The 576,716-nt window shown below is 37.6% G+C and overlaps 2 protein-coding genes, 1 long non-coding RNA gene and 1 pseudogene across 7 annotated transcripts; 2 read left to right on the top strand and 2 right to left on the bottom strand.

Moving 5' to 3' along the window:
• Positions 1–7,437: 7,437 nt before the first annotated feature.
• SOWAHB (sosondowah ankyrin repeat domain family member B) lies at positions 7,438–12,646 on the top strand. Its single transcript, XM_074231549.1, has one exon. It carries the CDS (start codon positions 7,438–7,440, stop codon positions 9,598–9,600), a length of 2,163 nt encoding a protein of 720 aa, XP_074087650.1. The 3' UTR covers positions 9,601–12,646.
• Positions 12,647–97,405: 84,759 nt separating this feature from the next.
• On the bottom strand, positions 97,406–344,952 carry SHROOM3 (shroom family member 3). Of its 5 annotated transcripts, none has more exons than XM_074228540.1 (11): positions 344,717–344,952; positions 264,934–267,082; positions 173,301–173,420; positions 136,581–136,712; positions 126,436–129,550; positions 124,174–124,250; positions 117,496–118,401; positions 115,851–116,327; positions 112,350–112,500; positions 105,185–105,457; positions 97,406–99,071 (listed from the first exon to the last, which is right to left on the bottom strand). In XM_074228540.1, exons 2-11 carry the CDS (start codon positions 265,011–265,013, stop codon positions 98,703–98,705), a joined length of 5,700 nt encoding a protein of 1,899 aa, XP_074084641.1. In that variant the 5' UTR covers positions 265,014–267,082; positions 344,717–344,952; the 3' UTR covers positions 97,406–98,702. The 5 variants fall into 5 exon arrangements, with proteins under 5 accessions (XP_074084641.1, XP_074084642.1, XP_074084643.1 ...); XM_074228541.1 differs by having other exon boundaries at positions 264,934–267,079; XM_074228542.1 differs by having other exon boundaries at positions 344,765–344,952.
• LOC141517497 (uncharacterized) lies at positions 116,351–159,313 on the top strand. The gene is made up of 4 exons (XR_012476883.1): positions 116,351–116,450; positions 117,184–117,321; positions 157,586–157,676; positions 158,946–159,313. It is a non-coding gene; the product is annotated as an uncharacterized LOC141517497 (long non-coding RNA).
• Positions 226,129–264,328, bottom strand: LOC141517496 (proteasome subunit alpha type-6 pseudogene; annotated as a pseudogene).
• Positions 344,953–576,716: the final 231,764 nt, after the last annotated feature.

Below are 576,716 nucleotides of genomic sequence, written 5' to 3'. Positions count from 1 at the left end.
ATCCTGTGGATGACCATTATTTGTCAGTTAAAAGGGGACTTTGATTAGCAGAACTGTATTGTAAAGATACTGACTTACACATATACATTTAAAAAGAAGAATGAAAAAGAAAATCAAGCTTAGTGACCAGAAGGAGACATAAAGGCTTGTTTGTTTGTATGCTGTTTGTAGAATCATACATATATAACTGGAATGGATCTTTGTTGGAAGAAGGTACCCTTTTAGGTTTGAGTGGGGAATGAGACACTCTTAAGTAACTGAGTAGTTAAGAAAAGATTTAGTTAACCTTAGCATAACACAGATATGCAACAAAGATCAGTAGGCCTTAGCTTTTGTAGACACAGCCCTCCAGTCTCCATTTGAAATTCCTACTGGTCAGCAGGACCAGGTGTGGTTTACAGTTATGCACCAAATCAGAGGGGCACAACCCAGAAGGGTAGATACTTTTATTTCCCTAGGTAACCCGGAAGTTTTTTCAGTCAACACAATTAGAGGTCACCAGTAAACTGTAACTAGGAAAGCCCAACTAGACACTTGCCCCACCCTTGAACTAATAAAGATTTGGCTTTGTAGACCTTTCCTAAAGAAATTGAATGTGTAAAGAGGAAAATCCTGACAGATAGTGGTTCTATCACATACCACCTTCATGGTGACAAAGGCCTAAGAATCTTTAGAGGATTTTCCATGATTTAAATAAATAAATAAGAATCTGACTCTTTGTGACCCTATCTGGTGTTTCCATCTCCAGTTCATTTTACAGATGAGCAAACTGAGGCAGAGTTAAATGACTTACCCAGGATCATACAGTTTTTAAGTGTCTGAGACTGGATTTAAACTCAGGAAGATGAGTCTTCCTGATTCTAGGCTGAGCACTATCTACCATGCCACCTAGATGCCCAATCTCCTAGTCTTCCACTGACTCACGATAGAGTAAAAGAAAGAAAGAAAAAAAGCAGAAGAGAAGCAAAGTCAGAAATTCTTCACTTTTCCTCCCCATTGAGAAGGACTGAATCACTGGCTTCATCAGTCTGGTCTATGCAGTGAGTGATGCCAATTCTATGCAGTACACAGTGGGTTTCCTAATGTAAGGCAGTGACAATGAGTCAGAGTAACCCCAAGACTATCAGGGCCAGTGCCCACATGATGATACTTCAGATATAATCAATGATCTTCATCCTGCATCAAGGTCATCTGTAATAAAGTGACTAAGAGGACAGAAGGCATGTAACCTGACTCAGGAGCTGAGCTGATATTGAGGCTTGATAACATTTAGGAATCTCTGGTTCATTCATGGAAGCTACCCTTTCCCTGAGAGCCACATCAGGGGAATAAAAGGAAATCTTTGCCCTTTAGAGCTTCTGTGGAGGGGTTGCCCCCTTCTTCCACCGAAATGAAATAAAGACCCTCTGAATTATCCAGGGACTCAGAATTAACACCAATTCAACTTTTATTCCAAATAAATACACATTTACTATTCTTATAGAGAGAGAGATTGTCACCCTTCCCATACAAGATATCTTACAACAATTATCATCACTTGGTCCCCCAAACACAATCTAGGTAGGAATTACTTGAACCATCCCAGAAGAAAGTCTGCCAATTTCAGATGACCTAATCTATTTTTCTAGAGTTTATAAAGTTGCCTGAGGGGCAAGGAGCTTGAGGACTCTGCAGCTCTGCACCTCAGAAGGAAGGGCCATAAAGGATCAGTTGGAACTAAGTTCAAAAACATTCCATTCTTATCAGGTAACTCTTCCTGGAAATAATCCAAGAAACCACTGGACCAAAGAGTTTTTCCCTTTAGTAGGGTAGAATTGATTTGTCATAAACATGATTTCTGGGGAGGTAGACATAGTTAATTATGTATGATGAGGAATCTTTTGATAACAGGAACAAATCTTTTGTTCTGAGATGGGAGACTACCGTTTTGTCAGATAGGAAGACCAATTGGGTCAAATTGATATTCCAAATGGCAAAAGGAGCCCATTGACATCACCATCCTAATGTCTATATTAGCAATGGACCCTCTCCCTAATCTCTGCTATTCTTATAATATCAGGGCAGTTGGGTCATTTGGCATATGATGTTTCTGATGTGCCCTATAAATAATTCTATGCAGTGGGAAGCAGTAGCAAAATTCCACTACTGGTTTTGAGCCTAAAGAACTTTTGATCGATCCCTTTTATCGGACCCATGACCATTCCCCTCTCAAACAGCAGTGTAGATGAAGATCTTCTCTGTGGCACCCTTCAAGGCTCTCTCACAGGCCAGCTGTATGTCCTATAACTCAGATCACTGAGGGAACATGCTAGAACTGGACTGGTGGAGGATGTGGGGTTCTAGAGCTTGACCTGGAAACTGAAGTCTCTGTTATAGCTGCAACCAATTTGTAAGGAGCATTTTGGGCGGATCATTTCCATTAAACAATAAAAGTCTCTTTTGCCCTACCCATCTTATTAAAGAGATCATCTTTCATCATCTAACCTATAATGTGCAATTCTGGACAAAGGGTAATTGTAGCACTCTGAATCATCTCTTCAGAGACAACTAGTGCCTAGTAACAGAAAAGCAACTGATTTTCAAAAATGGAATGGTAAGTTGCCACTTAGGGGAACTTATAAATTCAGAAGCCTAAGAGTTGTTTATTCTGGCCACCTGTTGTTGGAGTCCAGATAGCACTCAGTCAATCCTATAGGGACTGAGACCTCCAAACCCATGTGTCTTATAGGATGTCCCTAGGGGAGAGAAACTGCTGGATAGTCTCCTTCAGATTTTCCAATTATTGCAGCCTATTCTAGGCCATACTTATAGGAGACAGACAGATGTGTGTCTCAGAAAATGGAAACCACCATGATACTCAGATTGAAAATGTGGTTTCTGTGTCCAAAGAGTCTCTGGATCTTTTAAAGACCAAAGAGTCTTTAAAAGGTAGGTTCAGGGGTAGCTAGGTGGTGCAGTGGATAGAGTACAAGCCCTGGAGTCAGGAGTACCTGAGTTCAAATCTGACCTCAGACACTTAATAATCACCTAGCTATGTGGCCTTGGGCAAGCCACTTAACCCCATTGCCTTGCAAAAACCTAAAAAAAAAATTTACCATAAAAGGTAGGTTCAATAGCTTATTCTGGGCTGGGTCTAGATTCCATTGTATCCCCCAAACTTAACTGACCCCTGAATTTTTATAGGGTTGATTTTCCTACCCTTTTGTCCCTCACAGGCACCAATACCAAATCTAGGACCTCTGCTACTTTGGCCTCATCTAATTCAGTCAACATTATATCACCAATGTTTTAATGTAATCGGTGTCCTAACAAAGAGAAAACTCTTTTAGATCTTTGCCCAGTATAATGTGACAATAAGGGGGAGAATTCAGGTAGCTGTGGGGCAAGATGGTGAAGGTATACTAAACTTTTTTTAAGGTCAAAGTAACCTACTTCTAACTAGTTTCAGTCACAAGGATAGAGAAATAAGCATTGGTGAGACCATGAAGCCTATTCTACTCACCCTGAACTTGGGTTACAAGATAGACAAGGTCAGAAACAGCTACACTAATTAGGCATATGACTTTGTTTAGCTCCCTATACTTCTCTATAAGTTGCCAGGTGCCATCTGTCTTCCTCATGAACAAAATAGGGGTCATCATAAGGGAAGCCAGCTTCCTTCTTCTCCATCACTAGAGAAGAGATTTCTTTCAGACCCTTGGGAACTCAATATTGTTTGGTGCTAACTACATGGAGTGATGATAACAACTCTAGTTGCCATTTGGTCCAACACAGTAACATGCATAGAGGATGATGAAAGAGTCTGCATAGCTACTGATTCCCAAGATTCCATAATATAGATAACCTTGCCACATCTTCACTTTTCCTATTGAGGTTTCAATATATCATGAGTTGTTATAAAAAAAATTAAATGAGAATATTTAGGGAGTTTTACCGAAGCAGCCAATACAAGAAGGCCAGCAGATGACACAGGAAAAGTTTAGAAACTTAGAAATGCATAATAAATATGGTATTGTATAATATTTACAATATCATTTTAGATACTCTATACATTTTATCTTTTAATATTATGTAGTTTTTTAAAGTTAAAATAAATTAAGTTAAAGTTTCATGTTTTTAAATTTTTTCATATCATATGTTTGCTTATTGATTCACATATAATCTATAACCAAATGCCTAACTCAAATTTTACAATAAGGTACTGTAAACATTCCATAAAAGAAAAACAAAAAATTCAGACTTCTCTGGTATGAAGGAAGGGCCAAAAGATTTTACTAGGATTTTCCAGATTGAGAGTGTTGGACCCTAACCCTCTCAAAGTGGAAGGGATAATTGTACTTTTTTCCTTCAACGATCTGACCTCTATGACTTCCCAGAGTGGTCCAAAAAAGACAGGATACCTTTAGGCTTAAGTGAGGTTAAAGGATACTTATTGTTATAAATGGCTGGTGAATACGTAGTCCAGAGTGATTAAAATTATTTTTTCATTTAGATATCTTAACAGAATGGGACACCTCTCAAGGTGGGAGAGAGGGGGATGAGGAAATTCCAAAATACAAGGTCTTTTATGCACTTTGAAAGGCCTTGTTCCTGCCCCTTCATGCCAGTCATAGGCTGGGTTCACAATCTGATTGGTCCTCTTACATTTCTCATTATACTAATGAGGAAGAAAGACTGGGATTTCCTTGAGCATGTGCAAAGGAGGTCAAGACTGTAGGTTAACTTAAAAACAGGTGGGGCAATCTCAGTTTTTGATCAGATGGAGACTAAGACTTTTGACTTTAACTCAGCACCTAGCCCATAGGCAACAATATAGGCAGACCCTAGTCTGTTCAATGTAAACGAACAAACCTCCTTGTGAACATTCTTGTGGAAACCAATCAGCCATATATATTCCTCACCCTTATGCTCTCAATTTCCCTATATAGTTTTACCAGCACCCCAAAGGTTGGCCATTAGTTTCTTAAAATCAACCCTATGTTTCTGGAATCATATTCCCTCCAGGATCTCTTTGTTCTCTAACCACCTAGTGAGGTGGTACATTCGTGATTACTCCCATTTTATGTGAAAGAAGAGAGAATATAAAAGGGTGATATGGGGGTCTAGAGGAATGGGTATGGACTTGAACTTAAGATGTAAGTAGAAAATGCAGGTCTAGAAAAAGAAAAAAGTATGAAGTCAAACAAAGGTTCAACTATAAAGACTACTTTTTCCTTTAATTAGGAAAAAGTATTAAGGCAAGGGTTCTGAACTCTTTTGTGGTGGATCCCTTTAGCAATGTAGTGAAGCTTCTGGATGGCTTTTCTGAATAAAGTTTTTAAATACATAAAACACAATTTATAGTTTTATAAAGGAAATAGATTATGTTGAAAAAGTTATCATTTCATCCATCTATCAACTAAAAGAAATCCTGACCATAGAACTCAGGTGAAGAGCTCCAGAATTAAAGTGACAAGAACAGAGAAAGTGAGATCCACTAAGGAAGGCAATTCAGGGAATAATGTGCTCATTAGAGGAAGGGAAAGATCTCCATTAAATAGGGAAAGAGAAGCAGGGTGACATAAAGTACTGTAAAAGTAAGAGTGATGAGGAAATATTGAGTTAAAAAGAGTTTAACAAAAGAGAAAAAAGTGCAGTTATCCATAAATGTAGAAAAAAGCAATTATTGAATAAATATTTACCTCCCCACAGTAGGGAAGATGAATGGGATTGGACTGCTAGTTTTCTAACTCCAGACCCAGAGAGACTTTTCCAATAAGCTGTTTTTGGTTAGGAGATTCCGGCCATGTTTGGAATGCTGTAGTTAAGTGAGACTATCTGGGTGGGGAAAAAGCTCCAACTCCACCTGGATAGATAAAATTGTGAAGAAAGAAAAATCCCAGAGGAATGAATGAATGGATGGATGGATAGATGGATGGATGGATGGATGGATGGATGAATGAATGAATGAATGAAAAATTTTGCTATGTGTTGGAGAATGGGAAAATAATTCAACAAGGTGTATCTTAAAACACCAATTTGTTACCATTGCATGTAGCTGAAAAAATAAATTCCAAACCATTTGCTTCCTCTTTGCAAAAAAAAAATGCTAGAAAATCTGTTTTCGAGGTGAATGATCTCTCCTATTCCCTTTAACTTCATCAATCATGATGACTAATATTGGGCCCGAGATGTGATTTTCTTTTCTTCCTTCTTCCCCCTTTCCCCTATTTCCTTCGAACCCTAACCTTCTACCTTCTTTCCCTCCAGGGGATGACAGCAAAGAAAACCACTGGGGCCGGGGCAGAGCTGTTGGCATATCTAAATTATCAGCCCAGCCGGAGGATGGCGGGAAGCCAAGAAGGAGCAGTAATCTCATTACAGAGATAGCATCTGCATATCAAGGGAGGCTGGTCCGACTAGCGAGGGCCTGGCTCCGGCAGCCGGGCCCGGGGGGGGAGCCCGAAAGCCGCCTCTTTGCCCCTCCCCCGCCTGAAAGCCTAAGGAACGTTCCCAGTGGGAGAGGCTAGCAGCATGGCTGGGCCAGCCGCAGCTCCTTTCCCTCCCAGGCCCCCTTCATGCATAACTTATGGCCGGTCTCTCTGCCTGTCTCTGTCTCCCTCTCTCTGGTCTCTCTGTTTCTGGTCTCTCTGTTTCTGGTCTCTTTGTGTCTCTGGTCTCTCCGTCTCTCTGTCTCTCCCTCTCCCTCTCTCTGGTCTCTCTGTCTCTGGTCTCTCTGGTCTCTCTCCCTCTCTCTGGTCTCTCTGTCTCTGGTCTCTCTGGTCCTCTCCCTCTCTCTGGTCTCTCTGTGTCTCTGGTCTCTCTGTGTCTCTGGTCTCTCCCTCTCTCTGGTCTCTCTGTGTCTCTGGTCTCTCTCTGGTCTCTCCGTCTCTCTTGGTCTCTCTGTGTCTCTGGTCTCTCTCTGGTCTCTCCGTCTCTTTTGGTCTCTCTGTGTCTCTGGTCTCTCTCTCTCTCAGGTCTCTCCGTCTCTCCGTCTCTCTGTCTGGTCTCTCCCTGTCTGGGTCCCCGTCTGTGGCTCGGCAGGGCTGCGTCTGGCTGGAAGGACCCCAGCAGGCAGCCACCTTCCAGGTGGGCGGGCCCGGGGCCCCGCGGCGCCCCGCCCGCCGCCCGCCCCCCGCCCCTCACCTGCGCCCCGCTCGGGGCCGGCTCCCCGGCTTTGACTCCTCTTCCATGGAGGGGTGGGGGCAGAAACCGAGAGCGGGGGGAGGGGACGGAGGCGGCCGGGCCGGCCCTGCCCCCAGAGCCGGGGAGGAGGAGCCCCAGGGCTTCAGGTGAAACCGCGCCCGGCGCCCCGGCCGGCCCGCCCGCCCCAGCCGGCCCACCTTGGCGGCCCGGCCCGCAGGGCCCCGCACGGCGCCGCCTGCGCAGGGTGCCCCGGCCGATGGGGGGCGGCGGGCCCGGGAGCAGGTGACACGCGGCGGCGGCCGGAGCAGGGGGATGGCCCGGGAGCTGAGCCAGGAGGAGCTCCTGGACTTCCTGTGCCAGGCCGGGGGCCGGGTGACCAACGCCGCCCTGCTGGGCCACTTCAGGGGCTTCCTCCGGGACCCCGGCGCGGCCCCCGACCAGCTGCAGCGGCGCCGCGAGCTCTTCAAGGGCCTCGTCAACTCGGTGGCCGCCGTGCGCCAAGACCCCGACGGCGCCAAGTGCGTGGTGCTCAAGCGGAGGTACCGGGACCTGGTGGGGGAGGAGGGGCTGCGCGCGCCCCGGGCCCCCCAACAACCGCGGCGGCCCCGGGGGCGGCCTCCGGAGGGGCAGGAGCCGCCAGGTGTGGGAGCCTCGGCCCCGGAAATCGGGGCCCATGGACAACGGGCCGGGCCGCGGGGGGCTCCGGAGCCCCCCGAGGAGGCCTCCCGGGCCAGGGGGCGCCGCGCTGCCGCGGGGGCTCCGGGGGGCCCTCGGGCTGGCTCCCCCGAGCCAGCCCTCCGCTCCCGTGGGAGCCCTCCCTCGGAAGGGCAGCCTGGCCGGGAGCCCGCCTCAGCTCCAGGGCCTCCGCGGGAAGGCACACCGCACCCGAGCGCGGGGGCATCCACCAAGCCGCCCCCGCCGAGCGCCGAAGCTTTGGGGGCACCGGGGACGGCCCTTGCCCTGGCATCCCTCGCGTTCCATGGGGACGGGTCCGAACTCTTGACCCTAAGTGACCCACATTCCTGTGCAGCCGCGCAGCAGCAACGCACCCGAGAGTGGGTGGCCAACCACTCCCAGCCTTCCCCAGGCAGCCTTGCGGAAAGGCCACCGCAAGGTCCCAGGCGGTTTTGGTGTGTGCTACCTGAGAACTTTCCAGATCTGCCGCCCAACGGGGGCCACCCGACCCTGGAGAGGTTGCCTCCTCCTCGGCCCGCTTCACCCCCTCCCTTACCCACTGGGCCCCCGATTTTTCGGAGCATCCATTCTCAGCTAGACCTTGGAGACTTGGAGAATTTTGTGGAAGAGGACAGCCACGAGAGTGAGGAGAGTACCAGTGGCCCAAGGGACTCTCCCGGGGAGCTGGAGGAAGCCCCAAAGGTTCCCCTAGCAAATGGAGGCCAAGATGAACTCGGGACCCCAATGGAGTATTTCCTCAAATTTCAGCAGGAAAACACTCTCCATAAATCCCAGGGACCCACATTTAGAGGTAATTACTCCCTTCCATATATCCCAGCAAAAGTCGATGGTTCTGTCATGTCAAACAGGGCAGCCAAGGACTCCTCTATCCCACCCTGGCCAAATGTTCCGTTAAAGAGATCTCTGAGGAGAAGTTCCAAGGCAGAGAGGGACACAATCTCCTCCTCTGATGAGGACTTGCTGGATGAAGACTTAGCCAAAAGGAATCGGAGGCCACCCCGGGCCAGAAGATCGTCTAGGGCAGAGGCAGTGCCCTCTCCAAAGGTGGATGCCCCCTTGACCCTGAAACCAATAGATCCCAAGATTTCTGCAAACAACATTTGGGTTCCCCCTGGGAATGTGTCTTCTGTTTTAGTTTCACTCAGACCTGTGCACAGATCCTCTTTAGTGCCCCTGGATTCCCGGGAGCACGAATGGATTGTGAGACTAGCCAGTGGCTCATGGGTACAGGCACTAACTCTGTTTAGGGAAGACCCCCAGTTGGCTCTTCACAAAGACTTTTTGACCGGGTATACCGCATTGCACTGGATTGCCAAACATGGTGCTCTCCAGGCCCTTCAGGAATTGGTCAAGGGAGCCCAAAAGGCAGGGATTGTCCTTGACATGAATGTGAAGTCCAGCTGTGGATATACCCCACTGCATTTGGCTGCCATCCATGGGCACCAGGGTGTCATCAAACTTCTGGTGCAGAGGCTGCAGTCTCGAGTGAATGTACGGGACAGCAGTGGGAAGAAGCCTTGGCAGTATTTGACTAGCAATACCACTGGGGAGATATGGCAGCTTCTTGGTGCCCCAAGGGGGAAGCCAATTTTCCCAGTTTATTCCTTAGTTGGAAGTTCTTCCCCAACCAGGAAGACCAAGAGCCATGATGTATCAAGGAACATAGGCAGAAAGACCTCCCTTGCTGCATTACTCAAAAACCAGCATAACCGATGGAAAATGAGCCACCACCATGATAGATTCCGAACCTTGGAGGAGAGAGACGAGTTTAGTGACTGAGGTGTCTCTCACTCCAAAGTTCAGAGACATTCTGATCTGGAGTTACCTCATGTACAAACTCCACACCTTGCCAAGATCAGAGTCACTTCTGGCTTCAAGGACTCAAAGATGAATTGCTGGTAGGTCAGTGAGGAAGAACTAGCATATTTTGAGGATGAATCTTCCTAGACTAGTGTTGGTGGCTCTGCCAGAAGTTGCTAGTCTTGGAGACCCTTCTGTCTTGTTACATGAATGACAGCGGGTCAAGATAGTAGTATGCAAAAATTCAGCACAAACTATCCTTTATTGTTATAGATGGAAGTATCTGGCTCTTAGCAGATGCCTCAATAGGACAGTCAATTATCCAGAAGGCTGAAACTCAGGGCTTCAAGACTTCCACTGTGGCTCATCATATTTTTGTTCAGTGCCATGCCCTCTCTTCCTTTTTCTTAACAATAAAGCTTTCCCAATGGTACTGGAAAGACACAGAAAATACCAGATTTCAAAAATTCACTGTTAGCCCTTATTTTGCGTAGTTGGGTAAAAATCCAATCTATGTGTGGGGGAAAAAAAAGGAAGTAGGTTCAAAGGCCTTCTACCACCAACCCCTAGTATTTTGTTCTTTCTATTATTTCAGGTGGTGAATATAGGAAGAGATTGGTGACTCTTTGGAGAATCATTTCTCTAACTTTTCTTTTAAATGATATCCCCCCCACCCCCTTGGCATTCTGGTGAAGTCTATGAACCCCTTGTTAGAATAATATTTTTAATAATTGAAGGAAAATGCTGGATTTTAAAGTTTAATGAAAATAAAGATGTATTTTTTCCCCATCCAAGTTCACAGACTTGCTGAAATAATATCCACAGACCATCCTTTGGGATTCATAGACACCCCCCCTTTTAGACTGATTACATAACTGAATAGGTGAAAGAGATCAATCATGATCAACCCCAAAGTGCCCCCCCCACACACAATACATCGACCCTGAATGGCCAACCTCAGAGTTCCTGAATACAATGGATACCGGATAACTGTGAGTTAAAGGAAGAATATTGCCTTATCCACATGGGGGGAAAATGAAATGCAATTTCTGGAGCTGCTAGCACAAATTTAATTTGCACTAAATATGTGTCCATTGAGGATTATTTTGATGGAAGCACATCATATCAGATCTATTCTAGGAAAGAATGGATAACTCATGTACCTTTTAATGGGACAGGAGGATTTCAGGACAAATGGAAAGAATGAATAGAAACACAATATAATTCTATGCAAAAATATCAATTCTAAATGAATGGCAGAAGGGAATGTTAATTTTATTCAACAGTCTTTTAATGGACAGTGGCAATAAAGCAGTATTTTAAATTATGTCTTTGTTTCATTTCTTTAAGTTCATTCACCATTAGATAGTAATAAAATGCTTGCAATTTAGGATAGCAAAATACTTAACTGATTTTACTTTCCATGTCCTGTTCCCACACTGGGTTATAATGTTCTTTGAGGGTAGAGTATACCTTTGTTTTTCATCCTTGATACCTTTTATTTGCCATCAATGATATAAAGAAGGGTGAAAATGGGGTCCAGTCCTTAAGGAATTTGGCCTAAAGCAGGACATGGGATAGCTATAGAGTAGATGGGAAGCTCTAGGAGTGAGGGAGACCAGGAGCTGTCTGCTGCAGAAGGTAGGGTTTGAGCCAAGTCACTCTTTTTAGCTTCATCTTATTCAAAATTTTATATACCTAAATACACTTTCTTTCATAACTAAACCTATAGGAAGCCATCTGGTGGAGGCAGGGAAGGAGAGTCTTCCGGGTGTGGAGCCTGGTCAGTAAAAGACTTGGAGTCTGGGTGAAATGTAGTAATACTAGAAAGATGGGCAGGGACAGGTACAGCTTTACTGGAAACAACATGGAAGGAAGAAACATATAATTACTAAGCACCTGTGAGCCAGGCACTACTTATTGTTTTACAAATATTATTTCATTTGATCCTCAATAACCCTGTAAAGTAGATGCTATTATTCCCATTTTACAGTTGAGAAAATTGAGGCAGACAGTCAAGTGACTTGCCACAGGGTCAGACAGCTATTAAGTATTGGTTAAATCAGAATTCAGGTCTTCCTGATTCCAGGGCCAGCAATATATCCAGTGTTACCCAGCTGTCTGTGTGACTTTAGGGAAGTCATTAGAACCTCAGTTTCAATGTGTCAGTTGGACTAATCAGATTGCTAAAGTCCCTTCCACTTTAGGATTCCAGGGTTGCCATTGGTGGGGCACATTGTAAAAACCTCACCGATGTCTTCATTCTCCCAAGCCAGATTTATTGCTTTTGCCACATTTTTGTCCTTTCCCTTAGGGTCTGATTTGTTGTTAGCACTTAAATTAGTTGGCTATTGCCTTCTTTAGGAGATAGGACTTGGTTTCATATTTGGACCATATAGGCAATTTAGGTCTCTTCTACTTCCTGACCATTGACTAGATCTCTAACTGTCCAAGTATATTCATTCTCATTCTCATTTTCTCCCTCTCTGTTTCTGTTTCTTTCTGTCTCTCCCTCTCTTTCTTTCTCCCTCTATCTCTCCTTCTCTTTTGCTCTCCCTCTTCTCTCTCTCTCTCTCTCTCTCTCTCTCTCTCTCTCTCTCTCTCTCACACACACACACACACACACACACACACACACACACACACACACACACACACACACAAAATTGGGGTTAAGGGATTTGCCCTGGGTCACTTAGCTAATATCTGAGGCTGGATTGGAATTCAGGTTCCTACCTGACTCTAAGACCAGTTCTCTGACCACTGCATCATCTAGCTGTCCTTTCTGGATAAGTTTTCCTACAAACGCATGTCTTTTTTTTCAGAAGTAAATCCAAGTAAGATGCATATGTAGATACATCAGTCAAACAAAGCTTTAATCCCTAGAACAACAACTGGAAACTTCCCTATTAACAGCAATCAGCATTTTCCTATTATCAACTTCTTTACTATTAAACATTCTGCTATCCTCCAGTCCCTATTCCATTTCACAAAATTCCAATTTTGCAGTGTTTGGGCATTTTGTGCAAGTCTTTACCTGATATAAAAGTCTGTTTTTAGATAGTTCATGGCACCTGGAGTTCCAAGTTTTTAGGGTTCATAATCTAAAAGGCTATTTAGCCTTTTTAAATAGAAAGAGAGGACAATTCCATTAATGCTTTAGAGTCTTGTATGGCAAAATTAAAATATACATAGATTTCTTTTTTTAGAAATCAAAGTAGAAAGACAAGAAGGCTGAATTTGATCATTCTTTGAATCAGGTATGTTAGGGATTCTTCCAGGGACTGAGAGAGGGCCTGATTTACTCTTAAGTTTGTTATTTATTAATGATACCAGTAAAAAAAAATTGGGGAGAGAAAGATAAAAATACAATTTAAAATAAATTTTGAATTTGTATATTTTAATAATCTATATTCTTTTCTAACTCATATTCTGTCAAAAATATAGGGAAAAACAGGAAAAAATTTTTATTTTGGGCACAAACTTGGCAGAGATAATTTATTAATTTAACTGTTTGAATTCTAAATGAGAAAAATCTGAAAAGACACAGAAATGTATCCTATTTTTGAAAATTTCTCTGATAAACCAACTTGTAGTTACAATTTATAATATTCCTAAAAGAGAAAATCCCATCCTAAGAGAAGACATAGTTTTAGACTACAAATGAAAGATTGGTTAACATTTTGATTCTTCAAACAAAACAATAGTCACCTAACTTGATACTCCTTAGATAATCATTTTTTCTAAAATCATTTAATCCTTTGATTTTTCTCTAAAGATTCTCTTTTATAACTGATCAAAAGTAAACTCAAGAGACATTTTATTGACTTGAAATTTTCAGAGCTTTATTTCTTCCTCCAGTCTGACCATTTACTTTAATCCCATCCATAGGGGTCTTTTTCAGGACTTCACTGGACTCTCCTTTACTAGGTAGACCCCTGATCACAATGATTTTACTATGACAGTGTAGGGCATTGTTTGGAAACTGATAAAGATTGGTTAGGATGTCCCATTTAATTAGGCTTAGTATCTCTGACTATAGTATTTCTCTAATAGTATTTTATAATATATAGTTTGTAGAGGGGCAGAGGGGGAAATAGGGCAGAGGGAGCTGTTTATATAAACATCATTGTTTATATATATATTATATATATTGGTTTTTTATATGATCTTGATTTTTTTTTTGGCAAGGCAGATGGGGTTAAGTGGTTTGCCCAAGGCCACACAGCTGATCTTGATTATTTTATACATTCTTTTTAAAGAATTTACAGAGTAAATTCTTACAGGGGGTGGCTAGGTGTTGAAGTGGATAAAGCACCAGCCCTGGAGTCAGGAGTACCTGGGTTCAAATCCAGTCTCAGACACTTAATAATTACCTAGCTGTGTGGCCTTGGGCAAGCCACTTAACCCGGTTTGCCTTGCCAAAAAAAAAAAACACCTTAAGAAAAAAAAAAGACTCTCGAAACATCTATTCATTCAAACCTCCCTGTGAGTCACATGTAGACAGGCTAATGTGAACATGCATAACCTATATAGATAACACACATCTCTTACATGTATGTATCATAGGTGTATTTACATGTGTGCTGTGCATTTGTATACTTTAATATCACAAACTGAAAGTTATCTATTTGAGGGGTTTTATATTTATAATATATTTATATAATTTCTCAGGTTAACTACATGGATAAGGTTAGGGATACACTAATCTACATGTATACTCATATGTATGAATGGCTACCCTTCCACCCTCGATTAGGATGACATTAGAATGTCACCCTTCCATATACAAACTCCTTGAGGCTAGAGGCTGTCACTTTTATTACCTAGCACAGTGACTGCCATATGGTAAGCATTTAGTAAATGCTTATTAATTTATTTTTTAAAAGCTTCCTAAAAACCTCTTGAAAAGTACATAGGCAGAACAGATAGATAGTCATCACCTGGAAATCCTTGAATTGTGGGGACAGAACTGTCTCTTACTCCATTATACTTATCATTTTACTTGTTCCCATGGCATACATCTGTCTCAGGGAGTTCCCCAGATCCCAATGTGGGAGGTGCTCAAGTTCAAAGCTTCTTGGGTCTTTTTTCTTTCCTACAATTAAAAAAAATAACATTTCCCCCTGCACAGAAACCACCAGTTAATCTGTAAGAATCTGGATCATTGCTAGCACCTGGATAATTACTGATGATAAAATTCTAGGTTGTGGTTTGTTAATATTCCTGACAGAAATGAGGAGAAGGAATTATTTGGGTAGGAGACTGAAGACAATATTCTATATATTCAGTACTTGGTTCCAAAGTCTCTTTTAAAACTGTTTAATTTTATTATTTTTTCCCCAGTTAGTAATCAGTCAATTCACAGGATTTATTGGGCATTAACTTTTTATTTAAGGTAATCAAGGTTAAGTGACTTACTCAGGAAGTCACATTTGAATTCAAGTCCTTTTCCAGGACTTAGCTGCCCTTGAGGATTTATTAAGTGCCAGACACTGTTTGTTCTAGAATACCAGAAGAGAGGAGGGCTCTGCCCTTATAGAGGTGACATTCTTTTTTTTTTTGGTTTGTTTTTGCAAGGTAATGGGGTTAAGTGACTTGCCCAAGGTCACATAGCTAAGTTTTAAGTGTCTGAGGCTGGATTTAAACTCAGGTCCTCCTGACTTCAGGGCCAGTACTCGATCCACTGAATCAACTAGCTACACCTGGGGGGCATCACATTCTAATAGGGGAGACAACATGTAAACAACTATGCAACTAAGTATAAAATATATGTGTATATATGTATGTGTGTGTGTGTGTGTGTGTGTGTGTGTTGTATGACTCTCATGCACAAGTTAAATTGGAGGTAATCTCAGAGGGAAGGCACCAAGGTTAAATGGGTCAGGGAAAGTCTCTTGCAGGAAGTAGGATTTTAGTTAAGACTTGAAAAAAATCTAGAGGGACAAAGATGAGGAAGGAGAGAATTCTCCGCATAGGGGATAGCCAATAAAAATCAGGAGATTGGAATGTCTTCTTTAATGAACAACAAGACCATTGTCTTTGGATTATAGAGTATGTGGATGGAGAGAAAGAGTAAGAAAACTGGAAAGGTAGGAAGGACTATATTGTAAAGGGACTCAAAAGTCAAATGGAAGATTTGATATTTGATACTGGGGATGATAGGGAACCATTGGAATTTACTGAATAAGGGGTACTATGATGTGGTCAAACTTTAGGAAGATCACCAGTGTCCAAGGAGAGAAGAGCATGTATATAAGAGACGTGAAAGAAGAAATGACAAGATTTAGCAACCAATAGTATATGGGGGGTACAGGGGAGATGAGAGAGAGAGAGATGACTCCCAAGTACTTTATTCTTTAGCCTCTCTCTCTCCCCTGCCCCTAATTGAAAGCCTCCATATCAGTAATCAAAGGAAACAAATTCTTTCTTTGGTCATGCTCTTCTTTGGAGGTGGAAAATGTGCTCCATCTTTGACCCTCTGTCATTATATTGATCAGTCTTAAGGCTTTTCAAAGTAGTTTTTCTTTCCACTTGTTGTCATATAAATATTTCCCTTCTGAGTCAGTTTATTTCACTTTGCATCACTTCAGAGAGAGATCCTCCCAGTTTTTTCTGAAATATTTTGTCATATCTTATGCAACAACTTTCTACAACCCTTCCAAAATTGATTATTCTTATTTTTTCATTTTTGCCAGTTTTCAGGATATAAGGTAAAACAGCTTTTAATTTCCATTTCTCTTACTATTTATTTGGAGGGTATCATTTGGAGTTTATCTTGCTATACTTGTGAGTTGTCTGACTATACCTAATTTCTGCCATATTGCTACCCAGTCTTCTCAGGAGTTCTTATCCAATCTTGAGTCCTTATCCTCTTTCCACCCCACCCCCACCCCCAGTTAATTAGGTTCTTTAGGTATGTTGATCACAATGCTACTAAGTTGCCTCTAGATGACATACATGCATAGTTCATAGAGTACCTGACCTGGAGTTAGGAAGACTCAAGTTCAAATCCAACCTCAGACACTTATTAGCTGTGACCCTGAGCAAGTAACTTGACCCTGGAAATCTGTATGATGAGCTGGATAAGGAAATGGCAAACCATTCTAGTATCTCAAATGGGGTCATGAAGAGTTGACTTGTGAACAATAACAACTATATACAAGTTCTTTATATACAAGTTCTATAAAATAATCCTTTGATATTAGTCGTTTTGGCAGTCAATTAATTTAGGTAATATTTTCATTTTTATCATGTTGGTCAGGAGAAAAGTTAACTTTTTTTTTTTTTTAGATTTTTCAAGGCAATGGGGTTAAGTGGCTTGCCCAAGGCCACATGTCTAGGTAATTATTGAGTGTCTGAGGTCAGATTTGAACCCAGGTACTCCTGACTCCAAAAAAAAAAAACGAGTTAAGGGGGGGCGGGGTGGCTAGGTGGTGAAGTGTACAGAGCACTGGCCCTGGAGTCAGGAGGACCTGAGTTCAAATCTGACCTCAGACACTTAATAATTACCTAGCTGGGTGGCCTTGGGCAAGCCACTTAGCTCTGTTTGCCTTGCAAAAAGCCTTAAAACAAAAACAAACAAACAAAAAAAAAGAATTAAGCTAGGAAAGAGAGAAGAGAAATAGAAAAAGAGCTTAAGTGGATGAATCCAGATAATTTGTTGAAAGATGGGGAAGACATAGCTGTGCTTGTATGCATTTGGTTTTTTTTTTTAGGTTTTTTTGCAAGGCAAATGGGCTTAAGTGGCTTGCCCAAGGCCACACAGCTAGGTAATTATTAAGTGTCTGAGACTGGATTTGAACCCAGGTCCTCCTGACTCCAGGGCCGGTGCTTTATCCACTGTGCCACCTAGCTGCCTTGCTTGTATGCATTTGGGAAGCAGCCAGCAGCCAGGAAGCAACTGCAGATTAATGAGAGGAATGATAGAGGGGGGAACAATTTGCTGTTGATGATGGCGTTGAATTAGGATCCCTTATAGAATTTTAGAAATTTGTAGATTTTTCCTTGGCACCTTCTGTGAGAAAGAAAGGCGAAGAATTCTCTCTGATAATGGCCTCCAGTTTTTCAGTAAATATGAAATAAGATTTTCAGCTGAGAAGGAAGAAGGAACTGTGGGAGGTTGAGGAGAAATTACAAGGTTTGGACAAACTGCTGTGTTGAGTGGCGGAGTGTGAATTAGGGAGGTATCAAAGGACTAACTACTACTACCTAGTTGAGATTATGTTAACACAAATTTGTAATGGACCTAATCATTGTAGTTTCTTCATTTTCTTCATCTTGTTCAGCAGGAGGTGAACAGAAGCAGGAGATGGAAGTCATCCACAGCTAGGGCTTGGCAGAACAAAATTAATGATAAAATAAGTAAGCAAGGGACTAGAAAAGAAGACAGTATAGGGATGAACATAGTGAAGGGAGAAGAGTTATAGCTATAGCCAGGAGGGAGAAAGAACTGATGGGCAGAGTGACTGGAGATAACAAAGCACAGGGTTAGGTGTTATAAGGCAGAGGGAAATATGGAATAACAAATTATGATTTAGATAAAGGAATTTTAGAGTTCACAAACATGGTAAGAGAATAAATACATGGGTGATTGACAAGATTAAGGAGATCTGTGTAGGCAAAGTAGGGTAGAACAGTGGGATCATATAGGATACCATTCCTGCCCACTCTTTTTTTTTTTAAGGTTTTTCAGGGCAATGAGGTTAAGTGGCTTGCCCAAGGTCACACAACTAGGTAATTATTAAGTGTCTGAGGCACGATTTGAACTTAGGTCCTCCTGACTGCAGGGCTGGTGCTCTATCCAGTGCGCCACCTAGCAACTACCTGCCTGCTCTTTCTATTGAGAATATATATTTTTGAAAGAGAATTCCCTGTTTACAGAGGTGAGATTTTTCTTACCAACCCATCTCATAAAATACCATTGCTTTGAATTAGTAGCTTCCTTTAGCTGACTTGTAAAAGTAAACAAATTGGGCAAAGAGTGACTAAGGAGCTGTATTTTTGAGTAAATGGAGACCCATAGAGTACCTTTGACCTGAAGCATCTTTTTAAGGTATGTGGGGATTCCCCAAATGTTATATATATTATTCATTATAATTGACATAAGGAAATGGTTAAGATTCATCAAAGTAAAGATAGTAGAGGCAATTGAGCATTTCTATCTCTAGAATTAAATCTCTGAAATTCATAAAATATGTCAGGATTTCTTCTCCAATATTAATTTTTCACAGTCATCTGTTGTACAGTGTTCCTGTCTTAAATTCATTGCCCTCCTTGTTCTGTGCCACCCCTGACTTTTCCCTTCCTCTTCCTTCTTATTCTCTCCCCTCCTTTTCCCTCTCCTACTCTCCTTTCTCCTTTTCCCTCCTTCCTTCCCTCTTCTCTTCCTTTCCTCCTTCCATTCCTTAGACAGAAAACAATGATTTATCTTATTTCAAATCAGGAAATTCAGCTGATTAGAACTAGGAATGTAACTGCTTGTGGGGGGAGGACACTTCTTCAGGAAACAGCTTTCCAGAGCTACCACTGAGGGCAGGAAGTAAGGGGAGAGGAGAGGATCTCCCTGTGTTTGTTGCTCACCTACCACAAGGATTAACCATTTATAGATTTTTTTTCCTGTTTACTTTTGGGGGGCAGGTGGGTTAAGATGTAAAATAGGTAGGATGGATGGAGCATATCAGTCCTTGGTCAAGATTTGAATGAGATCAGCTCTCCTAGAATAATTTATCTACTATCTTTTTCCTCCTTTGTAGAGAAAGAACCTGGGAAATACATTCTTGGTAATGTGGGGGGTAAGACTTGGGAGGGAGGGGTGAGTGAGAAATCACTGTCTCTTTTCTTATCATTTAGATCTGAGATTCTCTCAACTTTTGGGGGGGTGAATCTTTTTGGTGAAGCCTATTTTTCTCTTCTCTAAATGTTTTTAAATGCACAAAATAAAATACATAGGATTATAAAATCAGATTGAGATACAGTTATGGGGCAGCTAAGTAGTACAATGGCTAAAGTCCTGGTCCTGGAATCAGTGAATGTGATCCTGTGCAAATCACTTAACCCCAAATTGACTCCAAAAAAATTCAATTATAAAAATTTTTCAAAAGTTCACAAACCGGGGTGGCTAGGTGGCGCAGTAAATAGAGCACCGGCCTTGGAGTCAGGAGTACCTGGGTTCAAATCCGACCTCAGACTCTTAATAATTACCTAGCCACTTAACCCCATTGCCTTGAAAAATCTAAAAAAAAAGTTCACAAACTTGGCGGGCAGCTAGGTAGTGAACAGATAGAGCACTGGCCTGGAGTCAGGAAGACCTGAGTTCAAATCCAACCTCATACTTAATTATCCAATTGTGACCTTGGGTAAGTCACTTAACCCTATTGCCTTGTAAAAACAAACAAGCAAAAGGTTCACAGACTCTAAATTAAGAACCTCTGATTTAGATTGTTTTTCTAAAGTATTATTTAAAGGTTGCTGTATAATGATTAAAGTGTTGGGCTTTTTTGGCTACCTGGTGTTTTATATTGAAATGTTTCAAATGCCAAATTGTTTTGTAGCATGACCAATAAGCTGTGTTGCCAACTTGGTTGAGATTTTTCCATCAGTTTACTTGCTCACCTGCCAGCTTACTCAATTTCTCTGCAGAGGAAGATGACGTTTGTACTAGAAATGAGAGAACAGAAATGACTGCCTGGGACTTGATACCTGAGATAAGAAAGGATATGGTAAGGGAGCACCTACCTAGCTGCCCTAGATGAATTCAAGGCACCTTGCCCAGATGAATTAGATCCCTGAGTACTGAATGAACTGGCTGATGTGATTGCTGAGCTTCTATCACTGGTAGCTGAAAGATTATGGAAGACAGAAGATGTACCACACAAGATTGGGACAACTAGATAGCACAGTTGATAGAGGGTGCTGGACCTGCAGTCAGGAAGACGTGAGTTAAATCTGGCCTCAAACACGTATTGACTGTGTGACCTTGGGCAAGTCACTTTACCTTGTTTGCCTCATCTAAAAAATGAGCTGGAGGGGCAGCTAGGTGGTGCAGTGGATAGAGCACTGGCCCTGGAGTCAGGAGGACCTGAGTTCAAATGTGGCCTCAGATACTTAGTAATCACCTAGCTGTGTGGCCTTGGGCAAGCCACTTAACCCCATTTGCCAAATGCAGTCATGAAGAGTTGGAATGACTGAAAATGACTGGACAACAAACAACAAACCCCAAAAAGAGTTAGCTAGGTAAAGCTCATTTTCAAAAGAGTGAGGAGAACAAGTCTGAAAATTAAGGTAATGACTCTGAATTATTCAGAAAATCATAGCCTATAGTATTAAAAAGATAGTTGGAAATATATATGATACTTATATATTGTTGAATTATTAGGAAAATTGCAGACTGGATCAGTAGATAGTTGGCAAAAAATATGACACTCATACACCCAACTCACACTGCTACTGAAGTTTTGGGTCACCAGTAAGTCGCTGTTTTTATTTATTTAGGATTTTGCAAGGCAAATGGGGTTAAGTGACTTGCCCAAGGCCACACAGCTAGGTGATTACTAAGTGTCTGAGACCGGATTTGAACTCAGGTCCTCCTGACTCCAGGGCCAGTGCTCTATCCACTGCACCACCTAGCTGCCCCTAGTAACTGGCTGTTAAGACTTTAAAAGTTCTAGAAGCAATCCAAAGGTGGCTCTTCTCCCAAACACTAGCTCATCAGACTCTTAATGGTGTGCTCCCTGATTACAATCAGCCAGTAAATTGAATGCAAGAACAGTATAGTAATTACAATTTATTTCCTCCAGCATTAGTAGGTGTACTTTCTGACAGAAACATACAGAATACAGGGGATGAAGAAGAGATAGGAACCCAAAGTACCTAGACAGTGAGAAAATCATAATAGAGCCAAACTCAAAGTGAAGAATGATAGAGCTTTGATGTTCTTTTTCTATCTCAAGTCCTTATGAAATTTGCCGTGGATTGCTCAGCTCTTTATTTGGGCTGGTCCTTTGAAGGGCATGATGTCTCCACTGAGCTCATAGCTTATTTAGGTTTGCTTCTCCTGGGATGTGATATCTAAGTTGGATGTGTTGATCATTGGAAAATGATTTCTGAATAGGGCCAAGCAGGTAACATTGGATAGTGCTAGGCAGATTACTATGTTGTTGTGTAGCTTTTTCCAGGCTTAGGTGAGTAGGCTGCTCTGTCCCTGGACACTTTTCAGGAAGAGGTATCTCTGTTGAACTTGTTGGCCTGCTGGTCTCCTAGGCTTGCTCTTTGATGAGTAGTTGAGTCTTTCCTCACCTTCAGCCATAGGCTAAACTCAGGGATACTGAGATCTTTTCAGCTGGAGTGTTAAGTCTGTTTTATTTTCAACAGGAGTGCTAAAAAGGTATTTCAGTGAGGACAATGACCTAGTTTAAGATTGGCAGAAGCTAGACTCCCTCAGAGCCTCCAATTCTTAGCACAATTTCTAGGACTTGGTATGGAACTTAATAAATACTGATTAATTTGACTTGACTAGAGAAATGTTGATTTTGCATTTGAAGACTTTCTCCTTTACATTTCAGTTGTCTCTGTCTTTTTAGCCTAGGCAGATTCATCTTATTGGAACACCTGCTCCCTCTTACATTTCACATATCCATTGGAAATCAAGGGATGTCAAAGAGATTGGAAGCTTTCATCAAGGACAGCAAAGATTTGTTGAAATGAGATTTTCTCAGAAGCCCTACTTTGTGATTGATTGTTAGAGTGTCACAGAAGCAATTAGGTAATATATTAGATAGGAAGCTCTACCCAGGTCAGTTGTTTTTCAACTTTCATTCTTTAAGAGGACCAATGACTTCAGGAAGTTGATGTTTTGACTTCCAAGTGGATTGGATTTAAGTGTGACAGGAGAGATTCAGTCTCTCCTTCAGGGACCTTGGAGTCCAGTGTCAAGGTGTAAGTCAAGTTAGAATCAAGAAGACTTAAGTAAGAGTCCTGCCTTAGACCCTTAATGTTTTCCAGCCTCAGTTTCCTTTTCTGTAAAAAGGGGTTAATACTAATAGCTAGTATTTATATAACTTCAAAGCTTGTAAAGTTTACAGATATTACCTCCTTTAATCCTGGCAACAATCCTGAAAGGCAGGTGATGTTATTACCTTTATATAACAGATGAGAAAACCAAGGAAAGAAGAGGTCAGATGACTTTCCTAGAGTCACATAGCTAATAAGTGTCCAAAGGTCAGACTTGAACTCAAGTCTTCTTGACTCTGGGTTCAGTGAACCTAGCTACCGACCTCACTTTGAGGTCAGACAAGATAATATATGTATGATGCCTTAAAACTCTGATGAATTTTATAAGTGCTATCATCATCATAATTTGTCCTTAATTACATATGCAATTAAAGAATGTATGCATATACCTTAATTACATGGGTAAGATACAAGTTACACAGAGCATATGCCAAGATTTCCTTCCTGTCTTCTTGCTATGGCAATTGATACTTGGTCCTTTGGGGAATGACTGAGCCCCTGGCCACTAATAGTCACATAGTGACTCAGACCTGAAAAGGTTGAGTGGGGTGTCATATGACTCAAAAAGAAGAGAAAACTTCTGGACTTTCTTTTACTAACTTTCCATCGAAAGATATGGAGATAGGTGGTGTTCTTTCCTCCATCTCGGCAGCTATTCCCAGAGTATGGATTTTGCTAGAGCCACTTTCTCAATCCTCCATGCTACCATTTTCACTCTGAGGACCTTTTCCAGAATTAATGACCTAATGCATGCCCACACTTGGAGGGGCCCTATGAGCTTTAGAGGTCTGGAACCCTTGGTCCAATGAGTGGAGCTGATTGGCATCAAGGGAAGTTCCTATTTGCCTTAGTTTCTTCAACTGAAAAATGGCAATATCAATAGCACCTACCTCACAGTTGTGAAGATTAAATGAAAGAATATTTGAAGATTAAAAAGTATTTTGCCTAGCACTGGTCCACAATTAAATACTTATTCCCTTCTCCCTTTTATATCTGGAAGGTCAGATCCTCCAAAGGAGAATCCCAAAGTTTGGTTTGCCAGAAGACATGGTCTTTGAGGAAAATAGTAGGGAAGAGAGGGTAGGGAAGGGAGCAGGGGGCTCTCTATAGACAAAGTACTCTGCTAAATAATTTCTTTTAATCCTTACACTAATTCTGTGAAGTAGGTGTTACTTTATACTTGGGGAAACTGAGGCATATAGAAGTTGAATGACTTGCCCAGGATTATACAGTCATTTAAGGCTGGATTTGAATTCAAGTCTTCCTGACTCCAGACCTAGTACTCTGTATAATAGAGGGAAAAATGTAAAACTTTAATTGGCCGTCCCTTAAACTGTTGTATGTTTAGATGTGGTTTTAAGTATTTAGTTTAGCCTCCCAATAGAGTGCTACAGTAGCTAGAATTTAAATGATTGAATTTTATGTTATTTTTTCAATCAGTGAGTACTGTGACCCCCTTTTTGTGTCCCTTACCCTTTCTTTTGTGCATCAGAAATAAATATCTATCCCATACCTGATTCATTTTGTAAATCTGCATTGCTTTCATCTGGCTCTTTCAGGAAGGCCCTAGAATTGAGCTAAAAGGAGAAGACAAAAGAAAATTTTAAGTATCTACTATGTGCTAGTGTTTTACAAAATTATCTCATTTGATTCTTATCACAACTCTGTAAGACAGGTGTATATTTTTTCCTGCAGTTGAAGGCAGGTGAGGTAGACAAATAATTAAGTGACTTGTCTAGGGTCACAAAGCTAGCAAATATCTGAGGCTGGATTTGAACTCAGGTCTTCCTGGCTCCAGATAAAGGGCTCTATCCATTCAGTCACCTAGAAGTAAAACTTTACATATTTTATAGCCTAGACCCAGGGTAGTGCTTAAGGAGTAGAGACAGATGAGAAAAATGAGTCTAGCCATGCTCTTATTAAAGACCTGGCTCCCTTAGGACTAACTGGTCCTGAATGTAAGTATAGGGCTGAAGGGCCACTTGAAGGAGAAAGGATGGGGGCAGTAGCTTGGGACTAGAAGCAGTTATCAATATGAGAATTGTCAGATATCTGAGAGACTTCACACACATGAGAAATTTGATTTCATGGAATGTGGAGGTGCTGACCTATAACTTTGTGCCCCATTTCCCAGCCCTGGGACTGCCCATAGACAGTGGGGCTGTATGTGAACATTCAAATTTAGTTTAAAATATCAAAAGAAAATATCATGGCTTGTTCAAAGTCCACCTTTTAATTGGACTTGGGAAGAGATATTGAACCTAATTATTTAACTCTTGATTTATTTTTATAGCCAATCTAAGTCCAAAGGGCTGGGTTAGAGACTTGGACTATGAACCATTTATCTCGTATATTATTGGTATGTAATTATAAATTACCCTAGTTTGCAAACAGAAATTCATTCTGAAGTTAGGCAAGAGTTCTACTTAGGAGACTTCCTAGCTCCCAGAGTCCATTGTTCTTAGGTGAGCTTGTTTTTTTTCCTCACTGTCCTCCAATAGCAGAAGCTGTTTGTATTCGTGGCCTCTGAACTAGTGAGCTCACAAAGCTCTGTATTTCCAAGAACATTGACCCTGACCCTGACTTCCTCTGTGGCACTATCATACTTACATTCTCTGAGGACTATGTAATAGAGAAGCAAGAAATCATAAACAACAATGCCAACTTTTTTTGGTTTTTAACAGTATTATATTTTAGTAGCTTTGGAAATCAGTATTTTAAAAATGCTAAATACCACAGAGTATCATCTTACAGTATTTATTTCATCTTTGACTTGATTTTTCACAGCGTCTTGCCAAAATGAACATTCTAAGCCCCAAAAATGTATTTGGAATGCCATTGGCATTTAAAACCTTTAAAGCGGTTACACAGCTGGATGCTTTTTAATTTTTTTTTTTCTGATTTGGGGGCCTTAGACATTCCTAGCTTTATTGTTGCTATCATTTTGGTGGGCCTATACTTATTAAGTCAGTAAACATTTCTTGAATATGTACAGTGTAGAGGCAGCTAGGTAGTGCAGTGGATAGAGCACTGGCCTTGGAGTCAGGAGTACCTGAGTTCAAATCTGGCCTCAGGCACTTAATAATTACCTAGCCGTGTGGCCTTGGGCAAGCCACTTAATCCCATTGCCTTGAAAAATTAAAAAAAAAGTGTACAGTGTGCAGCTTGGGAGATAGATACAAAGAAAGATAGTCCATGATCTAAACAACTGGGGAAAATAAAAGACAGTCACTACTCTAATGAAGAAGAAAACATGCAAACAGCTATGCACCCAGAAGCTTGGAGATATTGGGAATAAGCAAGATGAAGGGTCTGAGAATAAAAGAGGTTGTGAAAATCTGAAGTGTCTTGTTAAGGATCAGCATGAAAGCCAGTGATAATGGTTAGAAAAGTTATGGTGGTGGGCAGCATGCAAGGTACACAAGACTGGAAAGATAGATGTTATAAAGGATTTTGAACCTTTGAACATCATTTGATACTGAAGGTAGGAAGCCTCTGACTTTTATTGAGTGGGTAGAGTGTGTTCTGATGAAGTTTTACTTTAGGAAATTCTCTTTGGTGATTGAATGGAGGTTAGATTGCAGTGGGGAGAGACTTGTGGCAGGCAGACCCACCAGTAGCTATTGTGGTAGTGCCCATGAGATGTGATGAGGGCCTGCACTAGGGTGGTGGCAGCATCAGAAGAGAGGAGAGGGCCTACCCTTTGTACTGTGACCCCTTTTTGTACCCACAGAAGAGAGGAGAGGTACCCACAGTACAAAGTATTGTCACTTTGGATGAAGGAACTCGGACTGGAAGACTCTAAAGAAGATCTAGTCAAGTGTGCTATTTGAGTGTTGACCAGGAGTTTAGATACTGGAAGTATGTGCTTACTGATCTGGTCACATTAATATTTCCTTTCTCATTTCCTAGAGAATTTACCCTAAGTTGAAGATTGGCAAACAGGGTCTGATTAGCTCATGGATCAGTATAAGGGGTGGGCAGGCAGTTGAAATCATCTGATGAGAGAAGGGGATGGAAAGAGAGAACAGAATCTTGGTAGAAACAAGAAGGATATGGAGAATCACAGGGAAAAGCAACAGAGATGAAAAAAGAGAGTTAATGGCATCAGTCATAAGATCCTAAGTAACAGACTTTGGAACCCAGGGCCCTGTGTCATTACACAGGTTATCAACTAGGAGTGGTGGGATATATGCTGCATTGCTAAAACTTTCCCAGACTGTTCTTTCTTTTCTCTCTGTCTTTTCCCCAAGAGTATGTGGGCCTATTTCCTGAAACTTACCTGTTTGTAAAATGTTTGCTTACTTTTCTGTTTACTTTGACTTTAGACAAAGGATCATAAATTGTGTTAATTATTACAGTATTGAGGACAGATAAGCAGCACATTGGGAAGAATGCTAGATCTAGAGGCATGAAGACTCCTCTTCATGAATTCCAAACTGACCTCAGGGCTGTATGACTCTTGGCAAATCACTTAACCATCTTTGCCTCAGTTTCCTCATCTGTAAAATGAGTGGAGAAGGAAATGGAAAGGCAAGCCATTCCAGTAACTTTACCCCAAATGGAGTCATAAAAAATTGGTTGTTGTTGTTGTTGTTGTTGTTTGTCTTTCATTCTGGAAGAGGGTCATAACATCAGGAAGGTAATGCCTTGACATGCCAATGAATTGGATTGGCTGTGCAAAGCCACCAGACTCACTTTCTCCACCAAAGCCATCTGGGTCCAAGATCAAGATGATTGGAGACAGTCCCAGTTGCAGTGGGAGACCTTGGCCCTTTTAAGCTGAGTCTCAGATTGACCCATTGGGTGATCTAGACTAGGTAAGAAATGAGGACAAGAATGGCCTCTTTTACCTAGTTTAATAAAAATCAATCTAGAAGTTTCTGGCCAAAAGAGATAAAATTGCTTTTTATATTCACTCTGAGCAATAAGGCCCAATTAATGTGCATTATTGAAAGTGGAGAACTGGGTCTTTCTCTGTCATATCCTCACAAACTTTCAGAGGCAACCTCCCTAGACATCCATGGGAATCTCCTGTATATGCCCCCAGGACTAGGCACCCATTATATTTCAAAGTTACTTTTTTCTCCTCCCTTCTCTCTATTTTTTAATTGATTTTTTATTAAGTTTTTTTTGGTAAGGTAATGGGGTTAAGTGGCTTGCCCAAGGCCACACAGCTAGGTAATTATTAAGTGTCTGAGGCGCGAATTGAACTCAGGTCCTCCTGACTCCAGGGCTTGTGCTGTATACACTGTGCCACCTAGATGCCTCCTTCTCCCTTCTCTCACTTGGCTATCTGGACAACAAATGCTGGGTAGTGGTCTGTTTGCCTTTGGCTATATTTCATCTCTGTTTCACTAACACTTTTCAAACCTTTATCCCTTATGGCTTTTCTTTAGTAGGACAAAAAAAAATCATCATTAAGGGTAGAGAGTTTTGTATAATCCAAAAAAAAAAAAAACCCACAATCCAGAGTAGAGAGTTTTGGGTGATATCCAGTATAACCCCAGTCCCAAATCCCATTGGTTAGAGACTCTTTCTAAATTGGTTGAAATCAATGTCCTTAGCCTTTGGCAAGGTGGAGTTGGCAAGAGTGGGAGAGAGGAGAACTCTTTAGTCTTAGAGAACTCTTCAAGCTTTGAGTTGCTTCAAGTGCTTCTGGCTTCCAGCTTCAAGAGACAAGATGGAAGATGCCAACCACACTTGCTGAAAGAAAAGACTCTGGGAAGAAGCCAGCATGAAAGAGGCTGGCAGTTGCCTTCATGTTCCTATCCCTAGATTGCTACACTAGAGACTTCGGGGAATTTTCCTTGAGGTTGATCTGGGAATTCTCTGTGGAGCTGAGTTACCTTACTCCCAGTGGGAATGCTCCATCACTCTGTATTGTCTTGGTATGTTTTCTCTGGTATACATTCTTTCTCTGAATTCTATTTTGAAACTTTTGTGGATAAATGAGTTCATTTGATAATTACTATGTGTATGTGTTCATTCTGAAACTGATGGATTGGTAGGTGGGAGGGGTAAAGCCTTGGATAAAAAGTTTGAGGTTCTCCCAGTAATGAAATGGGAACCATAAAAGGTTCAGCTTGAACCTGAAAATCTCAATCCCTAAACAAATAATATATATTTTTTTGTTTTTGTTTTTGTTTTTGCAAGACAATGGGGTTAAGTGGCTTGCCCAAGGCCACACAGCTAGGTAATTATTAAGTGTCTGAGGTCGGATTTGAACCCAGGTCTTCCTGACTCCGGGCCGGTGCTCTATCCATTGCGCCACCTAGTTGCCCCAACAAATAATATTTAAGATAGCTTTTGTTGTTCAGTTGTTTCAGTCATGTTCAACTCTTCATGATCCCATTGGAGTTTTCTTGGCAAAGACACTGTAAAGGTTTGCCATTTCCTTTACCAGTTCATTTTTACTGATCAGGAAATTGAATTAAGTGACTTGTCCAGTGTCATTTAGCTAGTAAGTGTCTGAGGCCAGATTTGAACTCAGGAACATGAGTTTTCTTGATTCCAGGCCAGGCACTCTATCACTGTGCCACCAAGTTGTCCTATTTAATGGAACAGTTACATTTAATTCAATTCTGATATCTCCTCTTTCTGAGGAGAGCAGGATGGCCAGCCTTTACCCTCACCTTCCTGTTTCTCCATTGACAGGAATTAGTCATCCTTGTGGAAGGTAGATGGAAAGACACTCGATTTCAGTCTTGTCTACCTTTCAGTCAGACCCTTGCTACATGTGAGACAGACCTCACCACCCTAGGGAGAAATTTGACTCAAATTCCCCATCCAGTAATTCTCACCTCTTGGATAAGTCAGGAGCTTGTACAGCTCCTCCCAGCTCAGCTGGTTCCTCAAATAAGGTTCTGCCTCATGGCTGATCCCCTCTGCCTCCGAAGCTGCCTCATTGGCATTCAAATAGAGCTGACCCCGTAATTTGTTTCTGGTCACCTTGATTGCTGAAATGTCACCACTAGCTGCTGGCTTTTTCCCTACTGCCATCTGCTGGAATTGTCTTCAACTGCAGGAATTTCTTTTTCAAAGGTAAGTGTTAGTGCTCCTTCCTTCCTCACTTCCCCCTTTTCTCCCTCTTTTCCCTCTCCTTCCTTCCTTCCTTCCTTCCTTCCTTCCTTCCTTCCTTCCTTCCTTCCTTCCTTCCTTCCTTCCTTCCTTCCTTCCTTCCTTCCTTCCTTCCTTCCTTCCTTCCTTCCTTCCTTCCTTCCTTTCTTCTTTTCCTTTTTTCTTTCTTTCCTTTCTTTCCTGCTCTCTGTGTCATTCTCTATCTCTCCTCTGTCTGTCTCTGTCTCTGTGTCTCTCACACATACACACATACATTTTCTCTCTCTCTCTCTCTTTCTCTCTCTCTCTCTCACACACACACAGCAGTTTTCTCACTCAAACCCAGACACAACCTAGAAGAATGATGCTTCTGATCAAAGCCTTTTTTTTCCAGTTCACCCTCATGAGACCTTCTTGGTATTTGAATTCGGGTGGATAAATTCTAGCACTGAAAAGCCCCTGGAAGGTTTCACCAAGACCATGTAACCTGCCTGTTGCATAGCACTTTGCTATGTCTGGAGGAGGTGCTCAGCCACACTGAAGCTGACCTTTGGTCTACCACTAGGTCCTGTGGTGTGCTGGGAAATGTTTAACAGCTAATTGGCACTCTGAAAAAAAGATGTAAGTAGGAGACGCTTTAAGTTCAACCTGCATTAACATTTTCTCCATTACTTCATTAACAATTATTCAAACTCAATTTCTAACATTTCCAAGATTTAAATGCTCCCATTGAAAATTTAGTAACCTGCTCTGGAATTAATCACAGGACAGGCCTTTACCCAGGTTGGACTCCTTTCACCACTACTTCGTGGTGGGGCTTTGATTAGATAGAAGGTAACTTGCTCTTTTAAAATTTCAGTTTTCTTTTTTCAAAATCAGATATGGAATATTAAAAACATTTTATTTATTGGTTTTTCCAACTACATGCAAAGATAGCTTTTAACAATCATTTTTTGGTAAGTTTTTGAGTTTCACATTTTCTCCCTCCCTTCCTTGTCTCCTTCCTCCCCCTAACAGAAAGTTATCTAATATAAGCTATACATGCATAACCATGCTAAACATAGATCCATATTAATTATATCGTGAAAGAAGAATCAAATAGGAGTTTCATTTTTCTTAAATGTAAAATGTAGATGATTAAGATGAGTTCTCCTGATTTATATGCCTGTTGCAAGGATAAAATGAGATAGTACAGATAAGGTAGCTAGCTAAATAGTATGGTGAATAGAGCACCCACCTTGGAATTGGGGAATTCTGATTGCCTTGGCAATCATCAGAGCTATTTGGTACTGGCTAAGAAATGGAGTGGCGGATCAGTGGAATACATTAGGTCTACAAGTCATGGTGGTCAACAACCAAATTAGCCTACACTTTGATAGTTGCAAAGACTCTAGCTTCTGGAATAATAACTCACTATGTAACAAAAACTACTGGAAAAACTAGAAAATAGTATGATAAAAAGTAGGCATAGACCAATACCTCACACCCTATACCAAGATAAAATCAAAATGGGTTCATGGTTTTTATTCAAAGAATGATGCCATAAGCCATTTAGGTGAACAAGGAATAGTTTACTTGTCAGATCCATGAAAAAGGGAAGAATTTATGATCAAACAAGAGCTGGAGAACATCATGAAATGCAAAGTGGATAATTTTTATTGTAGTAAATCAAAAAAGGTTTTGCACAAACAAAATAGATACAACCAAGATAAGAAAGAAAAGAGAAAACTGGGGAGCAATTTTTACAGCAAGCAGTTTTGATAAATGTCTCTTTTCTCAAATATATAGAGACCTGAATCAAATTAATAATAAGACAAGTCAATGCCCAGTTGATAAATGGTCAAAAGATATAGACTATTTACAGATAAAAAAATTAAAGCTATCTATAATCATATGACAAAAATACTCAAACACTATTAATTAGAGAGATGCAAATTAAAATAATTCTGAGCTACCATTCCACACTTACCAATATGACAAAAAAGGAAAATGATAAGTGTTGGAGAAGATATGGGAAAATTTGGACAGTAATGCATTGTTGGTGAAGTTGTTCAACTATTCTGGAGAGCTATTTGGAACTGTGCCCTAAGAGCTACAAAACTGCATACCCTTTAATACAGTAATACCACTTCTAGGTCTGTATCACAAAGAAATCACAAAGAAGGGAAAAGACGTACATGGGGAATGGGCTGAACAAGTTGTGGTATATGAATGTAATGTAATGCTATTGTTTATAAGAAATGTTGAGCAGACAGATTTCAGAAAAACCTGGAAAGACTTGCATCAAGTGATACAAAGTGAACTTAGCAGAATCAGGAAAAACATTGTATACAGTAACAGCAAGATTGTGAGATGATAACTGTGAACAACTTAAACCCTTCTCAGAAAGACAATGACTCATGATAGAAAATGCTCTTTACATAAAGAGAAGGAGTTATGGGGTCTGGATGCAGATCAAAGCATAATATTTTCACTTTTTGGGAGCTTGTTTGTTTTTCCCTTTTCTGTTTCTTCTTTCACAACATGTCTAATGTGGAAATATGTTTAACGTGACTGCATATGTATAACATATCAATTGCTTGCTGTCTTGGGAAGAGAAAAATTTGGAACTCAGAATCATAAAAAAAGAATGTTGAAAGCTAGCTTTACATGTAATTGGAAAAAATAAAATGCTATTTACAAGAGCAAAACAAAACAAAACATATCTTGCCTCAGACACAAGCTAGCTGCATAACTAAGTCATTTATTCTCTCAGTTTCAATTTCCCCATATGTAGATTGAGGATAATTATAGCACCATCCTTATGGGGTGTAAAACCACTTGCAGACCTGCTAAATATATAATCATTGAGAATTATTTGTGCAAAAATACTTTATAGAAATTAAGTGCTTTGTACATTTTTTCCCTCATCCCAGTCCCCTTTATTCCACAAGTTAAAAGTTAAGTGCTTTGCAAATTTTTTCCTTTTCCTTTTTCCTCCTTATTCCATAAATTAAAAATATAATGAGTAAACATTTTAAAAAATTAAATACTTTGTAAAATTTCCCCCTTTCCTACCTCCTCCCTTTTATTCTATAAATTAAAAATAAAAAAGAAATTAAACATTTTGGAAATTTCCCCTGCCCCTTCCCCCTTCCCCATAAATTAAAAGTAAAACAAATAAAAATTTTAAAAAAGAAATTAAGTGCTTTGCAAATTTTTCCTGTTTCATTCCCTCCTTATTCCAAAAAAATAAAAATAAAATAAACAAACATTTTAAAAATTAAGTGCTTTGTAAATTTTCCCCCTTTCTCACCTTTTCCCCTTTATTCTGTAAATTAAAGATAAAATAAAAAAGAAATTAATAGGGGTGGCTAGGTGGCAGTGGATAAAGCATCAGCCTTGGAGTCAGGAGTACCTGGCTTCAAATCTGGTCTCAGGCACTTAATAATTAGCTAGCTGTGTGGCCTTGGGCAAGCCACTTAACCCCATTTGCCTTGCATAAAACCTAAAAAAAAATTAATGAGGGCGGCTAGGTGATGCAGCAGATAGAACAAGGACCCTGGAGTCAGGGTGACCTGAGTTCAAACCTGGCCTCAGGCACTTAACCTACCTAGTCTACCAACCAAACTGTATGACCTTGGACAAGTCACTTCACTCCCGCTGCCTTTCAAAAAAAAAGAAATTAAGTATTTTGGAAATTTCCCCCGCCCTTTCCCCCTTCCCCACAAATTAAAAGTAAAATAAATAAAAATTTTAAAAAGAAATTAAATGTTTTGCTAGTTTCCCCCCTTTATTCTCCCTCCTTATTCTATATATTAAAAATAAAATAAATAAAAATTTTCAAAAATTAAGTGCTTTGTAAATTTTTCTTTTTCCCCTCCCTTCTTATTCCATAAATGAAAAATAAAATAAATAAAAATTAAAGAAGAAATTAAGTGCTTTATATCAATGTCTGAGCCCTTGTTTTGGGGAGTGGGTCCCTTTTTGGGATCATTAAAGAGACTTTACTTGCTTTGTCTGGGATTAGATAAGAAGAAAGGAGGTTATCTTTGTTCCTTGAGTTGACAGTAGGCTGGTGCTCAAAATAGGCTTATCTGGCAGAGTTCTGACTACATACTGTCTTGTCCTGAATTTCCCTCTTTTGCATATATTTTAAAGTTGTTCTGGAGCTAGTTCCTAAAGAACACTTATAAATCTAGATGTTGGCCCTGAGAAGATGGGGGAAAAACGGGCAAAAACAACTTGAGTCTATCACAATCTGGTTGTGATAAAAGGAGGAAAGAGCACTGGAATCAGATGGAATATTACCTGTGTGACCTCAGGCCTCAGTTTCCTTATCTATAAAATGAAGGAACTGGATCATATGACTTCTGAAGGCCCTTCCAACTCTAATCCTTTGACTTTAGGCAAAAGAGCTGATTCAGCAGCTAATCTTAACTGTGGCTCAAGGAGTATGGGTTATCTTCATATAAATGGAAGCCCAATCCAGATAAAAGGACTGTTGTAGTCAAGAGTACACTGGCAGATAGAAATTTTCCAGTGTTTATCATCTTGAGCTACTGGAGACCCCTGAGATTAGAATTAAAAACTGAAAAAATTAGAGTTTGTCTAGAAGGGTGGTAGTAAATGGATTGTGGATGGGGTGGACTTAAAAAATGATTTAACAATGGGTCAGTAGGGGATGTACATATAAGACACTTTAAAATTTAAACTGCATTCTTTTTTTTTCATAGAAAGATATTATTTATTTTGAGTTTTACAATTTTTCCCCTAATCTTGCTCCCCACCTCCCCAAGGCAGTCTGTTAGTCTTTACATTGTTTCCATGGTATACAGTGATCTAAGTTGAATGTGTTGAGAGAGAAATCATATCCTCAAGGAAAAAAAATAAAGTACAAGAAATAGCAAAATTACATAAGATATCAGGTGTTTTTTTTTAAAAATTAAAGATAATAGTCCTTGGTCTTTGTTCAGACTCCACAGTTCTTTCTCTGGATACAGATGGTATTCTCCATTGCAGAGAGCCCCAAATTGTCCCTGATTGTTGCACTGATGAGATGAGCAAGTCCATCAAGGTTGATCATCACGCCCACTTTTGTTAGGGTGTACAGTGTTAAATTGCATTCTTAACATCTCCATAACTTTTTAAAATCAGGTCAACCATCAAAACAATAAATCCAACTCTAATGTGTGGCTTTTGCTCATTCTGAAGGTGTAAAGGGTCACCTTAGAAATGTGAACCATCTGTTCTCCCCAGCTGGTCTTAGCTGGCTCCAGAACACCCCTACAGCTATGGAATATAGAGTACACAGGAGAAAGAGGAGACTTTTAGAGGAAGGAGACTTTCACAGCATATTTTGATTCTGACCACTGCTTTGTATTCATAAAGCTATCACTTTAGAGGGGTGGCTAGGTGGCACAGTGGATAAAGCACCAGCCCTGGAGTCAGGAGTACCTGGGTTCAAATCTGGTCTCAAACAGTTAATAATTACCTAACTGTGTGGTCTTAGGCAAGCCACTTAACCCCATTTGCCTTGCAAAAACCTAAAAAAAAAGCTATCATCACATCTTAACTGGATTGCTTGTGTGATTTTTTTTTGGTAAGGTAATTGGGGTTAAATGATTTGCCCAGGATCACACAGCTAGTAAGTGTCGAGTGTCTGTTGTCAGATTTGAACTGAGGATCTCCTGACGTTTTTCCACTTTATGTGTGGAAAAAATATGAATTTTCTAATCCCTGGGACATTCCTAATTGGGGACTCAGATGACCTAATGAAATTTTTCTTGATTTATATTTTTAGAGCTTTTCAAAAGGAAAGCACAAGTAAATCTAGTCCATCATAGATATAGAATCAGTTTGGTGGATTAGGTGAGGTCTTTCCCCTCCATTCCTATTGTTACTTCTCTGGACTGTTGTCGAGTCTTTTCAATTATATTGAAATCTTTTGGGTTTTGTTTTGTTTTTTGGCAAAGATACTGTACTAGTTTGCCATTTTTTTGAACTCATTTTACAGATGAGGAAACTGAGGCAAACAGGGTGACTCCCTCAAACAGGGTGACTCCCAGGGTCACACAGCTAGTAGGTGTCTGAGGCCATATTTGAACTCAGTAAGATGAATTTTCATGACTCCAAGTCCAACACTCCATTTACTATGGTGCTACTTTGCCATCCTAGGGAAAAGGGAAAAGAAATCTCTCCCTCTGAGAGGTGACTGAAGGCCTTGGAAGAAAAGAGAAAATCAAAGAAAAGTCCAAAGGGAGGAGCTGGGAAAGAAGTGTCTCACTCACTGTAAGTGGAGAGTTGAAAATGATTCCTCCTCAGAGACAGCTAGGTGCCATAGTGTTTAGAGCACTGGCCTTGGAGTGAGGAGGACCTGAGTTCAAATCCAACTGCAGAAACTTAATGATTACTTAGCTGTGTGACCCAAACCCCATTGCCTGGAATGAATATAAAATAAGGATAAAAATAACATTTACCTCTCAGGGATGTTTTGAGGATGAAATGAGATATCTGTAAAATATTAATAAAACATATTTCAGACTATATTATATAAATGATAGAGTTTTTATTTAGAGGAAGAGTGTAATGGTAACTGAAGGGGTGTGGCAGGATGAATTCAGGCAAGATAGAAAGATTATATATAATGATGATCATGATGGAGGATTCATTTAAAATTAAAAAAAAATTATTTTAAGGCAATGGGGTTAAGTGACTTGCCCAAGGTCACACAGCTAGGCAATTATTAAATGTCTGAGGGCAGATTTGAACTCAGGTCCTCCTGACTCCAGGGCCATTGCTCTATCCACTTTGCCACCTAGCTGCCCTGAGGATTCATTCTTGTATTAAGCACTGCTATCACTTGAAGAAATGGAACTGGATTGAGCAAAATAACTTCATATTAGACCTGTAGGAAAAGATTCTTTGATTTCTTAAATGAGGGAGAAGGTCAGATAAAGGAGTCCTGATCAAGATCTAGATGCTACCAGATCTTGTTCTCTTATAATGACAAAATGTCATTTTTTTAGGTTTTTTTGCAAAGCAATGGGGTTAAGTGACTTGCCCAAGGCCACGCAGCTAGGGAATTATTAAGTGTCTGAGGCCAGATTTGAACCTAGGTACTCCTGATTCCAGGGCTGGTGCTCTATCCACTGCACCACCTAGCCGTCCCCAAAATGTCATTCTTAAAAGAATATCAGTCTACTGTATCCATCCACACCCTTTTTTTAGGAAGAATGCAAAATGAAATATTGAAGGAAAGAGAAAAATTCAGAGAAACCTGAATTCTTCCTAATGCCAAAACACTAGAGCAAAATAATGGAATGTGGTCAAGAATTTGATACGATTTTTTTTTTGCAAGGCAGTGGGGTTAAGTGGCTTGCCCAAGGCCACACAGCTAGGTAATTATTAAGTGTCTGAGGTCAGATTTGAACTCAGGTACTCCTGACTCCAGGGGCAATGCTTTATCTACTGCACCACCTAGCCTCCCCATTTGATACCATTTTCACTGATACTATATGATTCATTCAGGTCAGTCTCCAAGTCAGTGAACTGGATTATTAATACATTAAATGTGGGTTTTCCTCAAGGCTCTGTCCTAGACCTTTTTTCTCTATAGTGTCTCAGTGACTCATTAACTCCCATGGTTTTTTAGTATTATCTCTAAGTACACAGTGCAGGGGATTGCATTTATATATCTGTCTAATCTTTTCCTGCAACTTTGGTCCTGTATTACTATCTGCATTCTGGACATTTCAAGTGGGTTGTATCTTAAATTTAATAAGTCCCAGGCAAAAATTATTATTATTATTTCTCCTTTCTTTTGGCCTTTCTTATTTCTGTTAAAGGCACCACCATTCCCCTTGCCACCCAGATTCATAATCTTGGCATTATCTGTGATTCATTATTTTCTTTTGCCCCATATAACCAACCAGTTTCCAAAGTTTATCATTTCTGCTTTCACAGCATATTTTGAATCTGACCACTGCTTTCTATTCATAAAGCTATCACTTTAGGTCAGACATCATTACATCTTAACTGAATTACTTGTGTGACTTTTTTTTTTTGGTAAAGTAAATGGGGTTAAATGATTTGCTCAGAGTCACATAGCTAGTAAGTGTCAAGTATCTGTTGTCAGATTTGAACTCAGGATCTCCTGACTCCAGGGCTCTATTGAGGATGTGACTAGCCTCCTCTTACCTAGATTGTTACAACCTTTTGCCTAAAAATCTCTGTTCCATTCCATTCAATTTCCAGTAATTTCCAACAAGTATTTATTAAGGACCTACTGATAAGTATGCTTGTCATTCATAACATCAAGAATTGATACCATGACAAGCACATCAATTGGATTTGAGTGTGTGTGTGTGTGTGTGTGTGTGTGTAGGATAAGTCACCAGCCTCATTTTCTCCTCTGGAATCATCTGGATCCAGTGTCCAGATAATCAGGAAGACTGGAGATGGCCCTGAATGTAAAACCATCAAGGGTAGGTGACTCACCCAAGGTCACACAGCTAGTAAGTTTCTGAGGCGGATTTGAACTCTCATTCTACTGATTCCAAGGTCACTGCTCTATTTACTACTCCATCTATGTACCAGGTCATTGACCATGCTCAGCACCCACACTGATTACAAAATGGTTGTTCTTAAACAAAGCTCTTGTCATGTTACTGGCCTCAATGAAATCCACTGACCCGCTTTATTTTCTCTAGAATTAAATATAAATTCCTATGTTAGCTTTTATTTATTTACAGATATTAAAAATTTGTCAGTAGAAGAACATAATAAAACATGAGGCTTTCCATATACACAAAAGAAGGAAAAAAAGAGGAACATTCATGAAACCAGGAATCTATTATATATAGCTTGCATTTAAAAAAATATACCACTAGACTCCAAAATCTTGTAAGATAGTTTCAAAACTGTCCTACTTGTCTGCCTTCTTCTGACTCCCTTTTATTCTCTATGCATTGAAACAACATATATATATATACATACATGCATATATATGTATATATATGTGTGTGTATCATGACCTTCATTTCTTTACTTGTTTCTTTTTTCTGTGTATTCTTATCTCTAGTATCACTGTTCTTTCTCAATCTATTGTTCCAAAATGAAAAAAGTAAAACACTTTCCCTTGTAAATAGAAGCATAACAAGCAAAACAAATCTATATATTGGCCAAGTCCAATAAAATTGTTTCACCAGTATTCCACCTGTCTGTCAGGTGATGAAAAACAACCTTTACCAATTTGGAGTAAGTGGTTGACGTGATCAGAGGTTCTTTTAAATTGTTTTTTTTTTTAAGGTTTTTGCTAGGCAATGGGGTTAAGTGGCTTGTCCAAGGCCACACAGCTGGGTAATTATTAAGTGTCTGAGACCAGATTTGAACCCAGGTACTCCTGACTCCAGGGCCAGTGCTTTATCCACTGCGCCACCTAGCCGCCCTAGATTGTTTTTCTTTATAGTGTTGAAGGTATTGGATACATTGTTATCTTAATTCTGTTACTTCATTGCATCAATTCACATAAGTTTTCCCAGGCTTCTCTGAATCTGTCTTTTGTCATTTTTTTATTGGCACACAATAATATTCCATCATTTCAAGTTTGTTTTTCTCTATAATGTCATTGTATGCATTGGTCTATTTCTATTCATTCTAGCCCACATTAGAGGCATTCCTAGTTTTGTGTGTGTGTGTGTGTGTGTGTGTGTGTGTGTGTGTGTGTTTTACAGGTCATACTGGTAAATTTAGAGGGTATTTTTTCCTTTTAGTATTTTGCTTTTTCCTCAGTTAAATGTAAAAAAAATTCAGTGTTCATTTTTAAAATTTTCAGTTATAAATTCTCTCCCTTTGTCCCTCATTGAGAAAGCATGCAATTTAATAGTTCTATAATAGTCATTCTGTGAAAGAAAGCAGAGCCCCCCACCAAGAAACCTCAAGAAAAATAAAGTACAAAAAATATGCTTCAATCTATATTCTGAAAACTATCAACTCTTTCTCTGGGGATGGATAGCATTCTCCAGAATTGTCTTGGGTCATTGTATTGCTGAGAAAAGTTAAGTCATTTGCAGCTGATCATCTTACAATATTGCTGTTTCTGTGAACAGGGTATATTTCACTGCGCATCAGCTCTTGTCTTTCCAGGTTTTTCTTTATATTTAATATTTATTTATTCTCATTTTGTACAAATAATTTTTTATACATTAATAAAATATTCTTGTTTAAGAGTAAACAAAATACCCCCTCCCCCAAAAAATTATAGACTCGCTTGAGTGATAAAGTAAAGGGGAGAGAAAAAAATTTAAATTAAAAATAATAGTAATAATTGTAGGTATGGCCAGGTGGCACAATGGACAGAGCACCAGCCCTGGAGCCAGGAGCACCCGAGCCCATATCCAGCCCCATACACCCAACAATCACCCAGCCATGTGACATGCAAGCCACCCCAACCCCAATGCCCTGCAAAAACCAAAAAAAGAAAAAAAGACCCAAAATAAAATAAAATAGTCATAATAGTAGGGGTGGCTGGGTGGCGGACAGAGCATTGGCCCTTGAGTCAGGAGCACCTGGTCCTGGACAGGCCATCCAATTCCATGCCCCTTGCAAGAAGTAAAAAAAGAAAATGTGTTATATCTGACCACTCTCCCCTCATGGTCCATGCTCTCCTCCATTCACATCCCCACCCCCTCCCCCTGTCCCCCCCTTCTTACTCCAGATGCCTATACCCCATTGAGTATATATGCTGTTTCCTCTCCTAGCCACCTCTGATGAGAGCGAAGATTCCCTCATTCCCCCTTGCTTTCCCCTCTTCCATATCATTGCAATAGCTCATTGTAATAAAGAAAAATCTTATTACATGAAATATCTTGGCCTATTCCCCCTCTCCTTTTTCTTTCTCCCATTACATTTCCCTTTTTTCTATTGACTCCATTTTTACACCATATTTTATCTTCAAATTCAGCTTTCTCCTGTGATTCAACTATAAAAGCTCCCTCTACCTGCTCTATTAACTGAGAAGGTTCATATGAGTATTATCAGTAACATTTTTCTATGCAGGAATATATGCAGTTCATCATCATTAAGTCCCTCATATTTTCCCCTTCTCCTCCACTCTCTATGCTTCACCTGAGTCCTGTATCTGAAGGTCAAACCTTCTGTTCAGCTCTGGCCATTCCAACAAGAACATTTGAAATTCCCCTGGTTCATTGAAAGTCCATCTTTTTCCCTGGAAGAGGACATTCATTTTTGCTGGGTAGTTGATTCTCAGTTGCATTCTAAGCTCTTTTGCCTTCCGCTATATTATATTCCAAGCCCTATGAGCTTCCAATGTAGTTGCTGCTAAGTCCTGTGTGATCCTGATTGCAGCTCCACAGTATTTGAATTGTGTCCTTCTGGCTGCTTGTAATATTTTCTCTTTGACTTGGGAGTTCTGGAACTTGGCTACAATATTTCTAGGGGTTGGTTTTTTGGGATCTCTTTCTTGGGGGGATCTGTGGATTCTCTCTCTGCTTCTAGAATATCAGGGCAATTTTCCTGTAGTAATTCTTTGAAAATGATGTCAAGGCTCTTTTCCTGATCATGACTTTCAGGTATTCCAATAATTTTTAAATTATCTTTCCTAAATCTGTTTTCCATATCAGTTGTTTTTTCAATGACATGTTTCACATTTTCCTCTAATTTTTTTATTTTTTTGGTTTTGAAGTATTGAGTCCTGATTTCTGATAAATTCATCAGTCTCCCTGAGTTCTATTCTTTGTCTGAAGGATCTGTTCTCAAAGAGTTTTCTTATCTCTTTTTCCATCTGGCCAATTTTGCTTTTTAAAGCATTCTTCTCCTCAATAACTTTTTGAACTGTTCTATCCATTTGACCTAAGCTGGTTTTTAGCATGCTATTTTCTTCAGCATTTTTTTGGATTTCCTTGACTAAGCTGCTGACTTCATTTTCATGTTTTTCCTGCATCTCTCTCCTTTCTTTTCCCAGTTTTTCTTCTAACTCCCTCATTTGATTTTCAAAGTCTTTTTTGATCTCTGTCATAGCCTGAACCCAATTTCTGTTTTTCTTGGAGTCTTTAGATGCAGGAGCTTGTGCTTCCTCATCTTCAGACTGAGTATTATGATCCTTCTTGGGCTCATTTGCAAAATATTTCTCAATGGTCTTCCTCTTGTTTCTTTGTTCATTTTCCCAGCCTAAGCCTGTTTTTGGGGTGCTTCCTGAGCTTTTGGGACACTCCCACGAGGGTCTTAGTGTGTGAAGTCCTGTCCTCCCTCCTGGTCTGTGAATAACCATATGTGCCCCCCTCTGCCACGGGGCTGAGATGGGGGGGTGGCCCTGCTGTTCTATGGGGGGGCCTAGACTGTGATCAGGATCTGAATGTGTTCAGAGCCCCAGAGTCCTATTCCAGGGGCAGAGCTCTGCAGTCTCTCTCGCTCTTCACTCCCCTCCCTAGGTTCAATGGACTCATGCCCTAGGGGCTCCTGCTTACCAGCTCAGCCTGCTTCTGTTTTCTGGATCTGGGCTGAGGTGGCCACGCTACTGGCTGTGTGCCCTGAGGGCTGGGCTTCAAGTGCTAGCTCTGGCAGAGGTCCCCCACTGTTCCCCCATTTTGTGCTTGGTGATCCCTGGGGCATAGCTCAGGAAACTACCCTGCTGCTGTGAGTTGGCTCCCAGTGCCCTGGGGCTGCCTCCAGGAGGCTGAAGTTCTTTTGCTCTGGTGGGCCACCCCTCTGGTGGGCTGCCCCTCTGACCCCGGGGAGTAGAGCCTTTCTGCTCTTTTCCAGGTTTCCTTGAGTAGGAGAACTGCCTCACTGGGTCCCTCTGTGGGTTCTGTCTCTTGAAAATTTAGTTAAGAGTCCTTAGTTTTTAAGATTTATGAGAGAGCACCTAAGACAGGATCTGCTCTTGTCACCATCTTGGCTCCACCCTCCTTTCCAGGTTTTTCTGAGAGCATCCTGCTTATTCTTTCTTATCTCAGAATAGCCTTCCATGATAATCATATCATGTGGGTGTTTTAAAAATAAATTTAGTAATTTCTTATGACACAACAAATTACAATGCTTTCGTTTAGCTAGCTTCTCCTGAAGAGGAGGACACTCTCTTAATTCCAGTTTGGGGCTGAGATGTAATGTACTGCTAGAAGTATTTTGTAATGACATTTCTACCTTTGTATCATCTTTTACATATACCCCCTTTTCTCCTCTGATATTGGCACTACCCAGATTCTGACCCTCACCCCCCCAAGTTCCTTCTCATTCCATTGTAACCTCCATTCAGCTAGCAGACTGATCTGCTTTTTAAAAATATTATCTTATTTTTTCCAAAATACTTGTAATGATAATTTTTAATATTCATTTAACAATTTCGATTTCCATTCTTTTCTTTCTGCCCTCCTCTCCCCCATCCTTGACATGGTTAACAATTTGATATAGATCATACATGTGACATCATTCAAAATAGTTCTACATTAATCATATTGCAAAAGAAAATACAAACCATGCCCCCCCCAAACACACAAAAAGCAAAAATAATATGCTTTGATCTGTATTCAGACTTCTTAAGTTATTTCTATTTTCTTAGATTTCATTTTTTCACCATGAGTCCTTTGGAGTTGTCTTGGATCATTGCATTTCTGAGAACAGTTAAGTCATTCATAGTTAATCATTGTATAAATATTGCTGTTATGTTTACAGTGTTCTGGTTGTGCTCATTTTATTTTGCATTAGTTCATGTAAGTCTTTCCAGGTTTATCTGACATCACCTTGCTCATCAATTTTGTTGTTGTTGTTGTTTATTTATTTTATATTATTATTTATATTATTATCATAATCTTGTTATGAGAGTAAATATAACCCCTCCCCCTGCCCAAAGAAGATGAGAAACTTCAAGAATAGTGAGAGAGAGAAAAAAAATGTGCTTCAGTCTATGTTCAGATTCCAATGGCTCTGTCTCTGGGATGAGTTGCCTTCTTTATCATAAGTCCACCAAAGAAGTAGCTTCAGTATTTTTCCCACAGCTGCTATCACTAACTGTATTTCCCTCCACTCTATTCCTTCCCACTCTCATTTATTCTGTTCTCTCTCTCTCTCTCTCTCTCTCTCTCTCTCTCTCTCTCTCTCTCTCTCTCTCCCTCTCTCTCTCTCTCTCTCTTTTCACCCTATCCCTATTCAAAGTGTGTTGTATCTGGGTACCCTCTCCCACGATCTTTCCTCTCTTCTATCACCTATTCCCCCCTTCCCTCCCCCAGTTTCCCCCTATCCCATCCTTTTCTTCTCATTTTGCCTCTAGGATAAGATAGATTTCTCTACCCTATTAAGTGTGTATGTTATTTCCTCTCTGAGTCATTTCTGATGAGAATGAAGGCTCACTCATTCCCCCTCACCTTCCCCCATTCCACTCTATTGAAAAAGCTTTTCCTTGACTCTTATGTGAAATATCTTAGCCCCTTCTTCCTTTCCTTTCTCTTCCTCCCAGTACTTTATCACCCATTGACACTATCTATTTACTATATTATACCATTATATTCCACTCCTTCCTGTGCCCTGTCTATATATGCTCCTTCCAACAACTGTTATAAATGAGAAAGTTCATATGAATTATCAGTGTCTTCTTCCCATGCAGGAATACAAACAGTGTGATATCATTAAGTTCCTCATAGTTAGTCCTTCTCATCCACCCCCTCTATGGTTCACCAGAGTCCTGTATTTGGAGATCAAACTTTCTGTTCAGCTCTGGTTGTTTCAATAGGAAAGTTTGAAAGTCTCCTGTTTCATTGAAAGTCCATCTTTTCCCCTGAAAGAAGATGTTCAGTTTTGCTGGGTTGTTGAGTCTCTGTTGTAAACCAAGATCTTTTGCCTTCCATAATAGCATATTCCAAGCCCTATGAACCCTTAAAGTAGATGCTGCTAGATCCTGTGTAATCCTGACTATGGAGCCATGGTAATTGAATTATTTGTTTCTGGCAGCTTTTAGTATTTTCTCTTTGACTTAGGAGTTTTAGAATTTGGTTATAATATTCCTGGAAGTTTTTCTTTTGTGATCTCTTTCAGGAGGTAATCAGTGAATTCTCTCATTTTCTATTTTACCCTCTGCTTCTAGGATTTCAGGGCAATTTTGCTGTATTATTTATTGAAAAAATAAAGTCTAGGCTCTTTTCCTGGTCATGACTTTTAGGTAGCCCAATAGTTTTTATTTTCTTAAATTTATTTTTATTTTTATTTTTTATTTTTGGCAAGGTAATGGGATTAAGTGGCTTGCCCCAGGCCATGCAGCTAAGTAATTATAGTGTCTGAGGCTGGATTTGAACTCAGGTACTCCTGACTCTAGGGCTGATGCTCTATTCACTTCACCACCTAGCCACCCCAGCCCACTAATTTTTAAATGATCTCTCCTGGATTTGTTTTCGAGGTTGGTTGGTTTCCACTGAAATATTTCACATTTTCTTCTAATTTTCGGGTTTTTTGGAATAGTTTTATTTTTTCCTGATTTCTTACAATTATTTTCTTCTGCAAGCTTGCCTTTCCAACTGGCCAAGTCTTCTTTTTAAGACATTCTCCTCATTTGCCTTTTGTGTTGCTTTTTCCCATTTGGCCTAAACTGGTTTTTAACATATTATTTTCGTCAATGTTTTTTTGATTTCTTTCACCAAGCTGCTGATTTGGTTTTCATGATTTATCTGCATTGCTCTCATTTCTTCTCCCAATTTTTACTCTACCTCCCTTAATTGATTTTCAAAGTCTTCTTTTGAGCTCATCCATAGCCTGAGCCCATTTTGTATTTCTCTTGGAGATTTTGGATATAGAAGCTTTGATTTTGTCATCTTCTGAATCTTCCATGGGACCAAAGTAATTTTCTGTAGTCAAATTCTTCTTCTTTTTCTTTTGTTTGTTCATTTCCTCAGCCTATGACTGATTTACCACACTTCCAAGGCTTTGGAGGTTTTTTAGGACACCCCATTGGTGCTTTAATTCTTCCAAGGTCTTATGAGAGGCTCTAATTGCTCTTTTGCCTGTGCTTTGATATGTGGATGCCCTGGAGCTGTGAGGAGAGTCCCTGCTTGGCAATGGTAGTATGGAAAGCCAAATTGCAACCTGGATCTGAGTGTGGGCATACAGCAGAATCCCGACCCAAAGAGTACAGAGAAACATCTGCAATGTCCCCCGACCCCCCCCCCCCCCCCTTACCATATGTGGTCTGCTCTGGAGGTACAGGCTGGTTCCCCCAATTCTCACTGCAGGTTCTCACCACAGGGCTACTCTGAGGCTAGTGCTTGCTCTATACTCACTCTAGTGCAGCATAGTTCTCTTGCCACCCCTTCAAGCTGTTTCTGATTATCCATGGACCAGGAGATCTGGAAGCTGCTGCCTCTGCCATGGACCCAAGTGCCCCCAGGGCTCTAGACACTTGGCCAGCTGTGCTGCTCTATGACTGTGGCTTTTTTTCCAACCCCTGGTCCCAGTGAAACAGACCTTTCCTGAGGAACTTCTAGGTTGTCTTGGACTGGGAAGTTATTTCACTCAGTCTTTCTCTGGGTTCTGCCTCTCTAAATTTTGGCTAGAGTCATAATTTGACAGCTTTTGGAGTTTTTTGGGGAACGAGTTTCTGGGAATTCCTGTCTTCACACTGCCATATTCACTCCATCCCCATTTTCATCAGTTCTTAAAGCACAAGAGTATTCCATTACATTCATAAACCATGACTTAATCTTTCTCCAATTGATGGGCATCTCTTCAATTTCCAATTCTTTGTCACCACAGAAAGAGCCACTGTAGTTATTTTTTATACATATAGTTTCTTTTCCCTTTTTTATTCTCTCTCTTTGGGATATAGATCTATTAGTGACCTTGCTGGATCAAAGTGTATGCATGGTTATAGTTCTTTGGGCAGAGTTCCAAATTATCCTCCAGAATGGATGGATCAATTCAAATTCCACCAACAGTATATTAATGTCCCAATTTTTCCACATCTCCTCCAACATTTTTCATTTTCCTTTTCTGTCATATCTGATAGGTGGGAGGAACTCAGTTGTTTTAATTTACATTTCTCAAATAACAGTGATTTAGAGCATTTTTTCAAAGTACAGTGATTTTTAAGCTTAGGTCTTATATCATCTCCCCTCACCCCATCTTTATAAATTCCATTGCTTCCTAATACAATGAGGATCAAATATAAAATCTTCACTAGCTTTAAAAGTCCTTCTTAAATTGATCAACTTCCTGCCTTTCCAGTTTTTATTTTTTACAACTTGTTCCTCTCCACATTTTCTGTGATTTGTCTTTCCCTGTTGAATTTGATCATTTCTGAAGCATACTCTGTGCATATTTGTGTTTGTTCAATCTACCTTTCATTCATATATGATTATGCCTGATCTCTCTACCTCCCTCCACGTTTGTATGCCCAAAGCCCTCTTTTGGAATGTTATCCCATCATCATCATAAACCTGTTTTTGATTGCTCAAATGAATTTACCTTCATACGTTTCTCTTTACTTATGTGTTTCTTTGCTAGCATTCCTACTGATCTCTAAATTTTTCATTAGGAATACTTTCACATCCCTTTACAGTAGGGGTGAGGAATTTTTTTTCTGCCAAGGGACATTTGGGAATTTATAATATCATTTGCAGGCTATATTTGGTCAAATATTTAATTTGCCCCTAAAAATCTCTTAGATTTATTGAATTTCAAATCCTAACCTAGGGTTGCCTTGGCAATACCACACTAATAAGGCCCATGGGCCTGCTTTAAAGGTTCATTTTTTTTCTCTATAGGAAAATATACTCTATCCTCAGCTTGTAAGGTAAGTTATTCTTGGTTGTGAGCCAATATCTTTTGCCTTTTGGAATACTGTATTTTAAGTCTAGTTTTCCTTTGTAGTTGCTGCTAGAAGACCAGTGACATCATGGGCAATTGTCTTAACTTGTGTTTAAGTTGGATTTAAGGGAAGCAGATTTTCATAAAGTCCTCAGTCTAACTTTTTCTTTCAGAGTCACTGAAGTCCAGTGCCAAGACAAAAGTCAAGATGACTGTTGTCAATGACCTGGGGTGCAAAGGATGACCTTGTCATCACTGATGTCTGACCATGTTCTAAATGATCCACAGCTCCTGCTTCAGTTGCCTTCATGGCAAATTGCCCATTGTACCTGGAGGAAGTTATTTGGGGTGTGGTTGTCTATCCTAAATATGTGAATTTTTTCCATAAGTTATCTTTTAATTTCTTTTTTTAATTTTATTTTTTAATTCTCATTTTGTACAAATGGTTTTTTTTACATTAATAAAATATTCTTGTTTAAGAGTGAACAAAATACCCCTCCCCCACGAATATAGACTTGCTTGGGCAATAAAATAAAGGGGAGAGAAAAAAATTAAAATTAAAAAAGAATAATAGTAATAATTGTAGGTATGGCCAGGTGGCGCAATGGACGAAGCACCAGCCCTGGAGCCATGAGCATCAGAGCCCACATCCAGCCCCACAGACCCAACAATCACCCAGCCATGTGACATGCAAGCCACCCAATCCCCACTGTCCTGCAAAAACCTAAAAGAAGAAAAAAAAAGACCCAAAATAAAATAAAATAGTAATAATAGTAGGGGTGGCTGGGTGGCAGACAGAGCATTGGCCCTTGAGCCCCAGACACCCAAAGATCACCCTGCTATGTGGCCCCAGGCAGGCCACCCAGCCCCATTTGCCCTGTACCCTCCCCCAAATAATAATAATAAAAAATGTGCTTCAGTCTTTGTTCCCACACCAACAACTCTGTCATGGGTGGATCGCATTCTTTATGGTAAGTCCATCGCAAAAGTTACTTCCATATTTTTCCAACGTTGACATTGTTGATTGCAACTCCCTCCTTTCGTATTTCTCCACTACCATGTACTATATTTTCTCTCTCCTTTCACTCTGACTCTGTTGTAGGTTCGTTGAGTGGCACAGCAGACAGATCCCTGGTCCTGGGGCCAAGAAGCCCTGAGCCCCCATACCACCCCTTAGGCCTAGAATCCACCTGGCCCTATGGTCCTGGACAGGCCTTCCAATCCCAGCCCCTTGCAAGAAGTAAAAAAGAAAATGTGTTATATGTGACCACTCTCCCCCCATGGTCCATCCTCTCCTCCTTTATTCACATTCCCACCCCTTCCCCCTGCTTCTCCCTTTCTTAATCCAGATGCCTATACCCCATTGAGTATATATGCTGTTTCCTCTCCTAGCCACCTCTGATGAGAGCAAAGGTTCCCTCATTCCCCCTTGCCTCCCCCCTTCCATTTCATTGCAATAGCTCACTGTAATAATAAAAAAAAATCTTATTATATGAAATATCTTGGCCTATTCCCCCTCTCCTTTTTCTTTCTCCCATTCCATTTCCCTTTTTTTCTATTGACTCCATTTTTTACACCATATTTTATCTTCGAATTCAGCTTTCTCCTGTGTTTCAACTATAAAAGCTTCCTCTACCTGCTCTATTAACTGAGGAGGTTCATATGAGTATTATCAATGTCATTTTTCTATACAGGAATACATGCAGTTCATAATCATTAAGTCCCTCATATTTTCCCCTTCTCCTCCACTCTCTATGCTTCACCTGAGTCCTGTATCTGAAGATCAAACCTTCTGTTCAGCTCTGGCCATTCCAAAAGGAACATTTGAAATTCCCCTGGTTCATTGAAAGTCCATCTTTTTCCCTGGAAGAGGACATTAGCCTTACTGGGTAGTTCATTCTTGGCTGCATTCTAAGCTCTTTTGCCTTCCGGTATATTGTATTCCAAGCCCTACGAGCTTCCAATGTAGCTGCTGCTAAATCCTGTGTGATCCTGATTGCAGCTCCATGATATTTAAACTGTGTCCTTCTGGTTGCTTGTAATATTTTCTCTTTGACTTGGGAGTTATGGAACTTGGCTATAATATTCCTAGGGGTTGGTTTTTTGGAATCTCTTTCTCGGGGGATCGGTGGATTCTCTCCATTTCTATTTTGCCCTCTGCTTCTAGAATATCAGGGCAATTTTCCTGTAGTAATTCTTTGAAAATGATGTCAAGGCTCTCTTCCTGATCATGACTTTCAGGTATTCCAATAATTTTTAAATTATCTTTCCTAAGTCTGTTTTCCATATCAGTTGTTTTTTCAATGAGATATTTCACATTTTCTTCTAATTTTTCATTTTTTTTGGTTTTGAAGTATTGATTCCTGATTTCTGGTAAATTCATCAATCTCCCTGAATTCTATTCTTTGTTTGAAGGATTTGTTCCCCTCAGAGAGTTTTCTCATCTCTTTTTCCATCTGGCCAATTTTGCTTTTTAAGGCATTCTTCTCCTCAATAACTTTTTGAACTGTTTTATCCATTTGACCTAAGCTGGTTTTTAGCATGCTATTTTCTTCAGCATTCTTTCGGATTTCCTTGACTAACCTGCTGACTTCATTTTCATGTTTTTCCTGCATCTCTCTCCTTTCTTTTCCCAGTTTTTCTTCCAACTCCTTCATTTGATTTTCAAAGTCTTTTTTGAGCTCTGTCATAGCCTGAACCCAATTTCTGTTTTTCTTGGAGTCTTTAGATGCAGAAGCCTGTGCCTCCTCATCTTCAGACTGAGTATTTTGATCCTTCTTGGGCTCATGAACAAAATATTTCTCAATGGTCTTCCTCTTATTTCTCTGCTTGCTCATTTTCCCAGCCTGAGCCTGGTTTTGGGGGTGCTTCCTGAGCTTTTAGGACACTCCCACAAGGGTCTCAGTGTGTCAGGCTCTGTCCTCCCTCCTGGTCTGTGAATGACCATAAGCGCCCCCCTCTGCCACGGGGCTGAGGTGGGGGGGGCCCTGCTGTTCTATGGGGGGGGGCCTAGACTGCTATTAGGATCTGAATGTGGTTAGAGCCCCAGAGTCCTGTTCCAGAGGCAGAGGACAGAACTAGGCAGTCTCTCTTCACTCCCCTCTCTCAGCTCAATGGGCTCATGCCCTGGGGGCTCCTGCTTACTGGCTCAGCCTGCTTCTGTTTCCTGGATTAGGGCTGGGGATAGACCAAGCTGCTCGCTGTGTGCCCTGAGGGCTGGGTTCTGCGTGCTCACTCTGGCAGAAGTCCCCCACTGTTCCCCCACTTTGTGCCCGGTGCTCCCCGGGGTGCAGCTCAGGAGACTCCCCTGCTGCTGTGAGCCGTGGCTCCCAGTGCCCTGGGCCTGCCTCAGGGAGGCTGAAGTTCTTTCACTCTGGGGGGCCACCCCTGTGGTGGGCCGCTCCTCTGACCCCGGGAGCAGAGCCTTTCTGCTGTTTTCCAGGTTACATTGAGTAGGAGAACTGCCTCAATGGGTCCCTTTGTGGGTTCTGGCTCTCGAAAGTTTAGTTAGAGTCCTTAGTTTCATGTTTTATCAGAGAGCGCCTACGACTTGATCCCTTCTTGTGGCCATCTTGGCTCCGCCCCTATCCTTTAATTTCAATTGCATAAGGGGCCTAAGGTTTGACCATTGATGTGACTTCGGGGACAAATAGGTAGAAAAGAAACTTGAACACAAGGAAATGAAACATCTCCTTGAGTTCAGATTATAGCCCAACAGCATGAAGAACACTGGACAGTTATACATAATTGAATCAATGCTTTATCCCAGAAGAACATATATCCTTGTCTCCATCAATAGCAAAGTAAACCTTATTTTGTTAACTGTTAGATGGTAACATATATCTCATTTTGTTTTCAAACTTGAACTGCCAGCATCTAACAAGGTGTTTGGTATACATTAAATGTTTAATAAATGTTGGTTTATTGAATCTTGGCAAGTGCTTAAGAAAAGGACTATTTCTCAGTCTCACCCTTAAATATCATGGAAATGTTGATGTTGGTTGAATTATCTTTTATTGACACTGATGATACTAATGATAGCTCATCATGATAAAGCAACCCTGTGCAATACTACTACATAGAAGATAAGATTCCAGATCTGAAATTTCATTAATAAAGGAAACTTCCCCTAAAAAACAAAACAAAAAAAAATAAGGGGTGTCTAGGTGGCGTAGTGGATAAAGCACCAGCCTTGGAGTCAGGAGTACCTGGGTTCAAATCCAGTCTCAGACACTTAATAATTACCTAGCTGTGTGGCCTTGGGCAAGCCACTTAACCCCATTTGCCTTGCAAAAACCTAAAAAACAAAACAAAACAAACAAAAAATAAAGGAAACTTCCCCCATGAGAAAATTCTATCAGTGTAGTTCAGGAACTTTCTTTGCAACTTAGAATTTTCAAATGATGCCCACAGTATTGGGAGGTTAAGTGACTTACCCAGGATCCCCTGGCCTTACATATTTTGCTATGTAAGAGACCAGACTTGAACCCAGGTCTTCCTGGCTCTTAGGCCAGTTCTTTGGTGACTATACTACACTGCTCATTATATACACCCTTACTGTTACTTATAATATGGGAATATATTCCCTAAGCTATAGATTGCAATCTCTACACTTTTGGAGAGACCCTTTCATGAGTGTATAACTCATCATCTGATGTCAGACTTCTCTTGCTATGCCTCTGAACTTAAGTAGATTCATCACTGGGATAGTACCTATAATTTTAGTGTAAATATCCCTATTTTACTGATGAGGAAACAAATCCAATGAGGTTAACTTCCTTACAGTCTTAGAGTTTTTGTTTGCTATTGAGTAATTTTCAATCGTGTTCAACTAATTCCTTGAACAAAGACACTTTGCCAAGAGTGACTTGCCATTTCCCTCTCCAACTCATTTTACAGATGAGGAAACTGAGGCAAACAGATAGAGTTAAGTGAGTTGCCCAGGATCACATGGCTTGCAAGTATTTAAGGCTGGATTTGAACTCAGGAAGATCAAACTTCCTCAACCCAGGCCTGGTACTCAATTGCTCAATGTTTGGCAAAATTGGAACTTAAACTCAGTTGTTCTCTTTTCAAATCTACTTCTCATTCTTTTTTTCTGGGTTATTATACAGATTGCTCTTATTGTTTTTATAATATAGATATTGACTTTATGAATATATATTATATATTTAAGTTTACATTATTTATTTTGTTTTATTGTCATTATTTATTCAGAAAGATGTTTCTGATCAAAAATTAATAGTGATGTGGTGATAGGTACTTGTTTTTATAAACATTAATTACATAAATTAAAAATATCTATTGATTTTAGGAAAAAAACCTGGATCTTAAATCTAGTTCTTCTAATTCCACATATAATTATCTCTCTACTACACACTGGAAATTGTGCCTTTCAGTCTTGGCTTTTCATTCTTCCAAGCTCATTAGTTTATAGGAAGTCATTTATGGTCCCTATCTGGTTGAGGAAGAAGGTAATAGGTAGTGAAATATAATCAGTTGGCTGGTTCCTATACATTGGGCTTTCTGCTAGGAATGGATGACTTCATTTTATTTCTATTAGGCTTCCAACATCAGGAAATAGCTCTGATCATGGTTGTCAGAAGATGACTAGCCCAACCCTCTCATTTCACGGATGAAGCAATTGAGGATAGAGTTGGGGATGAGGTGTAAAATGACTCTCCCATGCAGGCATTAAGTATGAGAGATAATATTTGAACTCAGGTTCTCTGGACCTTTTCATTACTTCTAAACAGGACATGTCTATCTCATCATATTCCTTCATCTAAGATTTAAAAAAAAAAGACAAAGGAGAAAGAGGTTGCCACTTGGAAAAAGTCCCCACCTCTTGCCAAATCACATAATATGGCCTGTAGTGTTGTAGTTAAGAGGGTCTCAGCCCAAAATTGATTCCTCTTTTTAAAATGTTCACTGACAATAAAGGGACTCCTTCTTACCTAAAAGTGTGAGCCCTTTAGTTTTGAATCATATGTGACTGGAAGTCATACATGTCCCAAAGTTTCCATATTGCTGAGCAGGGGATGGAAGAACTTTGAGCATGCTCATGGAGGGGAACAGTCCCTGTTGTCTTCATTCTTGAAATTATTATTGGTCCTTTCATTGCTTCAAAGGCTTTGCTCTCTGCTTAGGCTCATTGCTAACCATCTCATTAGCATATATAGACAGTCAAAGCTTAAAAGGGCCTTTGAGATGCTCCTACATATACTTGAATTTAATTGAAGCCACCTAAGAGTGCATCTTATATTCCTAGTGTTTCTTGTTTGTAGATGTTTGTGGCTTCTAACATTTCCAATTTATTTCTTGCTCTCCAACTCAGTAAAGTCAGAACCATGATCTTCATTTTTTTTTAATCTCTGTTGTACTACATTCATCAATCTCTGTTAAAAAACCTTAGCTGAAGGCACTCTTTGGGTCATCAGTGACTACCTGATGCACCAACTTGACATCCAAACTTGCTTCTTTTTGATAATCTTGTTTAGTGGAAGCTGCAACAGTCAAGCTTTCTCATTCTCTTCCATTACTTTGCAAGGCCTAGGGGGACTCAGTTTCCAGCAAACACCAGTTGGAAGGTAAAACTTAAGATTCTAAGGTGAGCCAAGAAATTATTCATTATAAAAGATGGAATGAATTTCAACTGAATGTTAACATCAGTTTCCCTAGTTGCATTGAAGAGTGATTTCTTTGCAAACTTATACCTAACAGTGTAGAAAAGAAGACAAGAATGAAGCAAAGGATTCATCAACATTCATTTTTGTACGATTTTGATTTCTACACCTTTCTTTCTCCTTTCTTTCCCTCGCCCCTCCCTAATACAGAAAGTAATCTGATATAGGTTATACATGTATAATTATCTATCTCTGTCTCTGTCTCTCTCTGTCTCTGTCTGTCTGTCTATCTATCTATCTTTCTATCTATCTATCTATCTATCTATCTATCTATCTATCTATCTATCTATATCTATCTATCTTTTAGGTTTTTGCAAGGCAATGGGGTTATGACTAGCCCAAGGTCAGGTAATTAGTAAGTGTCTGAGGCCAAATTTAAACTCAAGTCCTCTTAACTCCAGGACCAGTACTCTATTCACTGTGACACCTGGCTGCCCCAGTTATATTAAACATATTTCCATATTTATCAAGCTGTGAAAAGAAGAATTAGAACAAATGAAAAAAATCTCAGAACAAAAGGGAAAAAACTGAAGCAAAGAATATGGAAACAATATTTACCACTATGCTTTAACTTTTTAGGGGACCCACAGTTTGTCATCATTTAAGGGTACCCAGACAATGGGTAGGGGCTAGAATATAGCACTGCTCAGTGGGAGAGAAAATGAGAGAGCAGTTACACAGGAATGTAAAAAAGCTTGCCTAGAATTTCAATCCTTCTTGAACCAGAGAAACTAACAAGCTGTTCTCCCAGTTAGTGTTCAGTTATCAACACTGAAGTCCAGGCCTGCTATTCTTGTGAATGCTCTGGATATCTACAGATTAAATTCTTATGATTACTGCTTAATATTCATGAAACATTCTCTGGGTGCATGACCTTTTGGAGTTTTCACAGGACATAGGAAATATGCATTTCTTATCCTCAAGTAAATAAGCATTCTTGTACTCTAATCTAGGAGAGATAAGAAGTAGAAACCTATAGCTCAGAATAGCAACCATTGTATTCACAATGGTGTAAGGGAAAACTTTGAAGAAAACAAACTATGATATATTACTTTTTGTTTCATGATTTTTTGGTAGAATAACAAATTCAACTCACTTGCATGTTGACATCACCTCCCTGACACCATGGTCTTCTTGTGGTACTACTGGGATCCTAAAGTCATTCATTAAATTTAAATTGTTTAAGGTGTTTGTTATATGTGGAAGATACAAAGGTCATGCCAGAAATGAGTATAGGGCACTTGTTGTTGAATGATTTTAGTCATGTCCAACTCTCTTCGACCCTATTTGGGGGTTTCTTGGCAAAGATACAGAAGGGTTCAAAGCAATTTACAGATGAGGAAACTGAAGCCAACAGAATGAAGTGACTTGCTCAGGGTCACATAGCTAGTAAGTATCTGAAGCTGGATTTGAACTCAGGTCTAGGTCAGCACTCTATTAATTGTATCTAGTCATCTAGATATAAGATGGGTATCTGCTTACAATGTAATATGAGAGCTAGAAACATCCCTTAATAGTTACAATAGAAGGCAGCAAATGATAAAGTAATATATAAGAAAATCAGGATTTTTAAAGTAGAGTAGTCCAAACAACATTTGACAAAGAAATCTTCTCTATAATACACCTAACAGGTGATTCTCCAATCCCTGTAAGTTTATTTCACTTTGAGTAGTTCTAATCATTAAAGAAATTTTCTGATATTAAGTCAAACTTGGCTCTTTGTAACTTCTACTCATTGATCCTTAGCCACATGAAACAAGATTTATTTTTCATCCACTTGATAGACCCTCAAATTCTTGAAGAAAGCTATTATGTACTCCCCTAAGTTTTCTCTTCTCCAGGTTAAATATCTCCAGTTAATCCAAGCACAGCTAATATGACACTGAATTTAAAACTCTGCTATTCAGGAAATCCCCAAAGTCTTAGTTTGGTTAAGCTTTATTAGTTTAAAACTGCACTAAGGATTTTGGGACACCTTGAATATCAACTCTCATAGTGGTTGACAATTTTAGGGAGAATCTCTCCTTGGATCCTCTCTAATTTATTATTGTCCTTAAACTATGGTGTCTAGAACTCAACACAGTGCTGTAGTTGTAGTCTGAGCAAGGCAGAGTAACATCTTATTTCTTGAAGTTATTGCTTCTCCTAATTCAGCCTCAAATTGAATTAGCTTTTTTTGGCTTCCACAAGACACAGCTGACTCCTATTGAGTTGGTGTTCCATTAAAACTATGCTTCCACATCTCTTTTAGATGAACTGTTAACTATGCTCATTCCATTCTGTATTTTTGACTTGGCATTTTTGAAGTTAAACATAAGACACCACATGTATTTTTTCTTTTTGCAAGGCAATGGGGTTAAGTGATTTGCCCAAGGTCATACAGCTAGGTAATTATTAAGTGTCTGAGGTGGCATTTGAATTCAGGCCCTCCTGACTCCAGTGTGGGGTCTATATCTACTGTACCACCTAGCTGCCCTCCACATGTATTTTTATTGAATTTACTCTAATTCTGATAGCTGACAAATGCTTATCAAAACCTTTTTGGATATTATCTCTGTCATACAGCTTGGTGTCATCTGTAAATTTAATGGGCTCTTATCTATGCCTTCATATTCAACGTGGTCAGGGTTAAATCTAAAACCCTGGGACCCTCTACTCCATTCCTGATATTGAACTATCTCTTTGAGTACAGCCATTCAGTGAGTCTCAGACCTGTCATGCAATCTATGTTCTACTACTGTCTTTAAAAGAATAGTTTGAAATACTTTATTTTATTTTTGGCCAAAGTCCAAGTCAACTCTAATCTCGCAATCTACATTTAGTAAAAAAAAAAAAAAAGAACAAAAATAGTCCACTATAACTGTTCTTATGAAGTCATGATGATTTTTTTTTAGGTTTTTGCAAGGCAAACAGGGTTAAGTGACTTGCCCAAGGCCACACAGCTAGGTAATTATTAAGTGCCTGAGGTCGGATTCGAACCCAGGTACTCCTGACTCCAGGGCCGGTGCTCTATCCACTGCGCCACCTAGCCACATTTTTTTTACTTTTAAAAAAAATATTTATTTAAGGCAATAGGGTTAAGTGACTTGGTAAAGTTCACACAGCTAGGCATTTTGCAAACTATATATTTGATTTTGGGGAAATCTAGACAGCCCATTAAAGAAATTATCAAGAAACATTTAGAAAAGGAAGCAACAATTACAAAAAAAAAATCATCATGAGGGGCAGCTAGGTGGCGTAGTGGATAAAGCACCGGCCCTGGAGTCAGGAGTACCTGGGTTCGAATCTGGTCTCAGACACTTAATAATTACCTTGTGTGGCCTTGGGCAAGCCACTTAACCCCGTTTGCCTTGCAAAACAAAAAACTTAAAAAAAAAGTAAAAAACCAAACTGGGATATTGCACAAACAAAACCACTGTAACAAAGAGCAAAAGGAATGTAATAAATTGGGAAATAATTTTTACTATTAGTATTTTTGACAAAGGACTCATTTCTAAAATATATAGAGAACTGAATTAAATTAAAAAAAAAAAGTCATTCCCCAATTGACAAATGGTTGAAGGATATGCGAAAGCAATTCTTAGATGTGGAAACCAAAGCTTTCTATAGTTATATGAAAATTTACTCTAAATCATTATTGATTAGAGAAATGTTAATTAAAGCATCTCTGAGGTACTACCTCATACCTCTCAGATTGATCAATATAACCTGAAAGGAAAATGATCAATGTTGAAGAAGATGTGGGAAATCGGGGACACTATTGCATTGTTGGTGGATCTGTGAACTGATCCAACCTTTCTGGAGAGCAATTTGGAATTATACCCAAAGAGCAATAAAAATTGAACCAGTAATAACAGTCTATCCTGAAGAGATCATGAAAAAGTCCCACATGTACAAAACTATTTGTAGCAACTCTTTTTATAGTGGCAAAGAATTGGAAATCAAGGGGATGTCCATCAATTGGGGAATGGCTGAATAAATTGTATATGTAGATGATGAAACATTATTGTTCTATAAGAAATCATGAGGAATGGGACTTCAGAAAAGCCTGGGAAAAACTTGTAAGAACTGATGAGAAGTGAGTAGAATCAGAAGAACATTGCACACCCTAACAACAACATGGGGTGATGATCAACATTGAAGGATTTGCTACCCATTAGTACAATAATCAAGGACAATTTTAGGGGATCTGTGATGGAGAATACCATATGTATCTAGAGAAGGAACTGTGGAGTTTAAATGAAGATCAAAAGGTATTATCTTCAATTTTTAAAAGTTGTCATATGTATTACATAATTTTGTTATTTCTAATATTTTCTTTCTTCCTTTTGGATCTATTTTCTTCTCTCACAACACATTCAGTCTTGTTCTATGCATATCATGGATGCAAATGTAAAGACTATATCAGATTACCTTCTGTTGGGGGGAGGGAGGAAAAAAATTATAAAACTCAAAATCTTGCAAAAAAAAATTAGGAACTGCCATTGTATGTAATTAGAAAACAAATAAAGTATTTATATAATAAAAAAAGAAAAGTCTCCTGGGAGAAGCAAGTCTTATTAAAAAAAAAACCTAGGATAACATGCCTTCCTTTAGTCTGACAGGACTTCTTCCATGTTCTTTAGCTTTCTAAATATCACTGACAATAGCTCAGCAATCAATGCAGCTAGATGGCACAATGGGTAGGGTGCTGGCCCTGAAGTCAGGAGGACCCAAGTTCAAATTTGGCCTCAGACACTTACTAACTGTGTGACCTTGGGCAAGTCACTTAACCCTGATGGCCTTGCATCTAGAACCTTCCCGATTCATATCTGGTCACTGGATCCAGATGGCTTTGGAGGAGAAAGTGAGGCTGGTGACTTAGCACAAGCTCCCCCATCCTAGTCATGTGTTTGTCATGGCATCACCCTAATGTTATGGTCTTCTTTGAAAATAAAGAATATATATTATTATTATTACCGTTCAGCACATCTGGCCATGCAATATGAATTCCTCAAGGGAAAATAAGACTCTCTTTTAATTTCTTTACTTAGTTTCTTTACTTAGTTTACTGAGTTTCAACTCTCTATTTACCATTTTTGTTCAATCCAATGTTATTCTCCTTTCAGAGAAGATAGAAGCAAAACAAATCTTAAAAATGACTTTAATCTGCCTTCTCCATGTTTGCTAACTATTATGAACCCACCCCCTCCAAAATACATATAAATACATATAAAGCATAACTACAAAACTATAAAACCATAGGACAAAATGGCAAGAATGAATTACAATTTCCAAAGATTAGCTAGCAAAAGTCTATTAAGTGCAGCCCATTAGGTGAAGTGCAGATCTCCTCTTCCCTAGAGACATTACTAGGGTGGCTTGGAGGATTAGAAATGACATGTTTTTCTTCAGGTAGATAAGAACTACTCAGAGTACCCTTATTCCTATAAATTTGGTCTCAAAGGATTTCTGAGGAGAAGTACATGTTGGGATAGAAAAGAGGCAGTCAGGATAGAGCATCCTCAGTGCTGACTACTGACCTCCTTGATTTTATTTAAGTCTCAACTAAAATTCCATCTTCTACAGGAAGCATTTTCCAACCCCTCTTAATTCCAAAACCTTCCTTCTGTTAATGATTTCCTATTTGTCCTATATATAGCTTGCTTTTTGTATATTACTCTCACCCCATTAGATTGTAAACTTCTTGAGGGCAGTCTGTCTTTTGCCTCTTTTTTTTGTATCTCCCAATACTTAGCCGAGGCCTGATACATGGTAGATATTCAATAAATGTTTATTGATTGATTGGGACCCCATTCTGGACCATCAGTGTGGAGTTCACCTTGATGGTTACACAAGGAAGATGATCAGATCAGAAAGGGGTTTGAGAAGGCTGATCAGATGTGAGTGACAAGTAGATAAATTGACAAAAAGGGCAGAAAGAGGAATGGGTCAAGGCAACAGATGCTTATTTGTGAGACAACCTTGGTCCAGTCACAACCCTATTAGGTAACCCCTCTCCATCCTTGGAGAAGTGAGCAGCTTCCTGTTTTCTAACTTCTTGTTTTCCCCTCTGATCCAGTGAAAGGAGGGGAAGATGAAGAGAGGAAGTAGGGTTTTTTAGTTCTCCATTGGTCTTTCAGTCAAAGTAATTCTTACTTTGGAAAATTTATTCTTAAACTTGCTTAATTGTTTCTATGGGATTTGCAATTGTTTTTAAGATTACCATTGAGTTTGTTTGCTTATGAACATAAGAAATGTGATTGAGAACCTTAAAAAGGAACAAGAGACAGTTTCCTCAACTCATGCTGATATGGGGTAAGCCAAGAGAGAGTGTCTGTCTGCAAAGAATAATAAATGTCTCCAAGTGATTGTCTATTTATGTATGTATGCATTTACATATTCATATATACATAAAGATTAGGTATTTTGTTCAGTTATGTCTGAGTCTCCATGACACCATTTGGGATTTTCTTAGCCATGATCCAGAAGTAGTTTGCCATTTCCTTCTTCAGTTCCTTTTACAGATGAGGAAATTGAGGCAAACAGGGTTAAATGACTTGTCCAGGATTACATAGCTAGTACATGCTTAAGATCAAATTTGACCTTGGGGACAGCTAGGTAGTGCAGTAGATAGAGCACCAGCCCTGGAGTCAGGAGGACCTGAGTTCAAATCCAATCTCAGGCATGTAACAATTACCTAGCTGTGTAACCTTGGGCAAGTCACTTAACCATATCACCTTGCAAAACCCCCCCCCCAAAACCCCCCCAACAAAACTTGAACTCAGGAACAGGCACCACATATCTACTTTATTTATATACATATATATATATATACATATATATATATACATATATGTATATATATACACACAGTTATTTCTTCTACATTGTGGCAATTAGAGGCATAGCATCCCCTAGCACAAACTTTTGACCCTCTGTTCAAATCAGAGAAGAAATCTGAATTACTAAGGTAATAAAAATAAAATATGTTGATTTTACACAACACTATAGATATATTTTCTGCATTTCTGAGTTCCTAAACATTTTCTATTTCATCTACTGGTCTTCTGCAAAACTCTCTGAAAATTCCCATTTAATTTCTTATGTTGACATGTGATATAATGAAACTGCGATAGGGGAAAGTCATGATGTGGAAGGAATAACTATATGTGTTTTATATATATCTATATATCTATATCTATATCTATATCTATATCTATATATATAGATAGATAGATAGATACATACACACACACACAGAGCACTCCAGCATGCACGTACATCCCCATAAATGTATAGGTTCAGAGTATTTTAACCTTTTCTTTTGAAAAATAAACAAACTGATAGGGAAGACAAACTGAAAAGCCCAAAAGGTGTTACCCTTTTTCTTTTTGGCCTAAGCACATCTTAGCCCCAAGGTTATATGACGTTTCCTGCTACTGAAAGCCTTGCTAAGGATGTCAAGCTCTCTTGCCACATCAATGAACCCATTTTTTTTAGTTTTTTTTTGCAAGGCAAGTGGGGTTAAGTGGCTTGCCCAAGGCCACACAGCTAGGTCATTATTAAGTGTCTGAGACCAGATTTGAACCCAGGTACTCCTGACTCCAGGGCCAGTGCTTTATCCACTGTGCCACCTAACCACCTTTCTTTCTTTCTTTCTTTCTTTCTTTCTTTCTTTCTTTCTTTCTTTCTTTCTTTCTTTCTTTCTTTCTTTCTTTCTTTCTTTCTTTCTTCCTTCCTTCCTTCCTTCCTTCCTTCCTTCCTTCCTTCCTTCCTTTCTTTCTTCCTTCCTTTCTTCCTTCCTTCCTTTCTTTTTTTTTGCAAGGCAATAGGGTTAAGAGTGTTACCCAAAGCTGCACAGCTAGGTAATTATTAAGTATTTGAGTTCGGATTTGAACTCAGGTACTCCTGACTCCAGGGCCCGTGCTCTATCCACTGCACCACCTAGCCACCCCAATGTACCCATTTCTTGTGGGTTTCATCCCATTCAACATAGCCATGAAAGCATTAGAAATGTAAAAACCTTTTTCATCCTGGAAAATACTTGAACTCCTCTTTATATATTCTGGCATGTTTCCACACACATAATACAGACTCCCCAGTGAAACAGAGACTGCTTTGGCTCCCACTACTGGAAGGTTAGTTTGTTTACATGTTATACCCCCCCCCCCCAATGTACTCTGAAGGGAGTTTGGGGGGTGACTAGTCTTTGCCATTGACTCAAGCTGTTTTTCATTGTGTTCCCTTAATTTTGGGCAGTCCTAGTCACTCAGTTCTATTTAACTACCTACCAGATGAGCTTTTACAAAGGAATGTTTATTTTAAAGCTATAGAAAGAAGAATCATACAAACATTCTCTCATCAAAAAGCTTGTAACCATGATACCAGTGGTATATGGGATGGTATATGGGGTGTCTCTCTTCTGGGAAGTGAACTCACTATAACATTATAAAAATATAAAATAATACAATATAGTATAACAATATAATATAATACAGTATAACATAATATAAAATATTGCATGGTTTCATATATGATTTTCATATATAGCATAGTCCCACATAGAGGTAAAGCATAGTCTCATATATAAAGACTCTATATAGACTTAGATATGAAATAAAACTAAGACTATGCTCTATATTATAAAGCAAATATTTAAGAAGAACTTTATATTATATAGCATATCATATTCCCCATGTATAAGATGCTCCTATATATAATATATATACCTTAATTTTGGGGCCTGAAATTTGAAAAAAAATGTATTACATCAAGTTATTGAACTTGTTTTATTCATCATGAAATTCCATGAACTCCTGTTCCTAGCTTTCAGGCATCTTTTGGGCAAGTCTGGTGCATGGATGCATGCTTAGTCCATTCTGTCTCATGAATGTGAAGCATCAACTGTGTCCTCCTTGGAAATCAGTCACTTCTTTTTCATCATCAATTCTGGCCTCCTGCTGAACCATTTTGGTGGACACAGGAATTCCAATGGCCTTTTTCTCTTCAGTCCATCTCTTGACTTCCCTCTCTACCTCAGGACATTTGGCTGCCTTGCCTCTCATGATCTTTTTCTACCAGGGTGTTTTCAGTTGGTTTCTTCTTCCCAAAGCCAGTCTCAGGTCGCTTTCTTGGTTGGAGGATCAGACTAACATTCAGCAGCATGATTTCCTTTTGCAAACTGGATCACTTTGAACTTGAATTCAGTACAGGACAAAAATCTTTTCTGAGCCATTTCTGGGCAGAAAGTGGCAAAACATCACCTAATATACTGAAAACAAATGAGAAACAGTGAGCACCAAGTAAAACAGTGAATGCCAAGTCAAGTATGAAAAAGTGGTAAATGTAAGTAAAAAATCTACAATCACTGAAGAAGTCACTCTCAGTTTTTAGACCCAAAAGTTTTTAGACCCTTTTCAAAAGAGGGTGCGTCTTATGCATGGGGAAATACTGTAATCTTAGTTTTATCTCATATATATGTATATATATATGTGTGTGTGTGTATTATATATATATATATATATATATATATATATATAAATAAATAAATTTCATATGTAGTCTTATATTGGATAGTCTCATATGTATGTTATGTATGCTGATAAACATACATAAATACACATATATACAAAGAAACACCTATAAATTGAGGTCCTAAATTTGAGACAACTGCAAAAAAAAAATAAAACTGATCCCATCAAGGCTATTTCTCAAAGGCAGAGGACCTAAAGAAAGAAAAGGAAAGTCTTTACAACCAACTAGATTACTGCATAGTTCCCATGCTGTGGGTGAACATACCTTCTCTTTTTGACTTCTCTAAAAGAGAGAATAAGACTGTCCCCTTCTTTCAGGTTTAAAAAATGCCACTTTTGGCTCTGCAGCCAATAGAAAAAGTTGCTTATACCCACATAGTATGGTAATCAAAGATGCATCCTCTCAGAAGCAGGTTCCATATAGGTGCCTCTGTCTTTGGTGATGTGGGTTAAATTCCATTATGCTCATAATGGAACTGGGGGTGCCAGATCTTTCTTTGTAACCTGGAAAAATAGAGAGAGTTTATAGAGCACCCATTCTGTGTATGACAGGATCTTCTCCCAAAAAGCTATATTTCATTGCATTATTTTTTCCATGAGAGGGCATGGAGATGAAATAGATAGAGGACTGACCATACAGCAAGGGATACCAGAGTTAGAGTCCTGCCCTGAGCCAAGCTAGCTAACTCTGGGAAAGTTCATTTAACCTCTTGGTTCTTGAGTGGAAACTGTTCTTCTTAGAGGGAGCATCACTCATGTCCACATTCTTTTTTTTTTTTTTTTGCAAGGCAATGGGGTCCCATTGCCAAACCCATGGTCACATAGCTAGGTAATCATTAAGTGTCTGAGGTCAAATTTGAACTCAAGTTCTCCTGACTCCAGGGCTAGGTTTTTATTCACTTAGCTGCCCTACCACATTCCTTTTAATAAATGAAATCAGCTCTGTGCCTTTCCCCATCCTATATGTAATACTATCTTGGTTTTTTTGAGCGCTTTTTAGAATTGGTTCAAATTCTTTCTCCCATCCTTCATGGAGTCCCTGACCTGCCAAAGCTCTTCATTCTGAACTCTCATCATACTTTATGGTTCTAGAAAATACTTGTGGTTATTCTAGTTTGCATTGTATTTATATTCATGCCCTATCTCCTGTTGTTACCTCCTTGAAGACAGGGACACCAGCCTGGATTTAGTAGTTACCAAATACATATTTATTAAATGAATGAATGAATAAATATCACTAATTCAAAACAACTTAGTTCAATTCAGCTAAATGTAGCAAGAATATGCTGAGCATTGTTGGAATTTAATTCTGCATACAAAATTAATTCTATATTAATACAGTAACAATTGATAATAAATCATATATATATAGTTGGAATGCAAAAAAATCTTTATTCAATTGAATTTGCAGATATACTGTGTTGTTTACTCATTGACCATATTATTATCATAATTTAAAGCAGGGGTGGGGAACCCGTTTTCTGCCAAGGGCCATGTGAATATTTATGACATAATCTTTAGCTCTCATATACAATTATCAATTTAAAAATTAGCCTGTTATATTTGGTCAAACATTTAATTAACTCACCACTAAAAATCTCCCAGATTTCTTGAATTTTGAGTCCCACCTGTGGTTACACTGGTTGCTTCAGACCAGATGATTTCCACTCATCATAGATGTTCCCAACTCCTAATTTAAAGGAATCTTTTTTTGTTGTTGTTTTTTTGTTTTTAGGTTTTTGCAAGGCAAATGGGGTTAAGTGGCTTGCCCAAAGCCACACAGCTATGTAATTATTAAGTGTCTGAGACAGGATTTGAACCTAGATACTCCTGACTCCTGGGCTGGTGCTTTATCCACTGCCCCACCTAGCCGCCTCGAGAAAAAGAATCTAATAAAAAATAAGTAGGTATTCCAAAAAGTAGGAAACTCAGAAGTGGCATTTGGATCTCATTTTCTCTGTGTACTGAATAAATCCTGGGAATTATTTGAGCATTTTTTAAAAGAACCTGAGTAGACTTCATTGTTTGCTTTGCTTAAATTTGTGTAACCAATCCATTTAGACTTTAAAAAGCTAAAAAAAAGACAACAGAAAGAGAAAAGAGCAAATATCAAAGAGTAAGGAGACCCCCAAAGTGACTGGCTTTTCTTTCACCCTTTTTGATGAAGAGGACACCTCCCTGACATGGCCCCCCTTCCTTTTAGAGCTCTGCATACAAAATTGGGAGCTCCCCAGTTGCTATTTTGCATATTCTCCCTCCTCTCCAAATTCCTAGCTTTACTGACATCCTTTTTAGGGTCTTCCCCTTGTTATAGCTGAGCTGAGTCAGCAGAACTGTTTCAAGGGGACATTCCAATGGGATGTTGGCCATGAGATCAATGAGACAATGCAGCTAGCCAACCCCTTGAACCTCCAGGCCAGGGCAGGAATCTGTGGGAACTGGAACTCTCCAGTGGAAGAGTGAAAGGAAGAAGTTGCCAAGTAATTAGGAAGCTTTTCTATTTGGCCTTTTACATATTCATCACATCCCCAACCAATGGCTAGAGATGCTTCATTCCAAGGGGGCATAGTTCAGACTTCAACTGTACAAGCTCCCACATTGCTAAGCAAGATATCTGGGCTAGAAAAGGGAGGACCCAGATTTCTGTCTTTTCTTCTTATGCACAGAGATTTTGTTGGGCTTTCTAAGTCCCCACCCCCCACCCCTTAAATACCCCTCCTTTAGGAGTCTGCAATTGCTTTGGTGTCAAAATCCAAGTCTAATCTTACTTGTATGAATTCTGAAATGATTATTATTTTGTATTTCCTGTATTGACATCTATGGCTCACTGCCAAAGTCCCTGTTTTTCCCATCATCTGTCTAAGTAACATACTTCCAGGGGAAAAATCCTTTGGTTTTCCAACCTCAAAAATAGTCTTTCTTCATGTTCCCAATGTGATGTTACTGTGTCAGGTCAGTAATAACTATTTTTGTAGACTCTTTAAAATGCAGCCTATGTTTATTGACAGATGAAAGCTTTTAGTTTACACACCTTACTGCTTAGATAGTTTTTTTTATATGTTTTCTACTTTCGGATGGTGAGGGGTGAGGTTAGGGAAAAGGGTCTGAATGGCAACATCTCAGCCATACCTAACAGGACTGGGCAGCCAGTCTCCTCTTGAACAGCTCCAGTGAGGAGAAACTCATTATCTCCCTAGCAACCCATGGCTCTTTGGGGCAGCCCTAATTGTCCAGATCATTTTTCTGACATCAAGCTTAATTCTCCTCTTTGTAACTTCCCAAATTACTCCCAATTCTGCTCTGTGGGGCTATGCAGACCAAATGTAATTTCTATTTTACAAAACAGCTTTTCAAGTACTTGGAGACAGCATTTGATTTCTCTTTTTATATTCTCTCCTGCAGGCTAAATATCGACATCTCTTTCAAGTCCTATGGCTTGGACTGGAGGCCCTTACCCATTCCTGCTCTCTGAATTGCCCTCCCTAATGGGACAGCTAGGTGACTCAGTGGATTGAGTGCTGACCCAGAGTCAGGAAGATCTGAGTTCAATCCATCCTCAGACAAGTTACTAGCAGTGTGATTCTGGGCAAGTCATTTCATCCTGCTTGCCTCAGTTTCCTCATCTGTAAAATGTGCTAAAGAAGGAAATGGCAAAACATTCCAGTATCTTGACCAAGGAAACCCCAAATGGGTTTGGTAATGTAAATGTTAATGTAAAACTAATAATATGACCGCATTTAAAATAATGATAAGACTGTATCATTCCACACTGGGAGTGCTGGCCATTTCTCTCTCTCTGTCTGTCTTTTAAATAGAAATCTATTTTCTCCCCCTCTTACTCTATGGAAAAGGAAAAGAAAAATTCTTGTAACAAGCAAAACAAATTTCCTTAATACTCTTATTGAGTAATATATATATATGTATATATACATATATATATATATAATTCTATTCCTTATATCAATCACCTTTCTGTAGTGGATAGCATGCTTCCATCATTTTTTCTCTGGAATCAAGACTAGGCATGCATGAATCAGAGTTTCTACAGATTTCAAAGTTGTTTGTTTTTATATTGTTGTTATTTTATAAATTTGTTCCCCTCAATAAGCCTATTTCATCCATCAGTTTATAAAAGTCCTGAAGACTATTCACTTAAAAATATTTATGTAATAGTATAAATCCCCCTTCCATTCTGCTCACCTTACTCTGCATTAGTTCATATGTTTTTTCCAGATCTCTTTGAAACCGTCTTTTTCAGAGAAACTAATGTATTGTTGATAGAATTGTGAATTGGTTCAACAATTGTGGAAAATAATAGATAGCAATTTATGGACCTAATGGGGATGTTAAACCTCTGCATACTTTTCAACCCAGTAATATCAATATTGGGTCTATATCCCAAAGAAATCAAAGAATTTTTTTGTGGTAGAAAAGAATGAGAAATTTAGGGGATGCCTTTGATTGGGGATTGACTGACAAGTTGTGGTATATGATTGTGATGGAATACTGTTATGCTCTAAGAAATGACAAGCAGGATGGTTTCAGAAAAATCTAGAAAGACTTATATGAATTGAGACAAAATGAAGTGAGCAGAAACAGAATATTGTGCAAAGTATCATCAATATTGTACAATGATCAATTGTGAAAGATAATGATACATGATAATTTCAAAGGCCAGATGATGAAAAATGCTATTTATCTTCAGAAACAGAACTGATGAACTCTGAATGCATATTGAAGTGTATGTTTTCATTTATTTTTCTTAGTTTTGTAATACAGATATTCTGGAAAGCAATTTGGAATTATATACAAAAAGTTATTAAAGGGTGTATGTCTTTGCATCTAACTATACCACAAGAAAGAAGAATACATCTTATATGTAGAAAAAATATTTATAGTAGCTTCTTTTGTGTTAATAAAATAATTGGCTGCAAAAGTTGGAATTTATAAATGAGATGGGAGCTAATATGGAAATATATTTTGTAAGACTTCACATGTACATGCAATTTTTTCAAATGAATATAAAATGTTTTAAATATATAATTGGGAAATATTTAATGAAATAATAATATATATATATATATACATATATATGAAACCATGTTTCCTCATTTCTTTTTTTTAATAGTATTTTATTTTTTCCTAATTGCACATCAAGGCAATTTTTTGTATTCATTTTTGTTTTTAGGTTTTTGCAAGGCAAACGGGGTTAAGTGGTTTGCCCAAGGCCACACAGCTAGGTAATTATTAAGTATCTGAGACCGGATTTGAACCCAGGTACTCCTGACTCCAGGGCTGGTGCTTTATCCACTATGCCACCTAGCTGCCCCTGTATTCATTTTTATAGGAAATTTGAGTTCTACAATCTTCTCTCTCCCCTCTTCCTAAAAAGGTAGGCAATTTGATCTAGGCTATACATGTGCTATCAGGTCATATTCCCATATTAGTCACAGTTATGAAAAAAGAAATAGATCAAAAGAAAAAACTACAAAACCCCTCCCCCAAAATAAGTGAAAAAAATAACTTTGAGCTTCATACAGAGTCCATCATTTCTTTATCTGGATATAGTCCTTTGTACTTGCCTTGGATCATTGAGTTGCTGACAACAGAGTCATTCATAGTTGATCATCACCCAATGTTGCTAATATTGTGGACAATATTTTCCTAGTTCTTCTCAATTTATCTTTTATCTGTTTGTATAAGTTTTACCAGGTTTTTCTGAAATCTGCCTGTTTATCATTTCTTATTGCACAATAATTGCATTATGTAATTGCAAGAATACATAGTTACATTTATAAATCAAAGTTTGTTCAGCCATTCCCCAATAATGGGCACTACTCAGATTTCAATATTTTGCTACCACAAAAAGAGTTTCTCTGAATATTTTTTGCACATGTAGGTCCTTTCCTCCTTTTTATGATGTTTGGGATACAAACCTAGTAATGGTATTACTGGAGCAAAGGGTATACATAGTTTAGTTACCTTTTGGACATTATTCCAAATTGTTCTTCAGAATGGTTGGATCAATTCACAACTCCACCAACCAACACCATTAGTGTCTCAATTGTCCCACATCCCCTCCAGCATTTATCATTTTTCTTTTTGTGTATGTGTGTGTATAGTGTTACTAAGCTGATAGGTATGAGGTGGTACATCAGAGTTGTTTTGATTTGTATTTCTCTAATCAGAAGTGATTTAGAGCCCTTCTTTATATGCCTAAAGATAATAGATTTTGGTACAGCTAGGTGGTGCAGTGGATAAAGCACTAACCCTGGAGCCAGGAGAACCTGAGTTCAAATCTAACCTCAGACACTTAATAATTGCCTAGCTGTAACTTCGGGCAAGTCACTTAAATCCCATTGCCGTAAATAAATAAAAATTTAAAAAAGATAACTTTGATTTTTTCCATCTGAAAGTTTCCTTTGATCAATTTGCAATTTGATCAATTTCAGTTTGATCAATTATCAGTTAAAGAATATTTCTTCATTTCTGATAGCATAATAAAATAACTCCAAATTTTACAGTCAATTTTGGTTGGTCAACAGCCTATTAGTTTTCAGCTATTTTGTTAACACAAAAGAAGCTGCTATAAATATTTTTTCTACACATAAAACATATTCCTCTTTCTTGTGGTGTAGTTAGATGCAAAGAAACACACCCTTTAATAACTTTTTGTGTATAATTCCAAATTGTTTTCCAGAATATCTGTATCTAATCATAGAGGGCATCAATTTGCCTGTTTTCTCAACAGCCTTTCCAACACTGATGATTTTTATTTTTTGGTCATCTTTGCCACTCTGTTGGTTATGAGGCGAAATCTCACAATTGCCTTAATTTGCATTTATCTCAATTGTTTAGGTATAGGTAGCCTGGGTTTCTTCTCTTGAGAGCTGCCTGTATATATATTTTAGGCCATTTATCAGCCTCATTTATCATCCTTATCTCCTCTCTCTGGTTTTCATCTCTTCTTCCCTCTTTCTACACTCATTCTCTATTTTTCCTTAAGTAATTTTCAAGCTGAAATCTGTTCTGGAGTTCTTGAGAACCTCTGCTATGTAAATTCTGCTGCAAACAACTGAATAGCCCACTTGCTATGCCAGATGTATTAGTGTGGAGTGTATTAGCTAAAATGTATATACATATATATATATATATGTATATATACATATATATATATATATATATATATATATATATATTTAATTGACCTTTCTGGCAAGAAATACTCTGGTCTTTTCTAGGATAACAGGTAATAAACCAGTGGGGAAGGAACTAAAGGAGGCAAGAGGTTTATATCAAAATATGTCATAATGTTCTTTAGATTTCTGTTTCTTGTTCCTCATAGCTTTCATCAACTTCTCTTGGCTAATTTGGATGTTTATGCCTTAATCCATGGGATGGTTAGGGATAGAAGAGAAGGGGGAAGGGGAAAAATGAAGTAGTAGGCAAAGAAAAACAGCTGGAAAATGTCTCCTGGGGCAAGGCGACCCAGAAGGGGCCCCAGGCCATGGGAAACTGGATAGTCTGTTCCTGCTCAGAGACCCTCTTGAGTTTCCTCTTTAGCCTCTGAGATCCACAGGGGCTCTGGCTGCTCAGCCCCATGGATCTGGCAGATGTCCCAGCAGTTAATGGAAGCTCCAGTCAGAGAAGAGGTCACAGGGAAGGCAGAGATGTGTTCTTGGACCAGGAGGAGCCAGTTGCCATAAGCTACACATTGAGATTCTAATGTATTTACACATTTCAGAGACAAAGCAGATTTTACTGTCATAAATCCTGTCCATTTCAGAGAGAAGCATTGCAGTGCCACTAACAGAAACATAAATACTTTATCTACAAATAAACTCACTTTCCTTATTCCTTCAAAACTTTCATTCTCTGAGGCAATAAGACATTAGTTGCTTTAATGAATGGAATAGGAAGAAAAGAAAAATATGATAATAACCCAAAAGAAGATAATAGAGAAAAACTTAACTCCTAAAATTGGAGGTGAGTCTAATAAGTCTAAAAAGTCACAAGCATCTTAATGGGTAAGGCCAGGTGAGATAAAGTGAAGGAGTGAGACAGTGGAAAGGAATAGGGAAGAAAGAAAAAAAGGAAAAGTAGATTTTTGAGGAAAATGAAATTATGTTGCTTAGTCTAAATACCAAAGAGAGGCAATGCCATAGTGGCCAGAGAATGGGTTCACAGTCAATGAGGTCTGAGTTCAAGTCCTGTCTGTGAATGTCTACTGGGCGTGTGACCCTTGGAAAATCATTTAATCTTTAAGTTTTATTATTAACCTTGAGATTCTTCAACTTTTGTTCATCTGGATGAATTGTATTATCTTTTTCTAGCTCTCTGAAGCACTTAATATGTTCTTTTTTTGTTTAGGGTCTTTTCCCAAGGCAATGGGGTCAAGTGGCTTGCCCAAGGCCACACAGCTAGGTAATTATTAAGTGTCTGAGGCCAGATTTGAACTCAGTTACCTAATATGTTCTTAAAAATGTCTGTTGGACATATTTCTTTAAAAAATAAATTAATAAGCATTTACTAAATGCTTACCATATGGCAGTCACTGTGCTAGGTAATAAAAGTGACAGTCTCTAGCCTCAAGGAGTTTGTATATGGAAGGGTGACATTCTAATGTCATCCTAATCAAGGGTGGAAGGGTAGCCATTCATACACATGAGTATACATGTAGATTAGTGTATCCCTAACCTTATCCATGTAGTTAACCTGAGAAATTATATAAATATATAATAAATATAAAACCCCTCAAATAGATAACTTTCAGTTTGTGATATTAAAGTATACAAATGCACAGCACGCATGTAAATACACCTATGATACATACATGTAAGAGATGTGTGTTATCTATATAGGTTATGCATGTTCACATTAGCCTGTCTACATGTGACTCACAGGGAGGTTTGAATGAATAGATGTTTCGAGAGTCTTTTTTTTTTTCTTAAGGTGTTTTTTTTTTTTGGCAAGGCAAACGGGGTTAAGTGGCTTGCCCAAGGCCACACAGCTAGGTAATTATTAAGTGTCTGAGACTGGATTTGAACCCAGGTACTCCTGACTCCAGGGCTGGTGCTTTATCCACTGTGCCACCTAGCTGCCCCTCGAGAGTCTTTTCTGCTCAGCCTATCCAAAGGATACTTTGATTCTTGTCAGGATAGGAAGTATGAGGTTGAGGTAGAGGTCAAGCACCCTGCTTTTCTCAGATAAGGGGTAAAATTATATCTAGAATTATAATGATATTATTATTATTGGTTTAGGGAAAATAATTTTTTCCTTTTAGACTGTGCTCCTGATCACTACCCCTTAAAGGAGGAGTATCACAAGATATTCTAAGGCTTTGATTCCCTTCCTACCACAATCCACTTCCACAAAGACTACACATAGTAAATAGCAAATCAACCCATTTATCAAAGCAGACAGAAGTTGGTAAACTATACATAGGAAACTAGCAGATAATATACGGAGTGAATGAACTGGGAAGTTCATTCAATGAACTTGGGAGCAAAGAACATCAGTTCAATCAAGATAGTTCCAGATCTCACCCAAGGGGAGATTCCTTAATGTCTCTGGCATGGCAAACCAGTGACAAAGGGGAGAGAGACAAGGCCACCTCCACCTGTCAGTTTCTTCCCAGAGTTTTTCTTTGCTGAAGAAGATCTAGAACCACATCTTTTCTCTTGAAGCTAGAAGCCAGAAGACCAATCTCTTCTCTCAAACTATTCAATGGAACACCTCATGTACTAGCAGAGCAGTGGGTAATTAGTCTCCATTAGTGAGGAGAGTCTTATGCCAAAGGGGTGTGAGCAACTGGTTACATACAAAAACTAGATTGTGATGGAGCATACTAATTGCTGGAAGAAATCAGAAAAGGTCTATGAAGAGAAGAGGCATTAAGGGTCAGTCTTGAAAGGAACTAGGATTTCCAGGAGGTAGAGATGAATGGGGAGAACATTCCAGCTTTTGGGGGGGTCATCTTGTGAAAGGGGAGAAATGTGTGAGGAACAGCAAGACATCAACATGGCACTGCCTATATCGATCTAGGAAATAAGAGCACCAATGTGTAGACATTTAATCTTTAGCTAACTCAGTTAAAGCTTGTATGTGTCCTTTAGGCTTCAATACTAACCACAGGATTACAGTCACTCCAAGGAGGGAGTGACCTGATTTTTAAAAGAAAAAAAATCTTTAGTATCAGCAGTTTCCAAAGCATGTTTTTCTGTTACTGTGTGGAGCAATAAGGAGTTCACAGCAGCTCAAACCTAGGGCTAGTAAGGAATTCCCTTCCCAGTGCTTGGTATGAGAGAATTTGGCAAAGATAGTAGGGCTGAATATTGCTGCCAATCTGGGTGATACCAAGAGACCAATAGTTCACTCTCCTTCTCTAGGAACAGTCTCAGTCCCATCCCCAGGCTAGGCATGGTGACCACCCAGGGCTGTGATCAGGAGAGGAGAGGATTTCCTGGGAAAATGACATAACTGCGACTTTAGAAATAATTCCTATACTCCCTCCATGTACTTCAGACTCCAGAATTCCCATATGAAAGAAATTAGAAGAGAAAACAGAGACCCTGAATGCCTGACACTGGGAAGGAGAGGGAGACAGGATGGGAAGAAGGGAATATATATGCCCAAGAAGTTCTCTGATGGACACTCTCTGATGGATGAGATTCCAGTAGGCAGCCCTTTGATGAGCTCATCTGTCTAGGCAGGTGTAAGTCTTGGCACATAAGAAACATTTCACACCACATGCTGGGAGACAGTTCAACAAGAAAGTATGGCAGCAACTACTGTGGAATAGTTTCCATTAGGGTGTGATTCATCAGGGAGGAGGGGAAAGAGGCAAGAAACCCCAGTGAGAGAATGCCTCTTTCTTTTTCACTAGCAAAGCTATTGAAAATAAGGCAGCACAATCTACTTGGACATTTTCTTTCAGAATTCTTAATAATAATAATAATAATAATAATAATAATAATAATAATAATAATGTTTTGTCCTTCATTTTTGAAGAAGACTATGACATCAGGGAGGGGAATGCCATGACAAGCACATGAGTTGGATTTGAGTGAGGGGGGCTGTGCTAAGTCACCAGCCTCACTTTCTCTTCCAGAGCCATCTGGGTCCAGTGGCCAGATATGGATCAGGATGACTAGAGATGGCTCTAGATGCGAGGCAATCAAGGTTAAGTGACTTGTGCAAGGTCACACAGCTAGTTAAGTGGCAAGTGTCTGAGGCCACATGCAAACTCCTGTCCTCTTGAATCTAAGGCCATTGCTCTAGGGGGCAGTTAGGTGGCACAGTGGGTAGAGTACTGGCCCTGGAGTTAGGAGGACCTGAGTTCAAAATAGATCTCAGTCACTTAAGAATTCTTTTTCTTAAAATAAATATTTTGTTTTCCAATTATATTATAGCAGTTTTTACCTCTCTTTTTTGGTAAGGTTTTGAATTTTACAATTTCACCCCACCCTCCCTTCCCTCCCCCCCACCACAGAAGGCATTCTGATAGTCTTTAAATTGTTTCCATACTATATATTGATAAAAACTGAATGAGTTGAAATATCATATCCTTGAGGAAAAAATAAAATATTAGAGATAGCAAAATTACATAGTACATAAGATAACTTTTTTTTTTAAATTGAAGGTATTAGGGGCCCTGCAGTCAGGAGTACCTGAATTCAAATCCGGCCTCAGAAACTTAATAATTGCTTAGCTGTGTGATCTTGGGCAAGTCACTTAACTCCATTGCCTTAAATAAAACAAAAAATTGAAGGTAATAGTCTTTGGTCTTTGTTTAAACTTCACAGTTTTTTCCTCTGGATACAGGTGGCATTCTCCATTGCAGATAACCCAGAATTGTCCCTGATTATTGCGCTGATAGAATGGACAAGTCCATTAAGGTTGATAATCACCCCCATTTTTAAAAATTTATTTATTTATCTTTGAATTTTACAATTTTTCCTTAAATCTTGCTTCCCTCACCCCACCCCCTACATAAGGCAGTCTGTTAGTCTTTACATTGTTTCTATGCTATAGCAATCCATACATTGATCTAAATTGAATGTGTTGAGAGAGAAATCATATCCTTAAAAAATAAAATATAAGAGATAGCAAGATTACATAATAAGATATTTTTTTTAATTTAAAGGTAATAGTTTTTGGTCTTTGTTTAAACACCACAATTCTTTCTCTGGATACAGATGGTATTCTCCTTTGCAGATATCCCCAAATTGTGCCTGATTGTTGCACTGATGGAATGAACAAATCTATTAAGGTTGATCATCATCCCCATGTTGCCGTTAAGGTGTACAATGTTCTTCTGGTTCTGCTCATCTCATTCAGCATCAATTCATGCAAATCCTTCCAGGCTTCCCTGAATTCCCATCCCTCCTGGTTTCTAATATGTGTTCCATCACATACATATTCCACAGTTTATTAAGCCATTCCCCAACTGATGGACATTTACACAATTTCTAATTGTTTGCCACCACAAACAGAGCCACTATGAATATTTTTGTACAAGTGATGTTTTTACCCTTTTTCATGATCTCTTCAGGGTACAGACCCAGTAGTGGTATTACTGGATCAAAGGGTATGCACCTTTTTATTGCCTTTTGGGCATAATTCCACACTGCTCTCCTGAAAGGTCACAGCTCCACCAACAATACATCAGTGTCCCAGATTTCCCACATCTCTTCCAACATTGATCATTGTCCTTTCTGGTCATATTGACCAATCAGAGAAGTGTGAGGTGGTACCTCAGAGATGCTTTAATTTTAATTTCTCTAATCCATAATGATTTAGAACAATTTTTCATATGACTATGTATCACTTTGATTTCCTCATCTGTAAATTGCCTTTGCATATCCTTTGACCATTTGTCAACTGGGGAATGGCTTTTTTTTTTTATAAATTTGATTCAATTCTGTATATATTTTAGAAATGAGTCATTTGTCAGAAATACTAGTTGTAAAAATTGTTTCCCAATTTGCTACATTTCTTTTGATCTTGGTTACAGTGGTTTTGTTTGTGCAAAAACTTTTTAATTGAATATAATCAAAATCATCTAGTTTTTTTTTAATGATATTCTCCATCTCTTCCTTGGTCATAAACTGCTTCCCTTTCCATAGATCTGACAGGTAAACTATTCTTGGTCTCCTAGTTTGCTTATAATATTGTCTTTTATGTCTAAACTCTGTACCCATTTTGATATTATCTTGGTATAGGGTGTGAGATGCTGGTCTAATCCAAGTTTCTGCCAAACTAACTTCCAATTTTCCCAACAGGTTTATCAAAGAGAGAGTTTTTATCCCAGAAGCTGGACTCTGGTTTTATCAAACAGCAGATTACTACAATCATTTCCTCCTATCTTGTTTGCACCTAGTCTATTCCACTGATCTACCCACTTAATAATTCTTAAAGCAAGATGATGAGTAGTTCGCTGAAAATAATAAACAATTTAGTACCCCTCCCCCAACTTTTGGCCTGGAATCAAGAAGACTTGAGTTCAAATTTGACCTCAGATACTTACTAGTTGTGTGACCCTGTACAAATCACTTAACCTCTCTCAGCCTTACTTTCTTCATCCGTACACTGGGTTGTTATGGGGATAAAATGAGATAATATTTGTAAAAGATTTTGTGAACTTTAAAACATTATATTATTCATTATTAACATTTCTCCATAACATTTTTAAGCTTACATAGTCAACAAAACAGTAAATCAGACCAATTCAACAAAGATTTATTGTTGTCATCCTTCATTCTCAAAGAAGACCATGACATCAGGGAGGTTATGCCATGACAAGCATATGAATTGGATTTGAGTGAGGGGGGGCTGTGCAATGTCACCAGTGTCATTTTCTCTCCAGAGCAATCTGAGTTCAATGGCTAAATATGAAACAGGATGACTGGAAATGACCCAGAATGTGAGGCAATCAGGCTTCAGTAACTTGCCCAGGGTCACACAGCTGGAAAGTATTAAGTGACTGAGGCTGCATTTAAACTCAGGTCCTCCTGATTTCAGGGTCAGTACTTTAACCACTGCACCACCTAGCTGCCCCTGGGCAGCACCTAAATATTAGGGATACAATTAATAAAAAGAAAGTGTCTACCCTAAAGGAACTTCCAATCTAAAGTGAGAGATATACAAAAGGAAGCAAAAGAAGGCAGAGCAGTAGATGCAACATAGAGTGAGATGAATTCACTCTTAAGTCTAGCTATAAAGAAAGACTCTGGGAGAAATTTGGTCTTCTGCCCTCAAGTTCTCTAATCAAAGGGAAGAGGAGACTAGGGGAGATGGCATCAAATGCTCACACTGAAAAAGTGAAAAAAATATGCATCTATTTGTATCCAGACTTCATTATTTCTATCTCTGGAGGTGGATAGCATTTTTATCCTTTGGATTCTTTTAGATTGTTTATTGATCAGATTGTTTTGTTTGCCCTTTTTTCTCAAAGAGGAGCATGCTATCAGGGAAGTAATACATGACATGAACTTGGACTAGATTTGAGTGAGGGGATGCTGTGCTAAGTCACCAGCCTCACTGTCTTCTCCAACCTCTCCTCCAGAGCCATCTGGGTCAAGTGTCCAGATATGGATCAGGATGACTGGAGATGGCACTGGATGTGAGCAATCAGGGTGAAGTGACTTTCCCAGATCATACAACTTGTAAGTGTCTGAGGTCACATTTGAACTCAGGTCTTCCTGACTCCAGGGCTGGTGCTCTATCCTCTGCCCCACCTCTCAGATTAGCTAAATCGTTCACAAGTGATCATTGTCACAATATTTCTGTTACTGTAGACAGTGTTCTCCTGGTTTTGCTCTTTTTATTTTGTATCTGCTCATGTAGATTATCACAAGGTTTTCTGATATCATTCTCATTACTATTTCTTTTAGCATAACAATATTCCATGACAAACATTTACCATAACTTGTTCAGTTATTCCCCAATTGACGGGCATCTCCTCAATTTCTAGTTCTTTTTTTTTTTTTAGGTTTTTGCAAGGCAATGGGGTTGCCCAAAGCCACACAGCTAGGTAATTATTAAGTGTCTGAGGTCGGATTTGAACTCAGGTCCTCCTGACTCCAGGGCTGGTGCTTTATCCACTGCACCACCTAGCCACCCTCAATTTCTAGTTCTTTGCACAACCTTTTTAATTTAATGTAATCAAAATTGTTCATTTTTCTTCCTGGGACCCTCTCCATCTCTTGTTTGGTCATAAATTATTCCCTTATTCATAGACTTGACAGTAAATTTTTCTATGATATTATTTATGATATTATAATATATGTCCTTATCTTGGTATAAGGTAGGAGAAAGTACACCTACTTTCAATCATTTGACTGAAACATTTCTGGTTTTCCTAGGAATTTTTGTGAAATAGGGAACTCTTCCCATAAAGCTTGGATCTTTGGGTTTTTTGAAAGACTAGATTGCTATGGTAATTAACTACTATGTATTATGTACCCAATCTATTCCACTGATCTACCACTCTATTTCTTAGCCAATACCAGATTCTTTCTAGGGTTACACTTTGTATTATAGTTTAACATCTGCTACTGTTAGGCTGCTTCACTTCACCTTTTTTTACATTGAATCTGTGGATATTATTAACTGTTTCCTCTTTCAGATGTAATTCTATACAATATCTTTTGGTATTTTATTGGTATGAACAAGCGAGTTAATTTAAGTAGAATTGTATTTTTATTTGTATTTTTATTTATTTATTTAATTTTTAGGTTTTTGCAAGGCAAATAGGGTTAAGTGGCTTGCCCAAGGCCACACAGCTAGGTAATTATTAAGTGTCTGAGACCAAATTTGAACCCAGGTACTCCTGACTCCAAGGCCGGTGCTTTATCCACTAGGCCATCTAGCTGCCCCAAGAATTGTATTTTTATTATATTGACTTGGCCTCTCATAAGCAATATTTCTCTATTTGTTTAGGTTTGTCTTTGTAAAGTGTTTGTAATTTTGTCTATATAGTTCCTGAATTTATCTTTTTTTTTTTTGCAAGGCAAATGGGGTTAAGTGGCTTGCCCAAGGCCACACAGCTAGGTAATTATTAAGTGTCTGACGCTGGATTTGAACTCAGGTACTCCTGAATCCAGGGCCGGTGCTCCATCCACTGCGCCACCTAGCCACCCCCTGAGCTTATCTTGACAGGCAGGCTCTTGTGTATTTTATATTATCTGTGGTTATTTTTTAATTAAATATTTTATTTATTTATTTTTCCAACTACATGGAATGGTAGTTTTCAACAATCATTTTTTTTGCAAGGTTTCCCTCCCCCCCTTCCAGAAAGCAATCCAACAAAGGCCATACATGTATAATCATGCCAAACATAGATTCATGTTAGTTACATTGTGAGGGAACTTATGTTGTGAGAGAAGAATCAGTCAAAACGGAGAAAAAACAATAAAGAGAAAAAAACATAATCCATATGACTACTTTTAAAAATTGAAGATACAGGGTGGCTAGGTGGTGCAATGGATAGAGCACTGGTTCTGGATTCAGGAGGACCTGAGTTCAAATTTGACCTCAGGCACTTAATAATTACCTAACTCTGACCTTGGGCAAGTAACTTAACTCCATTGCCTTGCAAAAAAAAAAAAACCTAAAAAATAAAAAAAATGAAGATTAGTATATTTTAATCTGCATTTAAACTACACAAATCCTTCTCTGGATGTGATTGCCATTTTCCATCACAAGTCTTTTAGAATTGTCTTTGTTTACTGTACCACTGAAATGAATAAGTCCATCATAGTTGATCATCACCCAAGGTTGTTGTTAGTGTGTATAGTGTTCTTCTGGCTCCGGTCACTTCACTAAGCATCAGTTCATATAAGTCTGTAGTTCTATTTCTCATGATTTCTTTTGGTCTTTTTTTTTTTTTGGCAAGACAGTGGGGTTAGACTTGCCCAAGGTCACACAGCTAGGTAATTATTAAGTGTCTAAATCTGGATTTGAACTTAGGTCCTTCCTGACTCCAGGGCCAGTGCTCTATCCACTGCGCAACCTAGCTGTCCCACCCTCATGATTTATTATAGAACAATAGGATTCCATCACATTCATATATCACAATTTGTTCAGCCATTCCCCAATTGATAGGCATCCCCTCAATTTCCAATCTTTGCCCCTATGAAAAGAGCTGCTATAAATATTTTTGTGCATGTGAGTTTTCTTACCTTTTTTTTCACAATCTCTTTGGGTTACAGAACTAGTAGTGGTATTCCTGGATCAAAGGGTATGTCTACAATTATTTTATTTTATTTAATTTATTTATTTATTTAGGATTTTGCAAGGCAAATGGGGTTAAGTGGCTTGCCCAAGGCCACATAGCTAGGTAATAATTAAGTGTCTGAGACCAGATTGGAACCCAGGTACTCCTGACTCTGGGGCGGGTGCTTTATCCACTGCGCCACCTTGCTGCCCCCCATAATTATTTTAAATGAAATTTCTTTTTCTATCTTTTCCTTTGGAACTTTGGTAATATATAGAAAGTGCTAAAGATTTTTGTGGGTTTATTTTATATCCTGCAAATTTGTTTCAAGCAGTTTTTTAATTGATTTCTTAGGGTTCCCTAACTGCAAAGAGTGAGTTTTGTTTCCTCATTGTCTATTCTATTTTCCTTTAATTCTATTTTCTTCTCATATTGCTTTGCTACAACATTGAATAATAAAGATGAAAATGGATATCTTTGCTTCATCCATGATCTTATTGGAAAGACTTCTAGCTTATCCCTATTCCAAATATTGCTCGTTTATGGTTTTTAGATAAAAACTATTATTATATTAAGTAAATCCCTATTTATTCATATGCATTCTAGTGTTTTTTTTGAAATAGGAATGAGTGTTATATTTTGTCAAAAGCTTTTCTTATATGACTTTATTGTTTTTGTTTTTGTTATTCATATAGTCAGTTTTGCTGATGCTTTTTCTAATATTGAATCAGCCCTGAAATCCTGCCATAAATCCTAACTGGGAATAGTATTTGATTTTTGTGATTTAATCTTGCTAGCATTTTATTTAAAAAATTTGCCACAATAATCCATTTCTTGGTGGAGAAGTGGTAGATTATAGGGCTAAGTGTGAAGTACATCAGAAATGACTAATACAACTTAGATATGTTGTGTTATATGTCTATTTGTTTGTATAAATATGTTTACTTTTACAAGGGAAGATTTTTATTTGGTTTGTGGAGGATTGTGGGGAATGCGATATTGCCAATGATTAAAAAAAGAAAGAAAAAGTATCAATGAAAGACAAACTACAAAAGAGAAAGCAGAGGGAATTTTTACAAGAGTATACCAAAAAGTAATGCTGTGCTGCTATTACTATTTTAATAGAGTTGTGCACAGAGATCTTTTTCTCTTCTTTAGATTTTTAGCCCATCCAACATTCTCTCTCTCTCTCTCGCTCTTTCTGTCCCCACTTCACCCTTCCCTCTTTCTCCTCTCCTTTTCCCCTTCCTTTCCCTCTCTCTTTTTTCTCACTTTTCTAGGCATTATATAATACAATAAAACTTTATATGGATATTTAATAAATTCTTATCGATTAATTGATATATGCTCTCACAATTTCACATTTTCTTATGTAATCTTCATCTGGTCTTCTTCATATACAGGAATGTTAATGTTTTTGATGATTTTCTAGTTCATAATAAACTTTTTTTTAAAGTTGGGAAATTAGGACTTGAGGTATTTACATTCTTAAATGATAGATGGTTTCCACCAGTCAGTTAAACTAATGCTTCCCACATCAACCCATTCTTGCTGTTTCAGGAGGGTCTGCTTATTTTCCTTAGGTATTTTGGGGAGCAATGCTAAAAACTCTCAGACCACAAATGGGCTCCTGCTGTTTTACATCCTAGAGCAAAGTATCACAGGCAGCATTATTATTCCTAGCAAAGAAAAGTGTAGATTTGGATGAGCTAAAAGTTAAAAAAATCTTTATGCACAAGGTTATAGGACCATAAAAGGAAATGCTACATAAGAAGAAAGGCCCTCAGCATATTTAACCATTTAATGTTGAGGCATTTTTCAATTATGTCTGACTCTATTACCCCATGTGGGATTTTCTTTTGTTTGTTTGGGTTTTTGGGGCAGGGCATTTTATTTTTAGAGATGCTGGAATGTTTTGCCATTTCTTTCTTCAGCTCATTTTACCAGAGAGGAAACTGAAGCTAACAGGGTTAAGTGACTTACCTAGGGTCACATAGCTAGGAAGTGTCTGAGGTCAGATTTGAACTCACAAAGAGGAGTCTTCCTGATTCCAGGACTGGTGCTCTAGCCACGCTATCACCTAGTTGCCTATATTTATGTATAGTGTACATGTATAGGAAACCCAGACATGATATCCATGTGGAAGACTCTAGGAGGTCTGCTTTTGGGATGAATGGAACATTCTGCACTAATTTACCACATGGGTGGGAGTAGCCTTTCCCCCACTGGTTATGTGACCAGAACTGGGGTCATTAACACACAGTTCAAGCAACAGTGGAGGGCTTTTGTTACATTCCCATCTAAGGATTCTACTCACCCTTCATGTAAAGGCTGCTCCATCTGTACCTCTCTTCCTAGGTCCAGATAGCCTTGAGAAATGAGCCTGGGTCCTTGGAATTTTTATTTCTTCTTTTCCTTTCTGGTATCTGGAAGGGAAAATTTGATCAGGTCTGAGGAGGCGTGGTTTTCCTGGAATCAGGGGAATATGAGTTGGATAATGCAGGCCTTCCTATAACTATGCCCTGAAGAGCAAGGGTCCTGGGGTCCAGTCCAACAGAATTATTGAATTGGGGGGCGTTAATGCTGTGTAGGAATTGAGCCTAATCCTTCTCTCTGCTCACCTCCATGCTGAAGTAGTAGAGGAGGGATTATGTCCAGTGCTTATTGGGAAAAATTATGTTTATTCTTGCTGTATCAGTAAAGTAAATGCCCCTTTGTAAAAAGCGAAGTGTTAAATAAAACTGTGCCCCCCCAAAATGAGGACAACATTGAAAGAGAGAACTTGAGCAGATGGCAGAGTTTCTCTCTCTCTCTCTCTCTCTCTCTCTCTCTCTCTGTCTCTCTCTGTCTCCCTCTCTCTGGGAGTGTAACAGGTCTCTGGGGACAGAGTCAAACTATATAACTATATTACATAACTAATAGCTGGTTTGTCACCCCAGTTTTCTCCCAGCATACCCCTTGTTCCTAAGCATCTGCTTTCTTCCCATTAGCTTGCTCTCAGGAGGGAATCTGAAATATTTACACCAAGACAACAGTTCTAGACTTGTTGGGCCTTGAGTTTATTGAAAAATATCTGGGGGGGGGCAGCTAAATGGTGTGGGGGATAGAGCACTTATCCTGGCATCAGTGCCTTACATCTTACCTCAGACACTTAATAATTAACTTAGTTATCACTTGCCTTGCAAAGACTAAAAACAAAGTGTCTGGGAATATATATATATATATATGTATATATATACATATATATATATTAGTAATGCTATTCTCTAGTCTAAAAGTACACATAATACTTATTATTGGTTTTTTGAACTTATTATTGTATTCTGAATTCTTAAAGGAAAGAAAAACCTCAAGCTCCAAATTCATGAACATTTCCATATACAAAAAACAAAAAGAGAATTGTCTATAAATTGTGAATTTTTATTCTGTACCACTTTTTAAAAGAAGTTTATCATGCCTCTCATGCAGGAGTTTCAAAACTGTCCTGATTAACTGTTTTCTTCTGATCTTCTTTCTCTTCTTTGGGAATTAAGAAAAAATTTCAATGATTTTCCTTATTTTCTTTTCCTTCTCTCCCCCCCTTCCTTCCTTTCTTTTTAAAAAAAATTATTTAAGGCAATGGGGTTAAGTGACTTGCCCAAGGTCACAAAGCTAGGCAGTTATTAAGTGTCTGAGGCCAGAATTGAACTCAGGTTCTCCTGACTCTAGGGCCAGTGCTCTATCCATTGTATCACCTGACTGCCCCTCTTTCTTTCCTTCCTTCCTTCCTTCCTTCCTTCCTTCCTTCCTTCCTTCCTTCCTTCCTTCCTTCCTTCCTTCCTTCCTTTCTTTCTTTCTTTCTTTCTTTCTTTCTTTCTTTCTTTCTTTCTTTCTTTCTTTCTTTCTTTCTTTCTCTTTTCTTCCTCTCTTTTTCTCTTCCTCTTTCCTCCCTCCCTCTCTCCCTTCTTCCTCCCCCCCTCCCCCTCCCTCTCTCCCTTCCTTCCTTCCATCTTTCCCTCCCTCTTTCCTTTCTTGGAGTAGGTGTGTGAAAAGACTTCTCAATTTGCAGTCACAGGACTTGAGTTCAACTCTCCCTTCTCTGAGCCTCAGTTTCCTCATTTGCAAAATGAAGGCATTGGATTAGCTATCTTCTGAGGTCCTTTTCAGTTATAAGTCCATGATCCTAATGATCCTGTAAACTATGGGTATATGGGGGGAAGGACAGTATGGGAGAATGTAGAAAAAACAATTTATCTGTTTAAAAAAAGTTCCTGAATCCATAAACAATGTCTCAGTTATTTTGAATTTTCCATTTTGATGATATTCTTGGTTTTAAGACTGAAGAATTTAGGGATAATTTAGGGGAATGCTTGAGAGAAAAATAAATAAAACGGCAACCTTTTATCCAAGAGACACAAGCTGCATTCATTCCATAGACACATTCTTGTCTTTATCTTCTGAAAAACTTCTTAAAATGTCAACAAGTAAAGAATTCCACTTAATACTGGTAGATCATTCTAGGCAAATAAACTTGAAAGTATTGATCCATTAGCTGTTCCTGGCAAACACAGCAAGAACAAAGGTCAACTGAAAGGTGAATTTATGGAACTTTAATCTGATATATTGGGGATCAGGCACTGTCCCAAACAAGGATGCTAACCAAAAAAGGTGAAAGCTTAGCAAATCTCTTTGGCTAGGCACATTGGTATGCCATTGAGTCTGTTGAAAGGAAGAAAATAAAAAGAGTAGCAGCAAACATACCCAAATAGATCAGATCATAAAGAAGACCTTGGTACCAATTCAGTTTTTAAGATAAACAAAAATTCCTGAGAATCCCTAAGGAATCTGGGCACATCAATGCCTTATGCTTTTGTTGTGTTATTTCAGCTCTCAAGAATGTCAGTATGGAAGGCATTTGGTTTTCTGGAAGGGTTACTCGCTTAGGAATAAGGGACCCTGTATCTATTAAGAGCATACTGTGTTCTGGGTATTACTTTGTACTAACCACTTAACAAATATCTCATTTCATCTTCACAGCATTCCTGGGAGGTAGGGTACACATCATCTCTTCCACATCATAGTTACCCATCAGGGTTTTAATATGTCTTCAGGCAGTAAAACAAATTAAATGAGAATTTGGGGGGGAGTTTTTTCTACTTTATTTTGTTTTAATATTTATTTATTCTTTTTTGCCAACTACATGTACCAGTAATTTTCACCAATTTGCAAGGTTTTGAGTTTTACATTTTTCTCCATCCCTCCCTTCCCTCACCCCTCTCTTCCCTCCTCCCTCCCCCTGACAGAAAGCAATCTAATATAGGTCATATTTAGCCATGCTAAACAGATTCATATTAATATTGTTGTGAAAGAAGAATCAAAGTCAAATGGAAGAAAAAACATTAGAGAGAAAAAATATTACATAAGACAACTTTTAATATTTGAAGACAGTAAGCTTAGTCTGCATTTAAACTCTGTAGTTCCTTCTCTGAATATCAATATATTTTCCATCACAAGTCTTTCAGAATTGTCTTTGATTATTGTGCTACTGGAATGAATAATTCCATCATAGCTGATCATCACCTAATGTTGTTGTTAGTGTGTGTAATGTTTTTCTGCTTCTTCACACTTCACTCTGCATCAGTTCATGCAAGTCTTTCCAGGCTATTTTGAAGTCATATCCCTCGTGATTCTTTTTTTTCTGGGTTTTTTTTTTCCAAGGCAAGTGGGGTTAAGTGGCTTGCCCAAGGCCACACAGCTAGGTAATTATTAAGTGTCTGAGACCGGATTTGAACCCAGGTATTCCTGATTCCAAGGCTGGTGCTTTATCCACTACGCCACCTAGCTGCCCTCGTGATTCTTATATAACAATAGTGTTCCATTGCATTCACAATTTATTCTACCATTCCCCAATTGATGAGCATCTCTTCAATTTCCAATTCTTTGCCACTATGAAAAAACCTACTATAAATATTTTTGTGCACGTAGGGTTTTACCCCTTTTCAGACCCAGTAGTGGTATGGCTGGATCAAAGTTTTATTGTCTTTTGGATATAATTCTACATTGCTCTCCTGAAAAGTTGAATCAGTTCACAACTCCACCAACAATGCATTAATGTCCCAGTTTTCCCACATCCTTTCTAGAATTGATCATTTTCCTTTTAAGTCATATTGAACAAACTGATAGATGTGAGGTACTATCTCAGAGGTGTTTTAATTTTCATTTTTCTAATCAATAATAATTTAGAGCTTATTTTTTGACTATAGATAGCTTTAATTTCTTCTGAGAATTGCCTTTTCATATCCTTTGACTATTTATGAATTGAGGCATGCTATTTTTTGGGAGTTTGGAGAAGTTGCAGATGACATGCAGAGGTCAAGAAACAACACAGAACCTATGACCAAATACATAACCCAAATCTTACCATAAGGTGCTGTAAACACAAAAGAAAAAAGAAAAAAAATTCAGATTTATTTTCTAATACAAATGGAAGGCCAAAAATTTTATGTGGCCCTATTATACCTGAAGTGGAAGGGGTAACTATACTATTTTGATCTCTATAGTAGGGAAACTGAGGTAACCAGATGTTCAATGACTTGTCCAGGGTCACACAGCTAGTAAGTGTATCTGGTTTTGAATTCGGATTTTCCTGGTTCTAGGTCTAGGAACCAGAGATACAGCTGGGCAAAAGCTTTAAGGGATAATGAAAATAGCACACTCCTTGAAAGATGTGGTTCCTTTGGTCTCATCAAATTAGAAAGTTCTCATATCATATGGGGAGGGAAAAGAGAGGAAAGAAAGTATTCGTTCTACAAACATGTTTTGTGGAGGATGACTTTTTGGTCCCTGAAAAATCCTTTGTAATGGTCATCATAGTGACAAGCTTAGGAAATGTTTATTGAATGGAATTCTCAAATTTTTCGTATTAGTCTTGTACATCACTCTTCCTTTTCCAGGTCTTCCTGTACCTATCTTGGAGGAATACCTATTCTGAAAAAAAATGGGAATCATAGTCCTTTCCTGACAAATATTCCAGTAAGGTAGCCCTGAAGGGTAATACTATGCCCTAAGAAACATCAAATAACTCAGAGCAATTCAGAAGGTTTTTATTGGGGTTTTTGGCACAAACATCTAGCACTGAATGTATTTGCTAAAAGAATTCAGAGTAAGGAACTGAAGATTATGGTTTTCTGAAACAAAGGTTCATTCTCCTCTCCTAAAAATGGGTGCTTGTTAGATTGATCAAAAGAGTTGATATCAAGAGCACACATGATCCAAGAGAATGTGATGTAAGATGGAAACAGTACAAACCAAAGCTAAGTAACAGGAGAGGAGAGGTTCTTGGATTGTTATCTTGACAGACTCATGAGAAAGACCTGTGAAGTTTTTTTCCCTCTCCTTTTTTTTTTTAGGTTTTTGCAAGGCAAATGGGATTACGTGGCTTGCCCAAGGCCACAGAGCTAGGTAATTATTAAGTGTCTGAGACCAGATTTGAACCCAGGTACTCCTGACTCCAGGGCCGGTGCTTTATCCACCACCTAGCCGCCCCTTTCCCTCATTTTTTAAAAAAAATATTTTGTTTTCCAATTATATACAATAGTAGTTTCCACCTATCATTTTTTGTAAGGTTTTGAATTTTACACTTCCTCCCACCCATCGCTGAAGGCATTGTTTCCATTGTTTCCATGTTATACATTGATCGAAATTCAATGTATTGAGAGAGAAATCATATCCTTGAGGAGAAAATAAAATATTAGAGATAGCAAAATTATGTAATACATAAGATACTTTTTTAAAAAAATGAAAGTAGTAGACTTTGGTCTCTGTTTAAACTCCATAGTTCTTTATCTGGAGATAGATGGTATTCTCCATTGCAGGTGCTCTAAAATTGTCCCTGATCATTGTATTGATGGAATGAGCAAGTCCATTAAGGTTGAATATCACCCCATGTTGTTAGGGTGTACAATGTCCTTCTGGTTCTGCTCATCTCTCTCAGCATCAGTTCATGCAAGTCAGGTTTCTCTGAAATCTCATCCCTCTTGGTTTCTAATAGAATAATAGTGTTTCATAACATACATTCACCACAATTTATTCAGCCATTCCCCAACTGATAGACATTCACTTGATTTCCAATTCTTTGCCACCACAAACAAGGCTGCTATGAATATTTTTGTACAAGTGATGTTTTTATTCTTTTTTTCATGATCTCTTCAGGGTGTAGACCCAGTAGTGGTATTGCTGGATCAAAGGGTATGCACATTTTGTTGCCCTTTGGGCATAATTCCGGATTGCTCTCCAGAAAGGTTGGATGAGTTCACAGCTCCACCAAAAATGTATTAGTGTCCCATATTTCTCACATCCCTTCCAACATTGAACATTGTCCTTTCTGGTCATATTGGCAAATCTGATAGATGTGAGGTGACACCTTAGAGATGCTTTAATTTTCATTTCTCTAATCCCTAATGACTCAGAGCAATTTTTTCATATGACTGTGGATCATTTTGATTTCCTCATCTGTAAATTGCCTTTGCATATCCTTTGACCATTTGTTATTTGAGGAATGGCTTTTTTTTTAAAACAATTTGACTCAGTTCTCTCTATATTTTAGAAATGAGTCCTTTGTCAGAAACACTAGTTGTAAATTTCCCCCCCCAATTTACTACATTTCTTTTGATATTGGTCACAGTGGTTTTGTTTGTGCAAAAGCTTTTTAATTGAGTGTAATCAAAGTTACCTAATTTGTTTATAATGTTGTTCTCCATCTCTTCCTTGGTCATAAACTGCTTCCCTTTCCATAGATCTGACAGACTATTCCTTGATCTCCTAGTTTTCTTATAATTTTGTCTTTTATGTCTAAATTCTGCACCCATTTTGATCTTATCTTGGTATAGGGTGTGAGATGTTAGACCTGTGAAGTTTTCATGTGGTATACATTCATGATTATTTCAGGAATTTCAGTACATACAGGTGTTAGTAATTATCAGGTGTCCTACAGTTATGAAGTATTGGTGGGGGGTTTAAGTAAAAAATAGCTCAGAGCAGTCCCCACTCTTCCAGGCTAGAACTTCAGGCTCAATTCCCAACACCGCCCCCGCCGAAAAAAATTCCTTTTCTGAAGAGATGCCTCTCAGCTGCAATTTCATATACTCTATGGGTTTGGCTGACAGTGTTGTTATTGGGCTGCTTCAGTTGTATCTGACTTTTTGTAACTACATTTGGGGTTTTCTTGGTAAGGATACTGGAATAGTTTGCCATTTCTTTCTCCAACTCATTTTATCACTGAGGCAACTGAGGTAAATGACTTGTCCAGGATCACATAATAAGTGTATGATGCTGGATTTGAACTTATGAAGATGTGTCTTTTTGATTCTAAGTCCAATGCACCACCTAGCTGACACTGTAGAAGATATAAATAAGGGAAAGGGCATAGATAGTACTGAAGGAAGAACTGGCCAAAAAAATGGGTCTATTTTCTTTGAAAAAAGGAAGGGTCTAAAATAGATAAAAAGCAGGAAGAATCATATTAATTTATCATCTCCCTTTCTCTTCCTCCCACTTACCTTTCCTAATAAAAAAAAAAGAAAAACTATGGTCACTTTCTCTGAAAGTTGACATTTTCTCCAATTGGTGAGATGCAAAATTGATTTGCAGTTTTAAGAACTGTTTATTACTTCTCCAATTGTATAAAGTCAACTTGACTCCATGTAGTTTGAACAATACTGACCGTTCACAACATGTCTGGGGACTTCCTTAGGCCTTCCTTGTCTGGATAAATTATAGGGAAACTGTAGCATTCAATTCAGTTGAGTGCTTCTCTCCTAAACTAATTCTGACTTTGAAATTGGATTTTAGCCTTTTTACTCTCTGAATCCCCATTTACCAAGAAGAAATCAATAAGCTAACCTCTTCACCCCTACCCAATTTTTCTTTGGTTAAACAGATGTCAAATCTAAGCCAAGGGAAATCCTAACCCGCACATGACTACCAGGGATGCCTCAAAGTCTTGGGATAGGATACTGTACTCTCAAAGGGTTCCTTGTGACCAAACTAGAATCAGTTCCGTACTCTGAATCACTGATACAGTATCAGGATTCTTTTTCAGACTGTATCACCAGGGGCAAAAGACTTTTAATTCATGTGACTTTTAAACAGCCCGTGGGGAGTAAACAGAATTATCCTTTGTTCTTAGAATGGGAATAAGAGTAGTAATTTGCTAGTTATGTGACTCTGGGCAAGTCATTTCATCCTGTTTGCCCCAGTTTCCTCTTCTGTAAAAAAGGTGGAGAAGGAAAGAGCAAACCACTGCAATATCTCTGCCAAGAAAACCTCAAATGGGGTCATGAACAACTACAATAGGGATGAGAGGTGGTGATGAATATCCTTTGCAGGCAAGAACCTGAGTTTATTTTTATTATTTTTTTTTAAGGTTTTTGCAAGGCAAATGGGATTACGTGGCTTGCCCAAGGCCACACAGCTAGGTCATTAAGTGTCTGAGGTCAGATTTGAACTCAGGCACTCCTGACTCCAGGGCGGGTGCTCTAGCCACTGTGCCACCTAGACGCTCCCTGAGTTTATTTTTGCTTGGTTTGATATTCACAAAAGAGAGGCAATTCTGGTGTGGGAGAGAGGGTTAGCCTTGATATACAAAAGACCTGGACTCAAGTTCAGCCTTTGACACCTATTGCTTGTCTGGCCTTGGACAAACTAAGAGTTTTATCAGTGGCTCCAGGCAACTATCTAAAAAAAATCAGTAATCTACAGTTAGAGGTTAGCAAATTATAACCTATGTAATTGCTGTTATTCAGTTGTTTTCAGTCGTGTTTGACTCTTAGTGACCCCATTTGGGGTTTTCTTGGCAGAGATATTGCAGTGGTTGGCCATTTCCTTCTCCATCTCATTTTACAGATGAGGAAACTGAGGCAGAACAAATTAAATGACTTGCCCAAGGTCACACAGCTAGTAAGTTTCTGAGCCCACATTTGAAGTCAAGAAGATGAATGTTCCTTAGTCCAGGTCTGGAGTTCTGTTCAGTGGGTCATCAATTTACATTTTTTAAAATTAAGTTTTATTATATTTAAAAATATAAAAATTGCTTCTTAAGTAGCTGGGTGGTTAAAAACATGGCTGGCTCAAGTTGGAGTTTGGCACTGGGATCTTCAGAGGAGTTGCTGACCTGTGTCATCTGAGATGGTTTCCACATCAGTTTTTTACTTTGATAAAAACACAGGTTATGGGGCAGCTAGGTGGCACAGTGGATAAAGCACCAGCCTTGGAGTAAGGAATACCTGGGTTCAAATCTGGTCTCAGACACTTAATAATGACCTAGCTGTGTGGCCTTGGGCAAGCCACTTAACCCCTTTGCCTTGCAAAAACCTAAAAAAATGCCTCCATTCCCTTCAAAGAATCCCTACAAGAAATCTTATCTCAGAAGAAGGTATTTGGTATTGAATGAGAACTCGGGTTGAGTGTGTGTAGGTCCAACTTAAATGGCTTGCAGAGTGAGATAATGGTTATAGTAGTGACTAGAACTATGCCCTTTGGACCTGCTATGGACTTGGTGTATGCTTTTAGTTTTGGAGCAGAGGAAGGGACAATTCCAGCACCCTTTGCTGAGATGGGTAGACTTGGTCAGTCTAGAGTGGGCAGTTAGATGTCATGGTGGAGATGCCAGGTCTGGAGTCAGGAAGACTCAGATACTTTCTAGCTGTGTGACCCTGAGCCAGTCACTTCACCCTGCTTACCTCAGTTTCCTCATCTTTAAATGAGCTGGAGAAGGAAATGGCCAACCACTTCAGTATCTCTGCCAAGAAAACCCCAAATGGTCACAAAGAGACAGATATGAATGAACAACAACAAATAATCTAGAGTAAAAGTAACAATACAGTTTTCTTTTCCAATGAATCACAACTGGAGATGATTCCTTTGGTATTATATTTCTTCACTCAGTAGGACGCATAAAAAATGAGATGGATAAAAAGGGCAAATTATTTGTCTTGGAAGCCACATTTTTTTGGTAACTACGAGGGGCCATTTGGGAATACTCATTTGCTACACTTAAAAGATTCCCCTGCTTATCTTTATGAATCCCACTCATGGCTATATCTGGGGCCAAGATAAGCAAATACTACCATGAGTCTCTGCTTAGAAGCTGGTCAGGCTAATCCTGAGTTGCTTAGAAAAACCTCAGCTTCAAGTACACTCAAAATTAAGGGGAATTTCCTGATATTAGCTTCAGTTGCTATTTTAAAGACATTATTGAAAGGTAATTCTTAAATTTGGAGTATGTATGATCAAAGGAAAAAAAGCTCAGATTGTCTCAATACTATCCTGTGTCACCTACCAGTTAATTATTGAGGTATGAAGAATGGAAGAAAAATGTTGACCTGTTATCGGCTTGTGATATTGTTTCATAACAGGAATCATTCGTTTTAAACTCTCAGTTCAGGAGCGTATGTAAGTACCTCAAATATGTTTATTTTCCTATTTAGAAACAACTTTCCCAATGAACAACATACAGATTTGTGAAACAGAGGAAAGAGAATTGGTTTGTTAAGTGTCACCAAGTTAAAAAAAAACAACAAACAACCCATCAACCCTTGTCTGGTGCCTCTGTTGGAATGACTTCTCTTTGCTTTCTTTGGTCACAAGTCACATCTAGAAACCAAATCCCATTAAAAGAGCAGTCAAGGGAAAAGAACATTGCTATTGTTCAGTTTGTATCTGACTCTCCCTAACCCCATTTGAAGTTTTCTTGGCAAAAGATACCAGTGGTTTGCCATTCATCCAACTCATTTTACAAAAAGGAAACTGAGGAAAACAGGGTTCAGTGACTTTCCTAGGTCCACCCAGCTAGTAAGTACTGGAAGACAGATGGGAACTCAGGGTCCTCAGGCCTCCCAGGCCAGCACTATATTCACTACATCACCTATCTGGGTAAGAAGCTTCCATGGAACCTCAGGAGGTAAAGTTGACTATCATGGAAATGGATGGGCATTCCCATAAACATTAGCATTGCTCAGGGTTACAGATCTACTGAGCAACTGGGTAATTTTTATATGATTATTATATGGGCTAAATTCTCATGAAACAATTCTCTCCTTAGCTTAGGACTTCCCTCATCATCTGTGGTCTTCTTATCCTGGGATATCCCTCTGCCATGCTGGTCCCCTTCTCCTATTGGTATGTTCCTTCAAGGGTCTTCATGTTGGAATGGATCCAGTCTCTTTTTTTTCCTTTTTTTAATAGCTTTTTTTTTTGCAAGGCAAATGAGGTTAAGTAGCTTGCCCAAGGCCACACAGCTAGGTAATTATTAAGTGTCTGAGGTCGGATTTGAACTCAGGTACTCCTGACTCCAAGGAGGGTACTTTATACACTGGACCACCTAGTCGCCCCCAGTCCAACTTTCTCCCTGGAATCTGCCACCATCCATCCAACTGGGGCACACCCCTCCCCTTTCAGGGATGTCTTCCTCTATTAATAATGTAAACTCTAGGGACGGCTAGGTGGCACAGTGGATAAAGCACTGGCCCTGGAGTCAGGAGTACCTGGGTTCAAATCCGGTCTCAGACACTTAATAATTACCTAGCTGTGTGGCCTTGGGCAAGCCACTTAACCCCATTTGCCTTGCAAAAATCTAAAAAACAAAAAAACAAACAAAAAAAAGAATGTAAACTCTTGGGGTGGCTAGGTGGTGCTGAGGATAGAGCACCTGCCTTGGAGTCAGGAGTACCTGGGTTCAAATCCAGCCTCAGACACTTAATAATTATCTGTGTGGCCTTGGGCAAGCCACTTCACCCCATTGCCTTGAAAAATCTAAAAAAAAGAAAAAGAAAAAAAAAGAATGTAAACTCCTTGAGGGCAGGAATGTCTTTTTGTTTGTTATTTCTATCCCCAGGACTTAGCACAGAGCCTGGTCTAATAAATCCTTGTTACCTGCCTGCTTGCCATCATCTCAGATACCACAAGGAAAAGTAATCCCCTGAAGACAAAACCGGAAGGCAGCTAGACAGGAAACAAATATGTCTTCAGTGAAACCCCCTGGCACTGAACCTTCTGTTACATTTCCATGGCAATGACAGAGGAGAAAGAAGAGGCATAAATTCTCCTTCTACTCGGTCAATTTTTGGTGATGGAATAGGAGTGTAGAGCAGGGAAAGAATGAATAAAGGAATGAATCAAGGGTGTCCTTTTCTAACTAATGGCTCCTAAGAGTAAATTTACCAAACTTGTTACTATCATAAATTTTTTACCCCTTAAATTTCCAGGCATAGAAGTAAAATTTGCTTGCAATTGCAGTTATTTATGCATAACAATTAGATTTTTAAGATCTAGCTCATCATTTATTTCAAGTAATACCCAATATAGCAAAATTTCTTTATAACAAAAGAATTAGGGGAAAGTGTTTCCAAAGACTGTTGAAAGATTACAAGAGGGGTCTTTTTCAAAATTCATTCACTTTAGGATTATATATATATATATATACATATATATATGTATATATATATATATATATACATGATGGAATTTTGCCTTTAGAAAATTTAAATCAGCAGGATTTGCTGAACTATTAAAAACTGAATTATTTAGAAAATGACTGAATTATTAAAGATTGAATTATTTAGAAAATGTTCTTTGATGAAAGAAACCTAGGAAAAGCAAGTTCTAAAGGTGTTGGCATTTTAGTCCCCAAAATACTGCTGAATTTCATCAAGATGTTTAGGCATTAGTCTATACACATCTTTTCTCAGGATGACATGCAATGGATTTTCTTGTGTCATCCTCCTTTGGCCTTATTCTATAATCTCCCTTGAATGTTCACTTTGTCTTTACCTTATTAAACTATGCAGTTATGCTATTAAACTCTTGTATCATCAACTTAATGTCTATGACAGGGGCTACTTGCATGTAAGTCCACAGAATCCTAGTTAGAACTGGAATAGTAACTTTTTATGTTCTATATAACACCGTGTTGTATTTTACAAATATTATCTCATTTGATCTTCACAACAATCCTTGGAGGTATTGTTATGATTCCTATTTTATATTTGAGGAAACTAAGGTGACATGACTTACCTAGGGTCAAACATTTAAAAAGCATTTGATGCTGGATTTGAAGTTCAGATTAACATCACCTACATGTACTTTCAATTCATAGTCTTGAAAAACATTAAGAGCCCATTCAGCTCTAAGTCTCTATGAAAAGAATGGCTATCCTGGAAAAAAAGTCTTAGTGTCATTTTTTTTAACATATCCAAGAGCAAATCATAAGGAAGGGATGTCAGAAAAACGTTGCAAGAAGGTTTCACCATTTTAGAAAAAAACAAACAAAAAACCATACTTAATGGTGACCTTTGAGTTTTTGTTTTGAATTTAGCATGGATACAGGTATCTGGGAGCAAAAAAAAAGTTGTGGTGTAAGAGTTCTAAAATCATGACTTTTTAAAGGAATGAAATACTAACAAGAATTTTAAAAATACCACTTAATAACTTTGCACTCCAAATAAATTAATTTCACTCTTGCTCTCTCATCTCCTGACATATAACTCAGTTCTATTCATGGCAACAGTTAGCCATATAGTCCTCCAATGGAGTAATTTTGCCAACCTAGTTAACTACTAGTTAAATAAATGCCTTTTACTTGATTCAGTGGTAAGTTCACTGAAAATGCTGGGATGACCAAAAGGTTTTGGTTCTTCCACTTCATTTCCATCTTTTCTTGATTATATTAAGGGCAAGACAATCTGGTAGTATGAAATATCCTCTATAAAAATAGACAATGGAAATAAAATCTCTGACATGATGATGGGATGTCAGAAAATTGTTGCTGGAAAGTTCCTCCATTTTAGAAAAAAGTAATCAAACAAAAAAGCATCCCTAAAACACTGTGTAAATTTCATTAGGAAGGTAAAACAAACACCAGAACACCATATTGTCAGACTCTAGAAATTCCAGGAGTGTCCTGGTAAATGGTTAAGAACTGGCTTTCTCTCCTATGACAGTTTAATATTTTCTCCATCACTTTCTTAAGTCTAGACAATCAACAGAACAAAAAAATCAAATCCTTATTTGTAAAAGTTTGCTGATTTCTGAGCTATAACCCCTCAGACTGAAAATTTAACATTTGACTCCCTAAGTCACTTCGAGCTGATTGTAACACACATTTAATTTGAGTACAGAATTTGAACTGGGGGCTGGGCATTTAAAATTGTACCTTTTAACCTTAGAAAATTTAAATCAGCAGGGTTGGCTGCTCAACTCTGTATTGGCTAGGGAAATGATCCCATTTCCATTTTGAACTTGCCTCATTTTTTAATAAATTGTGACTGTATCCTGTACTTGAATACAATGAATGATATGATAGCTAGGAAATGGAATTTAATTGGTTAGGGAACTCCCAAGGAGGACCTTCCCTCCACCAGGGCAGGTCCACACATTCTCTAATTTAAATTTAGAGCAGCTTTGAACAATAAAGTCAAATTCAAATAGAAACCCACCCCTAGAGGCTGCACATTGACTTAGAAAACCACACAATCACACCAAGTTGTATTTTAATTTATTTTTTGTTAAACACTTTCCAATTACATTTTAACATGGGTTTTGGTGGCACAACTACTTGTGGTCGAGTTTGACACCATCAAGAGGTGAAATGATGTCCCCAGGAAACAGTCACACTTCAGATGTGGGACTTGGACCCAGGGCTCCTCAGTTCTGATACCATCCCTAAATATCATGACACAGGGATAAGGACATAGGCTGGGAACATTTTCTATTCAGGGTAGCCTAAGTTGGAATACAATTTTCTCCTTGCTTTAGATAAAGAGATACAAAGAGGCGGGGACAGGAGAGACAGAGTGGAGGTGGGGGGAGGAGGGAGAGAGAGAGAGAGAGAGAGAGAGAGAGAGAGAGAGAGAGAGAGAGAGAGAGAGAGAGAGAGAGAGAGAACAAGAGCGAGTGCACAGGGAAAGGTGAGGGAAGGGAGAAGGGAGGAAAGAAGAGATAGAGACAGAGAAAGGGAAGACAAGAGAATAACTGAATGGAGGAGGGAGTGAACTGAAGAGAGATAGGGAGAGGCAGAGAGAAGAGACAGGAGAAATAGAGGGAGAGATAGAGAAACACTCAAAGACAGAAAGAAACAAATGAAGGTGAGGAGACAGAGAAAAGAAACAAAAAGGGGGAGTGTAGGGGGAGAGAAGAGGGGGGAAACACAAATTCTCAAACTTGGTGTAAATATCTTTGGATTTTTTTTTTGTTTTATTAAAAGGTTTTTTTTTTTTTTTACCAAAGGCACCAATCCAACAGGATTTGCTGTGTCCACCAGAGTCAAGTAACTGATTAGCATATAAACAAACATTTACACATCCTCATTCATTTAAAAAATATAAATATTGACATTGTTCAGGGTGTTTCCCCTTTCTCTTCATATTTTTTTTAAAAGACTTTATGTTACAGATCATTCTTTATTGCATAACTCTACTCTATCACTTTGCCCAGGAGAAGGCAGACCAGTTCACATTCCTGAAGGTAAAACTTACTTATTTAATGTTGATCCAGTCTGGTTAAAAACTAAAAAAAAATCAATCACCCTTTAACCAACCCCCAGTTTCATTACTTTGCTCCCTAACTTGGAAAAACAGAAAGGTTTATATTTTGGGCAGTTGGAAGAAGAAAAAAACAAGCAAACAAACCCAGAACTGTATATTTTTCTGTTACCTTCCCCCCCCTTAAAAATGCCAAACCCCATAATTTTTTTTTAGCAGACTGTAATTTGAAAATCGATCAGTTTAAATAATCTTGAGAATAAAGATCAGTTTTCACTGGATCTGTAAGGCAAAGCTAAAGTGAAGAGGTGAGTGTTGGAAGCCCACTTCTGAACACAGAGCCCCCGTTGGAGGTTGCCTCAGTTTCAGGAAGCACAAGGGCAGGTGGAGGCTTGGTCTTGGAGAAGAAGTCCCCAGGAAGACTCTCCAACAAGCAGCCGAGCTGCTCCTGGCCAAGTTTGATCTTGTCCTCCAGTTTCCGCTGCTCAATGAGGAGCGTTGACTTCATCTTCACAAAGTGTTTGTAGTCCTGGAGTTGCTCCATGGTGAGGTAATTGACCAAGATGTCCAAAACCACACGCTCTCTCCGGTCCAGGTTCTCCTTGAGCTCCCGAGCATCTTGGTGTTGGCCAGCCAACATCTTTTTCTTCTCATTTAGAGAGCTCTGCCACATCAAAGGAAGCAGGTTAATTAACAAGGCAAGAATAGTAAGGAAGGAACAACTTTAAATGCCCTATGAAGACACTGAAGAAGAGCAGGCACACCAGTCACCTTCCATATAAGAAACAATGCCAATAAGGTGCAGAAACTCATCCTACAAAAGCCTAACTGGCGTCATCACTAGGGTAACATTAAAGTATATATAAAATATAACATAAAATATATATAAAGTATAACATTATTGTTATACTTGTCCAGCTAGGTGGCACATGGAATAAAGTACCAGGCCTAATGGCAAGAAGAGTACAGTTTAAACCTAGGTGACCTCTGTTTGCCTTGTTTCCTCAACTGTCAAATGGAGAAAATAAATAGCATTCACTTCCCAGGTTGTTATCAAATGACATAATATTTAATGTAAGCTATCATCATCCTCAATTACTAATATTCTTATTAATTTTCTAACATTCCTAAAATTTCTATGCATTTGTACCTATAAATAATTCATACTATTTTATAAATTATTATGAATTATATAAGAAATCACAAATAAATATAATCATACTAACATATCACAATAAATTATATAATACATGATCATTATATATCATAGTATTATGAAATAAAAATAATCATAAATCATAATTATGAAAATGATAAACTTTGCTCATGAAGAAGCCTCCACTGAGGTATTCACCAGTTTCAGTCTGATGGGGCTATTTGAAGGCAGTTGAAGCTATGACATCCCCACAACACTTTTTCCTGGGGAGTGGAGAAGAATTAATAATAGTGAGAACATGACTGAATTATCCAGAATTCCCTTCTCCCCGCATCTTTAATCCTTGCCTGAAGGAGAATATACTCATTAACAGTGACAGTTTTAGTTTCTCAATATTTTCTCTTTTTTTCTGGACTTGATGACTTTGTAATACCGTAACAGAACAGAATTAGAACCCAGAAAGTTTAATTGGCTTTTATGATTACTATTGTTGTTTTGACTTTCATTTGTTTCTGGATGGGGCCTGTGACTTAACTGATGTAGAGACACAGAGATAAAGCTCCCTCAATGGAAGCCAGTCTGCAGCCATTCTCCCAAAACTGCCCAGTCTGGGACACTGAGTAGTCATTATATAACTTACTAAATCATGCTACCTTCTTATCAAATTCTTTGGTTTACTGACTAAATTTAGAATAATTTTTTAACAGATGATTTGTAACATTAGTCAGACCTAAAATTGAAAGTTTCATTTTGTCCACCTATTCCCCTTCCCACCAAAAAGATATTATCTATATACTTTCAGTTAATTTGCATAGTACAGAATAGTGGTTCTCAAAATATTTTTTATCTCAGCATTCTATTCCTAAATAACTTATTTATGTGTTATGTACCTTTTTAATGTTAGAAATTAAAAATCTTATTAGTTTGAAAAAAAATGTTGACCTTGTGAACCAACCACTGAAAAGTGCTCAGAGATCCCCATACTCTAACTTGAGGACTTCTTGAAGAGAAGACAAAATAATTCAAACTCTGGGATGATGTTAACTTATCAAGATGAGATACATGAATCTATTAGATTTATTATTGGCCATAATAAAGGATGAATGTAAAGGATTCAAAGAACCCTGGGAAAATCTATATGAACTGATAAGGAGTGGACACAGCCAGCAAACCAAAACCACTCTGGTCCTCTTAAATTGTCTTAAAAGGACAAAAGCATTACCCCTTTATTTTTACTGGTCTTTGACCATTATGTGGTAATTTTCTGTTTGTTTTTGGAAGAAATCTGAAGAGTCCATAAATTTCTGACCTACTCTGTCATCTTCTGAGAATGTCTCTCCCCACCTACCCCAAGCACAATGACTGCAATGTAAAGGAAGGGAAAGGGGAATGGAATAAGCATTTATATAGTGTCTATTATATTCAAGGAGCAACTATTATTTCATTTGATCTCCACAACTATTCTGAGAGGTTGGTGCTATTATTATCCTTTTTTACAGTTGAGGAAACTGAGGCAAATGGAGATGACTTTTCCAGAGATCCAAATTTAGTATCTGAAGCTAAATTTGAACTTAGGTCTTCCTGATTCCAGGTCCAATGCTACATTCATTATCTTACCAGCTTCCCTTCAACAACCAGAAAAAAAAATGAAACAGCATCGTGCCATTATAGATCCAAAGAAGAAACGAGAAAATGTACCTTCCTCCCTTTGTTGGAAAAGGTGTTTACCACAGCATATACTTCATAAATACTCTAAGTTGGGGACTATGGGAATGGAACTGGCTATACTGTCAGACTCAGTTGAAGTCTAGATTAGTTTTGTTGACCTGCTTTATTTCATTTTCCTTTGATGTTACAAGGGATGGTTCACTTGGGAGTTGAGTGAGGAGGGTACAATTAGAAAGCAAGATGATGTAACAATAACAGTTGATGCTTTTGTAATGCTTTATTTAATTTTTGCAAACATTATTTCATTTCATCCTCACAACTACCCTAGGGTTTTGGGATTTTTTTTTGAAGCAATCAAGATGAAGTGACTTTTCCAAGGTCACACAGCTCATAAGTGTTCAAGGTCAAATCTGAACTTGGGTTTTCCTGACTCTAGGCTTCGCTATCTTTCTACTGCACCACCTGGCTACTCTAGTAGGAGTCATTATTAGCCCCATTTTATACATGAGGAAATTCAAATAAAAGATTAAATGATATGCCCACACAATTACTAAACTTTTGAGGGAAGATTCAAATCCAGGTCTTATTGACTCTAAGTCCAAAACTCAATCTTCTATATGACCAAACTGCCTAAAAAGAAAAGATATTGATGAAAATTTTCATTTCTTTGAATCAAATATCAGACAATCCTATTCCAAAATCAACACAGGCTAATTTTTCCTGAATTTAGCATTTGTTTTAGGGATATTGGGGGGATGGCAGAAAAATCCTTCAGTCCTTGCAAGGGAGGAAGGGCCTGGCATTTTTGAATGCCCATGGTTCTATTCCTGGAAAAGTCCTATTATATCTATGATAAACATCAACCTTTCTCTTTTTTGTCTTGCTCCTGGGAGCTTAGAAAGCTAATTGTGTGAAAGGGATCAAATAAAATTTTGAAAAGTAATTAGAGCACTCACTGAAAAATAGCTAGCATTTCTGTGTTTGTGTTTGTGTGTGTGTGTGTGTGTGTGTGTGCGTGTGTGCGTGTGTGTATGTGTGTGTGTGTGTGTGAGAGAGAGAGAGAGAGAGAGGGAGAGAGAGAGAGAGAGAGAGAGAGAGAGAGGGAGGGAGGGAGAGAGAGAGAGAGAGAGAGAGAGAGAGAGAGAGAGAGAGAGAGAGAGAGAGAGGAAAAGGACATTATATAAAACTATGTTGAGGGAAAAAAGTTCAATAGGGTATATTTATATCCCAGTTGATTTTTATTTAAAAAAACTTTAATAAGATTTGGCCCAATGTGTGATATAACAAGGGATGGTTTTAATTTATAATTTAAAGTTTAATCAGAGGAGTTATAAAAAGATTTTTGATTTTTAGGAGAAAAATTATTTGCAAAATTTAAAATAGAAACCAATCCATCCAAAGGTTACAAAGATCCATTGAAGCACATACACACACATTCACATGGGAGAGTTCCCTGAAGATTAATTAATGCCTCCTTTCCCCAAATCCCCCAGTCAATTTCCCTAAAGACCTAAGCTGTTACTTAGAGAAAAAATAAAAACAGAAATATTTTAGAACAAATCAAGAAAACTGCATCATCAACTTAGAGACTATGAATTTGAAAGGCAAAATGCTCCAAAACAGCCTTTATACTTAAATTTAACCCACCATCTATTTCATTTCCTTCTTTAAAAATGTGATAACCATTGTGTAGCCAAGATCAAGATGACTTCTTTGCATCACTCCCACAATTGGATTGGGGAGAAGGAAGGAGAAAGATTAGGAAGGAAGGAGAAAAACACTCTTCTGCAATGTCCCTTAGGAGGTGAATGTTCAGAACATCCCCATCTCCCCTGTGTATATGGAATAGTGAAATCAAACTAGGTTAGCAATCTGGTGCTTGCATTTAAGCCTCTTTGTTTGTTTTTTTGTTCTTTTTTAAGTGAAATTTTTCCTTTGGGAAGAAGTGAGAAAGGATTTTGAAAAGACTACATGGAAACCATTCTATAGTCCCATTCATCTGCCATATTGACTCCCTTTATGACTAGTTGAAGGAAAGATGGAAATATTTGAGGAAGGAAAGATACTTAACCTAGTCTTAGCTGTCTGGCATCTGATAGTCATACTAAATAACCTACTCGTCTTTAAAGTTTCCAAAGAGGTGTGCCCTGGTGGGCTCTGATACCAGGGAGGTAGAGCCTGGTGGCATGATTGGGCTCAGGATTCCTGAGCAGAAATAAGATAAAAGCAAATAGATGACCTCACTAAGTCTAGCACCAGAATGGAAGAGAGAATTAGCCAAGGGTAGACACGGAGCAGGTTGAAGTTCTGGAGTTCATCTGTAGCAGGATCAGGTCTCTGAGTGGATGCTGCATTTCTAGACTGCGTGAGCTAGAAGACCCTAGTCTCCAAATAAAAAGGATCATGCTTGGTGGCCTTGGATAATTTCTTCTACTCCTGTCTAATTTGGCCCTAAACTAGTAAATTTTACAAAAATTTAAACTAAAATTTAATAATAAAAAGAAAATATATAATTACATATTTAATTATATTATAAAATATAAAATAACACTATAATATTTAATATAATATTTAATAAGAAATTATATAAATAAAAATAAAAATAAAAATAAATAATAAAAACCCCTCCACTACAAGAAGACTCTTGTCTAAGACATAAAGAAAATTTAGGGAAGTACCACTTATAATCTCTGTGCCAGACTTTAATTTTTTAATTTATTTTAATTTTTTTTATTTTGCAAGGCAAATGGGGTTAAGTGGCTTGCCCAAGACCACACAACTAGGTAATTATTAAGTGTCTGAGGCTGGATTTGAACTCAGGTACTCCTGACTTCAGGGCCAGTGCTCTATCCACTGCTCCACCTAGCCACCCCAGACTTTAATTTTTTAAAAGTAAACTTTTTTAGCTTTAATTTATGGAATAAAAAAATTTCTATAACATAGTATAATAAAAAAGATGATTGTACAATAAATTGCAAATCTACTATGCACAGCTTGCTACTCCTTTTAAATATATAAGAAAACTACCAAGTAGATTTCCTTTTTTTCTTTGACCAAAACCTTGAATTCTAGTCCAAGTGCCAATATTAGCTTGCTGTGTAATTTTGGGTAATTCATGTCTCCTCTACAGATCTCAGTTTCCTCATGTGAACAATGGACAAATGATCTACAAAGTCCTTTTGAACTTTTAATATGATTTTAATATGATTCTATGATTCTTTGAGAGAGAGTGTAGTTCTCCTGTGTGTGCTGCAGTGGTTGGGAAGACTGAATTAATAACACTCATGGCTTCAATAGTGCACAATGGCAGAATCTGAGAAAGCTGCTAGGAGACCCCCCCACCCCAGCCCCAAAGCAGTAAAAGGCCTCCCAATATATCAAATTAGTCCTTTTCTTGAGTACATTATACCTGCCTCAGCTCTCCTGCCATGAATACAATGAGGTCATAAAATGAGATTCTCAGTTGCCATAACCTCTTACTTTCCTTGATGCCATGGTACATTTCCACTCCTTGAGATATAGCCAACCCATGTTCCCAATTGCAAGTCATATACCCTGACAGTTTTCATCTTTTAAGTTTTTTTTTCTTTAATGATCAGTATCTCAACTAATCCACTTTAGGGAGAACCAGGGGTGGGATATTGAAGAGAGGCACTTAGACCCTCAGGTTTCTTTTCCAATTACTTTCTGGATCAGCAGTTCTATAGGTATGACTTGCACATTTGGATCTTTCTCTTTTATATGCACCGACCCAGTCCCCTCAATATATGTGATAGTTAGGAAGTAGATCTTAAGAGAATTCAATCTGTGAGCTCAACAGGAAGGGCTATCTTTTGCCTTTCTTTGTATCCCCAGCCTGGCTTAATAAATGTATATTGATCTGAATTTTGTATAGATGATAGGTACACAGCAGGTGCTCCATAAATGCTCAACTGATGACTTAGATTACCTACCCGCTCTTCACTATCAGCATCTTCACCCAGGCCACTGAGGACATTTTCTACTCGGGCCAATCGTCCTGAGAGGGAAAGTAAGAGGTTCACAACCTTGTCCAGGTCACCTATGAACATCTTGTATTTGTCAAATTCATTGGGCTTGCAGAATTTGCTGATCAAAGCTTCCACATCTTCCCCAAGGGCATTGTTGAGCTTGATGTCCATCAGTAAGCTTTCCTTTGCTTCTCTCAGGGACTCCAGTTTAAGTCTCAGGCTTCCGATGAGTTTTGCCTGTAACAGTAACGGAGAAACACAATGGAACATTAAAATCCAGAACAAAATGGAGGCTGGTGCCAGGCTTAGTTGCCATCCCTTTGCCAACCCAAATTTCACAAGAATCAATTCAAAAGAGAGGCTGCCTGGAGGGATTTGCATGAACTGATGCTAAGCAAGATGAGCAGAGCCAGAAGAACACTATACACCCTAATAGCAATATGGGGGTCGATGATCAACCTTGATGGACTTACTTATTCCTTCTGTGCAACAATCAGGCACAATTTTGAGCTATTTGCAATGGAGAATACCATCTGTATCCAAAGAATTGTAGAATTTGAATAAAGACCAAAGGATATGACCTTTAATTAAAACTCCATTTTCTTATTATGTAATTCTACTATCTCTTTCTTATATTTTATTTTATTTTTTCTTAAGGATATAATTTCTCTCAATGCATTCAGTTTAGATCAATGTATATCATGGAAACAATGTAAAGAGTAACAGACTGCCTTCTGTTGGGGGGGGTGGGGGAAAGAAGTGGGATTGGAGGAAAATTGTAAAATTTAAAAATAAATAATTTTTTTTTAAAAAAAGAGAGGCTGTGTAGAATGAATGGGAATCACACTGCTGAATTTGGATTCAAATCTCAGCTCTTCTCTGTGACCTTGGGCAACAATAGTTAAAGCTTGAATGGTATTTAGAGGTTTATAAAGTGGTATCTCCATTTATCTCACAACTCTGTGTATTAAAACCATTTTACAGATAATGAAAATGACTTGCTCAAGGTCATATAGCTAGTAACTATCTGAGGTTGTATTTGAACTCAAGTTTTCTGACTTCATATTTAGTGCTCTCTCTACAGTGCTATCTTGCTGCCTTTTAGCCTCCCTGCTCTTACTACCTTCATCAGGTAGTATGGGTTTTGTGTGGAACACATGATTTAGAGGACTCAAAGACTTAAAGAGTTTATCATTAGGGGTGGCTAGGTGGCGCAGTGGATAGAGCACCAGCCCTGGAGTCAGGAGGACCTGAGTTCCAATTCGGCCTCAGACACTTAATAATTACCTAGCTGTGTGGCATTGAGCAAACCACTTAACCCCATTTGCCTTGCAAAAAACAACAACAACAAAAAGTTTATCATTTAGGTGGAGAGGCACATAAAAACCACTACAGAACAAAATAAGGAAGGAGATGGGATGGTTCTAGTAGGAGAAGAGGTGGGATATAGGGATGGATGACCTCTACAGCCATTTCTCTTTTAAAAAAAAAAATATTTTTTCTAATTATGTTTAAAGACAATTTTCAACATTCATTTTCTGATAAAGTTACTTTTGGGCCTATTATTTGTGGCCCAGTGAATAACAGGAAGATTGAGGAAAGCAATTGTCTCACTTCTTTTCTACTTCCATTTGGTACTCCTTCGATTCCAAATGCAGTAGAATAAACAGTTACTAGTGGCCACCATTAAAGAAAAGATGGAAGGGGGAGCAGCCAGGAAGTGTAGGCAGTGCCTATTGGAGATTAGAGGCTTTGGAGGGAGGGTGGCCAGACCGCAGCTATGGAAGAGCAGAGATCAGCTCATTCCAGGCTTGGCAGGAAGGCAAAGTGTATCATCTGCTGGCTCAAGAGCTGGAGAGCAGTTTTCGAGGTCATTTGGTCATCAACCCACTTCTTTCCTGCCTGTTTTTGCTTTGTTTAGTCTCTACCTTCTCTGCATTTGTACATTTACCAGTAGGGTCACCCGATGCAATATTTTTCATGTACTGCCTTATTTTCTCCTCTAGCTATTTTCTGTTCTCAAAATGTATTCTTCAAGGCACGTAGTCATTGAATAGATTTGGAGTTAATATTCTAAATTCCAATATTAATATTTTTTAAGGATTTTTGCAAGGCAAATGGGGTTAAGTGGCTTGCTCAAGGCCACACAGCTAGGTCATTATTAAGTGTCTGAGACCGGATTTGAACCCAGGTACTCCTGACTCCAGGGCCGGTGCTTTATCCACTGCGCCACCTAGCCACCCTGTGGAGTTAATATTCTTGAAGGAGATAAATATTAAAAATGTCTCTTTTTATTAAAAGTACACCGTGGAGGGGCAGTTAAGTGGTACAGTGGATACTACTGGCCCTGGAGTCAGGAGGACCTGAGTTCAAATTTGACCTCAGACTGAAGCTTGCTAGTTGGGTGACCTTGGGCAAGTCATATTGCTTTCCCCCCAAAAAAAGTGCATTGGGAATATATAAATGGTTGAATTCTTTCTCACTACCTCTCTACCTACCTGGGTTGGCATGCAATGTCAAGACATCCAGTAGCAGGTCCCTTGTTATGTTAGATAGAGGATTGATGGAAGAGCATGAACTATGAATTCACAGAACAAGAAGCCCTAAGTAGACCACAGTCCTTGAAGAGGTCACTCACATTGCAGAGATCACAGAACCAAAGTACTGAAATAGCTACTTAGCTATTCTAGGGGAATAATGATATGAGGGAAAATGTATTTGAAGAAACAGTCAGCCACTGTTTAAAGGCAGTCCTCTGTCCCTACATTTTGTTTAATCTCTTTTAATGAAACTGTATTCTCAGAGGATCTCCTTTACCTTTTCTATCAAATCTCTCCATTTCTATAAGTAAACTTTTCTCTGATTTTAGAGTTTTACTTAAGATATTGGTTTATTTTATTTTTTGTCTCCTCAAGTAAACCCCAAATGGGGGTCACAGAGAGTCATAATGAACTGTTCCTCTCTTCCTTGCCACTCATTATCCACCTCTGGAAATTCTCTTCCTTCAAGGACCAATTCAGTTGCCAATTATACAAGTAGCTATGCTCCCTCCTACAGGTAAACATGATTTCTTCCATATCATTTTTTTTTATTTTTGTAAGGCAATGGTGTTAAGTGACTTGCCCAAGGTCACACATCTAGGTAATTATTAAGTGTCTGAGGCTGGATTTGACCTCAGGGGCTTCTGACTCTAGGGCTGGTGCTCTTTCCACTGTACCACCTAGCTGACCCTCTTCTTAATTTTTTTTTAGTTTTTTTGCAAGGCTAATGGTGTTAAGTGACTTGCCCAAGGCCACACAGCTAGGTAATTATTAAGTGTCTGAGGTCAGATTTGAACTCAGGTACTCCTGACTCCAGGGCTGGTGCTGTATCCACTGTGCCACCTAGCCACCCCAGCTTCTTAAATTTTTAATAACACTTTGGATCTCTCCTTTGTACTGAGCACTCTAGGTCTTAGAGCATAGTTTTTGCAAGCATTCCCCCCCTTAAATAAGGTTGTTAGTGTTTTGAGAGGAGTGTTTGTGTCTTATTTCATTTTTTTGTATCCTAGGACAGTTCCTTGCTGAGGGGAAAGTAATACATGTCTGTTGCAACTTAACTGAAAGGTATGTTTTCCAAGTAAACATCAAATTAGCAAAGGGGGAAAGGGCAACAGGTAAAAAGCTAGCCTGACATTTAAGGCAGGCAAATCAAACTTGCAAAGATGAACTGAAGGTTCAATTTATAAGAGACTACTGTCCAGAGTGGTGGTGAATATCCATAAGAAATGCCAAGGGGTATGTGTCAGGGGGGTGGGGGAAGGGGAGAATCTGGGAAATTGGTTCAACTGGCCTCACATAAAATTATTTTTATTTTTTATTTATTTTATTTTTAATTTATAGAATAAAATAAGCATTTCCATAACAGAGTATGACCAAAAAAGTGATTGTACACAAATCTACGTGTAAACTTGCCATTCCTTTTAAATATACAACAAAGATATTTTCTTTTGTCTTCTCCCCTCTGCCCTGGAAATGGCCACCCTGAGATACAAATAGACACTCTCCCTCTATTTTAATACATAATTCTATTTATCAATTTTTAGAATTATTTTTAAAAAGACTAAATGAAGTTAACACATGCTTGGAAAAGTCATGTTTCCAGTAAACGAATATGGAAGCCACATTTTGACAAAAACATCCAAAGAGACCTTTAGAGGAGGCTGCTCAGCAAGTGGTCCTGCCAAAGAATATGCCAAGAAGTGGGTGTACTGTGATGTAGGTGTTAGAAAAAGGGTAAAATTAACACTCTCGAGGAGGAGACTGTGTCACCCTAATCACAGAATTAGCTACGGACCTGCCAGCACCCACTGCTGAAAGAGGGAAAAGGCAGAGCAGGTTTTACATGAGTGTCCAGATTCAAGACACTTCTGCCCATAGAGATAACTCTAATTTTCTAAGAGAAGAGTAGATAAGTTGGAGAGGTCTAGAACTATGAGATGGGAGGTGGGATGAGGGATGTGCTGAAAGCAAATAGAACCATATTAGAACAAAGTTCTTGGTTTCTGTGTCACTGAAAAAAAATCGTACCCAAGAGGAAACTGAAACCTGACAACAAATTCCCTTTGAGTGTTGGTGTCTGAGCCAAGCAAGGATAGAAGGCAGCCTCTGGGGGGGCAGGGGCTTCCCAGAAAGCATTTCACTATGAAATCTCCCAATAGAAGGCTTCTGTTTTCCAGCTGATGGTTAGGAGTGTGGGTGAGCAACTCTGATATTGAGAATGATGACAAAAATGTTTGAGATTGAACATTTACACATAACCTTAATGAATGGATATTTCCCTATGAAGACAAATTCCATTCTTAACATTTTTGTTTGTTATTGCTTTGAACCTTTATGATGGTCTAGATGGGGAAATTTTTTAGGCTTAGACAGTTGGGTATTGCTGTAACGAAGTGCCAACTTGCAGAATCAGCTTCTAATTATGGTGGGGGGAGGGTGACTTAAAGATACAAAAATCAAACCAAGATTTTTGTCTTATACAGGGTAAAAGTTATATTTATCTGTAGCTCTAAACTCTGTAAAGTATTATACGTATTTGTAGGGACTTCAGTCATAATTATCCCCATTTAACAGATAAGGAAACTGAGAATCTGAGTTAAAGTGACTTGCCCAAGGTCATACAGCTAGTGGGACCATGGTCGTCCAGTCTCCAAACTAAGTATCATTCCTTAAAATGTACATTTTCTAGCAAAAAAAAATTGTTGAATTTGTTCAATTAAGAAAATCTTTGGGATTTTTTTTGGAATTGTATATCTTCTTATATACCTGTATTTAATTTGCTGTAAGAGAGCCTTTTTTCTTTCTTAGAAAGAGATATGTAGTTGTATCATTTTAGTCATGTCTGACTCTCTGTGACCTCATCTGGGGTTTTCTTGGCAAAGACACTGGAGTGATTTGCCATTTCCTTCTCTCTAGCTTACTTTATAGATGAGAAAATGGAGGCAAACAATGCTAAGTCACTTGCCCAGAGTCACAAATCTAGTAATATCTAAGGCTGAATTTGAACTTAAATTTTCCTGACTCTTAGAACTGGCACTCTATCTGCCACATCACTTAGTTGCCCATGTGATACTAACTATCCCTTAAGAATCTAAAACTTTAAATCCTGATTCTCCAACTGTTTTTAAAATATATATTAATATTTAATATATTAATATATAATATTAATATATTTAATATATATAATATATCCTAGTTGCCCATGGAAAGGGACCTCTTTAAATGACCAACATGGTTACCCAAGAAGTCTCATCATATAGTATAGGTACCCTTATGTAGTGAAGTCAATAGACCTCTTCTCAGAATGTCTTAAAATATATAAAATAAAACACATTTGATTCTGAAGGATTCTGGCAGTGTTAACAGGATCCCAGTTCTATTTTGTTGGTTTTTGGAACTGAGGCCATGATTAAGAGGGACAGCTAGGGACATTCTTATTATGCTTTTATAGATGAGTTATTAAAAGCATTTTTTTAAAGCTCCACAGACCCTAGGCTAAGAACTCTTGTTCTACAGGCAGAGAATACAAATTTAAATCCCTCCTTTGTTTTCTCATTTTTACAATGGGTAGGAGGTTCCTTCCCTTTGCCAAGATTGAATTTGGGTATCTGGTGTCAGGTTGGTTGCTCCAAAAGCACCATCCCAGGTTTGGGGATGCTTGTTGTCAGACAAGAAAAAGACTGTCTCTTAAAATGTGGAGAAGTGAGAACCTGAACTGGTAAAGAAAGTAAACAAAACCCAGAGGTCTTTTGAAGTCCTAGAGTAATATCTTACTGGTAAGAAGTACTGGTCGATGTCCCTGTCTCAAGTCTTTCCATTCCAGTTTACTCTCTACTCAGCTGTCATGGAGATCTTTTGGTCTGATCATGTCCCTTCTCCCCTGTCTCCAATCTTGCCATTTAATAAATACCAGTGGATCCCTTTTAGCTCCAAGATTACAAATAAAATCTCTGTTGGGTTCAAACTTGGCTTCTTCCTACCTTTCCTATCTTCTTACAACTTACTCCCCACTACATATATTTTTGCAATCCAGGAACACTGAATTATTTGTACTTCATTTCCTGATCCCTAGCATTTTTTTTAGGGTTTTTTTGCAAGGCAAATGGGGTTAAGTGGCTTGCCCAAGGCCACACAGCTAGGTAATTATTAAGTGTCTGAGACCAGATTTGAATCCAGGTTCTCTTGACTCCAGGGCCAGTGCTTTATCCACTGCACCACCTAGCCACCCCCCTAGCATTTTCACTGGTGGTATCCTGGAATACCCTTCCCCTCTCATCTATGCTGCCTAGTTCCCTTCAAGCTTCAGCTAAAATCCCACCTCTGCAAAAACAAAAAGAAAATCTTCCCCAATTCTCATTAGTCTTAGTGCCTTCTCTCTGAGATAATCTACAATTTATCTAGTATTTATTTTGTTTGCAGCACATGGTTGTTTGCATGGTGCCTCCCCCATTAGACTGGGAGGTCCTTGAGAGCAGGAACTAATTTTTTGCTTTTCTTTGTAGCTCTGTTACTTAGCATAATGCCTAAAATGAATGATTGTTCACTGACTAAATGGCCACATTCGTGAGTAGTCCCAGCTCTGAACTTGCCTTCTTTTCATTGACATCAAGTTGGTCATCATCCTCATTTCCCTCTGCAGGCATGGATTTGAGCTTGTTCAGAAGTTCTGCTTTGGGTGCTGAGACATTATAATAGGCAGGGCAGTTGATCAACATTCCCACTCTTTCTTTTTCTGTGCTCCTAAATTACAAAAGACAAATATAAGAACACAGTCACACATAGCTATCAGAGGCAATGTCATTTCCCCCAAGATGGCCAATTCATAATGGTGAATTTTTAATTTAGTTCAAACTCTTTTCCTGGCAAACTAGAATTAAATACTTAATGAAATAATTGTCACACATGAGTATGAGATTTACTAATTGACAAATTCAAAGTAGAAAGTCATCAGAGACAGTAGGGAATCAAAGAAGTTCAAAGATGCTATCTTACAATCCAGGACCCTTATTTTTGAGCTGACACCAATTCAGTCCTATGGCCAGAACTAGAACATGGGCTCATTCTATCTTCGTAATTGCCTTTTCTCTTTGCATATAACATTAGATGAATGGAAGTCTTGACTGTCCAATCACTTATGACTTGACATTGGACAAGTCATTTAGATCCACAAAATCATTCAATTTAGTCTTCATATTTGACAGAGAGAGAAAAGTGGAGCCCAGAGAGATTAAGTCACTTGTCCAAGGACACAGTTGCAAGTTAGACCTAGAATCCAGGTCTCCTGTCTCCAAACCTTGGAGATTGTCTCATTCTTTTTTTTTTTTAGGGTTTTTTTTTTTTTTTGGCAAGGCAATGGGGTTAAGTGGCTTGCCCAAGGCCACACGGCTAGGTAATTATTAAGTGTCTGAGACCAGATTTGAACTCAGGTACTCCTGACTCCAGGGCTGGTGCTCTATCCACTGCACCACCTAGCTGCCCCAGATTGTCTCATTCTAAGGACCCTTGCCAAATGACTCATGTTTGGGCTGCTTCTTAAGATAGAGCTGATCAGCAACACTGAATTGTCCAAACTTTGGGGAGAGTAATCTGGAAGTCTATAATAAGAGATAGGAAGGTATTTATGTTCAATATTTATATTTAGTATTTTAATTATATCTTGTTATTTATTCTATTTATGTTTTCTCCAAAAGGGGAAAAATAATCAAGTTCTTTGCTTTATTTTCTCCTATAAAAAAAAGAATAACTATGACTCCTCTCTCTCACTGAAAAATTAAGAAAATATATGAAATGACTGATACAAAAAATTTTAATCTTTTGGGGAAGCAAGACGGTCAAGAAAGTCAGTGTTTTAGTGTTAAGCTCATGACCTTTCCAAAGTTGTCTATAGGTTGAAATGTGTTGTTATTGAAAGATAATTAAATTTACTTTATTAGCTAAACCAAGTACCCATCAAATATGGTAATGTTTCAACATGTTCAATTCTTGCTGTGAATTTAAAAAATTCCTGCATAGGAGACATAAGACCTATAAATTATTGGCTCAATGAAATGGGGGTGGGGAGGGGAGGCTTCATGATCAGTCTAGAAATTGAGAAATCTGTATTACTGTGTAGTTAAGCCACTACAAACAAGATCCTACTGAGAGAGCAAACAGTTCTACCTTTATCATTTAGGATGTTCAGTTGTTCCTTTGTATCTGACTTTGTGGTTTTCCTGGCAAAAATACTGAAATAGTTTGCCATTTCTGTCCCAATCAGGCAGATATACGGTTAAATTGGGTAAAGTGACTTGTCCAGGGTCACACAGATAGTAAGTGTCTGAAGCCATATTTGAACTCATATCCTCCCCTACTCCTGGCCCATTGCTGTCTGCTATACCACCTAGCTGCCCCTAAGTTAGGTACTTTTGGATAAGTATGATCTCATTAGCCTTTTATATTATTATTTTTTTCAAGGCAATGGGGTTAAGTGGCTTGCCTGAGGCCACACAGCTAGGTAATTATGAAGTGCCTGAGGCCAAATTTGAACTCAGGTCCTCTTGACTCCAGGGCCGATGCTCTAGCCACTGTGCCACCTAGCTGCCCTAGCCTTTTATATTATTGAAGGTCCAGTTTATAATTTGATCTTGAAAGTTCTAATTCCCTTGGGCTATATCAAGTCAAATCAACACCAATACCATAGCACAGCACACAGAAGGTGTCTAATAAATGCTAATTATCAACAAAAAAGTGCACTTTTCCCCCCTAAATTTTTTCCTTCACTTTTCCACCAAGTTATTGGAAAAGTAGAGAAAATAAAGCCATATTTATCTGATCTAGTTAACTTATAAGTGGATTTTTCAGACATTTTAAGTTACTTCACGTGGTACATTCTGATTTTTTTTGATGTTTGTAGAAATTTGTAATTAAAACCTACAAAGGAAAATGCTTCCACCCACCAGTAGATGGCGCATGCCAACCTTCTGCACATTTCATAGTCTCAAGTCTTTGAAATGCAAAAATGCATCAAAATTTCATTAGGATTATTAAAAAATCAAAGTTTGTCCTTAATAACTCACCAAATTATAAGTTTTTCTGGGAAACCATTTTAAAGGGACTTCCTTTAAAATAAAAATATCATTTTGTATAAATTATTCACATTTGATAGTCATCATTGTAGTATAGGTGGGACCATTCATTTCCGAAGTTCTTAAAATGGCTGAAAGGATCATAATTATTTGATCACCCAAAATAACACCAGTCTACTTAACTGAGTTCTTTAAGTTATTGAATCTGATGACAAAATAGTAGTTTCACAGGCTTAGCTCAAACACTTGCTCTCTTACCCCCATAGTTGTAATCCTCCAAAATTACCTTGAATTTACTTTATTTGTCTATCTATTCATACACCAAAATTTATAAATGCTTATTCTCCTTTCTCTTTACTTTCCACTTCAATCAGTGGCATGTATCTCCTCTTTTACCTTTCTGTTGTGTTTTCTTGTTCCATGAGATTATAAATCCTTGAAGGCAGGCATTTTTAAAAATCTGTATTAGCACAGTGTTTGCCACATAGTAGGCAGTTGACACATTTTTATTGGATGACTGCATTGATCCTAGAGGGGTGAACTTCCTGGAGCCATGGTGGAGTTGGCCAGTGAAACAGACTCTTGGTTCTCAAAGGCCTATGGAAACTGAGTTTGTCTTTTCCCAACCTTTTTTTTTTTAAATTGGACTTCAGGCTCAAAGATGGCAGGAACTGTCTTTTATTCTACTGTTGTGATCACTATATAATTGTTGAATGAATGAATTAAACTCCCATTTTTTTTTGTTTTTGCAAGGCAATGGGGTTAAGTGATTTGCCCAAGGTCACACAGCTAGGTCATTATGAAGTGTGTGAGGGTAACTTCCTGTTTTTTCAATGAGGATATGGAAGTTGAGAAAAATGAAATGATTGATTCAGGGTCATCTAGTTAATTTAAGAAACCAAATTTGAATAGAGATCTTCCTGACTCTAAGCCTACTTACTTCTTTATCCATTGGGTCATACTCTTTCTTTCCTATATGCTAAGCCAACAGGTAAATTTCAAATCTTATGCTTAGTGGGGACTTACCTACTCCCTTCAGACACTGGGAAACTGGTATTTCTCTGTATTGACCTCCTCTGGGTATTGCTTTCTTTCAGGAAGCTTGGACCCTGTGGAAACAAACCTTCCATCAGGTCCATGGTGGTCTTCATTCTGGAATCTGGATCCAAAATACCCGCTAGGGATTTGTCTTGGTGAACAATCTGCTTGACTAGGCTCTCTCTCTTGATGTCCTCTGGAGTTTTCTCAGGGCCAGGGCTGTTCTTTCTCAAGTCCTGAGTCATGTTCCTTGGCTTCTGGATAACACTTTGGGCCTGGGTGGGTTGCTCTGGGTAAGATGGCTCCCCCAGAGTTCCAACTAGCTGGTTCTGGGCATCAGGATTGGATAATGAGCTTCCTTGTTTGGTGTTTAGAACCTTGTTGAAAATGTTAGGTCTGGAATTTTGAGTTGGGCTGCTCCGTTGAGATTCTGCGATTGTCATCTTGGACAATCTGATGGAATTGCTGTGGGAAACAGAAGGGATGAATGATGAAGAGCAGAGAGCAAATGGGACCTGTCATGGAAAAGTGGAGATCAGCTCCCTAGAGGGCAGAACTATGACAAATGGGCACAGGGCAGTAGCAGAGGTTGGATTCATCCTCAAATGGAATGGGTTATTTGGAAAGCATTCCACCCTTCAAAGTCAAATTCACCCCAAATACAGCCCCAACCAGATTAAAATGTAACTGGGAAATATTTAACAATGGAAAAAAAATACAAAGCAACATGGATAATGTTAATTTGTGATTTTTTAAGTCAACATGTTGTCTGTAGAGATTTTTTTTCATTTGAATCTGACAATTCTTCCCTAAGAGTATCTCTAAGTTTATTATTAAAAATTTTTTTTATATCATCATTGAGATTCCCTAAGCTTCTGGGATCAAGGCTGTTTGTTTTGATAAGCTAATAAGCAGTGCTTCTTACCATAAATTTGTTACTTTAAATATTTTGATAACTAATTTAATATAATCAGTTCTTTTATAGTTCCATGTGTTTTGTTTAAAACACAAAATCCCATTTTTATAAAACATTTTTCTGAAAAGTAGTTGTTAGAGACTATCAAAACTGTCCCCTATTACATAGAACTGATGGAGAAGCTATAAGAAAATAATGACTCTAATGACTTTATTTCCTTAGGGATTCTGAACTCTGTAGTTAGATAAGTTGCAAACTACCAAAAGGGAAGGTAAATAACTTTCCTCAATTTGAGTCAGTGAGAATGTAGCTGTGGCAATCTTGCCTCTGAATTTCCACGACCCTCAATATGGGTAAACTACTATTGATGGATTCTTACTGGGGTTTTTTTCTTATTTGAATTAGATCACCTATCTGAGGAAAGAGAGATCATTCTATGGATTGGTTTTCTCTGACCTCTGGATTACTTCTCTATAATCAGCAAGTTCTCTGGAAGAAGGAAGTTGGATCACTCTTTGGAAAGACTTCATGGACAGATAGCAGGTAAACCTTAATAGCATCTTCCACTGGGTTGGTTTAGTACATTCTTCTCTAAATAGGCTGTCTTATGGACATTTGAAAGAAGTTAGAATCTGAGAGGATCTCACACACTGTGTGTATATCCTCTGTCCTTTCTGTCCTCAAGGCATGGTCTGTCCTAACCAGAATTTTCCTCACCTGGTACAGGTTTCTTCATGAGTTGCATTCTTTGAGGCTCCCAATGCTTCATATGTAATTGAGGGAGGGGGAGGTGGAAACTCTTCCAGGTTGTCTCCTGGTGCCCTCAGGTCCATAGGAGGGGGCGAAGGGGGTGGTGGTGGAGGTAATGTGGGCAGAGTTTTGAAAGTGGGACTGGAAGTGGCTCTGGGTCTTGAATCCTGGGCAAACACTTCATCATCACACTCTTCCTGAGTAGATGGGATGCCCTGAAAGGCAGACTCGGATATATGGAAGGAGGCCTTCCCAGACATGTTGAAGAGTCCTGGGGGATTGTTGGGGTTAGACGTGGTACTTGGGGTGGACAGACTCTGCCTTTGCTGATAGTGTTTCTGACCAGATACCTCAGTTGATGGAGGGGGTACCATTAAATCCTCTCTGAATGAGTGAGCCCATTTAAACCGAGGGGGAGGAGGCCTTGGTGGAGGTAGGGGGACCCTAGGTTTCTTCTTCCTAATTTCAGTTAAACTCTCAAGACAGTTGTCCTCAAGGTCTTTTGGACTCTGGGGCTGTGCCAGGGTGTGACTATCACTTCTGAGGACAGCTACAGGTGTGTCCATTGGAGAAGGCTGCCTCCCAGCCAGGACATCTTTTTCAGCATGCAGATAAGGCTGGGGAGAGTAGGTGGAGTTGACTCCAGAGGTCTGAGTTGATTTAAAAGTATTCATTTGTGAGGATTTTGAGTCTATGAAAGGACCTTGTCTTCCTGATGAGGGTGGCCTGAAGACCAGAGATCTGCTGGGAGGTCTTTGAGATTCTAGGGTTCTGGAACCTTCCATGAGAACAGGTGACCCATTTTGTGCTTTTTGAGACCCTGGGTGAAGCGATGACTGCTCTTCATAGCTTCTTTCTGAATAGCTTAACTGCCTGGAGTGAGACACAAGCAAATGTGAAATGAGAAGACAAAAACAAGTGAAGGATGTACCCTACAGATGACCAAAAGCATCCAAAGGGCTAAGAAGGCTCTCTCAGAGAAATGGCACCCTTTCCACTACCCTCTCATAGGAAGTCAATTATCTTTGCAAAGCTAGGTCAGACATAAACAGCAGATTCTGCAGGAAGAAGTTGATAAGACATTTCCTATTAGGTCAAAAACAGCACTAGAGGATAGACTATTAAGAGGTAAGAAGAGAGAAGAATGGTCTTATTAAAGACTTTTAGAAAGTAGCTCTTTGGCCCAGAAGCAGAGAATGGAACAGATGGTTGACATCACTATTTCTCTAATTATTTATTTGTGTATGCCTATATAGACACGTTATAGCTATTATCCACATATTATATACAAAATTCTTCATTGGGAATGAAGACTTAGAGAAATATTTACAAGGGATACTTAATTTAGAACTTTTATTTCCAGATTAGATTAATTTTCTAGCATTATTATTATTCTTCACATGAAGAAGAAAGTTTTAGGTCTTTAAAAATGTTTCACTAAAAGGTGTGTGTGTGTTGGGGGGGGGGGGAAGTAGAGTTTAACTGGGAATGGCCAGGATGCCATTTCTTCTCTTCTACTGCTCATGGGAATTTTACTATTTTTGAACAATTTTTGAATATTATTTTTCTTCCTATTGTTTCATTGGCAAGAGAAATATTTTCCCTCTGAAAATATTTTTTAATTTAATTTTTCTCTTGAGGGTTTTGAATTTAGAGTTAATTTTAGTTCTCAATTTTTCTGACTGCTTTCTGCAAAGAACTGGGGGAAATTTCTTAATTTTGACATGCCATCTGAGAGATATTCCCTCCCTCCCCCTCACCCCCACTAGTTTTGTAGCCTTGTTTTGAAAATCCTGTTAAAATTTTTTGGCTTTTATTTTGGGGAGATTTATTTTTGTTTTGAATTTTCCCAGTGGCCTATAACAATTCCTCTGTAAAAGTAATCCACTGTAATGTAGTATTTTTTTTTAAACTCAACTGTATATGGCTATGCAGGTGATTATGAGTTTAATGCTGTGGAATATTTAGATACCAATTAACGAGTAGCTGAATCTGGTTCTTTAAAAGCAAAAAAAGGTGGCAAGGTTCTCCTAGAGAGGTAGGGAATAATTACTTTTGGAAAATAAGATTAAGAAGCAGATAGTATATGGTGGTTTGTAGGAGATGTTATTTTTATGCTAAAATGCCATGTAAGAATTAATATCAAAATAGGAGAGGGGAAAGATTCCAGTAAATTCACAAACTGTAATGTGTAAATTGCCTAAGGGTGGTTGATTATCTCCATGAATCTGAACAGAGTTTGATATTTACATACTTAACTGAGAACTTCCAATAAACTGTAGGCACCTTCCTCAATGAGTAGGTCTGGATTAGAAGAATAAGCAATGATCTTTAATAATCATCAGATGCCAAGCATGAATAATACAAAAAGAGAGAAGAAAAAATATCATACGAAGCCTCCAACTACATGCAATCGAGGCTTGGTCTTTTATTGTTTTTTTTTTTTCCAATATCATTGTTTGACTAGTTTGGTAGGTATGAGTTCTGATAGATCAGGTGTTAGATGAAAACCTCTTAAAATCAATTTAATAATGTCTTTCTGTGGATCCTTATCAAGTGAGAATTGTTTGTTCCTACTGGTGGGTTTCACAATTTACACTACAGGTTGAGTATGCTTTTCAGATGGTCTTTATTTTTGGAGGGCCATATTATCTCATCTGACACTGATCCTCAGTATGCAGTTGCCATACTTAACCTGGTTTTTAAGGTTAGAGTTCTCCAACAGGATAGTAATTGAAATTGTAATCTAATGTTTAATGATGCAGATCTTTTAATTCACTTTATTATGCTACTTGTATCCTGAGGCTTTTTAGAGTGATGTACCAGTAAAAACAGGCAAAAGCAAGAAATAAGAAATATGAAAATTTCAGAGAAGCATGAGAACATTTATAAGAATGGGTATAATGTGAAGTAGAGAAGAACCAAGCAAACAATATATACAATGACTATAACAAAGAAATGGGAAAGAACAAAAAGTCATATATCCCAAAGCTGTCAAACACAGGAAAAAGGCCAATAGACACAAAAAACATTTAGGAGAGTAAAAAATATACCTTTGAGCATTTTCACTGGATGAATTCCATGCCTTCCTCCTCTCTTTCTCCCTCCTGACTTCCTTCAAGTCTCAGTTAGAATCCTGCCTTCTCCAAGAAGCCTTTCGCTTAATGTTAGTGCCTTCCTTTTGTTATTATCTTCATCTTATCCTGTCTGTATCATACTTGTACATAGTTGCTTACATATTTTGTTACCTAAAGAACTGTGAGATCCTTGGGGATAGGGACCATTTTGGGGGGGGCTTTCTTTGTATCCCCAGGGATCAGGACAGTGCCTAGAAAACATTGTAGGTACTTAGTAAATGACTTACTGCAATGACAATTATGATTCAGAAATTTGATGATAAATCATGGTTCCCACCTCTTGACATGAAAGTAATAGATATAGTGCACTGAAATTAATTCCAATCTCACTAAGGGACCTAGACAAGTCACTTGATCCCTGCCTGCCTCTGTTTCCTGACCTGTAAAAAGAGGATAACAAAAGTACCTATCTTTCAGAGTTGTAAGAATAAAATGAGATAATATTTTTAAGTGTCATGTAAATGCTAGCTAGTTATTATGCTTTTAGACACAACCAATTTGTGAATTTGTTGTGTTTGACCATATCTATTTGTTACTAGAGAGGATGCCTATTGAGTAGTAATAATGGTGGAGAAAAGAAAGAATAGAATGTTAATATTTGAAAATTCACCTAAGAGAGGACTGCAGAAAAGATGAGAGAAAGCAGGATAGTTTTGTTATTATTGTATTAAATCTAGCAAGCAAAAAACCCTCAAATAATTACTCATAATTTCATATACAGTACTCTTTTTCATTTAAATTTTATATTTACATTTTCAGGTTTGCTGAAATGTCTGTCTTGATCTGGGCTAGGGAACTTTTTTTCTGTCATTTGGATATTTACAACATTATATGAGGGCTACATTTAATTAATGGTCAAACATTTAATTAATTTACCCCTAAAAAGCTCCTAGATTTGTTGAATTTTGAGTTCTGCCTGTGGTTGCCCTAACAATAACATACCAGTACAGCTTGCCAGCTGGAAGTTCCCCGCCCCTGGTCAAGATCATAATAAAAATGCTTTTAAAAGAAATGATGATTATAAAAAATAAGATATTTAGAATTTAGATTTAGCCTATGCCTACTATTTTTAATGATCATTTTGGTCCACTATTTACAAGTCATGTGACTACTGAGAAAAAAATTTAAATGCTTATTTTTTGAAAGTGTCAAGTAGTTTCAACCAGAACTTTTCTTTGGTGATAACCCTGGAATCAAAAGATGGAGAAATAAACTTTTCATAACAGCCCATTTTTGAAGAAGGGTGTAGATAGCCCCCCACACCCCTTACATGCTATCAAAAACTGGAGGAATTTGAGAACTGGAAGGCTTTTTTGTAGGTTGATGGGTCTAGCCCTTAACTTCAGACAAGACCACCTTCAAATTGTCTTTCCCCTCCCTTCTCATTTTCCACCTCACCTCTTGTGGATCCTGATAGCCTCTCCAAGAAGGAGCTGAACCTTGACCAGGGATGAAAGACTAGCTAAAACACAGCTCACCCCAAGTGCCGCAGCCGGAAAGACAGCTTTGAGATGAAATTAATCCTGGTTAAGGCAGCAAGAATAATCTTGGAATGCTGCTCTTGGCAGACTAGCAGGTAATCTAATAACACACTTCCTGTTGGAGTGCACTGCAGAAGACTAATATAAACTGGGAAGGGGAACAATAGCTTTTGGAAATAGGGAACACAACTGTGGAACTGGGATATCAATCAAAAATAGATGTGTCGAGAGGATTTCAATTAACCAGCATGGAAGCAAGGAAGCACATGGGCACTTAACTGATTTACTGATTTTTAGCTCATCTGATCCTGCAGGTAGGTGTTACTATTATTATCATCCTCATTTGTGGATGATGAAATGAGGAAACTGAGGCAGACAGAAGTTAAATGACTTGCTCAGTAACAGACACCTAGTAAATGTCAGAAGCCACATTTGAACTCGTTTGTTTGACACTAGATCTGATGCTGTATTCACTTCTCCACCTAGCTGTTCCCTCAATTCAAAGATGTTTGTTCTTTGAAGACAAAGAAGACCAGGACATCAGGGAGGTAATGCCAAGACAAGCACATGGATTGGATTTGAGTGAGGGGGGTGCTGTGCTAAGTCACCAGTCTCACTTTCTCTTCCAGAGCCATCTAGGTCATTAATTCAATATTAGTAAGGCAAACCACAAGGGTGCCTTAGGAGGGATGAGCTGACCCAAATAACTTACAGAGCAAATCAAAGCCACCATGCTGATCTGAGTAGCACCAGTCCTCTGCATTTCCTTCCTGGCAGAGAAATAAACAGATTCCTTAACCTCTCAGTGTCTCATGCAACAGTTCAAAACTCTAAAATTACAGTAGGGTGCTGACCTGCACCAGAGGACCAAATTTCCACACCAATGATATCAAGAGTCCAGACCAAAAGCTAAACAAAATTAGAGCCAGACCACATGGGCTGGCTCTACTCTACAACATCAGAATTACAGTGGAACATTTCACAGGCAAATAAATTCTCTTTGGAAGTTTCCATTTAAAAAGTTGTTTTTTTCCTTTAGGAAAATCTCAACTATTCAGGTCTCATCTAGATGTCTATTATTTCTCTTCCAAAAATGGAGGCTGCTAGGTGACTCCATAATGTACAGAGTGCTTGGTCTGGAATCAGGAAGACCTGAGTTCAAATCTGGTCTCAGACATTTACTATCAGACACTTAACATCTGTAGGAAACAATTGGATGGCTCAGTAGATACAGTAGAGTCATGCCTTCTTGAATTCAAATCCAGCTTCAAATATATACTAACTCTGTGATGTTGGACAAATCATTTGACCTCTTTAATTCATTGGAGAAAACAATGGCAAACTACTCCTGTATCTTTGCCATGCTACGGCCCACAGGATCATCAAGAGTCAGACATGATTGAATGAGTAAACAACAACAACAACAACTAACAGACACCGTGATAGTCACTTAATTTTGATTGCCTCGGACTCCTCAAGTGTAAATTGGGGTTCATAATATGTCTATGTTCCAGGGTCATGGGGATTGAATGAGTTAAAAGCAGTGTCCAGCATACAGTAGGTACCTAATAAATGCTAATTATCAACCTCCTTCAGCTAAAGGATTTTTGCTAGCCAATCCTTGGAAAAAAAATCCCAGCAATATCTAAACAATATTGATAAATGCTTATTCTGAAAAGATTTTTTTGATAGTTCATTCTTAGAAAAAACAAAGCAATGTTCTCCAAGTCAATTATTCTAGGATACTAGAAATTCATTTTCCATGTCTAATTTTCCCACTTCAGTGTTTTATTTTGTAGACTAGCTTAGGAAGGGTTTCTTTTCACAATATTTTCTCCAATGCAATTTGATACTCTTGGACAAAATCAGAATATTTAAGTCTTCCTTAAGATAGACTGGTCAGGACTCTGACCTCAAGAAAGGGAAAAAGCATTTCAGTGACAGGCATAGTGCTAGGGAAGGAAGGGGAGAGAGAGAGAGAGAGAACATGCCAACAACTGCCCCTGTAAAGAAAGAGCTGTGCATACCTGCGTCCAGGGCTGGCAGCACAGGAAGATGTCTTTCCCAGAAGACTGTAGTCAGTGTTTTCTCTCCGTAGCACCTCCTTGAACACAGAAGGGTCTCACATTATTACCCACCCAGAGGTGCCTTCCCAGAACAGAGCCATTCCTTAGGAAGAGTATGTTCTAAGGTCCTGGTCACCAAATCATTGAACTGAGTTAGTGATGAAGTTTGGTTGGTGACTTTCGACTCAGATTTGAAAAGGGATCTTTTGTTTTCAGAGGCTTTAAGCTCTGAGATCATCTAAACATCTAAAGCAGTAGGTTGGAAAGATGGGAGACAGGTGGGAGAAGATATGTAGGCCCCCCCCAACATTTGAAAATTACAGCCATGGCTCTCAAATGAGGTACGTTGGACCCTGTTCAGGATTTTGGCCTAACTGAGAATCAGAATGATGGAAATTTCTTTTAAGGGATTTCCCATCAGGTATTGTCCCTCAGTAACATAGGATCATAGTTTTAGAAGAGGAAGAGACCTTAGAGACCATTAAGTTCAACCCCTCCCCACCCCCATCTTTAATTTTACAAATAAGGAAACTGAAACACAGAGTGGTTAAATGACTTGTCCAGGGTCACCTAGCTGGTGAGTATCTGAGGTAGGATTTGAACTCAGTCCTTCCTGCCTCCAGATCCAATGGCTTTTCCACTATACCATGCTGCTCCCATGAGTTGTAGTTTGTTCAGGTGTATGTCATTATTTTGAAATTTGAATGATTCGAGTGTTTGGAATCAATCTTGAAGTGAGTATATCCTTGTCTTTGACTTTGCCGAAATGAAAGGCACATAATGATTACTCCTCTTCCCATCTCAAAATTTCTTTATTTATAGTTTACTGCACTCTTCTCTTTAACTATGGCCAAACTTGAATCCTCAAGGAGGATTCAGTACCTCAGGGAGGTACTGATTGATGGGGTTTAAAATTAAATTAACATGCAGAAATGTAGCCCACCCACTTTCTCATTTTAATTGGCAGGAGGCTTCTGTGAGGTCATTTATATTTCTCTGTAATACAAGGGGTAGCCTGGTAACAGTGGATGGAGTGCTGGGCCTGGAGTCAGGAAGACCTGACTTACCAGTCTTAGACACCTAGTGGCTGTGTGATCCTAGGAAAGTCACTTTACCCTATTTGCCTCAGTTTTCTTATCTGAAAAATGAGCTAAAGAAGGAAATGGGAAAACATTCTAGTTTTTTTTCCAGTGAGATTCCATATGGGAACATGAAGAGTTGGCCACAATTAAATAACAATTAATAACAATAACAATAACAACAACAACAATAATAATAATAATAATAATAATAATAATAATAATAATAATATCTGTCCCTTAGACCCTTCATAAAAACTTTATGAAATGATGTCAAAGAAATCCTTGGCTATTTGGAAGGGTAGATTTATGATCAATCAATAATTTAGATAGTTGTAATGAAGAGCAAATTCTGCTTCTACATATATTAGCTATGGGCAGAGGATCTGATAAAAGTGAATCTGGGGCTAGATCTCTTCTTACAGAAGGGAGAACAGATAGTATATTAATTTTAAATTAACAAGATACAATAACTGGTACGGGGATTGAGGCCCATTTTTGGAAGAGATATAGTTGAATTACATTAGAAACTTTCACTTTACAAATTACTTTTTCTGGCTATATACTCATGAAGTCATAATTTAAATGACATTTCTTTATTGAAGAGGGGCAAAAATATTGCTATCTCTGGCACCTGTACTCATGTTATCCCTATGATTTCTATTCCTGGATTTCTGGTTAAAGTTAGGAGGAATTTGGAGTTGGAGAAGCTAAGTGTGAATTGTCTTTCTGTATATCTCTGGCTTCAATTTCCCCAGTTATAAGATGATGGCATTGGGTTGAATAATATAATAAGGTTCCTTTCAGTTCTGAATCTACGATCCTTGCAAAAACAATCTTTTTAGGGGCAGGTAGGTGGTGCAATCGTTAGAGCACTGGCCCTGAAGTCAGGAGGACCTGAGTTTAAATCTGGCCTCAGACACTTAATAATTGTCTAGTTGTGTGACTTTGGGTAAGTCACTTAACCCCATTGCCTTGCAAAAAGCAAAAACAAAACAAAACAAAGAAAACTGTTTTTAAATTTTCCTGCATGAAAAGGAAAATGAGGGGCAAAGTGAAGGAAGAAACTGAGGTCAGTAGAATTTTATTCAACAGAGACAGTTATGACACTTTCCCAAGGGTATAGAGGAAAGAATGCAGGTACCTGACATTTCCTGTTGGAGATTGGGGATGACCTGGACCTCGAATGGAAAGGGACAGTCAGAGCATCTGACCTGTCCAGCAGATCTTCGGCTGACATGGACTTTCCTGTCCCTCTGCTCGAGGTTACCGGGACAGATTGCTTCTCCTGGGCCTGGGACACTTTCTGTGGAGGACTGGGCTGGCCACTGGCCTCTCCATGCCAATCCACCCATGGTGGCTCCTTCTTGACATGCCAGTGCCTTTCAGCACGGAGATGGCTGTTGGCGAAGGAACTACTCCGATCTCGTGGCATGCTCCGCGTCTCGAGGCTGTTCCTCTCCAAATCTCCAACCAATTCTGCATACATGGTGGCAGACCCTCTCCTGGGGTATGGGTTTTGCTCCTGTAGGGAGTTCACACTTGCTGCAGCAGTGAGACTGTGGTTCTCCCATCCGTGACTGGCTGAAGGGGTTGGCCTCTTCCCAGTTTTGCGTTGGATGTAGTCAGCCAGTGCAGTCTGCTGTAGCTGCTTCAGCTCGGGCCTGGAGAGGTTAAGGGTGGAGCATGCCTTCCCTTCCCTCTCAAAGATGCGACACCTGTCTGCCACAGTGTTCTCTGGGAAGCCAAAGGGTAGGTCCTTCCTCTGGGGATAGCAAGCAGATGGCTCTCCTGCCCCAGATACCCCCACCGCATTCATCTTCTCAGGTTCTGAATAGGAACGCTTCTTTTGTTCAGCTGTCAGTCGCTTCCGGCCTCCAACTCGGGTCACTGGGGGTGCTGATTCTTCCCTGGGTGGGCTCCCCTCAGTTGGAGTGATATTATGTCGTTCCTTGGGCGTATGAGGAGAAGCAGGCATTGGTGTTATTTCTGGGTTCTTCATCCCCAGGTGGGCAGAGGCTGGCCTCTGTCTTGTCCTTGGCCTTGACTGGGAGGCAATGAGGGGACCCAGATCAAGATCTCGCCGTTGGAATGAAGTGGCTCCCAGGACCCGTGACTGAGCATCTTTGATGCTATTCCGATAGGCCTGGTTTAAGGGGACCTCAAAAAGTGGTGATTCAGGACTATGAGGTCTATCTTCTCTCCAGAGCATTTCCTCCCCTGCCTTGTGGGAAAGCTGGAAGGTGCTCTGGCTGCGTTGCAGGAGAGGAGGATTTCTGGGTGCCTTAGCCTCTGACTGTGCAGGTCCATAGCCACCATTCCCAGCTCTCCTCAGTTGATGTTCAGTTGGATGCCAGGGAAGCTGTTCAGGTTTTTTCTTATCCTCTTTGACCAGGTTCTCTCCAACATTCAGAGAACCAGTGGATTGACTTGACTCTAGAAAACTTATTTCATCCTGGGAGTTTTCAAAGCTAACCATGGAGCTTCTACTACTGGGTGTTTGTTCCAACTTATTGGCCCTGTAGAGGTAACTGCTCAGACTTAAGGGTCTCCGGTTCTTTTGTTCACGTTGCTCAATCTTACTGACCTCCTCTAACACAGAGCAAGAGGCCTGGACAGCATTGCTGCCTGAACTCAGCCGCCTCCTATTCAGGCTGGATGCCTTCCCATGAGCCTCATGCCTTGGTTTGGAATTATGGAAAGGGGGTGATCCTTTAGCTCCTCCCTCAGACCTTCCAGGAGAAGCTTGCCAGTCAGAATGATCCCACTGTTCAAGAACTATCTTTTTGGATTCTTGATCCATTTTACTCACCTTGACTAGAGAGGCTCTACTGTCCAGGTTTCCTTCCTGAGATCCCATTTGTAGCTTCCCACTGTCTTGCCTTCTGGCACTTTTAGAACTAATGTGCAAAGTTAAAATATTTGAACTTGTTTTGCCAGAGGTGTTCCATGAGTCTTCAATGAGGTCTTTTCTTTCTGGACTTGGTTTGGAAAGTGGCTCACCTCCATTGATTTCCTGAGTCTTAGGAACATGGTGGTTGGAGTGCTGGTCATTGTCATACATGCTTTGTCTCCCATTGGGGAGCACGTTGCGGCCTTCCAAAATCCTCGAAGGCTCATCCTTCCTCAGAGAGGTGGCCTTGAGGTTCTCAGTCTCTGATATGAAATGTGGCTTATATGGAGAAAACTTGTCTGTGGTTTCTGGCTTCTCCATCAGGGGTGGTGAGGTATACTCTGGGGCCTGATAGAAGATAGCTATAGATTTACTGGGGCCATTTGGATTCCCATTCTCAAGAGTAGCTATCTTGTCGCAAGTGCTCAGTGAGGCAGTATAGCCTTGTTCCTTGACGAGGGCTGGGTAGAGCATCCCATTGCTGCTCACAGAAGACTGTGGCATCTGAGCAAAGTGTGGTTCAGGTGAAGGGACAGGGTAGATACTGATAGGAAACAGTGGCTGCCCTGGTTGGGTTGCTTGGGTATAGTTTTGCTTGGGCTTCACTGGGGGACTATTCTCTGGACTCTTCTCTAGTAGAGTGTGTAAATGTTCTTCTGGAAATGAAGTCTTTAAGGATCCTCGGAAGCTTGCTTGGGGCTGTCCATACTTGTTTTGCTCAATGCTAGACCAGGAACTGGGTCTCTCATAATGTCTGAGAGCAGCATAGCTGCCACTCCGAGTTGGGGGCTTGGGAGCCCCTGCTTTGTGGGGTAGGTTGTTGGAGTCTGTCTCATGGGAACGGCAGTATTGTTGGTTCCAGGATAGCAGTGGTGTCCTACCACCACCTCTGGGATGATGATGATGATGCCACCTGTCGTAGTCCTGGCCATCCATTGACTCCTGGGATTCTCCACTGGGGAGAAACAATGATGAAGATTTCACCTCATATTCTGCTGAGATGCCCCGCTTGTTATCATAGACTGTCTTGACATATCGGATGTCGGCCTGTCTCATCCCTTCCAACAGACTGCCTTTAGCAGGGGTTGGGGCCACAGCATCAGAACACTCCTGGGCAGACAGGCTAGTGGGCGGATACTCGAGGATGCTTGAACTGGTGGAGAAGGAACTATAAGCAGAGTCTCTTTTGTTGTGGAGGTGGGTAAGCTGATCGATGCTACTGGTGGACTTAGCAGGGGAAAGGAGGTGGCATGGGGGGTAGTTACCACTGTGGTCCAAACTCTCCATGCTTCCTTGGGAACTATACTGATCGAGACTCCTTCTTGGATAGGCATGGCTATAGTTAGAGACATCACTTGTGGAGGAACTAGAAGGAAGAAGGGGAAAAAACCAATTAGGACATAAGAGATTTTAGGATCTAGCAAACTCAGGAGTCAGTTCTCAAAGAGATTCTTTGGGGCAACTATGTGGCACAATGGATAGAGCACGGGCCCTTGAGTCAGAAGGACCTGTGTTCAAAGTGATCTTAGACACTTACTGGTTGTGTGATGCTGGGCAAGTCACTTAATCCTAACTGCTTCAAAAAATAAAAACCAAATCAAAGAAGCATTTTTTTTTGTTTTTGTTTTTTATTTTTTGCAAGGCAATGGGGTTAAGTGATTTGCTCATGGTCATAGAGCTAGGTAATTATTAAGTGTCTGAGGCTGGATTTGAACTCAGGTCCTCATGATTCTAGGGCTGATGCTATATCCACTGCACCACCTAGCTGCCCTGAATACTTTTTAATATTATTTTTTGAAGAACTGAATAGCCCATAGAAATCTTTTTCTTAGATCATTAGAAATACAGGAAAGAGGTCTGGTCTAATGTACCTGTATGATCCCTATTTCATCTTTTGTGAGCTATTTTCACTTAATTGACTTTACTTAAAAACAACTCATAATACAAAATATTTCCCCAGGACAGAAGGTTGACTTAGCTTGGCTGGAACAGAGTTTGTGGAGATGGAGGAAAGCACTGAAAAGGTGAGGTGTGCTTGCAGATTGTGGGAGATGTTGACTTATTAAGCAAGGGACTCAGAATTTTACTTGTGAGATAATAGGAAGCCACCAATCGTGTTTGAGCAGAAGAATATATTATCTCAAATAAGATGACACCATAATTTAGAACAAGTAAAACCAATAACTTGAGCTGAATCTTGAAGTGTCTGTTGTTTGAGTTTCATGGAATATTTCTCTATAGATAAAAGAACTTTCAGTCTCTGAAACTCAGTCCCCAGCACTAGATAGAAGCTTCCTCCTTACATCTGTCTTCAAATTCCAAGTTCCATGGGCAATTCTGCTCAAGAACCAGCTCCTACGTCTTGATCCTTCTGGTTGCCAGGGTTTGACTCTCCTCACCATCAGCCTGTATAGCTTTTGTATCTATTAAGGTGTGGACAGTGATCTATAGTGACAGATTTAGAGATCAAAGGATCACAGAGGATCACTGATCTGGAACTGGAAACTATATCTGTTGGGTGATCTGGTCCTCCTACTTAAGGACAGGAACTATTTCATTTTTGTTGTCTTCATATTTCCACTGCCTACTAAAAATCTGTGGATTGTTTGGGTGACTCAGAGGTCTCTGTGTGTTGTTTCTTTACAATCTCCCCAAAGGGGGAAGCCTCCATCCCCACTGAATTCCGGAGTCCTGGATGACTTGGAAAGCAGGGTTCATAGATTCTTGAGATCAGTCTCCAGAAGCAAACTTTTCACCTAGCACAGGGACTCCAATATTCCAAAAGTCATCTTGTTCCCCCTTCCAAGATAATTGGGATTTTTTAAAGACACTGTGTCACTCCCAGTCACTTAGAAGCACTGCTATTGATGTGTGCTTATGTAAGCAGTAAGATTTCTTTTGGGTTTTGAGTCTTAGACACAATATGAACATTCTGTTGCAATATTGTACCCCATAGATGTTCAGAAAAATCAATGCTTCCCCCATTCTTCTCTGTGAGAAACCTACTTGGGCAAATTGATGACAAAAAAATGAAGATGTTCCATTTAACCCAAGCTTTATCACATTTTTATTTTGGAAATATTATACAAGAAATAACTAGCAAAATGGTTTGGAGGGAAAAAAGGAAAGAAAAATTATCATAAAATTATGTTAATAAACAGGTTAAAGTGAGCAGAATCATGAGAACATTGAACACAGTAATAATGGATGTTTTGTAAAATAATCAACTGTGAAAGTCTGAGCTACTTGGATCAAGACAAAGATCCAAGTCAAAGGCAAGAGTCCCATAATAAAAAATGCTATCTACCTCCAGAGAGAGAACTAATGCATTTTGAATGCAGATTAAAGTATATTCACTTTATTTTTATTGTTTTTTGATGTGACATATTTTGGGCAACATGGTAGCTAATACATACACACACATAGTACATGGTATGATTCTCTTGGGATAATGTTGCTTCAATTCATGGGCTGACCCTTTCCCATGATAAAAAATGTCACTTACCTTCAGAGAGAGAGAGAGAACTAATGAATTCTGAATGCAGATTAAAGCATATTCACTTTATTTTTTGTTGGGGTTTTTTACTGTATTTTCTTTTGAAACATGATGGCTAATATGGAAATACACACACACACACACACACACACACACACACACACACACAACATGGTATGATTCTCTCTTAGGATAATACTGCCTGAATTCATGGGCTGACACAATCATTTTCTAAAAAATACTTCCTCACTGTCAAGAATAGCAATGTAGACCACGAAGGGCTATGAAGAAGAGTGTGGAGAAACATTGACTTATTTTAAGTATAATCAGTAGAATGTAAGCTTTTTTTTAGGGAAGGGACTATTTTGATTTTGTCCATCACCTAGTGAAATATCAGGTATACAGTAGGTGCTTAATAAATTCTTGTTGAATTATTGAATCTTTGCAACTGAGTCTTTACTTTGAACTCCTTAACAAACATAATACTTTGGCATCAGGTCTCATTAAATGCTTTTTGTACATAGTTGTTTGTATATTCTCCCCCCATTAGACTGTGAACCCCTTGAGAGAAAGGATTGTTTTTTCCTTTACAACCTCACAATTTGACAGTTCTGCTACAGAATAAATGTTTAATCGATGTCTATTGACTAACTGACCTGAGAGAGGAAGGATTAAAGGATAATTCCAGTGAAATTTCAAATATAATATAGCATCTAGGCATGCAAATTTCCAGGTTGCATGCATATTTTTCTCCCTACTATCTTTAACATCTTGTCCTCACCCCTTCCCTTTCCTGCAACTCAGTTCCTGAGCCAGGGCTAGGTATTGGCCAGGGGATGATGACCAGCCACTGACATGGCTTCTAGACCACTAGATGCCACTGGTGTGCCTTGGAAACATGCCTGGCCAACACATCCAGTTAAAAGCAGACCTGGCGGCTGGGTTCTAAGCAAGCTAGGATGGGACCATCTGCCAGAATTACTGTTGCTATCATAGAAAGCCTTCAGCATGAAATGAATGGATTACAGGATGATTTCTGGGATGTGATGGGGGAGAACACAGATTTCTACTATAGCTTTGAAGGTCATGTGAGCCTTTCTACTTCTAACCCCACCCCACACAGTGTTTGAGCTGACAAGTCATTGTATTAAGAAAAATTGTAGGGGTGGCTAGGTGGTGTAGTGGATAAAGCACCAGCCTTGGAGTCAGGAGTACCTGGGTTCAAATCCGGTCTCAGACACTTAATAATTACCTAGCTGTGTGACGTTGGGCAAGCCACTTAACCCCATTTGCCTTGCAAAAACCTAAAGAAAAATTGTTCTAGAAATGGATGGGCAGCTCAAATGAGCAAGGGTGGAGGTGATAGGGAAAGTTGAGTCAGATACTCTTTTCAAATCATCTCCAGATTTTGGAGGAAAAAGAGAAATGAGAAGAATTCCTCTGATATAGAGTTCTGCCTTTTCTTCCAACTGATCTGTAAAGGAAGAGTTGAACCAGATCAGAAGTTCTTACTTAGGGTTCACAGATTTTTTCCTCCCCAAGAGGTTCATGGATAGATTTCAGGGGATCCATGAGTGTGGATGGCAGAAAAATGGACAACCTTATTTTGACTAGCCTCTAATCAAAATTTAACAGTTCCTTCAACAATTCAAAAATATTCCAGGAAGGGGTTCATAACCTTTACTAAACTGCTAAAGAGGTCACTAAAAAAAGATTAGGATGCACTAGATTCAAGCCTAGTCTCCAATCTACAGAAGTTATATAACCTCTAACTGCCCCAGGAATCTCCTGGAGACTATAAGATGTAGAATAGGTGGCTCATCTAAGGTGGGTTCTTCCCTGAGACTTCCTTATAGTAGGGAAATCATAGATACTATAAAAAAATGCACCATAAGCACAAGCTATCTGGGTGACACAGTGGATAGAGTGGAGTCAGGAAGACTTATCTTCCTGAGTTTAAATTTGGCCACAGACATTTACTAGTTATGTGACCCTGTTTGCCTCAGTTTCCTCATCTTTAAAATGATCTAGAGAAAGAAATGGCAAACCACTTCAGGATCTTTACCCAGAAAATCTCAAATAGGATAAGAAGAATCAGATATAATTGAAACAATAACAACAGAATTATTCACATCTATGGTGGTGGACAATTTCCTTTTGGGACAAAGGGGATAAAATAGGGATAGTGAGAAGGGAATATTGTAAATTCTCTTTTCCTTTCAACCAAAGGCTACCATGATAGATTGAAAAGTGCATTCTCACAACTGAGTGAACAGTTTTGGATTTTGGCTCCCATCTAAGATGAACAAGGGGGTGTAGATGGATATTCAATTTTCAAAAGATGCTTGGCCATCCTCCATGAACTAAATTGTACCCCTAGTCATTGGCAGTTTTATGATCCTAATTTATGTGGGTAGCCTTAACTCTGTTTATATTCCTCTTATTCATAAACAAAAACCTAAAAATATTCCCTTTGAACTCCCACCTCTGGAATTTTAGGAAAATGATAATCACCCCCTCCAGCCTTTTAGTCAGGCCCCCAGGACAATCAGACAACTAACTGATTCTAGTTCACTCAGGTTCCAAGTTTGTAGGTGAGAGGGAATTCTGACTCAGCTCTTTTTCTAATGGTTTTGGGAACTGGGACTTAGCCCTCTCCTAAGTGAAAAACAGACTTCAAAGTTATTTTACCAAGAGGGGAGAAAAACAAGGGATGTTAGAGGGTAGGGAAGGAGACTCAGTCATATTGAAACAAAAAAAAATCTAAAAACTATTTTCCCTCAAAGATGGCAACTAGCTATTAACCTTTGGAAATCTCCTGCTGAACCTCAACACCCATGGAGGACTGTCAAAAATCATCATGACTTTACTTGAAGACACTCATCAAAATGACTGTACTCCAATGGGCAAGGCCTCCCTGCTGGTTGAGCCTTTTATTTTATGTGGGAATTTGGATTAATTTCTCTTTGGGAGGTGGCCAGTTGCAGAAACAACAGATATAAGGAATGTTGGCTTGCGTTAAGCGTATCTTAGCAAGGAGGTTGGCATGGTTCTTGGATCACCACTTTCCATGCCCTGCTCCCCTCTCTCCCAGAAAAACGTATGTATTCAGTCCATCTTCTGTGCTTCAGTTTTAAATTTTGCTAGAAGTTATAATTGTCTCATATTTTTTTTAGTTTTTTTGCTAGGCAATGGGGTTAAGTGGCTTGCCCAAGGCCACACAGCTAGGTCATTATTAAGTGTCTGAGGCCAGATTTGAACTCAGGTCATCCTGACTCCAAGGCTGGTGCTCTATCCACTGTGACACCTAGCTTCCCCTCTTATTATATTTTTTAAAAAATATTACCATGTAAAAACACTAAAAAAAAGTTAGATGATGGAGAATGGAGAACAAACAAACAAACAAACTGTAGCAGTCAGAAGAAAGGTTTTCTACTCCTATATGGCCTCCTGACTTGCCATATGACCTTGAGAAACCTGGATAAAAGGCTTTTCTATTAATTCAATGGGTTATTTTGTTTTTACAAACAAAAGAAGTAGGATAATTCAAGGTTTTCCTCTCTGCCTTTGAAATTCCTTGTCAACAGCTTGGGAATCTCTTTTAAGGCAAGAGGAAGGATGGTTCACTGGTTAGAGGGCTAGACCTGGAGCCAGGAAGACCTCTATTCAGATATCATCATAGACCCTAGTTTTTTTTAACCACGAGTAATTTCTATAAGCTTCACACTCCTATTCTGTTGGACTTGGTCACCTTAGATCTGTAAATTGACTTCCAGATGTCAATCTATGAGCCCTTGTATCTTGCCTAGTTTTCCCTAAATAAGAAATAGTCTTAATAGTAGCATCTGGTAAATAGTAGGTGCTTAAATACTGACTGATATAAAAATAAACTGGTTTAAGACCTTAACTTATATAAGTAGGCCAACTAAAAGGTAGGCAATGACTTGAAAATTAGGGAGATGAGAAAGGAGGAAAAGATGGGGAGAAGATGAGGTAGCATATCTATGAAAAGGGAAAAAAGCAAAGTGGAGAGTAGATTAAAAAGAACATTCCACTAAAAATGGGTGTATTTTTTGCTTTAACAAGCAAAGCATCTGTAATTTTCTCTTTGAAATGAAAACGGAATCTTTATTACAAGCCAAATGTTGGTAGCACTCCTCTCAGCAAACAAGTTTTGGCAGGAAAGGAAGTGTCTGTTTGTTGTTCTTTCTAGTACAGTTTTTAAATGGTTTAATAGAGAAACAGCCAATCTGAAAATGCATACATTCTCCAAATGAGCAGTCAGAGATTGAAATGCTACTAGGTTCCATGCCCACTATTCTAGGGAGAAATTTAACACTGTTTTCTGCTCATATATGAAGAGTTTTGGTAGGGAGAACTGGAGTGCCAAGAAGGATAGTTTAATTCTCAGGATTCATAGAGAAAGCACAATCTTTTCTTTTAAGTTTTCTCATTTCCCAATGCTTTATGTAAAAATCAATTTTGAAACATTCTTTTTTTAAAAAAAATTTAATTTCTAAAACTTCTCCCTTCCTCCCTAAGACAGAAACAAATTGGTTATACGTTATTTATGTGCAAGCATGTAAAACATATTTCCATACTAGTCATGTTGTGAAAGAAATAGGCCATGAGGAAAAAAAAAACTAGACAAAAAATAAATGGAAAATAGTATTCTTTTGAGCTGCTTTCAGAATCCATCAATTTTTTCCTCTGGATGTGGTTAGTACTGAAGAAGCATAATCTGATGGAAGAGAGAAAAGAACACAGGTTGGGAATGATGGAGAAAGGGAGACTAGGAGAGATTAAGAGTTCCAGAACTGGGAAGAAAATATCATGGGAGAGAAATGCTGTTGTTACTCTTTGAGTTGACTCAGTCACAGCAGAGATGCCTGCTACATACCTGGAATGAAAATTTGGGTGCCAAAGAGTGCGAATCGCGCCCTGAGATATTTGCATCATGCTGGCATCAATCTGGTCCTGTCCAGATTTGGTTGAATGCCAAGACTGTGGTCGGCTCCTGGGTTCACTGCACCTGGAGAGAGAAATGGAAAAGCATCCCTTCAGTTTCAGCAATATCTATAACATAGATGTCTCATGAAGGCTAACACATGAAGTTAGAAATTTAAGTTGGTATATTTTTATGTATCTCAAGGCAACAAATACACACTTATAAAGACTCTAGAGAAGATGTCTACCACTGATTCTCTTATTGTTCCTACTTGCAAATCTTCAAATGGCCAAACTAATCTAATGTGGCTAACGTAATCATCATCAGTCATTATCATCATTCTATCTCATTTGGCTTCAATTGTTCCATGGGCCAAATATGTGAATAATAATTTTTGTTTCTTTGTATTCCTTGGCCAGTCCTAGGAAGATGAGTTATTGTCTACAGAGGGGTTGAGTTCCTCCTTCCTTCTAGATAAATTCAAATGTTATCATCAGGGGTGGCTAGGTGGCGCAGTGGATAAAGCACCCGCCCTGAAGTCAGGAGTACCTGGGTTCAAATCTGGTCTCAGACACTTAATAATTACCTAGCTGTGTGGCCTTGGGCAAGTCACTTAACCCTTGCATTTGCCTTGCAAAAAAAAAAAAAAAACAAAACCTAAAATGTCACCATCATTTCAAATTCCTGGGAGGAATCAGGTAAGGGTAAGCAGCTAGTTGAGTACCAGGCTTCTTTTCTCCTTGGGCTAATGAGAGTAGATCTCATTCTGATCCTAGAGTTTGCAAAATTGCCCTCATTTTTGTTGTCTAGTGACTTTAACTTTGGACAATCTAAAAAAAATGCAACAGGAGAATGTGGGCCTGGTTGAAGTTGAAGACTTCAGAATGCAGAAGAATGAGTTTAGTGAATGATGCTAAGTCAGGCATGGCATCTCTGTAACCTGGAAATCTTAGGTTTTTTTTAAACTTGTACTCTCTTATTCCCTTTTGTAGAATGGCTTTGAATCTGACTGGTCTCAGTAATAAACTGATACTTTAATCATGCTTTATGCTATATAAAACTTTTTTCTATATAAAGTGCCTCTTTGTAATTTGGATAATTGTATTAAGAAATGGGAAGCAAAAAATAGTTGTGGGAAATGCAAAAAGGGGAGGCCCTCAGAGAAAAGACATGTACTCAAAATAAAGATATTCTTTTATCTTCATAACAACTCTTTGAGTAGATGCTATTACTATTCTCAGGTGAGGAAACTGAGGCATATGGGGGTTAAGCTCAGGTTTACAGGGTTAGTAAATGGTTGGTTCTGTTGTCAAGAAGATTCTGGTCTTTTTTAGATTCAAGTCCAGTCCTTTATTCATTGTAGCCCCTGGCTGCCTCATGGGAAGGGAAAGTCTACAGATTTCCACATATCAACCCTAGAGAAGACTTTTGCCTTGGAGGAAAAAGGACTTGTTTAAGGCTCATATACTCAGCGCCCCCCCCCCCCCATCTTTCTAGAGAAACATCCTTCGCATGCTCAGTCCTCAAATCTCACCCGACTTTCTGGGTATCTCTAGATGCCATGGTCCTCTCTGTCTAACCTGTTCAGTTCTACCTCAATTCTAGCTTCAACAAAAATTATTATGCACAGATTTGGCCCAGTTCTGATGAGAGGAACCTGAGGACTAGGGATGAAGATCACAGAAGTGAACACTGAAAAGACTATTTGATCTTTGAATTTTGTGCCAAGCTCACTGAGAAACATGAGATCAGGTTCAACTTTGTACTGTTGATGTCAGTCAATGGTACAGAGATTGCCTCATTAACTCAGTAAAATTTTGTTCATGGACTCATACTGACCATGCATGCCCAACTAGAGCAACCAGAGGGAAAAAGGAAAAAGATGGCTTACAAAAAGAAAGTGGGAAAAGCTTAACTCAGAACTACAGTCTGTAGGAGAAACAGTCCCACTTAATCCTGGGGTGAGAAAAGAAAGTTATACTGAGTCTGATAGTAGCACAATAGTGGGTGAGTTCTCTGTTGCAGGAGAGGCTTCTCCAAGTTAGGGTATCTTGGTTTGTTTCCAGTTGAGTGGATGAGAAAGAAAAATTGAGGGAACAAGCAGAGGCAAAGAGAAAAGGTAATTAATACTTTTTGTAGATGAGAAGTTAGAAAACTCTAAGGAGTCAAACAAAATAATAATATAATAATAATAATAACAACAACAACAAAAATAAATTCAACAAGGTTGCAGAATATGAAATAAATGCAGGTAAATCCTTGGTAATAAAAAATGATTTTATATTATCAATGCTTTTTTCTTTTTGTCCTTCATTTTCTTTTTTTCATATTTTTATTTTTTATTTTTTGTCTTTTTTTTTAATTTATTTTTTATTCTCATTTTGTACAAATGTTTTTTTTACATTAATAAAATATACTTGTTTACAAGTAAACAAAATACCCCTCCCCCATGAATATAGATAGACTTGCTTGGGCAAAAAAGTAAAGGGGGGAGAAAAAAATTAAAATTAAAAAAAATAATAGTAATAATTGTAGCTATGGCCAGGTGGTGCAATGGACGAAGCACCAGCCCTGGAACCACTAGCACCCAAGTCCATATCCAGCCTTGTAAACCCAATAATCACCCAGCCATGTGACATGCAAGCCACCCGATCCCCACTGCCCTGCAAAAACCAAAAAGAAGGAAAAAAAAGACCCAAAATAAAATAAAATAGTAATAATAGTAGGGGTGGCTGGGTGGCAGACAGAGCATTGGCCCTTGAGCCAGGAGCACCTGGGTCCGAATCTGGCCCCAGACACCCAATGATCACCCTGCTATGTGGCCCCAAGCAGGCCACGCAGCCCCACTTGCCCTGCACCCTCCCCCAAATAATAATAACAAAAAATGTGTTTCAGTCTTTGTTCCAACATCATCAACTCTGTCATGAGTGGATCACATTCTTTATAAGTCCATCACAAAAGTTATTTCCATATTTTTCCAATGTTGCCATTGCTGATTGCAACTCCCTCCTTTCTTATTTCTCCACTACCATGTACTATATTTTCTCTCTCCTTTCACTATGACTCTGCTGTAGGGTCGCTGAGTGGCGCAGCAGACAGATCCTTGGCCCTGGGGCCAAGAAGCCCTGAGCCCCCATACCACCCCTTAGGCCCAGAATCCACCTGGCCCTATAGTCTTGCACAGGCCATCCAATCCCAGCCCCTTGCAAGAAGTAAAAAAAGAAAATGTGTTATATCTGACCACTGTCCCCCCATGGTCCATCCTCTCCTCCTTTATTCACATCCCCACCCCTTCCCCCTGTTCCCCCCTCCTTCTTACTCCAGATGTCTATACCCCATTGAGTATATTTGCTGTTTCCTCTCCTAGCCATCTCTGATGAGAGCAAAGGTTCCCTCATTCCCCCTTGCCTCCCCACTTCCATATCATTGCAATAGCTCATTGTAATAAAAAAATCTTATTATGTGAAATAGCTTGGCCTATTCCCCCTCTCCTTTTTCTTTCTCCCATTCCATTTCCCTTTTATTCTATTGACTCCATTTTTACACCATATTTTATCTTTGAATTCAGCTTTCTCCTGTGCTTCAACTATAAAAGCTCCCTCTACCTGCTCTATTAACTGAGATGGTTCATATGAATATTATCAGTATCATTTTTCTATACATGCAGTTAATCCTCATTAAGTCCCTCATATTTCCCCCCTCTCCTCCAATCTCCATGCTTCTTCACCTGAGTCCTGTATCTGAAGATCAAACCTTCTGTTCAGCTCTGGCCATTCCAAAAGGAACATTTGAAATTCCCCTGGTTCATTGAAAGTCCATCTTTTTCCCTGGAAGAGGACATTCAGCCTTGCTGGGTAGTTCATTCTTGGCTGCATTCTAAGCTCTTTTGCCTTCCGGTATATTGTATTCCAAGCCCTACGAGCTTCCAATGTAGCTGCTGCTAAATCCTGTGTGATCCTGACTGCAGCTCCACGATATTTGAACTGTGTCCTTCTGGCTGCTTGTAATATTTTCTCTTTGACTTGGGAGTTCTGGAACTTGGCTATAATATTCCTGGGGGTTGGTTTTTTGGGATCTCTTTCTCTGTGGGATCGGTGGATTCTCTCCATTTCTATTATGCCCTCTGCTTCTAGAATATCAGGGCAATTTTCCTGTAGTAATTCTTTGAAAATGATGTCAAGGCTCTTTTCCTGATCATGACTTTCAGGTATTCCAAAAATTTTCAAATTGTCTTTCCTGAGTCTGTTTTCCATATCAGTTGTTTTTTCAATGAGATATTTCACATTTGTTTCTAATTTTTCATTTTTTTTGGTTTTGAAGTATTGATTCCTGATTTCTGGCAAATTCATCCATCTCCCTGAATTCTATTCTTTGTCTGAAGGATTTATTCTCCTCAGAGAGTTTTCTTATCTCCTTTTCCATCTGGCCAATTTTGCTTTTTAAAGCATTCTTCTCCCCAATAACTTTTTGAACTGTTTTATCCATTTGACCTAAACTGTTTTTTAGCATGCTATTTTCTTCAGCATTTTTTTGGATTTCCTTGACTGAGCTGCTGACTTCATTTTCATGTTTTTCCTGCATCTCTCTCCTTTCTTTTCCCAGTTTTTCTTCTAACTCCCTCATTTGATTTTCAAAGTCTTTTTTGAACTCTATCATAGCCTGAGCCCAATTTCTGTTTTTCTTGGAGTCTTTAGATGCAGGAGCTTGTGCTTCCTCATCTTCAGACTGAGTATTTTGATCCTTCTTGGGCTCATTTGCAAAATATTTCTCAATGGTCTTCCTCTTGTTTATTTGTTTGTTCATTTTCCCAGCCTAAGCCTGTTTTTTGGGGGTGCTTCCTGAGCTTTTGGGACACTCCCACAAGGGTCTCAGTGTGTGAGGTTCTGTCCTCCCTCCTGGTCTGTGAATGACCATATGCGCCCCCCTCTGCCACGGGGCCGAGGTGGGGGGGCCCTGTTGTTCTATGGGGGGGCCTAGACTGCGATCAGGATCTGAATGTGGTCAGAGCCCCAGAGTCCTGTTCCAGAGGCAGAGGACAGAGCTCTGCATTCTCTCTTCACTCCCCTCCCTCAGCTCAATGGGCTCATGCCCTGGGGGCTCCTGCTTACTGGCTCCACCTGCTTCTGTTTCCGGGTCTAGGCTGCTCTCTATGTGCCCTGAGGGCTGGGCTCCAAGTGCTCACGGCAGAGGTCCCCCGCTGCTCCCCCACTCCGTGCAGGTGCTCCCCGGGGTGCAGCTCAGGAGACTCCCCTGCTGCTGTGAGCTGAGGCTCCCAGTGCCCTGGGGCTGCCTCCGGGAGGCTGAAGTTCCTTGGCTCTGGCAGGCCACCCCTCCGGCTAGCCGCCTCTCCAGCTCTGGGGAGCAGAGCCTCTCTGCTCTTTTCCAGGTTACCTTGAGTAGAACTGCCTCACTGGGTCCCTTTGTGGGTTCTGTCTCTCGAAAGTTTAGTTAGAGTCCTTAGTTTATGAGTTTTATCAGAGAGCTTCTAAGACTGGATCCCTTCATGTCGCCATCTTGGCTCCGCCCCTCCTGTCCTTCATTTTCAAAGGAAATGATATCAGGGAGCTGGTGACAAGCATATGAGTTGGATTTGAATGAGGGGGCTAAGTCACCAGCCTCACTTTCTCCTCTAGAATCATTGGGTCCAGTTTGAAGAGGACTGGAGATGGCCCTGGATGCAGGGCAATCAGATTTAAGTGACTTGCTCAAAGTCACACAACTAGTATGACAAAATCCAGGAAAGAGTTAAAAAAGAAATGACTTGCCAATCAAAGGAGATATAAAATATTAGAGTCCATCTACTCAATTCACATCCCAAACTAGAATCCAACTATAAAACATTATTTGTAGAAATAAAAACTGCCTTAGTGGCAAAAAAGAGAGAGAAATCTATCAGTACTAGATCTTAAAGTCTATTATAATCAGTGATACACAGACACACACACACACACACACATATATATCACACATGTACACACATACATATACACACACACACACACATATATGTATATATGTGTATATATATATATATATATATATATATATATATATATATATATATATGTCTTTTAGGGTTTTTTTTGCAAGGAAATAGGGTTAAGTGGCTTTCCCAAGGCCACACAGCTAGGTAATTAAGTGTCTGAGGCCAAATTTGAACTCAGGTCCTCCTGACTCCAGGACCAGTGCTCTATCCACTGCACCACCTGGCTGCCCCCAGTTATATTTTTCAAAATGAGTTGATACTAGTTAATAAAGAGACTGATTCAAGTAGCAAATTAGGTAAGCAAAATAGAAGAATATAGTAGCCCAGGATTCAGAAAACCCAAAGTCCCCAAAAGGAATCAATATTTGAGAAAAATTACTGGGAAAACAGGAAAGCTGTTTAGCAAAAATTGGGTATAGACCAAATTCTCACACCACATACCAAGATTAAATCTAAATGGATATGTGACATAGATATAAAAGGTTACAGATGTCATAAATAAATTAACAGACAAGGAAGAAATTACCTTTCAGATCTATGGATAGAGGAAAAGCTTGTGTAAACCAGCAACTGAACATAAATGAGAACATAAACTGAACAGTTTTGGCCATATAAAGTTCTACATGTACAAAAAGATTTTTGGCAGAATGTTTTACTATAACTTCAAACAGAAAGCTAAACTTACCTATTGGAGAAAAGTCACACAAGGGTAAAATATATGAATATAATGGAATGCTACATAGACATGGCATAGTTTTAGAGAAAATTAAAACTATGATTTGAGGCAGAGTGAAGTTAGAATTAGGAAAAACAATATACTCAATGAAAAATCATTAAAGAGGGGGGCGGCTAGGTGGCGTAGTGGATAAAGCACTGGCCTTGGAGTCAGGAGTACCTGGGTTCAAATCCAGTCTCACAACACTTAATAATGACCTAGCTGTGTGGCCTTGGGCAAACCACTTAACCCCATTTGCCTTGCAAAAAAAACCCCTAAAAAATAAAAAAATCATTAAAGAGGAAAAATAGCTTAGAAAGATTTTAGATTCTGATAAATCAAGAGCAAAGAAGATTAAATAAAAATCATACCATTCTCCTTCTGCCAGACAGATGATGGAATTAAAATTTAGATCAAAAACATGCATATTTGGACATGAACAATACAAGAGTTTATTTAGCTGGACTGTGTTTATCACCAAGGTTATTAATTATTTCATTAGTAGGGGAGTTGGAGAGATAGAGGGAAATAGGATAAATGTTGGTCAAAATAAGCTTTTTAAAAATGAAAATAAAATAGAAACAATGTAGTTTAAAGAGTGAGTATACTAACAATGGGATGAAAGAGGTGAACAGTGGAAAAGGGCTCCAAAGGTGGCATTTGAGGTGAATCTTAAAGGAAAACAAAGATTGCAAAACGTAGAGGTGAAGGAATTCATTTTAAGCATTAGAAACATCCAGTGCAAAGGAAGAGAGATGGGAAATGGGTGTCAGTTTGAACTCTCCCTGACTTCAAGGAAATTACATTCCATTGGAGGAGAAAACAAGGGCAACAAGGACTGATCTATATTGGCAAAGAGTTTCTTCACTGGAAATTCTTTAGATCAATGACCTCAGTGGTTCAGTTCCAAATTCCTTTGTAATTTTCCTTGTGAAAATCTATCCATGTAACTCCCTACTCAATAAATCTGTCTTCTTACTGTCCAATGTATTAACACTATTTTTAACATGCTGTTCAACTATTCCCCAATTGATGGGCATTCCTTCAGTTTCCACTTCTTTGCTACCACAAAAGAGATTATATAAATATTTTTGTATATATGAGTCCTTTTCTTTTTTCTCTGAATAATTAGGATTTTCACAGAGTTGTAGTAGCTTTAGGTCAAATGACACATAGACTTTAGTCTCTTTTGGAATAAAATTCCAAATGTCTTCCAGAATGGTTATAGCAATTCAGAGATCAGTTAGTAAGGACATTGGAATAGAGTGATAACCACAGGGCCATAGCCTCTTAGTCTGTGTGCACTGTATCTCAGATCTCATCTTTAGGGAATCAGTACAAGTGTTCTTTGCCCCAGGGCTGAATTTGAGGTATCCTCTACTAGGTTAGCCTAGCAGAGCGGTGACTCCTGAAACTGAAACCCATAGTTTCAGATTCCTCCACCTCATGTGATCAACTGTTCTAAGGCCCTGTTCCCTTGAGGGCTGAGTTCAAGGTCCCAGTCCTGCTATTTTGTTCCTGGGGTCTGGCTTTGCCATACTGTCCCATACTTGGATCTACAGGTCTTGCCCTGTAAAAAGACTGTGTACTTGTGGTTCAGATTTGCGATACTGAACTTGAAAGATGACCCAGTGTAATTTCTTCCTAGATTTTTATCACTGCTTTGGCTCTTACACTCATCAGAGATCTTTATTTGTAGCATATTCAGGGAGACTGGGCTGCAATGCTTTCTCCAACTCCATCATCTTGGCTGGTCTCTGTTTTGTTTTTCCAATCTCATTATACATCATTTCCCTTGGACCATTTGACAACACAGTCTTTCTATCTGTCTTTTATTTTGTACTTTTATTTATGTTCATTCTGCATATAAATCTATTCCCATGTGTATCCTGTGAGGCAAGGCAAATTTCTTGAGAGTATGGATGATTTCCTTCTTTGCATTTGTATCTTTAGTCCTAATGTGTTATCTGATAGATTATTGAAAAATACTTCTTGATTGATTGAAGAATTCCCTGTGCCTTCAGATTTTTGTGATATTTTAAAATATTTAGTAGAAGGACATCTTTTATACAGAACATTATGATGAGTATATTAAGAAAAATCATTATGATGGCTTCTTTTCCTCTATTCTATATTCCTTTCCTTGTCTCTCAATAATCTAAATTTTTCTTTTACATAAAATTTGAACACAACTTTTCTGTTCTGTATCACAAAAGAAGAAAGCCAAGACAACACAATGGGAAAGGGTGTGGGAATTAGATTGTTACACTGTTTCCCTGACTGGACCCTCCTTGGATGCTACAGTTATAAAACAGAGACAGTTGGGGATACTTTTGTTATACCTACATCTTTGAGGTTTCAATTTAACTAAGCTATTGAGTGCCTTACTACCTTCCTTCCACCATACTGGATGAGATCTGTGATACAAAAATATGGCCTAGTCCTTTCTTTAAAGGACCTTTTAATTTTTTTGAGGATAAATAGACTTACTCATACAAAACAAGGAACAGGGCAAGACCATTTAAAATTAATTGCCAAAGTGAAGATGGTCAAGAGTCACGGTACATCAAAGATAAGTAACCAAAGAAGGAAGTGACTGGTATTGCCTGGATCCAGTCTAGTCTTTCTAAAAGAGGAAACTTGAGATGGCTTGGAGATGTGTTGATAGAAAAAGGCAAAAATGCTTGAAAAATGAACATGTTATAATGAGCATTATTCCTTTCCTTTAGCCAGAACTTGTCTAAAGCTATGACCAAACTGATCATATTAAAAGTATACTGACCACCAACTGGATAAAAAGTTAATGATTACCCAGGTGAATTGGCCTACCATGGCCAATGTCACCAAATATAAGGTTAAGTGTAAATTGGGTTTAGTAGAACAATTTAGTCATTTTTCCAGTGTGTTCTACAATCTACTTCTGTTTGGCTGTCAAGGACAGCATCTGGTTCAGGCTCAAGTTCATACAAAATGAAATCTAAGGTGAACTCTGCAAATTAACATTATAGTCATTCAGTAAGCATTTTTTTCAATTTATGAACAACATTGAAGTTGGCCATTTGTGTGATAATAATGTTATCTTTGGATGTGCACCAATGGGGTGATTGAGTCAGTGATACTGATCACTTTGCTCTTCTTTAAACTAGACTAGCTCTTTACTTTGAATATTCTCACTGGCACATTTTCCCACTCCATCTCCTGATTTCCTTCAAGATTCAGCTTATATACCAAGAGAACAATGTTCACATCAACAACATTATGAGATGAACGACCTGGATGGAAGCAACTCCTATTGACAGTCCAGAGAGCTAGGACAACTGTATTAGACTGGTAATGGTCTATATTATCCCCAGCCAGAGGAAGAAAAAAAAAAGAAAAGAAAACACATAGGGGAAAAAGCACCCCTACTGAATCTGATGAATATAAAAATTATCTCTTATGTATCTCTTTCCCTTAATCCTAATTCCTCATGCCAAAAATTACTAATTTATAAATATATTTAACAAAATATATATGTAAAATGCTAACCTGACTGTTTCCTACTGAGGGGAGGGGGATGAGAAGGAAGGGTGGAGGGAAATTTTGTAACTTTGAAATATGCATGTACAAATGGATAAAATTAAAAAAAAGATTCAGCTCATATCCCATCTGCTGCAAGAGTCTTCTCCAAACTCCCTTAATGCTAATTCACTGCCTTCTAAGATTTCCTTCATTTTACCCAGCATATATCTTTGTACATAATTGCCTGCCCCATTAAACTGTGAGCTCCCTGAGAGTGGGGACAGTTTTTGCCTGTCTTTATATTCCTAGTGGACTGACACATAATGGCTTTTAATAAATGATTTTTCACTTGACTTGATGGTTATCTGGTACATTAGCCTGAATGATAGTGTCCAATAATTCCTTTTACCCAAATGAAGGGGACTTAGGGGATACTTTAGAAAGCCTAAGGGTGGGAAGGCTATAGCTTGGATTGGGCTAAATCCCCCTATTGTCCCATGTTTGGATTTCACAGTATCATCTTACCAGAATTCTAGTAGATGGCTTAGTGATCATGTTATCAACTCCTTGTTCTAGGAGTTACAAACTAAGTTCTTTCTAACAGAGGGTGTTATAACCATTAGCTCAACTAATAAGACAACTGGCTTTGTGCCAATTTTTTCATCATCTCTAGAGATCTTAATTGCACCCACAATAGTATTTGCTTCATCATTGATCTCCCACTCATTTCCAAGTTGGTCTTCCCACACTTCTGTGCTGCTTTGTCGGAAGCCAAGGTCTAAAGACTAACTGTCCTGTAGATATTGATTCTTGGGCTAGGGGTGATGGTGGTGATATGTAGACCTAGGCTATCAAACTCATTTACTTTAGGAATTTTAACCACACCCTTTCAGAACATCAAGGAATTGACTGAAATGGAAATTAATTTTTCTAAATTTACATCTATCTATCTATCTATCTATCTATCTATATATATATATATCTATCTATCTATCTATCTATATATATATATATATATATATATATATATATATATATATATCTCCTGATTTAGCTACTTTAAAAGAATTAAAAGGAGGTCTCTATGTGAAGGTCATATTGGAATCAACTAGCTTTGCAATAATAATCCTGGAGGGCTCTCTAAATTAAGGAACTCTTGTAGAAAGAGGTTTCAATGTTAAGCTTCAATAGACCATGCTTTCAGTGGTCACCCTGCTCCAATGACTTATCAGGTTGCTAATTGAATTTCTCTTGTGATATCAGTAGTTCCTTCTGCAAAAGAAATCATTTTTCTCTCATAATGTTGGACTTACATTAGAGTGAGATTATTTTCTAATAGGTCAATGAATAGTTTAACAAAACTATAGGGGTGGGGGGGAGGGAAGCAAGATTAGGGCGTAAACTGTAATAAAATCTTTCTTAAAAAAAACAAAAGGAGGCTTAGTAGAAATGATACTCAACAAGGATAAGGCACTTAGCTTGGGTGGACAACTCTCTTTCCCCCCACATACATAAGCTCCATATGGAAATGGGTATGGTCAGCAGGGGTGGGATATGCAGATGAATTTAGACTTGAATATCCACCATATCTAAGGATCCCTAATTCTACATAAGTGATGAATTTTTATGTTTAGCTGATGAGGGAGCCACAGAGATATCACCTGAAGACACCAGGAAGTTATGGCAACAGTTATGTGTGGTTTGTTTGATAAGACAATCAGTTCTTAGGTACATATTCCTTGCCTTTTAGGGAAAAAACTGAGCCTAACCTATGTGGTATGACAGGGGTGGGGTAGAGCACAGCATTGGTAGATGATATCTAATCACAGATGTAAAGCTCTCAAGAACAAAATTGTAATGATATACAAAGAAAAATAATTTCAATGAAAAATAAATGGAATGGTTGTCTAAAGAGACACACGTCGATAAACTAGGAATCCACCAACTAACTAACTTACATTTAAAAGACACAAGTTCAGAAGATGGAGCAAGAGAAGATAATAGAGAACAAAAAAAAGTATGGGAAGGTCCTGCAAAAATAGCATCAGGAAGGGCAACTAGGTAGTACAGTGAATAGAGCACTGACACTTGGAGTCAGAAGAACCTGAATTCAAATCTAGCTTCATACTGCTATTTGCTGTGTGATCTTGAGCAAGTCACTTAGGCCCCAATTGCCTTCAAAAACAGAGATATAATATAAGGACTGTTGAAGCTCAGAATGAGCTGGTGAGGGAAGCCAAGGACTATAAAAAGGTATGATTTGTTTTTTTTAAAGTTATAAAGGAGAAAAGAAAAAGAAAAACTAATTGGAGCAATTGGAATGAGGTTTGATATCTAAGAAATCAAATCTAATCAACATTCACTATATTTCTGTTTTCCCTTCCAGGAATCCTCTTTGCATTGACAAAGTAATTACAAAAGTAGTTAATTGGGCTTAGTAAATGGAATTATAGTCAGAAAGATTCAATTGTCCATGATAAACAACATTTTACATTAGTGGGAGAACTGGAAAAAGTGATTGCTGAGTCATTATCAGTGACCAGTTGAGATTCTAGAGAACAGAAGAGTTTCTGTGAGATAATCAGAGAAGGGGAAATTCTCTAATTTTCAAAAAAGGGAAGATGAAAATGGTCTAACATTATTGGAAGGGATGGCTCATGAACAGATAGAAAAGAAATCTTCAAACCTGCAGTTAAGATGGCAATATGTAAGGTGACAGAGAAGCCCAGCCTACCCAAACATACTCTGGGAGATATCTGAAAAGGGTCCTATGTTGATTGATTGAAACGCTCTACCACAGGTTGGGTACAAATAGTTCTTACAAAATTTGGAATAGAGATGTCTCTAAATTTGTGCATCTCATTTTGTTTTGAGGTACCACACTTCTACTTTGCTCTTGGAGCACAGTACCTTCTCTGATGGCATGCCATGCTGGACGGTCCTTTGCCAGTGTCTCTCATTCTCCCAATCAATTCCAAAATTCTTCAGGAGACCTTGAAAGCATTTGCCAATAGTAGAGCAAATAAAAGCACATAAGAAAAGCTTCTCAAGCTCATTTAGAACTATACCAGGGGAAGCAAGCAAAGGTAGGGAGAAAGGTTACTTCAGGGAGCTCAGGATGAATTCAGGTAAATAGAACTAAGACCTGAAAACACTGGGAAAGAGAGCTGCTCCAGGGAAGTCAGAACAAATTCTAGTCTACAGATCAAAAGACTGTGAGTTGATGAACTGGGCCTGAAGCCAGCAGGTCTCTGAATGAAGATGCTCCAGGGATACCACAAATGAGATCCTGGTCCTGGCCTGGCAGAACAGAAGGAGGGGACAGTCAGTCTCCTCTATATGGAGACAGCCACTGGATGTACATGGTCAGATCCATGGTAATAACACAAGACCTTCATGGCTCAAGGACAGCCTGTCAGGGCTAGAGGAAGGAATGGAACCAATTCTGATTGGAGACTTTGTTAAAAAAGATAGACAGGTAGAGACTGAGACAAAGCCCAGGAACTGAGTCAGAGGGTGAGAATAATGGGACCCATCATATCCATCATGGCAGCAACCATAGCATTTAGTCTACACAGGGGACAAGATCTAACAGAATTTTGTCAAACCATTCAAAAATGCTAAAAGGGACGGACTTGCTCCTAATACAAAAACTCAAAGCAAGAACTGAGACTGAAATCTAAGCAAATAGGAGAAACTTAAAACACTAAAAGTTGAGAAGTACAAAAAGTAAATCCAGAAGAAGGTAATGCCATAACAAGTACAAAGTCTCAGGTAAAAAATCTCAGTCATAAGAACTATAAAAAATAGCCAGAAGAAATGGGGAGGAGAAAAAAATAATTGGTAACAAAATTAAGAACGCATGGAAAAACAATAGAGGATGGCATAGCTCAGAATAGAAAGTAAATAATTTATTCAAGTAGTAGACTTCCTGGAATGAAGCAAACCAAATTCAATGACTCCAAGGAAAAAAAAATGAAATATTAGAACAAAATAAAAAATCATGATTAAAAGATAGATTTGTGGCAAGGTAGATTTGTACTTTGAAAAAAAAATCACTACTACCACTTTGAAAAGAAATCAAGGAGAAACAATTGAAGAATATCAGGCCTCTGAAAACCATGACCAAATGCCAAAAAAAGAAAAAAAAAAGAAAGAGAAAAATACCAACTTTAACCTCCAATCCCTACAACTCCAATACAGACTCCACATTTCAAGAAATCATAATAGGGGGGCAATTAGGTGGCACAATGGATAGAGCACCGGCCCTGGAGTCAGGAGTACCTGAGTTCAAATCCGACCTCAGACACTTAATAATTACCTAGCTGTGTGGCCTTGGGCAAGCCACTTAACCCCATTGCCTTGCAAAATAAAAATAAAAAGAAATCATAATTGGGAGGTTATCCAGATCTAGTAGAATCAGAGGGGAAAAAGAAAATAGAATATAACTGAAAAGGGTCAAATGATATAGTTCTTACTAGAAAATGGTATGAATGGCCAATGTTCCAACAGAATCAGAATCTCAGAAATGAAGAGTTGAAAAGTACTTTTCTTTTAAAAAACATTTTAAAATTAGTTACGTTATGAAAGAGGAAATAAAACAAAAAAAAAGCCACAAGACACAAAAAATAGTGAACAATAGGATGTTTTGATTTACATTCAGACTCCATAGTTCTTTCTTTAGATGTGGATGGTGTTTTCCATCATGAGTCTTTTGAAAATATCTTGAAACACTGTATTGCTGAGAAGAGTTAAATCCATCTTAAATGAACACACAATATTGCTGTTACTGTGTACAGTATTCTCCTGCTGCTTACTTCACTCAGCATCAGTTCATACAAGTCTTTCCAGGCTTTTCTGAAATCCACTTGCTCATCAATTCTTTTTTTTTCTTAAATTATTTTATTTAATATTTCCCAATTGCATTTTTGGGGAGTAGACAATGAGGTTAAGTGACTTGCCCAAGGTCACACAGATAAGTACTAAGTGTCTGAGGCCAAATTTGAACTCATCTCCTGACTACAGAACTTGTACTCTATCCACTGTACCACCTAGCTGCCCCTTCATCATTTCTTATAGCACAATAAGTACTAGCTCTTTTCAATGGTCACAAAGGGAGTTCAATTTGATAAAAACAGGGAAAAGATTTTTTTTTTTACTATTTCACTGTTTTTTGTTTTTAGGTTTTTGCAAGGCAATGGGGTTAAGTGACTTGCCCAAGGCCACACAGCTAGGCAATTATTAAGTGTCTGAGGTCGGATTTGAACTCAGGTACTCCTGACTCCAGGGCCGGTGCTCTATCCACTGCACCACTTAAGTGCCCCTATTTCACTGTTCTAAGAAAGAAAAGACAAGAAAGGGAAAAGGCATATACTAGGGAAGAAACAAAAAAGAAGATAAGACACTTCATGAACCTCACTCTTATATGAGCTAGAAAAAGAGAGTTGAAGATGATGCAGAAAGAGGAATAAGGTCTAGTCAGAGCAAAGAATAAAAATAAGCAAAATAAATTTCCACTTCAGAGGGTGGATCATAAAGGATGAATTAGAAAGAGAGAACATACAAGAACCAAAGATTGGGAGCTGTGCTTAGAAAAGAGAGGAGAGGCAAAAAATTGTAGGGAAAAGACCACTTTAAACATAGATTATTTGTGTTAGGGATCTACCTCTTTCCCAAGCTCCTTCTACATTGCAAATAATGGGGGGAAAGAAGAAAAGGGATGAGGACCTGATGGAAATGTAGAACTAACAGGTAGAAAGAACCATGATCATGGATGCAATGAACTTTATAAAATAAGATAATGGTAGACTGGATTAGAAAGCAGAGCCCAACAATATGTTGCTTACATAGAACATACTTAAATATAAATATTCCCACAGAATTAAAGTGAGGGAAAAACAGAATTATCAAAACCATATCAATTACAAAAAAGGGGGGAAAAAGAAAAAAATTAGGGGTAGCTATCATGATCTCGGTCAAACGGAAAATACATAGTTAACAGAGATAAATAAGGAAATGCTTAAAAGCACCATAAGAAATAAAATAAAAAATGAAGTATTAATGTTTAACATATGTGCTACAAATGACCATATATTTCATACCCCAATACTTCAAATTAGCATGATACTAAGTAATAAAGTGAAAAGTCAATTGAATTATGGGGAGAAAAGCAGCATATAATAGTAGGCAACCTTAATGTGTCCTTTTTTGCATCCAGACAAATCTAACAAAGAGAAGTCAAGTTTAGGCCTTGAAAAGAATTTTAGAAAAATTAGATATGATGGATCTCTGGTGATTATTGAGTAGGAATAATAAATCAACCAATAAGCATTTATCTGTTATGTGCTTAGCATGTTAGTAAGTTTTATGGATACAAAACATAATATAATCCCTAATTTCAAGAAATTTCCCTTCTAATGGAAGAAATAATAAGTATATATATACATATGCAAATATGTATACATTAAATAGAAATAAAATACAAAAATTGCAAGAGAGACAGTATAGCATAGTGGGTAGAGAGCTGACTCCAAGAATTTGGAAGACTTGGTATGTGCCTTTGCATTTCAGGCCTCTATATAACTAAGATTCCTAAGTAGTAAAAAAAAAAGTTGGAAGAGAAAGTTTTCATTTGAAACTCCTTACAAAAAATGAAATCCTAGGTCCAATTCCTGCCCCACTGATATACATTTATCATTATACACACACACACACACACACACACACATAAAATAAACTAGTTGGTGGGATTGGGAAGAGTTTCAGGGAGAAAGTAATAGTGCTTGGACTGTGTCATGGAGGAAATGAAGGATTCTAAAAAAAAGGAAGAGGTGAAAAAAGAATGCTTTCCAGGCCAAGAAGATGATCAGGGCAAAATTAGAGAAATGAGTGATGGAACATTGTGAGGCAGGAAAAAAGTCATGTTGACTCTAGATATATTCTTTTTTTTGAAAGACAACTGGTGTTAAATGGCTTGTCCAAGGCCACACAACTAAGTAATTATTAAGTGTCTGAGGTCAGATATATTCTTAATATTGCAAATTTTGTATTTGTTGTCATTTTTCAGTTGCATCTATCTCTTCGTGACTCCATTTGAGATTTTCTTGGCAAAGATACTAGAGTGACTTGCCATTTCCTTCTCCAACTTACTTTATAGATGAGGAAGCTGAGGCAAATAGGGTTAAGTGACTTGCCTAGGGTCACACAGCTAGTATCTGAGATCAGATTTGAATTCAAGAAAATGAGGCTTCCTGACTCCATGTCTGGCACTTTGCTATGCCACCTAGCATTTATCTAAAGCCAAGATCTACTACTACTATCTATGACATAAAAATGCTAGATGACTTTCCTTTAAGGTCAGAGCAAAGGAAGAGATTGCTTGTCACCACTATTATTTAATATAGTTCTAAAGATAATAGCTCTAATAATGACAAGAAATGAAACCAAAGGAATACATATTGGCAAAGAAGAAACAGTGATTTCTTTTTGTAGTTGCATCAGTAAACTTTGTAGTTAACTGGAAGAACATTACTCAAAAATTAACTAAAATAAGTCAGAATTCCAGTAAAGAAGTTAATTCATCAGTCTTCTCTTATGTTACCAATAAAACCCACTAGGAAGAAAAAGAAAAACAAATTTCACTTAAAACATCTACAGAGGGTATTAAATTTATTGGTAGTCCACAACCAATGTACTCCCCAAAATTGCAACTATACCTACAAAATATCCTTTATAGAAATAAAGACAAGACTAAATAATTGGAGAAACTAATTGCCCATGTTTGGCCTATGACAATATTATATAATGACAACACTACTTAAATTAATTCACAGACTAAGTGCCAATCAAATTATCACAGGGCTACTTTATAGAACTAGAAAAAATAGATAACAATAATAATTTTGATCTATTTGAATAAAAGGTCAAGACTCTCAAGGTATATGTAAACATCTAGAGGTTGTAGATCTAATTATGCACAAAGTTGCAAGATAACAGAACTATTTAGTACTTAAACTGGAAAGCGGTCTGGCAAAAATTCGTTTTAGACTAATAACTCACAAAATCTACAAGACTCAAATGAATGTTGTTGTTTAGTTGTTTTGTTCTTGCCCAACTCTTCATGACCCCATTTTGGGTTTTCTTGGATAGGTTTGCCATTTCCTTCCCCAACTCATTTTGTAGATGAGGAAACTGAGGTGAACAGGAATAAGTGACTTGCCCAGAGTCACACAGCTAGAAAGTGTCTGAAATCTGATTTAAAGTTATTTTCCTGAGTCTAAGTCCAGCACTTTTCCCATTATGCCACTTAGCTACTTCCTCAATATGTAAGCATTTTAAAAGATAAATTAGAAGAGCAGAGGAGATAATGTTTTTTAACTACAGCTATGGATGTTTATATCTCCATATAGGACAGAGAGAAAAAGAATCACAGGAGATAAAATGGACAAATTTCAATTTTTCTTTTTGCCAAAACAAAATAAATGCAGAAAGATTTAGAAGTGAAACAGAACTGGGGGGAAAAACCCTTTTTAAAGTTTGCAGCAATTCACTTTATAAATATCTCACATCCAAGATATTCAGGAGAACTTGACAAATGTTGAAGGTCTAACATTGTCCAATAGATAAATGGCCAAATAACAACGTGTTTGACACAAAAGAAGAAAACATACTATGAACATCCATATGAAAAAAAATCTTCAAATTATTAATGAGAAAAATTCAGATTTATACAACTCAGAGGTTCTAACTCATACCCAATGGATTGAAAAAGATGATAAAAATTGGAAATGACACTTCTTAAAGGGATTATGAAAAATTAGGCATATTAATGTACTGTATAGGGAGTAGCTATGAATAATCCATTCTATTTTAATTTTATTTTTTGGTTTTTGCAAGGCAATGGGGTTAAGTGGATTGCCCAAGGCCACACAGCTAGGTAATTATTAAGTGTCTGAGGCCAGATTTGAACTTAGGCACTCCTGACTCCAGGGCTGGTGCTCTATCCACTGCACCACCTAGCTGCCCCCAATAATCCATTCTAGAAAGCAATTCAGAACTATCATCAAAATGTGATTCAACTGTGCATATTCTGATCTAGCAACACTACTACTTAGTATACACCCAAAGGAACAAAAGAGGGAAAATAATTCTAAGTACAAAAATATGTATAGCAACACTTTTTGTATAGCAAAAAATTGAAATCTATGAGGAGTGGAAAGTAGATAAACAAATTATGATATATAAATATAAAACTAATGTGTCATAAAAATGATGAAAAATGATCAGATTCAATGAAACCTGGCAGGATATAATAAAAGAATATATGATGAGATGAACTGAATAAAGAGAATTTACATAGTGATGATAACATTGTGAAGGAAAATTAACTTGGCAAGACTTAAGAACTCTGATCAAGGCAAGGACTAATCATGACTGCAGAAGTCTAAGGAGGACTTGTTCTTCTTATGTCTTGGCAGAGAAAGGAATGCAGGGGATGCAGAATGAAGCATAAATTTTTACAGACATGTCAATGTGTAGATTTGTTCATATAATTTTATTTTCTGTTACATAGGAGACTTCTATTTTTGTAGGGAGGGAGAATTATGGGAGAAATGAGGAAAATACTACAAAAGGAAAAGAAGAAATCAATGAAATTTTAAAAAATGCAGATAAGAGCAGAAGGAAATTCAGCTGGGGGCACAGATAAGCAGCAAAACGTTAGAACTATTGTGTTCAGTGTAATATATCCGCTTAAAACCTGTTTGTTATAGTTTCATGTGGTCACAAACAATTCTCTTTGTCTTTTTGTAAGGAAATGTTTGTTGATATCTGTGAAGTGCATAATAATATTTTTTAAAGAAGAGGAAGTAATGATAACAATGAGCTTTCATAAATTCACTAAGAGGATGTTATCAGATGGACTTAATTCTCTTTCTTGATGAGTTTTCATTCAATCGAGAGAATGGTGTAGATGGAGGTTACATAAATTCTAGAAAAACATTTGACAAAATTTTCATGCTTTTACTGTAGAACCTAGGAAATATGATAGCTGATTGAATCTGAACCAGTTGATTTGGGTTGCACCCAAAGAGTAGTCATTGCTTGGATGCTGTCAACTTGGAAGGAAGTCTTTAGTGGTGCCCCAAGGATCTGTACTTAGCCTAGTGTCATTAGACAATCAGTTCCCTTGATAAATGTACAGATTGCATGCTCACCAGGTCTGGAGTCAGAAAGCCTTATCTTCCTGAGTTCAAATCTCATCTCAGACAGATGGGTGACCCTGAGTAACTCACTTAACCCTTTTGGACTCAATTTTTCTCATTTATAAAATGAATTGGAAAAGAAAATGGCAAACCATTCAGCACTTTTGCCAAGATAACCCCAAATGGGGACACAGAGTGAAAAAAAGGTTTAAAAGACTGAACAACAACAAATACTATGCTGTGTCTTTCCCCTCCTACATGTTTGGAGTTGAGGAGGACATAGCCCATAACATTCTCCTACTGCTACTTAAACCCATAAAGACTCTATCCTCTGAAGATTTTATGGGAACACAAAGGTCAGTGAACAAATGAGCATTTTTTTAAAATGCAAGGAAAGATAATGAATTTTTTTTTCAAATAAATGAAAAAAGTGAGCTTGTTAAAGTTAGAAGTTTGGTCTCCTTGGTGAGTTTTTAAATCAATCACATTTACCAAATATTCTTTCTATTTCTTCACAAATTGACTTGTTTTAAAATCTCTTTCTTTTCTTCAGTGGAAAAGTGATGATGATGATTACAAGAAAAGGTTCAGCCACTGAAAGAGGACCATAATGAAACCAGACATTATTAAACACTACTAGCCAGGTATGCAAGATAGATACAGAAAGACAGAAGTTGAAAAAAAGGCAATCTCTGACCTCAAAAAGCTTATATTTTAATGGATAGAGACAACACACAAAAGCAAGTAGAAAAAGTGGGGGCTATGATTATTCATGAAAATAAGTCTTTTCAATCCAGCTGAACCTTAATGAAAACATTAAGGAGATTCTCCTAATGAAAACTGGGAAAAACCAGGAGCTGTTTAGAGTTATGCAGGAGGAAGCATTCTCACTGGATTTAGAGCAGAGGCTCTGGGTTCAAATTCAACCTCAGATTTCTTTGACCTAGGGTAAAATGCTTCTCTTCTCCGGGTTTTGGCTTCCTCATCTGGAAAATGAATGGCATAGATGAGCTTTTGATCTATGAGACTGCAGATCTTTGGTATACACAAGAGTAAGATTTCCATGGAAAAATTTAGCAATAAGGAGTTGAAACATATGCGCACACACACACACACACACACACACACACACACACATATATACCTATCATGAAAGAATAACTCTACTAAGCACTAAAAGAATGCTTCCTCCTTTACTTTCAAGTGAACAAATACCAAGCCAAAACTGGAAAAACCAGCTTTGTGACCACTGTAGAAGTGTTTGCTGCTCTATCCTTAGTAATAGAGTATACTTCTCTTTGGGAAATAAAACTATCCTTGGCTTGATATCTAAAAAGTAAATGGGGGACAGCTAGGTGGTATGGTGGATAGAGTACCAGCCCTGGAGTCAGGAGGATCTGAGTTCAAATCCAACCTCAGACATTTAATAATTACCTAGCTGTGTGACCTTGGGTAAATCATTTAACCCCATTGCCTTGGGAAACAAACAAACAAAAAAGTAAATGGGTTCCTCTCTTTTGGCTGCCTCAAAATTTGAAGGAATAATCATTGATATCACTTTCTTGTGACTATGGGAAAAGAGAGAGACAAGGACAACCACATGGTTCAATTTAGTAAAAGTAATAGTGTGAGAAAGAGGTTCATGGGATTTGGACTCAAAGGGACCTGGGAGATAATTTAACCCAAAGCTCTCTCATTTTTATAGATGAGATCCCAAGGGTTGGAAGGTGATTGTTCTGAAGTCTCCCAAGTCATAAGGAGCAGAGTCAGAGGTTTACTACAGTTCTAGTCTCTCTGATACACCACCATTTGGAATCTGTATCTAGTTTCAAGGTTCAACAAGGCAGATTATTCCTTTATCTTATATATTTTAAGATGGCATCTCAACAAGATTCTCTTTATTTCTACTGTAGGTGGCCATGTGGGTAGAAAGACTTGGTGACCTATACAGCAGGAATGTGCCTGGCACCTATGAGAAACAAGATGATGGTTGATTCCTCTCAGATTCCTCAGGGAAACTGTGCCAAAGTCTCTGAGCGAAATGACAAGGTAAACATCACACACTGAAACCAACTTCTGAAGCACAGAACAGGATGTACATTGGAGGTGCTTATTCTTCAGAGGGGAGCAAGGAAGGACGACCAGAGAAGGAACAAAGACCTACAACAGAGGATGGCCCAGCTCAATACATAAGGATTTATTTATAAATATTCTTTTTTTTTTACAATTTTATTTTTAATTTATGTTTTAAACAAGCCTTTCTATAATATAGTACAATAAACCTGCAAATCTACTATACACAACTTATTATTTAAACATAAAACAGAATAATCATGTAAATTGTTTTCTTTTTTTTCAATTTATAAATATTCTAGCTGAAACATATGGGTATCTTATGTGTGTAAGTATATAAAGTAATATTCCAAATATATTTAATATATGTGTTATATATATTTATTTGTTTGGATAATATATGTACACATATGTAATATAGTCTATAAATATGCTGGATGCATCTTTCTTTTATATTTCTCTTTCAAATACATCATGAACATTAAAAAATACTTTAACAAAGGTCTTTTCACTGCTCTGAATTATTTTGTTTTGTCCACAATATTTAAGAGTTAGGAAGATGGGGAAAATTGAGTGCCCAGAGCTTACCTGGCAGCAATGCCCCATCACCCCTTCTTTGGCCAGCTTGATGACCTGCCTATCAGTTGTTGCAGAGAAACTATTTCTTTCAACTGGATCTATTTTGCATCTCTCTCTGATTTATAGATACCTTCTCAGCAGTTTCACAGTCCACCAACCTCTATGCCAATTGCTAGTCTTGGGATGGAATGGAGGGAGTTTTGTCTCCATCCATCTGTTGAAACTTGTCCAGGACAGACTGGTTCTAGGTCTCAGTGGAGAAACCATTCAGAACCAATCCTGCCCAGGAAGTCTTCATGAGATGTTTGATGAGCACACTCAGTGGGGAAAAAATGCATTTTTTCATTTTTGTGGAGAAAGAAGGACGAATCAAGGGGGAGAAGGAAAAGATCTGGTTGGCAAAATGTCTCACAGGAAAAGCACAAAATTGTTTTCAATGGATTCCCAAGCTGGGACCATAACCTCCTCCACACACAACAATGACACTGTCTACTGGGAAGTCTTCAACTGGGATTTTTGAAACTTCCAACAGAGTTAGGAAGGCATACCTCAGGTCCTGAATGAGTAAACTCCATGAGCTAGCTGTGTCTCCCTATTTCTGCTCTACAGCTTGTCTGGACAACATAGGAATGCAGAGGTTTCAGGGGCATTTTCTGTTTCTCCTACCACAAAGACAGACAACTTGGAATTCTACTGAGGCGTTGGTCTCCTCTACCTAAGAACTCACACCTTTCAGAAGCCAATGTACCCGATGAGACCAGGAAGGCACTAGATCCATTGCCAGAGTTCCCTGAGTTTCCTTGAATGATCACTGTAATTTTAGATGACATTTCTAGGTTTCTCCCCCTGAGGAACCTGTTCTCCTTGAAGGTAGGAACTAGTACTAAGTCTGGTGGTTGGTACTCAGAAGGAACTTAATGCTTTCTCAATTTGGGATTTGGGGGGAAGTCAATTAGAGTTATATGACTTGCCTAGGGTCACAGTTAGTATCTGAAGCTGTATTTGAATTCAGGTCCTCCTGACTTCAGGGCCAGTGATTCACTCAGTCACCCAGCTGCCCCTTTAAGGGCTCACAACTTCCTCTTTTAGCCCTCAGCACATCACTATATACAATGGGGTGGAAATTTTTTTTTCTGCCAGGGGCATTTGGAGAAGTAGATATAGATATGTGTGTATACATTTATATACACATAATTTGGATAATTATGAATTTGGATATTCATGTACAGGCCATACAAAACTATCAACTTAAAAATTAGCCTGGTATAGTTGGTCAAACATATAATTAATTACCCTGAAAAAGTTCTTAGATTTATTGAATTTCAAGTCCTCTCTGTGACTATATGAATGAAAAGGGGAAAAAAAGCAGTTTTATAAAAAGCAGAGTTTGCAGTCCAGTCCTTTTTTTTTTCTTCCTTTGCCCAATCTTCCCACCTTGCTATTTCAGTGTAGCTCTGCAAAGTTCTGCCAAATGGCAAAGACTTCAAGGATAGGATAAGGGATGAACTGCAGTTTTGTCACATATGAGCCAGCCTGGCTCCAGACCAGAGTGCCAGACCAGGAGGTTATTTATTGTTGTTGTGGTTGTTTTCACTATAGCAACTCATGAAACTGTCCATTAATGTGTAAAGGAGTTGTGATCTATCTTGATGGAGGGAATATCCACACAAATTAAATCATGGAACATTGAAGTATTCATTCATGAATCTATTCTCTAAAGGCACTAATTACATTAGAAACAAATCAAACAGAATTGCTCCCTGTCCCACTTCCATGTCTCTGTTTCCTGGAATGACTTCCTTTTTTTCGTTTTGCCTACTGAACTTCCTCTTCATTCTTTAAAACTCAATTGAAGCCTTCCCAGACTCTTTCAATAACAACCTTCCTCTTGTTCTCCCTGTTGTTAGAACTTCAAAACCTAAGCGGTTTTTGTATTTCTCATTCTCCACCAGATTGAAAACTATTTAAGGTAAGATAGAGTCTTTTTCAAACTTTATTTCACTTACTAATATAATATTCACACAGCAGATATTGTAGAAGTTTTAAAACAGGTGACCATACTTTTAAGAATTTTTAAGAATTCCAAGCAACAGGGGCAGCATAGTGGATAAAGCATGGGCCCTGGAATCAGGAGTACCTGGGTTCAAATTTGATCTCAGACACTTAATAATTACCTAGCTGTGTGGCCTTGGGCAAGCCACTTAACCCCATTTGCCTTACAAAAAAAAAACAAACCTAAAAAAAACCCCCCTAAGAATTCCAAGCAACAAAGTAACTTAAGGTGAAAGTGGATGTGATCTTGGCAGTCTGCTGAGGACTGGGCCTCAGGATTTTAGGTCCCATAAAGCTATTGTAATATCAGTAAATAGAATTGTACTGTTTACTGATAAATAACTATTATTCTATCAGTAAACCCTTCCATTAATTTTCTGGATTGTCCCCAACTGGCCCTGGGTGTTTTGGACTTTGAAAGGCAGAGTAGAGATCTTGCAGAGACTTTGGAAATAAAGAATGCTGGAATCATGGCAAATGGAGAGTTAGAGGCTACGAGCTGCCACACTTGGAGTCAGGGAGACCCGAGTTCAAAAACTCACACCAGAATTAGAACAAGCACAGGAAGAAAAGAAGTTTTATTTCCAGGGAAGACAGTTAGATGGTGTCATAGATAAGAGTACCTGCCTGGAGTCAGGAAGCCCTGAAATCAAATCTAGTCTCAGATGCTAACTAGCTTGATGACCCTGGGTAAGTCATTTCATCTTTTTGCCTTGATTTCCCCTTCAAGGGATAAGATTGGCTCCTACTTCCCAGGATGCTTGTGAAGATAATATATATTAAGTGTTTGGCATATAATAATCACTAAATAAATGCTCTTAAAATTATAATTATTATTATCATAAGATAAAGTGAATATACTCTGTCATTCTGAGTCACACTTGGTCATCTGTAAAATGAAGTGATTGACAAGACAATCTGTAAAAACCAATCTATAGGGGGCAGCTAGGTGGTGCAGTGGATAGAGCACCAACCCTGGAGTCAGGAGGACCTGAGTTCAAATTTGACCTTAGACACTTAATAATTGCCTATGTGACCTTAGGCAAGTCACTTAACCCCATTGCCTTAAAATAAAAAAAAGAACCAATCTATAATCTATGATTCCTTGGACTTTTATTATGTTGTGAATTTTAAAACGCAGTTAGCTGGAGAATTCTGTTCAAACTTGTCAATATTCTTTTAGTTGTCTCAGCATGTGCAAGCACAATCTCAATTGTTTGGGTAGGATACAATCGTTTATACAGTTACTTCAGTTCTGAAGCCTTGCAAATGGTTTCTTTTTCATGACTCAGGAATGAATAGGTCTCACCTAGAGTCCAAAGGGGGAAGCTCGAGAGTCCAGTGATTAGAGCTAGACTTGGAGTCAGGAAGGTCTCAGATACTTACTAAATGTGGGCGAGTCACTTTGACCTCTTTGCCTGTTTTCCCATCTGTAATATCAGCTGGAAAAAGAAATGATAAGCCATTTCCAAGAAAACCCCACTTGGGATCGTGAAGAGTCAGACATGACTTATTTCTCAATAAGTCAGTGATTTACTAATTATAACTCTGATGGACCTTCACCCACTAGTTTATTCTGCAAATGTATGAGAAAATTTGTTAGAGACCCAAGACTCCCTCAAATAACTCCTATCTCCCAGGATCCTTGTGAGGATCAAATAAGATCAAAATTCATAAGAATAAAATGTTTCATCCTTTCTGATAGCTAGCCATTTTCATGGAGCTTACATGGACTCATATGCAAGGAAGTATAAACCCACTTTCCAAGCTACTCAGAAGTGTGATTATTTTTAGGGTGGACATATGCTTTATTCCCAGTGTGAAAGTCCCAGAAGACGATTATGTCACATCCATCTTGACAATGCTGAAGAAGAACACCTTGGTTAACGATATAATCGCCAGCAGGGAGACAAGGTAAGCTATCTGTGTGGGCAGGAAGGCATGGCCCATGACCTTGATGAAGAAGGTTTTTTGTTATGAGGATGCACATGAACAGCATAGAAAGGTGGCAAGTCAGGGCCTCTGAGCAGCTGAATATTACACTGCAGTGGGAGAGTATGTGTGTGGGAAGGAGAAAGAGAGGGAGAGGAGGGTTTTCCCTGTGGGTTTGTATTCCCCAGGGTTGTCTGTGTTTCTGAGTCTTTGTCTATGATGGAAGATTATGCTACAGAGTACAGAGAACAGGGAAAGGCTGGGCACTCCTGACCATCTTGTTGTTACAAGGTCAGTGAGCGGTATTCCTTAAATGGAAGGGTGGAGCCCAGCAAAGATAAAATTCTCGTAACTAAGACCAGTCAATGAATGGGGAAGTACCAAACACACGAGAGTTTTGTCCTGTCTAGGGTAAAGGAATTGGGTGGGAATGATAGAGTCCTGAGGGCTAGAGAGGCACTGAGGTAGTTCCTGCAAACTTGGGCTATGCCATCTGGTTTCTCCCTCTACCTTCGATAACCACCCAGTTATAAAGTATTTTCTCTTCACCTCTCATCACTTTTCTTAACTTACTCCTCAGGATCACGGTAAGTAGTGCTAAGATCCTGCCTACAGACAGACAAATACAAAATCTGCAAAGAAAGACAAAAGTAGTGGCGTTCTAATGTAACTCCTAGGTGGGCTCCAATTCTTCAGGGGGGGAAAAATGATGTCTGAACTATGAATCAGAATTGGAAGGGAGTCCAGCTAAACAAAAATCTTAACTTTATATAGAAAGACAAAGACTGAAGCAGTTTTGAAGACTTGTCCATGATCATCACACAGTAATAGTCAGAGGTTGAATATGAATCCAAATATTTCTGATTCTAAATCTAGAAGTCCATTAATGACACCATGATTCTTTTCCACATCAATCCATTTATGGTCTGTGTCTGATCTCAGGAAGAAGACAGATGGACCAGTGACTATTTCTGGTGAGTAGTAGTCAGAGCTATGTAAAGTTTATTCACTCAGTGTAGGGGTAGCTAAGGATCATATATATGAGCAGCCCATTGTTGTCTCCACTTTGGCCATGAGCATCCCTCAATGCTCAGTAAGAGGCGATCTAATGTACTAAGCAAACATACACGTGAGTTCATATACAGCAGTCAGTTATGTGTATGCACATGATCTTGTCTCTTATTACATGAGTGGATGTCATCTTGTGGTCTGGCATTCAACAACCATTTGCTAAATGGTTCTCATCATAACTCAGAAATGAGAAGGTCTCACTTAGATGCTGACAGCAGCTCCCATGGACCTTCATCCAGTAGTTATTATACAAATGCTGAGGAAAATTTTTTAGATCGGTCAGTCAGTCAACAAGTTTTTGTTGGTCTTAACTATTTGTCAGGTACTATCCTTTCGGACAAAGAGCTCACATTCTAAAGATATCTAACATGCAAAAATTTATATTGTACACAGGATATATCCAAAGGCCAAGAAGACATGATTTGTCCAAGATCACACAAGTCCTGTTACATCTAAAAATTCTTCTTTGATAGTTACTTCCCATTATGGCCCTTTTCAGAGCTGACCAAGACATACCCTGATTTAAAATGCTCAGATCTAGTGGGATTTTATATTCAGACACCGGTACTCCTTTGACATGACTCCAGCTGTTTCTGACTGGCTGTTACCCAGAGAACAGGAGAGGTGGAATGTGACATTGGAGGGGGCTGTGGCTTCTTTAGGGGCCCTCTCTCATTCTTTCTTGTCTGCTTCAATTTCACGGTACTGTTCCCAAAGGGAAATGGAAAGCAAAGAATGGGAAAGCCAAAGACCCCTGCATTGGGAAACTTTGGCATCTTTTTCAGTAAGAAATCACCATTTAAATTCTCTCTTGATATTTCTCAGGACCTGGGAAAAGGTGCAGTCCACATTTCTGTCTTGCCATCCCCAACTACCTCACTAGTCTATTCCCCTCGGTTGTCCTGGCCAAAAAAATTCACTACTGAGTGTCATTCCAGCAAACATCTAGGTAATAAAGTGGGAAGTGTTGGATTCAAAGTCAGGAAGACCCAAATTTGGAATCCCAGGCACATTAAGCACTGAGGTCTTGGCAAATTATAAGACCTCTCTCAGCCTCAGTTTTGTTATATGTAAAATGGAGATAATAATAATAACACCTATCTCAACAGGTTGGTGAGAAGATCAAATGATCATGGAGGTGATAAATGTAAAATGTCTTGTTAACTTTAAAACTCCTTCTATAAATGCTACTATTATTATCCATTATTACTACTTTTCTGCCAGCAAAGAATCTCTCTACATTGAACTAGGTAAGCACTGGAAAAGTTGACAATTGACTGCTGGGACCACTTTACAAACACAGAGTTTGCCAGGGCTTATGAACCACCACCATAGCCTTCAGAGACTGAGGATCATAACCATACCATAACAGGGCACCGAAAAGGACCAAGAAAACAGCCCTATTGATATGACAGTTGGTGGGTGAGTAGAAATAAATAAAAGGAAAAGTATTGTAGGGAGAAATATGATAACACAGCTCTTCAGAATCAATATCAAATATTAAAGAAATACAACATTTTTATAAGAATATATTGATAAAGATTAGTCCTTATTCAATTTCTAATACAGCTTGATTGGAAGGTGATAAGGTACATAATGAACTGTGAAGAGTGTGGTCCAATGTTTAAGTCCTGCTTTCCTCCAGACTCAATTGAAATATCACTTTGACTCTCTCCAACTACTAGAGTCTCTCCATTAAAATGACCACACTGACAAATGCATGCAGTCTCCAAAGATAGAATATGAGCTTTTTGAGGGTAGATATGATTTCATTTTTATTTTTGTAATCCTAGTAGCCAACATAATGTCTGGCACCCTAGAGCTTAATTAACGCTGAGGTAATAGAATTTAAGTTGGCACACAGACCTTGATACTGTATAGTATGGGTGGGGAGGGCAAGTCAGCTTACCTAAAGGATATACCTGTGTCTCTGCTTCCTTTGGAACAGTAGTAGACATTGGTGGTCAGTGTTGTCTAGTCTGAGTTTTGAGAGCAGCAGCTATAAAACACTCCTTGTACATCAATGCCACTCAGGCAGAGTGACAACAGTCCCAGCTGTATCAAAATTGAGGAATCCTATTCCCCCAAAGCAATGGTGCTAGCAGAGACCCCCATCAATGGACAGAAAAGTCCATTAAAAATAGAAGGCATAGAGAAGTATAGATAGACCTGGTTCAGATCCTTACAGATGAGAGAACAGAATTGAATTCCCGGGGCGGCTAGGTGGCGAGGTGGATGGAGCACCGGCCCTGGAGTCAGGAGTACCTGGGTTCAAATCCGGCCTCAGACACTTAATAATTACCTAGCTGGGTGGCCTTGGGCAAGTCACTTAACCCCATTGCCTTGCAAAAAAAAAACCCTAAAAAAAAAAGAATTGAATTCCCAGAGAAGGGAAATAAATGGTCCAAGGTCACACAGGAGCTGTCTGTTTCCTCTACTATCTAAGAAGAAAATGTGAACTCTTTAATGGAAGTGGCATTTCTGCCTTTCTTTTTATGCCCAATACTTAGAATAGTACACAGTCATAGTAAGTACTCATTGACTAAGAAAAATAAAAAATAAAATGTGTCAAAATAACATCAGGGCCCCAAAATGAATAGTTATCAGCCCAAACACAAAGCAAAAGGACACAAGTTGGAGTAAAGCATTTCCTATAATAATATAATATTCCCATAATAATATAGTTGTATATTATATAATATATAAAATTTAACTCATCTTATATATTATAATAACAAATTCCAATAATAACAATAACAACAAAAATAATAAACCAACAGTTTCCAAAGTAGGCTGTTGTTCTGTCGATATGCTTTTTTTTTTAGTTTTTTTTTTGCAAGGTAAATGGGGTTAAGTGGCTTGCCCAAGGCCACCCAGCTAGGTAATTATTAAGTGTCTGAGGCCGGATTTGAACCCAGGTACTCCTGACTCCAGGGCCGGTGCTCCATCCACCTCGCCACCTAGCCGCCCCGGGAATTCAATTCTGTTCTCTCATCTGTAAGGACCTGAACCAGGTCTATCTATACTTCTCTATGCCTTCTACTTTTAATGGACTTTTCTGTCCATTGATCGGGGTCTCTGCTAGCACCATTGCTTTGGGGGAATAAGACTCCTGACTCCAGGGCCGGTGCTTTATCCACTACGCCACCTAGCTGCTCCGCGTTGATATGCTTTTAATGAGTACCTACTAGGTGTCAGCACTGAAAAATATAAAAATGGCAAAAGACAGTCCCTGCCCTCAAGGAGATTACAGTCTAATTACTAGATTCTAATGAGAAGGACTTCCAGAGGTGATCAGTTGAAGGGTGGGAAGAGGAGTTATATCCTACCTTTCTGACAATAAACAATCACTTTCTCCCAAGTTCATTATCAAGATTCCAAATCCTCTGTGGAACACCCTCCCATGGCTCTGTAAACTCAACCACCCCGCCATTTCAAAATTAGTCTTTCTGAGTTGCTGTACACTAACCAAGCACCTGTGTTTCTCTGTAGGTAAAATTCTCTCTCAGACCCCAGTGTGCCTAGGCTACAAGAAAACCTCATGGCATGAACCGTCAGAGGTCTTTGAGGCTGGTAAAAATTTCCCCCATCTTTTAATTTTTTAATGAGTGAGGACAGAATGAATTACAATATGCATCGAAGATCTCTCATTATATTTTATTTCCTCAACAATCCATTCCTCTTTTGAATTTCTGTTGAGTATACCACCTTCAATTTCTAGGTTCACAACCTCAACATCAATGGCCCTAGAGTCAGGAGAGCCTGAGTTTAAATCCAACCTCAGATACTTACTAACTGTGGGACCCTGGATAAGTCACCCTGATTGCCTCCCAATAAACCCCCACAAAAACTTTGATGCTGCTCTAGTCTTCTCTCTGTCCCTCACAGCCAATAGTCGTTTTGTTTCTATCTCTACAATAACTCCTACAGCTCTCTTTTCTGTCTTCTTACATGGCCAGGGTCCTCATCCAGGTCCTTATTATCTTTCACTTGAACTAATTAATCTGCCTCTTCTCTCCCCACTATGATTCATTCTATATACAACTGTCAAATTAATATTTCTTAACCACAAGTCAATTCCCTACTCAATAGACTCCAGTGGGTCCCTACTGACAACAGGATCAAAAATTCTTTTGGATTTATCTCATTCTTTTTTTTAACATCTATTTTAATATAATTTTTAAATGTACATTCTTATTAGCATAGTAGTTTTGTTTCCCACCCTTCATGGCCCCTTTTGGAGTTTTTTCCTTGGCAACAATACTAAAATGGTTTGCCATTTCCTTCCCCAATCCATTTACCCTAAGGTAACCAGGGTTAAGTGACTCACCCAGGATTGGCCAGCTAGGAGGCACTCCATCCATTGGCCCCCAGTACTTGTATATAATTTGTAAATAAAAATGCATGAAATGTACATGCTAAAAAATGTTTTGCTAGTTGAAACACATGATTAAAAAAGTTTGGAGGTAATGAATAAATAGGATGTTAAAGTTCGAAGGGCCTTTGAGAGATTAAATAATCAAATAAATATTCAAATAATAATAATAATAATCTCAAATATTCCTCATTATATATAAGCTAAGTGAGATCTGCAGAGTTGAAAAGATGTGCCCACAGAGGAATAAGAAGTTAGGGATAGTTAAGTCTTATGATCACATTTGTGCCAGACACCAAATATCAATATTGCCGGTGTTGCTAAAGAAAAAGCCTGGCACACCCCTTCTTTGGGGCTCTGCATTCTGGTGATGGCCTATCCCATATTAAGAGAAGCATGCTTGGGGGTGGAATATATGAAGTGGGTAGTAAATGGGGTCAGTGGGATGAGTAAGATTGGCAGGATAATGTAGAGGAAGAATGAGTGGGTGGGCTACCAAGCCAAGCTACTTTGGAGAACTCAGTGGTCCTTCCTTTCCTGAAACACAGTTTTTCTTGCTCTCACAAAGAATGAAGAAAGGAAAAGAGTAGGAGAGGGAAAGAATTTGGAACTGAAAATAAAATAGAATCTAGCCTGGAGGGAAGGAAGTCAAAAGCATTACCTTATCACTTATTGTTTTTTTTTGATTATTGTTTTTTTTTTTGTTTTTTTCTGCCTGATGACACTGTTGGAGGAGCAGAGTGGCATCTTATTTTAATCTTGCATTTTTAAAAAATGTAATTTTTTTATTTGTAAAGAGTTAAGTGGTTTTCAATTGGATTTTACTGCCCTTATTGCACTTAGGCTTGGCCTAAAACAAGCACTTTGGACCACTTACTCATTTGCACTTCCCTTTAGAGAAGGAAGGATTAGTGGATTCACTAATTTTCAGTGTGGAAGTCCAAGATTCTCTCACACTAAATGGAACTGGAAACTCATTTCCCTTCTTTCAACCTTGGTCCTTTCATTCAACTTTCAAAATTCTGGTAATGGTACCAGAACTTTCTTAGACACTTGTGGGCAAAATTTTCATCTTCCCACTTGACCTCTACATGTGACAATTTTCTAATTTATTTTTATTCTTAGCTTTGTCTCTCCTACCCTAATTCTCTCTTTTTAAAAATGTTATATTATTTTTAAAATTCCATCTTATTTTTTATTGATAGCTTGGTTTTTATACTAACCTTATCTCTGAATATCTAATCTCCCCATTACAACAATCCTTCATAGTAAAATTAAAAGCCAGCCACCATAACAGCTCTGAGAACATACTGGTATTCCATAACCATCATCTCCAACACAAGTCTTCTCTGAGTCAGGTTTGATTATTCTAATCACATCACATTTAGACTTTTTAATCTTTTTTGTTTTAGTTCCAGAATCATTGTGTATCGTTTTACTGGTTCTGCTACTTAATTTTGCAATAATCATAGGAGAAATCATCAGATCAATGATCCAGAAGGATCAAAGGTAACCTATGGAACAAGATCAGTGGCAGGAGCAGAACCCATCTCATTTCATTCTATTTGTATACACTATTTGTTTAACAACTCAGTTGTTGTGCCATCTGCTAGGTTTCCAATTTTCTACAATGAAAAGTCCTGTCATGGACCTTATCTTAAAAAAGACCATTGCATCCAGGGTCATCTCCAGTCATCCTGATTCTTATCTGGTCACTGGACCCAAATTTGGGGCTCTAGCAGTGAGTGATATTGTTAACTTTGCATAGTACCCCCTCACTTAAATCCAATTCACTTGTACTTCATGGCATTACCTCCCTGACTCAACAACAATGAGAAGTTCTGAATCAAATGCCTAACAATATGATGTGAATCTCCCCCCCCCTTAAAAAAGGGTATAACTCGACCCCAGTATAGTTGGATCAATTTCCAGTTCAACCATCATTTGAGTGCCTTTATTTCCACAACCCCTCCATCAACAACAATCCATTTTACACATCTTAGCCAGAGAAATCTTTTACTAAGGAGCAAAAGAGTTCTTTAGTAGCTCTTTACTGCTGAACAAATAAAGTCCAAACTGGAATCTTGTCAATTTTGCCTTATCTCTATTCACTTCATTTCTCCTTTGGACTATTCCAATAATCTTCTCATTAGTCTCCCTACCTGATGTCTCTTACCATTCTCTTTCTCCTACTACCCAGCTGATAAAGCAATTTTCCAAAAGAAACATCAAGACCTTTCCTTTATTCAAGAATCAACTCCAATGCCTACCTATTACCTTGGATTCAAATATAAACTCTACTCTTTGGTATTTAAATCCCATCAACACTTTCTAAGCTTCTTACACTTTGCACCCTAGGATCACCTACACTGGTCTTCTTGGTCCTCCCACATAATTCTCCATCTTGATTCCTTTGAAACTTAGTTCTAATCCAACTTTCTGCAAGATACTTCAGCAGTGCCCTCCTCCCCCATTCTTCCATCCAAGATTCCATTTTCCTTTACATCTCAGCTTATCTTCTGTGGATCCCTACAATGCTAGTGTCTTCCCTCAGATTATCTCCAATTAACCCTGTCTATCATGAATGTACCTTATTGTTTCCATGTTTAGCTCCCCCCCCCAATAGAATTCGAGCTTGTTCTGATCCTGTACCCTTGGAGCTAACATGGAGCCTTGTCCAAAACAAAGATTCCCTTCCCCTGCATATATTGACTTATCTCGCCTACAAATTGTCAACTACATGTATTAGGTATCTCCTCAGTCTCCAACGTACCAATGTTTAACAAAATTAGAGCAAGGACATGGAAACTTCTTCCATCTCTTTGAAATACTCATTAAAGTTTCTGTTTGTTTTTTTTAATTGGGAGGTACAAATAGGAAGTACCTGTAACTTTCTGTTTACACTCTTAAATATATGAAAATGAATGCTCAGGTCTGGCATTTAAGACTATTTTCAAGTCACAAATAACAGCTTATGACACAGCAAAATAGGTCAACTGACTCATCTCGGTGACTGACCTGAATTGCCACACTTCTAATTCACTCACAAGATCAATTGTTAAGATAATTTACAGTAACTACACTGGGTTACATGGTCCTGTGGCTGGGATTGATGGTGATCTTTGGGATCTAGAAAATTCTAGAATAGATCATTTCAATTCAATGAGAGAAATCAAATGATCTTTTTCTAAACTGAGGAGTGTTAACTAAATGATCTTGAGGTGTTCTTGAGGTGTTCTCAATGTTCTCATGGTGTTCTTGATCTGGAATCTATGAGCTTTTTATTTTTTAAAAACTATTTTGGAGCATCAACCCTGGAATCAGGAGGACCTGAGTTCAAATCTGATCTCAGACACTTACTAGGTGTGTGGCACTGTTCTCAGACACTTACTAGCTGTGTGGAAAAGTCACTTAATCCTGATTGCCTCAAAAATAAAACTAACTAAAAATATTTTGGGAACTATATTTCCATACAAACTGGTTTTCTTTGTAATCCTATGTATTTTATTTCATGCACTTAGCAACATTATTCTAGAAAGGGCTCTATTGGCTTCAGCAGGTGCCAAAGGGTTCCATGACCCCAAGGACTGAGCTGTATTTTTGTTCCAAGATCCCTTTTAATGCTAATATGTTGTAATTCTAAGTATTCATTGAATATCTTTTTTTCTTAGAGACCCTAAACCAAGAGATGATCAGAAAATAAAATATCTTTGTTACCTTGGGCATCCTTTTCCCCTAGCACAAGTATCCATCAGAAACCCTAAAATTCTAATTTTTTTGCATTGAACACTTGGATACTGAATGATCTATATCATATTTGTTTCTATATGTATATGGATGAGGGGGATCTCTATGTCTCTTTACTTCCTAGTCAGCTACCTCCTTTTACAGAAAATGAAACTGAGTTCCAGAGAGGTTAAGCAACCTAATAAATTGAATTGGTGAGTTCACCATTAGTCTGAGAGCTCCTTGAGAACAGAGACTAATTTCTTTGTAAACCTTAATGCTTAACTTGTTGAATTGATTTGTTGGATGTTGACTTTCTTATATTTTCAGAATTTTGTACTCCTTATTCTAATGCCATTATTTTGACCTGATTCCCTGTTAATCTTCTCTACCAATGAGTTGATGGTATACCTGAGGTATATCCTGAGGTATATCAATAATATCTCTTTGGGTTTCTTACCTGTTCCTCAAAATTGATTGAACTTCTCCATTTGATCTTATCCTGTGCTCAGAGTCAGAGGTGAAAGACTCAGGGCTGCAAGGGGGAGAAACTTCAGGCTTCTGGTCTGCATCAGCATTCCTGGAAAAAGGAGAAAGACAAGAGGCTATCTAAGTGTGGAGAATAGGATCCAGAAACCAGAGCTCAAGGAGTGAATGTTTGTTTTAAGCATATTACTGAAATTTGTTAAATGCTGTACAGAAGAAAAAGTTATTGCTTTTGAAACTATGCTCAGCCCCTTACTCCCAGGTTCCCAAATCACTAAACTGGGTATCCTTTGAAGAAGCAATAGTATTTCTATACTCCCAAAAAGATCAGAGAAAGAGTAAAAAGATCCACAAGTACAAAAACATTTCAGCAGCTCTTTCTGAATTAGAAAACAAGGAGGACATCCATCCATTCAGAAATGGCCCAAATAGAATAAGTGAATGTGAAAGAATGGAATTGTGCTATAAGGAGTGAAGGGGATAGTTTCAGAAATAATTGGGAAGATAAGAATGAACTGATGCAGTGAACAGAATTATAACAATTTATAAAATAGCCAAAAGAACTTTCAAAGACAAGAATTCTGACCAATGCAATGACCAGCCACAAGAGAACCAGTGATAACAAACTACCCCGACAGAGAAGTGACTGACACAAATTACAGATTTTTTCCATCCTACGTCAATATTACTGCTTTATTCCTACCACATGATTCTCTATCTCGATTCCTTTGAAACTTAGTTCTAATCCAACTCTCTGCAAGATGCCATTAGTGATCAAGTAACTTTCATTTTGCTATTATCAATGCAAAGTTTTTTTAATTTGTATAGAGTTCATTATCTAAGTTTTATGTAATCTTCATTCTCCTATATATAATTTTGTGTACTATGAAATATAGCCAAAATTTAAGCTTTGAACCTGAAATAGATTTTTTCCGTCATTTTCATTTCTCCAAACATTGCTGATCAAGAGGATTTGTTTTGAATAAGTATATTAGTTAAATTGTGTGTGTGCATGTGTGTGCACGAGTTTGTGTACGTGTGTGTGTGTGTGTGTGTGTGTGTGTGTGTGTTACAAGGTCTTTTTTCCCCTTCTTGGGGATAGGAGGGAGAGGAGAACTAGGGAGAGAGTAGTTCGGAAAAAAGAAGATCAAAAGAAAAATCATCCCTGAAACTTTTAAAAATGCTCAGGAGGGGTGGTGGCTAGGTGGCACAGTGGATAGAGCACCGGCCCTGGAGTCAGGAATACCTGAGTTCAAATCCACCCTCAGACACTTAATAATTACCTAGCTATGTGGCCTTGGGCAAGCCACTTAACCCCAATTGTCTTGCAGAATCCTAAAAAAAAAAATGCTCAGGAGAGAATAGAAGGAAGTTCAGAAAGGACCAATGACCAACAGTAGAGGTTACATATGTAATCCTCTTTTCTGCTTTACTACATATATGGAAATATCTGTTTTATTTTTTAAAGTTCAGAATATTTTAAAAAATACTTAAAATTTATTCTATGTTCTAAAAAGAAAATAATCATTAGTGGTCTCACCCCTCCCCCAATTTTCTGTTCTACTTTCCATATAGAAACCTTTTTTTATATTTGTCATCTTCAGAATTTTTTTAAAACCATTAACAATAAACATGAATTATTCCTTTTTCTACTCCATATTCTTGGAGAAAAGTGTAGTGGTAGCATGTTTTTCCCTCCAAAGAACAAACCAAAACTCCCTGACCCAGAAGAAAATATTATTCTGAGAGAGTGGTCCTGTGATTTAACATCTATAAAAACAAGTTCCCCTAACCCACACAACTAGACCTGATACTATTAGACATTTTATCATTAACAGACAAGTCTGAGTCTGTTACACCAGACTATGTTCTATCTTTACTATTTAATATTTATAAACCAGCTCTGCTTTTCTTTTTACTCCCTCATTCTCCTTTTTTTATCCACTTTTCTCCTTTCTCTTTCCTTCTTTTTTGTCCCTTCCTTTGTTCCTTCTCCTTCACCTCACTTCTCCCCTAAAATTGATCCTCCCTTACTTGATTCCCTTTCTTTCTCCCCTCCTCCTTGTACCATCATTCCTGTCGGTTCTACCCAAGGAAAGCTAAGGCCCAGAGGCATGGGGTGACAGGCCCTTGTTCTCTTCAATAGGGCTGCAGCCCAGATATCCCTGCCAATTTCTGAGGTTGAGCTACTTCAGATTGTTCAGATTCCAGTGCTGGAGGAGACAAGCCTTCTTTGTATCTATTTAACTCAACCCTTCCACCATTCTGGCAACATCATTCCATCGTGCCTCTAACAGAACAGGCAAAAAAATCTTAAGCTTCTCATGACCAATGGGAACAAATGCATTTTCATCTACTTTATATGGAGTTCTGCAGCTCCACCCATTCCAGATGCCCTGCCCTGAATGTCATTTCATAGTCTCTTCTGATTCAGTTTTTGTCTCCATGCCTATCTTGGCCATGGACCCATTTTTTTTTTTGTCCTCAAGGACTTCTCTATGGCTCTGAGAGCTGATAAGTACCATCATATATTATGAAGATGATGAGGATGTTTGTCCTTCATTCTCAAAGAAGACCATGCCATCAGGGAGGTGATATGACAAGCACATGAAATGAGTCACTGGTCTCATTTTCTCCTCCAGGGCCATCTGGTCCAGTGGCCAGAAATGAATCGGGATGCCTGGAGATGGCCCTGGACGTCAGGCAGTCAGGGTGAAGTGACTCGCCCAAGCTCACACAGCTAGGAAGTGGCAAAGTGTCTGAGACTGGCTTTGAACTGCTGTCCTTCTGACTCCAAATCCAGTGCTCCAACCACTGAGGATGGTGGGGCAGTTCTTCATACTAATTCTTTCTCTACCTCTTCCAAACCTTTATAGGACAAGAAAATGGAAGTGAACTCTCTGAAATGCCCTGGTTGGCAGGCAGTATTCCATTTCATAGGGAGGGACGTGAAGTGTTGTTAAGGTGACAGGGAAGCCAGAAACATCCTGAGATTGCAGTAATCTGCAAAGTAGATTAGTGGGTCAGTCAAGTTCCTGCTTAGCTTTCTCTTCACTTCCCCCTTCCCCCCAATTCAACCAAATGGGTGTAAGGTTTGGGGATAAAAGGTCTGGTAACCTGAGCATTTACTTCATCTTGATTTCACTGTTTCTTGCCACCTGGTTCCAGCCCCACTGACCCTGTTTAGTAGCCAGTTCTATTATGAAGTGCCCAACGAAGACTCCAAGCCTGGAATCCCATGTTTTTGTTCAAAATGACCCTAGTTAAGTCTATTTGAATTTTCATTCATGTGTTCATTTAAGCAACAGCAAACTTTATGCACTGGAGGGAATGTACAGCAAATATTTCTTCTTATGACCACACTTTCTTTCCAGGGGGGTTCCAGAAAACTATGAAACCATTTAAAGAGGAAATGTTTCAATGGATTATTTTCTTCTGGTTTTTATTGCCCAATATTCACCTGGTTAGAATTTCTCTACTGGGATGAACTAAATTCATCCACAAATCATTTGTAGAGGAAATTGGGAGGACACAAAGAATCATTACTTGAAATATATTTACTGGTATTTTTGTAGTGTTGGTTAGTTCAAGTCTAGGATTGGAAGCGGCTAGGTTATTCAGTGGCTAGACTGCTGGATTCAGAGTTAGGAAGAACCAAGTTCAAATGCAGCCTTACATACTAGCTGTATTAACTTGGGAAAGTCACCTAACTTTTGTCTTTTGGGGGGGGGGTGTGGGAATAATAGCATCTACTTCCCAGGGTTGTTTTAAGGATTGGATGAGCTAATATTTATATAGTTCTCATATGCTTCTTCCCTTCCCCTAATTACAAAATTTCAACATAGTCATTAAAAAAATCAATCATGCCAGACTAAACAGACTTCATATTTTGACCAGGTGGATCAAGAAAATGATTATTGTCCTTGCTGCTATTGTCATCACCATTGTTTGCATAGAGCTTTCCAAATATTGATTCACTATATCCTTATAACTTGGGGAAGCAGGTTCTGTTATTATTATTCCCATTTTATAGATGAGGAAGTTGAGGCAGGCAAAGGTCAGGTAACTTAGCAAGCTTTACCAGGTTAAGTGAGACTATATTTGAATATAGGTATTCTTGATTTAATTTACTAGATTTTTATCTAAGCATTAGACAAAGTCTCTCCAACTATCCCTTCAGGAAAGATAAGAGGGCAGTGGATGGGTCAGGTGCTAATACAGTTAGATGTGGTCAGAATTGGCCAGTTCTATTGCTCAGCCATTCATTAGTCACTGTCAGTGTGGAAAAAGGTCTCACAGACTATCCCAGGCCTCAGAGCTTGCTCCAAGGCTTTATAATTTTTTATAGGATAAAGCAGAGATGAGATCTTTCAGTATAAATGGTAACCTAAAAGGTACAGCTGAAACTGGTTCCTCTAAGAATCTTCCTTGCAAAGACTTTTTAAAATATATTTTAATCGAGTTCCAGATTCTATGCCTCCTCTCCTCTCTCCTTACAAGGATTTAAAAGGGTATTAGATGAAGTTAAAATCAATAAAGTCAAGGGGGAAGACCATAAGGATCCAACAAGTCCAAGACTGTACACTAATAAAAGCAGTTTTTGTTAACAATTATGGAGCGCTTTTTTTTTTTTTTTAGGTTTTTGCAAGGCAAATGGGGTTAAGTGGCTTGCCCAAGGCCACACAGCTAGGTAATTATTAAGTGTCTGAGGCTGGATTTGAACCCAGGTAGTCCTGACTCCAGGGCCGGTGCTCTATCCACTGCACCACCTAGCCACCCCTATGGAACACTTTTTAATGTCTGCAAAGCACTTTACATAAATTACCTAAGTCTTCCAACAGTCCTGTGAGGCAGCCTTTCACAGGGGCTCTTCTCTATTAAATCCCAGTCAGAACTCAAACTTCAAGTCTAGGAATCTTTCAATTATACCATGTAATTGCTTCCTTTAAGAAGGTATCTGATCAGAATTATGTGATAGGGGCCAAACACAAACCCAATAATACACTCATATGTAACATCACTCCAACTTCTCCATTCAGACATAAGAATTTTCCCAACAAAACAATGCAATTTATTTCTGTCTTTTTTTTTTTGGCAAGGCAATGGGGTTAAGTGACTTGCCCAAGGTCATATGCTAGGTGATTATTAAGTGTCTGAGGCTGGATTTGAACTCAGGTCCTTGTGATTCCAGGGTTGGTGCTCTATCCTCTGCACCACCTAGCTTCCCCAAAATAATGTAATTTCGAAGGTACTCAGGGTCATTTCATTTTTAGTTTATCTCAAAGAGGGGAAGATTCTCAAAAGTTCCCAGATAGTGTCTTAACTAAAATAAGCAAACAAAAAATTCAACCAAGAAAATGAGAATAACTGATTAGTTTCTAATCTTTCGCTATAAAATCTTTATTAAAACAGGTCTTTGCTTATCTCTTTCATGAAAACAAAAGAAGGGAATAGATGACCTCACAATTTTTTTGAGGTAAAGAAAATATAAATAACAAAACTAATATCACACAGTTGTTTATCTTTCTCCTATTTTATGAGATTTAAGGAATGAGGAAGTCACATTATCCAGCTGGGATCTATTAGAACTTCCCTACTGAATTAGTAACCACTTTTGTTGGTAATCTTTTGTTTTTCTGTTAAGCTTTCAGGGAACTTCTGAAAACTCCCCTGGTTCTTCTCACTGGAGTCCATTAGATTTTATTTCACCCAGTAGCTGCAGCTAATGTTAGATCTTCTGAATTTTAGTAGTTAATTTTTTTTAAATTAGTAGATGTTTCTGTTTATTATGCCAGCTTCTAAACAGGGCGGAGGAAAGAAAAGAAAAAGTTCTAAGGTGCTATATTATAATGCATTCATATTTAATTTAATCCCCCAGCCTGCATTTAAAAGGTCAGCCCAGATTCCTTAAATGCCTGGCTGATTTCTCCACTTCTAAAATATTTTCGACTTTGCCCATTACAAATAAATAACTTTATTGTTTTGTTTAAATAAGCTTATTTAAAAGGGTGAACTTCTTGGGGGGAGGGTAAATTAGTCAATATACATTAAGCACCTACTATTATATAGGAATTTTGCTAAGTGATATTTGTTCTGTTTTGGGTTTTTTTTTTGGTTTTTGCGAGGCAATGGGTTTAGTGACTTGTCCAAGGTCACACAGTTAGGTGTATTAAGTGTCTGAGGCTAAATTTGAACTCAGGTTCTTCATTTTTGAAGGAGTCCATAACATCAGGGATACCATGACTAGCAAGTGAATTGACTTTGAGTGAGGGGATGCTGTGCTAAGTCACCAGCCTCATTTACTCCTCCAGAGCCATCTGGGTCCAGTGGTCAGGTATGAATCAGGACAACTGGAGATGGTCCTGTAGGAGGCAATCAGGGTTGAGTGACTTGCTCAAGTCACACAACTAGTAAGTGTCAGAGGTTGGATTTGATCTCAGGTCCTCCAGACTTCAGGGTTGATGCTCTTTCTATTGCACTACCTAGTTCTTTGCTAAGTATTGTATGGATGTAAGAAGCAAGACAAGATACTCCCTGCCTTCAAGGAACTGGCAATCTAATTTGGGAGATAACATGCAGCAAATATGGACAAATAAGCTACATACAGAATAAATTGGAAATAATCAAGTAATTAACAGAAGGAAGGCATGAGAATCAAGAGGGATTGGGAAAGGCTTTTTGTAGAATATGGGGATTTAGCTGGGACTTAGAAGCCAGAAAGAGGAAATAAGGAGGAAAAGATGGGAGCCTTGTTCTTGCAAGAGAACAAGAAGGTCCATGTCAATGGATCCAAGAGTATGGGGTAGGAGGGCTTAAAATGTAAGAAGACCAGAAAGGCATCTGAATATCAGATTTTTTATTTGATCCTGGAGAGTAGGGAACTAGTGTAGTAAGGGGAAAGGGAGTAACATAAGGACCTGAACTTTAGGAAAATCACTTTGGTGACTGAAAATGGGGGATGGATTGGAGTGGTGAGGCAGATGGACCTACCAGCAGCTACTATAATAGTCCAGGTGTGAGGTGTTGAGGGCCTGCACCATAATGATGGCTGTGTCAGAGAAGAGATAGAGGTATTCAAAAAATGTTGCAAAGGTGAACTAGACAGGTCTTAGTAGTATATTGGATATGAAGAGAGGGGGATGAGAGATAGAGAGGAATCCAGGATGACTCCTAGGTTGTGAGATTGGGAGTAATGACTGAAATACCAGAAGAAGAATGAATACTAAAGTAAATATACTAAATAAATACTAAATAAAACTACTACAAATACATAGAAGAAAACAAGAGTTCAGAATTGGACACTAACAAGATGATTTTTGATGCTGTTTTTAATTTTAATATACAAAGAAAAAAGTCTAATAGTAGAGTTGGAAGGGATCTTGGAAATCACTGGGTTCAACCCCTTCATTTTACAAATGAAGAAACTGAGGGCCAGGGAAGTTATGTGACTTGATCCAAAATGGTTTCCTCCATGTCCCTGAGCCTCTCAATTGATATTTAATCTTTTTTTTTGTTCTGTATCCAATGAAAGGATCATATATATTGATTAATAGGGGCATAGAGTGCTGGGTCTTAGGTCAGGAAGACATGATTTCAAGCCAAGTTTCAGGCACTTACTAGATACTGACCTGGGCAAGTCATTTCACCCTTTTTGCCTCAATTTCTCATCTGCAAAATGAACTGGTGAAGGAAATGGCAAGTCATTCTAGTGTCTATGCCAAGAAAAGCCCAAAAGGGGCCATGAAGAGCCAGATATGACTGAAAAATGGACTTAGAAAAAACAATTTAATAAAGAAGATAAATTAAAACACACACACACACACACACATACACATATACACACACCTGTAAATGTATAATCATACCACATAAAAATGGCTTGAAGCCTAAATACTCCTTTATGGTCTGTGGGTTGCTTTAGGTTTAATTTAATCAGTGAAACCAAGTAGGATTTCTGCTGCCTGTTACCAATCATGTCAGTTCAAAAAGAAAATCTAAAAATCTCCTTGTGAGGATTATAAAGGAGTTGATTGATGGTCTGTGTGGGAATAAAGCCCTTAACTCGGGACTCAAGGGGTAGGGTTAGTTAGGCCGGGCAGGGGTGATGACTGGGGCTCTTGCCCCAAAGGGAGAAGATCAAGCTTGGTGGGGGAAGGTAGGAGGCTGATGAAAGGGTTTACAAAAGGCTTTGGGAAAGAGAACAGGAATTTGCAGTGGGAGGCTGTCAGATTCTTCTACAGGGCCAAGTCTGGGCAGTGACTTCATCCCGGAAGACAGATGGCTGGCATAGCATGTAGGAGCTGCTTATGTGCAAGGCAGAGGAAGGGGAGGCTGTGTTTTGTTCCTCTGGTCAGTCCTAAGGTAGAAATTGTAGGTAATGGCTGGAGAGACAAGACAGATTGGACTCACTAGAAATGTGGATAATCTGATGTGCCACCCCCCCCCCCAACAGCAGCCCAACATGCTATATTTATGAATTCTGCCTCTGAACCTATCCTTCTAATTTTCAAACTCCAGATCTTAGAATATGATGTTAAAAATACCCTGTTATAAAAATATTTAGAGCAGCTCTTTTTGAGATGGCAACGACTTTGAAAATTCAAGGGAATGTCCATTAATAGGCAAATGACTGAACCAATTATAGTAATGAATGTCATGGGATATTATTATTCTGTAAGAAATCATGAGCAGAGGTGGCTAGGTGGCACAGTGGATAGAGCATCAACCCTGGAGTCAGGAGTAGCTGAGTTCAAATCTGGCCTCAGACACTTAATAATCACCTAGCTGTGTGACCCTGGGCAAGTCACTTAACCCCATTGCCTTAAATAAATAAAATTAAAAAAAAAAAGAAATCACGAGCAGGTGGATTTCAGAAAAACCTGAAAATCTTTAGTGAATTGATGCTGAGTGAAGTGAGCAGAACCAGGAGAATATTGTTCACCTAAACAACAATATTGTGTGATGGTAAACTATGATAGTCAGTTCCTCTCTACAATACAATGATCAAAGACATTTCTAAAAGACTTGTAATGAAAAATGAAGAGAAAGAGCTATGGAATCTCAATGCAGATCAAAACATACTATTTTCAAAACTTTTAAAATGGTTTTCTACTTTTTCCTTCTCCGAGTCTCCCTCCCTTTATTCTGATTCTTCTTTTACAGCATGACTAATATGGAAATATGTATAAGGGCAATTGTACATTGTATGACCTATATCAGATTATTTGCTATCCCTAGGGAGGGGGGAGGGAAGGATAGGAGAGAGGAAACCTTACAAAAATAAATGCTGAAAATGATCTTTAAATATAATTGAAAAAATAACCAAAAATTAAAATAAAAAATATTGTTATAATAATTAGCTCATTTTGGGATTAAGAATTGAAGGTACACTTAGGGATCCATGGAGTTTCCTCTTCTATTCTTCAGGTAGTTTCTACTTAATAAAAAGTTAGGAATATCATTGCTTTTGTGCATAGAAAATTTCTAATATTTAGACAAAGGCTTGATTCTTATTCTTAATTTTCATTTATTTACCTCTTATTAACTCCTAGTCACTATAATTATAGGGGAAAATCGGGGTATGGGAAATGCTTGAGTAAAGAATAGCAGAATATTTATATGTCTTGGAGACAGTCAGACACTAAGGAGGAAAGTCCAGAAAAGAGCAACCTATTCTTGGACTTCTCATAATTCTTGAGTAGTTACACTGAGTTGGAGCGATAGAACTCTGGGCTTAGAGTCAGAAGACTTAAATTCAAATTTGACTTTAGACATTTACTTGCTGTTTGACCTTGGGCAAGTCATTTCACCTGTTTGCCTCAATTTCCTCAACTACAAAATGGGGATAATAATAGTCCAAATCTCAAAGGTTGTTGCGAAGCTCAAATGAGATCATATATGTAAAGTGATTAGTACAGTGTCTAGCACATAGTAGGCCCCATATCAACATTTATTCCCTTCCATTCCTGAGTCCCAGTTTTTTGCTCTAAGGGGATGATAGAATCAATGGAATCTTCTTCTTTCCCTTCTCTGTTACAACTCAGTTCTTTCTCTTTCTCCTTTTTCTCATTTGTCCCTGGGCTGCCAATTCGTTTCCGCTGTCCCAGATGTCCCATTCTTTTCTCTCAGCAATCAGACCTGGGAAATCTCTCCAGGGTTGAGAATCAGCTCCTCCCTCCTTCTTTATATAAGCTCCTTAGGCCATAACCAGGAGCCTCCCCCAGGCTGAAGACACTTCTGCTAGCTCTGGATTGAAATGTCTTTGATGGACTTAGTGAAAACAGATAAATTCTCACCTGATAAATCTACCTTCTGGACTCTAATTTAAATGGGAGGTAGGGGGTGGGGTGGGATGATTTTATTGACCTATTCAATCAACTTTTGTCCTTATACTCTTCTTTCAAATTCCTACAATTTAAATATAGGAAAAATGACAAATTATAGTATTTAGACATTTTAGCCAGTATGTTAAAATGCTCCAAAATGAGTAATAACAACAATAACAAAGCTAGAAGGCACCTTTGAGGTTAGGTCAAATCCTTAATTTTAAACTGGAGGAAAGTGAAGTGCAAAGTCACAGATAGTAAAATTTCCTCAGTAAAGAAATCCAATAGTAATTCTTCTATGCATTAAGTTATGTCCAAGACACACTTACTTACTACTTAGCAGTGGGCTAAGAAAACACATAGCCCTAATGTAGGAATATTTAGGCCGTAACATTTCTTTCTTCTTCCTTCACTGACCAAGGCTGGTTAGACACAATGGGCAGAAAAAGCCACCAATAGAGATGCCCTATAAATCTGTGAGCCCTGAGGATCAGGGACTGTCATCTGCCCCTTATGTCCCTAACACTTAGCACAATGATGATGATGATGATGATGATGTCTATTCTTCATTCTGGAAGAAGACCATGACAACAGGGAAGTGATGCAATGAAAAACCCATGAATTAGATTTGAATGAGGGGGTATTGTGCTAAGTCACTAGTCTCACTGTCTCTTCCTAAGTCATTCAGTGGATGGATATGGATCAAGACAAATGGAGTTGGCCCTGAATATGAGACAATAAAGATTAAGGTGACTAGCCCAAAGTCATACAGCTATTCAGTGTCTGAGGTTGGATCTGAACTCAGGTCCTTCTGACTCCAGGGCTGTTGCTCTATCCACTGTGCCACCTAGTACTTAGGCATGAGGATAATCACTTAATAAATGACTACTGATTGGCTGGTTTCTCTTGCTAACTATCTAGGATGTCTGAGTCTTATCTCCTCCAGCTTCTCAGATTCTATCTCACTCTTCTTCCATTTTCCGCTCTCCCCACAATTCCTTTCTCAGCATCAATTCCCTGAAGTCAATGTCTTTTTCAAGAATGATGGACCCCGGGGTGGCTAGGTGGTATAGTGGATAAAGCACCGGCCCTGGAGTCAGGAGTACCTGGGTTCAAATCCAGTCTCAGACACTTAATAATTACCTAGCTGTGTGGCCTTGGGCCACTTAACCCTGTTTGCCTTGCAAAAACCTAAAAAAAAATATGAAGGACCCCATCATTATCATCATAACACTGTGGTAACCTGGACCTTCAGGTTTTCTCTCAGTTTGCCAATGGTAATAGTCAAGGCCCCTTCAGACCTGCCTTTTCCCCATATTTTCAGTCCCCAACAACATTACACATTCTTTTCTTTTCATACACTTATGGTATCTTCCTTTTTGTTTCACCCCCAGACAGAATCATAAACCTGTCTAAAATCCTTAATCTGTGCAGAGAAAAGGGGATGGAAGAAACCAGAGGATACCTGGAAACAGAAAAAATCTTAAAACATCTGTCCAAATGTTAGGTATTTTCTTAGTTGGAGGTTCTGCAGAATTGTGATTTTTTAAAATAAAATTTCATTTTACAGAAACTCCATAAAAGAGCAGAGAAAGGGGTCATTTATTTATATTGTCACGAGGCTAAAAGTGAGCTAATTGTTATAAGATCCTATGATTGATTAATTCTCCAGAGGAATGGCAGGGAGAAAAAAAGAAGGGAATAAGATAAATATTTGTAGGAATAAAGCACTGCCTGGATGGATCATTGTATGAATCTCATCTAATTTGATGCTTGCGATGAATGTGCACAGTAAAGGTCATTATGATTCCCATTCAGAGTTGAGGAAATGGAGACAGTGTTGTGATCAAAGAAAAGATGACCGCCTAGACGGAGAGAAGCTGAAGTGGTTCTGCCTCTTTCCAGAAGAGCAAAAAGGACCAAGTGATCATTTGACCAACTCTATACTGTGCAGGGATGGCAGTCACATTTTTTACATGCACATACACACATCCATACATTTACACAAAATTTGCCCCCAGAGCAAAAAAAAACAATTTGAGAAGGAGAGTTCTTGGAACTATTAATATGATGATGATGAAGAAGAAGATAATGATAAGAACCAACTTCTTTATAGCACATTTAACAGGTGAGTTTATTATTGTTCAGTCTTTACAACCCATCAGTGGCAGATATAGAGCTTGGTTTGGCATTAAAAGACTCATCTTGAGTTCAAATATGACCTCAGACATTTACTAGCTATGGACCCTGGGCAATTCATTCAACCCTGTTTGCCTCAGTTCCCTCATCTGTAAAATGAGATGGAGAAGGAAATGGGCTTTACTAACATGACTGAAAAATGACAGTGATGAATCCAACTACCACAAGAAACCCAAACCAAACCAAAAATTAGTGGTGAGGAAGAGTTAAGGAGCAATGCCACTTTAGACTCTTAGCAGTTACTGAGGACACTCCCCTAATCATATTTTTAGGGTAATCAAATGACCTCAGGCAAAGAAAGGGGACCTCATAGCTAACAATTCTGTATCTGCTGGAAAGATCAACAAACTAGGAGTCAGGAAACCTGTTTTATAATTTCAACTATTCCACAAAGAGCATAGTTTTGGCTAACTCACTTCATACTTCCTGGGCCTCATTTTACTCTTACATTAAAAAAAAAAAGGAATTGATAAAGATTTATCTCTAATGTTCTTTCCAATTCTAAAATTCAATGATTATTTGTCCTCAAACAAAACAGTCTATATTTCTTAACTGCTCCAACTTAGCAAATAATAATCATAATCATAATCAAAGTGGTGGTGGTCGTGATGATGAGCATTTAGCTCTACATATTTTTACCCTGTTTGATCTGGCCTGGGATAGCTGCAACTGGAGAGTCAAAATAGCACAAACTCCTTTCAAATCTCCCAAATTAATGTCTCCACATTCTCAACTTAGTATGACTTTCTGAGAACATATACAAAGATACCTGGGTAAACCACCCAACCAATGTTTTCCCCTCTCACTTAAAAAGAGATAGATGACTTGATTAGCAATCTAGTCTCTTTTTTAAAATATTATTTTACTTTTTCTAATTACATGTAAAGATAGTTTTCAACATTCATCTTTTTGCAAGCTTTTGAGTTCCACCCTTGGAGTCATGAGGACAGAGTTCAATTCTTGTATACTTACTAGCTGAGTGACCCTAGGCAAATCACTTCACCCTGTTTGCCTCAGTTTCCTAATCTGTAAAATGATCTGGAGAAGGAAATGGCAAAGCACTCCATTATCTTTGCCAAGAAAATCCTAAATGGGATCACAGAAAGTCTGACATGACTGAAACAACTCGATAATAACAATACCTGCATAATAAGTATTTCATAAATGCTGGTTGAATCAAACATTCTTCAAGTAATGAATACTTGACATTCTAATGGGTGGGGGGAAAAGAAGACTAAGTAAGATGAACTACAACCCAAATTCCTGAATTATCTCAGGCTCCCACAGTCATAAGATATGTGGATATTCTGACCTGCAGAATTCTCATTTATAAATGAGGGATGGAAATATTTGTGCAACACTGGCAGGTTTCACTTTGGATTGGAGAAAGAACTGGGTAAGCCGGTCCAAGATGGTGGACCGGATAATTCTTCTCAAACCTTTTTCCCCTGGAGGAGGTTTAGGGTGTGACCTTTTATATAGTCTTTGGTTCTCCCAACTCTGTGCTCTAAAGATTTATTTAGTTGCACCCAGTCACATCAATTAGGTCAATTTTAAATTACAGACATATTATATCAAGATTTCCATGGTCCCTATCTGTGTTTTGTAGAACTTCTATCAGAAAGAATTCATTAATGCAACTATAATAGCTCAGAGCCCCCAGATAGGAGAATTCTAAATATTCAGACATAAGGCCTCTTTCTACTCTAATTAAAATTTGGGTTTATCTCTAGCTAACTCCTGGCTAGTTAAAGGTTTCACAATCCAGGAAAAATTTAGGGAAAAGAAGCAACCATGTACAGTGGCTATTAGCTAAAATGCAAAAGGAGAAGTTGTGGAAAGAGCAGACCTTTTTCTTGGTCTTCCCTCATGGTCAGTAGATTCAGGCTGAGTCTTCTGCTCCAAGATGTCAGTAGGGGTCAGCTGGCCTTCCTCTACCTCTCCCTCTTTTCTCTAACAAATAGGTTTTCTATCATTTTCTTTTTTCCAGGTTGGTGGTGCTATCAATTCTTTCTAAGTTCATTAAGTCTTGAGAATCATCGGTGAAATTGTCTCCCCACTGCAGCTAGTGGTCAAACTTCCAACTCCTTCCTTTTAATCTAGGTCTAATCTACAGTTCCCTTTAGGTACTCTGGAACAAGACTCAATCTGCCTCCAGGCCTTAAAGATCACAAGAGTCACATATTCCTCTTTGAGGCCAAAAGGGAATAAATGCTGGTAACTGATGATTACAAATTTCAGGTTGAAGGTCAGTTCTCAAGTCCTAATTACAATCTATCAATCAGTCAAGTAGGATATATTAGGCTTCTACTATGTGATAAACCTGAATGTTATGAGGGAAATATTTTCTAACCCATAAAGCACTGTAGAAATATGAATGATTAGTAGCAGTACTTCAGCACAACCACATTGTTATTGGTCTCCAAGTATGCATTTTGTACAAGGTTGGCTTATGGAAAGAAAAACTGGAAATGAAGGGGTGTCTAATATTTATTATATATTATATATTATTTGTATATTAAGAGCAAGTGAGGAACACCAACTTTGACATTCACATTCTCTCCTCAGTATGAAAAAAATCAAAGAAAAAAGAAATTTAGATGCAAATATGGAAAATAGGTATTTATATAAGAGAGAAATCAGAGACGGAGGGAAATGAATAAGCACCTACTAGGTACTATGATAAGCTCTTAAGAAATGTTATCTCACAACAACCCAGGGAGGAAGATGCTGCTATTATTCCCATTTTACAGATGAGAAAAACTGAGGCAAATAGGATTAAATGATTTGCCCAGAATCACTAAGCTAATAAGCATCTGAACTCAAATTTAAACTCAGTTCTTCTTCACTCAAGCCAGGATTCTACCCATTGTGCCACCAACTGCCTCTAAAACAACCAAAGATATTTAAGTTGGGAATCCATAGTTTTTTGCGGGGTTCCTGTCAGTCAAAGGAATGGTGGTGTAGGTTGTGGTACAAGGATAAACAAGACAGCTCCTGCCTCTTGGAAACATAGCATCTTGTTAGAGAGAGATACAACAGATACCCCCCCAAAAATATACAAAGGAATGTAGGCCATATGAGAAAGTCAGATAATACTGTGTTCAAGCAGACTCATAATTACTTCCTTATGCCATTTTTCAAGCTTAAAAAAACCATTTCTTCTCAAGACTTTCATAATAAATAGTTCCCATTAATAGGAATAGGAAGAGAAAAAACATTTATATGGGCTTAATATAGACCAGGAACTGAACAATGCACTTTAATGCACTTTTTTTTTTTAACAAATATCTCTTTTGTTCCTCATAACATCTCTAGGGTTGGGGAGGGAGGGACAGAATTTGGAATTCAAGTATTTTTAAATTTAAATTTTATTTTTTCCAATTACCCATGAAGCAAGTTTTCAACATTCATTTTTTGTAAGATTTTGAGCGCCACACTTTTCTCCCTCCCTCCCTTCCTTTCCCCTCCCCATGACAGAGAGCAATCTGATATGGGATATACATACATACATACATACATACATACATATGTATGTATATGTATATGCAGTCATGGAACTCAAAAATTTTAAAAACAAATATTAAATAAACTGGATAGTTAGAGGTTTCACAATCCAGAAATTAAAAAAAAATAACTATATACAATTTTTCCTAAAACTCCCAAAACAAAAGATCCAAAGTATTGACAAATAAAGATTCTGTGGTATTATTGATGACTGATGTTTTTATCCTTCATTCACAAAGATCGTGATGTCAGGGAGGTGATGCCATGACATAAACATGAATTAGATTTAAGTGAGGGGGTGCCGTGCTAAGGCACCAAACTCATTTTCTCCTCCAGAGGCATCTGAGTCCAGAATCAGTTGTCAGATATAGATCAGGATGACTGGAGATGTCCCTGGATGGGAGGCAACAGATTAAGCAACCTACCCAAAGTCACACACAGTCAGTAAGTGTCAATTTTGGCCAAATTGGAGCTCAGGTCTTGATTGCGGGGCTGGTGATCTATTCACTGCACCAACTAGCCTCCCCTACTGATAAAAGGAACCAGAAGACAAACTGTGGAAACAAATTTTGGAAACCCTTAATAGCGCTAATATTGATAATGAAATGGTTGCTCTAATGGAGGATGAAAAAGGGGAATAGGCATTAAAAACCTACTCCACTGGCTCTGTTGTTGAAAATGGTGAGCTTTTTCTGTTGAAAATCTGGACATTATTAAGGAGATAAAAATAGTGAAAATATAGGGAAACTATAATCAATAGTTAATGACAGTGAAACCATTCATGAATCAATGGTGGGAAGAGAACTCGAAGTAGAAAAATGTGTCTTAGTCTGTTAATTTCTTCTGGATGGATTTCATGAGATAAATTAGTTGATAGATGTTTATTAATGGAACCCAATAAGAATTCACAGCCGGGGGGTTGGTGGGAGGAGACAACATGAAACAACCATGTTAAAACATGCAATAGATTGGTAAATAGGAAATCATCAACAGAGAAAGGGCACTAAACTTATGACTGGATAAAGAAACCTTCCTGGAGGGAGTGAGAGTTTAACTGAGATTTGGAGGAAGCTGGAAGGCAGAGAGGAGTAGGAGAGCCCTCTCTGGACACGGAGAATAGTTAGAGAGAATGCCCAGAAATGAGTGGCTGAAGATTTACTTCATGAAATAACAGGGATATTGAATATATAAGTTTATTTTTCCACCCCAAAAGGAGATTCCTTTAACATCAAATTCAATTAGGAATTAATCTTAAAATAATCATATATATATATATATATATATATATATATATATATATATATATCAGATTGCTTGCTGTGAAGAGGAATGTGGAACTCAAAATCTTACAAAAATGAATGTTGAAAACTATTTGCAAGTAGTAGGAATAATAAACAAATAAATTTATATAATAAAAAAGAAACTATATAAAAAGAAAAAATAATGTTAAATAGGGGGTTAGGTAGGGGTTTGAATAAAGGATTCTGGTATGTATTGGTTGGTTGTAGGTACTGACCTAACAAAAGAGCTAACCAAGCTCTAAGTGTAGACAATCGCTGTCTATTGATATTCCTCTTAAGAAAGAAGTCCCAAGACTTAATAAGATGAGCTCCAGAAAATAGTATCAGGATGGAAGAAAACAATCATTTATTATCTACTATACATGGTACAATGCACAAAGTGCTTTCCAAATATTTAATCCTCATATCTCTGGGTGGTGGTAGGTGCTATTATTATTCCCATCTTACAACTGAGGAACCTGAAGTAGATAAAGGTGAAGTGACTTGTCTAAGATCATATAACTTTTAAGTGTCTGTATGGCCTTCCCTCACTTAAATCCAATTTACTTGCTAATCATGGCATCCATCACTTTCCTGACATCATAGTCCTCTTCAGGAATGAAGAATAAAAACTGCCTTGACTCCAATCTCAGCAGATTCACTGTACCACCTAGCTGCCTCCATTAGCAGCTTGATGGAGTAGTCAATGAAGTCCACTGGGTAACAGGAAAAACTAGCCAATGAAATACCGATTGGCTCCTATGGAGTTAATTACCCCTTCTATGCTGATGATTCTCATATCTATCTTTCCTTTCCTAATCTCACATTTACAATTGCTTTCCAGTATCTCAAACTGGATGTCTAGTAGATGTCTAAATTTCAATATGTTCAAAATAGAATTCATTATTATTTCCCTTAAACTCTCCTCCATCCCATCTTCTAAATTATTATAGAGTGCAAAACATCCTTCCTATCTAGGAATCATCCTAGACTCCTCTCTATCTCTTACCTGTCACTCCCTTCCCCATATACAAGGGCAAGGACAATCAATTTTCCTCAATATCTCTCAAATATGGCTCTCTCTCTCGCTCTCTCGCTCTCTCTCTCTCTCTCTCTCTCTCTCTCTTTCTTCTGACACTGCCACTACCCTCATACCTCATTCCTAGGATAACTGTAATAGCCTGCTGATGAGTCTGCCTGCCTCCAACTTCTCCCAGTTCCAGTTCATCCTCTTACACGATCACTAATGTGATTTTCCTAATACAGAAGCCCAAATATGTCATTATCCCACTCCCCACCAATCAATAAACTGCAGTGGCTTCCAGGAGAAAACAAAATGTTTATATATATATATATATATATATATATATATATATATATATATATATATATATACATATATATGTATATATATATATATATGTCTAGAACCATAACTATCTAAACTGTGTATCTTCCCCTAATAATTGGTACATGGTTTATATAGTAGGTACTTTATAATCCATTTAATTAAATCATTAAAATATATCTCTTCCAATGGTACAACAATATTGTTCAGTTGTTTCAGTGATATATGACTCTTCTCGACCCCATTTGGAGTTTTCTTGGCAAAGATAATGGAGTGGTTTGTCATTTCCTTCTCTAGCTTATTTTGCAGATGAGGAAACTGAGGCAAACAAAGTTAAGTGAATTGTACAGAATGGCCCAGCGATTTGAACTAAAGAAGATGATTCTTCCTGGTTCCAGGTCTAGCCTTCTATCCATTGCACCACCTAACTGCCCCAAATAAAACAAAAATTATATGGGGGAAAAAATGGCATTGACTTCTCAATAGAAGCATCTGGTCTACTGATTATGAGCTAGGTGGATTTAACTGCAGGTGCCAGGATATTCCTATGCTCTCAAGGATGGAAGGTAAAGATGTATTTTCCCTCTTCCTCAATAGTAGAGGAATTTGAAAAAGTTCCAATCCTAGGGATGGAAAAAAAAGCAAGGAAATCTGAATTTAGTGACAACTTTCAGGGAATGGTGGGGTTGGTTTCTCTGACTCCCTAGAGTCCTCCCCAGTTCATTCCCTGAGTAGGGTTTACCCCTAATACACACAGTCCTTGAGGCAGAAAAGCTGTGCCATGCTCTGTGGGCAAGGGAAGTGAAACCCTTTGGCTCAGCAGACATCTCATCTTTCAAGGCTTTCAAGATGCCATTCTTTGGGAACTGGGTTTGGCCCTCCCACTTACACGCAAACAAATTGCTCCCGTTCTGTACCTGCCTGCAATAGAGTGGCGTCAGACATTAAAACTTTCAGTGGAGATTTTCTTTCATTTGGAGGAAAAATGGTTTCCTTGCTAAATTTGGCACTGACTAAGGAATCTTAGGCAAAATGAATACACTCTCTTGTTTGTGAGGGAGGCCTAATCCTTCCTTACTTTGCCCAAGAGGATTATTGGGACTTAGAAAGATGCTCACTCAAATTTTTTTTCAGCTTGTGCCAACTTCATTTGTGGCCACAATATCCAAGCCTCGTTCTGCATTTTAGGGTAGATAATGGGCATTCCATGCTCTTTAAATACCTCCACATTTCAACTTAAATGTCCCTGACCTTTGCCATCTCCCTTAGCCAGGGCCTTCTGTCTCCCATGCTTTTTTCCAGCTGCTGTCTCTCAGTCCTTGTTAGAAACTGCTTAGTTAGTAAGAGAAAACAAAATGCAAAAATACAAGCATTACATTGAAAAAACAATATTTTACACTTTCTAGAACACCTTTCCTAGGTGTTTAGAATTAAAACACAATTTTTTTTTGTATTCTACTATGTCAATGAAATCCTCATATGACAGCATTACCTCTATTGGGTGTTAATCTAGGTTAATTTAATTAAATTAAATTTGTGTCACTTTTAAACTATCTCAAAATTCAGTGGGCTCTCTGGATCTATAAATATTTTTTTTTCCATTTTAAATTTATTTTTTATTCTCATTTTGTACAATTTTTTTTACATTAATAAAATATTCTTGTTTACAAGTAAACAAAATACCCCTCCTCCCCCATGAATATAGATAGACTTGCTTGGGCGAAAAAAAGTAAAGGGGAGAGAAAAAAATTAAAATAAAAAAAAGTAATAGTAATAATTGTAGGTATGGCCAGGTGGCGCAATGGACGAAGCACCAGCCCTAATAAATAAACATTTTAAACACAGTAGGTTTGATTTTATGACTTTTTTTAGGGAATTGAGAAAGATAACTAATCTCTTCAATTGACTATATTACTCTCAAAAGTCATCAACTCATCTTAGATTCAAAGGCTACCAGTTTCTCTCTCTTATACACACACACACACACACACACACACACACACACACACACACACACACCTGTTGCCAGAGAAATAGCAAGAGCCAGATTACCTGACATACCATCTCAACACCAGAAGAACTGAACAACCTCCACACAGAAGCCTGGCACATTCCCATGATGGCAGGCGACTTGGCAATTGTACCCAGCTCAGTGAATACTTCTCCCCCTCCTGCATAGAAAACTGCATAAAAATGAAAGTATTTATACAGATCGCTAAACATGCCCAGCCATCCTCTGAATAGATTCCTCCTTAAAGGCCAATCCCTGAAAAAGCAGCACTATGATCTGGAAAACAACAAGCTGGCATTTCTGAGGAAAAGACTCAAAGGAAATTCCAAAGATTCAAGGGGCAGCAGAGAATAGCATACTGAACTGAAAGTCAGGAAGTTCACTTCAGTCATTTTTCAGTCATGTCTGACTCTTTATGACCCAAATCAGGGTTTATCTTGGCAAAGATACTGGAGTAGTTGCCATTTCCTTCCCATTTCAGTTCATTTTACAGATGAGGAAACTGAGGCAAATGGAGTTGTATTGCCCAGGACCATATGGTTAATAAGTATCTGAGGCCAGATTTGAATTCAGGAAAATGATTCTTCCTGACTCTGGCCTGGCACTATATATGCTTTGTCACCTAACTACTACTCCAGGGGAGTCAGGTAGATTTGAGCTCAACACTAGCTGTGTAACTTTCCACAGGTCGCTTAACCTCTGACTGTCTCAGTTTTCCTAACTGTAAAATGCAGTTCATAATAACATTCACCTTGGGGAGGTTTTTTTTGAGAATAAATTGAGATATTTGTAAAAGTGCTTTGCAAATGTTAAAATATTATATTAAATGCCATTAATATTAATGGAATTAGTTATTCAAATATAGGGATCAAATATTGCTTTCTTCACTATTGTCTCATACATATTTAATAATCTGATGACACAATGAGAAAGGACCTCTGAGCCCAACTGATCCAGTCATAGATGAAAAATCTATATAATATTCCTATGAGGAATAGTCTTCCAGCCTCTATTCAATGACCAAGAATCCACTAACTCCCAAGCAGCTGACCTCATCTTTATTCAACTTTAAAACAGAATTAATTACTTTATCATTTCTACCATTTTTCTAGTTCCCTATATTTACATCCTCAGAGTTACCTTCCACTCTTCCCTTTTTGTCACCTCCTATATCCATTAGTTGCCAAGTCTTGTTGATTCTCTATAAACACTTCCTTTCACATCTATCCTTTTCCCTCACACTCTCTCCTCATACCTGCTCTCCTTTAGTTTGGGCTCTCATCATTTCTTGTCCAGGTCACTGATATGAATGGCCTCCTAACTCTCCCTAAGTCTCATACTTCTTGAGCCCATCCTTCACATAATTACCCCCTCCCGCATTTTTTCCTACACCACAGGTCTATATCTCTCATTTACTCAAAAATCTAGAGGTCCTCCTGTAGCCTTTGCACTATGACTTTTCTTCCCAGACTTTCTTGGCTTCGGCTCCCTCATATGTAAAAATGGCAGAAATTAAAGCACCTCTCTCATAGGACTATTGTGAGCTCCAATGAATCATTATATGAAAATAGTTTGCAGGGTTCACACTAGTATTTCTATAGTTTCCTTCAATAAGAGAGCTTAAATTCAATAAAAGTCAATGGAATATTTCAACTAGAAAACAAAGTAATAAAATAAGATTCTGGATTTTTTTCAAAATAGCCATTACTGATTCCAGAATGCCAGATTGCTGCCAATAGAATAAAGCTTCGAAACCTGTAAGACAAATCTTAAAAGTTCCCTATAAATCATCATTGCTTCTGTTTCACTTCTCTTCACATTCCAGCAAAACCACCCCATTAACTTGTTCCTTAACTCTGCCTTTACCTCCCATTTCCATCTCTTCTAATGTGTCACTTCCTCATTTCTATCTCATTTCTACTTTTGACCTCTTAAAAATATTATGGTTCTTTTCAGTTTTTCTCGGCTATCACCTCTTCAAGAAATGTTTCCTGAATTGTATCCCAATAATACCATGCCTTTGGGACAGAAGAAGCAGTGAGTGAAGGGGGCAAGCATACAACTTTATGTGTATTGTAAAAGACTTGGCTTATACTTTCCTCTGAGGAGTTAAAGATGGAGAAGTGTGGGCATAATCTCTGGCATAGGGAAGATATCTCAGATACTACCAGATTGGCAGCACTACGGAGGACTATTTGCTTAGATTTAGTATTGATTTCAAGACTCATGTCTACTATGGATTTATCACAAAACTCAAATATATTCTTTCTGTTCTGTTAAACCTTCCACTGTCTGATTACCTAATTAGTTTTATGTGATCACACATATCATCTATATCAAATTGCTTACCATCATGAGGGGGGAGGGGAGAGAGGAAATTTGGAACTCAAAATTTTATTTAAAAAATGAATGTTAACTATCTTTGCTTGTAATTGGAAAAATAAAATAACATAATAACATAACATAAAAATGAATATTAGAAATTTTCTTTACATGTAATGGGAAAAATAAAATATATTTAAAACAAACAAAAAAGAAACATAACTAGCTTAGATGCAGAAATACATAGTGGAAAATATGCATTATAGAGCAATTGTCGTAATGTTAATCATTTATCAGATATCGTATTTGATCCTGACAAAGGGGGGTAGGTATTAATATCATCATCATCATCATCATCATCATTATTTACAGTTGAGGAAACTGAGGCATTCAGAGGTTAAGTGACTTGCCTAAGGTCATGTAGTATCTAGGACTGGATTTTAATTCAGATCTCCTTTCTCCACTTAGCTACCTAGGAAAGGAGAAAGGAATACAGAATCTGGTTATGTTTTCTTCTCTCTATAACTTCAGGAAAAGGCTTTAGAACCAAAGACAAAGAGAAGAAACTAGCCTAGAGTCTAGCTAGGGATGAATGACTTCCAGACTAGTAGGGAAGGAAAGTACGTCAAAGATGGTGGAACTTGATTTGCATCTGGAGAAGGCAAGATGTTCTGAGTCAGTCTAGGGTCAATAGGAACACATGGGCATAAATATAACGTCAGAAAATTAAGTCATGTCACAAAGACTGTTTGCACAAAGACATTCACACATCACTGAACTATGTTATTGCAATCATCACATTGGGTTGGATTGTGTGGAACCTTAGCAACAGAGATGGAAGGCACTGTACCGTACAAGGAAGAATCAAGTTTCGATTAAGCTTCAGACACTTGTGAACTCTGTAAAATGTAGTCAATCAAAATAGTATCTAACTCACTCACAAATTAGGCAACTGGATGGTACAGTGGATAGATGAAGAATGTGGAGTCAGGAAGACTTCAGTTCAAATCCAGTCTCAGACACTTAACTATTTCAGTAAGCTTGGGCAAATCAATTCACTCTGCCTCAGTTGCCTCATCTGCAAAATGAGCTGGAGAAGAAAATGACAAACTATTTCCATGACCAATGTCAAAAAAACACAAATAGAGTCATGAAGAGTCAGACATAACTGAAATGACAGAACAACAGTGACAGAGTTGTTGTGAAGTTGTTGTGAAGGGCAAATGATAAAATATGCAAAATGCTTTAGAGTACTATTTCAGTTCATTCCCTTCTTCCTTTCTTTTTTCCCTTCTTTTCTTCCCCAATTATATACTTTTCGTTTTTAGAAAAAAAAAGATTCCATGAAACAAATGCCACTCAATCTACCTCTAGTCATTAATCCAGGCTTATGACTCAGTGTTCATTAGGATTTTAGTAGAAAATTTGTCCAGGAATCTGGGGTTAGATATACAGCAATAGGACACTCTTCTGTTTTAATAGCTCATAGGCCTAACAGTCACTTCCTCCTAACAGAGGAACATGTTCAACCCATCCTAATACTTTTATCCTTGTCATGTTATTCCCACATCATCCTTTACTCTTAGGAAAGTTATTGACTCATTTAGCTAACCAATGAAGACGTCAAAGAAGTGCCAAACTCTAAGGTCTAATGAACTGAGAAATAAATCCTATTATGCAAGCCCCAGTTGTCCATATTCGTTACATTCAGTTGGAATGACCAGTTTCTTAATTGGGTCCAGGGGGCATCAGGAGAAAGGGAGAGTACACTGAGAGACAGAGAGTGCCCAAGAGAGAAAGTGATGGAAGCCTTCCTTGGAGAAGTCATGGGAAATAACAGAAAGAATCTGCCACATTAACTTCCACATCCCTTGTCGGTTTTCACTGGGACTAAGATGGTAAATCCATTAACTACCAAAGCTCCCAATTCATAAAGCAAACTCATTCTAAGAATGCCATTTCGCACATTTAAACTGCCATCTTAATGGTGGTCAAAGCCACAAGTGGGATGAGATAACCAGATCTTTGCCACCAGTTATCTGACATCAGAAAGTGAAAAGGCTGCATTTATTTCCCTATACCTTCTCTAAGAATTTCTTATAACACCTACCTCCTTCACTCTGCACGCCCTCACTCAAATCCAAATCCAAATTGCATGTCATGGCAGCATCACCTCCCTGACATCATAGCCTTCTTCGAGAATGAAGGACAGACAACAACCACCTGAAGTGTCTTTCCCCAGCCTAACCCTTGTTGTTCTCTCCATATTGGGAGACCTTGTGTCCTAAGATCACTGTTTCCAATCTTCCCCAAAAGTTTTGTCCCGAAGTCTCTTATCCATGTGGTCTAATAGCCTAGAGTTCATGTTCTCTCTCAAAAGACACCCTCACTTCTTTCTGGTACCAGAATTGCTAGGCTAATACCTACTTCCCCCTAAGTGATCTGGGGGAGGAGGATATATTCTGCTTCATGCTGTGTATGCAGAGGGAGAAGTGACAGAGAGAGAGAGAGAGAGAGAGAGAGAGAGAGAGAGAGAGAGAGAGAGAGAGAGAGAGAGAGAGAGAGAGAGAGAGAGAGAATATGATCATGCATGGGAAATATGTCCCTTGACTTTCAGCACTTTCAACCATAGACTGCTAAGTATACATCTCCTCTGGCTGAAATACTTCACTCTCTTGATACCTTCCTTGATATGACCTCTTAAAAGAGTCTATAACCAAAAGAATTAAATCCCTCGGGCAGGTACACATTGTCCTATTTGGCATTCTCTCAGTCAATGAGGAGTCACATCTCCCTTCTATTTCACAGCAGGCAAGAGAGGGCTGTCCCTCCCCTCCCCTCAACTGAGTGAGAATGGGAATACCATGGGAATACCATGGGAATACAATGGGAATAGTTAGGAGACCATATTAACAAAAGGGTGTTTTACTTTGTTTTCTCCATAAGCCCAGCAAAGTTTATCTGACCCTAGTTGTAACCATGATGCACTTGGATATTTACTTATGCATCATGCTTGTCAGATAGACTTGGCAGAGCCTAGTTAACTCTGTGATAACCACTTACATGTAGAAAGATATGACTTCTGATTGACAGAGTAATTGGAGAAGAGAGAAACTGAATTCAAGAAAGGCAGAGAAGGAGAGAGAAGCCTTAGATGTTGACCAGTGAATGGGACACTTCCTCCCACAGGTCATTTTGGAAAGCTCCCTAATCATTCCCCCCACCCCCATCCTTAGCACCTGTGCCCATAGAAAAGCCTAAGAGCAGACTGTTTAGGTAAAATTGTTCTCAAATTAAGATTTTTATCTTACTTCTAATTTGCAAATGGAAGTATATTTATTTATAAATACATACTTGTATTCATATTTAGACAAGTTAAAAAATTGTTTCCAAGTTTTTAAAGTGTGCAGAGATGAATTTTTAAAAGTGATACCATATCACCATATTAAAGGTGATACCAACAACAAAAAAAAGCTTTAAAATGTGTTACTTAATAAACAGCTGTGTTCTCTCTCTCTTGGGGCAGGTTCACTAATAAGAGTGAAAGCAAATTCACATATCAAAGAATATTGATAATTTCAAAGATTTTTGGCTAACTTCAATCTACTCAGATTATTACTTTTCAAACTCTCCATGGGGCTAATAAAGAGCTCATGTTAGGAGTGGGAGATGAGTGAACTGCATCTTTAGTTTCTTATACTCATATAAATAATATTATTTTCCATCTATGGATTTCTTTTCAGGAATTCTTTTAAGACTTATCCATTTTGTGAGGACAACTTTATAAATACATTTATAGGAGTGCCCAGCAAATGCAATCCATGTCAATAAAGTGAACAAAAGCATGTGTTTCTCTCTTAGCATTGTAGAATTTCCATACTTTCCTTGGAGATACTTCATATACCCCATAAGATATATGTCCATCTGTCATACAGGCCATACTAGTGTTAATCTGTATTATAAATATTAAATTTTTCTTTTTCAGATATGATAAAGATAAATAGACATTATAATATAGTTTCTTAATTGAAGACTGTAATTCTCTTCAGTCTTCTATGATTCTGTTTAACAGAGTATATAGGATTTCTTCCTTTAGTAGTATCCCTTACCCCTTTAATATTAACTTACTCTTAATTTAAATAATTATGGAACACATAAATATAAAAATATAATTGTAAATAAACTTAATAAAATTATAATTATAACATGTGATGAATCTCTGTCAGGAAGATCTGAGTTTCAAATTTGTCCTGACACATTTACTAGCAATGTGACCCTGGACAAGTCACTAAATATCTCTCTGTCTCAGTTTTTTCATCTGGAAATTAAGTTTTTAATATAAGTGTCAAATGAAATAATGTTTGTAAGGCACCCTGCCAGTCTTAACATGTCATATAAATGCTAACTCAAATGATGTTGCTGCTGCTACAGACAACTCTTTGCTTTTTGAGTTAACATTGTTTGGTCCCTAGGGATCCATTACTTACTTATTTTCATACCATAGGGTGTATATTATCTTTAACTTATGATTGCCAAGGAAGTTGTTAAATGTCTCCTTGATGATGGAAGCTGATCCTTGGCAGCAATTCTCTAAATAGTAATTTGAATTTTTCCTATTAAAGCAGTGATCTTGACTTTAGGTAGACCAAGTGGGCTCTATGCCTATTTATTGCATTTTTTGAAAACAAATGCCTAACTCAGGCCAGCAACCACTTTCATTCCTTTATTTTTCTAGGTCTAATTGTTGGCTAGAAAATAATCCCTCTTTTTCTTCTAGAAAGTATTTGTACCTAACCTGACCTGAAAATATGGATGTTTATCCTATACTTAAAATTATCAGCAAAGTAGATTCACCAGGACCTCATTTAGTAACTTGGGGGTTTTTTGCTCATAAAATTATGAAATTCTTACATAGAAACCAATCAAAGATGTTGAACTTATGTATCTATCAAAGGCTCTCTGAAACTAAATATAAGTCAAAAAGGGAGAGGGGCATGATTTTTAGCTCCTTATCATTAATAGAAGAAGAAATGTATTGACATGACATGGTATGTAAACAGAAACCATTTGCCATGAACAGATGTGGAAAGTTGACTTAAGAGAAATGGCCCCAATAAATTCTATCCCAGGCCATGAAGAAGGGAGATAACTTGTTGGCTATAGAATTAAAAACAATGATTTTTTTCCCCATATATATATATATATATATACATATATATATATATACATATATATATATATGTATATATATTTAAATTTTAGCTCTTAATAGAAGTTTTTGGCAATAGAAGACATCATCCAGAAATATAAGACAATGTTCCCTTAGCTGTGAAATGAATTTCAAAAGATACAGATTTATTTTGAAACAGGCCTTAAAAGTAAGACAATCAAAAAGTATTATCAGAGGCAAATGAAAACCCATTTATTTTGGTCTTAATTATGGGGAAATGTCTGTGTGACCAATGCTTTCTCTTGGAAATTAGTTATTCCTTCATTTATTCTTTAAAAAAAATCAAGTCAAAAGGAAATGGGATTAGAAATAAATGTCTAACAGAAAGGAGTATACATTTTTTAAGACTCTCTGCTGAGAATTAATATTCTATCATATCATGAAGAGATTATAATCACTTTATGCCAATTATCCAAAATAATAAATATTTGTTGAATGGTTGTTCAATCCAAATGTGAGGATTTTCTTTCTTTCTTTCTTTCTTTCTTTCTTTCTTTCTTTCTTTCTTTCTTTCTTTCTTTCTTTCTTTCTTTCTTTCGCAAGGCAATAGGATTAAATGATTTGCCCAAAGTAAAAAAGCCAGGTAATTATTAAGTGTCTGAGGTCAGATATGAATCCAGGTCCTCCTGACTTGACTCCAGAGCTGGTGCTCTATCCACTGTGCAACTTAGCCACACCTGAGGATTTCATTTCTATAAAATTCAAAAAACTATATTTTTTAATTAAATTAAAATTTTAACCTAACTCTAGCTAGATGAAATAAGTTATGATTTTTGCATTTAAAACAGGTAAATCCATTTGTTATAGTATATTGAAAACAGGCCTCAGTCAGGAAGTCCTGCCCCTTGACCCACATAGGCTATATAAATCTAAGCAAGTCACTTAAACTTTCAGTGTCCCCTCATAACTCTAATAATACACGGACAGTTATTATTTTGCCTTGAAGAGTTTCTTCACCTGGTCTCCTCCTGAACTGATTGATTGTGAAGAGAGTAGGATGGATTGGCTTGGGGAACTGGTATCTTCCTTTTAATGACCTGGAGCTTTTTCCTTAAGGCCCATCTTGTTAACATCTATGAATGATATATTGTGGCCATGAATCACGGAATGCTACCAGTCTCTGAAAAATTGGACCATGCAGGGATGCATGGCACCCATGGCTGTAATATTTTGTCAATTGAGAAATGTCCAAGAGTAGCCTAACAGATATTTGGAAATCAAGGGTAGCTGATGGAAGACCAGTCTTCCTTCCAATGTCAAGGGAAGTAGAAGACTCCCAGCAATCTGAGTGGATCTTCTACAGAGAATTTACAAAAAGACATGGATAAGAACCTCAAAGGGGGAAATGGATAGAGCACCAGCCCTGAAGCCAGGAGGACCTGAGTTCAAATCTGCACTCAGACACTTAATAATTGCCTAGCTGCATGACCTTGGGCAAGTAACTTAACCCCATTGCCCTGCAAAAATCAAAAAAATTAAAAATTAAAAAAAAGGACCTCATAGAACAAGAAGGCCTGGGTGGGTCATGTTCTGAATTGTTGGAAAGAATGCCCATGTATCAATGAATCATGGAAATATAAAAGGACAGAATCAGTCATTAGCAACTGTATTGTTAGAACAGGAAGAGGCATCATCCAATATCTCAATTCAAATTTACTCAGGAACACAAAACAGTCACTTAAAAGTCTCTCTCCAATATTGCTGAACCTTCTGAGGATTGAGGTCTATGATCATTCAAGAATTCATAATACTGATCTACACTGAAAAAAACCCATTCATGAAATAATCTTTGTTGGGTTGGGTTGGGCTATAACTGTTGCATCTTCCTGTTGAGTTCAATGGTTAAAAAAAAATCTATAAAAAGGGATTTTTTTCATGTGTCCTGGATACCTTTGACTAGTGAAACCTTCTGGACCCCTTCTCAGAATAATGTTTTTAAAATAGAAAATAAAATAAAATATAAAACTTATACTGAAAAGCAATTATACTGAAGTTATCAAAATATTTCAAAAAGCAATTTAACAGATTCTAGGTTAAGAACACCTGGTATGTAAAATTAAATCGCTTTACTTCATCTAATTAATTTTATTCCACATATCTTTTATATTTAGCTGTTTAATTTTTTTTAAAAATCTCAAGCAGTTTATCATAAGTCACTACACAGAATTATACATTCATCTTGTGTCCACAGAACACACAGGGAAGATGACAAAAGGCCTTTGGGACTAGTTAAAATGATTTAGTACCAAGTTAAAAAGAGAGATTCATCAGTGGAGCAGATTAGGTCCAGATCAGACAGAAACAAACAAAAACTGGTAGTCTAGTGTTCATAAACCCAAAGATATTAATTGCTAACATTTCTATAGAACTTTAAATTTTTGCAAAGTACTTTCATTTAATTCTCACCACAACTCTGAGGCAGAGGCTATTATTTGCTTCAATTTAAAGATGAAGAAATGGAAGCCATTTAAGTGACTTGCTCACATCCACACAGATTACAATTGTTTTAGGCTGGATTTGAACTCAGGTCTTCCAGATTCTGACTCAAGCATTTTAAGTACTGTGCCATTTAACTACAGGAAGGACTTGTGATTCAACAGAAATTTCTGGGGAGATCGGAAAGCCTCTGACAGAAATTAAGTTTAAACCAATGTTCCATACTATATACCAAGATAAATTACAAACAGATATGATCTTAGGATTTTAAAACTTTTTATCATAATTTAGAGAAGCAAGGATGAAATTTTGTTTCAGCTCTATGGATGGAAGAATGGTTAAGGAACAAATAAGGAACATAGAAGATCACAGAAGATAAAATAGACAATTTGGGTTGCATAAAATTTAGACTTTTTTTTTGCATAAACCAAACCAATGAATCTTAGAGAAGAAAAACAGTAAACTGAGTCTCATTTCTGAGATTTATAAGGAACTGATTAAAAGGTGCAAAACTAAAATCCACTCCCCAGCTAATAACTGATAAAAGGTAATGTCTAAGCAGATTTCAAGGGAAGAAATCCAAGTTATCGTCAGTCATATAAAGAAATGTTCCAAATCATAATTAGAGAATACAGTTTAAACAACCCAAAATTTCCACCCACTGCCTGCTAGATATAGAAAGATGACAACAAAAAGAAAAATAATAAATGTTGAAGGAAAATAGGTATGTTAATGGACTCAGTACAGATTTGGATTTGGCCACTCTGGGAAATAATTTTGTAAGTACTTCATGCCCTTTGACTGAGATTTACCACCACACTTATACCCCCAAGAGATCAAAGACAGAGAAAAAGTACACAGAGAACTGCAATCTAAGATTCTGATCATCAAAAGAGAAATGGTTAAACAAATTATGGTATATAAATTTAGATAAACAAATTATGTCATATAAATTTAGATGTTTGAATCATAAGAAATGATGAAAGGGGAGATATCAGAGAAACCTTGAAAGATTTGTATAACTGATACAGTGGAGTAGAACTTAAAAAAAACAATTTAAAAACCAATCCTGTAAAGATAAGCAAATTTGGAATCCTTAAGATTAATTCAATGGTCCATCCTGATGCTAGAGTACCAATGACAAAACAGGCTGCTTGCCAGAGAAGGATAGACTCCAGATGAAGAATAAGACCAGCCCAATGAGAAAATTTGTTTTGCTGGTGTGAGTTTAACTTTTTAAAAATAATTTTTAGATTTTTGCCAAGGTGGGGGAGAACTGAAAGAGATAATGCTGGTCAACTGAAAAAAAAAATGAATAAATCCCCAAAGGAATTCTAATTCAAAATGCATGTTCACGTAAATTATTTGAATAAAACAAAAATAATAAATAATAACTTTTATCAAAAATATTAGTGCTGGTAATAATAGTCAGTAACTGGTCGTCTTTCTGCCGGCATAGTGACCCAGAGAGGCTGCCTTCCAAAATCCCTTAGATCAAGGTCATAAGAAGACCGCAGAGATGCTGCCCAGCCAGGTTAGAAAGTTCAGTTCCTATCGGAAGAAGGCAGAGGGGTGCTGGGGTCAGGCCTGCTGCCCATTCTCTCATCACCAGGTCCGGGCAGTTTGCACCCCTGTCAAGTCTCCAAGGACTGGGGCAGCTTGGGGGGTGCAGGAAGAATCCGGACCCCACGGGCTATCAGGAGTCCATAGTCTCAGCACGGGAGAAATCATTGTCCGAGCAGAAGCACTTACCAGGCCTCCTGGAGCTGGAGCGTTCCCGGGTGATGCGGGTGGGGGGGGGGGGGGGGTTAGAGTCTGCCAGGAGCCCAAGTTCAAACCTCTCCCCCTCCGCACGAGCGGGCGGGCGGGCGGGGAGGCGCCCCGAGACGAGCGAGGCGCCCCTCAGGCGCTCCGGCTTTCCCTCCGGGAGCCGGGACAGCTCCCGCGGCCCCCGGGCTCCGGACAGCCCCGGGGCGCCCCAGGCGGCGGGACAGACGGAGCCGCCGCGGTCCAGCGGCCCGGGTGGACAGCGCCGGCCTGGCCCGGCCGAGCCCCTGGAGCGTCGCGGCGGCGCACAGCCAGGAGGCAGCTCCGGCTCGCTCCGGCTCGCTCCGGCTCGCTCCCGCTCGCTCCCTCTGTCTCTCCTGCTCTCCCTCCGGCTCCGGCTCCGGCTCCGGCTCTCTCCCTCGCCGCCCTCCTCCCGCCCCGCCTCCTTTCTCGCTACCCAGGTAATCCCGCAGCCAACCGTTCTGATTGGCTCCGCGATCCCGGCCCTCATTTGCATGTCAATGGCAACCGGGGCTCCCGAAAGTTTGAAAATGGATTCTAACTCGGGCAGGCTCCGCTCGTTCTCTTCTCCGTGTAACTCCCCTCCGCCTGTCATCCAGTGCCGGAGGATGCCCTCCCGCCCTCCTCCCTCTCTGACTCACAGACACTCACACACACACACACACACACAGACACTCACACACACACACACACACACACACACACACACACACACACACACACACACACACACACACACACAGACACTCACACACACACAGACACTCACACACACACAGACACTCACACACACACAGACACTCACACACACACTCACACACACTCACACACACACATGCACGCACACTCGCACACGCACGCACACACGCACACACACTCACGCACACACGTACACACTCACACCCACAGACATACACACAGGCACACAGGCACACAGAAACATACACACAGACACACACTCACAAACAGACACACAGGCACACAGACACACACACAGGCACACAGAAACACACACACACACTCAGACACACATATACACGCGCGCACACTCACAGGTACACACAGACAAACACGCACGCACACACTCACACACACACTCACAGACACACAGGCACACAGAAACACACACACACATACACACACACACTCACACACACAGGCACACAGACACACACAGACAGACAGACACACGCACACACAGACACACACACAGGCACACACACACACACTCAGATAAACACACACAGACACACACTCACAGACACACACAGGCACACACACAGACACACAGGCACACACAGACAGACACACATGCACACACACTCACAGACACACACACATGCACACACACTCACAGACAGACACGCACACGCACTCACAGATGGACAGACACACACACACACTCACAGACACACACAGGCACACACACAGACACACAGGCACACACAGACAGACACACATGCACACACACTCACAGACACACACACACACTCACAGACAGACACACACACTCACAGACACAGACACACACAGACACACAGACACACACACACACACACACACACACACACGATGCCTCTTCTTTTTTTGGGGGGGGGTGGCTAATAGACCCAAAACGTTAAGAAGTCCAGCTCAGGTTTCAGCTTCCAAACAGTAGGTAAGTGCTGAGATGAGGCAGAAACAACAGAAGGTAAAAAGTTCACAGCTGCAAAAAAAGAGGTCACGTTACAAGGAAAATAAGCATCTTTCCCAGCGAAAGTTCTCTTTTGCCCATCAGGCAGCCAGGGAGATCCGGGTGGGTGCTGAGGCGCTAGGGCCCATTAAAGCCTCCTCGCTCCCGCTTGTTCTGGGCTGGCATTGTGTCTGACTAGACAGGCCCATTATCCCTTCCCCACCCCCACCTCCCCTAGCTGCTCTTTACTGGCATTGTCTGTTTAGACGTGCCCATTATTATGAAAAATGTTAAGATGATAATCTGCCGATTAGCAGCCAAACCTTGGGCTTCCAGCAGCCCAGATTCACAACCGTACCCCCCCCCCCACCTTGTCCACAGGCGAATGTAACTGACGCTTTTTTCCATTTTTACCTTTTCCAAAACGCTTTGCAATGAGCATACTTCGGTGGAGGGAAGACTTTTCCTTGGAGATCTAGTTTCTTAATTGCTTTCAGTTGTCATTCCTCCAGAGATTAAAACAACAACAATTTGAGACTAGCTTTCCTCACTCCCCTCTTCTCCCCCCAAAATGAAATCTCCCACGTTAAATTTCCAGGTATTGGGGAAAAAAAGGCTCCCCAATATGAAAACTTGCCACTTAAGAATGAGAAGACTCAGTTATTCAGCAGTCCAATTCATTCCATCTACTTGGGTGCCCTTTGTTACAGACTGGCCTAATGTGGGAACAGAAAGGAGGAGAGAAACGACTGATGTGACCTCCCTTAGCCAGCTCTGCCCAGATTTCTTATTCAACAGGACATTTTGCCCCTTAGGCAAAATACAGCTGCGTTTGGTTTTAAAAACGTAGTCCTGGACTCACATACACACACACACACACACACACACACACACACACACACACACACACACCAGTGACAGCAGATATACACAGAGGCTTGGTCACCAAGAATTTGCGGGTTCCCCTGAAGGATCCTTGGGGAATCTGCCTTTCAGAACTATCTGGCAGTCAGAGGCTATCACCCAGAGTCCCTAACTCACCTTACTACACATTTCCACCCCAAGGAACTGAAAGTCAGAGAGGAATATTGGGATCAGAATAGAGCTCAAATTCCTTGGTAGTTTGTTTCTGAAGAGACAATGGGATTAAAGTGACTTGTCCAAAGTTGAACATCCTGTAAGTATCAAGGATCTGACGTTGATTTGAACTCAGATCCTGTCTTCAGGCCAGTGTTTTGTCCACTGCATCACCAAACAGCCCCTCAAAATTGCCCTTTTAGGTTTTCTTTATCTTATTTTCCAATGTGCTCAAAGGGAAGTAGACAGGCTCAACTGAGATTCCTTATGGGTGGAAGGAATCCTAATTTCTGTGTAAGACTCTAATCTAAACTTTTAGCTATAAAACTAGTTACCTATATGATCTGGATTTAGCCAACACTAGTTCCTTTCTATTTTGAATTATTTTCCATTTCTCCTATTTAGAGCATATAGCCAGAGATCTTCAGGTCTGATTAGAATTCCGAAAGAATAATCATTTTACATATAGGAACAAAAGTATTTAGCAGACATTTGTAAAGGACAAAAAAATTTAAGAGATTAAAGAATTTAAAGGATAAAAATACATTCTTTTGGCATTCTCAACAATCTTGTTAAGTAGGTGCTTTTGTTATTCCCATTTTACAGAAAACAAAACTGAGACCTAGAAAAGTTATTTGTTATTCCTGTACACAAAAGGATAAAGACCAGGTGAGATTTGAACCCAGTATTTCTAACCACAAATTCAATAGTCTGTCATCCAGGACAAGATTAATGGTATCAAGCATTAGTCAGAGAATTAGAAATAAGTAGTCATTAGGCATGGTGCTTCACTTAACCCTCTGTAAAACATGGATGAAGATATTTGTTACAGTTGTCAACAGATTGTAAACTCCTTGAGGGCTGGGACTGCGTTTTGCCTCTTTATGTAGGTGGTGCAGTGGATAGAGCACCACCCCTAGAGACGGGAGGACCTGAGTTCCAATTCAGCCTCAGATACAACAGTTACCTTGGCCAAGTCACATCCAGGGCCATCTCTATCTCTGAATTTGAGTGAGGGAGTGCTGTGCTAAATCATCAGCCTCACTTTCTCCTCCCAAGACACCTGGATAGATAGGCCAGATAGGGAATCAGCATAACTTGGAGATGGCCCTGGCAGATTTTTATGTGCCTATGTTTGCCCTATTCTGTCCTAAATAAGACTGTTGTTGTTTGTTCTTCATTTGTTGGATGATGAATATCTTTCATTTATGTCCATCCTTCAAGAAGAAGGGATGTGAAACTGTGACAAGCATGTGAATTGAATTTGATGAATTTACTGTTACTCCTTCCCAGGACTTCCGTAATAAGGATCATAAAACATTTTGCAGAGATAAAGGGTTTGCTACATAAATTCCAAACAATTGCTACTTTGAAAAATTTTCTGTACTTGTAAAAGCTTTTAACCTCAAGTCATAATTGCTCTCGGAATTGTACTTTAGATTAGAAACCAGATATTCATTTTATGTTCATTCACTCAATCAGTCAGCTTTTAATGGTATTTATTGTTCATTTGTTTTCAGTAGTGTCTGACTCTTTGTGACCCCATTTGGAGTTTTCTTGGCAGAGAAACTGGGGTGGTTTTCCATTTTCTTCTTCATTTTATTTTACAGATAAGGAAACTGAGGCAAACAGGGTAAAGTGACTTGTCCAAGGTCAAACAGTAAGTGTTTGAAGCCAGATTTGACAATTGGGTCAGATTTGTTTCTTTCCCTGAACACAAGTTTAAGAAACTCCAAACTGTTCCATTCCAGAACCTTGGAAGTGGCTCAGGCAGGCAGGTTGAAGGTGAAAGTGAATATCTGTTCTGCCATTGTCTTTACCTTCAGGGAGAGTATAACTGGGGAGAAGGATGATTGTTTTATGTTTTAAGCCTCTGTATGAGGTTTTAAGCATTTCTTTTGTAGTGGTAGAAGAAATAAATAGCTAGCTGCCCTATAACTGAGATTTGTTTTCTACCTTAAGAACCTTTTCTAAAAGACACTTCAGTATCTTCTACAAAGTATCTTCCAGTTAATAGATACTAGTATCTTTCTAGAAGACACTGATTGTTGACTGAGTCAATCCCCCCCTTTTTGAGGAACCCCTAGACATGAGCCATACTTCCAATTTGTTTCAGATTTTTTACTGTATCTCTAGTGTTAATGAACCTGCCAGAGGGGAAAGAGAAGCCTGATGCTTCTTTTTAAGGGAGGAGACTTTTCTTGGCTTGAACCTCATTCATGGAAGTCCAAGAGTTAAAAGCTCCTTTTTTTATGAGGAAACTTGGACCTTGTCTGGGATCACTGAGGTTAAATCAACTCTAAATGCTTAATTATTTCTGGGGAGCATCATATATGTTCAGGTAACTTCTGAATTTATCAGTTTCTTCTCTGAATTAGGAACCTGCTTGTCCTATTGTAAAAGAGTTCACACCTCAATTTGGAATCATCTGTTTTTGCAGTGAACCTTTGGAGATATGGGGTGTTCTATGTGTGGCAGGAATGCCTGGAGAGATTTTGTCTGGAATATCATTTGGAATGTCATGTACGTAGCCAATTCTGGTGGAGAAAACTACATGCTAAAGAGCTCTATAGGGAGGATTTTTTTTCACATGGGATCTTTTGATTTCTTCCCAGAGGTTGAAAGGTTAACTTCTACTCAACACCAAATCCTCAAATCCCTGGTAAGAGAGCCCCATCTGCTCCAGGAGGTTATTTATAACTAGACTTTCCCTCCATTAGAGGAAAGAGGTTGGTTTTTTCCTTTCTTTCCTTCCTACTCATTTTTGTTGTTTAATTTTAATTTTATTCTTTTCTAATTGCCTTTATGTTGGGACAGGTCCTTGTATATACCAGATGGAGACTGATAAAAATTTTGTGAAATTTTGTGTTTGTTGAATTGTTATAACTTTATATTTCTGTCATAATCATAGTCTCCAGGTCCACCAGTTATATTAGAACTATGACTTTGCAGAGTGTCTAACAACTATGCTGAATTTATTACTTGAGACTTTGCATTGCACTCAGAAGTCCTTCAACAATTGTTAAATCTGGACTTTGTTGAAATTCCTTAGTGGAAGGCACTGGGGGCAGCATTTGAAAGGACATTGAGCCATCCTAAATCCCCAAGGAACTTTTTAAAGTTGGGGATGGATATGGACCTATGTATCAAGTATATGTCAAAGGACAATGAATATTTAACTGTGCAGAGAATGCAACACAACAGGGGAGAAATCAGGAAGTGCCTGTATTGGTTGGACTGGGGTACTTCCCAGGCACTCTGGCTTGACAATGATAGAACTATGGTCTTGCTCAGTACTGAAGGATGCAATAATCCCTTTCTGATCCTCAGGTCTGATGGGCTGTGTCAAAGGTGAGTGGTGATCCAGGAAATGTTACACACTTAGCAGACTGTAAAAAGAGAGGAAAAGACTTGGTCTTTCTTTTCCTTTCTTGAAAGTTCTGCTTAGGAATCTCAAGCTCTCATGTGAATTTCTAGTAAGGATGGAAAGAGATTTCTCTCTTTTTCTCTCTCTCACCCCCTCTCCCTCTCTCTTCCCCTTCTTCTGCTCCTAGCATTAATGGTGGTTGTGACTTGGACACCAGATAACCGGAGCATGTGCTTACCTAGGTGAACCAGAGATTGGGCCTCCTATTCCAAGATTCCTTTTTTGTTTTGTGTTCCATTTCCTGAGCTCAAGTCATTGAAAAAACAATCCTGAGAAATAGATGGTTCCAGGTCTGATGGTAATCAAAGGAGTTTAAGAAGTTAGAAACATCTCAGTCAGTGGTAGATATCATGAAGGTGCCTCCATGACTATCCAATTTCTTAGCAGACATGACAACAAATGCTTGGACCTTCACCTCCTGAGACCTATACCTTGAGATAGTTCAAATCTAATATCAAAGGAGAATGTCTAGTAAATACTATCTTTATATTTTGGGAGAGTATAATAGATACTCTCAGAGATAATAATTTAAGTGTTTGTTTGAGGACAGCTACATGGCACAGTGGAAGGTACATTGGACCTGAAACTAGGAATACCCTTTCTTGTGAGTTTAAATCTGACCTCAGACACTTCCTTCCTGTGTAACTCTGCCTCAATTTCTTCATCTGTAAAATGAGCTGGAGAAGGAAATGGCAAACCACTCCAGTATCTTGACCAAGAAAACTCTAAAATGGGTCGACTAAGATTCAGACACAACAATGCAACAAATTTGTTAATGAATGTTTGGCATGTTTCAAGCATTTCTTCGATGGTAGAGGAAATAAATAATTGTCCTAAAAGTTATCTACTTTGAACTTTGGAAACCTAGTCTAGAAAGGATTCTGTTAATGATTCCTCTTAGAAGAGACTCTAGATACAAAGGACACATAGGCTTTGTTAAAGAGATTTTCCCCTACAACTCTAGTGGGAGAGCATGATGAGTCAGAGAGTTTGAAGAAAAGATTGATTCCCTCTTTTTGGAGGGAATAAGCCATCCTTAGGATGAATCTCTAATCTCTTGGTCACTGAATCAGCAGCCAACCATAGTAATCATCCATTCCAATCCCATGTTTTTCATGAATAAGAAAACAGAGACCCAGAGTGGTTATGCTTGTCCAAGGTTAATAGGTAGTAAATAGGAGAAGCAGGATTAAAACCTGAGTCTTCTGCAACCAGATCTAATGATCTTTCACAGACATCATCTATCCCAGTCATGCCTTTGTTTTGAGTTGGGTTGCTCAATCATGACCAGTTTTCATTAAGAATATGCTCCATCTTTTAATAATTCAATCAGTGGGGCCACATTTCTTCTAAATATGAAAAAAATCCATAGATAGTGCTTCTCTTGTTTGCCATTTATCAATGCAATGTTGGGTTAGGAAGGTCAAAGGAATGTCATTCCAGAAGAAAAGGAAAGTGCACAAGGAAGGTTGACCAAGATAAGATAATAAGAGTTACATTTACAAATTACTTTAAGGTTCAGAAATGATCCTCATATATTATTATATCTGATTCTCAAAATTCTACAGGATAGATGCTATTCTCCAATCCATTTCACAAATTAAGAAACTGAGGCTCAGAGAGACTTTCATGTTATTTGCCAAAGGTCATAGAGTTAGCAAAAATCTGATGTGGAATTTGCACTCTGGCCTTCTAGGTTCCAAGGGTAATCGGTGCAGATTCCTCTAGTCCAGGCTGCCTCAGAGTAGCAAAGGCACTTTGGACATCAATGGACCACTAAAGATATCCCCCCCAATAGAATCTTTGTCCCTTTTAATTCCAGAAACAAATGCAACATCACATACTTAATTTAAAATGGAGGTCAAAAGCTCTGTGTCCTAATGATAGGAGGTCAAAAGCTATGTGTCCTAATGATAGGCCAGCCATTGTCTTGCTGTGTGCCTTTAGGTTAATAACCGAATCTATTGCTGCCTCAGTATTTTTATCTGTAAAGTAAAGGGTTAGGACTATAGTTCCAAAATTATGGTCAGACTTCAGTATATAGGTATCTGATAAAGACAGAATAGTCTAAATTATTTTAAGAATATAGGAAGGAGGGAGCAGCTAGGTAGCAATGCAGAGGATAGAGCACTAGTCGTGGAACCAGGAGAACCTGTATTCAAATCTGTCCTTGGACACTAGCTACATGACCTTGGGTAAGACACTTAATGCTGACTCCTACCCCCCACTCCCCCAAGTAGGAAAGAAGGAAACAAATATTGAATAAGCACCTATTACATGCTAAGCTCTTCACAAATATCCCATTTTTCCTTGTAACACCCTGAGAGGCAGATGCTATCATTATGCCCATTTTACTACTAAAAAAACTGTGGCAAACCAAAGTTAAGTGACCTATCCAGGATTACTTAGTTAGTAAGTGTTTGAAGCAGTCACTGAAAGCAAGTTTTCCTGAATACCAGCCTAGAGTTTGATCTACTGTCACCTTGTTGATGTTTGATTTCAACAGTATGGATAATTTACTCCACTAACACAGATTGAGACCCCTTTATAGCTTAGGGGAATGTTCTTTCAAAGCTTCTTTGGTGAAAAAGAAATAATCATTTTGTGGTTACTGCATTGATGTAACGATGATTCTAAACTTTAGTGATGCTGGTGTTCAAATAACAAGATGTAATCCTGGGTGTGCAGGTCAGTACTTGGAGCTTTCCCCAGCTTGTGAAAACTTTTTTAGAGAGGTTACTCACTATTGGCATAGGCCCCAGAGTCATGGCCTTGCCAATCAGGGGCATCTAGGCAGGCCTTCAGAGGAGGTGACATGGTTGCTATGGCTAAAAGTGTTAGAAATAACCACTTCCTTTATAATTACAAGGTCTTGAGAAACCTGTGAATACCAGTAGCTTTTTCAATCAAAGGGCTCAAGAAATTAATGATTCCTTTTATGTGACTTCAAATTCTAGGTTCAATAATCATTGGCTATCAAAAGGATTTTAAAGGTAGCCTATCATTATACTTGTACTAGGTCAACTTAGTGTTTATAGATTTCCTTCATTATAATTTATAAAATAACTTTATTATATTAAAAAAGATAATGTTTCTAAAGCTCTTTGTCAACCTCAAAGTGTTGTTACATGCATACTGGTAATTATTGTTATTATTATTATTTATGATTCCAAATTGAGGTAGCTCTATAGCCTAGTGGTAGATAGCTTTGTGACCCTGGGCAAGTCACTTCACTTCTGTCTGCCTCAGTTTCCTCAACTACAAAAATGGGAATTATCATAATACTTACCTTTTAAGGTCATTTTACAGAGCTAATATTTGGAAATCATATAACCCAGTATCTAGGACATAGTTGGCATTTTAAAAATGGATAAAATAAAAAGGATTATGAAGGAATTAAATTATATATATTGAAATTCACTTATATATATATCTATAGAGATCTATATCTATGTATCTGCCTGTACTATATATCTCTGGTTCTATCTTTATCTCTCTCTCTCTCTGTATATATATCTATATCTATCTATCTATCTATCTATCTATCTATCTATCTATCTATCTATCTATCTATCTATATACATACCAAGTTCATGAACCCCATGGTAAGAACCACAGGCTTAGGCTTTGGTATCAGCCATATCTCTTTGACTAAAGCCAACATTTTCCAGAGAAGCAGAACAATGTCTTCAGTGAACAAAAGTGCAGAAAGCATCCCCTGGAAGTATGAATTCTCAGAGCCAGGGAATAAATTATAAATAAAATGCATTTGAAAAATTATATTTTGATTTATATTAAACATTATATAGTCTTGAAACAAATGTTGAATTTGTCATAAAATATCACAGAAATATTATATTCATATCACAGTCACAGAGAAACTAGTAATTACTAGAGAAGAATACTTAAGCCACACTAAAAAACAAAGCAAAACAAAACAAAATCCTAATGAATGGAATTCCAAAGTAGGAATTTGAGCGAGGGAAATGCCATTTGATATCTCTAAGTCTTCTTCTAGTTGGTGATTATGGCATCAGAAAAGCCCATCACCATTTTGGACTTCTCACAGCTACTTAGGTTCATTCACATTTTAAGCCTTTGGTTATCCCTTCTAACAATAGTTTTTCCCTTTCAGTCTCCCAGAATGCCCCCAATTCTCAGAACTGCCACTCTTTAGGCCTCTTTCCTCATTTAAGGCAACCTCCACTGGCAGCTGATTAATTCTGACAAAGACAACTCAGTGTTTCCTATTGTTCTTTGTGTTTTGCACTAGACTAAGAGACCCAAGTAAATGGCCTTTCGTACAACATGACTGTTACCCCCAAAATTGTAGAGGATCTTGTTATAGAGTCCAGAGGAGGGGGACAGGACAGTTGGCCAGAGAGAATTGTATTCACTTTTAAGAAACCACAGGTATCATGCAAACTTGCAGTGGGCTAGTTTCCCTGAAGGATAACTGGAGATGCTCATTATTTTAAAGAAGACTGAAAAAAAGATGAATATTTCAAGTGATTTCTTCCTTTTGTTTTGGCAAGGCAATTTCAAGTCATTTCTAAGAAAGCTTTTGAGTTCATAAGAACAAGACAGGGAAGACAAATACTGCTAACCCTTCCATACCTCGACTTTCCCCATCGAGGTTTAAGTTTATCATGGGACAGCATAAGAAATTAAATGAGAATTTTGGGGGAATTTTGTGGAAGTTATAGATGACATGTGAAGGCCAGCAGATGACAAAAAGGTTTAGAAACTAAGAAATGCTTCAAATATATAAAAAGGATAATATCAACATATTTTGTTTTTTAATAACATGATAATCCAGACTTCTTCTGAAATATGATGGGAGGACCAAAAATTTTTATTTGAATTTTTCAAATGGCAGTACCATGCCTCTTCCCATCCCATCCACCCCATTTAGAAGGAATAGCTATAATATAGAAGAAAGTGGGGGGGACTAATGGAAACATTTTCCATGCAACTCTTGAAATGATCAAGGATCTGCCTCAGGCTGCATGTACATACATTCTTGAAATGTGGTAAGAAACAAAGAACATTGCTGATAATGATAGGGAGTTCTTGGTGGGAGTGGGGGAGAGTGGTGAGTTATTCAATGCAGTTGATCTAAGTTACTATAGAGACAAAATTAATAGCTCTACAAAATGGAAATGGACAGAATGGCATCTAAAATCTTACTGGTACTAGATCCCAATATTTCTAAAATGGGAGGTAAAAACCTACTTGAACATAAATAATAAAGATTGCCTTATAAAAAACAGAAATATGTCCAATTGGAAAATGGTTAAAAATTATAGCATATTAATGAATGAAATATTACTTTAAAAGGAATACTAGAAATAAGAAAAAATCTATTGATTTAGCAAACAAAGATTAATAGAAAAAGAATAATGATGTCTATCTTGGCTATGGTCATTTAAAAAAACAGTAAAGGCCACAAAACTTAACAAGTCCATGGATTCAGAGTAGCTTGGTTATCATAGTTTTGGTTCTTTTTAAAATTTATGTCATTATGATTTTACAATTCAAAATGCCAACTGGTCAAATATTAAGTTTTTATTTGAATATTTGCTCCATATTTTATTTGTATTTGTAAATGTTAAATTAGATTGAACTTGTATTTGTTGAGAGTATAGTTAAATTTTATGTCATTATGTCACATCTCAGTGATCCTGATGGTGAAGAAATGGTTTCCCATAACTTTAGAACTTGATGATCTATAATGTATAGATAAGCCTGAGCAAAGTGATTTGCCCAAGGTCACAAAGCAAGTAAAAATCAAAAGAATTTAAAAGCAGATTTCCTTGATACCAAGTTCAGCATTCTACCCATTGCACAATTATATATGTCTATTAAAATTAGGATTAAAAAGAGAGTTGTTGATTACCTTATGATCTCTATTTTACAGTTGAGAAAACTGAGGCAGAGGTGAAGTGACTTACCTAAGGCCAAACAGCTATGTTAAGTGTCTAAGGCTGAATTTGAACTCATGTCTTTCTTAGTCCAGAGTGAGTCATCCCATCTACTCCTTTTCACTGTACTACCTAGCTGTCACTAAATATTAGTGACAGAGAGAAAAATAAAACAAAACAGAAAAGAAAGTATTCCAAAAGGGGAGGGGAAAAGGGGAGGAAAGGATTAATAGAGAACCTATGATTTGGAAAATGTTTGTTATATAACCATATTAGAAAAATTTGAGGGCAATAATAAACAGACTATTTCATAGTCATATGTTCCATCTCTCCACATCTGCATTTGTAGCTAGATAAAGCAAAATATGACCTGTGATTATCAGCAGTGTTTGTATAACATTCCCTATCACAAGGCATTTGCTTGCCATGAACTAGGGTTCCATAATTGAGGTCTGTAAACTTATTTAAAAAACATTTTGAGACTTTTATTTTAGTATAATTGGTTTCCTTCATAATATTGTGTATTTTATTTGATACATTTAAAAAGATGATTCTTAGACAGGATCCAAAGGCTTCTCCAAACTGCTAAAGGAATCCACAACACAAATATAAAAGGTTAAGAACCTGTCCCTTTGACAGAAATAAACCTTTTTTGGAATGAGGATATTTACAAGGAAGGAGGAAATTTATAAGGAAGATGTGATTGCCAGCATCAAGAGTGGGAGTGTGCTGGCCAAGGTTTAGTAACTAGCTCTTTACAAAACAAAAGACATATTTCAAACTTTAATCTGTATCATAAAATTTTCCCCAACAATATTTTAAGTCTAAACAATCAACAAAAATAATCACTAAAGTCCAGATTTGTAAGTGCTCACACTGAAAATTTAACAATTGGTTCTGGAGCACTGGTAAGAGTTGATTCTGGCACACCCCTTTGAAAGGAAACTCAGATATGGAACTGCGGTGAATAGAGTGCCCAGCCTGTAGCAGGATGTTGTAAATTCTTGTCCAGCTTCAGACACTTTTCATTCAGTGACCCTGGGCAAGTCTCTTAACCTCTGTCTGCCTCAATTTCCTCACCTATAAAATGAGGATAGTAATAGCACCTGCCTTACAGGGATGATATGAAGATAAAATAAGATAATCAAAATAAATTAACATTTGTATAGGACTTCGCAAATGTTAAGCTATTTTCTTCCTTCCTTCCTTCCTTTTCTCTTTTTCTTTCTTCCTTCCCTCCTTCCTTCTTTACTTTCTTTCTTGCTTTCTTTCATTTGGTGAAGGCCTAGAGATGCAAGATAAATTCTGATATTCCTAGGGCTAACCCATCAGTAGGAACAAAATGATATGAATTTTTTTATTCTAAGGGGAAGTCTTGGGGTGGCACAAGTCAGTCAAGCAGGTCATCACCAATTATTTATTAACTTAACCACTTACTAAGAGCTAGGGACTCTGCTAAGCTTTAAAAATAATGTCCTGTCTTCAAGAAAATTCCTTTCAATGGAAAAAGAGAACATGCAAATATATAGGTAGATTCAAACTACACAGAGAGTAGATGGAATATATTATAAAGGGGAAGATACTAATAGCAAAGGGGACTGAGAAAAGTTTCCTGCTCAAGGAAGGAAGAATTTGAGCTGAATTTTAAAGAGAGTTATTAGGGAAATTAAGAGGCAGAGGTAAGATAGCAGGACATTCTGGGTATGGGGGATAGCCAGGACAAAGGGGAGGAGATGTGAGATCCATGGGGCAAGTGAGAAACACATATACTAGGTAACCTGGATGACTGAATTATTATTTGTCCTTCATTCTTTTATATATTTATTTATTTTCACATTACTACAATACTTTCCACAAAGCTAGAGAAACCTCAAGAAAAACTTGACCTTCATTCTTGAAGAGGGCCATGACATCAAGGAGGTGATGCCTTTTGCACATTAGTTGGATTTAAGTGGGAGGGACTTTGCTAAGTTACCAGTCTTACCGTTTCTTCTGGATCCAGTGGCCAGATATGGATTAGAATAATTGGGTATGACCCTGCATGAAGTAGAAGAATTTGACTTTTTAAAACCAAGCCTTTCCCAGGTCAGTTTGACTGAGGAAACACTCATTCAGTCATTAAATGTAGATAAGAGAGAGATGAGGCAAAGAGTCCAAGAATGACCATGTCCAAAAGAAGAAAGAAAAAAAAAATTGTTGAGAGGGTTGGACCCTCGGGGTATCTCAGTGATTCAGACTGGTAAGAAGAATAAAGTGTAAGAAGACTAGAAAGATTCTCTGACATTAAATTCAGTGCTCTATTTAGGATAGGATACTCTCTTTAGGGGCAGGGTTTACTAACGTCAATAACAATCTACAATAAAAATTTGTCTCCAATTCTCTGCCCTAAATCCAGCATCAATGTGAAAATAGTTTCTCTATTGCTAGTTAGAGCATCCTTTTTGTGTGTTGTTGAATCACCTTAGGTCTTTTGAAGTTCATGATTTTATTTTTTTCATGATAGTAAAAATAGAATTTCTAATTGCAATTATTTTCTTGATAATGGGGGACAGGGCAAAAAGAAACTCAGTCTTTATGATCCTGAGTTGTGAACTCTGTGTGATTCTATTGCCCCCATGGACTTTGAAGTATGCACAGAGAGGACTGTTTCCTCTCTGATTAACAAGTGGGAAAGAAAAGGAGCCTCTTTGATTTTTCTACTGTGCCAGAACTGAGCAGAATCACAAAGGACTCTTAGGAGGGCTATCTTTTCTGGTGATGATCAAGGAAAGACCTTCAATAAGCATCTGGATGGGGAGAAAATTGTAAGAGAGCCTCTTACTACCAGCTCCCCACTCAGGGTTACAAAATGGTTATATACATGATGTCCCTATTTCTTTTTCTTGTCTATTCTTTTGGAAGGTATACTAGAAATAAAGGGGAAGCTAGATGACACAGTGGATGAGTGCCTGGCCTGCAGTCATGAAGAACTAAGTTCAAATCTGTCTTCAGACACTTACTAGTTGTGTGACCCTGGGCAAGATAACTTAACCCTATTTGCCTCAGTTTCCTCATCTGTAAAATTATCTGGGGAAGAAAATGTCCAACCACTCCATGATCATTGCTAGTGACTCAGATGGGGTCATGAAGAGTCAGACATGATTGAAAATAACTGAACAGGGGCAGCTAGGTGGTGTAGTGGATAGAGTACCAGCCCTGGAGTCAGGAGAACCTGAGTTCAAATCAGATCTCAGATACTTAATAATTACCTAGCCTTGGATAAGCCACTTAACCCCATTGCCTTGCAAAAAAAAGAAAAGAAAATAACTGAACAAAGAACATAGTATCTGGCACATTATTAGCACCATATTTATTATTACTGCTATAGGGGTTGCTAAAATAATTTTCTTTTTTTAATTTTAATTTTTATTTATTTTACTAAATTATTTTATTTACATTATTTACATTTACTAAATTATTTTATTTACATTGCTAAAATAGTCTTGTCCTAAGAGTAAACATAATCCCCCCTCTTCTCACAAAAATAAAGTGAAAGAGAAATAAAGTTAAAGAAAGAAAAAAAATGATTCAGTCTATGTTCTGATACCATCAGCTCAGCCTCTGGGGTAAATTGCATTCTTTTTTTTTTTTAAGGGTTTGGGTTTTTTTGCAAGTCAAATGGCATTAAGTGGCTTGCCCAAGGCCACACAGCTAGGTCTGAGACCGGATTTGAACCCAGGTACTCCTGACTCCAGGGCCGGTGCTTTATCCTTTGGGCCACCTAGCTGCCCCAAATTGCATTCTTTATCATAAGTCCATCAGAGAAGTTACTTCCATCTTTTCCCCCCACAGTCGCTATTGCTGATTGTGATTCCCTCCATCCATTCCTCCCTACTCCCATTTATTCTATTTTCTCTCTCTCCTTTCATTCGGTCCCTCTTCAAATGTGTATGATGGGGCAGAGGACAGAGCACCGACCTTGGAGCCCGGAGCCCACATCCCACCCTAGACACCCAACAATCACCCAGTCGTGTGCTCTAGGGTAGGCCGCCCAACCCCACCACCTTACTAAGGTAATTTTCTAAAGCACAGGGTTGTGAGTTAGCTATCCTACTCTATTGATTGAATTCTTTTCTTCCATAAAGCCTCTACTGTGTACTTTCATTCTTATCAACAGTCTTGAAAACCAACCACTGTCTCCCCTAGGGAGAGGCAGTGTGGCCTAGTGTAAATAACCCTGGACTGGCAGTCAGAAGACTTAGCTGTGGCTCTGCCAAGGTGTTAACTTTGAAGAGTAATTTGACCTCTCTCAACCTCAGCTGCCCAAGTTTATAAAACAAGGGACATGGAATAGATGATCTGTTTACAGATTCTGACCTTATAAAGGCAAGGTCCCAAAAGGGTTTCAAAGGGGTCTATGAGAAGATATCTTTTTTTTTTTGTCTGATAGTTCTTATCTTACTTTGATGTCATGCAGTTTCTCAGTTAGATGGAATAGCGCAAAGAACAGTAGAGACTTGGATAAATGTTTTGCTTTTTTTTAATGAAGTACCAAATAAGACAATCTTTTTTACTCTGCAAATTTTTAAAATTACCTAATTTCCTTTTAGAGCTTTCTTTTTTCCCCCTCATCCTCAATCCCCCCTCCCCTGCCCTCCTCCCCAATCACTATTTCCTTTCCCCATAAATGTATCAAGAACCAAGAACATATCAACTCTGACATTGTTCCTGGTTGGAGTGTGTCAGTCTACCCCCTCCATGACCCAGCTTCCCATACCAGTAGCTTTCCAGACCAAAGTACCCTCTCAGACAAACATTTTCCTAATTGTGTTATTCCTCCAAAGTAAACTACCTGAGGGCAGGGACTACTTTTGCTTATGTATTTGTGAGCCATAATGTTTGCTCCATGATAAACAATTAATAAATGCTTTCCTCATTAGCTTTACAACATGCTTTTCAATAAAAAATAAATTTCTCTGACCTAGTTGGCAGTTTCTTTATCTTTGAAAAAATGACTACTATCAAAAGGAAAAGAGGGAAATTCATGATTATTTGCTATTTTGCTTTTAGTTCGCCCTCCAAAAAAGTAGATTAAAGTAACTGACTGAACAAAGGATAGCCAGAAAAACAAATCCTGTGTCCTTAAAAAGTAAACCTTTTGGGAAAGAAGGGGTTGGGCAGAATGTCAGAGTAAACCTTTGATTTCATGTTATAAGGAACTTTTGGGGAGCCTTTTTCTAATTTGAGTGTTTTAGACTGTTATCCAGGGATAGTCTTACTTATCAGTTACATGAGTTAGGATTTTCAACTACCTTTAAAGATTTAAAAAGAACTCAGCCTTTGGGCAAGAGGTGAAGAACATGAAATATCAAGATTGCTGAAACTGGGGGAGAACACTTTAGAGAACTGAGTGCTATGAACAGTTGCACTCACAAAGCAAGTGGTCAATGGGACCAGAACTTGAGCCCACCTCACTTCTGGAGACCTGAGTCTACCCTCTCTGCAGCCTACCCAAATACCTCTGCTTAAGAATAAAATAGCATAAAAGGAATCTCAGGGCTCATTTCTCTCCCCAGTCAAAGTGAATTGGTTAAGTGTTTATTGAAACTGAGTAATTTTATTTGTGACAATATTTCAGGGACTTTTCATAAAGACCTGGAGATTTCTAGGTCTTCATTCAGTGAATCAGACAGAACCTACTAGAATGAAAGCAGAGTAGAAAGCAGCCTGGATTATAATTCAGGAGAAAATTTTGGGGTCAAGTTCTGGGCAACTGTAGGAAAATCAAGTAACCTCTTTGACCTTCAATTTTGTCATTGGTAAGATGGGGATAATGATGCTACATAAACATATTATTATGTTATAAATTCATTCTCACGATGATCCTTAGGAAGTACAGCTTCATGATGCTATATCTTTCATCTCCTCTCCGTGTGCACTAGTTACTCATCCTGCCTGGAATGCCCACCATCCTCAGAATCCTTGGTTTTCTTCAAAGCTCAGCTCAACTATCATCACCTTCTGATCCCTTTTAATGATAGAAAACCCTATCTCCAACCCCCACACAGAAAATGATCTTGTTTTCATTTTGAATATACTTATGAATACATGCATGTTGTCTCCCTGATAGAATGGAAGCTGCTTGAGGACAAGGGCCATGCCATTTTGGTCTGTGTATTCCCAAAGACTAGTATAATACTTAGCTTGTGCTTAATTAATACTTGTTAATTGATTGATACTCAAACTCAGTCTTTTAACGGGTACATAGTTAAAATCTTTTCTCCTAATAGGACCTACCAAAGCTTCATGATATCTTATTTAAACTGTTTTTTTAAATCTCCCCTAGAAGCTAGCACAGTGCTCTGTACACAATAGTTACTTAAAAATAGTTAATGAATGAGTTTCCTTCAAGAACTTTTGATCACCTGAATGCCATCAGAGTAGCTGTTTGGAAGACCAAAATATTGCTTTTGTATAATTGAGTCAATTTATGTTGAAGATGAGAAATGATTGCGTTTCCATCACGGCCCAGTAGCCTGTTCAATCTGGAAGATGCCTTAATTCTTATGTCCTTCTCAACCTGGAAGATCCCTCCAACCCTGTTGGCTTTTCCTCTGACTGAAAAGTTTTTGGAGAACATCTATTTTGATGAGATGTCCAAGTTGGCCCTGTTCATTCCTTTCACTCCTGCCTCTGCTCTTGACTTCTCTACCACCTATCCTATCCCAGCATCCTTCTAACTTTTAAGAGGCCTCCCTAAATAGCAGCTTCCTTTTCACCCTGGAAGATTCCTCTGCCCTTGACTCCTGGACTCTTCTCTTGGAAGTTTTTTTTTTATTAAATTTCCATTTTGATCATGTGTTCAAGTCAGCCATGTTTCCTCCTTCCACTCCTCTCCCAGTAGCATTCTTGATCCCCAGATTTCTCCCTCATGCCTCTATGGGGATTTTTCTGTCTCTCTCCCTGATCCCAGCACTTTTTAGCTTCCCAAACTCCTATCCCTCCTTTCACCCTGGCCCTCTCTTGCCTTTATTGTGTGAGAAGATGTGATGAGTAGGAGAGATCAGAGAAATAAAGGAGGATTTGTATGATCCAAAGTCAAACTAAAGAAAGAATAATATATATCATGATTACAGAAATGTCAATAAAAAAAGGATCACGAGAAGAAGTTGTATTCTGGACAATTGAAAAAACCAACACTGGTTTCAGAAATATACTTCCTTCTTTATGACAGAATGGAAGGAAACTACTGAAGCAGAATGGTGTAAACATGGTCAGATATGATCAAATGAATATTTTTCTTAATTGTTTTTCTTTGTTGCCATGGAAGATTAAATTTATTGGGGGGTGTGGTAGATAGGGTCCTTCAAAAATGACTTTAAATGAGACATAAAAACAAAAGACATTAATAAAACTTCTTAATAAAATGCTATAGAAATACCATTGCCACCATCATCTTACTTAGCATTCAAAGTGCAAAAGCATAACCCAAAGTGGGATTGAATTTTTGGAGGTTGAAGGAGTAGTGCCATTAACCATCTGCTTCTGTATTTGAAGTTTAGACTGCTGTATAGTTGATGCCTCCCTAGATGAAAGTAATGGAGAGAAAGAAGGTCATAGAGTTGCAGCACTCTTTGATGATCAGCAATTTTTTAATCAGTAGCAATCAGTTCTCCATTTGATGTGGCAAGTGTCCCAAACTTATTCGGTTTGACCCTCATAGACACCCCTAAAAGATAGTGACACCTTGGTCATACTGAGGTCTCCAGCCAAGATAGATTCAGTAAGAAGGGTTAGGGGACTGGTTACCTAGTGCTGGAAGACCTTTGCAATCTAGAGTGCAAGTCTATTTTAACTTGCTCAGGGCAGAGAGCCCAGAGCAGCAGCTATGTTTTAGTAGGCACATAGTTAGCAAGGGATTTTTAAATGATGCTATCCTTTAGGGTTTATTTTTTTTAAGCACTAGATCTTTAATGCTTGTGTGTTGGTTGTGAGTTTTATTTGTAGGATTCTCATGGAATTCTTTAAAATTAAATGACAAAGCCTCAATTTATAAATAAGTAAACTTTTACTATCTCAGCACAGGGAAAGATTTCTATCTTAGCATGGAAAACTTCAGTTCTTTATGAGGAAATCACTAATCTCCCCACTCCCCTAAACAAGAAATAGTGGGGAGCTCAAATCCCCAATCAGCCCACCAAAGTAAAGTCTTCAATAAGTCAAAAGTCCCTTTTCCTTCCACTGGGAAATTTGAATATCAACTTGCTTCTAATTTCCCACCCACCCTACCCCAACCCCCGGATGAATTAGCTCCAGTCCCTGAACCTTGCCCTATTTAACAGTTTAGGTTTTCCACATCCCAGAACCAATGCCTAGCTTTACTAGGCCCAGTTAAGAACTCTATACAAAGAAATCAATCTTACCCTAGAGAAAATGAGAAGAAAGGGATGGAATAAGGGGGGAATGGAGGAGGGAAGGGAGGAATAGATGATAGAAGAGAGGGAAGATGAGGGAGAGGGTACTCAGATACAACACACTTTTGGACAGGCCAGGATGAAAGGAGAGAGAGAATAGAATAAATGAGAGTGGGGAGGAATAGAGTGGAGAGAAATACAGCTAGTAATGGAAACTGTGGGGAAAATATTGAAGCAACTTCTCTGGTGGACTTATGATAAAGAAATCAACTCACCCCAGAGACAGAGCCATTGGAATGTGAACACAGACTGAAGAACATTTTTTTCTCTCCCTCTCACTATTCTTGAGGTTTCTCATCTTCTTGGGAGGGAGGGTTATGTTTACTCTTATAACAAAATTATTGTAATAATATAAAATAAATCTAGATCCTTAAAAAATAAAAATAAATAAAAGAACTCTATACAAATCCTCTGGGCTTCACTGGTCTGGGACCATAGTCTATCAGAGATTCCAACAGAGTTGACTTATTTCCATCCTCCTTGAGTATGTCTAATTATTCTAAAGATGATATGTTTGATATAATTAGTATGATTTCCTTAGGCTGTAACATTTCAGTGTAGCAGGTGAAAGAAAGCTAGCATGGTCTCAGCATTCTAGTTTGTGGCATTAGTGCCAGATTTCTGCTTTTACCAGAGGATTTAGAGCATAGGTAGGGACCTTAATATAAGTTCCTAAGAGGTCTCTTAATGACAAGAGAGAATCCTCATTAGTTTGCCAGAAGTAAAATGTAGAAACAATTTCAAATGTACCCTTGAAGGACAATGATTTCCAATGCCATTCTTTCAGATCATTATCAAAGTTTTGAAATTCTCAGACATACAGATCTTTTTCTGATTCTTCTCTACTATGTTAACATGATTTTCTTTCTCTCTACCCCTTCTTCAATGCACTTCCTGCCCTCAATGCACATAGAGACATGCTGACATGTAAGAGGGACCTTACTCTAGCTATACTGTCAATAATAATAATAATAATAATAATAATAATGATTGTAATAATAAATGAATTGCTTTACAATTTACAAAGTGCTTTAAAAAATAATAGGTAGGGGGTGGCTAGGTGGTGCAGTGGATAGAGCACTGGCCCTGGAGTCAGGAGGACCTGAGTTCAAATCCGGCCTCAGACACTTAATAATTACTGTGTGACCTTGGACATGCCACTTAACCCCACTACCTTGCAAAAAAACCTAAAAAAAAATTGTAGGTAGCCAAAGTGATATATTATACCCATTTTAAAGAGGAAGAAGTTGAGGTTCAGAGAGGTAAAGACTTGCTCCTGGTGATTTGGCTAGTAAAAACTTTTTATTTAACTGCCCCCCAAAACTATCCCATAGTCCTAGCTTAACCAGATTTGTTTAAAAAGTGATCACCTGGACATGGGCAATGTAGAATGGGTCAACACCCAAGAACTAGGCTAATCCAGCAAAGGGAATGAATGAGCACTGTGCAGGCTGGAAGACTAGTTCACATAGAGGAAGGACATACAGTAATTATGAATTCTAAGCATAAAACTGAGATCAGAGTAGTTTGATAGGGGTTTTGAGAAAATGTTGGTGAGTCTGGGTTGATGAGTATACATTGAGCCCCAATCTATGGCTGTAGTCCTTTGGAAGAGTGTGGCTAATGTGTATCAACCCAAAGGTTGATCTCTTAAAGGCCAAACTGGGCAAGAGGGCACAGAAAGGAGTAGAACTGTCTGGGAAGCAATCGGGATTCCAGATTTAAACTTAGCCTAGAAGACAGGGAGAAGATAGAGTTCCACCAGAGATACTGACAACAGAATGTTGGTGTAAAAACTACGTGAGTTGGACCCATAGTGGATAACTCAACAGAAGAATTGCTTTTCATTCTAAGATGTGACTTATGAGCAAAAAGCCTTTCCAATGAGGATGATTAAAGACCAGAAGGTGATGATGTTTGTCCTTCATTCTCAAAGAGGACCATGACATCAGGGAGATGATGCCATCACAAGCACATGAATTGGATTTGAATGAGGCAGGCTGTGCTAAGTCATAGTTAAAGGCAAGCAGGTATGCTCTACAGGAAGGCAGGACTCTGTGGTTGTAGGGAATTGTTGCAGATGACTGGGTCCTCAAGGTTACTCCTCCCCTACAGCAGTTTTATTTTTGTAGTTTTTGTTTTGGTCTATAAAAAATCGGATAATTTGTATTCTTGTTCAGATAGCAAAAGCTATGTGAGTTTTTTTGTTTCTGATAAAGCTACATTTCCCCTTCCTCTTCCTATTGTGTGTCAGGAATATTAACTAATGAAAAGAATGTTTATCTCTTCCTGAAATATAGAAATGAACAGATCTTAGAGGAATCTGAGGAATACAAAAGGCTAGTCAAAAGAAGGGGTTTGGAGTGTATTATTGATATCTCTAATTCTTTAATACTATCCCTGGTATCTCTCCAATGCAAAGTGAGCGTCCCATAGAAGTTGGATAAAAAGACAAATGAGTCAAGACCTAGGCATTGTTGTCTGGGGGCACAGAGATCTTCAAGTCTCCTATTTTCTTTTCCTCTGTCCTTGAAAGTACTTCCAGTCATTCATTTTCTTTCCAAGTAGTGAGGAGCTACCTGTGGAATAGATAGCCTCTGCTGGCCAATTGCTGCCACTGCCACTGAGGCACCTGACACTCCCTACTGGCAATTTGCCCATGCAATTGCCTCAGAATAACCTGGAAGCAGGGAAGGTTAAATGGGATAGATCTTTGGGAATTAAAATGGCAGAGACAGACACCTTGGATGGAAATGAGTACAGGTGTGGTGGTGACCTTTTTTTTCTGTCTGGCTACCCTGGGGCAAGTCTCAGGTGGATGGGTGAGCCAGGCTCTGAACCTTGTCATGGATTCCCTTTAGAGACTGGTGAAGCCTCCTTCTCAGAAGAGTGGTTTGTGTACAGAAAATAAAATACATAACATTACAATGGAAACTATTGAAATAGTTCTAAAAAATATTTTTTTAAAGCTATGAAACCCCAGATAAAAAATATCCCTGATTTGGAGGACTGGTTAACTTAAGGCAATTTTCCAGATTCTCTGTAGGGCAAGTCAATCTAGATTCCTTAAGTTTCATATTTCAGAACAATATTTAATTTTGTTTTCCTATTTCTGGATCAATATCATAACAAGGGTTGCACCTCCTGTCATGAGGTAGAGAACGCAGAGACTGGGGGGTGGGCAGGTAGATGTTCTTGATATGATAATATAGTAATATAAGGAAAAGATCATTTGGAACACTGGATGCATTGGGATGGGATGACTTGCCTGGGGGAATGAGAGAAGTCAAATTAGTTTATTACACTCCCTTACTGGCTTACAGAAAGTGGGACATCCACCAACCACACACCCAACCTTGATCCACTGGCACATTAGCAAACCCTCAGATTTCATTAAAGTAGTTCCAAACCATATAGTAATTCTATGAGTTGAATGAAATAGGAGACTAATGCTTTCTTTTCTGTTGAGAAGAGTTTTAGGTGGGTGAGAAAGAGGACTCTGCTTCCGGAAATAAAGTCTGTGAACTAAGGGGAGGCTGCATTCTTCATTGAAAGAAGTCATAGTAACTCCCCCAGTCTTTCTATGAAATGGGATAAAAGGGATGGTAAGTTGCTAAGAGGATGTTATCAAGGACATTAATTCTTGCTTCCTGCCTTGGGAGGGGGAAAATAAAGGAGAAAGAACAAGGAAGAGGAATAAATATAAAGAAGACATCCTATTTGTTCATAGGAAACAGCCTTGTATATCAGATATAAAGGTTGCTTTTTAATGACCACAACAAGGTCAAGAGTTTTACAGTTAATAGACTTAATGTTGCAAAATTCTTTCAAAAGGCCTTCAAAAGGGAAAAAAAATGGAAATGAATTCAGAAATTGGAAAAAAATCTTATTCAATAACTAAAGAGTCTTTTCTCCATTTAGTAAAAGAAATAAAAATGTCCATTACAGCTAAATGTATTTTGTCTTAGTTTACAAAGGAAAAGGAAGGAAAGGTGAAAAGAGTATTTGGAATAACAGAAGGATGAAGTAAAAGGGAAGAAAGGACTGGACTTTCTCCCCTATTCAATATAAAATCTGAGACAAAAAAGATGAGGGGACCTGTAACTTCTCCTCTGCATTGGAAAACAAAGGCCACATGGATATAAAGTGCTATAACAAAGGAGCAAAGGAATGATTTCAGAGAAACATAATTTGTGAGAAGTGAATGGAAGCAGGAGAATAATCTATATGGTTACAACAATTCAAAAAATATTTCATTTATTTGTTTTTCCAACTATATCAATGGGAGTTTTTAATCAATCATTTTTTTTTGCAGAGATTTGAGTTTTATATTTTTCTCCCTCCTACCCTTTCCTCCCTCCTCCCCCTGACAGAGAGAAATCTGATATAGGCTTTGCATTTATAACCATGTTAAACATAGATCCATATTGATGCATTACAATACTATTGTAAAGAAAAACAAATTTGGAAGGCTCAAGAACATCGACCACTGACCAACCTTGTCTCCAGAGAACCAGGTTGAATTGTGTTTCATGCCTCCTGATTGAGAGATGATAGACTCAAAATAAAGAATGAAACATATGTGAGCATGTGCCAATGTGGGAATTTGTTTTGCTTGACTGTGTGTATAGTTGTTACAGGGAGTTTTGTTTTGTTTTCTTTCTTACTTTTCCCCCCAATGGTGAGGGAAAGTTAATTGAAAATTGACATCATCATCATCATCATCATCATCATCATCAAGAAAACATTCTGAACCACTCGCCAGCACTTTTTTTCTAAGTAGACTAGTAAGTCAGAGAATGAAGAGATTTTCAGATCTCACTAACTTAGCATCTTAAGTCACAACACCTTGATTCCAATACAAACACATAGACACAAACCCACAACTTAATGGATCTATGGGCCACCTACAACAATTGAAATCAAATTGTTAAAACATTCAAATTTCTTCCAAAATCAAAATGGCCAAAATCAAATTGTTTAAAACACTCAAGTCTCTTCCTCTAAGTCCTTCTCCCTTCCCTATCTCTTGTCCATTTTGGAGACTATGTTATTCATGGGATAACTGAAATCTAATTTGGGGAAGAGATCAATTTCGATCTCTTTTGGTTTTTCTTTTTTTGTGTGTGTTGTTGATGATGATGATCAAAGGTGGAAGCAGCAAACTTTGTCTTCATTTGTATTTCTTTTATTCCAATCAAGTTGGGGAGAGAAGTCTCAGTGTAAAATTTAATGAGATAGTTCTATCTTTGTGGGAAAGACATTCTCTCATTAAATAACAACTAACTGCTGGTGTTTTAATAAAAAATAAAATGAAGGGGTTCCCCCCCCCCACCAGGGAAGCCTCTAGCTTATTTGCAATTGTCCCCATCAGTCACAATCAGAGGGTGATGGTTGTACTTAGCAGGCAGGACAGAAATAAGGGAGTGTTGATTGGTCACATTTAAGAGATGGACCTACTAAAACAATAAAATCTTAATAAAATAAAATAGGAATGAAGGAGAATATAGAGTTATGCTTGTCATCATTCTCTCCCCATTTATCTTGTTGGTTATATATCTTTTTCAGCAAAAGGAGCACAGTTCTCTACAGAGGACTGAACTCATTCTTATAGCTATAAGAAAGAAAGAAAATAAGCAATTATTAAGCACCTACGGTATGTCAAGAACTTTAAGAATATTACCTCATTTGATCTCTAAGATCAATACAAACACATAGACACAAACACACAACTTAATGGATCTATGGACCACCTACAACAATTGCGATCAAATTGTTTAAAACACTGGCACAGTAAGCCCCAGGTAGAAAGAGCATTACAGAAAACATTCTCCTCAGCCCCTTGTAGGAATTTCAATAATTCCATATATTTTCAAAATGTTAAAGGTAGCCTCTGCTTTGAAAGGTGCAGATAAGCCAGAATGCATGGTACTGGAAATTTGGGGGGAAATGCCAGAAGCTGTGCATGTATGTATGTATGTACAGGACTGTGATGGATTCCATGGAGATTTCTGGGGAGAAGAAAGAAGACAGAGGAGAGAAAGGCAAGGAGTTTCAGAGGAGTAGATTTGATCTCATGACTTGAGGGAAAAGAAACATGTTGGCCAACTTATTTCCTCTTCAGAGATTACATTCAGGAAGACTATGAGAAGAGAAGCTTTTAGGGGAGGGACTGTACCTTCTAGATGCAAGCTTCTTATCTTTCAATCATAAGTGCATGTGGTCATTCAATGGTTTTGCAACAACAGTACAATTCTTCCCTCTCTCCCCCCCCCCCCAAATCAGGAGGTAAGTAGGATTAAGTGACTGCTCAAAATAACACAGCTAGTGTCTGAGGCTGAATTTGAACTCAGATCCCATCTGACTCCAGGTTTAGTTCTCTATCCACTACATCCCCTAGCTGCCCTCAGCAATATATAAATCTTTTTTTTAATAATAAACAACAAATCCCCCAAGAGATCTGACATCTCTAAGATTTTTGAGTGACTGATTCAGAAATGAATCTCCTCTGGGAAAGTGTTCACATTTTGTGGGGATAGATGTAATGGGAGATCTACAGGATGGCCACTTATTTGTTTACTACCTCAGTCTACCTTCTACCCTCACCTCTTATTTTTTGAGGACCCCTCAAAAACAATGATGTTGTCAAGTTACTCTTCCAGGTAGTTCAGGCCTCCAACTACTTTCTCCATCAGCTCAGACATTGGAAAGTGGCAGGCCCCCAAGATACCTTATTATATATGCTAAAATTTGTGGATTAAAAAACTCACAAATGAAACCTATACTTCCTTCTATGTAAGTTTGAGAATAAAGACTATGCTTTAATGTGCATTGGTTAGTCAGTGGTCAATGCTCTTGAGCCTTTCAAGGCTCTTTCTACCTGGGACTTAGTATGCCAGTTCATTTTAATTCCTTTATTCAAAGTCCAACACACACACACACACACACACACACACACACACACACACACACAGATATAAACACACATTTCCATCTCTTAAAGTTTACCCCAAGAGGTGAAGCCCACTGGTGGTTGGATTAGTGATAAGCCAGTCTCTGAGATATTTCTGAAGGCTTCCATCACAGACAAAGAACTCTTCCCAGAATGATTGAAAATTGGCTGGTTATATTCTATGGCTTGTATCTTAGGCAAATCCTGTATCCAATATAGGAAATTGGAACACTCCTGTCCTCTTGCTGAGCATCATCACTCAACCATTTGTTTTGCTCTTGAAGTATGGCAGTCATCCAAGTCAAATCTCAGGATCCAATTCAGAGGTTGAAGTCAGGTCTCTGCTTACCTCTAACACTACCTCTAAAAACTCAAAGTTTGGAGTATTGAGTCCCAGCTTGTTTTTTTGCAGTATTCTGCTAGTATTTGACAAAGGCTAAAATTGGTTCAAATCAGTGGTAAAATTCCAGTGATTGTTGATAGGCATACCAGCACCACAGGGTTGATTTTCCTGTTGACATCAATAACTTCCTCAGGGAATCTCAAGTTTAACCTGATGTATCCCAAGTATGCATAGTCTTTTTTAAAAAATAGATTTCTATTCAAAGCTTTTGTTGTTTTTTAAATCTCATAGACCTCCCTCCACCTTAGCAATTCTTTTTCTTTCCTCTTCCAAAAAAAAAATCTCTTATTATAATTTAAAGGCATTTAGGCGATACAATAGAAAGAGGACTAACTAGATCCAAATTCAGGAAGACCTGAGTTCAAATATAGCCTCAGATGTTTATGGACTGTGTGACTCTAGGCAAGTCACCTAACCTCTCTCAGCCTCAATTTTCTCATCTGTTAAGTAAGGACAATAATAATAAAACTCAAGTTTGTTAGGATGCACCACCTGGCCACCCCTGGAACTCTGCAAATCTTAAAGCATTGTACAAATGCTCACTATTATTATTATTATTTCTTTTTTAAAAATTTATTATTAATTCTTAAAAAGAAAAGAAAGGGGAAAATTTCTCAAAAGCAATCAACACAATAAAAAAATCTGATATTATATTCTATACTTATGAACCTCCTCTAATCCCTACCCATACTTATGAAAAAAAGGGGATGTTTATCCTCATTTCTTTGGGACCAAGCTGTCTTATGATGGCTATTTCCATTTAGATTGTTATTATATTGTTCTTCTGCCTTCATTTACTTCGTTCTATTATAGTTCATATATGTGGTTATGAACTTCTTTGTATGAACAACATTTGTTGCTTTTTTGCCTCTATTGCCAGGTGTCTCAGTGACAGAATTCTAAACCTAGAGTTCAAATCCAGTCTTAGGGACTTATTGGCTATTTGAGTTGGGGCAAGTCACTTAATCTCTGTCAGCCTCAGTTTTCTTTAGTGTAAAATGAAGATGATTTTAGCATCTTCCTAGGTTGTTGAGAGTATCAAAACTTTACCGTTTGTAAAGTTCTTTGCAAACTTAAAAGCACTATGGAGATGCAAGCTATTAATGGTAAAAAAAAATATTTTACTTGATTTCAAATGCATGATACTTACTATTATTTCTTGCTTTCCCAAAGGATGGGGAAAGGACAGGAAGGAGGAAGAAATCAGGAATGAAAATTAAAATATTAAAAAAAATTAAAAAATTAAAAATAGGGGTGGCTAGGTGGCCTAGTGGATAGAGCACTGGCTCTGGAGTCAGGAGAACCTGAGTTCAAATCTGAACTCAGACCCTAGCTGTGTGGCCTTGGGCAAGTCACTTAACCCCATTGCCTTGCAAAAACCTAAAAAAAATTAAAAATAGATGCTAACTTATATTACTAAATCAGATTGCTTTCTGTCTTGGGATGGGGGAAAAAGAAGGAAGGAAGGGACAAAAATTTAGAACTCAAAATTTTACAAAAATGAATACTAAAAACTATCCTTACATAAGATTGTAAAAAATAATAGGGGGTCAGCTAGGTGGCTCAGTAGATAGAGCATCAACTTTGGAGTCAGGAGGACCCAAGTTCAAATCCATTCTCAGACACTTAATAATTACCTAGCTGTGTGACCTTGGGCAAGCCACTTAGCCCCCAATACTATTAAAATAAAAATAGACGTTAACTACTATTGCTGCTCATGTTGTCTCAGTTCTCTGAGAATTGAGCATCCACCAACCCCCAGGAGTTTTCCTAAATATCAAATGCTATACATTCTGGGAATCTGAATGTTCTAAAACATGGTTACACTTATTTTTGAGAAACAGACATGTATTCACTTTTCTTCACAACAGTTTGACCACAGAATTAGAGGGAAATGTTTTTATCCTCATTTTAGAGATGTGACATGATGACTAAATCATACAGTCCCAAGATGAACACCATTATCATTGAAATGAGCTAAACTAGATTGCTCAGTATACTAGCTTGGTCAACTCCATTGGCTTTCTCTTTCGTACTTACTTATTTCTCTTATTTATATGTCTCTCTTTGTGATATTTAAAGCTCCTCACAATTGATTCCTACTTATTATCCAGCTATTACACATCACTTCCATTCATTCACTGTGCTTTAGCCAAAAGGATTTTTATGCCCTTGATATCATCTCTCATCCCTGTGTCCTTCCATTGGCATTCCTGAGACGTATAATGCATCCCTTCTCCTCACCTCCACCTAGCATTTCTAGCTGCCTTCAATACCTCCTCAAATTCTACTTCCTTTATGAGCCCTTTTTTGATCTCCCCAATCTATTCTAATCCATTTTCCCTCTTGCCTTGTATTATCTTTGTATACACCTATAGATTCTAAGATTTAGAGCTGGAAAGGACCTCTGAAATCATCAAATCCAAAAATCTCATTTTAAAGAATTTCAGAGTAAGCTGAGACAGAAAACGGTTAAGTGACTTGTCCAGGATCACACAGCCAGAAAGTGTCTGAGACTGGATTTCAACAAAGGTCTCCTTTATTCCAAGCTCTAGCACTATCCACTCACTTTACCATGTTGTTGTTGTTTAGTCACTGCAATTGATTCTGTCTCTTCATGACCTCATTTTTAGGTTTTTACCACAAAGATACTGGAATGGTTTGCTGTTTCCTACTGCAGCTTTTTTTTTTACAGGTGAGAAACTGAGACAAAAAGAGTTAAGTGACTTGCTCAGGCTCACCCAGCTGATAAGTGTCTGAGGATAGGTTGAGTATTCTTGACTGTAGGCCCAATATTCTATTCACTGTGCTGCCCTTTTGATTGTTTTCCTTGACAAAATTAGTATTGTAGCAAAGTCCAGAACATAGAGTAAGAAAGACCAGGGTTTAAATTCCTGAATCTGATATGTACTAGTTGTGTGATCCAGGGCAAATCCCATTCACAATAAAAAGGAAATTGGAAATATCAGTTTGTCAGCAAGTCACCATTTCATTTTTGTCTTTGTATTGCAAGAATGTGCTACTGTGGCTAGGTGAATCTCTACCAAGGCTAGGTGAATCTGCCCTAAATTCTCCTTCCACAAAACATAAAATAATCTTTGTGAAAGGCTTTGGAGACATTGTCTTAAGTTAACTACCAAGGGGGAATTCAATAAGATGACTTGTTTTCCCAATAGTCAGTAGGACCCTAGGAGCTGACCAGGCTATGTCTTGCTTTGTGTCCAAACAGTCTCACTATCTTAAAGCCTTTAGGTGTCCTTTCAGCACCGAGAAAATGAAATTTACCTGGAAACTGGTATCAGTGTACATGGATAGGGCATGGAGTCAGAAATGTAGTTTCTATCTAAGGGAAAGATTAGACACATAGAGCAAAATGGTGAGGGGAGCAGGGGGAGGACAGAGGAGAGAGAGAGAGAGAGAGAGAGAGAGAGAGAGAGAGAGAGAGAGAGAGAGATTGATTTGATTTTGCTCTGTACATATCAAAGAAGCATCTGCATTGCTAAACAATTGTTTACAGGATGGGATTATTAAAGTATATGCGAATGTCTACTCAACAGAGTATAGAGGGATCATTTCAGTATCAATGTGGTTATTCCTAAGAGTCACATTCCTAAAAGTAAAGATTTAAGCATATTCTTGTTCTGCCTCCTCCAAACTATGTTGTCTCCCAGACAAGGAATAGAGTGGAAGCAAATGGAAAAAGAGCAGAGCAAAACAGGGGAGTGAATATTCTCCAAAATTCTCAAGATTCTCATTGAATTAGAATGATATCGACTTTATTAGCTAATAAAATAGTAAGGAAATAAAGCCCTAAGTGTCCTAGAATATCTCATTTTAAAGTAGTCTCAGGAATTCTGGCAAAAACAAGGCAAAAAACTTCTTTAGAGTTCAAAATCTGAGCTGGTCTTTAGGCCTAGAAGCATTGCTTTGAAATTGCTTAGGCCCTGAGAGAAGGAGCTTTGCCCAGGAGGTTTCAAGAAAAAAACCCCATGGACCACATCCAATTTCAGACACACCTTTCTGGCCCTATCCTCTTTTGTTCACCAAGTTCAAATCTCCCAACCTCCTGCCACACCTTCCCAGATGCTTCACACCTGGCCAATCAATATGAATAAATCTCACAGTCCAAGAAAGGATGGTTCCTGAGACAATGAATCCAGGTACCCTTTTTTTTCCAGAGTGGTCTCTTAGATAAGCTCTCTGAAGATTTTCTCCCATACCCAGAGAAACCCTAGACATGCAAGGCAAATGGGGTTAAGTGGCTTGCCCAAGGCCACACAGCTAGGTAATTATTAAGTGTCTGAGACCAGATTTGAACCCACTACCTGCATTATTTTGCTCTCCTCCAAAAGGCCTTCAGTTTTCTTGCAATCACCAGGCTGACCAGACATTGAACATAGATCAAGTTTCATTTAACCCAAAACAAAAACACAGAATGAGCTCAAACTGGAATTTTTGGACCAAGCAACCAATCAATCAACGAATCATTATTTAAAAAATACTTACTAAGAACCTGCAAGGGTGGCTAGGTGATATTCCAGTGAATAGAGCACTTGGTCTGGAATCAGGACTTATCTTTCTGAGTTCAATTCTGGCCTCAGACACTTACTATCTGTGTGACACCAGGTAAGTCATTTGGCCTTATTTGCCTTAGTTTCTTCATCTGTAAAATGAGCTGGAGATGGAAATGGCAAAACACTCCAGTGTCTTTGCCAAGAAAATCCCAAATGTGATCACCAACAGCCAGACATGACCTGAAATGGCTGAACAACAACTGTGCTACATGCTGGAGAATTAAAAATAAAAATAATGCATACCCTCAAGGAATTTATATTCAAATGGGGGAGGCAGCAAGTATACACAAAATATACAGAGTATGTGAAAGGTCACCTGAGAGGCAGAAGGGCACTAACAACTGATGGGGAGCAGGAAAGGCCTTCTTAGGCTGGGGAAGCCAGTGAGACAGAGCTATGTAGCATCTTCATTGAAGCCATGGAAACTCATGAGCTATTCAAATGAAAGGGCTGAGAAGATATCTCAGAAAAAAAACCTTGGGGAATACATAGATTGAATGGATACAAGAAGATGTCAGAGAGATAGAGAAAGCAAAGAGCAGTCTTAAAACCATGAAGAAGAGAGAGTATCAGAGGAGACCATCAGCAATATTCACCCTTTATCCCAAAGATTCATACACTGCTTCAGATCTTTAATGCCTCATGGTGGGACTCAGGGTTATTAGGGAGTTCACCTGGACTCATTTAGTATTCACACTGGAACTAGGGTTAAATTTGGGTGGTTCTTTGGTGTAAAGGTTTTCCTTTTCCTCTGATTTCTTTGGGACTGGAATGAGAAAGGTATATGCTTTCACTTCCCTATTGGGGTTCTGTCAATATTTTGGCATCTCCTCCTTATACTTTCTCTTCCTGAATCAATTTCCCTAGTGCTTGAAGGGAAATGTCCTTATGTTTGCACCTTTTTGTCATGTTTCTATTGCTACATTAATTTACATTATGGGAAAGAAGATGCATTAGATAAGTAAATAAACAAATACATTCCCAACATTAGGGAGATAAGATATTCAGAAATCATTAACAGCTTACACCTAGTACACATTTAATGAGTAGACATGAGTATAGATTAGTTCTCAGCTGAGTAAATAGATGAGGTGGCCAGACCTTACACTATCCAAGGGTAGAAGTTATCTGATCTTTACTTGGGATCAGAGGACATTATATTATGTGTCTCAACATTTATTTATTGCTGGAGGTTTTTGTCAGTCAGAAACACAGATGACACATAATGGAACCTTGGCAGCATTCAGGAAATGGCTTCTATCTAAATCATATCTTTAATAGCATCTGAAAAGGAAAGTGATATTGGTTTTTATTTGGATCAAGGGGAAGCTCACTGTGGGGACAACTATGTATTTTGGAAAAAGTATTAACCTGGAATCAGGAGACTGGGGATCTTGTATCAGCTTTGACACTTATGACTACTTAAGTGACTCTGGTTAAGCTACGTCTTTGGACTCAAAATTGGGAAAGACTGATGAGATTCTCATTGATTGTCCTCCAAACTGTAAGATTCCATGATTCTATAGTTTCTAGGCAATTTCCCAGAAGGAAAAGACAGTCTCTGGGCTTCATTGACTAAAGGGAGAAAACTTAAATAGTATCAAGCTTCAGAGACATATTCTCTTAAGATATAAAATCTAGAGTCCATTAGTTCTGAGTCACAGAAAGAAAATACTTTTCCAATCACTTGCCATTGGATTTAGCTATTTGGAAAGCGTTAATCCCAATATTGAAGAAGAATTCATTTCCATTAATAACTTTCTCCTAACCCCATCAAGGCTTCTAGAACTTTATATGGTACCTTAAAGAAGGAACTGCCATGCAATTTACCCTTGGGAATCACTCAGGGCCAGGAGGGGGGGGGAGGGGGGGAGTAAGGACAGCAGAGGGGCAGCTAGACTGCACAATGGATATAGAGCACTGGCCATGGAGTCGGGAGGACCTGAGTTCAAATCTGTCCTCAGACACTTAATAATTGCCTAGCTATGTGACGTTGGACAATCCACTTAACCACATTGGCTTGAATAAATATTTTTTTTTAAATTAAAGAGAATAGACAGTTTGAGGACAATAGCTTGCAACTCATAATCAATTCTAAGATCCACCAGTGGCTGACAAAAATCCATCCACCTTGGACAGTTCAATATAACCTATATATAAATTTTCTGAGCTTAAAACCCATAACTAACTACATAATGAAAGTGTAGAAACTCAACTGTTGCAAAACATTTTATTTTCCTCAAATAGAGACAACTGCAAAGGTCATCAAATGGTAGAGTAATAGAAGAGATGCTTATTCAGAATTTAGTCATCTAGCTGTTTAGGAGGAGCTTGAATTCCTAAGCTTGGTTAACACCTTGGATGATAAAAGATAGTGCTGGATCCTATGGATTTGTTTGTTTTCCTATCGAGCTTTTATTTTGTTAGTATAAGGAAATTCTGGGTGAAAACTTTTATTTACCTATGTATGTCAATATGTTATCTAAAATTTGTAGTCTTGGAGAATTATCTAGGGGGAGACCAAGGGGTCAAGTGATTTGTTCATGGTCATTTAGCTGAATGAGCAAATACCAGAAGTAGGTCTTCTTGACTTAAAAAAAAATTGCTTCTCTATGTTTTTTATATGAAAATGTAAACTTTCATCAAAATCACATCAATTAAGGATATTTGTTCACATGGAAGTACAAGACTGAAAATCTGAATGTTATACTTGAGTGCATATTATAAATAAGAACAGACAAAAATGACTAGTATTTAGGGGTGGCTAGGTGGCACAGTGAATAGAACACCGGCCCTGGAGTCAGGAGGACCTGAGTTCAAATCCGACCTCAGAGCTGTGTGGCCTTGGGCAAACTACTTAATTCCATTTGCCTTGCAAAAACAAAACAAAAAAAAAGATTAGTATTTATATCAGAAAGTGTTTTACAAAACACTTTACAAATATTATCTCACTTGATTCTGAAGACAATCCTGAGAGAAAGGTGCTATTTTCAACTCCATTTCCCAGGAGAAGCATCTGAATTAGATCTTCCAGTGTTCTATCCAATGTACCATGGGAATTAATTAATGTTATTTTTTTGCTTTACACCAATACTTCCAAGATAACAATTGCAACTTGAGGACTTTCTGTACATCCCTTTCCTGTGGATTATGTTACTTGAGCATTGCTATCCTTTGTTTTCATCCTTAAAACAGATGTCTGTTTGCAATTTTGTTTCTATCCTTTTGCTTTTTATCCTCACAGTCCCGGGTACTCCATTGCTGTACTGTAGACTAGTAAGACATTCAGCGGTATTCTGAACCTAGGTTTCTGGAATTCTTTATTGTCCACTAGAAAACTAAATCCAAATAGACAATGCTGTCAAGGTTGCAGGATGATTATTCTCCTTAAGAAATGATTTACTATATATTTTTTCTTTGCTCCAATTATATTTTGGTTTGCACAAAACTCTCCAGTAATTTGTCTATGCAGTGTGTGATTGACTATAAAACCAGATGCAGCCACCAAACTCTGAGTATGTATTTTTAAAGGCAATGCTTGTTAAGGGTTAAGTGACTTGCCCAAGGTGATATAACTAAGTAATTATTAAGTGTCTGAGGACAAATTTGAACTCAGGTCCTCCTGACTCCAGGGCCAGTGCTCTATCTATCCACTGCACCACCTAGTTGCCCTCAAACCTAGACTATTAACAAAAAAAAAATGTTTTAAATTTATAGAGAAAAACAAATTAGAATAAATCTAGAAACACCCCCCAGGAGTTTGTCAAAAATGCATAGACACCCTCTATATATTCACAAATTGATATCTTTGGTGCTTGACTTGTTGTTTCACCCAAAGTGAAAGCATCATAAAGAACAAGGTAGTATAGTCTGAGGGGAAAGGGAAGAGGAAGGAAATGATGATTGCTTCTAGGTATCTCAAGGTAAAATTCATTTATTAAAATTTCTTAGTTCTCAAAAGGAAATATAATAATTGAAATGGGGACAAGGTAACAGGAATATTTGCTCTGGGAAAAATTCAAGCTGAGAAAAAAATTAAAAACAAAACTATCTAATTTTATATTCAATGATGAGTTCTCAAGGAAATGACAGGGTGAAGACCAGAATTATCCCACTTCATAACTATCATGTAAATGCAGTTCCTTCTCTTCACTTCTTATTCCTTTCTGCTTTCTCAGGTATGCAGTGCTCACACAGAATTTTTTTTCAATCAGAAAAGTATATGACAAGCTCATTAATATTCCAAATATTATGACTCATAAAGTTTTTTTTAAAAATTCAATCCAAAAGCACGAATCATAAAGGTTGAAATCTTAGGAATTTTAACATTTGAGAAATCTGAGATAAAAACTTTCTCCTGTGGGGGGCCCCACCCCATTTGATTACTTTCCTTCTTATCTAGAGGCATTAATTTTGTCTGTACATTAATTTTTCAGGTTCATTTAATATAAGTTATCTAGCTTATCTTTTGAATTCTTTTTATTTTTCCTTAGATTAAGAAAATATCACTAGCTCATAATGGTGGTAGATATAAATTCTGTTTCTTGTCTAATTTTTTAATAGTATAATTTTTAATGTTAAGGTCATGTATCAGTTTTTAGAATGTATTGTGGAGTATGGTATAAGATGATGGTCTAAGCCTAATTTCTGCCAAACTGCTTTCCCATTTTCCTATATTTTTTAAAAAGTCAGATAAAGGGTTACTTGCTAAGTAATTCATATTTTCCAATTTATTAAACGCTGGTTATTGAGTTCCACTGGTTGTCCTTTGTTTAATCTGTTCCACTGATATTTTTTATTTGTAGTCATATTTTATTCATATTTTTTCATTTTTATTCCTATTTTTCTTTTTTCCTTTTTTCTATTAAATATATTGAGTTTTACAATTTTTCCCCCACTCTTACTTCCCTCCCCTGACTCCCTCACAGAATAGCAATCTGTCAGTTTTTACTTTGTTTCCATGTTGTACATTGATCCAAATTGAGTTCCACTGATATTTTTCAGTCAACATCAGACAATTTTGATGACTTTATACAACAACTTGAGTTTTTTCCTTATTTTCTTGGATAATCTCAATCTTTTTTTTCCAAATACATTTTCTTATTATTTTATCAAGTCCTATAAAGTATCACTTTGATAATATGATTAATATTGCATCAGATTTGTCATTTGAATGGAATTTATATTGTTGGTCAATATGGGTTCACATGACACTCTTTTAGTGATAGAGGACTCATAAGGCAAAATGAAGTGTTAAATCTGATGGGACTGATTAAATGCCAGAGGCTAGTATGCCAAATTCTGCGTTAGGAGAGGACAGGGGAGTTAGATATGACACTTTTATTATTATTAAAATAACCTACACTAATCCTTCCTACAAAGTGACTGGGTAGTATGGGGCAATGAAGAATCTGGAAAAGTAGATGGGGTTCCTTTGTCCTTCAGGACTTTGATTTCACCATGGCTTTGCCACTTAGGGAATGGGTGGAGATGATCTTCTGTGTTTGGGTTGACCTCTTTTGACCTTTGAAAAGGAAATTCCATCCACAGGTCATGTTTATATACTGCTTCATAATTTAAGGACTTTCCTTACAACAACTCTTTGAGGTAACTATACAAGCACTGTGATCGCCATTTTATAGATAAGGAAAACAGAAAGTTAAAGAGCTAAGGCAAAGGTTACACAGTAAATAACATTCAAGTCCATGTTCTTTCTATTACTTCATGGATTCTCAGAATAAATATTCATAAAATTTGTTCTAGACATGTTTAAAACACAAACACTGAATTTTGATTATAATGATGATGTGATAAGTGATATGAAATTCATTTCTCTGGTATAAAGCTCAGCAAATCTATGACAAAGACCCCTGAAGGAATAATGATGAAGGGAATGGAAAAGAAAGAAGGAAACTCTTTCAGCCAGGAAAACAATTATAGAAGAAGGGAGAAGAACTGTATGGAGCTGTGCCAAGAAAACCAGTGCAATCTTAGGGGGGACAAGAAAAGCCAAAAGAGATGGGAAAAGAAGGATAGAAGGATAGAAAGGTGAATAGAGCACCAAACCTGGAGTCAAGAGGACCTGAGTTCAACCTCAGACATTTGATACTTACCAGCTGTGTGACCCTGGGCAAGTCACTTAACCCTAATTGCCTTGCCAAAAAAAGAAAAGAAAGAAAATTAAGAGATGGGGAGAGAAGCCAACCCAGGAAGGCAAGATTGAGCTCCCTCAAATAGACCAGATGGCAGCCAATGATCCCAATGGGATGCCAGAATAAGTGCATCCTAGCAACTGGGAACCTGAAGTCAGATGTCATTTGAGGCTAGTCAGGCTCACTTACCATAAATCACTGTGCAGGGAGAAAAGGACATTCTGTGTACTCTCTAAGCACTTGGAGTCAGAGTATTTATTAGTATTTATTATTTTTGTATTTATTTTGTATGTACTTATGTGTGTCTATATTGTCTCCACTATATTAATGTAAACTTCTTGGGAATAAAATGTTTTCATTAATCACATTTTTGTTCCTAGTAAAAATCCTAGTAGATGATCAATAAATGCTTGAGATGGATCAAAGTGTCATTGGAATCTCTTAAAGCCATGGTTGATTAAAAAAATAGATAGCATATATCAAGCATTCATCTACCTTTCATAAAAGCATTTATTTAACCTTTACTATTGCCAACCACTGTGCAAAGATACAAGGAAAGGGCCAAAAAAAAGTTCCTGCCTTCAGAAAGCTTACATTCTAATGAGGAAGATAATATGTAAATAAATTGGAACATATAGGATCCACATAGAGAAGAGTGAAGTTAATCTTGGAGGGGAAGATTCTAGCAGCCAGGAGGCCAATAGAGGCCTTCTAGAAAGGGTGGCTGAAGGTGGCAAAATGGATAGAATACCAGGTGGGAACTCAGGAAGACCTAAGTTCAAATTTGGCCTCAGACACTTATTAACTGTGTGACCTTGGACAAGTATTTAACCTTGTTTGCCCTAGTTTCCTCATCTGTAAAATGAGCTGGAGAAGGAAATGGCAAACCACTCCATTATCCTTGCCAAGGATACTTTATATGGGATTATAAAGAGGGGGAACAATTGAAACCAAAGGAACAACAGCAACAGAGAAACTGAGTCTTTTTGAAGCAATTCAGAGATCCACAGAGGCAGAGGTGAGGAGAGAAGGCATCCGAAGCTTTGGAGTCAACCAGTGCAAAGCTAGAGAGATGGAAGATGGCATGTGTGGTTTTTTACAAAATAGAACTCCCTATATCTGTTAGAACATAGGGCAAAGTGAAAATAGAAATAATTTATGGGTTACTTCCTAAAAGAAATCTTAAACTCAGTTTCCAATCAAAGAAAAATATTGCAAGCATTCAGAAAGAATTCAAATGGCAAGAAACCATAGTCAGCATCACAAAAGCCTATGCCACTACTATTATAAAGGAGAGAAAATCTTGAAACATGGTATTAAAAGGAGGTAAAAGATCAAAGCTTATAATGAAAGATAATTTGACTTACAAAACTGATTAAAATTCAATGGGGGAGGGGGAAATTTATCTTTAATAGAATAAAAGATTTCCAAACATATCTCTTAAAAATACAAACAATGAATGCAAATGTTGAAATGCAAACATCATAGTCAACAGAAACCAAGAAAAGTAAATATGTTTGAGTAAAAAAAAATGATTCTACTAGGGAGAGAAGAAACAAGAGTCCTTTCAAAGTCCTAATGTATTTGCAAGTCATAAAGGGAATAAATAGGGATAAACATAGGACCTGAATGTGGTTTGGTTCTGCTTTGTTAGTTCAAGAGAGGAAAGAAAAGGGAAGGAAGAAGAAATATAATAGGATAGAAGTGAAGAATGGGTAAAAACTTATTACAGAGCATGTTATAGAAATTCATTAAATTCATCAGGGAAACAGGGAGACAAAATTCACCCAGAAGAACACAAGGTCAATAATTTCAAGGAAAATAATGGGAAAAAAAGCAGGAATAAAAGGGATAAAACAATACTAGATCTTTAATTACACTATAAAGCAGTAGTCATCAAAACGAATTCATTCTGGTTAAAAAACAGAAAAGTTGGGGCGGCTAGGTGGCATAGTGGATAAAGCACTGGCACTGGAGTCAGGAGTACCTGGGTTCAAATCCGATCTCAGACACTTAATAATTACCTAGCTGTGTGGCCCTGGGCAAGCCACTTAACCTCATTTGCCTTGCAAAAACCTAAAAAACAAAACAAAACAAATAAAAAACAGAAAAGTTGATTTGATTCTGTATCAAAAAAAGATATGATACAGAAGATTAAAAAGAAACCAAGGATGGTAACCCATAAATCAAAGGACATCAACTACTTGGGACTGACTATTTGAAAAAATGCTAGGGAAGATGGAAAAGAGTCTGGCAGAAATTAGGTTCAGAACTAATCCCACATTAATAAATTAGAGGCACAGGAAAGGAGATACCCTTAATAACTGTAGCTATAAGAAAATTTGTTGCCAAACAAGAGATAAACAGAATCACAGGAAATAAAGTGAACAATTTTGAGTACATAGAATCAAGAAGTTTCCCCCACCACCACCATCAAAACCAACATTGGAATTAAAAGTGAAACTATGAACTGGGGAAAATTTCCTTATTGTAAATTTCTCTTCAAATTATTCAGAAAATTAATGCAAATATATAAGAATAACAACTATCTCCCAAATATTTAAATAGTCAAAAGATAGGAACTAAGGCTCAAATTTCTTATAACCAGAGAAATTAAACCTAAAACAAGCGTGAACTTTTACACTGAATAAGATTTCAAGAAGTCCTCTATTCTTGCTCATATAAAGGATCCTTTTCCTTCTAAGATTATAAGGATTATAACCACAATGTTTGGCAAAGATAACAAAAAAAGGAAAATAGAATAGGTCTAGGATCTGTGAGACATCAGGTACACTGATACACTACTGACACAATCATGAAGGGATCCAACCACTCTTGAATGCAATTTTGAACAATCCTCAAAAAGGCTCTAGTGGATTTACAATCCCAAATAAATACAAAATAGAAAGGATTCTTATGTGTAAAAATATTTATGGCAGCATTTCTCAGTGTTTTAATACTAGAAACAAAATCTTAAACAGTTGAATAAAATTATAGTGAATGAATATAATGAAATTATATCTCATCATTAAAAAAATGACAAAAGTGATCTATTTAGTGAAACCCAGGAGAATTTATATGAACTGATGCTGAGCAAAGTCAACAGAACCAAGTGAATAATTTACACAATGACTATAACATTGTAAGGGAAAACAATAGTGAAAGGATTAAGATTCATGCAACCCATGGACTGTCCAAACATGACTCCTGAAGACTAATGATGTACTCTGAAGAGAGCTGAGGAACTAGAGGAGCAGAACGAAACATATTTTCTTTTATAGCTAATGTGTGGATTGTTTTTGTGTGACAATATCTATCAGTGACACTTAATTTGGGAGAGGGGAAAGGACTGTTGAGTTAAAAAAAGGAAGAAAATAAAAAAGAGCAGATGAATAATTTTTAAAATAAACTTATGAGAGTAGAAGGAAATTCAGGAGGAGATATCAACCAACAAGGAAGTGCTGGAACTACTTCAGTTACATAGTCAGGAAAAGAAAGAAATTGTATATAGTGGAACTTCAGATACTCTCATTTTCAATTCTTTCATTAAGGAAATGTTCATTAGTTGGTGAGGAAATTGTTGATGGTAGTCAATTTTGAAACAATAAAATTATTATTATAAATAAGAGGTAAAGTTTGAATCCATAAGTAATGATACTAAATTTTTTCTGGGCAATTAACTCCTGAAGAGAAAATGAATAGAATTTGCAGAATGGGGATGGGGCAAGTCATATTTTATATTTAATCCTCAAATGACTTAAATAGCCTTTCCACTGCCAATAATGTAGATCTCTATGTGCATGGTACAAAGGGGACTACAAATTCCCTGCCTGCTTCTAAACACAGCATTCTAGATGCAATTGCAATGGAGGAATTTTAATTCTCTGAGCAGTTAGCTACACACCCTTCTTGGCTTTGACATGGCAAGAGCATTTATTTTCCTGCATTTAAACTGAATTTAGTCAATTGACACTTTTCTATCCCAAAGTTCATGGAATAGTAGCAGTTTGAGACTCACTGACCATAGATTTTTTTAAGGCTGAATAAGATTTCAAGAAGTCTGTGCAAAACTATTCATGATATAGATATTTTACTCATATAAGAATTTTTTCCTTGATACAGATTATGCCCATTATAACCATAATTCTCTCTCTCTCTCTCTCCCTCTCTCTCTCTCTCTCTCTTCGTTTGTTTTTCCTTCTTTTTCTCTTTTTTTTAGGTTTTTGCAAGGCAATGGGGTTAAGTGGCTTGCCCAAGGCCACACAGCTAGGTAATTATTAAGTGTCTGAGCCTGGATTTGAACTCAGGTACTCCAGATTCCAGGGCCGGTGCTCTATCCACTGCACCACCTAGCCACCCCCACTGCACCACCTAGCTGCCCCTATAATATTCTCTCTCTCTCTCTCTCTCTCTCTCTCTCTCTCTCTCTCTCTCTCTCTCTCTCTCTCTTTCTCTCTCTCTCCTATTCCCTCCCTCCCCACAATTTCCACCATCATCTATTCCAATTCAGAGAAACCAAGGCTGTCAAGAATTCTGTCTATTCTAATTTCTCAGAATCACAAAATTTTAAATATAGTACAACATTGTTTGTCTACTTCAAACTACACAGGAAAAGAAGCCCCATAGGTTATCCAGCAAGTGCTTGAGTATCTCACCTAGAAGTCCATTCCCTCTCCTGAAGCAACAAATTCTGCATATAGATAGTTATAATCATTAGGAAGTTTCTGCTGATGTCATACTAAAATCAGCTCTTAGCGACTTTCAATGTCTTCTCCTAGTTCTTCCCTCTGTCATCAAACAAGGCTTTATTGATAGCCCAAGTCATTAATCCTTTTTCTTTTCTAAAACATCCATTTTATTTATACAGAGCCGGGTCCACTTTAGGGGGATATGGGTCTTTTGTCAAATCACAGTCATTGATGAATGTGTTGGTTTTTACCAAATATCCTGGTCAGCATATAGTTGATTAGGGAGACTAATAGTGTTAATCCTTTTTAGCTGGAGCAACAAGGTGTATATCAATCTCCGATTCCATCAGAATCCTGACTTTAGGGTTTTCAACTGTAACTACGCCGACATCTAATTCTGAAGGCTTGAAAATCATTGGCTAGAACAGTAGACAGGCATGTTATTGCTGTCTCTACTCTCTGTTCAAATGTCCAGTCAATTTTTTTCTTCACTTTCTTTTTTTTTTCTTCACTTTCTTTTCAAGAAAACTGGTTGACTCAGTTTGTTTGACTCCAGCTGCAGTGGCCTTAAATCCACAGTAGTAGCCTGCAGGGTCACATTTGTATACTTGAGGGCCTTGTTCTTCATCAATACCAATCAATATCATACAACAGCCAAGGGGTCTCATTTCAGCATTCTGTGTATAGACCTGAGAAATATCTGCAATCCTTTTACACAACATATCTACAGGAATCTCATAGCCATATTTGTATTTCCAATTTGCAGCCTCATAGCAAGCTCTTTGCACCTAGGACCTGCTATCAGCTGTCATTCCTGTCATCACACAGCCAATGTTCTCAGTTATTCTGAATAAGTGAGTCACTGTGCTTGAATCCAATAACTTGTCCAGTACTTTCTTTTGTGTAACAATTACTGCACAGTCTTTTCCTTGGACAGCTACTGATGTAAGGTCACCCTGGTTAATAGCTTTAAAAACATATTCTACTTGGTACAGGTGACCCTTTGGGAGAAAATAGTAATGTGCCAATCAAAGCCAGCACTGGGGCCTCGGGGGTAAGTGACTTTCCCAAGGTCACACAGTAAGTATCAGTGTCTAAACTTGTATTTGAACTCAGGTGTTCTTGACTACATAAATCTGACAATTTGATTTTACCTAGATTCACTCAATATTTCAATTTTATTTTTTCCCCCAATTCTTCCAGGCTGGAGGACCAACAGCAAATGAACTGACTTTCTCCAGGCTCAGCCAATGTACTCCAAGAATACTGGGTTACTTCTAGAACTATGCCAGAAGTTTGAGGGGTCCTCTTGGTGAAATATTGGATGGTTTTTGTGGTATTGGATATAATAATTTAATAATTTAATAATAGCTTTTATATATGTTGATTCATTTGACTTGGGCAGATCTAAATATATCCAAACCTCCTCCAAGAGGATAACCAAATTCCTGGGAAGTTCATACAAATGAATAATCCAATTTGAGCTTCAAAGATGGATGCCCAGAATAGAGCAAACATTACTTTCACATGCTGAGAGAGGCAGGGGAATTTTTTATCTGTTTGTGGGTCACATAATTTTTTTTTCACTAGAATGTTGGAGAAAGTCCCTTCTCTAGGTAATATGGCACCTGGATGTTATAGTGTTTCCATGAAAAAGAAATTGAAAATAAGACTCAACATATTCATTGTTGATTATTTCAATTAAAGTCAGTTTTAGCACATACTTTGTCTAAGGCTTTGGAGTTATAAAAATATATTAGATGTGGTACATATCCTGCTCTCAAGGAATTTACAATCCAATGAGGTAGGCAAGTGTGGGGCTGGGTGAAGTATGCAATAATTAGGATATAAGAGAATCTGAAGTCCAAAGCAGAAAGAAAGCAAAGGGCTATGATGAATTTGGAGAGGGGGGAGAGAGAGACAGACAGAGAGAGAGAGAGAGAGAGAGAGAGAGAGACAGACAGACAGACAGACAGACAGACAGACAGACAGAGAGAGAGAGACAGAGAGAGAGACAGAGACACAGAAAGAAAGAGGAGAGATCTCTGACTGGGATTTAAAAAAAAGTATGAATACCAGGGCAGCATTGAGGCTATTAACCCTTTCTTATCAATGGAATTTTCCATAATGGAAAAAGAATTTTCATTCCCTCTCTGTAGTATCTAAGTTTACTATCATACAGTTTCACCTTTATCTGAAAAGCATCTCAGTATCTGGTGATGGGTACATTCAAAAGACATTCATATTGGGGTATGGAAGTGGCATAATGGATAAGAGTACCCACCCTAGAGTCAAGAGGACATGAGTTCAAATTTGACTTTTAGACACTCAACACTTATTAGCTGTATGACCTTGGGCAAAAGTCATCTAACTCTTTGTCACAAAAAAAATACCAAAAACCAAAAAACTTTAAATAGTATACTAGAGTATGATGAAGAAAGAACCAGGGAATAATAATTATAACAGAAAAGCTAGTGAATTGGTTTGTCATTTCCTTTTCCAGTTCATTTTACAAATGAGGAAACTGAGGCAAACAGGGTTAAATGACTTGCCCAGGGTCACACAGATAGTTCTCTCCTCTAATTTAAATGTTCCTTTGTAACAAAGAAAAACATTAAAGCATATTCTCACAGCAAAGATATATCACTTATCCTAGTAGCTTCTTTTTGGTTTGCCAGGAGGAGAGAGCAATGGTCCATTATCAGTTCTAAGGGACTTTCGCAGTTTTCAAAGTTCAGCTTTTCTTTCCTGATTTTTTTTACTTATGGGGTTCTCATTGTTATACTGTATTTAGGGTTTCACTTATATTTTTCTCCATTGGTTCTTACAAATATCTACATCATTTCCAATTTCAAGATGTAAGGTGTAATCTTGGTACTGTTTTTATCTGAATTCTCTTACTATTAGTGATTCAGAATATGTTTTCATATGGTCATTTATAATTTGCATTTATTTTGAAACTGTTTATATCTTTTGACCACTTTATTAATTTTTTTAAATATTTAAATTTTTGTAACATTTTAAGTTCTAAATTGTCACTTTCCTCCACTAGAGAAGACCAACATTTGACACAGAATTGTAAATATATATATAATATGCATTAATAGTATATATAATATATGACATATAATATATTAATAAACTATGTATAAAATCATACTATGCATCTATTTATCAGTTTTTTTTTTCTGTGGAGGTGGATAGATAGCAGCTTCCTTAAGTCATCCTTTACTTGGTAATTTACAGTTGTTCTTTGAACAATATTATTGCTATTTTATATGACATGTTCTGCTTGGTTCTGCTTATTTCATTTTTCATTCTTCCATGCAAGTCTTTCCATGTTTTTCTAAAATCAACTAACTTATCCTTTCTTTATTTTTAGAGAAATATTTTATTTGAGTTTTGCAATTTTTTTCCCCATTCTTGCTTCCCTCCCCCCACCCCCCACAGAAGGTATTCTGTTCAACTCATCATTTCTTACAGCATGTGAGAATTTCTTTTTTTGGGGCGGGGCAAGAGAATTGGGGTGAAGCGACTTGCCTAGGGTCAAAAATTAATAAGTGTCTTGATACTAGATTTGAACTCAGGCCCTCCCATTTCCAGGGCTGGTGCACTGTCCAATGCGCCACCTTATTGCTTCATGGGGAATATTTTTTCTATGATATATATATATGATACCTCTCTCTCAATTCTCTCCATTCTCCCATCTCTCCTCCACACAGTTGCCTAAGTGATTATTCTAAAGCACAGGTCTGACCACTGAGTCACTCCCTTACTCAAGGAACTTCAGGGACTCACTCTCTCTCTCCAAACTTCCGTGTTAGGTCTGAAAGGCTTTCAAAAACTGGATCCCAGCCACCGTTTGTCACTTCCCTTCATGCACTCCACATTCCAGCCAAACTGGCCATCTCGATGTTCCTCACATACAACATTCCATCTGCCGTCTCAGAGCTTTTATATAGCCTCTCCCCATGTCTGGAATGTAATCCCTCCTTACCTCCCACCTCTCACAGATCTTTAGTTTCCTTTAAATCTTGGCTCAAAAGCCACCTGCCACATGAGACCTTTCCCTACTACTCTCCACCTTACTTATAGAGCCTCCTCTCCAAAATTATTTAGTGTAAATTTATACGCAAACGTTTTATATATAAATATTTGTTCAATTTTTTTTCCAGTTTTGTCCAGTTCTTTTTGACTCCATATGGAGTTTTCCTGAAAAGATACTGGATTGGTTTGTCATTTCTTTCTCCAGTTCATTTTACAAATGAGGTAACTGAGGCAAGCATAGTTAAAGGAGATGCCCAGGATCACACAGCTAGTAAATGTCTGAGGTCAGATTTGAATTCATGAAGATGAGTCTTCCTGACTCCAGGTCTGACACTGCATTTACTATCATACTACCTAGTTGCCCTATGTATATATAGTATATGTATAATTTCATGTATTATGTATATAAATATATAATATTATGTATATACATTTCTATCCACATAGGGATCTATATCTTCAAGGGCAGAGTTAAAAATAGGGATTGATTTGGTGATTTCATTGGCACCTTCTCTTATGCCAGAGTCAGAATTTGAATGGAGGTCTTCCAGTTTGGAAGTCAGCTCTCTGGTCACTCTCAATGGTTGTCTTGCTCTAGGACTGGGGTTATTTCAGTTTCCCTACTCCCCAGCACATACTCTGGCACCTATAGAGTTCTTAATAATTGCTTTATCAATATTTGTGTCATCCAGGGCCATCTCCAAGTGTCCTGATTCACATCTAGCTACTAAATTTCTCCAGAGGAGAAGGTGAGGTTGGTGACTTTGCACAGCACTCCTCTCACTCCAGTCCAATTCACTTTCATGTCCTGGCATCACCTCCCTGATATTAAAGTCTTCTTCAGAATGAAGGAAAAACATCATCATCCATTTGTGTCATGGACATCCCATTATACATATGATGATGAAACAGCAAGGTGAGGGCAGCAGATATGATGTTGGATTTGGAATCAGGAAGAGCTGAGTTTATATCTGACCTCAGACACTTACTAGCTGGGTGGCCCTGAACAAATCCCTTAAGTTCCCTTGCCTCAGTTTCCTTATCTGTAAAATGGGGGTGGCAAAATAATGGTAGCAACCTTCCAAGGTTGTGAGGATGAAATGAAACGATATTTCCAAAGTGCTTTGTAAACCTTAGGTTGTTATGGGAATGCTAGTTAATACTACTACTACTATTATTATTATTATTAATTATTATCATCATTATCCTACGGAGTCCTTTCAGTTTGAAGAGAGCAAACCATTTGAACAAACTAGTGAATTTCCATTTAAAAAAGAAAAAGAGCATTATTTGATTATAAGACTTTTGAGGACAGAGAGTCTATCTATAAAATAGTGGTAGTCCCATATGGTGGGGCACATCTGTAGATTTAGATGCTAGGGAGATTAATGCTATTGATTGTATAAACTTGGGAATTCTGACATGTAGCGAACCAGAATGATGATAATAATGAAAACTAGCATTTATTAAACATCTAGGCACTGTTCTAAGAACTTTACAAAGATCTCATTTGATCTTTAAAAAATTTTTTTTTAATTTATTTAAGGCAATGGGTTTAAGTGACTTGCCCAAGGTCAAACAGCTAGGCATTTATTAAGTGTCTGAGGTCAGATTTGAACTCAGGTCCTCCTGACTCCAGGACCAGTGTTCTATCCACTACACCACCTAGCTTCCCCCCTCATTTGATTTTTATAATCACCCAGGAGCCGGTGCTATTTTTATCCCAATTTTACAGATGAGCTAACTGAGGCAGACTAGGTTGAATGACATGTCCAGGGTCACACAGTTAGTAAGTGTCTGAGATCAGATTTGGACTCAGTTCTTAATGTCTTCAGGTCTAATGTACTATCCACTGCGGTACCACCTAGTTGACAAACACTAAGTATGGTACCAATATGATGAGCCCTGGGGAATTAGAGGCCATCTCTTGGGGAGGGGCAAATAGCGGGGTCAGAAGTGGAGTGAGTCAAAGTTCCAAAGCCAATAAGTAGTAGATTAGGCTTATGAATGGCTGCAGCACATCCAGTCTGGAAAGTCAGGGGAGACCCAATATCTAAAATAATAATAATAATAATAATATTAATGGTGATGATGATGATGATGATGGAAAACATTTACAAAGTATTCTGAGCAAAGCACTAAACAAATATTATCTTACTTTATGTTCACAGCAAGACATTGAGGTGGGTGTTATCATTCTAACCATTTTATAAATGAGGAGGGAGAGAGCAAAGAGGAGAGGGAGAGAGATTCTTACTCTTACATCCAGGGAAAGGTTGGAAGGAGGTGGGTTTTATAAGAAACTATCCTGGGATGAGGTATCTTTTATTCCAGCCTTAGAAGGCAAGGGAGCAAAAATTAATAAGTGTCCACTATTAAGAGTTTTATAAATTTGATCCTCATTTGATCCTCACAACAATCCTGAGAGATAGGTGCTTTTTATTCCCAGTTTCCAACTGAAGAAACTGAGGTAGACAGACATTAAATGATTTGTCCAAGGAGTCACACAGCTAGTAAGCATCTGAGACTGGATTTGAACTGTCTCCAGACCCAGGACCTTATGGTTGCCCCAATGATTATTTCATAGGCTTCATTTCAATGAATCTGGAAAACATTTGTTTGTCAGGACACATTATGAAAAAGGTAAGGAATAATTTAAAGTTTTATGAATCTTTTCCTTTCTGATGTCAGTACCTGATCTCTCTGGTTTGGGAAAATTAGCAAGGAAAAGAATGAGTTCCATGCCATCCCTTGTCAGTTCTTACAGACTCTTAGACTTGTCACATGTCCCCAACTGTAATTATCTCTGAATTTTCTAATGATGAAACAGGCTATTGTTGCCAAACAGGCTTAAATGACCGTCTCTGTTACACACAAAGTATCACTGGAAAAAATGAATTCTATCTTCTTGCATATGGGTTTACTAGGAGTCCTCAAGAATAGCTTTAGGGAGATTGAAAGGGGGAAGGAGTAATCCTAGAGAGAATTAAAATTGACATGCTCTGTATCAATAAGCCATTACCACCACCATGATTCAACCTCTTCCTTCCTTTAGCCCAAATTTTAGTCACCACTTACTCAACTGAGATGAAAAAAGTAATAGAACTTAATCTCCCACTCAACTTTGAATGGCTTGTAATTTAATATCAGTGTTAATGAATAAGGTCCACATTATTCCATCATCCCACAAGCATTCGTTGAGACTATTTTCATGTCTATCACTGTGATGGCAATCAAAGGACCAGAATTACCTATTTAAAGAATCTGGGCTTAGTGGAAGGATGGTGGGAATGTGGCCCCTCTGGGCTTATCCTGTAGGTGCTAAGAACATATTTCAGAACTATACAGAATGACCTATTGAAAAAATGATCATATCCCTCCTCTCCTTTTAAGCCCAATCAGGGAAGTTTATTATGTGTTTCATATATATCTTTTAAGTTATTAAAGTTTACACTAAAACTTCTGGATTTATATACTGGTTTTAATATAATAATTGTGATACAGGAAGGAGTTGATGCACAGGAAATGATGATAGATTGGTGTGAGGAGACCCAGTCCATTTCTCAGCTCCATCACTTCCTATCCACATGATCTTTTTAGATTTTTCAAGGCAATGGGGTTAAGTGGCTTGCCCAAGGCCACACAGCTAGGTAATTATTAAGTGTCCGAGGCCGGATTTGAACTCAGGTACTCCTGACTCCAAGGCCAGTGCTCTATCCACCACGCCATCGATCCTGTGTCTCTTTAAGGGTCAGCTTCTTTGTGTATGAAATGAAGAGGGATGGATCCAAAAATCTCTAAACTAAAGTGAATAGCCCAGTGGATAGCTTTTAAAAGCTCATGAATTTTCTTTAGGTTCTCTAATTCATTTTTTTTAAAGCTAAAATAGCCTAAACTAAACAATGTCCAAGTCATGTTATTCCTAATATTAATCAGTTTGGTTGAGGCAGGTCTCCCTCTATATCCTGGACTTTCTCCAGTTGCCCTGATGTGTATCTAGCTACTGGACCCAAATGCTTCCAGAGGGCAAAGTGAGGCTGGTGACTTTGCATAGTCCTTCCTCACTTAAATCCAATTCACTTCCAAGTCACTGTTGCATCATCACCTTACTGATGTCATGGTTATCTTTGAGTATGAAGAACGAACAAGTGATTAATATTTAATCATTAGAGCTCTGATCATCTCACAAAGCTCAGGATTCTTTTTCTCTTTTTTCCCCATTTTCCTTTTTTTTGGGGGGGGGTGTGATTTCATACAACGCCTACTGAGAAAACTCCCTCCATTATACATATCAGTCACACACCAAAAAATCCTTGTTTGGGTTAACCCAGTTCTTTTGAGAAGAGGAAAATATTGAACCAAGACCTTTTTCTTTAAGGCCTGAGTTCAGCTGGTCTCTGTCCACTTCTCCATTCTGTGTTTGCCTATAAAATGTCAATTTTATAAGTCACACTTTTATCACAAATGAGGCCTCTTGCAACTTGCCCACAACCCTGAGGTGACCATTTGTAATGTTAGTATAATAGGGGAGGTTATTTTCCAGTCTTTTTTTTTTTAAGGGTGACCTAATTGCTTTTATACTCAAGGACCATGACCTTTAAGTATCCACTCCTGTTTTTCTAGGTTCTTTCTCTAGTTAAGGGTTAGATTTCAATACTTCTCAGAGGACACTATAAGACCCAAAATTTCATCATCTTTAAGGCAACATCCTATCAAAATGGATGGAGTCCTATGGTTTAATTAAAAAACTTCATTGATAAGCCCTAGTTTTGATTCTGTTAGTCAAAACATAGTTACTTTAAGAAAATTTAAATTCTTCTCTCCTTCAACACTAAAGTTTTAGACCTCTGCTAGTCTAGGGCTAGAGAAACTCACTTATTAAATTAAGGCTAAGCATAAATTTTCAATTTTACCTTGGTGGGGGTAAGGGGAATTGCAGAAACTATGTAAGGAAGAGATTTCTTCTCTTGTCCTAAGGGCGTGGTACTGTTTGGCTTCAGTAATTAGACCATTTATAAGTTAAACAAACAAAACTCCAGCACCAACTTCTTCTCAGGTTTCGTGACTCTTTGCCAACCACCCACCCAGCTAACTAACAGCTACGTGGCAAGCCTGCCACCCATTGATATGCTGGTATGGCAAGAAGCCCAGCTCTTTCCTCAACATAGGAACAGCCAGCTTTCTCATATACTGTTGGATGGTTATAATAATCGCCATTAAGCAGTGAATTCTTGACCCAACCTATTATTATGACTATCCTAGGTCATCCCCTAAGGATTGTTATCATAGGCATTACAGGTAATTCAAATACTAGTTTAACCTGGGAATGATTGGAGGGGTAGGAAAGGTGGGAGACTGAGAAGGGAGAATCAATAGAATGCCGATCTCACTCACCAAATGTTCTTAACACTTTTATGTATATTGGAACTCTGGGAGTCTGGTAAGGCAAGCCTATAGACTCCTCCAAATAATATTTTCAACTCATAAAATATAACACTTAAGATTACAGAGCAAACAAATTATGCTAAAGTTCAGCTGTCAAAATATTTTTTAAATAAACCAGATTCATGGAACCCTGAAATCTATTCATGGATAGTAGAACCTTTGCCTTGGACATTACTGTTTTCCTTTTCTTTCATTTCATCTAATAGATTCCTTGAAGCAGTTAATCAAGTTTTGGGGGAAGGCCAGATTATCCTTTAATAACAATACCTCAAAGATACACAGCACCTGTCTCCCAATGAGTTCAAAGGGCTTCATACAAAATACCTTTTGCTGTTTATAATATCTGTAACCCAAGCTAAGTATAGTTCTCATTGTACCATTTTTTTCATTGAAGAATGGTATAGCTCTCATTGTACCATTTTTCATTGAAGAAAGGTATAAGGTTGAATTTGCTTTCTCCTGGCACCTGGGATGGGAGGAGTAGCATTCCTGTTTGATTTGGAAATGATTTGCTTTAATTAACTCTACTCTTTTTAAAATTCCATTTGCTCCCAAGCATCAACTGAGTTTTTTTTAATAGAAGCCTCAATGTCTTTTGATCCATATTTCCATACAGTCCACTAATTGGACTGGAAAGTACCCCTTTGGGGGGAGGGAACACCAAGGCATAATCATGTCATTCACCTTACAAAGTCGGTTGTAGACAGATAGGTCCAGTCTTAAGTTCAGAGAGTTTATTATCATGTGATTGCATTTGTAATCCCATCAGCTATGATGCTATGGCCATTACTAACCACTACACTGTCCACCGCACTATTTCATACATGTAAATTTTAATTTTCTAGAATACTGGAGAGGAAATTCCTATAACAATAGATGTAAGATCCCCACTTTCTATGCAAGTTATAGTCAGGAGCACTGAGGAGTTAGTGTCCTGCCCGAGGTCAGGCTGGACTTGAATTCAGCTCTTCCTTACTCTGAGGTGGTTTCTCTATCTCCTAAACCATGCTGTTTTGCTTCTCTGAGCTTATAGTGTTATAGCACATAATAGCTATAGCAAATATTAGTAGAAGGAAAGACTGCATTAAACTAGTGAAGAGTGAAGGGAGCAGAACCAGAAAAACAATTTATATGGTGACAACAATATTGAAAGATGTTAGAACTCTGAGCAAACCGACTACAAGCCAGAGGATAAAAGATAAAAACTTGCTACCCACCTCTTGCCTGGATTTAATGGATTAAAGATGTAGAATGAGACATTTATCTGGGGCATGGCCAATGAGGAAATTTGCTCCATTTATGCATGTTTATTATGAATCTTTTCTTTTTGTTGTTATTACTTGATGGGGGAGGAGTGAGGAGAGAAAATAAATAATCAATCATTGGGAAAAAATTTCAATATTTGAATGTTGAATAGTTGTTTGTTTTTGATGTTGTGTGAACCTACCACATAGCAGGCATTCTCTAACTGCTTATTGATTGGCCGAAAAATCATCCTGCCTTTAGATTGTGTTGTTCATTTGTTGTTCATTCAACTCATAATTGACTTGCCTAGTATCTCACTATGCAAAATACAATAGGCAGTAACTAAGGGCAGAACGGATTAGGATAGTTTCCATGATAATTTTTTTTTTCAGAGCATATTCTTCAAGACAAAAACTATTATGTTGCTTTTTGGAAAGTTATACTGGGAACACCAAGGGTATTATTACCTCCTTCCCCCCTCAGATTAGATTATCCTGACAATAAATTTTACAGAGATGTCCGGGGATGTGCCCAAGGCCTGTAAACACATGGACACGGTTTCTAATCAAAGGGAACTTTTCAGTGCATATCCTTCCTATTATGTTTCTTCTAAAGTTACAGTGACTGGTCTGGAGACCCAACCTAAATCTTCTGGTGATGAAAGAGAATGAAGCCCACCATAGTTCTCTTCAAGAAATTTATGGGAATAAGTTCCTGTAGGTATTTTGTTTTTGTTAACAATGATTTCTTTGTCCATGTTGAATTGGATATTTTTTTTCTTTACACGGGGTTAAGAATTTCAGGTGCTGGGTCAGAGCCCCCAACTCCCTAAGATTCTTCCCACACTCCTTTAAGTCAGGGGCTACATAAAAGAGTGAAAGAAGTCTTGTTTCTGAATGTGTATGTCAGTTCCCTAAGTGCTAGAAGCATCAGAGCCAACTAGCTACCCCAAGGGATCATTGATCTGAAATTCTCTAGATGGGTATTTCATTAATAGCAAATAATAAAACCTTTCTTCCAAGCAGCCCAGAAACCTGGTCCTTCAGGGTTCACTAATCACAGAGTAGTAGAATGTTCAGATCATTCCTATAATTCTCAGTTTTATTTGATGTTGGCATTCAATTGTTTTAGTCATCTCTGACTCTTCTTGGTCCCATTGGGGATTTTCTTGGCAAAGATCCTGGAGTGGCTTGCCATTTCCTTCTCCGGCTCATTTTATATATGAGGAAACTGAGGCATACCAGTCTGAGTGACTTGCCCAGGGTCACACAGCCAGTGTCTGAGACCATATTTGAACTTAGGAAGATAAGTCTTCCTGACTCCAGACCTGGTGCTTTCTGCACTGCCTCAGTTTCTTCATCTGCCAAGTGGGGTCAATAAAGGCACTTCTCCACAGAATTGTGAGAATCAAATGAAATAACGTGTGAAGTGTTATGTAAATCTTAAATGCTAGCTATCATTATCCGTTCTTCAGCAATTTAGTCTTGTCCAACTAACTTCTCAAGGCCCTATATGGGATTTTCTTGGCAAAGATACTGAACTGGTTTGCCATTTTTCTTCTCCAAGTGTATCACCACCACCATCACCATCATCTTCATCCTCATCGTTATTTTTGTTGCTGTTATTGTTGCTATTTGAGAACTCACTTGAATAAAATCACAGAATCATCGGAGAATTAAGGTATTTGTGAGTATTTGCCTTGCATTCTATCTGAGAAGGTAAATTCTTCGAAGATAAAGATCATCTCCTTCCTATATTTCCTTTTAAAACCTCTTTCTCCCTTCCTCCCTGAATCTGCAGCTCTGTGCTGAAGCTGAAAGTGCTCAGTAAGTACTTTGTTGGGACGGCTAGGTGGTGCAGTGGACAGAGCACAGACTCTGGAGCCAGGAGGACCTGAGTTCAAATCTAGTCTCACACACTGAATAATTACCTAGTTATGTGACCTTGGGCAAATCACTTAATCCCATTGCCTTGCAAAAAACAAAAAAAAATTATATTGATTGATATAGGAAAATAGTAGTGGCATCTTCTCTGCTTTTTTTTTTATCTTTTTTTCTTCTCTGCTTTTAATAGCTAATTGTGGCTTTGACTTTTCTCCCCAAATCCATTCAAAAACATAATGCTAGTTCTAAATCTGAGATCTCAGCTTTACAACTGACCAGTGGTAGGCTTTGACCTCTATGATGTTATCAAGCCCTCCCTGGAGACATTTCTATCACCCTCCAGTTTGTTTCACATCTGTCCCATCTATTTATTTAGGGCAGAGGCAATAATCCAGTTCTCTTTGGCATGGAGCCAATGTCATAAGAACATTCTATAAAGGATAACAGTAGCAGCAGAAATAGCATCATAATGATGGCAATAAAATTGTTCTCCCACTTTGTATATTTTGGTTGGATTGGGGGCTCTTACTCATGTATTCATAGAGCTCCACCAGAGTGGATCTGTAGTCAGAAATTTGGTGGGGAGGGAGAGTGAATGTGAAGGGTAAAAAAATTAAATCTTTATTTTCATTATCCTCTAAGTGAAATTTGCATATTCTTTAATGAACAAATCTATGCTAGATGCCATCTAGTTCTTCTTGAGTCCCAGAAGAGGGAGTAAGTGGTATGCTCCAGACGGAGGGTATCTAAGACTAGAGAACTCCAAAGAGACTAGAAGCAGTCATTTCTTTAGGCAGACTTATTCATGGATTATCAAAGTGTTGGGGGGAGTTTCCTTGCTGTCCCAAAGCTTCTGTCACGCAAGTTTTCATCTTGGGACCTCATTAGGGTGTGACCCTCCACTATACTTTTCCTTGATTCTATCTCCAATAAAAAGTACAAAGTCTGTCTCCCTTTAGGCATACAGGTGCATGTTTACTTGGCTTTACTGCGGAAACTCTCCTTCCTGTGAGTGGGTGGTTCTGGGAGGGGTGAGACAGGAATTTCTGACTGAGTATGGCAGTCTCAAAGCAGAGGAACCAGTAACTACAATACATGGACCATATCTGAATCTAGATCATAGCATTCAATTGGATGAAGTGAGAGGGCTGGTGTCCCTTTTCAGACTGTACTCTCTTGTCCTGCTTTTGGGCAGTTTTTAAGGAACCATGGGGTGATTTTTTTTAAGAAATTAGTTTAATAAAGACACAAAATAGTCACATTTAGCTCAGTCAGGAATATTAAAAACTGTCGGTATGTAAAACAATAAACATTTGAGTTTTTACTCGGTCATGTTCTCATTGAATCACACATAGGGTGATTTTAAGAGGAATTTTTCTAACAAGGCTGCAGGGGGCCGGTGGGGGTCATGTAGAAGAGTAATAGGTGCCCCCCCCCCCCAGGAGTGAAAGCTTAGATGAGTTCTTGCTGGGAATGCAATTGGCAGGATTCAAAGGACTTAAAATCCTTCATAACCTGGCGCCTTTCTACTTTTCTAATCTTTGGACACCTTATTCCCTGTAAATGTTCCCTGAGTTCCAATGATACTGGCTTCCCTTCTATTCTCTAGAGCAAGACTCTCCATTCTGTGGATTTCCATCGACCTTCTCCCATGTCTGTGATGCTCTGTCTCTTCATTTCTACCCCCAGCTTCCCTCGACTTCCAGTTAATTTCACTTTATGAGCCAAGACTTGTCTGGTCCCTCTTAATCCTTCTCGTTGTTTATCATCTCTAATTTATCTTTCTTTGCATATAGTCATTTGAATGTTATGCTCTCTTCCTCCTATTAGATGTAAGCTCCTTGCACAATTCCTGCTCATGGTAGGAACTTAACAAATGCTGTTGACTTGGTTTTGACTTGGTATAAGTTGGATCTCCAAAGTCCTTTGTTCACTTTTAAGATTTTATTTTTTTGCAAGGCAATTGGGGTTAAGTGACTGCCCAAGGTCACACAGCCAGTAAGGCTAGATTTGAATCAGGTCCTCCTGACCCCAGGGTGGGTACTCTATTCACTATTTGTCTCTCATTCTGAAGATACTTGCCCATCACTTGGTCTAACTAGATTTTGCCTTAATTCTCCCAACTTCAAAATGAGGTAATGATGAAAAAGTTCAGGGATACACAATGAGATAATCCTTGTAAAGAGCAATGACTAGTTTGAAATAGATAATGTGCTAGCTACAAAGTATTATTATGAAGAACAAAATGACTTTCATCATTTCTTTACCATTTTGATTCCAGGGCCCTGAATCCCATGTTCATGTGCTTTGGCCACATTAGCTTTATGGAAGAGATCTGGGCAATTTATGAGCCTTGTATCGGCAAGTCTGGAATGCCATCTTTAGACAGCATCTGGCAAACGTGAGAACACCTTTGAGTTGGAGTTGGCTACTAATCAACCCAATGCTAGGTGGCTATGGAGAATATTTGGATTAGAGAATTTCCCATCCAAGAACGACTCCTTTTTCACCCCTTTCCCCTAATGCTTTACTACATAATTGGGATTCAATTATATACCAACTTTAAGATACAACATATATATATATATATATATATATATATATGTATATGTATATATATCCAATAAAAATCCAAGCCTTTGTATTCCAGAATGTTTATCACAATCAGAAAACTCAAATAGCACGATCCAGGGGCAAATAATTTAAAAGACAGTAGTCTAGTGCCTGAGCGAGGATGTTTCCCTCTAGTACCTTGCCAAAAGAATGCATAACATTATGGGTGTGGGCCATTCTAAAAGAAAAATGTCCAATAGTCTGGAAGGTGACAAGAGATCAGATATTTTCACAATAAAGGGGCTCAAATCTGAAATCAACTCCATCCACACAATCAGAACAGGGAGCCTTGAAATTGGAGATATTATAATCAACACTGTTGCCATGCTGCAATCTTTGAACCTATCATGAAAATTTCTGATTTTTAGAAGGATGGAAATAGGCACACTTTCCTTTGGAAAAGGCTGTCTGGGCTATAATCATCACTAGATCTGATTTTATTCCTTTTTTAACTCTTGGACATCCAGTTTTAAGGAGAACTGTTACCATTTCTATTAAAAAACTAAACTGAAAGTGAATAATGCTCATTTGCCTCTGCCCTGGTTCTCTGTCTGAAACGCTTTGGAATCCTTCCTAATCCCCCTCCTCCGAGAATGTCAGACTTACACATTCCGCCGCCTTCCCCTGATCTGGGATCCAAGTCTGGACAACACCAAAGCCAGGCAGTCTTCTCTACCTAGTGCCATATTTAGGTCAGGTCGGCAAAGAAAGACAGAGAGTGATCAAGAGGAAAGTGGCCCCAAGCAAAGCGGAAGAGCCTCTTACTCATCCTGTATAACTTCAGTGCTGGCAGTGATTAGGAAAACAAAAATCCACGGGGAAAGAACACCACCCCTTGGCCTTGCCTCATTGCCAATTTGCAGTAACAGGTAGTGAATGAGTGGTAGGAGTCTAAAAGAGAAAGCATTCTGAGGATGGATAGTGAACTGAAAAATAACTGAATATGGAGGAAGCCTCTCTTGATTGGTTCTTCCATTTCAGAATGGGTTCTGTCCAACTAAAATATCCATTATTGGAGTGGAGGGATCACATCTGAAGCATTCTGCATATCATCTTATGTGTAGTGTGACACATTCTGGTTGGTTTGGTTTGATGCTTAGTAAATCTTCTTGAGCTAAACACAGGAGATTCCTTTTGTTGGGAGGTTGGCCACTCTATCTGCTTTGGCTTATAGATTTAGAACTAGAAGGTACCCCAGAAGTTATCTAGTCCAATCCCTCATTTTATAGAGGAGGAAACTGAGGCTCAAAGAAATTAAATACCCTGTTACAGGGATCATCAAAGCAGGGATTATTGCAGAATCTTTTGCAATGCACCATGTTGCTTAATTTGGATTACAAGTGAACCTTCAGAAATCCCCAAAAGGTCTGGATCTTGCTGATTTCAAGGGTATTTTCTTTATTGTAAAGATTCCCAGTTAGGGAGATTAATTAGACCTTCTTCCTTACCTCCATGAAATAAGTTTGATTCTACCAAGTCATGTTCCTATCACTCTAAAGTAATTTAACTTTCTTTCATTCTTCTTCTGGAGAAGAAAAGGTAGTTACAGATCTCACATGGGGCATCAGCTTTGGGTGACTCATTCAAGTCAGGAACTGGGCTTCTAAAGTTTCTATTTCTAGACCTAATCTGGTGGGGGTCTATACTATAACACCAACTGAAGGGCAGAGGACATATAGAAGTCATTGTTGTCTCCCAGATCCATAGATCTATCCCTATTCTCTTTCCTATCTTTTTGACAATCTCAAGTTGGAATCTCAAATTCAACAATGCCTAAAATAATATTCAAGTCTTTACCCCTCCCTTTCTTCTGAAATCCTCTCTTCTTCCCAACTATCTTATTACTGTCAAGGACAATACCATCAACCAGTTGCCCAAGCTCAAATTGGTGTCATTATAAACTCCTTATTTATTTAGCCCATATATCCATTCCATTGCCAAAATTTTGTAATTTTTATCTTCACAATGTGTTCTCTTGAATGTGTTCCTTTCTCTTATACACAGCCTACTTCTGGCCCTCATCACCTCTCACCAGGGACTATGGTCAAATGTTCTAACTCATCTCCACGACTCAATTCTCTCCCGACTCCAATCCATCCTTCATTCAGTTGCCAAGTTCATTTTTCTAAAGAATAGATCTGATGATGTCTCCCCATTCCTCAGTGATCTCCAGTGGTTCCCTATTACTTCCAGATGAATTTCTTTGCTTGGCATGAAAAATCTTTATAGTCTATTCCTTTTCTTCCATACCAAACTCCTTCCAGTTTACTCTCATCCACACACTCTACAATCTGCCAACTTGGATTGTCTGCCCCTCACTTCTATCTCTAAGTTCCCTTGGTTTCCTTCAATATTCAACTCTGATCTCACTAACTCCAAGACTTTCCTGCCCCCTCCCCCACCTGCTGACGCCTTCCTTTCTCAGAATACTTCTGTCTCTGATGACTGCAACTTGCATTTACTTGGTCTTTTACATATAAACTATCCCACTGAAAAAAATGGGGACTATATTTTTGCCTTTCTTTGTGTCCCCAGCACTTCATGCCATGCCTGGATCATACTATACCCTTAACAGGTCTTGACTTGACTTGGCCAAGCAGATGTAAATTCAGAAGAAAAAGACTGAGGGACATTTTTTTCAAGGACAAACCTTACTGCTGAATTTCACTCCATCGTTGTTCCCATTTCTTCTTGATACAAGATGACTCAATTTCTTTAAGATGTAGTTTCTTTTGTTGTAATGGGATATGTTCTGCTGAAAGAAATAACAAAGGGGATGATTTCAGAAAAACCTGGGAAGACTTATATTAACTGATGCAAAGTGAAGTGAGTAGAACCAGGAGAATTGTTCACAGTGACAGCAATATTATGATGATCAACTGTGAAAGACTCAGTTACTCTAATCAATAAATAATCCATGCCAACAATTCCAAAGGACTCATGATGAAAAATATTATCCATCTCCAGAGAGATAAGTGATCAACTTTGACTGCAGATTGATGTATATATTTTTTCCATTCTTATTTTTCTTACTTTCCTCCCACAACATGGCTAATGTGGAAATATGTTTTATGTGACTTCATATAGATATAAAATAGGTATTGTATTTCTTGCTGGGGGGGGAAGAAAATTTATAAATGAAAAAATAGAAGAGAAAAAATATATACATTTCTTTTAGGTTCTCTCTAAATAATTTATTAGGATGGGGATGGGAAGAGTCTGAATCCAATATCATCAATGTAGGGAAATTAAAGTAGATAACCATTTCTGTACTGGGAACCAGGGTCACATGGTCAGTATGCATCCTAAGAATCAGAATTTGAACCCAGGTCTTCTTAACTATGTGGATAGCCCTCTAAAGATTATGCCAGGGGCAGCTAAGTAGCACAGTGGATAGAGCACTGACTCTGGAGTCAGGAGGACCTGAGTTCAAATCTATACTTAGACCTAGTTGTGTGAACCAGAAAAAAAAAGACTACCATGGCTGTTTGTTTGGAGGATTCTTAGTGAAAACATTTGTTCCAACTCCTGTGCTCCAAGAAATCTGAAATAATGGTCCTAAAACTATATGAAACAGAATAAAAACCTTGTAGTGTTGTGGATGAGAGAACTGGATTTGAAGTAAGGAAAATCTATGCTCAAATTCAACCTCAGACATTTACTAGCTGTGTGACTCTAGGCAAGTCACTTGACATTTGTTTGCCTCTGTTTCTTAATGTGTAAAATGAGGATGAGAACAATCCTCCCTTTGAGGATTGTTGTAAAGATCAACTGAGATAATATATGTAGCGCATGATAAGTCTTAAAGCACTATAACAATGTTATTATTGTTATTGTCATTTTTTTACCTGTGAATTCTTCAGAAAAAGTGTTATAGATATCTAAAGTCCACCAAATCACTTTGGATATTTTTATATCCATTCAGTGTTAATGAAGATGGGGCGGACTAGAGCCCAGAAAACAAGTTCAACAGAAGCAGGTCCCTTTGACCTAGAAAAACATCTTAGGTCTCTGGCTTGACAGTCCACTCCACCCATAGCCCAAACTTGTAGTCACAGTGCTGGTTTCTATTTTTGGATAATATACCTTTTATGCCTATTTTGTTCAAAGTCAATTCATTATAGAAACCTTGATTCAATGAAAACCTGCTGGACTTTGAGAGGGGAGGAAGCATCTGTAAAAGATGGATGAAGCCAAGTTCTCTGCACAATATCCTAGAGGCACCAATAGAATGGAAGGATGTTATTGACCCCTGAAGCCAACCAACCACTCTGCATCTTCCTGTCAGAACAGCATCCACTTCCATCCCAGTTATATGGAGAATTGTAAGGGAAGTACTACAGCTTTCACCAGACTGCCTCAGGTTTCCACTATTACAGCCCATTCTTCATAATGTTGATCAAATAATTTTCCTTAAGCATAGTTCTGACCATGTGATTTACTAACTCCCATGGCTTTGTCTTGCAGCTAAGATAAAATATAAGCTCAAATATAAGATGGTTTTAAGTCCTATACAATATGACTCCAGTGACTTCTACACCCTGTGAGCCAGTCAAACTGCCCCTTGCCCCTCCTCTCTTTTCTCTATGATACTCCAATTCTCAGCTCTTTGCATTTGCACTGACCATTCCCTCTGCCTAGAATTCACTGCTTCTTTATCCCCACCTCACAGAGTCCATCTTTCCCTTTAAGATAGATTAGGCCCCATCTCCTACATGAAGTCTTTCCTCACCACCACATCACACAACCTCAACTGCTAGCACTCTACCTCCTAAATTACTCTGCATGCATTTATATTTATTCGCTTTATATTTTTCTTTTAAAATTATCTATATTTGGGCAGCTAGGAGGAACAGTGAATAGAGCACTGGCCCTGGAGTCAGCTGAGTTCAAATCTGGCCTCAGACTCTTAATACCCTGCTGTGTGACCTTGGGCAAGTCACTTAACACCATTGCCTTGCAAAAAAATCTACATTCTATTTATTTTTTTAAGAAAGATTTTATTTATTTTGAGTTTTACAATCCCCTTAGTCTTGCTTCCCTCCCCCGCTCCCAGAAGGCATTCTATTAGTCTTCACATTGTTTCCATGGTATACATTGATCTCAGTTGAATGTGATGAGAGAGAAATCATAATAAAGTATAAGAGATATAGTCTTTCCACAATTCTTTCTCTGGATACAGATGGCACTCTCCTTTGCAGACAGGCCAAAATTGTCCCTGATTGTTGTACTGATGGAATGAGCAAGTCCATCAAGGTTGGTCATCACCCCCATGTTGCTGTTAGGGTGTACAGTGTTTTTCTGGTTCTGCTCATCTCACTCAGCATCAGTTCATGCAAATCCCTCCAGACTTCCCTGAATTCCTGTCCCTCCTGGTTTCTAATAGAACAATAGTGTTCCATGACATACATAGACCACAGTTTGTTAAGTCATTCCCCAGTTGAAGGACATTCACTCAATTTTCAATTCTCTGTCACCACAAATTTTTGTACAAGTGATGGTTTTACCCTTGTTCATAATCTCTTCTCATATACTCTTCAGGGTATAGACCCAGTATATGGTATTGCTGGATCAAAGGGTATGCACATTTTTATTGCCTTTGGGTATAATTCCAAATTGCTCTCTAGAAAGGTTGGATGAATTCACAGCTCCACCAACAATGTATTAGTGTCCTAGACTTTCCACACCCCTTCTAATATTGATCATGCTTTAATTTGCGAAAATCTACATTTTAAATGTAATCAATTCTAAATTGGATTTGACTGCTTGATGTGGGAGATACTGGCACAGGACCACCCAGTATGGCATGCCAGCATGAAAGAAACTGCTGTGCTCTATGAATAAAGCAAAATTGCAGTAACTCAAAAGAAACATGAGATGCGCAAATTTAGAGACATCTCCACTCTAAATGATCAATGGACTACTTGTGCCTGACTTGTGGTAGAGTCTTCTGAGCTTATATTCATCTGATCCACCATAGTAGGATGCAATGATATCATTTTGATCCTCTTTGAGAACAAAGAACAATAACCATTTTAGATATACTTGTTACCTCCCACATAAGCTTCCGGTGAGCAGGGATTTTTCAATGCTTTGTACTTGTATCCTCATTATCTAGAGTAGGCATTTAATAAAGACACTGCTTGTTTGATTCATTAACCAGAAAGAAAATATTCTCTCAATACCTAAAATGACCTAGAGTTCCTTTCAGTCTTCCTTCTCTAGAAATGGTCGCTACTTTGCTGTAATTACCCAGTTAGATTGATAGAATGAACTATCTTTTATCTCATTATCAATGGAAGGACCAAATATCTCAGTTTCCCCAGGTTCCTTTAATAGAGGATAATGATAAGTGATCTAAGTGACTCCTTGGGTTTTTCCAAAGCTCTGCTTATGTTCCTTTCCTGGTCCTAAGTTCCTTATGCCTTCCTCTAAATTTCCCTTAAGTACTTTGTAATTATTTCATATATACTAACAAATGTAGGTAGAATATAAGCTCATTGAGGGCAGAAACTTTTTGTTTGTGAATCCTCAATGCTTAGAATACAGTAAGCACTTCATGGATGTTGGATTAAATTAAGTTTATCAGCTTTCATGACACAGATGCTTTAACAGACACAAATTCTTCAGAGCATTTCTCTCCCATACCATTTCTTTCTTTCTTTCCTTCTTTCCTTCCTTCTTTCTTTCTTTCTTTCTTTCTTTCTTTCTTTCCTTCTTTCTTTCTTTCTTTCTTTCTTTCTTTCTTTCTTTCTTTCTTTCTTTCTTTCTTTCTTTCTTTCTTTCTTTCTTTCTTTCTTTCTTTCTTTCTTTCTTTCCTCTCTCTTTCTTTTGCAAGGAAATAGGGTTAAATGACTTGCATAAGGTTACACAGCTAAGTAATTATTAAACATCTGAGGTAGAATTTGAACTCAGACCTTCCTGAGGTCAGTTCTTTATCCACTGAGCCACCTAGCTGTCCCTTTCCAATACCACTTCATAGCAGTGCATAATTACTTGCAAAGATCATCCTTGGGCACCAGGGATGAATAAGAAAATCAGGCCATAACGGGTAAATGAAATTTCCTGACACACCAGCAGAATGATTTTCAAGCAGAGTGGTAATTGAAGGGATAAAGTAAAAACCAATATTGAGTTTCCAATCAACTTTTAGGTTGTTGTTTTTTTTTTTTTTTTTGCAAGGCAAATGGGGTTTAAGTGGCTTGCCCAAGGCCACACAGCTAGGTAATTATTAAGTGTCTGGATTTGAACCCAGGTACTCCTGACTCCAGGGCCGGTGCTTTATCCACTGCGTCACCCCTCCAATCAACTTTTAAGCCATTCTATAAAGTTGTTCTTAATAGAATCACAAAGTTGCCTCAGGGGTCAGTCACTGTAAGCCATAGCCAGGCTAGAAGACTACAAAATCTGTAGCAAGTAGGCTCTGAGTCACTGTTGGAAGAATTCTACAATTTTTCTAGGATGTACACCATTCTATTGTGATTATAATTTCCCAGTTTGGGTTCTCTTTCGGATCCCAATGGCTGAGAACAGAGATGTGGCTGTTTAACAACTAGGTGTGGATATTTGGGCTTTTGCCATGAGGTTTAAAAATAGCAGGTGATACCTGACACAGTTGTCACATGGCTGGTAAAATGGAAGAATAATAAGCTACATTTGGAAATTTTATACTCTTTACTGAAGAAAGCAAGCCTCCAGTAAAAAGAGAGAAAGCATCATATTGCCTTGGTTAATGACTTATAATTGTACTCAACAACTATATAAAATTGTGTGAACCTGGCTTTCTCATTCTGGGTGAGAAGATATCTTGCAAATTTTTCCTGAACTTCCTGAAATCTGGTTTGGAGTCTGGGCTCCATTTCATTCTTTATTTTTGCAGGGCAAACGGGTTAAGTGGCTTGCCCAAGGCCACACAGCTAGATAATTATTAAGTCTCTGAGGCTGGATTTGAACCCAGGTACTCCTGACTCCAGGACCAGTGCTCCATCCACTATGCCACCTGGCTGCCCCTGGGTTCCATTTCTTTTTTTTAAATTTATTTTTATTAAAGATATTATTTGAGTTTTACATTTTTCCCCCAATCTTGCTTCCCCCCCTCCACAGAAAGCACTCTGTCAGTCTTTACTTTGTTTCCATGTTGTACCTTGTTCCAAATTGGGTGTGATGAGAGAGAAATCATATCCTTAAAGAGAAGAGAAGTCTAAGAGGTAACAAGATCAGACAATAAGCTATCTGTTTTTTTTTTTTCCTAAGTTAAAGGGAATAGTCCTTGCACTTTGTTCAAACTCCACAGCTCCTTATCTGGATACAGATGGCACTCTCCTTTGCAGACAGCCCAAAATTGTTCCCGATTGTTGCACTGATGGAATGAGCAAGTCCTTCAAGGTTGAACATCACTCTGGGTTCCATTTCTAACCCTAAGACCAAGGTCTTCCAGATAGCTCTCTTGGGGTTTTGTTGGGACCTCAACCTAATTCAGAAGTGCTTGGCTCTATGAACAAAGCAGAGTTGCAATAGTTCAAAAGAAACACGAGAGGCACAAATTTAGAACCATTTCCACTGCAAATGTTCACAAGAACTATTTGTGCCCAACCTGTGGAAGAGCCTTCCAAGCTTGTATTAGTCTAATAAGTCACACTCTACCTTGACTGTGACATAGAAATGTTATTTTGGTCCTCTCCAGGAAAGAGGGACAACAACCAACTAAGTATGTATTCTGGTTTAATAATGGTCTTCTAACTGTTGGAGGTGAAGTGTCTTGAGGAACATTAGCAGATCATTTCTGGCTTGTCAGGAGAGATGCATAATCCCAGGCAGGATGAAGAGAAGCTCAAGAAGAAAAACAAAATGAGTAGCAACATGACAGTAAATAGAACTTGAAGCTGAGGAGACAGAGAAACAAAAGCACTAGGAAGAAGGGCCCCTGGATTTATGGGGACACACAAGACCCTTCTCACAGAGGAGCAATCTACATTTATCCTCAAAAATTATAAATCAGTAGCAACAGCCCTGCCTTCATAGAATGAACAGAATTCTTATGTGTGGCTGTATGTGAAGAACTATGTAACTGGCTACAGGACAGAAGGATGCCTAGAACTGGTGAAGGATGCCCTCCTGAGGGGTGATGGAAGGAGGCAGATAAATAAAGGTCTGACATGGATACCTGAGGGCTAGTTTTTCTTTTTCTAGCACACGAGCTCTTTTAAAAAAAATTTTAATTTATTTCTTCAATCGTATTTAAAGATAATTTTCAGCATTCATTTTTGTAAAGTTTTCTCCTTCCCACTCTCCTCCCTCTCATGATAGCAAGTAATCTGATATAGATAATACATGTACAATCATGTTACACATATTTCCATATTAGTTATGCTGTGAAAGAAGAATTGGAATGGGGGGGTGGATTACAAGAAAGAGCAAAAAACAAATTTAAAAAGATAAAAAAATCTGCTTTGATCTGCACTCAGATTCCATAGTTCTTTCTCTGGAAGTGGATGGCATTTTCTATCACAAGTCTTTTAGAATCTTTGATTGCTATAATGCTGAGAGGATCTGAATCTATCATAGTTGATCATCGCATAGTACAGTGTTTACTTGGTTCTGCTCATTTCACTCAGCATCACTTCAAGTTTTCCCGAAATCTGCCTGCTCATCATTTCATATAGATCATTCCATTATATCCACATACCATAGCATGTTCAGTCATTCCCTGATTGATGGATAATCCCTTAATTTCCAATTCTTTGCCACTGCAAAAAGAACTACTATAAATATTTTTGGATGTGTGGGTCTTTTGCCCTTTTTTTGATCTCTTTGGGATATAGACCTGATAAGTGGTATGGCTGGATCAAGGAGTATACACAGTTTTATTGCCCTTTGGGGTTAGTTCCAAACTATTCTCCAGAATAGTTAGATCAGTTCACAACTCCACCAATGGTAGCACAAGGTTCTTAGTTTGGAGTCTGTGGACTTGTATTTTTTAAAATATTTTGATAACTGTATTTCAATTAACTGATTTGCTTCTCAAATTTATGTATTTTGTATGAATTTAGCAACATTTCCCTTTTTTTCCCTAAAGGATCTTCTTTGGTCGACAAAGGAGTCCATTAGAAAAAAAAAGTTAAAAATTTCTATCTAGAATTTATGTCTTGGTCTCCTTGAGCATGTTTCATATCTGCACAGGAGAGTCTATGGTGAAGAAAAAGCTTTGAGGCTAGATTCTGATCTGCCTATTCAGCATACCAATTCATGTAAATGACTACTAGATTCTTTTCTGCTCAGGATCATGGGGTTCATACTTAACTCTTTAAAGTCATCCTACCAGTTGAACCTATCACTCTGCCCTAAATCCATCATCATATTCAAAATCAGTATAGATGTCATTTCCCCCCTACTAGATAACAAGATACACGAGGGCAAAGACTGCTTTTGTAAAATATTGCCAAACCTAGTATAGAGTAGTTTTTGGATAAAAGTTGAATAGAAGTATTCAAGAAGAGACTGGAAGGGGTGGCACAGTGACTAGAGCACTGGCCCTGGAGTCAGGAGTACCTGAGTTCAAATCTGACCTCAGACCCTTTATACCTAGCTGTGTGGCCTTGGGCAAGTCACTTAACCCCATTTGCCTTGCAAAAAGGTTAAAAAAAGAGACTGGAAGATAAAGTTGTCTTTGAGGGGTGGAAGTCATCTCATTCAAAGAAGGGATCCCTCTCAAAGACTATCTAATTTAATGATGGAGCAACAAATGTAAAATTATTGTTTAAAAATTAACAAGAGTTAACTCTTCTCCAAACAATGTTGATGATCATTGAGAAAAATCACAGGGAAGAGGAAATTTTGGGAGAAGACAAGAGGCCTGATTTTGATAGGCGATAGAAAGGTTCTACTGGCATTCTACTGGAAAGATCATTGGATCCAGAATCAGGAGAGCTGGGTTGGAACCCTGCCTCTACCACACACCTAGTGTAAGTAAATCAATTTATCACTCCAGGCCTCAGTTTCCTTCTCTGTAAAATGAGTGGGTTAGATGGGATAAACTCTACTTTCCTTCCTGACCTATTTTATGATTCTATTCCTAGCAATGCAACTACCTTACTATGGAAAAAGGCCAGTTCAAGTTTAATCTACAATCTCTTCAAAGAATGGTCTTCCTCCATACAGGATTAATATGACAAAGGGAAGAGTTATATCTGTTGTCGGGAAAGGCTTTCCAACTTCTTAAGAAATTCTGAAATGTGGGCTGTTGCAAAAATTCAACCCTGGTCATGTGATTCTAAAGCCTTCTGTCTCACAACCAAAATGACTCCCTGAAAAAAAAGTTAACGGACCCAAAGTCCTATGAAATAGGAAGGAAGCCTGCACTGAATCATTTGGGAATCTGGGATGGCTTTCTCCTTTTGCAATACTGCAAATGGAGGATTTAAAATTTCATAAATTATAAACCTGATAAACCTAATGACTCTTCCAACTCCTCCAGCCAGTCATTAACTGCAAGGAAGTGATCATTACTGCTTAATTACAAGATGAAACTCATATTGTTGAGAAATGCTGAAAGCTATCTGATTGACTTGGGTCCCTGGTCCTAACTCTACAGGTAGGCCTTGCACATGCCAATTAAAGTTGAGGCACCCATCATAAAAGGCTTGTGCTCCTTGCTGTCATTTTCAGATCTGAGCAACAAAAACAAGACCTGTCTGAGGCATTTCCTGGGCATGACTGATTGTTTGATCTTTCTAGCTCTGGGATACTAATTCCACCTGGCTGATTCTTGGGATATGTCTCATCTTTTCAATCAGGTCAGATGCAAAAAATCAAGAACAGGACCTAAGGATCACAAGTGTCTCTGTCCATCAAGGAGGATCATTGCCAATTCACCAGATTCCCTTGGCTCTAGTTCAGAAGCATTTGGATCTCTACTTCTCAGTCCATTAGAAATGCAAAGGATTCTATGGAATGTTTCCCTGCTGGAAACTGTCACTTGTTCTGATTGTCTCTGCTAACTTTTGTCCTCTGTCCTCCCTTTCTTAGGAGAAGTTATTAACAAAAGATGTCTATAATCAGTGCTTCTACCTTTCTCCTCCTCCTTTTCTCTAAATCCATTTCTATGGTTCCTGAAACTGTTCTCTCCCAAGTGTCCCCTAAGGCTTTGAACTGGGCCCTCTTCTCTTCTTCCTTTATGCTAGCTCACTTGGAAGCTTCCATGAGTTCAATTATTATCTGAATGAAGATGACTCTCAGATTGAGAGATCCAATCCTTTGCTCTCCTCTAGGGTAGTGAAGTGGCAATGTGGACAGAACACTGGCCCAGGAGTCAGAAAGATTCATCTTCATGAGTTCAAATTTGGTTTCAGATACTTCCTATCTGTGTGACTCTGGGCAAGTCACTTAGCCCTGTTTACCTCATGAGGTACAGAAGACAGTGATAAACCGCTCCAGTATCTTTGTTCGAAAGAATTGGACATGACTGAACAACAGAATCTCTCTCCTGACATTCAATTTTGCATCATCAAATACTTCTTGGACATCCTGCATTGGATGTCCTATAGACATCTCAAACTCAACATGACCTAAATCAAACTCATTTTTCTTCCCTCCTGCCTTCCCTCTAATATCTCCCTTCTACAATGAAGTTATGTATGCACATATTGTTTTCATCTTGTGTTCCCCATTGAACTACGAGCTTCTTGTGGGTAGGGACTGTCTTTCTTTATCTATCCAGTGCTTAGCACATTGATAAATCTTTGTTGACTGAGAAAGGGAGAAAATGTGAAGAATAATATAACAGAAAGATCATTCTATGATTTCATGGTTTCTATTGTTGCTGACTCATTTCAGTCATGTCAGACATTTCATGATCTCTCTTTCGGGGTTTCCTTAACAAAGATACTGGAGAGGTTTGCCATTTCTTTCTTCAACTCATTTTATAGATGAGAAAACTGAGAAAAAGTTAAATGACTTGCCCAGGGTCACACATCGATTAAGTGCCTGAGATCAGATTTGAACTCAGGAAGATGAGTCTTCCATCAGCTACATCACCTTGCTGCTCCTGGTTCTTTTGGGATTCAGGTTTTATAGAACAGAATAATGTATCCAGGAGAAAATATTTTCCACTCAAGGCAATCTCAATTCAAGGCAAAAAACATTAAATATCTACTCCTTTTTAGAATACTGTGCATCATCCTACTGAAAAAATCTTCTTTCGACTTCTCTTTTCTTGCAACAGTGGAATGTAGAGCAACAAAAAAGACGAAGTTCATGAAACTCAGTATTTAGGAGTTTTCAAATGTATGATCAATGAGCCTCCATGAAACAATTCACAGTTAGTATCCTGCTTACACAAATGGATGCCTGAGTCACAACTAAATTCATCTGCTCCCTGTCCCCAGGCTAAGAGTAAGGAATCTCTTGTAGTGTATAAGGTTAAATCTCATCCTGACATTCCTAGATACACAATTAGGTTCAATTTCTGCAATAGTCACCATGCATTTGTATTTGGGTCTTTCAGTTATGTAAAATACAGTAATCCCAGCCAATGGAAACATGGAGGGCGAATTCGAATAATATGATAACCTCAGGGTATATTGGTGTGTGTGTTTGTGTGTGTGTGTATGATTACATTTCATAGGACGAGACAAATTGTTTCACTAGTATATTTGGTTGTGATTTATTCCTCTTCTCTCTTTTAGATAATGGAAAATTGACTTTCCCAGAATGCACTGACAGCAATTTTGATTTTCTTAGTTAAATTAATCAGTGTTTATTCAGTTTATTGTGATTTAAGGGTATCAGTGATTGTTATTAGTAAATTAAGGAGAATAGGATTAAGTTTAAGTTATCTGATTAATGCTGGTAGAATAAGTTAATTATTCATTAATTTATATTAGTTAAATGCTAGTAGAATATGAGTCAAGATTGATTAATTCACCATGTATTGATGATTATGTTCATTACATTTGATTCATTATATAGATTCAAACTGTATCAGTTAGACATGTACAAAGAATTTATTAATACCTTCACTACCACCCCTCACATGTCTAAGAACACTGTGTTGGAAATGAGGTTCGTGTGCTACAAATACTACCCGCTGACCCCTATGAATTACTACTGTCCATTCACTTGTGACCTTTGCTTCAAACCTACAATTTCCTTGGACCCTAGGATACTTCTGGCTAAATACTAGGGTCTTGTGACTCATGAAAGGCCCTGTTATATTGTTATAAAGGGCTTTTGACCTTTGGAAAGCCCCTGCTGAGATGACCTAGAGTTGATGACCTGTGGAAGGTCTCATGACCTGTGAAAGGGCTGTTGACAAAGTGGTTATGATTGATGGATATTTCCCTTAGCCAAGCATAAGATTTCTCTACTTCAAAAATTGATTGATCAATGAATTGTAACTCCTCCTTTTTTTAGTGCCCTCCCAAGAGTATAAAAGTAGTTAGTACCCAAAGGGGAGGGGTCCCTGGCCAGGAGGAAGTCTTGTTGTTCAGTTGTGTCCAACTCTCCATGACCCCATTTGGAATTTTTTTGGCAAAGATACTGGAGTGGTTTGTCATTTCTCCATATCATTTTACAGTTGAGTAAACTGAAGCAAATAGAGGGAAGTGACTTGCCCAGAGTCACATAGCTAGTGAGTTTCTGAGGTTGGATTTGAACTCAGAAAGATGAGTCTTTCTAATTATCAACCCAGTGTTCTATCCACTGTACCATGCTAGCTACCCAGAAAGGTCATGAGCCTAATTAATTAGGGACCATTGGATTTCCTAAAAAATTGATTCATCATGCTTAGATCTTGATCTCATTGACTTTAGTTACCGACTTTTAAACTTAGTTACTGAATTTAGTGACTTTAGTTACTGACTTTTGAGGTCTGCAGCACTTTACCATTTTCATTCTGAATATTTACTGGATTATATGAATTATGTCTTATATGATTCCAAATTATATTTTACTTTTCATTCTAAGAGAAGAAAATTCAGAGAAAACAGTATTTATATACAGTATAGAGAATTTATATATAATATAGACCATAGCATAGATTCCATGGGACTCAATTGCATATATTACTTTTAAAGGTTACTCATAGGTAAAGGTTAATCATAGGTACAGTCTTTTATGACTGCTCTCAAGGACTCAGAATATTCTAATCATATCATATTTGAGTATCTGTCATAACATTTATACTAAGCTCCTTGAAGCCAAGAACTATATTATCCATCTCAGTCTGATCATTTTCCATAAGAGACATTTGGTACATTTTTTTTGAAGGAATGAATGAAACAAGGACTAATAGTTCATCTTTATTCAATAAATATTTCCTTAAAATAGGTTGAAAAGAGTAACTACCAGATGATTTCCTACTCCTAGTTTTCCACTTAAGCAAGAGAAATAAATCTTTTGTGCTTGCTCATTACCACTCAGGTGAAACAAAAATTCTCCACTAATACCTAGTTTCCTTTTACTCCTGAACTAACCGTTAGTGAGACGCTTAAATTTCTTTGAATCTCAATTTCTTCATGAATAAAACAAGAATAATAAAACCTATAGTACCATCTTTATAGAGTGGTTTTAAGAATCAAACTAGTTGAATTCTAAAACAAGTGCCAGTTTTTACAATAAAGGGACATAAGGGTTACCATTGCTAATAGATTGAAGACCTCTCCCTAGATGACTGATTTGGATTTGCTGAAACCAAAAATGGTTTCTGGCCTTAGTTAATTTTCCTTTTGTCTTTCTAATTAAATTGTTAGACACCTAGATATAATTCCATGTATTTTCCAGGACTATTTGGGCAGCTGATAAAATGATGAAAATAATTAGTGCTAGCAGAGCAAGTCTAAATTTGCTCACCAAGCAAAGAAAACAAACTCCCATATATCAGATGATTAGATGGAAATCACTGGGGGTAGGGGGTGGTGATAATTTTCTAAAGTTTCATAGTTGCCTCTTGGGGAGGGATCAGGGGCAATTTGATGACTGCTACTCTTTCTTAGCTCCCTGGAAAGCTTTTTGCCCAGTCTATAGATCACTAAGAATTTCACCAATTTCCCATTAGGCTGATGCTAGGATCAGGATTCCCAAAACCTGCTTATGCAATCACAAATGTGGGAGCTGAGCCCTTTGCATATGAGAGTTTAGAATTATATGGTGGTTACCAAAAGTAATTTAAGGAAAGAACTTTCTTCTCCCAAATCATCTGCTGTAAAACTTCACCTAAATCACCTAAATTTGGCTGACAAATTGGCTAATGTGGTGAATATACTTCAAAGGAAGACCTGCCCTGTAATTCAATATGGGTTTTTAATGATCATATCTCAACCATGGGGCACATTAGATAGAGGGCTGGGCCTAGAGTCAGAAATAATCCTCTTCCTGTGTTGAAATCTAGCTTAGATACTTATTAGTTCTGTGAGTCTGGGCAAGTCACTTAATTCTGTTTGCCTCAGTTTTCTTGTCTGTTAAAGGAGCTGGAGAAGCAAATGGCAAACCGCTTCAGTAATGTTGCCAAGAAAACCCCAAAAAGCATCACAAAGACTGAAAAAATGGCATCTCAGGGTAAGGAAGGTAGCTGGATGCTTCAGTGGAGAGAGCACTAGGCCTGGAGGCAGGAAGATCTGAGTTCAAATCTAGCTTCATATACTTACTAGCTATGTGATCTTGGTCACTTAACCTCTGATTGTCTTAATGCACTCTAACATTCTTGACATCTCATGGACATTTTTGGCATACCATGATATACAGGAACTGAACATAACTGAACAGACTGTCAGAAAGTAAAGTTATCTGAAAGGAGATAAGTCAATGGCAAATTATCTGGTCTCAGGTTATTATCTGGTTCACACTTTGTTAGGAAGATTGCAAATTGAGACTGACATTAATTTCCTATCTTCAAAGTCTCTCTTCTGAATTCTCTTTGTACATAGAAAATATCAATTAAACTTCTAGGAATGAAAGAATAAGGAGCACACCTTTTTCCATAAATTGATTTACGCTTAGGAAACTGAAAACAGACATTATTCCTTAAAAAGCTTACTCTTCCTTGTTAAGGAAAACATAAATGTGACTTTAGTATCCCCCTTTCTAGGCAATAAATTCCAGTGGTTCCCTGTCACCTCTAGGATCAATATAAAATCCTCTATTTGGATTTACAAGTCCATCATAGACTGACCCTTTCCTACCTTTTTAGTTTTCTTTTACCTTCTTCCCCTCCATATATTCTGATCTAAAGACATTTTTTAAAATTTTTCTCATAGTATATTCCATTTATTTCCTAATACTGTATTTTTATTGACTGTCATTCATACCTATAATTCTCTCCATCCTCATCTCCATCTCCTGGCTTCCTTTGAGTCTCAGCTAAAATCCTGCCTTCTACAAGAAGCTTTTCTCAACCTCCATTCATGCTAATATCATCTATCTGAGATTAGTCCCAATTTATCCTGTCTATATCTTGTTTGTACGTTTGTTTGTTATACAAATGGTTAACTCCAAAGATCTGTAATTTTTTTTGCCTTTTTTGTGTCCCCCAATTCCTGGCTTATAATGAGTGCTTAATATGACTTGGCTTCCATTGTCATTTACTGAATACTAAACTGGATGAGGTGATTTGCAGATCAAATTATTGAGCAGTTTAAACTAAATACGAACACAGAAAACAGTTTAACCTAGTCATAGCATTATAGCTATTACAGATGGAAGAGACCTCCAGGCCATCTCATCTAGCTCTCAATTTACAGGTGAGGAAACTGAGGCTCAGAAAGACAGGTGGAGCTGGGATTCAAATTCAGGTTCTCTGACTCCAAAGCCAGCACTCTTTCCTTCTTACCATGCAGCTACTTTGTCATTTTAAAAGGTGACAAGCCTTAATCTTCCCCAGAGAAGAGACATTAAGCTTCAACCAAGAAGGATGATTTCAATCGAAGTAAAAAGAGTTCCAATTAGATTAGTCTTTGGTATTGAACTCTTAGAGCTCCTCCTGCAGGCTCAAGAGTAGAAGATATTTGACATAGAAATCTTAAGAATAAACTTGATAAAAGAAAATGTGATGAAGGCCAGATGATTGAGTACTTAGGGAACATAAAGGAACCTAGGCTTCTTTTGACAACTAGGTGGTGCCATAGCCCAGAGTGCCAGACCTGGAGTCAAAATGACTCATTTCCTTGAGTTCAAATCTGGACTCAGACATTCACCAGCTGGGCATGTTGGCCTCAGTTTCCTCAACTGCAAAATGAGCTGGAGAAGGAAATGGCAAACCCCTCCCTTATCTCTGCCACAAAACCTCAAATGAGTCATGAATTTTCTGATATCACTGAAATGAGTCAACAACAACAAAACCTCCTTCTGTGTCCATCATAAACCTTTATTGAAGCCCTCATAGAAGAGTTTCAGATGCTGTCCCATTGCTAGAGAATATAGAAGGAATAGCTGCATATAGCCCAATTGGACATCTGTGTATGAGTCCTCTTGAGCAAAGTCTTGCAGCCCAAAAATCAAACAGGCAGATTTGGAAATGTTTACAAAAGCAGTCAGAAATTTAATGAGATAATGGAAGAAAAAAGTCATTAGCAGAGTAAGTAGTTTTTCCAGGGACACTTAGGATCTAAATGGTGCTCATCTTTGCTAACTCAACAGATCTCTAATTTTACTAATGCATATTAAAGTTTCCCCATGTCCTTGGCAAATGCTTTTCCTGGGTTGTATTTGTGAAAAACAAAGACATAAAGAAAAGAAAAAAGAAAGGAGAGAAAGAACAAAAGAAGGAAGGAAAGAAGGGAGAGAGAAAGAGAAAGCAAAAAGAAAGGAATGAAAGGAGAGCAAAGGAAAGGAAGGAAGAAAAAGAAAGAAAATCATGACCTAGTGACTAACTTTGTGGGAATAAAAGTCATTATTAGTATCTGCAAAAACAGGCCCAGTGATCCAAAAGTGTCTTTCAATTCATTCTGTTCAAGCATCTACTGTGGCAAAAAAAAAAATCCTAGAGAACCCCACTCTCTCCCCAGAATATATTCTTTAGCACCCCCCCCAAAAGACATTGATTTGACAAATGACTAAGCTTTACATGAACAAGAACTCCTAACTCCTGCTATGTTTTTATGGACACAGAAAGATTTTCTATTTGTGAAACAGAAGCAAAGACTAGGCCCGTTTTTCTTTTTGTCCTAAATCACTGTGTTCCTTCAAGTTTTAGCATATTCTCTTCTTCCTTGGGCATCAGAATTTAGCATAGTTCTGTAGCAAAAGTTCTTAGGATTTTACAAATACAGAGAGCCAAAAGAGAAAGAATGAGGCCAAAAAGAACAATGGTAGCCAAGATTTGCTCACTGTTTTTTTCCCCATCTGAATACACCCAGCTGTCATATCATAAAGCAGGGAAGCATTTGGAAGTTGGAGGAAGGTTGGTCGAATGGTTGAAAGTGTTTCTATGGCACCTATCATCAAACCACCTGGTTCTCTTGACTGAAATACTTGGTTGATAATTGTTAAAATGAGGGCAAGGAAAGCATTCCCTGAAAGATTATGTTTCTCTTAATAGCACACTGCTTTTTTTACCCCTAGCTTTCTCCACCTTCTTCCCCTGCCAGCCCAAGTTCATTAAAAGACCCAAAGTTCAATTATCTGAGATAATGGGGAGGATATGAGCAATTTAAATACATAATCCCTTCAACTCACCTTAGCCAACAAAATTTCCCCCAAGAACTGCTTACAAGGAACCCAATTAACTGATCTAATTTTCAACTTCTCTCTTTCCTTGTCTCTAGCATACTCTGCAGGATCCTCAAGAAATTCCACATGCTTTATACTCTAAGTATACTCTGATTATACTCTAAACTCTGAAATCCAACTTGCAAAAGATCCAAAAGCAGATGAGAGAAAAGAAGATGAAAATTGCTGACCATTATAACCTCCAACACAGTTAACAAGATTCCGAATAATTCTTTGCAATTTAATCTAAACCTCGAGTCCTTCACAATTGTTAGGCAATCTCATCATTAAAAATTATGATGTTATTAATAAGTATTCATTTATAGAGATCCTTACAAATGTTGTTATTCCCATTTTACAGAAGAGGATATTAAGTTTCAGAGAGGTCAAAATTATGAGTTTAACATTATCTAGTGATGGTCAAAATTCAAACTAAATCCTTCAAATCATTTCTCCTATATGCCCTCTTTCGTCCTATCCAGTGTTCTCTTCATTGCAAATGTTACCACATCTCTCATCCAGTCATTCAGTTATCCATCCATCTCCAAATCATCAAATCTGAAGGCTTTTTCTTAATTGTCATCTTCCTTGACTTCTCTGCCACCTTTGACAATGTTATTCACCTTCTTCTTGAGAATCATCTCTTGGTTTTCATGACACCACTCTCTCCTGATTTTCTTTGTCCTCAATGACCACTTATTATTTCATACTTCTTTATTTGATCTTCTTGCAGGTTGCATCCATGGAATATGGGCATACCAAACCCTAAAATTCTGTCCTGGGCCCATTTTTCTTCTCCCTCTATACTGTTTCACTTGTGATCTCATCATCTCCCATGAATTCAATTATCATCTCTATGTAAATGATTCTCAGGTATATTTGTCCAGTCCTGACCTCTCTCATGACTTTCAATCTTGCACCAAATCATATGAACTGGATGTCCCAAACATCTTAAATTCTAAATGATCAAAATCATTATCTTTTCCCCAAACTCTGCCTTCTAAACTTCCCTATTTCCTTCCAGAGTACCATCATCCTTTTAGTTACAGACACTTGCAACCAAGGTGTCATTTTTGATTCTTCACACTTTATCACAACCCCCCCCCCAATCTCTTGCCATTTTCTATGACTTTAAGCTTCAAATCATTTCTCCTATATGCCCCTTCTCTCCTCTGACACCGTCACAACCTTGGTACATGTCCTCATCACCTTGTACCTCACACTATTACAACAGCTATTAGTGTTTGCCTGCCTCAAGTTTTCCTCCCTTATCTACTCAACAGTCAAAGTGACCTTCTTAAAGCATTGATCTGGTCATCTCTTATCCTCCACCACCCTATTCAATAAATTAGCAGAACCCTATTACCCAAGTATGGAATATAAATCCTCTAGCTTTTAAAGGGCTTCACAACCTGGCTCCTTTCTATATTTCTTTGTTTGGTTTGTTTGTTTTTGCAAGACAGAGTAGTTAAGTGACTTGCCCAAGGTCACACAATTAGTAAATATCAAGTGTCTGAGACTGGATTTGAACTTCGGTTCAAACAGTTTGAACTGCCTCCAGGACCAGTGCTCTTGCTCCCTCCTTTCTATATTCTAATCTTACACCTTAGTCCATACTTCTCCTCCCCAGTAAATTGCCCTAATTTGCAATTTGGTGGCACTGTTTTTATTGTGGTTCAATTATTTTCCTCATTTCTGAGTCTTTGTGATCCCATTTAGAGTTTTCCTTGGCAATGATACTGGAGCAGTTTGCCTTTTCCTTCTCCAGCACATTTTACAGTTGAGGAAAATGAGACAAACAGGGTTAAATGACTTGACCAGGGTCTCACACAGATAGCAAGTGTCTTGAGGCTAGATTTGAACTCACTGAATCCAGTGGCCTAAGGTTTGCTTTTCCTCAATCTACTCCATCTACATGAATTTTCACTGGTTGGCCCCCATGCTTGGAATTGTCTCTCCTCACCTCTGTCTCCTGGTATCCTTCATACCTCAGTTCAAGTCCTACCTACTCTAAAGCCCCTGTCCTATTCCTACATAAGCCTCCTCTCTGAGTCAATCTCCAATTTGTCCTGTGTATATCTCGTTTGTACATGGTTCTCTGTTTGTTGTTTCCCCCATTAGACCAAGAGCTCCTTAAGAATAGGAATTATAGTTTACCTTTCTTGGTATCTTCAGGGTTTAGCACACAGCAGGACACTGAAATAAATGCTTTTTGACTTATCTCCTATTTAGTTAACCCTAATGACTTCAAAACTTTCCCACTTTTCTCAGATACCTCAATCTCATCCTCACCTATGTTCCTCTCAGTAGATTGCTTTTCCTCTTTTCCTTTACTGAGGAAACTGAGATCTTCCACGTTGTTTCCCTCAAATTCTTTCCTCCACATCAAAAAGTGTGGATCCTCTGAGAATGGCTAACCCAAGTTCAAATTACTCTGAAGTTTTACACCACTAAGCCTGCATCTTAAAAGCCCCTACTGGTGATTTTGTCCATTTCATGTCTACCAGAGGCCACAGTTGTCTCAAATCAAAGTATTTACTGAATTGGTACAGGAAGATTTACAAGTTCTCCTCCCAACTCATTTTCCTGTACCCAAATTAAACTTGGCACATTCTCACACAAATATATCATTAGAAGGAAGAAGGAGCAAATACAGGATAGTGAAGGAGGGGCTCACCCATGTGAGAAATGTGAATACTTCTAACATCCCTGTACATGTCCTGTGTAGGTGACACATATTAGTGGGACACAGGGCTTTGTTGAACTAAATGGATCTATTCTCTGAAGGATAGATTTCTTAGATTTCATCACCTCCAGCCTCTGTAACAGCTAACCTCTTTCCATTAAAGAACCACAATCCTTTCCCCATAACCAGTGGAGATTCTTCCTCATTCTGGTTTTTGTTCTGAGTGGCAGGATCTCAGACACAAGTTCTCTTTCATCGAACTTCTTTCTACATAAGATTGTGAATCAAGAAGCATTATCTTTAAATTCCTTTCTCAGATTACATGCAAGCACATATCTCAAATGACTATGTGCTTCTCTATCTATCTATCTATCTATCTATCTATCTATCTATCTATCTATCTATCATCTATCGCAATGGGCTTTCTAAGTGACTTGCCTAAGGCCACACAGCTAGGCAATTATTAAATGTCTGAGGCTGGATTTGACCTCAGGTCCTCCTGACTGTAGGGTCATTATTCTATCTACTGCACTACCTAACTGCCCCTGTTGTTGGTGGTAGAGTAAGGAGGAAACTCCCTTCCACTAGGGGATGGGACAAATGAGTCCCAAAGAGCTGAGAGTACTCAATTGATTGCTGAGTCTCAATTGACTCAATCAACCAGATTAGGGTCAGTTCCCCAAAAAGTCATTCTCTCCAAGGGCAGTTAGGTGGCACAGTGGATAGAACTCTGACCTAGGTCAGAGTTCAAATCCAACTTCAGACACTTGATAATGACACGTGACCTTGGACAAGTCACTTAACCCTGACTGCCTCCCATCCAGAAGAATCATGATCCGTATCTGGCTGCTGGACCCAGATGGCTCTGGAGGAGAAAGTAAGATTGGAGACTTAGCACAGCTTCCCCCTCACTCAAATCCAATTCATATACTTGTCATGGCATCACCTACCTGATGTTGTGATCTTCAAAAATGAAGGTCAAGGGGCAGCTAGGTGGCACAGTGGATAGAGCACTGGCCCTGGAGTCAGGAGTACCTGAGTTCAAATCTGACCTCAGACACTTAATAGTTACCTAGCTGTGTGGCCTTGGGCAAACCACTTAACCCCATTGCCTTGCCAAAAGAAAATGAAGGACAAACATTCATACTTATTCATTCTCTCCAGTGAGAAGTTAGAAAAAGCTCCAAGGTTATCTGTGCCCCTGATAAGTAGCCCATTATTCAGGCTAGTGACTCAGCTTAATACTAGACCTTTATGCAAATATGGCTGCTCAAAAACTGAAAAAAAGACACAACCTTACACCAGAATGTCTCCATTGCCAACCCCTTCTATCTTTTCATTTCATCAAGTAGATAGGTGAACTCAATTGAGAAACCTGTCCTCCCACAGGTATCTGTATTTTCCCTTTTCTTTAGTTCCAGAGGAAGAGGTACTACTCCTCACCACGGTTAACAAAATATGGCAATCATTATGTTAGCAATACATAACCTCATCCATCTTTGTTTTGAGTTCATTTACTCCTGCTAGTCTATCTTATTCATCCATTTCTACTTTTTCTCGTGTCTTCAATCTGCTATCCTACATTTTTTTTAAAAATTTGTTTGTTTTTGCAAGACAATGGGGTTAAGTGACTCACCCAAGATCACACAGCTAGCTAATAAGTGTCGAAGGTCAGATTTGAACTCAGGTTCTTCTGACTCCAGGGCCAGTGCTCTATCCACTCCACTTAGCTGACCCTCTCCTATTCTACATTAACCCATCCCCTTGCCTACAAACATGCTCAGGTTTCCCCTAAAACTACTTTCCCTCTGGTTTCCTAAAACTACTAATCAGTGTTCTCTGGACTTTTGCAACTGGCTGTCCTTTTGGTACCTAAAACTCAACATGTCCCAAAATGAACTCATCTTTCCCTGCTAAACCTGTTCTTCCCTGTTTCTATTACTGAAATCACCATTCTCCCAGGCACTCAGACTTAAAATCTTTGTTCTTACTTTTGATCTAATTCTTTCCTTGACTTCCCATATCCAATTAATTGCTAGGAGAGAGGATGGGAAGGGCTTAAGAAGAAGGGAATTGAAATTAGGAATGTTGTGAGGCTCAAATGAGCTAATGAAAGCAAATTGCTCATTTTTTAATCTATCTCTACAATATCACCAGCATCTTTTCCTTTCCAGTCCTACTAACACCACCTTAGCTTGGGTAGCCCACTTTCTTCAATATAATGTGGGCCAGGGACTCTTTTCATTTTTTGGCGGGTCTTATACCCACAGTTCCTTACATAATATCTCCCCAAGACTGCATAGTACTTGCATTCAATGTAGTAGCTACATTGATTACTGAGTCTCAATTGACTCAATCAACCAGATTAGGGTTAGTTCCCCATTTAAAAAGTCATTCTCTCCAAGGGCAATTAGGTGGCACAGTGGATAGAGCTCTGACCTTGGAGACAGGAGGACCAGAGTTGTGGATAGACAGCCAGATCTGGAGTTAGAAGACAACTTCCTGTGTTCAAATATGGTGCCTGACAATAGCTGTGTGACCCTGAGCAAACCACTTAATTCTGTTTGCCTCAGTTTCTTCATCGATCAAATGAACGGAAGAAGGTAATGGCAAACCACTCCAGTATCTTTACCAAGAAAATTCCAAATGGGTTCAAGAAGAGTGCAACATGACTCTTAGATGGAATGAACAACAGCATACACACACACACACACACACACACACACACACAAACACAGAAACCCACACAAACACACACACATATATAGGCATATGCATCTGTATCTATATCTATGTCTAGATAGATAGAAAAAGAAAAAGAAAGAAAGAAAAAGAAAGTGAGAAAGAAAAAGATAGGAAGAAAGAAAGAAAGAAAGAAAGAAAGAAAGAAAGAAAGAAAGAAAGAAAGAAAGAAAGAAAGAAAGAAAGAAAGAAAGAAAGATAGATATAACTACAGATGCATATGCCTGTTGTTGTTCTGTTACCAGGGCTCCAATCTGATGATGACTTCATTCCCAGGACCTTCATTATTGGAATACTCATGAGCTCAAACAATTGTCTTCTGTTCAGTATCTCTATATTATCTTTTATCATTTTCAAGGAACACTTCATTGTCAATTATATCCAAGATACTCTGGAGAGTAGTCAGGTGCTTCTCCAGTCTCTTTACCCTTATGCTTCTGATGTATGCTAATAAATGTTTAACAACCAGGTTGGAATGGGAGAGGGAAGGAAATGTGAGTATTCACTTTTAAGTTATGTTTGATTGTTAAAACTTTCTCAAGATTGCACAATTAACAGAGCAATAAATGGACCCCAATTGTCCATTTTGAATTCACAATGAAAATGTAACAATCAGCTTTCGCAGGTTAGAGCTAGCTCCAGCATGCCCCTGATTATAATGCAATATGAAAATTCGTAAGAAAAGGGACAAGAAATCATTCTTTCAAAGTGTTAAAGCAGTGCTAACCAGGTGAGAAAGAAAAGTAGGACAACTCCAGACTTGAAACCACCCACACTTAATCTGCCTCAGAAGTTATTTAAGAGAGATACAAGCAAAAACAGCAAGGATGAGAGTCTCATACTCAGGTGAGTGTGGAGATCAGAGAAACATGTAGAATTTTGAAAGTTTCTTTTTTATAATTTTTTTATTTTTGACACTTAAATACAAAATTAGAAAATAAAATAAAATGGCCATTTACACAATAGTCCATATGTGGGAAATTCAATATAAAACAATAAATTTCCATTGCAAATTTCACAATGGATGCTACATATTGTTTTCAAAGCTGCTCAATATATAATTTAAAAAAGATTAATAATGGCTTTTGTTTATATATCACACTTATTTTTGGATTTGCAAAATCCCTCTCTTGACACTAAGCCTTCCAATAACAGAAGAACATTAAGTGAAAGCAACTGATATAGTGACCATATTTACCAATGTATGTCCCATTCTGTCCTTATAGTCCATGCCTCTTTGGGGAGAGAACAAGGGTTTTTTTTCTTATCTATATTCCCTAGGACCATTGTTGCTATTTTTAGTTATGGAGTATACAATATTTGTCTTTCTGCCATGGTCAAGTGGCTTTTCTCTATAATCTAGAATCAGGATGATTTTTCTTCTGGAAGAAAGAGAAGGTAAAGAGACTGGAGAGCATCTGGCTACTTGCCAGGGTATCAGGGATACAATTGACAATGAAGTGTTCCTTGAAAATGATAAAAGAGAATACATATTCTTCGGTATAGATATTCAAGGCATGGATAATAAGAGTAGGGATACTTAAAAGAAGACAAATCCAGGGAAAGACAGGTAATAAAGCCAAAGGTGTTAGACATTTATATACAAATACATGAAATATGGGCTAAAAAAGTAAGATTAATTAGAATTTAGTAATCCAAAGCAAATTTGCCCTTTGAACTATGGTGGATTGAAATTCATGATTGGACTATAGTTCTCAAAATGTATGCCACATGCTAAAGGAATAGAATAGACTAAAATTGCACATTGAAAAAAATACTAGGAAGCAAAATGAAGAAGTATATTGAAGACATTTGGGTTAGGATTAACGAGACAGAGGTTGTTATAAAAGTGTATATAGATAAGCCCTTCTTTCAGAAGGAAGAAACAGAAGAGGAACTTGGCAAATATAAATCTTGCCCTGAGGTATGGCAGTCATGATAACAAACTGATTATCTTGATGTCTGCTAGAACTTTCTTGTTATAAAGATGGAAAGAGGGGCGGCTGGATAAAGCACCAGCCCTGGAGTCAGGAGTACCTGGGTTCAAATCCGGTCTCAGACACTTAATAACCCCATTTGCCTTGCAAAAACCTAAAAAAAAAAGATGGAAATATTCAGAGTAGTTGGATCCAGAAATGTTGGAATGGGTAGATACTAAAGGAATCCTTAAATAGTTGGATGACAACTCGAAAGGAGGTGACAAATAGAATGCCTCAGGAATCTGCTTGGCCCTGGATGGTTTAACATTTATATCAATGACTTGGATAAAGGCATAATACTATGCTTATTAACTTTGAAGTTGGATGACAGTAAGAATTTTAATTTTATTTATTTAAGGCAATGGGATTAAGTGACTTGCCCAAGGTCACACAGCTAGGCAATTATTAAATGTCTGAGGACAGATTTGAACTCAGGTCCTCCTGACTCCAGAGTCTATGCTCTATCCACTTGGCACCTAGCTGGCCTCTACAGTCAGAATTAAAAAAAAAAGGTTTGATGGAGTAGAACTATTTAATAGTGAAAAATATGATTCTTACATTTGCACTCCCCCCCCCAAAACTTTACAAGCACAAGAGAATTTAAGGAAAATTTAAGTTAGATATAAGAAAAAGGTTTTCTAGTGATGTTCTGTCCACATACACACACACACACACACACACACACACACACACACACACACACACACACACAAACGGAAGATCTGGCTATTCTCAAAGGTTTCAGAGAGAATGAAGTATACTTCTTTGAAAGAATTCCTTTAAAAAATAAAGACTTCCATGTAAAAACCAAGAAGAGAAGGAGTCTTGTGACATACTTCCCAACTCTGTTGGTTACACTGCAGAGTAGAACGTTGCCCCAGTTTGTAACAGGATTAGATAAGATACCTTCTGAGGGCTCTTGCAGGGGGTTTTGAAGGCTGATCCCAGGAGTCAGTCGGTTTCTCTTCCACTTCTAGGTGTTAATTGTAAATCAAGCTGTCAATGACATTGTGACTGATCGGTCAACCAATAAGCATTAATTAAGCACCTACTACATAACAGGCACTGTGCAATTTATGTTCAAATGGGAGGAACACCATGTACCTAAATAGACACATTCAAGTTATAAACAAAGTAGAAGGAACTCAAACTAAAATGAGAAGACACCAACAGCTCAGGGATCCAGAAGGACCTCCTGCAAAAACTGTCTTTTTAATAGAACCTTAAAGAAAGCCAGGGAAACAAGTGAGGAAGTATGTTTTCTGTTATAGTACCATATGACTTGCCTAAATCTTTCTGTGGTTGGAGGATCATAGGAATACCTTATAGGCTAGCTAGTCCTGCCCTCCCATTTTTCAGATGAGGAGATTGAGTCCCAGAAAGGTGATTTGTTCAAGGTCACTTGATGAGCTAGGATTCAAACTGAGATTCTTTCACTCCATGTCCTTAGGTGATGGCTAAGGTCCCTTACACTCATTTTCTAATTTTATTGAGAAAAAATATTATGCTTAAGAAGCAAGACAATCATCAGAGCTTAAAGCAGCTACTCTAAGGCCTATCTGCTTGAGAAGTCTGACCTTGCTAAAGTATCACCTCATAGATCTGCATCATGGGATTGTAGATTTAGTGCTAGAAGGAACCTTTTAAATCACTGAGGGCAACTTCTGTGGTTTAAGAGATGCCAGGTGCTAAACATCAATCATGACTGTGGAGACAACCAGAAGGCAAAACTCATACTGTCAAAATTGAAAACAAGATTTGCTTCAGATCTCCAAAGCATGGAGAATTGACTTAATTATTAATATCGACTTAAGTATTATTCTTTTCATTTTGCATAACCAAGCCCCTATGGCAAAATTTAGGCAGCAAAAAATATGATTAGTTGGGAGAGCAACTTGTATGTGCAAAGCTATGAATTTTTCACTAGGAAATTGAAAATCACATGATGCCATTATTTCACCCTGGGGCTGACATGTGTCAGGATGTTGTTTAAGAGCACTATTGAAGCCCTTCTGTACAGTCAGTGAAGGAGATTAAAAGAGGCTCTGGTTAAGACTAAGTATATTGGCCCAAGGTTCCCCTTTGATCTTTCCTCCCTTATAAAGTTCTTTAGCAAATGGGCTCAAAATATCACAAAAATCAGTTTACCTTTATTTAGAGGCTAAACAAAGCACAGAGATCAAATAAAGAAAGTTTAAGTTGATTAAGAGAAACTCTCAAGGGTAGTTGTGCCAGTTGAATGGGCAGAAGGATGGGAAGGAAAAGAAATAATTTTACAATATCATATAATAAGGCAAACAGGTACATCCAAGGAAATGGCAAATCCTATGTTGGTAGATCACTCTTTAAGGAGGTCTGTGAGTCAGGGAAGACTCCAAATGCTCAAAATTATGTTCAGTTTGGGTTACCATGGTCCTTCCTTGCTGATACTCACTACTGGTAAGATGCCACCTCAGTTCCTTTTTCCTCTTCACTTGGAGGCAAAGTTCTCAGGCTTGTGGCTATCATGATCTCTGTCCTAGCTAGAGGAAAAATACACTTCCTATCAGCCTCTTTGCTGATAAGGGGCTATGCTGTGATTTCTGATATCATAAACCAGCATTTTTTTCTGCAGTTTATAATCTGAGAGAGTTAAGTATCTTGCCAATGGTAACAGCCAATATCTCAGAACTGAAACTCAAACCTTGGTTAATTCAATACCCAATTATACAACGCTACCTTTTACTTTAAAACTTGTGCAAATATAATCACATGGGCATCATGGTGTATTGAAAGTGACGTTGGATTTTGGAGTCAGTGCCTTATATGGACAGATCTAGTCCTGGCCTTACAAGTATGAGTTCCTTCTTGAGGTCTCAGTTTCCTCATCTCTAAGATAAGGAAATTGAACCAGATTGTGTCTATTGTCCCTAATCTTGAATTAGATTCTGAACTCTATTCTAAGATACCATATTTTACATAGGTACATATATTAATTTAGATAAACATATACATACATCATCCCATGACATTTCCAAAGCCATTAGATTGCTGAAGATGTCTGTCTTCTGGGTAGGACACAAATCACCTTAACCTTGCTTCTGCAGTCACCCTGGCCCCATGATTGAGGGACTGGATCCTACTGGTAGCTAGGTTTTCCCATCTTTAATAGATGCCAAAGCAGGGAGAAACTGAGAGAAGTGGCTTTCAGAGAATTAAGGGAGGTGATTAAGGGAAAGAGATATGGGAATGGCAGCCCCAGTGGGGTGAGAGTGGGTACAAGCCAAGTAGAGCTGTGGAGAATGCATATCATTGAAAAGAAAACAGAGAGGGGAGAGGAAAGACCAGAGAAAGGAGGATAAGACAAAAGAGAAGAGAGGGAAAGAGGGGAGAAAGGACAGAGGAGAGAAGAGAGGAAAGAAGGAAAAGGAAAGAGGGAAGAGAAGGAAAAGAGGAGAAGAAAAGAGAAGAGAAGGGAGAGGAGTGATGAGAGAGAAAAGAGGAGGGAGAGAAGAGAGCAGGGAATGAGAGAGAGGAGAGGTGAGCAGAGGAAAATAAGAGGGAGAGAAGGGAGAAAGGAGAAAGGAGAGGGAAAAGAAGAGAGAAGAGAAGGGAAAAAAGAAAGAGGAGGGAGGAGAGAATAGAGAGAGAGAGGAAGGAAAATTAGAGGAAAAGAGAGGCAACAAGGGGAAAGGGAGAAAGGGAGAGAGCTGAAAACATCTTAATATTATTGTGAAAATCATTTTGACCTCGTGAGCCCTTTGAAAGCATCTTAGATCTCTTTATCACACTTTAAGAATTGTAGTCACATTTTAAAAACTACAGTTCTAACAGGCAAGAACTAGGGAACTGCTGAAAAGAAAATCATTCCCAAGGGGAGGGGTCAAGGGGATGTCTAGGCAAGACCAGCTTTGACCAGAAAAGGTATGGGGAGGGTGCCAACCCTAGCAACCCTAGCCTTGAAGTAGGCTACCACCACCAGCATTCCACAGCTAGATTTCTATCTGGCTGATTTATTTCCACATTTCCACTTTCAAGCAATTTTTCTTCATGTCCTTCTTAAACAGGAGCAGCTTTAAAAGCCATCAATGAAAAGTGACAGTGTAAAGGTGTACGCCACCTACTTCTTAACACTGTAGTAATTGCCATTTAAAATTCTCATGCCCCCAATCCACCCTTAGAATCCCTCACAACAAAACAGGACTGAAAGCCTTCAGAAACAATTCAGACCAAAGCAAATGTTCTTCATGTCTGATCTCCTAGGAAACTCAGAAACTTTCCAAGAATGAAGTTATGGGAGCAAAGAAGGCATGGGGTAGGCAATGAGCTTATAGGGCCCTGTCTTGTGAAGATAGCAATTCATTATGGAAGAAGCAAGACCAAAGGTAAGCAGTGGAAAAAACCAGCTCTATCAGCAAAACCCTGATTACAAACAGGTGGCTCCAAGCAGAGAGGACAGAAGAGCAGTAAGTCGAAAATAGCCAAGCCCAGAACTCTGTTCACATCGTTTTTCATTCTGGCATTTTAATGAGAAATAAAAGGAGATTTTTTTCTCTGCCAAGGAAAAATGTGAAGCTTTTATGATTTTATTTATTTCTTAAAGATAACAGGTAAGCCATTTATACCATGGACTTGAGCTCTCTGACTGGCTAGTTTTTTCTCAATTTATTTTCAGATAACAACAAAACAAACATGACTAAAAATTCAAATGGACATCCATGAAAGGTAAAGGTTCAAGAGCTGGAGTTTGTCTCAGGTGCCAGGAGGAAGAAAATGCTGAAGACCCTCAGTCATGAGTCATCTAAATATTTGAGGAATATTGTAATCTTCCTCCTCCTCCTTCAGGTCTTCACACAATTGAAACATGCTTTTCTTATAAAGTTTCGATTTCTGAATGCTTACTAAACTGCTTACCATCATAGTTTTCTTGGTGGAAAATATCATGTTTGATATTTGAAACCAAAAGATCTCTCTTCCTAAATCTGCCACTTAATAACTTATAAGGACCTATTCTTCTTTCTTTTTTAAAAGAGGATAAAGTTGGGAAGAAAGAGAAGATGGCTTCATTCAACTATCCTAATAGAATACAATATTATATATTATATTATATGTATATATTATCATATGTAATACATAAGATTTAAATCAGGGAACTTTTTTTCTTCCTATACTCTCTTGGCAACTAATACTTCAAATGGGAACTCAATTTCACAAAACTGCTGAATGACCAAGTAGCCAGACAACAAAGTAATGTTTTTTAATGTGACTCAAGTATATGTTAGAATCTCTCATCATAAAAATTATTTGTGCCTCAAGTGTTCTCACATATGTTCTAAAGGGGGCAAATTGAGTGATATAGGAAATGATGTGTTGGCAAGGTTTTAGCAAGTTGGGGGGGGGAGGGAGGGAAGGAATGCTCAGACACACATTTAATGTTTATGTTTACATTTATATTTAAGTTTTTGCCTCAGACACTTCCTAGTTGTGTGACTGTAGGCAAGTCACTTAACCCTGTTGACCTCAGTTTCCTCAAATGTATAATCTTTACCAAGAAAACCTCAAAGGGGGTCACAAAGAGTTAGGCCTAATAACTGAAGAACAACAATCATATTATTGGCATTCTTTCCACCATTATATTGTCTAGACAATTAAAAAAAACAATAACTCAAACTCAGACCTGTAGTATTTACCAATTTGCTCACACTGAAAATTTAATAATCAGCTCTCCAGTTCAAACTGGCTTCAACATACCCTCATACCCAAATTACAAATTCAGATCATTAACAGATGATAAACTTCCTCTTTGACATTTACTGCAATGGGATAATAATTATCTTGCATATGGCTCCCCTCCTCATCTAATACAATATTTATTTTGAGAGCAAAATGTTCTCAAACATCAATAAAAGAAGCCAGAGTCAGAGACAGCGAGTAGACCTTATAAAGAACACAACCCTTTAAAAGACATACATATATCAATAAAACAATAAACAGATGACCCATAAAACAAGAGGCTTTCCCCACTGGTGCCTTCCTAGACTTTCTTTTGAAGGGGATTCATGAGCTGAAAAACTGAAGCTACCACTTGCAAGTGTGGATTTTCTTTCAGATGATAAGATTACTCAGATCTTTTAAGCAGCTACAATATTTAATAACTAAGAGGAGAAGAAGGAAGGAATAATATCCTTGTTTTTAACTATCTTCTCTACTAAGAAATTTTTTTTTGCAAGGCAATGGGGTTAAGTGGCTTGCCCAAGGCCACACAGCTAGGTAATTATTGTGTCTGAGGCTGGATTTGAACTCAGGTACTCCTGACTCTAGGACTGGTGCTCTATCCACTGTGCCACCTAGCTGCCCCTCTACTAAGCAATTTAAGCAGAAGGTTGCATATTTTAGACAATAAAGTTTGTCTCTAATGGCTCTCATCACTATTGAGTCTTCAGTAATGATCTTAAGAGTCCTTTGTGATCATACTTTTGTTTTTATTCAAGTCAAACTGTCACAGAACTAAAATGAATGTTGTAGCAGAATTGATTTTTTGCTTGAAAATTCCAGCCTGGGTACAGGTGATGTAATCTCTAGTCTAACCTTCCAGAAGCTTTGATAAGGACACTACTGTGGATGGTTAATCATTGACAATGCCATGACTTACACATCTGAGCCCAGATTTCCTGCTCCCCTTGCTGAGAATGTCCTCTTACTGGGAAAAGAGATTGTACCGACATTGCTGTAAGAGATCTGGTTCCAGGGGAAAGAATGTAATAGGATTTAAAGGCTTCATCTCCCCCATGAACAGAGCAAAGAACAGACAGTTAAGAGCAGGCCAAATCATGAGAAATCCTAGTCCCTTTCCAATTAGGATGGAAGCAGGAAGCATTTCATTAGGGTGGTGCAGTGGTAGGAGTATTCACTTCATAAATAAATCCTTTCTTAACTTGAATTCTACCAGAAGGTATGTGGTGGAAAGCTTATTTATAAATCCCATCAATTCATTCAAGACATGAAGCTAACCAGATTTTCCTAGAATTTTTCCTTCAAGTAACCAAAGTAAAGAGGAGCAGAATGACATCATCAGATGAACACACCCTGATGAGAGTTTCTCAGTGATTCTATCTTCCACAACCTCTAGTGTTTCTCCCCCTACCCCTGTCCCCCAAGATCCAGAGACTACTGGGATTCACCAAGGTGTCCTCCTCTGCAGAAAGTAAGAATTCTGCCCAAATATCAAGTCATCTGATCTGAATGAAATGCTCTGCCTCAAATCAGAGTCCTCAGGCATATGTCTACCACTTTTCATGTTCTGAAGGAAAAAAAAGAAGCCGATTTCATTGAAACTTAGTGTCATAAAAAAATAAGTTATTTTTTCTTAACTCAAAGAAGGAAAACAATTTCACTTTCTCTGATGCAGATGACTTTTCCTGCAGTCAGATTTTGTCATCAGGTACCTGAACTGGTCCCTGTTAGTTTTGTATTTATCAGAACATATTGGATGGGAAGTGATTTTGAAGACCTAGGTAAGAAGATTCTGAAATGTGCTGATGATCACAGTAGCCATGAGAGGAACAAAATCAATTGGCGAGCTACTGCTAAGAATTTTGTATCAAGTCTTCTAAAAGGTCATCTTAGAAAAGTTTCGATTTGGACTTCAAAAATTTTAGAAGAAAAATTATAAATAGCCACAAAAAATTATAAATAGCCATAGTCTACTAAGAACAACTGGATGACTTCCCTAGCACCAAGTTGCTTACTTTGGTCTGCAAGATACCTCATTTTAGTCCATGGTTTCTGTTTATCTGAGGAGGCAATGACCTGAGAAGGAGTAGCAGGAATAAATACAAGATAAAGGACAGCACCCAGTCTTGTTAAATGTCTTCTTGAGGCTAAACCAAGCTTCAGGATAGTAGCATGGCATGCCTATGACTCTGGTACTGCCTTCCAGGGGCACAGCAAAGTTGAAAGGAATTGATTTCCCCTAAACTAACCATGATGGTTCCAGGTGGGGTTTTCATCCAGGATGGTTAAAAAGGAAAGTCCTGATCACCACTTGGAGAGGAGGGCCAAGGCAGAGCCCATAGAAAGACTGAAAATATGTTCATCAACCTATCATGATCCAAAAGTTCATAAAAGAATGATAACATTCTCTTCAAGGCCAAAGGAGTTAGTTTTGAGTGTGAACTGAGTCTTTTTAGATTGATCATCTTTGTAGATGTGACCCTATTAACGCCTTTTGGAAAACCCTAAACCTGAACCAATCTTAAGTTTTCTTTAAGAGATTTTCCTCGGGGGGCAGCTAGGTGGTGCAGTGGATAGAGCTCTGGCCCTGGAGTCAGGAGTACCTGAGTTCAAATCCGACCTCAGACACTTAATAATTACCTAGCTGTGTGGCTTTGGGCAAGCCACTTAACCCCATTGCCTTGTAAAACAAAAACTATTAAAAAAAAAAAGAGATTTTCCCTAGAATTCCCAGACCTCTATGACCTTAGGCAAAGCACCTAACCTCTGTAGGGTATAGTTTCTTTTTCTATTAAAGGAGAGACTGGACAAAATCAAGGATTTTTAATTTGGGATCTGTGGATCTCCAGGAGGTCCAAGGATAGACTTCAGGGGGAGTCTGTGACCTTAGGGGAAAAATACACTTTTATTTTCACTAACCATTAACTGAATTACAAATGTAGCCAACAAACATGATTCTGAGAAGGGGTCCAAAGGCTTGACCAGAGGGTATTGAACACACTCCAAAGTTAAGAGCTGTTGCAACTTCCTCTATTAGACTATAAGCTCTTTGAAGGCAGGGACTTTCTTTTGCTCTTTTGGTATCCCCAACACAGCCCCGTGATGAATAAAATATTCACTTAGTAAATATTTACCAATTGATTTATTGATTACTCAACTCCTGGACTACATGAATTTGAGGGTCCATTCCAATTCCTAATCAATAGTCCTTCAAAGCAGCAAATGGCAACTCAAAAAGATGACAGCAACAGCTGGAGACAGAATAGAACACATGTAAATGGTTGCCAGGAGACAGAGACATAAGATACTAAATGTGTTTTTTTTTATTTTAAAATTTATTTATTTACTTTTGAATTTTACAATTTTCCCCCTAATCTCGCTTCCCTCCCTCCACCCCCCACAGAAAGCAGTCTGTTAGTCTTTACATTTAAATATATTTTTAAAAAGAATTTTTTTTAATCTAAGGCAATGGGGTTAAATGACTTTCCCAAAGTCACACAGCTAGGCCATTATTAAGTGTCTGGGTCTGGATTTGAACTCAGGTACTCCTGACTCCAGGGCCGGTGCTCTATCCACCGAGCCACCTAGCTGCCCCTAGATGTTAAATATGTTGAGGATGAATTGGCTGGGAAGTTTCCTCTTTTATCAGCCTGAACATCCCTGGGAGATTACAGTCTTTTGAATATTAGGGCACAGAATGTTTACCCTTTTTAATTTGCTTTTCTATTTTATCCTAATTAAGATATTTGTTATTTAATTTATGATTCCAGACTGGTCAGTTGTAGAGGATGCAATGGATGGAATGCACCTCAGGAACTTCTGGATTCCTTCACCACAAATGTTGGAAGAAAAGATGACAAGAGAATGAACCATATATGCAGGCAGGCCAGAACACATAGACCTTGTGTAGGTTACTCTGAGGGCAAATTTGGGATGAAAATGAAATGTTTGGTAATGTTTTGAGTATTTGTCAACTTGAGTCTTCTATTCTTTAAGCATTATTTTTTTGTGATGATTAATACCTGTCCTCTATCTGATCTGTTTTGTACATTGATTATTTTTATAGAAAGGACTCTTTTATTTCCTAAACGAGTCATTCTAAACTTTGTTTAAGAAGATTTTCCCTAGGATTCCCAGATGTAATAAGCCAAGGAATGTAAGTCGACCTGAATACCCTCTATGATTGGGGCCAGGTTTAAGCCCATACCTGGAACATCTTATTGGGAAAGTCACCATTATGTAGGGCATTGTGCTAAGCACTGGATAATAGCTCAAAAGGCCCATGAGAATGTGAGGATTTGCAAAATGGCCAATTGCCAAATGTTCCAGATGAACTGAGATAAAGAAATTCGTAGCTAACATTCCTACTGAATCACAGAGATTTTGGAAGCACAGAGGCCGTTTGACATACTGCTTTGGTCAGTATTAAACTCAAAAGGTTAAAAAATGGGCTCAAATTATTATGATTTAATTATTTATAACAATGCCAATGGGGGTCATTCTAGGGTTGAGCACAATTAAGAACTAATCACATTTTGATAGTAATATAAATATAAATATTTCTATTAATTATATATTATATTATAATAAATAATAATATAAAAGTAACAGCTAAAATTAGATCTCTCTTCCTATAGAAATTAATAGAAACAATCAAAAAATGTTTTTCAATAATTTGTTCAAATTTTTAAATAAAGGGAAATTTTTCAGTGTCAAATCTAAGCATGAATGGATTTTTTTCAAATGAAAAATATTTCTATCTAACTTATTTCAATCTCAAATCTCAATTTTTGAAGCCCAGAAGTAACATCAGTTTACAAGGATATGATATTCAATGTTGATAAAACCAATTTCATTTTTCTATATCAGTTGAACCCCAGAGAAATACTTAAGAAAGTATAAATATTATTATTCCCAATATAATAGCAGGAAAAAGGGTATCCATGTTTAATTCATGTATTTCTTGGAAAAAACTTAGAATCTCCTTATTGCATAATAATGCTAGATTTTAGATTTAGATATATCTTTCTATTGTATTCAAAAAGTTCTTTTATTATGACTATGTAGGGTTTTTAGCATCATAGTCTTGGCAAAGGAATTTTCTGCATTTATTGATGTAATCATATGGTTTAGGTGGTTTTCTTATGATTATGTTATTTTCCCAATATTCCTTGGGTAAATTCCTTTGGGTAAATTCATCAGGGCAATATTGAATGGGATTTGTGATTAACTGTTGCAGTCTCTTTAGCAAGAATTTTTTTTCAAACAGATGAGTTGATATTCATTTATGATAGTAGCCTAGAATTCTTCAGTTTGTTCTTCTTTGGTTTAAGTATGAGGACTATACTTGTCTTATAAAGGGAATTTGGGTATTTTTCCAATCCAATTTAAGAATAATTGTTATTGTATAGATATTTTTTTATTGGTCTGATAGATTTTTAAGCAGCTAAGTGGTGCAGTAGATGGAATGAAGGGCCTGGAATCGGAATATTCATCTTCCTGAGTCAAATCTGGCCTCAGATACTTTACTAGCAGTGCGACCTTGGGCAAGTCACTTAAACTTAATTGCCTCTGTTTCCCCATCTACAAAAATGAAATGGAGAAGAAATGGCAAATCACTCCAGTATCTTTGCCAAGAAAGCCCCAAATGGGGTCATGTAAAGTTGGACATGACTGAAAAACGACTGAACAATAATAGATTTCTTTAAATCCAGCAGGACCAGTTTTCTTTCTTTAGTAGTTCCTCCAGCCAGTTCAAGTTCCCTTTTTGAAATAGTATTGCTCAAGATAGCTATTTGGTACTCTTCTAACTGTGGTATTTTATGGTTTTTTTGTAGATAATCCTCCACTTTTAAAAAAATTCTCTGTTCTGATGGCATATGACAATATAAGGTAGGCTGTGATTAACCTCTTACTTCTTCTAGATTATGCTTTCACCTTAGTTTTTACTTCATTAATTCATCTTCTGTCCTCTATGATTGATAAGTGGTTTATTGATTTTTCTTAGTCTTTTTTTGAAGTTCTATGTTTAGTAGTCTTTTGTTTTAACAATTTAGCTACTCAGACTCTAATTTTCAAATTTCCACATCAGTTCATATTTTGCATTTATTTGTTTCTTTCTACTTTCTAGTTATCAATCCTCTCCAGTTTGTTAATGTATGATCTTCAGGTTTTCATTTTTCCCCTCAATGGACAGCTTTAGTTGGATCCCAGAAACATCAGTATGCTTGCGATATGGTCATTATCATTATCTTTGATGTATTTGTTCACTCATTGCTCAGCACTTAAAAAAAATCCTCATTAAAAAAATAAAAATAAATTAAAAATGAAAAAAGAAGAGCAGAAAAAAAGAAGAAAATCCTCATTTAAAACAGTATCTTTGACTTGGCCACTCTGTGGTGATTACAGTTAGCCCGTCCACATCGTGATGTTCCTATTTGAGATTTTGCTGTATCACAGGTCAGCTTTAGAAATGAAAATGAGAATTTTGGTGGAGTTTTGTGGAAGTCATAGATGACATACAAAGGCTAATGCACAACACAGAACTTAGCTCTTACATAATAAAAATGTTATCTTTAAAGGAAAAAAAAAAAAAAGAAAAAATCCAGAATTCTCTGGTACAAATGGAGGGTCAAAAAAATTGAGGGAAGTGGGGAAGCATGCCCAATCCCCACGATGTGGAAAGGCTAACTTTACTGGATTGATTTCAGTATGATTTATTCCAGGACACCACAATATCCTCCTCCAAATTGATTTTTTTTGGTGGCTCTCTCATAGAAAATTAATTTAAAAAATTTCTAGGTGTGGTTCCTAAGCAGCTGAATAATGATTTGCTCTCATCTTCAAACAGAATCTGTAATCCCTGAGATAAATGGGTAGAGGCACAAAAGCTGCATACCTTTCACAGCTCCTCTTCAATGGAAATGCATATTGAGTTACAGCATCAGCTGGCAAAATCCGGACTGAACTTCCTCAAGGGATTCTGTTCTTGCATCCTTCCTATCTGATAATTAGAGGCAAATCACAACCATCTTATTGCAAATGACTTGCTGTCAATCATCTCAAAGCCACTGCTTTGGGTGCCATCAGAATTATGCAAAGGAACTCATGTTTAGGGAAGGAAAAACTTCAAAAGATTCCACACTCCAAGAAAAGGGCTAGGTAGGGCTCTTTGATCAGATTAAAATGACTCATCTTCCATATTTCTCTCCACCTTCTTTTTCTCTTCCCCCCAGATCTTTCAACAATTGATGTGTTCTCTGAGCAGCATCAACCTATTCCAAGGGATGCCCAGGCATGAGACATCCTATGTTCCTATGGAAGACAATGGGACCTTGCATCTGGAGATGGAAAAGGCCTTAAAGGCATCTGAGTCCAATCTCCTCATTTAATAGAGAAGAAAATTGAGTAAGCATTTATTAAGTGCCTTCTATGTATCTGGAACACTGAGCACTTTACATTTGAGAAAACAAAGATCTTTAACAAACAAAGAAAGAAGTCCATCATTTTCTGCCAGATAACTACTTTTTCTTTTTATCAGAACTGTCATTTCATTTGTATCTGATTGAGGAAACACATCCAGGTATAGTCTTAGAGAGGTATCTGAGGGTCTAAAAGGGTAAATGTCTTACCCAGGATCTCACAGTCAGTAAGTGATAGTGAACAGAGAACTAGCTTGAAGTCAGGAAGAGAGTTGATGGTCTAAAAGGTGTGATCCTGGGCAAGTCATTTACTATCTGGCTCAGTGTCCTCAACTGTAAAATGGGGAGTAACAGCACCTTCCTCACCTTCATTTGAGGATCCAATGAAATAATACTTTTAAAACACTTAGCAATAGTGTCCTAGGAAGAGAACCCATAAGTACTTCTTCCTATATCCACTACCTCCTTACTCTTCAATGAAATCAGGGAGCATCTCATCAATCCCTATCCTAAAATCTAACTAGCCCTTCTCCAAGTTCTATCCAGTGACTTGAAGTTAGGGAAACTGGCCACTCCCTAGGCAGCAGAGGGATGACTTTCTTTGACCCTTAACATATAGTGGACTCTCAACAAATATTCTCTATGAATTCTTCAGGTTCCTGTTTGGTTATTTCCATTATGGAATCCTTGTTTGAATCCCTCATCCTCAGCATCAACATTCTGACAGAGGCAAATAGTGGTTGAAGGTGAGAGTCAATTCTCTTGTGACTTTGACTAAAGCCCCCTCTCACTCTTCCAAATTCAGGATCAAGTCTGCCACTTAAATGGAAAGGCTGCTTGGGGGTATTTTACTCAAGTAAAAGGTTGAAATTAAGAACAACAAAACATTCTTAACTTAATTATAGCACTTGACTCTGTAGGAATAGCATTTCAGTAGACCTGTCAGCACTCCATTGTAAATATTTCTTGCAGATTACACATGGTAATGAACCCTAACTTTGTTTGTCAAGGAGTGAAAAATCAGATTTTTCAAAGGAGGGAAAGAGGAACCTGGGACTTCTGGATTCAATTCTTTGCTACTCCTTTATTAGATCCCACCTTAACTTGACTAGTTTTCCTTTTATTCTTCTTTTCTAGTCACAAAGACAGCTCTGATAGCTCAGTGGATAGAGTGGGGCCTAGAGTTAGGAAGACCCAAGTTCAAATCTGACCTCTGACACTTACTGCCTGGACAAGTCTCTTAAAACCTTGTTTGCTTCAGTTTCCTCACCTATAAAATGAGCTGTAGAAGCAAATGAAAACCACTCCAGTGTCTTTGCCAAGAAAAACCCAAATGAGGTTGTGAAGAGTTGGCCAAGACTAAAATTACCCAACAACAACCTAGCCATAAACTTGACCCTCAGTCAATCAAAAGCTCTTATTACGCAATTCCTGTGTGATTACATTCTGCTAGGTGATAGAAACACAAAGGCAAAAATAAAGAGCCTACATTTCATTGACCAATAATAATTAATTTAACAATAACTTCATATGAATGGAATGCTTTACAGTTTATCAAATGCTTTCACAAACATTATAACATTTTGTTCTTACAACAATCCTGTGACAGGGCAGGAATATTGTTTCCATTTTGGTAGATGAAACTGAGTATTACTGTATTGTGAGGGAATGTTTTAGGTATACCCTTACCTTTTTCTCTCCCTGGGCTGACTCACTCCAACCTACATTTAATTCTGGCAGGTTTGGGGAGGATAGTGGATTCCTAGTTGGAGTGACCATGTGCCTTTCATGATTGTAGGGGTTTGATAGGGTTAGAGGCAGAGAGAAGCTATGTATCTATTATTTACAATGGTAGCTCCTGAGCCCCCACAGGAGGGCATCCCATTATTAGTTATGGGGGTACCAAGGTCACACAGCTAGGCAATTATTAAGTGTCTGAGGACAGATTTGAACTCAGGTCCTTCTAACTCCAGGGCCAGTGCTCTATTCACCGTGCTACTAGCTGACCCAGGATGATTCTTAATTCTAATTAACTGCTATCAGCAATACTTTTTTCCCTAAGAGCAAAGGTTTTCTTCTGTTCACATTAGGTCTCAATGGCAGGTGCAAAACCTACATGGTATTCATCATCTAGCTGCCCCACCATTAACTCTTAATCATAAAACCTTTACAAAACTGATTGTAAAACAAGAATAATAAAAATCTTGTTAAGTTGGGTCCAACAGGTGCACAAGTGTCCATGGGAATGGCAGAAACCTGCCAGGGAGGTTCAAGAGTAGGGAAACTGTATATCCAGGTACCTCCTAACTCTTGTTTCTTTAGGAAGTCTATACCAAAAGTTATCAGCTTGGGGTGGGGGTGGGACTGAGCCAGAATTCAGAGGCTTTCTTGTTCATTCCACAGGAGGCAATCAAGGGCAGAGAAGACAAAATCATCTAGAGATGTCTCTCCTCTCTTAAGCCTAGGAAGCCATAAAGAAAACACAGATGAGCCTGTCCTTTTCCATACCAGCTCTGTAAGAAACTGAGGATTATTCTTATAGTTATTTTTTTGCAAGGCAATGGGGTTAAATGAACTTGCCCAAGGCCGCACAGCTAGGTAATTATTAAGAGTCTGAAGCCAGATTTTGAACTCAGGTCCTCCTGATTCCAGGGCCAGTGCTCTATTCACCGTGCTACCTAGCTGACCCAGGATGATTCTTAATTCTAATTAACTGCTATCAGCAATACTTTTTTCCCTAAGAGCAAAGGTTTTCTTCTGTTCACATTAGGTCTCAATGGCAGGTGCAAAACCTACATGGTATTCTAGACCAACTCCTAGTAATTTAAATCCAATACTAGAACAAAATGACACACCTGTAGGTCATTCACCAGTTAAGAAAAGGAGGTTTATTTAGCTGTTGCATAGAAAGGTTTCTAAACAAGGGTATACAACAATGAACTCAGGTATATGCACAGGACCACAGCTCTATATGAAAATGAATCCAGTCAACTTGGCAGGGTGGGGTGACTCATGTGGCCTTGGGACATCTGCCAACTTGGAAGGTACCTGACTCCACAAAGGTGGGACTCTTTATGTCCTTAGGGAACAAGATGACATTTCAATATGGGCTACATCCACTAGTGTCCACCACTGAGTTAACAGACTTAAACCTTAGATCCATGGCAAATTACAACAAGAACATTTTTTTTTGCATTTTAGGAAAAAAATCAGTCTATCCTAAATGGCTGAGGGAAAGAATACTCTGGAATATATCAATATCAGACAGTCTGACTTCTTCCAAGCAACTCAGCAAAGGCAAGGCAGGATCTGATCTCTCCTCTTAGTTTTCAGTTCAGAACTAAGCAATATACAATTGATTCATAAAAGTTAGAGTTATCAGGGTTTCCCAACCACCAACTTCAATGTCCTCATATTAGTCATGGGAAAATTAGCTGCTGGGAAAAGAGATGCTGTACATGACTAATATGGAAATGTGTTCAACATGATGGTACATATATATCCTATATCAGATTGTTTGCTGCCATGGGGAGGGGAGAGGGAAGAGATGGAATAATGTGGAACTCAATATCTTACAAAAAATCAATCTTGAAAACTATCTTTACGTGTAATTGGAAAAAATAAAATTTATAAAATATTAAAAAGAGACAAATATAAAGAAAAACATGAACTTGTGTGATTCTCTTAAAAAAAGACACTGTAGGTATCTTAACCTGCACAAAGCACTTCTATCTTCTTTCTTTCTGATTCACTTAGAACTTTCTATGTTTCTGCTCCTTTCCACAAATAAAACTGTTCAAATATGAAAGGGGCAAGACTTTATTATTGTTAAATAACTTTTTTCGGAAAATTAAGAAAAAATTAATTGTAGCAATTTATGATAGACACTTTAAACCATAAAACAATAGTCTAGAGCAAATGATTTAGATTTAATTCCATTTATAAGAGATAGTGGTTACCTTGTGAGTCATCAGCAAATAATATTTATTGGGGAATTAAACTTAATAGTTTATATACTATTATGCTTTCAGTTTGGCTTGGCCAGCCTGTTTGTTTCCTGTGCTGGGATTAGCATCTTGCCATTTCTTTGATCTTATAAACTGACCTGAGAATTGGTAAATCAGTTGGCCGGTTCTGAGATCCTCTCCTCATCTCTACATTCGTTAAGTAAGCTCATTAATTCCCATGGGTTCAGTTATGATTTCTAGGTAGAGGATTCCCAGATTTAGATATCAAACCCTAATCTCTCCTCAACTCTAGGAACACCTTGCTGACTCCTGCTATATATTTCCAGGATGTTATATTGGATTAGATTCAACATATCCAAAATGGGATTATTTGCTTTCTCCTTATCCCTACCAAAAATGACTATTGCTATTGAGAGCATTACCATCATTCCAGTCATCTACTTCAAAGTCATCCTTGACTTACTCCTTCCTCCCTTGCCAAGATCCATTCACAATCCAAATATTGTTCATCCAACCCTGATAACAACTTCCTCTTTGTCTTTTTCAAATCCATCTCATTTTTTTTCCTTCATGATGTGACCCTACTTTAAGCCCTTGATGCCTGTAGTTGGATTATTGATTGCAGCAACCTTTTATTTAATCTCCTTGCTCTTGGTCTTTCCCCATTCCAATTCTTTCTCCATGATAATTTTCCTAAGACATATTCTGTGTCATTCATTCCCTTCTTAAAATTTTTAAATGACTCCCTATAGACTTCAGGATAAAATACAAACTTCTAGAGGCCTATATAATCTGGATCCCACCTCTCCTAGACACTTCAAGTCAAGTCACCAGAAGACTTCCCTTCATGTGCTGCAAACTGAACTAGCCATTCTTCCCTGAACTCATTCTTCCCTGATTGACCCTATCCCTACAGCTTCACACGGTACCTCACAACTCTTAGCATTCTTTGTTTCCTTCAAGCTTTAGCTTAAATGCTATGTCCTAGAGGAAGCCTTGACTGAGGATCCCTTCAGTGATGGATCTTCTCTCACCTTCAAATGACTAGATGGTACAGTGAATTAAGTGAGGACCTGAATTCAAATTCAGACTCAGACCTTATAAGAGGTGATTGATCATAGACATGTCACTTTATCTCTGCCTGTCTCAGTTCTCTCAAATGGGGACAATAATATCACCCATTTCCCAGGGTTGAATGCAATACCAAAAAAGCCACTTAATAAATATTGAGCTCATTAGATATCACAATCCCTTCCTATCTTGATCCTAATGAGGGGGAAAAAAACCTTTCCACACACAAGAGAACAAAATGAATTCATTCCTCCACCATATGAGAAATAGCCATCTATATCTAAAAAAAGCACCTTTTCTTTAATAAATTCATATTACTTAGTGTCCAAGGCAGTAAAAGTTACACATTTGAGAAGAGCAAGGGAGCTAGCTTCCAAACAATTAGCATGAATATTTCTGGGAAGGAGGCGATAGTGTTTTAAGACCAAAAATGTATCTAAGTTAGTGGATAGAGCACTGACCCTGGAGTCTGAAGGACCTGAGTTCAAATATGACTGTATGATCCTAGGCAAGTCACTTAACCCCAATTGCCTCTAAAAATAAGTAAATGCTTGAAATGGTCCAGGAAGTTTCAAGGAAAGACAAATAAGCTCAAGTCAATGGATACAGGATTCAGAATGAATTTCAGAGATTATCTTATATAGTTAATGGCTCTGGGAATGAGTGAGGAATTTTTTATTGGTATTTGAGCAAATACCCCAAAATTCTGAAAACTGGGCCAAATGACTCCCTTTAGGGACTCTAACTACTTTCTGGGTATGTGGTCCCTCCTTCCTCTAGCCCTCCTCTGAAGGCAAAGTCTGAGGGAATAACTCAGGTATATGAAATACCTATGAAAGATGGGCTAGATTTCCCCACCCTCATCCCCTCTATGGTATCTTAGTTTTGATCCTACAAGCTAGGGAAGTCTAGTCCCCATGATTTGATTGGCCCAGGATCCTAAAGTCCTGCTACTTTGGATGAAGTTTCCTGGTGTCCTCAGGCCATATTAAAGAGGCCTCTAGTTCATAAGGCCCTCTCATGTGATGTTGAGACCCTTAAGATTGGATGGAAGTCCCAAAATAAATCAAATATTAAACCCTATTATGCTGAGCAGACAAATTTCCATATGGAAAAAAAAATGTCTACTCCATCTTTGGCCTGCACCCCTTCTACGCTAAGACTTAAGTAAACACCCTTCCATTAACTCTTGGATAGCCTATGAGTGCTTCATTTCATTTATCTATTTGTATCAAAGAATTTATAGCCTTCCCTGGTCCAGCCCACCATGCTACTAATCAATCAATCAATCCTTAAATGTGTCCTTCAAAGCTGATGTCTCTAATAAGGCAATATCCAAGTAACTCTTAGTAACAAGGAGATAACTTGGTCAACACAATCTCATAAAGGGAATTTACCAGGATACAAAGGTGAGTCCTTTATAGATTCATACTCAGTAACTTACTTTTCAGAATTAAACTCTACATTTTTCAAGAGTTAGCCCTAGGGGCGGGGCAGCTAGGTGGTGTAGTGCATAAAGCACTGGCCCAGGAGTCAGGAGTACCTGGGTTCAAATCCAGTCTCAGACACTTAATAATTACCTAGCTGTGTGACCTTGGGCAAGCCACTTAATCCTGTTTGCCTTGCAAAAACCTAAAAAATAAAAAAAGAGTTAGCCTTAGCTATTTAAGGCCTGCCTTAAATAATATTGAAGACCTATTGCATCACTAAGAAAAACTCATACTCATTACTCATAAGAATCAGATCTAAGGTTGTTCTTCCAAGAAGCTCTATACTTTGTTTTCAGTTTTACAGATGAAAACCAAAAGCAAGGTGATGTGTGGCCAGGAAAGGGCAATGTAGATTGTGTAGGGAAGAAAACAAGGCAAGGTTCCAGAATGAAGAAATAGGCTTTATTCATCAGCAGGTGTTTTCATTCCCCATAAGCTTTCACGACAGAAACCAGAATTAGGAAGTAAAATGAATACCACTCCCCCCCCCCCACTTTGTTATTCCAAGTCTGGGAATCTTTTCACATTCAAATGAATATCTTTCAAACTAATTAAGAGAAGAACCAATGCTTTCATTTTCTGCTCATTAGAGAATAACTTTCTAGTCATAAATTCCTGGCAAAGTAGGAGGGAAGGGGTCCCCAGACTTTCCTGATTTTAGTTGGACTGATTCATCTCCAAGGTTAAGTCAGGAGACAGCACACAAGAGAGTAAATTAAATGTTAAAATAGAAAAATATATGAGATCCAGTGATTGACATGCTTATTCAATACAATTGGGAAAAGATGGGAAACAGTCATTTATATGTAAAAAGCATTTTTCTTTAAAAAGTTCGTGTGTTTTATAGATGTAGTTTCCAAAATCTCCCATATCATTCTGTGAGGCAAATATTTTAGATGTATATTGCAGATTTTTAAACTGAGGCTCAACAGTTTTCCATCTTAAAGGTCATTCATGGATGGAACAGATAAGCATTTTCTCTATCTCTAGAACTTAGAGTAAGTTTTAATAAATATTTATTGATTGATTGGTAAAACCTATGATTCCCAGACTTTTTAATTGAACCCCCACTAATCAATAGGAGTTTAATAAATGTGATGGTTTGAAATATATTCTGTTGTACCTGACACAGATACTTGGAAACTTGAATTGAAAAATTATAGCTATGTCAGCAAGGTCAATATCTTTTCTGAAATACTAGTGTGTCAGCTTGTTTTATGGTTCATCTTCCCCCAACAAGCTAGGATGACCAAATTTATCATAAGTTGCTCTTAATAGCAGATTTTATTACATAAATATGCACAAATGCAAATTCTCATGTACACTTACATTTTTAACTGTCTTTAAATTTTATACCATTGAAAAATAGTTATTTTTCATATCCCAATTTTAATAATGACAAGCATAAGAAGTTTATTTTTCTTGTCAAATATGTTTTTATTTGTTACCCATTAGAGTTTTCACTTTTATTACCATTTCCCTATATATATGTTTGAGATAATATAGCTAATATGCCTTGCAAACATTAGGGCATTATCATAAATGGTGTTGCTCTTCATTCATTTCAATCATGTCCAAATCTCTGTGACCTATTTGGGGTTTTCTTGGCAAAGTAGCTTGCCATTTTCTTCTCCAGATCATTTTACAGATGAGGAAACTGAGGCAAATAGGTCCGTGACTTGTCCAGGGTCACCCAGTGAGTAAGTGTCTGAGGCTGGATCTAAATCCCTGAAAATTAATCTTTTGGATTCTAAGCCTAGAGCTTTATCCACTGCACTCCTTAGGCAACTTATTGTAAATACTAGCAAGTTTATTGCAAAGTAATTATGATTATATTTCATCTTTAACTTGGAGAAAAATGTAATTCTTACCTTTATTTTGATATTATACATCTGTTTCATTTCATTAAATCAATCAATCAACATTTATTAAGGGTTTACTCTGAACTAGGGATACAAAGAAAGTAAAAAATGGGATCCAAGCCCCCAAGAAACTTGCATTATTTTTTTAATATGTCAGTTGGGGTTGTGACTTACCCAGGATCACACAGCTAGTAAGAGTCAAAGGCCAAATTTGAACTCAGCTTCTCCTGACTCCAGAGTCAATATTCTATCCACCCTGCTACCTTGATGCCCCAGAAACTCACATTCTAAAGGGGGGTAGAGGACATACAAACAATTACATACACATAAGAGCTATCCATTGGAAATGAGAGGTGACCCAAGAGGGAAAGTAGAAGCTATTTAAAATATGGTTGGATTTTTGGACTCTCTGGTACTTCCCAAACTCACATCTACTTTATGGTACTCATAAAATTAAAATATTACTTTCCTTGAGTTGTGTTTGCTCTTATTGAATAGAAGTTAAGAATCAGTTTTTTTTTTTTTCCCTTGACTGAATATCATTTGGTTAATTATGCAGTTCCTCTGGTCTTTGTCATTAATAATGTCCCTAATTGTAAATCATTATTTTAAATTAATTTAAATGAAATGCTATATCAACTTGCTAAGTATTCTTAGCAAAGCTATCTTCATTTTTTCTTCCATTTAATTTATGACTTTATAGAAGTTCAACTTCCATAAGCTCAGCTATGGAGTCTTTTCCTGATATTTGTCATTAGAATGCTCTCTCCTGCCTCAAAATATATTCTCTTTTTTTATTGGCAGCCATCCCCCTCTATACCTCGAAATAATGTAAACTCAAAGGAGAGGGCTATTTAATGTTTTTGTATTCCTATCTCTAGTCCTTAGAAGAGTGCCTTATATATAGGAAGCAGATGCAAAATTAAATAAATAGAACAAAATTTGAGTATTATTTTTAGTTCTCTTTTACATATCCCCAAATGGATGTACTAATAGGGCCTTTTGTTTATTTAGAAAGAAATCTGCTTCTATAAATTTTTGTAAATTATAGTCTCCAATATGAGTTTAATTTATTTTAGGTAGCTGAGTGATAGAGTGGATAGAGTTCCAACCCTGAATTCAAATCTGGTCTCAAACACTCAGTTTGGGCAAGTCACTTAACCCCCCTCACATCCAGAACTACCTCCATCCATCCTGATTCATATCTGGCCACTGGCCCCAAGAGGCTCCAGAGGAATAAATGAGGCTCACTCAAATCCAATTCATTTGCTTGTCATGGGATCATCTCCCTGAAGTCATGGTCCTCTTTGAGCATGAAGAATAAACATCACCATCATCACCATCATCATCATATCACTTTAATCCAGGATAATTCAATTCACCAAGAAATAATAAATTTTCATCAGATAATTGAATTTTAAAGCTAGGAGGGACCATTTAGAGAGACTATGTAGTCAAATTCTTTCATTTTACAAATAATCTTATACATTTCTTCATGAATGCCTTCCACTTCTATAAATTAAAAGTCTTAGAGAGTTTGGGGTACAGGGTGGAAGGGAGGAACTGAGAGTTGCCAATGGTTCTGGTAGACCTTGAACCTCACTTTTCCTGACTCCAAGATTGATCCTCTATCCACAAGGCCATACTGCCTCTTAACTAGGTACCTGGAATATGAAGATTTAAAAAATAATAATGTCCCTGCACTCAGGGAACTTTTAATATAATATAAGAGAAAGAAACATATCCAAATTCCCATATTATGCAGGTAATTTGTAGGAGTGGAAAAAGTGCTTCAAAATGTTGTGTGATGAGAGAGAGAGAGAGAGAGAGAGAGAGAGAGAGAGAGAGAGAGAGAGAGAGATCTTCACAGTTTTTGAAGTATGGGTAGAAATTAGACACAAAACTAAGAAGTAATGATATTTCAAGTCAAATAAAATCATGGCCAAAGATCATGTGGGGAAAAAAGGAAGTAGGTTGGGTAAAGCATGCATGTGAGTTAAGGTATGGTAAGGTTGAAAATAGCTAAGTTGGAGCCAACAATAGACTTCTTTCAATGTCAGCTTAAGGAATTCATAGACCTTATTCCATGGAAAATGGGGAAATCACTGAAGGTTTCTGAACATGGGATGATATCTCTAATTATTTTTTATCAGTGGTATCCAAAAGCTCTGACATTCTCAGGGTCATTTCTTAATTGGATACTATTCAAACATTTTAACAAGGAAATACAGTTTTCACATACCAGTAGGAACCAGCACCTTTGTTTGTTGAAATAGCTACAGTTTGTTGAAATAACTCAGATATCGAATTGAATAGAAGGTGTATACCAAAGCCAAGCAATTAAACTTAAAATTGTCTTTACCAAGGGAAAAACTTGGGACAAGCTATTGAATGTGAATGGAAAAAACCTAACCAAACTATTGTAACCTGATTTCATATAGCTGAAAAGTCCATTCTACCTTGTGACTAAAACAACATAAAACAAGATCCTCTATTTTTTGCCCTCCATAGCTCTAGCCATCTCATCCTAGTTGTCAAAAAGAACAAAAAGGGGATCATTTTCCTGCAAAGATAGATCAGCATTGGATAATCACCTATTGTTTTTACAAAGGTCTCATCTTCTCAAGAACCACTATATGTTTATCACTGTTCATGGATTTTTTTTTTTTGGTGCTCTCTTTCCTCAGATCAAAAGTCACCAAAATGGATGGTTAACTTTAGACATCACTGCCAGAGATAATGGAACTTCCTCTCCTCATTTCCATCTTTTCCCTGAGGCAAAACTAATTTACAATAATTATATGGAAAATCCATGCTTTCCTGTTCTCTCACCTCATTTAATTCTCATGGCATTTCCAAATATATTATTTATGTATTTCTATCAGACCTCAGGCAGATTTGGTGGTTTCCTGAAGGATAGCCTAATAGTATTGGATGTTGCAGACACAAAGGGAGAGGTGATTTTTGGATTGGCAGAGAGACTGGAGAAAAGTGAAATTAGAGAGATATGAGGGAAAGTGTGGACTTTGAATAATTTGGAGCCATAGGTTTCAAGACAAAGTTGCCATCCTAAAATATCCCTTTACTACCAGTATCTGGTCCTATGAGACTGCTAAAAGCGGACTTCTCTCTTGAGATCATTTCTCACCTTGCCTAAGCTGAGATTTGATCCTATTCTTAACTCCTGTGTGTTCCACTACCCAATCTAATCCATATAGCTTCCCTAGTTATGGTTTTATAATTTGCTTTGGTAAATATGTTAGTTTGTTACCCATTATTCTCTACAAATAATAAGCATTTGGCAGAAGGAAAGCTAAACTGTCAAAGAGTAAGCTGTTATCCTTCCCATTGGAGAGAATAGGGAAAAGAAATTTTATCCTGAAACTTCAAAAGGACATTGTAAAAATATTTGAGGTATACTAGATGGATATGATTCTGTCCATGCCCCTTTTAGAGATAGGAAAATGAAGGAGTAACACCCAGCCACAGTAACACCCACCCAGTAACAACCCAACTCCTATCCCTTCACAGGAATAAATCAATCTCCCTAAGGTGGGTCAAATTCCAGACTGGGTCAACCTGTAAATATATTCCACCCTTGTGGATCAAATCCTGGAGCAGATCGATCTATAAATCCAGTCCCCAATTATGTTAGGTGTGGTGACTAATCCAGGATTTATTTTCATAGTTTTCCTGGTTCTTTTAGTCCCACCCCAGATCGGAAGGAAATTATATGATATATTTTGCTGAAGGGGCATTGCTACCATGGCTATATAATTATTGAGAAACGGGTGTTCAGTGGTAAGAATAAATCCCTATTGAGGATTACTGATTGAAGCTGATAAGGATATCATGGTCATTTTATGGCCACATTGAGGAGTCTTTTAGAGATAATGGGCAAAATATGAATGAGGAACTATTCTTTACAAGAGAAGGTATGGGAAGCAATGAGTCCTTCAGATCAATGAAGGTCCCAGAGAAGATCAAATTCCATAGTATCTGATAAATGGAAAAAGTATCTAAAAATAAAATTCACTTCAGCATATAAATGAGATTTGAAATATGCTCCAGGAACAAAGCCCACAAACTACAATGAATGACAACCTTTTCAAGAGTGGTTTCAAGAAGTCTTGAGGGAGCTATGAGTCAATGGAATCATGGAGTCCTTATGCCTTAGTTATAATGGCAGTATGGTAAACGAAGTCTAGATCATTTATTGACTATTGATGTTTGAATAAGAGAACTGAGGCAGATGAACAAATACTGTCTTGTAAATTAAGTTGCCCTAAACTGGCTACTGAGCATCCAGGCATTTTCATGTTGGACACGTGTAGTTGATATTACCAGATCAACAAGGCAGAGGATAAAAAAAAAAATGGTTTTGTCTTTCCTGTGGGATGCTACCAAATGGAATGCATAGCCCAAGGAATTTCTGAGGATTCTACCAATCCATGCTACACACTTACAGACAAGATCTATCTCTAAATCCAGTCCTCATTTATGTTACATGTGGCAGTACAACAATCACCCCTCACTCATCTTGGCTCTCCAAGCATGAAGTGGTCCCATCCTAGAACAAGAAGTAATGGCACAATATGTCAACAGATCATAGAAAGAGAGATCAGTGACATGAAATTCTGAGCATATCTGAAACATCTTTTTTTTTATTTTTGCAAGGCAATGGAATTAAGTGACTTGGCCAAGGTGACATGGTTCAAATCTGACTGCAGACATTTAATGATTACTTAACTGTGCTTTCTGCCTCCAAGACTGGTGCTCTATCCACGTCAGTACTTAGCTGCCCCTTAAAACCTCTATTTCTTTCTTTCTTTCTTTCTTTCTTTCTTTCTTTCTTTCTTTCTTTCTTTCTTTCTTTCTTTCTTTCTTTCTGTCTCTGTCTTTGTCTTTCTGTCTTTCTTTCTTTCTTTCTGTCTCTCTGTCTTTCTCTCTTTCTTTCTTTCTTTCTTTCTTTCTTTCTTTCTTTCTTTCTTTCATTTTTGCAAGGCAGTGGGGTTAAGTGGCTTGCCCAAGGCCACACAGTTAGGTAATATTAAGTGTCTGACGATGGGTTTGAACTCAGGTCCTCTTGACTCCAGAGTCAGTCTCTATCCACTGTACTACCTAGCTGTCCCTGAAATCTTTCTTTTTTTCTTTTTTTTATTCTTTTTTGAAACCTTTTTCTAATTGGAAAGACATTGGAAGAGCTTGAGGAAAATTTAGGGATACTATTAGATTAGTAAGAGATCCCTCTTCTAATTGACAAGGACCAGGTCTGAAGAGACATTATAATGGGCCATATGGCACCTCAGAAAGAAGTACTAGCCTTGAGAAGATAGAAATGTCTCTAACTTGGACATGACTGAAGAACTGAAGGCTTTAGATTTTTGTAGGAGCCAGAGGCAACTACTGCAAGTCTGCTTTGTGATGCCAACATGCCACCTTCTGTATTTAATATGACCTCTGTATAATCTATTCTAGGGAACTCTGTTATGATATACTTTTTTCCTATGTACTCATATGTATTCCTTGTGTATGAGTTCATGTTAACTTTAATATAGGTGAATCAATGAATGTTTGAGGGGAACTCACACCCTCTTCTCTTTTCTCTCTTTTGGGGAATATTATCAATTCTCATCAATTTATATCATCTCTATATGAATCTTAATATCCATCTTCTCCTGAATTCCAGAGCCACCACCTTAAATCATATCAACTTTATCTCTCATCTAGATTATTACAATATTATTCTAATCATTCTCCTCATTTCAAATTTCATGCCACTCCTTCCGTTCACCTTTCAGAGTGATTTTCTTAAGAGCAGATATGACCAAGTCATTCCCCTACTCAATAAACTCCAGTGGCTCCCTATTGCCCATAGGATAAAATACAAATATCTTTGTTTGACTATTTAAGTAATTCACAGCTGTACCCTAATTTATCTTTTCAAGCTCCTACCATCTACAAACCAACCACACTGGCCTTCTCCCTTTTCCTCACACATGACAATCCTTTCCCATCTCTGGACCTTTGCCCTGACCATCCCTCATGTCTGAGATGCCATCTATTCTCCCCTCTGCCCCATAGAATCCCTCTTATCCTTTGCACAAGAACGTAATTTTTATAGGAAGCTTTCCTGAAACCCCTTCAATCAATTGCTAATGCTATTCCTCCTCAGCTACCTTTATTCTACTAATTTTATATATTTTATTTATATTGATTTGATTCTCTTTGTATTTATGTCCTATATACTTCTACATCTTGTCTCTCTACTCTGTTGAGAGTAAGGATTGCATAATTTTTTGTTTGCATATATCCAAAACCTAACTGCACCTAGAGTACGTATTTTTTTTTTTAGTTTTTGCTAAGCAAAGGGGTTAAGTGGCTTGCCTAAGGCCACACAGCTAGGTAATTATTAAGTGTTTGGGGCTGGATTTGAACTCAGGTACTCCTGAATCCAAGGCCGGTGCTTTATCCACTATGCCACCTAGCTGCCCCTAGAATAGGTATTTAATAAACATTTGTTGATTAAGTTGTTATTGCATAATTTTACTGGATGGAAATGACTAAATCTTTTTTTTCCTGTTATTTATAAAGGCAAATAAGCATAATGCATTTTAAATTTCTGCCTCTTCTGACATAATACATTTCATTCTGCTCTTTTACTTCCCATTTATCTCCTTTTTTTAGAGGCAATTTTGCCCTGACTTTCCCAGTGTCACCCAACAATAAGTGTCTAAAACTGAAGGGGAACTCAGGTCCTCCTAATTCTGGGGCCAGTGTTCTAACTACTGCACTACATAGGTACCCTTCTCATCTATCTTTTTTTTAAATTTTCTTTTAGTTTGTGCCTTCTTCATACTTTTTTTAAGGTTTTTGCAAGGCAAATGGGGTTAAGTGACTTGCCCAAGGCCACACAGCTAGGTCATTATTAAGTGTCTGAGGCCGGATTTGAACTCAGGTACTCCTGACTCCAGGGCAGTGCTCTATCCACTGCACCACCTAGCCACCCCCTTCTCATGGTTTCTAGAATCACAGTTCTCAATTTTTTTTTTAATAAATCACTAAGCATTTACTAGGTGCTTACTGGCCCACAGGCTAGTCTCTGGGCTAAACAATTATATTTTTATCTTCCATGGGAATTCCATGCCCTATCCTGTTTGGTTTTAATTACTATATGCCCATTTTTGGCAACATGTATCTGCTTTATGCTTTCATCATCCTCTCCTATCCATCCTCCCCACTAAACCCAATCAACTCTCTTAAAATCAATCAATCAAACCCAACTTTCTGTTCTTCTAACCAAGTCTAATTATTAACATAAACATCTAGGTTCAGTATGTGGAAAGCTATTCATAATAATTAAAAAAAACTTAGCAATCTAAATATATAAGGCATTGATAGAACCAGCCTATTCTGATTCTATTTAATAGGTGGTTCAAAAAGATGGAGAATTATTATACAGACAGTAAAATCACATGGGAAAAGGGAATAGCAATTTATGAAATGCAAATAACAAATAATTTTGAGGCAAAAAAATGAGTTAAAATCCACTGTTGGGAAGGAGGTAAAGAATTACAAAACTATACATTGTTAGTGGCCACAAAATGGTTTAGTCTTTTTTGGAAAATAATCTGGTAATACATAACAGAAGTCACAAACCTGTTCAAACCCTTTGATATTCTAATAAAGCCCACCAGGGCAATGGTGCCCTAGTAGGGGTAGACAGGAAGGTGGGAAAAGTTAATTTGTGCAAAGACAGTTATGGCAGTGTTACACATAATAGTAGTAGTAGTAGTAGTAGTAGTAGTAGTAGTAGTAATAGTAGCTGTCCTTCATAATTCATATCTGATGGTATGACTTGCATATTTTGTTTATTATAATGAGGGGAAATGTTGTACAAAGACACCCTTCTCATCGCCTTTTCTAGAACTATCTCACTCCATAGCCTGCTTTGATAGGAAATAGGACTTCTGGTAATGGCCTGGATGCTGTGGGTGTCCTTGACTCATTGAATGTGGTTTCCCTCCCATATCAGTGAGGCACCATTATATTCCAGTCACTCTGGGCTGAGACAATATTGTACATCAAAGCCTGACTCTCCATGGTCTAATCATCAGCATAGCCTTTTCCTCTCAGGCTTACAACCATACTCCTCCCAGAATCAAAGACTTTGGGAATAATGCCATCAGATCACTAGTTGGCATTGTTTATGATCAGAACTCTGATGGTATCTGATTGTCTTTGAACCTCCGACTTTCATTCTGGATTAATAAAAATATTCTTGGCAAATGCTTCGGCTCTGGTCCATCTTGTGTTGGTCCAAGAATTTTACCTCTAGAGGCACAATACAAAAGTCCCCTGCTGTCCCTCTTAATCATGGCTCCCAGTTTCAAAAACCAACAAAATACAATCAGGATCCTAGTCCATTATTCCTAGCTGAGGTATCCTGATGAGTAGGGTTTGTTTTAAACAATCTAATTTTTTCAAAGGAAAGACTTCAGGTGAAAAGTTACAAATAACTCAGATACTCCACAATAGACAAATGACTAAGAAAAAGCAACAAACCATAGAATATCATTTTCAAACAAAGAATTGGTCAGTACTGGACATAGGGAGCCCCCTATCCCTGAAATCAGGAATGAAACTGAGTCTAACAGACAAGTACAAAGATTATAGTGAAACTGGAAACAACATTTTAACAAATCAAAAGATGTTTTAATGTGGGAGTTATTCCTGAGTCAGCTATCTATAATCAGCTGACCATTAACCTTTTAGACCTAAGATAAGACTTTATAATAAGCAAGATAAAAGGATAAGGGAAGTTCAGGTATACAATACAAATGTTTAATACTGAATTACTTATACAAGATACTGAAAATTAAAATGGGAAATGGACAAGAGATATGACCTGGACAAAAAGTATAATAATTTCATTCAGAAATAAAGCCAAGTTAAGTCACTTTCCAGAAGATCAAAAAAAACTCAGAAAGTAGACTAATTAGTCTATAATAGATTCTTTCAAATGACAGGCAATGTCAGGAATTTGCCTCAGTTTCTGATAATTCAGCATACTGTAACATCCAACTACTGAAGCCTTCTCAACCAGACTCATTCTCTGTAAGGCTCCTCCCCTTCATCCACAGAAGCCCAGTTTCTGGATTTCAAAATGATGTACCTTCACTTCTCCCTCCTTACCCCCAGCTTTTCAAGCTCCCTTTGGTATCTACGCCAATTAGAGTATAAACTGCCTGAGAGCAGGGATGGTCTTTTTTATTTTTCTTGTAAGGCAATGGGGTTAAGTGGCTTGCCCAAGGCCACACAGCTAGGTAATTATTAAGTGTCCGAGGCCAAAGGATTTGAATTCAGCTACTCCTGAATCCAGGGCTGGTGCTCTATCCACTGTGACACCTAGCCACCCTTGGAATTGTCTTTTAAAAAAATTATTAAATTCTCAGCATTTAGCACAGTTAAAGGCAATACTGAGTCAGAATATAAAATTGTTGGCATAACATTAGAAAGAAGGGTGATGGGTGATTACGAGTAGTACTGTCTACTAAAGTTAACAGAAATTGTGGAGGGTAAAATGAGCTTCAAGAAAACTTAGCAAGATATTCAACTAATCATTCATTCCAAGGAATTTCAAATGGGAAGATGACAATAAACAAAAGATCCATTAAAAAAAGTCAAGCCATTTAAACAAGCTGTGAACAATGGAACCACTATATTTACAGCTCTAATATCTCAGTTCCTGACATGCTTACAGAGGTGGAAATGATACTGAAGAGAAAAAAAATAGGAAAAACAGCCATAGTGGACCAAGTATATATAGAGATATGGACTTGGGACAAAACAATTGTGAGGGCACTGAGAAATCATTGTTCAAGGTATTTGAAAAAAAGAGAAAATGCCTTGAACTTCAGTATTAAAAAGTGACCCAAAGAACATCAGTAACTACTGACCAATATGCCTACTCTCAACTGTACAAAGTCATCAGGAAGGTCATGAATCCAAGAATTGAGAGCATCCTCTTGGAAGAACTGGTAGGGAACATGCAGGCTTTCACAAAAAATATTCAACAATGGACACACATTATCATCTCACAAGTGACTTAGTGATGTAAAGGATACACATTCTCGCTATATTTATTGTTTGTGGACTACAGAAAGGTTTTGACTTGGTAGTACAAAACATGATCTTTGGGTGAAAAAAAATCATACTCCAGAGCCTATGCATATAAGGAAAACTCAATCAAGGGCCTGGAGTCAGGAAGATCTGAGTTCAAATTTGACCTAGCTGTGTGATCCTGGGCAAATCATTTTTTTCTTTTTGTTTTTGCAAGGCAATGGGTTTAAGACTTGTCCAAGGTCACATAGCTAAGCAATTATTAGGTGTTGGAGATTGGATTTGAATTCAGATCCTCTTAACTCCAGGAACAGTACTCCAATAGAAGAAGGGTTCCAGGTCAGAGTTCTAATTTGAATTGGAATCAGGTTCCTCTGAGGAATACTCTGCAAATATGGAAGGAAGGAAGGCCAAGGGTAGATGTAAATACATTGGAGATAAGCCTTATGATAAGGAAAGAAGATAAAAATAATGAAGGGGAAAGAGGGGGAGGAAGAAGAAAAGATGGAAGGGGAACAGAAGGAAGGAAGGAGGAAAGAAATATTTATCAAGGTTTTACTATGTATCAAACACTGCAATCTCTTTTGATCCACCTAACAACCCTAGGAGGAAGGTGCTATTCTTATTTCCTCTTGACTGATAAGGAAACTGAGGTCCCACGTTGGATTTGAATTCAGTTCTTCCAGACCACATCCACACTTTATCCTCAATACCACCTAGTCATTTCTAGGAGACAGGTCCTTGGCAGTGGGTTGTTTGTTTTTTTCATAAAGACGTCTTCACCTTTTTCAGGCAGCCAGATGGGATGCAGGACCTGGAGTCAGGAAGATCTGAGTTCAAGTTTGACTTAGCTGTGTGATCCTGGGCAAATCATTTTTTTTTGGTTTTTTGGAAGGCAATGGGATTAAGTGACTTGTCCAAGGTCACACAGCTAGGTAGGATTTGAACTCAGATCCTCTTGACTCCAGGGCCAGTACTCCATCCACTGTACCACCTAGCTGCCTCTCTGGGCAAATCATTTAACCCTGTTTACCCTAGTTTCCTTATCTAAAAAATGAACTAAAAAAGGAAATGGCAAATCATTCTAGTATCTTTACCAAGAAAATCGCCAAGGGGTTCATGAAGGGTCAGACATAACTGAAAAATAAAAATTTGTCCCTTTTTGGGAAATCTTGCCCCTAGAATCCAGAGAAAGGCTCAGGAATAGCCCCCTACCATTACAATATTAATTAAATTCAGGTTCAATGCCTTTCCTCTTTTAGCATGTCTAAAATCAAGTCTTTTTACTCTTTCTGAGTCAAGGGTCTCCCTTCTTTAGGAGTAAAGCAAATTGGGTTCTTGATGCCTTTCTGACCCCTTCCCTCAAGATTTCATTTTAATATTGCAAGGCTATTAAGTGGGGGAAGTAGATTGTGTTAAGGACCACTTGCAAAAGGTATGCAATTTTAATTAAATGAATTAGGAATCATAAATGAAAGGAAGTTATTGTATTCCAAGTCTTCTGGGTTCCACCTCCAATCTGACCTCCCTTAACAGTTTTCAGGAAGTTGCCCCTTTTCTAACTACAAGCAATATGGCTTATCAGTAAAATCAGAAGGCATACAATGTAGGAATAATAACTGGCAATGACTCATAAGAATAGTTAGGAGACTCAGTCTTTGTTTCTAATTGATTCCACTCTATAATTTCTTGAGTTTATGCTGGCTGTGACATTATCAAATCCTGTGAATCTTTCTTTTACTCCCAAACCTACGTGGGCATTTTTATAATCCTTCTCCTCCATACTTCCTGTTACTTTACTTGCAAATAAATTTACAACATATAGACAAGATTCAATAGTTTTTCTCTCCATCATTTGTTTTGGTGCCAAATGCCAAAGAGCTTGGACCTTTCTAGAAGGATTTAGTCTTAGGTTAGGCAGGTGGTGCAGTGGATAGAGCACAGGACCTGATTCAAATCTGACCTCAGACACTTAATATTTACTTAACTGTGTGACCCTGGCCAAATCACTTAATCCTGATTGCTTTGCCAAAACAGAAAGAAATAAGGAAAAAGAGAGAAAAGGAAGTAATGAGGAAAATGAGGAAAGAAGGGAAGGAGGGAGGGTGGGAGGAAAGGAGGAATAAAAAAAGGAAGGAAAAAGGAAAAAAAGTAAGAAAGACAAATTTTTCTCTGGTCAATGAATTTTTTTAGTTCTGTCCCCTAGACCCAGAGGATAACCCTTGATATTATAATATTAATAAGATATGAAGGTATTAAGAAGTTTTCTTAAACCTGCTTTAGAAAGTGATTCCTCTCTGAATCAGAAGGGAATGATGATCAACTAAGCTAGACACGCCCTGGAAGATAAGAATATTGAACCTGGAGGCCAGGAGGTCTGAGTTCAAATTCAACCTCAGACACTAGCTGTATGATTTTGAGTAAGCCACTTCACATAGTTTCAGTTTCCTCAACTGCAAAAAGGGATAAAATTGCATCCCCCACTTACTTATCACCTCTGACCCTGTACAAGACATTTAATTCTGTTTGCCTCAGTTTCCTCATCTGCCAAATGAGTTGGAGGAGGAAATGACAAAAGACTCTGGTAGCTTTGCAAGGAAACCCCCATGGCATCACAAAGAGTTAGCCATGAGTGGACAGATGACCTCGCAGGGATCTTGTAAGGATCAAATGAGATAATCTTGGTAAAGCATTTAGCACATAGCCTGGCACTTAATAAGTGCTTCATAAATGTTTATTTTAAATAAGTAAACCATGAAGGGTAAGACCCCCTGAAAGAGGAAATAAGGGAGTTTTCTTTCTCTTCCCATCTCCCATCAGCCTCAGTACTGATTAACTAGTCCAGAAGGAAACACCCTATGAGATAGGAAGTCCTTTGAGAAGGTTTCAGAAAGAGAGAATCATCTGAGAAAGAAAATAGCTTCAACAAGTCCTAAAGATAGTTGGGTTATAGAGAAAACTGTTGGAAAAAGTCTTTCTAAACCCTGTATTTCCAAAATGCCAAGTTGTTTTGATGATTTACTATTACATCTGTTTGTGCCTGCCCAGACGCCTTGTGTATTTGTGGGAGCATGCACCCCAGGTTTCTGTGGAGAAATATTCTTGTAGTTACTCTTTTCTTTCTTCTATACCATCTTAGTAAATGCCTGGGCTGAGAGCTTATGGAATTTACTGGGATAACTTCTAAAGGGGAACACTGGTGGGGGCTCTTCAGTGGATACTCTTTAAACATAAGGTAGCAGCTGCCCTCAGGGACTCCAAACATAACTTGGGAGTAGCCCAGAAATAGTGCTACATTAGCAAATTTAAGTTTAGAGTTGTGACATCATATCATGCTAACCTCGATATCACAGTACAAGGAAAGAAGTTTAAAATGAGACACAGTCCCATCAGCATAAAAAGAGAATTGAGTGAAGGTGACAGTACTGATTCACATGTTCAATTTAAGTAAAATTTTAATTGATTTTTTTAATACAAAACAAGTCCCTCCCCTCCACCTCCAATGAGTCTTCTTGTGGTCTTGACTCATGTTGAACATCACTGATCTAAACCAATCTGATTCTGGAATCATCTCCATACTATCTCTGATGTATGATCTTCTAGCTTCTTCTTGCAAAGTCCAGTAACAGGAGGTCCAGTACTTTAAGAGAACTGGCGAGTTCTAATTTTTAGAACTAACTTCCTTATTTTTTTGTCATTCAACAAAGATTTTATTTATTTTGAGTTTTACAATTTTTCCCCTAGTCTTGCTTCCTTCCCCCCACCCCACAGAAGGCAGTCTGTTAGTCTTTATATTGTTTCTATGGTATACTTTGATCTAAGTTCAATGTGATGAGAGAGAAATCATATCCTTAAGGAAGAAAAATAAAGTATAAAAGATAGCAAAATTACATAAAAAGATAACTTTTTTTCTAAGTTAAAGGTAATATAGTTTTTGGTCTTTGTTTAAACTCCACAATTCTTTGGATATAGATGGTATTCTCTATAGCAGATATCCCCAAATTGTACCTGATTGTTGCACTGATGGAATGAGCATAACTTCCTTATTTTGAACCAAAGTTTGTCTCCCTATTATATCTAAAATATCCTTTAGTCTTAGTTTTGCTTTTTAAAATTTTTTTGTTTATTTAAGACAATGGGGATAAATGACTAGCTCAAGGTCACACAGCTAGGCAATTATTAAGTGTCTGAGGCTGAATTTGAACTCAGGTCCTCCCAACTCCAGTGCTCTATCCACTACACCACCTAGTTGCCCCATTCGTTTTGCTTTTTAAATCAACAGAGCAATGCTTATTCCTCTCCCTCAAGAAAGCTGATTTCAGATATTTGGAGAACCGCATTCTGATTCTGGCATCAAGTCCCTGGCTTCATGTCTCACTTCTCTATGCTCACATGTGTGTGACCATGAGTAAGTCACAGCTTCCCTGGACCATGTTTTCCTCATATATAAAAGAACTAGATGTCTTTGAATATCCCAATCAGATCTAGATCTATTACTTCCCTGACTTCTAAACATGGGGGGAAATTTATTGTTCTTCCCCAAAATAATCAACAGTCTTCAAGATTTCCCCCATTCCCATGATGATTTCTTTTCAAACATTCTGACAAATATTAAGTTGTGTTTGGCGGGGTAACTTCTCAACATCTGTGAATTTATATCACATATCCTTAGCTATGTACTGGACCACTTCATCCAAGAATGGCCTTGCCTCTCAAACATGGGAAGAAGAGAACAACTATTTTCATTTATGCTCTAGTAGGCCCCTCAGAAGACTGTTCTCATGTGGAGGAGGAGAAAATAGATATCTTTGAAAGTTAAAGCAAGAGGACATTATGAAATCACATGAATTCGATGGAATGCAGGAGAAATACTGTGATTTGAATGCAAATGTATTGATGAACACTGGTGGGGTGGAGAAAATATGAAAGAATGAAAGACTTAAAGTAAATAAATGAAAAAGCTTAATTAATAACCAGGGAGACACATACTCAAACAAGACAGTTCTTGGCCTCAAGGAGCTTATATTGTAATAGAGAAGCTGATACTTAAAAGGGAAATAGGAAGAAGATATATTAATGGGGGAGGCATTGTTTGGAAAGGGTCAGGAAATTAAAATGCATTGTGTTAGAGGATAGGATAGAGAGGCAGTTGATTTAGTTAACTCTTTCCATCTGGCTGCTTTCATTTTACAGGGAAGGAATTGAAACTTCAAGGTCTAGCAGCCTGGACAGGATTATGTGGGGTCTAGCAAAAAGGAAAGAGCCAACATAGGTCAGCCCTCAAACTCCAAAACCAGAATTCTTGTTCTTCTTGCCCCACAACAGGCAGGTGGCAGTTAGGCAAGAGGGAGCTAAAAAAAGGTGGACTGGTCTTTAAGTTGGTGATGAAGTCCAAGACAAATGATCCACCATCTTAGATAGTGGGTAAAACTGTTTGCCTTTTTTCTCTGTTTCTCTAACTCTAGTCTTCCATCTTTCCTACCCAGTCCATCCTATCTTATGTTTCTTTATGATGTATCAGAGCAAATCCCTTTAAATCACTTCACCTAACCTGGGGAAACTAGACAAAAGGGAACCCTAGAAATTAGTTAACCCTGTTTGCCTCAGTTTCCTCATCTATAAATGAGCTGGAGAAGGACATGGCAAACTGCTCCTATTATCTTTGGCAAGAAAACCTCAAACTGGGTCATGGAAAGTCAGACCTGTATAAAAATGACTGAATAACAATGTTAGAAGAAGTATAGCAACCAAAAACAACTATGAGCAGAGACATATGTTGTTGTTGTTGCTTGTCCTTCATTCTCGAAGTGGACCAATGACATCAGCAGGGTGACGTCTTGACTTGCAAGTGAATTGGATTTAAGTGGTTTGGGGTTTGGGGGAATTAGGATGCATGCTGTTACTTGGGCCAATGGGTTAATTTAACTTCCACTGGGTGTGAAACAACAGCCACAAAAACCAACTGTGATGAAAACCTTTTTTTGTGAGGCCACAAATTGTCCCAAATGACATGGTGCCAACTTATAGAATAGTAATTATGATTAGAGGGCTATAGTATTACAGTGTCTTCTCTTCTGGAAAGTTGCCATGCTCATGTAACAAGGCATCAGACTAAAGGTCTAGTAACTTAGGTCCCCAGTCTCCAAATCTAGGATTTTTCTCCTCAATTGTGCTGTCCCAGATCATGTAGATGGCAGGAGGAAACTAACAGATAGTACTCTGGAGTCAGAAGACCTGAGTTCAGATCCTATCCCTGATAGATACTGACTGCGTGTGTCTTTGGACAAATCTCTCAACTTCACCATGCCCTAAGGTAACTCAAAGAAATTATAACTAGCTATTCTTCATGGTTAAAGGGAGTTTCCTCATTGGGAGGTGATGGAACCACAGACTCAGATCAAATGAGATCAACAAAAATCGAAGTCCTAGACCTTGGTTTTCTAAAACAGCAGAAATAACCTCCCTCCCTTACCCAACTACCCAAGCTTGTTTTTTTTTTAAGTATAACATTACAAATATTCAATGAATTTCTGTTGGAGCACACTCCCTGACACAGGAAAATCAATCTGGTTCACTGACTAAACTACCAAGTTTATAAAGCTGGTATTATTATAGAGAAGAAAAAATAACCCTACTGTTGACTTGAGGAAGAACATTCAAAATCCAGGACAAGCATTCCTTAGCCATGTTTTCCAATTGTTTGCTCCATAGTTTGGGGGGGGGATTTTTTCCCTAAGAAGGTCAGGGAGAGGGGAGGGAAACCTCCAAACTGTGGACAAATTGTGCATTTAAAAGGAGGGGATACATTGTGGGGGTAGGATGAATTAAGAGGAGGAAGGTTTTTCTCCTTTAAATGTTCATCACTTAGTAGAAAGAATACCAACTCTGTCCTGTTTATTCATGAGCAGTTACATGATTGTGTGTGTGTGTGTGTGTGTGTGTGTGTGTGTTTTAAATAACATTCTTGAAAAGTGGTTGCTATGAAACTCCCTAGTATACAACAGATGGCAGCAAGGCCTATTCTCAGCATTGGGCTCTGAAGCCCTCCAGTCAAGCATACCATTAACATTCCTCAAATACCTCCAAATTCAATGCAGACCCAGCTTGGCTGCAGACTAGTTTCACATTGGCAGCCCCTTCTCTGGCCTTTTACCATTTCAGTGTTCAACCTAGCCCACGTTGAAATTTGTTATAAATTAATGACTTGGCTACTCTAGGGGAAAGGCTTTCAGAAGAATTTGCTTCCTCTTTTCAACTTATTTTCCCAGATGGATCAATTCCACCCACAAAATACCAACCCTTATGATTTTTCTCTCAAAAAATTCAATTTTGACCAATGTATAGCACAGAAACAATGTAAAGATTATCAGACTTCCTTCTGTGGTGGTGGGGGGGAAGAGAGGGTAGAAGAAAAATGGTAAAATTCAAAGCCTTACAAAAAATGATAGGGAGAAACTACTATTGTATATAATTGGCAAAAAATTAAATATTTATATAATAAAAAATACCATCCCTTTATAACCTTAGAAACAAAAAGTTTAGTGACTATTTGGCTTAAACATTTTAACTGAGGTTCTTCCATCTCCCCTGATTCACTCTATGAATGGTGTGTGGAAAGAAGAAATGGTTTCCTTTACTTTCAAGAAAACAGGGAGCATTTAGTAACTTATTTCAGAAGTCCACTGTCATGGTTGTTGTTTATCCTTCATTCTCAGAGAGGACTGTGACATCAAGAACATGATGCCATTGTGTAGTCAGAAAGATGACTATGCACCCCAAGTTTCGTGACTCCTTTGTTCAACTACTTGTCCTCATCTGAGGCTCAGATACCATCATCACTTTAATATCCAATGTAAGAGCAAGTTGAAGGCATCTGGTTTATGTACAAAAATAATTATAACAGTTCTTTTCATAGTGGCAAAGAATTGGAATTAAGGGGATGCATATCAACTGGGGAATGGTTGAACGAACTGTGAAATATGAATGTGATGGAATCCTATTGTTCTCAAAGAAATCATGAGGCCGGGAACTTCAGAATCACCTGAAAAGACTTGCATGAACTGATGTTGAGTGAAGTGAGCAGAACCAGAACATTATACACATTAGGGGACAGTTAGGTGGCTCAGTGGATAGAGTACTGGACCTGGAGTCAGGGGGACATGAATGCAAATCTGGCCTCAGACACTTAAACAATGGCCTAGCTGGTATGACCTTGGGCCAGTCCCTTAATCCCATTGCCTTGCAACCCCCCCCTACCAAAAGGAACATTACACACAATAATAGCAATGTTGGGAGATGATCAACTACAAATGGACTTGTTCACTTCAGCAGCACAATAATCAAAGACAATTCTAAAAGCCTTGTGATGGAAAATACCATCCATATCCAGAGAAAGAACTGTGGAGTTTAAATGTAAACCCAAAGCTTACTGTCTTCCATTTTTAAAAGTTGATTTATATATTACGTTTTTTCCTCTCTATTGTTTTTTATCTGTTTTGATTTGATTCTTCTCTCACAACAGAACTAACATGGATCTATGTTTAGCATGATTATACATGTATGATCTATGTTGGATTGCTTTCTGTCAGAGGGAGGGGGAAAGGAAGAAAAATGTAAAACTCAAAACCTTGCAAAAAAAATTGTTGAAACCTTCCATTCTGTGTAATTGGGAAAACAAAAAAAATAAAATATTTAATTAATTTTAAAAAAGAAATCCATGGGTTCTCATGGATTTCCTTCATGTTAATTTAGCAAGTCATTTTGGATCATGAGCTGATGATAGAACTGGAAGATACCTTCATGACCATCTGGATCAACTGAGTCCCAGAGATAAATGACTAGTCCAAAATCAACCAGGTAGTATCAGAGATGAGATCTGAATGCAAGTCTTCTGATTGCAGAGATGTAGTTCTTTTCACTGTGCTTTTTACTTTATTAGATTGACATGTTTTAAAAATTTTGTTGTGCTTTCTACTTTTTCCAAACCAGACAATGACTGCCCTATATCCCATATCATGGTAGAGAAGATATGAGTTTTCATGATAAACCTTCTCTTTTGGTTTTCTTCCTACTTGTTGGACTGCTACTTCTCAGTCTACTCTGCTGCTTCTTCATTGAAGTCATGACCACTAACCATGAGTATCTCACCTGCCTCTGTCCTTTTCTATTTTTCTTCTATTTTGCTCACTCAAGAATCTTATTAGCTCTCACATAATTCAATTCTCATCTCTTTGCATATGATTCCTTCATCATCGTCAACTGGATATTTTGTGGGTTTCTCAAAACAATTCATCTTTCCCCTCAAACTCTCATCTTCTCCAAACATTCTTATTACTTCTAAATGTACTACCCTCTCCCCAATCACCCAGGTTCATCAATCTTTTGTCATCTTTGAGTTCCCCCTGGGGTAGTCACAAGGAACAGTACAAGTCAAATCTTCTCATTTCTTCCTTTACAGAAGTATCTAAATACATTCCCTTCTGGCTGACACAGGCTGATCACTTCGCACCTGGACTACTGAAGTACCTTGTTCGAGACACTTTTCCTCAAGCCTCCACATCAATCTATCCTCCCTAACTTGTCAAAATGATTCTCCTAAAATATGAATATAACCAAGCCATTCCACTCCCCCTCCACTCAATAAACACAAGTGGTTCCCCTTTTGCCCCCAAGATCAAATATAAAACCTTCTGGCATATAAGGATCTTCCAAATCTAGTTCCTTCTTATTTTGCCAGGCTTCTTATATTATTCTTCCCCATATACTCTGAGATCCAGTGACAACAATCTCCTTGTTGTTTTTCACACATGACTCTCTTCACCCTGAGGTTTTGGGGCTTTTTGGAGTCAATAGAGGTTAAATAGCTTGCCCAGGAAAACACAACTGTCTGAGGCTGGACTTGAACTCTAGTCCTCTTAAATCCAGGCCTAGTGTTCTATCCATTGTACTAGCTAGCTGCCCCTCAACTCTGAGTCTTTTTACAGCACCACATCATCCCTATGCAGAACCATCGATGAAAGCAAATGGAGAAGTTTGGAATACTGTGGACAAGTTGACTTACCTTGGCAGTGAACTTTCCAGGGCGGTACGCATTGATAATGAGGTTGCCATGACATTGTCAGAGCTTGCTCAGTGTTTGGATAGCTCCAAAAGAAAGCGTGGGAGAAAGGAGGTATTAGAACGACTACCAAACTGAAGGTCTACAGAGCTGTTGTGCTAACTTCATTGCTCTATGCCTATGAAACCTGAACAGTCACCATCACCATGCCAAGAAACTGAATAGGTTCCATTTAAATTGTCTCAGGAAGATTCTGATGATCATCTGGCAGGAGAAGATACCAGATACTGAGGTCCTTTCTCAAGCTAAACTGCCAACCATTCCAACATTACTATAGAGACAGCAACTATGATGGGTTGGCCACATTGTTAGAATGCCAAATGTATGCTTGCCAAAAGACAATTTTAAGGAGAACTCATATAGGGCAAGCACTCACAAGGGGGCCAGAAGAAGTGATACAGGGACACCCTGTAAGTCTCTCTTAACAATTTTACAATAGATTATTCAACATAGGACACACTGGCACAGGACCACCCAGCATGATGTGCCCTCCTCAGGGAGCAAGGCAGACTTGAAGAAGCTCAAAGGATAAGTAAGTTAAAAGTAAACATCCAAGGACTATTTGTGCCTGACCTGTGGTAGAGCATTCCAAGCTTGTATTGGTCTAATCAGCCAGTCAGACATAATGTAATTTGTCTTTAACATGGTGATGTCATTTTGGTTTTCTTTGATAAAATAAAGGACAAGAACCAACCAGTCTTTTTACTGGCTGTCCCTTATATCTGGAATGCTTTCCATCTTCATTCCTAACTTTTGACTTCCTTCAAAACTTACCTCATATCCCACTTTCTTTCTTTTTTAATTTATTTTTTTATTTTTTAGGTTTTTGCAAGGCAATGGGGTTAAAGTGGCTTGCCCAAGGCCACACAGCTAGGTCATTATTAAGTGTCTGAGGTGGGATTTGAACTCAGGTACCTCTGACTCCAGGACCGGTGCTCTGACCAGTGCTCTATCCACTGCACCACCTAGCTGCCCCCATATTCTACTTTTTGCAGCAGATCTGTCTCAGTTCCTTGCATCCCCTTTCCTCATATTTACACACTAAATACATAATTATATATATATATATATATATGTATCCTATATACTATATGATGTGATATGTATATATCATATCTATATCTTTTGATCTCTATATCTATAACTTGTATCTGTTTGTGTGTGAGTGTATAATTTTTTTTAGGTTTTTTTTTTGCTAGGCAATGGGGTTAAGTGGCTTGCCCAAGGCCACACAGCTAGGTAATTATTAAGTGTCTGAGGTCGGATTTGAACTCAGGTACTCCTGACTCCAGGGCGGGTGCTCTATCCACTGTGCCACCTAGCCACCCCGAGTGTATAATTTTTTTACATGTCATTTCCTCTAACAGCATGAGAGCTCTTCGAGGGTGAGGATCACATTTTTGTCTATCTTGGTATTTCCATTGCTTAGTGCCCACTTATCATATAATAAGCAATTAATAAAGCATGTAGAGTAAAGTCCTGAGACTTAGATTATTAAAAACTCTAAGCACAAAATACAAAAAGAGGTAGGTCTTCCTGCCTAAATCAAAAAGGAAAAGTCCACTAAAACCTTGAAAAATTTCACACCTAATTGACTAATATATCAGTTGCTCTTTGTGAACACTGAGTTGATCTAAGAAAGTTGTTAGGACCTTCTGGTGGCTGAGGCTCTAGTGGAATGCTTTGAACACTTCAATGTTATTTTAAAAATGGGTCCAGGGGTGGCTAGGTGGCACAGTGGATAGAGCACCCGCCCTGGAGTCAGGAGTACCTGAGTTCAAATCCGACCTCAGACACTTAATAATTACCTAGCTGTGTGGCCTTGGGCAAGCCACTTAACCCCACTGCCTTGCAAAAAAACAAAAAAAAAAAAATGGGTCCAACAAGTGACTCCAGTCAAGTGCTTAAGGTGTGGTCATTGAAATTTTATCCCCAAGGCTCTCTCCAAAACACTAACATTGTAGTGGAATTGACATTTGTCACATATGGTTATCACAATGACTTCTCTAGGTACTTTTCCCATTGCAGACCAAAAAAATAAAACAAAACAAAAGAAAGCAGGTTAGCTTGCTCGCTCATGGTCACAAATTTGTAAGTGGTAGACTTGATATTCATGAACAAGAGCATTTCCAACTGTACTGTAATGATTTTATATCTAGTCTTAAACCAGAGAAAATTCACAGATTACAGCTGAGAGGACACCAATCCCACAATTCAAGTTTCATATTTTAAAAAAATTTCTATGACTGTCACAAATCAAATGCTATCTAACTTTTTTTTGGGGGGGCAGGGGAGGTTAAGTGATATATCCCAGGATGACAGGCAGTAAGTGTCTGAGTCACAGTTGAACTCAGGCCCTTCTTACTCCAGGGTTACCTGGAGGCACCACCTAGTTGACCCTGCTGTCAAATTTTCTGACTATTGCCTCTCCCAGTTTGATTTTCAATAACACAATATGATCAAATAATTCCCTAAACTCAGAAGTAAAACTGAGGAAACTAGTTTCTCATTATTCCTGTCCAATCATATCTATTCCCATCTCAAATCACCAACATATCCTAAGATTTCTTCTAAATTTTCTGGCAACATTTGTAGGAATTTAACTTAAATCAACTTTAATTTAAATCAAAATCCTAGCAGAAAGTCTGGATTTTCTCCAGCAAACCACCTAGGTATCAGTAAATTCATCATAAATCAAGGTAGGTAGGTTACTACTATATTATAGGCCTTTATTCAAATATCATCTGTTACATGCAGAGTAATCTGTAGTATTTATCAGGATAAGAGAAGGTTTATTAATAGCTTTCTCTTTACTAGGAAGTATTACCTGTAGATACTGGGTAGGACCACTATTATCTTTATTCCAACAAGGCTGATTCTAATTGAACCCCTTCTAGAATGTATTTTGTAAATAAGAGAGAGCCTTTTGGATTCAGAACAGGGCTAATGTTAGATATTAGTTCAAATTAGTCTGATAATAATCTATCTTCTTGACAAAAAAAATTTTCATAAACATTTAAATGTTTATGTACATATAAATGAATTAAGACTGTCTTCATCAGTATGGGAGACTCTCAATTTAGAAACTTCCTTTAATGACATAGATTTTAAGTCTTTGATTTATATGGTGTGTTATATGATTGGCATGATAAAGTGATGATTTACTGATCAAGGAAGAAGAGAGAAAAAAGGAGGAAGAGGAGAGAGAGAAAAAGAAGAGGAGAAAGATGATGGAGAGGAGGAAAAGAAAGAGGAGGAGGAGGAAGAGAAGGAAGAAGAGGAAAAGAAACAGAAGGAAAGAGGAGAAAGGGAAGGAAGAAGTGAATATGAAGAAAGAGAAGGTGGAGGAAAAAGAAGAAAGAAGAGGGGAAGGAAGGAGAAGAGAAGGAGAAGGAGGGGAAGAAAAGGAGGAAGAGGAAAAGAAAGAGAAGGAAAGAGGAGAAAGGGAAGGAAAGAGAAGAGAATATAAAGAAAGAGAAGGTAGAGAAAAAGAGAAGAAAGAAGAGGAGGAGAAGGAGGAGGAAGAGGAGGAAGAGGAGGAAGAGGAAAAGAAACAGAAGGAAAGTGGAGAAAGGGAAAGAAGAAGAGAATATGAAGAAAGAGAAGGTAGAAGAAAAAGAGAAGAAAGAAAAGAAAGAAGAGAAGGAGGAGGAAGAGGAGAAGGAAGAAGAGAAGGTAAAGAAGGAAAGAAGGAGGAAGAAAAAGGAGGAAGAGGAGAAAAAGGAGGAAGAAGAGAAAAAAGGAGGATAATAAGGAGGAGAAGAAAATATATTTATACCCAATCTAGAGTAGTAAAAGTTGTGGCCACAAGGCCATATTATAACAGGTAAAGTACTTATAAAACCTCATCAGTAAACTCAAATATTGAGAGCTCCCACCCTATGGGCCACCTTTAGCTCAATCCAATGTGTTGGCGACAGTCAGTTCAAGCAATTCCACAGGCCTGCGTTTCAAGGTCCAGCTGTTGGAACCAGAAAGTTTCTGTCCCAAGGATTCAATTTAACCCCCCCCCCCCCCCGACCTCTGCCCCAGAATATAAAACATGATAGAAAACTTCTGGTTGGGATGGCAATATGAAAGATCATAGAGGAACCTAGCTTTCCCACAAACACCTGCACAAATATCCAAAAGGTCCCCGAGAAAGGGCAACGGTAGGTACACTTCATTCCTTCAGAACCACACTACAAAGATGGCCAGAAGCCAGAAGAAGCAGGAAAGGCCTTGCCAGCTTTGGTAAACAGACTTAGAGCTTGAGGGTTCTGGGAGAAGGATGATACTGGGGAAACCAGGACAAACCTGTAGGGTAAATTAGTCCAAAGCCCACAAACATCGGGAGAGAGGTTGCCAGAACAAACTCTGGCAAATGGGCCCGAAGCCACCAGCACTTAGAAAAAGAACATTCCAAGGAGGTCACAAGTCAGAGCAAGTTGTGGCAACAGAGCCCGAACCTATGAGGGTAGAAATAGGGGAATGGATTCCTCCTCATGGGTTACTGCAAGGGGAACCAGGGCCTACCTAAGGCTTGTTTCAGAATACTGGGAGCTATAGTGAGAAATAGGGCTAAAGCAACATTTGGATAGCTAAGTGTGGAGCCTGCAAGAGGCAATGTCACTCTCAGGTCTGACAGGGTCACAGTCAGGGACAGAATCTTAAAGCATTATATGAATTTTAGCTTTCAATATTATGAAAATGTTCATTTTCACTAATATAAAAACACAAAAACAATAATAACATAGGCTCAATAGATTTTGTCTAAAATATATGGCCATGTATTCTTTTTTTTTAAAGGTTTTTTGCAAGGCAATGGAGTTAAGGCTTGCCCAAGGCCACACATTTAGGTAATTATTGTCTGAGTTCAGATTTGAACTCAGGTCCTCCGGACTCCAGGGTTGGTGCTCTATCCACTGCACCATCCACTGTACCATCCACTGCCCCAAAGTCATGTATTCTTTTTTTTTATTTTTTTTGCTTTAATCTCTCTTAACTTCTTTTTTTAAATTTATTTTTATTAAAGATATTATTTGAGTTTTACAATTTTCCCCCCAATCTTGCTTCCCTCCCCCCACCCCACCCCCCCATGGAAAGCAAGGGTCATGTATTCTTGAAACATCTAAAATCCATCTAAAATCATGAATTATTTAGTTAAGGACTCACTATTCAAAAAAACTCTGCTCCTCTAGTACTCTTAGGATTTTTTTTTGCAAGGCAAATGGGGTTAAGTGACTTGCCCAAGGTCACACAGCTAGGTAATTATTAAGTTTCTGAGACTGAATTTGAACTCAGGTTGTCCTGACTCCAGGGCCGGTGCTCTATCTACTGCTCCACCTAGCCACCCCTCTAGTACAGTACTCTTAACAATGAGATTGAGATCATTTTCTTATACCACCTGTCACAGTAAACAAATGGATACAAGAGGTAGAACAGGGGGTTTGAATTAGAATTAATGAATGAAGCGTAAACAAATTAGAACACATGGTGGAGAATCTCTCCAAATAAATGGAGGCAGATTTAGACCTCAGAATTGGAAAAAAAGTTTTTACCATGATTTGAGCAAAAATCAATAACCAGGAAGAATTCATAAACTCTATACAAGTCAAAGGGATGGTTCTTGAAGACAGAATGTGTTGTAATAACTTAATGATCAGAGCTTTCTCCTCTAAACAGAACCAAAAATATCTGAATAATATACTAAAAGAAGCAATATAAGAAAATCACCCCAAACTTTAAAAACAGACAGCATTGTATTGACTGGGTTTGTTGATTTCTGCCAGTGAAAAACTTGATGCCTGAAACTCCACATCCCATAGTAATTAGCTATTAAATTTTACAATTTCAATATTAACAATAAATTTTTCATGGAGGCAACTATGAAGGTAAATCAATTTGATTAATTCAGGATTATTCTGAGGTCACAAGAAATCAGAGAAAATAATTTAGTTGGATATTTTAAACTCAGAAGTAAAACTGAGGAAACTAGTTTCTCATTATTTCTTTCTAATCATATCTATCCTCATCTCAAATCACCAACATATCCTAAGATTTCTTCTAAATTTTCTGGCAACATTTGTAGGAATTTAACTTAAATCAACTTTAATTTAAATCAAAATCCTAGCAGAAAGTCTGGGTTTTAAAAGTAAAGGTGGTCAAATAGCAGCCTAAAATAACACATCCAAAGCTAGCACTAATCAATGGGAAAAAAAGAGAGCTCTTCAACAAAAAAGAGGCAATCTTGAAAAAGAAAAAAAAAAGACTAGAAGTGAACAAAATATTCTACTTGCAAACACCCCAAGGAAAAACATGAAAATAGTATAATTATTAAGTAAAGATTGATCAATGAAATAAATCCATGTTTATAAATGATGGTTTTTACAAAAAGGAAAAATGGATTAGGGGTAAAAGAAGGAGAATAATAATTTAGGAGAAGGGAAGAGCTGAATTAATATTCTATGAAATAAATTCCACATTTCTTTATGAATGAACCAATATATTTTTATAACCATTTTCTCTTACTTTGCAGGTTGCCATCCTAACCCAGAAGAGGGAAATTTTAAAGGTCTCTTAGAGGTAGCAAGCACCTAGGCTAGTGAAGCAAGATTGATTTGGTCTTGCGTACACTACAAAGCAGAAATTATTAAAAAGAATCTAGTACTGGTTTAAAAAAAAGGAATGTGCTCAATTTTCATTATTGTCTTCAGTTGACAACATGGGAATATTGGATTCTAGATATGTGGTGACTCAGTTCTGAGAAGACTTTGAGATTTGGTATATTGTAGAAAACTTTGAGTAGTCCCTTGGTCTTTCTTCTCTATTCCTTCCTCTGTTCAACCAGCAAGATAGTAGTATGGGGGAAGGATACAGAATGAGTTAAAAAAAGTTTCCAGCCTGGGTTCTTTGACCAGATTCTCATGTGTGAAGTATTATGTTCTCTCCCTCACATGGACTGTGTAATTAAATGAGTTCTTACCTGGGTTTCCAGTTTTTTTTTCACTCTGTGTTTTCTTTCCTGATTAGGCAATAGAAAATTGGATTTAAGATGGGGTAATACTTGTGAATTTAAAAAATAAATCCTCAGGAGGTCCTGGATGCAAGGAGAAGAACCATTCCTAGTAGAAGTGGCATATTTTAGATTTGTATATAAATGAAAGTCAAAAATAACAAGTTAGTAAGTCTGCAAAATGGTGTGTTTTCTAATAAGTACTGTAATATTTATACTGTAATACTAGCAGTTATAAGTTGTAATATTATATTGTAATACTAGCAGTTACAAGTTACTGATCCCTGTTCAAGATTAAACTCATTTAATGTCATTCCATTAAATATATTTCATGAGTCTGATATATAACATTTCTTTTGTGAATAGAGATAAATTACCTGTCCCACATCTGACTCATATTGTACATTGTACTTTGAATAATTTTTTTACTGCTTCCCTCTCCACTTTGGGGAGAAACCTTAGATATGAAATATAATCCAGTGAGCTATACATAAAATCTTTCCTAAGCATCAGGGGTGGAGATCTCATGAGGTACTGAGAATGAAGAGCTTGGTTCTTTCTCATTAGTCCTGGGTTCCTAAATTCTCTACCCAGATCAAACTATATACAAGGCATAGGATCTCAGCTTCTATGGATCCAGAAGTTGTTCCTCAAGGTTAGACTAGTAAGGGAGGTAGAAAGAGACATAGACTAGAGTTAGGATATTTGGATTTGGGAGGGAGAAGTTATTACTTCTAGAACTAGTCTTCTTCACTTAGGATACTCGATTCTTGCTGCATTATTTATTTCTCATTGCTACCTTCATAAATTAATATTTCTAAAAGTAAGGCCCAGTTGAAAAAGATGAACAGAAACAAAAAAGTAAAATAAATGCACAAATAAAGAGAAATAAAATGAAGTGAGAACTATAAATATAACAGAAATAGAACAGGTGGAAGGTCAAATATTTGATACTCTAGAAGCTCTACCTTAATGAAGGATAAAAGACATTAAGAGGTAAAGAGTAATGTACTTCATGAACTGGAGAACAGAATTCAGAGCAGACTAGAAGGGGATAGAAATAAGGAAGTCAGAGTAAATGAAAATTTCCTGGAAAAGGGTAACATGAAAAAATGTTATTTAAGTTAAGAGTTCAAAGAAAGTGAGAAAAAAAATTTAAATGTGCTTAACTGCATGTCTCTATCCAGATAAGAAAGTCAAAGGTAAAAATAAGAGGTAGACACAATTAAAAATTAAAAGTAAATAGGGCAGGAGAAAAGATCCTATGGAAAGAGGCTGGCATCAAAATTAAATAAGTGAAGCTAATGGCAAGGTTGAAGAGTTGCTAAAGATGAAAGAGATTTTAAAAAATCATACAATAACCAAACAAGAGATAAGGAGGATCATGGGAGTTAAAATGGATAATTTTGATTGCATTAAAAATGATGAAAATGTAACCTAAGCCACATGACTATATGATGATATATTGCCATATATCAAAAGTTAAGTGTGTGTGTGTGTGTGTGTGTATGTATGTATGTATATAGGTCAATCCAGTCAATTGATTATCCCATTCCATGTCAACAAAATTTAGTCCTGATATCTTTATCAGGTAACAACTAGTGAATCAAACAAAAGCAGCAAACTAATTTATGTTCAAAGAAGAATTGCAAGTTATTAATAACCATATAAAGGTTTCTGTAACTCACTAATGAGAAAAATGCAGATCAAAACAATTCTTAATTTTCTCCTCACCCTAAGAAAATTTGAAAAGATGACAAAATATGAGAAGGGGAGGCTATAAGAAAATAGGCACATTGATACACTATTAGTGTAATACTAAACTGGTACAACTATTCTGGAAAATAATTTAGAATTATGCAAACAACAAAGGGGGGTTCAAATGTTCATACACTGACTCAGGTTCAATATATAACAAAAGATTCACAATGTAATGTTTGACTGTAACAAAGAACTAGAAACAAAGTGTGTACTCATCAATGTAGAAATGGTTAAGCAAACTGTGCCACCTGGACATAATGAAATATTATTCCATAGTTGAGAAATGAATACAAGGAATTCAAAGATGTATGGAAAGATTTATAGGGCACTTGGGTGGTGCAATGGACAGGGCACTGGCCTTGGAGTCAGGAGGATGGGAGTTCAAATTCAACCTCAAACACTTGACACTTACTAGCTGTGTGACCTTGGACAAGTCACTTAACCCTGATTGTCTCACATCCAGGGCTATTTCCAGTAGTTCTGATTCAAATCTGGCCAATAGAACCTGATGGCTCTGAAGAAAAAAATGAGGCTTGTGACCTAGCATAGCACCCCTTCACTCAAATCCAATTCATGCACATGTCATGCCATCACCTTCCCTGATGTCATGGTCTTCTTCGAGAAGGAAGGACAAACATCAGCAGGATAGGTTATATATACACATATACATGTATATGTTTATAAATATGTGTGTGTGTATTCACACACAAAGGTAAGCTAAGTGAAAAGATAATAAAATGAAACTAAATATTTTTGAATTTTAATAACCATACATTTCCTTTTAAGAACCATAGTTGTGATATTTGTAGTTATTTGCACATAGAATGCAGGAGAAACAATAAAAGTTTGTTCCCTTCTCTTTTTTTTCCTTCAAAGATTTTATTTGTTTTGAATTTTACTATTTTCCCTCTAATCTTGCTTTCCTCCCCTCACCCCCCACAAAAGGCAATTTGCCAGTCTATACATTGTTTCCATGGCATACTTTGATCCAAACTGAATGTGATGAGAGAGAGAAATCATATCCTTAAGGAAGAAAAATGAAGTATAAGAGATAGCAAAATTACATAATAAGATAAAGTTTTTTTTTCTAAATTGAAGGTAATAGTCTTTGGTCTTTGTTCAAAATCCACAGTTTTTCTCTGGATACAGATATTCTCCATTGCAGATAGGTTCCCTTCTCTTATAGAATGTTATATATGAGGTCAAATATGGTTAAAGCCTTGGTTGGTTGCCTTGAACTTAAAATAATTTTTCTTTCATTACAAGAGAGAGCTTCCTGAGCAGGGGATAAAGAGGAAGGCATTTTAATAAATCATTATGATATAAAAACAGAAGACACTAATAAAATTTAAAAGGAAAACGTTTTGTGAAAATCCTAGGAGTCTGCTTGAATAACAAAAACTTCAATCAAGATCACCTAGCTAGTGAATGGCAGACAGAAGCTGTGAACCAGGTCTTCCTGACTGAGCTCAACCCACTATCCATTAATGACAACTATTATACTAAGCTAAAATTGCTTCTACTCGTGTGCCTATGAGGAGGGTTTTAACTTTGGCAGTACTTTCCTTCATTAATTCATACTCACCACCCTCTTAACATCAGAAATGTTATCTCCATCTTAGTGCATTCATACCTACTTTGAATATTTTTGCATATTTAAAGATTCAAAATGAATCCTATTTTTAAATTTTAAAAAATAATTGTAAATTTTAAATTTAAATAAAATATTCGTTTGAAAAATATTTGATTTTTTAAAATAAAAAGTAAAAAAAATCCTTGCATTTGCCCATGGAGGAAAAGTACATCAAGATTATCTGACACTCTTAAGTGTCTTCCGGTTCCTTGGTTTTGAATGCTTCTTGTCTCTCTTTTCCTGGCTTTGCCTGCTTTCCCCAAACCTGTTTGTTACTTAAATTGTTGAAACGCCTCTGCTTCAGCAAATTGGGCGCCCTTAACCCCCTAGTGGACAAAGGAATATTTCACCTCTTTGCTGCTGTGTAGTTATTAAGGGACTAGCACCTGCTTCCATAAAGTTTTCATTTTTTAAACTCCCTAAAACAACCTTTCTTTTTTTGCTATTATTACAAAACAAGCGGCAATAAGAGATGCACGCCGGTGTTGGTCTTCCCCGAGTCTTACAGTCACAAGCATGCTGACAAAAACTCCAGAAAAGAGGCTTTTCCAGCATATGTCAGTTATTCCCAGGGGAAAGGAGACCCGAGGCGCGGCCGGGCTCACTCCCAAAGCTACCTCAGCCTTCGGGTGTTCGGGTTCCGATCGGACCTTTTTCTGGACTTTGGGATGAAAGCCACATGGCCCCTTCCCCCTCTTCCCCCCCTCCCCACCCCCGCACGTGGTTTGGAGATTCTCCCCGAAATTCCCGCTGCCCCGCCCCGCCCCCAGCCGCTGGAGAGGAAAGGCGGCCGTCGCCAGGGGAACAACGAAACGAACGCGAAAGCGGCCCGGGGGCTCCCACAAAGCGCCCCGGGTTCTCAGCCCAGACTCGGTGGCTGACTCCGCTTAGTCCAAGGAAGCAACCGAAAAGCCGGTTTTCCTCTGAGCTTCTGACCAGAGGGGATCCCAAGGGGGAGTCCTGGCAATCGGTGCCCCTCTGCGCGCCAACAGCTTTCGGGCGCCGCTCCCCGAGGGTGCCAGAGGGCTTGCCCCGCACAGTCAGTGCTTTCATTAAAAGGGTCCGGAACCAAGCCCTTCTCCAGCCCCCTCCCCACACTGCCTCCCCTTCCCCACACTGCCAAGCCTTCCTACCAAGAGAAGCTGGGCCGCGGTGGAACAGCGCCTTCCAAGTGGATTTACCTCAAGGCAGCCTAGAGAAGACAAAGCATCGGCGCCTTCTCCTTCAGGGCTTCATTGCTGGACAGAGAACCCTGACGTGGGTGGCGGAGTCAGCCCATGGAGAGGGGCCCCGGCACCTCGGGGCCCTCGCACCGTTCCGCCCTTCAGCCCTGGGAAGCGCAGCCACAGGTGACTGCCACCAGCGGCCACCTCAGGACTGAGCCCGCAGGCAAACAAGGGCCGGGTCAGCCCAGGCCGAGAGGCAGGCCACATTCCTGCCCTCCCCTCAGCCAATGGGCTGCGGGGCTGAGTGACAGCGGCAGAAACCCTGGGGGACCAGGAAGCCCAATAAGTGGGGGAAAAGCCAAAGGAAGAAGGCCGAGCTGGGGCTGCTGGGCCTCGGGGCATCCCCCCCTGGGCCTCGGGCCATTCCCTCCTGGGCCTGGCAGGCCCCAGACGTCGGGGAGAAGGACCTTCCAGACTGCATGTTGTCAGCTAGGTCCCTCGGGGCCGGGCAGAGATCGTGTCTCACCTCTCCTGCCGCCGCCACACTTCTGCTTAGTTCTCCAGGTAGCCAGGATGGATGACAATCGAGAGGAAGGGAAAGAAAAGGCAGAGCTTAAAGAGAGATCCAGGGCTTCGACCCCGGGTGCCCAGGCAGTCCGCCTCCTCCCTGCTTACTGAGTCCCATTTGGATTTCTTTGCAGCTGAATAAATGGAATTTGTTTTTGCACTTACTAGTGTTTTATTTTTTCAATTGTACAGAAAGATAGATTTCAACATTCATTTATTTTTAGGTTTTTTGCAAGGCAAATGAGGTTAAGTGGCTTGCCCAAGGCCACACAGCTAGGTAATTATTAAGTGTCTGAGGCCGGATTTGAACCCAGGTACTCCTGACTCCAGGGCCGGTGCTTTATCCACTGCACCACCTAGCCGCCCCTCAACATTCATTTTTGTATGATTTTGAGTTCCAAATTATTCTCCCACTCCTCTCCCTCCCTTCCTTCTCTTCTCCCTCCCTCTCCTCTTTCTACCTTCCCCTCTCCTCCCTCCCTCTCTCCCTCTCCACCCCTCTTCCCCTCCATCTCTCCCTCTCCCCCTTCTCTCTCCCCCTTCTCCCTTCCCCTCCTCCCTCTCCCTCTCCACCCCTCCCTTCCTCTCCTCCATCTCTCTCCCTCTTCTCCCCTCCCTTCCTCCTCCCCTTCCTTCTCCCTCCACTCTTCTCCCTCTCCCTTCTCCCTCTCCCTTCTCCCTCCCCCCTCCCCTTCTCCCTCCCTTCCTCTTCTTCCTCCCCTCTCCTCCCTCCCTCTCTCCCTCTCCACCCCTCTTCCCCTCCATCTCTCCCTCTCCCCCTTCTCTCTCCCCCTTCTCCCTTCCCCTCCTCCCTCTCCCTCTCCACCCCCTCCCTTCCTCTCCTCCATCTCTCTCCCTCTTCTCCCCTCCCTTCCTCCTCCTTTCCCTTCTCCCTCCCCTCTCCTCCCTCCCCTTCTCCTTCCCCCTCCTCCCTCTCCCTCTCCACCCCTCCCTTCCTCTTCTCCATTTCTCTCCCTCTTCTCCCCTCCCTTCCTCCTCCCCTCCCTTCTCCCTCCCCTTTCCTCCCTCCCCCTTCTCCCTCCCCTCTCCTCCCTCCCCCTTCTCCCTCTCCCTTCTCCCTCCCCCTTCTCCCTCCCCTCTCCTCCCTCCCCCTTCTCCCTCCCCTCTCCTCCCTCTCCCTTCTCCCTCCCCTTCTGGCTTCTCCCTCCCCCTCCTCCCTCTCCCTCTCCACCCCTCCCTTCCTCTCCTCCATCTCTCTCCCTCTTCTCCCCTCCCTTCCTCCTCCCCTCCCTTCTCCCTCCCCTCTCCTCCCTCCCCTCTCCTCCTTCCCCCTCCTCCCTCTCCACCCCCTTCCTCTCCTCCATCTCTCTCCCTCTTCCCTCCTCCCTTTCTCCTCCCCTTTCCCTTTCCTCCTCCTCCCCAGCACCTCAAGCAATCCCATATAGATTATATATTAAACTGAATTTTTAATGAACCAACATTTCCTTAGATGACACTGATTTAATAACCAATAAAAAACAGTGAGTCAATGAAAGGGAGGAAACTTCTACTTGGCTATATTCACTATCTTGAAGCAAAGAAATTCACTTGTGGAGAAAGCATGCCGAATTAGACAAGTCCAAAATCTGACTTTTAAAAGACTTTTGAAAGTCTGGGACCTGCACCCTCTTTGTAACACCATGGAATTTTAGCAAGTATCCTAAATGCAATCCATTTAAGGCCTCATCCTCCAGTCTCTCATCGGAGGCCTTAGGACCCCCTGAGTGAAGTTCGGTCTTTGCCCCAGATTGTAGAGGTCAGTTTAGCAATCACCAAAACCGCAAGGATACAGAGAAAAGGAATAATACCATCCACAGAGAACAAAAATGAAATGAAGACTAAAAATAAGGCTGAAAATGTATGCTTGTGCAACAAATACAGTTTCACCAACTCACAGCTGGAATGGAGAACAAAAACAAGTCTCCTTACATGATTTGCAAAAGAATGAAAGGGAGAGTTTAAAAAGAAAGAAATATTTAAGAGGGGAGGGGAAAGAAGAAATTACCTAAGCCCATAGCAAAAGAGGCAGCATTCTGAAGTGACAATAGGTTTATTTTCTAAATAGAGTGGCCCAGAAACTGGATTCCATTCAAGACTTTCACAAAGTTAGAAAAATTCTTTTAGTTGAGAATGTTGCTGCATTTCAAAAGAGAAACTGGTATTATTTAAGGATCATTTCTTTATCATCCACAAATGCTGTCCCTCCAGAATGTCCCATTTGAATTGTGAGGCTATTTATATGTCTACAATTAGTGATATCCAAGAAAAGTAATTTGGAGACAGACATGTTCATTTGAGGGCATAAAGGGAATAAAAAGAGGCTGGGGGCATGGATAACCTTTCAGAAAAAAAATGTGTCAAATATCACTGATAGTGGCTCAGCAATCACGTTGACCAGTTCTTTTAGGATTTAGGAATCTGAATCAGGTGACTTGAATTCAAGGGCAATGAGGTGCTCTCTTGTTATCTCCTTACTTATCTTGCCCTGTTAGTCATTTTATGCTGTTGTCTCCAGTCTAAAGGTCATTCTCCTTCCCAGAGAAAAGACTGGTTCTTTATAAAGTCATCTCTTCTCCTTTTTTCTGGAATTTCTAATTCACACCCCATATGGGTACTTTTTTTTTCTTTTGGGCTAATTCAATTGCATTTCCTTTCATACCATACCCTATCCAACAAGGCAGAGTTCAAGAGCAGCCAGGTCAGGGTTGTCCCCATTGTAAGTGTCAGATCTAACACTCTGCTGCTGCTGACAGTCAACATTCCATTTCCATCTTCCACATTGCCAAAAGGTGAGGTTTGAGGTCTGTTTCTCACAGCTGGCCATATAGAATAAGAATGACCATCCCCCTCACTAGTAGATGCAGGCATTCATTCTGGTTTAAAGAATTAGCTCATTGGAATATTTCATATTCTTTCCATTACGGCAGCTGTCCCACATAGTAACCCAACCCTGTCCAAATTTGGAGACTATGATGATATCTTCAGGTATTTGATGTCTGAGCCCTATGCATATTATATCTGTCCTCATGGATGCTATGTAAGGTTAGGAAAATTATAGCAGAAGTAGAAAATATACAATAATGAGAGCCAAGCATTCACCAAAAAGGAATATTTCATAATGATCCTCATGGGCAAGTCAATCCTAATTAGTAAAGAGAAACTTCTATGCATAGAATCACAGAATTTGAAAGTTGGGAGGGATCTCAGTGGCCTTCCCATAGAAAGCATAGACCCATTATGATTTACCTACCATGTTTTCATACAATATCTGCTTAAAGATCTCTGAGATAGGGAAATCTACCACTCTGGAGGAAATCCATTATACTTTTAGACAACTGTTAATTTTTCTTGACCATCCACACAATTTTGGTCTCTTTGCAGTTTCTACCTATTGTTCCTGCTAGGGCTAAAGTCTAATCCCTTCTCTATGGGACAGTCTTTAATACTTGAAGAAAGATAGCACATCCCCATTAGTTTTTTTTTCTAGGTTCAACATGTTCAGTTCCTTCAACCAAGGTTCAATGACATGGACTGAAGTTCTTTCATCACCCTAATTGCCATTCTTTGGATGCACTCTAGTAATGTCCATGTTAAACTGTGGTATCCAAAACTGAACACAGTAATCCAAATGAAGTCTAAAGAGGTCAGAATGTAGTGGGATTGCCACCTCCTTAACCCTGGAAGCTACATTTCTCTTAATGCAACCCAAGATCTCATTGGTTTTCTTTGACTATCAAATTATCCTGTTGACTCTTACTGATTTGCAGCCCATTAGAATTTCCAAATCTTTTTAAAAACAATTGCTGCCTATCCATGACTCCCCCTCCATATTTGCAAAGTGGAATTTGTGCTAAGTGCAAATACCTTGCATGTATTCCTATTACATTTTGTCTTATTAGATTGAGCCAAATGCTAATCTCTCAAGATTCTGTTGGTTATTTAATGTGTCATTCATAGCTTATTGTCATCAATAAACTTGACTTTATCCAAGTTTATATTATAGTAACATTAAACACCACAGGGCCAAGCATAGATTCCTGGATCACTACACTGTTGACCCCTCACCACATTGACATGAAACCATTTATAAGTATCCTTTGAGTATAGCAACCTAACCGGTTTAAAACTGATCTAATTATTATTGTCTAATCATATCTCTCCATTTTCTCAATGAGAATAGTATGTCTGACATATTTTCTCAAAAGTTCACCATCTCTGTAATAATCCATTTTAGAATTTTCCCTGAAATAGAAATCAAAACTCACTGACCTAGAATTAGTAGATTGTGTTCTTTCTTTTTTGGAAAAAAAAAAAGAACTACATTTATCTTTTGTCCAATCTTATGTACCTCTCTTGTTTTTCTGTGACCTTTCAAATGGCACCAACAGCACAATCACATCTGTTGATTGTTTCAGGACTTGAATTCAGCTGATCCAATTGTCTTTAAAGGCAGCTAGGTGCTCTCTTGACATCCATCTTAGGCATCAACTCCCTGAAAATCATTTTTGTTCTGTCATTTCCATTATAAAAATCATTTTCCTTTGAAGGGGAAACAGAAATAAATAAAAATTGAGCAGTCTTCCTTCTCTCTTTGTTGGGATTTATTCCTGTCCCTTCCACCTTGAACAAAGTTCCTATTTTTGCTTCAGAACCTTTTTCTCCTATTGTAGTTTAAGAGCACACAAGCAAGCAAACAAACAAAAATGACCCTTTTTTTTTGTCCTCAACAGTTGCTCATCAACCTTCAATTTTGAGCTTTAGCAATCTTCATTTACTTTTTATGTGTTGGACTATAGTCTTCTATTCATCTTCTGTTACTATTCAGAAAAGTATCCCAAAAGTCTTTAAGCATTTGGGACCCCACCCCCTGTGTGAGAGAATGAATAACATTTATTAGACTCTCACTTTTTGCAAATCACCACTGAGAATACAAATAGAAAAGTAAGACCATCCCAGTTCTCAAAGACCTTATACTGCAATAGAGACTATATATGTATCTATGCATGTGTATATTACATCTATATCTATATATATGTATATATATATGTATATATATATATATATATATGAAAAATTTCATCAGGTCAAATGGAAAACAGGCATGTATTGGGTAACAACCAAGTCTCCAAAAATTATTTGTTTAATCTGCATTATTAACATTTTCTCCATCCCTTTCTTAAGTCTAGACTATCAACAAAACAATAATCAAACCCTGATTTGGAGCTTTGGCTGATATTTTAAGATATAAATGTTCATTCTGACTCTGAGATAGCTCCAATACCTTATTTTCCCATAGCCCTTAGGGAGAAGTAGCAAAGTATCTGGTAACGCCTCTTCTCTACTGTCATGTTCTTTGCTAAAATACTATCAGTTTCAGATATTGAACCATTTCATAGGGCCAAGGTCTCTTAGTGTCCAGAACATTCTTTTCTAGTCTTCAGCTGTGGCTATAAGCCCCAAAGGAGCAGTTACCAGGCCAGCACCATCACAGGGTCAAGTACAGACCCCTGTTGACCACTCACTGTTGACCTCTCACCACATTGACATGAAACCATTAACAGTACCTTTTGAGTCCAGTGAGCTAACCACCGGATCTAAATTAGATCTAAAATCGGTCTAATTATTATTGTCTAATCATATCTCTGGTTGCCACCCAGAATAATAATTGCAGGCAATAAGATAGAATCTTGACTGTTCCAAAGATTCTAGAGTTCAGAGCCCTTGGCTGTCTAGGTCAGGCTCAAAGGGGAGATGATGAACAAGATGGTGGTATTGATTTAATGTGCCAGGTTCATGGTCCTTCAGGATCTAATCCAACTTCAAATTACATTGGGAACTGAAAGAGAAAATCTGGAGATATTTAATTTGAATTCAAGAATCATTTTAAAGCACCTTCAATGAAAAAATTGCTTTAAATTGAAGGTCTGACCTTGAAGGGAACAAATCTAGTGAGGTTTTAATTTAATTGAATTAATTCAATATTTATTTAACATATTAAATATTTACTATAAATCAGTATTGGTAAATCTACATAAAAAGATTTATTTTGAAGTAGTTGTTTCAAAGTAGTTTTTATTTTTTGGTATGGCAAAAGGATTGCAATGAAAAAATTTCCACCAGGAAATCCCCAAACAAAATAATACAGATAGTAGCCAGTCTGAACCTTAATGGGACCTATAATAAAAAAAAAAATCTAGTATACTCCACCTTTCAAAAACAAGACCTTGGATTTTATTGGCAGGTTCGGAAAATTTCTCAATCATCTTAGAGAGCAGCTTTAGGGCACTGAGAGATAGAACTTTTAGCCAAACCTTCCTGTCTTCAAGGCCAGCTTTCAATACAATAATTCTCATAATGAACTTAAATTAAAGTGCATAAAACTCATTTTTTTAAACTAAAGTTAATGCTAGGATATTAGTTTCTTTTCATTTTTGATGGTTTGAATAGTAATAATTTCTTGGAAAAAAATACCTTTATGTTTAGATTTTCATTATAGAGTTCAATACATTTTTACCCTAGTCTGGTGATCCCTTCTTATTCTCCTAAAAATGATGGATTAAATGGGTTCAATTGATAAACATTGATAATAGTTCTTCATAGTTGTTATTTTTGATGTTGTTATTTTGAACATTTTACGAAAGGACAAATGACATCATGGAGTAATGTCTTTACTTGCCCATGAATTGGATTTAAGGGAGACAGAGTTGTGCAAAGTCATCTGACTCATTCTCTTCCTGGATCACAGAAGCCCAGTGAAAGGGCAAAAGTCAGGACAATTGGCATTGGCTCAATGAATAACCTAGGCATCTCTGATGCTTGATCATCTCACAGAACTTACTTTAACCACCTTCATGGTCACTGAAAGAAATTGTTCTGATCCCCATTTTCCCAGGGGAAGTCTTTACAAGCTGAGGCCAGACATCCCTATAACTCATTGACAGGTTTGAGACACACTGGTTACCTTCAATTAGGTAGGGTAAGCATATCTACTGAGGTGGTTTTACTGCTCAAAGTACAGTTTTTTGGAGCCACAGGTAAAATTTGGTTGATTGATTGGACCCCAACGATGAATGAGCAACCCTGAAAAGGGCTCTGCAAGTGTTTACATCAGAGGGTCTAGTCCTCAATGAACACCCCACATACCCCAGAAACCCCATAAAGAAGTCAGGATAAATTTTATCCTTCTCTCCATCCCCCCAAGGAGAAAGCAGGTTCAGAAAAGAAAAATATATTAAATTCACACTAATTTATGTGTGTGTCAGAGCTGGGATTAAAATTCAAGGCTCAGGGGCAGCTAGGTGGCGAAGTGGATAAAGCACCAGCCCTGGAGTCAGGAGTACCTGGGTTCAAATCCGGTCTCAGACACTTAATAATTACCTAGCTGTGTGGCCTTGAGCAAGTCACTTAATCCCATTTGCCTTGCAAAAAAAAATTCAAGGCTCTCTTTCATTATATCCCACTCTTCTTGGTACTAGGGAAAATATGGAGATAAATAACTATGAATACCTGCTCACTAGAAATATTCAATCTATTAGATTTTCCTGGAAAGGGTTGAGAGGGAACCCTTGTCTCATAATCACATAGGTTAGTACCATAGTTTATGCAGGGTCTTCTGCAAGTTGAAGAAGGTTATCACATTTTAGATTTAATATTATGAATGATGATAAATGTAATTTATGGAAAGGGAAAGACTTAAGTGTAACGTCTCCTTGGGGAGATTCTTGACTATAAGTAAACTAGGTCCAGATAAAGTTGTTGGGGTTTTTTTTGTCAATCAGCAGATTAAAAACTAAAAGGAATTTATTGAAATGAAACTGGAATTTATTGCAAATTCTCTGGGAGTCCCAATTCTTTGTGGTCTTCCTTTTAGAAGAGACGTTAATCAGAAAAACTACTTTTCCCCTGTAACTGGGCTTTGTTAAAAACTCTTGTTCTTTCCCAGATATTCCAAATGAAATTAAAGAAGTGTGTCTACATCACCCTCTGGTGGTTGGACCACCCAAATAAGGTGAAATACTAATGTGAAATAAGTCATAGATGACAGCCTTAACCCAAGCATACTTTAGAGTCTATGGAAATGAGATTAGGATAAGAGTCCTGTACCTTCTGTCAGGACAACATTTCATCCCTTAAAAGTCCCTTAGTAGAGGGGGCTAGGTGATGCAGTGGATAGAACACCAGCCCTGGAGTCAGGAGTACTTCAGTTCAAATCTGACCTTAGATACTTACTAACCAAGTGATCCTGATTTGCCTCAAAAAAAGTATTCCAAAGGTCAGTTAGGTGGTTCAGTGAATCATCAGTTCTGGAGTCAGGATGACTTGAGTTCAAATCTGACCTAAAACCCTTAATACCTACTTAGCTGTGTGATCTCCAACAAGTCACTTATCTCCAATGCCTTGCAAAAATAAAAAAAAATGAAGTTCTTTAAAGCCAAGGTGTGCAAAATTATTTCAAAGCAAGTTTTCCTCCACTATTACTTAAAATAGGTTTAGCCTACAATGGCAGATGAAGCAAGATAGCAGATAAAAGCAGGTAGAACCCTGCTTTCCCAACTCCTGCTTTAGTCTTTGCTCAACTTGTTCAAATCCTGCCCCTGTCTCTTAACTACCTATGAGATCTTGGACAAGAGTCATGTCTTCCCCACATTTTCTTTATGGGGATGGGAGAGGGGCTAGGTGATCTCTAAGGACTTTTTCTCGCTTAGATCTAGATCTAATGTCCTCATTCCTATCAAGTATCCTAAATCTTTTCAAATAAACTCTAGGATTTCAATGTGAAAGTTGTTTTCTCTACCTAGGTCTCTTTGGTCCTTAATTCCACTTAACATCTGGAAAAACCCCTTTTACACATGGCCCTCCCTTCATAGCTAACCAAGGTTTAAGGTGGATCCATATCCTTTCAGAATAATAGTTCATTATTCCCCACTGAGTGATTACTTTCTCTTGTCGGCAAGAGAACACTATAAAGTAAAAGCTTCTAATGGAATAACTTAGTAAGAAATGTTGACAACAGACACTCAACCCCTTAACTTGATGGGTACTTTTGGGGCAGATAGTTGGCACAATGGATAGAACATTGGGCCTAGAGTCAAGAAGTCTCATCTTCTTAAGTTTATATCCTGACCCCAGACACTTATTATCTGTGTCACCCTTGGCAAGTCACTTCACCCTGTTTGTCTCAGTTTCCTCATCTGTAAAATAAGCTAAAGAAGAAGGCAAAAATCCTCCAATATCTTTGACCAGGAAACCCTAAATGGAGTCTTAGAGTCAGACATGATTGATCAACTAAACAACAGCATTTGTAAAACTCAAATTTGTCACTGGACAAATACTTCAAAACCTTAGGGATTGTCCCTATCTGTCTCACTTTCTCTCTTTCTTTCTGTTTTTTTCCTCTCTCTTCTTGTCTCTCTCTTTCCATCTCCCTCTGTCTCTCTCTCTCTCTTTTTCTCTATCTCCCTCTTTCTCTTTCACACACACACACACACATATACATTTACAAATTCATATGTGGAGAGAATGGATATGTATAGAGATCACACACAAAGGCACATATATGTCATAAATATGTATAGCCAGAGTGGGTGGATGCATAGCCTCTGATTCAACAGCAGCTAGGTGACACAGTGGATAGAGCACTGGGCCTGGAGTCAAGTAGAGCTGAGTTCAAGTCTGGCCTCAGACATTTACTAACTGTGACCCTGGGCAAGTCACTTAACCACTGGTTGCCTTAGAGTTCTCAACAGTGAAATGAGGATCAGAAGAACAAAGACCTCCCAGGGTTGTTGGGAAGATCAAATGAGATGTGCTTAGCATAATCTATCAATTATTAGGTACTACATAAATGGGTATTCCCCTCTCTCCTCCCTTCACCTTGACCTTTGGTCCCTGCTACTAGTCTGGTCCAGTCTCTTCAGGCCCACAAACTGCCCTGGCTCTAGTGGCTAGTATTTCTCTCCATTTAGGAGAGTCTCTTTAGTCACAGCCCCCCCCCCCCCCCCCCCGCAACTGTTTTATTCCTGTAATTGGTTGGAACCCTAGGTTATAGGGAGCTGTCTAATTTAGGGTTAAACATTCTCAAGTTATTGGGGTTTTTTTAATTCTGGCTTAGTATGTAGATGAATTTCATTCAAAACAAAAGATAAACTAAGGAGAAAAAACTACCTGACTGGTTTTTCTGTCTTTATTACTGTCGATAGCAAAGTTCTGTTGTTCCAGGGCAATATTCTGACCAACAAAAACACTTGTTTCTTCCCAATATTTGTATTATATAGTGGATAGAGCATTAAATTCAGAAGACTTGGATGCAAATTCTGTTTTTAACAGCTACTGTTGTGTGACCCTAGGCAAGTCACTGAACTCTCTTTGCCTCAATTTTCTCATCTGTTAATGAGAATAATTGTAGTATATCCCTCCCAGGATTGTGGCCAGGCTTAAATGGATGGAAAGTTCTATAATGCACTTTGCAAACTAAATTTTTATACATATGAGAGCTATTATTTGCATTACATGCATTATCAAATTACCCTTGTATTACTATCTTCTATTCATCTTTTTATCTGTTATAATTCTAACCCGGGCCTTCTTCACCAAAAAATATCTATTAAATTGAACTTAAAATTATTTACTTACCTCTCCATCTTCAATCTGTCAAAGAGAGAAGTACGTAATAAAGAGTTAGAAACCTGTGGCCACCATTTTGTGTCTCGTTTTTGCCTTGGTCCAGGTCCCAAACACTTCATGGTTGGTTATCTTTCCCAATTCTTACCCTATCTATTTATAATTCCTATATGCCAAGCCCTTTCTCTGGTTCTATTAATGTCTATTAATAGCTTTCAGACTATTATGCTTCTTTCTTATTTCATAAAAGGGAAAGGAATAAGCATCTGCATAATACCTATGTTCCACTTGTTATGCCAGATGATTTGCACATTTTATTTCAATCCATGATCTGCATATCTCCTTTTCTTGTTAAACATGTCCTTAATAATGCCCTTTAGGTCACTTCCCAATACTGGCAACATCTCAGAGCCTACTTAAAATAAGGAAGCATGCGTCCTTTTCCCTGATGTTTGGTTACTTGCACTTTTTTTTTTCATTTGAGATCATGATCTTCCTAGCCTTGTTCATTTTAAATTTGGGTTCAGTGGGATAAATAGAAATTTGACTGAAATTATTGAAAATACAACATAATTTTCCAGATGAGAACCTACCTGATATCATTTTATTCAGTCATTCAGTCAATTAATAGACATTTATTAAGTGTCTGCTATGAATCTGGCACTATGCTAAATGTAGAGGATACAAAGACAAAAAATAAATGAAAACAAAAAAGTTTCAGGAATCTCAGTCTAATAGGAGAACAAAATATAAACAACTATGTACTAGCAAGATGTATACAAGATAATGAACCAAGAGAAAATATTCATATTAAGGGAGAATTTAGAAAAGGCTTTTTTGTAAAAGGGATTTTAACTGGGATTGAAGGAAGCCAGAGAGGCCAAAAAATGAAGATGAAGAAGGATAGAGTACAGGTAAGGAGAAACACAATGAAAATGCCTTGAACTGGAGAATGAAGTGTCTTATGTCTAAGGAGGCTGTCCTTTAACTGGTTATCAAGGGGGTCAGTGCCACTGAATCAGAGTATGTTGGCATTGCATCCAGGATCATCTCCAGTCATCCTGATTTATATCTGACTCAGAGGGTTCTGAAGGAGCAAGTGAGACTGGTGATTAAGCACAGCTGGCCCTCACTCAAATCCAAGTCTCTTACTTGTCATGGCATCACCTACCTGATGTCATGGTATTCTTCAAGAATGAAGGATAAACATTATGTTGGCATAAGTAGTGTGTAAGAAGAATGAAAAATAGTAAAGGGTCAGGTTAGGAAGGACTTTAAATGCCAAATAGAAAATTTTATATTTGATCTTTCAGTTGATAGGGATTCAAATAATAGGGGTAAGGTGACCTGTGTTTTAGAAAGTTCAATTTGACAGCTGAATGTAGAATGGGCAGGAGTGGGGAGACATTTTAATCAGGGAGACTAAATAGAAACCTATTGCAATAGTCCAAATCAACAGTCAATGTTGAACCAACCTCATTATTCATCAGGGGAATCTTTTTTAATTGATTAATCTATTTGTCCATCTACAGGTAAAGAAAGTTTTCAACACTGTTTTTTTTATTTTGGTAAGGTTTTGAATTCTACATTTTCTGTCTCCCTCCTTTTCCTTCCCCTTCACCTTAACAGGGAGCAATCTGATGTAAACTATGTTGAAGTCATGTTGTGAAAGAAGAATTAGAATAAAAGGGAAAAAACCATGAGAGGAAAAAACAAAGCATAAAGTGAATTTTAAAAATTGAATATAATGTGCTTTGGTCTGCATTAATACTCCATAGTTCCTTTTCTGAATATGGATGGTATTTTTCATCACAAGTCCTTTAGAATTGTTTTTGATCATTGTACTACTGGAAAAAAGTTAAGTCCATCATAGTTGATCATCATACAACATATACAGAACTTTTGATTCAATGAGTAACCCTCTAGGCAATCTATATTTTCCATCCACTTTGGTTGTTTTTTTTTAGATTTTTTGCAAGGCAAATGGGGTTACATGACTTGTCCAAGACCACACAGCTAGGCAATTATTAACCGTCTGAGGTCAGATTTGAACTCAGGTACTTCTGACTCCAGGGCTGGTGCTCTATCCACTGTGCCACCTAGCCACCCCTCATCCACTTTGTTTTAATATTATTTCCATATAGTACTATAGCATTCAATGAATAGGTTTTTGTTTGATTTATCTTCTATCATCTTACTCTCCTTACATCTTCCTAAATCTGTCCTATGTCCTTAGCAGGACTTCCAATCACAACCCTGACTCCTAATTTTTTAGGCTTTCCTTTGATCTGGTTTCACTTTCTTCTTTTTTTTCAGTCTTGTTTCTTGATTAACCAGTTGCACAAACATATTGTTCTCTAGTCTTGATTCCCATGATTCTTTGTTCTATCCCTACTCATCCTCCAAGCCTAACCTGAGAAACCAGAAAGTTATAAACAATTACAGTCATTGATCCCTTATCATTTTGCTATCTAATCTCAACTGGACTCTCACTGCTACAAAGTAATCCTTTAATTCTTCACTGACTTAGATTAGCCACAATGACTATTCGACCCTCCAGTACCAACCAGTACCTCCCCATCCTCTCTACAGAGGACATTCCTCCTGATTTGACACAGAAAATTGAGGCATTGTATCATAAGCCTGCTTTTAGTTCCTATCCATCACTTCAAAATGTCTATTCCTCATGCTTCAGCTCTCTTCCTTTGCTCCAGTCTCAGAGGAGGCAATTTTCTTTCTGCTTGTTCAAGAAAATTCATGTCCTGTGCTCTTGAAACCATCTGGGACTTGACCATTTTGAGCATGATAAACCCTACCATCTCAATCTCTTGGAAGCAGGTTTTCAGTCAAACTGATATTTTTTGATCATTTTCCAGTTGTGTACAATTCTTCAAGACCCTTGGTGGGGTTTTCTTGACAGAAATACTGAAGTAGTTTGTCATTTCCTTCTCCAGCTCATTTTATTGATGAAGAAACTGGAGCAAACAAGGTTAAGTGACTTGCCCAGGGTCACACAGCTACCCAGTGTCTGGAGTCTTATTTGAACTCAAGAAGAAGAGTCTTTATATCTCCAAGCCTGGCTTTCTATCCACTATATCACCTTCAACCCTTCATGAACCAAGAGATCATTGCATATAGTAATCACAATACTGTTTTAAAAGAGACTTTGAGGGGGTAGAGCCAAGATGGTGGCCTGAAGGCAGGAATTCCTGGAAACTCATTTCTCAAAAAACTCAAAAGCCATCAAATTATAACTCTAGCCAAAATTTAGAGGGGCAGAACTCACAGAAAGACTGAATGATTCAATTTCCCAGTCCAAAACAACTTAGAAGTTCCACAGGAAAGGCCTATTTCACTGGGATAGTTGTTGGAAAAAGCCACAGCTGCAGCACAGCCCAGGGATCACCAGGAACAGCTTGAAGGGGTGATGAGAGAACTCTGCCACACCAGAGTGAGGACCTGCAGTAGGAATCTGCCCCCTGCAGAGCTCAGCCCACAGATAGTAAGCAGGTAGGGCAGATTGCAGAAGTCTCTCTCTCCCTGGGGCAGGACTCTGCTGTTTGTCCACACTCAGATCCAGATTGCAGTTTGGGCTTCTATAATAAGATATCAGGGATCCTCCTCACAGCTCCAGGGCAGAGGGGAGGTAAGAAAGCAATCAGAGCCTTTCATAAGACCTTGGAGGAATTAAGGTCCCAATGGGGTGTCCCAAAAATCCTCCAAAGCCTTGGAAGTGTAGTAAATCAGTCATAGGCTAAGGAAATGAGCAAACAAGAAAAAAGAAGAATCTGACCGTAGAAAATTATTTTGGTCCCATGGAAGATTCAGAGGATGACAAAATTGAAGCTTCTATATCCAAAACCTCCAAAAAGAACTAGAAAATGGGCTCAGACTACGGATGAGATCAAAAAAGACTTTGAAAAACAATTAAAGGAGGTAGAGGAAAAATTGGGAGAAATAAGAGCGATGCAGATAAACCATGAAAACCAAATCAGCAGCTTGGTGAAAGAAGTACAAAAAAAATACTGAAGAAAATAATATGTTAAAAATCAGTTTAGGCCAAATGGAAAAAGCAACACAAAAGGCAATGAGGAGACCCCACCAAGGATCATGCAAAGCAGAACTGGCTAGCTGGAAAAGGAGATAAAAAAGTTCTCTGAAGAAAATAACTCCTTCAAATGTAGAATGGAACTAAAGGAGGTTGATGACTGTGAGAAATCAGGAAGAAATAAAACTATTCCAAAAAAAAGCCAAAAATTAGAAGAAAATGTGAAATATCTCATTGGAAACACCACTGACCTTGAAAACAGATCCAGAAGAGATAATTTTAAAATTATTGAGCTACCTGAAAGTCATGACCAGGAAAAGAGTCTAGACTTCCTTTTTCTTTTTCTTTTTTTTTTAGGTTTTTGCAAGGCAATGGGGTTAAGTGGCTTGCCCAAGGCCATACAGCTAGATAACTATTAAGTGTCTGAGGCTGTATTTGAACTCAGGTCCTCCTGACTTCAGGGCTGGTGCTCTATTCACTGTACCACCTAGCCACCCTAGACTTCAGTTTTCAAGAAAAAATTGCCCTGAGATCCTAGAAGCAGAGGGTAAGATAGAAATTGAGGGAATCACCAATCACCTCCTGAAAGAGATCCCCCCCCCAAAAAAAATTCCAGGAATATTTTTTAAGGTTTTTTTTTTTTGCAAGGCAAATGGAGTTAAGTGGCTTGCCCAAGGCCACACAGCTAGGTAATTCTTAAGTGTCTGAAACCAGATTTGAACCCAGGTACTCCTGACTCCAGGCTGGTGCTTTATCTACTGCGCCACCTAGCCACCCCCACTTCCAGGAATATTAAAGCCAAATTCCCAAACTCCCAAGTCAAAGAGAAAATACTAAAAGCTGCCAGAAACAAGCAATTCAACTACCATGGCTCTATGGTCAGGATTACACAGGATCTGGCAGCATCTACATTAAGGGCTCATAAAGCTTGGAATATGATATTCTGAAAGGTAAAAGATCTTGGTTTACAACTGAAAATCAACTATCCAGCAAAACTGAACATCCTCTTTCAGGGGAAAAGATGAACTTTCAATGAAACAATGGACTTTCAAACTTTCCTACTGAAAAAATCAGAGCTGAACAGAAAGTTTGATCTTCAAGTACAGGACTCTGGTGAACAGGGGGTGGACAGGGAGGACTAACTATGAGGAACTTAATGATGTGGAACTGCTTGTATTCATGCATGGGAAGAAGATACTGATAACTCATATGAACTTATTTATAAGAGCTGTTAGAAGAAGCATATAAAGACAAGGCACAGGAAGGGGCTGAATATAAAGGTATAATATAATATAGTAAATGGAGTCAATGGGTGATAAAAGTAAGTATTGGGAGGGGGAGAAAGAAGAGGAAGAAGGGGCTAAGATATTTCCTGTAAGAGTCAAGAAAAAGTTTTTTCAATGGAGTGGAATGGGAGAAGGCAAGGGCTCAGAGGGGAAATAATATACACACTTAATAGGGTATAGAAATCTATCTTATCCTAGAGAAAAATGAGAGGAAAGGGATGGGAAAAGGGAGAATGGGGAGAAGGAAGCAGGGAATAGGTGATAGAGGAGAGGGAAGATTGTGGGAGAGGGTACTCAGATACAATACACTTTTGAACAGGGACAGGGTAAAAAGAGAGACAGAATAGAATAAATGAGTGTGGGAAAAAAATAGAGTAGAGGGAAATACAGCTAGTAATAGCAACTGTGGGAAAAATAACGAAGCCACTTCTTTGGTGGACTTATGACAAAGAAGGCAACTCATCCCAGAGACAGAGCCATTGGAACCTGAACACAGACTGAATTACATTTTTTTCTCTCTCACTATTCTTGAGATTTCTCATCTCCTTGGGGAAGGGGGGGATGAGGGTTTATGTTTGCTCTCATAACAAGATTATTGTAATAATATAAAATAAATAAACAATAGGAAAAAATAAAAGTGACTTTGAGTGAATAAATTATTTTGACTATTATAAATACTCAAATTAACTATAAAGGACATATGAAGAAAGATGCTATCTGCATCCCGAGAAAGGACTGATAAATACAAGTATGTATTGAATAATTTTACACACACATTTACATACATACACACATACATACATACATACTTATCTATGTCTAATGGTAATCAGGGGAAGGGAGAAAAAAATGGTACATTATAATTTTGTTGTATATTTGAAAAGAAAGAAAGTCATGCATAGTAGATTAACAGTTTTATGTACAATAGTCTTTTTTTAATTGTACTATGTTATGGAAATTATTGTTTTATTCCATAAATTCAAAATAAAAGAGAAAAAAAAGAAATGAGGAGAAGGATGGTTTCAGAAATACCTAGGAAGATTCAGGAAGAACTGATTCAAAGTAAAGTGAGCAGAACCAGTAAAACATTGTACACAGTATGGCAATATTGCAGTGATGATTATCTGTGAAAGACTTAGATGCTATGATCTAGATATCATCTAAAACAATTCCAGAAGACCCATGTTAAAAAAAATGTTATCCACCTCTAGAGAGAGAATTGATGAATTTTGATTGTATACTGAAGAATGTTTTTACAGTTTTCTTTATTCTTGTTGGAGTTTTGTGTGTGTTTTCTTTTGTAATATGGCCAATATGGAAATATAGATGGCACAGTAGATAGAGCACTGACTTTGAAATCAGGAGGATTCAAGCTTGAATAAGGCTTCAGACATTTGACATTTACTAACTGTGTGACCCTGGGAAAGTCACTTGACCTTGATTGCCTCATGTCCAGAGCCATCTCCAGTTGTTTTGATTCCTATCTGGCCGATGGATCCCTGATGTCGTGATCTTCTTTGAGAATGAAGGATAACCACCACAATATGGAAATATGTCTTTCCTGAATTCATATGTGTGATATGTGCCTGATGGTACAGTGTTTAGAGTCCTGACTCTGAAATCGAGGACTTGAGTTCAAATTTTACCTCAGACCTGTGCGACCCTGGGCAAGTCACTTATACCTGATTGCTTCACATCCAGGGCCATCTCTAGTCAATCTTGATTGCTATCTGACCACTAGACCCAGATGACCCCAGAGGAGAAAGTGAGGCTGTTGACTTAGCACAGCAACCCTCACTCAAATTCAATTCATATGTTTGTCAAGGCATCACCTCCCTGATATTATGGTCTTTTTTGAGAAGAAGGGGCAAAAATTATCATCATGTATAATAGATATTATATTACTTGCTTTCTCAATAGATGGTAGAGGAATGGGAGGAATGAGAGATCTTCAAACTCAAAATGTTTAAAGTGAATGATAAAAATCTTTTTTAACATGTGATTAGGAAATATTTAATGAAATAAATAAAAATATATTTAAAATACTAACATTCTTCTCTCTGCAGTGTGTCCAGGATGGTAGGTCTTGGTCACTTACAGCATGGGTGCCACGTCCTAAGCAAGTTGGGTATGGAGGGAAATATTCTTTTTCTCTTTCCCCTCAGGTCCTGTCACCCCAAGAGAAATGGATTTAGGGTTTTGGTCTGTCTCAATTCTAGGCATAGGAGTTTGAGGTGTAATAGCCTTGAAGCTAGAACTTCTGGCTAAATGTTGCTGTCAAAGCTTCAGACGCCCTTTAGAAGGCAGGGTGCTGGAACATTAGCTCACTGGTCCTTGGAATTGATGGGGCAATGAAGTAGAGAAACTGAGTTCAGTTTGGAACCTAATTTTCTTCTCCTCCTCAGGGACTGAGGCACTTTAAGAATTTTCCCTCAGATGCAAAGAGGAATGTTTGTATGTTTCTTTTCATTTTGAAGATCTTCCTTTAGGCTGGGGCCATTCTTCTACTGTTTATCTCTAATTTATCCTCTCTACAGATTGTTTTTCCATAGTTGTTTTCATGTTGTCTCACTCATTACATCATGAAATAATTAAGAACAGGAACTTTTTTGTCTCTTTTTATATCTCCAGGATTTTCCAATATCTGGCATAGTAGGAGCTTAATATATGTTTATTGACTTACTAAATATTCCTTCATAAAAATAAACCTGATTGTTAAATGATTAAATTGGACTGGGTGCTTGGAATCCCTAAAAATTGGGGGAGGGTTGAGTCCATGGCAGAAACTAGACAATCTCCCACCCCACTTAAAGATACCAGAAAAACCAGAGGGAATGAAATGTAACACACTTGATTTTCAGTTAGTTGGGGACCAGAGTAATCACTTTTACAACTTTATCAATGGAAATAATGTTAAAGAAGATGCATTATCATCTGCTTCACCTCAGCAACCTAAAGACGCTGAGATCTTTCTATCTGATGGCAATTGAAACTTTCTCTATATATGGTTTTCCCCTGTAGAAAGTGAACTCCTTGAAAACAGACTCTTTTTTCTTTTTGACCCAGTGCTTAGCACAGTACTTGCAAATAATAAAGTTTAATAAATGTTTTTTTCATCCATTCACCCATGCATCCATCCATCCATCTATCCATCCATTTATAGTCATATAACCAGTCAGTCCTAGGCAATTCTCTAAGACAATAAGGAATTATTTTTTAAAAAAGTAAAACTAAAGTAGTTTTTTATGTTAACTTCATCAAATACATTTATCATTTTTCTCAGACTTCCATCGGCAAAACAGGAAGGCAGTATTTTACTTTAATATATGTAACTTTAAGCATAACTCTCCCCCTTCCTCCAGGTTTTATCAGGAAAGCACATCCATGAAGACAATTCTCCTTTTTTGAAAGTAACTGCTAAATACAACTTCCCCCACAAAACCGAGGGCCTCCATGTTACTAAACCTTAATCTTGATTTTTTAAGTGTGCATGTCTAAAGATATTTGAGCTGAAATGTAGACCCTTGGAGCCAGGATCAATGAAAAAAGGCTTCACATTTTTGTCTGGTATTTAGAACATCTCATTCCTACCTCCATGGAAACTAGAGGAAGTCAAATGGGATCATATGTTGCTACAGAGAACAGGGGAGAGATACTCCAGCTGATAAGTGGTAGACCAAAACTGACTGCCTCCCTCAGATTTCAGAATCACAGATATCTCTTGGTCTTGCTTCTTAATGACTGACATTTGTTCCCATAGGTTGGTTGCTTTTGCAATGTGGGTGGTTGGGAGGGGGATGGTAAGGAAAAAACTACTGGCAGTACTGTTGCAAATATGTGATCTTGTTCATTTTAATGAGCTGCTTTCTTTTATCCATATCTCTCATAGTGTCCACTGAGTGGCTTTTTATCAGTTATAAACTGTAAAGTCTATTTGTGATGTTATAAAATCTATAAAGTATCCTGGGTCTTTTAATAGTTTTTCTTCAATGACTCAAACTGTACACAAATGACACCAATTTAACTTCATAGAACTCCTGGGCACAACCTAATACTTTTTAACATTCATGGTTTACACATGAAGACACAAAAATGTCCAGGGTTCCAGAGTTTTGAAGAGTGCAGAGTGAGAATTTTGCTCATCTTCCATCCAATTTTACAAATGAGGACCAAGGCAGGGTCCTTGCACAGTTAGTAAGTGTCAGAGTCAAGACTTGAATTCAGGTTTTCTGACTTCAGAGTCAGATCCTTACAGATCCTTTATCTCCTTTGGTAATTGATTTTTCAGGGCAGCTAGCTGGTGCAGTGACTGGAGTTCTGGGATTGGTATCAGAAAGACTCATCTACATGAGGTCAAATCTGATTGCCTCAATTTCCTCATCTATCAAATGAACCAGAAAATGATATACCACTCCAATATCTCTGCTAATAAAATCCCAAATGGGTCTCAAACAGTCAGATATGACTGAACAATAGCAAAAATGTACTGCAAAGCTCTGGTGTCAATGGAACATTCATTTGACCTTACTTTTTGGCTAAATGTCTTAGTCAGACAATAGACATTTATTAAATGCCTGCTGTGTGTCAAACACCATGCTAAGTTGGGGATATAAAGAGAGGCAGAAGGGGCGGCTAGGTGGCGCAATGGATAGAGCACTGGCCCTGGAGTTAAGAGGAGCTGAGTACAAATTCAGCTTCAGACACTTAATATTTACCTAGCCGTGTGGCCGTGGGCAAGTCACTTAACCCCATTGCCTTGCAAAAAAACCTTAAAAAAATAAAATAAGGAAAGGCAGAAAATAGTCCTTACCCTCAAGTGGCTATGTCTTTAGGAGAAACTATTGAACTATGATAAAATTGAGAACAATGGACCTCTGCAAGTAAATTATATCTTAACATCAACCTATTTCTTTAGTATGGCTATGTATATTGGCATCAGACCTGGGCTGAAAGAAAACTGAACCTAGAGCCTAGAAGGGAGAATTTAATAAGCATCATTTTTTCTTTTGAATCAATTTTTGTCACTTTTTGTCACATTTTTGTCCCTTTTGATTTTGTGACTATGGGAGACCTTGTCAATTAGGTATATACTTGTATTCTCCATGTGACATAAAAAGGAAAGGACATCCAAGGGCACAGATATACCTAGACTTGGTGTCATGTTTATAGCAGGAAGGAAGCTACTAGAAATTTTTGCACGCCATGAAAATCTTTCTGTTCCAACAATTGTATGCTGATATCACTTTCTGGCAATCTTCAGATATGACTTCTGTTCTGGGCCCATCATCTAACTCCTCTTTTTTTTTTTTTTTTTTTTTTTTTTTTTAGATTTTTCAAGGCAGTGGGGTTAAGTGGCTTGCCCAAGGCCACACGGCTAGGTAATTATTAAGTGTCTGAGGTCGGATTTGAACCCAGGTACTCTTGACTCCAGGGCCAGTGCTCTATTCACTGAGCCACCTAGCTGCCACAAACTCCTCTTTCACTGAAAATTTGGACTCTCTCTCTGGGTTCACTGGTCCTAGGGTTTGGTTCAGGTTTCTATAAAACTTCCCAGTTGTCTCCTCACCATCTCACAGTGCCTAAAATCTGCACTCCTCTGTGTTGTCTTCCTGTCTTGGAATGTAAGGTTCTTGTGGAAAGAGCCTATAATGTCTGTGTGTATTTGTATACACAACACCTAGTACAGGGGCAGCTAGGTGGTGCAGTGGATAGAGCACTGGCCCTGGAGTCAGGAAGACCTGAGTTCAAATCCAGCCTCAGACACTTGATAATTACCTAGCCATGGGGGCCTTGGGCAAGCCACTTAACCCCATTGCCTTGCAATAATAATAATAATAATAATAATAATAATAATAATAATAATAATAATAATAATATAATAAATATAATAATAAAAACAACACCTAGCACAGCAGTCATATAATGTATATGGTAATGGTTCAATAAATGTTTTATTTAACTGATATTAAAAAGATGAATGACATAATTCTGTAAAGTTCTCTAATTATATTGTACAAATCCAATACACTATTGACTTTGAAAAAAGGTGGCCTGTAAGCCTTTCAGTGATAGGGAGCTCAAAACATACAAACTACATGACTTTCTCAGGACAATCCACTGCTGACCTTTGTGAAATTGAGCAGATTGCTCTCACAAAAACATGGAAAGACATATGCACTGATGCAAAGTAAAATGAATCTACAGTATCAATGTTGTATGATGATCAACTACGAATGACTTGCCCATTGTATGATGATCACTTATGAATGACTTGCCCATTATATGATGATCAACTACCAATGACTTGCCCATTGTATGATGATCACTTATGAATGATTTGCCCATTATATGATGATCAACTATGAATGACTTGCCCATTGTGTACGATGATCACCTATGAATGATTTGCCCATTCTTAGCAATATGGTGATCCAAGACAGTTCTGAAAGATTTATGCCAGAGAAATAACTGTTGGAATCTAAATACAAATCAAAGCATATTTTTTTCTTCATTTTCTTTTTCTTTTTGCTTATTTGTCTGTGTTTTCTTTCACAACATGACTAAAATGGAAATTTGTTCTGCATGACTGTTCATATATAATCTATATTGCTTTCCTTTTGAGGGAGGGAGGGGGAAGAAAGGAGAGAAGTTGGAGCTAAAATAATTTTTTTAAATATATTCCTCACTATCAAACTCAGTATTTCATTTTTTCTATTTTTTCTTAAAGTTTTGAGCTTTAAATTCTGTCTCTCCTTCCCTTCCCTCCACCTCCCTGAGATGGCAAGCAATCAGAAATATATTATATATGTGTGATTATGTAAAGCATTTCCATATTAGTCATTTTTTACAGGATTTCCAGAATAAGAGGAAAAAATGAAAGAAAGTGAAAAATCATGCTTCAGTTTGTAGTCAATAATTATCGTTCTTTCTCTGGTGGCAGATAGTATGCTTCATGGGTCCTTTGAATCACTGGATCTCTGAGAATAAGTAATTCATGGTTCTTTGTCAAACAATATTGCTGTTATTTCATCCAATGTTCTCATGGTTCTGTTCATTCCACAGTTTATGCAATTCTTTCCAGGTTTTTCTGAAATCATCCTGCTTGTCATTTCTTAGAGCCTGATAAAATATTCCATTAAAATCATGTTCTATAGCTTGTTTAGCTATTCCCCAAATGATGGAGATCCCTCTTATTTCTAAATCTTATCCACCATAAAAAAGAGCTATTTTTTTTTTTTTAGGTTTTTTGCAGGGCAAAATGTGGTTAAGTGGCTTGCCCAAGGCCACACAGCTAGGTAATTATTAAGTGTCTGAGACCTGATTTGAACCCAGGTACTCCTGACTCCAAGGCCAGTGCTTTATCCACTAGGCCACCTAGCCGCCCCTAAAAAGAGCTATTTCAAATATTTTTGTATAAATAGTTCCTTTTCCTTTTTCTTAGATAACTTTGATATATAGACCTAGCAGTGGTACTGCTAGATCAGAGGATAGGCAGTTTTATAACTCTTTTGGCATAGCTCCAAATTACTCTCTAGAATGGTTAGATCAATTCACAATTCCACCAATGGTGAATTCATGTCTTGAATTTCTCACATTCCCTCCAATATCCAACATTTTCCTTTTTTTGTCTTATCAGCCAATTTGATAGGTATAAGGTGTTTTAATTTGTGTATCTGTGATCAGTAGTGATCTATAGCATTTTTTCATATGGTTATAGCTTTGATTTCTTTTTTTTTTAGGTTTTTTTTTTGCAAGGCAAATGGGGTTAAGTGGCTTGCCCAAGGCCACACAGCTAGGTAATTATTAAGTGTCTGAGACCGGATTTGAACCCAGGTACTCCTGACTCCAGGGCCAGTGCTTTATCCACTATGCCACCTAGCCTCCCCACTTTGATTTCTTTGTCTGAAAACTGCCTGCTTATAACTTTGAACATTTATCATTAGGGGAATGACTTGTATTTTTATAAATTTGATTTAGTTATGTATATAATTGAGAAATGAGACATTTATCAGAGACACTTGTTGAAAAATGTTTTCCCAGTTTTCTGCTCTCTTTATGATTTTGGTTGTAGTGGTTTTATTTGTACAAAACTTTTTTTAATTTTATATAATCAAAATTATTTATTTTACATTTTGTAATGCTTTCCATTTCTTCTTGTGTCCTAAATTCTTCCCTTATTCATCAATCTGACAAAAAAATTATTCTATTCCCCCTTAATTTACTTCCATGTAATTCATCTATCCATTTTTATCTTATCTTGGTGTACAGTGTGAGATGTTGGTCTCTATCTAATTTCTCCCATATTATTTTCCAGCTTTCCAGTTCCTTTCAAATAATGAATTTTTGTTCCATAACTTGGACTGTTGGATTTTTTATACTAGGTTTTTTTTTATACTAGGTTACTATGATCACTTACTATAATGTAATTTGAACCTAATCTAGTCCACTGATCCACCACTCTTTCTTATCCATTACCAAATTGTCTTGATAATTATCACTATTCTTTTGGTTTTGCAGGGCTATGGGGTTAAATGACTTGCTAGGTCATTATTAAGTGTCTGAGGCCACATTTAAATTCAGGTACTCCTGACTCCAGGGCCAGTGCTCTATCCACTGAGCCACCTAGCCGCCCCTAATTATCACTTTATAATAGCAGTTTGAGATCTGGTATGACTTAGACCACGTTCTTTTGTATTTTCCCCTTGATTTCCTTGGTATCCTTGAACTTTTAATCTTCTAAATGAATTTTGTTATTATTTAAATTGTTTTAAATGCTAAAATTTGTTTTTAAATGTAATTGCAGGAAAAATATTAAATTAAAAAATAAAATCCATGCTGATCTCACTTTCTACTTTTCCAAGTCATAAAGACTGGTAAATGATTTAAACAATATTTTCTTCAGCCTTGTATCCTTTTCTACTTTGACCATCTATGTTTTTCAACTCAGGGTAACAATAATAGTAATATAGTTATAAAAAATATCATTTTTGTTGTTATAATAATAGTTGTTACATTTCCAAAAATAATTCAAAACTTAATCTAATATTCTTATTATGTTGGGAAAATAATATTTTTTGGCAAGGCAAAGGGGTTAAAGGGATGTGCCCAAGGCCATGGAGCTAGGCAATGATTAAGTGCCTGAGATCACATTGGAACTCAGATCCTTCTGACTCTAGGGCCAGTGCTCCATCCACTGCACCACCTAGTTGCCCCAGAAAATAATAAAATGACAGTCAAGGTGATGTACAGTACAGATTGTGTGAAAAAACCTGGAAAGAACCCCAAACATTAGCTAATAGTTTCTGTTGTTCCTGCTCTTTGGGTTAGCACCCTGGTCAATGCGATATTTTGACTCATATAATGGATCCAGGAAAAGTTTGACAAGAAGTCATCTTCCTGAGTTCAAATCCATCTTTGGACACTTACTAGCACTATGACCCTGGGCGAGTCACTTAAACCTATCTATTCCTAGAAAGGAAATGGCAAACCTCTCCAATATCTTTGCCAGAAAATCTCCAGATGAAGTCACAAAGAGTCAGACACAACTGAAATGCCTGAAGAATGAGTAGTCAGTACTCTTTTGGATTCTGATGCCACAAGAAAGCAAGATTGAGAGAAATCAGAAATACCAATAACAAAGCTGCTGGAAACTATAAATAGTGCTGGCAGTTCAAGTTAAGAAAACCACAAATACCCAATAAATGGCCTGAAGCTACAAATCCTTTTTTTATGAGACAGGATTACACACTAAAGGCAGGAGATTGCACAGTGTTGGCCCTAGAATCAGAAAGACCTGAGTTCAAATTCAGCTGTAGATACATACATACTAGCAATGTATGCCTGAACAAGTACTTAGCCTCTGCCTACCTTAGATTCATCATTTGTAAAGTGGGATAACAATCACAGCTACCTCCTTTAATAGGATAAACTGATAGGATGTTTGTAAAATACTTTGAAGATCTAATTAAATACTAGACAATGATGATGATTTTGTGGTGATGGTGATGGTGATGGTGATGATGATGATGATGATGATGATGATTAAAGTCTACATTTCCTTATCACCTGCTAATCATTTCCACTTAGATGGTCCATAGACCTCACAAACACAACTTATCTTAAATGGAACTCACTTTCATCCCTCTCAACATTTATGTCTCTTCTTATCTTCCCTGTTTCTGCATTTATTTGCGCTTGAGTTAACTTGATTCATTCCTCCCCCTGCCTCACTTCATCCAATTAGTTATCAGTCCTTATCCATTCTATCTCTCCCACTAAGCTTCCTCTCTCAGTCACATAGCCATCACCTAGTAATTCCTTTATCAACTTTTGTCTGTACTAGTGTTGGCTAATAACCTTCTGTGGAAGCATATCTATATAGCCTCAGTTGTGTTATAAAATATTAATATATATATATATATATATATCATTGTCCTCCTATGAAATTCCTTTTTAATATCTTTATCAAAAACCTATTCAGTTTCTAAAGGGGAAACATTCAAAGATCTAGGAATGACCTGATGGTTAACACCCTTCTTTGATTAGTCTAATTAAGGGCAGTATTTCTTTTTATAACTTTGATTAAATGTGATTAGGACAAGTTTTTGTGTGAGTTTGTCAAAGGTGTTATTATTATTTTGTTTAAATTACTGGAAAAAATTCTTCCTGAAATTTTCTCCTTGTCTTTTGAACTCTATAAATAAAGGGTTGGTAGAAATACCAACAGTGCTCTGTGATATACTGCAGTTAGGTGGTACAGTATATCACAGAGCATTGTGTCTGAAAAGATCTAAGTTCAAATCCAGCCTCAAACATTTACTAGCTGTGTGACCCTGGGCAAGTCACTTTGCCTCAGTTTCCCCCTTTGTAAAAAATGATCTGTAGAAGGAAATGACAAACCATCCACTATCTTTGCCAAGAAAACCACAAATGGAATCGTGAGGAGTTAGACTTGATTGAAATGACTGAACAACAACAGAAATAGATTGGATGATGGAGATTTTCAATGATCTGTCCTTTGAATTTTCCTCTCTGTTTCTGTTTCTCTGTCTCTGTCTTTCTACCATTCTCTCTCTTATAGAATCATACTTGGTTAGGCAATTTAAAATTCTGTTCCTTATAGATTTGTGCCAAAAGAACAGAGTACTTTTTCTTCCACATTTCTGACTTCACATTCTGATTCAGTGTTTCCCCTCTCCAATCTTCCCTCCACATAGCTACCAATCTGATATTTCTAAAACACAAGTCTGATCATTTTACTCCCCTGCTCAGGGTATATTATAAAATCCTCTGTCTGGTATTTTAAGCCCTTCACAACCTGGGTGAAACTTGCCTTTCCAGCCCTATGTTACGTATGTTACTCCCCTATACAGACTTGGCAAGTTTGGTATTCTATCTTTTGCTATTATCTCTTTACCATCCACCATATCTAGAATGCTCTACTGCCTTCAATGCTTATTTGAAATGCTATCTCCTACATGAGGCCCTTCTCAATTTCTCCAATTACTGGTGCTCTTTCCTAAAAAATTACTTTGTTTATATGTGGTAACATGTAGCTACAAGTAGAATGAAAGCATCTTGAGGACAGGTCTTATTTAATTTTTGTCTTCGGATCCCATGTCTAGTATCATGTCTTGAACATATCATTTAAATATACTTATTGAAAGTAAAAATGAATCCTCCACACCCCTGACCAAGTTGTCTTTGCAGTATATTTTCTATTCCTATTACTACTTCATGACTTCCCAAATTATTACAAAATATTCATCTTGGTATTCTAGGCTCTCTACAATCTGGCTTCAACCTATATTTCCAACTTTATCTAAAATTGTTCTATTTCATGCATTCTATGTTCCAGCTAAATGAGTTAATTTTGCAACATGAATTTTCATCCTGTCCTCTCCCATCTCCAAGTCCTTGGTCACAACCATTCCCATTTTCAAGTTAACACACACTTAATTAAGCACTAATTATGTGTCAGATCCTATGCTAAACACTAGAAATACTAATTCAAATAAAAATATGGAGTCCACCTCCCTTTTTCCCAGCTTCCATCTTTGTCTTGAAGTCTTTCCATCAGGAAGCACCTCTCCTATTAATTCTTCCATGGCCTTGGTGAAATTAATGAAGTCCTCTTGAAAATTCTTGTAGCTCTTTGTCCAACCACCATCTCAAAATTCTTTCATGTTTCCTTGTATCATAGGTGTTTTCGTGTGTGTCTATATAAATAGGTATGTGCATACATGTCTCTTTCTATATGTATATGTATACATATTTAGATAGGCAAAAACATAAGCAATTCTTATTAGATTATAAACTCCTTGAAATCAGATGTGTGTCATTCATTCATATGTGTATGTTCGCTAGTCATATGTGTATACATACATGATATATGTATTTTGCAAAGCAAATGGGGTTAAGTGGCTTGCCCAAGGCCACACAGCTAGGTAATTATTAAGTATCTGAGACCAGATTTGGACCCAGGTACTCCTGACTCCAAGGCCAGTGCTTTATCCACTACACCACCTAGCCACCCCCAAATTTTTTTTAGGTTTTTGCAAGGCAAATGGGGTTAAATGGTTTGCCCAAGGCCACACAGCTAGGTAATTATTAAGTGTCTGAGACCGGATTTGAACCCAGGTCCTCCTGACTCCAAGGCGGGTGCTCTATCCACAGCGCCACCTAGCTGCCCATGATATATGTATGTATGCACTTGTAATTGTATCATCCACTACAAATGATGGGCCACATTACCTTAGCTGCTATTCACTGCAACTTTTCTAATCCTTCTGCTCTATCATGATAAACTTTCGCCTTGAACCCTATAAGACTATCTCAAATAGAAACAGCCAATAGTGTGCTATCATTTTTTTCAAGGACCAGAGAGCCAGTGGGGTATAATGGAAAGAGCATTGGATCTGGAGGCAAATAGCTGGAGTTCAAATTCTGGTTTTACCAATTAATAGCATTTTTTCTAGCTTTCTTAGGAATGAAATATGAATTGTTGTTGAGTGATCTTGTGTAAGTCATATAACCTCTCTGGATCTGTTTTCTCATCTGTAAAAAGCAGGCTTTTTCTAGATGACTTCAAATTCTAAGTCTATATGCCCATGATCTTTTCTTTTGATACCAATGACACACTCCCCTTCTATCTCCCAGTACAAGCTAAGAAAGGATGACCCAAGCTTCTGGCTTTACAGAAAAGATCTTGATATGGCTTATAACTCCACATTTCCATTCTTCAAACTGCAACATCATCACACTTTTATTCCTCCTTCTCTCTAATAAAAGAAGAATTAGTAAGTCTATTGGCTATTCACTCAGCAGATCACTTGGGACTGTTATTTCAAGCAATCATCCCTTTTCATGAATGCATCTTCAACTTTTACCCATCACTGGCTCTTTTCTATCTGCCTACAAATAAAATATTTCCAGGTTTATCCAAAGAAACAAACAGTAAGCAACATATAATGACCTCTTTATAAAGTCATTCTCTCTCTCTCTCTCTCTCTCTCCTCTCTCTCTCTCTCTCTCTCTCTCTCTCTCTCTCTCTCTCTCTCTCTCCATATGTATATCCACTTATATTTGTTTGATGTATGTATGTATGTTGTTCATTTGTGTCTATTTATGACCTCATTTGGGGCTTTCTTGGTAAAGATATTGGAATGGTTTGCCATTTCCTTCTCCAGCTCATTTTTACATATGAGGAAACTGAGTTAAGTGACTTGTCCAAGGTCACAAGCTAAGACATGTCTCAAGTCATATTTGAACACAGGAAGATGAGTCTTCCTGACCCCAGGGCCACTGGGCCACCTAGCTACTGAGTTGCCATTTATTATTTTTCAAATAATCTCTCCATTCCAGCCAAGTTGTCTTCCTGGATATATTCCCTTCTATACAATATTCAGGAAGGTCAAATCTAGACTCAGATACTGTCTGTTTGACCCTGGGCAAGTCATTTACCCTCTATTTGCCTCAGTTTACTAAAGTATTAAATGGGGATAATAATAGGACCTATTTCCCAGGGGTGTTTTGATGATTAAATGAGATAGCATTCTTAAAAGCTCTTAGCATAGTACTTATCACATAGTAAACTTTTAATAAATGCCTATTTCTTTCCTTTCTGTCTTTTTCTCACCTTCTGCTTGGAATGCACTCCCTCCGCTCCTCTCCTTAATAGAATTCTCAGGTTTCCTTCAAGGTCCAGTTTAAGTGCTCCCTCCTTTAGGAAGTCTATGCTGATTCTTGTCTCCCTCTCCACCAGTTTTTCTCCTCTCCATTTCTCCCTTCCTTTTCTCTTTTTTCTTTTCCTTTCCTCCTTTGAATCTCTACAATGCCTATCAGCATTTACTGAAAGTTGTTTTGGTATAGGGAATAAATAAATGAATGTTGTTATTTTTTAGTTATGTCCAACTTCATGATTCCATTTGGGTTTTTCTTGGAAAAGATACTAGAGTGGTTTGCCATTTCCTCCTCCAGTTCATTTTACAAATGAGGAAACTGAGGCAGAGTCAAGTGACTTGCCCAGGATCACACAGATAATAAGTGTCTGAAGTCAGATTTGAGCTCAGGAAGGGGAGTGTTCCTGACTGCAGGCCCTGGGCTGTATCCATGAGCCACCCAGAGTAAATGAATACTGGAAAGAACTTTAGAAGTTGTCCTTTCATTTTACAGATGAAGAAACTGAAGCCTAGGGATGTTCAATGAATCTGCCCCAAGATGACACAAGTAGGAAGTAGCAGATCTGGCATTCAAACTCAGGTTCTGGGAGTACACACTTCTGGACCACATTCCCCTGAACCACATTGGCTTAGTAAACTAACCCAACATTCCTGTTGGTTTTAGTAAGTCACACGACTCTGCATGGAAAATGAATGGGGTTCAGTGACAACTGAACAACAGCAGATCTATTTGGTCTGCTGCCCCTCCTCAATGGCACCCAAATAGCATGTGTGAGGTACCTGGGTGTCGATCCCACTGCTCAGCAAAGCACATTTCTCCTTGGTGAGAGCATGCCCTGCCTTGCCTTCCTCTGGCTATTATCAGCAGAGGAGATCTATGAGTGGCGCCAGCCAGCAGTCACCTGAGAGGCTTAACAAGACCTGAGCACAATAAAACCAACTTCAAATCATAATTCCAAATGGCTAGAGCAGAAAACTTTCTTCTTTTCATTTTCACCCTTCAACTGGAATCCACACATGCTTTTACTTTGCAAAAGAAACGAGGCAGTGAGAGGCCGTTAACAGAAGCCCAAGAACAGTCAGTATTCATGTTGGATTTTCAATAAAAATCAAAACAGAAGTCTACACTGTGTCTATAGAACTGTCAAGTCCTGAAATAAATCAAATCCATGAGGTGAGTGATAAGGTATCTTTAATTGAGGCAACAGGGTAACAATGCCACCTTTGGGATTGTCCAGTGGATTTCCCAATCAAAGAGACCAGGGACAAAGATTTTATAGTTTTAGAAAGAAATGGGGAGGAGATAGTAGGAGGCAGCAATGGTCATGAGACCCCAGGGGCCCTTGGAAATACAGGCAAGGAAAGTAATTTTATTTGGTTGTTTTGTACTTCATTCCACGAATCTCAATGGCAGGGTCAAAGATACCAGAAGCTGAGAGTCTATTTGAGCTTCATCACCCACAAGGCAACATCCCTAGGTGGAGGATCTACAGTGTAGTTCAGCACAACCTAGTCAAGAAAAAAATATATTAAGAAAAGAAAAGAAAGGACATTACTGAAAATCTGACATTATATGGATCATTTAAGAGAGTGATAGTCTACATTGTTATTAACAATTTTTGTGAAAATATTAATAATTATTTAATGATTTTTATAATATCAATTTTTTTGTCACAACAAAGAAATTCCAAATGAAAAAATTTATTAATCCAACCCACTATTTTTTTTAGGATTTTAGAAGGCAAATGGGGTTAAGTGGCTTGCTCAAGGCCACACAGCTAGGTAATTATTAAGTGTTTGAGACCAGATTTGAACCTAGATACTCCTGACTCTAGGGGCTGGTGCTCTATCCACTGTACTACCTAGCCTCCCCCAATCCAACCCACTATTTAATCTTTATAACCCCATTAGGTCCATCTTCACTATTTTGAGAAGCATTTGGTTAGGATGATTACAGCTGTGATATTTCTTTTGATCCTATTTATAAAAAATTGCTGTTTTCTCATTAGGAGATGATAAATCTCAGGTGTATAGGGGAAAATTAAAGAATTGTGACTGTTAAGAGCAAAGAGTATGAGCAGGAAATAGAAATAGAAACATATGAATGTGACCTGCTCGAGACCATTTTAGGTAGAAGAATTCAAACCAAACACAACAAATTTATTTCAGCATAACTTGTTGAGGGTAAATTTTTTGATCAGGTTTCTGACCAGATCTCTGATTTCATTGCAGAGAAACCTTTAGAAATCAAAACTTTCTTTGCATCTAATAGTATTAGAACATGAAGAGGGAACACTGAGAAGTAAAATGACTCAGTCAGGGTCACTCAGCCAGGTTGTGTCAGAGGCAAGATTTCAATTTAGGTCTTCTTGACTCTAAGGTCAACTCAAGATACCATGTTGTCTTAAACTCAAATGTTTGAATGATTCTCATTTATTCAGTTCTCCCTTACAATGCAGATTGTAACCCATCTATAACCTTCCATAAGTTTACCTTCTCTGTTAGAAGTCTTCCTCAGTTTCTCCTAACAATATAAGGGTAGGTATCAGTGGGCCCTCTGGTTGTCCACTTGTCATCCTTTGCTCTTGCAATGTGAGCATAGATTTCTTTAATGATAAGGAAATTTACTATAGACCACATCCCCCACCACCCTTCTCCCTTCCTGAAATATAAGGCAACCCAGTTCAGACAACAAATGTGAGAAAACTGAGCATTTCCTATTTGAGTTAACCTTTGCAGTAATCTGTAGGGGTTTTCTTGCTCTTCTTCATCAGATCCCAGAATTTCCTCTCCAAGTTCTGGTGGTACTGGTTCTGGTAGAAGTGGTGCTGGAGGGGGTCCATAGGAAGCATTTTGTCACAGTTCTGGCTTTTTCAGATATGTCTCACTCTCCAATCTCCACTTTGGAATCTGATTGTCCAGATTGGAAGCTCATTCAGCTTGGAGAAGGGGTAGTGATGGGGAGCTGGAGTTCCATCATTTTTTTTCTTACTGTCATATAATTCCTTGATGACTTCTCTTTACTGCTATTATTCTTTGAAGTTCCTTGTTGGCTACATGTAAGAGCCTGCTTTCATATCCTATTTGCTTCTCCCTTACTCATCTTTAGTTCTTTGGAGGTAAGAGTGTTCCATGTCTCACTGTCATAAAGGACTATGGGTAAAACAGCTTTACATTTTCCCAAAAGCAAACCAGTCTACTCTCTTGTCCCTATTCAACTCTGTTCCCAATTAATTGTCTATAGTACTGTTATGTCTTGGTCAGCTAGCAAAGAGACCTAGAGTCAGAGGCCTAGAGTCAGAGAAATCTTGAGTTCAAATATGGTCTCAGTCATTTACTGTGTTATCCTGGGCATGTCACTTCACCCAGTCTGGCTTAGTTTTCTCATCTGGAAAATGAGCTGAAGAAGGAAACCACTCCACTATCTTTGCAAAGAAAACCCAAAAAGTATCCTGAAAATGATTAAATAACAGTAAAACAATACTGATTATTCCACTCCAGGAGTGTCTGTTCAAGTATAAAAATATGACCACAGGCATTTTTCATCTATTTGTTCTTTCCTGTGTGAATAATTAAGTCAAACTCATTTGAGTGATTATAGATTATAGATCTTGGGGTTTGATATGATGAAAACCATGACTTCTGCCAAGAGGAGCATCCAGAAGACCTCATAAAGTATAGAAAATTCTCTTTGAACTGAACTCTGATTTGGATCTCTTCCACCATAAAGGAGCATAACAACTTTGATGAGTAACCATCTCTTCTTATTTTATTCTTCACACACACACACACACACACACATTTATAATCAGATGCTTATTAAACTGGATTCCTTCTCTTTTTACATATTCCATAGAATCTTTTTTTTAGGGTTTTTTCCAAGGCAATGGGGCTAAGTGGCTTGCCCAAGGCCACACAGCTAGGTAATTATTAAGTGTCTGAGACCAGATTTGAACCCAGGTATTCCTGACTCCAGGGCTGGTGCTTTGTCCACTACACCACCTAGCCACCCTATTCCATAGAATCTTGCATGTAGGGATAGGATACAGTTTGTTGTGAAAGTCAGAAGGTAGTGTTTTGTTCTACTGAATCAAATACTTTTTTTTTAGTTTTTGCAAGGCAATGGGGTTAAGTGGCTTGCCCAAGGCCACACAACTAGGTAATTATTAAGTGTGTGAGGTCAGATCTGAACTCAGGTACACCTGACTCCAGGGCCAGTGCTCTATCCACTATCAAATACTTTTTTCTAATCAGGCAATGAGTACAATGGAATGTTAAATTCTCTACATCTTTCCATTAATTGTGAGAAGATAATGATGTGCTCCACTGTTGAATACTGCTTTGTTCCTTATTAATAGCTTTCTCAAGGATGCCCCTGATTCACATTGAGATGATTCATTTTTTTTGTATATTTGGGAGAATCATTTTAATAATCTCTCAATTACTTTTTATTAATAAAGTCTTTGGCATTTTCTTGCCTTTCATACTTTCTTTTCCAGATAACTTTGATATTTATCTAAGACCCCCCCAATAATGATATTGCCTCCAGCAGTGAACTCTATTATAGGCATGAAGTACTAGGTGCTTATTGAATTATTGAATTGAATCTTTCTGAGCCTGTTAAAGGGATATTAAAATACTACCTGGTCTACACCCAGAGTATCATGAAGTTTATTTATACTCCCTATCTCACACAGTTATTGATCTAAATGAGATGTTGGTTATAATGCTATATAAACACAATAGCTGACATTTATATAGTACTCTCACAAGATCTTTCTCCTTCATTATGTCATTCTACCTTCAATACAATCTTGTGGCCTTGGAAAGAATCAATGCTATCTCATTTTTTTAAGATAAGAACAGTGAATCTCAAAGTAATTTAGCAACTTGATCTAGTTCAATTGAATAGTGAATGGGACTGGAAACCAGCAAACTGAGATACTTGGTTCTTAGGTCAAAAAAGAGGCTCAAAGCATTTTTTGATCATATTAGTGTCATCTACCATATCCCCCTCATTCCATCATAACACACTGTGATTCTCTGCTCCTGCCTCTATATGAAGTTGATAACCTTGCCTCCCCAGTTCCATTTCTTCACTGTTTCATATTCACCTTACAAGATGGTTTGCCCTAATACATTGTGTAGGTATATTTGTTGATTTTTGCTTTGTATAAAATTGTACATAGAATCCCCCCCAATTACATATGAAGATAATTTTCTTTTTTTAGAAAGATTTTATTTATTTTGAGTTTTACAATTTTTCCCCATTCTTGCTTCCCTCCCCCACCCCCCACAGAAGGCATTCTGTTAGTCTTTACATTGTTTCCCTGGTATACATTGATCTCAGTTGAATGTAATAAGAGAGAAATCATATCCTTAAGGAAGAAAAATAAATTATAAGAGATACCAAAATTACATAATAAGATAACTTTTTTTTTCTAAATTGAAGGCAATAGTCTGATCTTTGTTCAAACTCCACAGTTCTTTATCTGGATACAGATGGTATTCTCCATTGCAGAGAGCCCCAAATTGTCCCTGATTGTTGCACTGATGGAATGAGCAAGTCCATCAAGGTTGATCATCACTCCCATGTTGCTGTTAGGGTGTACAGTGTTTTTCTGGTTCTGCTCATCTCATTCAGCATCAGTTCATGCAAATGCCTCCAGGCTTCCCTGAGTTCCCATCCCTCCTGGGTTCTAATAGAACAATAGTGTTCCATGACATACATATATCACAGTTTGTTAAGCCATTCCCCAGTTGAAGGACATTCACTTAATTTCCAGTTCTTTGCCACCACAAACAGGGATGCTATGAATAATTTTGTACAAGTGATGTTTTCACCCTTTTTCATAATCTCTTCAGGGGATAGACCCAGTAGTGGTACTGCTGGATCAAAGGGTATGCATATTTTTGTTGCACTTTGGGCATAGTTCCAAATTGGTCTCCAGAAAGGTTGGATGAGTTCACAGCTCCACCAACAATGTATTAGTGTCCCAGATTTCCCACAACCCTTCCAACAATGATCATTATCCTTTCTGGTCATATTGGACAGTCTGAGAGGTGTGAGTGGTACCTCAGAGAAGCTTTAATTTGCATTTTGCTAATAAGTAATTATTTGGAGCAATTTTTCATATGACTATGGATTGTTTTGATTTCCTCAGCTGTAAATTGCCTTTGCATATCCTTTGACTATTTGTCAATTGGGAAATGGCTTGTTCTTTTGAAAATTTGACTCAAGTCTCTGTATATTTTAGAAATGGGTCCTTTGTCAGAAATACTAGTTGTAAAAATTGTTTCCCAATTTACTACATTTCTTTTGATCTTGGTTACAATTCTTTTGTTTGTGCAAAAGCTTTTTAATTTAATGTAATCAAAATCATTTAGTTTGTTTTTAGTGATGTTCTCCATCTCTTACTTGGTCATAAACTGCTTCTGTTTCCATAGATCTGACAGGTAAACTACTCTTTGATCTTCTAGTTTGCTTATAATATTGTTTTTATGTCTAAATCCTGTATCCATTTGGATCTTACCTTGGTATAGGGTGTGAGGTACTGGTCTAATCTAAGTTTCTTCCATACTAGTTTCCAATTTTCCCAACAATTTTTATCAAAGAGAGAGTTTTTATCCCAATGGCTGAACTCTTTGGGTTTATCAAACAGCAGATTACTATAATCATTTCCTGCTATCGCACCTAGTCTATTCCAGTGATCCACTTCTCTATTTCTTAGCCAATACTAGACAATTTTGATGACTGATGTTTTAATATAATTTTAGATCTGGTGAGGCTAAGCCACCTTCTCTTGTACTTTTTTTCATGAATCCCTGGAAATTCTTGACTTTTCATTTCTCCATATAAATTTACTTAAAAATTTTTCTAACTCATTCAAGTAATTCTGAGAATTTTGATTGGTAGGGCACTAAACAAGTAGCTCAGTTTTGGTAGAATTGTCATTTTTATTATATTACCTCGACTATCCATGAGCAGTTGATGTTTGTCCAGTTATTTAAATCTGATTTTATTTGTGTGAAAAGTGTTTTATAATTGTTTTCAAAAAGTTTTTGAGTCTGCCTTGACAGGTAGACTCCCAGGTATTATTTATTGTTTGAAGTTACTTTGAATGGGATTTCTCTTTCTAGCTCTTTCTGCTGTGTCTTGCTAGTCATATATAGAAATGTTGAGGATGGGGCTTTATTTTATATCCTGCAACTTTGCTAAAGTTGCTAATTATTTCTAGTAGTTTTTAGATGATTTTTTGGATTCTCTAGGTATAATATGTCATCTGCAAAGAGTGAGAGTTTTGTCTCTTCCTTCCCAATTCTAATTCCTTCAATTTCTTTTTCTTCTCTTATTGCTGAAGTGAACATTTCTAATATGATATTGCATAGCAGTGGTGATATTAGGCATCCTTGTTTCACCCCTGGTCTTATTGGCAATGCCTCTAGCCTCTCCCTGTTACACATAATGCTTATTGATGGTTTCAGATAAATACTGCTTATTATTCTGAGGAACAATCCATTTATTCCTACACTCTCCAGTGTTTTTAGTAGGAATGGGTGCTGTATTTTGTCAAAAGCTTTTCCATTATCTATTGATAAGATCATATGATTTCCTGACAGGTTTGTTATTGATATGATTAATTATACTAACAGTTTTCCTAATATTGAACCAACCCTGTATTCCTGGGATAAATCCTACTTGATCATATTATATTATCCTAGTGATAACTTGTAATCATTTTGCTAAGATTTTATTTAGGATTTTTGCATCTATTCTTTCTCTGTTTTAACTCTTCCTGGTTTAGGTATCAGCACCATATTGGTGTCATAGAAAGAGTTAGGCAGAATTCCATCTTCTCTATTTTTCTAAAGAGTTTATATAGAATTGGAGCCAATTGTTCCTTAAATGTTTGATAGAATTCACTTATGAATCCATCTTGTCCTGGAGATTTTTTCTTAGGGAGTTCAATAATGACTTGTTGGATTTCTTTTTCTGAGATAGGATTATTTAGGTTTTTAATTGCCTCTTCATTTAATCTGGGCAATTTATAATATTTTTGTAAATATTCATACATTTCACTTAGATTGTCCAATTTATTGGCATAGAGTTGGGCAAAATAATTCTGAATTATTACTTTAATTTTTTCTTTATTGGTTGTGAGTTCACCTTTCTTTTTCATTTATGATACTAGCAATTTGGTTTTCTTCTTTCTTTTTTTTAAATCAAATTGACCAGAGGTTTAACAATTTTATTGGTTTTTTCATAAAACCAGCTCTTGCCTTTATTTATTTATTAGTTCAATAGTTTATTAGTTCAATAATTTTTTTGCTTCCAGTTTTATTAATTTCTCCTTTAATTTTTAGAATTTCTAATTTGGTATTTAATTGGAGGTTTTTAATTTGTTCTTTCTTTAATTTTTAGTTGCATATTTAGTTCATTGATTTCTTCTTTCTCTAATTTATTCATGTAAACATTTAAAGAAATAATATGTCCCCTGACAGTCGCCTTGAGTGTATCCCATAGATTTTGGTATGTTGTTTCATTATTGCCATTATCTAGGATGAAATAATTAATTCTTTCTATAATTTGTTGCTTGACCCACTCATTCTTTTTTATTGCATTATGATCTGAGAAAGTTGTATCCACTATTTCTGCCTTTCTGCAATTGATCATTAGGTTTTTATGTCCTAATACATGGTCAATTTTTGTGTAAGTGCCATGTTCTGCAGAAAGAAAGGATATTCCTTTCTATCCCCATTCAATTTCCTCCAAAAGTCTATCATATCTAGTTTTTTAAAACAATCTATTTGCCTCCTTAACTTCCTTCTTGTTTATTTTATGATTAGATTTTTTTCTAAATTTGAGAGTGGTAAATTGAGGTCTCCCTCTAGCAGAGTTTTGTTGTCTATGTCTTCCAACTTCTCATCCAAGAATTTGGATGCTATACCATTGGGTGCATACATATTTAGTATTGCATTTAAAGACAATTTTCTTTTAAGGTTTTTGCAAGGCAAATGGAGTTAAGTGGCTTGCCCAAGGCCACACAGCTAGGTAATTATTAAGTGTCTGAGACCAGATTTGAACTCAGGTACTCCTGACTCCAGGGTTGGTGCTCTATCCACTGTGCCATCTAGCCACCCCTAAAGATAATTTTCAATATTCATTTATTTAAGATTTTGAGTTCCAAAACTCTCTCTCTCTCTCTCTCTCTCTCTCTCTCTCTCTCTCTCTCTCTCTCTCTCTCCTCTCTTCCTTCCCAAGAATGGTAGGCAATAGGATATAGGTTAAACATGTTAAGCATATATCTGTATTAGTCATGCAGTGAAAGAAGAAGCAAAAGGAAAAAAGAAAATAAAACAAAAAAGTGAAAATAGTATGCTTCAATTCAGATTCCATAATTCCTTCTCTGGATATGGATGGAATTTTCCATCAAGTGTCTTTTGAAATTGACTTAGATCATTGTATTGCAGAGATGAACTAAGTCTATCATATTTGATCGTAGCACGATGTTATTTTTCCTCTCTCTTCTTAATTTTAGAAAGGTTTTATTTATTTTGAGTTTTATAATTTTCCCCCAATCTCACTTCCCTCCCCCTGTATTTGAAAATGAAATTTGCTTATCCCCATCTGCATTCTACTGTCCAATTTTAGAGCACTGATATATTTATGTGTTTTGAATTAATAGAATTTTCCTAATGTTTATTGCTTAAGTAAGAATACTTTTATGTCATTCTTATGAAACTTCTAGAGGATAGAACTCCGAACCTGAGTTCTGGTGCTCAGGAAAACTCAAATTCAAATCTGTTATTAGATACTCAGCTGTGTGACCTCGGGATAGTCACATAATTACTGCCTGGTTCATTTTTCTTTATCTGTAAAATGAGTAATATAATACCACCTATTGCCTAAAGTAGTTGGGAGAATAAAATGAAAAAATATTTACAAAGTACTTTGTGAACCTTAAAGAATTATATAAAGGCTAGCTAGCTATTATTATTTCCCATCTTGAATCCATTGTTATTGTTTTCATTTTATCATGCACAACTTTGTAAATAAGTTGTTAATGCTCAGTATGTCTGACTCTAGGTTGACCCCATGGACTTCTTCATGGGGTTTTCTTAGTAAAGAAACTGGAGTATTTTGCCATTTCCTTCTCCAGTAGTCCCTATTTTACAAATAAAAAAGTGAGGCAAATTGAGGTTAAGTGACTTGCTCAAGGTCACACTGTGTCTAAGATTGAATTTGAATTAAGGAAGATGAGTCTTTTGACTCCAGAGTCAACTTTCTATCCACTGCACAATATTCCTGTCCCTGTCTGGTATTTACCAGAAGCTTAATAAATTCTTGATGACTCAACTTTGGAATTCCTTTCTATCATGTTCTATCCTTTGAAATTATTGGAAAGTGAAACTACCTTTTACTTTTAGTTGTTGTCTGTGAAAGAAGCATTTGGGATGGATTTGACAGTTCTAAGTTTTCTAGAAACCCAAATAGGATTAGATTCTAGCCATAGAATTGAGAAAGAGCAATGTGGAAATGGTGAATGTCAAAATAGTTGAACAAATATTCTAGATCAGCATCAGGAAAGAGACAGTGGTCATTAATGCAAATGTTGAAAAGATACTTGAGGTCTGAGATTTGGGCACAAGAACAAATAATAAAAAGATCACTGGCCCCTTCTAAAACATAGTTGCAGGAGAGTGGTGTGTGTGTGGATAGAAACCAGATTGGAAGAGATTGAGAAGTGTATGGGAGGGGAGGAAATAAAGGCATGGTGTAGTCAACTGTGGAGTTAGACTGTGAAAGAGGAAAAAAAGATTGTTGAATGAAAGTTTGTTTACTTGTTTGTTTTAAGGTGGAGAATATCTGAACATGTTGATAGACAGCTGGGAAAGAATCAGAGGATGGTGAGTAATTGAAAATTAGGAAGAGTAAGATAAAAGTGGATAGGTGTTAATCTCATTCAATTCAACCCAGAAGTTCTGAATTGAAGTCCAGAATTCTTTACAATATATTATTCTGTTCTTATAAATGCAAATGATTAATATTGTAGCAAAGGAATCATAGATTTAGAGTTGAAAGAAGACTTGGAGGTTGAGTTCAACCTTCTGATTTTACAAATTAGGAAATTCAGACCTAGGGAGGGTAAATGACTTTCTCGGGGTCAAACACCTCATAAATGTCAGAAGCAGGATTCAAATCCAACCCTGTTTGAGTTCAAGTCCACCACACTGCATCTCAGAGTTTAGCTCATGGGCAATGTCTCTCAAAGTAATCATTTAAACAAACAGTGAGATGGTAGAGTGGATGGAATACTGGGCTTGGAATCAGAAAGATTCATCTTCCTAAGTTCAAATCTTATCTCAGACACTTAGTAGCTATTTGATATGTTTGCCTCAGTTTCCTCATCTATAAAATGAGTTGGAGAAGGAAAAGGCAAACCCTTTATTATCTTTATAAAGAGAACCCCAAAAAGTGGTGATGAAGAGTCAGATATAACTAAAACAATCAAACAAAACAAGAGTATTGGGAGGTTTTTAAAAGTCCCATGAAAAATGCTTCAAACCCAATCCAATATGAAAAAAGAGAAGTGACTTGGTTCATGTGAGATCAAAATGGAGAAAATGAGATTTCCTTTAGCCCTATAAAGACCAACATCCTGCTTTGAACACCTTAATTCAACATCTATTCACATCTCACCTAGATGATTTCAACGGCCTTCTCAGTGGTGGCCCTGCCTTAAGTCTCTCCCCACTCCAGTCTATCATCCATGGGCAAGTCTTTCCATTACTCAATAGTCTTCTATAGTTTCCTATTGCCTAGAGGATAAAAATATAACTTCTTTGGTTTAGCTTTACAACCTTGCCCTTACTTAGTTTTCCATCCTCATTCAGCCTTCTCACACTCTGGAATTCAACAAAGTGGCCTTGTCTCTTTCCACTGGGAGCTTCAACTCCTCTCTATATGTTTTGGAATGGATTGTTGCTCAGCTTGGAATGAACTTCCCACTCACCTGCACTTCATGGAATCCCTTTCTTTCTTGAAAAGACGGGTCAACCACTTTCTTTTTTGTTTATTTATTTTATATTATTACAATAATCTTGTTGTGAGAATAATCATGACCCCCCCCCCAAAGGATGAGAAATCTCAAGAATAGTGAAAGAAAAAAATGTATTTCAGTCTGTATTTATATTCCAAGACTCTGTCTCTAGAATGAGTTGCTTTCCCCATCATAGCCACCAGAGAATTGCTTCAATATTTTTCCCACAGCTGCTGTCACTAGCTGTATTTCCCTCCACTCTGTTCCTCCCCACTTTCATTTAGTCTATGCTCTCTCTCCTTTCATCCTGTCCTTGTTCAGAAGTAAGTTGTATCTGAGTATCCCCTCCCAGGATCTCCCCTCTCTTCTACCACCTCTTTCCCCCTTCCCTCTCCCAGTTTCCCCCCCCCATCCCATCCTTTCTTTTCATTTTTCTCTAGGGTAAGATAAATTTCTATACCTATTAAATGTGTATGTTCTTTTCTCTCTAAGTCATATCTGATGAGAATGAAGGCTCACTCATTCCCCCTTGCCTTCCCCCATTCCACTCCATTATAAAAGCATTTACTTGACTCGCTTTTGTGAAATATCTTAGCCCCTTCTTCCTTCCAGTACTTTCCTTTATCACCCATTGACTCCATCTTTTTACTATATTATACCATTATATTCAGCTTCTTCCTGTGTCTTGTCTATATATGTTCCTTCTAACTATTCTTGTGAATGAGAAAGCTCATATGAATTATCAGTATCTTCTTCCCATGCAGGAATGCAAACAGTTCAACATCATTAAGTTCCTCATAATTAGTCCTTCTTGTCTACCCCCTCTATAGTTCACCTGAGTCCTGTACTTGGAGATCAAACTTTCTGTTCACCTCTGGTTGTTTCAATAGGAAAGTTTGAAAGTCCCCTGTTTCATTGAAAGTCCATCTTTTCCCCTGAAAGAGGATGTTCAGTTTTGCTGGGTAGTTGGTTCTCAATTGTAAACCAAGATCTTTTGCCTTCTGGAATATCACATTCCAAGCCCTATGAGCCCTTAATGCTGCCAGATCCTATGTAATCCTCACTACAGAGCCACAGTAGTTGAAATGATTGTTTCTGGCAGCTTTTAGTATTTTCTCTTTGACTTGGGAGTTTGGGAGTTTAGCTACAATATTCTTTTGGGATCTCTTTCAGGAGGTGATTGGTGAGTTCCCTCAATTTCTATTTTATTCTCCACTTTTAGGGTCTCAGGGCAATTTTGCTGTATTATTTATTGAAAAATAAAGTCTATATTCTTTTCCTGGTCATGACTTTTAGTTAGCCCAATAATTTTTAAATTATCTCTTCTGGATCTGTTTTGAAGGTCAGTTGTTTTCCAATGAGATATTTCACATTTTCTTCTAAATTTTGTTTTTTTAGTACAATTGTATTTCTTCCTGAGTTCGCACAAAATCATCATCCAGCTTCCTTTAGTTCCATTCTGCATTTGAAGGAGTTATTTTCTCCAGAAAGCTTTTTTATTTCCTTTTCCAGATGGTCAATTCTACTTTATAAGGCATTCTTCTCCTCATTTGCCTTTTGTGTTGCTTTTTTCCATTTGGCCTAAATTGGCCTTTAGCATATTATTTTCTTCAGTTGTTTTTGTATTTCTTTCACCAAGTTGCTGACTTGGTTTTCATGATTTCTCTGCATCACTCTCATCTCTACTCCCAATTTTTCCTCTACCTCCCTTAAAATTGCTTTTCAAAGTCTTCTTTGAGCTCATCCATAGCCTGAGCCCATTTTCTATTTCTCTTGGAGGTTTTGGATAGAGAAGCTTTGATTTTATCATCATCTAAGTATATATTTTGATCCTCCATGGGACCAAAGTAATTTTCTATGGTCCAGTTCTTCTTTTTCTGTTGTTTGCTTATTTCCTCAGCCTGTAACTAATTTACTGTGCTTCCAAGGCTTTGGGGAATTTTGGGAACATCCAACAGGGATCTTAATTCCACCAAGGTCTTATGAGAGGCTCTGACTACTCTCTTGCCTGTGCTTTGTTGTGGATGACACAGACCCTCCCCTTTGCCTTGGAGCTTTGAGGATGGTCTCTGCTTGGCTATGGTGGTCGGGAGCTCAAACTACAACCTGGATCTGAGTATGGGAAAACCACTGAATCCTGCCCCAGGGAGAGCAGAGAGACCTCTGCAGTCTCCCCCTGACCTCCTTACTATCTTCTGGACATGCTGGCTGGCTCTGCAGACTCCCGCTGAAGGGCCTTACCACCAGAACTGCTCTGAGGCCAGAATTCTGCTCCACACTCACTCTGGTGTGGCAGAATTCTCTCACCACCCCTTGCAGCTGATCCTGATGATTAAATTACCTCCCCTCTGCCATGGACCCAGGTACCCAGTTCAGCTGTGCTGTGCTGCAGCTTTTTCCAATCCTTGGACCCAGGAGAACAGAAAGGTCCCGGAGATCTTCTAAGGTGCCTTGGACTGGGAAATTCTATCACTCAGTCCTGATGTGGGTTCTACCCCTCTAGATTTTGTCTAGAGTCATAATTTGACAGTTTTTGGAGTTTTTTGGAATGAGTTTCCAGGAATTCCTGCCTTCATGCTGCCATCTTGGTTCCACCATCAACCACTTTCCACATGAAGCCTTTCATGTCCTCAACTACTAGGGTCTTTCCATCCTCCCTTCCCCCTCCCATCAAATGATTTTGAATTTAGCTCATACACATATGTATTTCTTTATAATTCTTCTGTATGGACATGTGCCTACTTATATAAATAATATAATCAACATAATAACAATCTCTGTATAACATGGCATAATATTTGATGTCTGCCCCATTACAATGTAAACTCTTTGCATAGAGGACTCATTTCATTCTTAGTTTTCATTCATTCACTCATTCCCAGCCCTTAATGTAATAACTGTCATTTAGTGGGTACTCACTGAATTTCTGTCCACTGATTTGTGTCTCATTGTTCCCTACAAACCTATATTTTGCTTCATTAAAACAATAATATAATTGGATACTTGTCATTGAAGAGCAGTAATAATCAAATATGATTTAAATATCCCGAAGGCAAGACATAAATATTGATTGTATAAGAACAGAACAGAGGTTTGCCCCAACCTAGGTCATTGAAAATCCTGTTTACATATCAGGAACTTTCAGGAGTCATTTTACTATTTTATCATGTGACATAGAGAGTGACTCATTAGATAGTCATTTCAGTCATGTCCAGCTCTTTGTGACTCCATTTGGGGTTTTCTTGCAGAAATACTGGAGTGGTTTGTCATTTCCTTCTCTAGCTTATTTTACAGATGAGGGAAATGAGGCAAACAGGATGAAGTGACTTATCCAGGGTCACAGCTCTAGTAAATGTCTGAAGTTAAATTTGAACTCATGATCAGGAATCTTTGGGACTCCAGGTCCCTTATGCCATACACTATAATATCACCTAGCTACCTGTTGTGATTTGGAGTCCCCTCATTAATTTGCTATTTCAGAAAATTAAATTTGCTTCTTTTTCCCACTTCTTGAGTCTCACATGTGCTTTTTGAAACTGAAAATAGGCTGTCCAAGATGATTTGATACTCTTCAATCAATTAGTTGATCAGCAATGAGGAAAGAAATAGAAAAAACCAAACAATCCCTCCCTTTAAGGAACTCTCATTCTAATGGAAAAGGGAGAAAGGCTCCTCTGCAAATGGCATGATTCTATCCTTATGCCTTGGCAACTCCTATTGGAATTCCTTATATCAAAGATATAAGCAGTTAGGTGGCACATCAGAAAGAACTTGGGGTCTAGTGTCAGAGAGACCCAAGTTCAAATTTGGGTTTAAACACTAACTGTGTGACCCTGGGCAAGTCACTTAACCTATATCTGTCTCTGCTTCCTTCTCTGTAAAATAATAATATTTATATAACGTTAGCACTACCCTCTCAAGATATTTGTGAGAACCAAATAATATATTTGGTTTTTTAATGTTATTTTACTTTTTCCAATTATGTGCAAAGGCAATTTTGCAAATAACATATTTTTAAAGCCCATTGTAACCATGAAAATGCTATATTAATTTATTTGTCTGAAATAAAGGCCTACTGGCCCATAAAAGAGATGGCTTGCTAAGGGACAATATAAATTATGTCACCATTGAGCATGAACATTTAACACTGAATATTGAGCACCTAAAACAAAGGCTTTCTAGTGAAAGGCTGGCCCAAGGGTCAGGGAGATTTGTCTCCTGCTTTCTACTCTAGCTAACTGTGTGGTCTCAGGCAAGTTGCTTAAACCAGTCCTGTCTCTTCCCCTCCACTTTAAATCAAGGAAAATAATAGTCTTTACTTCACAGGGTTGATGTGAGGGTCAAGTGGGAAATATATTGAAGGGCTCTATAAATGTTAAATGTGTTTGATAAGTCCCAAGCAGTACATTCTGATAATAATAATGGTAATAATTCAGGAGGCAGGAGCCCTGGGTTCTAGTCCCCATTATATCATTCATCAACTATTTGACCTTGAGTCCATTTTAGTCTTTAGTGGCCTCATCTGTAAAATAGGGATCATGATATCTTACTTGTCTGAAAGTAATGGCTAGACCAGATGGTCCCTAGAGGTTCCTTTTAGTTCTAACATGGTATGGGAATAAGAAAAACTGCTTTTATCCACCTCATTACAGGTGGTAAGTCTCATTGCTTATTTCTCAGGAAACCTAATAATGGGTCACATTAATTTTCCATGGGAAGGAACAACCTGGAAGGAAATAAAATACTGTACTTTTATATTGTGTTATTCAAGCCTAGAAGTATGTCAAAGCCAAAAATTGATTTGAGTACAGTCCCAGCCGGATTGAAATACCTCCTCAAAGCATACTGAACAAATTCATATTATGTCAGATCACTTAGCAGGGTTCTGGGGGTAAAGGTTATTGCTGCCTTCCTTCATCACCTCTCCTTTTCAGAGCCAAGTCTCATGGTTTAGACCTGGAATTGAAAAGAAATGAGATACTTGTGGCCCATCTTTCATGAAACAAAAGAAACCTACTTGCCTATGTCATGGAGAGGATTTTTGTCAAGGATTTAGTTGGGTACAGCTCCCCTGGCTACCATTTGCTCTGGTGACCCATCCAGACTCCCATTAATAACTGTTGGAGCCTTAGTCACCTGGACCAAATAAGTCTTAAGGCTAATTTACTTGCTTTTAGGAGAAAAATTGGATTCTGTGGCAAGCATCTCCTAGTCTTAGGCCCATGGGTCTCAACCAGATTAGTAGCAAATTTTGTTTTTGTTGTATCTCACTAACTGCTCCCATGGACATGATCATAAAAACAGAGCAAGAAGGACTAGTAGAAAGGATGGGTTTCAATCCACTCATTTTTCTCATTGAGGAAAGTATGAAGTGGCCTATCTAAGGTCACTCAGCTAATTAGTTTGAACCTCTGTTCTATGATTAGAAACCCAGTGTTCTCTCCTACTAATCCATGCTGCAGCAAATATTTTGTAAGAGTCTAGAAAGTTCCATGTGCTGGGACTTTTAAAAACAGGATATGGATACTTAGAGGAAATGAAGCAAGAGATTAATAGTGAAATTAAGCCCAGAAGGAAAGAACTGGCAAAAGAATAAAGAGCTTAGAATTGCAAGTAACAAAAAGAATGGACTAAACTGAAATCAATGATTCCATGAGGCTGCAAGAAATAGTAAAACAAAATTAAGAAGTTAAAATAATAGTTGAAAACAAAAGATATCTGATATCAAGAACAACTGATCTGAATAGCACAAAAAGGAAAAATAAATTAGGAATCATTGGATTCCCCCAAACCAAGCCTAGACTTCATTTTAGAAAGTACTGTGTACTTCAAACAAGAGTGATTTATTTCATCAGCTATGGCACACCCATCAGTGAATTTGATGGGAGGAATGCTTTGTAGCTATCCCTGTAAATTTTAATCTCCCCTAGGGACTGAAGTGGTAGAGTGTGCCCTAGTTCAGAGGAAATACTTTAAAGCAACCACTTTAATTTTGAGTCTTTTCTCCCACAGAATCAAAGTATAAATATGAAAGTGTCCCCTTTCTCCACAATTCAAGAGGGATGTTTGTGTACTTCAGTTCTTTTCTGCAAATATCCTTTCAAAAAAGCCAGTTGTACCACTACTGGGTTTATACTCTGAAGAGATGATGCAAAAGGATAAAAACATCACTTGTACAAAAATATTCATAGCAGCCCTGTTTGTGGTGGCAAAGAACTGGAAATCAAGAAAATGTCCTTCAATTGGGGAATGGTTTAGCAAACTGTGGTATATGTATGTCATGGAACACTATTGTTCTATTAGAAACCAGGAGAGATGGGAATTCAGGGAAGCCTGGAGGGATTTGCATGAACTGATGCTGAGTGAGATGAGCAGAACCAGAAGAACACTGTTCACCCTAACAGCAACATGGAGGCGATGATCAACCTTGATTGACTCGCTCATTCCTTCAGTGCAACAATCAGGGACAATTTGGGGCTCTCTGCAATGGAGGATACTATCTATATCCAGAGAAAGAACTGTGAAGTTTGATAAAAGACCAAGGACTATTACCTTTAATTTAGAAAAAACCTGATATCTTATTGTCTGATCTTGCTATCTCTTATATTTTGTTTCTTCCTTAAGTATATCTCTCTCATCACACTCTATTTGGATCAATGTATATCATGGAAACAATGCAAAGACTGGCAAATTGCCTTCTGTGAGGGGGATGGGGGGAGGGAAGTAAGATTAGGGAGAAAATTATAAAACTCAAAATAAACAAAATCTTAAAAAAAACTAAAAAAGTCAATTGTAAAGCAATGATATCAAGGTGATATTAATAGGTAAGTGGGATGTTTATCACTGGCATCAATGGTAGTAAGAAATAATATAATTACCATAATATCAATTGATATTAGAGAATAATTCATTGGATGTGGGCCTGAGAGCAGTAGCAATATATTCAAAAATCACACCAACAACTCAGAATATTGGGTTTGGGGTAAGTTGGGAGCCTCCATAGACCACACTAAGAGTTATTACTTTTTTTTAAAGTGATCTGTATCTGAAGACAGTTGACAGTGTGAGTAGTTGGGTGGCACAGTAGATAGAGAATTAGAAAGATTCATCTTCCTGAGTTCAAATCTGACCTCAGACACTTTCCAGTCATGCAACTCTGGGCAAGGCACTAAACCCTCTTTGCCTCAATTTCCTCATCTCTAAAATGAATTGGTGGAGGAAATGGCAAGCCACTCCAGGATTTATGCCAAGGGAACTCCAAATGAGGTCCCAAAGAATTGGACACAACTGAAACAATTGAGCAGCAGTAACTGTGTGGGCAGGGCAAAGAAATAATCATGAATCTGTCGAAATCATTGTAGATCAAAGTGTAAATACACACTTTCTTGGGAGTGGAGTAGCCAATCATTCTAGTTAGTTAGGTGGAATATTTAGGCAGGGAACTAGATTTTAATACTTGACTTTTTGTTTTGGCTTTAACCACTAGCTTGATATCTTGGACAACTCCCTTCAGTCCCTTATACAGGTAAAATGAGGATAAAATTACCTTCCCTGATGACTTCACAGGGTAGTTATGAGGCTAAATGAGGTAATAAATGAGAAAGCACTCAGAGTGCTGGGGATTATGGTTAATGATTTACTTCCTCACCCTTCCTTTATAGCAGAAACCATACTCTAAGTAGTTTTGGTGTTCAGCAGACTTTATGAGACCATAAATTTAGACCTGGAAAAAAAAACCTCAGAGGCCATCTAGTCCAACCATTTTGCAGATGAGGAAATCAATGCAGAGAAAGTTTAAATGGTTTGTCCAAGGTCAAAAGGCTGGATATCAAGTGATCAAACCTAGACCCACGTCCCTGACCCCAGAATCATCACTGCCCTTTCTCTACTATGCCAAGTGGTGTTTCCACATTGTCTGTCTCTGTCTCTCTCTCTGTCTCTCTGTCTTTCTCTCCTTCTCTCTCTCTCCATCTATCCATCCATCCATTTATCTATCTATCCATCTATCTTTTCATTTATTTATCACCTCCAATTCTGTCTTGTTTCCTACCCAACAAAGCAAAGGCATATTTCATAATTTCTTAAGCAAGTCGAAAAAATCCACCCAAATTTTGTTGTCTTTTAAATACCTTCTTTAGCTAAGTGAAAATGCAGAGAAGAACCTAGAGATTAGGGTTGAAAGACATATGAGAGTAGCCAAGAATGTTGCAGAATAGAAAGATGCCCCTTTTCCAGTTACATTGTTCACTCACAGTTGAATAGAGTTCTGGTAGCAATAAGTAATCAATCACCCTAGCCAATTAGCAAATAAGAAGTAAACTCATCGTTTGTTTGGTTTTTTTGGTAAAATCTCAGAGAAGACAGATTTGATTCTCAAAGGATAATATTATCAAGAGGATCGGGACTGCTTCTTTTTGTTTGCTTTTGTAAGCTCTGAGATGAAAACAATGTCTAGAATATTGTAGGTGCTTAATAAATGCAACTTGTTTGCTGGAAAGTATAAGAAAATGATATGTGTGCACTTGTGTATGTATGTACATGGTTATACATGTGAGCATGTGTGTATGTGTGTTTGTGTGTCTGTGTGTGAGTGGGTATGTATATGTGTGGTTAGGGTTTGTCTAGGTAGGACTTGAAGGGAGGCAGGAACTGATGTCTCTGAAATCTCTTGTCACCCACTCTTCTCCAAGAAAGAAGGCTTTTTGCCAGGAGGGAGAGCAGGTGATTGGGTCCAGAGGTTCACCTCTCTCTTCTCAAAACTAGAATTTTACCTATTTACCTTCCCCAAATATTGCTAGTGTAAAGAAAATAAATTTTAAATTCAAATTGTGTTTCAGGTCACTCTCTCCTAATAGGGAAGGGGTCCTCAAGTCATATATGTATATATATATATATATATATATATATATATATATACATACATACATATATATATTCAAGATATGATTTCTTTCACATTAGATCCTAGTTTCACAAAGAACATACATAGCAGATATCAAATAAATCCATTTATCCAAGTCAATAGTATACAGAAATCAGAGAAGTTATATAGCTAAGTGCCAGACAATATACAACATATCTCAATTCAACCAAAAGGGAGAATCATAACTTTCACCCAAATAGAAATTTTCCAGTATAGTAAGCTAGGGTAAGGACATAATCGGGGTCCTGGGTCTACATGTTAGCTTCTTCCTAGAGTCTCTCTCTTCCTTTAGATACCTAAAGAGAATGTAGGATTATCTTCTTTCTTAAAACTGGAAGCCAGGGGTGGCTAGGTGGTACAGTGGATAGAGCACCAGCCCTGGAGTCAGGAGGACCTGAGTTCAAATTTTACCTCAGACACTTAATAATTACCTAGCTGTGTGGCCCTGGGCAAGCCACTTAACCCCATTGCCTTGCAAAAAAACTGGAAGCCAGAAGACTGGGATTTTTCTTCTCTCTCAAGTTGTTTCCAATTTTGCCCCTCACACAGGTACAGAGCATAACAATCAATCCTAATAAAATGAGGAAAACTTAAGGTAACTGGGGTTTGAGTCTTGAGTTACAAATGATTGATGCAATTTAGTCATAGCCCTCCTGGGGAAGGCGGGAACTCAAAGGAGAGGAGATGCAAGGAGAACAGAGGGGTTCAGTCATTTCAGCATCTCCTGGTTATTAGGGAGAGTCAAGAAGACAGCTCTCACTCTTTCCTCATTCTTCCTTATCCAATAAATTACCCAAACTAGACAATGGTTCCTTTTGGGACCTCCAATCTATCCCTTCACACTTGTACTACTACCACTGAGACCATTCTGTCTTCTTGTAGTCTCCTCCATCTCCAATCTGTCTACCGCATAGATGTGTCAGCTCAATCTTCCTAAGAACAAAACCAAAAATCTGAAATAATGCTTTTTTCATCACTTGAAGCTCAGAAACCTTGAATTAGATGAGTACTAAGGGCCCTTCTAACTCCAAAATTCTATGATCCTGCATCAAAAAGCCTTCATTAGCTTCTCATTACCATGTGAACTTTTAGCCAGGGTCCCCCCCCCCCATTCTGGACCAACCTAGGCCTTTTTTCCTACTACTCTACAAAATCAGTCCTTGATAGTAGCCTGATTGATGCAGTCTTTGCTCATTGTCCATATCTCCATAGGTCCCACCTTTGCTACATCCATCCAAAATCACCTATCTCTTCACCTGCCCAAGTTCTCCCTACCATTCCATCCTATATTTTCCATGAAATCTTCCTTAAACCCCAATATCCTTAAATTGGCTACACTACCCATTTGGGTAATAATAACCAGAATTAACTAGTGCTTTAACATTTGCAAAGGATTTTATGAATTTTATTTCATTTGATCATCACAACAACCCTGTTATTAACCCCACTTTACAAATGAGAAAACTGAGTCCCAAAGGTGAAGTTTCCTTGCCCAGGATCATACAGCTAGCAAATGTCTGATTTGAATTCAAGACTTCTTGATTCCAGACCTAGCAGTCTATCCACTGGATCACATATGCATCTGCCTGGTCCTCAGAATACTCTGCCTTTCACAGGAAATTATGAACTTGAAACTAGATTTAACTTATATTCCCAAAGTCATTTATTGTTTAAAACTTTGTAACATATTTTCCCAGAGGTTGAATATTTTTTCAGTCCTGACCACAAAAGACTATTTACCCCATTATTTTGCTGAAATGATTCAGAAAAAGATCCTTGGGAGTAGAAACGGATACCTTTTATTTGGTTTATTTGTTTTTTTAGTCCCCAATACATAGCATATATGAGGCACCTTATCAATCAACAAACATTTATTAAGTGCTTACTACATACTACTGATAGGCTAGGAAGTGGGAACAGTCTATCAGAGAAGAGGTGTTACACATATATACAAAATAAATGTAGGATTATCTGGGGGAAATGACACTAGAAACTGGGGAGATCAGGAAAGACTTCCTGAAGGAGATGATGATTGAGTTGAGCTTTAAAAGAAGTATGGGGGGTGGCTAGGTGGCACAGTGGATAGAGCACCGGCCCTGGAGTCAGGAGTACCTGGGTTCAAATCTGGTCTCAGACACTTAATAATTACCTAGCTGTGTGGCCTTGGGCAAGCCACTTAACACTGTTTGCCTTGCAAAAACCTAAAAAAAGGCATTAAAAGAAGTATGGGATTTCCAAAGGTGGAAGTACAATTACATTCCAGGCAAAGGTACACTTATGTGAAAGCACAGAAAGAGGAAACAAGGCCATGTGAGGAACAACAAGAAGGTCATTTAGCTTATCCTGAAGAGTGTTTGAAGGGAGTATGGTGTAATAAGCCTGGAAAGGTAGACTGAAGGCAGATTGTGAAGGGCTGGCAGCTGATCCTTGAGTACTCCCGGACCTGCTTCCTGCAACTTTGAGACCCGCATTCTGATGAACCTTCAAATGACAGGCAATGGGGTAGAGAGGAAGTCTGTTGAATCTACAAGGGACAGGCAAAGGGATAGAGAGGAAGAAAGTCTAGCAAACTGGGGAGTCCCATGATAGCAAAAGAGGAAGACCCCATAATTAAGGGGAAGAGACATGGAAGGACAACCATAGCAACAAGGAAGAAGTCATCTCAAAGAAGTTGTTATTTATCCTTCATTCTCAAAGAAGACCATGCCATCAGGGAGATTATGACATGACATGTAAGTGAATTGGATTTAAGTGATGGAATGTTGTGCAAAGTCACCAGCCTCACTTGTCTTCTAGAGCCATCTGGGTCCAGTGGGCAGATAAGGATTGAGAAGACTGAAGATGGCCCTGGAAGTAGTAGGAGACCTTGACTTTGTAAAGCTAGGTCTTGACCAGGTCACAATTTGACTTAGACATCATCCAATCAATCTCTTTGCCACATCTTTCTCTTACCTAACCTTTATAATATAAATTAAGCAACGATTGCTCATTTATATGAATTCTCATAGGCAGAATGCTTATAACTTGGGAACTGCCTCCTTAATTAATTTTTCACTTATATGTCTTAAATCTCTTACCTTCCCCACTTAGACTGTGGATTTCTTTATCCTGCACTTAGTAAGCATTCAGCAATTATTTCTTCATTGGTTTATGAGCCAATTATCTACCTAGGAAGGAATGGGATGGTGTGTGTAAAATTCCCCACAGACAAAAGAGAATTAAAATGTTGGGAGATCTTAAAGAAAGGGACACTCAAGCCCTTCTCATATGCTTGGATGATTGAATATGAGCTGAATCATGATGAGGGTGGGAAGCAAACATGAGGAAATTCAGTGGACACTAGCAAACCTCAGCATGGTTTTTTTTTAAATAAAGGAAACAAAGTTTATTGAAATATAGTTATCAAAGAAGTCTTTAGTCTCAAAGTTAAAAATTCTTATAAGGTCCCTTCTGGTGTTATATCGATTATTTCAATAATCCTTTGAACCAGAATGGAAGTATTAGGGAGAACATGTCTTTTAATAATCCTTTTTTCCCCCAATAGCATTCCTCTCCTCCCCCTTTCCTGAGCAATTTGATACAAGTAATACAAGTGTAATTAAGCAAAACATGTTTCCACATTAGTCACAGAACTAATCATTTTCATAAGAGCTGAGGACTATTAAATGGACTTTTTTCATGGAAATTTTCTTTCTTGGCATATTGATGAGGAGAGAAAGCAGGAGGAGTTACTAGAGAAGCAGGTATGAGTCACCTCTCAGGTGACCTCAGATCTGAAGAAATGTCCAGTGTCAGCATGCTGTTTCTCAGAACAACAGTGTTAGATAATGTTATTGTTTGGCTGTTTCAGTCTTGTCCGACTTTTTGTCACCCCATTTGGGAGGTTCTTGGCAAAGCTACTAGAGTGAAATGGCATTTTCTTCTCTAATTAGACAATTTTTTTTAACATAATTGGGAAGAAGGGATTCTTTTTTTTAATTACAAAATAGTTTTTTTTTTAACTTTAGAAATGAATCATCTGAATGGAAAGGAATATGTATTGGCCAAAATGAAAGCATCAAGGAAGGCATCTCTCAGAGCAGATAATAACCCCCTACATAAGGAAAGAGTATGAAAGAAAAAAACAGAATGCTCCCCGCAAAGTTCAGTTATTCAAAGTCAGTTTTTATTTTGTGTCCTCTCAGCACTTATGTACACAATTTGGATGATTTGCTATAAAAAGTATTCTATATGGACAAAGCCCTAGGTTTAAAACCCCACTCTGCTATTTGACTCTGTGTGATCTTAGGAAAGTCTCCCATTCTCTCTTGTCTCAATGTTAAATGAGTTGGTTGGAATAGATCAGGGGTTCTCAACATTTTTGATGTGTGTCATAGTCGTCTTTGTCAGTCTGGTTAAGCCTAGGGATCCTACATCAAAATGTTTTTAAATGCATAGAATAAAAGAGATGGTATTTCAGAGGAAGCCAAATATAGCGAAATTAATATTTTTTTTTCATTCAAATTCAAAGACCCCTTGAAATTTGTCCATGGACTTCTTATAGGTAGAAACCCTAAACTATACAACTTCTAAGGTCTCTTCTACCTCTAGGTCCTAAGCTTCTTTATAGAATATTAATTTACACTTATTGATACTTATCTTTTGTTCTCAAAAAAAGACCATGACATGAGGGCAGTGATGTCATAGCATGTCCATGAATTGGATTTGAGTGAGAGGGTGCTATGCTAAGTCACCAGCCTCACTTTCTCCTCAGGAGTCATCTGGGTCCAGTGGCCAGATAGGAATGTTCTGAATACAAAGCAATATAGGTTAGGTAATTTGCCCAAGGTTGCAAAACAAGTATCAAGTGTCTGAGACAAGATTTGAAGCCAAGTGTTCCTGACTTCAGAGTTGGTGCACTATCCACTGTGCAACCTAGCTTCCCTTAATAAAGATTTGCTTTATAATTGTTTTGGTTGTATTATCCTAGAATCCTGGGAGTCCCACCTAAATTGTTCCTAATAAAGCGTTCTGCTAAAGTCAGAAAAACTAAGTTTTAGTATCTACTCTGTGTTATATTGGAGAAATCAATGCACCTTTCTGGTTCTGCTTGTTCATCTTCAAAAGGATTTGATCAGACTAGATGATCTCTAAGGCCTCAGCCATCTCTAAAATTTTAGACTCATTATTCCTCTACATTAGGAATCATGTCTTATTTCTTTACTGATTCATTTCCATCACATATCTTGTGCCAACTCTCTTTGATTCCAATGAATTGCCCATACACTTGAGAAAAATGAATATTTCTCTCTTATTTTAATAATGGAAAGCCCTTTACATTCCTCTTTGACTTGAGTGGGGGATGTATCCTTTGGGAGTGGTCTGGGAGTAAGAGAGACATAATCAGTCATCTCCCCATTCTCTCATTAGAATAGGCACACTTTCATTATAATATTCATACCTCTCATTAATTCTTGATCAATCAGATTTGATAGCCATTCATTGGAAATATTTATTCTTTGGAGGGCATATAAGTATCAAGAAGCCACCATAGTATACATCTTTGGTTTGGGAGAGAAAGCCAAATGACCTTTTTTTCCACTAGCCATGATTAGAAATGAGTGTTAATTATCCAGAAACCGTGTCTTTCTCTATTCTTTAAAAATGTCTTTCTGGGGTGTCTAGGTGGTACAGTGGATAGAGCACTGACCCTGGAGTCAGGAATACCTGAGTTCAAATCTGGCCTCAGACACTTAATAACTACCTAGCAGTGTGGCCCTGGGCAAGTCACTTAACCCCATTGCCTTGCAAAAAAATACCCTAAAAAATGTCTTTCCTTGGCAAGAAGCTTCTGCATTCTGGGTTTATTTCATTTTTTTTTAAAGATTACTGAAACTACCTAAAAGAACATGACTCCAGTAAAAAAGAAGAGGCCTCTAGGAATAAATTGTCCAGTGATTGTCTATCTCTGTAATTCTGGAGGAGTGCTGGAAGCTCCATGAACAGGTCCTACTCCTGAGTGCTTGAACGTTCTTTGCTTCTTCAAAAGAATTTAACGTTTCTCTTGTCCTCTCAGAATCTAACAAAGCTCCCATCAACATAAATCCCATAGAATTCCGATGAGAGAAAGGTCTACCTAACCCAGGTAGAGGATCTTTTATTTCTCCTTTTGAAGAATGAATACAACAGAGAAGATTTTTTGTGGAACAAATTATTCTATATTCCTAAGGAATACTCTCTAGCAAGCAAGTTTACTGATTAAAAGGTTTATCACTAATTTTTTTTAGTACAACATATAATCTTGCTTATTCATGAAATTGTGGTAGATAGCATTCCTTTCATTATCCATTCAACTGGGGGACAGGGATTATAGGAAGAAAAATGAAATCCAAAAGTTTTTCTTTCCATTTTTCAGAAATAATTTTAAAAAGCCTTATATTAGTTAATTATTCTAACCTACTGCTTCCCCCAATTTTTCTCAGAGGAGCTGCTGACAAACTCTGAAGGACAGACTCCAAAGGACAATGAACAATGAGATGAACAAACAAAATGACCAAAGAAAGCTTCAGAGAAAAGAAAAAGTCTGTGACTAAATTCAGGAAGTAGACCATCAATTCATAAATAATGATATATGACAGACATTGAACTCTTGGAAAGGAAAATGGGATCCATAAAATTGCACAGATTTACTATTCCAAGAAAAAACATTAAGGCCTTCCTATTCAATCATGACTAAGCCAGATTTTCTTCCTACTTTAAAAGAAGAGAATATCAATCATGAATTTGTTGTTTTTATACCTAAAAAGAATTATTTTCAATATTTTACAAAGTTGTAAGATTTCTAAATAAATAAAGTATAAATAGTGAGAATTGTGTCTTTGCTTAAATAACAATTTTTGGAACTAGGATTGCAACAGCTTGGAAAGATATTTTATGAGACTTGTGATTCATTTGAAGGAACATTTTTCCTTCTCTTTCCTTCATCTGGGCTTAGAGGTAACCCTAAGGACTCAAAAGCTATGAAACCAATGCACAAGTTCTGGCAAGCTCTATCAAATTAGAAATATTTTGAATTTGAACCCTAAGATAGGTGATGTGAATATTGTCTGAAGACTAGAGTAATTAAGTATAAAAAGCTATTGTTAAAGAATTGCTAAAAGGGAGAAGAACATTTTGACACTAGCCAAAAGTAAAAAAATGGTCGCTTCTACTTTTTAGTAACGATGGCTGAGTATTTAAAAAAAAATAAAGGAGGCACAAGTTGTTAAGAATCACAGAATTTCCACACTGTCTACTTTAATTGTTGGTATTTTAAATATGTGATTTTTGTCCAATGGCCAACAAAGTTAGCATTTTGTTGGAAGATTTGAAATTGCATGATGTCAACTGTGAATTTTTTCCCCTAAAAAACCCCCCCCAAACATGATACTAATAGCCAGAGTTTCTGTACATGGTAACTTCTATGATGCTGTCTCATTTGATCTTCACAACAATCCTAGGAGGAAGTTATTATTGTTATTCTCATTTTTTTAGTTGAGGAAGCTGAGATTGAGAGAAATTAAGTCATGTGTCCAGAATCACATAGCTAGGAAGTATCTGAAGCAAGATTGGAACTTCCTCCCTCCAGACTTAAAATTTTTCGCATTTAGGTACTTAGACACCTTAGGAGTTTGTCCCAAAAGTCAGTGTAGATTTTTTTGTTTTGTTCTGTTTTGGGGTTTTTTTTTTAGGATTTTGCAAGGCAATGGGGTTAAGTGACTTGCCCAAGGTCACACAACCAGGTAATTATTAAGTGTCTGAGGCCAGATTCGAACCCAGGTACTCCTGACTCCAGGGCTGGTGCTTTATCCACTGTACCACCTAGCCACCCCCAGTGTAGTTTTAAGCTTTAATAAGTTAAGTATGAATGTGATAAATTTAGCAACCCTCCCAAATTAAAAACTGCTATAATTATAAATCTTAAAATATTGATACATTTAGAATTATAATTCAACATAATCATTATATAACATTTTATATATCACTCAAAGTAGATCTTCAACCTTTGTAGAATTTTTCAGCTGCAGCACAGTCAATCCTCAATCCTCTGAAAAGCATTTTTTTTTGTAATTACAGCCTTAGAATCATATAAAGAATGAGATCTGGATGCATATGTGAGTCTACACGAAAAAGTCTATTGGAGATGGCTAAGTATCTGAGGGAACTGAGCATGAGGAACTCCCCTTTGAATCATCAATCTGAGAAAGAGCTATCCCAAACCTGTCATGCAATATTAAGTCTGGAGGGAGGAAGAGCTGAGTTCCAATCATGCTTCAGATATGTTCTAGTTATATGATTCTGGACACATGATGTAATTTCTCTCACCCTCATCTTCCTCAACTAAAAAATGAGAATAATAATAATAATAATAATGCCTACTTCCTAGAGTTGTTGTGAAGATCAAATGAAATAATATCATGGAAGTTGCTATGTGTAGAAACTCTGGCTATCAGTATCTAGTTGTTATTTTTAGGGAAGAAATTCACAGAGTTGACATCATGCAATTTCAAGTCTTCTAACAGAATGCTAACTTTGTTGACCATTGTCAAAGTCCATATATTTAAATTACCAACAATTAAAGTTATCTTTGTAGAGCCTGATCTTGTTGAAATTAAAATTTAAAAATATGATTCAAATTCACAAAATCAGCTAAGTATAAAAATACATTTTCCATTGATTTTTGCCAGTATAGCATTTATATTTCTCAAGCTATTAGAGTTATTTATTATTTTAAAATTTTTTTTTAGGTTTTTGGTTTTTTTGCAAGGCAATGGGGTTAAGCGGCTTGCCCGGGGCCACACAGCTAGGTCATTATGAAGTGTCTGAGACCAGATTTGAACTCAAGTACTCCTGACTCCAGGGCTGGTGCTCTATTCACTGTGCCACCTAGTCGCCCATATTAAAGTTATTTAATACTACCCCAAGCTACCTTATGTATTACTATTTTTTAAATTCTATATATTATTACAAAATCTCAGCTGTATACAAAGATGGCTTGCATTAGAGAAATGAATGAAGAAGTTGGATAGATGTGTTCTCACAGTGATCTCTCAGAAAACAAGAAATATTATGTAGTTATCTCATCTTGAAGTTTTCACCAATCCTGTAAATAGTACTCCAAAGACAGTTTCCATCTTGAGTTCCACATCAGCTGTACAAGGATGAGGAAGGAGAGATATTCTAGAAAGGACTTGAAAGGCTATTATAAACTAAATGGCACCTACCAAGTTTCTCCATGAAAAAGGGCACAGGGAGAATGATGAAAGCTATGTTAGAAAATGGGCAGCTAGGTGAAGAGTGGGTACAGCACTGGACCTAAAATCAGGAAGGTTCATCTTCTTGCTTTCAAATCTGGCCTCAGATACTTACCAGTTGTGTGACTCTGGACTAGGTGCTTAACACTATTTGCCTTAGTTTCTTCATCAATAAAATGAGATGGAGAAGGAAATGGAAACCCCACTCCAGCATCTTTGCCAAGAAAATGCCAAATGAAGTCATGAAGAGTCAGATATGACTGAAAAATGACTGAACAAAAATGTTGGCAAATAGAGTGTGGGATCAAGATAGGAAAATGAATGAAAGATAGTAGATTTCTCAGAAGAAACACTTCATTCTAAAAAGGGACCAGATGGTCACTATTAAAAATGAAATTGATAAAATAAGGGAACTTTCAAAGAAAATAATTCTTTCATGACAATATGGTTCTCCAATATTCCTATCCATAAATGCCATTGTACTAAATACATTGAGTTCCCAGTCTATAAATCTTCCTCTGTGAAATCTCTAGTAGGATCAAATAAAGTGATCTCACTATCTGCACAGAAAAAAACAAAATAGTTCATAAGTTACAATTATTCTCATGGTGATCTTTTTGAAAATATATAAAACAAGCACTGGAATATAGAGTGGCCAAGTTGTCTATGAAATAGTAATGTTATGGGGCAGTTATGGTGGATTGCACACCAGCCCTGGCATCAGAAGGACCTTCAAATCTTGCCTCAGGGACATAATACCTGTGTGACCCTGGGCAAGTCACTAACTCTGGTTGCCTCAAAAGAAATGACATTTTTTTTACTGTCTATGAAAGCGGAGTCGACCAACTAATTCCTTTCCATATCTCTCTAAATCGAACCTGTGTTGGCCTTCCAGTTGTCTGTACCTTCCTTTTGTCTTCTGGTTTTGTTTAGATAACAAAGGAGGAGGTGACTGGTCAGTGAGGGTCCAGTCTTTCAAGCTTGTATATTATGCTCTACCTGGTGCAAAAGATAAACCCTTCTTCTTCCTCCCTTCCAATTATACTTATAGCAAGAAAGGCATAATCAATGTGATTCCTCTCCTCTTTTCTTGTGATCTACTGGGCCTGACATCAGGAAGGTGTGAGTTCAAATCTGACCTCAGACGCTTTAGAAGTGTGACCCTGGGTAAGTCACTTAACCTCTGTTTGTTTTGTTTTCTTCAACTGTAAAATGGGGGCAATAATACTACCTACTCTCCAGAATTGTTGTGAAGATCAAGAGAGATAATATTTGCCAAAAGATCAAGAGAAATAATATTTGCCAAAAAATACCTGTCACTGTACCTGGTACTATCTATGGTTATTTATTTTTTACTTATAAATATATTGATTTATTTTTTCATTCATTTATTCATTTGTCTATCCATCTATTTTATTCATTCATTTATTCATCTATCTCATTCATTTATCTATCTATTCATCCATTTATCCATTTACCCAACTATCATTATCTATCTCATCTATATCTACCTATCCATCCATCATCTATCTATCTGTCTATCTATCTATCTATCTATCTATCTATCTATCTATCTATCTATCTATCTATCTATCAGCTACTTGTCTCTCCTGACCAGAGAGAGACTAGACAAAAGGAATTTTTAAGTAACAGAGGAGGAACAGGGGGATAAAGGGGACACAGAAAGGAAAGGACAGGAAAGGGCAGTTCCAAGGAAAACATTATTCTTGTTATAATTTCATTCAAATTTGTCCCTGATTAATAGACTCTTGCTAGCCATCCACAGAAAAGCTAGAGTCTTATTATTACTAACAACCTCAGTTTCCTCAGTCTTCTACTCAGTTTTATTATTATTATTTCCTTTCAAAGCAGAGTTAAACAAAACAAAATGATATGTTTGAAAAACTGGTGAGATCAGTGCCCTTATTTGCTGCCCAGTCTTTTGTTTGGGCCTTAACCTAAAATATTTTTTTCTGTACCTTCAATAAGAGGAATGATTTGATATGAAGGAATCCTCTGAATTCCCTCAACTTTTCTACCATGAGAACAATTTTTCTATGATCCAAATTTCATCAATCCATTCAACAACAGTGAAAATTGGAGGCTAATTTATTCCTTAAGCAATTTATAATAGCCTATATTTCTCTAGGATATCATGGTTTATGAAGGAATTTTTCCTTTGGTAAGTCATTCTCCTTTTACATTTGAAGAAGTTGAGATTCAAAAATTAATCACTTGGTGAATAAGAATTGGATGAGAGCCTTATAACCATGGCCTTATAATTTCTGACCCAATGAAAAGCATTGGCTACAACTAAATAGGTCAATAGACCAGTACAGAGACTTGTTTTAAAAAATGACATCCAAGTCATTTACTAAAGGATTCACTGGATTTCCCCATTTCTCCATTATTTTATATGATCATCCAACAGTTCCCAAAGCAGAATTTTATAGCTCACTGAGAAAGTGCTGTCCAGACTAGGTTCTTCTCCTTGTTCTTATGATTCTATCATAAGCACTCATGAAGCTATTTATCTTCCATTTATCAATTTTCCCATGCCTTCCTCCTCTTTTTCCCTTTTTTTTCCTGACCTCTGGCAAATATATTGACTTTTCCCTATCTGGAATGCTGGCCAAAGCTAACTGTAATCACTCATAAAATACCAAGCTGGGAGGTGAGGGGAAGGAGAGTTTAAGGGAGAATTATTAATAACAATTTAAGTTCCAAAACCAAAATTCATTCCTACAATTCACCTCCAAGTAATAAGTCAAGTCCTTCAATGGAAGGTTATTCATTAAGTGAGTAAATGCCACATAGGAAGAAAGTTGTCTGAGCCTAGGTCCTTGCTTCATAAATGTTCAATCAAGCATTAAATAGTAGTCAGTTAAAAACTTTTAACTTCATTTAAAAACTCTGCTTTCCTTTTCTGTAACAGTAGGCCATGGAGGGAGGAGGAAAAGGGTAACTAGGGCAATGTAGACAAAGAGCTTACAAGGAATGGAAGCCCCCTCTAGGACTACCTTCTGAGGTCTTTACAGAATGTCAAAAGCCATGAGATGGAGTCTTCTTGAGAAGTCTCATTCATTCTTTGTTTGAATACCTTCTGTAATGGCAGCTAAAAGAAGATGAGTTAAAGTCTAGTCTCAGATAGTTTCCAGTTATGTTACCTTATTTAACCTTGGTCTGCCTCAGTTACCTCAACTGAAGGAATCATAATAGCCTATCTCCCAAGGTTGTATGAGGATCAAATGAGATATATTTGTAAAAACTTAACAGCACATAGTAGGCACTTAATAAATGATTTTTTCCCTTACCTTTCCTAGTAATTCATTCATTTTTCTTGCTTTATTATCTTTTATTATGGAGAATGGACAACTGGGGGAGTTTATTCTACTTTTGAAATCTCAAGGATTGATAAGGAGATCTTTATATTGTATCCAAATCTTCCATTTTTGCAATCTTGAAATTTTTTTCCTAGGTTCTTTCCTCTGGAACCAAGAGAAAATGTCCTAATCCTTTTCCTCTGACAAACCCAGCAAATACCTGAAGACAACTCTAATGATGCCACCTAAGTATTCTCTTCTCCAGGAAAAGCATTTCCGGTGCTTTCAACAGATCCTAATAGAACATAAACTCCTTAAGACAAGGGTGATTTCATTTTTCTCATTTTCTACCATTTAGGGAATACCAAGATACTTAAGATATGTCTACTGAATTGAATTGAATTAAACTGTCTTCAGTCATATAGCTTTCCTAGTCTGGTTGTGTCTCATTCTTTTAATATCCTTCTTAAAATGTGCTATTCAAAGGTGAAAACATTCCATATGTGATCTGGTCAGAACAGAGTAGAAAGATATTCTTTCTCTATTTTGGAACACACTCACCAGAGCTATCACTAAGAATTTTCTATTTTATTTTATTTTTGTTTAATATTTTATTTTCCCTTTGTTATATGTAAAACATTTTTAACAATTATTTTTAAAAATTTTGAGGTTCAACTCTTTCTCTTTCATTGAGAAAGTTAGCAATTTTATATAGGTTATACATGTGCAGTCTTGCAAAACATTTTCATATCAGTCATATTATGAAAATAAATATAGACAAAGACCAAAGGAAAGTGAAGGAAATGTTTTTAAGACTCCATCAGTTCTCTCTTTGGAAATGGATAGCATTTTTCATCATAAATTCTTCAGAATTGTCTTGGTGAGAATAGTTAAGTCATCCACAGGGTACATTGAACATTCTCACTTTTTCATTGTACAATAGCACTATTACCATGTACAAAGTTCTCCTGGTTCTGCTCATTTTACTTTGAATCAGTTCATTTAAGTCTTTCCAGGTTTTTTTTTTGAGATGATCCTATTCTTCATTTCTTAGAGCATAATACCACATCTTGCTCAGCCATTCTCCAGTTGATGGCCATTTCCTCGATTTCTAATTTTTTTGTCACCACAAAAATAGCTGCTATAAATATTTTTGCACATATAGGTCCTTGTCTTTTTCATTTAAAGAAAACTTTTGGATACAGATCTAGTAGTACAATTTTTAGGTCAAAGAATATGCAATTTTTAAAAAATGTTATGAGGCAATGGGGCTAAGTGACTCATCACAGATCACACAGCTGGTTAAGTATTAAGTGTCCGAGCCTGGATTTGAACTCAAATCCTGCTGACTTCAAGGTCAGTACTCTAACCACTGCACCACCTAACTACCCTGCTGTGCATGGTTTTATAGCCTCTTGAGCATAATCAGTAATAATTCTGGCCCGGAACAAGCTAATTAGGGGACAGAGAATAAGGATGGGAAGCAAAGAAAAGGACTGCAAATTGAAGGCTATGTGATACCATGGTTTGGGGAAAGAATCCAGGACAGACGACAAATGCTGGTGAGTCAGCCAATAAGGACAGCAAAAGGAAAATTCATCTGGGGTACACAGAAGTCTAAGGATCATCTTCCTGTGCTTCGATATAACAAGTTATGTCATGATTTCCCCGGGCTTGACTAATTGGACCCAGATAGTAGTAACCCAAAGAGAAGGAGTTGCCCCTTTTCCAGAGTCTCAGCCTACATATCTAACAACCCCCAAACCTCCCAGCCTCTAGGAGGGAGTTGAGGGTAAGAAGTTATGCTGTAGATAAGGTGCACAATAGAAAACAGGTCCCAAAAGAGATGAACAGTGATGAAAACTTGAGATCCGGGGTGGGGGGCAGCGGTAGCTGTCAATGGGCTGGAATTTGCCACAAGTAGATCTATTCCTATACCCACCAACATGTGTTGGCATCCTTGAACAAAGCTCTGATTGCCCCATCCTAGTTGTGACTCTGATTATGCTTCTCAATTCATACTAATGTTACCTTAACTTCTCTGATTGTCAGTCTGGCAGTTCTCTAATAGTTCTAGGTTTTCTGTTGTCATCAAGATTACCATCATTAACAAACATTTATTAAAATGCAATTATTGGGTAAAAGATTTTAGGCTATAGAAAATGTAAGGGGAAATAGTCTGTGGACTCTAATGTCCTAGGTGGGAAGACAACATGTGTATGTAAAAAGGATAACTACCCGCACTAGGCAGCTAAACGTTATAGGAGGGCTAGTGCTGGGCTAGGAGCTGAGCTAGGAAGAGTTGAATTCAAATTTGACCCCAGACATTTTTGAGTTGTGTGATCCTGGGTAAGTCACTTAGCCTTGGCCTGCCTGAATTTCCTCAACTATAAATGGATATGGTATTTCCCACGGTTTTGAGTCTCAAATGAAATAAAAATTGTAAAGGGTTTAGGACAATAACTTGGTCCATGTTAAATATTTAATAATTGTTTGCTCTTTCTCCTTTCTCCTTCCCTACACAAGGTGTCCAATGCTAGCTACCAAAAAATAAGAGCAAAGCTGTCATTTCTCGATAGGAAGAAAAACGATTCATTTTAAGACTAAGGCATTCTGAAAGAGATCCTACAGAGAAGATAAGATTAGAATAGGGCCATGAAGATTTGTGAATCATTTGCTCTAAATAGACTGTTAACTTCACTCTAAAAAAATTACATTTTGAATAATTTCAGATCAATTTGGAACAAAGACAATGGAGGAGGTTATAGGCCAAACTCTTATTTTTAGGCTGACCCTTTGGAACAAAGTGATTTTTCTGCTTAGGGAAAGAACAGATATTAATGACTTCATTAATCTATTGATCTATGTTTTTTTCTGATTTGATTCAAAGGAGGTCCATTGGTACCATACAGGTAAAAACAAATGTGTGTATTGGAAACCTCTATAATTGCCTCTCTCTAGTTTCAATCTGATCCTTTCCAATTTTTCTAGATGAAGTCCTGGTGATGTTTAAAAGGGGTTCCAGATTGTGACCTGGCCATATCATCATGTTAAAATAAATTTTGGATGAGAACTGAGATCATTTACAAAGAATGGTAGCTGGGCAAAAAGAAAACTGAGGGTTTCTCCAACTAACTGGTAGGGTTGGGTTAATTAAGATTTTTATTTGCCAAAAGATGAATAGAATTTCTGGGGCTATAAGTTAAAGACCCCTTCCTCTACTAGGAAGAAGCTACTTGGACAATTGGATCATCAATAACAGTTTTTTGGATTCCCAAAGACCCTGAAGGGGAGCCCACCCTGCCACCCTCATATCAGTTGGAATCATCTTCCTGCTCATAGACATCACACCCTAACTCTAATTTTAGATTTGGTTTTGACCTTGTACTGGAATTGAACAACTGTTGTATAGCAGAGTAGAATGCTAGATACTCTGGCTTCTCCTGGCTTTTGAGATTGGACCCTGAAGGAAAGATTCTACCCCCTTGGCACTGGAGGAATTTTTTTGGCGGGGATGGGAGTATGGGAGGCATGAGGGGATTTTTTTTTAGTTTGTTTTTTTTTTTTTTTAGTTTTTGCAAGGCAATGTGGTTAAGTGGCTTGCCAAGGCCACACAGTTAGGTAATTATTAATTACCTAGTATTAGTAATTACTAATTAATGTAACCATGTCATTCTTGACACCCTTTTGGAGCTGTGGCAAAGAGCTGATCATCCCAACATATATAACAAATAGTAGAAGTAGTTAGCTACTATATTTGTGAAGGGCTTGACATAAAATTGGAAAAGTAGATTGAAAGCCGATAGTAATTACTTAGTAATTAGATAGTAATTAAATGAGGTCAGATTTGAACTCAGGTACTCCTGACTCCAGGGCTGGTGCTCTATTCACTGTGACACCTAGCCACCTGAGGCATGAGTTGCTATTACCACATGTCCTTCTTCATGTATGTTCTGCATGTAGCACCCTGTTAGAATAATTAGCTCAAAGCTAGGGATAAAATAATGTTCCCTAAGGTGTATGAGGTTTTCTTCTTTTGGATTCTGGTTAGTTTATTTTAGAGAAAATGTTATGAGCTCAATTACAATTGCTCCAAACCCTTAGCTAGGAAAATTCCTAACAGTTAGGCAGAGTCTGGGCTCTCTGCCTAACTTTACATTAACATCTATTTCTGGTTAACCTCTGGTCTCTTTGTGATTGAAGCAAGATTCTGTTGAATGGAAAAATTCATTACTAGGCAATGAAACAGTAGATTATATTTTCACATCTTTGAATACACAGGAAACAGAAGTTGGAGAAAAAGCCAACCTTTTCTCAAGACTTCCTTCACCTCACATCTTCTATTCTGAAATGTCTGTAAAGTCAATTAACCCACATCTCCCTTCTTCACCACAGCCCCAAAAGGGTGTCAAGAATGACATGGTTACATTAACCTCTTGAATAATTATAGTTTTCTATCTCAATCATTTATAGTTGACCTCTGGGACATAGCCAAGTTTCCCTAGCCTATCTGAATATTATTCTCTTGGAACATTCCCAAAGTTTGAAACTCTTTCCCACACTTAGTATAAAGCCGATGAGTGAGATGGGTTGATTGAATAACTGATCATTTATTTTAAATTGGGGTGAGGTTGAATAAGTGACTCGTCAATGCAGAGTTGACTTCTATCTTCATAGATCATTCTAGTCAGTTATTTTGTTAGGACATTTGATTAAATATCTTTTGGTTTAAACATGTGTCCTCTGATTGGTGCAGTAAAAGGAAAATGCATTGCTCAGGGCTCATAGCGATGATTTTGAATAGATTCTGATTGAGAGGGACTTGGGCATAGATTTTTTTTCCTGAGAGGTGATCCTATATGAAAGCTCCTGGGTGCTCCATGGTAATGAATTACACATCTATTTCTGAGACCCTCAATCAGAGTTGATGATTCCAACATATATAACAAATAGTAGAAGTAGTTAGCTACTATACTGGTGAAGGGCGTGACATAAAACTGGAAAAGTAGACTGAAAGCTGATTGTTAAGGCCCTTAAATGCAGATAGAAGACTTTGTATTTTTGTCTTAGAGGCAAAGGGAACAGGTGAAGGACTTTTGAGAGAGAGAATCACATGGTAAGACCCATATCAGCAAAAATTATTTTGAGAGTTATTTGAAGGTTGTATTAGAAAGTGAAAAAGAGTGGAAGCAGGGAAACTAACTAGAAAACTATTATTATTGATATTTAGAAAAGAGGCAGTGAACTAGGGTAGCAGCTGGTTGAGTAGAGAGAAATGGATTATTATGAGAAATGGCATAGTGATTGGGAAATTTATTGGAAAGGGAGAATGAACAGGAAGAAAAAGTTAAGGTGATTTCAAAGTTATGTGTTTTAATTACTAAAAGAGTTGTGATACCTCCAACAAAAATAGGAAATGCAAGGGAAGGAGATAATGCAAGAAGGAGAGTTGAATATCCTAATTACAGGGTTGCTTTTGATTATTAGTTTTGAGGGCCAAAGTTCATTTTAACATAGACTTCAAAACAGTTGTACATCAATATATTTGAACTAACATTTAATTTGTTTATTTTTTAGGTACCATTAAAATACAGTGAGCAATCAGCATGGTAAAAAGAGCATTAAAATTGGAAAAGACAGAATCAAAAGAATGGTGTATTCAGCAACAGCAGTTTTAAAAACAGTTTGGGTATCCAGAGAAAGAATTGTGGAGTTCAAACAAAGACCAAAGATTACTACCTTTAATTTTTTAAAAAAATCATTATCTTATGATGTAATTTTGCTATCTTTTATGTTTTATTTTTCTTCTTTAAGGGTATGATTTCTCTCTCATCACATTCAACTTAGATTAATGTATACCATGGAAACAATGTGAAGACTAACAGACTGCCTTCTGTAGGGGGTGGGGAGAGGGAAGTGAGATTAGGGGAAAAATTGTAAAATTCAAAGTAACTTAAAAAAACAGCTTGGGGAGACTAAGTCATTTTGATTATTGTTAGTCAAATTAACATAAAGTGCATATGAAGAAAATTCCAGAGAAAAAACCAATAAATAGAAGTATATATAGAATGATTTTGTGTGTGTGTGTGTGTGTGTGTGTGTGTGTGTGTGTGTGTGTGTACGAGCACAGTGGAAGACAGAACTAGGGTAGGGGAGAGGAAAAAAAGAAAAAAGAAAGTTATATGATAACTATTGCATATTTAAAAGGAATAGCAATATTGTGCATAATTGTATTATATATATATATACAATTTACAAATTGTATAAACAAAATTGTTTATAATAGATTTGCAGTTTCATGTGCAATTAAAAAAAAATTCTACTATGTTATGGAAATACTTGTTCTATTCCATAAATGAAAAATAAAATAAGGGGGTGGCTAGGTAGCACAGTAGATAGAGCACTGGCCCTGGAATCCGGAGGACCTGAGTTCAAATGTGACCTCAAACATTTAATAATTACCTAGCTGTGTGACCTTGGGCAAACCATATAACCCAACTGCCTTGCAAAAAAAAAAAAACCTTAGGAAAAAATAGAATAGAATAAAATAAATGAATTTGAATGGGAACTCAATTTGAATCCCGATTCTGCTACTTTCTACTTGTGATGGCATTGACTCAATTGCTTCACTTCTCTGGACCTCGATTCCTTGCCTGTAAAATGTGAGTTTTACTTATTGATCTGTGAGGAGTTTTTGAGCTCTAAATCTATGACTGCTAATCTCTATCATAATGGATCAATTAGGAAAGTGATATTTTTCACTTTGCAGGGTGAAGGGGCTCAATAAATGTTGAACTGAATTAATTTAAATGACTTCAGGAAAAATAAAAATCTTCCCCAAACTCCATCTGGAAAAAACTAGCTAAAACTACTAGCATTTACATACCACTTACTATGTATCAGCTTTACTATAGATCAAGGGCTTTACAAATAGTACCTCATTTGGTCCTCAGCCCTGTGGGATAGGTGACATTATCAGAGCTGATCATCCTACCATATGTAACAAATAGCAGAGGTGGGCAGCTACCATATTTGTGAAGGGATGGCACGAAGTTTTAACACTGAGGAAATGAAGATAAATGAATGAAGTGACTTGCCCAGATTCACATAAATAATAAGTATTTAAGATTGGCTGGAACTCAGGTCTTCCTGACTCCAGGTCCAATGCTTTATTCATTATATTTCTAATACTAATTTAGTTCCAAAAAGTTGTTTAATACAATAGTGTTTATGAGGGATTTTGAGAATCCTTTTAAGGATTCTAAAGGATATGTAAAGTGAAATATGGATGGTGTCAATCTAGCTTTGGGAACTTCTTGGGCACTCTTTAGTCATCACAGTGGGGTACCCAGGGTTCAAATTCGATAAGTGAAAGCATTAAGTCCTTCAGGGAAGTTTCTAAGGAGGGTGGCAAGGCTGATGCTAAGAGACTGATTAAAGAGCAAAATATTGAAGCTATATTTCTCCAATTGATTTTTTTTTCAGATTCTCTGGTTCTTTCCAGGCTCTTATACCCACATTACTTACGTTTTTCTCCATTCCCCATCTAGATCCCCTTAGTGAACCACTAAACTCTACACTGTTCTCTTCTCTTGAGTCTTTGTCTCTCTTTTCCAGAAGCCAATTTGGTCCTTCCAAGTCTTAGTCCTGGGCTATTCCCAACTGTTGCCTTCACTCCTAATGTGTTGCTAAAAGATCCCAGAGAAAAATCACAAGCCGTGCTAATTAGCTCAGCTATAAATTCATGTCATATAACCTCAGATGGGCTCTTCCTATACCAAGGCAGTCCTTTGACACTTCTCTGAATGACTCAATTCCCCAATCTCCACTGCAGCACTTCCAAACCTATCACTCTTCAAATCTCCCATGGCTTCTTCCTTCCCCCACTCTCTCAGCTAAGAACCTTGCTTCATATTTCACTGATAAAAATAGAGGTCATTTACCTAGAGTTTCTTCTTCTCTGCCCCTCATCTCATGCTGCCTCTGTTTCCTCTGGCACCAACTGTCATTAACTGTGGCACTTCTCTTAGCCGAGGTTAACACATCTATATTCACATTTCATTCTGTCTTGTCCAGCTGATTCCTCACTCTATCTCTCACTAATTTTCTTTTTTTGTTTGCTTTTTTTTTGGCAAGGCAATGGGGTTAAGTGACTTGTCCAAGGTCATGAAGCTAGGTAATTATTAAGTATCTGAGACTGGATTTGAACTCAGGTCCTCCTGCCACCTAGCTGCCCCTAGGGAAACTATTTAAAGGTTATTGCACCTGTCCAAACAAGAGGTGATGAGTACCTGGACTAGGATGGTGGCTAAGTGAAAGGAGAGAAGGGGATACATGCAAATGATTCTCTGAAGATAGAAATCCAACAACAGCTTGGATATTTGCGGTAAGGAAAGAGTCAGTGATAACCCCAAGATTATGAACCTGGATAAATGGAAAGATATTGGTGAAGGAGTTCAGAAGAGGAAAAGGTTTGGGGTGAATGATAATTATTTCTATTTTCAATATATTGAGTTTGAAATGCTTATGGGGTATTCAGTTTAAGATGTCCAAAAGGTAGCCATGACTCAGGAAAGTAGAGGGAGCTAAATAAATATGAGAATCATTTACAGAAAGATGACAGTTTAATTTCTGATAAAAATCCCTAAGTGAAATATTATACGGGGGAAAGAAGAGTTAGAAAAATAGAACTTTGTGGAAGGCCTATAGTTAGTGGTAGTAACATTGATTTAAAAGCTATAGAAAGGAAGACTGAGAAGGAGTGATTGGACAGATAAAAGGAGATAGCCATTTAATTGAAAGCAAGAGGAGAGGGAATCAAAAGCAGGAGATAATCACTGGAGTCAGATACTGCAAAGAGGTCAAGGATGGGGACTAAGAAGAGGTCAGAAATCTTTGGTTCTATCTAAATTAATTTACAATGGAAAAATCTGGGAGAACAAGTTCACTTTTATGTAGGAATTTACTCGGCAAACATTTTTTAAGGTAGACATCTAAGAGACTCTACAGAGAAATTGAATTAGAGCAATTATCTTGAAAGCATTCTATAAAATGGCCAGTAAATAGCCAAGATTCTCACGTTTGATGTTTGCCATCACAGAAGGAGATCAGCAGTATTTGCCTGTAGGCAACCTCATTTTTATCTGCTAAACCTCCAGTCTTCTCATGCTATTCAACTACCTTCTTGATCTAAAGAAACTTCCACCCTGGCTCTGCTCTCCTGATTGATGACTAATTCTCCAAACCATTATTTCAGAGAAAACTCCTTACCATGTTTCACTTCTTTTTTTTTTCCTGTGAGACAATGGGATTAAATGATTTGTCCAAGGTCACACAAACTAGTATTAAGTGTATGAGGTCTTTCTCCTGACTCCAGGTTTGGGGCTCTACTCACTGTACCCCTTAGCTGACCCCATGCTTCACTTCTCTAGGAAATTCATATCTTCTCACCAGTTCCCTTGCCCTCAAGCTCATATCCCTTCTCCTTAGGGCAGCTTGGTGGTGGAGTAGATAGAGCACTGGTCTGGGATTCAGGAGGACAGGAGTTTGAATCTGACCTCAGAAATTTGATACTCACTAGCTGTGTGACCTTGGAGAAATCACTTAACCCTGATTGCCTCACATTCAGAACCAATTCCAGTCATTCTGATTCATATCTGGCCACTGGACCCAGATGTTTCTGGAGGAGAAAGTAAGGCTGATGACTTAGCACAGTCCCCCCTCACTCAAATCCAGCTCATGTGCTTGTCATGACATCACCTCCCTGATATTGTGGTCTTCTTTGAAAATGAAGGTCAAACATTATCCCTTCTCACCCTTCCCTACCCCTTCCCCCAGTTCAGAAATCAACACTTCTATTGTCCCAGGATGGAATGTGTCAGATCTTCTCCTCTAAGGTTCATTTTCCAATTCTGTAACTTTTAGGTCCAAACAGCTCCTTCTAGACCACTGTTATTGCTTATGTGTAAGCAATTAGAAAGTAAGTTCCTTGAGGGTAAGGACTACATTTGGTTTTTGGAGCTTTTTTGGACTTGTATCTCCTAGGGCAGCTAGGTGGTGTAGAGTGCTGAGTCGGGAAGACTCATCTTCTTAAGTTTAAATCTGGCCTCAGATACTTCCTTAGTTATGTGACCCTGCCAAGTCATTTGACCCCATTTCCCTTACTTTCCTCAACTATAAAATGAATTGGAGAAGGAAATTGCAAACCACTTCAGTATCCTTATCAAGAAAAACCAAATGAAGTCACAAAGAATCAGACACCTCTGAAATAAGTGAATAATAAAAGCAAAAAAATTGTATCACCCAAAAATAGCTAAATATTACCACTAGGATATACTTGCTTAGGAGGTTGATACTTAAATATCATCAGTTGGTGGGACTACTGATGCTGCATTGTTACATTTCATCCCAGCTCTGCTCTGTCCTGCCCCTCAAAGTTCGTGTAACCTAGCCAGACAGACTAGGACTTGGACTTCTCTCCTTATCTGTGGTTATCCTCTTCAAAGGAGAAATTTCTGTTTCCAATCAGCTCCACTTTATAGACCCAGGTCCTCTGGCACTCTTGAAATCCTCCAAGTCTAGGTATATACATCTAGAAGTTGAAGGAACCCCAAAGCGTTTCATCAGCCGACACCACGCCATCCGTCTGTGGAACCATAATATACAACAAATAAAGAAGTTTTGAATATGGTGGATAGTTTCAATTACCTTGGCAGTGTGGGAGGCACACATTGATAATGAAGTTGATACAGAAGCATTGCCAGAGTTAGCTCGGTATTTGGGGGGCTCCAAAACAGTGTGGGAGAGAAGAAGATTACAGTGACTACCAACTGAAGGTCTACAGAGTTGGGCTCTATGCCTGTGAAACTGAAAGGGTACCAGCAACTGAATGACTTTCATTTAAGTTACCTAAGGAAGATTCTGAAGATAACCTGGCAGAAAACAATACCAGATACTGAGGTCATTTCTTAAGTTAAACTGCCAAGCATTCAAACATTGCTACAGAGAATGCAACTATGATGGGCTGGCCACATTGTTTGAATGTCAACCATATGCTTGCCAAAAAGACTATTTTATTTATTTTTTAAAGTTTTTGAAAGGTTTTATTTATTTATTTTGAGTTTCACAATCCCCCCCCCCCAAATCTTGCTTCCCTCCCCACCACTCCCCACAGAAGGCAGTTTGCTAGTCTTTACGCCATTTCCATGGTATGCATTGATCTAAGTTGAATGTCTTGAGAAAGAAATCATCCTTAAGGAAGAAACATACAGTATGAGATATAGCAAAAAGACTATTTTAAGGAGAATTCACACAGGGCTAGTGCTCAAGGAGGGGTCAGAAGAAGTGATACAGGGACCCTGAAGATCTCCCTTAACAACTTTGGAATTTATTGTTCAGCATGGAAGACACTAGTACAGAACCACCCAGTGTGGTATGTCCTCATTAGAGAGGGTGTTCTGCTCTATGAGCAAGGCAGAATTGAAGCAGCTTAAAGGAACTGTGAGATGCCAAATTATAAAGTAACCATGCCAAGTGTTCAATGGAACTTTTGGTGCCAGACCCATGGTAGAGCATTATGAACTTGTATTGATCTGATCAAACACAGTTAGATACATTGTCTTTAACTCAGTCTTCTTTGATGAGGAAGAACAAGAACCAATCATTTGATCCCAGGTGCAAGCAAAGAATTAAGAGCAGAAGAGAAACCAGAGGTCCAGGTAGAGAACTTGAATGCCAGTTAGAACTGGGACTGGAGTGAAGACTGGTCAATCCTTCCTTATCCTTTAGAGTCCTAAAGTTCTACCAGGCTACCTGGATAGCTGAGAAAAGAGAGAGCCAAGAGCAAAGTCCTTCTTATCAATCACCAATAAGTGCATTATTTATAGTTCCAAAGCATCCTTCATTGCTGAGTCACATGATTAACTGGAAATAAGGGCTTCATCATCCCCCACCACCATCAAAAAAAGAAAATCTAAGTTCTATGCAAGTCCATGTAGTCTGCCAGAATAGGTCAGGAGAATTCATCTTTTGAAGTTTTGTGAGAAATTTCCCATGGAGTTAGTAGAGATAAGAAAATGGCCAACTGGCAAAAATCTTAAGATAGACCAAAGGTTTCTGAAATCACCTTCTTTTTCTACTTTTGACTCCAAAAAGCTTACCCACCACCCCTTGAGCAACTGAAGATCTCTGTTTCTCTTTCCTCTACTTTTTTTTTTTTAGTTTTTGACAAGGCAGTACCGTTAAGTGACTTGCCCAAGGTCATACAGCTAGGCAACTTATGTGTCTGAGACAGAATTTGAACTCAGGTTCTCCTGACTCCAGGGCCACCTAGCTGCCCTTTCTTCTACTTTTAATGCCTATTATTCCAAAGATCATTTATCAGCTTTACAAACTTCAGCCTGAATTTCGTTCACCTCTCCCAGATGATTTATGTTTTCTCCAAATTGTGAAATAAAGTATTATATCCCCAATTTTTTAAAATCAAGGCTCAGGGAAATGATAGGGATGGTTTTATGAGGTTGCTGATGGTGGTGAGGGAAAGTGTGTAATTTTTAAAATTATGCTTTATTTATTTCAAACATTACAAACATTCAAACATTCAAAACATTTTATGTTTTTCCTTTCTTTCTTATGGCTATTTATCTCCTTAGTTCTAATTCCTATTTCCTATTTCAGGGAAGCTAGGTGGTACAGTGGATAGAGCACTGGCCTTGGAATCAGGAGATGGGGGGGCCTCAGATGCTTGCTCCTTACTAGCTGTGTGACTTGGGCAAGTCACTTAACCCTGACTGCCTCACATCCAGAGCCATCTCTAGTTGTTCTGATTCATATCTGTCCACTGGACCCAGATGACTCTGGAGGAGAAAGTAAGGCTGGTGACTTAGCACAGTCCCCCTCACTCAAATCCAATTCATGTGTTTGTCATGGCATCACCTCCCTGATGTTGTAGTCTTCTTTGAAAATAGAGGATAAAACATTATAATTCCTACTTCACAATGTGACTAATATGGAAAGATGTTAAGTATGACTGTACATGTAAAGCCTATATCAGATTGTACACTGACATAGGGAGGGGGAGAGAAAGGAGTGTAGTAGAAAATCTGGAATTCAAAAGCTTGCAAAAGGATGAATGTTGAAAAACCATCTTTGCATTTAATGGGAGAAAATAAAAATTAAATAAAAAGTATTTCAATTTCAAATTTTCTCTTTCTCTATTTATTGAGATGCTAAGCAATATGATATCAATTATATATGTGAAGCCATGCAAAACATATTGCCATGTTACAAAAAGGCAAGAAAAATAAAGTGAAAATAGTATGTTTCAATCTGTACTGGGAGTTCCTCAGTTCTCATTCAGGATACAGATAGAATTTTCCTTCATTGTGTCCTTTGGAATTGTCTTGGATCATGATATTTATTAGAGTAGCTAAGTTTTGCACAGTTGCTTTTTGCTACCATATTTTTTCCCTTGTACAGTGTTCTGGTTCTGTTCTTTTTACGTTTCATCAATTCATATAAGTCTTCCCAGATTTTTCTGATACCATTCCCTTTGTCATTTCCTATATCACAATAGTATTCCATCACAAATATATGCCATAAATTGTTCAGTAAGGGAAGGTGAGTCATTAAGGGTTTTGGGGGTGGGGAGAAGTCATTCAGGGAACTGCCTTTCTCTATAAAGACTGTCTTCCAGTGACAAATATGACTCCTTTAAATTACTTAACATTCAATTAATTTTCACCACTTTATTGAAAGTATCAGGCAAAAATTACATTTTAAGATTATAATAGAATTCTTTATGGAGAGAAAACTAATTATTTTGAGTTTAAAACCAGAACAAGACTCAAGAAACTTAAAGGAAATCTTTTGCTGAGTAGAAGAAACCAGAATATTCCTTTGTACTATAATTCACATAGATCTTTCTCTAGTTTCTGAGTAGCCATTGTCCTGAGGGAAAAACTAATCTTTTAAACATAGAATGTGTCTGCCCTTCCTCCTTCTCCAATTTAAAACCTAAGCAACAATACTCATAGGGACACAGTTCCCCCAACCACTGGTTTAGGGGCATTAATCCCAGCAAGTGTAAGAATGTGTGGTCCCATTATTCAGAGTTCCTAGGAGACTCAAACCAAACAACTCATTCCTGGAATTCCATTGCCAGTTCTTTGCAAACAGAAAGGAAGATAAGTTGATTTCTTGAGCCATCATAGTTATCAAGGACGAAAGTTAAATCAATATTATATCCCACTCCCAGATGTCTTCTCTTATGTACTTCTCCCAGGTTCTTCCCTCCCAGTTCAGAAATTGGAACAAGTCCATTGACAGATGACTATCAAAATTCAAATATTTACTTTAAAGTGTGGTAGTTACCCACAGGTGTTTGCCAGAAAAGGAATGGTATATAGGTGAAAGTGATCGTCCAAGGCTATGTGCAGATACACAGGATTTCCTCTAAGGTAGGGTTTTCTACCCATGATATATGGATTGATTCAGAAACTTTATATGCAGATGACTATATTCCAACATATTCGATTCCTTTGCTACACTGTGTATTTTATTTTGTATATTAAAAACATTATTCTGAGAAAGAGACCATGAGCTTCAACAACTCATGTCTGCTAAAGGGGTCCACGATACAAAAACACTAATACTTGAGTCTACTATCCACTGATTCTTTTTTAAATTTTATTTTTAAGTTAAGGAATAAAATGAGCATTTCTATAGCACAGTACAATTGAAAAATATGATTGTAGATGAAATTGCAGATCTACATGCACAACTTGCTATTCTTTTCTTTTTTAGTTTTTTCAAGGCAAATGGGGTTAAGTGACTTGCCCAAGGCCACACAGCTAGGTAATTATTAAGTGTCTGAGGTCAGATTTGAACTCAGGTACTCCTGACTCCAGGGCCAGTGCTCTATCTGCTGTGCCACCTAGCTACCCCTGCCATTCCTTTCAAATGTACAACATTGCCATGTAAATTTTTGTTTTTTTCTCTTCTCCCCCTCATTTTATTTATATATATATATATAATTTAAATATAAATAAATATAAATATAGACAAATAGATAGATATATATCTAATTATATATATCTAATTATTCTATATCTACTTCAATTGATCAGTTCTTTCTGTGGATGAATCTTTCTTCATATGTCTTTTATAGTTAATTTGTGTATTTATAATAGACAAAATAACATTTTCTCCAAGTCATTCTTAAAACTATATTGCTGTTACTAAATACAGAGTTCTCTTGATTCTGCTCATTTCACTCTTCATAATTTCATGCAAGTAATTCCATGTTTTTCTAAAATTATAAAGACCCTTTCCAAGTTCTTGATCTTTTTTGTAGATGGGAAACTGAAACAAGTTACAAGCCATATAGGACATAAGAATTGAATCTTCCTTTCTTTCCCACCAAACTGTTCCTTTTTCCTGGAAGTGACTGGGTTATATAGTGATAGAGAGCTGGGTCTGGAGTATTGACCCTAGTCAAGTCTCTTCATTTCTGACTCAGTTTCTTTAACTATAAAATGGGATGCCACCTAGTTCTTAGGGTTGTTGTGAGGTTCTAATGAGATGAAATTTGTTGAGCATTTACCATAGTGAATAGTATATAGTATATAATAGATACTTACTAAATATTTCATCCATGGTTTCATACACTTAGGAACAAAAGAATAATTCCTAGGGTCAGAGGGCCCTCCCCTCTGCATCTTCCCTCCACAGTGTCATTTCCCCAGTGAATTTCCACTGAGAAGGTAAATAGTAGTAGTTAGGATGAACTCTAGGTAGCCACTATGCTGAGTGGAAGGTCCTTTTATCTGTGAAGGTAAAGTTGGCAGTGACTGGGGAGATATAGCCCAGAAGAGACAGAGGGCTAAGAAATCATGGCGACAGATTAAAGTGGATACTTCAAATTTTGTAGGTCATGGAGAAATCTGCCCAAGCTCTTTTTTTTTTTTTTTTTTTTTTTTTTTTTTAGTTTCCACAAGGCAATGAGGTTAAGTGGTTTGCCCAAGGCCACACAGCTAGGTAATTATTAAGTGTTCGGATTTGAACTCAGGTACTCCTGACTCCAGGGTCGGTGCTCTATCCACTGCGCCACCTAGCTGCCCCTGCTCTTTCTTTTTAATCATGGACAAGTTATCACCTTGCTAGCTAAAGTTGAAATGGATTTCTTAATACTTTTGGAACCCTGGAACCCTTCCTTCCATTTTACTGGAGGTAAATGGTCAAAGAGCTCCTCCAAGATCCTCAATTTAAGGAGAGGACCCCCAAGGCATTCACCACATCATTTCCTACCTGGCTGCTACTCTGTTCCTTTACTTCTTTTTATGTGTTGTTCTCTCCAATTACCCCTTAGACTGTAAGTTTTTGAGGATTAGGGTTGTCCATTATTTTTCTTTATATTCTGTGCATAGTAGACATTTAAATGTTTATTGATTAACCAGTGGAATACATCTGAATGTTAGAAAAGCCTTGCTTGAAGGATCCTTTTCAACTCTATTGAGGATTTCTCAGTTTTAGATAGAATATATGTAGATGGTAGTTACATATCAAATAGAAAAAAATCATGCTATTTTTCATTACTCCACCTTTCCAGTCCTTCATAATGAAGGGAATGGAGGAGAAAGAAAACATGTCTCATTGATGGGTCTTTGAGGTAGTGGATAGATGATAGAGTGCTGGACTTGGAAGGTCTGAGTTCAAATCCTACTTCAGATATTTATTAGCTATGTGACCTTGGACAAGTCACTTAACCCTGATTGCCTCATATCTAAGGCCATCTCCAGTTATCCTGATTCATATCTGGCCACTAGACTCAGATGGCTCTGGAGGAGAAAGTGTGGCTGGTGACTTATAGCACCCCCCACACTCTACTCCAATTTACATGCTTGTCCAACATCAACTCCCTGAGGTTATGATTTTCTTTTGAGAATGAAGGACAAGCAACAATAATACTTTGACAGAAATTTGCCATTTTCCAAGTTCTTGTCTTATTTCCAGTATTATCTTTGTGCTGAGAATGATTAATAATAATTAGATCTCCCCAATCTTTCTGCAAAACCTCTTCCATACAAAGTCTGATATTTAGAGAAGAAAAATCCAAATGCCTCTTAAGGCAATCTATTCTTTTTTTGTGATAGTTCTAATTTTAGGGAGTTTTCCTCTGATATTAAGCCTAAATTTACTTCTTTGAAACCTGCACCCAATGCTCCATGTTCTGCCTTTAGGGCCAAGTGGAACAAGTGGAATAATCCCTACTTCATATAAAAGTCCTTCAGATCCTAGAAGGCAGCTGTCACATTCCTCCATCCTTTCCAATATTTGAAGTCAGCTGTCATGTCCTTCTCATCCTTCAAATACTTAAAGACAATTGTCATGTCCCCCCAAAGTCTTCTCTTTTCCAGATTACACTTCAACCAATCCCTACAATGGAAGAACTCAATATCCACCCATGACTTCATGAATAGAGTATTTGCCTTGGAATTAGGAAAACCTAAATTTAAAAGTAGCCCCAGACACTTACTGAACTGGGTAGCCCTGGGAAAATGACTTAATCTCTCAGGGTCTCAGTTCCCTCCTCTCTATAATTAGGGGGTTAGACCTGATGACCTCTTCAGTCCCTTTCAGTTCTAAATTTATGATCTATGATTATCTTGATTATCCCTTTCCAACCAATCTTGATGCTGTCCAATTCTGTCTCTATCATATAAATAAAATGGGTATATAAATGTAGATATAATAATACTGCCAGTATACATACAATGTATATGTACAACATATAAATATATTGTTTATGCTACTATATATGCTGCCATAACACATATATATTACTTACATAATATATAATATAATATATATATATATTACTTACACATTACATATAACAGTAGAAAATATATGAGCATGCACTGTAAGTACATTGCTCCTCAGAGTCAGGAAGGTCCAGAGTCAGGAATATTCATCTTCCTGAGTTCAAATTGGACCTCAGACATTTACCAGCTGTATGACTCTGAGCAAGTCATTTAACTCTATGTACATCCTTTTCCTCATCTGGAAAGAGAGAGATGGAAATGGGAAACCTCTATCAAGAAAACCTCATATTGGGGGACATAAAGAGTCAGACCTGACTGAAGTGTTAATGGTGATCATGATGATGTTTGCCCTTCATTCTGGAAGAAGACCTCGCCATCAGGGAGGTAATGCCATGACAAGCAGATGAACTGGATTTGAGTGGGGGGGGGGTGCTAAGGCACCAACCTCACTTTCTCCTACAGTCATCTGGGTCCAGTGACCAGCTGTGGATCAGGATGGAGTTTAGCCCTGGATGTGAGGCAATCAGGATTAAGTGACCACCCAAAGTCACATAGCTAGTGTCTCAGAGTGTATTTGAACTCGACTCCTCCTAACTTCCAGGGCCAGTGCTCTATCCATTGAAATTATGCAATAGCAATAATAATATGTATGTGTGTTATACATACGTATATGTATGTGTGTGGATATATATATATATATATACTTTCATATCTATGGAAATCTCTCTTTGTACAGATAGATAGATAGATAGATAGATAGATAGATAGATAGATAGTTTCTACAAAGTAAAGCACCAAGGAACCATCACCACCACCTTGCTAGTCTAGACATTGCCTCTTTTATCCCAGCATAATATTATATTAACTTTCTTGGCTGTTATGTCACATTCTGGACACATATGAAGCTTGCAGTATGCTAAATCCCCAGATCTCTATCCTAGATTACTTCTTGTTGTTTATGAGTGATATTACCATTAAGCCCCCAGTTAATAACTTCTCTTCTGTTAAAAGACAAGGTAGAGTCTTAAAAATTCACAATGCCAAGTTCTTCACATCACTTCTCCACCTATTCAGCAACTTTTGATACATCAACTGCTAGAATTTTCTGGGTGGTGGCCATACAAGTCCTAAACACTACAATATGTAGGAGGTGACCATTAGAGTTCTTGTAATTCATGGGTACATGATAAAAAAAAAAACAACTTGGCCAAGTCCTTTGTTTTCTAGTCCATTCATTCTTCCATTTAGTGGCAACTTTCTTTTTCCTTTTGGTTATATTTATAATGAGAAGACCAAAGTGGATATATAGGGTTGATATTCAAAGTTATGTCCATTCACTGTCTAATATTTAGAATGTTAGTATTCAAAGTCATCAATGTTCTTCCTAAAATGTGGGATCCAGAGCAGAACTCAATACTCCAGATGAGATCTGCTCAAGATAGAATAGAGTGGGATTGTCACAGGGATGTGTTATTCAATGTTTAACAGCTGGTTTTCTAGAAAGAAAAAACAGGGATCAATTGCTTTTAAGCTTATCTGTATTATTAAACCTTTCTTTATTATTCCTTTAAGTTCAAATAATCAACAATACAATAAATCAAGTCAGAATTTGTAACATTTGCTGAAAATTTATCAACTCTGAAGGAGCCAGTTTGAGCTGGCGCCAGCATTACCACTCAGCTATCACCTTCTAGTTCTCTGAGCTATGCTTCTCAATATATCTTGATGGCATGTTAGATTTATAAGAGAAGGTTTAAGATTTGATAAAACTGCCATTGTAGGGAAGTCATTTAGTTTCATCATCTATTAAAAGAGGAGGTTGAAATTGGGCCTCAGGCACTTACTAATTACCTAGCTGTGTGATCTTGGGCAAGTCACTTAACCCCATTGCCTTAAATAAATAAAATTAGAAAAGGAGGCTGAATCTTATCATTTGTAAGATCTCTTCCAGCTCTAGAGTTATAAGCTTGAGATGTTTTAGCCAGGAAGCTAGGCTAAGGAATCTCTAAGGCCTCTACCAACTCTCTGATTCTGTGCTTGACTATCATTAATTGAAAAAAGATATCACCTTGAAATGTTTTATTTATTTCCTTTATCAAATGGGAGCATATGGTTTTCTTGCCATAAATGGCACAAAGTTGATGTCCTAAATGAAAGTGAAATGTAAACAGAAATAACAGTGTATCTTGGCTTAGCTAGCTTATGCAAAATTAGATTGTGAACCTGGGAGGTTTTTTTTTTTAGGTTTTTCCAAGGCAATGGGGTTAAGTGGGTTGCCCAAGGCCACACAGGTAATTATGTAGTGTCTGATGTCGGATTTGAACTCGGGTACTACTGACTCCAGGGCCGGTGCTCTAACCACTTACGCCACCTAGCTGCCCCGAACCTGGGGTTTTGAAACACAACTGATGAGACTCTCAGTACATAGTCCTGAATATACTATGTTATATCTTATTAATATCCCTCATTCCCCGTGGAATTTTCAATTCCACCTTTTGATTTTCTTCAAAATTTAGACTTTTTTGCAAAAAAGTCTTTCTCATTGCCTTCCCAGTAAGACTACCCTTCATTTACCCTGCCCATATCTTGTTTGTACATAATTGTTTGTCATCCCCTTCCCCATACTCACCCCCATCCCAATTAAGCTGAGCACTTCTAAAGAGAAGGGACTATTTTCTTGCCTCCTTTGAATCTCTAGTAGCTGACACATAGTAAAAACTTTGAAAAGCTCATATTTTCTCCAAAGAAATTTCATTGATATTCTGGTAATTCATTCTAATTTTCAAAATTAGATAGCATGCTACAAAAAATGGATTTATAGAATTTTCTGTTTATCTTATAAAATGGAAAAAAGTAATCTTGAATTGCTTTTGACATTGTTATTCAAATTTCAATTCCCATCTGGAGTTTTCTTGGCAAAGATATTGGAATGGTTTGCCATTTCTTTTTTTTTTTTTTGCAAGGCAAATGGGGTTAAGTGACTTGCCCAAGGCCACACAGCTAGGTGATTATTAAGTGTCTGAAACCGGATTTGAACCCAGGTACTCCTGACTCCAAGGCCGGTGCTTTATCCACTACGCCACCTAGCCGCCCCCTTGCCATTTCTTTTTCGAGCTCTTTTTACAGATGAGAAAACTAAAGCAAAAAAGGTTAAGTGACTTGCCCAAGATCACACAATTGGGAAGTATCTGAGACCAGATTTGAACTTTGGAAGATGAACGCTGACCCCAGACCCAGCACTCTATCCACTGAGCCATGCAACTCCTTTAATTCCTATTAACTTTTTTATATCTTTCATAGTTTGTACATCATAATCTACACAATTATTTTACTCATTGCTCCCTATTATTCAGTTTTAATGAACTTTAAGTCAGTCCTTTAAAGGTGGACATTGAAAACTGATCATGCAACTTTTTAAAATGCCTTTTACACCTTGGACACACAGAATTGATTGATGGTGTCTAATATTAAAACATAAATAATAATAAACATCAGAATCAATAACATAGAATAATAAAAATTATGAATTTGGTTGAACACTCAACAGTCAGAATTCTCTTATAGAGATAGAGAATCATTTATTTCTTTTCCCAGAGACAAAACAACACCAATTTCACAGTAATTGTTCTAATAAGTTCTGTTCAGTTCAGTGAGCCTGGCCATCAGTTCCTATATATCCCTGAAAAGTTTTCAAATTGGTGGAAAATGGTTGGAGATTTTCCCTTGTTCCCCAAACAGAGAATTCAAGATGTCATCTAGCTTATTCCTTTGAGCAAATCTACATGCAAATAATACTAAGCAAGCACCTGGCAAGGCCCAAAATTTCCATAAAATTTCCATGGTGATATATTCTTTTGTTTCTTTCTCTTTAGGAAAGCCAGGAGTGGCTAGGTAAATAGGAAATAAATAATGGGTAAATAATTTAATAGGCAAACTCAAGAAGCTTAAACAATATGCAGTTTGACAGGATAACAGTTCTGGAAGTATTCCAATATATGGGTGACCTGAAAATATAGGAGGGTCAGAAACAAAGCTAAGATTCAATCAAAAAAGACCAAGTAAATTGATTTTCCCAGGGTCACAGAGAGAATGAAGTAGCAGAGCTGAAATAGATTTAGTGGGTGATTGATCCTGCTAACTATGCCTTACGGCAGACCAAGTTCTCTCTTTAAGTGACCCAAGTCCTTTGAGAAAGGAATCTAGAATTATAGATCTGGAGAATCATTGTAAATGATAGAATGTTAGAGTTTAAAGGGAGCCCTCTGGTTACTGTGTCACTCAAAATTCTCTTCCTATAATATAGTTGACAAGGAATTATTCAATCTTCTCAATCTCTCTCTGATGAGGAAGAACCCCATATTTCCAGACAGTTCCACTTTGGGACAGCTCTAACTGCAGGCAAGCTTCTCATGACACCAGTCCTAAATTTACCATTTTGTTCAACCCTCTCATCTTGCCTGAGGAAATGTTGAGTGACTTTTTCAAGATCACATAGGTATTGAGTGATGGGATTGAGATTTGAACACAGTTCTTGTTACAGTTTCCTCTCTGAGACAAAGTCCTCTTCACAAAGCAACATGACATGCCATTTCAACCAATTTTCTTTTCTTTTTTTTTTTTTTTTTTTGGCAAGGCAATGGAGTTAAGTGGCTTGCCCAAGGCCACACAGCTAGGTAATTATTAAGTGTCTGAGGTCGGATCTGAACTCAAGTACTCCTGACTCCAGGGCCGGTGCTCTATCCACTGTGCCACCTAGCCGCCCCTATTTCAACCAATTTTCTCTGATTTCTGTGTTCTAGATTTGATGGAGACAATTCCAAAATTTAGAGAAGTGATCAGGTTCTTTTATTCCCCAATATCTAGTAGCTAATGCTTTCTAAATAGATGTTTATATGGTAATATTAAGCCAGTTACTATACAAAAGTGAAGTGAAACCTAATAAACAACATGGGGTAGACTCCTGTTAGTACAGTGAAGGGTATGAATTATTTTAAAGGTAGATTATAACTGACCAGATAGCTAGATAGCAAGTTCTTGGAAGGTAAACATCCCTTGAATTCTTCCATATTAAAGACTCACGACTTCAGGTCTGTAAAGTTTCTTCTAGTCCCATGCCAGTTGTTTTCCGTGTCTGTACAAGTGCCCATGTCCACCTCCAAGTACAGGGGACATTCGGCAATCATGTAATTTGAGGTTGGAGTCTCCCACTTAGAGAATTAGAAATAGTTTCTGACATCAGCTTTTATAAATGAGGTCCTCTCTTCCAGTGGTCTGAAAGATTTATGAGTGCTAATTGGTACTTGTCTGAACCACAGGATAGTCTTCTTTGAGTGTTAATTGACCATAGTGTTTGTGGACAATTCTTTCTGTACTAATGGCTTTGGACAAATGATCTTTGACCTTCAGTGGTTTGTTGTCTGGGGGAAACCTACAATGTACTGATTCCCATAATTAATCGAAGGATAATGTACAGTCAGTGACTTTGAGAGGTAATGGTTATCTCACTCTGGGAGTTCTGTTCAACTTGGATAATGATTATCTATCTATCTATCTATCATCTATCTATCATCTATTATTTATCTATCATATATCATCTATCTATTATCTCTCTCTCTAGCTATTGCTCTCTCTCTATCTAATCTCTCTCTATTCATCTTTGTCTCTATCTCTATCTATATATCATAAGAATATGCTTGACAGAAGGTATGGCAATCTTAGGTAGGATTAAGAGGACTGGGGAAGAGGAAGTACAGAACTTTTAGCAGAAGTTAGGGGGGGGAACAGTTCTTGCACTTTTAACAAGTAAATTTGCAAAACTATATATTAGTTTAAACTATTAACTCCTAGCTTTCAAACATAAAGGACCATGATAAACCATACTTAATATAAAAATTGTATTCCCCCCACACACATGCCCGTGCATACATAGCAAATCTCAAAAAACAAGAAAATTAACCAACCCCTAATTTGTGGCATTTGCTGATTTCCAAGGTGTAATGGCTTGGCCAGTACAAGCTAGAACATTACTGGTCACCCAACAACACTGGCCCTGTTGAAGATTCATTCTTTCCAAGGATTTTTTGTGGCCTTTAAGGAAAGTACAATTTTGCTGTCCTCTGCTGCCTCCCTGTGTTGAAGTCAAGACCTATCAACTTTCTTTTGGAAGGGAACTAACAATTGCAGGTTTTAATAACAGAATTAAAGGCACATTAACCATTACCAATCCTGAAAGGGGGTATTGAAAGGTATTTTCATTTTACAAATGAAGAAAATGGGAAATTGAAAGACAAATAAAATTACATAATTAGTTAAGGTCTTTAGAATACCAAATCTAGGTTCTTTCTATTACCCCATGGATCTAGCCTCTCATTCGGTGATAGGGACGGTAATCATTCTTTTGGTAGAAAATTATTCAATGATTTTTCTCCATTCTTTTGTACCTCATAAATAAATTAAATGAGAAGAACTCTCATTCCCCCCCCCATTTCTAATATTTTCTATCTTACTGATAATCTGCACTTATTAAACTCATTTTGATCAACAGTATTAGCTATTTCAGCGATATTTTGGAAAGATCTATCATCAAAAAGTATCTGAGAGCTAAAGCATGGGGATAATCTCAGAAAACTGAGGGAAGAGCTTTCTTTACTTTTTTCCCCATTTCTTTATTTCTTTTTATTTTGTACAAATAATTTTTTTACACATTACTAAAATATCCTTGTTTAAGAGTAAACATAATACCCCCCCAAAAAAATATAGACCCATGTGAATGATAAAGGGGAGAGAAAAAATTTAAAATTAAAATAAAATAATAATAATAATTGTAGGTATGGCTCCATACACCCAACAATCATCCAGCTGTGTGACCCCATGCAAGCCACCCCAACCCCACTGCCCTGCAAAAAAAAACAAAAAACAAAAAAAAAGACCCAAAATAAAATAAAATAGTAATAATAATAGTAGAGACAGCCAGGTGGCAGACAGAGCACCGGCCCTGGAACCAGGAGCACCCAGGTCCAAATCTGGCCTCAGACACCCAACAATCACCCAGCTGCACAGCCCCAGGCAGACCACTCTACCCTATTTGCCCTGCAACGCCCCCAAAATAGTAATAATAAAAATGTGCTTCAGTCTGTTCCAACATCACCAGCTCTGTCACGGATGGATCACATTCTTTATGGTAAGTCCATCACAAAAGTTACTTCCATATTTTTCCACCATTGTCATTGCTGATCGCAACTCCCTCCATTCGTACTTCTCCACTACCATGTACTATATTTTCTCTCTCTCCTTTCACTCTTATTTCTGCTGTAGGGTAGCTGAGTGACGCAGCAGACAGATCCCCAGCCCTGGGACCAAGAGGCTCCAAGCCCACATACCACCCCTCAGGCCCAGCATCCACCTGACCCTATGGTCCAGGACAGACCATCAAATCCCAGCACCTTGCAAGAAGTAAAAAAAGATGTGTTATATCTGACCACTCTCCCCCCATGGTCCATCTTCTCCTCCGTCATTAACATCCCCCCCCACCTTCCCCCGTCCCCCTTCTCTCCTTCTTACTCCAGATGTCTGTACCCCATTGAGTATATTTGTTGTTTCCTCTCTGAGCCACCTCTGATGAGAGTGAAGAGTCCCTCATTCCCCCTTGCCTTCCCCCTTTCCATATCATTGCAATCGCTCATTGTAATAAAGAAAAATCTTATTATATGAAATATCTTAGTCTATTCCTCCTCTCCTTTTTTCTTTCTCCCTTTACATTTCCCTTTTATCTATTGACTCCATTTTTACACCACATTATATCTTCAAATTCAGCTTTCTCCTATGTTCATCTATAAAAGCTCCTTCTACCTGCTCTATTAACTGAGAAGGTTCATATGAGTATTATCAGTGTCATTTTTCTATGCAGGAATACATGCAGTCCATCATCATTAAGTCCCTCATATTTTCCGCTTCTCCTCCAATCTCTATGCTTCACCTGAGTCCTGTATTTGAAGAGCAAACCTTCTATTCAGCTCTGGCCATTCCAACAGGAACATTTGAAATTCCCTGGTTCATTGAAAGTCCATCTTTTTCCCTGGAAGAGGATGTTCAGTTTTGCTGGGTAGTTGATTCTCAGTTGCATTCTAAGCTCTTTTGTCTTCCAGAATATTATATTCCAAGCCCTACTAGCTTTTAATGAAGTTCCTGCTAAGTCCTGTGTGATCCTGACTGCAGCTCCACAGTATTTGAACTCTGTCCTTCTGGCTGCTTGTAATATTTTCTCTTTGATTTGGGAGTTTTGGAACTTGGCTATAATATTCCTGGGGGTTGGTTTTTTGGGTCTCTTTCTCAGGGAGATCAGTGGATTCTCTCAATTTCCATTTTGCCCTCTGCTTCTAGGATATCAGGGCAATTTTCCTGTAATTCTTTGAAAATGATGTCAAGGCTCTTTTCCTGATCATGACTTTCAGGTATTCCAATAATTTTTAAATTATCTTTCCCAAATCTGTTTTTATATCAGTTGCTTTTTCAATGAGATGTTTCATATTTTCTTCTAATTTTTCATTCTTTTGGTTTTAAAGTATTGTGTCCTGATTTCTTGTAAAATCAGCAACCTCCCTCAGTTCTATTCTTTGTCTGGAGGATTTGTTTTCCTCAGAGAGTTTTCTTATCTCTTTTCCCATCTGGCCAATTCTGCTTTTTTAAAGCATTCTTTCTCCTCAATAATTTTTTGAACTGTTTTATCCATTTGGCCTATGCTGGTTTTTAACATGTTATTTTTTTCAGCAATTTTTGAATTTTCTTGACTAAGCTGCTGACTTCATTTTCATGTTTTTCCTGCATCTCTCTCATTTCTTTTCCCAATTTTTCTTCTGTCTCCTTCTGTTGATTTTTCAAAGTCTTTTTTGAGCTCTGTCATAGCCTGAACCCAATTTCTGGTTTTTTTGGAGTCTTTAGATGCAGGAGCTTGTGATTTCTCATCTTCAGATTGAGTATTTTGATCTTTCTTGGGATCATAGACAAAATATTTCTCAATGGTGTTCCACTTTTTTCTCTGTTTACTCATTTCCTCAGCCTGTGCCTGATTTTAGGGTGCTTCCTGAGCTTTTGAGTATTGGTGGGACACCTCCACAAGGATCTCCATGTGTGAGGTTCTGTCTTCCCTCCTGGTCTGTGACCACAAGCACACCCTTCTGCCACAGGGCTGAGGTGGGGGGGGGGGTCTAGACTGCGATCAGGATCTGAATGTGATCAGAACCCCAGAGTCCTGTTCAAGGGTCAGAGGACAGAGCTCAGCAGTCTCTCTCCACTCCCCTCTCTAGGCTCAGCACTCATGCCCTGGGGGCTCCTGTTTATGAGCTTCTGCTTCCTGTTCCCAAACTGCAGCCATGGAGCTCGCCCTGTGCTCTGAGGGCTTGGCTTCACATGCTTTCTCTGGCAGAGGTCCCTTGCTGAACCCCCAAGTTGTTCCTGGTATTCCCGGGGGTGTAGGTCAGGAAACTGCCCCGCTGCTGTGAGCTGTGGCTCCAGTACCCTGGGGGGCAGCCTCTGGGAAGCTGAAGTTCTTTTGCTCTGGCAGGCCACCCCTCCAACACCGTGTAGTGGAGCCTTTCCGCTATTTTGCAGGTTGCCTTGGGTTGGAAAGCTGCCTCACTGGATCCCTCTGTGGGTTCTGTCTCTTGAAAATGTAGTTAGAGTCCTTAGTTTATAAGAGTCCTTAGTTTAAAAGAGAGCACAGCACCTAAGAGACGATCCTCTCTTGTTGCCATCTTGCCTCTGCCCTCATCTTGGCCCTACCCCCTTCTTTTACATAAAATAAGACAAGGAGTTGTTGGAGAGATTGAATTTGCACTACTATTAAGATAGGTGAGTACTTTTCCAGGTTCTTTATCTCATTTCATCCCCTCTTGGCCTGAAACTCTAAGGAGAAAAAGAATCATTACTCAATTACTCATAAATAGAGGCCTCCTCATTGACCTTCTGCCTTATCTTTTTTCTTGCCAATATATATATATATGTATATATATATATATATATATATACATATATATATATACACACACACACACACACACATATATATATACATATATATATATATTTCATTGCCTCCTTGATATGGCTAAAGTGGAAATCTTATGTTACTCTCCTATTCAGCAAATTTTAATAACTTCCCCCTTACCACCAGTAACATATATAAACTCCTCTTTTTTGACACTTAAAGTTCTTCCCAATCTGGCCTCATTCAATCTATCTTTCCAACCTGATTTCATAATCCTTTTCACACATACTGAGGTCCAGCCAAAATGGTCTTATTATTATTTTTCCTAAGTGTCATTCCATAACTGTTTCCTCGTTCTAGCCCTGGTTGTCTCCCAAGAACAGAATGCCTCCTTTTCTCATTGCCATTTCTCTGAAACCCAACATTTTTTTTCAAGGCTCAGCTCAAGTACCACTTACTTTATGAATTCTTTCCTGATCACCCGTGGTTCACTTCTTGTTGTTCGTACTTTATTTTCTAAGAGAAACAGACATCAAAGATGAAGTCTTAACTTGCATATGAAGTGGACTTAAGTGAGGTAGAATTTCACATCATTTTTCAATATATGAGATGCTGTGCAATTATTCATACTACCTTGCAAGAGTTGAATCCACATTAGCAAATACTAAATAATCAAGATTTTATTATTCTGTTAATTGTCTGGACCTAAAGTGATGGAGAAAATGCTAATAATGCAGATTAAGCAATAAAAGGTATCATATGGTTTTCAGGAAATTGGTTTATTGATACTTATGTACATGGTGGACTCCCTACCCTCCAGACTCTAAGCTCCATCATGGAGGAGATGGATTTCAGTTTTGTCTTCATATCATCAGTGCCTCACACAATACTTAAGAAATGCTAGTTGATTGTTTGGTTGTTGATGGACAGAGAGTAGCAACCTCTGAATATACCAATAATGAATATTTAAATCAGAGGGAAACTTGTGCCATACCATCTGTCACCACCCCTATTAGTTCTACCACTATCATCACCATCCTTACCACTATGACCACCACCACCACCACCAGGCAAAGCAGCAAAACACATGTATAATTGGAATCTCAAAGCCTAGGTAAGGGATTTTGTTCTTATTGGTAGAGATCAATGCCCTATACTTGCATGAAGAATGAAGCATAATTAGTCAGTGAAGGAATGAGAAGAGGTCTTCAGGGTACTTCAATTGAATATTTTCAGCCTCTTTCAAGTTCAGGCACTTCTAGCTCCCAATTTTGAGAGAAAAGATGGATGGTTACCATCCCACTTACAATTGCTGAAGGAAAAGACTTGGGAAGTAGTTGACATAAGAGAAATTGTAAGAAATCATGTGATTTCTATCAATAAGGGCCAATGGATGTTGGGACTTGGGTTCTACACAGTATAGTGGGTAAAGCACTCTTTTGGAAGTCAGAAGACCTTGTGACCTGAGGCAATATATTACAATTCTTTGAACCTTTGTTTTTCACATGCAAAATCAGAATTTTGCACCATATGATCCTTGACATCTCTTTTCATTGTTAGTATTATTATTTTCCCATGCCTTACCAAGACTTTTGTTTGTCAGAGGCATTTATGATGCTGACTGGCTCTTCCCTATTTGAGGGAACTGGGAGGAAATGATTCCTACATCTGTAAGGGTCAGAATCACAAGCCAAAGGCAAGAACTAGATGAATAAGTCAAAAGTCAGAGGTAAGAATGGGAGAGATAAATCACAGAGCTGATTGATTAGAGAAAGACAGGGCACAGGATGCAGGATGCCATCATCCAGCCCTGAGGGACTAAGAAAATGCTAAATTATTTAAAGAGTTAATTTATCAATTCAGTAGTACTGTGGATATGTTTTTATGATCCTATCATGTCAACCTACCCTCCATTTTCTCACAAAGTCCTTTGGATCCTCCATTGCCACTGACCTGTGTTCTCCATGACAAGCGATAACCCATTGACTAAAGTATGAAGACATTGTAGCCAGGAGAAGGGGTGTACCCACCTGTGAAATCAAGGATCATTGAGGTCTGGAAGTCATTTGAAATTTTTCCATGAGACCTTTAAGAGAGGAAGGCTTGTAGTTATTGGTTTAGGAACTAATAATAATAACAAAGATGATAAGAATACATGATTTTTATGTTTGTGTGTATATATGCTACATATCCAAAGTCTATTGTAAAATATACATAGAGACTAAATATTTAGGCATCTGTGAATATTAAAATACACTTTTACGTGAAAGAATTTCAGTAGCTCCCTGTAACAGCCAGAATAAAATTTAAAATATGTCATTTAGGGCCTTCTTCATTACTTGGTCTTTTTTGTTCTCTTTCACTGGCACAAAATAGAAATCTTAATACCACTAATAAGACCACAGCTATAAAAAGAAGTTTTGAATATATTGCTTTATCTAATGAAACAATTGAAAGTCAATCACTTATAGCTTAATTCTATAATGAGCAAACAAATAATTAAATCAGAAGGAAACTTGTGCTACACCACCCACCATCACCACCCTTATTAATTCCACCACCACCACTACCATTAGTCAAAGCAGCAAAAGACACGTATAACTGGATTTCCAAAGCCTAGATAGCAATCTAAGCTTATTGCTTTTCTCAAAGTAATGTCAACTAATTCATTAAAAAGTAAAGCATTTGCGCCTTTATCATTTCACCCTTTTATTCTAACTCACCCCCCAAGAGTTGTGTTTGTATATAAGTTGTTGTATTTGTATGTGAAGAAATTTCTGAGTCCTCCCCCTTTTGAGGGTATAAATTATTATCACATCAATCAGGAAGGGTGTTACACTGTACAAACCTAAGATTACACATGAATAAATAATTATTATATGAATGAACAATGAGATAGCAAGTCTAAGAACTAAGTTTTCTGAATCATTCAGATTATGAAATTGAGACAAGCAATAATCTCATGTGCATAGCAGTAAATGGAAAGCAATAGAATCTTTCATTCTTGTACTACATGAGAGCCATTTCTAGATGCTGACTGACTGTAACAAAAAGATCTATTTGTAGTTTTTCTTCATAGACAAAGTTGCTTTGAAATGAAGAAAGGCATTTTTGCAACAAAATCAATTCTGTTCTCTCAGGGGCAAGATTAAAGTCATGCCAATCATGGGTATACCGGGGGGAAATTCCTTATCTGTATTTACCTTCTGTTGAGTCCCTGTTCAGACGTCATATGTTGAGTCCCCTTTCTGGACTCCCTCAGTCTTCCCCAGGTGAGTGTTGGAGGGGCTGGAGACAAGGAAGACAAGGATGACAAGTTCTCCAAGTACTCCAAGGTCTCCATTTATTGAACCAAATACCAGTGCTTAATTACCTCTCCAGTCTCTAATCCACTCTCACTTCTGTGGCACTTAGTAAGATAAAGCTCTGGTGCTCAAGGACACCAGGTGAAGATAATTTACAGTGCTCCCACACACGACAGTCCCTAACAGCCTTCAGATAAAAGTCCTACATTTCTCATAGAATAGTCAATCATACAACAGAACTCTACATTATTCACAAGGTATCATGACCAGGCTTAGACTCAACCAAGTAGGAAATATTTCTGTTCAGAAAGGAAACAGCACAGTAAGGAAACTGAGTCATTGCCTTTGGAAGGCCATCTTCCTAATCTTGAAAATCATTAACATTTACTAGCAGTATTTTCCCTATGATCCCTCTGAGTGGCTCAGCATATCAGGTTTAAGAAAAAATAGTGATACTGATATTTATAGAGTAATGCCTAAATTGAAAACTCAGAGCAAATCAAATTACAAGGAAATCATTCAAGTTCCAACTGGCTATATGACTAGCTATCTTAAGGAAATGAGGGTACTAAAGCCAATATAGAAAATTTCTCATCATTGTTTCATTTTTTTCCTTTGTATCCTCATTACAAAGCACATGGTAGACATTTAATAAATGCTAGTTTACTGATTGATTGGACCGAATCTTCTGAATTGAGGCAGTGGATAGAATGCTGAACCTGAAATAAGCAAAACCTGAGCTCAAATCTGACCTCAAATACTAAGCTAGCTATGTGACCCTGGCCAAGTCATTAAACTTCTTCTGTTCACTTCAGTTTCCTTAACTGTAAAATGGGTTGCTAACAGCACCTACTTCCAAGACTTGTTGTGAGTATCAAATGAGATGGAATTTTAAAATTTTTATTTTCAATTTTTACTCATTTTTATTTATTTTCATTTCCAGAATCTCTTTCTCCATTTCACCTCCCCCACCCATTGAGAAGTCAAGCAATATTAAATCCATTTCAAATAAGATGTGATGCAAAACAACATTCCATATTAGCACATATGGATGGGAAAAGTACAAGAAAAAGAAAGAAGAAAAATATGCAAAACTTGGAACTGATGATCTCTGAGTGAAGATTGAAGCATACTTTTTTCACTCAATTTTTGTTAGGTTCTGTTTTTTGGCAAAATGGATAATATGAAAATGTTTTCTTCACATGTATAATTGATTTCATAGTGCTTGCCTTCTTAATGAGTGAGGGAAGGACTGGAGGGAGGGAGAGAATTTGAAATTTAAATGCAAGTATAAAATAAAATATAATTATACTTTATTAAAAATCTACATTCTGAATCTCTCAGCTCTATTTGGTGATGGATAGAATTTTTCACCACAAGTCCTTTGAAATTGTGATGGATCATTGTGTTGATCAGAGTTACTAAGTCTTTCATAGTGTATTATCTTATAAATTAATATTTGTGAAGCATTAAAACTGTGTTGGATCCATAGTAGGTGTTATACAAATTATAATTATTATAAATAGATATATAAAATATAAAATTCTAAATTATGTATATATCTAGTTATATAGAATTATAATCTATTATTATTATTATCATCATAATCATTATCATAAATGACAGGGATTTCTAAATTTGAGGAATAGTCCTCTCTGCAGTTAGAATGAGAGGCAGGATTCTCAGGGAAGCATTTCTGGCTTCACTGAACACAGAAACATCTGTTTATTTTCATAGTTAACAAATCTACATTTAAAAAAATCACATGGTAAATTGGGTCAGCCAGTAGACTATATTTTATATTGTCACAGACATGAGTGAGCTCATCTGCAATGGTACACTGTGTTCTCCTCAAACCCAAGAGACCTTCCTGAATAATACAAAATTGGAACTATGCCGCAAAATGAGCTAATGGCTCATTGTCTTTCATTTGGCCTAAACCACCTGGCCAGCATCCCACACTATTTCTTCTAGGTCTTCTCAAATTTATCAACATTAAGAGCTTTTGTACAAATGACAAGGAGTATGAATCACCCAAATCTGTCTGATATCAATGCTCATTTTCATCACTTCTATTTTTTCCCCAAATTTTAGCTTTCCCATACAACTTTATTTCTCTTGGTCCTTATCATTTTTACTTTTACTTTAATTCATAATCAAGAAATGTAGGAAAGTGGAGGGTTATAAAACTATTCATTTATAAGGAAGTGAATTTTTCTTCTTCTGTTTCTTTGGTTGCCAAGAACAAAGAATTCAGCCCTAAATTATAGGAGGATGCACCTCACAGACTGTCTTAAGCCAACTCACAAATGGTTGCCAAGACAACATAGCAAAACCTTTCCAGTTAACACTCTGAAAGTTTCGACCTGTTCACTTAGGATGAGGTGAAGAGTTCCCTGATAAATTCTTAGGAATGACCATCTTGTAAGTGTTACACATTCAGGGTCCTGTGGTGTTACACAATCAGGGACTTGTCCAATTTGTTATGGTGGCCTGTGATGCAACTATATATAACATCCCCTTAATCATTTCTTTTTAGTCATCTCCCAAACCTACAGAGGTACTGTGGCAAATTTTGAATTAAAAAATTTAACCCTAACATACATTGCTATCTTGAATACATTCCCTCAGATACAATAGAAAACTTCATTTAAACACAAGAAAAATATGCAAAATTCAAGTCAATTCAACTGAAACACTGGCATATTGATTACCTTTTATTTGTAAGTCATGAAGTTCTCTGGGAGGAAAATAAAGACAAAATTAAATACTGCTTCTGACCCGAAGGAGTTTACCTTGCTCTATAGGAGACACTGCACACACCAATTAAAAATCAATTTAAGGAAAGAGAGAGAACAAACAACAGATCTGGAAAGGTTCAGAGTAAAAGACAGCCTAAGGGGTAGAAAAGAAAGCTTCTGAGAGGCCCAGGTAGGAGAGGACTTTGCAGGGAGAGGGAAGTCTGTGCTTGGGGAAACTATTTGGCTAGAACAGAGAAAGTATAACTAAAACACCAAGATAGCTCATACTAGTTTAGCAGTGAATGGGAGGAGAAATGTAAAGTAACAGTCTTATTGTAATGGTCAAGGAAAGGTGATTTTTTGGTTATTGTAGTTAGTGATTTTTTTTTTTTTTTAGTTTTTGCAAGGCAATGGGGTTAAGTGGCTTGCCCAAGGTCACACAGCTAGGTAATTATTAAGTGTCTGAGACCGGATTTGAACCCAAGTCCTCCTGACTCCAAGGCCGGTGCTTTATCCACTGTGCCACCTAGCCGCCCTGAAGGTTAATTTTTAATGAAGGGAGATTTGAAATGTTTATAAACAGTGGAAGATATAACTGACAGCCCATCATATATGGAAAGATTAAAGATGACAGGCAGAAGGAGAGAGACAGGGACAGAGAAACTGTCAGGACCATTGGCACAAACTCAAAGAACAGGTATTAAGAATAGATGATATTAAGAGTATAGGCAGGGTAGCTAGGTGATATAGTGGATAGAGCACCAATCCTGGAGTCAGGAGGACCTGGGTTCAAATCCGACCTCAGACACTTAATAATCACCTAGCTGTGTGACCTTGGTCAAGTCATTCAACTCTACTGCCTTACAAAAACAAACAACAAAAAAATATAGATAAAAGAATGTTTATCTTGGGTACCGTCTGTGTTAGGCATAAAAAATATGCACAAATATATAAAAAAAATAAAGAAGTTTTAAAAACTCCAGAATAGAAGTTAAAAACAGGTAGGAGAAATTAGAATGGGGAGGGATAGCCCCTAGTTGAAGGAGGATCATAAAGAAAGATCTTATTAGAGATTACCCATTGTTCTGGGCTTTGAAACAAAAAATGTTATATCAGCAGTCTGACATTCAGGAAGTATGTTTTAGACATGCAAAAAACCAATATTAGATTTAATAAAGCTTTTCTGTCTGGATAGAATGTAGAGTAAGCAAAGGGGAGTAGTAGGAAATAGAACTGAAAGTTATGCTGCAAATTATAAAAAGACCAGATTATCAGATTAAGGATTAACTTCACCTTCCATGTTCTTATCCTATCAAACTGGTCATCTCTCAGTTCCTCACAAACAGCAACCCTTTACTTATCTCTGTATCCTTGCTATGGTTGTCCACTACTTTGAACTTTTAGGCTCCCTGCAATCTTCAGTTAGCAAACTATATTTCTGCAGTCTTGCAGATGGAACAGAAGTAACTCTAATTCTATATTCCCAGGACCTGAGATTACAAATTGGCCATCTCCCAAACAGAGGGAGATTTTTGTCTTCCTCTTTCATAGTTCTTTCTGGATAAGACTCCCTTGGGTGAGGGACCTTACCCTAATCCATGGTGACCACCAAGTACATTTCCCAAATCTATTAGATGGACAGTTTGATGATGCAGTGGCTAGAGCACTGACCTTGGAGTTAGAAGGATGGGATTTTGAATGCAGTCTCAGGTACTAGCTGTGTCACTTTGGGCAAGTCACTTAACCCTGATAGCCTCTCATTCAGGGCCATGCTCAGTAAGCCTGATTCATATCTGATCACCACATCCAGATGGCTCTGGAGGAGAAAATTAGACTAGTTACTTAGCACAGCACCCCTTCACTCAAATCCAATTTATATAGCTGTCATGGCATCGCCTCCCTAATCATGTGGTCTTCTTCAAAAATGAAGGACAAACATCATCATCTTCATCATCATCTTTATAAGTAAGGCCATAACCTAACCATTGCTATTTGCCAGATAATTATCTAAGAGCTCTAAGGTTCAGGTTCCTAGCATGTTTTGTTTAATTCAAGGTTCTCCTCTAGGTCTAAGCAAATAAATGACTGTGGAAAATATACTTGAGGCAATATATACCCTGAAGGCAAGTTCATCACCCCGCTGTCAGTCCATCTGCTTTCCCTGGCCTTTTCACATGTAAATGAGCTACTCAAAGCTTCTAGCCTTTATTCATAACAAAATTGTTTATCTTAAAAAGATTCACTCTTTTATTTCTTTGCCTCTGTTACATCTCACAAATCTGATAGTGTACCTGAACAACTGGTTATAAAGAGATAATTTAAAAATCTCAAATCAAAAAGCAAACAAAAACAGAGTATCATATTTCAACAAATCATGAATGAAACCAGATCTATAAGAAACTTAAAACAAATTAAAATAGAATCCATTAGTTACCTTATGGAAAAAAAATCAAACCCTAACTCAATATATCCAGGAATGTCATCATCAAAATCCAGAGCTTTCAGATTAAAGGAAAAATACAAACAGGGAAGTGACAGTAAAATTCCACAGGGGGAAAAATGAACTTTGAACAGAATAGAGAATTTTCAAGTATTCATGATGAAAAGACAAGAGCAAAGTATGAGCTTTGAAACGCAAATGCAGGCGATGAGAGAAATCTAGAAAAGTAAATATATTCCAGCAATTGAAATTATAAATTCCAGCAATTGAAAAATAAATATATTCCAGCAGTTGAAAAGGGCTAAATAATGATGAAATACCAATGATTTAACAGAAGTAGATTAGAATTCCACTATTTCAAAGGTCACAGGGGGCTTGGGGGAAAACAAAGACAAAGACTATTTTGTTGATTTGAGGCTAACAAATAAAAGGGAGGTAAAAAAATGTAGTAAAAGGAAATAAGTAGAAATAATGGAGTAGACAAGAATAGTATACACATGGCGGGGGTTGGGACAGAGTAGTCATTTCATGAAACTGTCTCAAATGAACCAAGCAAATAAGGGTTGAATACACACAGTTACAAAGATCTAGGTGTAAAAAAATATTAAATTTAACAGGGAAATAAATAAGCTAAGGGGATGGTATGGAAGATTAAAAAAGTAGAATAAATCTGGGAAGCAACCTCACAAATGTAACTCCAGTCCCAAAGTCCCTTGATGTTAGATTCTTTCCTTATTAGTAGAAATCGGTGTCCTATAACTGCATAAGGGGTAGGGCAAAGAAAGCCCTAAAAGGTTAGAGGAAGCGTTTCTTCAGTCTTGAAATTGTTGGGTCTCTTCAGGTTCTACCTTCTCTTTGGATGATTATGGCTTCCTACTTTAAGAGAGAAGATAGAAAATTCTAAAGTGGATGAAGGAAAAGACTCTGAAAAGAAGTTAACAAAAGAAGCTGGGGGTCTCCAGCACATTCCTATCCCTATCTTGCTATGCTAGAGACTTGGGATGCTTCCCCTTGGTTAAGATCTAAATCTTGCTCTGTCTCTGCCTCTGTCTATCTCTATCTTTTTCTCCCTGTCTCTTTTTTATTATCTTGTTCCCAATGGAAGAGCTTCCTCATTCTCTAATTTTCTATTTTGTGATTGACTTCAATAAATGGGTTTCTTGGTTGTCTCCTCTGGGTGTTCATTAAAGATTGAACTGGTGAGAAGGGAGTCAAACCTTGGACAAAAAGCATGAAGTCCTACTCTGCCTTCCTCCTCCAAAGAATGAAACAATGATCAGAAATTACCTTGCACCAGAAAACCACATCCCCTAATCTACTAATTTTGAAGGGAGCAGAGAGGTATAATTCTAACCCATGTGTGAGGAGGATGGAATGGCCAAGTTTCTATCATGAATCTTCTTCTGTCATGAATCAACCTCCCTTGGAGAAAAATGGAACAAGTAGAGGCTTAAGATGGATATTCTATCTTCCTCTGAGACATACAATGATAACCTCATGCTACATGTAGGGGACAGCCCTTAAAATACAAGAAAGACAAACTTTAACCTTGGAGAGTGGATAACAAAAGGGGTCATTTAAAAGGAGAGAAAGAAGAAGTAAGATCAGCATCAGGGACAAAAGAAGAGAGGCAGAAGAGCTATCTCAGACCATTCTTATTGTAGACTACCTGTACAGATAGAAATGCTTTTCTTTAATCAACTATTTCTTTGTCAATAATGGTCGGGGACAAAGATAGGAAAAAGTCATAAGAGATTATGCTGAAGGGGGGGAAACCCACAATTAACCATTAGAACCAGTGAGTGTGAATGACAACAAAAGTGGATGAGATGGATATAGAAGTCATTTCTGTCAAGCAGGCAAAGGGCAATTTATTACAGCATTACAAAACTGTTGGAGAAGAAGGAGAAAAGAAAGTCATACATGCATACATACATACATACATATATTTCTTAACACTTAAACCAAGGGGAGTCAAAAATAGAAGGAAAATTGTAGACCAATATCCCAATATCCCTAATGAAGTAATGAACTTAAGAAAGAAAACTATAGACCAATATCTCTAATGAACAAAAATTTTAAATAAAATGTCAATGTCTCTCTCTCTCTCTCTCTCTCTCTCTCTATATATATATATATATATATGTATATATATATATATAAATTTATCAAACATTTGCAATTATTGTTGTTGATTATTAAAGATTTAGAAATTGAAGACAGAAGATTTAACGTCACTGACAAGCGAAGGAATCCGCAGCTCTCTGGAATGTTAAAACTGTTCAGGATTTCATTATGGTGAAATATTGTTACAAAGTATGTTGGCCAAAATTAGTAAGAAAAGCAGTAACCACCCTGAGGACAGGCCAGGTGAAGTCTGAGAGAGACAGAGACAGAGAGACAGAGACAGAGAGAGAGAGAGAGAGAGAGAGAGAGAGAGAGAGAGAGAGAGAGAGACGGAGAGAGATGGAGAGACACACAAAGACAGAAACACACACAGAGTGAGACAGAAAGAGAGAGAGACAAAGAGAGAGAGAGGGAGAGACAGACAGAGAGACAGAGACAGAGAGACGCACACAGACAGACACAGAGAGACAGAAAGACAGAGAGATAGGGGAGAGAGACAGACAGAGAGACAGAGAGAGACAGAGAGATAGATGGAAAGAGACAGAGAGACAGAGAGAAAGACATAGAGAGAGATGGAGAGACACACACGCATACAGAGTGAGACAGAGTTAGAGAAAGACAGACAGAGACAGACAGACAGAGAGAAAGAGATAGAGAGACAGAGAGAGAGATTGAGAGAGCGAGAGCGAGAGAGACAGAGAGAGAGAGAGAGACGCACACACACACAGAGACAGACAGACAGACAGAGAGACAGAGAGAGAGAGAGAGAGAGAGACAGAGAGACAGAGAGATGGAGAGAGACAGAGACAGAGAGAAGGGCAGGCAGCCATGAAGCTTAGCTTACCCAGGCCACATGGTGAGGCCCATAGTGCTCCATGTGGATTAAGGAAGAACAAGAGAAAGTCCCATCCTTCTGGATGAGAAGCTGGAAGAAGAAAGGGTGCTCAGAGGGATGGTGCTTCCTGTTAAATACCCATCTATGGTGGGTAGGCTGGGCAGAGGGTGGTACTTGGAGAGTACCTTACACCTCGGACCAGGCATCTTCCAAAGGCAAACTACATATTGGTCCTTCCTGTCCCAAGGTGCTCGACCTCCCAAATTCAATATCTCATTTCCTGTCATGCCAGCATCCAGGCCAAAGTCAAGTGAAGGGGAAAATGGGGACAAGACATGCAGGACACAATCAACAGGGGGACAGTTTACATCTTGTTTACATTTTGTTTGTTACATTTATAATTCTCTACCTCATTTCCCTACATCATTCTGACCAGGTTGAATTTATATTCAGAATGCATAGATATTCACATATTGGTAAAACTAAATATGTAATAAACCATATTAACAAGAACATCCAAAATAATATGATTATATTAAAGCATGCCGAAAAATGTCAAAATACTATGCCCCTTTCTATTTTTAAAAACATGCTACTGCACATAGAAATTAATGGACATTTTCTTAATATGGTAGGTAATCTATTTGAAAGCAAAAGTTAGCATCATTTGTACTATTGGTAAATGAGAATCCTTTCCAAAAAGAGTATGTGGAGCAAAGCTGTCCATTATCACCTGTAATGTTTGATAAAGACCTAGAAATATTCACTAGAACAACCAAACAAGAAAAAGAAATCAAGAGAACAAACATAGGCAAAGAAGAACCAACACTAGCAGATTTGGTTAGAGTAGTGGCACCAAACTCAAATAGAAACCGGGTTCATTTTGGTTTAGAAAACCGTGGGGCCCAGATCCAAATCAACAAGGAGAAAAAAGGATCCTGGCTATAAGAAATACACTTAGACTGACCTGACCTAGGGTCACTTGGTCCAATCCTTCCCCATCTCAACTATGCCCCTGAGAGGTCAAAACAGACTGGCCAGAAGAGTTCAAGGAAGGCCAAGAATCCAGGCCATTGGTCAATGGTTTTCTGCCAACCAACTGCAAGGAGTAATGAGAGAAAAAGGATCTGAAACTGGGAAAGAAGCTTAAATTTAGAACCTGTACAGAGTAAAGGCAGAAATGCTAACTAGCAGAACTGGCACTCATTGCTTCGTTCTAGGTCATAGGTCCAGAAGATCCTGAAAAGGGGATCATTATATAGAGATAGGATATCGGGATAAGCAGTAGTCATGTGACCTAAGTTGAGTACTTCAAATTCAAGCAGAATCAAAAACCTCACAAACCTAAACTCATGTTTTATAAGCCACAATGCAATAAAATCATATTCAATAAAGAGCCACTGAAAAAAGATAAAAATTTAATTGGAGACCAAATAACAGTATTATAGTATGAATAGTTCAAAGAACAAATCATAGAAACAACTGATAATTTTCATGAAAAATAATCACAACATAGAAATAAAATAACAAAGTTTTTGAGAAGAAGCCAAAGAATTTCTTAGGGGAAATTTCCTATTTCTAAAAAAAAGAGAAAGCAAATTAACTAATTGAACATGCAACTGAATTAAAACATCTAGAAACACTAAAAATAAGAAATTTATAAAATTGAAAGCAAAAACTTCATTGAATTAATAAATAAAATATGAGTTTTAAGACATAAAAAGCCTTAGTTAATGATGTTTTAAAAAAAAGGAAAACCAAATTACCAATACCAAAAATGAAAAAGGTAACCTCTAAGCAACCTAGCCTCCTTAAACAGAAAAATAATTATCGCCAATGGTATTATACTGTTTATTGCTGTTTGATTAGTGCATGTGACATAAAAATGAGGCAGTATAATGGGAACAGGAAACAGCCCTGGGGTAAAATTCAGTAGAACCTTTTTTTGACACAAACTCACAGTGTGACTTTTAACTATTGCCTGCCCTCTCTGAATATCATTTTTCATTTTGAGAAGAAGATCAGACTAAGATGCACAACATTCAAATTGTGGTCCCAGGACCCTAAAGATCCCCAAAACTCCTTTAAGGACTCTTTGAGTTCCAAGCTATTTTCATAATAAGAATATATCATTTGATAATCAAAATGCTTTTTTAAATTAGTTATTCATGTGAAGTCAGATTTTTTCATTTGTTTCAACTAAAGCAACAGTTACAATAGATTGAATATAGAAATAGATATGAAACTCCAGTTGTCTTCTATTAAGTTAGACATTAAGGAAAATTATAAAAAATATGTAGAGCAATGTCACTATTCTCATGAATGTTTTCTTGTTGTTATTCTTTTTGGAGAATATATTTTCATTAAGGGGAGCTAGGTGGTGCAGTGGGTAGAGCACAATCCCTGGAGTCAGGAGAATCTGAGCTCAAATTAGACACTTGATACTCACTAACTGTGGGACCTTGGGCAAATCACTGAACCCTGATTGCCTTGCATCCAGGGCCATCTCCAGTCATCCTGATTCATATCTGGCCACCGGACCCAAATGATTCTGGAGGAGAAAGTGAGACTGGTGAACTCCCCCTCACTCAAATCCAATTCATGTACTTGTCCTAGCTTCACCTTCCTAATGTCATGATCTTTTTTTGAGAAGGAAGGACAAACATCTTCTTTTTCATAAAGATGTTATTTTCATTAGAATGGGGTAATCATTGTTGAGTTTTTATTATAATAGGCTATTATTTTTAACTGTATTAATTTTCATTTCTAATATAAAATATCAATAGATGTTGTTTTGGAAAATATATTTTCGTAAAATGTTATTTACATTAACATGGGTTAATTATTGTGTTTTTATTATAATAGGTTATCATTATTTTTAAATGTATATTAATTTCCATTTCTAATATAAAAATATCAATAGATATAACCAGGCTTGTGCTGGTACCAAAGGGAACCAGCTATGAGAAAATTGTATAATTTTTAGTGTGTCAGAGATTATAAATCATGGTTTGCTTTATTGCTTTGTTGATTATCTAGACAAGATATGTTTATAATGCAGATCAAAATTAAAAGTGTCACAACTAACTTTTTTTGAGAGGGAAAAAAAAATGTGAAATACTCATCAGAATGCTCTTAGATATAACCCACATAAACAAAAAGTTTTTTGGGGTTGTCAATAATATTTAAGAGTATTGAAAAATATTTGAAAAGATTTTGTGAACTATTGGCTTAAATAGTCTGTAGATGTCTTTTAACCTTAGAATTCTGGGAGATTATGGAATTATCTAATGAGGTCTTTATTGTTTAAAGGTGTTCATACAGTTTCAATTGAGTCATTAAAATTACATTACCATTTTCTTTCTTAAAATTCATTTTATCTAGAATTTATGGAATAAAATAAAATAAGCATTTTTAAAAATATTTATGGCAACAGGGTTAAGTGACTTGCGCAAAGTCACACAGCTAGGCAATTATTAAGTACATGAGGTTGGCTTTGAACTCAGGTTCTTCTGATTCCAGGGCCAGGACCGATGCTTTACCCACTGCACCACCTAGCTGTCCCCTTAAACATTTTAATAACAGTAAGGACAAATATGATTTTACATGAAACTGAAAATCTATTACAACTTGTTATTCCTTTTAAATATATAATAAAGTTATAATGTAATTTTTTCCCTTTTTTTCCTTCCATCCCTCCCCCAGGCCTCAAGATGGCTACCATTATTATTGATTCAAGATCCCAGTACCCAGGATATAAAGAGAAATGAACCCAGCACAGTCCATATTTCTATGTGAGATGAAAAAAAATCTTTAACTGAAAGTAATTTGCATGTGAATTATACTTCCAAATAATGATGTAATAAGGCTATCAAGATGACTGGTAAAAACATACACCTGTCTACAAACAAAATGCACATATTATAAAAGAAAATGAATTAATTGTTGAATGTCCTGAAAATATGTTTGCCAAGGAGAAGAGGAAATTAAAAAAGAATGAGGAGTAAGCCGTTGCCCTGGGAGATGACAGCTCTCTTTGTTTCCAGTTTACTTGATGAAGCTCTAATAATGCCCTCTGTAGATGAGGCCATCTTTGGCAAACTCAGGGCAGAGAAAAAGCCTGACCCAAACATTTGAGTTCCAAGGAGAAAACAAAGACAAATTCAATTTTAGTTGATTTTTATTAAAGGAGGGAGGTATTCTTCAAATTTGCTGATGAGACTCAAACACAAATGTTACATCTTTCATTATTTTGACTTGCAAAGACTCATGCAGGAACTGAAGCAGGATTAGGAGGAGAAAACTAGGGAATAGGAAGCCTAGCACATCAGCTCACCAAGTAGCCTTTGCCCAGTCCTTGTCTTCTAGCAGTTCTGGATTGATTGTACTGGGGTTGCTACCTTTTCAATAATAGTTCTCCACATCCCCATAGCCCTCAGATTCCTGAGGATCAATTCCATTTTGGGGCTGTAGTCTAAGGGATCTCCCTTAGCAGGGAGAAGGGAGGAAGTAAAAAGGTTCCTAAGGTATGAACATGATTCTAGAAGGGAACCGTCAGTTTTAATCAGAAGTAGATCTCTAAGCATCATAGAATTTTTTATTGATTTCAATCAATAGAGATGCTAATTCCTAAAACTTGTTGGTAAAATTGCAACAAGGCTTCCTATCAGTTATTTTATATTTTAATTGTATCAGTGCCAAATGGATTTTTTTCTTCCTTGTATTTTTTGGGGAGGTTCAGCTTTTGAGGTCTCATGAGACCCTATGTCAAAGGTGAAGGAGACACAATGTAGATGCAGTCCCATCATACAGTCAGACTTGGAAAGAAGGCATCACCTCACCAGCTAGAATGATAGAAAGCAAGAAAAGCTCTCCATCAGCCTTCAAAGTTATTCTTAGACTTTAAGATCAGAGGAAGGAGAAAGACTTGAGAAATAGGGGCTGCCCCTTTGGTATATGCTCAGTTACAGTTCAGTAACCAATTAGAAGCTTTTATGGTGGTCATAAAGCAGCCTAAGGCTATTTTTGCATCTTCTTGAAGGTAGAGGGAAGGACCACTCCATCTACTGTCTAACAAAGGGTTTCTAAAGAGGGAATGTGAAAATTCTGTTGAGTTCTGTAGTTTATACTTCCTATCCCAGGATTTTTGCAGCTTGAAACTATTCATGGGCTCTATACAAGGGTATGAAAGACTTTTTTATGTTCTTGAAATGGGCTTAAACACCTTTTTTGAAATAAAAAATGGCAATCTTACATTTACAATTATTTAACTTCTAGAAGGTTCATTCTATTCAAATTTATCAATCAGTGGCTGTAATCATCTACTGTTTATTCTTTCGTTTTTAAGGAGTTCAGCATCTTGTAGCTTTCTACTTTAGTCTGTCATTTACTACCAGATTTTTATTAAGGGCTTACTTTATGCTAAGCAAGGAGGATACAAAGGAAAATTAAAAACGGTTCGTGTCCTCAAGGAGGTCACATTCTAATGTGGGGGAGACAACATGAAAATAATCATTTATTTTATGAGATATGAGCAATGTCAATAAAGATGATCTCAGAGAATTAGGACTAGCAAGAGGGAAAGACAAAAGGGCTTCTTATGAAGGTAGATTTTGAACTGAGTCTTGAAAATAGCCATGAAAGCTAGGAAGTGGAGGTGAGACTCCCAGAACATTCTAGAAACAAATCAGAGGAACAAAGAAGAAATTTGCTGTCAGATTTGTAAATGAGGGAAGAATTCATGACCAAACAAGAGGTAGAGAACATCACAGAAGATTAAAATACACAATATTTATTATTCAAAATGTAAAACTATTTGCACAAACAAAAGCAAATAAAGCTAAAATTAGAAGGATGATGTAATTAGGTAAAGATCATTGTAGGTAGTTTCTCTGAAAAAAAGTATCATTTCTCTAATATGTAAGGAACTGATTCAAATTTACAAGAATGCTATTTCTCAACTAATAAGTGGTCAAAGATAGGAAGAGATACTTTTCTTTCTATTTTTTTTGCAAGGCAATGGGATTAAGTGACTTGCCCAAAGTCACACAGCTAGGTAATTATTAACTGTCTGAGGCTGGATTTGCACTCAGGTACTCCTGACTCCAGGGCAGGTACTCTATCCACTGCATCACCTAGCTGCCCCAAGAGATACTTTTCTAAGGCAGAAATCCAAGATATCAATACATATTTGAAACATTGCCCCAAATCACTAATAATCAGAAAAATGAAAATTAAAGCAATTCTGAGGTTGTACATTTTATCCATGACATTGATAAAATTAAGCAAAAACAAATAAGGAAAATTATCAATTTTGTAGGAACTACAAAAAAATAGGCACAATATTGCACTATTTGGTGGAGATATCAAGTAGTTCATCATTCTGGAAAGCAAATAGAACTGTGCCCAAAGAGCTGCCAGAATGATATCAGTGTAAGATCTATATTTTGAGAAGATCAAAGAAAGAGAGAAAAACCCAAATGTACAAAAATGTCATAATAACTCTTTTTTGTAGTGACTTAGAGCTAGAAATTAAGAGGTTGCCTAATGGTTGGGAAATGATTGAATAAGTTATGCCATATGAATGGCATGGAATTTTATAGTGTTGTAAGAAATGAGGAGATAATTTCACAGAAATTTGAGAGGACTAAATGAACGAACTGAACAGAATCAGGAAAACAATTTATGCAACAGGAACAAAAATTGTCAAGTCAAACAACTTTGAAAAACTTCAGAATAGGGGCAGCTGGGTGACGCAGTGGATAGAGCACCCCTGGAGTCAGGAGGACCTGAGTTCAAATCTAACCTCAGATAGTTAATAATTGCCTAGTTGTGTGACCTTGGGCAAGTCATTTGACCCCATTGCCTTATCCACCCCCCCAAAAAAGAAAAAATTCAGAATGTTGATCAATGTAATGATCAACAGCTATTCCAGAGAACCCATGATGAAGCAAGTAGAAATTGAGGCCAAGATGAGGATTTGTTTTGTTTGACTATGCGTATTTGTCACAAGTATTTTATCTTTTGGGGGGAGGTGGAGGAGAAGTGAGAAGAGGAAATAAATTTTTCTTGAGTGAAAAAAGTTAAATTGGCAACAACAGGAAATCACAATAATATGTGTGGGATTTGATCCTGAAGTCATGGGTTTTGATCCGTGGGAGCCTCATTGAACTGTCAGAGGAGTACCTTTTAATATAAAACGGAATTATTTGTTTGGGAATCAGCTCAGCAATTTGTTCTTCCACAACAAGAGGTAGAAATAGGTGTCATACAACACACAAAGACAAATAAAGGAAATATACTGCCTGAATTTGGTCTGATACCAAGAGAGGCTTTTGTTCAACTTGTATTTATGTAAATAAATTTTTCTGAAAACTTGACTCTCTACCACAATGCCCCAGATTTCTAGTAGAGATGTTTCCTTGCTATAGTTCTTACTATTCCACTTCAGTAAGTGCTTTTGCTTTGAGTAACCATGTCTTCTGACCAACTAGAGATAAGGTCAGTCTTCCCTGCTAGAGAGAGAGAGAAATGATGAACTGTAATTTTAGAACCATATGTAATTAACTCCCTTACTCAATAAACTGCAGTGGCTCCCTATTATCTCTGGTAAAGAAAACTCTCCTATTTGACATTTAATGCACTCAATAACCTTGATCCACCCTACCTATCTAGCCTTATTAAAAATTACTCCTTTTTGTATGGTCAAACACAGACCTTTCCCCTGCCTAGGATGTATTCCATCCTGACCTCTGGCTTTTACATTACCTAATTTTGTTCTAAGCTTAATTCAAGATCCACCTTCTTCATCAGCTTTTTCTTGATTCCTTTAGTTATTACTGCCTCCCTTTCCCCTTCCCCCCACTGCATTGGCTTTTTATGTATATGTTGTCTCTCTCTCTGTAGAATACAAACTTCTGGCTCACAAAAAGTGTTTCTTTTTGTCTTTGATTTTCCAGTGCCAGGCATAGTGATACTAGATGTTTAATAAATATCTATTAATTAATTGATGGTTCAATTAACTCCTTTTTAAGCACATCACCATTATGAGTTTTAAAATTATTTATTTTTTGAAAATGGGAGTTCTGAAGATTCCTGAAATTATAGAATTCAGTATCTAATAATAATAAGTAGAATTAATATGGTAAGTTTTGAAAACTCCTTCATAAATGCTATCTTATGTAATTTTCACGATAAACTTTTGTGAAAGGTGTTATCATCCTCATTTGCAAAATGGGGAAAACAAGACTGAAAGAGGTGGGCCATACAGCAAGGAAGTGCCAGAAGAAAACTATAAACTCACATCTTTTTGATTCTAGGCCCAGTTTTCTATCTCTTAAGCCACCCAGGTACCTACTCATCCATACATAAGGACCTCTACAGGACTTTGCTTTAAAATGCAATGTAATTTATATTTTGTTGTAATTTTATTTATTTTGTTAAACATTTCCTAATTATATTTTTAATCTGGTTTCTGCCATTCTGGAGCATGCTGTGGGTGGCATGGAGTGTCCCATTGTTGCCTCTGCTCCAGATGACAATATGGTAGCACTTGATCTTAATTATGAATGGACAGATACAGTCAGAACAGTATACCTTCTCAACTTCTGGCTAGGAAGCATTGTATGGATGGAGAACCTTTGCAGGATAACCTTTGCAGGATGGATAACCTTTGCCTAGCTACCCTCTAAGGGCTATCTAGGTCTCCCAAGACACTGGTAGGTCATACTTGCTGTTGGAAGATTGAACTATGTGATTCTTCTGCATTATCTTTTTCCATTCAGGTTTGAAATGGTCTGTTTTCTGGTCTTATTAGAAAGATTTTCTTTCTTTTTTTTATTTTTACAGTTCTTATGGAAAATTTTGTTTCTCTAAATGCATACATAAATAAATTAGAGAAAGAAGAGATCAATGAATTGGGCACACAACTAAAAAGCTAGAAAAAGAGCAAATTAAAAATCTCCAATTTAATACCAAATTAGAAATCCTGAAAAATCAATGAATAAAATTATAGTAATAGTAATATTTGTCCTTCATTCTTTTTTATTTTTTAAATTTTTTCTTTAGTTTGTATTTACACATTACTAAAATATTCTTATTTAAGAGTAAACATAATACCCCCTTCCCCACAAAAATATAAAACTTCATGAGGAATAAAGTAAAAAAAAAAAGAAAAAAATGTGTTTCAGTCTCTGTTTTGATACCATCAGCTCTGTCTCAGGTGGATCACATTCTTTATCATAAGTCCATCAGAGAAGTTACTTCCATCTTTTTCCACAGTTGCTGTTGCTGATGGTAATTCCCTCCATCCATTCCTCCCCACTATTATCTATTGTATTTTCTCTCTCCTTTCACTCTGTCCTTCTTCTAAAATGTTCTGTGGGGTAGCTGAGTGGCACAGTGGACAGAGCATCAGCCCTGGGGCTAAGACACTCCAAGCCCACATACCACCCCAGAGACCCAGCAACCACCCAGCCCCATGGTCCCAGACAGGCCACCCAATCCCAGCATCTTGCAAAAAGTAAAAAAGAGAAAATGTGTTATATCTGACTATTGTCTCCTATGATCTACCCCCGCCTCTATCACCCACATCCCCCCTTCCCCCTGTCACCCTTCTTTCCTTTTTACTCTAGATGTCTATACCCTATTGAGTATGTATGATGTTTCCTCTCTGAGCCATTTTTGATGAGAGTTCCCTCATTCCCCCTAGCCTTCTCCCCCTTCCATACCATTACAAAAGCTCAGCTCATTGCAAAAAAATATCTTTTATATGAAATATCTTAGCCTATTCCACCTCTCCTTTCTTTCACTTCCAGTACATTTCCCTTTTAGCCATTGACTCCATTTTTACACTATATTATATCTTCAAATTCAGCTCTCTCCTGTGCTTCATCTATAAAATCTCTTTCTACCTGCTCTATTAAATGATAAAATTCATATGAGTATTATCAGTATCACTTTTCTATGCAGGAATACATGCAGTTCATCATCATTAAGTCCCTCATATTTTACTCTTCTCCTTCATTCTCTTTGCTTCACCTGAGTCCTGTACTTGAAGGTCAAACTTTCTGTTCAGCTCTGGTCATTTCAATAGGAACATCTGAAATTCCTGTTTCATTGAAAGTCCATCTTTTTCCCTGGAAGAAGATGTTCAATTTTTCTGGGTAGTTGATTCTCCATTGCATTCCAAGCTCTTTTGCCTTCCGGAATATTATATTCCAAGCCCTACGAGCCCTTAATGTAGTTGTTGCTAAGTCCTGTGTGATCCTGACTGCAGCTCTACGATATTTGAATTGTGTCCTTCTGGCTGCTTGTAATATTTTCTCTTTGATTTGGGAGTTCTGGAACTTGGCTATAATATTCCTGGGGGTTGTTTTTTTTAATATCTTTTTGGGGGAAATCAGATTCTTTCAATTTCTATTTTACCCTCTGCTTGTAGGATATCAGGGCAATTTTCCTGTAGGAATTCTTTAAAAATGAGGTCAAGGCTCTTTTCCTGATCAAGACTTTCAGGTACCCCAATAATTTTTAAATTATCTTTCCTGAATCTGTCTACCAGATCAGTTGCTTTTTTCTATGAGATATTTCACATTTGTTTTCCTCAGAGAGCTTTCTTATCTCCTTTTCCATCTGGCCAATTCTGCTTTTTAAAGTATTCTTCTCCTCAATAACTTTTTGAACTGTTATATCCATTTGACCTAAGCTAGTTTTTGACATGTTATTTTCTTCAGCATTTTGTTGGATCTCCTTAACTAAGCTGCTGATTTGTTTTCATGTTTTTCCTGCATCTCATTTCTTTTCCCAATTTTTCTTCTATCTCCCTCACTTGATTTTCAAAATCTTTTTTGAGCTCTGTCATAGCCTGAGCCCAACTTCCATATTTCTTGGAGTCTTTACATGCAGAAGTATGGACTTTCTCTCCTTCAGAATGAGTATTTTGATCCTCCATGGGATCATAGATAAAGTAATTGTCAGTGGTTCTGTTCCTTTTTTTTTTCTGTTTACCCATTTCACCAGCCTGTGCCTGGTTTTGGGATGCTTCCTGAGCTTTTGAATTTTATTTGGACACCCCCCCCCCCCACCAAGGACCTCAGTGTGTAAGCCTCTGACTGCTCTCTTGGTCTGTGAATGACCACAAGTGCACCCCTCTGCCATGGGACTGGGGGGGGGGGGGTCCCTGCTCTGTGGGGGGCCTAGACTGTGATCAGGATCTGAATGTTGCAGAGATCCAGAATCCTGTTCCAGTACAGACTCAGAAGTCTCCCTCCACTCCCTTATCTTCCCTGGGCTGAGCATTCAGGGTGCAGCTGCCTGGAGGTTCCTGCTGGGTGACTCCGCAGGCCTGCTTCCGTTTCCTGGATCTGGGCTACCTCGGCCTCACTGAGTGTGGTGATCATAATGGGGGCCTGGGCTTCCCAGAGTACCATGACCACGCTGAGAGCCTGGATTTCGCAGAGTTCCACAGCTGTGCTGAGGGTCTGGGCTTCATGCTCACGCTGGCAGAGGTCTTAAAAGTTGTGCTTGGTGCTCCCTGGGCTGCAGGTCAGGAAACTGCTTCTGCTGCCGGGAGCCAGCGCTCCCAGGCACCCTGGCACTGTTCCTGGGAGACTGAAGTTCCTTCGCTCTAGCAGGCTGCCCCCTAAACCCATGGAACAGTTTTTACACTATTTTCCAGGCTACCTTGAGCTGGAGAATTGCCTCACTGGATCTTTCTGTGGGTTCTTTTTCTCTTGAAAATTTAGTTAGAGTCATAATTTTAAGGTTTTTGAAATATTTTGGAGAGAGCACCTAGAGAGGCTCTTCTCCTGCCGCCATCTTGGCTCCACCCCTAGAAAGATTTTCAAAAGTATAGTAGTCCCAGGGTTCTTCTCTTTCTCACAATAGCAGATGGGGCAACCATGGAGACAGTGGGGACAGCCATGAAACTCAAGGGAAACTCCTACCCCATTAAGTACCTACAAAGTATAGTTACTCTTTCCAAATCATGGGGTTAGGGGCATAATGCCCCCATAATCTAGAAAATCTGGATAAAATTTTTGGCCCTCCCTTCATACCAGAGAAGTCTGAATTATTATACTATTAAGAGATAAACTCTTTTGCTATTATACAATACTATATGTATATTTTGTGCATTACTGAGTTTCTAAATTTTTTTCTGTATCATTTGCTGGCCTTCACATCTCTGTAGCTTCCACAAAACTCCTCCCAAATTCCCATTTAATTTCTTATGCCAATCAACAACAGGTCAAAACCACAATGTGAAAAGCCAGATATGGAAAGGATAACAGAAAAAGAACCCACAAATAGGCCACCATTGCCCTTCTACCCAGTAGACATGCTTTAGAGTAGCAGTTATTGAAGTGTGACCCAGATACTCCTGGAGGTCCACAAAATCAAAACTTTGGTCTTAGTAATCATAATAAAATTAATAATATTTTATTTTCTAATATTATAAAAATAATACCTATAGCTATAACTCATGTAAACAGAAACTCTTTCTTAATAATTTTTTAAGAGTGTAAAGAGTTTTGAGACCAAAAAGTTTGGGACCTGCTGCTCTATAAGAATGACTTTGTGAGAGCCTGTGTACATCAACCACTGGGCTGGAGAACCCCCTTCATGTGTTTCTGGTGACCATCAGGAGGTCACAGTGCTATCTTATCCTAAGGGAAAAAACCAAAACTCTACAAAGTCAAAAAATGAGTATGCATGCATGAAACATTTTTTTTTAATTTTATTTTTTCCAATTACATGCAAAAACAATTTTAACATTGATGCTTAAAAAATTTTGAGTTCCAAATTCTCTCCCTCTCTTCCTCTCTAAGAAGGCAAGCAATTTGATATGGATTATACAATTACAGTCATACAAAACATAGTTCCATTATTAGCCATGTTGTGAAAGAAAACGGTAAAAAAAAAAACAAGAAAAATATAGTTTTTAAAAGTGTGCATTTAGACTCTGTTCTTCCTCTAGAAGTGAATAACATTTTCCAACATTAGTTAAAAGATAAAAACTTAAAGAAAGTGAATGATTAATTAACAAAACAATAAATAAACAAGTTAAGAACTCAATCTCCAAAAAAAAAAGAAATCAATCAAATCATCAATGAATTGATAAAACAGGAGTGAAAAAACTGACATTCATGGAATATTAAAGAGGTCTAAGGATATCTGATGACATAACACCCTTCTCTATCTGTCCTAAAACTTCTTTTGTACCAGGATTATCATTTCCATTGTGACAATCTCATTCTTTGGGCCAATGCAAGTATCCCTCTGTGTTATGATTATGACCTTAGCACATTACAACACTCCAGGATGAATACACTTCTTCAACAGCTATTATGCAACTTATACTGGAAATTAAACATATTATCTCAATTTTTTCTTAAACTACTCTATCAGTTCTGCCCAATTACTAGGAATCACCTGATCACTTCCATAGTATTTTAAATCTAATCAGCATCCTATATAATCCTGATCTGATGAAAAATGACCCCTGTTCCATGGAAACCCCACAGTCTGTGACAGCACTCTCAGCTTCACCAATAGAAAAATCTAATAAGTATATGAAGTGACTGAAGTGAATGTTTAAGGCTTTGATTTCTATACAAATTGGTTTTCCACCCTGGAACAAGAGTTCCGGTTACATTTTCTCAAATGGAAACTGCAAAAGGATAGAGTATCCACTCTAAGGTTTTCCATTACATGCTGCTCTAAATGTGAAATTTTAAATTTGATCATTATGAATTTCTTGACAAGTTGGTCCCCTATAGCTAGTGATTTCCAGTTCCTGCTGAGACTCATCTAGATGTGCTGCAGATATTCAAGTGGGGATAGACATACTTTTGCATACATTCAAAATATATCTTTCAATGAGGTCAGATTCTTTAAAGGGTCCTAGATAAAGAAATACTTACTATCTTTTTCAACATGAATGCAACCTATCCCTGCCCAGACACCCTGGCATTTTGTTTAGGAGACACAGTTTAAACAGCTGTCACAAAGTTTCCAAACCCTGAATTCTCTCTTCTCTGTCGTTGCTGTACCCTCATGCCACAGCAAATAGACATTGGAATGAGAAAGGGGGCTGGCCCCATTTAGACATGTTGGTGACAGACAAGTCTGGCAAAAACCCAGGCGATTTCGGTTCTGCCCATGTCTGGATGAAGTGTGATACCAGTCACAGAAGTCCAGAGTCAGGACCAATGAGTAACTTTATATCGAGTGTCTTCAAATAATGCTCCCAATATAGCAGCAGAGAAATGGGTTTTGACAGGTGCTGAATTCTGGTGGAAAAATGTTGCCTCTCACTTTCATTGTGATAACAAAACCTTGTTCATCACCAGCACAAGGGTGTAATGAAGCAATGAAAACTATTTGTATAAGCAGGCATCTGCCTGCAGCCTTTTCTGAGGAGAGGCATGAAGTTAACATTAATGTGGCTTAAATCTCCATGACTGTCTTGCACATCAATCACCAGACCAGGAATAGGCCTCATTACTTCTCAAGAGCCTCGATTTTTCAACTGAAAATATCTAGTTTAGAAAAGGGTCAAGGGGGCAAGGCTTATGATAGCGGTGGATGGGCAAGTATTAGGGGGAAGGGCTTGAAGACTGGGGCGGATAGGTGGAAATGCCAAATGAGAAGAGCCAATGATGCCAGAGGATAGGCAAGGCCTAAGTTTAAGAATGGTTCTGAATAGGATTTGACACTTTGACAGGTGATCTGACTCCTTACAATTTGACTCTAATATTTGAACCCAATTGCCTGTGAAGGATGTCCTGAACAGAAAGAGAGAATTCTTGAAGAGGTGGTAGTTAAGGGAAAATGAATTGATATTTGATCTGTCCAATTTTAAATGTCAAATTAGTATCCAGGTGAAAATATCAAACAGGTAGTTGTAATGCTGGTCTGGCAATTAGGGAAGAGATTCAAAGTATCTTGTTTCAGAATACATAACTAAAATAATTAAACTTGGTTTCTCAATTATGGGAGTTGGTGATATTACAGAGAGACAGAGACAGAGGACACAGAGTTGATGATAGAGAGCAGACACACAGAGAGAAACAGAAACAGAGAGAAAAAGACCAAGATAAAGACAGAGAAAAGAATCTGGTAGTGAGCAGAAGAATAAGAAAATACAGGAAGCTTTAAAAATACAGCAAATAGTAGTGATAGAATTGGCTCTATACCTCTCTTCATTGTCCTTTTTGGGATTTTCTTGGCAACACTACTGGAGTGGTTTGCCATTTCTTTCTCCAGTTCAATATACAGATGAGGAAACTGAATTAAACTGAGTAAAGGTCTTGCCAGGATCACTCAGCTAGTAAGTGTCTGCAGCTAGATTTAAACTCAGGAAGATGAGGATTCCTGATTCCAGACCCGATACTTTTATCTCTGGCACCTAGCTGTTAAGGCTTTATAATATGCACACCTTTTTCATTGGTATACAATGCAAAAATTGGACACAAAGGAATATTGAGTTGTGTTTTCCTGGGTTATACCAAACTAGTATCGATCTTTGTGATTTGGATAGGAAGTCATGAAGGGTAAATGGGTTATAATGAACATAAGAATGTACTATTTGGTTAGGTCAAGTCAAATGTCTGTGGAAAAGAAAGAGAAAGGGAAGGAAAGTATTTATAGCAAGCCTATTATTGACCAGGGACTGTGTTCCATTCTTTTTACAAAGGTTAACTCATTTGCAAAGTGGTTGTTATCATTTTTATCTCCATTTTATGGCTTAGGAAACTGAGGCAGAGATTTGAGGGTCACACAGAGACTTGGTGTCTGAAATTGGATTGAGTTCAGGTCTTTCTGACTGTGGAGCTATTGTTCTATACACCAAACCACTAGTGAAGTGCCTGCCAGTGAAGAGGGAATGGCTTCATGAGGAACATGCAGAATATTTTGCAGCATTCTGAAATAGAGGTATCTGATCTGTTGGGATAAAAGGAAATTCTTTCTAGAAGATTGAGATTATTGCTAAAATTGGACACATTTTGGTAGAAGAAACCCCCCCACACACACACACACACACTTTTTTTTCCATTTTCATCCTTTGATGAAATCCTTTGAGGATTCAGGTTGCTCTGGGACTTTTGGAATCACAGCTATATGAAAAGGGAAGATTTAGCATTAGCCACAAACCCTGCTTGCATAATGACTCAGCATGTCAGGAAAACTGATTCCATGACAACATTCCTTGCAGCCTCTGGGGGTGTGGAATTCCAACTCCCCTCACCCTTGTTTCTCCTTGCTTAAGTACTGACAGCCTCATCCTATTCAGTGAATGGGACCCAGAAGCCAATTTGCAGACTGTGAATAAAGAGCTTAGATTGAAGCCTAGACCTTGTCATTCAATGTAGGCTCCCTGGAACTCTGGCAAGTGGAAGAATCCTTTGTCTTTGATTAGATATGGGAAAAAAAGAAGAATCCTAGCTAGCCTTCTGTGTACTGTGTCATTCAAACATTCCCTGAGAGAAGAGGTCAGCTAAGGAATTTGGCCTTTGAAAAATGTAACTAGTTAAAAAAAAAAAAAGGAACAACCCATGCCCATAGCCTCTTACTAATCATATTCTTCATTAACTAACAGGACTACATCTGTTACTACAGGTGCTACTTTCCCTTGCAAAAAAGTCTTGGCTTCTAAATGTAAAGTAATTAACTGAAAGAATGGCAGACTTCTATGAAAAAGATATGTTCACATAAATCAATAACAACCTCCCTACATGTAACTAACAATACGGCAAAATGAGTTAAAAAAGAGAGTTTCCATTAAAAGTAACTAGACATTTAATATAAAGTATATCACATTATAAAATGTTTGGACATGAATCTTCTAATCTTCACTCATGCACATATGAATCTAATTATAAAACAGTTTCTGAAAAAATAAAATCATTGAAATAATTAGAGAAACAATAATTGCCCTTGGCTAGATCAACTCAATATAATAAAAATTAATACCATCTAAATTAACATACTTAATCAGTAACATATTATTCAACTACCAAAACAATATTCCATAGATCCAGAAAAAAAATAATAAAATTAATTTGAAGGAGCAAAATGTCAAGAATCTTTAAGGTAATTTTTTAAAATTACAAGTAAGGAGGTCTTTCATTACTAGGTCTCAAATGTACTATGATACAGTAATTATTAAAATGATCAGTTACTAGTTTAAAAAGAGAGAAGTTGATTAGAATAACAGAATAGGAACACAACATGTAAAAAACACAGGAAGATAGTGTTGATAAACACAAAAAAACCAAATAACTCTAGTAAGGATTCTGTAATTGACGAAAACTCCTGGAAAAATTAGACAATCTGGCAGAAATTACTTTCAGACCAATATCTCACACCATATACCAAGAGAAACTCCAAATGAATCTGACTTGGAAATAAAAACTCACATCATAAACAAATTAGAAGATCAAGAAAGAAAGTATTATTCATAACTTTGGGGAGGGAAGAGTTCATGACTAAACACAAGGCAGTGAGAATCACAGAACACAAAATGGAAAATTTTTATTATATAACTTTAAAATGTGTACAAAGAACTCTAATGTAGTAAAAAATTAGAAAGGAAGCAACAGAAAAATTTTACAGCTATCTTTACAAATATCTTTGATAAAAGTCTTATTTCCAAGATATGCAAGGAAATGATTCAAATTCATAGGAGTAACCCGCATAAAAAGTCAAATTATATGAACAGTCAACTATCAAGAAGAAATCCAAACTCTTAACACTCATATGAAAAAAAAATGCCCCAATTCACTGCTAGAGAAATGTAAATTAAGGCAACACTGTGGTTCTACCTCACCCTTTAAGACTGGAAAAGATGACAAAAGAGAAAAATGGCAGGGTTGTTGAGAAAGAGAATCACTAGTATACTGATGGTAGAGTAACAAATTGATCTAGCCATTTTGGAAAATAATTTGGAACTTTGCCCCAAAGTTACCAAATTGTACATTAACTTTGACTATAAATGCTACTGCTAGTTCTATATCATCAGCAGCACCACCACTTCCCAAAAATAAAGAAAAGGGTCTGTAGATACAAAAATATTTATGATAGCTCTTTTTAAAAAAATTATAGTCAACCACTGGAAGTAAAGGAGGAATGTGTCCTCCTATTGAGAAATGACTAAATAATTGTGGTAAATGAACAAAATGTGATAGTTTTCTGCCATAATAAATTATGAAATGGACAAATTCAAAGGCAACTGGGAAAGTTTTATGTAGGGTAAAGTGAACAAAATGCAGAGAATAAGTTCCACATCATAATTCTCTCCCTAATGGAAAGGAAGGAAGGAAGGAAGGAAGGAGGAAAAAGCACAAGAAACCATCACTTGATGGGGGGGGGGGGGAGCTCCAGCTAGGTGACACATGGGATAGACTACCAATGTGGAATCAGGAAGACCTGAATTTAAATCTGTTCTTAAACACTTGATATTTATTAGCTATGTGGCCCTGGTCAAGTCACTTAGCCCCATTGCCTCATCAAAGAAAGAAAGAAAAAGAGAGAGAGAGAGAGAGAGAGAGAGAGAGAGAGAGAGAGAGAGAGAGAAGAAAGAAAGAAAGAAAGAAAGAAAGAAAGAAAGAAAGAAAGAAAGAAAGAAAGAAAGAAAGAAAGAAAAAGAAAGAAAGAAAGAAAGAAAGAAAGAAAGAAAGAGAAAGAGAAAGAGAGAGAGAAGAAAACCTGATCAGGGAATCCAAGAGGAAAAAAAAACCCACAGTAAAAATTTTTGCAATCCAGATTGCCTTCAAGTGACAAAGACACTAGCAATATGGTCCAGTCATTAATCCAGCACCCAGGGACTGAAAGAGGACTGAACTGTGCACTAGGATAGGAAACATCAAAGCAGGAAATTTTCCTGGGGACACTGAACCTGTCCTGGCTTTAGGAAAAGTGCCATCTGGCATCTCTGACACTTATTACTCAGATTTAGGTCACAGATATAGGGCAGAGTAAGAAAGGGACCTGCCCCTAGGAGGAGTAGAAAAGAGAATTTGTTGAATCTAGTCATAAGACATCATATGCAAGCAATAATTGTGTAGCTCTGACCCTAGGAGCAGAGCAGGGACTGGGCTCTAACATCCAGCTCAATCAGAGATCTGTAATGAAATAATCAGAGCAGCAATTCCACAGCAAAGGGGTGACCACAGTTAAGTTTCTCTGAATTTGATGAGCTTGCCAGTGGGTAGATTGTGGCAGAGACCAATTACTGACACTTCCAGAGACAAGTCAGCAGGCATTTTGTCCAGAGCCAAATCTGAATTAGGAATTTGCAGAGCTCAGATCAGGAAGGCAGTGAGTAGACTTTGACCTAGTTCATATCACTTTGGGAGTACTGAAAGTCTACAGGTTCCCAGTCTAATTTGTCTCTGAGATCATAGAATAATACAAAACTCACCCAAAGAAAGAAATAGAACCCAAGAGGACAAAAGCTCAGCTCAACCATTCCTTCAACAAATGCACAGAGTCTAACTCTAACTAACATCAAGTCCAAAGTCAAGAGATAGGTTGGAAGAATAAGCAAATAAACAAAAAAATTCTATAAGATAATTTGAAATTATAACAGAAAATCAAGACAAAAAGCCAGAAGCAATTATTCCGAGATATCTATAGTCAAGCATCAGAGTGAAAATACAGCCTGGGAATAAACTCAACTAAATTTTCTGTGAGAAAGAAATGGTTTTCAAAAAAGTAAAACAAAATTTTTAAATTCAAATGAATGTGCTTCAAAAAAAAATGAGGGAAAGAAATGAGATATTGAAAAAAAGAATTGGAAAGGGAATTAGCAGTTTATAAAAAGACATATAAAACCTCATCTAAGAGAAAAAAAAACTTACCGATAATTATAATTGACCAAATAGAAGTTAAAGATTTCATGAAACAACAGGAACTGTTAAAACTTAAGTCAAAAGTCTGAAAAAAATAGAAGAAATTTTAAGTATCTCAGCATGATTAGTTGAGAAGAGATAATTTAAAAATCATTACAAAATAGAACCCAGATCTTTTAGAATCAGAGGGAAAGCAGAAGTAGAAAGAAACCACCAGTCATTTCCTGAAAGGAAACCCTATTATAAAACCTCTCAGAAATATTACTTTTAGAAAGATTTTTATTTATTTTGAGTTTTACAATTTTCTCCTAATCTTGCTTCCCTCCCCCTCCCCCCACAGAAGGCAGTCTGTTAGTCTTTACATTGTTTCCATGGTATACATTGATCTAAGCTGAATGTGATCTCAGAAATATTATAACAAAATCTGGGACTCCTAGATGGAATTACTTTATAATTACTTACATTAATAATAATAATAATAATAATAATAATTTACATTAAAATATTCAAATTACTGAAGAGCCATAGTTAACACCATACAATATTTATCAGCCACTATCATAAAAGTATAGAGAGGTTGGAACATGATTTTCCAAAAGAGTAAACATCTAAGTTTCCAGCCAAGAATTAATTATATGTGAAAACTGATCGTAACTCTAAAGAGGAAAAAATTACCTTTAATAAAATAAAAGACTTCTAATGAGTCTGATGAAAAGACCAGAGTTGTGTGGAAACTTTGACATACAAACATAGGAACCAAAAGAAGCATATAAAGTTAAACAAAAGCAAGCAATCATACAGCACTTAAAAAGGTAAAACTATTTACAGTCTTATATTTTGATGCTAAATTAATCCCTCAGAATTCTATCACCATCAAGAGTCATAAAGTTAGCATTAATAGAAAACCTTGGAGAAGTTATGTACAATTTTGATGATCATAAATTAAAATGGAAACAAAAGGAACAAGGGTTAGGGAAAGAAAGAATGGGGGCAATTATTTCATATAAATGCAATGTATTGGTAGAAATCTATACAATAAGGAGGGAATGGATAATATGTGAATCTGGTTTGAACTGGTCAAAGGAGGGATTTATACACACACACACATTTGGTTAGAGAAATACTTTTCACTTCAAAGGGAAACAAGAATGAAGAGGATTAAGAGAAAGAATAGAGTAAGAGAGATAGTATGGAAAGTGAGGTATTAATCAAAAATAAAACAAATTCCTAAAGAGGGAGTTGGGGGGGTGAGAGAAAAAATTTTTTGAGAATAGGATGTATAGAAATGCACAATTAACAATCGAAAGTGTAAATATCAAGGGGAGGCTAGGTGGCGCAGTGGATAAAGCACTGGCCCTGGAGTCAGGAGTACCTGGGTTCAAATCTGGTCTCAGACACTTAATAATTACCTAGCCGTGTGGCCTTGGGCAAGCCACTTAACCCCATTGCCTTGCAAAAACCTAAAAAAAAGTGTAAATATCAATGGTAAGAAGTCCTACATAAAACAAAAGAACATAGCAGAATTAATTTGAAACCAGATTCCAAAAGTATGCTATTTACAAGGAAAATTCTTGAAGGAGAAGGATACCTTCAGAGTTAAAATTAAAGCTTGGAGCCAACTGAAGTAAAAAAGGTAGGTGTAGCATTTATGATCTCAGACAGAGAAACAGGATAACATATTTAATTCAAGAGATAAATAGGGAAGCTGTATTTTTCTGAAGGCTAAGAGACAATCAATACTAAACATATATATATATATATATATATATATATATATATATATATATATATATATATATGCCAAAAAGTATGATATCTAAATTTTCATAGGAAAAGTTAAATGAGTTACAGAGAGAAATAGACAATAAAACCATAGCAGTTTAAGACTCTTAAACTCAATAAAGTAAACCAAGAATTGTTGAGAAAGGAATGATAACCTTGAATAAAATCTTAGAAAATTTAGATATGATAGATATTTTAGAGGCAGCTGGTGGTGCAGGGAATTGAATGCTGAGTCTGGAGTCTGAAAAACTCCTTACTAGAGTTCAAACTTAGGTAGGTCACTTAAACTCAATTTCCTCAGTTTCCCTAACTGTAAAAATTGGGGTAATAATTACACCATACTATCTTATTCTGTTCTTTCTCCCAATCCTTTTTATTCTTGTTTCCCTTTCAAGTGAAAAGTATTTCTCTAACCGTGTGTGTGTGTGTGTGTGTGTGTGTGTGTGTGTGTGTGTGTATAAATCCTTTCTTTGACCAGTTCAATAGAGTTGTTGTGAGGATCATGTGAGACACTATTTATAAAGTTCTTAGCACAGTGTCTGGCACATTATTCCCTCCTCTTTTCTCCTTTCCTCCCAACTAGACTCTTCTATTACACAAAAATTATCATGATACCTAAAAAAATGAGGAGTCAAAAGAGAGAAGGAAAACTATAGATCAATATCCCTAATGAATATTGATGCAAAAAAATTTTTGAGGCTGAATTTGATTTTTATTTACTTTTTTATTTAATATTTATTCTCATGTTTTACAAATAATTTTTTACATTAATAAAATATTCTCATTTAAGAGTAAATGAAACACACCCCCCATATAGACTTGCTTGAGCAATAAAGTAAAGGGGAGAGAAAAAAATTAAAATTAAAAAAATAATAGTAATAATTGTAGGTATGGCCAGGTGGCACAATGGATGGAGCACCAGCCCTGGAGCCACAAGCACCTGAGGTCACATCCAGCCCCGTACACCCAACAATCACCCAGCCATGTGACATGCAAGCCACCTGAACCCCTCTGTCCTGCAAACCCCCCCCCAAAAAAGAAAAAAAAGACACAAAAAAAATAAAATAGTAATAATAGTAGGGGTGGCTGGGTGGTGAACAGAGCATTGGCCCTTGAGCCAGGAGCACCTGGGTCCAAATCCAGCCTCAGACACCCAACGATCAATCACCCTGCTATGCGGCCCCAGGCAGACCACCCAGAGCCATTTGCCCTGCACCCCACCCCAAATAATAATAATAAAAAATGTGCTTGAGTCTTTGTTCCAACATCAACAATTCTGTCGCAGGTGGATCACATTCTTTATGATAAATCCATGGCAAAAGTTACTTCCATATTTTTCCACTGTTGCCATTACTGATCGCAACTCCCTCCTTTCATATTTCCCCACTACCATATAATATATTTTCTCTCTCCTTTCACTCTGACTCTGCTGTAGGGTATGTGAGTGGTGCAGCAGACAGATCCCCGGCTCTGGGGCCAAGAAGCCCTGAGCCCCCATACCACCCCTTAGGCCCAGCATCCACTTGGTCCTATGGTCCTGGACAGGCCATCCAATCCCAGCCCCTTGCAAGAAGTAAAAAAGAAAATGTGTTATATCTGACCACTCTTCCCCCATGGTCCATCCTCTCCTCCTTTATTCACATCCCCCCCTGCCCCCTGTCCCCCCCCTCTCCTTACTCCAGATGCCTATACCCCATTGAGTATATATGCTGTTTCCTCTCCTAGCCACCTCTGATGAGAGCAAAGATTCCCTCATTTCTCCTTGCCTTTCCCCCTTCCATATCATTGCAATAGGTCATTGTAATAAAGAAAAATCTTGTTATATGAAATATCTTGGCCTATTTCCCCTCTCCTTTTTATTTTTCCCATTACATTTCCCTTTTTTTTCTATTGACTCCATTTTTACACCATATTTTATCTTTGAATTCAGCTTTCTCCTGTGCTTCAACTATAAAAGCTCCCTCTACCTGCTCTATTAGCTGAGAAGGTTCATATGAGTATTATCAGTGTCATTTTTCTATACAGGAATACATACAGTTCATCATCATTAAGTCCCTCATATTTTCCCCTTCTCCTCCAATCTCTATGCTTCACCTGAGTCCTGTATCTGAAGATCAAACCTTCTGTTCAGCTCTGGTCATTCCAACAGGAACATTTGAAATTCCCCTGGTTCATTGAAAGTCCATCTTTTTCCCTGGAAGAGGACATTCAGCCTTGCTGGGTAGTTCATTCTTGGCTGCATTCTAAGCTCTTTTGCCTTCCAGTATATTATATTCCAAGCCCTACAAGCTTCCAATGTAGTTGCTGCTAAGTCCTGTGTGATCCTGACTTCAGCTCCATGATATTTGAACTGTGTCCTGGCTGCTTATAATATTTTCTCTTTGACTTGGGAGTTCTGGAACTTGGCTATAATATTCCTAGGGGTTGGTTTTCTTGGGGGGATTGGTGGATTCTCTCCATTTCTATTTTGCCCTCTGCTTCTAGAATATCAGGGCAGTTTTCCTGTAGTAATTCTTTGAAAATGATATCAAGGCTCTTTTCCTGATCATGACTTTCAGGTATTCCAATAATTTTTAAATTATCTTTCCTAAGTCTGTTTTCTATATCAGCTGTTTTTTTCAATGAGATATTCCACATTTTCTTCTAATTTTTCATTTTTTTGGTTTTGAAGTATTGATTCCTGATTTCTGGTAAATTCATCAATCTCCCTGAGTTCTATTCTTTGTCTGAAGGATTTGATCTCCTCATAGAGTTTTCTTATCTCTTTTTCCATCTGGCCAATTTTGCTTTTTAAAGCGTTCTTCTCCTCCATAACTTTTTTGAACTGTTTTATCCATTTGACCTAAGCTGGTTTTTAGCATGCTATTTTCTTCAGCATTTTTTTTGGATTTCCTTGACTAGGCTGCTGACTTCATTTTCATGTTTTTCCTGCATCTCTCTCATTTCTTTTCCCAGCTTTTCTTCTAACTCCCTCATTTGATTTTCAAAGTCTTTTTTGATCTCTGTCATAGCCTGAGCCCAATTTCTGTTTTTCTTGGAGTCTTTAGATGCAGGAGCTTGTGCTTCCTCATCTTCAGACTGAATATTATGATCCTTCTTGGGCCCATTTGCAAAATATTTCTCAATGGTGTTCCTCTTTTTTCTCTGCTTGCTCATTTTCCCAGCCTGAGCCTGGTTTTAGGGTGCTTCCTTAACTTTTGAGACACTCCCACAAGGGTCTCAGTGTGTGAGGCTCTGTCCTCCCTCCTGGTCTGTGAATGATCATATGTGCCCCCCCTCTGCCATGGGGCTGAGGTGGGGGGGGCCTGCTGTTCTATTGGGGGGCCTAGACTGTGATCAGGATCTGAATGTGGTCAGAGCCCAGAGTCCTATTCCAGGGGCAGAGGACACAGCTCTACAATCTCTCTTCACTCCACTCCCTCAGGTCAATGGGCTCATGCCCTGGGGGCTCCTGCTTACCAACTTGGCCTGTTTCTGTTCCTGGATCTGGGCTCTGCTGGCTGCTGTTCGCTGTGAGGGCTGGGCTCCACTCTGGCAGAGGTCCCCCGCTGTTCCCCCAATTTGTGCACAGTGCTCCCCGGGGTGTAGCTCAGGAGACTCCCCTGCTGCTGTGAGCTGCGGCTCCCAGCACCCTGGGGCTGCCTCCAGGAGGCTGAAGTTCTTTCACTCTGGCAGGTACCCCTCTGGCGGGCTGCCCCTCCGACCCCAGGGAGCAGAGCCTTTCTGCTCTTTTCCAGGTTACCTTGAGTAGGAGAACTGCCTCCCTGGGACCCTCTGTGGGTTCTGTCTCTCAAAAGTTTAGTTAGAGTACTTAGCTTATAAATTTATGAGAGAGCACCTAAGATTCGATCCTTTCTTGTTGCCATCTTGGCTCCATCCCTGATGCCAAAATTTTAAATGGACTATTAGCAAGAAGATTATATGGCATATCAACATATCATAAAGATTATATTATATCACCAGATTGGTTTTATCCTTGGACTGAAGGGTTGATTCAGCATCCGAAAATTATAAGCATAATTACCTACATTAATTAAAAATGAATATAATAATAGATGCAGATAAAGCATTTAACAAAATATAACACTCATTCTCATTTTTTTTTATTTTGCAAGGCAATGGGGTTATGTGACTCATCCAAGGTCACACAGCCAGGCCATTATTAAGTGTCTAAGACTGGATTTGAACTCAGGTCCTCCTGACTCTGGAAATGGTACTCTATCCACTACACATTTCTCATTTAAAAAAAAACACTAGAAAGCATAGTAATAGCACAGAATTTTTCTTAATAAGATAAGTAGTATTTATTTAAAACAAAAGCTAGCATAATTTATTATAGGCATGAAGGTCTTTGCAATAAGATGATGGATAAGGGCAGCTAGGTGGTACAGTGGATAGAGCACCGACCCTGGAGCCAGGAGGACCTGAGTTCAAATTTGGCCTCAGACACTTAATAATTACCTAGCTGTGTGGCTTTGGGCAAGCCACTTAGCCCCATTTGCCTTGCAAAAGCCTAAAAAAAAATAAAAAAATAAAATTATGGATAAAGCAAGGATGTTTATTATCAACATCAATATTCAATATAATACAAGATAAAACTAAAGGAATAAGCATAAGCAAAGAGGAAAGAAAATCAACACTTTTTTGCAGGTGATAAGATTGTTTATTTAGAAAACCCTAGAAAATCAATTTAAAATTCATCAAAAATAGTATGAACTTTAGCAAAGTTGCAGGACATAAAATAAGACTTCATAAATCATCAACATTTTTGTATATCACCAACAAAATCCAGCAGGAAGTGATAGAAATTTCATTTTTATTTTTATTTTTCAGATTTTTGCAAGGCAATGGGGTTAAATGGCTTGCCCAAGGCCACACAGCTAGGCAATTATTAAGTGTCTGGGCCAAATTTGAATTCAGGTACTCCTGCCTCCAGGGCCGGTGCTCTATTCACTGTATCACCTAGCCACCCCTAGAAATTTCGTTTTAAAAGTATAAATATTTGGAAGTCTCCTGGCCAAGACACACAATTATATTACCATAATTTTAAAACAGTCTTTCTATATATATAAAGAGAGATCTAAATACTTAGAGAAATATTACTTGCTCGTGGATAGGCTGAGACAATAGAAAAATGACAATACTATCTAAATTCATTTATTTATTCAGTGTCATACTAATCAAACTACCAAAAGACTAAATTATAGAACTAGAAAATAAAATAACTAAATGATCTAAAGGAACAAAAAGGTCGAGATTATCAAGAGAATTAATGGGAAAAAATAGGAAAGAATGGAGACAAGCAGTACTATATTGCAAACTATACTACATAGTTGTAATAATCAAAACAATTTGGGACTGGGTTAAAAAGAGAGAAGTTGATTAATGGAACAGATTAAGTATACAAAACATAGATGCAGATGAGCATAGTAACAATATAAGATAAACCTAAAAATCATAACTATTGAGTCTAGAATTCACCAGAATTATTCATTTGTTCTACAAATAAAAAATCTGTTGGGAAAACAGAAATAGTCTGGTAGAAGCTAGATATAGATTAATATGTCACACTGTATATACATATATATATATATATATATATATATATATATATATATATATATACATCAAGACAAGTTCCATAAACAAATTGGAGGAAAATGGAAGAAATCACTTGTCTATGAGTAGGGATGGTGCCATGACCAAACAAGAAACAGAGAGGTTCACAAAAAGGAAAACAGACAATTTTGGTTACAAAAAAATCAAAAAGTTTGTGCACAGATGAAATCAGTGCAGCTGAAATTAGAAGAGAAGCATGAAATTACGAGAAAAATCATCACAGTAAGTTTTTCTGGTTCAGATTTCTGATTCTCATTTCTAAGATATAAAAGGATTCAAAATTTTAAGAACAGGAACCTATGTCTTTCATCATTTAAGGATCAAAGGTTATAAATAACCAGTTTTCAGAGGAAGAAATCCAAGCTAAAAATAACCATGTGAATAATCAGAGAAATGCAAATTAAAATAACACTGAAATTTTCATACCCATCAACTAAATAAAAAATGACAGATTAGTGGAAAAGGGGCAGGCAGAGGAGTAACAGGTACATCAATGCATTGTTGGTGGAACTGTGTGCTTGTCTCGTCATTTTGGAAAGCATTATGGAACCATTGGCCTCCTAGTTATTAAACAGTGATAAACTAGGTCTATAACCCAAAGAGACCAAAGGAAAAGGGAAAAAATCCATGTGTACAAAAATTATTTATAGCAGCTCTTTGTTATATTAGAAAAAAAATGGTAAACAAGGAGAGTGCCCATAAATTGTGCAGAACAAGTCATGGTACATGAATGTGATGGAATACTATCATGTTGAAAAAAATGATGAGGGAGCAGAGAAACTTAGGAAAGATTTGTGTGTATTAATGCAGAATGAAGTGAGCAGAACCAGGAGAACTATTTACACAAATACATGTTGAAAGTCAGTCACTGATGAAAGACTTAGAACTTTATCCAATGAAATGATAAACCATGAGTCCAAATGAAATATGCTATTCATATAGAGGTGAACTTAAAATACAAAAAAAGAGAAATATTTTTCTAATGTATTTCTAATAAAGAAATTCATTTTACCATATTATGCTGATATGTACCAAAGGATTTGTTTTATTATAGAGTGTTTTTGAATTCATGTTTGTTTTTCTTAATTTGCTTAATGTGGAATGCAGTAGTAAAAGGGACAAATCAATTTTTAAAATCTGTTTGGTACTTGAAAAGTTTTTTAAAATTACAGATGAGAGCATCTCCAGAGATATGCCCATAAATAATAACCATAGTCTGTTGATGTTTTCATCACTTGAAGCTTAAGTTTACTTTGTCCAAGAGTGGCAACTTATAAGAATATAGTTCCAGTTTTACGACTTTCACAGTCATTTTCTTTCTATGAACCTTGTTTCCATGTCTTGACTCTTTTGTGATTATGTGGTAGACATGATTTTAGCATAGTGTGGGAGGTTTTGTTGACTTTCTTTCAGACACCTGTGTCAGAGCTCAGAGAATTTCCTGAGGACGACCACACAAGTTTACATCACAAAAGTGGGGTGATGAAGAGAATAGAGAAAACACAGCTTGGAGATCTAAGGCTAATAAAAATTTGCCTGAGGCATTACCAAAATGAAGAGAGATTTCTAAGCCCTTCTTTTAGCACTCATCAGAAAATGCCAGACCTGAAATTCTATTAGAGCTCATCTGATTTAATTTCTGCTCTTAGCCTTTCTCCTTCATACTAAATTGAAGTCATTCTAAGACATTTCTTATATTATGTGGAGAGGCAAAATGGCTATATTGCCTCAGATGATTCAGAGTTTTCACCTCTAATTGCAAAAATCCCTTATTTTGTAATCTCTCCCCAACTCAATTTCATTGATCTCAACACTATACTTCACCAGGTCCTTTAAAACCCATGAAAAGAACTTTCACTCATATTGTTAACAAACTCCTCCTACTACAAACAGCTTCTCATCTCAAACCTTACTTTTTTTTAAAGTTTTTGCAAGGCAATGGTGTTAAGTGACTTGTCCAAGGTCACACAGCTAGGTAGTTAGTAAATGACTGAGCCCAGATTTGAACTCAGCACCTCCTGACTCCAGGGCCACTGCTCTATTCACTGTGCCACCTAGCTGCCCCTCAAACCCTCCTTTAAAAGTATTTTTGTCCAATCACAAAAACCTGGATTTCTTCTATAAGAAGTCATCCTATATCTGGCTACTCTTTCTAGTGCTGCATACTCTTTCAATTCCATTAATAAGTATAATTACACCTATTGATATACCTACCATGCCTAAGATATTTAATACCTAAGAAAGCTAACATACCTAAGATAAGAAGTAAAATATATTTCTTGTATGACATTGCCACTTCTCCATCTGTCCATTGTCATCTACTAATTCTAGCTTTCTCTCTTGGCTCAGATACTTCAAGTCTAAATATAATTCTACTCCCTGACTGTAAACATCAGAATACCAATATACAGAATGCTGCTTCAAACTGGTCAGCTTCCTCAACTTCCGTTATCTTGGCTACCTTTACCTGACCCACTTATCAGCACAGTCATACTCTTATTGTCATTATTATTTTAATTTGTTTCATCTCCATGATTTTGAACTCTGAAAATTCCCCTGTCCTTTCATCTTTCTCTTTGCCTCATTCCCTCTTTCCTTCTTTATTCTGACAGAAAGCTTTAGGTATTTCACTCCTTCCAGTCTGCCATCGCTGTAATTATTTTCCGTACCTCAATAAATAAATAAGGATTCTATGATGTTCTATAAAGGTAATTCAAAGACAATAGTGAATAATTCTCTGCTTTCAAGGATGGCAAGAGGTTCTGTATAAAGAAATAGAGACATACAAAATAATATAGATATACATATAGATATAGATATATAAAATAAATACAAAGTAACCCCAGAGGTTTTAGGCACGAGCTAATAGGGAGTATAGGAAAGACCATATACAGAAGGAGTTTCACAGTCTTGAACTTCTGATTAACCAATTCTGCTATAGAATGTCCTTCACTCTTCCTTTTTTCCTTCTGCTATTCTTTCATGCCAATATTTAATCTTGGATCACCCTCACCTTTTGCTTCCCTTCCTTGATGCTAAATGCATCTAGAAGAAGCCATACAATATGAAGCCACTACAAGTTTCAAGGTATTTGATCTCAACTGTACATTCACACAATCATTTGATTGTGAGTTTCCTCATTGTTCTTTCTCCAAATGTTGAAATTCCTCTATATCTCCCCTTATCTTCATTTCCTTTACTCCAATCTCTGAGGAGGTACCTATCTCCCTGACAAGCCCAAGTTATCTGCTGCCTTAAGATCTGTTCATTTATCCTTAAAATATCCTTTCAATTGATTCTGTTATTTCTTCAAGTTATTGTCCCATGCCTCCCCTTATTGCTTACATATGCCTACGAAGAATTCTGCACACTTATTTCCTATACTTCTTTTCTATCAGTCACTCCTCAACCCCTTGCAATCTGGCTTCCCACTCAACTTTCTTGTTGAATCTACTCTTTACAAGCTTATCAAAAATCTCTTACCTGCTAGATCCAATGATCACTTCTCAGTCCTTCTTGACCTCTCTGCATCTTTCAGCACTGATGAACATTCTCTCCTCCTGGATCTTTTCTTAATTACTCTCTTACCATACTTTTTGACTATTTAATCTTCTCTGATGAATGGTCATTCACCTCCCTTTCTCTTAGGATGTGAGTCTCCCAATGTTCTGTTCTGGGTCCTTTTTTTTCCTCTCTCCAGACTCTTGCACTAAATATCTGCTATATATCTCTTCTGATTGAAATTTCCCCAGGTACTCCAGCTGGTATCGGATTATTTGCTATTACACTTATTTATACACATGTGTGAGTCTCTACAATCTTATATTCCCTGAAAGTAAACTTCTTGAGCTCAAGAAATATGTCACTCTTAGTTTTGTATCCCTAGCACATAACACAGTTGCCTTGCATACAGTTGGGGTGGAATAATGTGGTTCTTTAATTGAATGGGGAATCCTTCAGGGCTCATTAATTTGAAATACCCTGAACCAGATTCTTGGGGAGAGGACGAGGAGGGAAATATCAGCATCAACTTTGCTTCTCCAAAGGTTGAATTCATTAATTTGCAAATGGTGGTGGATATGGCAGGGATGGCATTCTGATAGTAACTTCACTAAGAAACAGGAATCTAAAATTAATTTGAATGTAGACTACGAGTCAAGAACCTGACTATACAATGGTTACTATAACCTTGAACTACTAAATAATTCTTTTGACTTTCTATTAATATATAGTAAGTTGGTTGGATCAGAAGTTGGTTTGCTTTTAAATGTTCACTTTTAAAAAGACTCTGATAACTGCTATTCACAAACATGAAACAACAAAAATATTCAAGGAATTAGAAATATAGCTTGAATTTTTCCTTCCCCACACACAAATGTTCCATTTCTTCCCTCAAGATCACCCACTCTTCTATTACTTTATTTGAAGTTCTCTCTCATTTTGAAACATGCCTCGCATACTGATGTCTGGAAGATAGCCAAGTCTTTGGTCTGAATTCCAGCACTTAATTTCCCAGTTTCCATGAGACTGGGGTCTAAGGAAAATGGGAATTTCCCCTAACATATTCAGAAGGCTATCTATCCACAGACACAGAAAACATTCAAATTATACCACATTCAATTTCCTCAGTTGGTTAATACTTTAAGCATTTAAAAAGACACAAGAAGCTGAACTATTAAAATGATTGATTGCAGAATTCTCATCTTTCTTCCTACCTCCAAGTAGAAAGTTTTCTGGGTTTAATACATAAAATGGTGTGGCCCTGGAACTGACCCACTAGACAACCACACATGCATGGACATACACATATAAATAGACATATATGTGGGTATTGGTATGCACACACACAAGCATGTGTATGTGCATATTCTGGGGGTGTTTATGACAACCTCCCCCAGTAAAATGGGTGGGTAAGAACAATATGTTCCAATGGTCATGAAGGTGGCTAAAGAAGACACTATGGAGTACTTAGAGGTTGGTCATCAAAGTCATACTCTGAATCCTGTACCATTGCTAGTCATCTTGACTTTTGTCCTACCACTGGACTTTGATGACTCTGGAAGAGAGAGTAAAACTGATGGTTTTGTGCAACTCTGCTTCACTTAAATCCAATTCATGCACAAGTCAAGACATCACCCTGTGATGCCATTAGCCCTCTTCAAAATATCCCAGTTCCCACCCTCTCTCCTACTGGCAAATTGAAGTTTCAGGAATCCACCATAGTTCTTCCCTCAGGGTTCTAGCAGATAGCCCTTAGAGGGTAGGCTATCTTTCTAGTACTCAGGTTCTTAGTTCAGTATGTTCCTTCTAATATTGATCTCCAGTTCAATGACAATAATTAGTCTCAGCAAATTTCTCCATAGCAATTAACCAGTTGACATTAATTAGCCTTCCAAAGAGATACAATGAAAGTTATAGCAAAAAGCAAAGTTTAAAACTGTTTTCACTATCCACTCCATTCATAGACTCACTCCTTCTCTATTACTTCAGTCCCTAGGAAAAGTGGACTCAAATTTAGAGTTCTTAAAAGTTTTTTTTCACCAAGATCATTTGAATGCAACATATCTACTGGATGGATGAGTTGCTTCTTTGATTCAATATATACATGCATGACTGAAGAAGCCATGAATTCACAGGTTAGCCTAGCAGAGGAGGAAAAATACTTCCCAACCCCACCAGAGCTCAGGTTCATCCTTACACCTAGTGTCCAGCAAGAAAAGGAAGATGAAGGAAGAAGGAAGAAAAGAGGGAGCTTGACCATACTCTCACTTCCAGCTCAGCAGCCAATCAGATAATCTTTTACTTCATTACAGAGTAAGCATGGCAGGGAGCAACACATTCTTCAAAGTGGAGAATTGGGACTTTCCATCTAACATATTTTCATACATCCAGAAGTGACCTCATCCAAAACCTCCTAGAGCTAGTCCCTAATTGATCAATCTTTCTATTAACAGATAGTTAGATAAAACACTTTATTAAGCATTTGATATTTCCAGACTCTATATTAAGCCATAGTGAAACAAATAAATTCAGCAAGATAGTCTTTCTTCTCAAAGACCTAATCTTCTATTCTCTTCAACCAGCAAATCAAATCATAGTTTATATGTATATTTATGTGTGTGAGTGTGTTTGTGTGTTCCAAATACATGTTATATAGAGATAGAGATAGAGATAGATAGAGATACAGATGGAGATACAGATGGAGAAACAGATGGAGATGGAGATGGAGATGGAGATGGAGATGGAGATGGAGATGGAGATGGAGATGGAGATGGAGATGGAGATGGAGATGGAGATGGAGATGGAGATGGAGATGGAGATGGAGATGGAGATGGAGATGGAGATAGATAGAGAGCTGGACTGGGAGTAAGGAAGACTCATCTTCCTGAGTTCAAATTTGACCCCAAACACTTACTGTGTGATCCTGGGTAAGTCACTTTACCCTGTTTCCCCATCTGTGAAATGAACTAGAGAAAGGAATGGCAAACCACTTCATATTCTTTGCCAAGAAACCTCAAAAGGGAAGCCTGGAAGGATTTGCATGAACTGATGCTGAGTGAGATGAGCAGAACCAGAAGAATATTATACACCCTAACAGTAACATGGGAAAGATGATCAACCTTAATGGACTTGCTCATACCAACAGGGCAGCAAGCAGGAACAATTTTGGGATGTCTGTGATGGAGAATGCCATCTGTATCCTGAAAGAATTGTGGAGTTTGAACAAAGTCTAAGGACTATTTTAATTTTTTTTAAAAATGTTGTCTTATTATGTAATTCTGCTGTATCTCATACTATATGTTTCTTCCTTAAGGATATGATTTCTCTCTCATCACATTCAACTTAATTCAATCCATACTATGGGAATAATGTAAAGATTAGCAAACTGTCTTCTGTGGGGGTGGGGGGGAGGGAAGCAAGATTGGGGGAAAAAATTGTAAAACTCAAAATAAATAAAACCTTTCTAAAATTTAAAAAAATGGTCACATATCCCATGAACATTTCCATGGCGTACAGCTTGGAAGGGGCTTATGAAAATGAAGTAAAAGAAAAGAAAATAAGTAATGAGAACTCTGTCAAAGAATTGACTAGAATTCTAAAAACAGATCAAGAAAAAAAGGGTCACAAAGAGTTGGTTATGTGTCCATATATACATATATAATATAGGTATATATGTATATTGCCTATATGTATAGTTATAAAGTCAATGCCAAATTTCTCTATAGTCTCCAGTATCTGGGCAGCTAGGTGGCACAGTGGGGAGCAGCTAGGTGGCGCAGTGGATAGAACGCCAGCCTGGGAGTCAGGAGTACCTGAGTTTAAATCTGACCTCTGACACTTAATAATTACCCAGCTGTGTGGCCTTGGGCAAAGCCACTTAACCCCATTTGCCTTGCAAAAATCTAAAAAAAATAAAAAATAAAAATAAAGTCTCTAGTATCCTAGTATTGTATCTTTATAATTGCTATAATTTAATAATAATAATAATAATATTTATGTTATTATAGAACTGCTTCCTTATATTGACAGGATTAGTCACCTTTTTATTTTTAATAGTATTTTATTTTTCCCCGAATACATGTCAAAACAATTTTTGGCATTCATTTTTTACAAGATTTTCAGTTCCAAATTTTTCTCCTTCACCTCTTCCAAAAATGACAGGCAGTTTCATATAGATTATACATGTGCTATCATGTAAAATACATTTCCATCTTAGTTACAATTGTGAATGAAGAAAAAGGTCAAAAGGAAAAAGTATGCTTCACTCTGCCTTCAAAATCCATAAGTTCTTTAACTGGATATGGATAGCATTTTCCTTTGTGAGTCCTTTGTACTTGTCTTGGATCACTTTGCTGCTGAGAAGAGCTGATCATTACACAGTGTTTCTGACATTGTATACAATGCTTTCCTGGTTCTATTCATTTCATCAGTTCATACAAATCTTTCCAGGATTTTCTGAAATCTGTCTGTTCATCATTGCTTATTTCACAGAAATATTCTGTTACATTCCCATACGATAGTTTATTCAGGCATTCCCAATTGATAGGCATCCACTCAGTTTCAAATATGTTGCCCTTATTGAAAGGGCTGCTATAAATACTTCTGCAAATGGAGGTTCTTTGCCCTGGATCAACAGATATGTAATTTTATTTCCTTTGGATATAGTCTAAATAACTCTACAGAATGGTTGAATCATTTCACAACTCTACCAGCAATTCATTAGCACCCCAAATTTCCCATATCCTCTCCAACATTTATCTTTTTTTCCTTTTTTGTCATATTAGTAAGTCTGAAAAGTGTGAGGTGGTACCTCAGAGTAGATTTAATTTATGTTTCTCTAATCAAAAATGATTTAGAGGGGCGGCTAGGTGGTGCAGTGGATACAGCACCTGCCCTGGAGTCAGGAGTACCTGAGTTCAAATCTGACCTCAGACAATAATTACCTAGCTGTGTGACCTTGGGCAAACCACTTAACCCCATTTGTCTTGCAAAAAAAGAAAAACCTAAAAAAATGATTTAGAGTTCTTCTTTATATGGCTATAGATAACTTTGATTTCTTCATCTGAAAACTATCCATCTCTTTATTATCAATTAAGGAATGACTTGCATTCTTATAAATTTGACTCAGTTTTATATATATTTTAGGAGTAGGCCCTTTGTCAGAGAAATTCTGATCACTTCCCAGTTTTCTGCTTTCCTTCTAATCTTGGTTTCATTAGTTTTGTTTGTGCAAAAGGTTTTTGCCTTAATATAATTATTCTTCTTCCTATATTCCATGATCTAGCCAAATTTCCTCTCTCTTCCATACAAAAATAGCACGTATTCTGTCTCTGTAATTTTGTACTCATCATCCTCCTTGCCTGATATATACTACTTCCTTTATCCATGTTTTAGAATTCCTCTCTTTCTTAAGTCACATCTCAGGCACAATCTTCTGCAGAAGGCCTTCCTGGCTAATGGCTTTTCCTTCCAAATTACCATATATGAAACTTTGTATATAGTCAATGTGCATTATTTGAATTTATATTCTTGCTGCACATATTTTTATGTCTCCCACTAGAATTTAAAACTCTGAAGTTTTGTCCTTGTGTGCTCATGAGAATCTTGTATTTTATTTTATCTGTTATGTGTGTGAAATAATTATCTGTCTTATATCCCATTTGCATTGTACATTGGATGCCTTTTTAGCTTCCTTTTCTAGGGAAATGTTAAATATGAGCTAAAAATCTGTTTTAATTTATTTGTCTTTAGGATTCAAAGACTGGGATTTAATGATCTAAGGAATATAAGAAAAGCTATCCTAAGCATTCTTTTATTAGAGGTCAGGCTCTAGGCTTTACTCATCAATTTGATGAATATTTTTGTTTTAAATTCTATTAATATCTGTTTTGTTTTTCAGAATTTCTATTTTAGTGTTTAGCTGGTATTTTTGGTTTGTTTTTTGGCTAAGTATTAAGTGTCTGAGGCTGGACTTGAATTCAGGTCCTTCTGACTCCAGGGACAGTACTAACTGGTGTTTTTTAAATTAATTTTGAAAAAAGGTATGGCTTTGTTTTAGTTTTTTCTCAGGGCTGCTTTAACTGCATCCACACGGTTACATTTTTGTCATTATCCCATTGCTTTATCATTGTATCCATTCTCTCATTGTGGTCAGGTTCTGTGATGAAATTTTCTGTCATTTCTGTAATTTACACTTTGACCCCTTTCCAATGAGATACACACCGACAATGAGGTTGTCATATGCAATGCCAGAGCTAGCTCAGTATTTTTGAGAGAGAGTGTGAGAGAGAAGAGGTATTAGCCTGACTACCAAACTGGAGGTCTCCAGAGCCATTGTGTTGACCTCATTGCTATACACCTGTGAAACCTAGGAAACTGAATCACTTCCATTTAAATTGCCTTAGGATCAGTACAACAATCAGGGACAATTTTGGGGTATCTGTGATGGACAATACCATCTATATCCAGAGAAAGAATTGTGGATTTTGAACAAAGAACAAAGACTATTACCTTTAATTTAAGGGGAAAACCATTATCTTATTATGTAATCTTGCTCTCTCTTATATTTTATGTTTCTTCCTTAAGGATATGATTTCTCTCTCATCACATTCAACTTAGATCATTGTATACCATGGAAACAATGTAAAGACTAAAAGACTGCCTTCTGTGGGGGGTGTGGGGAGGGAAGCAAGATTAGGGGAAAAAATTGTAAAACTCAAAATAAATAAACTCTTTCTTAAAAAAAATTGTCTTAGGAAGATTCTGAAGATCACCTGGAAGGAGAAGATACCAGACAATGAGAGCCTTTCTCAGCTAAACTGCCTAGCTTTCCAACATTACTACAGACACACAACTACAATGGGCTGGACATGTTGCTAGACTGCCAGATGTACGCTTGCCAAAAAAGACTATTTTATGAAGAACTCACACAGGACAAGTGCTCACAATGTCAAGAGAAGTGATGTCGAGACACCCTGAGGGTCTCATTGAAGAATTTTAGAATTGATTGTTCAGCATGGGAGACACTGGCACAGGACCACCCAGCATGGCATGCCCTCATCAGTGAGAGGGCCGCACTCTATGAGGAAAGCAGAATGGAAGCAGCTCAAAGGAAAAGTGACATATGTGAGTTTAGAATAAGCATCCCAGGTGTTCACATGGCTTATTTGTGTCCGACCTATGGCAGAGCATTCAGAGCTCATATTGGTCTGAACAGCCACCATTGGACACACTGTAATTTGTCTCAAATATAGTGATATCATTTTGGTCTTCCTCAATAACAGACAAGAACCAACCAACCAACCAATCACCAATTAATTATTAATCTCTTCTTCAAATGACTTTAATTAAATACAATTTTAAGTGCATCATGGTTGGAAAAAGATGTTTACTATTTCTACTTTTTTGGTATTTGTCACATTTTAATTTATAATTCATTTTTTTGTAAAGGTACCGTGCACAGCTGAGTTAGGTGTATATTTCTTTCTGTTCCCATTCAGTAATTACCAGAGATCTATTCTATCTACTTTTCAAAAATTTATTCACATCCTTTTTTTTGTTAAATTCATCTATATCTGAGAGAAATCCAATGAGATCCCCCACTACTATGATTTACTATTTCTTCATGTAGATTGATTATAACTTTTTAAGAATTTGAGAGCTGTCATATATGTTAATAATTGATACTAATTAGTTTATTGGGCTTAATGTATAGACATTATGATGCTTTCTTATTTATCACTTGTAAGCAACTGTTTTTATTGTTTTCTTGTCTGAGATTGATTTCTACTGCTATTCCTGAGTTTTTCTGAAATTTATTAGTTTTTGTTCCAGCCACATCTCTGAATCTTCTGTTTTAAGCATATTTCTTGTTATTGCATATTGTTGCATTCTGCTTTGTAATTCATTTGACTTTCCCGCTCTATTTTTTGGTATATGTCCATTCCCATCCTCAGTTATAATCAATAATTCATATTTTCCTCTATTCTCTTCTCCTATATTTTCCCCTTACTTCTACTTCTGCTGCCTGTCCTCTTTACAAAGAAGAAAAGTGTGCTTACAACATCTGCTCAGATCTAAGGATTGACATTTGAGAATATTCCTTCTCACTTTTTTCATCAGTTCCCAATACAAGTTTTGCCCTTTTGCTTCTCACTATTTCCATCTTGAATCTATCTTTTTTGGAAATACCTTTCTCTCCCCTATTCCTTGTTTCTCTCTCTCTCTCTCTCTCTCTCTCTCTCTCTCTCTCTCTCTCTCTGTGTGTGTGTGTGTGTGTGTGTGGTGTGGTGTGGTGTGGTGTGTGTGTATATAGGCTCAACCATTTTTGGTCCAGTTCACCTGAAAGTGAAGTTCATATATAGCCCACACTATCCTTCCTCCTTCCTGCATGTTTATATGAGATAAAAAGTTCCATACCCTTTCTTCTCCTTTTAGCTATACTGTACTAATTTTTTTATATTTTCTTTATCATTTTAAGATAAATACAAAACTTCTCCTAGTCCCTTGGTTTTGTTTATTTCCTTTATAAAATTTGAAGATATTAGGATTATGAAGGAATAGTTGTTTCTTCTCCCCTACTACAATGCAGATACTTTACCTCCATAGAGTCCCTACTAATTGCTCAAATGTATTAACTGTACTTTATGTCTCTTGACTCCTATATTTGTGTTTCAAAATATCTACTCAATTCTGAGTTCTCTTTTAGGAATATTTGTAGTTTTTTATTTTATTTTTTCCAATTATATGCAGATAGTTTTCAGCATTCATCTTTTTGTAAGCCTTTCAGTACTATATTTTTCTACTTCCTCCCTTCCTTCTTGCCCCACAACAGCAAGTGATCTGATATATTGCAGCAAGTAATCTGATATATTTACAATCATATTTAACATATTTTCATATTAGAATGTTATGAAAGAAGAATCAGTACTAAAGAGGAAAAACCATGAGAGAGAAAAAACAAAATAAATTATTAAAAAAGTGAAAATAGTATGCTTTGGTCTGCATTCAGACTCCATATTTTTTCTCTAGATATGGATAGCATTTTACATCACAAATCTTTTAATCCTTGATCACTGAATTGCTGAGAAGAGCTAACATGGTAGTCTATGAAGGAAGGTCTAATATGCAACAATTTGTATGTCATCCATACTGAGCAATCTGATCCAAGTTTTTGGTAGAATCTATCCTATATCTTTAAATTTTTTCCTGTCTTCAGATTACATCTTTGTATTTCTTATTTTTCTCAAGGAATTATTGATCTCTGTCTTAAGATGAATTTTAAAGTTACCTGTTACTTGAGTAATGCTTCATACTACACACATGAAGCTGTTCATTTCTACTCTTGGTTCTCAGTCTGGGGTCCATAGATGCTCTAAGGAGTCTTAATATTTCAGGAGGTCCATATAGTTCCAAAGGCAATTGGAATAGGACTTTCATCTCCTTACTGAAATTCAATGTCCCATACGTGTGTGAGAGGCATTGATTATGTGAATTGTGACAAAAAAATACATCTTTTTTTACCTTTGTTTTCCTTCATAATTATTTTAAGTATTTGAAAATGTTATTCTAAAGAGTCCTTAGGTTGTTGACTAGATTGTCAAAAGGGTCCATAACACACACACAAAAATGAAAGTAACTTCTTTTGTAGTCTCCTTTTCTTTCCTATTCTTTACTCTAGAGTTCTCATTTCATTTAAATGACCATTAGAAAACCCCTCAATTTCTTGTACCAGGGTTGGAATTTCAATAGTACTTATGGCAAATCTGTGCTATTCCATAAGGATTTGCTTGCAAAAGATATGGTGTTCTCTTTTTCCAATTTTGTATCTTGAAAGGAACTATAGGAACTATAATTTCTATTTTTTAATCTCTTCTCTTTTTACTCCAATTTAAAGTATTACACCCTTTGTGATGGGACCATTCTCTAGACACTTTTGGAAGGAGTACTTTCCATAGCACTGATCTGCATTATCTGGGATTTGGGTTGTAGCAATTCCTGGAACTTTAGGAACTTCAGAGTTTTTATGAGCTCCTGGCCAGTGTGTTGTTCCATGGCAATCTATGGAGGAAGGTCTAATATACAACAATTTGTATGTCACCATCCATACTGAGCAATCTGATCCAGGTCACACCTTCAACATTACCTTCCAATCTAAGTCCCCAAGGTTTCTGAGTTCTGACTTGGGTTGGGAGCCACATAATTGTGTGTTCTTAGTGTCCTTAGCTAATGTGTGGTGGGGATCCTTTTCTTTTACTCCTAGTACTCATCTTCAGGTCCTGTGATTTCTTGCAACACCCCCAACTTCTGAACTGGCAGCATTTCATGGCTGCAATCCTGAACTAGTCTTTTCTGGTTGTGCTTTCCCCTTATGCCCAAAGGTTTTTTTACTATCGCCTTGTTTAGACTGGAAATGATAAAACACTATGTTTTCACATTGTATTTCTTGTTCATTTCTTCTGGTTCTCTTTTTTCTTATTTAATCTTTGTTAAAGTAGTTGTGTTGCTGCTTCCATTCACTCTATCATTTTTGAGGAGAGTCCCTCAAAAGTAATTAGATTTGATGGAAATAAATCTATGGATTTATTAAAGACTCTTTTTATCAATGAGTAAGGTAATTTTGTAGAGTGAGCAGGATGCTAAAAATAGGAGAGCTGAGAGTCTTCTGGAAGCAACTTAGAGATAGTTTGTCAGTTCTGTAGCTCTTTCCATTAAAATGTCTCAGCATTTGGATTTTGATCAAAAAAAGATTTGGAAGAATCTGACTATCAATAGTCAATGTCCAGATTGTCCATTGGTCTTTTGTTTTGTTTTCCAAAGATTGATAGAGCAGCTCTCATTTTGTGCTTGCCAAGTCACTGTATGCTCACTGGAATGAGACAAAGAAATACTTCTTAAACTGAATTATATTCCTATCTAGAAAGCAAGTGCTTGTGGGAACATGCTATCTCAACAGGGAATTTGATCCTTGTTAATATGGCATTATCTGTCATTTGTGAAATATGTGAATGTACTACTTCCAAAGGTCTTAGACAGTACTAAGTGCTCTTTATGACTCATGATACAGCAATTTAATTGAATTCAGGTATGTTTGTGGGTGTGTTTTAGTTGGAATTAAACCACATTTAAAAATTTTTCAAACAATATATAAAATAAAATTTGGCTTCTTTTTAAAAAAAGACTTTCAGTTGGCTATTTTATTAATAAATACATAATCTTAGATTTTGATTTCTTTCCAGAAAGGTTTTTCCTTAAGATCCCCTTTCATTTTTCAGTCATTTTTAATTTACTGAGCATCAACTGCATTCATAGCCTAGTACTAGGCAATTTTAATGGCACATAGAAAAACTGAAATACTCTTCAGTCTAAATTTATAGTCTATTTGGGTAAATAAGACCACAAGATCATAAACAGGATGGGCTGGAGCCAACACAAAAAGACTTAAGAGAGCCAAATGTTTAATTTCAGCATGAGCATTTATACTTTGGGAAATCAACAAATGCTACACATCGAGGCTTGATTTATTGTTTTCTTGATTTTCTTGACTAAAGAAAAGTGATGGAAAAGATTTTTTCATAATGCACTTTAAACCTAAAAGTTGTGTGCACTCATGTTCTGTTTCCAGGAGAATTGATTATTGAACATTTGCATACCTGTTACTTATAAATATTAAATAAAAAAGGAAGAAAGGAAAGGAAAGGAAGAGAAGGAAGGGAAGGAAGAGAAAGGAAGGGAAGGGAAGGGAAGGGAAAGGAAGGGAAGGGAAGGGAAGGGAAGGGAAGGGAAGGGAAGGGAAGGGAAGGGAAGGGAAGGGAAGGGAAAGGAAGGGAAGGGAAGGGAAGGGAAGGGAAGGGAAGGGAAGGGAAGGGAAGGGAAGGGAAGGGAAGGGAAGGAAAGGAAAGGGAAGGAAAGGAAAGGAAAGGAAAGGAAAGGAAAGGAAAGGAACATAAATACAGAGATATAGAGAGCCCAGGTCATCTGGTTTCACTGATCCCACTTTCCTTTTAAACTAATAAATTTAGAATCCATTAGAAATTTACTAGAAAAGATGGAAGGAAATTAACTGATGCCTATTTGGGTGGGTCTAGGAAAGTATAAAAACTATAAAGGTGATTAGGGAAAGACCTGACCAGACAAAGGAATAGAACAACCATTTTAAATTATCAGGGAGTTCTCCATAGCCATTGAAGACCTATAAAAAGAAAGTCCTTGGAAGTATCAAATAGTTTATAGATATGGCTTAGAAAATTGAACAGAGTTATGTTTTTCACCTCTAATAGACATTAAAATCAAGGATTGAAATAAATTTAAATAAGATATTTAAATTGATATAGAACGAAATGTTAAGCCAAGATTTTAAAAATTCTGATGCATATACAATCTGGCCACATGCATCAAGTATGGTTTTCCTGACTATTCAATTACTTCTTTATCTAGTTTGAATTTCCTTTAGTTGTTCAGATATTTTTGCAACTAACCTGAAATGACTTTCACCTATTCTAAAGATATGCTGTCTACTAATTGAACAATGAAATTAGCCTTCATTTTGCCCTTATGCATTCCATCTCTAATCACCATGCCTTTGATCTGACCTTTCTCCTTGCCTGGAATGCCCTCTCTCTTCCCATTTTTTAAAGGTTTTTTTTTGCAAGGCAATGGGGTTAAGTGGCTTGTACATCTCTTCACTTTCCATCTCGAATTTTCTCTTTTCCTTCAAGATGAAGAAAGCACCTTCTTCTACATGAATATTTCCTCAAAAATATTCTTTCAATAGTTGACAGTAAATTTAATTTATATTCTGTTCTATTTTCTGGTTGTCCTCCATCCAGAAAGGCCCCTAAGTCTGGGTCTGTCATGCATCAATGAATCAATCAAGAAATATACATATGAAAATATATGTTTACATATGTGGACATGCACATACATACATACTCACACAAAAAATAAACGCAAAGTTCTTTTAGAGAAGGGGACTAGCAACTTGACTGGGAAATGAAGATTAGTAAAGGCTTCAAGGTCCCTAGATCAATATTTTAAGGAAACAGAAGATTCCAAGAAGTAGAGATGAGGAAGGAATACATCCCAGGCTTGGAATTCATTTTCAAAAGCATAAGCATATGAGATGGAATATTGTATGTGAGGAAGAGCAAGTTTGCCTGTCCTAAAGAGTGCATAAAGGGAGTTTGTAAAATCTTGAAGCAGGTTGTAAAGATTTTTAAATGCTTTAAAGAGGAGTTTTATTTGATTCTAGAATTCATAGAGAATAGTGACCCCCAATTCAGAGAAATATCTAAGACAGGTTGCTCAACAGTGCCAAATGCTCTAGACAGGTGAACAAGGATTAATATTGAGAAAAGACAAATAGATCCAGCAGTTAAGAACTGATGCTTTATGTGGAGAAAATAGTTTCAGTTGAGTGATGAAACTGGAAGTCAACATTTAAATAATAATGATATATAATATATTTATATATTATAAATATATTATATATTCTACTCTCCATAGAAGTTGTCTCTACCCTCTCTTCTTTCTTCAATAATATATTATTATATATGATATATTATATATAATAAAGAAAATAATAAAGAATAATAAAGAAATAATAATAATAATAAAGTAAATAATAAAGAAAAGAGAAACTTGATCCAGTATGTGGAGATAGTTTTTTCTAGGAGTTTGACTGAGAAAGGAAGGGAGATGGGAGATAGTTTAAGGGGATAATGAAATCTAATGAAAGTATATATATATATGAGATTTGGATGTGTTTTTAAACCCTGTTTGAGAAACTAACATATATATATATATATATAATATATATATTTATACATATATGGTATTTATATATATGTATTTATACTTACACATAGATCTATATTAGAGAGAGATTGAAAACTAGAGGATAGGGCAATGATTGTGGGGCAATCTGTCAGAGAAAACTAGAGGGAAAGGAAACAAGAGTGTATGGAAAGGATTTGGTTTTGGTAATTATCCATTAGAGACTGAAGTAAAAGAAGAGAGAATGTGAGATGAAGTCAAGGGATTTATAGTCATGGAGAAAAAAAGAGAGACTCATGCTTAATGGCCTTGATTTTATTTGAAAAATATGACGCAACATTTTGCTGTGACATTAACTCTCTGGGAGAGATGGGGAGTTATGGGAAGCTTGAAGAAAGAAGAGAGAGGGTAGAGACAATGTCTATGGAGAGTGGAATAAAGAGGAATAATAGGGCTCTCTTGTCACAATGAAAATGAGTTTGAGATCAGATAAAACATCAAGATGAATGTACCCAAAAACCACCTTAGCATAAGGAATTGGTGTAGAGAGAAAGATGGTGAGTTAAGTACTAAATTTCTTGAGAAAAGCTGAAGAATGAGTTGGGGTTGATAATTTAAATCACTTAAAGCTCAAAGGAGGAAATGCGAATGGGAAATTAGGACAGGTAAAAAGATACCTGAGGCAAAGAAATATTTGCTAGAAATAGCCAAATAATTGAGACAGAGAGGAGTTTGCAGGCTTCAAATATTTAGAAAACACTTCATTCTCCCCTTTGATCCATTTTGTTTACAACTACTTCATAAAACCATCTACAACATCATCCATTTGACACTTGATCCAATCATTTATGTCCAGAGTTTCAATAAGACACTGTCAAAATTGAACAAAACAAAAGAAAAACATTAGATTTGTGCTTGCAGCTGCTTATCAAATGAGAGTTTGGTTATATATACACCTACAAGCTTATATGTATACTTACTTAAGATAATTCAGATGAAATTATACATATAAGCATTAGCAATATATATCAAAATTATGCATGATGATAAAATATGATGGATATAGATATATGATAAATTTTATAATTATGTTAAAAAGTACAGTTAGAAGTATGCTATGGCCATTACACATAAAATATATATAAAACATTCCAGTATATAATGTTAATTCTTTTATCTTTACTCTTTAAGATTATAATTGACATTAGAATACTTGGCTGAACTTTCATTCACAAAAACAACAAATTAGTTAACTGTACTTTTATTATTGGAGCCCAGATAATTCATGTGGTCATTAAAATACCAAGGTATAAATTATAAAAAAGAAAAAGGAAGGTCTTTTGAAAATTGCATGTTAGTTTAGTTTATAAAAATCATTTGAATAATGAAGTTGGAATTTAAAAAAAGAACAAATTTGAGAGGTTGGGCAATTGAAAATAGACAAAACTCTAGAAGCTATTTACATCAAGACCTCATTTTCAAAACTCAACAATATCTTGGAATTTGTTCTGCATGTTCTGGACCACCTCTTAAACTAAAACCCTAAGAAGGTTTCTTAATGGAATATTTTTGAATAACTGTATCTTCTGCTTCTGGTGATAACATAACTATGATCTCATCAATTTTTTTTTAACAATTTGACTACTCACATTAAAAGAAAAAAAAGAAGAGGAGGGAATAAAAAATTTCTATGACTGAGCCAGGGAAGTCAAACTCTCATGCCACTTTTCACGTGCTGTTCTCTGTCAATAACAACAAACCCACAAAAATGAACAAAAAGCAGTCATGAAAGGGGAAGGTTTGACAAAGGACTTTCTCAGATAGTAGTATTTTCTTCCATCCCTAACTTTGCTGCTGAAATGGAATATTCATTCCAATTGTTCTGAATGGGATTCTCCTTCGAGAATCTCTTGAGCTCATTGAAGCACCAATGTGTCCTTCCTGCCTGACAGCAACCCTCTTTCCCAGCTCACTTTGAACATGCTTTTCATTCATTAAGAAAGCACCATCTGTCAACTACAGATAATTTACAGTTATTCAGAAGCAAAGGAAAATCATCTAGAGATGGCGATTCAAATGTTTTAATTCAAATGAATGTTGCAGTGTTTGATGATGAGTGGTTTTCTCCAGCCTGGGAACTTTTTACCATTACAACAGTCTTTTCCTCCCAGTCCATTACACTGAAAGAAAACTCTGTTGTTTATACTTCATAATTTTTTGTACTTATCACACCCCATCCTCACAACCACTAAAAAAGGCAAAAGAAGTTGAGATAAATGTATTCACTTCTGCCACATCTGTGCATCTATTTCTTAAGGAAAATTTTACCACAATGTAGAGAAAATGGGGGAAATGAAGGACAATTAATCTATTGGGAGCAAAAAATGTCAATTCAGCAACTTGACTCTTTCGAGTCTGCTTATTCAGTTATTACTGCAGTGAGCCTTCTGTAAATGAGAAAAAAAAACTAAGGAACAGATGGAGAAAGAATTCAACCAAACAGAGGCTATGCCAGAGACTTCTGCTCATGAGCCAGTGTTGGAAACTGCAATCTTCCTAACATGAAGATAAGAGGAGTCATACTATCCTTAGGATTGTTAAAATTGATGAACTTTTAAAATTTTCTGGAGTTTAAAATGTTCTTATAGTAAAGAATACCTTACAAGTTCACACTGCAGAAAAACCAACAAAATTTTCTATTCCAACATGCTATCTTTATTCACTTATTTCATTTTGGATGTTGCTGTTTAGACATGTCCAATTCTTCACAACCCCATTTTGGGGTTTGCCATTTCCTATTCCTGCTCATTTTATAGATGAGAAAACTGAGACAAACAGGGTTAAGTGACTTGCCTGAGGTTCTGCAACTAATTAGTATTCAAGGCAGGATTTGAACTCAGGAAGATGTGCCTTCCTGATTGCAAACCCAGAACTCTATCCCTATAGCACTTAGCTGCCTTTCATATTTTGTATGAGACTAGGGAATGGACCTGAGATTCTGTAAATATAGGAAACTTGAGGGAGGAAGGGATAGGGAAGGAGTCTCCCTTTGCAGGTTGGCATTTTTTTCCCAAAATTATAATCTTAAAAGGTGTAAAGATCACTGAAAATTTAAATGAGTTGCCCAGGGTTATATAGCAAGTATTTATCAAAGGTGGTTCTTGAACCACACCTTCCTGGTGTAAAGGGTTTATAATTATGTGTTAGGTTTTGTCCACATAAGGGGCAGTAGGTTTTTGGGGCCAGAGGCTGACCACCCTGCTGTCCTAAGAGATACTAGATGAGAATTATATGCTTTTGCCCCACCCCCCAAAAAAAATTATCAGTCTAAAAGAATTAATTTTTAGGTCAGAGCTCATCAATCTTCCTTAATGAGGAAAGAATGTTTCTAGACTTAACTCCTTTCCCACTAAATGCCAGTTCCACAGTGAAGATATGTAGCAAATAGCAAATAAAAGCATTTATCCAAACCAGTAGTAAAAAAAAAAAATCAAAGTACACAGATAAGAATGCATATCAAAAAACACACAAAGCAAATTAACTCTCCTATTAATAATGAAATATATATATATATATATATATATATATATATATATATATATATATATATATAGTTTTTGCAAGGCAATGGGGTTAAGTGGCTTGCCCAAGGCCACACAGCTAGATAATTATTAAGTGTCTGAGGTCACATTTGAACTCAGGTCCTGCTGACTCCAGGACTGGTGCTCTCCACTGCACCACCTAGCTGCCCAATAAGGAAATATTTGATCAGAGTCCCAAATCTCACCCAAAGGAAAATTTCCAGGCTCTAGTATAGAAAGCTAAGGATAGGGACATCTTCAAGCATTACTTATCATTTTTCTACCTAGAGTTTGGACTCTGTTCCCCAGTAAATGGAAGAAAGTGTAGAGCCAGGTGTCTTCTCTCTTTAAACTGGAAGCCAGAAGACCAGGATCTTTCTTTTCTCATGCTCTTGACAAAACCATTCTTTTGTAGGCATAAAATTGAATAATATTAGTTTTCCCAAATGAAACTTATTCATAGTCTATGCCTGCATGAGGCATATATTGCTAAGAGCTTAGGGGAAGAGAATAGGGGCTTCTTTTCCCTTGCATTTTAATTCAAACAAAGCAGAAAAAATTAAATCAAATTCTTAGGCTGTATAGCCAATTGCTATTATTTTTCTGGAAATCCATTCCACCTCTAACCTCTTCCATTAAAAAAAATTTGTTGATATTTTTTGTTTTTAATGGTTCCTTTATTAATAGATATAGTCTTTCCACCTTATTTACTGAATAAGCCATTTCTTGCATCAAAGAATAAAAAAAAAGCAACTTAGCAAAACTAGCCACACTATCAACTTGTATGATGGTATGTGTAATGATATATTATGTGTATATATATATATATGTATATATATATATATACATATATATATATATATATATACAGCATTCAGTTTGAAGATCTTTGTTTATTTTATTTCTTTCACCTTATACTAGTCATTGTGTCCTTCTTTCCTTGGTTCTTTTTACTTCCTTCTTTATGAGTTTAAGTCTCTCCATTCTTCTCTAAATTCTTCACAATCATTCTTTTTTTGTCACAATAAGATTTCCTTATATTTATGTTCCAAGGAATAATCTTAGTCCTTGGATTTGTTTTTATGAGGTTTTATTATATAAACCAAGATCATAAATATGAAATTGAAACATTGTTAGGAAAAACAACTTTCACGGTCTCTGATAATTGCTATGACCAATCACAATTTTAGGTGACACATTTCAAAGAAGCATTCTAATTCCACTCCTAAACATAGAAAAGATAGATAAAATTGCAAAATGAATCATACATTTTTTCACAAAACTAGTATGGGATTTTGTTTTGCTTGACTGTGCAATTTGTTACAAAGGTTTTATTTATTTTTCTAAAGAGGAAGAAGAAAGGAAAAACAGGGTTGCCCCTCAAAAAAAGAAAAGGAAAAAGAGAGTATTCAAAATATGTTTTTGAAATGTACAGAAAAGAATAGAAAAATAACCAGAAGGAATGTTCTCAGTTTGTTGAAATATAATATCTTTGAAAGTAACATGATATGTGATAGAGTACTATTGTTCTATAAGAAATCATGAGTGACCACACTTCAGAAAAGTCTGGAAAGACTTGTATGAATTGATGCTGAGTGAAATGAGCAGAACTAGAAAAAATACTGTACACATTAACAGCAACATTATGTGATCATCAGCTATGATGGACTTGCTCTTCTCAGAAGTACAATAGTTAAAGATAATTCTTTAGGACTTGTGATAGAAAATATAATTCATATCCAGAGAAGATACTAAAGAGTCTAAATGCAGACCAAAGTATTTGTTTTCAATATTTAAAGTTTGTTTTATGTTTTTTCTCTTATGCTTTTTTATATATTGTTCTGATTCTTCTTTTATGACATGATTGATATAGAAATATATTTACCATAGATATACATGAATAATCTGTGTTAGATTACTCTGTCAAGGGGAAGGAGGAGGGACAGGAGGGAGGGAAGGAAAGAAATTTGAAATTCAAAATCCTGCAAAGAATGAATGCTCAAAACTATCTCTGCATGCATTTGGAAACCAACTAAATTTATTTTTTAGGAAAAGAAAGTAACATGGTACCCAAAGAGCTATAAACTGTGTATACCTTTGAACTAGGAATACCACTATTAGATGTATATTCTAAAAAATTTATAGTAGCTCTCTTCATGGTGGCTGAGAACTGAAAATTGAGGTAATGCCCACCAATTGCATAATGGCTAAGCAAATTGTAGCATGCTTGTGATGGAATGCTACTGTTCTGTAAAAATGATGAGTAGGTTGAGTAAAGAAAATAGTAGAAACTCTTACACGAAATAATGCAGAGAGAAACAAGCAGAATCAAGAGAACTGCATGCAATAACAGCAATATTGTTTGAAGAATAACTATTCTGAAAATTATAAATACTAAAATCTACTACAAAGAACCTGGTGAAGAAAGATGCTATTCATCTCCACAAAACAACTGATAAACAGAAGTATGCATAGTATGGTTGTGCATCTATATGTGTGCATATATAAATAGGCATACATACATATTTGTGTGTATGTATATTTGCTTAGTTAGGCAAAGCTTCCTTGTTTCTATATTTGCAAAGGTGGTCAATCATGAATATGCTAAGCCTGAAGAGTGAGTGGTCTCCTGCATTGTGAGTTTTTACTTAGATGATCAGTAAACTAAATAAATGGTTCAATCTTTAATCTCACTGTGGTGGTGGTGGGGACAATATGAGGATGGGGGTTATTTTCTGCTTCTACCCTGTCCCTAATCACAACCAACCTCAAGAACCTCAAAGCTACTTTCTGGACTCATTTAAAATTTACATTATACCATTTTTAGTCAAGGTGGTGATGTGAAGACTGCAGCTCTCCCAAACTCCAGAAAAAGAAAATCTGGGAAAAGCTGGAGTTCCTCTATCTACCCAATAAACGCACAAAAGAAGATGACTCAGGGAAGACTGGGAAACAGTTGATTTTGGAGAAGCGAATAAAACATATCAGTAAATAGTTCTGAAATCTGTGAAGACTAAAAAGGGCCACACTAAGGATAACATGAGTAAACAGAAGAAAACACTAACCCGACTAAGAAATAAAATAATGTACTTCCTGCAAATTAGAATACAATAATTAGAATCCATTAATTCCATGAGTATCAAGAAATATGAGAACAAAATCAAAATATTAAAGACGATAGAAAAATAGACAATCAAAAAAAAAAACTAATAGGTTCAGCAAAAATAATTTAAGTTATTAAAGCTCCCTGAAAATAATGATCAATAAAATCAAGGACACTCTATGAAAGAAATGTTTAGCCTTGGAGTCAGGAGTACCTGGGTTCAAATCCGGTCTCAGACACTTAATAATTACCTAGCTGTGTGGCCTTGGGCAAGCCACTTCATCCCATTTGCCTTGCAAAAACCTAAAAAAAATGTTTAATAAAACCACCTAGATCTATTAGGACCAGAAGGCAAAGTAAAAATAGTAATGATAATTTCTGGTAATTTCTATTTAAGTAGGGAAGAAATTCTCATTATAGAAGTATGATGCTTGTATAGATAGAGAAATTTAGAAAGACAGATTTTGAGGAAAAGATCAGTTCTTTCTTGGTTTGAGGTACCTGTAGGACATACAGTGTTAAATATCTATAACCTCTACTCTTTCTTCCTTTTCACCCAAGGAACCTTCAGTAAATAGGATAGATTACTCCCCTAGCTAGAGGCTGTTCCCACTCCTCTTCTCACCATTCTATCACTATTTCTGCCACCCCCACCTCTTTTACCCACCCAAAACAATCCCAGTTCTTGCTAGTCTTCTTCTTTAGAGAAAGACACTCTGCTTCATTTCTTTCTTACTTAGCTAATCACTGACTGGGCATTACCTCACTCAAACTGAGACCTGTTAAAAAGTTTTAGCTTAAAAAAGCATCCAAGCTCATCTCTGGTCATTTTTATTCATATCGAGTCACTGGATCCAGTTGGCTCTGGAAAAGAAAATGAGGCTCGTGGCTTTGCACAGCCCTCCCTCACTTGAAATCCAATTCACTTGCATGAAATGGCATCACCTCCCTGATGTCATGGTACTCTTGAAGAATGAAGGACGATGATTACCAACCACCACCACTACCACCACCACCACCAACAACAACAACAAGAAAGTATTATTATCCTCCTTTTAAATTTTCCATCTTGAGGAAAAGCCTCAAGCAATCTGCTCAGTTGTTAAGCCCTTGTTTCTTTGGGGAAATCATCACCCAGTCCTCCAAGCTAAACAGGTATGAAAATGTGTCAAAGGCAAATAACAGCACTGGAGAAAAACTGTCATTTTCAATTGTCTTTACAAATTAATTCCACTTTTCCCCCTTGCAATTTGCATAATTGCTTGCTTAGGCAATGGAAAGAGCACAGCATTTCAAGTCGGGGAAATAGGATCAAATCCTGCTTTTGACCTTGCATGATCTTGAGCACCATCTCTTGGGGTCTCAGGTTCCTCATCAAGTAACTGGAGGAAAAAAAGTGGAGGGGAAAAACCAGATAATCTTGTATATCCTTTCCAGCTCAAAACCCATGAGCCCAAAATAAATATCCAACTCTGTATTTGGACTCAAAAACTCATTTGTTTTTTTAAAGACCTTACTGGCTTTTATTTTCTGCCCCTTTTCCTTCTCATTTTTTTTTTGCATATGAATTGGCCAGGGCATTTGATTGTGCTTTTGCTTTCATTTTTTGTTTTTGATTTGATCCAAGAATCCAAGGAATCTTCCTAAATAATGAAGAAAAATGTCATTTCAGCAAATAGACATGACTATAGTGACATCTACTGGTCTCTTCATATCACTATCTCAATAGTAAATAAAGCCAACTCTGAAACTGAGAATTGAAAGTGGTGCCACTTTCTTGTAATGTAATATTCCTTCTCTGTTAGAAATGAATATGATGAATACAGAGAAGCTAAGGGAAATAAACAGAACCAGAAAACTAATATACATGATAATCACAAAAAAGAAAAAACAAAACATCACAACTAAATGCTGCAACATTAAAAAGACCAAAATAGTCCTCAAAGAAATGACACTTCACTGGTTTCTTTTTATTCAATGTGTTGGTTAATTTTGCTGAACCATTTTTTCTCTTTTATATTCTTTGTTAAAAGGGATAGCTTCTGAGAAAGAGGAAGAGGAGTGTTTGGGATAGTTATTTGTCATCCTAATAACAATAAAGAGTTTAACTGTTTTGCTTGGTATGCATCCAAAAGGTGGAAATCTCTAAAAGATGTGCCTTTTAAAAAAAAGTTGCATTGATGTGTTTTTTAGCATTACAAATATTTAAAGATTATATATAATCCTCTCTATGAAGAAAAAAAGGGCAAAAATCTATTGTTTTCCTCTCCCCTGCCCTCTCCCTCCATTAAAAAAGGAAAAATATGTTTTGGAACAAGTATGCGTAGTCAAGCAAAATGAATTCCCCTCATGTGTGTATTCATACACATGTGTATGTGTGTTTGTATTTTGCATCCATTAAGTTTGCTGAAGTTGTTTCAATTAACTTTTTTGGTTGACTCTTTAATGATCTTTATTATCATTTACAACAAAAAGAAAATTTTATTTCTTTTTTTACCTAGAGCTATTACCTCAATTACTTTTCTTTATCCTATTGTCATAGCCATCATTTCTAGTATTATTTGAAATTAAAGTGGATTATACAAAAATATTCATAGCAGCCCTGTTTGTGGTGATAAAGAATTGGAAATTCAGTAGTGTTCATCAGCTGGGAAATGGCTGGACAAATTATGGCATATGCATGTTATGGAACATTATTGTTCTATTAGAAACCAAGAGGGATAGGAATTCAGAGAGTGTGGGAGGATTTGCTTGCAAGAACTGACTCTGAGTGAGATGAACAGAACCAGGAGAAGGTTACACCCTAACAACAACATGAGGGCGATGATCAATCTTGATGGACTTGCTCATTTCATCAGTGCAACAATCAGGGACAATTTTGGGTGATCTGTGATGGAGAATACGATCTGTATCCAAAGAGGGAATTGTGGAGTTGAACAAAGACCAAAGACTATTAGCTTTATTTTTTTTAAGTATCTTATTATGTAATTTTGCTATCTCTTATATTTCCTTAAGGATATGATTTCTCTCTCAACACATTCAATTTTGATCAATGTATACCATGGAAACAATGTAATTTTTCTTTGAATGGCTGATAAAATTTCCTTATGAATCCATCTGATCCTGGTGATTAGGGGATGAGGCTGGCTGAGAGGTGGAGTTTGTGACTTTCTTGACTTTTTTTCTTTGAAATTGGATTGTTTAATTTCTCAATTTCTCATTCTATTTATTTGGGTATTTTAGTTTTTGAAAATATTTCATTTCAGTTCTTTTGGGGATATAGTTATACAAAATAATTTTTAATAATAGTCTTTATTTCACCTTCATTTAGAAATTTTCCATTTTATTTTGATATCAGCAAGTTGGTTTGCCTTTTTTCTTTTGAATCATATTAATGAAAGACTTGACCATTTTATTAGTTTATTTTTAAATAGCTCTTAGCTTTTAATTTTAATTAGATCGCATCTCTTTCTATTTTGGCAGTTTTTGCTGCAATTTTCAGCATTTCTATTTTGCTGCTTATCAGAAGTTTTAAATTTTTTGTTAGCTTTTCTAGTATTTTAGTTGATTCCCATTTCATCAGTATATTCTCTCTCATTTTTCTTTTGTTAGCAAAAGTATTTAGAGATATAAATTTGCTCTAAAGGACTGATTTGGCTGTATCTCCAAAATTTTGTAATGTCTCATTTTTGTCATTTCTCTTTAATCAAATTATCTACTATTTGTATGATTTATTTCTTTAACAATAATTCTCATAATTACTAGACCAACTTTTATGTGTTCAGTTGAGGTATGATAAATTTTACTCCAACTTCTTATTTTATATGTGTATCTTTGTTTTAAGCTTAATTCCTATAAATGATATATTAGTGAATTTTGTCTTCTAATCCATTCTGCTAACCTCTTCCATTTTATCAGTGAGTTAATCCCATTCATATTCAGCTGTGATTGTTTATGTTTATTTGCTTTCATTCTATTCTCTTACAATCCTTTATTCTCTAGATCTCTCTGTTAATAATTTCAAGTTGTTAGCCTTTCTCTCCACTTTCCCTACTTCAAACTTAAGATTTTATTTATTTATGACTATTTCCTCCCTGAATCTACCTCCCTCTTTCTTCTTTCTCTTTGTGTCTATCTATATTTATGTTGAGTTGTAGTATTTTACTCAATTTTGTCATTTAAGTTATTCTTGATTGTATCTCTTTGACTTTTAACTTTGGGAAGATTTCATTCTTTGTTTCCAGTTTCTTTAAGGTGACTATTGTTAATTCTTGTATAATCCTGATATTCATTCCTTCAGATTTGAATTCTTTCTTTCCAGCTTTTTATAGCATTTTTATTTTGCTTAGGAGCTCTGGTTTTGAGCAACAACCTTACTAAGAGCTTTGCTTTTTGATTTTCTTTCAGGAGGTGATTAGTGGATTCTATTATCATATTGCTCAAATGTTTTATTATGTCCAGGCAATTTAAGGATTTATTGAAATATAATATCCAAGTTTTTTGTCAAAAATTTCAAAAAATCTTTTGTTATTTTTCTGTGATCTGTTTTCAGGCAAAAGTTTTTTTTTTCTTTTATGTGAGGTGTATTTCCCTATTTTCTCATTCACTTTGCTCTATGAAGAGTCATTAATTACCATTTAGTTCATTCTGCTTTTTAGGGAGTTTGTTACTTAGGCAAGATTATACCTCTTTTCATAGAGAAATTAATTTTAATGCTATACCATTGATTTTCAATATTAATCTGTATCTTTTCCTTTGGGGTCAAAAGCTCCATCTTTTTTTTTTTTAAATCTTAGCTCAAAAGAGTTTTCCTTTCTAACTAAGGAATGCAGTTACACCCAACCTTAAAGCCTGGGCAGGGACAATCACTTTGTTTATCCCATAAACAGAAGCCCACTTAAGTAAAGGTCACACCTCCAAGAAGTGACCCTTGTGCCCTGGTTTTCTACCAGAAGTTGGGAAAAACCAGTTCTATAAAAGGGAAACTAAGACAGGGAGATTCTGATTAGGTTTTTCCTAGCCCAGATTGATGAAGGCAGCAATGACCAAGGTATGCTTCCCAGTAAACACTCCTCCTCACAATGATGAAGTAATTGAGTAGAGTTGAGAACTTTCAGCCAACCTCCTCATCAAATATTTGCCCACCAATCAGGATTGCCTTTTGCTAGCTGAAAGAGTCTAATGATGTACTTGTCAGGAAGATGTATCTGGATTTAAAAGAGTTTTTGATGCTTGCTTGGCAGCTTTGGTCAACAAAGAGACCACTGTCCTCTATTTGGTTATTTAATATATAATATATAATAAGTTGATTTATCATATCTAGAATTCTGTCTGTCTCTCAGAATTTCATTCACTACATTTGTCAATCTGTCGATCCTTTCCAAAGTCTCTTCTCCTTAGCTCTGATTTCTTTTATTATGCCCTGTTTAGGCTTTTGCATCATTTTTTTTTAAATTCTAAATGTTCTTCTGAGTAAGGTACTTTTTCCTTTGAGATTTAATTAAAATTTTAACTTACTCTCCCCTTCAGAGTCATTCCTTTTCTTTATCTTCTTTCCTTCCTTTTTTTCTTTCTTTCCTTTCTTATATTGTCTATATATTTTTAATTAACTCAATTTTCCTTAAGATCTCAGAAGTTGAACAAAGATAGAATCAAGATGAGAACTTTTCCATTATCCTTGGTAGACTTGTTTAGGCATTTTGATTCTTCATAAACAACAAAATTGTCCTCTTCTATGATCAAAGCCCTTTTCTTTGAATGAGGAAAGAGAGGGAGGAGAGATTTTTTCTTTCATTCTCAATTAAAACTAAGGATTCCCTTGTCTGGGGGGAGAGACCTAGTTAAGGTCTTTTCCATGAAGTCAGAATTATGGTCTTTTGATTCCAATTGTTTTTTTAATCATTTTAAGCCTAAAGTTTCTTGTTTGTTTTTTAATTCAATTCAATAAACATTTATGAAGACTCTGTGTTCTAAGTACATTAGTGAGATTTTTCTTTTTCTTTTCTTATAGAAATTCGTCTATTTCACTGTACTCTCACAAGGTTTCTGAGCCAACTGAGAATGCTCTTTTGAAAAAAAAAATCAATGATCTGATTGAGCTCAGGCTTTCCTCTCCTTCCTCCTTTTCTTTCTCAGTCCATAGGTTTCTCTTCTTATTTTATCTCCAAAGACAGTCAATTTCATCCTAATTCCCCAGGATATCCTTTCCTTGAGGGCAGTTGAAGCTTTTAGGGCAAAGTCCTCCACTTTCACTTCTGCTTTTCTCCAAAAGAGGATTTCTTTTTGCTAAAGACTTTCACATTCAAATCTAAGGGAAACTGGATAACATTTACTCTTTGTCTAGGAAGTGATTGTTTGGTAACCAGATTGCTCAAGGGGAGGGTAGAACTGTGTTGTTCTATTTCTTCCTTCTTTGTCTTCTTGATCCAAAATTTTTTCAAAGACATGTCAAAATGAAAAAATACTAACCACTACTGACAAATTTCATGGTCACAAATGAAAAGAGGAACTTAGAAAGCATTACATTGGAGGCCTGGAAATCATATTTTCTATTTATCCTTATCTCTTTCCATCATTCCCCTTGATATTCTCCATCTTCCATTCCTCCAAATAAATTTTCTTATTATTTTATCAAGTTCTACAAAGTTTTCTTTTTTATAGTTTGATTGGTAGAGCATTAAAAGTGTAAATTAACTTTTCTAGTATGGTCACTTTCATGTTGTCATGGTCCAGTCATGAGCATTCAATACTCCTCCAACCATGAAAGTGTTTTTTATTTTTTAAGAAGTATTTTCTAATTGAATATCTACAAATAATTTGTGTATTTTGGTAAATCAATTCTCAATAATTTTGTGCAGGGTTGTGTAAGGATCAAATGAGATAAAATGCATATGGCACTTTCTAGCTCTAAAATGTTATATAAATGCTAGGGGGGGTTTTAGGAGGAGGAAGAAGACTAGGCATAGTATAAGGAAGAAGAGAATGTTTTAAGATTGGGTTTAGTGCTCTTGAGATTATCATCACACTTTCCCCTTAAAAAAGGTTATAAACCCATGGGGAAAAAATACTGACAATAATATTTTTGAAGTTTAGTACAGCTTGTGCCTCAAATGATATTTTGTCTAACAACAACTTGTTTTTATTCCCTTGATATCCCTAAAATAATATTTTGTTCTGAACCCTGATAGACAAACTGGTCAATTTCGGGTGGGGGGGGGGGTCCCACTCTCAGTAGAGCATTCTGGAGCATCCCCTCCCCTCCACTGAGAGCATACCTCTCCTCTAGAGAAATCCTGCTAAATGAACTAATATCTCTATGTTCCTCAATACAGCACTGGCCTTATATGAGATATCCCCTGTTATCCTCTGGGTTCACATTTGAGAAATGATTTGGATTCTATTCTCTTTCTCCTATTGCTTGTAGTAAAAATTTGGCAGTGAACTGATTCCCATTGTTTTGCACATTATTCTCAGAATCGAATCTCATTAAAAGGTTGTTATCCCTCATGTCTCTGGCCTAAGAAGTTACCTTAGACATAAACTGGGTACTAGGGCAAGGACTTACCCTATTGGCAGTCACAGCTACATAGGGGTAGTATGGCACTGGCAATCCAGTTGTGGGAAGCAAGGGTCAATAGGAGAAACCTATGACCTCCCAAGAAGGACTCCCTTATATCACAAAATAGAGGAAGAGGAAGAGGAAGAAGAGAAGGATAAGGAAGAAAATGAAACGTTACCAACCTCCTGAGAGAGAGGTGGTGAACTCAGGGTGAAGAATGAGACATATTTTTTTGGACATGGTCAACATGGGAATTTATTTTGCCTGACATGTATGTTTGTCACAAGAATTTTTTTTTAATTAAAAAATGTTTGGTGCCAAAAAAGATATTTGAGAAGGCCCCCATACTTTGCAGATGTTTGAGAAGGTGTGTGTGTGTGTGTGTGTGTGTGTGTGTGTGTAAGAGGAGGACCTTTGATTGTGGAACATTACAGATAATGTGAATTTTTTCCAATTTCTTGATGGTTTTTCACTATATCTTTTCTCTTCCCCTTTTTTAAGAGATTTTTTTTTCTTTTTATAAAAGATTCCTCTTTGGGAAGGAACACAGGGAGAAATCTGGGTGATATAAATATAAAATATGACAACAAAATATATATTTTAACAAAGAAATGAGACATGTAGAAATGGAGATCATGAAGAAATAATGTTTTGTTGATCAATGATGCTGTATCAGAGATGAGAAGTATATCTAGCAAGAAAATTTTTTAAGTTTTACATTTTTTTTGATTTTTTAAATTTCTGTTTAATTTTGACTTTCTTTTTTAATTTCTGTTTGATGTGTTAGTTTTCTTCACCTTTTATAATGACAAAGGAAAAAGAGAGACGTTTTCTATAAAGACTGGCTACCAAGTAATCAAATCAAAGGAGATAAACAGAATAGTATTCATTGATGTGATTTGTTTTCCCTTAAGGGAAAGCTTTTTGTTTTGCTTTATTAGTTATTTCTTTGGGAACGTGTGTGTGTGTGTGTGTGTGTGTGTGTGTGTGTGTGTGTATTCAAGAAAGGAGAAGTATAGAATCCATGTCTTTTGATCTGAAATATTAAATGGATTCCTAGGAGATTTAGATGAAGCTACACAGCTGTGGCTACTACTTTAAATAATATGTTCTTAATGCTGATTGTTACAAACTCTGATTGCTAATGAATTGTGATGAATATAATTCATTAAGATAGATGTGTCATCAAGACTTTTCCTGTGCCATTTTAACCTTCTCATTACCTGGACACTGAGAGTGTCATTAATCTTTTCACATGGACCATAGGATGCTTCATCTTATCATCAGACCTATATCTGAATCTCTCACATAAATTTAATATGTTAATGAAAGAAACAGGGATTCAGTAGTAAGCCAAGTGAAAGACAAATATGTAATTTCAATGTTTACATTCAGCTAGCTATTGCATTATGATCAAAGTTATTGAAGTTCAGATAGGGAAGGACTTGGAGGATATGCATCCCAGATCAGGAAAAAGATAAATTTGGCATGCTGGAGCTCTGAAATTACATAAAGTCGTTAATTTTTGTTAAAAATTTCATAGTGACATACTGTCATGTAATTGGAGTCATTTATTTACTATTTTTATTTGTATTTTTCAGAGAAGGTCCTGATTGACAAACTGGGAAAGGTGAAACACAGATTGAGAGCAAGAACTAGGAGTTCTGCTACCTGGGGCAAATTCAGTTTAGACAGATGGAATGATGAGTTGTGCAATAACCCTTGGGCCACTAGCCCTTGCATTCCATGGGGTTGACAGTAGAGATAGCAGATTGATTCAGGTTAGGAAAAACACAAATGTAGGGGTCCTTCCTCTGGGAGCAGCCTTATACTTAATCCTGGGGTGGGGGGACCTTCATAAAAGACATGGTGACTGGGGCGGCTAGGTGTAGCAGTGAATAAAGCACCGGCCCTGGAGTCAGGAGTACCTGGGTTCAAATCCAGTCTCAGACACTTAATAATTACCTAGCTGTGTGGCCTGGGGCAAGCCACTTAACCCCACTTGCCTTGCAAAAATCTAAAAAAAAAAAAAAAAAAAAAGACATGGTGACTATTCCTACTCCACAGATATGAATGGATAAATCGGAAGTTAGGTAGCTTTTCCCTAAAGAATCCATCCTCCCTCCCTCCCACCCCATCTTCAGACTAAATTCCCAGGAAGAGAATATAGGTTGGATAAAAAGACAGATTCCAGAAGATGGGCATTACAAAAGGGTGGGAATAGCATAGGGTCAACCAAAAGAGTAGTGGCTCTCATCCCCTTTGTCATGTGGTCAACAGGAACCACAAAGATTATCAATGAATTGGAGTACTATAGTGAGTAGGAAGGGGGGGGATTATCTCTTCCCCAGGATTCCAATGAAGGCATCCTGTAGCAAATATTCAGTCATCCTGCCTTAGTTTCAACTCTCTACAGTTTTTCCCAAATATTAAGTTCACTAAAAATACATAAATCCTCTATTTCAGCAGTATACTGCTTCTGTGGAACTCCTGTGGAAACTGTTTTACTGAGCAGATCACAATTGTCTATGACTTATTAAATAACCCAAAAGGTGTTGTCTAGGGCACATAAAGATTAATAATAACTGACATTTATATAGGCTACAAAGAGTATAAAACATTTACATATTTTATCAGTTTTTCATATTACTGACAATCACCCTGTAAGGCAGGGGACCTTTTATTTTTGCCAAAGGGCATTTGGATATTTATAACATCCCTAGTGAGCCATGCAAAATCATCAACTTAAAAATTAGCCTGCTATATTTGGTTAAACATTTAATTGATTCATCAATGAAAAGCTCTTAGATTTATTGAATTTTGAGTCCCACCTGAAATTGTTATGGCAATGCCTGACCAAATGATTTTGAGGGCCTTATAGGAATTGTTATGACCACTTTATAGATGCTTCATAAGTTTAGTATCTTGATGTAAGTGGTGTGTATGTGTAAATGTGTGTTACTCATGCAGATTGTGAGAATCCAAATGAATGTTTCTCAAAATGGTGCTTTCCCTTTTTTCAAGGCAGATTTTATTATTTCCAGGAGGGAAGCAGATTACAGTTATGAGACCAGTTACTCTGCTCCTCTCATAGACAGTCTATTGGGCTAAAATTCTCTCTATATAACCTCTAAATGTTGCTCCTCTAGGGGGAAATGGTGTTTAAGGCTAAAACTGTGCTTTTAAACCTCTGTCCAAGGTTTGTTTATATGCAAAACTTCCTTTCCATCAAATACCAGTTTCATAATGAAAACATGCAGCAATTAGCAAGTAAATTCATTTATTCCACTCAATTGCAAACAGAAGAAATTCAAGAAGTTGTATAGATAAAATACCAGACAATATACAGAATAAATAAGATCTCCTATTTGGAATGAATTATCTTGTCTCAATCAACAGAGTCTAAGATCTCAGTGAATAAGAAATTCCTCAAAACCAAAAAATTGCATTAGCAAGTTGTATATAATGGATATGCAGTTTCATGTGCAATCTTATTTTTATTATTCTATGTTAGGGAAATGCTTGTTTTATTCCATAAATTAAAATAAAATAAATTTTAAAAATTCTGAAAAAGCAAAAAAAAAAATCTTTAGTGTAATGTTTTTCCTTCGTTTTCTTTTCTTTTTTGCAAGGTGATGGGGTTGAATGACTTACCCAAGGTCACATAGCTACATAATTATTAAGTGTCTGAGGTCAAATTTGACCTCAGGTCCTCCTAACTCCAGGGCTGGTGCTCTATCCCCTGTACCACCTAGTTGTCTCTGTCCTTCATTTTCAAAGAAGACCACAACATCAGAGAAATGATGCCATGACAAGCACATGAACTGGATCTGAGGGAGGGGAGGCTATGCTAAGTCACTTTCTCCTCCAGAACCATCTGGAGGAGAATGAGAATTGGGACAACTGGAAATGGCCCTGGATGTAAGGCAATAAGGGTCAAGTGACTCGTCCAAGGTCACCCTCAAGTGTCTGAGATTGGATTCAAACTCCTTGTCCTGCTGAGTCCAAAGCCAGTGTCCTATCCACTGTGCCACCACTTACCCTGGATGAGGAAAATGAAGCAAATAGATATAAGTACAGGTTCATGAAGCTAGTAAGTATCAAGGTCAGATTTGAGTTCAGGTCTTCCTAACTCTAGGATTGGCACTCTATTCACTTTGCCACCTTGCTGCTACAAATTATCATTATTAATTAGAGAAAAATTTTTTTAGGTTTGGTCAATGCTGTAATCTTATTGTAGAAATACAATTTTACTTTCATTCCCATTTTATTATTATTTCCCTTTCAGTTCTAGTCCTTTTGTTCCTCTAAATAATTTTTTTATTAGTTTGTTTAATTCTACAAAGTATCACCTTAGAAGTTTAATTGATATAGAAACAAATATTTATTTTCATTTAGATAGTATTATTATTTTTTATCATGCTGATGTGGTCTAATCATGAATAATGACTCTCCAATTATTTTAATTTTCCTTTTTTTTCTCAGTGAATAGAATATCAGCCCTGGAGTCAGGAGGACCTGAGTTCAAATCTGAACTCAAACACTTAATAATTACCTAGTTGTGTTGACTTTGGGTGAGTCACTTAACCCCATTACCTTGCCAAAAAAACCCAAAACAAGGCAAAAAAAGTGCTTTGTATTTGTATTTTATATACTTTTATGTCTAGCTTAAAAGATTAACTCCCAGATAATGCAAGCATTTTGGACTTCATTTGAATAGGATTTCCTTTTCTACTATTTACTCCCACATTTTGTTATCATAAGAGACATATTGTGACTTTGTGAGTTTATTTTAAGAAAAATAAATTGAAAGATAAATGACAAATTTAAAAATTACACATCTATTTTACATAAGAGAAATGTTAAAATGATTCAAAACTATATTTTAAAACCTCATATGAAAGGGTAAAGGACCTAGATATCCAAAAATATTTATAGCTTCTCTTTTCGTGGTGGCAAAAAAATTGGAAACTGAGGATATGTAGGGCAGCTTGGTGCTACAGTTAATAGAGTACCAGCTCTAGAGTCAGGAGGACCTGAGTTCAAATCCAGCCTCAGACACTTACTAATTACCTAACTGTGTAACCTTGGGCAAGTCAAATAACTCCATTGTCTTGCAAAAACACAAAAAAAATAAACAAAATTGAGGATATGATCAGTGATAGGGGAATGGTTGAAGAAGTTGTATTGTATATTAGGGTGCTATAAGAAATGATGAACTGGCAGATTTCAAGAAAACTTGGGAAGAATTAGATGAACTGATACTGAATGAAGTGAATAGAACCAGGAGACCATTTCACACAGTAATGGCACAGTAATGGCAATATTATTTAATGATCCACTGTGACTGACTTAGCTCTTTTCAGCAATGTGATGATCCAAGGCAATTCCAAAAGACTTATGATGGAAAATGCTATCCACATTGATGAAGTCCGAATGCAGATCAAAGTGGATTTTTTCATTGTCTTTGTTTTTACATTTTTTTCCTTTTTGTTCTGTTGTTTCACAGGATGATTAATGTAGAAATATGTTTAGCATGATTGTTCATGTATAACTACTATCAGATTGTTTATACATGTATAACCTATATTAGACTGAGGATAGGGAAAGAAAAGGAGAGAGAAAAAACTGGAAATCAAAATTTCATAAAAATAAATGCTGAAAACTATCTTTACATATAATGGAATAAAAAATTATAAAAAAAGTCTTCATATACAGAAAATCAAAAATCTATTAAAATGCATTTATTCATAAGTTTCTATTAGTTGGTTAGATGGCACAGTGTTTCAGCTGTCAGGCTTGGCTAAGTTCAAATCTGGCTTCAGATGCCATGTGGCCCTGGGCAAGTCACTTAACCCTGTTTACCTCAGTTTTTTCATCTGTTAAATGAACTGGAGAAGAAAATGGCAAACCACTCCACTGTCTTTGCCAAGAAAACCCAAAATGAGGCCACCAGAAAGTTGGACATGACTGAAAATGGCCAAGCAACAACATTGTTTAAGTCACTGTGTTTTGGGATGGAGAAGATTTTTTTAAAAATTCATCACATATTTGAAGATCATGGTTCACAGAGAGACCATGAAGGGAACATGTTATTTGGCCCTACAACGACTGGAGTGATGCTTTTCTATTGTGCTTTTTTGTATCCTTGCCACTATAAAAACAAAAAGTTGTTAGTTTTTAACATGAATACAAATGTGTCTAAAATGCCTCCCCTAGTTCCAAATGACTTTTACCTTCTTTAGTCCTGAGTAGTCAAGGTTTGTGACTAGAGATGTTGTTGTAGATTCTATGTAGTTGGCAATTCTGCCTGCTTACCCTATGAGCTCCTACCCCAAACAAGACAATCTCTCTTCATTGTGGGCAACTGAGTCCTAGAACAGACTGGTTGGAGTGCTCCATAGTATTCTAGTGATCTTAATAGCTTGTAGCAGTTCACTGCTTATCTGGTACCAAAAATAGTTTGATGAAAGGAGTTCATCTTCCTTTTAAATTAATAATAGGATCATTTGCAGTTAATAAAGGTTTGACAGAGGACTGTAAGTTGCACAAGGTCACAGCACAGATACTCCCCTCTGTGCTTATATATCTTCCAATCACTTTGTCAAGTTTTTTTTTAACTTTTCTTCCCTTTAGATGTCTAATAATAATCTTGAGGGAATTGATGCCTAAAACAATTTTATATGAGATCTCTTCCAAGTTGATTCCCCCAACATCAATTAATCAGTTTATATCAATTAAATTTTTCATGGAAATTTACTGAAAAAAAATAGCATCAAAAACAAATATTTATCTTAAAAATTCCTTTGAATATGAAGGATATATTCCCTCCCAGGCCAAGTGGGTTTAAACTTAAAATAATATAGACATAATAATAATAATAAATATATTATTAAATATAACACACATTATATTATTAAATAAATAATGAAAGACAAGGTCCTTCTAGAGAGTGCATTCATATTTGAAATACCAATATGTGTATGAAACTGGATTGGCTGAGAGATATTTTAAGGCTCCTCCTGGCTTCGGACATCTTTTTCTCCATTCATAGACTCTCTACCAAGTTCAAGTCTGAGTATAGCATGTTCAGCTGGGCCAGTTCCTATAGGAAATGATATTTCCCTGGTTATTAATCCTACTTCTGGACTGAGCCAAATAGTTCACTCAAGGTTAGTTCTTGGCTGGACTAAGTTACTGTTGCTCCCTAGTCTGGTGGTATCTGCTACTGAATCTGGTTGCTGAAGAGATCACTGATGACTTTCCTGACATTTTGAAATTCATACCATGATAAATTAGTCTCCAGATGCTTATTTATTTAAGACAAAGAAAGAATAACTATGCAGAAACAAAAGAAATAGAGATAACATGCATTTCTAGCCAAGAGGTGATTGGGTAGGAGATAGGTCTCACTATTGTTCCTCAACCCAACAACTCACAGTAATCCTCTTTACTTGAAAGTTGTTAGGAAATAGAGAAAGAATGTCTTTGCCCTCATTTCTACAATATCAACCCCTCTAGCTCTGAAACCATTCAGGAAATTCCTCATCATCCTCAGCACTGCTCTCTCAGCTATTCATGTTTGGAAGAAGACTCATTAGACCTTCATATCTTAGGTTGAACACAGAAATATTGAACATACTCTCTATAACCCACCAGGAAGGGAAAATTCATACATATTCTAAGGACCATGCCTGCATTGGCTAATTTTTCATTATCCAAGTAATTTGATTTGAATCCAGGTCCTCTGACATTTCATTGATGTGTGTTGATCTTGATGTTATTGTTCAGTTTGATGTGATTCTTGGTTTTTTGTTTTTGTTTATGGAAATTATAAAGATAGAGAAGCAAAGTTGCAATTTTGTCAAGTGATAGGACGGAAAAAACTGGCAAGAAATGGGAACTTTCTATGATTTGGTTTTGGTCAATCAGGTTCTTTTTCAAGAGCAGATCTCTTTGAATCTTTGGGCTTGGTATTTAGGGTGGATCTCACAGTAAAGAATGACCTTAAAACCACTGGGGCAGGCTTTGTTAGGAGAAAATAGAAAGAAAAATTTCAAAGAGAAAATAATCTTTGGTCTGTTTAAAAGGAAGAACTTTAATGATGGTCCAGGAAAAGTGTGTACAATGGATCAAAAAAAGAATCAAGGGACTGAAAAAACTGTACATGACTAACCAGCAGAGAAAAAAGTTAGAGGGGAGGGAGAAAGAAAAATTGTAAAAGATGGAAAGATTACTGAATTGAAGAGAAAAAATGAATCCATAAAGTGTGGTAGTTCAGATATTAGCTAGAAATTGGGTCAGAAAAAGAATTCAAAAACATTTTGGCAAGGATAATAAAGTCAGCAATAAAAGATTCTTTAAATACATCAGAGATGGGGAATCTGCTAGAAAATCAATGGAACCCTGGGGCAAAAGACACTTAGGGATGAAAAGGAGAGAGATTATCTAAAGTATTGCTTTAGTAAAACCAAGATCTTCAGTGACTCAAATGATAAACTTATGGGGAAAAATTTCAAGACACCCATAAGTTTGTAAGAGCTAACAGAAAAGTCTAAAATGTGGGCAAATGTAAAGAAATTAATTTACTTAGGGAAAGGAGTTGAAAATATAAAATGATGGTTTCACCCAGTTCTCTTCTTGACTTTTGCCATCTTTACTACTGTAAAGATGTTTATACCCTCAGTCCTCAAGACTAGAATGGGCTCCATATCCCCTTCTCCCAATGATCTCATTCATTCTTTCATTTCTCCATTCATGCATTTAGCATATATTTATTTATTTTTAATTGAAATTTTACTTTATTTTTCCAGTTACATACAATGTTAGTTTTTCAACATTTGTCCATTTGCAAATTTTTGAATTCCACATTTTGCTACCACTCTCTCTTCTTCTCCCCCTCCCCATGGCAGCAGACAGTCTGGTAACAATTGTACATATACATTCCTGTTTAATATATTTACATATTAATCATATTGTAAAAGAGGAGTAAGAAGTAAGAAGAAAGAAAAATCCATGAGAAAGGAAGGAAAAGCATAAAAGAAGTTTTAAAAAGTGAACACAGCTTGTATTTAGACTCCATGATTTTTTTCCTCTGGATGTGGATGGCATTGTCCATAGCAGGTCTTAGGACTAGCCTTGATCTCTGAACTGCTGAGAGGAACTGTGTCCTTCATAATTAATCATCTTACAATGTTGTTATTAATGTAGACAATATTCTCTTGATTCTGCTCCCTTCACTTAGCATCAGTTCATGTAATTCTTTCCATGCTTTTCTATAGATTTCATATGGAACAAAAGCACTCCATAACATTCATATACCATATGGGCATTGGAATAGTTAGGTGGCCCAATAGTGCACTGACCTTGTGGAGCCAAGAGGACAGATTTTCGAATCCAACCTCAGACACTTGACACTTACAAGCTGTGAGACCTTGGGCAGGTCACTTAACCCTGACTGCCTCACGTCCAGGTCCATCTCCAATCATCCTGATTCAGATCTGACCACTAGACCCAGATGCTCTGGAGGAGAAAGTGAGGCTGGTGACTTTGCCCAGCATCTCCTCACTCAAATCCAATTCACGTGCTCGTCAGGGCATCACCTCCCCGATGTCATGGTCTTCTTCGAGAATGAAAGACAAATAACATCATCATCATACCATAATTTTGTTATGCCTTTTCTCACTTGATGGGCATCCCCTCAATTTCCAATTCTTCACCACTACAAAAAGAATTGCTTTAAATGTTTTTTGAATATGTGAGACTTTTTCTACTTTTTGATTTCTTTGGGATATAGACTTTGCATTGATATTGCTGTATCAAAGGGTATGATCAGCTTTATTGCTCTTTGGGTATAGTTCCAGATTGTTCTTCAGAATATCTGCATCAGTTCACAACTCTACCAACAGGGCATTAATGACCCAATTTTCCCACATCCTCTCCAACATTGATCATTTTTCCTTTTTTGTAAACCTAATCAATCTAATAGGTATGAGGTCATATCTCACAGTTGTTTTAATTTGCATTCCTCTAATCAATAATGATTTGGAGCATTTTTCACATGACTATATATAGTTTTAATGCCTTCATCTGAAAACTCCCTGTTCATATTCATTGATCATTTATCAGTTGGGGAATGACAGCATCTATTTAGTTTGATTGTTCAAGGTGCTGAGGATGCAGATAGGTTGTTTTTTTTAGGTTTTTTTAGGGGTTTTTTTTTTGCAAGGCAAAAGGGATTAAGTGGCTTGCCCAAGGCCACACAGCTAGGTAATTATTAAGTGTCTGAGAACAGATTTGAACCCAGGTACTCCTGACTCCAAGGCCGGTGCTCTATCCACTGCACCACCTAGCCGCTCCCTGAGGATGCAGATAAAAAAATGACATAGTCCCTGCTCTCAAGCAGCTTACATTCTATTGGGTATAAATAAACATAAATATATGAAAACTAAATTAAAATTAATTTGGGAGGAAGTGAAGAAGGGTCTGTCTCCAGATATATCGAAATCTTTATTTTCTTTCAAAGATTAACACAGACACTAACCTCTCAATGAATTCTTTCCTAATTTCTGCAAGGGAAATTGATAGTTCATAGTCTTTAAATATTCTATAACACTTTGCCTAGATTTCTCATTTGCATTTATCACATTTTCCCTTATATCATTATTAGTATACTTGTTTGTCACTCCCATTAGATTTAAGCTCATTGAGAACAAGATTTGAGTCATATCTAACTTCTTAGACAATTTTTACCTTGCACATAGTAGATGAGTCAATAAAAGGACAATTTGTAAAAGGATCAAAAGAAAATTCCAAAGAACATTTTGGCCAAATTCATGAGAACCAGTTGTGATCTTTTAAAAAGTGATCTAAGAATCATTCTAAGGTTGCTAGATAGTGCAGTGGGACCTGGTATTTGTTAAACATCTTCCTGAGTTCAAATCCAGTTTCAGGCACTTACTAGCCATCACTTAACTTAAATCACTTAACTCAATTTCCCCATCTGTAAAATGAGTTAGAGAAGGAAATGGCAAGCTATCCCAATATCTTTACCACAATATCTGTGACCCCAAATGGGATTACAAAGAGTTGGACAAGCCTGGAAAAAAGATTGAACATCAGCAAAATCATTTTAGACTATCCTAGGAAAATATAAATCCAAAGAACAAATACTTTGCATTCACATAGCATTTTATTTGAACCTAACAACTGTGTACTTTTGTCAATTATCCATCCCCCAGCCCGATGAGACCAATTAAAGGGTGGCTGTGAAGATATAGGTTACTAGAAAACAGTTGGGAGGCTAGGTGGTGCAGTGGATAGAGTACCGGCCCTGAGTCAGGAGTACCTGAGTTCAAATCCGGCCTCAGACACTTCATAATTACCCAGCTGTGTGGCCTTGGGCAAGCCACTTAACCCCATTGCCTTTCAAAATAAAAAACCCTAAAAAAAAATCAATTTCTTATTCCTGTCAAAGTCATGGTAGCCACCATCTCAAAAAATCAAACAATACTCTATCTCTACAGAAGTCCCAGAGAAAAGCAGAATTACCATTGGAGAAGAATCAAAAAAAATGAATTTTTATTTTAGTGGATAAAGGTTGAGAATATTGAAATCTATAAACTCATAAGAGGAATGGTTGATGAAAATACTGATTAGCTTGTTCACTGAACACTACCATCCTCCAAGTCGCTTCACCTTGGTGTTATCCTCAACTCCTCATTCTCACATTTCATATCCAATCTGATGCCAAGTTGTCTCAGTTATGCCTTTGAAACATCTCTCATGTAGGTCTTCTCTCCTCTGACACTGCCACCATTTTGGTACAGGCTCTCATCTCCTCTAATCTCTTGGTGTGTCTGCCTGCCTCAAGTTTCTTTTCACTACAATCCATCTTCCATTCAGTCACCAAAGTGATTTTCTACAAATGCAGTTCTGCCTATTCAGGAATCTTCAATGGCTCTCTATACTCTCAGGATGAAAATAAAATCAAATATAAAATGCTCTTAAAATCCTTTAAAACCTGTCCCTATTCACATTTTCTAATCTTCTTTTACCTTACTCCCCTTATTCACTTAACATTTCAGTGATTCTGACCTCCTTGTTGTGTCTCACAAATGACATTTCAGCTTTTGACACAACCTTTTCAAGGATTGTCCCTCATGGGTGGAATTCTCTCTCTTTTCTCTGACTGTCTCCTTCCCTTCCCTACCTTCTCTATCTCCTGACATTCTTGGCATCCTTCAAGTCTCAGGTAGAGTTTCACCTTCTGGTGAAGCCTTTCCTAGTCTTCCTTAATGTCTTCCTCTCAATCATCTTCAGTTTATCATTTTTGCACACAACTGTTTGCAAGGAGTCTCCCCTATTGGATTGTGAGCACCTTGAGGGCAGGAGCTATTTTTGCCTTTCTGTATACTTGATCCATGCTAGCAAATTGCCTGTTGCATAGTCATACTTGATTATCATACTTGATAAAGTCTTTTTTTTTTTTTGCAAGGCCATGGGGTTAAGTGGCTTGCCCAAGGCCACACAGCCGGGTAATTATTAAGTGTCTGAAGTCGGATGAACTCAGGTCCTCCTGACTCCAGGGCTGGTGCTCTATACACTGCACCACCTGGATGCCCCTTGATAAAGTCTTGTTAACTTGATTTGAATATCACAAATATGGAATTATGAGTGGGGAAAATGAGTCAGGCAAATAAATGGGACTCTTATGTCATACCAAGGGTTTTTAAGGGGGCAACTAATGGTGCAGAAGATAGAGCACCAGCCCTGGAGTAAGGATTTGACTTTGACTAGTGTGTGACTTTGGGGAAGTCACTTCACCCTGACTGTTTCACATCCAGGGTCATCTCCAGTCATCTTGAATTATATCTGGCCACTGGACCCAAATGGCTCCAGAGGAGAAAGTGAGGCCGGTGACTTAGCACAGCCCCGCCCCACCCTCAAAATTTAATGCATGTGCTTGTCATGGCACATTCTTCAAGAATGAAGGTCAATGGGGCAGCTAGGTGGCGCAATGGATAGAACACCAGCCCTGGAGTCAGGAGGACCTGAGTTCAAATCTGACCTCAGACACTTAATAATTACCTAGCTGTGTGGCCTTGGGCAAGCCACTTACAAGCCTTACAAAAATCTAAAAAAAAAAAATAAAAAAAAATGAAGGTCAAACAAACATCAAGGGTTTTTAATCCCTTTTGTGTGCATCATGGATACCTTGGGCAGTCTAGTGAAGTCTCTGCACACCTTCTCAGAATAATGTTTTTAAAATACATTAAAGAAAATGCAAATTACAAAGGAAGTCAATTATATTAAAGTTGTTTTTAAAATATTAAATTAAAAAAAAATCAGAGATCCCAGGTTAAGAATTTGTTCCTTTAGTAGGAGAGAATTAGCACACAACTCAATTTTCTAAGAGGTGTTATCAACTAAAATGTAGTTTTAATAAAATTTAGAATGGAATAGAATAATATATATATAGTTTTTATACAGATGCATAGCACATCTATTATCTAACAACTGTCTATTAATTTAAAAGTACCAGCCTGAATGAACCTTTAATCTATTGTAGTATGACATTTCTCATGTTGAAAACATCTCACATATTTTAGTAATCAGCCTTATTGTAAGCCTTAAAAGAAAGCCACGGGTATAAGAAGAAAGACAGGAAGGGAAGCTGACAGTGAAGGACACAATGACAGAGACCAGTTCTGTTTACTATAAGGTAATGACCATCTGTCACGGTCCCTAAGCCCTCAGGGGTTGGCTCCCAGAATGGAAAACAACTCTGGCCACTTCTGTTCTGGTCCTGGGGGAAAAATTAACCAGATTCACACTCCTAGCCTTCATTGCACATGGGTCCAAATTAAAACCCCTTCTTTTGTAGGAAGATGTTTTTAATTTATGCGTATGTAAAATAGATTCTGTAAGTGATGAAAAGCCCCAGGCCACTACTATAGCCTCTCTACCCCTCGATTTCTCTGCCTGCCAGTGCTGTCTGTCACCTACCCTCCCTCTTGTCCCCTGCCTCTCCCAGTTCTCATCAAAATTGTGGCATCCTCTTTCCTCACTGCCAGTTTCTGAGAAAGAAAGACCATACGTCATTTGCAAGGGTTTTTGCCTTCTGGTTTTCAGTTCTAAGTCTGGAAACACTATTGCCAAGAGCCCACATGTAACAAAAACCTCTCCTAGCTGTGTAGAAATTATTCAAAGACACTGGTTGTAATTCCTGGAAGCAATTTCCCAATTCGAAACCCCAGTATAGTAATACAATAGGACAGAAGTCATAAAAAGGCAAGATTGAGAGGATAAAAAAGAAAAAAAGGACGTGAAAAGAAATTATTTTAGCATCATTAATGAATAATAGAGTTGGAAATAAATGAAATAGTATGGCACTAAATTTGCAGTCAAAATACAAGTTTTTCTGGCTTGGCTAACATTAGGCAAGTCACTTATCCTCACTAGGACTCATTTTTCTCATTTGTAAAATGAAGAGTTTGGATTAAATTACCTCTAAAGTCCCTTTTCTGGACAGGTAGGTAGTGCAGTTGGTATTGTTCATTTTTGTTGCTTCTGTTTCTTCTTCATTCTGAGATGGTACCTCTTTATTTTTTTGGAAGGCAGTAGAAATTAATTTTCCAGGGCCACACAGCTAGTAGGTGTCACATGTCTGAGGTCAGATTTGAACGTAGGTCATGTTGACTCCAAGTCAGTCCTGACTGAGTCAGAAGGACCTAAGTTCAAATCTGATCTCACACACATACTAGCTATGTGACCCCAGGCAAATCATTTAACCCTGATTGCCTCACATCCAGGGCCATCTCCAGTCATCCTAATTCATGTCTGGTCACTAGACTCAGATGGCTCTGGAGGAGAAAGTGAAGTAGGTGACTTAGCACGGCCCCTTCTCCCCTCACTCAAATCCAGTTCACTTGTTGATGAACAAGTGACGGCATCACCTCCTGATATCATGATCTTATTCAAGGATGAAGGGAAACATCATCCTTCATTCTGGAAGAGGGTCCATTATAACAGCAAAGTGATGGAGCTACATCTGTGCAAAGTCATTGTCCCTGCTCTCCCTTCCAGCCATTGGAATCCAGTGGCAAGACATTGGTCAGGGTGACTGACCATGGCCCTGGATGCAGAAGAAAACCTTCACCTTTGTAGTGTCTTTCTCCCAGTTCAGTTTGTTTGAAGCAACACCCGTTTAGTAATTAAAAATTAAGTAAGAATTGAGGCAAAAGATGGCTTAGTTTGATTTCCCAAAAGAATCAATCTATGAGGGGAAGTCCTGTAAAATTTCTGGCCAGAGCAAGAACAGTTACTCTTCACACTCAGAGCCATCAAAATTCAAACAATGGGCAAATGAGGCTTAGGCTTCAACCTTTTCAGAAGTCAGAGAAATTTGAGTTTAAAGGTTTAGTCAATGGATAGAATTCTGAATCAGGAAGACTTCTCTTCCTGATTTCAAATCTGGTCTCAGATATTTAGGAGCTGGGTGACCCTGGTCATTGTTTCCCTCAGTTTCCTCATCTATAAAATGAACTGGTGAAGGAAATGACAGACCATTCCAGTATCTTCACCAAGAAAACTCAAAATGGCATCATGGAAAGTCATATATGACTGACACACAAGTCCTCTTTTAGCTACAAATTACTGAGGGAGATTGGATTGGGAAGGTTTTGGTGGCTGCATCTAACAAGTCAAAGACTGGGAATGCAGTTAAGCAATGGAAAGATGTCCCTAGCACCCTGGGCTTAGTTTTCTTATTGTGCTTTCCCTTTTCCCCCTCCCATTATCTCTCATAGGATAGTAAATGCATATTGGAATTGATTCCTGAGAGCTTTGGTAGTTTGCTGAATAAGTAATTTCTAAATGGATGAACCTGAAAAAAAAATTAAGCTTACATGTCTTTTCAGACTCTAAATGTGAGTGGAATCTGACTATCAGGGAATGAAGGTGTAAATTTCTGCCTTAGGACAATTATCAGTTGAAGGGACTTGGGTGGATTTTTCTAAAGGATAAATTTGACCAAGTAGCACTGCTCCCTCCCCTCAACAGTTATTACCTCTGGGACAGAAATAAACTCCTTTGTTCCATGAGTTGTTTGCTTCCTGCTTTTCGAATCTTCTCCCACTTTTCTTTCCAATCAGATCTCCACCCCTTAGTTTCCCAGATTTCCCTCAAAACTTGGATCAAATCCCACCTATTCTGGGAGGCCTTTTTCAGTTGCAACAGCTACTAAAGTCTCTCTTTCTAAAATGGTCTTCTATATGCCCTCTATGGGGCAGCTAGGGGATGCAATGGATAGAACCCTGGGCCAGGAGTCAGGATAGATTTGAGTTCAAATCTGGCCTCAGATTCTTACTAGCTGTGTGACCTTGGACAAGTTGCTTAATCCCATTTGACTCAGTTTCCTCAAATGTAAAATGAGCTGGAGAAAGAAATGGCAAACCATTGCCATTTATGAAGAGTCACAAAAGACTCAACAACAAAAATCTGTTTTGCATCCATGTATATTATATTTATCTAGTTGTTTTTTACAGGTTGCCTTTTCCACTGGCATGTAAAAAATGCTTGAGGGCAGGGATTGTGTATTGTGTCTTTCTTTTTTAATTCCACCACTTGCCATAGTTCCTGATACACTTAAATTCTGGTTGACTTCATTTCCAAAGAGTTCAAGGAGTCTTTCACTGAAGAGGAATGCCCCTTTCTAATGAAGGATAATAGAAATATCAAAATCTAAAAGAAGGTGAAGTTAAAAGAGATTTTTTTCTTCTTTCTTAGTTTGAAGATGAGGGGTTAGAGATTTCCACTTTTTCCCCAAATGAGCTACAACAGAAAGCTTCTGAGCTTTAAGCTAAAAGAAAAATGACAGAGCTCATTTTTAACTCCTACGAATCTCCAGATGGAGCTAGAAGGTGAAAACAGAAAGAAATAAATCCTATAATATCATGTCCACGGTTGCCCCTCCTGCTAATCTCCAGCTAAGACCATGGGACTGGCTGCAAAATGCTGAGGAGTCATAGATCAGCTAGGAAAAACCCCCTCACAGGACTCCAAACTCCACATATGGCAGAGCCCATGGGCCACACAAGACGAAAAGGAGCTTGCCCATCAAAGACAGGACCCCAGGAGGCCCTAGAGATCTGAGTCATCTTTTCCCACAGGGTGCCTGGCCATGACCATTCCCTATGTTCATAGGTTCCCTCTTCCCACTGCTGCTTCACATGTGGTAGAATGTGTCAGAGGCTTATAGGAGAAAATCCTTTATTTTTGTTCTTTTTATTATGCGATTTAATTAAATGCCTTTGATGCTATTGAACCATAGCTGCTGGCTGCCATGGTTAATCCACATCATTAATTCACATAAAAACTTAAATAAAAGCATATTGGTGAGGATGTTTTTGAATGGAGTGAACTAAGTCCATAGGTCCTGGGGTTTATCTGAGGGGTGTCCTCTGAGAGTTGAGGGTAGTCCCCTATGCTGCACTTACAAGTCTCCCCAGAAGTTGGTCAGTCTGATCTCCTTTTGGGGTACTTAGGAATTAGTCAAGGCTGTGTAAGAACCTTATCAAATTGTATGCATAATTGGATGATAGGTATCATTCACTTGGATTTTCCTGCATGAAGGAACATGCCTAACTCTGGAGTGATTATGGGTCTCATTCTGGAGATTAGAATTCTAAGGCTTTATGTAGCTAACACATTTTCATCCACAAATGGAATTACATGATGGACCCCTATAGGGAACCCCCTCTTCAATTCAACTCTGTACTTTCTACCAAAATGAGGCTCAGTTCCTTAATAGAGATTCATTTTAGGGGGCAGAGTAGATACGGTTCTGGTCCTTGAGTCAGGAAGGCCTCAATTCAAATCCTGACATCCACATACTAGCTTTGTAACCCTGGGCAAGTCACTTAATCTCTATCAGTCTGGTTGTAACAAAGCCCATATCTCTGAGTTGTGGTTGTTGGTAAATGTTATTGTTGTTATTAAACTAATCCTTGCCCTAAAGGATCTTATATTCCAATGGAGGAGATAGATAACCTATAAAAAACCCTTGGCAAGGGGCAGCTAGGTAGTACAGTGGATAGAGCACTGGCCCTGGAGTCAGGAGGACCTGAGTTCAAATTTGGCCTCAGACATTTAATTACCTAGCTTGTATGACCTTGGGCAGGTCACTTAACCCCATTGCCTTACAAAAAAAAATTTTTTAAAGCCTTGGTAAATATTAGATATACAGAGCAGATAAAAGATCATTTAGAGAGAACATTTTCCCCATTTCCTGTTTCCCAAGTCAACAATTGTTTAAATACAGCAAAGACTTGAGGCAATATAATTATCTTTTCTGCAGGAAGGAACATTGGATTTTGAGTTAGAGGGTTCCAGTTGACTTAGATGTTCACATTTCCCTGCTACATATGTAATCTTGGACTTCTCTGCTTTGGGTCTTGTCTTCATCTGCAAAATGAGAGGATAGGATAAGATGGCCTCTAAGACCATCTTTTCTGCCATGCTGTGACTTTAAGTATGTAGCAAAGGCTCTTGAAATAGAATAAGTCTTTGCCATTCTTTCTTACATTTCATGTAATTTCCATGTCCAAGAAAAAACCAGTCCATATGTCCCAAAATCTTGTGTGTGAAGTGTAAGGAAATGTCTTTTCTAAAAAAACTTGAATGTGAATGAGTAGTGAGCAGGATATGTAATGATGCTTAGGATTCCTTGATGCTGCCTTCCTGGTGGTGGTCACTTGGGATGTAGGGCATATTGAAAGACTCCTTCCAAGACAACTGTCTTGGAGACATGAGCCTGGGAGGAACCTTGATGAGAAGTCTCATAGTGAGGTTCTCTTTGGACAAGAAGACCATTGGCCACAGCTCTTTGCCCAGGTTGGCTTAATTTAGCCAGGGCAAGAGGTTAGAACTAGTGAGTTGTGCTGTCTAGTTGGTTTTCTGGCTTGTTAGGCCTTTTTCTATCTGGACTGTTGGTTTTGATAGCTAGATGATGGCCAGAGAGCAAGCCAGGAATCAGGAAGATTCATCTTTCTGAGTTCAGATTTGTCATCAGACACTAGTTGTGTGATCCTGGGCAAGTCACTTAAAACCGTGTTTACCTCAGTTTTCTCTTCTGAAAACGAGCTGGACATGGAAATGGAAAAACACTCCAGTATCTCTGCCAAGAAAACCCTAAATGGGATCACAAAGAGTCAAAAATGACTGAAAAAAAATAGCAAAAACTTTTCTTTTTCTTTCTATTGGTTTTTGCAAGGCAATGGGACTAAGTGACTTGTCCAAGTTCACACAGCTAGGCAATTATTAAGGATTTGAGATAAGATTTAAACTCAGATCATCCTGACTCCAGGGACAGTGCTCTATCTACTGCACCACCTAGCTGCCCCAACAAATACTTTTCTAATATTTGGTATATGTCTTCCTATTGTATCTTTTCTTTGTAAATAATGGAATCTTGGAATGTGGGGCTGGAAGAAAACTTGGAAATTTGCTTCAAACCCTTCATTTTATAAACAAGATAAGTGAGGCCCAGGGATAGGAAGTGATTTACCCATGTAGGTGACAGTTAGGATTTGAACCCAGGTCCTGACTGAAATCTTAGCTATGCCTTGGGTTTCCAGAAGTGGGATGACTGAATATCCATCCTATGAGAGACTTTTTCTGGGTACATTGAAAGATGAATGGCTGCTAGTAAGTAATATAAGTGTTGTAAAGTCAAGATTGGTCAAACCAATTGAACAAGAGAAGTTATATTTTCCGTCAGTCAGCTAGCATTCAATACCTAACATGTTTCAGACATACCACAAAAAAAAAAAAGAAGGCGAAACCCAAACCCTGCTCCTCCAGTAGAATGGGGGGAAATATTGCCAGGTTTCTGGGCCCAGAATTGAGGATGGTCTGAGACACTTAGGAGTCACCATTCAACAAGGTCAATTTTCATCGATCATATTTTTGACACTAATAATTAGACTACAGTGTCTTGAGCCCCCACTCAGAACATTGTCTCCCAAATAGAGTCCTAGAATTATCCATCAAGTGGCAAATTATTGACTGGAACAGAATAGCCTTGTAAATACTTCAGGAGAGCTCAAGGCTCTGTATTTTCTCTAGAGCAGGACTAAACCCCCAAACTCTTAGCAGATAAGGCTTTTAGAGATTAAGCAATTAAGTGCTAAATATGAGGGGTGGAATTTAAATCTAGGTCTTCTTGATTCCAAGACCAACACTCTCTCTACTAAGCTAATGTTTGCTTCTTACTAAAATAAGTAATGAGTGAATTTTTGGCAGTCTCCTACTAAGAAATGTACTAATTTCCACGGGTTTTCATTCAGCAGTGATAGAAAGGACATCCCTCAGGGAGCTGTCACTCCCTGGTTTGGGTCTTGTCCAGAACTTCTTGGAACTCTTTCTCCCAGTAACCAGTTACTGTTTTTCTGGGTCTTTACTCCATATCCATAGCCATCGTCCTTCCTGGACTCTGAAGGGGCCACTTGCTATTTCTTCACACTGGTTGTCATCTGTTCCTAGGTTGCTATTGGCTAAATTCTGCCATCTGCTAGGCTTGGTTCTCCAAGAGAATTTTCTTGCCCCTTTGTGTGACTACTTAGCCACAATATATCTCAAGCTGAACATACATATTTTCTGTTAGACTGAAGCATGGCCACTGGAGGGCCCCTCAGGTCAATTTTTTCCCCCAACAAAATTCACATAACTAGGATTTTAGAACTCAAAGGGATTTTAGGGTTCTTGTGTCTATAGCAATAAAAGAATTCCTATTATGACATATCCAACAAGTGGTCATTCAGTCTTTGTTTTTATGGAAAATCCACTGAGGGTTCTCATTTCATTTTTGAATGATTCTATTTTGTAAGAGGGGCAACTAAGTGGATAGAATCCTGGGCTTGGAGTCAGGAAGACTCATTTTACTGAATTCAACTCTGTCCTAAGACATTTACTAGTTGTGCGACCCTGGGTAAGTCATTTAACCCTATTTGCCTCAGGTTCCTCATCTGTCAAATGAGTTGGAGAAAGAAAAGGCAAACCACTCTTTATCTCTGCCAAGTAAACCCAAAATTAGAGCATGGAGAATCAGATAGGACTGAAAAAATGACTGAACAATAATTATTTTAAAATTTTCTTTACACATGCAGGGGAGTATAGAATAATATAGCACCCATTATCTGCTAAGCACAATGATAAATGCTCTACAAATATTATCTTATTTGACTCTTCCCTTGGAAGGTAGGTGCTAGTGTGATTCCACTTTTTTTTAGGTTTTTGTAAGGCAAATGGGGTTAAGTGACTCGTCCAAGGCCACACAGATAGGTAATTATTATTATTGTCTGAGGTTAGATTTGAACCCAGGTACTCCTGACTCCAAGGCCGGTGCTCTATCTACTGTGCCACCTAGCCGCCTCTGTGTTTCCACTTTTACAGTTGAGGAGACTGAGGTAAACAGAAGGAAATGACTTGCATAGGATCACACAGGTAATAAGTGTCTGAGACTGAGATTTGAATTCAGGTCTTCCTGATTCAAGGCCAGAAATCTCTCCACTGTGCCACTACTGCCATCTGTTCTTGGAGGCATAACAAAACAAGTCTAATTCCCCTTTAATATAATACTTCACAAAAACTTGAATATGGTGATCATTTCTGTGATTCCCCTAAGGCTCTCCAAGTTGGACATCTCCTGGTCCTTCAAATGAACCTCAAATAGCAATGGTCCTCCAGAATTCTGGCTGCTTTCTTTGTATACTCTCTAGGCATTCCTTCCTAAAACAGAGAACTGTACACATTACTGCAAATGAGGTCTAATCAGGATAGAAGAGAGAGGAGAGATCCCTTCCTTATGAGCAGAAATTTGACTTGAAAAAAGTAAGAATAGACTTTTGAATGGCAAACTGGAGAAGAGAGAAGTAAGAATAGAGTTTTGAATGGCAAACTGGAGGACTCCCCAGAGTCAGAAACATGGGGAAAATCCACCCCCACCCCACACACACATACCTGGCTTTCCAATTTGGAGGAAATATTAGTACTGCTATCCCCATACTGCTATCCCCAAGGGAAGCTAGTGATTAGAGACCCTTTCCAGTGGCATGGTGGACCCTGCCATTCCAAGCATTCAGTAAACTGTGGGTGCTAATAACTTTATTTTTTTCTAATTCCCTTAGGAAAGGAGTGACTAGTTCAGCACAGCCCCAATCACTAGTTCTAATTCTATAGACTGAAGACCCTTGCTGATCCTTAGAGTTATTGTAAGTGGTCTATATCTAGTCTCATATTTTTCTGAAAGGATTGGCTGGGTTCAGCTATTTTTCAATTGTGTCTGACTCTTAATGACCCCATTTTGGAGTTTTCTTGGCAAAGAAATTAGAGTGATTTGCTATTTCATTCTCCAGTTCATTTTACAGATGAAGAAATTGAGGCAAAGTTGAGAGACTTGACCAGGGTCATACAACCAGTGAGGTGTGAGGCTGAATTTGACTTCAGGAAGATGAATCTTTCTGATTCTAGTGCTAGCACTCTATCCATTGTGTCACTTAGTTGCCAGAAACAATTGACACTGATAGCGAAAATATTTTCATGTGGGATCCACAAGCTCTTTTAGTATTCAAAAAGGGACTTTATATTCAGAAGGATTGACAACCAGACATGAATCAAGGTATGGCAATATTTTTCCACTCTATATTTTGCCAATAGATTTTCATGGGCATGCTCTATTGCATCCTAAGAAACAGTGATAAAATTCCACAACTCCTGGAATCAGGAGGAGGCATCAGTGTGGATCCTAGGATGGGGACATTACTTTGATCTCTAGACATCCCTCTTTCCCTACAACGCACCAGAAGGAAACTCTCTAGGAATTTCTAAAGAACAACATGGAAGACATTAAATCACTTCACCACCTTCTGCCCAGAGATGCCCATGTTGTTTAAGGAAAAACACACACATATGTGTCTAAGAAGAGATAGGATGAGAGGGGAGAATTAAGGCTCTGCCCTGATTACTAGGCTTTCATAGGCAATACTCCTCAGGATCAGTGTTCTGTTCTGGTCTAAGATATTCAGGATCAATGGTAGGGAATAATCCACTGAACTTAGTTGGAATCTCTCATTGAACTTTCACTGAAAAAAACAGTTTCTAACATTCAGGGATGGAGGAGAGGTGGACATTATATGGAGCTCTTTTCACCAGCTCACATTGTCCAGTCAATCAATCAATCAATCATCTAATTCAGTGGTAGAATTAGGCAGTTAGGTGGCTCAATGGATAGAAAGCTGGTCTGGAGTGAGGAAGTACCAATTCAGTTTCAGACACTCACCAGCTGTGTGACCTTGGACAAATCACTTAACCCCTGGCTTAAACCACTGGAAAAGGAGATGGCACTCCATCTTGGTATCTTTCCCAGGAAAATTCCATAGACAGTTAATGATCCATGGGATCACAAATAGTTGAACACCACTAATAGGCTGAACAATATCAATCTATCCATAGGGTTCCATATTGACTTAATTTTAAAATATAATATTATTTGCTTCATTTATTTTATTAAATACTTCCCAATACATTTTAATCTAGATTGGACTGTACTTGAGGGTATTATGGCTTGCATATGGTCCCTACACTGTGTGTGCAAGACTTCTGAATTAAACCATGGGTTGTCAGACTCTCAAAGAGAGTATTCCAAAGTTCTATCACTTGTTCTAGGATGCCAAGTGATGGAGAAGGAGATAGTAGGCAATAGGTGAACCTTGCAAGGTGCTCCCAGGGAGGCCTTCTAAATATAAGGTTGGGTTTCAAGAATCATTTGAGGAGAAAATAGGTAAAAACACTCCCCTGTCTTCCCATAGGATGGACCTTCATCTAGAATTCTAATCAGGGACTAGTGTTGGGAGAGAGAAGCCTCAGCAGCTGAAGGAGACAGAAAGAAAGATAATGTGGTGTAACAGAGACAAAAGTAGCTGACATTTATAGATAGCCTGAATTTTTCAAAAGACTTTATATTCATTCTCTCACTAAATCCTCACCTCAGTCCTGTGAAGTAGGTACTTTATGGATGGGGATACTAAGGCTCAAGCACTTGCCTATGGAAACTCTAAGTCTGAAAACAAGCACCTTAAGCACTGTTTTTGGTCAACTACTCACAAATGACAATTTAAAAAAATTGAAAAGGACCATCGGGGCCCAGATGCAGACTTATCCATTTGAATCCATGTGTACCAAGAGCCTTTCATGGGAGAGTCAAAATAATGAAGCTAGGGTTGGAAGCTATCTATTCTTTTAACTAATAGAGCTCCCACTCATTTGTTGCAGTCATCAGGTGGAGACACAGACAAGGAAGTCATTGGAGATTTAACACATCATCCTAAAAGACAAAGTCCTTTCAATTCTGGGCTGCCAAAAATCCATCTGGCCACTGAAATCAGCAATGGCAACTCTATGTATAATCCATGGGGGTTCTGGTGCTTAAATATTATTTAATGAATAATCCTATGAGGTCAACCAATCTTTTTTTTAAACAGACAAAAGAAAATATATTATATATATATATATATATATAACTCCATTTTTATAAAAGTTATATATATCATAGATTGTTTAGAAAATTATATATATATATATATTGAGAGGAAAAGAATTTTTTCCTAATAACTAAATATTTTTGAATATATTTGCCATCAATCTCCCTAGAAGGGAAAGAATAGAAAGTTCTAATAGGACACCAGGACATCATGTCAGAATTCTAAGAGATTTTATTTTCAAAAGCAAACATGAAAAGCAGAGAAACTGATACCATAATTGCTCTCTGGAAGGAAGGTTGCCCCAGACACAGTTGAACTTTCATGGTTAGTTTTCCAGCTTCCGTGACTAATGGGATAAATTAGGGCCACTCACTGTAGGAATCAGAATGAGGACTCCCTGAAGTAAAGGAATTTGAAAACAAGGAGCCTTGATCCGTTTTCGTGCCCACCTCAATTCTTTTATTTGGTGGAGAATGCCTTTCCAAGTGAGTGATTAATGGGATAACTCAAGAGTGGGGAGGAAACCCATTCATAAGATTTATGGATCCAAAAGAGATTCATCAGTGATATTCTGGCTAGAGAAGGGAGAAAGGCACCCCGGACCTCCAAATCATACAATATTGGGGCAATGGTGTGGCAGCTCCAAAGATGTTTTATCCCAGAGAAGTCATATCTCTGATGTATGTTAGGATCCCTTCTTTTTTGGAGAGTGGGACATTTTTGTCTCCTTATTTTCTGCTTCTATGCTCTGAGATCTTTGAATGCAATAATTGACTGAGGAGGAGGAGAGGAGGAGATTAATTATTTATCTAAAGTCAGCTAATGAGGCAGAATAGGAAGGATCGAATCTATGTTTCAGGTGTTCTGGGTCCATCTGGGCCCCAAAGGACACTTTACTGATGAAATTATTGTTGGACAAAGCAGGGACCTCCTCAGCCAGTTTTAGGGATGGAAGACAAAAGTAAGGAATAAATCAACACATGGGATATATGTCTTTTATCTGGAAAGTGCCAGGAGAATGACCTTGAATTATTTTTTCAAATGAAAATTCAAAGGCCTTAGGGAGGTGTATATATGTGTGTGTGTGTGTGTGTGTGTGTGTGTGTGTGTGTGTGTGTGTGTGTCCTCTTCCCCAGTCCCCTCATCTTGGAATTCTCCAAGTCAAACATTAAACTTGGGGAAGCAGAATAAACATCTAAAACTCAAAGTAAGTTTGAGGGCAGAGAGGGAAGGGAAAAAGTATTTCTATGGAAGGTGTCATGTGTCCCACACTGTGCTAGACCTTTTAGAAATATCCTCTTTTGATAGTCATAGTGACCCAGAGAAGCAGGTTGCTGTTATAGTCCTCATTTGAGGAAACTGAGGAAAACAGTGGTTAAGTGATATGCCCAAGGTGGCACAGCTAGTAACTGTCTCAGGTCAGATTTGAACACAGGTCTTCCTGTCTCCAGGCTCAACACTTTTTCCACTGAGCCATCTAGTGCCTCAATGCAAGGGGATTAAAGACAGTATTATTACCACCACCACCACCATCATCATATATAAATGTAATTGCTAATGTATGAAGGAATACGCTTTGCCAAATGATATTAACTGATTTACATCCCTTAGAATGATGGAGACCTGAATTCAAATCCATAGACATGTATGAGCCATGTAGCCTTGGACGAGTCACTTAACCTCTGCCTGTCTCAGTTTTTCAACTGTAAAATGGGGCTAGTAATAGCCCCTACACCCCAGGGTTGTTGTGAGGATGAAATCAGACATTTGTAATGCACTTTGCAAACCTTAAAAGGTTACAGTTATTATTATAAAAATCTAAGAAACAAAACCATATCCTTGTTCAATTAAAGGAACCAAACATTATGGAAAACTTTGCATATTAATTAATTTTTTTTCTCTTCTGCCAATTTTCATCCACTTTTTGTTTTTTTTTCCCATTTGTTTTTCTTCTTGAGAGATTCTCCATTACGGACACAAATTTTCCTATTCTGCTATTTGCAGTTAAATTTTACATTGAATGTTATATTGTCTATATTGGTAAATAGCAAAGTTAAGCAAGAGGGGTGGGGATGTTTTAGCTCTTTGAGATCATCAATGATCTCAAAATCAGTGATCAATATGATCTTTAGTCCTCTTACTTATTCCTTTCTCTTTTCCATTCCTTTGGATAAGAGACCAAAAGAATCATTAAGCAGGGGCTTCAAGGACTCAGAAAAAGTTGCAGACAGATGCTGTCTTTGGCGATGAGGAAATGGAGATTTTAAATTAGGCATGAAACCTAGGGTTACTACTTGCCTAGCTGGTTGTTTGTGCTCCAGAGACCTTGGCTCTCGGTCGATATTCTCTTATGGACAGTAAAGCTCCGAGGATTGAGAGACTTTTTTTTATGATGACATAAAGAATCTGAGGGGAATACATATCCTAGTGTTCATATCCTGGAAGAGTGAAGTCACTACCTTCCTATCAGAATTAAAGTTCTAGGAATGTAGGGACCTCCATTCTGGTTTGATATCAAATAATTTAACACCAGAATTTAGAACAGAAGGCAAATCTGAGAGGTCATCTGGTCAAACTTCTTCAGGTTGTAGATGGGAACCAAGTCCCAGGGAAGCTAAGTGATTTGCTCCTAGTCAAACAACTGGTAAGCCAGAAAGCCAGGTCTTCTGATGGTCGAGTTCTATTTCAACGAAAACCTCTATTATACACAAATGAAGATCAAGCAAGTTGAAGGGAGTTAAAACTCCAAATGGAGACTGGACCTAAGATATTACTGGTCTAAGTGAAAAAAATCATCTCTGTCAGTGCAGATCATCAGCTTTTCTATAACATTAATCAAAGAAAGATGCTAAAATACTGACAAGTGATAGGACAGCTAGGTATCAGTCAGAGGAGTCAACTTGGAAGTCAACTTTCCAAACACTTCCTATGTTTTAAGGGTTTGAAAATATCGATTTATATGGATTGTCTTAAATATTTCTTTGTGGTGGAGAAAATGAATAATCTCATATACCTCATGCTGCTTGTCTTCAATTTCACAAAGCACCATTAATCCTAAGCATAAATTCTCCTTATATGTGAATGCATTTTATCCACTTTCTTAATGGCTAGATGGTAAGCTTCTTAAGGGAAGGAATAACATATAAATAATTTACATTTTCAATTATATTGTAAAGTTTACAAAATGAAATAGATAGTGAGACAAATTTTATCCCTAAGAACTAAGGACTGTGGTAGAACCCCCATTTTCTCCAGAGGGAGATTCCCCCTACAAGGCAACAAGACTGATGAGCCCAATTTCCTTTGATATAGTTTCCTAGTCACCTAAGGGCAAAAAAAAGACCCCCCCCATAGCATGATTGATCCCTTTGTCTTGTTTAATTTCTGAAGACCACAGACAATAGAATTTACCTTGTTGACCAGATGCATTTCCATGCGGAGGTTGGGGGATGAGGGGAAATCTAACAGTCTAAAAGAAGAGTTAAATGCCATTTTAACTTATAATTGCATACTTTTGCTGTGGAAGGGCAAAGTAAAGTTCTTTTTGTTAGCTGTTCAGTGGCTTGGGAGTGCCTCATGTCATCCCAACATAGAATTGACCTCCAGAGTTCTGACATTAGGCATGCCCCTAACACATGCTCTGGCCGGCTAAGAGATCAATGTTTGTAAGTGATATAGACAGTGCAGGTCAGAGGCGAAATTGTTCCACAGTCCAACAAGTCTAGACCTTTGGGGAGACTATAAAAGCTGAAGTCTGTGGTTTTATGTTAAATATTTGTAAATGTGCGTTCATGTCAAATATTCCCTATGTGACTGAGGAAATGAATAATGTCTTATACCCCCTTCTTTTCTGGAGAGGGCCCTTTTTGTCCTTCTTAATGTGAATGCTATACCTACAGAGTGCAAGAAAAGCTAGACTTGAGACCAAGAACCCCCAGGACATGTGAATCTAGAACCAGATTTCCTTCTCAACTGAGTCTTTCTCCCTTCCCTCCTCCCCACCTCTTACTCACAAGAATGTCCTACATAGGATAGCACAAAAAATCCAAATGTCCTGGACAAAATATCATTCCCAAGCATTTGTGGTTAATAATTAGCTCCCCTTTTTGGTTTCTCTGTCCCTACACTTTTATGTCAGAGCACCCCAAGTCTCCAATGGGGCATGTGATTTGTACTTTGGGGAAGAAAATAAACTGAGTGGACACATAAAAGAATGGGGAAAATCTATAATCTCCAAAGAATATTTAGCTCATAGATTGATTCTAATAAGGCAGGTATCTTTGTGTTCCATCTAGAATCCCAGATGGTGATAAGAAGGTGATGGCGGCCTCAAATTTGTTGCTTGTCATCATACGTAAGCTTTGGCGGGACTGTGATGGTCTGGCAACTATGGTTGGGATTAAAGAGATGGAAGTGTCATTGTATTGACAGCTGCTCTGCCTAAACCTTTCATTATGAATAGAGCAGCCAGGCCAAGTTTCAGGAGGTGCCTGGCTTTTTATCTCCAATTTGGAAGAGGCCATACTTGAAACATGCCTGTTCCCCTGGGGTTTCTCAACGTTTGTTAGTAGATTAATTGGGCTAATCTTTTTAGAATAAAAGGTTAGAGAGTCTAGATGATGCCGGAGAGGGGAGAAAAAAGGAGGGAATAATGGGGCCTGGTTTTATTTCGGGAGAAAAGATGAAGTTTCTTTACTGTTCCTGGACAAGTGCTGACAGGTGGGCGACGCTGCTATAATTGCTCTGTTATTGAAGGCTTTGGCAGAAAGACCCCACACACCCACCAGTAATGAGTCTGGACAGCACCAGCTGTCAGTCAAGGAGAAGGAGTTCCCAGGGCCCCAGAGCTTGCCATTTCCTTCCCTTGGATGTATAACAAAAAAGGAGAATCCTGAGATAGGTAGTTCTGCCTAGAGAAAGCAAGCATTGTCACTGTAAATTTCAGTCTTATTTTATTTTTATTTCTTTTTAGTTTTCTTTTAGTCTTTCTTTTCAGTTGAGTAGATATGGCTGACATTGTGAGTTGCTACCTAAAGTGGTTGGAATTCGAAATTACCCCAGCATAAGGGCAAAGCTAATGACTTATTGAATCGTGGAGGAATATTTTGTCTAAACTAGTCCTGAGCTAAGCTATGGAATTTTAATGTTTAGAAAGAGCAGGACATTAGTGACCAATGTTCTGCAGGCAAAAAAGGTTTATCTATGGGAGAGTTAGGGAGATGTAAGAATTGGATGAAGCTTCAAGGATTGGAGTTAAAGGAGAAAGTGAGGGGGAGAGACAGAGAGAGAGAGAGAGAAAGAGAGAGAGAGAGAGAGAGAGAGAGAGAGACAGAGAGACAGAGAGACAGAGAGACAGAGAGAGACAGAGAGACAGAGAGACAGAGAGACAGGGAGAGAGAGAGTGAGTAAAAAAAGGAGAGAGGAAAAAAGGGAAAGGAAGAAAAGGGGAAGAAAGAGGGGGGAGAAAGGAAGGAGATGTACATAAAAGAGAGAGAGAGAATGTAGAAAAACAGAGAGAAATTAGACAGAAAAAGAGAAACTGTAGTTCAACAAGTTTGACTTAAACAACCTCTAAGACACACTATACAAATGAAAAAAAGATCCCCTTTAAGTTATTGACAGGGTTTATTGGCAGCATTTAAAACAATGGCAGAAAAGATGTCAAAAAGACATCTGCTGCACCTGGAATCAGCAATATCGAAGTTCAGATTTAGCCTTTGATGTTTACTAGTTGTGTGACCTTGAGTAAGTCATTTAACCTCTGTCTCAATTTCTGCCACTGTAAAATGGAGATAATAATAGTCATCAATGCCCTGATCCTCCTAAATCATAAAATGTGAAGATCAAAAGAGAGAATCACTGTAAAACACTCTGAAAACCTTAGAGAATCTATAAATGCTTCTTCTTGTTATTGTTATTTGCTTTACCACTATCCCAGATCCCAGGATTGTTCTGGCTCTGGAAAATGAAATGAGCTATGTCATTCAGGATGACCTGTAGTTCTCATGGGCTAGGCTAGAACCTCTACAACTTTGCTGATTTAAACTTAAGTAAGTACAATTCAAGAATAGAATAAACACAGGGGCTGGTAGAATTCCTTTGGAGTCAGGAATTAGGCATCAATCATGCTAGTAGCTGTCTCTATGTGCATGCCTCCTGCCTGCTCCCTCTGGGGGGGAAGCATTCATTCTAAGCAAGATGCAGCCCTTAACAGGTGAGATTAGACAGTTCAATGAGTAAGGATAGCATCATTGTGAAAATTCATTGAGATCCTTGATCATAAGTTTCAGAAAAAATTATTTTAAAAATATACACATTGAAAGTGGAAGCCATATTCTAGCTACTATTTTAATGAGATGTTTTAGTCCTTAATAAATGATAGCAAATGTAGTTGTGATTAATGTCTATCCCTGTCAGCTAAGCTATCCATAACAATATTCCACAGTGAAATAAAAATTGCAAAAATACTAATATTTGTTAGTCCCTAGCTCATAGTGAGGATATATAGGTCACAACACTTGCTCTAGGGAAGAGTGACAAATGCTAATACCAAAATTTACATCATAGGTGATGGTCCATCATGTATAGTACACAGACATTATTTGTTTTAATTCACATTTCTTATGAATGTGCATAAATATAGCTGCCCTAGCCTGATGGCTGTAAAAATTTCCTTACCCTTCTCTCTATGTTTTCTCCTCTTTTATTGTATCTTTAGATCAATGCCGAGAAATGTTTGCCAGGTTTCCACATCTGAGATTTATAAGGTTGCCTCACTTAATTGTAGCTAGGTTATCAATGTGCTGGCCACAATGAAAGACCTGGTCTGGGTATTGTCCCATAGAGACACATTATTCCTCTTTAAAGCTCAGTCCACAATCCTGAGCTTCAAGTCATTGTCATCAGTGCCATATTCAATTAGGATGACCTATGCCCTGAGTCCTAACAAACTCATCTTGGGGTAGTGTGGGGCAGCCTTCCTCAAACGTCCACTCCCCTGCTGTGCAACGACATCAGGATGATGCCAATGGATCCCAGTTAAGACCCAAGAGTTATTCCCATCCACATTCTAAAATTTTCCAGTGTCACTTCGGAAAAGTGTCCCTTTTTGGTGATAATAACCACTAAAGGAGAAACATGAGAAATGGAAGTAATGATCCCAGTAAGAGTCTGGGAAAGTTGTTACCTTACTGGACTGTGACCATTTCGATTCCCTCAATATAAAGGAGAGTAAAATGATCGTCACCAAAATGGAATTTCCTTTCAGTGAAAAGGTTCTGGTCCTGTTCTGTTCATCGTTTTCCTGACACAGATTTCACCCTTGTTCAGGTGCCCATCTATTATCATCTGGACTTTAAATTAACCTCCCAATTGATCTCTGTTTCCTTTCTCTCCTCTTTGCAATAGATCCTTCATGGAGTTGCTTTGTGCAAGGCCACCAATGACTAGGGAAGCAACAATGTTTTTCAATGGGGAAAATTAGAGTATCAAAGTCCAACAGATATATACACCCATACATATGTCCATTTATGAGTGTGTGTAGATAGACATATATATATATATATATACATATACAAATATATAACATATGTATGCATGTATGCATTAGAATTTGGGTGGTGTGAGTAGACTCCTGCATTTGACTTTTCTTATGAAGCAAACTCATTTGCAATGCTAAGCCAAAGAAGACCTTAGGAATTTCTAGCCCTAAATTAGACATTTGTCTGAGATAAAAGTCTGTGAATTCAGTTGCAGACATGGTGATGGAAAGAAATGGTTTAATCACAGCCCTGTCTGTCTTTTTTTTTAATTAGGTGTGGTAGCTCTTAGTTCTAAGCTGTGATTAAAGAGCTGTCAACATGCCCTTATCAAAGAGAGGCTTTCTAATTACCACACCTAGAAGAGAGCCTGAGAGCCAACAGGTGACTGGGAATATAGGAAGTTTTAAAGTTGGTCCATTAGACCAACGGAAGAACATGGTCAATGAGGAATGATAAAGCTTCAACATAATAAAACTCAATTAGAAATCCAACAAAGAGTCCCAAAGAGACCAACCCTAGGGAAATCAAGTCAAAGGTATTACAAGAAAGCACCAATGCCCCTTAAACCTTAGAAGTTATGATTTGACCCTCCTTGAGTGTGTCTTCACCACATGATTTCTCTACATGTGTGCCTTCATATGCAATCCCTGTTTATCTCTGCTTTTCACACTGATTGTAAGTTTAGTTTTGAGAAAGTGAACTCTAGGTCTAAAGAAAAAATTTATTACTTTTCCTAGTAATTTTGTTGAAATTTTGAAGAGGATCAATGACATCTTTTTTTTTCTTTTTTTCTTTTTTTTCTTTTCAGGTTTTTGCAAGGCAATGGGGGTTAAGTGGCTTGCCCAAGGCCACACAACTAGGTCATTATTAAGTGTTTAAGGTCAGATTTTGAACTCAGGTACTCCTGACTCCAGGGCAGGTGCTCTATCCACTGTACCACCTAGCCACCCCGATGACATCATTTCTTGACTTGTATGTGAATTGGATTTAAATGTGGTAGAGTTGCACAGTGGTCAGCCACACTGTCCCTTCCAGAGTCATCAAAGTCCCATGGCAAGGCTAAAGACAGGACAACAGGCAAAAGCTTGAGGATACAGTGGATCACTTTGGCATCATTGATGTTTGACCAGGCTCTAACACCTCCACCATGCTTGGCTCATCTGCTTTCATGGACATTGAAACAAATTGTTCTCTTCCACCTATTCCAATGGGTATAGTCTTCGTATGCTTGGGGTATACATCCCCCCTAATGATGGGTTTGAGTCCCAACAAGTCTCAACCTTGTTTAGCCCCTCTACCAGATTATTTATCAGAGTGTGGAAGCTGCATGTGCTACAGCTTCTTGGAGCCATAGGGGAGAGTTGGGTGATGGTGGACCTCAAAGATGGATGAGCGGCTTTGAAAACGACTCAATAAACCCTCAGACCAGAGATACTAGTCCTCTCTGAACATTCCATAAACCCCTTTCCCTATAAAACTATGGCTTTAAATGGCATTGGTTTAAATGATGTCCTTGGTTGTCCAAGTCATTGGTAGAGAAATTTTTTTTTCTTACACGTAATTAGGAAAATTAATTAAATAGCTGCCCCAGACACTTGCCCCTGGGCAAATCACCCCCCCATTGAAATAACTAAAAATATATTTCAAAAAAATTAATATAAAAAGTCATTTTAGAAGTTCATGAGCTATGGTTTTTAGTATATGCGCTATTAAAATATTTGTATGCATACATACATATAAGCGTATGTGTGTGTGTGTGTGTGTGTGTGTGTGTGTGTGTGTGTGTGTGTGTGTGTGTGTATACATATATATCAACAGATGCTCTAAAATAACCATTTTAAGTGGTTGTACAGACCAAGTTCCTGAAACCTGGGTAGTTTTCCTGAGGGATGCTATACTCTTAAGTGCCACAGATCAAACGTAAGCTTTTTAAATTGGCATTTAAAATCCTCCATAATCTGGTTTCAACCTACCTTACCACTTTATTTCACATTATCCCATTTTTTTATACCTTGGGTTCCAGATAGTCTACCCTACTGCTATGCACGCTTCCTAGGCTTGACTTTCCACATCCCAATTTGTGAAATTTGCACAGGTTGTCCCTCACCCCTAGAATGAACTCACTTCTCAACACCATTCTCAAAATTCACATTTCCTTTGATCAATTTTATGGGAAATTCTTGCCTAAACCCTTCCCTCCAATTGATAGTCATGCCAGTCTCTTCAAAATAACAGGTATTGATTTATCTGCATAAATGTTACATCACATCAATAAGGACAAGGATTATTTCATTGCTGTTTTGTATCCTCAGACTTATCCAAATTGTCTTTCACATTGTAAATTCTTAATACATTTCTGTTGAGATTAGCTGAAACATTTTTAAGCTTAACATAAGAATATTAGCATTTATGTAGTAAATTTCAGGTTTCAGGAAATAAGAAAAATAGGAAAAATGAAGGTCCAAAAGTATTGAAAGAAAATAACTATAAATATTTGGTTGTTCTGTTGTTCTGCCATATCCAACTCTTCATGATCCAAATGAAATTTTCTTCTTTGTTGTTATTTATTTATTTACTCAGTATTTATTTATTTATTTTCCCCCCATTCTTGCTTCCCTCCCCACCCCCCACAGAAGACATTCTGTTACTGTTTACATTGGTTCCATATTATACATTGATCTTAGTTGAATGTGATGACAGAGAAATCATATCCTTAAGGAAGAAAAATAAAATATGAGATAGTAAAATTACATAATAATATAACTATTTTTCTAATTTGATGGTAATAGTCTTTGGTCTTTGTTCAAAGTCCATAATCATATGAGATTTTTTTGACAAAGACACTGCAGTGGTGTGCGTTTTTTTTTCTCCAGTGAACTTGTCTTGGTTAAATTTAATCAAGGTTAAATGACTCACCCAGGCTCACATGGATAGTAAATGTCTGAGATCAGATTTGAATTCAGATCTTCCTGACTCCAGTATTACTGTTCTATCCATTGAGTCACTTAATTTTTTACCACTATACCTACTGCTAAAGAAATAAATATGGCAGCTAGTTAGCACAGTGGATAGAGTTCTGGTCCTGGGATGAGAAAGACTCATATTCTTGAGTTCAAAACTGGCTTTAGATACTTACTAGCTGGGCAATCCTAGGCAAATGAATTTGTTTGCCTCAGTTACATCATCTGTAAAATGAGCTGGAGAAGGAAATGACCTTGTCATTTTAGTAACTTTGCCAAGAAACCCCCCACCCCCAATGGGGACACAAAGAGTTAGACATGAATGAACAACAACCAAAAACCCCCCCAAAATGAACTTTGTGAGGAAAATGTAATAAATGAGACAGAAAATTTATAGTCTTCAATATTCAAGATACATAAATGTCAAAGTTTGAGCAACAAAAAGTGGAACTAAAGATTTTAATACAAGGAAGGAAATTTAATCTCATTAATGAAACTTTGTGGAATGAAATTCATGGCAACAATATGGCTCTAACTTGATATACATTATTTAAAATAACCATGAGAGATAAATGGGAAGAAGGGAAGCTAAGAGCAATATTATATTTTAAGAAGATCTATGGAAAGTCCCTAGCCACAGTACAAAGACATCTGGTCCATAAACAGGCATTATATAAAAATGGAAAAGTAGTAGTCATGTTTTTTTTCACAATATAGTTCTAAAATTCCACAAGTAGAATTTCCCCAACTATAGATTAAAGCATAAAATCTTTCTGTGGGTGTCATGGACTTCTTTGGCAGTTTGGTAATACCTATGGACACCTTCCAAGAATGCTTTCAATGCAAATATAAAACATATAAGGGTTACAGCTGAAAATCAATTATATTAAAATGCAGTTAATAAAATATTTTTACAAACACGAACTCCAGGTTAAAAACACTGGTTTCATTATAAGACTTTATTTTAGTTACATGTTAAAAAATATATGTGCAATGTGAACCTGATATTATAAAATGAAAAATTAAGCTTTAAGAAACACCCCCAAAGAATAAGAACTAATTATTTTTTAAAGTTGTTTTACAGTCTCAGAATCTTGACTTTCTCTATGTAAATAATTTTTTCCTATTAAAAAGTGAAATTTGAGATCAATCACGATTCCTTTACACTTGAGAAAGATAGATTTTAAAAACTAAGGATGTTGGAATTTATATCTAGAAGAATGATTTAAGAATGTGAACAGTGAAGAGCAACTAGATTTTATGTCTTTCCCAGGCAGGAGCAAATTACTGTGCGAGGCAACAAAAGTACAAAAGAATATGGACTAAAAATATATTCCCCAGAAGAAAAGGAAAAAAAAGAAGCAGACAAAGATAAAGATGACAAAGCTATTGCTAATTCAAAAGTATATAAGAGAAATATGAATTAGTATAAATAAACAGACTATGTATGTATAGAATAATTTTGCATGTACAAATATACCTATCTCTGTCTAATGGTAACCATCTCTAGAGTGAAATGAGGAGAGGGTAGAAAAGAAGAGGAAAAGGAAATTTACATGACAATTTTATTGTATATTTAAAAGGAATAGCAAGTTATGTCTAGTAGATTTGTAGTTTTATGAACAATAATCTTTTTATGGCACCATGTTATAGAAATTCTTGTTTTATTCTATAAATATGTATTAATGTTTAAAAAAAAAGTTCACAGTGTAATTCATGTTACTAATCTGTGGTCAAAGTAAGATGGAAGAGTTCCTGTCCTTAGAAGTAAAAATTTATAAGGGGAAAAGGGAAGGGTATATTCTTAACACATTGCCTTACTAGACTGTGGATGAAAAAAATCAGAGAAGTGAAAATTACAAATATATGTCTGATGTCATTATATGAAAGTTTTGCTTTCTGCACTGTTTCTGTTGCATTAACTAAGATCATTTGAAAACATCTGTATGGGGAGGAATTTAATATTTCTTTAAACACTGATTGTGCTTAACAGGAAAACCAAAATATATTTTAGCTACTACAGTGGTGAATCAGACATAATTAAAAAGTAATTGTTTTAATTACTTAATTTTCCCTTACCTTTGCATTTCAAATATTGACTAAAAGTGTTAAAAATGTAATCTTAAGTTTGAGGGAAAGCTGTTTCTCAATAAGTAATTGTTCAATTGGAATTATAATATATTCGTTTTTGTTTTTTGTTTTGTTTTTTAGATTTTTGCAAGGCAAATGGGGTTAAGTGGCTTGCCCAAGGCCACACAGCTAGGTAATTATTAAGTGTCTGAAACCGGATTTGAACCCAGGTACTCCTGACTCCAGGGCCGGTACTTTATCCACTGCGCCACCTAGCCGCCCCCTGAATTATAATATATTCTTTAAGTTTATAAGCTATATTAGGAAGTCTTTATCCACTGTAAATTTTGAAATGTATTATTGAGTATTATTTTTTAGGTTTTTTGCAAGGCAAATAGGGTTAAGTGATTTGCCCAAGACCACACAGCTAGGTAATTATTAAGTGTCTGAGGCTGGATTTGAACCCAGGTAGTCCTGACTCCAGGGCCAGTGCTCTATCCATTGTACAACCTATCCACACCCATTCTTGAGTATTTTATCAAAAGTGCCATTTTGTGCTGTTAAATTTTGTCCTGAATTATAAACTTCTCCACAAAAGTTTTTTTTTTTTGCTTCTTATACTGAAAACAATTTGGATTATCTAAATGTTATTTTTGAGACTTGAAATAAACATTTTATCTTTTTTAAAAAAATTAAAATAGAGTGCCTTAAGACCATAATACAAATCTAACTAATTTTACTACATAGGGTCATTAAACATTAATTAAACAGAAAAGTGTTCGACGGTTAAGATCATCAGAAGATATATGGAGGGAGAAAAAATATATTTTGGCAAAAGTTAACTACAGACCACCTGGACAGAAAGAGGAACTAGATGAATACAGGAAATAAGCCTGTCACAGAAGCATGTGGAGAGACTTTTATGATCAGGTCAACTGCTGGGGCTCTTCTGTCTCCAAAAGTAGACTAGATAATAGCTTCTTGACTCCACTTAACGATAATTTTACCCTTCAAGAGGTTGAGAAACCAATAAGTGGGAATTTTATTCTGAATTTGTTTCTTACTAAACAGGAAAAACTTGTTGCTGGAATGGAAAATTGGCTATGATCTCATAGAGTGTGTGAAAAGAAGTTCAGACAAAGTCTGACATGTGCCCTTGATTTTTAAGAGAGCAATCTTTGGAGGAAAGATAGAGATCTTCAAATTCTTCAAAGAAAATCATTCAAAAGATTGAATGGGAAACTCAAGAATGAAATTCTGAAAATGCCTAGGGAAATAATTCTAATAAGGAGGAAAAATGGAAGGTTGTGAATGCAGGGTAAATTTAAAAGATTTATGCAAAAGATGGAAGCAAAGGAAAAATAAGATGAATTTAAGAATATAACATTGTTTTGTAAACTAATTCCAGGACTCTTAACACTCAGAATAAGCTGAAGATAGCTTGGAAAACTTGTCTATAATCTGGAATGCACTCCCTCCAGACCTCAGTCTCATAGAAACTTCTTTTTTTCAAAACACTTCATTCAAAATTCAGTTCAAACATCACTTATCTGAAACCTTTCCTCACTCCCACTTCATTACTAGTGTCTTAGCTCCTAAATTAATTTGTATTTAACTGTTTTGTATTTATTCTCTTTACATTTATTATATATACTTATATATGTTGTCTCTCCCTGTCAAAATGAAAATCACTTGAGAGAAAGGATTGTTTCATCCTTTGCCTTTTTATCTCATTCCCTGATAGTATCTGGCAAAGATTAGTTGCTTAACAAATGCTTATTCATTGATTTACGACAGAAAAGATTTTTATTTAAAGTTATATTTAGGGAAAGAAGAACAAAGAAGGTCCACCATTACTTAAAGTGGATTGGATGAGGATAATGGACAACAAAAGAAGAGTAAAAGTGTTCATTATTTATGTTGATTCTGTTTTCCCTACCAAAAAGAAAGGTCTTTGTATCAAAAAAGACTAAACAAAAGAAAGTGTCTAATAGCGAGCTAATGCCCATGATAAGTAAAGGAATAGTGGAATACTAACTGCTCTTGATGAATTCAAACCACCTGGTCCAGATAAATACCATCATTAGGTACTAAAATCCTGATACGTATGACTTCTGATTGGTAATGATAGTTGAAAGAAACTGGAGAATGGGAGGGACAGAAGAAGGTCAAATGTCCTCATTTTTTTTTGAAAAAGACAGGAAAAATAAATTCTGTAAACTCTGGTTCAGTGTTCTTGACTTTGATTTCTGGGAAAATTCTAGAATGGATTCTTAATCTCATCTATCAAGGAAGTGGTGGTGACAAAGAGCCAGTATGACTTCATTAAGAGCAGTTCATTTTCTCCAAGCCTCTTTTCCTTTCTCAGAGGGTTACTCAGCTATAATATCAGAGGGGTCCGATACTCTTGGATCCTAACTCTGTCATGCAATGTGTTATCCCTTCCCAACTTTGTTTCAAAGAAGGGAAGAACACACACACACACAGAGTTGGGTGTTGATCAATTTTCCTCCACAGGAAAACAAGAGGGAATACGAAGATCATGGAGGGGAAGTATAAAAGGAAGGAAACATTATTAAAGGTAGATCTAGCTGTTGGGACTGAAACTTGAAGGTGGCTCTAAATGGAAAGAAAGAAATTGTAACAAACTGTGATTCAACTCTCAGTTAGGAAACAAAGAAACATCTCCTCTCTCATCACTTTCTTCTTTGTAAAGACAAAGCAAGAAGAAAGGAGAGGGGAAGTAAAAAAGAAAAGGATGAAAAGAAATGTACTATTAATGATCATGACTGTGAGCATGAATAGGATGAACTCATCCTGAAAATGAAAGTGGATAGTCATGTAAGCTCAGGTTGACAAGTATTTATTAGGTTCCTACTAATAACCAGGTACTATTCTAAGTACTAGGGATGCAAATGAAAAGCAAAAAAAACAGTTCCTCCTCTAAAGAAGCTCAGTCTAATGGGGGAGATGATATTTAAACAATCAGGGTACACTACTAGATCCATGTCCCAAAGCAATCACAAAAAAAGGGTAAAAAAAGAAACTCAGATGTACAAACATCTTTATCACAGTTCTTTTCATAATGGCAAAGAATTGGAAATTGAGGAAATGCCCATCAATTGGGGAATGGTTGAAGAAATTGTGGTATATGAAGGTAATGGAACTCTATTGTTGTATAAGAAATCATGAGAGCCAGGACTTCAAAATAGCCTGGAAAGACTTGCATGAATTAATTCTGGGTGAAGGGAGAACATTGGGTACACTAACAGCAACATTGGTTGATGATCAGCTATGATGGACTTGCTCATTTCAGCAGCACAATAATCAAAGACAATTCTAAAAGACTTGTGTTGGAAAAATGCATCCATATCCAGAGAAGGAACTGTGAGTTTAAATACAGACCAAAGTTTACAATCTTCAATTTTTGAAAGTTCTCTTATGGAGGGGGGAAGAAAGGGAGAGAAGAAGAAAATTATGAAAATTAAAACCTTATCAAAAATGAAAAATTAAACAATAAAACAACCAGGTACAAATAAGCTATATACAAGATAAATTAAAGATAATCAACAGAGGGAAGGCAAGAGAATGAAAGGAAATGAGGAAAAACTTCATCTCAAAGGAGGAATTTTATTTGAAACTTGAAGAGATCCAGGGGAAACCAGGAAGAAGACTTGAGAGAGAAAATTCCAGATATGAGAGACAATAAGTTAAAATGTCTAGATCTGAGAGATGAGATGTTGTATCTGAAGGACAGCAAGATGGCTACAGTCATTATATCATAAATTAATCAGAGGAGAGTAAGGTATAAGAAGACTTGAAAGATAAGGAGGGGAACAGGTTATGAAAGACCTTAAAAGTCATACAAGACTAATAGATTTCTGGGAACCTAGGTAACAGAGTAAGTAGTAAATCACCATTACTCACCAATATTCACCTCCAAACAACCATAAAATATGTCCATAAACAAATAGTGGAATAGCAGAACCATCTAAAAGATGGAGTGAAACATTCTTTTGGTACAAGAAAGTTGAAAGATCACCATAAAAGGTCTGTCACACTTGGGTAAAAGAGGAGAGACAGTCCAAAGCAGAAAGTGTCCCAGCAAGCCAGCTATAAACTAGCAGGAGATCCTGAGCTCCAGGACAGTAGAATAGTCAGACACCAACACTAAGATTCCCCACATACTTCAGCATAGTCAGGAGATTGGACAGACTCCAACTCCAAGAATTACTATGTACAAGACATGGTAGACATCAACCCTATGAGTGCCTAAGCAAGTAGTCAGCTGCCAGCTCAAGCCCTACCTTGTGCTTCAGTATAGCCCCTGACAATCAGGTAACCTCCAATGGCTAGGGATGTCTGAGCTTCAGTGTAACCCTGTGGAAATGACCCCATCAACCCCCAGCATATTCCAGATACCACCACTAAGACCCCAGTTCAGTGCCATGACCTTCCATCATCACCAGATACCTCCCATCACCTCAGAACAGCACCAGACTCCAGGGTCTTCCATGTGAGTCAGGGCAACATCAGTACAGCATAAGATAAAGAGCTGGGTCCTACAAGCACTGGCACAAGAAGCCTGAGACTCAAATTTGAGGGAAAAAAAGGTCAAAATAGAAGAGAAAAAAAATCTGACCATAGAAAGATATTATGGTGACTGGGAAGATAAAGACACAAAGTCAGAAGAGGACACAAAACACTTATGCGCAAGCCTCAAAGAAAAATGGGGAGTTGTCTCAAGTCCCGAAAGAACCTAGGGAGGAGCTCAAAAAGAACCTTAAAATTATATGAAAAAGGTAGAAGAAAAATTGGAAAAAAAAGAAAGTGATGCAACAGAATTATGAAAAAAGAACAAACACCTTGGAAAAAGAAAACAACTGCTTAAAAATAGAATCAATCAAATAGAAAAGGAAATATAAAAATTCACTGAAGAAAACAATTCCTTCAAAAGTACAATTAGTCAAATGGAAAAGGAAGAGGTGGCTAGGTGGCACAGTGGATAGAGTACCAGCCCTGGAGTCAGGAGGACCTGAGTTCAAATCCGACCTCAGACACTTAATAATTACATAGCTCTGTGGCCTTGGGCAAGCCACTTAACCCTATTTGCCTTGCAAAAACCTAAAAAAACAACTGATAAAAACAACTCTTTAAAAGTTAGAATTGGGCAAGTGGAAATTAATGACTCTTTGAGACATCAACAATCAATCAAAAATGAAAAGAATGAAAAAAATAGAAGAAAATGTAAAATGCCTCATGGGAAAAATAACTGACCTGGAAAATAAATCTAGGAAAAGCAATGTCAGAATTATTGGATTACCTGAAAGTCAAAATAAAAAAAAGAGAACCTGAAATGCATTGTTCAGGAAATTATCAAGGAAAATTGTCCTGATATACTGAAAACAGAGGGGGAAATAATAGGCAGAATTCACTGATTACCTCAGGAAAAAGATTCCAAGATAAAATTTTAAGGAACATTATAGCCAAATTACAGAGCTATCAGATCAAGGAAAAAATACTGCAAGTGCCCAGAAAGAAACATTTCAGCTATTGGGGAGTCACAACATAGGACTTGGCTGCTGCAACATCAAAAAATCAGAAGTCATGGAATAGGGACAGCTAGGTGGCACAATGGATAGAGCACTGGTCAGGAGAACCTGAATCCAAATCCAGCCTCAGACACTTAATAATTACCTAGCTGTGTGGCCTTGGGCAAGTCACTTAATCCATTGCCTTACAAAAAACAAACAAACAAAAAGAATTCATGGAACATGATATTTTGGGAGGCAAAGGAGCTAGAACTACAACCAAGAATCACCTACTCAGTGAAATTAAACATAATATTTCAAGTGAAAAAAATGATTATTCAACGAAATAGAAGTATTTAAAATTTCCATAAAGAAAAGACCAAAATTGAACAAAAGAAAATAACCACTAATAAGACCCAAGAAAGCCTAAAAAGAGAAAAGAAAGTGTAAGGAAATCAGTATAGCTAAACTGTTTATCTCTACATGGGAAGATCATGTTTGTAATTCTTAAAAATTCTACCACTAAAAATACAGCTAGAAGGAAGATAGATGATAGATAGATAGATAGATAGATAGATACATAGATGATACATAGATACATAGATAGACAGACTGATAGACAAACAGTGAAGAAGGAAGGGAAAGGTATAACAGTGAATTATTTCAGAAGAAGAGTGCTATTACAATGGTTTTTCTCTCCATCACTTTCCTACATGCAGACAATCAACAAAACAATAAATCATGGTCTGATTTGTAGCATTTCCAATTCCCAAGGTGTAAATATTCAAGTTGAAAATTTAATAAATGGATCTTGAAAACTGATTAAAGTTAGGTCCAATACACTCTTATTTGAAGCTAAAGACCACAAAATCTGGAAATTAAGAGGGGTCATTTGGTATCCTTAGAGAGCAATTCCAATTGAATAACGAGGTTGAAAGCCAAACTATTAAGAGTTAAGAAGAGAGTGAGAAGAAAAGAAGTAGTCATTAAATATTTGTGGTCTCCTCAAGGAGTTTAACCACAAAAGGAAGGAAAGATATGGAATCAAAAGGAGGTTATTTGAAGAGAGAGGAGATGTGAACATGTTTGTAAAAGTAAGGAGGTAGTCAGTAGACAGAGAAGATGGAATGTGATAAGAGCACTTGTTCCTTCAGAGAGGTTTGTATTGAACATGGGAAGCGCTACCTCTTTAGCAGTGAAGGAAGAGATTGTGGGAGAAAGTATCTGGGAAGTGGGGGAGATTATGAGCAAGGAAGAATAGTGACCTCTTGGCAAATGGTCTCCCTTTGCTTATTTTGAGCCAATGAATATCTGATCTAAAGAATAAGTAACAAAGTTCCTTTCCTAATTTTCCATGGAAATCATTGCTAAAACCAACTCTGCCAATTCTTTTATTTGCCAATCCAAGGAGAGCACAATCCTTTCATTTAGATACAACTTTCTTTTGTCATCCAACTTCATAAGACTAGAATGTTGCTTAAAATAGCAACAGTTAAATTATGTTTTTAGGCTTCCATAAGTGATCTGATTCTTAGCCAAAGATTATGCAAGTAGTACATTGTAAACTTTATATTTCATTAGTATTATCTTAGAGCTCTGTCTCAAGCAGGTTAGATCTCTTTAGGTTTTTGCAAGGCAAATGGGGTTAAGTGGCTTGCCCAAGGTCACACAGCTAGGTAATTGTTAAGTGTCTGAGACCGGATTTGAACCCAGGTACTCCTGACTCCAGGGTCCGTGCTTTATCCACTGTGCCGCCTAGCCGCCCCACAGGTTAGATCTCTTTAAACTCAAGACTTGCTTGGTTCAAGAAGTTAAAAGTTTGGTCCATGGACATAACTTCCTGATTGCTCAAAGTACAAAAGCCAGGACATGATTAGTCACTTGGATCCTTCCTTAGGCTTCTATAAACCAACATGGACAAGAAGAAGTAAGGGAAGCTGTGCTAAACTGAACAGATGTTGTATTCTTGCTGAATGCCCTTTTCCTCCTGAAAATTCTTTTGCTATGATTAAGTAAATCTCATTTTGTTAACTGTCAGATATGGTAAATGTCCCCTTCCAATTCAGTACCAAAGCTAAATTATCAGATTAGCTTGAGTCAGGTTTATTACACCCCAAAGTCCTTTCTATTATAATATAATAATGATTTGGCATTGGGAAGAGGGAGAGAGCCTTATGGCCTCTGAATTAACCTTCCTCACACAATGGAACACATGCCAAAGAGAAATTGGAAACCTGCTTCCTCCATCATCATGCCATGCCAATAAGAAAGTTGATTTACTTTTCTTTGATAGCTTCTGAGGCTTTTGAGCTGAAGGATCACAAAGTTCATTTCCTAGTTTTAGAAACACACTTGGATCTGGTTTCAAACTCATGTTAGAATTTCATTCCATTGCCAGGTTTCTTTGGTAAGTGATCTCAGAATCCAGGCACCAAGCTTAGGTAACAATTTTGATTGCAGCAAAATCTGACCCCCAATGGGTAACAAAAGCAAACAGTTTCAATGAAAGGACACTGTTGTTTTTAGCTTCTGGTCTGATTCATTGGTGCCTCTGATATTTTTCTTAAACTTTTAAGAATTCATCAATCATCATTATATACAATAGCAACAATATTGTAATGATAAGCAAATGCAAAAAACTTAGCTGCTCTGATCATACAATAATCCAAAGTAATTCTAAAAAAAACCATGATGGAAAAAAAAAACACAATCTACCTCCAGAGAGAGAGAGAAAGAGAGAGCTGTTGAACTCTGAATCCTAATTAAAGTACAATTTTTTCACTTTATATTTTTGACCTTTGTGGGGGGAGGGGAGGAGCAACACATCTAAGATGGACATAGGGGCAGCTAGCTGGCATAGTGGCTGGAGTGCCAGACATGGAATCAGGAAGACTTGAATTCAAAACTGACCCCAGACATTTAATAGCTATCTAATTCCAAGAAAGTTGAATAACCCTGCTTGCCTCCATTTTCTCATCTATAAAATGAGTTGGCAAAGAAAGTGATAAATCACACTGTATCTTTGCCAAGAAAACCCTAAATTGGGTCTCTGAAGAGACAAAGAAATGATTGGACAACAACAAAATTATGAAAATATTTTTTACATGATTTCACATGTATTAAAGTTGATAGCATATGTCTGCTTCTTAATGGGGGGAGGGAGAGACTACAAAGGGAAAGAGAATTTGGAACTCAAATTTTTAAAATTTTAAAAATAAACTAAGAAAAAGAAAAAAGAAAAAAATGAATCAATCATGCATTAGAGACCTTTAGCACCAGAAAGTATTGAAGATGTCCTAAAGAGATTCACAGCAAAACATTGTGACAACATGTATGTATGTGTGCTTGGTAGAACATATATATTTACTAATAATATGAATTTATATTTATAAATTGCTAGCTAGAATTATAGATGAATCAGTGTGCTGCTAATCAATTGGGTGACTGGCCAAGTCATTCAGTCTTTCTCATAGAATTATAGACATGCCTTACAGATATAATTTTATCTCCTTTCAGAGATGGGAACACTGAGTTCAAAAGGAGTGAAACTTTTATTCACTTATAAAATGGAGTTAGCTTTTGTAGTGGCAACTATCTATTATCGAAGGTGGTGTCCATCAATTGGGAAATGACTGAACAAATTAGGGTACTAAAATGCAAAGAAAAACTATTGTGCCTTAAAAAATAAAATCTGGAAAAACTTAAATGATGATGTAAAATGAAGTGTGTAAAATTAGGAGAACAATGTATAAGAATGTCATGTTGTAAAGACAAATAAATTGAAAGGACTTGAGAACTCTAATCATTATAATGACTAATCCTGATTACAGAGGAATAATGGATGCCTCATGTTATCTCCCTCCTGACCAAAGGTGATGGACTCATGATGCAAACTGAGATACAACATTTTTGGAAATGGACAACATAGGTTTTTTGGTTGTGAATGGGGTTTTTTTTTACTATGCATGATTATCATAAGGGTTTTATTTTTCTTGCTCGTTTTTTTTAGTGGGTGGGGAAGGAAGGGAAAATAAATGCCTGCTCATTTAAGAAATAAAGCAGAAGGATTAGACTAAGTGATATTTCAGATTTGAAATGCTTTGACTCTGCAATGGTAATTATTCGGTCATCTTCACTTATAGCTTCCAAGTCAGCTGTTCTGTAAGTAATCTCAGAAACCCAATAGGTTACATAGTAGTTGTTCCATTAGCCTTGTTAGAAATGGAATAATTCAAGTTGCTTGTTCCCTACTCCCACACTAAAAGTTAATTAAATGGATAGTGAGCTCCATGGATTTTAGGTTCTAATTAATTTCATGAATTTGAGCCAAATAAAATCAAATCAGTTTTTGCTTAATGAATCTGTGTCCAGAGAGACAGCATATAAAAATACACCTGACAAAATAAAATTGTTAATCCTATGGGAACTTAAAGACAGTCTGGGACCTCTCTGAGGACTTTCTTCTCTATGTAAGGCAAAAGATAAACAATAGAGTAAAAACCATAATTATGGTGCCCATCTTTTCTGGTTCCCAAATTGGGTCATAAGTACCCACAAATCAGAATTCACTGCTTGGGTTTTCTTCTTTTGTGCATGGGAGTCAAAGATTTTAAGATTACTTAAGACAAATATTCATTAAGCACTTACTAAGTACAAAGTCTTATGTTGTGAGAACTCATACCATAGGGTGTACCTCTGCCCCATGCTATGGGCACAGACTATATCAAATATATGATATTTTCATGAGTATCTCAATGCTAAGATTGCAATATTTTTCCATCTTTTTAGACTATAATGTCTTTGTGATATATCTGTATATATCTGTATATATATATATATGTATATATATATATATATATATAAAATACTGATTTATTGAATTCTTTTTTTTTAGGTTTTTTTGTTGCAAGGCAAATGGTGTTAAGTGGCTTGCCCAAGGTCACAGAGCTAAGTAATTATTAAGTGTCTGAGGCCAGATTTGAACCCAGGTAGTCCTGACTCCAGAGCCAGTGCTCTATCCACTGCACCACCTACCCACCCCGGATGTATTGAATTCTATTAGAATATTTTGGAGATAACCTGTTTCCCAGAGCTAAGCTCCAGAGACTGGTGTCCTGAGTTTGGCAAAACATCTTCCCTTGCCCTCTGGATGATCTCATCTTCTAGCAAAGTGCATTGTTTTCACCAACATCAGGTGTCCACTGAGGTATTTATGATTTTAGCACTCCCAATTTTCCAGGGACCTGAGAGCCAACATCCATTGCTTCTCTCTATATGCTTACAATCTCTATACCTTGTAATGGCTCAAGTAAACCCAACCAGTTAATGCACTCCTGTTCCCCTCACAGAACTCTGGTTCTTTACCCCAAAGGGTAGTCATGACCCAGAAGACTTGAGATAATTGATTTAATAACTGTTCCCACAGGATTCAAGAACACCACCCATGAGCCTCCCATGGGAGCAGCAATTCAAGACCTAAGAACGATTGTGACATAGTCCAGTCCACTTTTGGATTTTCATATCTCTATCTATCTATCTATCTATCTATCTATCGATATATAAAAGACCCACCTCTAAGCAATGCTAAACCCCTCAGAAGGATTTCTGCTTCCAGAAATTAAACTTCTTTTTTGTATCCTAACTTTATTGACTCTAGCCATGACTCTGGCTATCTATACATTAGAGATCAGCTCCAGTTCAAATGAAAATCCAATTATTATTTGTTGAAATACTGAACTTTCTGGGATATATTTTGATAATGGGGAGGGACGCAGTAGAATAAAATTGAAGTTGCAATTATCCTTTGAAATCTAGTATATATGATTGCTGTAACATAATGATTAAGCATCTTTGCTTAGTAGTTTGAAGTTGATCCCTTATTAAAACTGGTTTTGTGATTTATCAGACTTTGAAAGTTCAGTATATTTCACAGATAAGAATTTCTGTTTGCTATTGCTAGTACATGTTGGCGAATTTTGATTTTAACAAAGTGATTTCTATAATGACACAGCCAGGCCATTGCAGGAGACCAGAGATATTCTTTTAGAAGCAATGTTTAAAGATTATCACCCTGTCTTTCATTAATTTCTTCCTTAGTCTATCCCAAAGGTAAATTTCTCACATCTTGTGTGACATTAGAGAGAATGTAATACAACCAAATGGACATTTTTATCTAAGTGTGTTAAGCAACCCCCATGGCAAGAGTTCTTCAGTTCAGTTTGGATGGCAGACAAGTTGTCTAAATTACAGAATATTAACAAGGAAGGTCATCCAAGAAAGCAAAATAGGATTTTGAAATCTTTCAGAATATTTTATAATGACGCAATACATGGACATTATTTCTACTTGCCCCCAAATCATTAATTCATTATGACCTTAAATGTTAGAAAAAGAAAAGAAAGATTACAAAAAGGTCAGACTGAAAATAACTGTGCACCCACAAATGGGTCTAATATATTCAATTTCTCTAAATCAGGATTTTAGAGAATCTCATGCCCGATTTCAGGAGAATGGCTTAACCTGGATGGAACTAACTCATTATCTCATATGATCTGAAAGGCAAAAGCTTACTTGATCATATGAATATAATTGTAAGTCACTCAATCTTATAATATACTCAGGTACTTAGAGTCAAATTTCCTAATTCAAATTCTTGTCTTTGAAAATCATCCTTGTTTTGCATGCTTGTAGACAGAAGGAAGTTCAGTATGAATACAGTAGGGGGAGTAGATTGCCCAAAGATCTATTACCAATGCTCATCTGTAACTGGTAGGAGTTTGGTTCACCTTTTTTTTTTATCAAGGAAATATGACATGACTATTTTGATTTTGATTGAATTAATACCATTAGGCACCAGAGGTCCTACCAGATTAAGGGGGAGGGGGGAATGAAATGTCATAACAGTTTTAAGTGATGAAAATGCCCTATTCAGAAACTACACAGTGTGCTGTTTGAAGTCCATCCCCTCCACTCTTTTTTCTACTCCTGGAAACCTCAAAATAAAATCCTTATATTTCCATACGCTTTTACTGAATTACTTTAATAGGAGGAAAGATATTGCTGTCTTCAAGTCAATGTGTGCTTGGGGCAGCTATATGAAGAGTGGACAGACAGCCTGGACTCATGAAGACTCATTCATATATGACCTCACTTACTAGCTGTGTGACCCTGGGCCAGTCACTTAACCCTGTTTGCCTCAGTTTGACACATCAGTTTGATCATCTGTAAAATGAGCTGGAGAAAAAAAAATGACAAATCTCTCCAGTATCTCTGCCAAGAAATCTCCAAACAGGGGGTCACAAAGACTTGGGACTTTGAATGAAAATGACTGAACACCCACAAATGTGTCTAATATATTCAGTTTTTCTAATTCAGGATTTTTAGAGAATCTTATGCTTGGTTTCAGGAGAATGGCTTAACCTAGATGGAACTAACTCATCATCTCATATGACCTGAAAGACATATTTGATCATATGAATTGTAAGTCACTTAATCTTTTTTTAGCCACACTTACCTTATCTGTGAAATGGGAAGAATAGTTGCCTGGAATTGTTAGGTTGAAATGAAATAAAATTTATGAGAGCAAATAGTAAGTAAATACGGGTGAAGGGAATGGAGCACCAACCCTACAGTCAGGAAGACTCATCTTCCTGAGTTCCAACCTGGCCTCAGACAATTATTAGCTATGTGACCCTGGGCAAGTCACTTCACCCTGTCTACCTCAGTTTTCTCTTCCGTAAAATGAGTTGTAGAAGGAAATGGCAAACCATTCCAGTTTCTTTGCCAAAACAACTCAAATGTGGTCATAAAAAGGATGCAATTGAAATGAGTTATGAATCAACTTTGTAAATTGCATACAAATATGATGGTTCTTCCTTTTAAGATCCTGTCTCAGACAGTTAGTATTTGTGTGACTTTAAACAAATCACTTAGCCTGTCTGCCTCAGTTTCCTCATTTTTAACTAGTGATAATAATAGCACCTATCTCAGAGGGTTGTTTTGAGGATCAAATGGGATAATGTTTGCAAAATGTTTTACAAGCACACTATATAAAAATCTAGATAACATAATATACTCCCAAGCCATTAACCAAAGATAGTCTGTACTTCAGTTAAGAGACATAGATAAAAGAATCTCATTTTATACTGTCATGAATTTATACCTCCCTCTTTTCAAAGCATTACACATTATTTTTTCATCCAAAGATTAAAAAAGAATTATCCTTATTAGACTTACAGAATCCAAAAATCTGAAAGAACTTCAGAGGCCACCATATCGCCAAACTTACATTGGATCAAGAATTTCACTCTAGGACATCACTTAATCATGCAGCTTCCTCTTCAAAAGCTCAAATGAGAGAGGAAAACCTCACCTCCTCAGGCATCCATCTCCTTCTTTAGAAGAGTTTTAATTTTGGGGAGGTTTTTTCCTTTGAATCAATTCTAAATTTCTCTATAGCATTTTGTTCAATAATTTCTCATTTAGTGGATTCTTCTTAGTTTCCAATTCTTTGTTACCATAAAAAGAGCTGCTATAAATGTTTTTTTAAGGATAGATCATTTTCCTTTTTCATTGATCTCCTAGGGGATCTAGGTCCACTAGTGATATCACTATATCAAATAAGGGAATACATAGCTTAGTACCTTTTGGAGAATATTTTCCAAAAAAGCTGGACCAATTGACAGCTACACCAACATGTACCAGGTTTCTCAAAGCCCCTCTCATCATTATCATCATCATCACAAAATAAAAACAGTAATATAATTTACATAACATTCTAAGGTTTCCCTTCAGTTTTTAAATTTTGTTCTAATATTTCTTGTTGACTCTTGGAGACATCGGGTTCTGTTCGATTTGGTTTAATTTTCAGGGAGATTGATGCTTAGGTAAAGGTTTCCATCTTCTGTTTAAGCTTGTTTTACTTTATTTCTCGACACCTTTTTTTAAACTTATTTTTTCCAATTACATGTAAAGACAGTTTCCACATTTATTTTTGGTAAGATTTTGAGTTTCACATTTTCTCCCTCTCTCCCTTCCCTCCCCCCAGATAGCATTTAATCTGATATAGATTATGCATGTACAACTATGTTAAACAGATTTCTATATTTGTGATGTTGTGAAAGAAGAATCAGAACAAAAAGGGGGAAAAACCATGAGAAGGGGAAAAACATAAAGCAAATTTCAAAAAGTCGAAATAGTATGCTTTGATCTACAGTCAGACTCCATGATTTTATTTCACGATCTTATTTCAATTCTAATTTTTAAAAAATCTCTTACTTAATTTCTTCTGGGTAGTCTTATAATCCTTAAGGCCAATGTTTTTGTTTTTGCTTGTTTGTTTTACCTCTGAGATGCTACTTTTACTTATTGTGGAGTTAACCTCTTTTTTCTGGGTTTTACTCCTTAGATTTCTCTTAACCCTTAGCACATCATCATTATTTGGGGTATTTAGTTCTATTCATATTTTCATCTTACCCAGTGGAACTTGGAATTTAGAACTTTCCCCTCTGAAATTTTTGAATGAGTCCTATAGGTCCTATTTGGTCTTGTCCCTTCTAGCCTAGATGACGGGGCACCGTGATCTGCATCAATTCCCAGATTTTATCTCCATCACCTGGTGGTCTGTTCCTGGGGTTGGCTTTTTCCATCTTGTCTTTTCAAACAATTCCAGCTAGGAGTTCTTTCCCCCTGTATCTTTTGCAAGCCTCCTTCATGTGTTCAAGATCATATTTGCAGCAGGCCTCCTACACAGACATAAGGTCCTGAGTCATGAGTTGGGCTCTTCTTCCGTTGTACCTCCCATTGCTCCAAGGAGTAAAGACCCGTTTTGGAATAATGGAGACTGTATTTACCTGTGATTCCCCTCAGAACATCCTTGTTCAGGATGCTGACTCGAGGCCAGTTTCCTGGAGTCATTGACTTTCTTGGTGCCTCTTCTTTCATATTTCCTGGAGTTTTCATTGGTCTCCACCCTCCCTAGGATCTTTCTTGAGGGTTTGAAGCCCATTTTCTCAGATTTGAGTTGGCTTCCCTAGCACAGTTCTTATCCCAACTTCTGACAACTTTGGGCCACTTACAGAAGCATTCATTCCTGTCTTTCTTTGTTATCTATCTGAGGTCTTTTTCAAATATTTTCTGGGACGAGCTGTGCTTCTTTACAATGTTTCATGGAACTACCTTAACTGGAAGTCCCTAATATTCTATTTCATAAGGTTCATTTCTCTTTAGTATCATCCTTAAGTTTCTTGCTGTTTTCCTCTGATTTCTAGAAAGTTCTTAGAATTATCTTTCTCAGGGATATTTGATACTTTTTCTTCATAGCGCAATGATTGTTACATTGATATTTGATATATCCTTTGTTATGATTAAATTTTCCTTTAGTCTTCATGAACCTCATTATTGGATTATCTGCTTGGGATCTAGATTTTTACCTGAACCTTGTCTCATTTTTTTGGTTTTTGTTTTTTTATCTTTTAGCTTACTCCCCTCCCCCCACCTTTACAACTACATATCTAGGTTATTTTTGACTTTGTTCCTCATTCTCCTTATTCTTCCCCTTTCTACTGACACATAGTACCCTGAAGTTGGATCCATAGAGCCTCCTTAAGTCTGAGTAGCATAAGGAGTCTGGCTAACTTCCTGTGCAGAATAAACTCCCTGGGAAAGCATTGACCTCAGATGGTGTTTCTCTTCCTCTTCCCTGAAAGCATGGGATCCCCTAGGATACCACTTCTCTGACTGTTACCTTACCTTATTGCTACTTTCTTCTTTTTAACTCTTGACTGAGGAGAACCATTGTCTTCCACCTCTTTTAGGATGTGCAGGTTGGGGAAGAGGTTCCCATCTGACTTGCTACCATGGGAGGGGGGAGATCTGGCCAGGGGCCCCCCACATCCAGAATCTGAAATTCAACTTGAGAAGTTGCTTGAACCAGATGGTGTTTAGCGACCACAGCAAGACATGGTGTGGCATGATGGAGGAAGTGGGGCTTTAAATGCTATAGTTACTTCAAAGTATTTTAATTTTCTATTGATATTTCATGAGACCTTTATCTCCATTGTATGTCTTTGACTTTTAGTCTAGATAGAATTAGTCAAAATTAGGGGCATAACTTTTTCTTTTGAGTTTGATATCCTGGAGCACTGAACAGACTAGTTGGAAGACTACCATCATTGCTCTGTGAGCTTATGATGACTGGCTATGAAGCACTCCAAAGTATCCTGATTCTTTCTACTTTTCTTTTCTTTTCTCTTTTTTTTAAGGTTTTTGCAAGGCAATGGGGTTAAATGACTTGCCCAAGGCCACACAACTAGGCAATTATTAAGTGTCTGAGGCTGAATTTGAACTCAGGTCCTCCTAACTCCAGGGCTGGTGTGCCACCTAGCTGCCCCTGATTCTTTTGTTCAAAGAGTTTTTTGAGATTGACTCCAAGAATAACTTCTTAGATACCTTTCGCTTCTTGACTCATAAGAAAAAAGGTGTTGACATTGGTCTCTATTGTCTGCAGATTCTCCTTTTCCAGAACATCCTTCACACAGTTGTCAAAAACATTTTCCTAAGACACAGGACTAATCTAGTCCAAAAAAAAATAATAAAACCTTCATTCAAATATTCCTAAGACTAAAACTTAGTTTTCCTTTTAAAAACCTCCACAATTTGACTTCAAAAACTTTGACTTTTTTGTTCAAGCTTATTTACTTCATTCCCTTTCAAAAATTCTTCATCTCAGCTATAATGATGCACTCTATAATAGTTAGAATAATAGAAGGGAAAGAACTTTGGTTCTGGCATTTGAGAACCTAGATTCAAATTTGATCTGATGCCTACCACATGTGGGTCAAAAATAATAATAATGATGATGACTAATAATGATAATAACAATAATAAATTCATATAGTAGTAGACGATGTGTCAAGTCATTCACAAATCTTATCTCACTTTATCCTTATGACAATCCAGGGAGATAATTGCCATTATTATCCCAATTTTACAAATGAGGAAACTGAGGCAGAGTTAAAGTAATTTGACAAAACAAGGTCATATAGCTTAATTGTTTGAGGTAGGATTTGAACTAAAGTCTTCCTGACTCCAGGACCATTGTTTTTGCCAATTTTGCCAATTTATTTACTATAACATACTTGCTGTTCTAACCTCTGCCTCCTGGCTTCCTTAGTCAGGGAGTCCCACTTGGTTCAAGGGTCTTTGCAAGGACTCCCTTCCCTTTCTGTCTCCTCCATTAGACAGCGAGCTTCTTGAGGGCAGGAACCATGTTTTGTTTTGCTTTTTTACTTTCTTTGTATCCCCAGTTTTGGCACCATGCCATAAGACTGATGATATGCATTAATTGTCCCCCACAGCTGAAATGTGCTCATTGATCATTTCTGCCATTCAGAAGTCACATCCTTTCAGTGCTATGCTCAGATGTCATGTTCTCTGAGCCCCTCACTTCTCTTTTCTTCTTTAAATTTTCCTATAGTGCCTAGTCCATTTTTTTCTTTGGCCCCTTTCATTCCCTATTTTGAATTTGTACTTATTTATGAATATGCTACACCTCAAAAATATAAGTTTTGGGGGTGGCTAGTAGACAGAGCACCGGCCCTGGAGTCAGGAGTACCTAAGTTCAAATCCGGCCTCAGACACTTAATAATTACCTAGTTGTGTGGCCTTGGGCAAGCCACTTAACCCCATTTGCCTTGCAAAAAAACCCCCTAAAAATAAAAAATCCATAAAATTTTAAAGTGCAGACTTTTTCACCTGTTATTTCTTAAGCACATAATAATACATTGCTTTATATATAGTAGGTACTTAATAACCATCAAATAATTATTTTGAATTGACTAAAGTTATTATCATTAACATATAGAAACACTGTAAACCAGTACAACCATTTTGAGGAGCAATTTGAAATTATACAAATAAAATGACTAAAGCATCTATAGCCTTTGACCCAGAGGTCCCCAAAGAGGTCATTGATAAGAAAGCCCTTATATATGCCAAAGCATTTATATCATAGTTTTTTGTGGAAACAAAGAATTGTTACCAAATTAGATAACTTTTAATTGGGGAAAGACTAAACAAACTGTAGTATGTGCCCTGTAATGAATATTGTTGTGTTCTAAAATAATGACTATGATAAATATAGAGAAATATGGAAAGATTTATGGGACCTTTATAGCAGCTCTTTTTATAGTGGCAAAGAAATGGAAATTGAGGGGATGCTCATCTGTTGAGGAATGGCTGAATAAATTATGATATATTAATGTGATGGAACTCTATTCTATAAGAAATCAAGAGGGACAGGATTTTAGAATATCTTGGAAATACTCACATGAACTGATGCTGAGTGAAGTAAGCAAAATCAGAAGGACATTATACACTATAATAGCAACATCAGGTGATGATCAACTACGATGGACTTGTTCCTTTCAGTAGTACAATAATTGAAGATAATACTAAAACACTCACGATAGAAAATACCATCCATATACAGAGAAGGAACTTAGTGGAGTTAAAATGCAACCAAGCTTACTATCATCAATTTTCAAAAGTTATCTTAGGTATTATGTCTTTTTTTCTCTCTAATGTTTTCCCCCCATTTGGATTTGATTCTTCTTTCACAACATGATTAATATGAATCTATGTTTAGCATAGTTATAAATGGATAGCTTATATTAAATTGCTTTCTGCCAGGGGATGGAGAGCAGAGGGAGAAAAAATGTGAAACTCAAAACTTTGCAAAAAAAGATTGTTGAAAACTACCATTTTATGTAGTTGGAAAAAATAAAGAAATAAAATATTTAATTTTAAAAGATTTATAATATCTTATTCAGAGTGAAGTAAATAGAATCAAGAAAATAACATATAGTGACTATATAGCAATATAATGTAAAGAACAGTCGCAAAACAATCAAAGGCAAATTTTGCAAACAAAAAACAAACATAGCTCAAAAGAAAAGATAAGGGGCGGCTAGGTGGCCTGGGGCGGCTAGGTGGTATAGTGGATAAAGCACCGGCCCTGGAGTCAAGAGTACCTGGGTTCAAATCCCGTCTCAGACATTTAATAATTGCCTAGCTGTGTGGTCTTGGGCAAGCCACTTAACCCCGGTTGCCTGACCAAAAAAAAAAAAAAAACCTAAAAAAAAAAGAAAAGATAAGAAGACATGGAATATTCTCAAATTAAATAGCCAAATGCTTTGTAGATATGAGAGATTAATTGATCTATAGCTATATGTGTGTGCTGATATTTTCTCTCTTTTCTTGAAAAATATTACTAGTTATATGTTTGCTTCTCTGAGAGAAGGTGAGAAGAATAATAATGCAAAAAATTTTGATGAGGTTAAAATGTACACAAATAACAGTCACATATGCATATATATGTATATACATGTATATATGTAATACATATATAAAATTGACTTGGAAACAGGCATTTAGGTTTATAATAATATTTTTATGACTGATTCTTTTTGGAAAAAAACATTTAATATCTCTGTGTTTTCTTGTTGTTCCTCACACAAGATATTCCATCTCCAGACTCCAGGTACTTTTACTGGCTGTTCTCAATGCCTTGAATTCTCTTTGTCTTTCTTAATGATAATGCCTTCCTTTCAGTGATTATTTTCACTTTGTCCCATAAACAACTTATTGGTACTTAGTGATTTATGTGTTGTCTCCCCCAATAAACTCTGAGCTCTTTAACAAGAGGGTCTGTATTTTGCATGTTTGTACAGTTTGGGGCACATTGTAGGCACTCCATAAATGCCTGTTGATTGACTAACTGCTTCCCAGGAATAACTTGTGGGAAAAGGTCTTCAACATCTTTCAGGTTCCTAACAAAAGGCTTTGAGTAAATATGCAGCCATTACCAGTAATATTGTTATTGCTATTTTCATCTTTGCTATAACCTGTCCTGATGTTTTCACAGTTTAACTACATTGTCAATAATACTTAGTTTATCAAACTGGAAATCTATACATCTCTATTCTATTCCTTCACGTCACTTTAAGACTAAAGTTCTGGACAAAAAATGCTAGATATGAAAAAGTAATAATATGCTCACAAAACCTGTATCAGAAGCTTACTTAATCCAGAGCTCCCTTAGTAACAACATGGTACCAAGGAGATCTTGTATAATAGATTTAGTTACTGGAGCATAATGCTATGGAGGAAATCTTTAGGAACTGAATTCTCTCAGACTTCTACAGGCCTTTCTCCATTAAACATTCCTTCTGTCTAAAAATACCAGAAAGAACAGTAAAAGAAGTTTCTTTAATTGTTTTTATAATTTATTCTTTGATTCATTCATTATTTAGGATTTCACTGTTAAGTCTTCATTTGGATCTATGCTATTTCTGCCCCTTTACATTTATTTGTAAAATCTCTGTGCCCTTGTATGAACATGGTTCATTTTGTAAAAGTTTCAAGTGGTACTGAGACATATGTATATATTTTTTTGTAGTACCATTTAGAAGATGCTGGATGTCTTTTAACACTAATTTCTCTAGGAATCTTCAGTTCCATACTTTTCCTTTTATTTATCTTTCTGTTAGACTTCTCCAAGTCTGAGAGAGAGGATATTGAAGTCTCTACTGTGTCTTGTCTTTTTGCTAGTACAGTTAAGATACTAAAGAGTTTGGAACATATACATTTATTACCAATAGTCATCTCAATTCAATAAACATTCATTAAGAACCTACTATGGGGCAGCTAGGTGGCGTAGTGGATAAAGCACCAGCCTTGGAGTCAGGAGTACCTGGGTTCAAATCCGGTCTCAGACACTTGATAATTACCTAGCTGTGTGGCTTTGGGCAAGCCACTTAACCCCATTTGCCTTGCCAAAAACCTAAAAAAAAAAAAAAAAAAAAGAACCCACTATGGTTCAAACACTTTGCAAAGCACTATAGACATGAATAAGAAAAAAAGAACTCCTACCTTCAAGAAGTTTACGATCTAATTGGGGAAGAAAACACACAAAAGAAAATTGAAAAGCAGTGGTACTGGAAGTGGTACCAAGGGCTACATTCATCAATGATGTTCTATGGAATGGAAACCAAAAACTATTGTTAGAAAATGAAGAGTTAATATTGACTTGTTCTTTTCAGTATAAAGTGATTTTCTTGCTAATTTCTTTTGTAACTTTTAGGTATTTGCTTTTATTTTGTTAGATAACATGATTAGAACTCCTGCTGTTTCTGAGATTCACTTGATGCAAAGTACATTTTTTCCCATTCTTTAAGTATTATTTTTTATATCCTTGATTTTTTAAATGTGTTTCTTATAAGCAACAAATTATAGGGCTTTGATTTCTTGTCCAAACTTGTCAGTCTTTTTCATTTTATTGGTTTGTTTAATCCATTCACATATAAACTTAGGAGAGGTTTATATTTTTCTCCATTTTTCACTACTATTTTTTTCAAGTTCTTATTTTTCTCTTTTCTGCTGTAGACAACGCACTATGTTCTTTCGATTATTTTAACTTTATTATTTTTTAAACAGATTATTCCTATTTCCACTGACTCTCTTCTCATCACCAATCCCCACCTCATATCTGTTACCATTTTCAATATGAGATTTTGCTTATTAATTCCTTTTTTCTTATTTGATCTTATCTATTTATTTAATTTTTCCTTCCCACCATCCCCTTTCCCTCTCAATCAAGTAAACAGCCTTCCTTTGTTTTCTTTCAACTAGTCCTATTAATTACCTTTCCAGAAAGTTTTTTAACTGTCTTCATTAGCCATCCTCTTTTTCTGTCTACTTTACACAATCATTCTGTTTCATGTTCCCTATAATTATTTTCTCTCTCTCTCTCTCTCTCTCTCTCTCTCTCTCTCTCTCTCTCTCTCTCTCTCTCTCTCTCTCCCCCATATTTCTTAAGGAATCAAAATATTCAGGATATCTACTCTAGACTCCCCTCCCCATGAATTTCCCACTTCCCTCATGGATTCCTTTTTTCCATTTTGTCTCACTCCCAAAACAAAGCCAAATCCTTCAGGTAACAGAAACGATATTGCCTCACCACCATCATCATCTCCATGATCATGAATTATCCTTGATTATAACTGAACTAGCCTGAGATGGGTGTTAACTTCTTTCTCTTAGGTTTAGTGGAATACCACACAGTCCCTTACACACGCAGGGTATCTCATCCCAAAGCCCTATCATGCTTCCTTTAGTCCTCAGTTCTCTGGTTCAGGACTGGTAATTCAGAAATCTGCCAAACTGGTGCTACAGGGTTAATTTCTGTAGTTTGAGTCTTTAAGACTCTGGTAGGAGAGAAGTGTGTGGGGTAGTGTTCTATTTCAAGCCTAGACATGTGTCCTGCCTACTCTCCTGCAGAGATCTTTTAAAGCAAAGGATGCTGCTGCTGCTGCAGCACTCACTGTCTGTCATTCCTGAAAAAAAATTTACATTACCTGGAACCTAGAAATCCATGGCATTGCAAAGACGAAAGAGGGACCAGGGCTTAGCTTGGATTTTCTTCCAAGTTCATGTCTTGAATCCTTGAGTCATCTCATGCAGCCTCGCTATCAGTCAGCCACATGGTGGGCAGGAGCAGGGGGATTCTTAGTGAGGTAAAAGTAGAGATCAGTTCATGATTTCTTTTAACTGCATGTATTTTAGACTATTGAGAAAAATGAAATCATTTTATCTTTGGCAGATAATTTCTGTTTTGGAGAGGTTTGAGAGGTCATGGGATCAGAAAAATGTCTAGTCTTCCATCCTTTTCATCATGTAACACAGAAGCACACTTCAACCTCTTTATCAATCCATTACTATCAAGTAGTGGCATCTTTGGACTCTTCAGACAAAACTAGGTATTAAGTCAGTTACTGATCTTGGCTGTTCGTCTTAGTTGAACCCTTTCATATTTAAATACATCAGTTGATAGCAATTAACTTCCCACTCCCTTTCTTCCTTCCTCTCCTTTCTTTTCACTCTCCCTCTCCCTTCTTCTCTTCTCCCTTTTCTGCCTATACCATTCAAACTTTCTCTTCTTTCTCACCAATTGCACATAGTTCTCCTCCTCTCATCCCAAATCAGGGTCATTCAGAGACCAAAGTCCCTTTGGATGCTTGGGAGTCTAGATAGAAGGGAATTCTATACCTACCTTGAATAAAATGAAGTGTGTGTGTGTGTGTGTGTGTGTGTGTGTGTGTGTGTGTGTGTGTCTGTGTGTGTCTGTGTGTGTCTGTGTGTGTCTGTGTGTGTGTGCATATGTATAATAATTTAGAGATTAAATTTTCACTGCTGATACAGATAAGATTTATTCTATAATTTATAGTCTTAGACAGCTGTCTGGGGCATTCCAAAAGTAAGTGACTTGTCCAGAGTCAAACAGTTTATGTCTGACAAAGGCAGGACTAGAACTCAATTCTTGTTTGAAAATCCAACACTTCATCCACTATGTTAAAATTCCTTTCCCAGAATATAATACATAAAATCATAAAATGTTAAAGCTGGGTGAATGCCAATGATGACCTCCTTCCAATTTTCTCACTTTATAAATGAGGAAATTCAGGCCCAGGCAATTTAAATTACTCACCCAAGGTCACAGAGCTTTTTATTAAAAATAGCATCTCTTGATTTTAGGGCCAGTGTTTTATTTTGTTGGGTTTTTGTTTTGTTTTTACTACACATAGAGAATAGAATCAACAAAAAGTAATACTAGACTCCATCTGAGGACTGGAATTTTTAAGAATAGAGTAAACATGAATGAATTAAAGAACCAGAAAAACTAGAAGGGGTACATTTTTAAGAGTGATTTTAATTTAAGCAGTATAAACATGGTCTGGGTAGTATTAAATTTCTCTGGCAAGGGAGCTCTATGTGACTCATTGTTCATTGTCTATTAATTGAAGGAATTTAAAGGGTGAGGATACAAAAAAAGGTGAAATAGCCAGAAGGTTTGATTTATGTGGATAGGTTAAGAAATAATTCTATTTCACTTGGCAAAGAGAAGGCAATAGAGACCGCCACTGACCAGGATATACCTCAGTAGACTGGTAGTATGTCTTGAAGGAAAGAAAGGACTGGGTCCTAGAAAAGGTAGCCTTTAAGTACACAGCAGATGGGATACAGCAAGATCCTTCTACCCAGGGGTTCTTAACCCATTGTCTGTGAATTTTTAATATATATATATATTTTGATAATTATATTTCAATATACTTAGTTTCTTTTGTATTCCCTTTTATGTATTTTAAAATATTAACTTGAGAAGGGGTCCACAGACTTCACCAGTTGACCAATGGCAATCAGGAAACAAAAAGGTTTAACCCCACCACCACCACCAATTAGATGCCAATTTACACAGAGAAACAGAAGGAGAATCTTGGATTTTTCCATTATATGCAGTAGTATTAATTATGGTTGCACTTATATTAGAATGCAAATATTACTTCCACTCTGTTTATTCTCTCTGAGGATGAATAGGGTGATGAGTTCTTACTCTTAATAGCTCTTCTTCCTCCATCTGGTTCTATATAGACCTTCTTCTTTTATCATGCCACACAGGGTTATTCAGGATTGGCAAAGGGGGTAAGGTATTGGATTAGAAAGATATAATTTTTGCTCTATGAGGGTTGAAGGTTGATGAGAATATTTGGCTTAAAGAGAGCTAACTTCAAATACTTATAGATTAGCATATGCTTGGCCCCAGAAAAAAAAGGGAAAGGATTAATGAGTGGAAATTACAAGGAATCTGATATCATCTCCACCTAAGGGAAACTTTCTCAATAGTTAGAGCTATTCCAAATTATAATAAAATATCTCTGAGGTCTCCTTGTCACTGGAGGACTATGTGAAAAGACTGAGTCCTCACTTACTGAGTATATTGTAGTCAGGATTCAAGATATGGGTGAAAATTAGAAGGGGTAATTTTTGAGACCCTCTAAACCTCAAATTTATGGCATGGCATGATGCCTTTCTCCTCATGGCTCCCATCCAGGGGTGTGTTTGGAGAACCAGTTTGAACATTCATGAAAACTGATAGTTAAATTTTCAGTGTGAGCTCTTTGCGAAAATTAGTAAACACTATAATTGAGGGCATGATTTATTGTTTTGTTGATTAGACTTAAGAGAGTGATGGAGAAAATGACAGTGATATAGATTAAACTTAAAAATATCTTATGAAAGAGGCAGCTAGGAAGTGTAGTGGATAGAGCACCAGTTCTGCAGCCAGGGAGGTTTGAGTTCAAACCTGGTCCCAGACGCTTACTAGCTGTGTGACCGTGGGCAAGTCTCTTTACATGTAATTGGGAAAATATGACTATCACCTAAATGTTCCTCAAAGTGGAGGGGGAAAAGTGAAGTCAAAAAAGTATAGATAGGGCGGCTAGGTGGTGCAGTGGATAAAATACTAGCCCTGGAATCAGGACGACCTGAGTTCAAATCCGGTCTCAGACACTTAATAATGACCTAGCTGTGTGGCCTTGGGCATGCCACTTAACCCCATTTGCCTTGCAAAAACCTAAAAAAAATTATATGCTGAATTTCTTATGTATTTTTAAAAGAAAAGCAAGTTCTATATAATAAAAATTCCATTTCACCTACAATTTTTTTTTATTGGTAAGAAAGTTGTCATTTATTTGATGTCTGCTCAGATTTAAAAAAATTAATACAAATGCATCAGCATCATATTTTCTTTTAAAGAATACATTAACTTACAGGAGAAAAGACTGAATCAAATACATCTAGGCCTTGAAAACTAAATCATCTTTGTTAAATTTCAAACTTAACTAAAGTTTGTGAGTCTGCAAATTTATGAGAATATTGCCACATAAGACCAGAAGGTTAACACACTGAAAACCCTCAAAAAGCTCCCATAAAAAACATAAGTAAATATGAAATAAACACAGAGGTATTTCAAATCAAGGACAGAACTCTAATATCAAGGTCAGTTTGTTAAAAATGAAAGGGGGATTCCAGGGGGCCCAATGAAAGGATAATGAAGTTAGAGACCTGAGAGAGATGGGCTGACATGGATTGGTATGAGGGAACAGGCAGTGGAGATCAGAATCATGATCAAGGTCATAATTATAAGGATTACAAGGAAAACTGTAGGTTGGGAGATTGTCACACCCATTCTAGGAGCAAATAACTATTTTGTCATTATTTTTAAAAATTATCCTTTGAAAAATTATTATTATAAATTATTATCCTTTGAAAAACAAGTGTACATCTAGGGAAGAGGGATGAAGGAGGATAATCAAGACACAGGAATGATGTCCAGTGTGCAGTCCTTCCTATCAATCAAATCAGAGGCCAGTGAAAGCATGTAGCACCTCCAATATGTATGAGAACAGCACCCAGGAATCCTGTCAAGTGGCTATGACTGAACCACCAGATTGGAAAGGGAAAAAATGCAATATTTCATGGGTTATCCTGTATCTGGGCAATAATCAGGGCTCCAAGTCTTGCCCTTGAATCATCCCATTTACCACTTGGACTGAGAGACAGGTTATAGTTCCTGTGGCCAGAGATATTTGAAAGGAGATGGCCTAGAAGGGAGCCTGAGTAGCAGGCAGTGAACATGAGTTTTTAGAGATTCAAACTGTGCTAATTAACTATCTGTCTGTCCATGGGTCATTCATCATGTAACATCTCTGATCTTCAATTCATCAAGGTCCCTGCCAGCTATAAAATTCAAATTTTATTCCTAATTTTTCCGTTCTTTATGACATCAGATAATATCTCACTTCTTGTTAAATATTTTTATTTCATATACATACAACTTCTATAAAGAAATATTCATTTTTACAAAATATGATTTTATCTTACATTTATTACAAATATAAATACATATTACATTGACATGTTAATGAAAAATATATAACATTATTATATGTATCATACAACATAATCACTTCATAATATGATGATAAGCCATAAACTATATATATGTAATAATATTTAACAATATGATACAAATGGATGCTATATTAAATATGATGACAATTTATTATTAATTAATTATTTTCATGAATCAATTAATTAGTAAAATATTATAAATTATAATTATTTTAAACTTTTTTTAGGTTTCTGCAAGGTAAATGGGTTAAGTGGCTTGCCCAAGGCCACACAGCTAGGTAATTATTAAGTGCCTGAGGTTGGATTTGAACTCAGGTCCTCCTGACTCCAGGGCCGGTGTTCTATCCACTGGCCACCTAGCTGCCCCATAACACATTTTCAATTCAAGAGAAAGGCAGTCTTTTGTAATAGGTAGAGAACTGCCCTTGGGGTCAGATAGATCTGAGTTCAAGGACTGACTGTGCCACAGATCTTCTCTGTCCCTCTACCTGCTCTCCAATCCAGAGGCACTGGCCTCCTTGCTGTGCCTCAAGGACAAAGCTCCATCTTTCAACCATGGACGTTTTCACTGGTGTCTCCCTCTTCACTGCCCCATCGTGACTTCCCTAAATTCTTTCTGGTTTTATCTAACATCTGAGCCTCTACAGGGAGTCTTTCCTGAATCTTCCAGGTCAATTCCCTCTGTTGATTATCTCTACTATATCCTTTCAATAGCATGTTTGTCTATGTTCATTTTCCTATTTTTTCACCCATTAGACTTCAAACTCCTTGAGAGAATGGGCTATCACCTTTCTTTGAACTCCCAGGCTGGCACATGGTAGGGTCTTAATAAATACTTGCTGAAGACTCTGTGGTTCTGGTTGAGTCTCCTAATTTCTCAGTGCCTCGAGGTAACCTTCTAAGGACAGAAAGAAGATAGAGAGCGCTGTTTCTTCTGAGGAACTCCCCTCTACTAGTGAAATTTCAGGACCAGTCTCTATCCCTATCACCTTACCTAGGAGAAAATACACACACACACACACACACACACACACACACACACACACACACACACACACAGACAAAGGATTGTTGGTATTAGTTCATCAGTTTAAGCATATGAAGCTAATTAATTTCATTAGTTATATTGCCATTTTTGTCCTTTAGCTGAGAACTATGCCTTGAGGAAATGGGACCCAGATGAGGGACATATTGATGGACAAAGGGTCTTGAACTTGGGCACATCCCTCTGAATTAAGGACTAGTTAGAAGTCTTGAATTACCCTCTGTATATTTGTAGTTTGCTTCTCTTTGTTTTTCCTGTACTCACTTACTGTTTATGCAGACAGTAAAATTCCTGCCCAGGCTCTCAGAATAAACAGCCCTTCTCTTCCACCTCCTCATGTGTGGTTTGGCAGCCTTGCCTGACTGATCTCCAATTGTTACTTTCCTGCCCTGGCTGGTCCTTTTAGTTTCTATTTTGTCTTCCTGTCTGGTAGGTGGGAATGGTGGGGAAATAACACAGGGCAAGAAAAGAAAAATAAGAGAATCAAAATGAATTTGACTGGGAATAAAGGAGAGAAAACTACGATTTAAATTAACAGCATTAAACTCTGGCTCTGACAGGATTGAGATAATAGAGACAAAGGAAAGAGATTCCATTTTGACACCTCCTGGCAAAATTTGTAGTTCTGCCTTCAAAACAAATCAATCAATATAAAAGTATTGATTAGTTACTGGGCTAGGTACTAGGCAGATTAGTAAAAAGAATGAAGTAATTCCTTCTCACAATAAGCTTACTATAGAAGAGAAGACAGGTGTATATCCAAATATACACAACATAAATATACAAATATTGGTCATCCCCAAAGACTTATAGCAATTAGAGACTTTGGGAACACCCTGCACAAATACATAAAGGGCAAAAGCCAGAATCCTACAATATATTGTTTATAAGAAACACTTTTTTAAAAATTTAAGACAATGGGGTTAAGTGGCTTGCCCAAGGTCACACAACTAGGCAATTATTAAGTGTCTGAGGTCAGATTTGAACTCAGGTACTCCCGACTTCAGGGCCGGTGCTCAATCCACTGCTCCACCTAGCTGCCCCTATAACAAACACTTTTGAAGCAGAAAGATAGACATAGGGTAAAGATCAGAGACTGGAGCTAAATATATTATGCTATCAGGGTAGCAATCCTGATTTCCGACAAAGCAAAAGCAAAAGCAAAAATAGATCTCATTAAAGATCCATAGATCTGACAGGCAAACTACTCCTTGTTCTCCTAACTGATTTATAATATTACTTCTTGTGTCTAAATTCTGCACCCATTTCGACCTTATCTTGGGATAGGGTATGCAATGGTCTATGCTTAGTTTCTGCCATATTCTCTTCTAGTTTTCCCAGCAGTTTTTGTTGAAGAGTAAATTTTTATTCCAGAAACTGGAATTTTTGATGACTGCTGCTTTATAATATAATTTTAGATCTGGTATGGCTAGGTAGATTAAAAATTAATTAGAAATAAATAACCTAATTTTAAAGTATGAGTGGATCAAACTACAAGTCTTAGAAATAATAATTTCATCCAAGACAATGACAATAATGAGACAACATACCAAAACTTGTGAAATACAGTCAAAGCAGTTATTAGGGAAATTTTATATCTCTAAATGCTTGCATGAATAAAATAGAGAAAGAGGAGATCAATGAATTGGGTATACAATTAAAAAAATTAGAAAAAGAATAAATTTAAAATCCCCAGTTAAATACAAAAATAGACATTTTTAAAATCCAAGGAGAAATTAAGAAAATTGAAAGTAAGAAAATTATAGAAGGAACAAATAAAACTGAGTTGGTTTTATGTTAAAAAATCAACAAAATAAATGTCTTTGATTAATTTGATTTAAAAAAAGAAGAAAACAAAATTAATAGAAAATGAAAAGGGTGAATTAACCAAGAATGAGGAGGAAATTAAAGTAATAATTTGGAGTTATTTTGTGCAGATGCATAAATAAATCTAACAATCTAAGTGAAATAGATGATATAAAACATCCATCTATCCATCCATCAAAAATAAAAATTTCCCAGATTAACAGAATTAATAACTATTTATTATTTCTAGGATTTGTTGTCTGATTCACTCATACTTTAAAATTAGGTTATTTAGTTTTTAATTAATATTTAATCAATCTTTCCATGTACTTTTATTACATTGATTTCTATTGTATCATTATCTGAAAATGAAATATTTAATATTTCTGCCTTTCTGCATAACCCTATTTTTAAGAAAAAATTGAAGGAACCATCAATAAACTCCCTAAGAAAGAATCTCCAGGACCAGATGAATTTATAAGTGACTTCTACCAAGCTTTTAAAGAACAATTAATTTCCATTCGATATAAACTATTTGAAAAACTAGGTGAAGGAGTTCTGCCAAATTCCTTCTTTGGCACCAGTATGGTACTGATACCTAAACCAGGAAGACTCAAAACAGAAAGAAAATTATAGACCAATTTCCTTAATGAATATTGATGAAAAATTTTAAATAAAATATTAGCAAAATATTGCAGCAAGTTATCACTAGGATAATATTCTATGATTACATAGAATTTATGCCAGAAATGCAGGATTAGTTCAATATTGGGAAAACTATCAGCATAATTGACAATATCAATAACAAAACCAACAGAAATCATATGATTATCTTAATAAATACTGAAGAAGCTTTTTTACAAAACATAGCACCTATTTCTATTAAAAACTCTAGAGAGCTCAGGAATAAATGGAATTTTCCATAAAATGATAAGCAGTATCTATCCAAAACCAAGATAAGATTAAAATGGGTGCAGAATTTAGACATAAAATGTGATATCATAAACTACTGAGGAGAACAAGAAATAGTTGATCTGTCATCATTTTGATTACATTAAATTGAAAACATTTTGCACAAATAAAATGAATGCATCCAAGCCTAAAAGGAATGCAGTAAGTTGGGAAGCATTTTTTACAGATAGTATTACTAATAAAGGACTCATTTCTAAAATATATCAAGAGCTGAATCATATTACTAAGAATACAAGTGATTCCCCAATTGATAAATGATCAAAGGATGTGAAGAGGCCATTAAAGTTATCTATAGTTATATGAAAAAATTCTCAAAATCATTACTGTTTAAAGACACACAAATTAAAACAATTCTGAGGTACCATTTCAAACCTATCAGATTAGTGTATAAAGAAGGGAAATGATCAATGTTGAAGGGAATGTGGGTAAACTGAGACATTAAACATTGTTGGTGGAGTTATGAACTGATCCAGTCATCCTGATTCATATCCGGCCACTGGACCCAGAGGGCTCCAGAAGAGAAAGTGAGGCTGGTGACTTAATACGGCACCTCCCTCCTTCAAATCTACTTCATGTGCTTGTTATGGCATCACCTCCCTCATGTCATGGTCTTCTTCAAGAACAAAGGACAAACATCATCATCATCATCATCATCATCATCATCAACAACATCATCATCATCATCATCATCATCATCATCATCATCATACCATAACTTATCTTCCTTAGTTCACAACTGGTCTCAGATATTTACTAGCTGTGTGAGCCTGTGCAAGTCACTTCACCCTGTTTGCCTCAGTTGTTCATCTATAAAATGAACTGGAGAAGGAAATGTCAAACCACTCCAGCATCTTTACTGAGAAAATTCAAATGAGTTTTACATGATTAAACAACCAAAGAATTTGTATATCACTCAGTTTTAGAACTCTACAGAAAGCAGATACTAGTCAAATCAACAAAGCACTGAGTATATAAGTCACAGGTAGCTGGTGGTCCAGTAGATAGAACATTGAACCTAGAATCAGGAAGAGCTGAGCTTAAATCCATTCCCAGATACTTAGTAATTATGTGATCCTGTCACTTCTACCCGTTTACTTCAATTTCCTCACCTCTAAAATAAACTAGAGAATGAAATGACAAACAATTCCCATATCTTTGCCAAGAAAACCCCAAAATGAGACCATAAAGTCAGATGTGATGTAATCAATTTGACAGTGGTGGAATTGGGGCAGCTAGGTGGCATAGTGGATAAAGCACCGGCCTTGGAGTCAGGAGTACCTGAGTTCAAATCCGACCTCAGACACTTAATAATTACCTAGCTGTGTGGCCTTGGGCAAGCCACTTAACCCCATTGGCCTTGCAAAAACCTAAAAAAAAAAAAAAACAGTGGTGGAATTATCCTAAGAAGGTGGCCTAG

Source organism: Macrotis lagotis, chromosome 3 (genome assembly GCF_037893015.1).
Source record: "Macrotis lagotis isolate mMagLag1 chromosome 3, bilby.v1.9.chrom.fasta, whole genome shotgun sequence".
Lineage (NCBI taxonomy): Eukaryota > Metazoa > Chordata > Mammalia > Peramelemorphia > Peramelidae > Macrotis > Macrotis lagotis.
The sequence above is the reverse complement of the archived record's forward strand: the minus strand, read 5'-3'. Positions and strand labels throughout refer to the sequence as shown.

Bases quoted from the DNA above. Each gene is read 5' to 3' on its own strand.
- SOWAHB (XM_074231549.1), top strand. From the start codon at position 7,438: ATGGCCCGGGAGCTGAGCCAGGAGGAGCTCCTGGACTTCCTGTGCCAG.
- SHROOM3 (XM_074228540.1), bottom strand. From the start codon at position 265,013: ATGGCACTAGGTAGAGAAGACTGCCTGGCTTTGGTGTTGTCCAGACTT. The intron at 173,421-264,933 runs GTAAGTCTGACA...TCCTTTTTCCAG, and splicing joins AGGGGAAGGCGGCGGAATGT to GAATGCTGATGCAGACCAGA. The intron at 136,713-173,300 runs GTAAGAAACCCA...TTCTCTCTCCAG, and splicing joins CAATCAATTTTGAGGAACAG to GTGCAGTGAACCCAGGAGCC.